Genomic DNA, 574331 nt, shown 5'->3' on the forward strand with positions numbered 1-574331 from the left:
CAGTACCGCTGGCTGGGAAAAGCCAAAGGGCTACACCAGGTGCTGGCCTCGGGAATCGCCCCTCGGGTCTGCCCTCCTCTGGTTCCTTGGGGCTCTTGGCGTGATGAGCTGGCCCCGCCCAGCAACCAGTCTCTATCTCCCGCCCTTCTGCATCTAAAACCCTCTAGGGGGTTGCAGGTTCAGCTTCACTTAGAGACCGCAGCTCTTGAGTTCAGGTTAGGTAGAAAAACTCAGGCAGGACTGGGGACTCGGGTGAGGCGTCTGAAGCTGGCCGCAGACTTTCTCTCCGGAACTGGGAGAGCCTCTTCCGAAAGCCCAAAGAGCTGCCCGCCCATCCAAGAAAAAACCGCTGGGATTGGTGCTGCTAACATCTGGCGGAGAGCGAGTTGCCGCCCCCGGCGACTGGGAAATCCCTGGTGTGGTGCCGGCTGTGGGTGGGTCCGGGGGGTGGGGTCCCGGCCGAGGGCGGGGCCTACCTGGGTGCCCGGGTGAGCCAGCCCAGCCCTGCACAGCCGAGGTGGTAGTGGCCCGGGTCTGTGGCTCCCGCTCTACCTGCCCCTGAACCTCGCAGCCATGGAGGGACCCCAGGAGCTTCTGAGTGGGAAGCTCCAGCTGTGCTTCACCCCGGCTGCCCGGACCAGCCTCCTACTGCTCAGGCTCAACGACGCGGCGCTGCGGGCGCTGCAAGAGTGTCAACGGCAACAGGTACGGCTGGCCCGGGCCCCATCCTCTCTATCCCCTGCCTCTCGGGAGGTCGGGTCTCAGCCGGCGACCCCGGCGAAAGGACCTGGGAGTGGAGAGCAGCGTCCTCGGGCTCTGGCCTCCCCACCTCTCCAAATGAAGCCCGCTAGGCAAGTCCCCCCACCCCGGGCTCCCGACGCCGGATCCTGGATCCTGCTGCTCTTGGCTCAAGTCTGTGCTCTGCCCGCAGGTTCGGCCAGTGATTGCTTTCCAAGGCAACCGAGGGGTAAGCGCGGGTCTTGGGTGTGTGGAGGTGAAATGCAGGGAGAACAGACATGGGCTCCAGGAAGGGACCGTCAGGGCGGGAGGCTGAGGGCAGTCACGGTCTGATGAGGTTTCAAGAACTGAACCCAAAATGGGGGAAATCGGGGCTGCTGGGGTTGGTCCCAAGAGGCTGCGGTTGAAGACACTGAGGCGACTTAACCTCCTGAGGAACTCAGGCCCAGCTGCACCTCGTGTGCTAATGAGCCCCATGAGACCCATCTTCAGTCTTGGCTGGCTAAGGGAGGAACAGCATTGGTTGAGGAGGAGGAACTGACTTTCATGGGGTTTACTGTCTCCTTTCACCCACAGTACCTGAGGCTCCCAGGTCCCCACTGGTCCTGCCTCTTTTCCTTCATAGTATCTCAGTGTGGCCAGGAAGGCCCTGGTGGTCCAGGCTTGGACCTTGTGTGCCAACGCCTAGGCAGGTAAGGAAAATGGGTAGCAGGTAAAAATTTGTGGTAAGTCAGGGAAGGGGATGTCCTCAGTTCCTTAAAAGTTCTCCACCCTCCTGCTTTATGTTTTTGTTTTTTTAACCACCTTTTCCCAGGTCTGGGCCTAACCGCCTCCACTGCCTGGGTCCACTCAGGGAGCGCCTCACGATTTGGGCAGCTATGGATTCTATCCCAGCTCCATCTTCAGTTCAGAGACACAATCGGACTGAAGGTGCCAGGGATCGAGAGAGCTGGCAGAATGTGGGAGACTATCCTGAAGGAGACACAATTTCACAGTCACAGATGGCACTAGAAGAGGTGAGGCTAGAAAGTGCAGGGAGTTAGGATAAGGTGGGGCAAAGCCTGAAGCCTAGGGAGCCATGTGTCCCTGCCACTTTCCCTGCCAGGTGCCAGATCCACTGGCAAGCAGCCAAGGACAGTCACTCCCAGGATCCTCGAGGGAACACATGGCACAGTGGGAAGTGAGGTACTTGGGGCAGGGTGGGACTAACCCAGGAAGCTCTGGTAGTCTCCTCTAATCGCCACTCTAAACGCTGTGATAAGAGATGGAGCCCTTCTTCCTACCCTGGGCTTGATCTCTCCCTATTCCTTCTCCTAGGAACCAGACCCTTCTTCTAAACAGAGATCCTGATCAGGCACTGCCTCCCTCTGCTAGCCAGAAACATTTGGACAAGGTAAGTTGTAATAGCAAGGGTTTTTCTAAGAGTTGTGTCCAATGAGGCTAACATTTTTAAACTGAGAGCTTATCATTTTCATGCTCCCAGAGCTCATTGTATGGAAGTAATTTTCGAGAGGGCAGAATAGGAGGCTTCTGGCTTACTGTTTATGTTCCCGAGATATGTTCTCAACAGAAACGTCCAGCACCTGCAGCTATGGTAGAACTAAAACAAAAGAGGCTCAGAACTCTGGCTCCAAGTCCCCTACAAGGACTGCCCAGTCAGGACTTACAGGAGGAAGATTGGGAGCAAGAAGATAAAGATGAAGACATGGGTCCCAGGCTGGAACACAGTCCCTCAGTTCAAGCAGGTGAGTTAGAGAGGGTGAAACTGCCATAGTGGGGAGGGGGAAAAAAAAGCGTTATCATCCCCTTCATGTCTTGTTTCCTTTCTAGATTCTGAATCCCCAACCCCTGAAGAAGTACCAGATTACCTCCTGTGAGTCCCTTGCCATTTCCAATTTTATCAAGCCTTGTGCATTCCTGGGAGCTGGAAGCTTTGGGGGTCAATGATACTGATGGTGACAACACTCTGCTCCTGGCAGGCAATACAGGGCCATCCACAGTGCAGAACAGCAACATGCTTATGAGCAGGACTTTGAGACAGATTATGCCGAATATCGCATCCTCCATGCTCGTGTTGGGGCTGCAAGCCAAAGGTTCATAGAGCTGGCAGCTGAGATGAACAATGTTCAGCGAGGAACTCCAGAACACAAGGTAAGGACTGGATGAACCCAGGCTGGCTTTCAAGTTCTACTTGAAAGGGCCATAAACTCCCTGCTAATTGCCCATAAGTGTGTTTGTTCAATGACAACCAATTCTGTTTTGAGAGAAAAAGTAGTCTGCATAATTTGGTAGAATGAGAAGTTACTTTAGTCCCTAAGAGAGCTGGAGATTTTTCCTCAAGGTTAAACTTGGTGCTTTTTCTGTTTCAGGTGCTGGAAGAAAAGATAGTCCAGGAATATAAAAAGTTCAGGAAGGTAAGACCGGGCCTGGGAATGGTAGCAAGAAGGCAGAATTAACTTTTTTCTTTTGACATGGGTGCTTTTTCTCTGCAGCGGTACCCAGGTTACAGGGAAGAGAAGCGCCGCTGTGAGTACTTGCATCAGAAACTGTCCCACATCAAAGGTCTCATCTTGGAGTTTGAGGAAAAGAACAGGGGCAGCTGAAGCTGACGCATGGCTCTTTACCCTAGTGTGATATGAAAGAAAAAAGCAGCTATTAACTAAGAGGACAGTTGTCTGCTCTTTGTATTGCTGAGTCCATAATGGCAAGTAGGAGAGCTGCTCTAGGTTCTTGAGGTTTGGTTTTCATTATTACCATATTTAAATTTTTAGGACATGGGCACAGTGCCAAGACTCCACAGCTGTGCCCAGGAGTTATCCAGTAACTAAAAACTAGGAAAAGTACCAGAGGCTTGGCTTCTCCACCTTTAGTTCAGCCAAGTCATTTTCAAATCCTGAGAAATTACACCATTTCCAAGACAAGATACCTTGAGAACATTAGAATTTACCTAGTAGCCTCCCTGAAAAAACCTTTGGTAACAAAGCTAAAGGAACTTGTAATACAACAGGATACAATGGGAAAGGGCTTGGGTGTTACCCATGTACTAGAAGTGAATTCTCTTACAAACATGGCTAAAAAAATTAAAACTGATTGCTTCTGTGTCAAGTTTATGTTTTCCTTAAATCCTCCAAGGTAGTGGTTCTCACCCTTGCTTGTATGTATGAACCACTTCTGGGGCTTTCTAAAAAAATTAGAGCCTTAGATCCCAGCCCAGGTCTTTTTTTTTAAAAAAAAACATATTATTTTCTTTGACTGTGCTGAGTCTTGGTTGTGGCATGTGAACTCTCAGTTGCAGCATGTGGGATCTAGTTCCCTGAAGACAGAGATCAAACCTGGGCCCTCAGTGTTAGGAACGTTAGTAAACTCTCCTTCTCCAGACATGGAGGATGAGGATCACCTACAACTAGGGCTCCTATCTAGAATTATCCAATAACTCAAAACTATAACTGTGGATAGGATTTGGATTTACCCAAAAAAGGAAGAGGGAAATGATTCAATTCTTTTCCCAGTCCTATCCTTTTTGTTCCTCACTGCTGCATAAGAAAGTGGTTATTTCACTCACAACCAGGAATGATACTGCCTTTCCCGTTTCCACTGGAGAAGGAAGTTAATGACCACACCCTGGGCTTTGGAGGAGGGAGCTGTACCCAGTAGTGTCAGCAATTCCTGAAACAGCTTGAATGAACCCCACCTGATGACACACTCACACAGGGCATTTCTGGGCAGAGAATAGCCCTTGGGAAGTATAAACATGCTCAGCTGCATGGCAAGGATAAATAGCAACCCAACCTTAGGGCATGGGCGGGCCAGAAACAGCCCAAGAAAGGTCCTTCACCTGTTCTAATCATCAGGCTAGGGTCCTGTGCAATAAACACATAAGGATAGAAGGAGATGAAATTTGGAAAGGATTTGCAGGTGATTAACTATGGACCCAGTGCAGACAGCTGTACAGACCATCATGGTAGTTACTCGCCCTACACTAACTATTTAATGAAAATCTAAAATATGGTTCTAGCTACGTTTCAAATGCTCAACAGGAATAGGTATTGGGCAATGAAGCTTACAGAACATTTCTATCATAGCAGAAAGTTCTACTGAACAGTGCTGGTCTAAAGAACCTCTGGTTCCCCACCTCATGGAGAAAAGACAGTATAAAGGGGGCGCATTTATTGTCACTGTTCCAAATGTACAAAAAAAATTAGAAAATAACCCCCCAACTCAATTCCCCCCACCCCCACAACATTCCCCCCCAACACAAATAATTTTTCCCAAAACCACAAACATAAACTGGTTCTGGTATTTTCATAAACAGTGCAGCTAAGAAACAGTTTAGAGAAAATTTAACAGGATTCAGATTATAACCATTCTGCCCTCTCAGCCCTGAGAGACAGTAATTCCATACGGGTCCCAGTCCTCCCCATTGGTTTTCCCATCTCTGGTGGAAAAGTCCTTTGACAAAGTGTGGTTTGGCTGCTGCTTTAGAGATCCTCCTGTGCCTTCTTCTTCTTCTTGGGTTTTTCTTCTTGAATTACAGGGGGGTTTGTAGCCTCTCGCTTTAGATAGCTAATAAAATCACTTAATTCACGGCCACCCTGAAAACAGAAAGATAACTCTGAAAATTAAACCTTTTAAAAAACTGTGGATTTTCTCCCCCCCCCCGAATAGGAAGCCTTTCGTATTTTAAAAAGCACATTGGCAACCACATATATTGACCATGAGAGTTGAGTTTCCAGTTATATAAACTCAGTTAAAGAACTGGATCTGTATGTGTGTGTCTGTATTTGTGGGGAGATGAGACAATGCACTTACTTCATATTTCTTTGGATTTTGCTTCTTGTTGGCTGGAGAGAAGTAGATGGTAGGAAAACTGGGAAAAGAAAAGAGTTGATGAATTTCAGATTTCAGAGTAACTCTAACATATACTTCCCTAATAACTGTTTCTAGGAATAACTTCTCTTCATGATTTCTAATCTGACCAGATACTATTGTCCATCAGTGATGAGGTTACATCCTATTAGAACACAGGAATATGAAAGCTCACAAGGTCTGGGGCAGTCATGAGGGCCCATGCTGCAGAAACTTTAAGCCAGGAAGGCACTGGTGGTTCTGTGTTCAATTGGAATATGAGGACTCTCCAAACCATGCCCAATACAGAAATGGTTTACAAGCTCACTTTTTCCTATTAATTGCCTAGACACTTTTACTAGTTTTTAATCTACTTACCCTCTGACTTCATATGGAGAAGGCACATCATTGGCTGTAGCATCCATCTTGGCTATGACAATATTTGGATCTTTTCTCAGCTATTAATAAAAAGGTTAGGTCTTTAAGTTTCAAGTTTTCAGTGACAGAGGGACACAGTCAATTTAGGACTTAAAACCATTAACAGCTGGATAGGTTTTGCTACTGAGATGGAAAGAGTAGTGATACTTTCACAAGTATCAAACTTCCCATAAACTCCCTTTTTCTCTCTTGGTTCCTACATATTAAGACTATATACAGACACTTGCAAAATTACCTGGCCTAAGTAAGACATCAGCTAAGACAAATGATTTAAGATGGAGGAATATAATGAATTCATATAAGCCATTACCAAATTCAGAAGCCAAGGTACTTTTAAGCATAATCTAGAACAAATCTGAGGAGTGGAAAGTTAAAGCAGGTATCTAAGGCACTAAGTAGGCTCAGAGTGCAGTCAGGAGACAGTACACATGAGATAGCTGAAAGAAAATCCACCAGTGCGTAAGTTCTGAACTAGTTAGGGTAACTATTAATCAATAGCCAATGCTAACTTCCAACTCAAATTCAACTTTATAATATAGTTCACACTTACCTTCTCTCCCAGTTCTTTATACTTAGGCTCCAGATTCTTACAGTGACCACACCAAGGAGCATAAAACTCAATCAGCACGTCTTTATTTTCATTATTCACTATTTCATCAAAATTCTCTGCTACCACTACCTGGAAAACACAGAAGATTCTCTAGTTGGTAAGGCCAGTTGAATACATTCATGAGCTGTATTTGTTTCTGGACTCAATCCCTCTCAAATTTGTTGTGTTGCCACTGAAAATACATTATTGAAACCCAACTTGCACTTACCAGGCTTTATTAAGATATTACCATTCCCCAGAAAGCAACTCACTCCCGTGTCTGTCACCTGTCAGACTAGTTCAAGAAGTCACAGGAAACAGACGCTACCCAGCTCTTCCTTAAAATCATCTTACAGCAACAATCTTAAAACTACTCTCAGGGGTTAGCTTGTTCTGTCCCCAAGAGTCACTGAGCCCTAATACAAGTATCAGAAAATTCTCTTGCCCCAATTAAGCATTATGAGCACTGCCAATGCTTAATTTATGATGAGAGAGGTAAGGACAAACAAAAACAGAATTCAATAGCCAACCTCGTCTTCACTTAGACCCAGCATTTTGGGAATAAAAACACGAGGAGAGGCAGCTGTGTAGAGGCTTGGGGACACTGTGAGCACCTCACCTTTACAGGCCCATCATTGCTCTCTGGGATAGGCTCAGACTTCAGGTATCTCTTCAGGTTGCCGTCAAAGTAATCCTGCAGGAATCTCTCAAGAGCCTTGCCATCACGCCTGATATTAGAAAGACAAGGATGAGCTTGTTAACATACTCCCACCAATGAGAGAACTAAAGGCAATTTTTTAGAATAGTTTCCACTTTAGCTTCGTTGTTTCTGTTTTAGCTTAAGTTTCAAGGCTAGGAAGTAACTGGAAGTTAAAAAAAAAAAGAGGGAGCCCTCATTTCTCAATATGCAGAACTACAGACTGAACAAGAAACCACCACCTTCTTGCAATTTCTAGTGTGTTCTTTGTGGATTAGAAAGGTCAGAGAAAGAACACATCGGTCCTTCTGGAAACTCAATTCTGCAAAAGAAGCAGGTCTTACTTTGTTGCTCTGGAGAACAGTGCCTATTTATGGTATCTTGTTTTACTGGCTTCACTCACAGGAAAATTTTCTCTTGTTTTAATCTCCCGAAGTCTCAGAAGGTAATGGTCAAAACTGTCTGGTTTTGTCTTAAGATGTCTCCAATTTCCTGAGCTTACTTTAGGCCAATGTGGTATTCTAAGAAAAAAAGACATTCTGTAGGGATGGGACGGGACTGGTTTGGTCTGAAATTACGTCAGTCTCAAAGAGGCTATCTAGTGTTCTCTATCTACTCTATTTAATGGCAGGGTGGAAACAGTCATGTACGAATTCCAAGCTGCCATCTTTTTTGCTTTTCAAAATTTATTAAGAATCATGATCCTTGAAATATCTATAACTAATTAATTGAGAAAAACAATAGTCATGGGTCTTAACCTAGCTTCACATTCCAATGTTCTTCTTTATACATCCTCAGTAGCGTCAAAGGCTTTTTAACGGTGTCTCTGCAGAATGAAATCCCAAACCCACGCTAACTTGTAACTCACGAGAACTCCTCCTGCATGACAAACTTCTCTCCTTTTGCGGTTCTGACAGCAACAACAGGAATCTCTCCAGTAGTGCTTTCCAAGCCAAAATCAGAAAGTTCATGGCTAAAGGTTTTGCGGCTAGCTACAGCAAAATGGAGTTTCTTTCCAGCATCCAGGAATTTCTTTGCCACCATCATCACTCTGTGGGAAAAAAGGGAGATTTATGCCAAGAGTACCACCACGATGGTAAAGCACTTCTGAAACCAAGAAGCAACAAAGCAGAAAGCAACATTTAACAGTCCCTGCAGCCCTCTGGAATCAGTCTGAACTTGTGCTCTTGTGCACTGATGTAGGATTTGGCATACTCCAATGTCTTACTGAACTTCACTGCCAAACTGGTGGTATCCAACCAAACAGTCCATTCCCACTGAATGTTGCAATATTATATAATATAAAATACTGCAGGCATTAATAACTAACCCAAAAAGAAAACCTCTAAGGATAAAGTGCACCGAGAGTCTCGATGGGCAACAAAGCACAATGTGTTAAAGGACATATTAGACGGCATTTGCATCTTTTCCGGGAGGGCAGGAATCAGCTGTGTCATAAGGCAAAGGAACACCTATGAAGGTATGCCCAATAGTTTTTGGAAATAGTTCATTTGTCTTTATAGCTTCAAATGATCACACATGGTAACAGGATAGTTAGAAGAAACTGTTTATGTACTGCGTAAACTTGTCTACAAAGGGGAAAAATTATTCTTATTACCTGTTTCTCCAGTAGTTGGAACCTTTAGCATTCTTTTCATAGTCCACATCATAGTAAGCGATAAGTAAATCCTTGCCCTGTAGTAAATCTTTATTGTCTTCTGTCATGTGAGGGCAGATACCAAAACTGAAATGACAGAATCCATTATCAAATTTGGCAGGTTTTTATCTATATTATGAAATTAAGTAACTGATAGTATGCTTAATAACTAAGACAAAAAAAACTAAAATGAAGCCAAGAAATGCCAAAAAAAGTATAAAGAGGTACTCACATGTTTTCCTGAATAAATCTTTTAATCTTCCCACTGGTCATTTTCTGTTCTGTATATGCCACAGTCCTGTCTTCAAACTTGTTTGTCAGATGGGAAGGACGAAACAAGGTGATACCCCTTTAAAAAAAAACAAAAACAAAACTTAGTAGGTACAGCAGAAGAACTATCTCCCATCTTTTATTATTTAAAGCTCAGACTGTCTACACTTGCTGCCACTTCTACCATCACCATTTAAGCACATAAGGACTTTTTTCTGGGACCACAGCCCTGGCAACATGATCCTCTCATCAATGCTAAGGAGCTAACCACTTTAACCTCAAGTGCAATAACTGGTTTTAATAAACCTAGGTTGGGAAGTTAGGAGACCTTAGTTCTAATTCTTGTGCTACCAACTAACTTCAAAGATCTTGGGCCAGGTATCAGTTTAATTCTTCTGGGCTTCAGCTTTTATATCAGTACAAAAGGGGGTTAGAGTAGACAATTTCCAAACCTTTAAAAACAATAGAAAAAAGTACCTAACTTACCCCAAAGCCCTAATACGTACAAATAACAGAAAGTAGAACTTGCTCTTATTGGAAGGTACCTTGCCCTGACACTCTCCCTGAAAATTCAACTTTCCCATACAGTAAGTAAATTACTTCAACAGAGAAAATATAGTTAAGATCCCTTCCAGTTATATAAATTCTATACGTATAATTCTATATGATTATAGATAATGTTTGGGTTGAGTTCATTAGAAATTTTTTGGTTCTAGATTTCTCTATCCCAGTAAACCCAGTTTACATAATTTTCCCTTGCTGGGACTACTTTGCCTCTCTCCCTAAGCCAAGTTTTCCTCATTCCACTGAACATTTGAAGGAAATTCTTTTACTTTCTAGCCTTTTATTCAGCTAACACCGAACCTCAATTTGGTTGAGTCACAGATTTACATCTAATACAAACATTCCCAGAAAATATCACTATTCTAACCATTAATATTTTGCCTCTTGCTTTTGCTTCTCCTTCATTCATTCCTCCTCTCCATACCATACACACCCATATACAGTTATATCACTTGTTTGGGGCTAGGTGTCAGCACCTTTAAGTCCTTATAGCCCCCTCTCAACTCTTCCAACATTAACTATGAACTTTATGTCAATTTTAAAACACAGGCATTTTCATAGCATACAGGGAAACTAGCGAAAAAGGACCTAATACAAACATGCTGGGCAACCAAGAATCTAAATCTAAGACTTTTATTTTTTAAAGCAGAGTTACCAGTTTCAGAGCAGCTACTGTCAAAAAATTGCAATCAGTTCCAGATGTGATCTTTAATGATGATATGGCATTGGGGTACACATGAAGGCCTTAGGACACCCTTCTTATAAGGTCTTCTAAATAAGACTTCTGATCAGAGGCTGATCGCCTCTTTTAATGGCAAGTGTGAGAGGTGGACACGGTGAACAAATCTAAGGTTAACAAGCTGATATGCGGTGTGCTTAATGAGCAGTAGTGCCTCATGGCTAAGCCCAACAGACCTTCTAGCTGTTAGAAGCTAACAGACCTTCTAGCTGCAAAGGTTCCACCCTAGTTCTGCCATGTGTAGCATGTAAAGCTTAACCTCCTTGTGCGTCACCCTTAGACTCTCTTGACTGCCTTGCCATCCGTCCCCTTCAAACCTCCACTATATGAGTGCCAGTGACTTTTCCTCTGAAACACAAAATTCATCACATTACCCTCTAGCTCAAAGACTTTCAATGGCTCTCAAATGTCTAAAAGATAAAATCTACATTTTTCTGTATGGCACTTAGGTCTTCTCTAATTTGGTCTCTGCTGACCTCTCCAACCTTACCTTTCATGATGACCTCATCTATGAACGATACTCCAGCAGTAATACAGGTTCCAATACGCCTAGGTTATTTCACATCTCGAGGCCTTCCCTCCTGCTGCTCTATGCTCTACATGGAATAATCTTTATCCCCACCATAACCTGCCCAGAAAAATTTATTTTTCAAGATACACCTCAAGAGTCACTTTCTCTACGATTTTTTTTTTTTCTGATACTACTCCCGATCCCTCCTATGTACTTCTGGTACTCTGCCCAATTTCTATCACAATATCTATAATGCTGACACTTGTATTTTTAAATATATTTACTATCTCCTGCTACTAGATGCCCCTCAAGGGCAGCAACAGTTTCTAGAACTTAGCTTACTGCCTAATATGTGCTCAATAAAGCTTTTGGAAAAACTAGGCTTAAAAACCACGAGTTCAGGCCAGTCCAGTGGTTAGGATTCCACCTTCCAATCCAGGGAGCTCGGTTCGATCCCTGATCAGGAAACTAAGATCCCATATGCCATGAGGCATGGCCAAAAGATTAAAAATAATCTTAAAAAAATAAAAAATAAAAACACCAGTTCACATAATAGTACTTGGTCAAGGTGCATATCTACAAGGGCATTCAACTCAGTTACTTACTCTCCATCATCATCGTATTTGTTCACCAGAGATTCAATATTGGTGTGTGCAAACCGGTAGTTATCCCTCAAGTTGCTGGCTGCTTTCAGAAACTCAGAGTGAGCTTCACTGAATAAATCCTTGAAAAAACCTATACAGAAAATGTCAAACACAAGGAAGAAACAGTAAGTGCTGAGACATATTCAAAACTTTAAAACTCCTCTCTTCTTCAAAGCCTTTATTATGGATAAGCAAAACAAGATAGGAAAGAGGATCAGTTTTGCTTTGCCATGACTACTGAGGATATTTGACAAAATATTTAGGATAAGAATTCTTTCTCTACCCTTAAAAAAAAAACATTCTTGAGGAAGCTGAGGGAGAGAATTTGTCAGGGTTCAAGTCTTAATTCTAGTTTTTCACAGTTGAAAATTTTGAGCATATTGCTTAACTCTTTAGAGCTTCAGGGACTATTTTAGGTGTCAGAGGAGTAAATAAGGCAGTATGTCAAAATAAAATGTAAATTAATTCACCATATTTTTTCTATTTGTCTTTTATCTTTAGAACTTCAAATCTAGTAAAGTGTTTATTAAATGTCTACTTATGGTTAACTCCTTGTAAAAAAATACAGACTCAGGGCTTCCCAGGTGGCAAAGAGATAAAGAATCCACCTACAACGTAGGGGACATGGGTTCGATCCTTGGGCCAGGAAGATCCCACATGCCGCAGAGCGGCTAGGCCTGTACAACACAATTACTGAGCCTGCGCTCTGGAGCCTGAGAACTGTAACTACTAAAGCCTGAGTGCCCTAGACTCCATGCTCTGCAGCAAGAGAAGACACTGCAATGAGAAGTCCTTGCACCTCAACCAGAGAGTACCCCCTGCAACTAGAGAAAAAACTAGAGAAAAGTCTGCATAGCAACAAAGACGGAGAACAACCTAAATAAATAAAACACACACACATACACAGAATGAATAAAATCTGGATAAGAAGTGACTTTTAGTCAAACTTAAATGATAAACCATCCTCTACTGCCAAAAAGTCAGTTTTATTTTAATAACGAGGAGATTAAGAGAAGCACAAGACTGTACGTTTAAATTTGTTTTTAACTCAAATGTATTATACAGTAACATTTAAAACAAAACAAAGAACACTCAAGATGCAGAACGTGTTTAATTGGCTCAAGTTATTTTTAAAAAAAAAGCCATATGACCCAGCAATCCCACTGCTGGGCATATACACCGAGGAAACCAGAATTGAAAGAGACGCGTGTACCCCAATGTTCATCGCAGCACTGTTTGCAATAGCCAGGACATGGAAGCAACCTAGATGTCCATCAGCAGACGAATGGATAAGGAAGCTGTGGTACATATACACAATGGAATATTACTCAGCCATTAAAAAAAATACATTTGAATCGGTTCTACTGAGATGGATGAAACTGGAGCCCATTATACAGAGTGAAGTAAGCCAGAAAGAAAAACAACAATACAGTATACTAATGCATATATATGGAATTTGAAAGATGGTAACGATAACCCTATATGCGAGACAGAATAAGAGACACAGATGCATGGAACAATTTTATGGACTCTGAGGGAGAAGGTGAGGGTGGGACGTTCTGGGAGAACAGCATTGAAACATGTATATTATCATATGTGAAACAGAACACCATTCCATGTTCAATGCATGAGACAAGGGCTCAGGGCCGGGGCAATGGGATGACCCAGAGGGATGGGATGGGATGGGATGGGATGGGATGGGATGGGATGGGATGGGATGGGATGGGATGGGATGGGGAGGGAGGTGGGCGGGGGTCCAGGAAGGGGAAGACATGTAAACCCATGGCTGATTCATGTCAATGTATGGCAAAAACTATTACAATATTGTAAAGTAATTAGCCCCCAACTAAAATAAATACATTTATAAAAAAATAAAATAAAATAAAATGAAATATTTCAAATTTTAAATCAAAAAAAAAAAAAATGGGATATAACACCTGAAAAAGCAAAGATTGCCGTAAGAATACACACAGATGCCAGCAATTCAATTAAATTGTAAATTCTTCTACAGCTGTGAAAATAGCAGCTACAGAGGTTTATCATTTACCTATAGCCTCCCCCTTTAAAACCCCATTCTCAGTCATATTATTATTTGAGTTAAATGTCAGGAGTTTAAGAAGTAATAGGAAAAACTAAAGCTATTCCTATTTTAGTTCTTTGACATTAAATCTTTACATCTGTAAGAATACCAAGCCACTCAAATAAAAAAACGCTTTTCCCCCATATTACATTAATAATATTGCTGACCTAGTTCTGCGAGTTGTCTTTTAACTGCCCACAAGGTTTCCTAAACAGTTTTAACTTGATTGTTTACTCAGATTTAGAGGACTTTTGAAACCATGTTGATGATTTTGTGGCACAATCAAACTTGCTACTTACCCACCACAGAAGCATCTTTATCACTAATGAACTTTTCAAATTCTTCCTCAGTCTTGAGAGGAATTGAAGCTGGTCCAGCCTGTTTCTTCAGATGGCTGACAATTCCATCTTAAAAGACAAGATGAAAGATTATAGCAACACAGATTTATAATTTTTGAAAGGTAACCAACCATTCACATGATTTAAAGTTGGACAAGTTAAAAAACATACACAATGATGTTTTCTTCCTGTCCCTAGTTACCCAATTTCCTCCCTATAGGATAACATGTCAGTTTTTTATATATCCCTCCAGACATATTTTCTCTGCTCCTCTAAAGGCAGCATACACATATGCTGTTCTGTATTTTGTTTTTGTCATTTAACACAATTTAGAGATAATTAAGTCAATAAACATAAAGAATTATCTCAATCTTCTTTATTGCCACATAGTATTTCACTGTATGGATGTAACATAATTTATTTAACCAGCCACAATTGATGAACGTTTGTTTCCAATTTCTTGCTGCCATGATACTGCCATAAACAACCTTGTATTAATGTTCTTTTACACATGATTGAGTGTATCTGTAGGCTAACTTCCTAAAAGTGGATTCACTGGGTCAAAAGGAGTACATACATTTATAACTGTTTAACTGGCTCCCAAAGAGACTTGTACTTATTTTATCCCTACCAGTAATGTAGTAAAGTGTTTACAACAACATAAATGATGCCCTTGTGCATGCTGTTCTCTGCCTCAGTCTTTCAGATAACCACTTGGCTTCCTTCCTCACTTCCTCCTTTAGGTCTTCACTCAAAATGTCATCTTCTGGTGGTAGAGTGGTTAAGAATCCACCTGCCAATGCAGGGGACAAGGGTTTGGTTCCGTGTCTGGGAAGATCCCACATGCTGAGGAGCAACTAAGCCCATGCACCACAACTACTAAAGCCTGCAGGCTTGAGGGCCAAGAGCCGCAGCTACTGAGCCGCAGCTACTGAGCCCCTGCGCTTGCGCGCCGAGAAGGCCGTGCACTATGCACCCCAGCAATAGGTAGAAAAACCCTGTGTGCAGCAACCAGAAGGCAAAGGAATACATTCTAAAAATAGGTACATTGAATCAGGTAACAATTGTTTGGCCTGCAAGAGGGCAGTAATTACTATATCACCATATAAATTATTATAAAGAACTTTACCTCAGGGGTATGATAAAAAGTGTTACTTTTCTCCCTGAGTATTTAAAATTCTGAAAGGTATAATGGGAGTGCTGAGCAACCAGTTTATTACTGATCTCCCGGAGCTTACAATATAAGTAAATCTCCAATTGCTGCTAAATCACTTCAGTCGTGTCCAACTCTGTGCGACCCCAACTAAATCCCTAAATAAGCAAGCAATTTAAACTATCAGATAGTGGGACTTTCCTGGTAGTGCAGTGGGTATGACTCGGGCTCCCAATGCAGGGAGTTTGATCCCTGGTTGGGGAACTAGATCCCGCATGCATCCTGAAACTCAGAAGTCCATGAGTTGCAACTAAGATCCAGCACAGGTAACAAATTAATTCAACTAGAAAGAGAATTTGGCGGGGTGTGGCATACTGCCCAGTTTGTGGAATCTTAGTTCCCCGACCAGGGATTAAACCCAGGTCCCAGCAGTGAAAGCACCAGTGTACCACCAGGGAATTCCCTGGGTAGTAAAATTTAAGCCAGGATCTGAATGACAAAAAGAACCAAGTCATGCAAACATGGGGGAAGATCATTTCAGACTGTGAACACAACCAGGACAAAAGTCCTAAAGTGAAACAGTCTTGAGGTGATGTTCGAGTTAGGCAGGTGCCACGTTATGTAGAGCTTTGTGTACAAGTAACAATCATACATGCTGAAAAAATTCCACGTCACCTAAAATGCCCAAACTGAGCGAACCTTCCTCTTAGCTTTTCATCATACAAAGGTAAAACATGGCCAGTTAATTGTTAAGACTCAAGATAAAACTGTCCAAAATATATTTTCTCATCCATTATGGGCCCTACCAATAGGGCCAGACCACTCACCTCCCAAACCTCTCCTGTCATCCTTGCTAATTATATTCCAGCCACAAGGTCCTTCTGTCCCTTGAACACATCAAGCTCAGTGATGTCTTAGAGTCTTTTTGCACTTGTTTTCCCCCTGCCTGGAAAGCTCTGGTCCACATATTCTCATGGCTAGCTCCTTCCTAGAATTCAGCTCAAAGGTTACCTCCCTAATGTGGTACTCCCACCCCAAATCACTATCACATCATACAGTTTTACTTTTCTCCTTTTTAATGTTCTTATAGCTAACTGAATTTATCTTATCCATATAGATTGATGTGTATAATAATATAGCATACACACTTTTTACATTGTGGTAAAATATACGTAGCATAAAATTTGCCATCTTAACCATTTTAAAGTATATAGTTCTGTGGCATCAAGTACGTTCACACCGTTGTTCAACTCCAGACTGCAGAAATGAATTGCTTTCATCTTGCAAAACTGAAACTATATTCATTATAAACAACTCCCCACCAGCCTTGTGAAGCACATTCTACTTTGTCTCTATGAAACTGACTACTCAAGGAATTTCAATCAAGTGGAATGACATAGTATTTGTCTTTTTGTGACTGGCTTATCTCACTTAGCATGTCTTCAAGGTTCACCCACGTCACAGCACATCAGAACTAACTTTTTAAGGTTGAATATTCCATTGTATTATATACAATTTATATATAATTCTTCCAAACTCTCCTTTTAATTCTTTTAAGTATATACTCAGAAGTGGAACTGGTGGATCATACAGTAATTCTATTTTTATTTTTTTAGGAACCGCTGTGCTGTTTTCAATAGTGGCTGCATGCACCACTTTATGTCAAGTTCACAACAACATTGCACAAGAGTTCCAATTTTGCCACATCCTTGCCAACACTTGTTCTTTTCTGTTTTAGTAGTAGTTCTCCTAATGGATGTGACATGCTTATCTACATATGTATATTTTTAAAGCTGTGTGCCCAGAATGTAAGCATCACAAGAGTGAGAACCGTGGCTGCTTTATTCATCAATAAATTCTGGGCACCATACTAGAGTATCCATCACAGAGTCAGTACTCAATAAATATTTGTCAAATAAAAAAATGCCTGGTAAACCTTATAGATCAACCTCAAGTATTTTCTGTATTACTTACATAATCTGTTCAGTTAGAGAAGTCTTTTGTCAAGTGTCCAAATTGACCTCTTAGATGAGGAATTTTTAAGTATGTTGTATAGAAAATGTCATGTTTCCACTACCAAGAACAGAGGACCCAAACAGTTTTAGTTTCCAAAACGTAATTCAGATTCCTTACCAGCAGTCCTGGGCCCGTCATAGGCACCTGATTCTTCACCATCTCTAAATATCTTCAGGGTTGGATATCCACTCACTCCATACTTATTACAGGTGTTTGTGTTGGCAGTACAATCCACCTAAAGATGAAAATACATGAACCATTTGTTATCCAAAAGTCTGCTGCAGGCTTTTCCCACATTCCCAAAACGTAAAGAGTGGTCAAATCAAAATATCAAGCAATTCTTTACACACATCCCACAGAACACTAGATTTTAAAGGCACACTGGTGCTGGTCTGGCTACATCAGAACCACCTAATAAGAACTCTAAAATTTAGATTCCTGGGCCTCATACAAAATGCACAAATGACTACTTAAATTCTACCCTGGGAGTCTATATTGTCTAAAGCAATGTTTTCTACCCTTTCCCCATCCCTCAGAATATGTGAGAGATAAATTACCTAAATTAGTAATAGTGGCTTACTTTGGTAATGATTATCATCAATGGGATGTATGGATTGATATATAACCATCAGGTGGGGTATAATTTGATTTAACAAGTCACAAATGGTTACTAGCAAAGGTATTGATATTTAAACAAGCTCCCTGAGCTAGTCTGAATCTGGGCTAAACTATGACAAGACAGACAGATCTAGTGAGACCTACCAGGAAGATGAAAAACAATTTTCCATCTATTTAGCTACTTATTCCAAGCAAAGTAAAGCAGCCAGCACTTTGCATGTATTACCTCATTTAATCTACACAAGATTCTGAGGAATGATCTCAACGCCTTAACATAAACTGAAGTTCAGAAAAGTAATGTATCTACAGTTACACAGGCTACAGGTACAGGAGGCAGGAACAAAATCATGACAGAAACACTTTTTCTAATTTATTTTTTATTGAAGGATAACTGCTTTACAGAATTTTGCTGTTTTCTGTCAAACCTCAACATGAATCAGCCATAGGTATACATATAGCCCCTCTCTTTTGAACCTCCCTCCCATCTCCCTACCCATCCCACCCCTCTAGGTTGATACAGAGCCCCTGTTTGAGTTTCCTGAGCCATACAGCAAATTCCTGTTGGCTATCTATATTACATGTGGTAATGTAAGAAAAAAACGGGTGTCATCCTTGTGCAGGGGCCATGCTAATCTTCTCTGTATCATTCCAATTTTAGTATATGTACTGTCGAAGCGAGCACTGAACTCTTTTTTCTATGGCAAGTTGCCATAGAACATCAGGATTAAAAGCAGCTTTCAGGAATTCCCTGGTCTTCCAGCAGCTAAGGGTCCATGCTCCCAATGCTGGAGGCCTGGGTTCGATCCCTTGTCAGGGAACTAGATCCCACATGCGGCAACTAAAACCCAGTGCAGCCAAAGAAATAAATTAAAAAAAAAAATCAGTTTTCAAAAACAGTCCTATATAGGTATGAACTATTTACTTGAGGCTGGTAAGATATGAACTTTTAGACTGGAGCAACTAGGAGTTTGCGACACAACAATGACAAAATTCTGGAAGCATTACTTTGACTGTAAAAGCAAATACTAAGTTTACAGTTGACCAGTTACTCACTTACCATCCTCTTGTCATCTTCCTATTCCAATCACTGTGACTATCGTATAGTAATTTAGGGAACTCATTTACTCAATGATAATTTTCCTCTAACCTTGTCTACTGTAATTTTACATTCCATATTTGCCCCTTAATTCTTATTTACCATATATCTTACTTTTTTCTTACGCCAGTATTTCCCTTAGTTTCACTTTTAATCTTTCAAACCCATAATCAATAGTCAGTTGTGTATTTGCCCAGAACCTTGTTTTCTCTCTTCTTAGCAATTATGAACAAAGAAAATCAATGTTAATTGTTAACCAACTACTATTTAAAATACTTTGTTTCCTTTAATGAAAAATTCGCCTATACTCACCTTTGCTAATGGGACTATTCCTTTTAATCTGGTAGCTGCAGCTTCATACTCTGGGGCAAGCTTTTTGCAGTGTCCACACCTATGTAAATATATTAAGAAAAAGCTTATATATCCTATAGGTTTGTTAAATTTTGTTTCTCTAGGAAGGACTTCAAATTATACTATTACTTTTGACTAATAGCTGCTTCCAAAAGAAAATACATCACCTGAACAACATCCACTACTGATAAGCTTAATCAGATCTCTCAGAAGTAAAGGTACTATTATCTCAAGCCTGTGATCTACTCTATAGGACTGGCTCAGTCCAGAATAGCATCTATCTTCTCAATTAAAAGTGCAATGGGGGTAGGGGGACAAACTGGGAGTCTGGAAGTAACATACACACAATACTATATGGTAAACAAGGGCTTACTGTATAGCCCAGGGAACTATATTCAATATCTTGTAATAACCTATAATGGGGACGAATCTAAATGATGTACCTACAAAGCAAGCCTGATTTTTATGGCTACACAGTTCACCTGACTATAACAGCTGACGAGGATAAAGCATTATGTCAATTAGAGTATTTTCCCAGACGGCCATCATTAACACCTGCTCCTCTGCCCAGAAGCCCTACCAATCCCTTAGGCACACTGTACTTGCAATGTGGGGAGGAGTACATCAGTACACAGCTAGCACCACTATATATCATCTCTTCAAAAATCAACAGGTTGCAGAGGGATCCCTTAGAGAAGGTGCGTAGTTCTTTGACCTCCCCACAGACAGCAAAAATAGAAAACAAGGAAGAAATTTGAGCTGATATATTTCATAGCCAAAAGTCACATTTTATTTAGTAATGGATGAATAAGTAACCCTGAAACATTTTGCCCCCCAAAACTTGTTTAAAATAAAATAATTTATATTTTCAAGGTCTGTAGAAGTCCTACTCAAAAATAATTAGAAAGCTGATATAGAAAAAAAGAGTAATATTAAAAAAAACTATAACATTAGATGTTGTTTAGGGTTGCTGAAGAATTGATGCTTTTGAACTGTGGTGTTGGAGAAGACTCTTGAGAGTCCCTTGGACTGCAAGGAGATCAAACCAGTGAATCCTAAAGGACATCAACCCTTCACTGGAAGGGCTGATGCTGAAGTTCCAATACTTTGGCCACCTGATGCGAAGAACTGACTCCCTGGAAAAGACTCTGATGCTGGGAAAGATTGAAGGTAGGAGAAGGGGACGACAGAGGATGAGATGGTTGGATGGCATCACCAACTCAATGGACATGAGTTTGAGGAAGCTCCGGGAGTTGGTGAAGGACAGGGAAGCCTGGCATGTAGTCCATGGGGTTGCAAAGAATCAGACATGACTGAGTGACTGAACTGAACTAGGGTCACAGACATATTTACTCAAAGTATAGAAGAACCAAATGATAAAAACCAAATTCAGGACAAGGAAGTGATTAACATGGGGAAAGGGCACACAAGGGACTTCAACTGTACTTGCTTTATTTTTTAGACGGGGCTGCTGCTGCTGCTAAGTCGCTTCAGTCGTGTCTGACTCTGTGCGACCCCATAGACGGCAGCCCATCAGGCTCCGCCGTCCCTGGGATTCTCCAGGCAAGAATACTGGAGTGGATTGCCATTTCCTTCTCCAGTGCATGAAAGGGAAAAGTGAAAGTGAAGTCGCTCAGTCGTGTCTGACTCTTAGCGACCCCATGGACGGGGCAGGTGGTGAATTAGTGGTATTCCTTATACTGTATTTCACAGATGCACATTTTACTGCATCAGAACATCAGAAACTGGGATATGTCTTGCGATCACATCATGGTTTCAGTGGTAGCATTTCTCTCTTTGTGAGACATAAAAAATGTTATTACTCATTATATCCTCTGTATTCTGTAATATATTAAAAAATTCATGCACGTGGGTTGTAACAAAAATACACAAATTCCAACTGATTTAATAACATAACCAAATTAGCTGAGAAATCTAGGCTTCTGGGAACATAATATGGGTGTAAAGGTTAAAAGTGAATGTGTATTAAAGAACTGATCTGGGTCTTAAAGATTTAAGGCTTCATACAGGACAGGATAGGGTATTTTAGAGAAGGGAATAGTAGAGGCAAAGTAAAATTACTAGTAAGAATGATTCATTCAAGAGAACTATGAAGGGCTTTTTTTTGATGAGACAATAAACGTGTTACATGTATCAACAGATTTCTGTTGAATACATATGTAGTAATTGTTCAAAAAGACTGAGGCAACAGATTTATGAATACTTTTTTTTTTTTTTTTTACCTGCACTATAAGCACTTTATGAATACTTTGACTTGAGCTACCTTTAAACATCTGAAGAGAAAAAAATAGTATAAAATAATTAGGCCAGACCAGTGGGTCTCACCACAGATGCATCTACAAAATACCAATTAAGCATTAAAAAAAAAAAAACCCAAAACCCTGTGCTGAGGCACCACTCTGGGACTTACTGAATGATTCCTCTGGGAATCCAGGAGATAATCAGAGGGACTGGGCTGGGAGCGAAAACTACTGCCTTAAGCACCGCTACTATCCACAATATCATCAAATACCCAGCAGGAGGACCTGTCTGACAACTTCCAGTGGAGGAGACTGCCTCTTTAAAATTCATCAGGAATGGAATTCAGGTGGATTTTGAAGGTGATCATCAAGTTTTACCACTACTTCTTTCACCTACTACTGGATAATACTAAAACACAAATAATCCCATTCACCTTCAGGGATGCTACCTAGCAACTAATCCAGGTAGTTTAAATTAGGAATCCCAACATATATTCACCCAACAATCATTACTTCATGACTGCAATGTGCCATATGCTATTTTAGCTTTTGACAGAAGAAAAACTGATATAGTCCTAACCCTGTAGAAACACCAGTCTGGCAGGGGTGATAGATAGTATTATTAGGTCCTAATAGAGGGAGCAACCAGTTAGTGGCCCAGAGAAGGAAGAAGTTAACTATGGAGCTAAATCTTATTGAAAAGACCAAATGGGGGTGGGAGAGGGGGAGGGAATTCCGAAGACAGAAATCAGTAAGTGTAAGAAAAATATTAACTATCCACTTTACACTATCCACAGAGGCTTTTTCTAGATCTATAAACACAGTATCAAGTATCATTATTACTACTGCCCCAGACAGGGCACAAACCTACAACACATGCAGATGCTGAAGACTTAAAACTTCACACTGACCAGTAATTTTCAGAAATTATCACATTTAAACAGTTCTATTTATTCCCACAGAAATTCAGATACTCCCATTCTTCCAAATTACATAGATGGTGACTCCATAATGGAAATATTAGGCTACAGAATCAGCTGCAAAGAAATCTGTCACTTTCACTTATAAAACGAAAGTGGAAATAACACCCTAAGACAAATGAGAAAAACAACTTGCTCAAAACAGGTCCATTTTACTCTTAACAAGGATTCTTTAACTGTTCCTATCTCACGTGTAACAAGAGTACAAAGGAATAATAGCAGCTGGAAAATATTTCCAGCTAAGATACTAATAAATAAAAATAGCTGAATGTGAAGAAATAAGGACATCATCAACAGGAGACTTCCTTGATTCCAAATTACTCATTCAGCAAACTGATCCTTCCTGCAGGCATTATGGAGGATGACTCTTTACCTTCCAGACCAGTTAAAAGGTTACACCACAGCAGAGGTCCACCCAACTTTAGGGACAGTTTAGTGCACGATGGACTGTGCAGTTCTTAGGGAAGCACATGCAGCAATTTAAAGTAGCATGTGCATGCATGCTGGGTCTCTTCAGTCATGTCCCACTCTTTGCAACTCCATGGACTGTAGCCCACCAGTCTACTCTGTCCAAAGGATTCTCCAGGCAAGAATACTGGAGTGGGTTGCCATGTCCTCCTCCAGGGGATCTTCCTGACCCAGGGATCGAACCGGAGGCTCTCATATCTCCTGCAATGGCAGGCCGGTTCTTTACCACTAGCGCTCCCAGGGAAGCCCTTAAATAGCACAGAACACCTCAATTGTAAAAATAAAAATCTGCTTTAAACTAACAGTCTGATCGCCCACAATTCTCCAGCAATTCACTTCACATTGAGCCCTGTAGTCATAGAGGCACCTCCCAGTTTTGATACAGCTCCATACAGCCATTCTAATTACAGGAACAACCCCTCAAAGTCAACAGCATTGTTATGTGATTGGGACCAGTTGTTTCTGAGAGAATGTGAGTTCTAGAGATGTATAAAGACCACCTATGACGTGTAATCCGGAGAAGGCAATGGCACCCCACTCCAGTACTCTTGCCTGGAAAATCCCATGGATGGAGGAGCCTGGTAGGCTACAGTCCATGGGGTCGCTAAGAGTCGGACAGACTGAGCTACTTCACTTTCACTTTTCCCTTTCATGCACTGGAGAAGGAAATGGCAACCCACTCCAGTATTCTTGCCTGGAGAATCCCAGGGACGGCAGAGCCTGGTGGGCTGCCGTCTATGGGGTCGCACAGAGTCGGACACGACTGAAGCGACTTAGCAGCAGTAGCAGCATGACGTGTAATCAGTACTGCCAGTTAGTCATGGGAATGCCCTAGATGCAAAGTCTATCAGAAGTTGAAAATGTGTTGCTAAGCACACCCTTCTGGTTCAGGCGGTCTTCATTACAGGACTTCTAGTGTACCCTCAAGTTGGCAGAGCCCCTGTAGAGTGAAGACCAGAGTTACTGACAGAAGTAAATGCAAATTATCCACTAACTTTCTTTTACTTAGACTTCTGAATACAAATAGTTTTTAATTAAGGGTCACTGTGGCAGGAGAAAAATTAAGTACTGTAATTAGCATGGTTATATTGAGACGTCCCCAGCATTAAGATAATCATTGTTTGCTATGCTAAATATCTTGGGGTTAAAAAAAAAAGCCAACATTCAGGTTTCCTGGGCCAGAAATTCTATTTGCTTTCTCCCCACCCCCACCCCCAGTCAGCTGTATCCTAAGGAACTTACATCCTAGTTAAGTCACCCTTAAGTGGAGTATTTCTCCAACACTGCTTACTTTCTCATTGGGGTCTTCTTTGGCATTTTCCAGAAATCCTAATTGAAACTGACCATTTAGACAGCTTCTGGTGGAATTAATCTGTTCCTCTACTCTTTCTAACTGAATTCTGCTGGTGCTGAGAAGTATCAGTTAAACGAAGAAAGCGTGCACCAGGAGATGGACAAAATAACTGCCTGCCTTAAGAAAGCACAAATGACCATTCTGCAGCCACTTGAGTCACCTTGGCTAGAAACCAACGGCTGCCTGGGGCAAGAAGAAAGGAAGTACCCTGGGGGCCCAGGGCCTCTGCATTTGGTGAAACGTTAGGTTCCAATATAAGGCCTCGCTAAGCCTAGTCTGTAAAATGGAAACAGTAGCACTGACTCACGCAGAAACTCTAAAGATACCATCGAAGCTGGGGGGGTGGGGGTGGGGATGGTTAAACCCTCTGCAAATAGGAAGTGCCGCAGGAGCACCGAGGTAAGAATGTGGCCCTGCGTGAGAGGGGCCTTCGCGTTGTCCTTCTCGGCTCTCGCTTCCAGGAGGATCAGCACCGACTTCTCCGCTCTCGGCGAGGCAGCTCGGGTCTCCGTGGGCGGAAAACCTGCCGGCCGCAGCTGGGCTCTCCGGAATGATAGAAGGCGCCGGCGCTGCGTAGGCCCAACCGTTCCCGCGCCTTCGCCCCCTGCCCACCCGGCCGCCCCTCTCCCGCCCCGGCTGAGTGGCCTCACCAGGGAGCGAAGAACTCGACGAGCATGAGGCCCGAAGAGCCCGTGTCGGTGATGCGACTCTCGAAGTTGTCGTCCGTGAGTTCCAGCACATCGGAAGCAGCAGCGAGGCTGGCCGCGGCGAGGAGCAGCGTCAGGCCCGGGAACAGCGCTAGGCGGCCGAGGCCCATGGCGACGAGGTAAGGCTGCGGGGGCAGCCAGGAGGGTCGGGGCTCGGCGGGGACTGCGTAGACCGTGCCGGCGACCACGCACCCTCAGCCTGCGATCGCGCGTCTGGCCCAGGCGGACCTGCAGCCGGAGGTCCCAACCCCCCAGCCCGGCTCGGGCCGCAGTGTGGCAGCCGCCGATTGGCTGTGCGGCGCCTGCGTCGGGCGGGCGGGACCAGATGGTAACCGCCGAGTGGCCGGAGCGCGGGGCGGGGCCGAGGCGGCGAGCGCCGGGGCGACCGGGACTGCGAAGGGGGGGCCCGGGTCGCTGGCTGCTGCTGGGGGTGGGTCCCGGGACCAGCCAGAACCGGGACCCGGGGGACCGGGCGGGAGCCGGACGTGTGGCCCTGCGGAGCTGGGAGCCGACCCTGAGCTCGTCCCGCCTGCGGAGAGCCGAGCTCAGGGGGCGCCAGAACCGGAGGCGGAGGAGTTGAAGTCGGGGCTGAGTGGGCGGAAGAGAGCCCGGGCTGAGGTGAGGCCCAGAAGCGGGAATTGAGAGAAGAAGCTAGCACCCAAGGGAGCGCGTTGGAGTGCTCACACTTGGGATCGGACACATTTTCAAAATGTCAGGCTGTTGCCTTTTATCCAGTTCCTCGTGGAACTGGGTTTTTCTTTTCGGGGGCAGTCCCTGGGCCCTCCCACTGTTCCACCTCTTAGCATTACCTGACTCCCTCAGGTCCAGGTGGTGCTTGAATTCCTCTTTGTCCAACCCCGGGACTCCTACCTTTTGTGGCTGCTGCATTTAACTAGAAATGCTGTCACACGGGTGAAGGCGCCTGGCCGCTTAGCCAACTACGCAGATTCTTGAATGACTTGCGTCTCCTTTTGTTTGAAAAGGCCTTGAGTCTCAGTACAATGTGCTTGTCTTCTTAAGGGCGAAGACCTTGAGAGAAAGGGAAGAGAATCTCTAAACCTTGGTGCAACTCCAAAAATGAAATGACACTCTTTTATTTTCTTAACAGACATGGCCACTTATCACCCACCAGGACACATGCAACTACCCCGGGCTGACGCCATTCGTTCCCGGCTCATTGATACGTTCTCTCTCATCGAGCATCTGCAAGGCTTGAGCCAAGCTGTGCCACGGCACACAATCCGAGAGATACTTGGTCAGCAGCCTGTTTCTTTACTAAGATGCATTTAAGGCTCCCATCCACACCCTTCCCAGGTGGCACAGTGGTAAAGAATCCGCCTGCCAATGCAGGAGATGCGGGTTTCATCCCTGGGTAGGGAAGATCTCCTGGAGGAGGCAATGGCAACCCTCTCCAGTATTCTTGCTTGGAAAACCCCATGGACAGAGGAGCCTGCGGGTCTACAGTACATGGGGTCGCAGAGTGGGACACAGCTGAGTGACTGAACACACACACACGTAACCACACCCTCCAAAGAGTAGGAAGCAGAGAAAATTTTAAGGGTGGAAAATTCAGGGGAGATTGGTTTGGTTGCAGCTTTAAAAAGTTACACCAAACTTGATAAAGACAATAAATAAAGCTCTGAATCCAGGAGATAGAACTATGTCACTCGTTTTTAGGCCTAGGATAGCTAGTAGCCCTGGCTGGCCTGGATGTTTCTACCAATGACACTTAAAACTTTGAGGGTTGAACCTGTAACTTATCTTGGGCATGAACAGTGTTGGTCATAAGCAATAGATTAGCTCTTACTTCAAACTAGTATTAGTTGCTGTGTGAAGGAACAGCAAGGTAAGCCCCTATACTCTGGGGGGTCCATTACTTAGCAAGTGTTTCTGCCCCCCAACCCTACCTGCTCTTGATACTCCCAAAGATTTCTTTTTATATTTATCCACTGTCCCTTTTTTTATTTTTGATGTAGATTCTTCCCGTCAGAAGAAACTTTTGTTGGGAGATCAGCACCAGCTTGTACGCTTCTCTATAAAACCTCGTCATGTAGAACGTATTACACATGCCCAGAGGCTAATGAGCACGCTTCGAGTGCGATGCAGCGAGAGGCCACCTCTTTCCTTATGGGCTGGATGGGTCCTTGAGCGTATCCTTTCATGCCACTTATTTTTTTAAAAAAGCTTTATTTTTTATTGGAGTATGGCCAGTTGACAGTGTTGTGATAGCAGACAGCAAAGGGACTCAGCCACGCATATACATATATCCATTCTCTCCTAAGCTCCTCTCCCATCCAGGCTGCCACAAAACATTGAGCAGAGTTCCCTGTGCTATGCGGGGTCCCTGTTGGTTGTCCATTTTAAATATAACAGTGTGTACATGTCAATCCCAAACTCCCTAACTATCCCTTCCTCCCATTCTCCCCACCCCCCACAAGTTTTTTTTCTTAATTTTTGGTTGTACCCCATGGCATGTGGGACCTTAGTTCTCGGACCAGGGATTGAATCCACACCCCCTGCATTAGAAGGCAGAATCTTAAGCAATGGACCTCTAGGGAGGTCCCTCTTGCCACTCATTTTTATCCCATTTTACTCTTTCTTGCCTCATCATCTGCCTAAGGACTTATTTTTTCCTTCCCAAACCCCATTTTCTTCTCATTCTCACTGGTTCTATTGCCCTAATTATGTCGCCTGCATAAATTAGAAAGAACTTCATTCTGTATGTTTCCTTAAGAGAAGATAGGTTCTGTCTTCAGAAACTTTATCATCTTCCTCATCTTGTTGAATACAGTTGTATTGATGGTTGAAATAGGTGAGAACTCACATTGAATGAAAGGGTAGAAGTCATTTTTCCTTCAAGTTGATCATTTTACACTTTTGAATGTTATTTGAATTGTGATAGTGACAATTATATTAAGTCTCCTGGATTTGTGCAACTGCTAAGACCTAGAAACAATGAGAGGGCTCTCAAAAGTAGTCTAACGTAGTCCAGACACTTAGAGGTAGGGGTAGTAGACTCCTAAGGAATCGGAGATGGGAAAACCAGCTGCATCTCTTGTGTTAGTTTAGTCTAATAAAGTAAGTCCCCTACATATGAACGAGTCATTCCCAGAGTGTATTCATAAGTCCAACAAAGTTAGTCAAGGTACCCAACTAACACCATCTGCTATATAGTGCTACTGTACTGTAATAGGTTTATAATACTTTTCACACATGATAGTGTAAAGAAAAAACAAATAAGGGCTTCCCTGATGGTGCAGTGGTAAAGAATCCATCTGCCAACGCGTGAGACACAGGTTCAATCCCTGGTCCAGGAGGCTACCACATGCCATGGAGCAACAATCCTGTGTGCCGTAACTATTGAGCCTGTGCTCTGGAGCCTATGTACCCTAGAGCCTGTGCTTGGCAACAAGAGAAGCCACCACAGTGAGAAGCCTGCACACCTCAACTAGAAAGTAGTCCCCGTTCACCACAATTAGAGAAAGCCCATGCAGCAACAAAGACCCAGCACAGCCAAAAGTAAATTAAAACATTTAAAAACTGAAAAAAAAAAAAAACATTTTAAATCTCACAATACAGTACTTTGAAAGATACACTACAAGATTTGGCACACAGGAGTTGGCATCGAGTGAACAAGCAAGAAGAGGTACTGACTGGAGGAGGGAGAGGAGGTGGGAGATGGTAGAGCTGAAGCATAATCAACAACAGGAGATGGAAGGCAAGCTGCAATTTCATCCACGCCTGATGTTGATGGCAGGCGTTGAACAGGTTATGGTTCCTTGCTGAATTCAATTCTATCTCTACTCATGAAAGAAACGATCCAGTGATGTCTGGGTCGTAGCTCTTATTTTTTCTTGTCCTAGATGACACGGGGGCACTGGATTGTGTTCTGAACGGCTGCTGCAACCTTTGTGTACCGTTCTATGTTCGGGTTCTGTGCCTCAAAAGCAAATAGTATCTCAAAGAAAATCCCCTCGCCATTTCCTGCGTTGTGACTCTCTCTGGTTCTTCAGTTCTTTCTCTTGTCTTTGTTTGTTCCTTTCTCTGGACCTCCAGTTTCTGGTGCTTCTTAGCAGTACCAGCTACATCACTGCTGTTTTTACACTTGCTTCTGGACATCCTGGTCTTGAAATAAAGATACTGTACTCTCTGTGGTACTGTACAGTAAAGTACACAAAAGCACAACCACTTGTCGAGGATGCATACACGACTGTGTACACCAGACACATAAGCTAACTTATGTGATTGGATGTGTGAACGCACATTGGCATCTTTGAAAGTTTGCAACTTGAAGATTCGTGTGTAGGGAACATACTGTTTTTATATATACGTAATGAATCTCCTAATAGAGATACTGAGTGCCTATCAGTAGGTGATTTACATTTTTACAAATAGATTTAGAAAGATTATTTAAGTACAAATAAGAAAGCTCACAATGTATGTAAAGGTACAACTAAGATGTCAGATGAGCAAGAAGAACGACTTAAAGAGTAAATAACTCTAAAACCAGTCATAAATTTTATGAAATGTATTAAAAACGAATGTTTGGAAAATCAGTGGACTCATTTGATTATCATCTCAAACAAACCACTCAGAAACGATAGTAGAAGTACTCACTTCGTTGTTTCATCACTATTTGGGGGAAGTTTCCCACCTTAACAGTAGTCTTTTAATGCAGTCAGGTCAAAAGTATTTTAAGACACAACAGTAACTGGTGTCATTGGCCAACTCCATATACTATATGCTTTGAACTCTTTTATTTCCTCCCCACAGTGGTGAGGATTTTACCCACATTTCCTATTTCCTGTTAATCATGATAATTGGCAACTGTTTACCTTGTAGGATTACGGATACAGATTTAAGCCTTAGAATAAAGTAAATATATGAGATTCCCTGGATCTAATGGGCACTAAATATATGGAATTCCTTGGATCTAATGGGCAAGTCAAAATAGAACAACACTAACCATTCTTTTTGGTAAAACAGCTGAAATATGAAATATGATTATTGTGCCAGAGGATGGGTGGACTGCCTGTGTGGCAACCACCTGGCAAGATCATCAAGTACCTTCTCATGGAAAGAACCTGCCTGCCAATGCGGGAGACATGAGATGAGGATTTAGTCCCTGGGTTGGGAAGATCCCCTGGAGGAGGGCACGGCAACCCATTCCAATATTCTTGCCTGGAGAATCTCATGGACAGAGGAGCCTGGCAGGCTATAGTCCATAAGGTGGCAAAGAGTTGGACAAGACTGAAGCAACTTAGTGTGCACGCATGATAGAAAGACAGGAGGGATTTGGCAGAGGGAGATAATTTGTGACTAACGAGTTTTTTTGAATAGACTAATTCATGTGATAAACATTAAGACTTTGTTTAGATTTTTAAAAGCAGTTTTCCAGATCATAAATATTACTGTTAGAGATAGGGAGGAAAACAGTAATGTAAGTAACAGATCTCCAGATCAAAGCTCCCCAATCTCTGTTGTCCTATGACTTTGTTTCCCAGGAAAACATATATAACTTTGAAAACCTCCTTAGTAATTATAATCATTTTATTTTATCACGTTTTTTCCTGTGATATGGAAAAGTAAACTGAAGTAAAAATATTTAGAGTAATGTTACTATTTTATTTTAGTGTTATATAATTTTAATAATAAAATGTGTGTAAATTTATAGTTTTTCCATTTTATAAGTGATCATGCTTTTTTTAAAAGTATATGATTTGTCTAGAAATGAATTTTTATGTGGCATTATAGAGTCAACAAAGCTAGTGGAGGTGGTGGAATTCCAACTGAGCTATTTAAGATCCTAAAAGATGATGCTGTTAAAGTGATGCACTCAATATGTCCGCAAATTTGGAAAACTCAGCAGTGGCCTCAGAGCTGGAAAAGGTCAATTTTTTTTTTTTTTTTTTGGAAAAGATCAATTTTTATTCAAATCCCAAAGAAGGGCAATGCCAAAGAATGCTAAACTACAGTACAGTTGCACTCGTTTCACACACTAGAAAGATTATACTCAAAATCCTTCAAGCTAGATTTCAGTAGTACATGAACCAAGAAATTCCAGTTGTATAAGCTGGGTTTAGAAAAGGCAGAGGAATCAGAGATCAAATTGCCAACATTTGGTGGATCATAGAGAAAGCAAAGAATTACAGAAAAACATGTGCTTCATTGACTACGCTAAAATCTTTGACTGCGTGGATCACAACAAACAGGTAACTTCCTTACCTCTCTCCGTAGAAATCTGTATGCCAGCCAAGAAGCAACAGAATCCAACAACTGACTGGTTCCAAATTGGGAAAAGAATACAAGGCTGTATATTGTCACTCTGATTATAAATCTACATGCAGAGTACATCATGCAAAATGATGAGCTGGATGAATCACAAACTGGAATCAAGACTGCTGGGAGAAATATCAACAACCTCAGATTTGTAGATGATACCACTCTAGTGGCAGAAAATGAACAAGAACTAGAGCCTCTTGATAAGGGTGAAAGAAAAGAGTGAAAAAGCTGGCTTAAAACTCAACATTCAAAAAACTAAGATCACTACAAAGTATAAAATTAAAACAACAACAACAAAAACATGAAAAACTAAGATCGTGGCATCTGGTCCCATCACTTAATGGCAAACAGAAGGGGAAAAAGTGGAAGCATTGACTGAATTTGTTTTCTTGGGCTCCAGAATCACTACAGACAGTGACTGTAGCCATGAAATTAACAGACGCTTGCTCCTATACTTCCCTCATAGCTCAGTTGGTAAAGAATCCACCTGCAATGCAGGAGACCCTGGTTCGATTCCTGGATCGGGAAGATCCCCTGGAGATAGGATAGGCTACCCACTCCAGTATTCTTGGGCTTCCCTAGTGGCTTAGCTGGTAAAGAATCCGCCTGTAATGCAGGAGACCTGGGTTCGATCCCTGGGTTGGGAAGGTCCCCTGGAGAAGGGAAAGGCTACCCACTCCAGTATTCTGGCCTGGAGAATTCCATGGACTATACAGTCCATGGGGTCACAAAGAGTCTGAGCGACTTTCACTGCTCCTTGGAAGAAAAGCTATGACAAACCTAGACAGTGTATTAAAAACCAAAGACATCACTTTGTTAACAAAGGTCCATATAATCAAAGCTATGGTTTTTCCAGTGGTCATGTACGGATATGACGGTTGGTTAATAAAGAAAGCTGAGCATGAAAGAATTGATGCTTTTGAACTGTGGTGTTGGAGAAGACTCTTGAGAGTCCCTTGGACAGCAAGGAGATCAAACCAGTCAATCCAGAAGGACATCAACCCTGAATATTCATTGGAAGGACTGATGCTGAAGCTGAAGCTCCAATACTTTGGCCACATGATGTAAAGAGCTGATTCATTGGAAAAGACCCTGATGCTGGGAAAGATTGAAGGCAAAATGAGAAGGAGGAGGCAGAGAATGAGATGGTTAGATAGCATCACCAACTCAATGGACATGAGTTTGACCAAACTCCGGGAGATAGTAAAGGACAGGGGAGCCTGGCGTGCTGCAGTCCATGGGGTCACAAAGAGTCAGACATGACTTAGCAACTGAACAACAACAACATATATTAAGTTTGGTTTGGGTAGCAAATATATTTATTTTATTGTTTTTTTTTTTTTTTTTTTGGCCGTGTTGGATGGCTAATGGGATCTTTGTTCTCTGCTGTTGCTGCTGCTGCTGCTGCTAAGTCGCTTCAGTCGTGTCCGACTCTGTGCGACCCCATAGACGGCAGCCCACCAGGCTCCGCCGTCCCTGGGATTCTCCAGGCAAGAATACTGGAGTGGGTTGCCATTTCCTTCTCCAGTGCATGAAAGGGAAAAGTGAAAGTGAAGTCGCTCAGTCGTGTCCGACTCTGACCAGGGATCAAACCCTGGCCCATGGTAGTGAAAGTGCCTCCTAACCACTGGACTCTGGGTCACCAAGGAATTCCCTATGTATTATATTTGTATAGTTTTTGTTTCTTTCAAAAAATTTAGATATATACTAGTTTTAGGTTTACAACATTGTGTATTATATGTTAAATACATGTTATATATGTTAAAGTATAGGTGAAAATTTAATTATGTTTTCGGGCATAAAAAAACAGGAACTAATCTTCTTCCAGAATGATATTGGTAATTCTTTGCACTTCAAACACCAATTGGCTTATTTTTATACTTTTCATATTTTGCTTCTAAATGGTGAGAGTGAGAAAAGAAAGAAGATTTGGCTTGTTTGCAAGCCCTTCTCTGAAAATAACACATCATGAGTGTGAATAGTCCTTATTTCCAACAAAAAAAACCTGAGTATAGCATAATTTTAACACTGATTTTTGAGGTTCTAGAGATATCTTTATGTGCTAAATAAAAGTTTCTATCAGATGAATGCAATTTATAGAATCTGATGAAGATTGTCTTGAAATAAACTTGCAGAATTATTCTTTTGCTCTCCATGAAATAGTATTTCAATATCAGTGTTCCTTACTTTATAATAGATGTAATTAGCCAAAACATTGCTAAAAACAATAACAATTTAAAACTGAGTATGTATCAAAATTACACAGCAGTTTGTGTTGTTCAAGGTGATTGATTATTCTCTTCTTGTCTCTATTAACCACCAGGCATATCAGTCATTGTGCCTTTGGAGGTTCTCAGATTATTCTGTTTCAAAGAGAAATTATTATTTAGCTTTTAAACCTATTTAGATCTTTTTTTTTAATTTTTTTATAAATTTATTTATTTTAGTTGGGGGCTAATTACTTTACAATATTGTAATAGTTTTTGCCATACATTGACATGAATCAGCCATGGGTTTACATGTGTTCCCCTTCCTGGACCCCCCACCCACCTCCCTCCCCATCCCATCCCTCTGGGTCATCCCATTGCCCCGGCCCTGAGCCCTTGTCTCATGCATCGGACATGGAATGGTGTTGTGTTTCACATATGATAATATACATGTTTCAATGCTATTCTCCCAGAACGTCCCACCCTCACCTTCTCCCTCAGAGTCCATAAAATTGTTCTATGCATCTGTGTCTCTTATTCTGTCTCGCATATAGGGTTATCGTTACCATCTTTCAAATTCCATATATATGCATTAGTATACTGTATTGTTGTTTTTCTTTCTGGCTTACTTCACTCTGTATAATGGGCTCCAGTTTCATCCATCTCAGTAGAACCGATTCAAATGTATTTTTTTTAATGGCTGAGTAATATTCCATTGTGTATATGTACCACAGCTTCCTTATCCATTCGTCTGCTGATGGACATCTAGGTTGCTTCCATGTCCTGGCTATTGTAAACAGTAAACCTATTTAGATCTTAATGTTTTTTTTCTACAGCATGATATATATCTATTAAATGTATAGAAGAGGTGAAGAGGGTTGAAAGATGAGTTAAGGAATCAAAGTTAGCGAATAGATAGGTTCTACAGAGGGTTCAATTTGGATTCAGTTTGCAGAATAAAATCAATTTTAGGCAAAACAGAAAGGAAAAGTTTAAAACTAATAAAAGGACTTTCCTGGTGGTCCAGTGGTTAAGGATCTGCCTTCCAATACAGGGGACATGGGTTCAGTCCCTGGTTGGGGAGCTGAGATCCCACATGCTGAGAGGCAGGTAAACTCACCTGCATGACTAAACCCACCCAAGCACCACAACTAGAGAGAAGCCCCTGCGCTGGGAAGCCTGTGTGCTGCCCACGTGCCCCAATGAAGACTCAGCACAGCCAAATAAATAAAAATAACAACCAGGTAATTTCTTATTATAGCCTGATACATCCCATGAATTTGGTTTCTTGTTCCTAGATATGTTATAAACACTTTCCATACCATGGCCCTACATTTGCATTCTTTTCTGAAGGCCCATTGCTGCTTTGTGAAGTTTGGTGTTCTGGTAACACCAAACAACGGACAGCAGACAGCACTGGCGGTAGTTAAGCAATTCCTTGGTGACTTTCTGACCCCAGAGTGAGAAGGCAGTAACTTGTAGCTGTTAACATGTACCAGTACCAACAGATGACTTGAAGCTATTTTTCATGTTCAGTTCTATTTCATAGTTTGAAGCAACAACAGTATTAAGGAGCTGCTGCTGCTGCTAAGTCGCTTCAGTCGTGTCCGACTCTGTGCGACCCCATAGACGGCAGCCCACCAGGCTCCGCCGTCCCTGGGATTCTCCAGGCAAGAACACTGGAGTGGGTTGCCATTTCCTTCTCCAGTGCATGAAAGGGAAAAGTGAAAGTGAAGTCGCTCAGTCGTGTCCGACTCTTAGCGACCCCATGGACTGTAGCCCACCAGGCTCCTCCGTCCATGGGATTTTCCAGGCAAGAGTACTGGAGTGGGGTGCCATTGCCTTCTCCGTATTAAGGAGAGAAACTCCTTAATTTTCCAAAAGAAAAATGGCATAGCAGTGGGCACAACTGTGGCTTTTTAGCAGTTGCTAATCATTCTCTTATCATTCAACCTCCCTCTTCTTTAAGCTTTACTCATCCTTGGCTCTGTTCTCACAGAATTGCTCGAATCTGCAAATACCCAATTGGAGCCACTGAACCTGACTCTGGAGGTGGCAGCTTGGTTCATCTTGCTTGTTTTCATCTTGGAGATCCTTCTTATGTGGCTATCCAGCTTTTCCCTCTTCTGGAAGAATGCCTGGAACGTCTTTGATTTTGTGGTCACAGTATTGGTAAGGATAGATAGATATCCTGAAGGTTAATTTACTGGACTGAGAAATGTGCCTAGGTGAATCAAAGACAAGAAAAGTTAAGATAATTACAGTATAGGAAGAAACAAATAGAAATGTACCTAGCTTCCTTATTTTGGTTGTTTTTTTCTCTAAAACTAAAAGTCAGGCATTGCAGGAGTTGTTATTAGAAGCAAAGAGTAATCTAATCACATTAACCTCAGCAATAACTTCTACTAGTTACTAGGCACTTATTAAATGTCAGGAACTATCCTGTTTTACTTGCTTTTTTTTTTTTTTAAATTTGAGCTCCACAGTAATCCAATGAGATAAGCGCTGCATTTATCCCCTTTTTACATCTGAGCAAGTTGAAATGCAGAGTTTAAGTAATTTTTTATAGAAAGACTGAATAGGAAACAGTCCCCAGAAAATGCTATTCAAAGGATAATGACCAAAGAACTATGAAAAAGAAGAGATAAAAAAGGGGCAGCTGTACTGGGTGCTTTGTGGGGTATATTTTACTCACCAATCTGTGTTTCCTACAGTCCCTGATTCCTGAGATTGTGGTGCTGGTAGGGATAACAAGCCAACCCGTGTGGCTCCAGTTGCTTAGGATCTGCCGGGTGCTAAGGTCTCTTAAACTCTTTGCACGATTCCGTCAAGTTCGAGTCATCATTTTGGCCCTGGTCAGGGCCCTCAAGGTAATTTGACTATTGCAGCTCTATCAACTGGGCAAAGTGGAAAAATGTGGGGGTATAACATGAAACAGTCTGGGTGGGTGAAAGAAGGCTATAAGAGACCCTGTGAAATATTGTCCGTGAGAAAGGGCTAGGGACAAGCCACTGTGTTCTAGAGATGACTGGGCTCAGGCTAGAAGTGAGGGTCTGGTGGGGGAGTGGGCCTGACTGGGCTGTAGGTGGAAATCAGCCGAGTCTGGCACAGCTCTGACTCAAGGTCATGGCCTTTAGAGCATGACCTTCCTCTTGATGTTGCTGCTCATCTTCTTCTACATTTTTGCTGTGGCTGGTGTCTACTTCTTCGAGAATTACACCCGTTCAACTCGCCAGGACCTGAAGTATCATGAGTTCTTCTCGTAGGCAGGACCAGGGGGAGCCTGGGGGGTGGGGGAGAGAATCTGGACATAAGACTGGGAAGGGAATCCAAAGTGCAGAAATACAAGTATAGTCTATTGTAAGAAATGGAAATAGAACACAGTAGGGAGCGGAAAAGAGAAAGCAAAGAATAGTGAGTGATATTAGCTCCGATTTTGAGAATAGGGCAGCTAGTTCCTGGTTTGCTCTGGGTTTTGCAAATTCAAACTTACCCTCATCACCTATCTTTAAAAAGCAGTATACTCCAGTGGTTAAGCCCTGGTTTCTATGCTTCAGTTACCTCTTTTGAAAAATGGAATTAAAAGTAGCATAACTTCATGAGTATAGGGATAAATGATATAATTTATTTAAGCACTTACACAGCATTTCACACATTGTAAGTGATCAATAAATGTTGCCATGACTCTCAAACACGATCACTGGTTTTACTGCAGTCTCTCAGTATAGAAATTACACATGAACACACTTACACTCTTTCAAAAGTAAAATCCTAGTAATCTCTGTCTAGAGAACTCTGATTACTAGTAGAAAGTCTATTTGGATTTAGAGGAGACAAAGTTATTTATGAATTGGAATCCAATCTTGTCAGCACTTCTCAGGTCTCTATCTTAGACTAACAGGTGGTTTTATAAGAGCGTTGATTTAGGGAAGTCATAGAATTCATTCTATTCAGGCTCTGATGTTTTCAACAACTTGTATGTGGAGAGATAAGAGGGAAAATTTAGATAACTTCTGAGATCTTTTGCGATGTATTCATCATCATTCATTATTTGGAATCACATGTTTATGCCACATGTCCATCCACTTACTTGGCTATCAATTCATGCAGCAAACTAAGTAGGCATGATGTTTGCTAAATTTGTGACTCTACTAGGTGAAGTCCATAGCACAGTGTAGAATGAACTTGCAAAAATAATGTATAGTTGGTGATTCAATTTTTTTAATTTATTTATTTTAATTGGAGGCCAATTACTTTACAATATTGTGGTGGTTTTTGCCATACATTCACATGAATCAGCCATGAGTGTACATGTGTTCCCCATCCTGAACCCCCTTCCCTGGTGATTCAATTTTTAAATGTTCAGTTAATACCTATGTATTGAGTACCTACTGTGCCCCAGGCACTGATGGAATACTGAGAGATATTCACAGATTATTCATAACAAAGGAAAAGCAGGTAAAACAATCTCAAACTGAAGATTAGGTAAAAAAAACCGAGTATGGTAGAAAAGGAGCCAAAGCCAGAGCAAACTGCAAAGAAGTGCTCTTATGTTGCTGTGAGAGTACAAATGATAGTGTTTCTTAGAGAATTAACTCCTTCTGTACATACATCTCCTTTTTCTTTAGGGACCTACTGAATTCCATAGTAACTGTGTTCATTCTCTTCACCCTGGATCACTGGTATGCACTGCTTCAGGACACCTGGAAGGTGCCTGAGGTCAGTCGTGCCTTCAGCAGCATCTATGTCATCCTCTGGTTGTTACTTGGTTCCATTATCTTTCGAAATATCATAGTAGCCATGATGGGTAAGCATAGAAGAGGTGAAACTTGGTGGGAGGGGGAGTTGGGAAGAAGTTAGAGTGAAAGCTGGGTTTGCTGGATTACAGAGGGAGAGAATCTGATGTAACAGGAAAGTGTAGGCCCTGGAATGGCTATTTCACTTGGTTTCTCCCCACCCAAGCGGTCTCCCCAGGTCTAGTCACTGCCGCCTTCCGACTCCTAATGGCCCTTTGGGGCAGTTACTAACTTCCAGAATATCAGGAATGAGCTGAACGAGGAGATGACACACCTGGAGGTCCAGCACAAAGCCGACATATTCAAGCGGCAGATTATCCAGAGGTCTGCTGCCTTATTTTCATACACACCTTCAGTTCTCGAGGGTTTCCTGATCTCACCCTCTATTTCTACTCCTTGGCCTTCATCCCATTTCCCCCTGTGTGACAGATTTGCCTCAGAGTTAGAATTCCTCAGCTCTAAAATATTGCCTGATTCTTTATCCACTTTCAGGGCTTTCCCACTCTTTTTCACTCCTTTACTACAACTTGTTCTTTTCACCCAGTTTTCTTCACTTAATGGTCAGAATTCTCTTCTTTTTTTCCTTACTACCCTCCTACTTTAGTGTAACTCTCTTCACTGTTTTGCATTTTTTTTTTCTTTGCAGGAGACAAAACCTAATCCCTGAGGCACAGAGGTCAAGCATTAGCAAACTGGATGCCAGGTTAGGAGTGTATATGTGAAGTGGGATGCATACACGGGAAGGAGGTAGAAAACCAAAGGTGAAGATTGGCTTTCAGAGAGAATTCTATTCCTTCAATAACTACTTATTGCATTGGGTTGAACGGTGGCCTCCAAGAACATATGTCCATGTCCTAACCCCCAGAAACTGTGAACATGACCTTATTTGGAAATAGGGTCTTTGCAGATGCAAATAAATGAAGGATCTTGAGATGTGATCATCCTAGATTATCCAGGTGGGTCATAAGTCCAGTGACAAGGAGCCTCATAAGATATGGGAGAGAAGACGTAGACACAGAACAAGAAAAGTTGTCAAGACGGAGACAGAGATTGGAGTGATGCAACCACAAGCCAGAGGAAGCCAGTGCATGCCAGACAACTACCAGAAGCTAGAAGAAGCAAGGAACCGTCTGTCTTTGAGCTTCCAAAAGGAGCATCACCCTGTTGACAGGTTGATTTCAGATTTCCAGCTTCCAGAATTGTGAGAGAATAAATCTCTGTTGTTTTATGCTACCAAGTTTGTGGTACTTTGTTACCACAACCATAGGAAACTAGTAAAAGTACCTTCCATGAAACAGATGCTATTCAAAGCCATGAATGTTCAGCAGTAGACAAGAGAGCAGAAAGAAAAAGAAGAAATGCATCAACTAATAATTATTGAATACTTATTAGTTGCTTGGAACACATCAGTGAACAAAATAGACAATAATGCCTATTCTCATGGAGCTTATATAAAGTAGTAGGAGGAAAGAGACAATAAACAATGAACATATTAAAAAAAATTAATATGTTAAAATATGATAAGCATTTAATATAAAAAGTATATATGTGTGTAATTGAGTCACTGCTGTTCAGCAGAAATTAACCCAACATTGCAAATCAACTATACTTCAATTTAAAAATTTAAAAATATGATAAGCATTATGAAAAAGTAAAATGTAGAACAGGTTAAGGGGGATTGGAGTATAGGGTGGGGATTCATTATGGGTTTTAATTTTAAACAGAGTGGGCTTATTGAGAAGGTAACATTTGAGCAAAGACTTGGAGGACGTAAGGGCATTACTATGTGGATATCTATGGGAGGAGTGTTATCGGCAGAGGGAACAGCTAGTACAAAGGTCCTAAACAAGAAGCATGCCTGATGGTGTTTGAGAAATGGCAAGGACACTGTTGTGACTGAAGTAGAGTGAGCAGGGGGGAGAGTGACAGGAGATGAGATCAGAAGGACAATGGGGACCTGATCCTGTAGGGCTAGGGGGACCACTGTAAGGACTTAGGCTTTGATTTTGGGTGAAAAGGGGAACATAGCAGAGTAACGACATGTAATGACTTATGTTTAAGAGTGATTAGTCTGGGGACTTCCCTGGTGGTCCAGTGGTTAGGAGTATACCTTGCAATGCAGAGGATGCAGATTTGATACCAACTCCGGGAAGTAAGATCCCGCATGTGCTGGGGCAACTAAGCTCACACACTGCAACTCAGACCCAGTGCAGCCAAATGAATAAATATTTTTCAAAAGAGAGAACGATTAGTCTGTTTGCTGTGTTGATGATAGACTGTAAGAAGAACAAGAGAAGTGTAGAGATAAGTTAGGCTATGCTGCTATCCAAGCAAGAGATGTTGATGGTTCAAGCCAGAGTGGCACCAATACTAATGAGAAAAGATATATTTTGAAGGTAGAGTCAACAGGATTTCTTAGTGGGTTGGATGTAGGTTATGAGAGAAGAATTAAGGATGAGAGTTCTGACCTGAGCAGGAGGGGTCAGTTAGCTGAGATGGGGAAGACTGTGAATGGAAGATTGGTGGGAAAAGAGTTTAGTTTTGATTGGGTTTAAGATGTCCATTAGACATTCAAGCTTTCTACATGAGTAAAAGTTATATATACAAGTCTGGTTTAAGGAGTGAGATCTGGACAAGGAGCTTAAATTTGCATCTGAAGTGAAAGTATTAGTCACTCAGTTGTGTCTGATGTGACTCCATGGACTGTAGCCTGCCAGGCTCCTCTGTCCATGGAATTCTCCAGGTGAGGATGCAGGAGTAGGTAGCCATTCCCTTCTCCAGGGGATCTTTCTGACCCAGGGATCAAACACAGGTCTCCTGCATTGCATGTCGATTCTTTACCATCTGAGCCACCAGGGATCTAGGAGGCATTTAAACTCAGGAGATGAGATCCCCAAGGGAGCAACCATAAATGGAGAAGACATAAAGACCTGAGCCTACAGTCCCACTAATAATGAGATGGAATCTAGGGGGTAGGGGGCATAGTTGTGGTGTAATAGACATAGGGCCAAGGGCTGTGGGTGGGGCTAAAACTCTGCAAAATAAGGTGCAGTGTGGAATGTGGAAGCCTGGGTAAGATTGAGCACAGAAGTTATGCAGTGAAGGGCACTAATAGGAGTGCATCCCATTGGTTAATTTAGGTTGGATGTGCTTAAACTTAGATCTTGGCAGCAATTTTTTTAGGTGTGAGGTAGAAATTCAGAGGCTGAGATGCCACAACAGAGATGCCTCATTGCTTTAAGTTCTACTTTTAGTCCAGGGCCAGGACCAGAATAGTGATTGAACTAGTCGTATAGTGTAGATGTATTTGAAGCAATGAAATTTCCCTTTTCACTTACAGAGGTGCCAGTCAACGAGGGACAGCTTCAGACTTAACAGAAGCTTCTAAACAAGAGTCTAAACAGAGTGCCACTAGAAAGGGTTCAAAAGCATCTAAGTCAAAGTCCTTGTCCAAAAGGAGAAAGTCTACATCTTCCTTCTCTTCTTCCTCCTCTTCATCTTCCTCCTGCTCATCTGCTTCTAGCTCCAGATATTATGACCCTATCGGTAAGCAGAAGGTTTCTTCCAGTTGAATTCAGACCCCTCTTTTCCATGAGACATCCCAAAATTTAATAGGAGTTCTCCCACTGTGTGTATTTCCCCATTTTCTCCACCAGTCAATGTTCTGGCCTTGATTACTTTCTTCACACCTCTTCATTTCATCTGTGATTCTGCGGCAGTTTTTAAAAGTATGGTTGTGGGGGTACTCTTTCTGCCCCCTTCTGATGCCTATGTCAGAAGCTTTCTCTGTCTCCTTTATACTTTAATAAAACTTAATTACACACACACACAAAAAATAAAATAAAAGTATGGTTGTGGCTTTCTTTGTTTTACTGTAAAAGTGGTTTCTTGGTGCTACACATCTTTTCCTTCTCTCCTTCCCGTATCCTCTTTCATCCCTGCTTTCTCCACCTCCACCCCCATGGAATTTATCAGCTTTTATCCCACTTCCATGAATCTCAATATATTTTTAAGAAGCATTCCTCCCTCCAGGTCAGTTGGACTGGGAGTCTCACGTGCACCAGAATCTGCCTGGGCTGATGGACATGGATCAGGATGAACGTGTTGTCTGGCCTAGAGATTCACTCTTCCGGTATTTTGAGTTGCTAGAAAAGCTTCAGTATAACCTGGAGGAGCGTAAGCGGTTACAAGAGTTTGCAGGTATGGATTTAGGGCAGCCATGGATGCTAGGAGTTAAGTTCATCAGAGCAGCATATATAACTGGGGAGACAGAGTATGTTCACTGTTGTGGCATCTCAGCCTCTGAATTTCTACCTCACATCTAAAAAAGGCAAATTCAGCATTTGGCATATCACTTTCTGGGCATATGTCCTGATTTCTTCTAACCTAGTGAGGATCTGGCAACTCTGCTTCTCTGGTTGTCGTTGTTTAGTCACTAAGTCGTATCTGATGCTTTGTGACCCCATGGACCATAGCCTGCCAGACTCCTCTGTCCATGGGATTCCCCAGGCAAGAATACTGGAGTGGATTGCCGTTCCCTTCTCCAAGGGTCAAACCCGCGTCTCTTGTGCCTCCTGCACTGGCAGGCAGGTTCTTTACCACTGTGCCACGTGGGAATTTCCCTGGTAGGGGACACAAATCCTGTGACGTCTGAGAGCTTATTTCCCAAGAGAAAAGTATCCAGTTCCAGCTGTTGGGAATTAGGATAGTAAGGTGGGCTTTTGCTCTGTTTGGGCGGCCCACCCCCTTTTGTAACGCGTGTTTCCTCTCTTTGAAGGTCACCTTTTAGACCCAGGCAGTAAGGGCCTCAGGCTCAAGTTTGATAGCTGTGACGATTGGATAGTTGGCAGAAAGCTCTCAAGAGCCCACTGTCCTCAAGAGATTTATGAATTCTCTTCCTTTCAGTCCTTTCTAGAGTCAGCTGATGCAGAGACAATATGTGATTGAAATAGCAGAGTTTGATTTAAGCTGAGAACTACCTGCACAAAATTATCTTTCCTAAATTTCTCACGTGAGATTTCACTACCTGGTGATTAATTTGGATCAATGAATTTTTCCTCTAAAAATACAAAAACTAGAAGAGTTAGGGGCATTTTTATACTTTTACAGTTTAATATGGATTAGTGTTATCCTCCTAATACCTGGCTAAAATCAACCCAAAGTGAAAATATCAATGGGGGAAGAGGAATGTGCCCCCCAGAGGTGGGCACAGGAGAGCAATAAGAGGAATTTGTAACATTGAAACATGGAATTGAGAGCAGGATGTCAGACAGGTTTTGCCTACTTCAAAATAGTGTATTTTTCCTGGCCCTGCCTCCCCATGTTTTCTGGGGAGTACAGGTTGAAAGGGAGGTAAAGGTAGCAAGGTGGTTTCTTTAAATACTGATTAATTCATCTGTGGCAAAGAGGACAGACTCATACAGCTTAATTTAGAGTAAAGATTAGTAAAGATGTGAGTAGGAACCAAGAACCCAGAGAAGCAGGATCTTCACCAAACATTGATATGTTCTGAATATTCTTAGGTATCCAGCCTCATATTCTGTTTCTTTACAGTGCAGGCACTGATGAACTTTGAAGACAAGTAAAGCTGACAGTGGATGGCTTCACTATTTTTGGCCAACATAAATGAAGGAAATAGCTGGAAATGTAGAATTCAAAGTCTAATAAATCCTGTTGGTAATTGTGCAGTGGTCTGTCTCGGAGACAGAGGGGATACTGAAAGATAACAAGATCAGGTGAAAGTTGGTTCAGATGCCGCTGGGGGCCCCGGTCCTTGGCTTTCTACCCTTTCCACTGCTCCTGAGTCTCACTCTTCCCTTGGCATCGTCACTATAGCCCCCATCTTTTCTGAAGCATCTACTTCCTGCTAGAATCCTAATTTACCTCACTAGTGGGTACAGGCCCCTGGGGTTTGGGGGTGAGGAGACCCCAGAAGCTTTGAGTGTAACTAATTGAGAACTCTTGTTACCATTACTTTGGCCACCTGATTTGAAGAGCCGACTTACTGGAAAAAGACTCTGATGCTGGGAAAGACGGAAGGCAAAAGAAGGGGGTGACAGAGGATGAGATGGTTAGATAGCATCACTGACTCAAAGGACATGAATTTGAGCAAACTGGGAGATAGTGGACAGGGAAGGAAGGCTGGTGTGCTGCAGTCCATGGGGTTGAAAAGAGTTGGACATGACTTAGCGACTGAACAGCAACAACAGTTGTTCCCATTGCTACTCTAAGAACATTGCTTCTCCTGTGCACCGTTCACTTTAATCAAAGTTTTCATCAAAGTGTTTTCACCTGTTTCTGGGCCAAAACTGTGTCCCTTTTTTCCATTGCTATTTCTGAGGGCATTGAGTCCACTCTGTAGGGGGCAGGGCAAATCAGTATGTCCCACAGATTTTTAGTTTTAGAAGGGACCTCAGAGTTAATCTGTCTCCCGTCAAAGTAGCAACACTTTACAGAACATCCCTGAAAGGGGGTTATCCAATGTTTGATGTTTCTAGTTACTGAGAGGATCCTGTTGGATGACTCAAATCTTTAGAAATGTTTATTATTAAAAATTCTATCACTTGTTGAGTGTTAACTTGTATGAACATATATATGTTTGAGGAATACTTGAAACACTAAATTGTATACTCTAAAATGGTAAATTTTATATTATATGAATTAAATAAAATTCTTTAAATACTTTAAAGTAAGTAAAGATTATCTAAAACTAAGAACTAACATTATGTTTCAAGGAAAAGCATTTTAGTCATTTCCCGTAAGATATGGAACAAAACACAAATGTTTGAAAAATAAACGTCAGTCTTGTGTTTAAAATCTTGTAGTAATGGACTTCCCTGGTGGCTCAGTGGTAAAGAATCCACCTGCCAACGCAGAAGACATGGGTTCAGTCCTTCATCAGGGATGATCCCACTTGCCACAGAGCAGCTAGGCCCCTGCACTACAACTATTGAGTCCATGTTCTGCTACAAGAGAAATCACCACAATGAGAAGCCTGTGCACCTCAGCTAGAGAGCAGCCCCCATTCACCACAACTAGAGAAAAGCCCAAGCAGCGATAAAGAGCCAGCACAACCAAAAATAAATAAATAAAATTATAAAATCATATAATAAGAAATATGGCATCAATATTTGGAATGAAGAACTACAGATACAATTTTAGATGCACTTGTATACCTAGCAACCTCAAAGGGATCAACCGGAGTTAGAGATAACAAAAGATTTCCATTTAGTGCAAATAGAAGAAAAGTGGACTGGAGTCAGAAGCCTGGGAAACAGGAACGTTTGAAGGATAGGAGGAGAAAAAGGAGCCAGAAAGAAGTCTGAGAGGAAAAAAAAAAAAGAACTTTGAGAGGGAGACTTCCCTGGTGGTCCCGTGGCTAAGGCTGCACTCTCCCAATGCAGGGAGCCCGGATTTGAGCTCTGGTCAGGGAACTAGATCCCACATGCCACAACTTAGATTCCACATGCTGCAACTAAGGCCTGGTGCAGCCAAATTAGTAAATTACATGTATATATACACACTTACATATAAAAGGAGTTAAAAGAATGAGACAGCAAGCACAGGCCATTCATTTAAGAAGGTTAGGTATAAAAAGCCAGAAGGGGAATCAGTCATCATATAGCTATAATGTGCTTTTGAAATTTTAATGTGTGTATTTAACACTTGTTCAATAGGCCCTGAGGATGGGACCTGAGATTCTATACTTTCTAACATGTCAACAAGTGAAGCCAATTCTGCTGGTCCTCAGACCCTACTCTGAGCAAAACTACTCAAAGATGCTGCTCAGGGAATTCCTGGCAGTTCAGTGGTCAGGACCCCACACACTCACTGCCGAGGGCCCAGGTTCAATCCCTGGGTGGGGAACTAAGATCCTACATTCCACAAGCCCCACAGACGTGACCAAAAAAAATTTTTTCTGACTAAAAATTATTTCAGGGCCTAAAGACCAAGCCCCACTAGCAATGAGTCCATTACTCCTTCAACTCCCTTTCTATCCTTGCCCTGACCTAGTATCCCTGCTATGAGTGAGTAAAAGTCGCTCAGTAGTGTCAGACTCTTTGCGTCCCCATGGACAATACAGTCCAGGCCAGAATACTGGAGTGGGTAGCCTTTCCCTTCTCCAGGGGATCTTCCCAACCCAGGGAGTGAACCCAGGTCTCCCACATTGCAGGCAGATTCTTTACCAGCTGAGCTATCAGGAAAGCCCATCTATAACTATCCTTGAGTCAAGAGATTTAAACTCTATGCCAGGTAACTATGATGGTTCCTCAAGAGCATTTTGGAAGAGAAGTTAGGATTTAGATACTGTTGTGATTGCATATGGTTTGTAATAAGCTTTAATTTTGGACCATAGTTTCCCCGTTTGATCTCCAATTACCCCTCACATCTTCAAATATCAATGGATGGATACATAACTTTGTTTTATCTATGGTGTTTTTATTTTAAACTTTATTTTGTATTGGAGTTATAGCTGATTAGTAATGTGACAGTTTCAGGTGGACAGCATAAGGGCTCAGCCATATATATACATGTATCCATTCTCCCCCAAACTCCCCTTCCCTCCTGTATGATGTTTTTTGTAAGGTGTTTCTGTTTAAATACACCTTACTTAATTATAATATGTTGTTGATTCAGTAGCATTGACCTCTTTCAACAGTACTATAACTCATGCTTGAATAATGTTTATCATATACACGTTTGCTCGTAAGGTGCATCGCAGCTTTCCTGTGCTTAGGAGCACTAAGCTGGGAGACCATTTTAAACAGTGAAACTGCTAACAAAAAGCACAAAAATACTAAAATTGTGGCACTAGATAGACGGTGAAAAGGACGCTAATTTACAGTGTGAGAAGAAGGTAGAGTATCGCCTTGTTTCCCATCCAAGTGCCAACCAGGCCCGGCCCTGCTTAGCTCCCGAGATCAGACGAGATGAAGCACATTCAGGGTAGTATGGACACCAACAAGTACTGCCTTGTTTGACCTCAGCTAGGGATGTACACATCAAGTGACTCAGATTTTTCACCACCCTGCACATGTCTGGGAATGACTGTGAGATTGCCACAGATACTAATTTTGGGATCACAAATAAATTTTAGTGGGCAAAGGAATCCGCAAAGACAGAATTCACAAATAAGAATTGACTCGAAATGCTGCGTGATAAATTGGGGCTAATTGGCCTTATGACACTGCTGCCTCAACATGTGGTTTCCAGGTTACCTCAACAGCATCACTCACTTGCTCTTAAGCTCTTTGGTCATTCACTATCCATTAGCCAAGACTAATCAGCTGACTCCACCTAACTGCAAGAGCTCTGGGGGTTGCTTGGGTCCTTAGTGACCAGTATATATCTATATTTCAGTTATAAAAGGCAAACTGGAAAGCGAGGAAAATGGGACTTCCCTGCAGTCCAGCGGCTAAGACTCCGAGCTTCCACTGGAGGGGCACAGGCTCAATCCCGGGGTTGGTCAGGGAATTAAGATCCCAAATGCATTACAAAGGGAAGCCTGTGTTCTAATCAGAAAGCGCCGTATGGTTGGTTTGGGGAATTGAGGCTGTTTCAGATCTCTCAACTCCCTTGGCTCCTCCCAATATCTCCATTCCAGTTGCCAGATCACAGAGCATAGCAATCACCCCACCAATCTAACCCACTTCACTTAAGCAAAACACATGATTAATTTCCTGCTCTGGATCCCTGTAACTTCAGTTTGTTGGTTCTGGATTTCTCTTACCATTTGCTTATCCGTGGATTGGAACTTGTCTTGCTTTTGTTGAACTTTTACCAGACTATAAGCAGTAACTTGCTTCTATTGAATAAGGCTGATATATTTGCTATAAACCCTAAGCACTTCACCCTCAGTTGGCACATAGTCTGAATCCTTGGCAGCAACAGGACTGCTTAATCTGCTCCATCATCTGGTGGGCTGCCAAGAATTTCCCATTCTGGTTTGAGGAAGTCCTCATTGTTCCCTTCTCTGCTTGACTCAGCTAGTTCCCTACTTGATATAAAGGTCTTTCACTCAAGACACTACCTCTTGGTAACAATTTCTGTATTAATTATGACTCTTTAGCTTCAAATAAAAGAATCATATTGAGCTAGACTAATAATAATAATAGTCACATTTAGTGAATGTTTATTCTGTACAGTGCCTGGCACATGATAAGTAGTTGTTTTTTTTTTTAATGAATGCCAGGCACTGTGCTAAGTACTTTAAATGCCTTATCAAATTTAATACTCATGACAACTCTATACTAGTATTTCTCATTTTGGCAGAAAAGAACACTGTGACACAGAGAGGTTTAGAAACTGCCCAGGACACACTGCCAGTATTTGTGGGAGCCAGGATTTGAATCCAGTCAAGTTATATTTTGCTACCTTATCAGCAAAAGGGAGAATTTATTTTAAGAGGGTTGTTACAGAACGAAGGGCAGAAATTTAAGTGGATCGCAGGATGGGTTGGAAACAGGAGTAGAAAACTGCTGGGAACCCAAGCCGTAGTCTTCCTCTGATTATCCTCTCTGTATTTCAGACTAGATGTAACTTTGATGAGCAAAGAGAAAACATTGGCAGAGTGAGGCAATAGATCATTTCACTGGTTCTAACTTTTTGACTCACTTTGGAAAATCCCAGCACCGCCCTCACCTCCTTTAATTGGCATGGGCCAAGTTATTCCGTTTCTTTGGGCCTCCATTTCCTCCTCCATAAAATGAGAAGTTTTTACCAGAGGATTCCTCAAGTCTTTTCCAGTTCTAAAATTCTCTGATCTTAAGTGAAACTTCTAGGACAGAGGTGCAGTAATAATGGATTTGAACATAAGGATTTGGGCGATAGCATAAAGAAGAGCTCTAAGGAAAGAAGAAGAGAATGTGTTTTGAGTGAAGCCTCAGTGTTAAATTACTCTTGAGAGCTGGTATCAAGTGAAGGCCTTGGGGATATATAAATGGAGGGCAGACAAGCCTTCTCACCCTGACCAGATCAGAGAGATGGATCTCTCTGATCCATGAACAGTGTCTCTTTCTCCCTCTCTCTGTGTGCATACATATGTGTGTGTGAGGAGTAGCCCCCTTGCATTGTAATTTAACCTGGTTTCTTTCTTTCTTTTCTCACCTCAGAATTTTCTAAGGGCTTTCACCTAGGCCACAGGAAGAAGGCCAGAGGACAAATCCAAACCGTGGAGTGACCAAATGAGCAAGTCACTCCTCTCTGGGTCTGTTTTCTTATCCATGGCATGAGAGATTTGGTCTATGTGATCTCTGAAGTCCTGCCCAACTCTTAACATTCTGTGGCTCTGGGTACTGAATCAAGCCTCTCTCTTCCCGAATGCTCCATCCTTGGACCAGACCTTTGTCTTCCTTCCTCTTCTCTGTATGCACCTGACTGCTCAGATCCTTTCTCCTGGCCCCCTTTCTTCCTCAATTCCCTTGAATTCTACTTGCTTTTTAGCTCTCTTGGACCCTCTTTTTTCCCTTATATTTCTGATATTATTGCTTATTTAATGTTTTATATATATATATTTCTGCAGACCCTTCCAGATTACATTCCTGATCTCCAAAACTGCTGCATCTCTATGTCTGCCTCCTCTTATCTGCATCCTGGCTCCTAACTGAGGCTATATCCTCGGCTTCCTCCCAGGTTCCCCTGGGATCCCCTATCACTGGTCCCTCTGACAGGGGCACTCCTTCTCCAAAGCCAAAGGATCAGGTAGTCAGTGGCTCAGGTGACAAACCTGCTGTCAGGTTACAGATATTGTTTCCTGAAAGACCACACTTTGGTGTCAGCGGAGACTTGGGCCGCCTGCCGTGCCCTGTCCTCACCTGGCTCTCCCACACAAGGTAAGAATAACCAGAACTCACCTCTAGTACCTGCACTCTTCTGGAAACATGGCTCTGAGCCTCCGGCCCCTGCTGCTGCTGTCCTGTGCAGGTGAGAGGGACAGTGAGCTGGGCTGAGCATGATGGGGATGGTTGCTGGAAAGAGACTTAAGAATGCAGAGATAACTGGTTAGAGAAAAAAAATAAATGAAGGTTAAGGAATCAGGCCAAGACTTAATGTGGGTTGTTGAAAGGGACCCAGCTCACCATCTTTTGCACTTCGTCCAGGCAGGGACTAGGCTCCAGGCCAGGGCTGAATTTGGGTCCCAGGCTTTTCTCCCCTTGGTGATTTCTGGTTTCTCTCCTTACAGTGACTCTGGTCCCTACTGGGTCTCAGTCCCTGGACTCAGGTCTCTCCCTCCTGAAGTCAGCGCTCTCTGCTCTGGACCAGGCTCCCCAGGGGTCCCTCAGCCGTTCACGGTTCTCTGCCTTCCTCGCCAACATTTCTTCTTCCTTTGAGCCTGGGAGAATGGGGGAGGGACCGGTAGGGGAGCCCCCACCTCTCCAGCCCCCTGCCCTCCGGCTGCATGATTTCTTAGTGACGCTGAGGGGCAGCCCGGACTGGGAGCCAATGCTAGGGCTGCTAGGGGACGTGCTGGCCCTGCTGGGACAGGAGCAGACCCCCCGGGACTTCCTGGGGCACCAGGCAGGTGTGCTGAGTGGACTTGCGGAGGTGCTGCTGGGAGCTTTAGTTCCCGGGGGACCCCCTACCCCTACCCGGCCCTCCTGCACCCGTGATGGGCCCTCTGACTGTGTTCTCGTGGCTGACTGGTTGCCTTCTCTGCTGCTGCTGTTAGAGGGCACGCGCTGGCAGGCCCTGGTGCGGGTACAGCCCAGCGTGGACCCTGTTAACGCCACAGGCCCCGGTGGGAGGGAGCCAGCCCCCCACCTCTTGCAGGGTCTGCTGGGTTTGCTCACCCCAGTGGGGGAGCTGGGCTCTGAGGAGGCTCTTTGGGGGGGTCTGCTGCGCACAGTGGGGGGCCCCCTCTATGCTACTTTCCAGGAGGGGCTGCTCCGCATCACTGACTCCCTGCAGGATGAGGTCTTTTCCATTCTAGGGCAGCCAGAGCCCGATGCCAATGGGCAGTGCCAGGGAGGTGAGTGCCACCAGGTCCGGGGCTGGGCTGTGGCAGGGCCAGCAAGGGTGAGACCGGGGTAGTCCTCTTCCTTTCCCTTTCCCTCCTAGGCAACCTTCAGCAGCTGCTCTTGTGGTGAGTAAGGAGAGAGGAGTTCTGAGAGGTGGGGCCTGGGAAGCCATCGGCCTCCAGGGTGGGAGAGGAAGCTGATGGGAAGGCTGTGGTTTAGTGGTTTGGGAGGGTGACTGTTGGTGGTCAGCACCCCAGCTTCACCTCCTCCTAGCCATGTGACCTTGGGCAGGTTAGAGTCTCATTCAGTGCCTCAGTTTCCCCACTCGTGAACTGTGGGTAATATTAACTGCCTTGGAGTTTTTGCAAGGGATTAAATGAGTTGATACTGTATGTGTAAACCACCTAGAAGAAGTGCATGCATGCCAAGGCGCTTCAGTCACGTCTGACTCTTTGTGACCCTATGGACTGTAGCCCGCCAGGCTCCTCTGTCCATGGGATTCTCCAGGCAAGGATACTGGAGTGGGTTGCCATGCCCTCCTCCAGGGGATCTTCCTGACCCAGGGATCGAACCACATCTCTTATGTCTCCTGCATTGGCAGGCGGGTTCTTTACCATTAGCGCCACCTGGGAAGCCCGTGCCATGGCACATAGTGCTTGATAAATGTTAACTAATAAAGATAGGCTATGGGAAGAGAGGACAAGGTTTGATTCCTCCACCCCTTACTGTTTGGGTACAACAGTACCAGAGCACAGGTGGACATATTCAGTCCCTGGGCAGATTTCCTGATCTGAGGCCAACCAAAGGTTTTATTTAAGCTACCTAAAAGCATGTGCAGAAAGGAGAAAGAAGGGGGCCAAGTGGACAGAAGGGGCTCTGGCTGGGCAACTCCGGGTGACTTTGTGCCTTGGCGGGTGACTTTGTGCCTTGGTGGGACAGATGTCTCTCCCCTCCCCCATTCCAACATTTAAACCAGGAACACCGTCGCTCCCAGGGACCTCACTTTTGGAAAAGCCTATATTTGTCACCCTCCCTGCAGGGCTCTGGGCCAGGGCCAGAAACCTCAAGTGGAGGAAATGCAAACTGACCAGCTGTTTGCCTGCCCCTCCCTCTGCTCCCAGGGGCATCCGGCACAACCTCTCCTGGGATGTCCGGGCACTGGGCTTTCTGTCTGGATTGCCACCCCCGCCCCCTGCCCTCCTCCACTGCCTGAGCACGGGAGTACCTCTGCCTAGGACTTCCCAGCCCTCAGCCCACATCAGCCCTCGCCAGCAGCAGGCCATCTCTGTGGAGGCCCTCTGTGAGAACCTCTCAGGCCCAGCACCACCCTACAGCATCTCCAACTTCTCCATCCACTTGCTCTGCCAGCACGCCAAGCCTGTCACCCCGCAGCCCCCTCCCAGCACCACTGCCATCTGCCAGACAGCTGTGTGGTATGCAGTCTCATGGGCGCCAGGTGCCCAAGGCTGGCTCCAGGCCTGCCATGACCAGTTTCCTGAGCAGTTCCTAGACGCCATCTGTGGCAACCTCTCCTTTTCCACCCTCTCGGGCCCCAACCGCCGTCTGGTAAAGCGGCTCTGTGCCGGCCTGCTCCCACCCCCCACCAGCTGCCCTGAAGGCCTGCCCCCTGTCCCTCTGACCCCAGAGATCTTCTGGGGCTGCTTCTTGGAGAACGAGACTCTGTGGGCCGAGCGGCTCTGTGGGGAAGCGAGTCTGCAGGCTGTGCCCCCCAGCAACCAGGCTTGGGTTCAGCATGTGTGCCAGGGCCCCACCCCAGATGTCACAGCCTTCCCCCCCTGCTACATCGGACCATGTGGGGAACGCTGCCCAGATGGGGGCAGCTTCCTGCTGATGGTCTGTGCCAACGACACCATGTACGAGGCCCTGGTGCCCTCCTGGCCTTGGCTAGCTGGCCAGTGCAGGATAAGTCGCGGGGGCAATGACACCTGCTTCCTGGAGGGGTTACTGGGCCCTCTTCTGCCCTCTCTGCCACCGCTGGGACCATCCCCACTCTGCCTGGCCCCGGGCCCCTTCCTGCTTGGCATGCTGTCCCAGCTGCCACGCTGTCAGTCCTCCGTGCCAGCCCTTGCCCACCCCACACGCCTACACTATCTCCTGCGCCTGCTGACCTTCCTCCTGGGGCCGGGGGCCGGAGGGAACAAGGCCCAGGGGATGCTGGGTCAGGCCCTGATGCTCTCCAGTCTCCCAGACAACTGCTCCTTCTGGGATGCCTTCCGCCCAGAGGGCCGGCGCAGCGTGCTGCGGACGGTCGGGGAGTTCCTGGAACAGGAGGAGCAGCAGCCAACCCTGGGCTTTGATCCCCCTGACAGCTCAAGCCCCGCTTTAAGCAAGATGGAGCTGCTGGCCTGCTTCAGCGTGAGTGATCTGCCAAGGTGAAAGTTCCTGGAGCAGAGGGAAGGGTCTCCACGGGAATTCTCTACGATCTCACTGAGAGGCAGCAGTGCAGTGCAGTGGTTAAGCCTGCAGCTCTGAGTCATCCAGGCTGGGGTTCACATCTTAGTTCTGTGATCAAACCTGGACAAGTTTTCAGCCTCTCTGAACAACGCTTTTGTCATTTATAAACAAATGGTGGAGGGACTTTACTGGCCGTCCAGTGGTTAAGACTCCACGCTTCCATTCCAAGGGCACAGGCTCGACCTCTTGTTGGGGAACTAAGATCCCACATTCATGTGGCACGGCCAAAACAAGTCTCAGATAAAAAAAGGAAAAACAAACAGTGGAGAATAATGGTGTCACTCTTCTTAGGGTGGCTGTAAGGATTACATCAGATGACACCGGCTGTGGGCCTAGTGCTAGTGTGTGATATACAAACAATATGTAATAAATATTATCTCATTATTCTTCCTGACTCTTTGATTCTCCTCCTTTCCGCTCCAGAAAGGAAAGGGATCAAGTTAGAGGGCTCTAATTCTGTCCCTAGAGAGAATTGGAAACTGGCAAAATATAGGAAAATAAGGCAGAAATGAGAAAAATTCAGGGTGATTGCAAATCGGAAGTTTTAGGTTCAACTATGCCACAAGCGTGGTCTTAGCCAATTTACTTTGATTTTCCTGGGCTTTGTTTTCTTCTCTGTAGAGTGAAGGGACTGGAATATGTGAACACCATAGTTCATTCATTGAGTTCCCGTTATAAGTAAAGCACTTTGCTAGATGCTGTGGGGAATGTAAAGAGTCCTTACTCCATGGTAGGGCCCACCTTTCTCAATTCCTGAGACCGGTAAAATGTAATAATTTGGTTCATGTGCATGCGTGCTAAGTCGATTCAGTCCTGTCTGACTCTTTTCGACTCTATGGACTGTAGCTCTCCAGGCTCCTCTGTCCATAGGATTCTCCAGGTAAGAATACTGGAGTAGGTTGCCATGCCCTCCTCCAAATTTAGTTCATATCTCCAAATATTTACTGAGCCATCTATGGCAAAGGCTATAGAAGAAGTTAGAGAATGTGGTCCCTGACCTAAAGGAGACACACACACAGCTTCAGAAGAAGGGCAAGCATCCTAGTGAGTGGACCTGGGGAAGCTGCAGGAGGGGCAGAGGGGACAGCTCTCCTGGCATCTTGTCTGTCTCCCCACCAGCCCGTGCTGTGGGATCTGCTGCAGAGAGAGAAGAGTGTTTGGGCCCTGCAGATTCTAATGCAGGTAACAAATGGGGGGAAGGACATGTGGGCAGGCTGGATGATCTGTGCCCAGTGAGGCCATAACCACCATGACCTCCCGCACCCAGGCATACCTGCACATGCCGCCAGAAAACCTCCAGCAGCTGGTGCTTTCAGCAGACAGGGAGGCTGCTCAGGGCTTCCTGACACTTATGCACCGTTCCTGGGCCCAGCTGCAGGTGGGCATGGAGGGAGAGGGGGACAAGGGTGGCGGGGGAAGTCTAGGCATCAAGAGCACTTGGAACCAGGCGGGCAGCAGGCTTGCTCAAGCAGAAGGAGGAACGCAAGACGGTCCAGGGCCAGGAGAGTGGGCATCTCCAGAGCTGGCATCTGTTCCTGTGCCTCCACAGGTCCCACCATCTGAGGAGCAGGCCCTGGGTCGCCTGACAGCATTGCTGCTGCAGCGGTACCCACGCCTCACCTCCCAGCTCTTCATTGACCTCTCACCACTCATCCCCTTCTTGGCCGTCTCCGACCTGATGCGCTTCCCACCGTCCCTGTTGGCCAATGACAGTGTGTAAGGACTCTGTACTACTCCTCCCGATCCTATCAGGGTCAACCCCACCCACCCAGAGCTGTGCTATGCTTGGTCACTCAGTCATGTCTAAGTCTTTGCAACCCCATGGACTATAAGCCCACCAGGATCCTCTGTCCATGGAGATTCTCCAGGCAAGACTACTGCAGTGGGTTGCCATTCCCTTCTCCAGGAGATCTTCCCAACCCAGAGACTGAACCCAGATCGCCTGCATTGCAGGCAGATTCTTTACCAGCTGAGCCACCAGGGAAGCCCACACACTCAGAACAGCCCCTTCTGTTAAAACTAGGGAGTCCTTCTTGTCCATGACAGTGGGGCTGCACAGAGCCAAGGGACAGGGCAAAGGGGTAAGATCCACTCTCTCCCCAGACTGGCCGCCATCCGGGATTACAGCCCTGGAATGAGGCCTGAACAGAAGGAGGCTCTGGCAAGGCGACTGCTGGCCCCTGAGCTGTTTGGGGAAGTACCCGCCTGGCCCCAGGAACTGCTCTGGGCAGTGCTGCCCCTGCTCCCCCATCTCCCTCTGGAGAACTTTCTGCAGCTCAGTCCTCACCAGGTATGAGAACGATTCATTTATTTGACTAGCCCACTTTTGGCCAGGTGAGATCACAGTCAATGGCCTGTCTCCTAGTGAGCCCCTCCCCACAAGTGTCCCACAGTGATCCCAACACGAGCTGACTGTCCCCACCCCAGATCCAGGCCCTGGAGGACAGCTGGCCAGCGGCAGGTCTTGGGCCAGGACATGCCCGACACGTGCTACGCAGCCTGGTGAACCAGAGTGTCCAGGATGGAGAGGAGCAGGTGCGCAGGTGAGTGGCTGTGGGGCCAGTGATTATGGCCAGAGCGGCGGAGAGGCAGGTACAGCTGCCAGGTTGGGGTGGAGGTCCCAGGAGGGAAGGGGCAAGAGAGGAGGCAATAGCCTCGGGGCAGCATAGGGCCCTAGGAGAGAGGCCTGTTTGTGGCATCCACGTTTCCTAGTTTAGCGGTCAGAGTGCTCGTTCCCTGTACCCACACAGTCCCTGCCCTAGTAGCAGCCTCAGTGACCGCATGAAGGCCAGCTTCATGCCCTCCTCAGGCTGGGGCCCCTCGCCTGTTTCCTGACCCCCGAGGAGCTGCAGAGCCTGGTACCCCTGAATGATCCAATGGGGCCGGTAGAACGGGGGCTGCTGGAATGTGCAGCCAACGGGACCCTCAGCCCACAAGGACGGGTGAGCCCCTTGTCCCAGGCCCTCAAGAACTCCAGGCTTTCCGTTGGGGGTGGTCCATGCGGAGGACATGCCTAATCATCTCAACTAAGCTGGAGCACAGTTGGAGCCAGCCCTCATCTCACTGCATCCACCTTCGTTCTTAATCTCCTTACTCCATGGCCATGCTTACCTGTTACCCCTCTTCCTGACTCTACTCCATCTGGTCCACAACATCTCCAGCATTTCCTTTGATGACCTGAACCCAGTCTGCTCCTGTCCTATCCCTGGTTCCAACCCACAGCCCAGGCCCTGGAATATCCAGATGTGGGATTAGAGAGGAGGCTTTAGGTTCGCCTGTCCTTTCTCTCCAGTCCCAAACCTTCTTTGGTTACAGGTAGCCTATGAACTTCTGGGGGTGCTTCGCTCGTCCGGAGGAGCGGTGCTGAGCCCCCGGGAGCTCCGGGTCTGGGCTCCTCTCTTCCCTCAACTGGGCCTCCGCTTCCTGCAGGAGCTGTCAGAGCCGCAGCTGAGGGCCATGCTTCCCGCCCTGCGAGGAGCCAGGGTCACCCCTGCCCAGGTGGGCCTATCCCACTCCCTGGCTTCTGTCTTCCATCCCCCGGCACCTCAGTCAAGACAGTTACATTCAAGGAGGCCGTTGCCCAAACCGCCCCCCCACCCGAAGCCTCCTTTTCCTCTGTCTCAAGAAGAATGCCCTCATCCCTCTTCCTCAGATGAAGAAGAGTCCAGAGCTGGGGTGGTCACGGGAGTGGTGGAGAGGGAGCTGGGAGTTTGGGAGGTTGGGCCCTAGGGACCTGTTCGGGGACCCAGCTGCCAGGGCCTCAGCGCTGTTGTTTCCTGTCCCCTCCCGCCTTAGGCTGTCCTGCTGCTTGGACGGCTCCTCCCGAGGCGTGATGTGAGTGGCAGCAACTTTTCCACACGGCCCGAGCTCTCCGACCCCCTCCTCCCTGGCTCCCTCTCAGCTGCCCTCACCCCTGCTGCCTCTCTCTACTGTGATTGTCCCCTTCCCTGCGACCTGGCCCGTTTTCTTCAGGCCTCTTGTCTCTCTTGCTCCCCAGCTGTCCTTGGAGGAACTCTGCTCCTTGCACCCTCTGCTTCCAGGCCTCAGCTCCCAGACGCTCCAGGCCATCCCTAGGCGAGTTCTGCTGAGGGCCTGTCCCTGCCTGGCCCCTGAACTGGCGCGCCTCTCAGCCTGCCAGACCGCTGCGCTGCTGCAGACCTTCAGGGTACGAGAGCAGCAGGGAGACGACAGACCAGGCAGGAGGGCTCTGGTTGGGAGGGGTCATCTTCCCCGTGGCCAGGGAAGGACCCCCAAACCGCCCCACTTTTTACACACACACAGCCAATTCTCATGCAGGTGAAAGATGGCGTTAAAAATACGGGTGCAGCAGGAGCTGGTGCAGCTGTGTGTATCCCTGGACAGGTATGTGTGTGTGTGTGTGTGTGTGTGTGTGTGTGTGTGTGTGTGTGTGTGGTTTTTGCCAACTAAGCTCCTCTCTCAGTCCCAGGGCTGTCTCACATGGCTGGCACTGCCTCACTTTCTCCCCATGCAAGTGGCCTGAGAGTCTACATTAGCTCTGTGCCCTCTAAGACCTTAGCAGCTCTCCCAGTCCGATGCAGGACGACATAATGTCCTAGAACGTCAAAGCCCTGAGGGTCTGAGGAATCCTCCAGGCCAGTCACCCTGCTTTCAGACAAAGAGACTGAGGCTCAGAGCAACTAAGGGAGTTTAGTCCATCAGGTGCCTAGATGGCAGGGACCCTTGACCACAACTGCGAGGGGTCTAGAGTGTGCCCTGCTGAGGTGGCACCTGCCACTCCACCCTTCTCCTAGTTTCAGGTCCCCTCCTGCCACTGTAGTCCCCCTTCTTCCCTGAGGCTTGAGTCCAGACGCTCTCACCTATCACTACACTGCTACGCTTCACTCCTCCGACAGCCCATCCCCACCTCCTGGCCAGATTGCCTGCTGCCTCTGCTCCCACTAAAGCTGCTACAGCTGGACTCTGCTGCTCTGCTGGCGGACCGAAGGCGCTATCGAGAGCTGCCCTGGTCTGAGCAGCAGGTGATTCTTCCCACTAGCCTAGAACTCCCTTCTCTCAACAGTTTCCACCTCCTTCACCCATCCCTCAGCCCTAGGTTGGGCACCTTACTCCCAGCAGCCCTTAGGATGATTTTCCCTCCTCCCCTTTCCCCCTATTTGTCTCTTTCTCAGGGCGTGAGCGCTGGGGAGAGTAGGAGGCTGGTGGGACCCACAGGGTGGAGTGGCAGCCCCAGGTCCAAGGCATCCTAGGTCCCTGGGCAATATCTCTGCTGGAAAGCGGCTCCTCTTTCTTTCTCTTGTAGGCACAGTTTCTCTGGAAGAAGATGCAAGTGCCCACTAACCTGACCCTCAGGAATCTGCAGTGAGTAACTTGTATTGAGATGTGAGTTTAATTCAGCTAACATTTTTTTGAGTGCGTACCATGTGCTAGGCACCATGTGATATCCGGGGGTGGGGGTGGGGGTGGGAGGTGTATGAGGATTAGTGACCTGTAGATCAGCCTGTGGGTCTTCTCTGGGCTCCTCCTCCCCTGACCCTCCTGCCCTTCTAGAGCACAGCATCCATCCTGAGTGGATCTCAGGGATTTTCAGAAGACCCAGATTCAGGTCCTAGCCCTGTCACCTCTTCGTGATCTTGGGCAAGATGTTCAACCTCTCTAAGCCTCATTTTTCCCTTCTTTAGAATAAGTATTGAAATGTTACCAACCTCATAGGTAGTTGTAGAGATTAAACAAGATAAGGCATATAAGGTACTTAACACAGTGCCTGGCCCAGTGTAAGCTTCTGATAGATATTTGCTGATTAACCCCTCAGAGCCACTGACCAAGCAGGAATTAACAGAAGCAAGGATCACCTTACCTCCACTCCCAGCAAAAGACCCATGGGCTTCTGAAGATGTGGTTCTAGCCTCAGTTGACCACGTTTCTAGTAGGATGATGTTGGATTGTCACTTGACCTCTGTAAATCTTTATTTTCTTCTCTAATAAACAGTAATGATGTGGGAGACCAGTGAGAATACCTATGGAAAAAATATTTCTCAAACTGCAAATTACCGTAAATGAACATCTGTCCTTGTGTTGAGAATGTTGGTATAAGGAGCAGACAGGCTGTGGCATGTGTTGAATGAGCATGTGCCTACTCATACCTACAGGGCTCTGGGTACGCTGGCAGGGGGCATGTCCTGTGAGTTTCTGCAGCAGATCAACTCGATGTCAGACTTCCTTGAAGTGGTACACATGATCTATCAACTGCCCACTGGGGTCCGAGGGAGCCTGGTGAGACGGGTGCTTGGGCATTAGTGGGAGCAGGGAGGCAGGAACCCCGGGTAGAGAACTGAGGTTCGGTGTTCAGCTCTGTCCTGAACCTGGCTCCCTACTCTATCCCACAGAGGACCTGTATCTGGGCAGAGCTGCAGCGGAGGATGGCAATGCCAGAGCCAGAGCTGGCAACCCCGGGGCCAGAGCTGAGTGGGCTGGACACCAAGCTCCTCCTGGACTTACCGTAAGGCTACGACTGGAGATACTGGATTCTCAGAAGGCTCAGCCTGGGGTGGAAGATCTGCCCTTAGGAAACACGCCAGAGGTGGTGCTTTTCTATCTGGTTGTTCCCTGACATCAGTTACAGCCTAAAGTGAAGGATGCTATTCAAAGATGCCCTAGGTGTTGACTGGCTCCCCCAACAAGACCCCCAAAATGGGGCAGCTGAAGGTGGCAATATTGTGACATGACCTGCCAAGCAGTCTTAATATAACCTAGGCCCTGTTAATAGTGGCAGAATATGTAAAATGAAGGAAGTGAGAGTTCCCTGGTGGCTTAGTGGTTAGGATTCTGGGCTTTTATTGCCATGGCCTGGGTTCAGTCCTTGGTTGGGGAAATGAGATCCCACAAGCTGTGTGGGGTAGCCAAAAAAGTAATTAAAATTAAATATATAAAATGAGGGAAGTAATGGTTCAATCCTGCCCCCACAGGACTGTAGTCTCCTTAGGGCACTGTGTTCTCAGTATGTTAGAGAAGTAGATAAAGAGAAAATGTATGAAACATGTGCTGCTGCTGCTGCTGCTGTCGCTTCAGTCGTGTCCTACCCTGGAACATGTGATATATGTGTTTAAATACCCCAGGAGCCATCAAATAGAAAATAGATTGGCATGTTTCTGAATGGCCCCATTGGGCAGGACTAACACCAATGAATGAAAATCAGAGTTTTGCACAATATGAGGAAGATTGTGGTGGTGAGTTCTGGCCGTTGAGCTAGTCAAGCCTAGTGTGGATGGCCCGCAGCAGGAATGTTACAGAGCAGATTGAAGTATGGGTGAGGAGAGAGACAACTGATGAGCCCAAGACTCCTCCTAAACTAGAGACTCGGAGTTTATGAGTATCTTACTCACAGGCTTTTTTCCCCACATCATCCCCATCCCCACCCATTACCAACTGAACTTTAAGTCAGAGCAGGAAAAGGCTGGAGTCAGTCTTTCTGGGAAGGAGCTGACTTTATCCTTACATTTTTAAAGGTCTTTCCACAGATTTGGGCTTTTTTACTACTTGGCCCAGTTTCAGACTTGGCAACCTTAGGTAGAGTATAGAGTATCACTCTGATTTTTCTGCAAAACGACTTTTTAAAAATGCCATTCAAATCCGTTTTTGAAAGAGAGATGAGGAAATACCTCTTGGTGGTGGTGGTGGTCACTAAGTCATGTCTGACTCTTGTAACCCCATGGACTGTATAGTCTGCCAGGCTCCTTTGTCCATTGGATTCTCCAGGCAAGAGTACTGGAGTGGGTTGCCATTTCCTTCTCCAAAATACCTCTTACCCCTAGGTTTTGCCGTGAAAATCAAATGAGATAACACCTAAAAGAACTTTGGTGCATGAGCGCTAAGTCGCTTCAGTCATGTCTGACTCTTTGCAACCCTGTGGACTGTAGCCTGCCAGACTCCTCTGTCCATGGAATTCTCCAGGCAAGAATGCTGAAATGGGTTGCCATGTCCTCCTCCAGGGTCAATTGTATAGTACTATACAAATCAGAGAGGACCTTCTCACAATAAATGGAGGAAGAGTAGTCCTGTGGGAAATAGGAATTGAGAGTAAGACCCCACCATTTGGTCTCTGTGAACCTGTTTTAATTTTTTATTTTATTTATTTATTTAAAATTAAATTAAAAAAAATTTTTTTTTCACTGTCTTGGGTCCTCATTTTGGCTCATGGCCTGTGGGATCTTAGTTCCCTGACCAGAGATTGAACCCACATCCCCTGCATTGGAAGGTGGATTCTTCTTTTCTAATTAATTAATTTGGCAGTGTTGGGTCTCAGTTGCAGCACTCGAGACCTTCAATGGGTCAAGTGGAATCTTTCTTTGTGGTGCACGGACCCTCTAGTTGTCATTCTCAGGCTCCAGAACACATGAGCTCAGTAGTTGCTCCGTGGCATTATCTTAGTTCCTCGATCAGAGATCACACTCACGTCCTCTGTGTCACAAGATGGATTCTTAACCACTGGACCACCAGGAAAGCCCATGTGAACCTATTTTTTAATCCATAAAATGGGGGAGGGGATTTAATGATACTTAACATTTGGGCTTTTTGATTCTATTAGATGAGGTAGGATTGTTCGTCATTTCTTCTCAAGAAGACTGGAAATAGGTCTCTCCCGTTGTTCTCTCCCTGTAAGCACTGTGATGGAAATTGGATCTGGGTCTGTTAAATATCAGTTCCTATCCAGGGCCACAGGGTTTGGTCTGGTGTTACCTCTTGTCTGGGGAATGGGGCATTCTGTGGTTCCCTTCTCAACTTGGCTCAATTCCAAGTCCCCCTGTTGTCAAATTGCTACAGAGTCCAGCTGATGGATAGATTGTCCAATGAATCCATCATGTTAGTGGTGGATCTGGTACGAGGCGCTCCAGAGCAGCTGCTGGCCCTGACCCCACTCCACCGGGCAGCCCTGGCAGAGCGGGCACTACAAAAGCTGGTAAGAGTCCCCCCATCAGACTCAGAACTGTGGCCTGGGCCATTGTCACCACTCAGACAATGCTCTGTCTTCTAGGCCCAGACTCAAATGTTTGCTACCAGGCAGGTTTTTGTCTACAGGGCCCTAGATATACCTCTGGGTTCCATTCATTGATAGTCTGCTTCATGTTTCTTGTCCATATCCCTTGGAGTATTAGAAATTCCTTAGATTCCACCTCCCAGTCTTCCCACCTGCTCCCGTTTGGGCTCATAGCTTAGAAAAGTGGACAGTGGCAATAAGCTTCATAGGATCTTGGATCGGGAGCTAGAGGGAGACAGGTCAGAGGTCTTTGTGTCTTGATCAAAGAGACTGGTCCTCTGAGTCAGAGGTGTGTCGTCCCAAGGTCTGATCCCCCTCCAGGCCCCAAAGGAGACAACAGTGTCAAGGGAAGTGCTGGAGACCCTGGGGCCCCTGGTTGGATTCCTGGGCATAGAGAGCACACGGCGGATCCCCCTGCAAATCCTGCTGGCCCACCTCAGTCAGCTGCAAGGCTTCTGTCTCGGAAGGCCATTTGCCACAGAGCTGGGATGGCTGCTGCTGCAGGAGCCTGTTCTTGGGTATGGGCCTCTGGAAAGTCCAGATTCTAACTCACCCTGCACCCACCCTCTCAACCACCCTCCTCAGCGGCAGCCCATTCAATACGCCTGAGGCCCTTGGAGCCCTGAGTGCCCAGTCTCAGCATGTCTTTCCTCTTCCTTCTCCTCACAGTCAATTCAGCATCCTGATCTTCTTTCTGTCCCTCAGGAAACCAGAGTTATGGAGCCGGGATGAAGTCGAGCAAGCAGGACGCCTAGTATTCACTCTGTCTCCCGAGGCTATTTCCTTGATCCCCAGGGTAAGGTGAAGGAACACAGGAGGGAGTGAGAGCAGAGAGGGGGCTGTGGAGCTAGTTCTGAGGGGGGCGGCTAAGGCCAAGGAAGTTGAGGGCAAAGGATGTGAAGCCCGAATCGAGGGGAGGCTGCTGAAAAGAGACAGGACTTCGGAATTAGAGCTGTAGCAGCTGCTCCTGATGTGCCGGGCTCTGCCCACCCTCCCTCCACCTTCTCTCCCAGGAGGCCTTGGGCCCAGAGACCCTGGAGCGACTCCTGGAGAAACAGCAGAGCTGGGAGCAGAGCAGAGCTGGACAGCTGTGTGCGGGGCCACAGCTCGCTCCCAAGAAAGCAGCGCTGGTAGCTGGGCTTGTGCGGCCTGCTGCAGAGAACCTCCCAGGTGAGACTGCCCGGATGCCCATACATCCAGCAAGGGGTACAGGAAGAAGTATCCAACCACGCAATCAGTCTTGTGCCCCCTTTGAGCAGATTTGTACAACATCATTCCAGGCTGGGGTTTTCTAATCTATAAAGCCCAGAGCAGTGAGGGATGATCTTCAAGGAGTCTTCCAGTTGTAGGGTTCTATTGCTCTGTGAATTTATCACTCATTACATTTTTAGCCCAGGACTCCTCTTTCCCTGCTCTCTTAGCCCTGTTAACAGTTAGCTCGGCTCTAGGCTTAGACAAGTGTGGCGCTCTCTGCTGGGAAGATGCTTAGGATGGAGGAAGGTGACACTGTGGGGCTAGGAACCTGGGTTTCAACCTGGATCAGCCACTCAGTCCCTGGGCAAGCTCTTCAGTCTTCCATCTATACAAAGATAGAGGAGGCCCCCACCCACCATGGCCCCCACCCTTCATGCCCCTGGACCTGACCACTCTGGGCATCCTTTAATACTACACTGACTCCTTGACCCTGCCTTCCTCCTTTAGAACCTGTGCCAAACTGTGCAGATGTACGAGGAACATTCCCATCAGCCTGGTCTGCAACCCAGATCGCAGAGATGGAACTCTTGGACTTTGAGGACTGCCTCGGACTATTTGCAGGAGACCCAGGACTTGGGCCTGAGGAACTCCGGGCAGCAATGGGCAAGGCAAAACAGGTTAGTGATGGGGAGTACAGTCAGGGTTGGAGGTTGAATATAGGAAGCTGGTTGGGTGTGGTATGGGACACATGGAAACGGATAGCTGTGTGAGAGATGGGGGACATAGGACATAAAAGAATTAGAGGGTTTGGATCCTGAGTAGGAAGTCAGAGGGGATGGATACTGAGGACAGGAAGCTAGTGAAATGAGTAGAGGGACTAGAAGTTGTTACCAACAATAGCAGGTATCAAAATCATCTGGGGAAAAAAATTATTAAAAAAAGAATCATCTGGGGAGCAGGTGTTTGAAATGCTTAAGGATCCCATTGTAGACTTACTGAAGAAAGATCCTCTGAGGATCAGGTCTGGGCATCTGTATCTTGCCCCTGCCACCCCCACCCCGTGTCTGGTGCACATTGGAACTTGTGGACTAGAATCTGCTATTCTTTCCTACTGAGACTCTAGAGTCTTTCAATAACACCTTAGTTAGAGGAACCTTCATGCAGTCCTCTCATTTTACAGTTGAAGAAACTAAAGACCCAGAGAAAGAAAGGAATTTGCTTCCAGTTACACAGTTCAGGTCCGAGGCAAGACTGACCCTCGGCATTCTGACTCCTAATTCAATGCTTTTCCCATTCACACCATTCCTCTCTTTCTCCAGTTGTGGGGTCCCCCCCGAGGATTCCGTCCTGAGCAGATCCTGCAGCTGGGTCGGCTTTTAATAGGTCTAAGAGAGCGGGAACTCCAGGAGCTGAGCCTGGTGGACTGGGGCGTGCTGAGCACCCTGGGGCAGATAGATGGCTGGAGCTCCAGCCAGGTAACATCTTCCTCCTCTCTACCACCTTCTGAATGCCTCCAGGCCATCTAAAACCCAAGGAATTTCTTTCCTGTGACAAAACCTGGCCATGCTTTCTATCTTTTCTTAATACTCCACACTAGTAGGAAGTTAGAGCAGTGATTTATTCACTGAGGCCCTGGACACATAATACTTCCTCCTACCTCCTTTCCCTTTGGCCTTCTCTTTTCCTGTCCTCTTTTTTTTGGATCCTCAACCTTCCCCATGGCTGTTGGCTCTTCAGGCTACCCTGGTGGCTTAGAAGGTGAAGAATCTGCCTGCAGTGCAGGAGACCTGGGTTCGATCCCTGGGTTGGGAAGATCCTCTGGAGGAGGGCATGGCAACCCACTCCAGTATTCTTGCCTGGAGAATTCCCATGGACAGAGAAGCCTGGAGGGTTACAGTCTGTGGGGTCACAAAGAGTCGGACACGACTGAGCGACTAAGCACAGCACAGCATTGGCTCTTCAGGTCTTACTAAGAAAAAATCCAGTAGCACTTGTCCCTTCCCTAAGCAGCTAGTTCCCCATCCATGAATTCCTCATGACTTCTCTCCTTATCCTGTGACCTCCACCCCAACCCCAGCTCCGGGTGGTGGTCTCCAGTTTCCTGCGGCAGAGTGGTCAGCACGTGAGCCACCTGGATTTCCTCCACCTGACTGCACTGGGCTACGCACTCTGTGGACTTCGGCCTGAGCAGCTACAGCACATCAGCAGTTGGGAGTTTAGGTCACGTGTAGAGGAGGGTGTGGGCGGTGGTCCTGTGGGGAAGGTGGGCTCACTGGGGAAGGATCATGCGGGAGTGATCCCATGGAGGAAGTGATCTCACTTGAAGTCATTGCTACCACCAACTCATGACCACTGACCTTGTCAGCGTGGCTAAATCCTCCTCCCTTCTCTTCCCACTCTTCCACAGCCAAGCAGCTCTCTTCCTGGGCAACCTGCATCTCCCATGTTCTGAAGAGCAACTGGAGGTTCTGGCCCAGCTCCTGGTGCTGCCTGGTGGCTTTGGTCCAGTCAGTAACTGGGGGCCTGAGATCTTCACTGAAATTGGCACAATAGCAGGTATAGGGAGACTGGGCCACCGCTGGGGCGGGGTGGCAGGGGCCAATTTCCACATCGTGAACAGACTGGGTGGAGGACTGCTCTGGAATCTTAAGGTGGGAGTCTAAGGCACCTAGGTAAGAGGTTAGAGATGTGCTGGGGAAGGTCTGAGGAAGAGTATTTTGGGAGTAGTTAGAGAAGGGCCAGTGTATGATAACATCTGGAGGCCCATCCCACTTGCCTTGACAGCTGGAATCCCAGACCTGGCTCTCTCCGCACTGCTGCGAGGACAGATCCAGGGCCTTACCCCTCTGGCCATTTCTGTCATCCCTGCTCCTAAATTTGCTGTAAGCGCTGATGGGGTGGGGTCTGAGGTGACCTCAGAAGAGGGCCACAATGGAGGTCCTGATGCCTGCTCCCATTCCCAGGTGGTGTTCAGCCCCACCCAGCTATCTAGTCTCACCAGTGTTCAGGCCGTGGCTGTCACTCCTGAGCAAATGGCCTTTCTGAGTCCCGAGCAGCGACGAGCAGTTGCATGGGCCCAGTATGAGGGAATGGAGAACCTGGAGCAGGAAGGTGAGTTCCTAACTGCACAGACTGACTCCCCAACTCCTGACCCAGAATCAGAACCCTAACTCAGGGTTAGGGCTCACAGAACCCCTCTGGGAGATCTGAGAGTGAAGGGGTCTACAGGCAAATAGTCTCCAAGTATCAGTGGCTCCTGGGGAGCAGAGTTGTGATATTCCTTCCATTCTCTGTCTCATTACAGGTCGAAGCACAGCCTGGGGTCTCCAGGACGGGTCACAACCCTTCTGGGCCCTGGCACTGACCATCTGCTTCCTTGGCAATCTGCTATGAGCCTGTCTCTGCAGTTAGAGATTTTTTGGGAAAGACGTTTGAAATAAAATGAATAAAGTGCAAATGGAAGTGCAATTTAATTATCCTAGGAAGCTGATGAAATATGGGTAGAATGTTAATGCTTTCCACCCACCTGAGAATCAGTGTTCCTGGCATGCCATATCTGGAGTCTCTTTTCATTATAAATAATCCCATTGCCTTTTTTTTTTCTCCTGGAAGCTAGTTCCTCCTCATCCCACCATTAGAAATAACACAGACAACTGAAGCATAGCATGGAGCCTTTACTAGGATGGGGGGTGGGGGTTGATGGTGACACCCAGGGCAAGGAGAATGGGCTGCCATTAGAATGGCAGAGGTCCTGGGAGTCTTGAGTTATCTGCTGGGGACGGGAGTTAATGCTTGTTGGGGAGAGGTGGAGGGATGCGGATATCCTGGCCTCTCTCCAGACGCCGTTCACAGTCAATCAGGTAGTTTACTCCATCGATGACCAGCTGCACCAGCTCCACCTGGATGATACGGACCCTTGATCTCTGCTTCCCACAACCTGACTCTCTTTACACTGATTTGCCTGCTCTGGGAACTCATTGCCAGTTTTCCCCCAGTCAACTTGAGTTTCATTTCAAATTCTGTTACATTCTCGAGACTCACTCCTTGTCAAATCACCCCCCCCCCCCCGCCACAGACCTATCCATAATCCCTGAGAATCTCACCTCTGACTTGCCCAGTCGGTCCAAATTAGAGATATCAAAGATACTGCCTGTGGCAGCTGTGTCTACTCCTCCAGTTCCACGTTTTTGGAGTCTTAGGTTCTCGAGGATCTTTGGGAAGCGGCTATCCTAGAAGGGAGATAGAGATTGGGGGCAGGGTCAATAGAGGCTGAGACTGGTCCTACCCGAAAGAGCCCTGAACCTGCCCAGAGCTCTTTCCCTTGACTCTTGAGCTACAATGCCTGCTCCTTTCCAAAGCGCACACTCCTTCTCCCACCCCACATGGCCACTTCCTCCCTCACACCCCTCTCTAACCCCACAACTCCTTTACTTTGCTCAGCAGGGGCAGTTTGATGTGCACTCCAGCCCGAAGTCCAGTGCCCAGGTTAGATGGACAGGTCAAGATGTATCCCAGACGCTCATTCCACATGAACTCCCAGCCACGCTCCTGGATCAGCCGCTCCACCTGTGTGCACAAAGCCTCCGTTAGTGACATGTCAGGGCTGTGCAAACCCTCCCTTAGCTGGACCCATAGGAGCTCTAGAAATATGTCTAGAACCAAAGATTTGGGATGTGAAAGAATGACACTGCTTTTTTTTTTTGGTGGAAATGGCTCATTATTATCATGTCATGCATAAAAGATATTTTTGATTTTGCAAGCCCATCATGATGAGATTGTGCAAAAATATCCTGTGTGGAAGAAGAGAAACTTCAGGGAATGATACGCTAAGGATGATCTAGGGAGATGAACGGAGGTGGTAAACTGAACTGAGAAAGGATTGATTATTCAGGGAGTTCTGCATGCATTGACATCTTTACTTTGCTAATGAGCTAGAGCTTGGAAGGATTCTTTCAGCCAGAAAATGAGGGTGTAGGCTTTGCAACAGGAAGAGGCAAGAGAGCCTGTTAGCTGTGGAAAAAGAGAAAGCAGAAAGGTGAAAATGGAGCAGAAGAGCTGGACTCATACTTGTGGAGGGTGGGGGAGGAGTGTGGGAAGCGTGTTCTTGTTCCACTTAAACATCCCAATCATGAAGATGACTACTAGAGTTGAAGAGACTGGAGACCTGCCAGGGTAATGTTTGTGAAGACCACTACATAACCTAAGGGGGACCCTGTTTATAGTTCAGAAAGAACCATGGCATGGGGGATATTAGACATGCTGAACAAGAGGAAATCCTTCCATCTAGAATAATAACAGCAGCTAACACTTGTGAACGAACATTTACTATGGGCCATACGCTTTATATGCGTTATCTCAATCCCCACCACTTAAATGTAGGAAGTCTTCTTACCCTAGTTTTACAGATGAGAATACTAAGACATATAGGACTGAGGAATCAGTTCAACCCCTCATGTAGAGCCACACAGTCTGGAACTTAAACCATTCCATCCTCCACCTTCCCTGTTTTCCCTCCTATTCAGCTTAAAATCTAGACATGCTACTTTAGTAAGAATGACAGAATCGAGAGTAAAGGCCTACACTGGCTCAGAAACGGGTGGTTACATGAGAATCACGAACATACCAACCCCTCACTCCCTATATCCAAGCTTAAACCTTCCCCTTATAACTGCACATCCCACAACACACCCCCCAGGCACTGACTCACCACCTCAATTCCTTCTTTGCATTATTTGGCAACTGTTTTATTTACTTCCTTAAATTCCTGACATTCTTTCTCTCTTCTTATTCTTAGGATGACCATATACCCAGGTTTATGTATACCTGGTCCATATATACCAGGACAATATACCCTGGACAGTTCTGATTTATACCTATTGTCCTACTAGAGTGATTGGTGGTAATCTCTTTCACTATGAAAAGTGTCCTGGCTTGGTTGATAAATTATATCCTCCATCTACCTATTCTAGTTTTTGTTTCTTCCTTAAGTCCTCCCACCTAGTTCCCTTATACATTCTTCTCCAACCTCTTTGAGGCCTCGGCAGAATCTTTCAAACACTTTCTTCATGTTGCCACCCTTCTCCATGGAGATGACCCGTGTATGATCCTCCTCATTCACCCAGATCAAGAAGCTCTTTTCATTGTTGTGCCTGCAGGCAGGAGAGAGGGAGGGGCTGGAATTAAGAGGCAGGGCAAGGGAGAGATAGAGAAAAAAGGGGCACTCATAGGAGCCTGGGGAAGCTAAGCCTCATACCAGATTCCACGCGCATCCGGCCAGTCTCGAGCCATTCCTGCTGCGGTCAATAATGGGGATACAGGCTTATCAAACAGGAAGTGGTCCTGAGGAGAGTTTAAGGGACTTGGGTTAAGAATCTACACAGTAGCCCCGGGGCTTCTCAGAGCTCATCTGCCTCATCTGGCCCAGCCTCCCCTGACTCTCTTGTCTTTCCATCTGCCCCTCCTGCCCAGCTCCCTCTCAAAGCCTCTCACATCAATTAGCTGCTGCTGCTCGGCCTCTGTCATCTCACTGAGCCGATAGTAGCGTCCAGCCAGGTCACCCTTCAGGCCACTCAGCGCATCTACGACGACACGTTCCACCTCTCGTCGCTCTGCCCGAGTACAGGCTGGAGGCAGGCTGAGACCCCGGATACTTCGACCAGTTCTGACTCTTGAGGACAATACATACCTCTCATCAAAGTAGCCAGAACGGATCTGGGGAATAGTAGAAATTAAGGTAAGTCACAGAAACAAGGTGGATGGGAGCAGAGGGCCTTGGGAAGGAGAGACCATAAGGACTAGAGGAGTCTTCATTGCCTGCACTGGAAGGAGAGCCCATTGGGCAAGCACTCCAGCTGAAGGGACATTCACTGTGAACCCTCCCCCACACTGCCCACCTTGGGATGTGGCCATTCTCAATGCCAGCTCCTCTCCACAGCGGCTGCTCCTTAACATACAACTCTTTCCCCACACTGAGACTTGAAAGCTCAGCAGTATAATGACTATGAGTCAGGGAATAATTATGGTTGAAGGGACTGGAGAAAACAGCACGTTGTACGAAAGGCAATGCAAATCAGAAGTGGGATATTTGACTTACCTTGCTGGCATCCAGGTCAGTGGTATGTTTCATCGTTCGGGGGTCATATCCATTGTGTCGCTCTTGGATCACAGGGTCAAACAGCTCAGCAAATACCTGATGGGGAGTTGAGAGGGAGAAGGTGGTTAAGGAGAGGGAACCCCTTCCCAAGCTTTCGTTGTGGATTGATTTCACCGGGTCGGAAAACACGAGTATGGATGGTCCAGTCTTAAGGGAAAGTGAGGGGCTTCAGGGGGAAGGAACTGGGATTGCTGGGAAGATGAACAGGGTTTTACCGGGAAACTCTGGGGCCCCCTACCTCATAGGTCTCCTCATCACCAGCTACCATGCCCACAGTCTTGATGAAGGGGTGGCCAGGGTTGTCCACGCCAGTCTGGATACACTGATCTAGCGTCCAGCCAGTGGGTGTGGTCTTGTCGCAGAGCCGGGCATAGACTGCCGGGGTCAGGTGACTGGCCATGCAGTTGTTGTGCTTTCGGAGGTCTGGGTACTCAGCACTAGGGAGGGGGTACCCAGTAACCATGGAGGGAGGGCACAGGGAGCCTGGACCCAGTGCACTCAGCTGGGAGCATGCCTGGCTTTGCTCCTTGGGAGGAGGGGAGGCTAGAGCGGGGCTAAACCTTGGTAATCTCATTAGGGACTTTCAGGATCTATTCTTTCCCAAGAGTTCTAGCTTCCTCTGGCTGGAGGCTCAGTTCTCCCATATCTGCTCCGTTCTTTTCTCCCATGGAAGCAGCATTAGGGATGGGGGAGGGGAAAGACTAAGGAGGGGAATTCAGGAAACCGGAGAGAACAGCAGGAAAAGGAGATGGAGGAGAGCGGAAAGGATAGTTCCTGGTCTCTCAATTAGGAATTTGAGCAGAGTAGGTGCAGCCAGAACTCGCAGGGCCAGAGCTGGCCTTGGGGGCGGGAACTGCAGGTTCCAAGTCCCTAGGAATGCTTTCACCTTATGGTTTAGGCCTCCCCCCACCGCCACCCCAGTGAGGTTTCCAGACTGCACAGCGCCCCACTCCAGAACCTTCGTAATTATACCCCTTCTCTATTGCCCAGATTCTCATCTCCACCCCTATCACCACCTGCCCGACCTCCCCCTCCCCCGGAGCTCCTGAGACACTGATACCTCGGGGGATACAGCCTCCGTCTTTCACTGGCGGCTCGAACAGGTTCCGATCGGAGCAGAAACCCAGCGGCGAGAGACCCAGCTCCAGCCAAAGCCAGGAGCCTGAGCCCGGGGCGGGCAGACAGCAGACGAGAGAAGGGACCAGCCATGGCTTGAGGGTCTGCCTACGGAATCTCAGGGCAGGAGCTGCTGGCTCGGGGCAGGAACCGGGAGGAGGGGGGCGATGCGGACAGACTGAGAGCCGGAGCTGAGTGCGAGGCTGGAGCCGAAATGGGGGCTGGAGTGGAGGCTGGAGCGGGAGTGGAAGCCGGTGCCGGTCAGACTGCAGGAGAGGCGCAGTGAGCTAGCGGCAGGCGGGCGCAGGAGAAGGCAGCGCTGCAGTCTTCAGGGGTGGGGCTCGTGCAGGCCCCGCCTTTCCGCCTGCCACCGCGCTATAGGTGTGCGGGGGCAGAGGTAGGCACCACCCCCCCAGGTAGATTAGGGAGACTGGCGATTTCCAGCCTCAGGCCCGGGAATGGGCCCACCTGAGGTGAGGCCGCCCAGATTTCAGCACCAAGTGGAGGACAGCACCCAAGGGGACCGGCGAAACCCTAACACCCTTCCCCTAAGCCTCTCGGTGTCATCGGAACCCCCCGTTCGTCGCCCCGTAGGGTGGAAGAGGGTGACATTGCCCAACCTGCTCTCGTTTTTCTTCGGCCTGCCCCTGCAACCTCTCTGTCTCCCCAGGGGAGGCGGCCTCAGGGAACCCGTGGAATAAACAGGTACCGGGGAAGACACACAGAGAAAGCACACAGGCTGAGAAAGACACCCCGCTGCCTCAAGGTCACCTTTTCCTTAGAACCAGGAAGAGCACCAAGGCTCCTCCCTGTCACACCTGTGCAAGTCTCCCTACAAGGTTATGGAAAGATTTCCTGAGAGAAATCGGGGAGACACGAACTCTTACTCCATCTGTGCTGTTTTCCCCACCCCCACCCCACCTTGCCCCCAAGTCTGAAGCCCTGATGTGTCCTTCCCGCGCTTCTCAGGATCCCCCACTTTTCCCCCCTCTTCCATCCTCCTCTCCATCTCTTACTTCACCTTTGATCTCTTCTGAGCGAATTTTCCAGGCTTGGACCTATTTGCTGATCACAGGACTCCCTCTGAGTATTCTCGGCAGGCTTGCCTACCTGCCGTCTGCGCTGGGTGTGGGGCCGGAGTTGGGCAGGGAATTATGTTTCCTCCTCCTCCTTCTCCCCTCCTCTCTGTAGTTCCCAGTTCCTGAGCTGAAGGGGAGTGTAAGGTGAGGTGAAGGGTGTGGTGAGATGACGGGGTGTAGGAAGGGAACAGGCAGGCACAGGTCTCTAACCATCACATGTGTTTCCTCTCTTGGCTCCCTAATGCTGTTTAATCCAGAGTGTAAGGAGGAGGGGTGTCCAGTATTCAGATTTGAGAGGGTTTTGATTTCCAAGTGTGACTTGGGTGTGACTTGACCTTTGTCCTGGCAGAAGGAGAATGAATGCTTGGAGCTGAAATAGAGATATGAGCTTCAGTATGGAGGCTCAGTTAAGGTGGGGTAGGCATGAGGGCATTAGTCCAGTCTTTCAGCTATCTTGATGTACCCATAAGACAGTAAGAAATTTGTTCATCTTAACAGAGTTTTTGAGAAAAAGAAATCCCCTTCACCTTGTCCTTCGGCCTCACTGATGAGACCCCATTCCATCCGTTTACTCTCATTTCATTCATTCCTCTCAGGCTTCCCTAGTGCTCCTTTTCCTGTCTTCCTCATCTGTGGGTATCCTTGGAAGCTAATCACCTCTCACCTCTGTTCTCGGTCCATCAATTCCTTCTCCTGCTAAGAGAGTAATTATCAGGACTAGATGGATTTCTGCAGTTGTGTTACCTGAAAACTAGGTTCACCTTTTGGTGAGTATCAAGCCAATAGACACAACCAAGCTAAAGAACAGAAGGAAGGACTTATTACTTGCTGCAAGTAAGTGGAACCCTTGGGGTCTCTCCCAAAGCAGTGTCTCCTCAAACGGCAAAGTTGGCAAATTTTTAAGCTACGGGTACTTGTATACTCATAAAGGGGTGAGACCAAGCAGGATCCGGGGTAGCGGTCCTGGGCACGGAAGTCTTACTGTGTCCCCCATTTCTCGATTGTTGGAAATAGGCTTCAACCCCCAAGAAATTCCCTGGGTTCCAAAGGGTGGATCCAAATAGTTGCTAGTCAAGGAAGGGAGGGGAAGCAGAAACAAAGGAGGAACAATAAAAAACTATAGTGCAAGTGAAACAGTTTACCTCAGATTGGGACTTGAACTCATGTACCAGGACTCAAACTTAGCCAAAAGCCAGTCTGGGACTTGAACCCACATGGCCGGGACCCAAACCCAGACAAAATCCATGGTCTTCCAACTGAGATCACAGACCTGGTTTCAGCACTTAATGAGGCTCAGGTTCTTGACGTCTTATCGCAGAAAGAATTCAGTGAGAGACAAAGTGATAAGTAAGAAGTGGATTTATTCAGAGAGAAACACACTCCACAGAGTGTGGGCCATCGGAAGAGGGCGAGTGAAGCCTCAAAATGTGGTATGGTTAGCTTTTAAGTGTTAGTCGCTCAGTTGTGTCAACTCTTTGCGACCCCTTGGAGTGCAGTCTGCCAGGATCCTCTGTCCATAGAATTCTCCAGGCAAGAATTCTGGAGTGGGTAGCCATTCCCTTCTCCAGGCGATCTTCCCAACCCAGGGATCGAACCCAGGTCTCCTGCACTGCAGGCCAATTCTTTACCATCTGAGCCACCAGGTTAGCTTTTATGGGCTGGGTAATTTCAAAGGCTAATGAATGAGAGGATTATTCCACTATTTGGGGGGAAGAGGTGAAGATTTCCAGGAATTGGGCTACCACCCACTTTTGATCTTTGATGGTTGACCTCGGAACTATCATGGCACCTCTGAGTGTGTCATTTAGCTTGCTGATGTGTTACAATGAGGGAGTGTATACTGAGGATCAACGTCTAGGTCTCAGAGCCATCTTCAGTTCAGTCACTCAGTCATGTCCGACTCTTTGTGACCCCATGAACCGCAGCATGCCAGGCCTCCCTGTCCATCACCAACTCCTAGAGTCTACCCAAACCCATGTCCATTGAGTTGGTGATGCCATCCAGCCATCTCATCCTCTGTCGTCCCCTTCTCCTCCTGCCCCCAATCCTTCCCAGCATTAGGGTCTTTCCCAATGAGTCAGCTCTTCGCATCAGGTGGCCAAAGTATTGGATTTCAGCTTCAACCTCAGTCCAGCCATCTTAAACAGTTGATTCTAATCAGTTTATGGTGTGCCCTCAGGCTATGTCATTCTTTAAAGGTTGTGCCCTGCCTCCTTCCCTTCTGTTTCACAGGGGCTTCCCTGGTGGCTCGGTGGTAAAGAATTTGCCTGCCAATGCAGGAGACATGGGTGGAAGGTCCCACCCCCCAGGTGGAAGATCCCTGGTCTGGGAAGATCCCACATGCTGCGGGACAACTAAGCCCAGGAAAGGCAACTACTGAAGCCCAGATGTTCTAGAGCCTGCGCTCTGCAGCAAGAGGTGGTAGGGGTGGGGGTTTAGTCACTAAGTCGTATCTGACCCTTAGATACGACCCCCTGGGCTGTAACCTGTCAGGCTCCTTTGTCCATGGGATTTCCCAGGAAAGAATACTGGAGTGGGTTGCCATTTCCTCCTCCAGGGCATCTTCCCGACCCAGGGATCACACCCTCGTTGGATTCTTTACTGTTGAGCCACTATTCCCTGGTGACCACACAACAAGAGAAGCCACCACAATGAGAAGCCTGAACACTGCAACTAGAGAGTAACCCCTGCTGGCCACAACTAGAGAAAAGACCACATAGCAATGAAGACCCAGCACAACCAAATAAATTTTTAAAAATTATATGTATATATATATATAAACTATAGTGCAGCAGTTAAAGTAGGATCCTGGTTCCTCCTAAAGGAATATATATAACAATATGCTTAGTTCTACAGGAACAAAGCCTCCTCCCTTGCCAGTTACCTAGTGGCAAGTTGATTACACTGGACTCTGTGAATCTGCCTGCCAATGCAGGAGACTCGGGTTTGACCTTCCCTGGTTGGGAAGATCTCCTGGAGGAGGAAATGGCAACCCACTCCCGTATTCATGCCAGGAAAATCCCATGGACAGAGGAGCCTGGCGGGCTACAGTCCACGGGGTTGCAAAGAATTGGACACAACTGAGTGACTGAGTACACACACAAGCTACCTCCCAACCCCACCCCAGGTGGAAAATGGTATCTTCAGGCTGAATAATAGATTCCTGGAGCACGCCCTATTACCTCACCATTCACCAATCGGAGGAAAGTCACATACCTCCAGCCCTCGCCCGGAATTTTGCCTATAAAAACTTTTCCCCAAAAACCTTCGAAGTGTTTGGGGTTTGGGAGCATGTGTCACCTGTTCTCTTTGCTTGGCCTTGCAATAAACCTTTCTCTGTTCCAAACTCTGGCCTTTCAGTTTGGCCTCACAGAGCTTCGGGGACACAAACTTACTTTGTAAAAGAACTTGGAATAGTCTTGACCAGGGAAACCTGAGTGAGGATGCAAAGATAACAATACCAACACATGCAAAAGGGTTTCATATAATCAGTACCCTGTTAGAGCTTCTAGTCCTACTCTCTCACAAGTGAGAAAAGAGAGGGAAATTCAGTGACTTGTCCAAGGCTGCACACCTACCAGAGGCAAGAGAGCAAGCAATGTGTGGAGAAAGGAATCAACTTGTTCAGCCTTCCAAGTCTGTCCATTTTATTGTCTCCTTCATAAATAAGTCTCTCTTCCATCTCTTAAATTTCTGATTTGTTTCTATCTCTGTTTTTGTCTCCAGAACCACTTTCACTTTTCTGTTAACATTTGCAATGTACATTTATTGGATCCCTACTGTGTTGAAAATCAGAGACGTTACTCTGCTGACAAAAGTCCGTATAGTTAAGGCTATCATCTTCCCAGTGGTCACATACGTTGTGACAGCTGGACCATAAAGAAGGCAGAACATCAAAGAATCGATGCCTTTGAACTGTGGTGCTGGAGGACTCCTGAAAGTCCCTTGGACAGTAAGGAGATCAAACCAATCTTAAGGGAGATCAACCTTGAATATTCACTGGAAGGACTGATGCTGAAGCTGAAGCTCCAGTATTTTGGTCATCTGATGCTAACAGACAACTCACTGAAAAAGTCCCTGATGCTGGGAAAAACTGAAGGCAGAAGGAGAAGAGGGTGTCAGAGAATGAGATGGCTGAAGGGCATCACCGATGCAATGGACACGAACTTGGGCAAACTCTAGGAGATGGTGAGGGACAGGGAGACCTGGCATGCTGCAGTCCATGGGGTCACAAAGAGTTGGACACGACTGGGTGACTGAACAACAACAACCACTACATCTATCATATCCCGTTTTATTTTACAACACAAACAGAAGACCTGGTTTTGTCCTCAAGGAAGTGCAATGGCAACAGACTCTGCCTTTTTCTCTGCATCTTGCTTCCCCCCAACTTCGTCTCACTGGAAAGTCTCTGTCTAGACCGAGCATATGGACTGGCGACGCAGTTAGAAATCGGAGAACGTCAGGTTGCACTTCCTCCCTAGAGCCACTAGAGGCCACCCGCCTCCGCGCAGAAGCGCCGGCCAACGCAGCCTGACTCCGCAGCCGGTGCGCGCCCTCCGCTGATTGGTAGCACCGAAGAGAAGTTGCGCTTTGATTGGACCGCTGTCAGGTGTCGCTGCCGGCAGGTTCGGCTGCGCGAGCGCAGGGAGGCGGGTGAGTGAGGGCCCGGGGCGCTGGGGGAGTGGCTGGGGGCTGGGGGCGGTATCTGAGGGGGTGGGCTGGGTAGAGTGGGTTCCGTTGGTGCTGAGGGCCCTGGTTGGTAGTGGCCGGGGGCCCGCTCTGGGAAGGGAGGCAGCGGAGAGGCCTCAATGTCAGCGAAGGGAGAGTGAGGCGGGGAAGGCGGGGGCGGGCAAAGGCTAGAGGAGTCAGGATGGGCGGTGGTAATCGGGACCGGGAGCGGAGTGAGGAGAGCGCAGAGGAGGGGGGTCCTCGAGAGAAGAGATGGGCGCGTGAGGTCTGCGTGAGGAAGAGGGGTCTTGCCGAGCCAGGGCGTCTGCAGGGGAGAGGGTCAGAGTGGGCAGGTCCGCGTGAGGCGAGGTGGGAGTGGAGTCGGACCGGAGAGTCGGCTGGAGGAAGGGGGTTGTTGTAGAGGGGAGAGAGGTGAGCCTGGAGAGCGGGCGGGAGGGGAAAGAGTGGCCCATAGACACCCTGTGGAGTGGGGGGGGGGTGGAAAGCAGTGAGGGTTCCAAGTAAATTTGTTACCAAGTGAGGTGACTCATCGGGGTTTGAACGACTACCTAAGGCTGGGGAGGCAGTGAGGGAGAGGGTTAGTCGGATTGTTCATTGGATCAGTTGATCAGTGAGGGAGGAGAGAGCGGTAGTTCAGGGAGTCAAGGAAGAGTCTTTTTAGCAAGTAGGGAAAAGAAAGCGGTATGAGGGAGTTGAAACGGGCATCAGCACATTTCATCGGTGGCAGAAAAAGGGTATGTATGAATCTTTCAAGTCTGCATCCAAACAACAACAACAACAACAAAATAACAACCAAACAACAGCAAAAAACTGCATCAAGTAGGAACTAAGGAGTCCACTGTTGAAGGAGACAATGTTGATCCTCTGAGGAGTTTTAACTGTGTTGGAGATATTTCTGCCTGGACTCTGTACTGACATTTCCCTTTCACCACTAATGCGGCCCTGCAACAAGTGCATGGTGGTTAAAGAAATTAGAGGACTAGGCCAACAGCCCTAAATTCTAAGGGAGAAAGAGATTAACACAGTTTATCCTCCCTCAGTCGGTGAAGAATCTGCCTGCAATGCAGGAGACCTGGGTTTGATTCCTGGGTCGGGAAGATTCCCCTGGAGAAGGAAATGTCAACCCACTCCAGTATTCTTGCCTGGGAAATCCCATGGACAGAGGAGCCTGGAAGGCTACAGTCCATGGGGTCACAAGAGTTGAACATGACTTAGCAACTAAACCACCTACTCTCCCTTCTGGGCTTCCCTGATAGCTCAGCTGGTAAAGAATCTGCCTGCAATGCAGGAAGATCCCCTGGAGAAGGGATAGGGTATCCACTCCAGTATTCCTGCCTGGAGAATTCCACGGACAGAGGAGCCTGGAGGGCTACAGTCCATGGGGTCACAAAGAGTCAGAAGCGACTAAGCATAGCACAGCACCCTCCCTTCTATCTCCTCTCTTAAAACCTGGGTCTTCTGCGTTGCAGGCAGATTCTTCAACATCTGAGCCACCAGGGAAACCACATCCCTTCTCTAGATCCAATTTAACATAGATGTTCCTGAGGAAATTGTGCCCCTGCCCCTCCGTCCCTCTCTCCCTTCCACATTGATTCAGGCCCCAGTAAGACTTGCCCTTTAGCCTTGACTATAGAGTCTGAAGTTTTCTTTTGCAACTAAGTATTAGGAAGGAGGGAGGATGAAGGAGAGAAGAGCACAGAAACCGGCCATGGCTGTTGGAACACCACGTTAAAGCCCAGCGTCTCCCAGAGGTACATCTAAATAAATCCTGGCTTATTTCATAGCTATTTCTGTCGGGCTTCTATTTCTGCTTTGTTAACTATGAATTTAGACCTTTCATGTTCCTTCAGCTCCATACTTGTGAACACATTTTTCCTTTGCTATTCTCTTACCATCTCCTGTTATAGAGTTAAAATAGAATTTCAAGAATGTGATAGTGTACATTCAGTAGCAGACCAGGAAGGGCTTAGTGGTAGAAAGTGTGAAGGGTTAGGAATCTTAGACATAGAAAAAGCTCCTGCTTCAGAGAAAGGATAAAGCCTACCACAAACTTCGGCTTAAACTGTACAGGGCCCTTGAGAATGTCACAAGTCGTGGAAACTGGGTCAGGTCACTAGAAAGGAATTCAAAGAAATAGCCTGTAATCAGGAGGGGTGTGTATGTGTAAGACCTGTGGTGCACAAGTGGAAATGTTAAGTCTAAGGAGAGTGTTGTCTGGTGGTGGAACAACAGAGAAAAGCAGGTGATGAAGACTAGAAAGGTAAAGATCTGTATAAAGATTAGCTGTGACTTTCTAATCAAAGCTTCAGAGTTCACTTGAAGTGTAAGGATTTAAAATAAAAATACAGAAAGGAATTATTGAGGACTACTGTGCAAGTCTATAAGACTAAATCATTCCATTTACTTATGGAGTTTGTGGCTTTCATTAGATCCATTGGTCAGTATTTCTGAGAACTTTTGCAGAATATAGAAAAATGCTGATATGACTCAATTTCACTTTGGGGGAAAAGAATAACAGGTACTTGTAGTCCCATGATTTAGTGTTAACAGATGTGTCTAATTATGTATGCAGTCATAAACATTTGTAGTATTTTTATTTGTACAAGTAGAATTGTCCTTCATGTATATTTCTGCAGTTTGCATTTGAAAGCTACTCATGTTTTATATAGCTTTGATTCATTTTTTAAAAATTGAAGGATAGTTAATTTACAATATTGTGTTAGTTTCAGGTGTACAGCAAAATCATCCAGATATATATATATATATATATATATATATACACACACACATACACATACACACACACACACATATACACATATATGTATTCTTTTTTCAGATTCTTTTCCATCATAGGTTTTTTTGTTTGTCTTTTGGCTGCGCCAGGTCTTAGTTGCAGCACTCAGAATCTTTAGTTGTGGCATGTGGGATCTAGTTCCCTGACCAGGGATCAATCCTGGGCTACTTGCATTGGGAGCACAGAGTCTTAGGCACTGACCCACCAGGAAAGTCCCTTCATTATAGATTATTACAAGATATTGAGTAGAGTTCCTTGTACTATGCAGTTGGTCCTTGTTGTTTAGTTATTTTATATATAGTAGTGTGTATATCTTAATTTTAAAGCTCCTAATTTATCCCTCAATTCTCTTTTTTGGTGGGGGTGCGGCGCAGTGCTGGGTTTTCTTTGCTTTTCTCTAGTTGTGGAGAGTGGGAGCTAGTCTCTAGTTGCAGTGTGATGGCTTCTCTTGTTGCAGAGCACAGGTTCTACGGCACACGGGCTTCAGCAGTTGTGGCTCTTGGGCTCAGTATTGCGGCTCCCGGGCTCTAGAGCACAGGCTCAATAGTTGTGGCCCACAGGCTCAGCTGCTCTGAGTCATGTGGGATCTTCCTGGATTAGGGATCAAGCCCAAGTCTCCTGCTTTGGCAGATGGGTTCTTAACCACTAGACCACCAGGGAACCCTGCCCCTGATTCATTTTTAATAATTGCTATTAGTCAACCATTTGTATATACTACATTATATTTATCATTCTTTAACTTGTGACGTCTGAATTGTTCTTAGGTTTTACCCTTACCAACAGTAAGTTATGAATATTCTTGCACATGTCTTCTTACGTGGGAAAATTTCTCTACAGCAGGTTTCTCAGCCTCGGCACCACTCACATTTTGGACTGGACAATTCTTTGTTGTGGAGGTATATGCTATGCTTTTTAGAATGTTTAGCAGCATTCTTGGCCTCTACTCAGTAGATGCCAATAGCACCTCCCGAGTTGTGATAACCAAGTGTCTCCTGACAATTGTTACTTGCACAGTATAATCACAGTTAGTTAAGAACCACTACTTCTATATGTGTGCAAAAGTGGAACTTCCAGGTTGTTCTGATTCAATTTTAATTCTTAAGATACTACCAGAGCTTCCCAGGTGGCTCAGTGGCAAAGAATCTGCCTGCCAATGCAGGAGACACAGGTTCGATCCCCGATCTGGGAAGATCCCACATGCCATGGAGCAACAAAGCCCTTATGTCACCACAACTGAGCTTGTGCTCTAGAGCCCAGGAACTGCAACTACGGAGCCCACATGCTGCAGCTACTGAAGCCCTGGAGCCCTAGAGCCCATGCTCCATGACAGAAAAGCCTCTGCAATGAGAAGCTCAAACTGCAACTAGAGAGTAGCCCCTGCTTGCCGCAGCTGGAGAAAAGCCCTCTCAGCAACGAAGACCCAACACAGCCAAACATAGATAAATAAAATTATTTTTTTTTAAATATTCTCACTGATATTGGCTCTAGGTAGCATTATTTTTTTCCTCATTGTAACTTCTGTTATGAAGGACCTTGGCCTAGACCAGCCTTTTGTCTGTGTACCCTGTGACAGTAGAGAGAAAACTGAAATTTCAGTTTGAGAATGGGTTGGGGGCCTGTTGTATGGATGCCTGTATCCTCAATTTCCCAACTAGCACTAGACCTTTTTTCTTGAACAGATTTTCTGGGATTGGGTGTTTTTCTCTTAAGGTAAAGTCGATAAAGGAGAGTCAGGGCAAAGGAATTTTAATGTTCTTATACAATGCTTAGAACATACGGTGCCCCCAGTCAATCAATCAGTGTTTTTTTTGAGTTAGTCCTTGGTAGGAATCAAGATAGAAGTGAAGAGCAAAAGCAACTGAGCTCTCTCATTCCTCTGCTCTTTGATTGTTGTTGTTCAGTCTCTAAGTCATGTCCGACTCTTTGTGACCCCATGGACTGCAGCATGCCAGGCTTCCCTGTCCTTCACTATCTCCTGGAGTTTACACAAATTCATATCCAATGAGTTGGTGATGCCATCCGACCATCTCATCCTCTGTCACCCACTTCTCCTCCTGCCCCCAGTCTTTCCCAGCATCAGGGTCTTTTCCAGTGACTCAGCTCTTTGCATCAGGTGGCCAAGGTATTGGAGCTTAGCTTCAGCATGCTTTAGCTTCAGCATCAGCCCTTCCAGTGAATGTTGATTTCCTTTAGGATTGATTGTTTTGATCTCCTTGCAGTCCAAAGGACTTCCAAGAGTCTTCTCCAGCACCTCAATTCAAAAACATCAATTCTTTGGTGCTCAGCTTTCTTTATAGTCCAACTCTAACATCCCTATACAACTCCTGGAAAAACCATAGCTTTGACTTTACCAATCTTTGTCGGCAAAGCAATGTCTCTACCTTTTACCACTGGGAGGCAGAGGAGGGCTGGGAAGATTTTGAATGAATCTGAAGTTGAAATGTTACTCTAACCTTCTTTTCTGGTAGGAAGCACCAGTGGCCCTCCATGAAGAACTGCCTTTCCCATTTGCTGCTGGAGTTAATGATTTTTCCTGCTGGCAGAATCAGGGACATGCCAGCACGGTGAGAGTTAATCCACTAATTCTCATCCCAGGCTCATGGTTGGGGATGGGGTGAGCAGAGAGAAAAAGGGAAACCTTGATTTTCTCTTGGGGATCTTTAGTCATTGCCAGTCACAGCCCACGTGCCTCCTTCCCTGTTGATCCTTGTCACTGTAGCTTTGTTTCCTGTTTCCCCTCTTAGTTCCCTCTTATTTTCTCATTCCTCACCCCACATCCCCACCCACTACTGTGGGACTTGGATTCTGAGCTAACGGGGACCCCCTCCATTTCAGGGCGGGATGAGTGGGTGCTCCGGCGGGGATGTGGTCACTGCCGGCCAGTGAGGGCGAGACTGCCACAGCCCACTTCTTCCTTGGAGCTGGAGATGAGGGGCTGGGCACCCGTGGACTCGGCATGAGGCCAGAAGAGAGTGACAGCGAGCTCCTTGAGGATGAGGAGGATGAAGTGGTAAGACTAGGGGACATGATGTCACTTGGTGTTGGGACCCCCACCTTAGTGGAGATTGCGTAGGATTGAGACACCTCCTCCCAATCTTCCCAAATGCTTAGACTCCCTGTCATAAACACGCCCTCTTTTGATGAAAGGGAAGGGCAGTGGAGACTGGTTAGACTGCCTCTCCTAGAAGCTCCTATGCTGTGCCCACTTCCTGTTGTCTCATGATTGTTGGTTCTCTGACTCTTCTGCCTGAGTACACATTTCCCACTGTGGCTGGAGTAATCCCTGCAGGAACCCCAATCAAGGCCTGAGTTAGGAGACAGCCTTAACCCCCCAAGTCCAAAGTCCTGACAAGAAACTCTGCCCTAAGGAGATGATGAGTCAGTGTTTCCCAGATAAAGGCGGTTCAGGTGAGAAGTTCCTGATTTCCTGACGGCACTTCCTCCTGGTAGCCTCCTGAACCTCAGATCATTGTTGGCATCTGTGCCATGACCAAGAAATCCAAGTCCAAACCAATGACTCAGATCCTAGAGCGACTCTGCAGGTTTGACTACCTGACTGTTATCATCCTGGGAGAAGACGTGATCCTCAATGAACCTGTGGAAAACTGGCCATCCTGCCACTGCCTCATCTCCTTCCACTCCAAAGGTTGGTGTCTGTGAAGGAAAATGGGAAGGAGTGGTGTTGGGATGCTAGACTGGGAAATGAGGCTCTTACTGTCAAATAGTAAATACATCGTCCCTCTTCCCGATGCTAGGGAACGATACAAAGGAATTTGCTTTCCCTACATCTTGGAGAAGTTGCTGGGGTTAGTTTAAAGCCCATATTCAAACCTCAGGACAGCTCTAAGATTCTTCAGATCTCTGACAGAATTGGTCTCTGGAAGGACCCTATGAGTAGTTTCTGTTTTGTTTTTTTCTTGATGGATTTTCTAGACTTGAGAAGTTGGGCAGGAGGATGAGTGCTGGGTTGGATGGGTTGTGGAGCTTAATGGCAACGAATAGCTTTAACACATTTCTCTGTTTCTCTTGCCGTTTTCTCACTGTTTCTCTCATTTTCTTTCTCCCACCTCTCTGTTTCCTCTCTCCATCCCAGGCTTTCCCCTGGACAAAGCTGTTGCTTACTCCAAGCTTCGAAACCCTTTTCTTATCAATGACCTGGCTATGCAGTATTACATCCAGGATAGGTACAGCTTTCTGTTGGCTGGTGGGATGGGTGGCCCCGAGATCATGCCTGTTTTAGAGAACCCACTCTGGGAGGGGCAGAGTCAAACAAACATGCCGAATTATTGTACCAAACCCTCTTGAGTTCTGCTCACAGGTGTCTCCCAATTCCTGAGTGAATGAAATCCCTAGCCTCTCCCCTCGTCACCACCCCCCCACCTCTCCCAGCTAATTTATTCGGGGGTAACAGGAGGGAGGTGTACCGGATCCTGCAGGAGGAGGGTATTGACCTGCCTCGATACGCTGTGCTCAACCGTGACCCTGCCCGGCCTGAGGGTGAGTACCTGGCCTTGTCCAGTCCTACCCTGCCCCGCTTTCTGTGACTGAGCCACAGTTCTCCATTCTCTAGATAGCTATATGCCATCTGTCTCTGTGAGGCTTTTGTTACTGGACTACGGGTAGAGCTAGAGCCATGGGTCTTTGGACAGAATCTCAGACCTCTTATATAGATGTTAGTTACCCTATCTATTATTAAAGTATGGTCATAGAAATTTGAGGGTTATGGAGATTAAAACTCAGAGAGGTGGGAGTTGGAAGCTTTCTTGGGCCCGAGGAATGACTGCCCACCTATCTTTCAGAGTGCAACCTGATAGAGGGTGAAGACCAGGTGGAGGTAAATGGAGCTGTCTTTCCCAAGCCCTTTGTGGAGAAGCCTGTGAGTGCGGAGGACCACAACGTTTACATCTACTACCCCAGCTCAGCTGGAGGAGGAAGCCAGCGCCTCTTCCGTAAGGTGTGGGAGACATTTGGGGAGGCAGAGAAGTAGATGAGCAAGAATGAAGTTGTGGGAAGGGAAACTGGAAGACTTGGGGACAAGTTAGAGGCAACCTTTTTTTTTTTCCCCTTCCTTTTTCTCCTGAAGATTGGCAGCCGAAGCAGTGTTTACTCTCCAGAGAGCAGCGTCCGAAAGACAGGCTCATACATCTATGAGGAGTTTATGCCAACAGATGGCACAGATGTCAAGGTTATGGTGGATACGGGGATTTAAGAGGTTATAAATGTCTGAGTGGGGTGGGGTGCTTGTGAAGCAAGTAGAAGTGTAGGGAAACAGTTATAGAAAATAAAGTGTGAATGGGATTGGCTTTCATATGCAGGTGAAGATAAGGATTGGGGAAGTAGGTATTTATATTGTCACTATGAGAGCGAGGGCAAGGGTAATGTGGAAAATGGAATAATGTTGGTAAGTTGTTTCTTGGTAAGGACTAGGCGATAGTTTTAGAGTCCCATGGAGAGACTTTCATAATGATACTGAAGTTCCATCTCAGTAAAAAAAAAAAATGTCAGTCTTCTTGTTCTTAATACTCAGGGGATTTGTTTGTTTTGTTTATGTTTACTGGGAAACTAGCCTACAGACATGACGCTCATATTGCCTTCTCATATACAGGGTGAGCTGTGGGCATACTCAGTGATGCTATGTACCTGCAGGTGTATACAGTGGGGCCAGACTATGCCCATGCTGAAGCCAGAAAATCTCCAGCGTTGGATGGGAAGGTTGAACGAGACAGTGAGGGGAAAGAGATTCGATATCCAGTCATGCTGACCGCCATGGAAAAGCTGGTGGCCAGGAAAGTCTGTGTAGCTTTTAAGGTGAAGGGAGGCCCCTTGGTAGGGAGGTTGTGCAGGAGCGGGAGGGGTGCAGGGCAGGAGCTATGGCATGAGGGAGAGGTTGATGGGGCGAAGCTGGGAAGGAAGCATGGCTCTCTTGTTCTCATTTTCCCTTCTTCCCCTTGCAGCAAACAGTTTGTGGTTTTGATCTCCTCCGTGCCAATGGTCACTCCTTTGTGTGTGATGTCAACGGCTTCAGTTTTGTCAAGAATTCAATGAAATATTATGATGATTGTGCCAAGATTCTAGGGTAAGGGACACAATGGTCTGGGCTGGGGAGAATGGGCTTAAAGAGGAGAATAGGAAAGTTTTTACTTTAAAGACATACCTTGTTTTGTTGAACTTTGCAGGTATTGTGTTTTTTTTACATTTTGAAGGTTTGTGGCAACCTTTGAGCAAGTCTATTTTCACCATTTTTCTAATAGCATTTCCTAACTTCATGTCTCTGTGTGACATGTTGGTAATTCTCACAGTATTTCCAGCTTTTTCATTGTTATTATGCTTGTCATAGTGATCTGTGATCAGTGATCAGTGATCTTTGATGTTACTATTGCAAAAAGATTAGAACTTACTGAAGGCTCAGATGATGGTTAACACTTTTTAGCAATAAAGTATTTTTTAATTAAGGTATGTACATTGTTTTTTTAGACATAATACTATTGCACACTTACTAGACTACGGTTACTTTCATATGCACTGCCAAACCAGAAAACTCCTGTGACTCACTTTATAGAGATATTCACTATATTGCAGTGATCTGGAACTGAACTCTCAATGTCCCCGAGGTCTACCTATACTTTAAATGCTGTAAAAATGATTTAAAAGTGAAAAAGGAAAGTAGAGAAAGGGCTCCTCAACTCTCTTACCTTCTCAACATTGCTCTCCCCAGAGGGAATTACTGTTAACTATTTAAGACATAACAATATGTCTTTTTCTTCTGTATATAAACAGACTATTTATTGTACTAAATGTGATCATACCATAATACTGTCTTTCAACTTGACTTTTTAATATGTAAAACATTCAAAAATGTATAAGGAATGATGGTGAGTATTGGTATATTCACCATTGAGCTTAAGAAATAAAATATTGAGAATATAGTTGAGGGAATTCCCTGGCAGCCCAGTCGTTAGGACTTAGTGCTTTCACTGCTGAGGGCCGGGGTTCAATACCTGGTTAGGGAACTAAAATCTTACAAGCTGTGTGGTGCAACCAAAAAAAAAAAAAAAAAAGCACATAGAGTTGAAGCCCCTACATAACCCTTACTGATAACATCCCCTTCCCTCCCACCCAGAAGTAAACACAATCTTTATTACAAAATAGAAATTTTTTTTGCATGTCTTTAGACTTTACATTAATGTATTGTTAGTTTTTTTTGAATTTCCTTCAGACGTGTAGTTCTGGTTCATTCATGTTCACATGAGTTCTTCATTCTTCTCCTTCTAGAAACACCATAATGCGGGAGCTCGCCCCGCAGTTCCAGATCCCGTGGTCCATCCCCATGGAGGCTGAGGACATTCCCATTGTCCCTACCACTTCCGGCACTATGTGAGCAAAAATAAAAGTTAAAAATCTGGAGTAACCACTTAAGACATCTAAGTCAGACCAGTTGTCACTTTCTGCCCCTGTGCCATCTGACTGGTGGAGCCTACCTGTATTCCTCATCTCAGTTAGTCTTTCCTGTGTTCTTTGACATGGCGAGTAGGATGAAATGGGTGGCAGTGTGGAGTGGAATGGGGAAGAGGCTCTAACAGCTTTCCCTATCTTAGGATGGAACTTCGTTGTGTCATTGCAATCATTCGTCATGGGGATCGTACACCCAAGCAGAAGATGAAGATGGAGGTGACACACCCAAGGTGAAAAGCAGAGTGTTCTAATCTAGACCAACAGGCTTTTGTAAGGGAAATGGGGAGGGGCACCTCCCAGAGGTTTTTGCCTTTCTCAGCCCACACTGAAGCTTCTCCTTCTTTCTTCAGATTTTTTAGTCTATTCGAAAAACATGGTGGCTACAAGACAGGGAAATTAAAACTGAAACGGCCAGAGCAGCTACAGGTAAGATGATGAATCTGGTTGGCAGGAGCAGTGCTATGAAAAGACAGAGGCCAGGATGAAAGCCTAGCCAGCCAGGACTTGGCCTCCTGCGTGGACACCCTATTATTTCCTCCAGGAGGTGCTGGACATCACACGGCTGCTATTGGCTGAACTAGAGAAAGAACCAGGTGGTGAGATCGAGGAGAAGACGGGGAAATTGGAGCAGTTAAAATCCGTGCTGGAGATGTGAGAAAGGGAATAGGAAAAAGGGAGCCAATAGCAGTAAGAATTGGGTGCTGGGGTAGAAAGCAAACTGTGAGTTTATCCTGTAGGTACGGTCACTTCTCAGGGATCAACCGGAAGGTGCAGCTGACTTACTACCCTCATGGAGTAAAAGCTTCTAATGAGGGGCAAGGTGAGATGTAACACCTCTTCCCATTACCACTCACATGTTTTATTCTTGAACCCTTAGATAACCTCTCTCAAACAAATTACCTTTCTGGGCTGCTGAGAAGACTTAACATTTAGATGTCCCCACTATTTTCCTTGTGCTTCCCCACTTTCTTAACAGTAAAGAATCTGCCTGCGATGCAGGAGATGCAGGTTCGATCCCTGGGTTGAAAAGATCCCCTGGAGGAGGAAATGGCAACCCACTCCAGTACTCTTGCCTGGGAAATCCCATGGACAGAGGAGCCTAGTGGGCTACAGTCCCTGGGGTTGCAAGTGTCAGACACCACTGAGAGATAAGCACACACTGTTTTCCTTAGGTCTAGACCTGTTCACTCCCTCTTATTCCTGCAGATACACAGCGGGAGGCTCTGGCCCCATCCCTCTTGCTGGTACTGAAGTGGGGTGGAGAACTGACCCCGGCTGGCCGTGTTCAGGCTGAGGAGCTGGGGCGAGCTTTCCGCTGCATGTACCCTGGAGGACAGGGTGAGTATTTGGAGGAGAGCGGGTAGATACACAGCAGGGCTGAGATAAGATTAAAGAGTAAGTTGAGCAAACAAAGGGACGGAGGTGTTGGGGAAGTTAAAGGGGAAATGAACATTCTTGGGTGTGTATAACCGTCCATTCCTGGTCCTCCCCTTTGCCCCCAGGTGACTATGCTGGCTTTCCCGGCTGTGGGCTGCTTCGTCTCCATAGCACTTTCCGCCACGATCTCAAGATTTACGCCTCTGATGAGGGCCGTGTCCAGATGACTGCCGCAGCCTTTGCTAAGGTGCTCGCTATAGTTCTCCCACAGTCCCAGCTTCCATTAGGTAGAGAAGCAGAGTTTGGAGAACTAGTCAGGAAATTTCAGAGGATTTGTGTGCCAACTCAGAGGAGTTTCTGCTTTTGTATGACTACATCCTATGCTACTGAGAATAATTAATGGGGTGGGCCCCTTGATCTGCACCCCAGCTTCCCCAAGCCAGCTCTCATTTGATCTCTGGGACCATTGAAGCCCAGGGGAAGTGGAGCAGAAGGAAAACTGATAGACTTCGTGCTTTCCCTCCAGGGCCTTCTGGCTCTCGAAGGGGAGTTGACACCCATTTTGGTACAAATGGTGAAGAGTGCCAACATGAACGGCCTCTTGGACAGCGATGGGGATTCCCTGAGCAGCTGCCAGCACCGTGTGAAGGCTCGGCTACATCACATTCTGCAGCAGGACGCGCCCTTTGGCCCTGAGGATTACGATCAGGTCAGGCTGTCCCTGTCCTTGTGCCCAACACACCCCACTCCCAAATTCCTAGAATTTTAAATAATAACAATCGGTAATGGTACTTATGATGTGCCAGGCACTGTTTTACATGCTTTCCATACATTCAATCATTTAATCCTTACCCATCCTTTGCGGTAAGTATGGGTCCACAATCTGTCATCTAGAATTTTGAAAATCAGAAAGATTTTCTTGCCACCAAGATTCATATGGCAGGGAAGCCTGGTGGTCCAGTGGTTAAGAATCCGCCTGCCAATGCAGGGGACACAGATTCAGTCTCTGATCCAGGAAGATCCCACGTGCCTCGGAGCTGCTAAATCCATGTCACTACTGCTGAGCCTGTGCTCTAGAGTCAGGGAACTGCAACTACTGAGCCTGAGTGCTGCAGCTGTTAAAGCCTGCATGCCCTAGAGCCTGTGCTCTGAAACAGTAGAAGCCACCACAATGAGAAGCCCGTGCGTCACAACCAGAGAGTTGCCCCTGCTCGCCACAACTAGAGAAAGCCCAGCAACAGAGACCCAGCGCAGCCACAAATAAATAAATTAAAAAAGAAGAGATTCCTTTGGCAGCAGAACCCAACATGATAAGACTCTCTCTAATCCCTATTTATCCCATCTTGTGTAAAATAGTCATACATTTTGCTGCAGAAATAGAATAGTATTTAGTTATGCCCTAGGCCCTGCTGGAGGTATTATCTAACATATGGCATATGTTCTGCATTAACTTCTTAAAGTCCAAAAAATTCTCAGTTCCAAAACACAGGTGATCCCAAGGATTTTCAATAAAAGAATTTTTCAATTTGTGGTATTAAAAACCACCCCAAACTCAGTCAGTCAGTTCAGTCAGTTCAGTCGCTCAGTCTTGTCTGAGTCTTTGCGACCTCATGAACCGCAGCACGCCAGGCCTCCCTGTCCATCACCAACTCCCGGAGTCCACCCAAACCCATGTCCATTGAGTTGGTGATGCCATCCAACCATCTCATCCTCTGTCATCCCCTTCTTCTCCTGCCCTCAGTCTTACCCAGCATCAGGGTCTTTTCCAATGAGTCAGCTCTTCGCATCAGGTGGCCAAAGTATTGGAGTTTCGGCTTCAACATCAGTCTTTTCAATGAACACCCAGGACTGATCTCCTTTAGGATGGACTGGTTGGATCTCCTTGCAGTCCAAGGGACTCTCAAGAGTCTTCTCCAACACCACAGTTCAAAAGCATCAATTCTTCGGCACTCAGCTTTCTTTATAGTCCAACTCTCACATCCATACATGACCACTGGAAAAACCATAGCCTTGACTAGACGGACTTTTGTTGGCAAAGTAATGTCTCTGCTTTTTCATATGCTGTTTAGGCTGGTCATAACTTTCCTTCCAAGGAGTAAGCGTCTTTTAATTTCATGGCTGCAATCACCATCAGCAGTGATTTTGGAGCCCAGAAAAATAAAGTCAGCCACTGTTTCCACTGTTTCCCCATCTATTTGCCATGAAGTGATGGGACCGGATGCCATGATTTTAGTTTTCTGAATGTTGAGCTTTAAGCCAACTTTTTCACTGTCCTCTTTCACCCTCATCAAGAGGCTCTTTAGTTCTTCTTCACTTTCTGCCATAAGGGTGGTGTCATCTGCATATCTGAGGTTATTGATATTTCTCCCGGAAATCTTGATTCCATCTTGTGCTTCCTCCAGCCCAGCGTTTCTCATGATGTACTCTGCATATAAGTTAAATAAGCAGGGTGACAATATACAGCCTTGACGTACTCCTTTTCCTATTTGGAACTAGTCTGTTGTTCCATGTCCGGTTTTAACTGTTGCTTCCTGACCTGCATACAGTTTTCTCAAGAGGCAGATCAGGTGGTCTGGTATTCCCATCTCTTTCAGAATTTTCCACAGTTTATTGTGATCCACACAGTCAAAGGCTTTGGCATAGTCAATAAAGCAGAAATAGATATTTTTCTGGAACTCTCTTGCTTTTTCGATGATCCAGCGGATGTTGGCAATTTGATCTCTTGTTCCTCTGCCTTTTCTAAAACTAGCTTGAACATCTGGAAGTTCACGGTTCACATATTGCTGAAGCCTGGCTTGGAGAATTTTGAACATCACTTTACTAGCGTGTGAGATGAGTGCAACTGTGCGGTAGTTTGAACATTCTTTGGCATTGCCTTTCTTTGGGATTGGAATTAAAACTGACCTCTTCCAGTCCTGTGGCCACTGCTGAGTTTTCCAAATTTGCTGGCATATTGAGTGCAGCACTTTCACAGCATCATCTTTCAGGATTTGAAATAGCTCAATTGAAATTCCATCACCTCCACTAGCTTTGTTTGTAGTGATGCTTTCTAAGGCCCACTTGACTTCACATTCCAGGATGTTTGGCTCTAGGTGAGTGATCACACCATCGTGACAAAAACCATTTTTATCTTCTCACTCACCATTCTAGGCTCAACTGGTCTTGCTTAGGGTCTTTCTTAAAGTTGCCCAGATGTTTAGGGTCTATTGTAGAGAATAGCATTTTCTGTGTTCTTCTCTGAGCAGTCCTTGACAAGGGGCAGGACCTTGCTACCTTATTTTCCAATTCATTGCTCAATGTCAAATCAAAAAGCTAGGGCACCTTTCCTTTTTCCCTTGCTGCCCTTTGCCAGCAAGAATGGAACCTGTGAGGAGCAAGGTAGAATGAGTGCATTCCACTTGCAGTCTCCCCTCCCCCTCCCCGTTTTTCATTGACTGGGGCCATCCTACATGCTTGAGTTGGACTTAGTTCTGAGGCGGCACCTCTGCTCTAGGTTCAAGCTAGCATCTTGTTTAGAGGAATAAGATAATGTCATTTCTATTACCCACTGATGAAAACATTCTCTGGGGATTTGGGTTGAATCTTTATTCCCCAGCATTTTCTCTGAGTATTTTAGAACCCCCAAGAAGACCTAGATCTGTTTTATTTCCTCTGGACTTCAAAATTTTTAAGATGACCCTTTCTCAGATAGCTGTGTGCTAGGGCAGTCCCCTCACTGGAACTGCTAGTGTTCCCAGAAGCCTGAGAATGCTTGTTGGAGCGAGCCGACAGAGCCGGTTTGCTGGCAGTCTCCGTGATGAGTGCACAGGAGCCTGGGCGGTTGGCACTGAGTTTGTCTTTCTCTCCATCTCTCCATTCTCCACAGCTGGCTCCTACTCGAAGCACTTCCCTCCTCAGCTCCATGGCTGTTATCCAGAATCCTGTGAAGGTCTGTGATCAGGTATTTGACCTGATTGAAAACCTCACTCACCAGATCCGGGAACGGATGCAGGACCCCAAGTCTGTAGGTGGGTTCGAACACTACTGTTTTCCTTTTCAGGGTTTTGGGTGTGGAGGGGTTCCTCAGGCCGCCCCGTGCCCTCCCCTACGTGTCTGAGATGAGTCATCTTCATCTCTCTGGCTCTGCTTCGGATGTGCCAGGGCCTTCAGTTAGAGGCAAATAAAGCCTCTGGCTCTCTCTGACTGTCTGTCCGCCTTCCAGACCTGCAGCTCTACCACAGCGAGACACTAGAGCTGATGCTGCAGCGTTGGAGCAAGCTGGAGCGTGACTTCCGGCAGAAGAGTGGGCGCTATGACATCAGTAAGATCCCTGACATCTACGACTGTGTCAAGTATGATGTACAGCACAATGGGAGTCTGGGACTTCAAGGCACGGCAGAGCTGCTCCGTCTCTCTAAGGCGTTGGCTGATGTAGTTATTCCTCAGGTGTGTCTCACGGAAGGGACCGAGCCTGGGGCCAGGGGCGCTGGGGCAGGAAGGAGAGAAAAGGCAGAAAGGAAGCATGGTGTGGGAACCAGGGGAGGGAAGCTCAGAGAAAGAATTAGTTGAGTTGCTACAGTCCTGGCTCTAAGGAAGCCGAAGAGGCTAACTGGGGAGAAACCTAGGGAGGAGGAATGTGGTGAACTGGGAAGAAGCCCGAGACCCGAGGTGAAGATAAGCATGACCTTGGGCCTGGGAGTATGAGGTGAGAGGAAAAAGATTTGTCAGGTGCTTATTCCTGGCTTGTGGACCCTAGGAATACGGGATCAGTCGGGAGGAGAAACTGGAAATTGCCGTGGGCTTCTGTCTCCCACTGTTGCGGAAGATCTTACTTGACCTGCAGAGAACCCACGAGGATGAGTCTGTCAACAAGCTGCATCCCCTGTGAGGGAGGGCTGGGCGGGGTGCTGGATGGAGGGAGGGGGCGTGTCAGGGAGCTCTGGGGGAACCCAGGCTGGGACCGCTTGGGGAACCAAGAATGGAAGGGGGTTCTGGGATGGAAAGGAGAGAGACTTTGAGGCGGGAGGAGGGAGTTTGTGGCGGGCCGGGAAGACGATGGGCTGACAGTGTGAGTGACCCGGCTGTTGTCTCAGGTACTCCCGAGGGGTGCTCTCTCCAGGCCGCCATGTTCGAACACGTCTCTACTTCACCAGTGAAAGCCACGTGCACTCCCTACTCAGTGTCTTCCGCTATGGGGGACTTCTGGATGTAAGGATCTTCCTTCTTCCCTCAGCCTATGAGCTTCCTGTTCCAGCGTTCTTTTACTCTCCTCCTCATTCTTCTTTTCACTGCAAGCTTCCTCCAGTCTCCATATCTCCCTGCCCATTCACTGACACCCTCGTCCTTGGGCACTGGCCCACCTCTTCTCGCGTTTGGCAGGAAACCAAGGATGCACAGTGGCAGCGAGCTTTGGCTTATCTCAGTGCCATCTCAGAGCTCAACTACATGACCCAGATTGTCATCATGCTCTATGAGGACAACACCCAGGTGAGGCGCTAACAGGGCAGGACGAGGAGAGGGCCCCTTCTTTCTCCTCCATCCCCTTTTAGGGAAAAACTTTCTTATCCTTAGAATCTGTGGAATCCAGTTACATGTGGTATCTAAGTGCAGCATGCAGAGCATGTCCAGGAGGTTCCTCCTGGAATGAAAGACATGGTCTGGGCTGATGTTGAGTCAGAGAGATACCAGAGAACAGAGCTCTGACATTAGGGAGGACCTGGAATTTGAACAGTGTTATAATGAGAAAAATAATGTTTCTCTTCTCAAGCACTGTTACACATATACCTTCTTCATCTGGCTCACCAAAGATACCTTTAAATGTGCTGCTGTGTGTACTGTAGCAAAGCTGAATTCCTGCAGGAGATGGTTGGGGGGGATTCCCCATTCTACTTCCGTTGTAGACCTGGAAGTCGGAAAGTCACGTGGAGGTGAGGACATGAGGATCCCATGAGACTAGACTGTGGGGAGCTGTTACTGTAGAGGAGGGTGAGACACTGAAACCTCAGCCCTGGGAGGATGTGACCTCTTGAGTTCCTCCGTTGTCCCTGCCTGGTTTTCCACCACCGTACTCAGCTTTGCCATCTTCCCCTTCCTCTGGTGATGCCCTGTAGGATCCCTTGTCAGAGGAGCGGTTCCACGTGGAATTGCACTTCAGCCCTGGAGTGAAAGGCGTCGAGGAAGAAGGCAGTGCCCCCACTGGCTGTGGATTCCGTCCAGCCTCTTCTGAGGTGGGTCAGAGCACTGGGATTTGGGATGGGAGGATTTAGGAACCAAGTGGTGGGAAACTTGGAAACAGTACAGGGAAGTTGAAAGGATTGGAGAGACTGGAGTAGGAGGCTGGAGGCCATTAACACCTCTCCCTTCTGTACCCGCCATTGGGTAGAATGAGGAGAGGAAAGCAGACCAAGGCAGTGTGGAGGACCTGTGCCCCGGGAAGGCATCAGATGAACCAGACCGAGCATTGCAGACCTCGCTTCTGCCCTCTGAGGGCCCTGGCCTCCCAAAGAGATCACCCCTCATTCGTAACCGCAAAGCCGGCTCCATGGAGGTAATGGGAGGGGCCTGGGAAAAGGAAATGGTAGAAATGCTTGTAGGACAATATCCATGAATCTCTGAATCCCTTCAGTCAAATTCTCGGGACCTTAAGCAGAGTCCTCCTGCCCTGATGTATATGTAACCCATAATGTCACTCTCACAGCTGGTCTCCCCATGAAGCTCCTTTAAGCTGGTGGCTCCTTCCGAGGTTAAAGAGATGGCATTGAGGTTCACCTGAGAGACAAGGACTTCAAGAGATGAGATTGATGAGGAGGCCTCTGGATACATTTGAAAAGGCAGTTCTTTAAAAGAAAATGAAGAGAATGTAATTGAAACAGCATGAACTCTGGGATAAAGTCTTATTTGATAGATGCTGTGAGACCTTGGACAGGCAGCTTCTCCAAGCCTCAATTATTTTCATATGTGAAATATGAATACAAGTTATACTCATCATCTAGATGCTCAGTAAACAGTTGGCAATGAGGACAATACACTTGATTAAAGGCCAAGCCCTCTCCATCTTCTTGTTGTCTTGGGTAAATATTATGGCTCTGATAATAGTAAATATCACTTGACTAAAAATGGCACTTTCATTTTAACCCCTTTAGAATTATCCATACTCTCATCCCAGAAAGGGAATCAAGTTTGGAGGTCTGTCTGTCTCCCCTTTGTTCAGATGAGGTTTATCAACCTGGGCCTGTATTCTGCTGTGCTTGGAGTTTGTGTCTAGCCCTGGTTCTAGCCTAGAGAAAAGGATTTCTGTAAATCTTATATTTTTGACCTGGGGTAAAAACCAAAGTTCTGGTCTTTTCTTCCTGGAGAGATCCTTTCCCTCTGGCTCAGTGACAGTTTTTGACCCCATGATTTAGCCTTGTCTCAGGACCATGACTGGTGTGGGTCCTGCTTTGACAGATGAATCTGTTCACTTGGTTTGGTACCGGTTCTCTGTCTTAGAGGAACTGGCCTTTCCATTTTGAAGTATGTCAGAAGAATCTTTGCTTAGCTTACATAGGTTCAGCCAGAGGTTCATGGTTCAGATTTGGAGAAGACAAACTACAGTCTCTGTTCTAGACTCATCTTTTTCTTCCTGATTACGTTAGGGTGGATTTGAGATCATGAATACTCAGAGTTTCTTTAGGTGGGGTATGTGTCATTCGCTCCTTGAGATATAAGTTAACTTAGTATTCACAGTACATTAGAACCCTGCTGACTCACGTGGGTAGACCACGTGGACAGAATGACATGTAATTGTCCAGTAATAGGCTTCTCCTCCATATCCAGTGTCTTCTCCATTCACGTCAGCCTCTCTGGCACTGTTGTGCTGGACCCCCTTTTCTTCTGATTTAAGCAGTCAAGAGACATAGGCAAAGCAGAGCTCCCAGTGTATTGTCTTCTCGACTTGATGAAATTGATTTCTTTCTTTCAGACTTACAGGAAGCTTCCTGTTGTCATCAGGTTTCTATCAGTTACTGGTACTGCTTGTACCATGGCTCTACAGGCTGACGGTTGCCCAAGATACGCTCCTCAGCTTTGCAAGAAAATCTTCTCTCTGCTCCTTGTTCACACAGCCTTTTCATATTAATAGTTCCTCTCCTTGTTTTATAAGTATAGGCATCAGTAGTCTTACTCTTATCAACTACGATCCTTCTTTCCATCCCTTCTTCTCTTACGTGTTTGGAATGGTTTAAAATTTAAAAACCTGTGACCTTCATAGCAGCCATGCCCTAGGTGATCATCCTCTCCAGCCCTACAACTGCCTCTGCCCATTGGGCATTAGGGCTTTGGAGAGCCTGGGATGTAAGGAGCCATGACCGGTTTTCCACCTGGCCTGATTGCAGGTCATGAACATTCAGTGCATGGGGAGCCTGGACCTGATCCCCTTGAGGGGAGGGCACCACCAGAGGTCAGGGGACCTCCCCTGGGCTTCCCCCACCATCAGCCCACAGCCCCGGGCTGTGTCTACCATGCACCTGGCCTCCTGCACACAGGGGTCCCTGTATACCTCGTCTTCCTTGATTGCCTTTGTCTTTGCTTTCTGGGACTTAGGGACTCAGAATGCTGCTGAGGAGGGTGTGTGTTGGGGGTTGTGTGACCAAGCACTTGTAGGCTTTTTGGAAATTCATTTCATGTCTCTAGGAGTGGAGGGTAGGGCTTCTGGTTCAGATAAGAAACTAAGTATGGGGACTTCTGATGGTCCAATGGCTAAGACTTCATGTTCCCAGTGCAGGAGGCTGGAGTTCAATCCCTGGTCACAGAAGTAAATCCCACACGCTTCGATGAAGATTGAAGACCTAGCATGATGCAACCAAGACCCAGTGCAGCCAAATAATTTTTTTTTAAAAGAAAGAAACTAAGTACGGTTGCTATAACCACAACTGTCCTGTGGAAAGAAATGGGCATGGCCGGGCTTTACTTCTTACTGTGGCCAAGCTATTGTGATTGGCTTTCTGAGTTCTGTGGAGGGATATAAAGATGAAGGAACCGTGCTCTGCTGAGAGCTGAGAATGGTTGACTAATGATTTCTCAGATTTGGGATTGGAGGGCTGCAGGGACAGACATCTTGGAAACAGAAGTGCTTTCTTATAAGGGTTCCCTGGGCAATTGCCTCTATAAAATGCATTCTTAGACTTTGTTCTTCTTCCCCATAAAAGTACTCTGGCTCTTAAACTTTATGACATTGCTTGATTTCATAGGGGCAGGAATTCAGGACCTGGGTTTTAGATTTCTCCACTGAAGCGTCTCAGTGGTCATACAGAGTCCTCTTTCCCCAGGTGCTTTCTGAGACTTCCTCCTCAAGGCCTGGTGGGTACCGACTCTTTTCATCTTCACGGCCACCGACAGAGATGAAGCAGAGCGGCCTAGGTATGGCTTTCTAGCATCTCTTACCATTGTTGGGAAGGGGTGTCTGTCTGTTCTTTAGAGTTTTATTGTGGGAAACCGTAGTCTTGGGAGTTGGGGTCATCTAGTTGGTGGAGTTGTTGGATGGGGCTGGGGAGGATGTAGTGGGAGAAACCATATTCAGGTGTGAACTTTGACCCCAGATGATTGTCTCCATTCCAGTATGGTGTTTGTGTTTTGGTTTTCTACACCAACCCCCATTTCTTTGACTGAGGGCATTTTTCTGGCTTCACTTCTTATTCCTTATCTGTTCCTTCAGTTGAGCCTAGACATTAAGGGTCCATAGAGACGGTGACCGTTCAGAGTCATCAGAGACAAAGCTATAAACAGATGTACTTGTGAGCCCCCTCCCCCAACCCCCATCTCAACAGGGGTCATGTTCCTCATTTGGAAAACGTACGCCATGTCTTCCTCTGAGACCTGTGTTTATTACATCCCTGCTCTGGCCCCTCCTACCTCCACGCCCTCCCCTTCATCCTCTCCTAATCCTATAATTTTTTTTCCTTCCTTCCTAAAAATTGAGGGACAAATCTGAGACTGGTGTAGTGGCAGAGGCTCCTCTCAGGACTTTGAGGGATATCTCTTGATTTTTTTGATTCCTGGAGAGGGGTGGAGAACATCATTCAACCTTTCCTAAGAACACAGACTACAGGAAGGACCAAGCCTAAGAGGGTATTGTATTCTTCGGGAGTGGGGAGTGGTCCTTGGGAGGGGCTATCTTTGGACAGTGCCCGTGAGCCAGTACCCAGACCTGGCAGTTAGACACATGTTGTGGGGTCTAGACTGTTTTTTTCTATCTTGTCCCATTATGCTGCTTCCATTTTTCTCCTTGGGACTCAATTTCCTGGCCCCCAAATGGCCAGCATTTGGATCAGCAAGGAGAAGAAGGGTTTGGGGGAACTTTCCAGGCTAATTGTATGGGAGTAGATTGTCTTCTGGAACCCTAGAAAGAGGTAGATGGTTTGGTGCATGAAAAATAAATGACAGGTGTCTAGATATGTGCTGTGGAATTCCTTCCCCCAGAAGTCCCAGAAAAGACTGGGTTTCAGGTAGGCTGGGAAAGAGGATGGGCAGGTCTGGCCCAGTTAAGGGGCAGTGCTGTGAAGAACAAGGCAGAGATCTGAGTCTGGTGGACAGATGGTGGCGGTAAGGTAAAGACTACCCCCTGAGACGATCCAACCCTGAACAGTCCAGCGCTGGCAGGACTACACCAGAAAAGTCCCCTAGTGGAGGAAGTGAATGTAGAACAAAGCCTGGGGGTGGTCTGGGATAGAGCCAGCCAGTTTCACCTTCTCTGAAGAAAAGCAGACATATTTAGCGATCCTTGTCTCTCTCTCGAGCTCTGTCCTAGAGGTGGTTTGCACATGAAATGTAAGAGAAAATGACACATAGAGAAATGGTGCTCAGTTCCAGGGTGGAAGTTATCAGCCATCTGGACTTGTTGATATCTGTGATGACCCTGAAGTGTTGGGGCCCCTGAAAGCAAGTCCTTTCTCTATGGGCTCAAAGGAAACTGACGTCCTCTCCCTCTGTCCATGTCCCATATGAATGTCAAGTTCCCACGCCAAATCCGGGGTCTTGGCTAAGATGGATCTAGAAATGGAGGAAAAAAATCCCACAAACTGCGATGTTAATCTTGTTTCCTCCTGCCCATTGTCTCTATGTGGGCTGCAATAAGTAGGAGAGGGGAACATGGAGGGGCCCAGCCCTACTCTTGATCAGATATTTGAGACATGACTCACTTGATTTACTTGCTTCAAGGATTTTTCAAGTTTTATTTACTCCTCTTATTGGCAAGAGGTCTCTTTGTTTTCTTTGAACTTACATTGTGAGCATCTGGCATTGAGCATAGGACTTACAAGACAACAAACTTTCAAGAGCAGAAAAAACATGTGATTTTTGCTGTTTTTCTGCTCATCAGGTTTTCCTGAGTAGGGTGCTCAGCAGTTAGTAGGCATGTTCTACATAAATCACCTGAGCCCTCACATGCCTTTCAATCTGTGTCTATTTTCACTTCAGAAACAATGCTCTGTTTCTTCCCAATGAAAAAAATCATTGTTTCCTTTCTAACAACACAGTTGATCCCAAGAGTTAGGAGACCCGGATTCTAGTCCAGCTTAGCTCTGAACAAACTGTATGACCTTGAGCAAATGACATCGCTTTTGAATCTCAGTTTCTTCATGTCTAAAATCAAGAGGTTGAACTGGACAATCTTTGAATCCATGCCAGCTTTAAAAATTTAGGGAGTCTCATACTTTGTTGGGAAAGGTAAAAAGGCTAAAGGAGAACAGAAGGGAGGCAATGTTGGATGAAAAACTAGGAGGAATTGGAACTTATGAGAACTTGGTATTTGAGTTGACTACTCAAAACTTAGTGTCTAGTTCCAATCAAAGTTCTTTCCTTTCACACATATAAGGGACTCAATCTCTGGGTTCTTCTAACCCTATTTAGAGCATAAGGAGCACTGAATTACTCTAGGGAGAGCAAGGGGAATCCACCTGTTCTTCGAACATTCCTGGGAGCCATCTAGAGAGCACAGTTTATCCCTCTGAGTAGCTTTGATTCCCCTAATATGACTAACCCTGTATTCATAGTGGCCTCTTGTATCCGCCAAGCAGACTTTCGGGAGACTCTTCACTCTGCTTGCCCAGCGTGGCTGTGGACAGTAGTGATAGCTGTCTGTGGTTATGCGAGGTGGCCACTGGGTGGTGGCTCTGAATGATTATGTGTGTGTGTCCTGATGTTGTCATGTGAAGTCGTGTGTACTTCTGTGTGGTAATTGCAGCTTTGCGTGGCTACTAATGCACTCCCGGCCTTGCAGGCTCACAGTGCACAGGGCTGTTCAGCACCACAGTGCTGGGTGGCTCCTCCAGCGCCCCGAATCTTCAGGACTACGCCCGCAGCCAAGGCAAAAAGCTACCACCCGCCAGTCTGAAGCACCGAGATGGTATGTGGGTGGGTTTTGGGGGGCAACACTTTTCTTCATGCGTCCGCCAGCAAAGACACAGCTCAAGAACAATTCATGCTTAAATGGCACTGACACTGGCCTTATGACAAGTTTCCTGCATCAGTTATCGAGGGGAGAAAGAACCAGGACCCCCACCACCCCTCCATTCGCATTCCCTCTCGCCATACGAATACTACTTATTTATGCTCATCCCTTCATAATCTCCCACATACAGCCCTGCCGCATCAGTTTACTCCACCTTTGTATTCTTTCCTGGATTCTGGCCTGTAGGGGTAAGGACCAAAAAGGGCGACCCATAGTCAGGAAGAATGCAGTGGTACCTTGAAAATCTAGGAGGTCAGGGATGGGGAAGTTGTTCAGCCAAGGCAGGAAAAACAATCTGGGAAGAGACTGGGGGAAGGGATGAGAGTTTCTACAAAGGTTTTTATTTCTGAATGACCAAAAAGAGGATGTGGTGGTGAGATTAGGGCTGTTTGTGGGGCTGTATTGTGGTAGAGATGACACACGGATTCCTGAGAGGAGATTATCCAAAGGAAAAGATTGAAATACTGTAGACAGGGACCTACAGGGTGGGGGTGGGAGCAGATTGTTACTAACAGTAAAGAACAGAGTATGTTGTGAACAAATTCCAGAGCAGAGGGTGGGGACCGCGGTGGGTATAATCCCCGTGATGTCTTTTCTCCCCAGAGCTCTTGTTTGTCCCGGCCGTAAAACGATTTTCTGTGTCGTTTGCAAAGCATCCGACTAACGGTACGTTTGCTTCTGACTCAACGTCATTCCTCCTCACCATGTCACCGCCAGACACTTAACTTCCGAGTTCTGACACTGACTTCCCTCTCCCTCCACTGTGTTGACACCCTGCTGTCTCTGAATGAGCCACTCACTAATTGTCCCTTCTGGGGTACATCCCTTGTTGTGACAGACCTTAGCCTCAGCCACAGCCTGGCTGCCCGATCCCTGGGGCAAATCAAGATCTTACTTCTGAGGTCACCTTCATCACCATTGTGTCACTTTTTTTCAGCATTGTCACCAAAACATGAGTTATACCTCTTCCTTTCCCATCACATGACTGCCAGGCTTTGTACAAACATGATAATGGTTTCCCTTCTTAGGAAGAGAGTAGTATTTCCTGTATCATCCCCATTTCTTTTCTCTTTTTTCCCCCAACTCCTCAGCTTATATAATTTTGACCTTCCTATTTTTTTCACCAGTTCTTTTGTTGGAGTGGATGACTAATTTGCTTGTGGAACAATGCTGCAGTTCCCAGTTCCCAAGCCTACCCATAAAGAGCATTAGTCTTGAGCATATCGTGTTCCATCTCTGTATTCCTGTCTCCTGCCATTGTGTGTATTTTGTGTGGCTCTTGTGCTCCTGACATCTGCTTTATGTTACTACTAACCTAGGGCCTGGGCCTTCAAAACAGGAGCCCAGATTGATTTGGGATAAAAGAAAGAGAGGAGTAGGAGGTGGTAGGTTCAGGAAAAAGAATTGTGCCTTGAGGGTTTACACATGGTTTCCATGTAGCCCTAGCCTCTCTGTAGCCCTGTGGCCTCAGAGAAGGGGTGGTAAAGAGTAGAGATATCTACTGGGGATTCTGGGGGAGCTTAGGAATAAATCATATTTCCAGAATACTGAAGAACAGGGTCTGCCCACTCTAAGGTGGGAGAGTTTAGAGATCTGCGTAAACCCCAGACTGAAGGGCTGTGGTCTCATTTGTAGGGTATGGTGAGGAGCCCAGGACTTCCCCTTTGTTTTATCCTTTGTATCCTTAGTTTCTCTCTGTGTTGTATCTTGTCTTCAAGGTAAATCCAATTTTGTTTGATGTGATTTTCTTCTGTTCAAGAGCTAAGACTCTCTGAGGGAGGTGAAATTAGCCTGGCCTCCTGGCTGGAAAAAACCCCAGGTACTGATCACCTGCTCCTTAGCCAGTGGCAGCTGCTGGATTTCAGCCAGTTCAGGGCCTACCTCTCCACGCGGCACTGCGGGGGTCTCCCTAGTCTGACTAGTCTAGACCTTCTCAGTTCACACCCCACCCCCACCCCCTGCTCCCATGTGTGCCTGTGACAGGATCTTCCCATTCCCAGTGGCCTGTGTGGTTAGCCTCAAGCTCTTCTGGCCTTCGTGCCACAGTCATCTCCAGAGTATAACCTCATGCACCAGCCCCCACACTACAGCCTGGGATTTGGACTTGGAGGCTTGTTACTTAGGGAGGATACAGAAGACAGTACTAGGAACTTGGGCCCCTGACCTCAGAGCTAAATCACAACTCTCCTAAGTAATTTGTGAGAAAAGATCCAAATTCCCCAAATAGGTCCTTAAGCCTCTGTATGTATCTCTAGTTTCCTGAAGCCTTGATTAGCAGCTTTACCAATTGAAGAAAAGAAGAATTAATTCTACCAAAAGGAGGAGAGGAAGAAAGACCTGGACAATTACCGTACAGGAGAGTAATTTCAAGATCCCCTCCAATACACTGCATGCATCCTCGGGGCTCTACTGGCCTTTGTTCTTGAACTTGAGCTTGAAGGCTAAAGTGCCTGAGAAACCAGAATCTGCGATCTAGGAGAAATAGACTTGGAGTTCTAATGTCTCTTGCTGGAGATTATCTAGGTTTAATTTGGCCCTCAAGACAATATGAGGGCTCTACCCCATGGCCAAATGTCACTGGACCAACCCAGCAATTACAGAGCGGATGCTCTGTCCGCAATTGCTTGCAGCAGCTTAGTTCACAACAGTGTGCCAACCTACTGTCCATCATCACCATCTCTTTGCCATGACGCGTGGCTTTGAAATAGCAACTGGAGAAACTGGACCTGGCTTTGAGAAGGAGGCCAGGCAATGCTACTTCCTTGCTTTGTTGGGAGAACATCCCTCCACCCATCCCTGCCTGTATTCCTGGTAAGCTGCCGTTACATCCTCTGCCTGCCTCAAGTATGGAAGTATGGCCCCTTACTAAACTGCACGCTGAACTTACCGAGGTGAACTAATATCGTGGGAAAGAGACTGTGGCTCTCCCTCATCCAGAGCGTCAGTGTGCCCGCCAAATCTGCCCAGCTCATTCCCTTTAGGGACCCACACTGTTGTGTGACCACGGAGATAGAAATCTCTTGACATCTGAACTAGGGTCTTTGGGAGCCATAGTCACATGGGTCACCCTGTGGAACCCACCCCTGGTCTGGGAGTTGTGAGCAGTCGTCCTCAGCTCCCTTGATCCTACTTTCTCTAGATACTATCATCAGTTTATAAGACCCTGTACCTTTTCAAAGGCTGTGTATTTGGACAAGAGTGAAGGATGATTAATCAGTATCGGCATTTTCACATGTTGATTCCATTTTTTACATGCTGTTTTAAAGGTCACCTGGTTTCCCGCTCATCTATGTCAGCTGCCTAACCCCAGCCTTGTCTGTGGCTGGCTTAGAATCTTGTCCAGAGGACCCGGTCTGAGTCTTTAGGAGCGTTTTAGCTTCAGGCTTTATCTCGATCACCTATACCATTCTTGACCCTCTTCTCCCAGTGACTTTGAATCTTTTCATCTCTATCCCAACGTTGTAAATACATTCATCTGAGAAGCGAGCCCTAACTAGGGTTTGTCCAAGAACGATCAGGGACACTGGAGTTCCCAGCTACAGAAGGGCCAGCTCACTCGGTCCAGAAAGATGTGACTACAGTCTGTAAGCACTGACTGAATTCTGCACAACGAGAAGTGGGGGCGGGGCTGCTGCACGATGGGGTCTCACTTGCCCGTTCTTTTAGCCTCACTTCTTTCAGACTTCTCTTAGCATGATGCCAGTCCTCTTCCCCCCTGCGAGGGCTGCCCCGTGGCTCTGACCATGGCTCTGATGTCTCTGCTTCCCTCTTAGCTCACCTTGGAGCTGAATGGCCCCGCCTCCCAGAAATGCTTCTGTCATCCAGCGCCCCGCCTCACTGTCTCTCCCTCTTCTCTCTCTTTATCTCCGTGCTTCCTGCCGTGGTCCCCCAACCCCTCCAGAGCTGCTGGATGACCAGCACCCTGTGGTCCGGTTGCTGCGCAGTTTTTCCTCTGACTGCACAGGGGGCCAGCCAGTGTCCTTGGATGCCACGCTGGCGCATCACCTGCACCAGTGCTCCTACCACCTGCGCCTCTTCCGGAACTGGCTGCGCTCAGGCCAGGATGACCCCGAGTGCCTCTACGGTACCCCCTGCCACCAAGCGGGCTGCTGCCACTGCCCTGGCTGGGACTGACTGCTTTGCTTCTTGCACTTCTGGCAGGAGTGCCCACCTGCTCCTTTCTCCTCTCTGCCCTGAGGTTATGTGACTTGCATTCAGTTGCTTGGATGGGATTGGGGCCAGGCTGCCTGGTGGCTGTAGTGCTGGCTGCTCATCCTCTTCCCACTCTCCTTCCTCACTGCCTCCTAATGTTACCTATTCCCGGTGCTATTCGGTACAGGAGCAGTCTCTTGCCCTGGAATCTATTCTTATCTCTGTGACCACCATCTTCAAATCCAGATGTTTCTCTAGCTGCCCTGAGCAGGTGGGGACTGCACCTCTCCTGCCCTCCCACTAATGGAGGCACAGAGGTCTCAGTTGCATCCTTGAAGTGACCAAGGGCCAAAGGTAGGAGATGGTCAGGTATAATCCTTTTGAGTTATGTAGGTTTTAATCACTGTCAGACTCTAGGCTATGTCTTGCATAAATGTTGCTGTCCTGCCTATCTTTAGTCCCTCTAAAGAGCTATAAAGGAAGCATAGGAAGGATGAGGGACTGAAAAAGTGGTTGAGATGTATGCTTCTTGATTCTCTAACGGGGACATTTTTTCCCATCAGGAGGCCCTGAGATTAGAGTTGGTTTGCCCTTCACCCTACAATGTAGATCTACATTGGAATTGTTGGGTTCAGAGCAGAGAATCAGTATTTATTCTTTTTTCTAGGGGGTTTGCCTCATTTACCTGAAGGAATAGAGAAATCCTAGCAAGTCTGGGGTCTGCAGTGAGAGCAGAGGAAAGAAGCTTTGATGTGATGGAAATAACCAAGAAAGAACTTCCATCCCCCAACCTGTTCATGCATGTGGTTTTCCTGAGCTGAGCTTCACGTGTATTGCATGCCCTCCAGCTTCCAAATATCCTAGCCTTTCTACCCACATCCTAAATTTGCATGAACCCCTCCTCAGATCCCAAACCCTCCTCTTTAATCTGGTTCTCTAGTATGTGATCCCTGAAATCTGCTGTTTCTTCCCAGCTCCATGGCTCCCTACCTCTCATTTAGACTTACAATTGCACCCCTTCCCTCTGGACCTTTGTTCTATTCCCCATCCACATCCCCCTCCGCCCCCGAAAGTATAAGAAGAGTATGGGTGCTTACCTTATTGGGATTGTGTTGATTTTTCCATGGGACATTACAGGCTTTCCATAGGTAGGGTGAGAGGTGATTTCACTCACCCAGGGGCCTTAGTTGGGAAATTTTTAGGAAATCTGGAGATGACAGAAATAGACTCCTGTAGGGGCTCTAGAATTCCCTCTCCCAAGAATCTTGGATATCCCACACTCCAAAAACCACAGACACTCCTGATGGTTCTCAGGGACTCTCCATGCTTCCTTGGCCAGTCGGAGTATATCCAGCAGGAATAACACTGACTTTGCCCATCTCTTTCCTAACAGGATTTGAAGGGTGCTCCATGGTGCCTACTATATACCCCCTGGAAACACTGCATAATGCCCTTTCCTTGCGTCAAGTGAGTGAATTCTTAAGTAGAGTCTGCCAGCGCCACACTGAGGCCCAAGCACAGGCATCTGCAGGTACAGATAATCCTCTTATCTTGTACCACTACCTCTGCCCCCACACCCATTCTCCCCAGAGCTTGAGTGGTAAGTTAAAAAGATAGGCACTCCAAAAAAGTAGACTTGAAAAAATGTTTAATTGCATAGGTCAACTCAAAAGCATAGAACTATCACTCCTTCCAAAGTTAATTTATAAATTTAATGTGATCTCAATAAAAATACTACTGTTTTTCTAAAGTCAGACAAACTGACTGTGACGTGCTCATAAAACAAACAAATAAGAATAGCCAAGGAAATCTTGAAAAGAAGAGCAATGATGGCATGTTGGCCCTACTTATTTTAAAACATTTTATAAAACTTCTATAGTGAAAACAGCATAGTGTTGGTACATGAATGGACAGAGACCAAGCAAACAAAACAGTAAATCCAGAAATAGCTGAAGTTAGCATTTCAAAATACTAGGGGAAATAATAGAATTTAAGAAATGGAGTTGGGACAATTGAATAGTCATTTGACAAAAATTAAAACTGAATCCATACTCCATGTTATATACTAGGATAAACTCCATAGGGATCAGAGATCTGCAAGTAAAAATTAAACCATGCAAACTTCTCTGTTGGTTCGGTGGTTAAGAATCCTCCTGCCAATGCAGGGGACACAGGTTCAATCCTTGGTCTGGGAAGATCCCAAGTGTCTTGGGGCAACTAAGCCCATGGGCCACAACTACTGAGCCCACACACTCTAGAGCCTGTGCTCTGCAACAAGAGAAGCCACTGCAATGGGAAGCCCATGCACTGCAACTAGAGTATAACCCCTGCTCACTGCAACTAGAGAAAGCTTGCATGTAGCAATGAAGACCCACCACAGCCAAAAATAATAAGTAAATAAAAATGGGGAAAAAAAAGGAAGTGAAAAGACAGCCTATAGAAAGGGAGAAAATATTTGCAAATCATATATCTGATAAAGATCCAGAATATAACACACTTCAACAACAAAAAGACAAGCAGAGACTTCCCTGGTGGCACAGTAGATAAGAATCTAGCTGCCAAAGTAGGGGACACAGGTTCAGTCCTTGGTCCGGGAAGATTCCACGTGCTGCGGAGCAATGAAGCCCATGCACCGCAGCTACTGAACCCATGCTCTAGAGCCCATGCTCCACAACCAGAGAAGTCACCACAATGAGAAGCCTGCATACCTCGATGGAGGATAACCCCAACTCACCGCAACTAGAGGAAAGCCTGTGCAGCAACAAAGACCCAACACAGCCAAAAATTAGTTAATTAAAAAGAAAAACAACCCATCTTAAAAGTGAGGAAAGGACTTGAGTAGACACTTCTTCAGAGAAGATATACAAATAGCCAAGAAACACATGAAATACTGCTCACCCTCAGTAATCATTAGGGATATACAGATCAAAGTCACACCCACTAGGATGGCTATAATTTTAAAAAGGAGAGAAATAGAGAAAAAGCAAGCAGAAAATAAGTTTTGGTAATGGCATGAACAAATTAGAATTTTTGTACATTGCTGGTGAAAATGTAAAAGGGTGCAGCCTCTGTGGAAAACAGTTTCACAGTTCCTCAAAAACCTAAATATAGAATTACTGTTTGACTCAGAAGTTCTCCTCCCACATTCAAAAGAACTGAAAACAGGTACTGTAACAAACGTTTACACACAAAGGTTCATGGTGACACTATTCATAATAGTCAAAAGGTGGAAACAACTGAAGTGTACATGAATGGGTAAACAAAATGTGGTATATGCCTATCATCTCATAGCACTGAACTATAAAAGGAGTGAAGTACTGATACATGTTGCCATATGGATTAACCTCAAAAACATGCCAACTGAAGGAAACCAGACAGAAAAAGTCACATGTTGTGTGATTCCATTTATTTGAAAGATGCAGAACAGAGACAGAGAGCCAATTGGTGGTTTCCAGGGATTGAAGGTAGGGTAGAACGGGGAGTGACTTCTTAATAGATACGGGTTTTCTTTTCTTTTGTGGGGTGGGGGCTGTGATGAAAATGTTTTGGAACGAGATAGAGGTAGCAATTGCACATTGTAGATGTGCTAAAGGCCACAGAATTATATACTTTAAGATGTTACCTTTATGTTATGTGGCCTTCACTTCAATAAAAATAAATAAATCATGCAAGTACTAAAAGTAAGCAGGAGTGATGGTGGTATATTCCTTTATCACTGGAAAATAAGGAGAGCTTAATTCTGACTCAAAATTTGGAAACAATAGGAAAAGACTGATGTCATATAAACTTATGATGTTTAAGTCATATAAACATTTTTTTAAATGTTGCAAGCCAGTAGCAGCATCATAAGCAAAATTTTTTTTCTGCAATTTATATCACGTTCAGGCTTAATCATCCTAAAATACAGAGAACTCTTACATGTTAGAAGGAAAAGACCAAACGTGTGATTTTTTTAAAGGACAGTTTACAAAGAAGGAGATGCAAGTGGCCATTACATTTATGAAATAATGCTTAACCTCGGTCATAAGAAATGTGCAAACTAAAACTACACTGAGATATCATATCTCACCTATTAATTTGGAAAAAAAATCCGAAAGTTTAATGACACATTCTCTTGACAAGTCTGTCACAAGAGAGGCAGTTCCATACATTGTTGCTGGGAGTGCAAAATGGTGCAACCCCTGTGAAGGTAGATTTTGTAACATCTCAGAGAATCACAGATACAGTTACTTCCTTTTCTAATAATACAATTTTTGGAATTTATTCTGAAGGTATTGTTCACAAAGTTGAAATAACATTTGTATAGAGTTATTGGGACATTATTTACACTGTTTATTATTATTTTTGGAAACAACCCAAAGGTTCTTCAGTACAAGAATGGTTGAAAAAACAGTGGCATGACCACTCAAATGAGTGTTGTGCCTCTGTTAAAACTAGTGAGGAAGGTGTGTTTTTTGGGGGGGTATATGTGTCTTGATATGAAGTAATCTCCGGGATATATTGTTAACTTAAAAAAAAAGGTGTAGAAGAGTGTTGATAGTACATTACCTGTTCTATAAGGAGGGGAAATAAAGGGTAAATATACATATATGCCGTCTATGGGGTTGCACAGAGTCTGACACGACTGAAGCGACTTAGCAGCAGCAGCAGCATACATATATGCAAAAAGAAATTCTAAAAGTAAATACCAGAAACTAATAGAAATGTTTACCGCTGGAGAGCAACAGAAATGGAGCTGAAGGCATGAAGAAAAAGCAACTTCCTCTGATTATGCCTTTTTATAAACCTTTGACTTATGAACCTGTAAATGATTTTCAGAATGTAAGACTAAATCAAAAGAAGCAAATCCTAAAATTGAAAAAGAAAAAAAAGGAAAGAAATTATCCTAACTGTATATCAAAATAGTAATATAATCACATAGGGAAAATCATTTTTCAAATAAGTTTGAAGTACTGTGCTTTGACTATAAATCCTTTAGTGGAAAAAAAATGAGGATTATAAAATAATTATAATCCTCATCCAGTGTTTTGTTAATAGTGAGGTTGATACTATTATGTAACATATGTCATATGCACACACACACATATAATAGAGTAATGCAAATAAGTAATTATGTTCCTATTAGGAATAAGAATTTTCAAAGTAAGATAACTAAGATACAAGTAAAAATTCAAAAATATTTTTTAAGTACTGTAATATTAAATTTGAATTGATAATATCAATATAAATTCTGTTTTTTAATGCTTTTTATAACTTAATGCATTACAAACAGTATCAGTGAGCTCCCTTAGCACCTAGATTTTGGTTTCCACATATCATCCCCCACTAAAAGCAACCAGGATTCCGTGGTGGTATTCTTGGTCTAGGTCCATGTTTTTTAACTTTTTTTTTTTTAATCACATCCTATCCTATAGAGTATTTTTAGACTTTTTCCCTCCAATCACTCCCCACCACATGAAATTTTAATACTGCAGATTACTTTATATCTGTTAATGTAATGTCACCATTTGAGGGATCACAAACCAATGAAATATCTTAAGTTTTTTCACTTTCACCAAGAACCAGTTTTATTGAGGATGCATTATCTAGGGCACGGAAAGCTCAAGGTGATCCTGAGGCAAGCTGTAACAAAAATAAGGAAGCACTCAAGCCTGAAGAGGCTCCCACTGACCAGAACTGCATTATTTTAGCATTAAAAAGAATAATTTACCGTAATCGATTAAAGTACACTAAACATGTGAACATCCACAAGCTCATCATAATGAATCTTACAAGAAAGAGAACAAAAATAATAATCATCTGCCACTATTGGTGAATACTTTTTACCAACTCTTTCTTCTGAAAACTAACTAGAGGGAAATAAACCCTTATCCTACCTGTTCAATAAGAACTGCAGTTTTAATGTAATCAAATGGCCCCAGTTGAAGAGAGAAAGTTCTTCTTTACAGAAAATATGCCAGCTAATAGAGTTAGGAAATCACCACTTGACACTCCTAATAAAATAATTAAGGATCATCAGTGGATACTAACACAAAGAAATATCTATCAGGTTCCACAGTACCAAAGGATCATCTATAATCAGAAGGGGAAACCTTTTCAATGGTGAGATCTTGTGAGCCCTACTTGAACCTCATTAGTAAACTTAGCCTCCCAGTGGCAAAGAATCCACCTACCGATTTCAGGAGATACAGGAGACGCTGTTTTGACTCCTGGTTTGGGGAGATCCCCTGGAGTAGGAAATGGCAACCCACTCCAGTATTCTTGCCTTGGAGAGCCCCATGGACAGAGGAGCCTGGCAGGCTACAGTCCATGGGGTTGCAAAGAGTTGGACATGACTGAGCATGCGTGCACGCAAACTTGGTTGTAACTTAGTGGGATAATGAGACATTATGTGCCTCCAATGTGATGGACATATTCAAGAATATTCTTTAAGTATTCTTGCCAAGGGGCTTCCCTGGTGGCTCAGAAGGTAAAGAATCTGCCTGCAATGTCAGAGTACCAATCTTCAAAGTCGACAAATAATAAATACTGGGGAGAGTGTGGAGAGAAGGGAGCCCTCCTTCACTGTTGGTAGAAATGCAAATTGGTGCAGCCACTGTGGAGAACAGTATGGAGGCTCCTTAAGAAACTAGGACTAAAACTACTATATGATCCAGAAATCCCACTTTGGGGTATATATCCAGAGAAAACCATAATTTGAAAAGATACACGCACCCCAGGATTCATAGCAGCACTATTTGCAGTAGCCAAGATATGGAAGCAACTAAATGTTCATCAGATAAATGGATGAAGATGATGTGGTGTGCATATATATATATATATGAATATTACTCAGCCATAAAAACGATAAATAATGCCATTTGCAGCAACCTGGATGGACCTAGAGATTATTGTACTAAGTGAAATAAGTCAAAGATAAATATCATATGATATCACTTATATGTGGAATCTAAAGTATGATACAGATGAACTTACTTACAAAACAGAGATAGACTCATAGATGTAGAAAACAAACTTATGGTTACCAAAGAAAAAAGGGAGAAGAGGGATAAATTAGAAATTTGGTATTACCGTATACACACTACAATCTATGAAGTAGATAACCAACAGGGACCTACTGTATAGCACAGGGAATTATATTCAATATCTTATAATATTGAATTACAGTACATCCACAATGGAAGTGCAAATATCCACTTCCACTTCCAGTCGAAACAAATCTGAAAAAGAACATATGTTTATATTCTGATAACTGAATCACTTTGCTGTATACCTTTGTTGTATACAACATTATAAGTGAACTATGCTTCAATTTTTAAAAAACTATCAAAACCTAAAAATACATTTAAAATGTTAGCATTCATTTCTATACTACAGAAAAGAAAAACACTTGAATCATTGAATCCAGCCTTTTATATCTGACTTCCAGTTTATAGGGATAGTGAAACAAGTTAAATGATTCTATGAGGAAGCAATCAGACAAATCCAGAGAGTGGAATGTGACATTCTATGAGACAGCTGGCCTGTTCTTTTCAAAAAGTCACTATGAAAAAAATAAATATGGGGAAGCTGTATTCTAGATTGAAAGAGGCTTTGAAGACATAATAAAATGGAAGGCATGGTTCATGTTTGGATCTTACTATGAAAGACATTTTGGGAACAATTGGGAGAAATTTGAATATGGATTGGGTATTTAGATGATATTAGGGTATTTTTTAAGTTTATCTGGTGTATGGCTATATAGGAAAAATGTCTTATACTTTAGAAATGAATATTGAAGTATTTAGAGGTGAAATGTTTCATAATGTTTGTCATTTATTTTAGAAAACTTGAGCATGAAGAAATAGATGAAACAAATATGGCAAAATGTTAACATGTTAAATAAAGAAGATAAATATATAGGTATTGGCTGTACTAGTCTTTCAAGTATTTTTTTTAAATATATTTGAAAATATTCATAACATGCAGTTTAAAATATTAAAAATGGTTTGTATGAAGGGTCCCTAGGACATGCTACTTCTCAGCCTGAGGAAGTGTAAGTCGGATTTGACTTATATTTAGAACCTGTGGCTGTTGAATTCTTCTTCATGGGCTTTTTTTTTCCTTCCCTCTCTCTCCCTCACCTGTCCAGCCCTCTTTGACTCTATGCACAGCAACCAAGCCTCTGACAGCCCGTTTTCTCCACCTCGCACTCTTCATTCACCTACCCTACAACTCCAGCAGCGCTCTGAAAAGCCCCCTTGGTGTAAGTAATTCTCTTGGAACTGCCTAGGCAAGGCCGAGAGGGTATGGGGGGAGTGGAGGGATTGGAGAGACTCATCCCAGGAGGGAAACAGAGATGAGGGCTGAAAGACCAGGATAACCAGGCAAGAAGACAGTCACACTTGCTGCTTCCAAGATGAAAGGTATATCTGTTTCCTCTCTCTCGTCCATCACCTCTGTCCTCCACATCCCCTCTATCTTACTGGGAAGAAAGTGAAAGTGTTAGTTGCTCAGTCATGTCTGACTCTTTGCAACCTATGGACTGTAGCCTGCCAGGCTCCTCTGCCTGTGGAATTCTCCAGTGAAGAATACTGGGGTGGGTAGCCATTTCCCTTCTCCAGGAGATCTTCCCAACCCAGGAGTTGAACCCAGGTCTCGTGCATTGCAGGTGGATTGTTTATCTCACTGGAGGGGCTCCTAAATGATAGTGGCCGAGGAGGTCCTTTGGGGAAGAAAAGATGAAGGCTGCGTTCTCCTTGGATCCCTATTTGGTTGTCCACAGCCTTCTCAAGTAAAAGTGACTTGGGAGGGACCCTGGATATATAGAAAAGCTGGGAGAAAGAAACTAGAATCAGCTGCTACTTTCTACATGTCCCTCCTTTCCAGTTGTCTGTTCTCATTTGTTAGTTCAAGTTCAGGTGCTGCTTTTCCCCATCTCTTCTTTATAATCTCAGCCTATCACTATTTATCCTTGGCAACAGGGTGAACAGTGGAACCACAAGGAATTCTTAGGGTAATTGTAGGTAGGGAGAGAGACCAGTGATGATCTCTGGGGGATTAGGGGCAGAGACACTGGCAGTGGAAGAATCCTCCAGGGACTATCTAAAATCAAACATGGCTTTTATTATTTTACTTGGATAGAACTGAAGCAAAGATTCATATTTTAGCATTGGGGTAAACTTGTAGAATTTTACACTTCTGACACCCTTTATGCAGAAGATGCTTTCCTTCCTGACACCAAGAATTTTTCCCCTGAATTTCAGATTATTCTACACTCACCTTGCCATTGAGCCTTTTTCTCTGTCTAGTAGTGTTTATAGGTTTTGTGCCCTAGAAATCTTACCTTTCTTCAACTTCTGTTTTCTGTCCAAATTCTTTGATTTGTCTGAATCAAACTACTAGCTGAATATTAAGGCTACTACTTCATCAACTTTGGGTGAACTCAGCTTACATCTTTTTTCTTTTTTTAAAATCTCAGTATCAGATGTGTAGTTCACTTATAAACATTTTCTTTGGGGTCTGTCTGCCCTAAATAGGCCTTGTTGACCCCAAACCACCTTCCTTTTTCTGCTTGAAGCATACCTCTTATGATCCTTTACGGAAAAGAGATAGCTGGCATTCCTTAAACTCAATGACTAATGAATCATTGAGTTTTCAGACTCAGGCTTACCAACTCTCCCAGTTCTCCTGATGACAATATATTCAGGCATCCTTTATTTCCAAAATCTATCATTATTGATATTAGAGTGGTTTAAATATAAAGCTACAGTACCATCAATAAATATAATATTTACAAAGGGAAAGGTAAATTAGTTCCCTGTAAGGATCAATGAAGAAGTAGAGGTTGGGGTAGGAGTTGTTCCACAGTGTAATTAAAGACTTAAGTCTTTCATTTTACTACTGTCAGAATCTAGGAAATTTGTTTTTATATTTTACATGTATATAATATCCATAAACCTGGAACACTGTGTGTCCCAAAACTTAGAGGGTCCTAACCCTGGATCTATGGATGGATTTCAGGGTAAAGTCTACCAACTCTAGGAATTATATGTAAACATTAGTGAGGATATTCATATGCACATTTTTCTGGGAAGATAGTCCATGACTTTCATTAGAATTTCAAAGGGGTCAGTGACCTCCAGAAAGGTTAATTAAGAACTGCTGCTGTTCTGTGGCAGTCTTCCATCTTTGAGTAAATCACTTTCCTTCCTACTGCTCTGATTCACAAAGTTTTTCTACATTTTCCTGCTTACTTGTTCCTTGGGTAGTAAACAATGATTATATCTGCCCCAGAAATAAACTTTAAAGAAATAATTCTTAACAAAAGATGTATGTCAGATTTAACTGGGAGTGTTTTAACATCCCACACCTTTACTCTAAATCTACAGAATTAGGATTTCTGAAGATAGAACCTGGAAATATGTATTTTTAAAAAAATTTCCCATAATTTTGGTATGTAACCCTAGTTATGAACCACTGATATGAAGTGTTCATGTGCTTCCAAAGTAAGAATGAGGGACCATGGGAATTTGGAGTTGGAATGGGTGTACATTTATGAAAGAACTGGATGAAGTGGGCCTCAGTACTCACTCTGAAATCTTAGATGACCCTTAGTGTTACTCCAGTAGTACACACTAGGCCATAGCAACAGTTCCTGGGCTAGGTTGACTTAGGAGTCTCTGCATAACTTAGGAAGAATTCAGACCCTCATTCCCCAAGACATGAGTAATAAAGATCCTCTGTTCTGGAAATTGAGCTACAGACACAGAGTAGAGCCTGTGCTTTCAGCTTATCTGACTTGGTCTCCCGGCTTTGCTTTGCAGACAGCAGTGGCCCTTCCAGCACTGTGTCCAGTGCTGGTCCGTCTTCCCCTACTGCAGTGGATGGTAACTGCGCTTTTGGCTTCAGTGATCAGCCCTCCCTAAGCTCACACATGACTGAAGAATACCAAGGCCTCGGGCTGCTCCAGGAGGCCCCTGGGAGTGGCACAGGAGAGCCCCCTTTAGAAGGGCAGCAAGAGCCTTTTGAACAAAACCAGTCTCCACAGGATCCACCTGTGGAAACCAACCAACCATGCCAGGAGGTTGCTGAGGAAGTCAGCCAGCCATGTCAGGAGGTCCCTGACAGCAGCCAGCCATGCCAGGACATCCCTGAAGAGGTCAGCCAGCCATGCCAGCAGGTCTCTGACATCCACCAGCCATGCGAGGAGAACCACGACGATGTTAACCAGACATGCCAGGGGGTCCCTCAGATCAGCCAACCATGCCAGGATGCCAGCCAGCTGTACCAGAAAGTCTCCAAGGAAGCTTGCCAACTTTGCCAGGAGAACTCTGAGGAGGTCAACCAGCCATGCCAGGGGGTCCCTGTAGAGATTGGCAGGCTGGTCCAGGGGTTCCCTGTAGGGGTTGGTGGTCTGGCCCAGGAAATCCTTGGGGAAGTTGGCAAGCCCACTCAAGAGATCCCTGAGGATCTCAGCCAATCATGCCAGGAATTCTCTGTGGACATTGGCAGGCTAGCCCAAGAGGCTTCTGCAATCAATTTGTTGTCTTGGGACACCCCTGAGGTTGATAACCCGCCCCTAGAGTTCCCTGGGGAGGGTGCTCTGCAGGCCCAGGAGGTCTCAGAGTGGGTGAATCAGCAGCAGTCCTATGTGGTCCCTGAGCTGATTGGCCAGCTGTCTGGAGAGGAAGTTCCCCAAGTCCAGTATCCACCTGGCAATGCAAGCCCTCAGAGCCAGTCTCTAGCCCCTGACCAGAACGCCCCCCTTCCACCAGCAACATGTGATTCATCATTTTCTCATTAGCGGTGTTACACTATACCAGCCATCTGAGCTAGCAACTTGTTCTGTTGCCTAACTCACCTGCCAGCATTAAGGCCTTGAATCTCACCAGAGATGTCTGAGGAAGCAGTCCTCTTGGCATTGAAGCACATCTGTGCCAGGGCTGGGCTTGGGGAGGAGCCAATTTCATGTACAAAGCAGCCATTGACTTCTCACCCAGCCATCAGACTTGAATACGATTTCCTTCAAGGGTTAGACGGGTCTATCATTACCTAACAGTCTCTGATCATCCCAGGAAATCCAAGACTGGTAAAGGAAATACCACTTAACTGCTGAAGATACCATCTACGGGTGCAAAAGGGACTCCAAGGTCTCCACTTTTCTGGGAAGTATTCACAACTTTTCAAGGTACCCTTAGACCATATGTGCATTTGGGGGACACTTGTCTTTGTTAGCATCCTCAGGTGGGCCCAGGATGGCTGTCTGAAACGTCTGGGAAAAAGAGCTCTTTTCCCCAGCAAACATCCATCATGACCACTAATTTTTAGATTGGGCTTATGGGTGTTTCCTTATCATCCCCAAGCGCCCTCTCGGCCCTAGTCCTGTTCCTCTGGGCAGTAGCTCTAGGGAAAAACAGGTTATTAGATTGCTGTGAAAATTTCAGAGTAACCTACTTAAAATGCTGTGGGATTCTTGGCTAATCTGTAAAGCTGGGCCTCGTTTTGTGGAGAGGCTGTATGGCTTAGGAGATGTTGTAGTAGAGAAAATCAGGTTCTATTTTAAGCAATCAGCAGAGATCAATATTGTACAGACATGAGCAAAGATTATATATATATATATATATTTCTGTAGTCACGCCAGGGACAGACTGGCCAAAGACCAAATACTCCAGGGTCCCCAAGAGATTTGTCCTTATATCATTATGTCTTTAGGGCCAGGTGTGATTATGAAGCTTTTCCCAAAGACCTGGGGTTGGGAATGGAGATGAGTAGGAGAGGTTAGAGGGGAGGGCTGGAACATTATGAGTGCTCAATAAATAAAAAATAATAAGAATCATAGTGGTGGTAATGATGTCCTTGTGAATTCAAGAATGATTATGAATATAGATCAAGCATGTCTGTTGATTGAATTAATCTGAACCAGTCAGAAGCCATTGTGGTTGAGCAGGAATGGGCTATAAAAATATGGAGATCAGGCATCCCAGGAAGTCCTTATGGCTGCCAGCCCACCATCCCAAAATTTCTTAAATAAGTTGTGTTACCAGGAAGAGAGGTTCTATCTCTGTGAAGCACCGAAGGTACAATGCCTTCTCACCAGATTGTTGGAATCATTCTCGTTTTAACTCTGATGCTTGGGAGTATCAGGAGTTGATCAGGTTATGCTCTTTATTTACCCCCTTGACGTCCTTACACTGGGAGAGCCGGGAACACCAGGAAGGCTGGAATATCCCTCTCCCCATGTATTCACACTTATAACGTGGCCTCTCCTGACATACCCAGGACTATAAAGGGTTTCACTTCAGGGGAAAATCCAACAGTTTACTTGCTGGAAATCCTGACTGCACAGGTGAAAGCTGTTTACAATCTCGATAGGCTCTGGATCTCATAGAGCCCTCTCAACTCCTTGCCTCTTTGATGTTCTCCTGTGCAAGGTTCTCGGGCTTCCCTGGTGGCTCAGAGGGTAAAGCATCTGCCTGCAATGTGGGAGACCTGGGTTTGATCCCTGGGTCAGGAAGATCCCCTGGAGAAGGAAATGGCAACCCACTCCAGTATTCTTGCCTGGAGAATCCCATGGACGGAGGAGCCTGGTAGGCTACAGTCCACAGAGTCACAGAGTTGGACGTGACTGAGCGGCTCCACTTCACTTTGTGCAAGGTATCTGACGCTGGTTATTCGGCCCTAAGCTCTTGACCCAATGGTACGTAGTTCCCCTTCTTCAGAGACACTGCCCCCACCCCCTCCGGCTTCTCTCTCCTTCCCCAAACCAAACGTGTGTCCCTATGCTCAGTTCCTATTCCCCATCCTTGGGCACTCTCACCTGTTTTTAGAAGTTATGCTGGCTTCCCGTAACTTTTTCGCCCTTCACCCACCCTGTATTCTTAGGCCTGCTGGGTCTTGGAACTGCCTGCAGTCATCAAAGGCACCGAGATAAATGACAACACTGGTAGAAGCAGAGAGGCAGAAGCCAGGGCCCAGCAACTGAGCAATGTGTGGAGTCAGAAAAAGCCTAAGCCTCACTGGAGCATCTGTAATGAACTGGATTTATTGTTAGAGTTGGAGGCGGCTCCGTTACAGCAGCTGGGAACTAGCGCAGGGAAGAGGGGGGAGGAGCAGAGCACAGCAGCACGGGAGAGTGGGAGCTGGAAGAACACAGGCGGGCTCGATTTGGTTTCCACAGTCATTTGGCAGAGAAGCCTAGTCCTGACAAGAGCGTCTGGATTTCTCAGTCCCGCAGCAGTCTGGCAGAGCTCTTATTGGCTTGCTTGGGGTGAGGTCCTCTCCCGGGGTGGTATCTTCGGCCTGTTTTCATCTCCCTCTGTCAGAGTTCAGCCTTAGCTCAGCTTCCCCTCCCTCTTTCCTTTCTCCCTCTCCTTATCCCCAAGTCCTCTGGCATGGCCTCCACCTCCCAGATCCTCTGTCCAAGAGTGTAGAGCTGGAAAGGCAGCCAGCGTTCCCATTTCAGCTGCAGGATGGCAGAATGGAATGTTGGGGGAGTCACACATTGCAAGTGTTTGGATGTCAGGCAGTGGCTTTTAACCCATTACACACCAGGCCACAGCAGGTGGCCACATGCAGATAAGCCAAGCAGGTATGAGAAGGGATCAGGAGAGTTGGAATGGGCGGGTGAAAACCTCCCAAGGTCAGGGAGCTTGGAAAGATTCCGGGAGTGGGGCCGGGCTCTCCTTGCTCCTTTGTGCTGCCCAGCAGGCCTGGTCTGGGCATGGCTCTGGGATGTGAATGGTATGAAGCAGGGGCTGGGAGGATAAGCTCCTTTCTTCTCACCAATCTGTTGGTCAAAAAAGAGCTTCAAGTTTTGGATTGAGACATTCAGACACGGAGGGAAGCAGTGGGACAGTGTAGCAGTGGCGTACCCCCAGATCCCTGCCGGAACCCAGACTCTGATGGGGAAGGGAATGGGAGATGGACTGACGGGCGCAGCTCTGAACACCTTACTGACAGTATCCTGCTCCCAGGTCACATAAATTACTACTGGAAATCCTTCTGTGGATGCTAAATTAAATAGATTAAGAGGTCCCTGGGGCTGGGCATGTGACCTCCCTCCATGAGGGAGGAGGCTGCTCGCTGAGGCCCATCCTCACTCTCCACTCCATCACCAGCATTGGGCAGTGCTGAGAGAGGGTGTCACTCCAGGGTCCTCAGGCATCAGATGACCTTGTGTCCTAATTTTGCATCCTTTCCCTATCCTAATCCTGGTTACCTTTGGTTTGGAGACTCCTTTCAGATGTGGATGAGGGGGAAGGATGACCCCTCCCGTTAAGCCCAGCCTAAGTTCCCACAAGACATCCTGTCCACCCCACCCCTCCCCCAACTCCCATGTCCCTCGACCCCAAAGGACTCAGCAGTAGCCATCGTCTAGGGGAGCTGGGGGAGTGGATCCTCGGGGAAGGGAGGGTGGCTCTTTCAGAACTCAATCTTGCAGGCAGGGAAGGATTCGTCCTGCATGACCACGGTGCTGCTGCTGGCCAGGACTAGAACGTTCAGCTGCTGCTGCTGCTCATGGGTCTGCTGGTACCACTCACGTGTCACCTCCGTGTCATGAGTAGGGATCAGAGTCACCTGGGTAGGAGACAAGACAGCCTGAGGTGAGAATGCGGAGGGAAGGGAGGTCAGGGGATGGGCACCTGATGGGTCAGGAAGGACCAGAGCAAAGGCTCCGTCCCCCTTTTGTGAGTAGAGACTGTTCACTGTTGCTCTGAGCAAACTCTGACCAGACCGCCTCCCTGGTGTTCCTTGCCACTCACCTGAAGATTCTCCCCCCACTGGGCCTTGCCCTCCAGCAGGGCATCCAGCACAGCCCTGCTCGGCTCGCCGTTGGCAGGGTCGTTCCCACTGACCACATAGTAGGATGCACGCACTCGTCGGAAGAAGTCAAGGTCAGCAGTCTTGCCGCTGCAGTGATTTGGGATGTAGGCGAGATCCACATAGACAGGGGCACCAGAGCTGCCCTTGGAACCCAAGGCCGCTGTAGAGACAACACAGGACTCATTGTAGAGGGAGAGGAGAATTCTTTTGGTAACTGTCTTCCTTCCTCCCACTGGAGCCCCTGACCAGCCACACCCAGACCCAAACCAGTCTCCCACTCTCCAGATTATACTTACTTGGTCCTGCCTTGAGTCCATTGACTAAGCCTTTGGACATGGGGCTGTGTCCATCCTTTTCCTCTGCTGGGGTGACCTGGCTTGGAGTGCTGCGTGGTCGGGGTGGGACCCGGGAGGCTCGATCTGCAGTCCCTTTACCAGGGGTGGGTGAGCGTTTTCCCCGAAGATCCAGACGGCGGGCAGGAGACGCTGGCTTGGCCCTCCCCGAGGCCCTGCGGCCAACTCTCCCTTGTGCCTTCTCCTTCTCCCGTAGCCTCTCTACCCTTCCAGACTCTGAGCTGAGCCCCTCGGGGTCAGCCATGCACACGTCAGGACGGGGAGGGGCTGGCCGAGGGTCTGGCTGGGGAAGTGGGGGCGGGTCATGGCCGGGCCTGGGATGGTGAGTCCCACTGACCCCACCAGCTTTGTCCACAGGCAGGAAGTCCCCATCTTCATCCGAGTCGAGGGCTGCCTCAGCTGTGATAGATGGACACTCCTCAGTTTCTGGCGGAACGTCAGAATCTGACTGTGAGGAGCCTGAGTCGCTGGCTGACGTTGGGGGTGTCTCATCTGCCACAGGGCACGGGCCCCCTGTGGCCCCTGGGGCTCCTGCCCGGCGCCGCCCCCCTCTCCCTACCAGCCTAGCCTCCTCAGCTGAGGGGTCACTGTCATCCGTGGACCGAGGCAGAGGAGGGTTCAGGAAGGAGGGGGAGAGCTCCCCACGGTGGGGCCGGGGTTCAGCGGCACAGCCCTGGGGCCCAGCCTCCGTCTCGGGGGAGCCGCTTCTAGGCTGGTCTCCAGGGGCTGCTCCAGAGCATGGCGGCTGCTCAGGGGAGAGCAGTGTGTCAGGCCGGGGGCTCCTTTCGGCTCGCTCAGGCCAGGCGCCACGCTCCCAGGCAGGGCAGGCCTCAGCCTCAGCTGGGGCAGGGCCTGGGGGCTTGGGGCTGGTTTCAGTTGGACCATTGGTGGCACCATCTCCAGAGGGACCCTGGGAGGGGCTTGGCTTCTTGGCGGCCGCCCCCGAGCACTCCAGGCGACAGGGCAGGGTGCCGTCATCCATGTCCCCGGGCAGGCTCGGAGCCGGAGCTGGGGCCAAGTCCAGGGACGCTGGAGGTGCGAGGTCCCAGAGGCCGTGGGCAGCAGCTTCCATTCCTGGGACCAGCTCTACGGACCCTGGTTCTGCAGCTCCCAGACCGGGAGGGAAGCGCTCAGCCACGCTTGAAATCACAGGTGTGGTGGCCTCCGAGGAGGAGCCTTCAGACAGGGCAGGAGAGGCGGGCCTCGGCAGACTGGAGAGGAGAGGGGCGCCAGGAGAGCCGGGTGACGGGAGCTGGGGCAGTGACGAGTCCAGGCTGGGGGCCTTGGTCACTTCGAGGTACTCATCATGCCGAGCTCTGGCGGGGGGCCCTGGAGCCAGAGCCAAAGCCCGGTCCCTAGAGAAGGCAAGCGACCCACAGGGTGCCGAGCGGGGTTCCGCTGGGGAGGGCAGCTGTGGAGGCGCTGGCTGCAGTGAGGAGAAGCCAAAGGCTGACGCAGGGAAGTCCAGGCTGGGTCGGGCAGGACCCAGGTGTGAGTCTGAGGAAGGGCTGGTACGTGCCTCACTTTCGGGCCACAAGGCGGAGGGGCCAGCGGGCGTGGGGTATGGGGGACTTGGGGACTGGGCCACTTTTTCAGGTTGCTCCCGAGCCCCCTTCTCCAGCTCCGAGTCACTTGGGCTGTCATCCCAGGGACCACGGCCTGGTTCCTTGGGGGAGGGGGTTCTCTGATCTGGGCTGCAGCTCAGGACGTGACCATTCAGCGGCGGGCTTGGGCCTTGGCTCTGGGGGATAGGAGCACGGGGGGGTACCGCAGGTGGGGTGAGGCTGGGGTCCATGCCTGGCCCCGGCTCAGGCTCCTGCCTGGGGGGCACAGTGGGTCCGGCCAGAGCTGCATAGCTGAAGGCAGGAGCGTCAAATTGGAGGCGATGGGGTGAGACAGGAGACGAAAGCTCCTTCTCTGCAGGCGTGTCTCGGCCAGCAGCTTCCTCCTTGGTTGAGATGGGGGGGGGCCAGTCCCCAGCGGCTCCAAGTGGAGGCTCTCTAGTGGGGCAGGCGGGGCCCAGCCCCGTGAGCATCATCTGCTCGTAGATGTCTGCGTACTGGAAGCTCCGCTCGTCCGGATAGGGAGTGGGCTCTCTCTGCTCTGGCTCGGTCTGCTCGGGCTCCTCAGAGGCATGGCTCTTGCTGGTCTTGGGGACCTGTGAGCTCCGGGGGCTGTAGTCAGGAACCCCCCCTTCTTCTTCCCTTTCCCCTTCGGCCTTGCAGTAGTCCTTCCCTAGCGGGGAGTACGGCCCGCCTTCCAGCTCAGCTGCCCCCTCCTGCACTGCAGCCACCACACCCTCATCCTTGGCTGTGCCCCAGGAGAAGGGCGCAGGAGTGTGTGGCTCTGGGGCAGGCGTCGGGGGAGCGGGAGCTGGGGAGAGGGGTGCAGGGGGCAGGGGTCTGTCCTTGGGCACCCATGGTGGGATGTCAGCCAGCCAGGAGCGGGTGGTGGGTTCACTCCTCATGGGTGGCAGGAGCTTAGGATCTGGGATGGGGCTCTCTTGCCCCGGGGCTGGCAGAACCCTCTGTCCAGCCATCTCTGGTGGGGAGGCTGGAGGAGAGATGATCTCAAAGGGGGAGCGGGTCAGCTTGTCCTCTTCCTCTGGTGGCAGCCCAACTGGTGACTCCGCAAGCCAGCGCTCCACCTCCAGCCCCTTCTGTGGTGCGGGCTCCTGAAAGCCCTTGAAGTCCGAGGCCCAGGGACTCTGGGGTGTGTGTTCCAAGGGGGGCACTTCCTGCTCATCATCCGGCCCCTCATCGAGGAAGGTGCTCTCCCGCTCTTCTGTGTACCGTGGCCGGGCCCCCAGGCCCCCCAGCTCATGAGGGAACCAGACCTTCCGCTCACAGCTCAGCTCCTGCCAGTACGTGTCCTGATCCAGGACCACATCCTCTCTGCCCCTCCAGTACGTGTCCTCCTGCTCAGGAGATGTGTCCTCCCATGTCCGGGCAGCCTCCTTCTGTTCTCCAGCCGGCTCTCTGCTGCTTGGAGATGTTTCTTGCCACTCCTGGACCACATCCTGCTCCTTCCCGTACTTCTCCTCCCGCTCCTGGGCTTTGTCCTCCTGCACTGGGCTCTCTTCCAGCCCCAGAGCTTTGCTCTTCTCCAGCACAGCTTCTTCCTTCTGTTCCACAGCCTTGACTATTTCTGGAGATTTTTCCTCTAGGATCTTCTCCTTCAGTGCCATGGTTTTATCCTCCTGCACAGGGCTCTCCTGCTCCTGAGTTTTGTCCTTCTCTTCCAGAAACTTATCTTTTTGTTCAGCGGCCTTAATGGTTTGTTCCAGAGCTTCAGCCTTCTGTTCGAGGGCCCAGTATTTTTGTGCTAAGGCCTGGTCCTTCTGTTCTGGGGCCTGGTCCTTCTGGGCCTTGTCCTTCTCTTCTAGAGCTTTGTCCTGTTCAGAGGCTTCATATTTCTGTTCTAAGGCCTTGCCCTTCAGTTCAGGGACCGTGTCTTCTGGAACTGTGTCTTTATGTTCCAAGTCTCTGATTTTTTGGTCTAAGATTTTATCTTTCTCTTCTGGGACCTTGTCCTCCTGTTCTAGGGCCTTGTCTTTTGCTTCTAAGTCTCTGTCTTTAGGTTCTAAGTCTTTGTCTTTTCCTTCCGGAGCCTGGTCCTTCTGTTCCGGGGCTGTGTCCCTGTGTTCCAAGTCTCTGTCTTTAGGTTCTAAGTCTTTGTCTTTTCCTTCTGGGGCCTGGTCCTTCTGTTCCGGGGCTGTGTCCCTGTGTTCCAAGTCTCTGTCTTTAGGTTCTAAGTCTTTGTCTTTTCCTTCTGGGGCCTGGTCCTTCTGTTCCGGGGCTGTGTCCCTGTGTTCCAAGTCTCTGTCTTTAGATTCTAAGTCTTTGTCTTTTCCTTTTGGAGCCTGGTCCTTCTGTTCCGGGGCTGTGTCCCTGTGTTCTAAGTCTCTGTCTTTAGGTTCTAAGTCTTTGTCTTTTCCTTCCAGGGCCTGGTCCTTCTGTTCTGGGGCTGTGTCTCTGTGTTCTAAGTCTCTGTCTTTAGGTTCTAAGGCTTTGTCTTTTCCTTCTGGGGCCTGGTCCTTCTGTTCCGGGGCTGTGTCCCTGTGTTCCAAGTCTCTGTCTTTAGGTTCTAAGTCTTTGTCTTTTCCTTCCGGAGCCTGGTCCTTCTGATCCAGGGCTGTGTCCCTGTGTTCTGAGTCTCTGCCTTTTTGTTCCACAGCCTGATTCTGCGGTTCCCCAGCCTTGTCCTTCTCTTCCAGAACCTCATCTTTCTGACAGATGGCTGTGTCCCTCTGCTCCATGACAGTGTCCCTCTGCCCCAGGGTTTTGTCCTGCTGCTGAAGGACTTCATCCGTGGGCTCGGGTCCCTTCTCCTTCTGCTCTGGGGGTCTGTCTTTCAACTTTGGAACTTTGCCTTCCCACTCCATGACAATATCTTCCATGGCAGGGCTTGGCAAGGACTCAGGGCTCTTGGTGAGGGAGCTATCAGGTGTGAGAATGTGTTCACCCAGGCTTGTGATCACTCTGGGTGAGAGCCTCTCATCTCCTAGCAGCGCAGTGGGAGAGAAGGAACTGGCGGGTAATTTTCCATCAGGGCTCTCATCTGTGATGTCTGCCCGTGCGGAGTATCCACTGGTCCCATCTGTGGGAGGCGACACTGTGGCTGCCCAGGCTTCTGGAATAGACACAGGGGCTAGTTGGCGAGCGGTGTCCTCAGCTTGCATCAGAGGCCCTTTTTCTTCCTTTCCAAGGCTTAGTTCCCCAAACTGGAGGGTGCCAAGGCTTTCTGGAGACAGCTGCTTGGAAGAGATGTCCAGAGAGGTCTCCTTGCTGGGACTCTCCTCTGAGAGAGACAGTGACCGGGTATCTTCTGGAAATCCCTGTGGCCACAGGTCTGTGTGGAGGCGCTGCTCCGTCAGGCCACAGGGAGACCTCAGGGTGGCATCTTGCTTTTTGGCAGTGTCTGGGGAGACCACGCTGAGGACAGAGAGGGACTCTGCCTCTTCAGGGGAGAGGCCTTGGTCAGGAATTCGGAGCACCTCCTCTTTCTGAGGTTCCCCAAGTTCTTGGAGTGAGGTTCTCAAGTCTCCGGGTAGGGCTTCTGTTTCCGGAACCGGGCCTGCGGGCTCTCCTGCCTCCACAGTCTCGAGGACCATGGCTTTGTCCTGTTCTGGCAGCAGCTGGATGGTGCTGCCGGCCTGTCCCCCAGCTATGCTGATGGGTACCTCTTGGGCCTGGGGGCTCCTGGGAGGAGGCGCCTTCCCTTCCTCCTCCAGTGTGCCCTCGTCAGGCCCTGGCTTGGCGCTCTCCTCTGCAGCAACTTCCTTGCCCACACCTGGGATACTCTTAGTATCTCCCCAGGAGTCTGCTTCCTGAAAGTCTTGGGGCTCAGACTTCTCCTCCACTGGGGACTGATGAAAGGGTGTGTGGGTGGCACTGGGTGGGCCAGACGGTGGCGGAGACGCCATCTTCACTGTGCTGTCATCCGGGCTGAGGCAGCGCTCCTCCGCCTCTCCAAGGGCTGGTTCCCCTGGGTGGAGGGCATGCTCAGGGGCAGCAAACATCGGGGGTCCATACTGACCATGCAGTTTCTCCGACATCTGTACGTTGGCGGTCTCCTCCTCCTCTTCCTCCTCCACAGCCCTCTCTCCAGACAAGCCTCTCCCTACCATCTCTCCTCTCTTCTCTGACTCCCCAGTCACAGAGAAGTCCTCATAGGGTGGTGACTTGAAGCCTTTGTCTTCTTCCAGCGAGGAGGTGGGTGAGATGGTGCCGGCCGACGGCACGTAGTCCAGGCCCTGAGTAGCTTCAGTGCGGGATGAGGGGATGCTCGTGACCGTGTCAAGCAGTAGGGAGCTCTTGCCCGTCTCCTCTGTCTGTGGGGCTGTGAGTGAAGCCACGGACTGGTCCTCAGCCACAGACGTGGCAAAGGAAGAGAGCTTGTCACACTCAGTGATTGAGGTGGCCGAGGACACATGCTCCTCTTCAGCCAGAGGGGCGGCCACCATGTTGGGGGGGTAGGTGAGTTCCGTCTCTGGTGCTCCGTAGGCCTTGCTGGTGGTGGCGGGAACAGCACTGTCAGCAGGCTGGCTGGCCTCAAAGGGGCCCGGACCTTCAGGCCCAGGGAGGTCATAGGTTCCTGTCGGAAACCTAGGTGGGGCTGCACGCTCCTCGGGCTCGTCGTGGATCTCTTCATCTGAGATGGTCTGCTCGGTCTCGGAGTAGCCAGGGATCGTCTCATCCTGGATGTAAGACACGTGCTCGGTGGCTCCTGCAGGGGTGGCCAGGCTGCTTAGGAATGATGAGGTCTCCTTCTCCGGGACCTTGCCTTGGAGTCCCGGTTCCCGGCCGCCGAGAGCCTCCTTGCCCCTTGGCGTCACCTTCAAGACTTCTTGCATGTGCTTTTGGTAAAAACCCTCCGCCTTTGTCTCCTCCTCTTCCTCCTCATCAGAAGGGGGCAGCTCCTCCATCTCCTCCAACTCGGCCTTCTCTATCACATCCTCCTTTACCTCAGGTTCACTTTCCTCTCGGGCTTCTGTTCCATCAGGGAGCCCTTCGGCTTCCTTTGGCTTCTTTTCCTCGCAGGTATCTTTCTCTTCCTCTGTTTCTGCCCCAGAGTCTGGGCCTCTGTCCTTGCTGCCTTGTTCCTCAGGGATGTCTGGGACAACCTCTTTCTCCTTCACCACAGGTGCTTCTGCTCCCGGCCTGGGGACAGAGGGTGGTGCCACCTGGGCCGCTGTGCTCGGGAGTCCCTCCTCTGCAGTGTCAGGGGGGAGTGGTTTCTCGCCTAGTCTTTCGTCCCTTTGTTCGGTCAGCAACTCCCTCTCCTCACGTTTCAACTCCTCAAAGTCCTGTGTGAGGTCCTCTGGTGAAGACAAGGCCAGCTCCCTTGCTGGGAGGGGTGCGGCCCCCTTCTGGGCCGGGGGTGTCCGGGGCTCAGAGGACAGCTCCTTCTCCCCACGGGTAGCCCGGCTCTTGTCCATCTTGACTCTGGTGGGGGCCTTGGCTTTGTAGAGAGTCTTCCGCACCTCAGGGGTAAAGGGTTTCAGGTCTGGCTTGGAAATCTTTTTGACCTCAGGTTTGGTGTCTTTCTTCTTCTCCTCCTTCTTGGCATCCTTCTTTTCCTCCTTCCTTCCTTCATCCTTCTTGAGCTCCTTCCTCTCCTTCTTGATCTCTTTTTTCTCTTTGTCTTTTTTCTCTTCCAGCTTTGATATCTTTTCTTTCAGGTGCTTCTTCCCCACTTTGTCTTTGATCAGCTTTCGCTTCTCTGCCTTCAGTGCCTCACTTGACTCTGTCTTCACCTTCTCAGGCTTGGCAGGCTTCTCTGGGGGCTTCTCAGACGACTCTTTTGCCTTCTTTTCGGTCTTGGCTAACTCTTTGGCCAGTTCTGAGCGAGCCTCCTTGGCTCCCTCTTCAGCCACCTCCTCCCGTTTGGCCAGCTTGCCCACGGGTGTCTTGGTCGCGGCCTTGAGGCTCTCTTTGCTGTCAGCCCGCTGTTTGATTTTGCTGGGTTTGAGGTTGGCAGGCACAGCCCCAGTGGCCAGGTCCTTCTGTGTGGCCACGGGGTAGCGCAGGAAGTCCAGGTGTCGAAGCTTTTCCAGGCCCTCCAAGATCTTGTTCTGGGGGGCATTCCCTGGGAAAAGGACGCGCACGATCTTCTCAGTGGGGTTGGCTGGCAACCAGACCACCAGAGCGGTGATAGAGGTCAGGTAGGGCACCGAGATCTCAGCCTCCTTCCCGTTAGCCAGCACGATGCCCGTCTTGGCTTTACTGTTGCCCGCCCACTTTTGCATGAGGAACTGCATCTCCTTGCTGTCCTTGACAGGGTTGAGGACGTACATGTCCAGGCGGCCCACACCCATCTTGTGGAAGAGGGTGAGAGGCTCTATGGTGTTGCTGACGATGCGGTACAGGGGCTCGGCCTGGATGCCCAGGCGGTTTAAGTGCTGCAGAGTGAGGCAGGCCTCCTCAATGCTGCGTTTGGCCTTCCGCGAGGCATCCGGCAGCCGCAGCTTATCGGGCACGTTGAAGAAGACAACCCCTAGCTCAGGGGAGATGAGGTTCTTCACCCAGTCGCTGTAGCTGCTGGAGCCCTGGGACTGCTCCTCCTCCAGTTCTGCCACTTTGCGTTGCAGAAGCCCGTTGATGCCTGGCAGGTTGTCGGCCCCGATGTGGGTGAGCAGCACCGAGTCGATGCGGTCTAGGTGCCGCACCAGCTTCCAGAAGCAGGACTTGCGGTCAGAGCCACCGTCCACCAGGATGTTGAAACCATTAACGGCAAAGAGGGCCGAGTCCCCGCGACCACCGGGGAAGATGTAGCAGCAAGGCTTGGAGAGCTTGAGGAAGCCCCCTGAGGTGGGGGGCTCCAGCAGGTCGAAGGGGGACGGCACGTCCACGGTCTCAGAGACATACTCAGAGAATTCAGCCACGCCGTCCATGGTGGGCAGCGTGGGCTCAGGGTTTAGCCGGAGGTGCAGGGTCTCCTGGGAACTGGATAGTCCCAGGTGGCTCCAGTCACCCTCTCCTAAGCAGGACACGGTGAGGAAAGCCTGGATCCCAGGGTCTCTGTTGCTGAGCAGTTGGGCAATCTGGAGGAATGGGAGACAAAAGGCCTGATCAGGTCATTGGGGTTGTCTCAACCTGACTCAGATTCAACCTGGCAATCTCCATCCATCTCTGAGGTGATCTCCTACCATTCTGCCAGCATCCCTGATGGTCAAGGGCCATAGATTTTCCCTTCCTTGCATCCCTCCCCACAGCTCTAGTCCCACCCCGTGTTCTGTTCCTCCTGGACACTGGGACATAGGACTCACCTCTGGGTTGTGAAGGACCTGGGCAAAGTTTTGATAGGAGTAGGTGCCACTCTGTAGGATGAGGTCTCCCCCAGGCTCTAAACTCTGCCCACTCAAGATCAGCAGTTTGTGAGCTGATGGGCTGCTAAGGAGGTGGTGAACCTACAGCAGAAGGAGAGGGTTGGTCACAGATGGAGGAAGCCGAGGAAAGGGCACTGAAGGTTCCAGGTCCCCCTCAGTACAGCAGGGACATGCTCCCCACTGGGAGTCCCACAGCACCTCCAGGTGGGGCTGGGATTGTGAGGCAGCTTAGATGGCAGAGAGAGCGTGGTTCAAAGCCAAGCCTGGGAATTCTTGGCACTGGCTGGGGTGGGTTATGGCACTTTCAGCAGGCCCTCGAGGCCAGTGCGGCTCAGGCCCTGGCCTTACCTCAGAGCTGATGCTGTCGGCACTGGGGTTTACGAGGATGACGGTCTCTAGGATCTCACTCTGGTGGCAGAGGGTCCTCTGGCCTGCGGGAGAGATGCAGGAATTTGTATTGAGGGAAGTGGGTAGAGAGTTAAGTGGAGAGGTGTTGTATAGGGCAGGAGAGGAAAACTGCACAATCAGAAAATGGGGCTGGGGGAAAGAGTAGCTTGGCTCTCCTTGATCCTGCCACTTTGGAACCTGCTGAGTAAGGTCTGGGGACTGGCTCCGGTGCAGTGCCCTTCCCTTCCAGGGTTTCCTCCTCCCTCACTGGCTGTCTGCTCCCTCCCCTCATTTACCACCCCCTCTGCCTGGAACTCCCGCCTCAGGCTGCCCTGCTGACAAGAACCTTTTGTCCCTCTCTGTCGCTCTGGAGCACTAAGCTCCTGGTGCTGCCTGGGGATGGGGGGCTCAGCTGGAGGAGGGGCTTCTGCTACGTTGATCCTCACTCAGCTCTCTGCTCACTAGCTTGCCTCTGCCCAGGGCTTTCTTGCCAGAGTGCCTGGAAATAAGGAGATGGCAGTGGGTACGGACTCATCCTCCTTTCAAACTCCCATCCGAGGCCCGAAGTCCCATTCCCAAGGACTCAGAGCAATCTGAGCTATCTAAACCCTAGGGAGTTACAATGCAGAGGACAAACAGGACCTCTTAATCTGTTTTCTGGTTCCTCGGAGGCTGAGCCTGCGCTCACAAACACACACAGTCATCCTGTTCCCACCACTAAAGGTTTTACGCCCTGTCTCCCACCTCAGCTCCATGTCCCCAGGCTCCTGGTTCACTCCCTACAACCCAACCTCTCCGAGAGGACAACAGTTTCTCCTCTCACTCCTGCGCCTCTCCTATGGGCCTTCTGTCATAGGGAGGCGAGTCTGGGGTGCATAAACAAGAAACAGGAGAGGTTCAGAGTGTTCCCCAGGCTACAGGGGTGGGGTGGGGGGGACAGAATACACCCTCAAATCCCCTCTCTACATCCCTTATCCAGACTCACATGAAACACCAAGCAATTCAGCAAAGAAAGTGCCAGGTTAGAGAGGAGATCCCGAAGAAGGGTGCTGCCAGCCCTGGCTCCTCCCGCCCTCACCGACTGAATAGGCGGTCGGTGTGGACATGGGCTGTCTGGAGGATACTGGTGGGAGGATTCATAACCTGTCCCCCAGACCCTCTTCTGTGACCCAGCACTCTCTCCTCTTTCTGGGGCTCAGACAAGAGGACCCTGGGGCCAGGGCCTTTGTTAAATGGAAGAGCGATGGTGCCAGGATCGGGCAGATCTGGCAGCTGAAGGGAAATGAACTACCGATGGTGTCGGAAGACCAAGGCCCACGCAGGGTGGGCGGGGCCCATGCGGAGTTCAAGGGTTCTCTTCTTTAATTCGGGAATTGAGGGACGCTTCGAGGTCAGTTCAGAGGATGAGAACCACCTCGGAGTCACGCAAGGGTAGAGCTTGGGCAGGTGAGGGATGAGGGACTTCAAGGTTCAGGGAGCAGCCAGCCCTAGGCGGGCTCTAAGTAGTTTAGATTTAGAAGGGCAGTTCCACCACCTCCCTCACCCCAGCACAAACGCCCAAGATCAACACATTTGAGCTAGGAGGGTCAGAAAAGGAAAAATCTGTGATACAGTCCAATTTGCTTTCTCTCCACTACCTCTGTTCCCCTACAGTCTGCCATCACCCCCCACCCCGGCCCCTTAGACTGGTTTATAACCACCAATTCTGGTCTTGGCATAAGACCCTATGGCTCACCCCTGGGCGCTCTGGCTGTGACTGGCCACTACTACATGGTTTGTATCCCGCGCCCCTCCTTTTCGGCCCGGGAGGAAGCCCTCTGCCTCTCTTCGGCTCCCCTCGCAATCCCACTGAAGGCCACGGACTTGTTTTTCCGCTGTCTTCGGAGAGGACTTCTTTGAAGCAGGGTCACATCCCCAGGCCAGGGATGGGATTAGTAGGGGGCGGGGGGTGGCTGCGGGTGCGGAGCCGAGCCGGGGAGGCCGGGAGGGCAGGTGTCTCCGCAGTGAGGCGGGCGGGAGGGGGCCGGGCAGCTGCAGTGTGCCGCAGTGTGTGAGTGTGCGCGCTGAGCTCCGGCTCCGCCCCCGCCCCCACCCCAGCATGACAAGTCATTTTCTTGGCTGCCTCTGCATGGGGGGTGGGGAAGGAAAGGGGGGGACGCCGAGAGGGAGAAGAAACGCGCTCCTCTGTTCGGAGCCCCCATCTTGGGAAGAGAAGCGGAGATGGGGGGTGGGGGTGGGGCCGTGACTGGGAGCCGGCGGGGTTGACGGCACTGGGAATGCGGGGCAGCTGCTGGGGGGCGAGCGCTCCCCATCTCCGGGGCGGCCTCCCCATCCCCGGAGGCAGCCAGAAAGAGGGGGTTTCGAGTCCAAGTTTTGGGATCTCCGGTTGCCGGGAATGGGTGTGGGGAGCACAGCGCACACCGGCTGGTCTGTGAAGAGGCGCGTGCCACGTCTTAACGACCCTTTCCTCCTTTCTTTTCCAAAGTGGCCCCCACCTTCCCTTACTTGGCAAAAACTCGCGGTCCCGTTCACCCCCCTGCATCGGAGCAGCTGAGCAATCCAGCATCTGACACCCAGAGACCCTCCCATTCGGTGCATTCCCACAACATCCGCCTTTCCCTCTAATTCTTCTGTTCCTACCAAAGACACAGCCCCCGAACTCCGTCAGAGCCCCAGGCCGCCGGGCAGAGCCGGTGACACCACCCTCTGCGGCTGCCCCTGGGTGGCTGCTCCCAGCTCAGCCCAGCCCGCGCGGTGGCCTGTCACAGTGCCGGCCCCACTGGCCTCCGCCTGGTTCTGGGTCCAGGCTGGCCCCACAGTCAGTTCATCTTCTCGGCTCCCCACCCTGCCCACCCCCGCCAGGCTAGTTCCAGACACAGCAGATAAGGTTATCAACTCCCTTCCCCGTTACCCGCATCCCACCTCCCCATCACAGCATCTCCCACGCCCCATGCCAAGTCCTTTGGCCCAGTTGGGTTCTTACCCGGGGATGTGGGAGGGAGACCCTCATGGAGGCTGCTGCTCCGGCCTCAGCCGGCAGCTTAAGAGAAGAGTCTGCGGCACTGGGGTGGGAGTTGGGTGGGGGGGGGGGGCACTTGATGGTGAGGGCGGCGCCAGGGCGGGGAAGAGGGGCTGGTCCATGACGAGGCTCTAGAGACTTAACTGTTTCTTTGCCTTCACAGTGTCAGCGCTCTAGTGCTTCTGTTTGGCTGGGGGCTGAGGAGTTGTCTAGCAGCTCAAAGAGTCAGGGTGGTCTCCAGTGGCCTACAGGGTCCTTCTCCCCCAATCCTGCTTAGTTAAGATACATTCTTTTAGCATCAGCCAAAGACCCAAACTCTGTGCTACACATTGTGGGGGATATAGGAGGTTGGGCCCTCCCTCTTCTCTCAGGAACCATCTGCTGCCTCTCCCCTCAGACTGGGGGAATGACCTTCAATCCCTGGAGGAGCAGGAGACAAAGAGGCTGGGGGCCTAAAAGCTTAGGGTAGGAGTGAGGGGACTACTTGAGAAGGCTAGGGATGACAGAAAGGAAGCAGTTGTGCTGAGCTCTGCTGTCTTTTGAGCCACAGCTGAAGACATGGGGGGAGGGAATGTGGCAGAAAGAAGTCATTTTAGGTTGGAGGGTAGTTTGAAATTCTGGAGTGGACACACAGCCCCTAGTCCATCTCTAGCCTGCCTGGGGTGGGGCACAGGGGCCCTAAGACTGCATACAATTCTGTGCCAATGCAGCACAGCACTGCAACCACACAGGCACTGATACTTGGGATTCTTGTTCTCTGGGTATGAAAAGGCATTTTCTGAAGTTTCAGGGCACATTCTACCTTTCAGTGAAATAGTTAAAGGGATGAAGGAAGATCAGCAGGGCCCCAGGCATATAAGAGTTTCTTTCTATAGGCCAATTATTAAATGTCACATAAAGTACTCTTTGGACTAAAAAGATCTTATAATGACTTTGTAGGGTGTTGGGTCCCTGTTCTTGTCGCTGTTACTTTGCTGTGTCTCTCTGATGGCTTCATTTTATAGGATCTTAATCCTTCTAACATTGATCCTGTTTCCCTTAGTCTCTTCTTCTGTCTCAGATTTGGTGACCCATGCTCTAGGACTCAAAGAGAGGACCCAGGGAGCTCTTGCACTCAGTTCCAACGGGTGATGCTCAAGTTCCTACAGGGTCCTTCCCTGCCCTCTTCCCTCCCATCAACCCTCCCCAGTCCTGGGCAATTCCTACTGCTTCCTCCCAATGACATCCACCCACTCTTACCCCAGCACTGACTCCACCCTTGCCCCAGGCTGCCAAGAGCTGCTTTTGAAGGTCAGAGAAGCCAAAATAGTCTGCTTTCAGTATCCCCATCCCCCGTAAACTGAGAGGAGAGGAGGAGCTGAGTCACCAGTGGCTGGGGGGGGGGGGAGACTAAAGAGGGGGAGGAATCTTTGCTCAGATCCGGGGATGCAAAGCAGTAACATGGCAACAGCCCCATTTGGGTAGAGGAGGCCATCTGCAGAGACGTACAACACAAACCAGGCTGAGTTCCGAGCATCACAAAGGGGAGACACTTCCTTTCTGCAATTTCATAGTTCTTATTTTCTCCCACCTCGAACCTTCTCTCTCCTCCCTGCTTTCTAGAGCTCTCTGGAGTGTGCTAAGAAGGAAACTTGAGTAGACATGTGATTTGAGAGCAAAATAACATTTCCCAGACCATTGCAGAGCCCACCCTTATTCTCAGCTGTCACCCCCAAGGGCCACACCCTGGGCAAGGTTCCAACTCACAATGGAGTTTTCCTTCAGCCCTCACCCTCTGAAGAGCCTACCCACCACAACCACACCCCCATCCGCTGTGTTCCTTGGCTCTGCTGCAATGAAATGGTGAGATGCCAAGGAAGAGAGGCCTGAGCTCAGACACAAAGTGAGATCGGAAGTCCTGGATCTGAGATCTGACTCTGCCATTTTACTAATCATGTTTTTAAACAAGCCACTTAAGGTTTCTGAAAGATTACTTTCTGAATTACAAAATGAGTATAATATTAGTACCATCCTCCAATAACGCCACAAGGAGTAAATGACGTAAAAGATGAAAAGTGCTTCATTCCTAGAACCTTAAACCCATAATGCACAAATGCCACTGGAAGTCTGTTTCCCTCTTGTGGAAGATTTATGAGAGGTCACCTAGGTGATCAGGAACTCCTAAACCAGAACATCTCAACTCTAGAGTAACTTAGCTCCCAGGTAAAGCCATGACTCAAAGTGCCTGTCAGAAGGGACTTCACGTACTCTTCATGTCCCTCCTTTCCCATTTCTGACAGCAGAGCAAACCCCAGTTCTAGGGGCCAATGAGCTGCTGTATTAATTCAGAATAATCTTCATGTTTGCAGAAGTAACAGAACACTTCCTGAGCACATCAGTGGTGATGCAGCATCAGACAGAAGGCTTCCAAACTGGTCCTTCAGCCTGGGTCTTTTTTAGTCCCAGAATATCAATCATGAATTATAAATTATGAAACACTCTTCCTTTCCTATATGTGCTCAATAGTAGAAGTAGTGTCACAGTGTTATTTAAGCTCAGTTTCCCACTTTTCTAATTGTTTTTGGGTTTGTTTTAAAATGCTTGGAAACTCCAGAGTTTTGTTTTTTTTTTTTTGCGGGAGTTAAAAAGGAAGACTCCAAGTCACCATTGGAGACCAAAGTGGTGCAAAATTCACCTTGGAAAGCCTTTACCACATTTGACCACTAGAAGGAGCTGGGCCACTGACTCTCCATCAAAGAGTCCCCTTCCTTTCTGTGTGTGTGTGTGTGTATGTGTGTGTGTGTGTGTGTGTGTAAGGGGTGGTGGCAGGAATGATTGTACTCTGCTGACTCTCCATCAAAGGGTCCCCTTCCTTTCTGTGTGTGTGTGTGTGTGTGTGTGGTGGCAGGAATGACTTTACTCCCTATCATTGCAAGATACATTTTTGTCCCCCCTTTTCAGTATTTCGACCTAGGGCTTGAGGAGAGGTGAGAGAGATGGTGGCCCAGCCTGTGGGGTGGGCAGAAAAGATAAAATCGTAAGGTACTACCATATGCCATGGAGCCCATCCCAGCAGCCTGGTTCCCTTGGCCTCCCCACTAATGGAAGCTGAAGGGAAGGGCAGTGTCTGCAGCTGCTCTGGGCTGACTGTTGTTTGTGGGGACAGCTGAAAGAGGAGCCAGCAGGGTGGGGCTGTGGCTGTCTTGAGCCATGTGGGTTTTTCCAGGAAATCCTCTACTATTCTCCAAAGAGATAGACAGGCCACCGTGAAAAATGTCCAAACCTAAAAAAATTCAGAAGTAAGCCCTGATATTGGGTATAATTGTCCTAAGCTCCTTGAGGACACCATGTAAAACTCTTTGATTGAAAAGACCTGGTAGGTGTTTGTATATCAGTCTAAGAGGTCCCTGAGAGTAACTATGCATCTCCCTGTAAGTATTTTCCCTAGCATCCCCAAATCTTCATCTGAAGAATGGCTAAGCTTTTTGGTTCAAGTTCTGTTCATTCTTACATCATTCCAGAAAGCATCCTTCTCTTACATCTATGTCCAAAAAGACAAGGTTCGAAAATTCAGCGTGAATTAATAACATCAGCAGATACTTCCCAAACTTCAACTGAGTCATTAATTTCATCTGCTCTCGTCCCTTTCTCCAGCCTTGCACCAAAGCTCCTAGGATTAATAAAGTGGTAAAACTGTTGATTTTCAAATTGTCAGAGCTAATGGAGGAAGCCATGACGTAACTATACTAAACAGAAGGAAGTCTCAAAACAGTGACTGGTTAGCTTCATAGGAAGCCAGTCACATCAAGAAGATGCCAGTCTCACATTTTTAAAATGCTGCACATAGTTCTAAGATAATATAGCATTAGTCACATTAAACTTGCCTTCTCTCTCCAGGAGCAGTTCTAGAGGAATAGGTGATCAGGGCAATGACCAACGATGTGGCAGTTAGCAGGAGGAGCAGAAAAAGAAGGGGAAGTGACTGTCTAATATAATGGATAATTGAGAATCATCTGCATAAGATACGAATTCAGTCATTTGATGGTAAGGACTGTTGAATTGGGTGGATTTATATTCCATAAAGACACTGGTGTATGAATTGGTTTGCTGACATTTACCAGTAACATGACCAGATGCCCAAGCATTTTTATAATGGGATGTAGAGCTTTCTGCAAGTCTTCCCATAGATACTGTCATGGAATAGTAGCTTCTAAAATGTTACTTTTCTCAAATTCCTGACCATTTCTCCCACACAGAAGAATGGGAAACTGCATCCTGCAAACTTTGATCTCAGACCCAAATCTCAAAGTATGGCTAGCTCTTGCAGCAGTGAACCCAGGAAACCCTGCTTCCACTTTGCATTTAATGGTGTTCATCAGCCTTTGGGTCAAGGTTTCTGCTCTGTTCTGAACATCTGCTGACTGAGCCAAAGGAGGAACCAGAAACCCTAGAGGCTGGAGGATAGGCTGTGCAGTCTGAGGGAAAGTGCTAAGAAAGGATCTGGAAAGGTGAGTGGGGGAGTTCAAGGGTCTCTGTAAAGGGAAGCAAGGAGCCCAGGGTATACAGAAAGGGGAACACAAAAAAAGGGAGTGAATTTTACATAGGAGATGATTAATCACTCAAGAGGTACCTCATTCCCTTAGTGCACGTTGGCTGTCCATAAACCACCCCCTTCTCAGGTAGAAATTACATTCTCCAGGCTTCCTCAACCATCATATCGTTTGTCTGTGAAGTGACCTGGGTATGTGGAGATCGCTATGGAGCTCTACAGCATTCCCCTCAGGAGCCCCTCCCTTCTCCCCAACCCAAACTTCCCACAAGGTCAGTTCTGTCAGAGACACTGGACCTCTGCTCTTCTGTGACCAGCCCTCACCCACAGCACTGAGACAAATAACACTAGTCCTAACCTTTGACCTCCGAAGAGAAGTGAGCTAGGTGCCGGGTAATGAAGAGTCTCAATTGTTGGTTCAAGTCAATGGATGATAAATCAATGTTCCAGGAGAGAATGCCTGTGAGAGAAAAAGAAAGAGGGACCTAGGTAAGGTCAGAGGGACTGGACTTCGGGGAGCATTCCCAGTCTCACAGAAGGGGTAAGGAGAGGGAGGGGATAAGGATGGTTGCCATGATCAGCCTCACTGATGTATTTAAGAAAGGTGGCCAGTCCTATGTCTAGCTCCTATCCTGTACCTTTCTTGGACTTTGCCTTAACTAGGGGAAGGAGGTCAGAGTTTAGGCTAAATTTGGTCATTGGTGAATTTGTATGTAGGAATTTTCTCGCAGAGTTGCCCAGTTGTGATAGAAGTGACACTCAAGGGCCCATTCTCAGATACTAGGGGCTGCCTTCCCAATACAGCTAAGTAGGATCCTAGACTTTCCTCCTGTGGCCCCCTCCTTGCCTCCACTCCTCGGTGGCTTGCTTCCACCCGCAGGTGGTTCCGCAGCACTGCGCCACAGGCAGTGGAGGGCTGAAGAGCTTGTGGCCACGAAGGTCACTCTTTCAGATTGGCCGCTAGCACTGGGATAGTTGAGATCTGTCTGCAGCATTCAGAAAGCACACTGTGCCTGATCAGGAACCCTAAAGAAGAAACTAAGGTAGGGACATGGACTCTTCAGGGGATGGTGAGGACTTTTAGGACCTCTGGCCCAAGACACTGCGGGAGATAGGGGTATAACCAGAGGGGATCCCCACCCAGGCAGTGCCAGCTCTCCCACCCCTACCCCCACCCCTGCCTCAGGGAGATTGCGGAACGCCGTGGGGTGTGAGGGAAGGATGGGATAGTGAGACGTTGGCAGTTTGGAAGGATACGAACGCGTGACATAGAAGATGCAGGTGACAGGGGCTGATGATTCAGATTAACCGGGCGCGCAGATCTCAGGAAATGCACAGTAGGGATAGAGGATGCAGACGGCAGAGAAACACGGGATGAAGGATGTCCCGAGCGCAGCCAGGACAGCAGCTCACCTTGTTCAAGGTGGGCCCGAACGGCCCTCAGCTGACTCTCTGTAGCGATATCGCCGATCACGATGAGCAAAGAGTGCTTCCGCAGGTCCCAGGGTGCCGCCGCCACCACGGCTCCGGCCCCACGCAGCGGCTCCGCGGGATTCTGAGCCGGCGGAGAGCCCGGGCTGCGGAGCCCTAGCCCGGGACTTGTCTCCATGGCAACGCCGAGAGGCCGCCCGGGCCCAGCCTCGGTCTCCATGGAAACTCCGTTGGCGCGCTAGGCCGGCCGCGTCCGCTGCGGGGAGAGCGCGCGCGGTTCTTAAAGGCCGGCAGCAGAAGCCGCTCATTGGCTGCTGCCTGTCAGGGGGCGGAGCACTGGCGCCGCAGGGGCGGGGCTGCGGCCGCGACGCTCCGGCTCTGCGGTGTCGCTGGGCGTGGGGGGCGGGTACAGAAGTGTGGGGGGGTTGGCTGTCCCCCTCCGTCATCAGTCGTTTTCTAGAGGGAGCTAATACTCGGACTAGAGTAGGGGTGAGGGCTCTGCGGATCGGGTGGAGGGGCGAGTCTGTTGCCTCCGCGCCAGAAGAAGCTTCTAGGTAGTCTGTTTCCCGGATAAGTGCTGTCTGGCAATTCCGCAGCCTCGCCTGTACTGAGGGGAGCCATCTTGTCCCTCTCTGCTTCCGAGTTTGCTGTATCCTTCAGTTGGTGTGTCTGTATTATCATTGTTTGGAAGTGTTCCCCCCGCCGTCACTGCCTGCCAGGGTCCTAGATTCGGTCCTCGGTTTTTCTGTCCTCATTGCCCCAGGGCCTGGGTGTGCTGTGGAAGGCTGTGCAGTATCAGGACGGACAGAATGACCTTCCGGCCCAGAGTCCCTGGTGAGTTGTTATTCCGAAGATAGTGGTTGGCTTGTCTCCATCCCTACTGAGTGCAATGAGCTCAGACTGCAGCAAGGGGGGTTTGAGTAAAACCCAGGAAAGCCCTTCCCAACTACTTGTGACACAGTGAATTGGGTAACCTTGGGAGACAATGGTATTACTTCCCCCAGGGAATTCTCAAAACGGAAGGGACAATGTTTGAACAAGGGAAGAGATTGGCCCTTCCAAAAAAAAAAAAAGAACCAAAACCAGAGGATGTGAAAGAGGACTAAGGAGGCTGGCACTATTTTATGATTGCCTGGAACATCCTGTGAAAATGGTGTGGTGCTGAAAGCCTAATTCACCCCCCCCCATGCCCCACCCCCCTTTCCTCAGCCTATCCCCACCACCTACTCTGCACGCCTGGTATCTTTTACCCAGGATACTGAGTCATTCTGTATTTGTATCACACAAAGCAGAGCCTGCCTTCCGCCCTAGGACTCCAGCAGTACTTTTGTGGGTTCCCTGTGCCGTACACTTTCCGGATGGTACAGGGAAGAAAGGAGCACAGTACCTGATTCAGCACAGCTATCTGTGAGCCACCTTCTGATTCACCTCCTCTCTGGAGGCCTTGAGGAGGGTTGGACAGTGTCTGCATTTTATGTACCTCACAGTAGCCCTGGTTCTTACGGAGCATTTGTTTAGCAAGACATCCATTCTGCAATTTGGATGTGGCCCTGTCTGAAACTAACATAATGTTATATGTCATTTAACCTCAAATTAAAAAAAAAAAAACATGGACAGGGCCCTGAAAATCCTTTTTGTAACAGAAATAATTCAGGCGGAATATAAAATGGTGGGGATACCGCACCCTATATGACACAGGAGACAGGGCTCTGCTCTACCCCCCCACACCCCCACCATTTGCAGTCTGGCAAAGAGCACAAATGGATGTGCAAGCCTCCTCTTTTCTGCAATCAGAAAAGAGTGCCACGTGGAGGCAGAGCCAGAATAGGTTGTAGGGAGAGGAAGGGGACAGTTACCATAGCAACTGTAGAGCTGAGGCCTTTTAACTAGCACAGGGCCTCAGACCTTTGTCAGTTCATAATATATAGTGATAAATACGCAACAGGTTAATTATACACATAACAAAGAAGGAGGGGCATTTCTATGTTTTTTGTGGAAATAATTTCATTTTTGGTATTTAAATCATTAAAGTTACCCTCATGAGAAAATGAGAAATTTATTGGAATGAACTACTCTCATCTCGGAGAAGGCAATGGCACCCCACTCCAGTACTCTTGCCTGGAAAATCCCATGGATGGAGGAGCCTGGTAGGCTACAGTCCATGGGGTTGCTAAGAATCGGACACGACTGAGCAACTTCACTTTCACTTTTCCTTTTCATGCACTGGAGAAGGAAATGGCAACCCACTCCAGTATTCTTGCCTGGAGAATCCCAGGGACGGCAGAGCCTGGTGGGCTGCCGTCTATGGGGTCTCACAGAGTCGGACACGACTGAAGTGACTTAGCAGTAGCAGCACTCTCATCTAGAATTGAGTATGTGTGAGAGAGTAAGGCACCATCATCCTTTGAGTACTTAGGGTCTCCATAGGACTTAGGCTAGCTCTGATAATTCATAAAGAAAATGTACTGGCTCCTCTCTGCTAGTCCAGTGAATGTTAGTTTTCTGGGGATCTCAGCTCATTTGGCAGAATTCCAGCTGGCTGTGCTGGATTGCATGGTCTTATCAGCCAAGATATACAAAAGGAGCTGTATGCAGCTCACATTCCTACCCTGTACTCAGTTGTGCCTATTAAAGCGTTCTTTACAAAGAGAGAGGTGTGTTGAATTACAGGATTGCTGTGTCAGAAGCTTATCCTTGGCTTTTGAGGCAAATACTAGGATCATAATACACACCAGCAACCATAGGGTCACCTCTTTGCATGGGTAGCTGGTTTATCTGCAAAGGCACTGAGTGAAATAACCTCTAACGAGGCTCTGAGTAAAAATAATCTCTAAAAAATTTGAGATGGTGAAGAAGTCTGCATTTATTACTACTCTATCTTGCACACAGAAGAAGCCCACAATAAACATTTGTTGCATAATTTTCCTAATTATTATTTGTTCACTAAGTAATGGGAAGATCAGGGCTCCCTGTGCAGAGCATTAAAAAGGACAATGAAGAAACTTTTTCTTCCCTCGCTCTCCACACTCTTCTCTTAAAGAAAGTCATTTCCAAAAGTAAAAAAGAAACATTTATAGATATCATTTTCTCTTTCTGTTCCATTAGTGTCTGAAATGAAAGTTAGTGTTTAGCTGTGGTCTCTGATACCACCTTTTCCTTCAGTCTGAACGAAGTTGCTCTTACTATAGGAATCTTTTAAGGATTTTTATGTGATAAGGAAGAGGATGGTGGTAAAGAAGTGCAAAATGTATAACTTAGTTTTGAGGCCATGCCTGTGTGTGAATTAAATTAAATTTTGTCTTGAAATTAAATTAAATTTCAAGATTTCATATAATAGAGTCACTTTCCTTCAAGGAATACTTACTTGGGTTGCAGAAATATTGTTACCTTTACAACATTCAGTTCAGTTCACTTCAGTTGCTTAGTGTGTCTGACTCTGCAACCCCATGGACTCTAGCACACCAGGCCTCCCTGTCCAACACCAACTCCCAGAGTTTACTCAAACTCACGTCCATTGAGTTGGTGATGCCATCCAACCATCTCATCCTCTGTTGTCCCTTTCTCTTCCCACCTTCTGTCTTTCCCAGCATCAGGGTCTTTTCAAATGAGTCAGTTCTTTGCCTTAGGTGGCCAAAGTATGGAGTTTCAGCTTCAGCATCAGTCCTTACAATGGATATTCAGGACTGATTTCCTTTAGGATGGACTGTTTGGATCTCCTTGCAGTCCAAGGGACTCTCAAGAGTCTTCTCCAACACCACAGTTCAAAAGCATCAATTCTTTGGTGCTCAGCTTTCTTTATAGTTCAACTCTAACATCCATACACGACTACTGGAAAAACAGCTTTGACTAGACGGTCTTTTGTTGGCAAAGTAATGTCTCTGCTTTTCAATATGCTGTCTAGGTTGGTCATAACTTTTCTTCCAAGGAGCAAACGTCTTTTAATTTCATGGCTGCAGTCACCATCTGCAGTGATTTTGTAGCCCCCAAAAATAAAGTCAGCCACTGTTTCCACTGTTTCTCCACCTATTTGCCATGAAGTGATGGGACCAGATGCAATGATCTTAGTTTTCTGAATGTTGAGCTTTAAGCCAACTTTTTCACTCTCTTCTTTCACTTTCATCAAGAGGCCCTTTAGTTCTTTACTTTCTGCCATAAGGGTGGTGTTATCTGCATATCTAAGGTTATTGATATTTCTCCCGGCAATCTTGATTCCAGCTTGTGCTTCACCCAGCCCAGCATTTCTCATGATGTACTCTGCATATAAGTTAACTCAGAAATAGTTTGTCTTCTCATCAGTTCTTTTTCCTTGTTTTTTTGGTTGTACTGGATCTTTGTTGCTGCACTTGGTATGAACAGGGGCTACTCTTCATTGCAGTGGGTGGGCTTCTCACTACGGTGGCTTCAATAGTTGTGGCTCACGGCCTCTAAGCCTGTGAGCTCAGTAGTTGTGCAGCACAGGCTTAGTTGCCCTGTGGCATGTGGTATCTTCCCAGACCAGGGATTGAACCCATGTCCTTTGCACTGGCAGGCAGATTGTTAACCAATAGGCCACCAGGGAATTACTTTATCAGTTATTGATCATCTTTCATCATATGTCTTAACTTCCCTTTCTAACAATACTTTCTCCAAATACCTTGCATTAACCCCTCCATTTAGTCAGTCCAAGCCATTTGCCTTTCCCTCAGTCATTCTTATACTTTCTGTTCAGGTCGTCTCTTCTCCCCTCAGAATGCCCAGAATTCATTTTTAAGTCATTCATTCAGTGATGTGTATTGAGGACTTACTGTGTGCCAGCAAATGAAACACAGAGGTCCCTGCTCTTGTGGAGCTTATGTTCTAGTGGGGGGCGGGGGACAGATAATAAATAATAAATAGGTATATAGTATGTCAGAAAGTGATTAATGATGTGGCAAAAAAGAAAACATCATGATAAGAGTGACTGAGAATGCTGGAGCAGGGTGTGGTGATGGGGAAGAATGGTGAAGCGGCAGGAAAGGTTGCAATTTGAAAGGGGCTGGTCAGGGTGGCGGAGAAGGCAATGGCGCCCCACTCCAGTACTCTTGCCTGGAAAATCCCATGGATGGAGGAGCCTGGTAGGCCACAGTCCATGGAGTCGCCAAGAGTCAGACACGACTGAGCGACTTCACTTTCACTTTTCCCTTTTATGCACTGGAGAAGGAAATGGCAACCCACTCCAGTATTCTTGCCTGGAGAATCCCAGGGACGGCGGAGCCCGGTGGGCTGCCATCTGTGGGGTTGCACAGAGTCGGACACGACTGAAGCGACTTGGCAGCAGCAGCAGGTCAGGGTGGGCCTTATGAAGATGAGACTAGAGCAGACTTCAAGGAAGTAAGGGGGTTTGGTCATTTGGCTATGTGGTAGAGAGTCTTGTAGGCTGAGAACATAGCCAGTTCAGAGTCCCTAAGGAGCAGTATGCCTGGTACACTCAAGGCGTAGCTGGAACCCACTGTGCCTGGAGCAGAGGAGTGAGAGAGAAACAGGGGTGAGACTGGTAATAACAGATCACATAGGGCCTTGTTGGCATTGTTAGGTATTGTTAGGTTTTTACTCTGAGTGAAATAGGAAACATATGCAGGCTTTTTTTTTTTTTTTTTTTTTTTAGCTGTGCTGGGTCTTCGTTGCTGTACACCAGCTTTCTCTAGTTGCCACAAGCAACTACTTGTGGGGACTACTCTCTAGTTGTGGCGCTTCTCTTGTTGCAGAGCATGGTCTTTGGGCAGAGTAGTTGTGGCACACAGGCTTAACTGCCTGGCTGCATGTGGTATCTTCCCAGAGCAGGGGTTGAACCAGTGTTCCCTGAATTGGCAGGTAGATTCTTAACCACTGGACCACCAGGGAAGTCCCATATGCAGTCATTTAAACAGAGGAGTAGTATCACTTGACAGATTTTTACAGTATCACTTTGGCTGCTGTACTGAGAATAGCCTGTAAAGATTGTAAGGTTTAAAGTGGGAAACCACTCTCTTCATGACCAGTACTGGACTCTGATCACCCCAGGACCTTTGACATCTGGGGGTCTGAGGGGTCCTGGTTAAAAATAATAAAGTGGGAAACCAGTCAAGGAACTTGCAGTAACCTGGGTGAGCAATGATGTAGCTCAGATCAGAGCAGGGTCAGTGGAGATGGTGGGATGCTAGACACACAGTATTTTAAAGCTAGAGCCAATCTGATTTTCTGCCTTATCAAATGGGGAATGAGAGAGAAAGAAGGTAAATAGTGACTCCAAAGATAAACCAAAAACTTTAAAAAATTACCTCTAGGAGGAAAGAGAAACAGATTGTAAGGCAGCCAAGGATGGAAGGTAGATTTTTAAAATTTACCTTATTTTGTAAATTTAACATTAGAATCATATAAATGTTTTACAGAAGTATAAAACAAAATTGAATCAAAATGACCAATCTGACAAATAACCTATTCCAGAATATATTTTTTAAAAAATCTACAAGTCAGCCCAAAAAAGACAAAAGGTCAACCCAGCTATAAGATGGACAAGGAATTTGAATGGATTTTCACAAGAGATGGTACACAAATGAGCAATAAATATAGGAAAAACTATTTAACATTGTTGCTGCTAAGTCGCTTCAGTCGTGTCCGACTCTGTGCGACCCCATAGACGGCAGCCCACCAGGCTCCCCCGTCCCTGGGATTCTCCAGGCAAGAACACTGGAGTGGGTTGCCATTTCCTTTTCCAACGCATGAAAGTGAAAAGCGAAAGTGAAGTCGCTCAGTCGTGTCTGACTCTTAGCGACCCCATGGACTGCAGCCCACCAGGCTCCTCCGTCCATGGGATTTTCCAGGCAAGAGTACTGGAGTGGGGTGCCATTGCCTTCTCTGATTTAACACCGTTAGTCCCAAGGAAATGCAAATTAAAACCACAGTGGGCAGTCCCCTTGTGGCCTAGTGGTTAGGTTTTAGGCTTTCACTGGATTCAGTACCTGATTGGGGAACTGAGATCCCACAAGCCTCGTGGCATGACAAAATATATACATAAATATATATATATAAACCTAGTGTAACATTACTTATTCACAAAATGTCAATAATTTAAAAAGCCAATAACACAAAATGTTAGAAAGGATGTAGAACTCTCATATATGGCTAATAGTAGTGTAAAATGTTATAATTTCTTTATAAAAAGTATTCGAAACTTTTTATAAATCTAAACCTTTATAACCTAGAAATTCCACTCCTAAGCATTTACCCCAGAAAAATTAATACATTTATGTTCACAAAGAGATTCGTGACAGTTTTTCATAGCAACTTTATTCATAACAGCCAAAACCTGGAAACAGCACAACCATCAATTAAAAAATGGATAAACAAATTGTGTTACCTTCATGCAATAGAATACTACTCAGCTATAAAAAGAAACTACAAGTATACACAACATAGATGAAAAATTAAAAAAAATTATGTTGAAACAAAAGAAACAAAACACAAGAATATTGTGTTGATCTCCTGAGAAGTAGATACCAAGATGTGATTAGATGTGCAAGAGATTTATTAGGGGAGTATATTGGTTATCTTGGCTTCCCTAGGGGCTCAGTGGTAAAGAATCCGCCTGTATGCAGGCGACACAGGTTCAGTTCTCCAGGGGTTGGGAAGATCCGCTGGAGAAGGAAATGGCAACCTACTGCAGTATTTTTGCCTGGGTAATACCATGGACAGAGGAGCCTGGAGGGCTACAGTCCATGGCATGGGAAAAGAGTTGGACAGGATTGAGTGACGAAACAACAATATTGGTTATCTATTGTTCTGAAACAGATTACTCTGAAATTCAGCAGCCTAAAATAACAAATATGTATAATCTAACATAGTTTTTGTTTTTTTTAAAGATTATTTATTTATTTTTGGCTGTGCTGGGTCTTTGTTGCTGCCTGCGTGTTTTCTCTAGTCACAGTGAGCAGGGGAGAGGTGGGAACAGTCTCCTGTTTATCGCTGTGCCTGGATTTCTGATTGCAGTGACTTCTCTTGTTGCAGAGCACAGGCTCAACAGTTGCGGCACTCGGGCTTAGTTGCTCCGCAGCATGTGGGATCTTCTGGGACCAGGGATCGAACTTGTGTCCCCTGCATTGGCAGGTGGATTCTTAACCACTAGACCACCAAGGTAGCACTCACACAGTCTTTAAGGATCTGAAACTGAGGGGCAAATTAGGTGAGTGGTTTTGGTTTAGGATTGTTGTCCTACAACCATGAGGTTGTAGTCAAGATGTCAATTGGGATTAGACTAATCTGAAGGCTTGACTGAGACTGGATGATCTGCTTCGAAGATGGCTCATTCAAATGGCTATTTGTAGGAAACCTCAACTCCTTACTATGTAGGACTCTCCATTGGTCTACTTGAGTATCCTCGTGACATGGCAGCTGGCTTCTCCCAGAGCCAGAGAGTAAGGAGGGAGCTACAATGCCTTTTAATGACACAGTGTTTGAAGTTAGGTATCATCATTTCTCCCTTGTTTTATTTTATTTATATACAGAAGCAAGTCACTGAGTCTAGTCCACTCTCAAGAGGAAGGAAATTGACTCTACCTTTTGAAGGGTGTGTCAGTGAATTTGTGGATACATTTTAAACCACCACATGGAGAGACCAGTGGAAGGCAGGGAGAGCCTCAGACCAAGATACAGGTCTGACATCTGTGGAAGGAGAGAGGAAAGGAATGAGGATTGGAAATGAAGAGTTTTGTCCTGCAGCATAGGTTCAAGAAAGGTTTGGTCAGGCTGGTGAAGAGTCTTCAAGTCATAGGACCTGTTGGAAGAATCTTTTTAATCACAGGATTAGCCCTGCCTTTGTAGCCCTGCTTTTCTCTGGCATTGGCTGGGATCAGCCTAAGGAAGTGTGGCTTTGGTGCAAATGTGGGAGTAGATCCAGAGTGGCGGCAGGTGGGTTCATCAACCAAATATACTCTCTGAAAGAAGATTTCAGTAGTGCCTATTCATGGTCACTATGAGTACATACTGCATGAATAAGTTTTTGTGAAGTTCTAGAACGGGCAAAGCTTATCGACAGTGATCGAAGGCAAATAAGTGTTTCCTGATGTTGGGGAGGGGATGGGAATTGATTGCAAAGGGGACACAAGGAAACTTTTGGGGTGGTGAAAACGTTCTGTACTTGATTATGGTAGTGGTTATACACATATATACATTTGTTAAGTTCATCAAACTCTAAACAGGTACGCTTTGTTGAACATAAATGATATATAAAATTTACTGAGAAACACAGTGAGATACCACTTCACATTACCAGTACCAAACATTAGTGAGAACGTGCAGCACCTGAAACGCTGGTATGTTGTTAATGGGAGTATACAATTATACAACCATTTTGGAAAGCTGTTTGTCATTTCTCTCTTAAAAGTTAAAGAAATGCAGTTTGTTTAACTGCAACAGTTCCACTCCTGGATATCAGCCCAAGAGAAATGAAAATGTATGTTCCCAAAAAGACTTATTTATGAATGTTCATAGGAGCTTTATTTATAATGGTCCAAATGACCCAAAGATCCATCAACAGGCAAATTGATAAGTTGTGGAACATGTATACAATAGAATGCTGCAGAGCGGATATGTGCAACAACACATATGGATCTCAAACATGTTGTATTGAGCAAAGAAGATGCATGCAAAAGACCACATACTGTATGATTGTTTGATTAGTTGCTCAGTCGTGTCCAACTCTTTGCAACCCCATGGACTGTAGCCTGCTAGGTATCTCCTCTGTCCATGGGAATTCTTCAAGCAAGAATACTGGAGTGGGTTGCCATGCCCTCCTCCAGGGGATCTTCCCAACCCAGGGATCGAACCCAGGTCTCCCACATTGCAGGCAGATTCTTTACAGTCTTAGCCACCAGGGAAGCCCTTCCCCTGTATGATTACCTTTATGTAAAATTGTTGAGCAGGCAAGACTAATACATAGTGATAGAAATTAGAATATATTTGCCATGAAAAACTTTCTGGAGTGAGGAAGATGTTTTTATATCTTGATTGGTATGTAAGTTTAATAGACATATATGTTTATCAAAACTCATCAAATTATACAACCAAGAGCTTTGCATTTCACTGTATTTAAATTTTACCTCAATAAAAAAATAAAGAAGTCACTAAAAATAGAAATCAAAGTGAAATAAATTAACCTCTGTATTAAATTGGTAGAATTCTTTCAGATGACTTTAAAATACGGTAGTTTAACTGCATGTTTTTTAAAAAAATTTTTTGTGGTAAAATACATGTAGAATTTACTATTATAATCATTTTAATTGTATAGTTCAGTGATATTAAGTATGTTCATAATGTTGTGGAACTATCACCATCATCCATCTCCATCGCCCCACCTTTTTTTTAAACCTACAGTAGTCAGTAGTCCCAGGTGGTCTCCCATCCATGTGTTAACCAGATCCAACCCTGCTTAGCTTCTGAGATCAGATGAGATCAGGCACACTCAGGAGGGTATGGCCATAGCCTCCACACTTCTTTTTATCTTGTAAAACTGAAACTCAATATACTCATTAAATAATTCCCAATTCTCCTCCATACCCACTAGTCCCTGGTAACCACCATCTGACTTTCTGTATCTCTGATTTTGACTATTTTAGATGCTTATATAAATGGAATCACACAGTATTTTGTTTTTTTGTGACTGTCTTATGTCACGTAGCATAATTTCCTCAGGATTCATCTATGTTGTAGCATATATCTTAAGTATACATTTTTATGGGATATACCCTAAGGAAAGAAAGAAACTGCAAAAAATGTTAAACTGTTTTCATTAGTCATCTTATTAGTAATAATATTGGGAGTTTTTTGGAAACAATTTTATATATGTAATGGAATAAAATAAATTGTGCTAACGTTATTAGGAATCAAGTTGTTGATTATGCTAAAAAGAGATACAGATATAGAATCAAAAAAGTTGGATAAAATCCCTGAAGCCCTAAGATTTAGTTAGAAAAAGCCAAACAGTGACCAACTCAGTAGCAATAAGTATTCCAACCATCCAAATTGTCTTTAAATACCATTTACTACTAAATGAACCAAGGCTTCTTAGAGAAACGTCCGATTCTAGATCTGCAGCAGGAAATAAACAAGATGAACCTGGAACATCTTGTTATACCAGAAAGCAAGAAAGCCATCCAAGAGTACTGGAATCATGTGAAAAGAACTTTGGAGCTAATCTGAGAGGACTTCCACGGTCCAAAGATGGGACAGTATGCATTTCAAAATGAACAATAATTGCAGTGGTTTGAAGCACACCAAATGTATTAAAACCCACAGTTCATAGTGATACTAAAAACAAAACTCTCTTAAGTAATCTTTGGGGTATGCTGGAGAACCTCATTATTTAGAGAACTATTCTGTATTACATGGAGAACCTCAATTCATTATTTTGAAAACTGGTAAATCAGAGGAAAGAAACATTTGTCCTGCCTTTCCCTGAAGTGAAGTGAAAGCTGCTCAGTCATGTCTGACTCTTTGTGACCCCATGGACTATACAGTCATGGAATTCTCCAGGCCAAAATACTGGAGTAGGTAGCCTTTCCCTTCTCCAGGGGATCTTCCCAACCCAGGGATCGAACCCAGGTCTGCTGCCCAACCCAGGGATCGAACCCAGGGCTCCTATTGAAGCCAGGTCTCCTGCATTGCAGGTGGATTCTTTACCAGCTGAGCCACAAGGGAAGCCCAAGAATACTGGAGCAGGTAGCCTATCCTTTTTCCAGGGGATCTTCCCGATCCAAGAATTGAACTGGGGTCTACCTGCATTGCAGGTGGATTCTTTATCAACTAAGCTATGAGGGAAGCCCTGCCTTTCCCTCACTAATCAAATACTTGACTATTCTATAAGTTCTTATTTATAGAAGAATTCCAGTTAATAAATGAAGGTAGTATGTTAATATTAGAATATCACTTTTTTACAGCCCCTATTGAAATAATGCAGTTAGGTTATAATTATCAATGACTGCTAAACTATCAAGTAAAAAGGTGGTAATATTTGAACCTGATGGTCAATTGTAACAGAACAAAAATACATTAAACCAGATGTTATTAATATATACTTCTTGATGAGATGCAATAGGAAGTTTATGATACCAGTTATTCTTGCCAAAAAAAGGAACATAAATATGAACATGCATACCTCTCTGCCCATTTATAAAAACTAAAAAGGAAAATACTGTAAATGACATCACAGGGATGCAGTAAGAAAAATCCACAAAGTTGGAAATTTTACAGAACAAATGATGTGGTTTCATCAACAAATAAATTGCAGGAAATAAGAAAGAGGAAAACTTACAGATTAAAAGAGGCCTAAGGTAGTGTCATCCAAATGCAATGTACAAATCTTGTTTGGAATTGTAAAAAAAAATTATGAGACAATTGGAGGAACTTAAACACTATTTCATAACATTAAAAAATTACTGTTAATTTTCTTTGGGTGTGTTAATTATGCTATTATGTTTAAAAGATTCTCTGTAACATATATAAATATTTATGGATGAAATTTTATGATATCTGGGATTTTCTCATAAATAATCATTTGGGCATAAGTGGGTGGGGATATAGTTGAAATAAGATGGGGCATTTATTGCTGGAGAGGGCGTGGAGAAAAGGGAGCCCTCCTACACTGTTGGTGGAAATGTCAAGTGTGGAAGCCACTATGAAAAACAGGATGGAGTTTCCTCAGAAAACTAAAAATAGAGTTACAATCTCACTCCTGGGCATGTATCTGCACAAAACTATAATTCGAAAAGATACATGCACCTCAGTGTTCATTGCTGCACTTTTTACAACAGTAAAGACATGGAAGCAACCCAAATGCCATCAACAGATGAATGGGTAAAGAAGGTGTGGTTCATATATGGAACAGTACTCGGTAATAAAAATGAATGAAGTAATGCCACTTGCAGCAACATGGATGGACCTAGAGATTATTATACATAGTGAAGTAAGGCAGAAAGACAAATGCTATATATATGATATCACTTATATGTGGAATCTAAAATATGACACAAAGTGAAGTGAAGTCGCTCAGTCATATCTGACTCTTAGCGACCCCATGGACTGTAGCTACCAGGCTCCTCCGTCCATGGGATTTTCCAGGCAAGAGTACTGGAGTGGGGTGCCATTGCCTTCTACAAAACAGAAACAGACTCACAGACATAAAGAATGTGGTAGCCAAGGAGAAGAGGAGATGGGGGAGGGATAGATTGGGAATTTAGGGTTAGTAGGTACAAACTATTATATATAGAAAGGATAAACAAGGTCTTATACTGTATAGCAGAGGGAAATGCATATTTGATATCCTATGATTAAATTATATGGAAAAGAATATGAAAAAATATATACATATGTATAACGTAATCAGTGCTGTACAGTAGTAATTAACATTGTAAATCAACTGTACTTCAATAAAATAATTTTTTTACAATTAGGCATTTGTTTATAATTGCTGAAATTGGATGATAAGTACATAAATTATTTTTTAACTGCCAGTTAAAAAAATGTATCTCCAAGCTTTTTGTTATAAACAGCAGGAAGGTTGAAGTTGCCATCAACTGAGATGGGAAAGGCTGCAAGTGGAGCCGATTTGATAGAATGAATTCAGTTTTAAGCATGTCGAGTTTGAGATGTCAATTGGAATCTAGACGGAGATATTGAATAGGCTGTTAGGTGTAGGTTCAGGATTTGGGAAAGAGGTCTACGCTGGAGATATAAAATTGGGAGTCCTTGGTATATAAATGGTAGTTACAGTATGAGACTGGATGAGATAAAGCAAGGAGTGAGAGTAAACAGAGCTTGTGTGTGCGTGCCAAGTTGCTTCAGTCGTGTCTGACTCTTTGCAACCCCATGGACCATAGTCTGCCAGGCTCCTAGAATACAGTAAATGCTCACTAAATATTCATTATAACCACATGACTAAAATTCTTTTGATTTCTCCCTCTTACGCATTCCTATAGCACTTTTATTGTGTCTTATAGTTATTGAGCTCTTTAGGATAAGACTACATTTAGCATTCTTCCATTTTGGGGCTTCAATTTTTGCTACAGTGACTTAATTTTGAAAATAGTTAATTTCTTTGGGCTTCCCTGGTGGCTCAGATGGTAAAGAATCTGCCTGCAATGTGGGAGACCTGGGTTCAATCTCTGGGTTGGAAAGATCCCCTGGAGGAGAGCATGGCAACCCACTCCAGTATTCTTGCCTGGGAAATCCCATGAACAGAGACTGTCCTGGGCTTCTCTGTCCATGGTGATTCTCCAGGCAAGAATACTGAAGTGGGTTGCCATGGCTTCCTCCAGGGGATCTTCCCAACCCAGGGATTGAACCCAGGTCTCCCACATTGCAGGCAGATTCTTCACAGTCTGAGCCACCAGGGAAGCCTAGTTTCTATCTATCATTATAGAGCTGACCCTCTTAGCCACTTGTCTTCACCCAACCCCTTCCCCTGTGGTGACCACTATTCTGTTCTCTGTATTTATGTGTTTGTTTTGTTTGATTTGTTCATTTGTTCACTTATTTTTTATTTGTCCCACATATGACTAAAATCATATGGTATTTGTCTTTCTCCATCTGACTGACTTCACTTATCATAATACCCTCAAGGTCTATCCATGTTGTCATAAATGGCAAGATTGCATCTTTTTTAATGGCTGAGTAGTATTCCATTCTCTCTCTCTGTCTACCTCACATCTTTTTTTTAAATTATCCATTCATCTGTTGTTAGTTTGCATTTATGTTGTTTACAGGATGAGAATTTTAAAGAGGAGGGAATCAGCAACACCATCAAACATGATAAGAGACCAAAGCTAATGAGGTGACTTGACAAGAAGAATTTCAGAATCAGTTATTCACAGTTTTAGAGTTAACTGCTTTGTTCCAGGCACTAGATTTGTGGGGGTTAAACCCAGATTGTAAAGGATTATGGAGTTATAAGTATGGAGAAAGTGGAATTTGGAGGGCAAGGAGAGAAGAAGGAAGGCCTGGAGCTTGATAGAAGAGTAGAGGGGAGATGCTGCCTGGATGTGGTGATTTGAATACGTCTATAAGGAGAGGGAATAAGCCAGAGAAGGGAGCATAGCAAGGCCTGTCAGTGTTCAAATAGGCGAGGATTCCATTTCGTTACCCCCTCATCCCACAGCTTCCTGTTTCTACCTCTCTATTTCCAGATAAGCAGCTTCTGGTGGAATTAAGCAGTTTGGGTTAAACATTTGAAAAGGTGGAAGGGAGGAAATTGCAGCTAATTCTGAAGTCACAATTGTGCTTAATATTGTGTGTTTGAAAGACTCAGGCCAATATGAGGGCCTTCAGCTAACTGGTCAGCGGGAAAATTAAGCAGCCTAGAAGAGGTGGCTGCCTGGGTGGGAGTCTGCTAATATGCCTTCAGGGCATCATCTGTACTTGGGTGTGGCAAATTTGGAGTTCTGGAAAAGTTTGAAAAGTGGGTTAAAATGAACAGGGATGATAAAATGTGATTCATACCTACAATGGAATATTATTCAGGCTTAAAAAGGAAGGAAATTCTAACACCTGCTATTAAAATTACAACATGGATATACATTGAGGCTATTATGCTAAGTGAAATAAGCCAGACACAAAAAGACAAATATTGTGTGATTCCATTGTATGAGGTACCTAGAGTAGTCAGATTCATAGAGACAGAAAGTAGAATGGTGGTTGCCAAGGGCTAGGGGGAGAGGGGAATGGGGAAATAAGTGTTGAATGGATAAGTGTTTCAGTTTGGGAGGCTAAAGGAGTTCTGGAGATGGATGGTGGTGATGGTTGTACATCAGTGTACTTAATGTCACTAAACTGTACCTTTAAAAGTGGTTAAAGTGGTAAATTTCATGCTATGCATATTTTACCACAATTAAAAAAATAAATAGGAGCTGTGTGGCAAAATATTAACAAAATGTGAATCTAGGTGAAAGGGTTTATGAGAGATTATTATACTGTTATTTTTTAATTATACTCTTTTTGTAACTTTTCTGCTGGTCTAAACTTAAAAAAAAAAAACCTTCCTTAAAATTAATAGGAGGACTTTCTGTAGAGATGATACAGACCAGTTAAGATTGCTTCCACTGCAGGGGTTGCAGGGCCCTATTAAGCATATCAGCCTGGTGTTATATCAGAGGCAATTATTGACTACCTTAGGCAGTTTACTTTCACATTTTGATCATCACCTCTTTGTTGACTTAATTTTTTCATAAGGGTGGGGAGTTGACAACTTTTCATTTTTTCCCCATACTATTTTTCTCTTCATATTATTTTAATTATTATGAATTTCTAGGACACTAGGGACACCCATATTTAGTACTCAAAAATACATTCTAAAATGAAAAAGTTTTATATCAACTCTTTTGCCATTTCTCTGTTAACTGTTCTTCCTCAATCATGTATATATAAATCAGACATATATATAAAATATATATATGTAAATCAGATGTATAAAACCTCTGAGGTTAGACTGGGTTCTCACAGATTGTGAGACATCGTGCAAATTATGTTCTCTCTCTAATTTTGAGTGTCTTCATCTGTAACCCTCAGAGTTATGAAGCTTTTAGGTGAGATAGTGAATGTAAAACAGAGCGCATATCTGACACACAGTAAAAATGTAATACAGTTAATTATTAATTATTAATTATATCAATATTATTGGTATATGCCTGGGTATGATTGTATAGGTCCAAGTGCAACAGAAGACAACCTAGAGGTCAGAATCAATTATATGTTAAATGTAAATTTGTAATAATTTAATATTGCAGCTTAAAAGGGATATGTTTTAGTTTATCATTAAATTTACTTATCTTCAGTAAAGTTCTCTGCCGCTAAGCTTCAGGGAAAACCATGACGCAAATATAAAGGCTGGTGAATAGTGTCTGTGAGGTAGGATTAAACCATCTAGGGTTCTTTTGCTTAGAGAAGTCTGTGAGGAGACCTCAGGAAAAGACTATCAAACTCATTATGTAGCATTTATGTTCATTGATTGGTAGAATTATTGGGCCAGCTGAGAGGATCCTAGTCTTAGAATTTATCCAGGTTTTAAAATTACCAATTAAGGACAATATGAGTGAAAATGGCTCTAAGTTCTAGAATAAAGTATTTAGATGATTAGAAGAAAAATTTCTGACAATGAGGTTTGTTAAACTTCAAAGTGAGTTAACCCAGGAAGGGGAACACATGTAAACCCATGGCTGATTCATGTCAATGTATGGCAAAAACTATTACAATATTGTAAAGTAATTAGCCCCCAACTAAAATAAATAAATTTATAAAAAAAAAAACAAAGTGAGTTAACATGGGGTCTGATGGAATTTTCTTGTCTGGGAGAACTTTAGAGGTAGATTAGATTTCTTGGGGGTTGCTTAGGTAAAGAGGCACCTGTAGACAGGCAGATATGCTGATGGTCGTTTGCAGTCTAAGAGTCAATGAAGGCCTTTGGCTCACCTAACTGTGATCAGTCACAGCCTCAGTGGGTAATCATCCTGCCTGCATTTTCTGATCTCTTTGGGCAGTTTAATGATTAATTTAATTATCCTGCTTAACAAGGAATTCACAGTTCTTTTCAAAAAAAGCTTTTGTTTTATTTAGTAATGGGAATGGCTCAGGCTCATTTATTTATCTATTTTTAGCCATATTTGTGCTCAGTTGTGTTAGACTCTTTGCAACCACATGGGGTGTAGCCCAGCAGGCTCCTTGTTCATGGAATTTTCTAGGCAAGAATACTGGAGTGGGGTTCCATTTCCTTCTCCAGGGATGGAACCCATATCTCTTGCATCTCCTTCATTGGCAGGCAACTTCTTTACCACAGGGTCACCTGGGAAGCCATGCTTATTGAAGTTTAATTTACCCTTTTTACTACAGTTTTGTAAGTTTTGACAAACACAGTTGTTTGTCAAATAATCAAGAAAGTCTACCTACTTATGTCTTGCTTGGAGATGGAAGATGCAACAGCAGGGTAGAAAAGACCCGAAATATAGTGACTATGGAGAATTTTTATGGGAATCAAGGTCAGAATTTGCATACAACAGGGTATGATTGTTTGTACCGTCTCAAATCAAGCAGATGAATTCACTTTGTCTATCTAGTGTAGTCAATATTGACCTTACCTGGTTCTTGTAGGATTCCATTTATTTGGTCACTGGTCTTCTGCTACACTAGGAGTAGGAGGGAAGACAGAAGTCAGTTATAAAGGATTTGAGGATTAAAGTGGGATATGTCTCTGTATGCTTCTTTGCATTTTTGCTCCACTAATAAAACATTCTGGGGACCCTAATTATATTCTAGTTATAGCAACAATAGATTTTTCAGGACAGTTTCATTTCAAAGAGTCTGTCCTTTTGTTCCCACAAGTAACATATACTCAGATGACATGCTTTGATTTTTGTTTGGAAAATACGATCAATGTAATTTATAACAGCAGGGAGAAGACTTGTTTATATGAAGCTCCACTTCAACTTAGCCTACATCAAGTGTTGGGTATTTTCCAGAATTGGAGAATCATGGTTGGACTGTGCTTAAGTCATTCTGAGTCTGGGGTAGAGAGGGAGAAAACTACTTCCTATTGAATACCTACTATGTATATGCTTGGCAGGGTGCTAGGTGCTTTCCCTAGTGACAGCTGCTCTGGCTAGAATTCCATGTCAGATCCAACCACCTCTTAAATTAAAAACAAAACCCCAAAATACCCTCCCCAAACAATATATTCCTCATGGGGCTTCCTTCAATAATACAAGTCACAGCTGCCACACCCTCTATAAGACCCTGGCACCATAATTAGGATAATAGACTCTCAGGGCTTGGAGGGATCTTTGAGGTCATTTAGTTAAAGGGCAGCAGCTGTTCTCTTCACCACCGACAGTTACTGTGCTTAATTATCTCAAACGGAGGTGCAAAAAATGTCTGGGGCCATGGTCTCTGTAGGCTGCAATTCCACAAAAGATAGGTCACCGATAAGCAAATGTGAAGCTTGAACTACGTTCCAGACTGAAAAGGGCAGTGGGGGGGAAATATGGCTTACCAGGGCCTTCAGACAATGTAAATAGGAAAAAAAATTTTTTAAAGAACCGGTGGAGATGTATTTAATGTGTGCCCTTGAATTCAAGTGGAGGCCCAAGAAGGGAATCCTGGTTGACCTGGCAAACCCCAAAGAGTCCTCTCTCTCTTCAGTTTCACCAGCTCTGAAATTCTAGCCATCCTGGATCTTCTTTGCCATTTTATTAGAAAGCCAGGAAACCTCCTTTTCCACGGAAGAGGGTGAGAGTAGGGCCTTATGGTGCATGAACAATAAAAAAAAATTGTCTTTTCTCTTATGTCTGAGCAGTGGTACAGACAACCGGCCTGGAGAGGCAGGGGACTATATTTCATGCCCTCTCAAGGTCCCTTCGGTTCAAGGATACTGTCATTCTTCGGCTATACTAGAGGGAGGGCCTGCAAAGTCCAGGCTGCCATGGAAACACGCCGCCGTGTTCCTTTTTCTTACGTGGGGCGGGGCACTCCGACTCAGTCGCCAGTTACCCACAGCCTTTCTTGAGTGGCGGGCAGCAGCAGCGAATGAGCGAGCCGATGCTGCGTGACGCGACGGGAAAGGGGGAGTTCGCGGCCGGTGGCGGCGGTGGCTACAGCGGCGACCTGGGGATAGAGCTGGAGGGACCTGGGGAGCGTGCGGAGACCTCTAGGACGAGCGCGAGGGACCTCCCGCCGGGATGCCTGGTACCGTGTGGGGAAAAGTGGGGGAGTAGTCGGCTCTGAAGGCTTGGGCTTCGCGTCTGAAGGGGTAGCAAACCGGAGGGGGCGGGGTGGCAAGCATGGCGGCGGTGACGGGGGAAGGGTTGGAGGGCCCCAAGGAGGGGGTGGGGTAGCACTCGCTAGGAAGACCCGGGTGGTCGTGAGGAAGCGTGAACGGCTGTGGGGGTTCAGGCGAGCAGAGATTTTCCAAAGATGCATTTTTGGGGAGCGGTAGAGGCGCCTGAAGGACGTAGGGAGAGTTGTGGGGGATGGAAAAAAGGGGCGGGGAGAGTAGAGGTTAGGAAGGAGGGGAAAGGGTGTCTACGCGAAGGTGATGGAAGGGGAGAGAAGGGTAGGCAGGCTGATTGTAAGTAGGAGGAAATCGGGCCGTGGCAGGTATGACAGGAAAGTGCTTATGTACAATGTTAAAATAGGAAGAGTCCTACACTCGTCCCCCTTTCCAGGTCTCGTACTTAACTGCCTCGTTATTTTAAGCGCAGACTGCGTGAGGAAGGCTAGTAGGTTACACGGAACTGATCTTTTGTTATTCCATTACAGGGGAGCAGATGGACCCTACTGGAAGTCAGTTGGATTCAGATTTCTCTCAGCAAGACACTCCTTGCCTGATAATTGAAGATTCTCAGCCTGAAAGCCAGGTTCTAGAAGATGATTCTGGTTCTCACTTCAGTGTGCTAGCTCGACACCTTCCTCATCTTCAGACTCACAAAGAGAACCCTGTGTTGGTGAGTGATAGGTTGCTTGGAAATGGTTGAGTAGATTCCCACCCCTAATCTAGACCAGCCTGCAAATGTAAGTACTTAGGAGATCACTATCTTTTGGGTAAAGTTGGTTGGAAAATGAAATATATATTGTCACAAAAAAATATCTCATTTTGGATTATCTCATATGTAGTGGGTATTTTGTGTATGTATATTTTTTAGGATGTTGAATCCAATACTGAACAAACAGCTGAAGAACAAGGAGACAGTAATACTGGCTTCAATGAGCATCTGAAAGAAAACAAAGCTGCAGGTGAGATCACTTTGCAAGGGTGCTCTTATTGGAGTTGGGTAGATTTAAATATTTTGTGATTGTGGTGAGATATGTAAGGAAGTTTAGCACAATATCTGGTGTGTAGTAGGTAATGCAAAAGGTTGGTTTTCTGATACAGCTGATTAGATTGGTATTGTACACATTCCTGAATTTGTATTAAAGTTTGGTGGTAAATGCCTTTTGTGGTAACACCCAGTTATTTTTTTCAGACTCTGTGGATTCTTCTCATTTGGACACACGTGGTTCCATCAGTCAGGTCATTGAACAGTTACCTCAGCCAAATAGGAAAAGCAGGTATATTAGTGTTTGGAGAAATTTATTTAAATGTATTAATGGGTTCGTTCTTTTATCTGTGCCTGTTGTCTTGCCCTAAGGATAAAAGGATTTATTTTTGTGGAGCAGGAAATTAGATTTGAGGATTGTTTTAACTAGCATTCTATTGGTACTTAAGCTGGAATCTCTTTTTTGTGAAGGTAGCAACTTTTTTGCACCTATATTATTCAAATTGTGATCTGTCTTGTGCATGTGAAACAAAATAAGAATTCCTCATTCTTAGCTTGGATATGACTTATTAATAGGAAAAATAATAAAAAAAATTAAGATATATCATCAAAACTTAGGCATGGTTTCTACCTACCAACCAAAGAATCTTCACCAGTTTTAGACCCAGAATGTTTAATTCATACCCTAAACAGTATTCACTTTTTACTTTGTCTCTTGTAAATCTTTAACATTGCCCATTTGTGAGTTTATCCTCTGTTAGGCACTAGATCGGATGTTTGATATATACTGCCATTTAATTTCATCCTTAAAGCAGCTGCATAACGAACACATTACATTACCTCGGTTACTTAGTGCTTTTGTTCTTAAACCCAGCCACTTCAGTCATTTATGTTACTTAGTTGAGGGGCAGTGATGGGCAAAGAAGTTAAAAACCTTACAGTAGAATACATTGCTAGTAAGTGGCAGACCTGGGTTTTGAGTCCTTGTAACTCAAGTGCCTCGCTTTCTTTATGATTATTCAGTGCCCAAATTCTTCTAAGATCAAAGAGGAATGCAAGAGTCTTAGAGTGGTGGAATCGAAAAGGGAGGTTGTCAGGAGAATGTTAGTTTGGGGTGAAAGACTATGATTTTTATCTCAAAAATAAATACTTGTGTGTGTGTATGTGTATGTGTGTGTATGTGTTCTATTTAATACTCTGTGTTTGCACTTAAAATTTTTCTCTCAAATCATCAGTTGGACACTTCAGAACAATTTGCAAATTGGTGGAGTTACTTTGGCCTGCAGGTGGGTTCTAGTTGGCCCATACATGGTTATTAAAATATATTTGAATTAATTGATAGAATTTAAAAATAGGGAAATTTCACATGGAACTTCAATTTCCAGTTTCTGGGATTACTAGTTCAGAAGTAACGCAACTGCTGTATTATTGGCAACAGTTGGCTAGAGCTGTGAGTAGCAGTCAGTCTGTGCTTAATGGGACATGAGTGCTGTGGTCCGTCATAGTGCCTATAACTCACTGTTGTACCTGGACACTGAGGCCAGCTATTCTTTTTTTCATTTTCCTAGGGCTTATGCTTTTGTTCTTAAACCCAACCACTTCAATCATTTATGTTACCTTTCTTTGCTTTTTGTAGGCATTTAAGTTTTTCTGATACCTCTTTAGGATCCATGTGCCAGGCTTATCTATGTTTTTGTGGCTCAGGACCTGGGTTTGAACCATTGGGGACAGAATGCGTGCGTACCCGTTGTTATAAATGGATGGTACTGTTTTGAGAATTCTCATGCTACTTCTTTTCCCTTTTTGCATGAACATGTTGCTCTTTCTTTAAAAAAAATAAATACTTGAATGCTTACATTCAGTAAATGTGCAGGCACTGTGGCAAATGTTTTAAATCATCTTTGCCATCATGGAGCTTACACTTTAATAGGAGAGACATATGTTGAATAATTACATAAATAGTTATTCATTGAAAATTGTGATCATTGTAAAGAGGGAAAAAATAGGATATATGACCTAATCTGGGGGATAAGGGAAAACCTTTTTGAGAAGATGATGTGAACTATAAATACAAATTTGTTAGACATAGTTGAAGGGCTGGGGAGAAGTGTGGCATGTGGGAGGAGAAACTTTTCAGACAGAGGGAACAACATGTAAAAAGGCCACAAAACTGCAAAGAATGTGGGGTTGATTCCAAAAGAATGAAAGATCTAGAAAACACATGTGTACTGATCTCTTTATGTTGTCTTTATTCATTACAGCAGACATTTTGAAAAGCTGCTTGTGAGTTTTGTACATCATAAAATTCCAAAAGATCTTCCTCTCTTTATCCGTTGTCTTGCTGATGTAAGCCTTTGGTCCTAAACATGAAACGTTGTGAAATATGATGCCGAATATATTTTTATTTCTGTTAAACACTTAAAAAATTGAGATGATGAATATTTATTTTTATTTATTTATTTGGACATGCCGAGTCTTGGTTGCATCAGGGCTGCGGCAGGCAGGATCTTCGATCTTTGTGGTGGTGTGCGGAATCTTTAGTTGTGGTGTACAAACTCTCAGTTGCAGTTTGTGGGATCCAGTTCCCTGACCAAGGATCAGACCTGGGTCCGCTGCTTTGGGAGTGTGAAGTCATAGCCATTAGACCACCAGAGAAGTCCTGGGGTGATTATAGATTCCCATGATTTTGTAAGAAATAGCACAGGGATTCTTTGTATACTTTTCCCAGTTTCTCCCAAGGGTACCATTTTGCAGAACTGTAGTATTATTTCACAACCAGAATATCAGCATTACTAAAATCCAATGAAATTATTCCGAGTTCCCTAGTTCTACTTGTACTCATGTGTGTATAATTTCTGTACTGCTTAATTGTCTGTGTAGGTTTATCCACCACTGTGACCAAGATGCTAACAGTTCCAACACCACAAGGAGCTCTAGTGTTGCCCTTTTATAGCCACACCCATCTCCTTCACCTGCACTTGAACCCCTGGCAACCACTGATTAGGACCCTCCTTGGGACTTCCTGGTGGTCCAGTGGTTAAAACTCTGTGCTTTCAATGGTGAGGCTACAAGTTTGATCCCTGGTTAGGGAACTAAGATCCTACATGCTGCAGTTCAGTTCAGTTCAGTCTCTCAGTCGTGTCCTACTCTTTGCGACCCCATGAATTGCAGCACGCCAGGTCTCTCTGTCCATCACCAACTCCCGGAGTCTACCCAAACCCATGTCCATCGAGTCGGTGATGCCATCCAACCATCTCATCCTCTGTCGTCCCCTTCTCCTCCTGCCCCCAATCCTACCCAGCATTAGGGTCTTTTCCAATGAGTCACCTCTTCGCATGAGGTGGCCAAAGTATTGGAGTTTCAGCTTCAACATCAGTCCTTCCAATGAACACCCAGGATTGATCTCATGATCTCATGATACATGCTGCAAGGAGCAGCCAAAAAAAAAAAAATCAAAGACCATTCTCCATTGGTAAAGTTTTGTCATTTAAAATCTTATATAAATGAGATCATACAGTATCCATACTAGAGATCTATGAGTTGTTGGATGTATCAGTGGTTTGTTTTATTGCTGAGTAGTGTTCCATGGTATGGATGTACCACAGTTTGTTTAACCATTTACCTCTTGAAGGAAATTTGGGTTAATTCTTGTTTTTGGCTAACATAAATAATAAAGCTGCTCTGAACGTTTGCCTACAGGTTTTTGTAAGTCTTCATATCTCTAGGATAAATGTCCAGGGGGACAGTTGCTAGGTCACATGGTAGTTTCATGTTTAGTTTCTCTTTTTTTTTTTTTTTAAAGAAAATGCTGATCTGTGTTGTAGAGTGGTTGTATCATTTTGCAGTCCCACTGGCAGTGTATGAGACATCCAATTTCTGTCCATTCCAACCATCATTTGGTGTTGTCACTCTTAGCCATTCTGATAAGTGTGTGGTGATATCTCATTGTGTGTGTGTGTGTTTTACATAATTTTTATTTATTTACTTATTTTTGGCTGTGCTGGGTCTTTGTTGTCATGCAGGCTTTTCTCTAGTTGTGAGTGGGCTTCTCACTGCAGAGTGGCTTCTCTTGTTGCAGAGCCCGGACTCTGGGTGCGCGGGCTTCAGTAGTTGTGGTTCCAGAGCTCTAGAGCACAAGCTCAGTAGTCGTGGCACAGGTCTCCGAGGCATGTGGGATCTTCCTGGATCAGGGATTGAACCTGTGTCTCCTGCATTGGCAGGTGGATTCTTGACCACTGGGCCACCAGGGAAACCCTCATTGTGGTTTTAATTTGCATTTCCTTAGTGGCTAATGATGTTGAACATCTTTTCACATGCTTCTTTGAATCTGTACATCCTCTTCAAGAAAATGTCTGTTCATATCTTTTGCCTATTTTCTAATTGGATTTTATTTTATTGTATTTTGAGAATTCTTGTATTTTGTGTACTAGTTCTTTGTAGGATATGTGGTTTGCAGATATTTTCTCTCTGGCTTGTCTTTTCGTTCTCTTAAGAGGTTTTTTTTCATGGAGCATGTTTTTAATTTTGATGAAGTCTGTTAAATGCTTTTAACAGAGAAATATATATGCACAGATTATTTTAAAAAGAGCTTGTGATGAAAATCAGAGTCCATTCCCACTGTTGGCCCCCTTTCAGAGAGGTCATCCTTTTTACCAAAGAGGTAACCCTTTTTAGGTGTCTGTGTTTTTACTTCTCTGGGAGGTTATCTTCTTAGCTTTTAATATTGTGTAAAACTAAGTAACACTACAGTAGTGCCATTTCTTGTTTAATCAGATTAAGGTATTTGAGTTCTGTAATGAAAGATGAGGTTTAACTCACAACAATACTTTTCTAATTTAGAAATATATATATTATTTATGGCTGCGTAGGGCCTTCGTTCTGGCATGGGCTCTGTAGTTGTGGCATGTGGAATCTTAGTTCCCTGATGAGGGATTGAACCTCCACCCTGTGTATTGGGAGGTGGATTCCTAACCATTGGACCACCAGGGAAATCCCAGCACACTCCTAACTTTTGATAATAATTATGTTAGTTTTTTTATTGGCTACATTTATATTTCTAAATGGTATATTTAAACCTTTGTTTTCTTTTTCCATCAGTTTTGGATAGTGGAGAAAGTCTGATTTATTTCAAATCTGCTCTGATTCACCTAATCATTCTACAAATATTTATTGAGTAGTTCCTATATGCCAAGTACTTTTAAGTTTTGGAGATACAGAGTGATCAGAAGAGATAAGAAACTTTAGACCTTAATGTAGCTTATATTCTTTTATGGGATATAGCAGTTATCTGACAGATAGATATGTAAAAATTTATAGTGTCTTACACTCTGACAGGACCGCAGAGAAAAATAAAGTGGAGAATTGGATGGGAAACATCAATGGAGTTGCAATTTAGACAAGGTGACTTAGGGGATGCCTCCCTGATGTGACATTTGACTAAAAATCTTGAGTAAGTTATCTCTGCTGTTATTTGGATAAATGTAATCTGCGCATAGAGAACAGCAAATGCAAAGGCTCTGAGGGAAGAGTGTGCTGGAATATTTGAGAAATGACGAGGAGGTTAGTGTGGCTGCCTTGGAGTGCTGGAGAGGAGTGGGAGGAGAGGTCAGAAAAGTAAAGGGGGAACCAGAATATATGAGGCCTTATGGATCATTGTGAGGCATTTGGCTGTTACTTTTAGTGAGATAGGAAGGTATTTAATAGCTTTGAGCTGAGCAGGGGAATGACATGCTCTTAGATTTGAACAGCATCACTCTGGCTGCTGGATCAAGAATAGACTAATACCTGGATAAAGCTGGGAAAAATAAGAATTAAAGAAGCTATTCAAATTAAATTTAAAAATCTGAAGGAAGAGCGAGGGCAGAGACAGAAAGACCAACTAGGAGACTCTTGAAATAATTTAGGCAAAATGTGACAGTGGCTGGACCAGTGTAGAAATAGATGAGAGGTGTAAGCCTCTGGGTTTTTGAAATTAGAATTCAAAGTCAGATTGGATGTTAAGTATGAGGGAAATGAAGGAGGTAATGGCAGTTCCACATTTTTGGTTTGGGAACTAGAATGGAGTTGCTGTTGATTGAGATGGAGAAGATTGAAGGCGAAGGTCAATTACAGACTTGTTAAAGTTGAGCTGCCTTTTCAATTGCCAGTTGGAGGCAGTTGATGATGTGAAAGTTTAGAGCTTAGGAGGAAAGTCTAAGCTGGAGATTTAAAATTGCAGAGTCATCAGCATATGGATGGTATTCAAGGCCATGAGTATGGGTAAGATCACTAAAGGGATGAGTGTAGGTGAAGAAGAGGTTCAAGGACTCACTATGCCCAGCAGCATTTAGAGGTTAGGGACGTGAAGAAAACCACCAGAAGAGACTGAAGAAAATCCAGGGTGTGTGATTAGTGCTGTCTTTTTTTGCTCTTCTACTTTTTTATCATACGTGCTCTTGACTTTCTTTCCCTATATTCCCCAGGGTCTTGCATCTGGTCCTCCCAGTTGTGTAGGTAATGTTCTATTTTATTTTTGTGAAAGTCTGTACTCAAGTCCTTTTTCTCTTTCTTGGATCATGGTTCCCAACTTTGCAAATCCATGTTTTCATCTCTTTTATGCTTATTAAACTTACATTTAATGGTCTTTATGTGAAATATTAAATGGATAGAAAGTTAAAAGGAAACAAAATATGTCATCTATAATTCTGCCACCCAGAGGCTAATTCCTGTAAATATTTTGGCTTATTTTCTGTCTTTTTTTTTGTGCACTTGATTTACATAGTTGACATGTGGAAGGTAAAAGTTTGTGTTTCTTGACCTTTTTGCTTATCAACACTAGCAATTAATTTTCCCTGACAATTAAAGCTCTTACTAACATTTGCTCCATGATTTTTGTTGTAAAAGTTATGCATTTTTTTCTGTGTGTGTATAAAATATACTGTTTTGGGGGACTGGATCATTTGAAACTAAGTTGCAGAAATAATAGTTCCCCTCAAATACTTTAGAATTCATCCTCTAAGAAAAATACATTATCCTGTATAATCATAATACCTTTAGCACACCTAATATCGATTCCATAATACCTAATAATATAGTTTGTATTCATATTTCCCCAGTTGTCTCAAAGATGTCTTTATTTTATATACATAAATTTTTTTTGTTTTGTTTGGATTATATATATCTATTTTGTCCAGTAGCTAGTGCAGATATACAGTTTACACATTGTATTTGGTTGTTTTGAATGTATTTAACAGCTGTATAAATTCCATTTTATGGATTATGAAATTAGTTACTTACTTACCGTTGGGCTTACAGTGGGTTATTAGTCACAGTGAACTTTGAAAGTGAGTTTGTGTAAGGATCTTTTTATGTTTTAAGCTATTTCTTATAATTGAAATTACTAGGTATGAAAATTTTTTAGAGCTCTTGATACATATTTTCTAGTTCTCCAGGAAGGTTCTGTTAGTTTATACTCTCATGAAGAGTATGTGATAATGCTAATCTTACCTCAACAGCACTGAAGAGTAGGACAATATTTACAGGTGTTTTTTTTCTAATTTGATTGGAAACTAATGGTTTCTCTGATTTCTTACATGTTTAAAGATACTTGTATTTCTTTTTTTTTGGTGAGTTGTCTCTTTTGTTGTTCATTTATATCTTAGGCTTCTTCTTATAAATTCCTTGTATTTTATGAAGATTTTTTTGTTATATTGTTGCAGATATTTTTTCCTAATTGTTTGTCTTATACTTTTGTTTATCATTTTTTGACCTGTGATGTTAACCTGAATTTTTTTCTCAAATGCTGTGCGTCTATGTTATGTGTTCTAAGAATTTTTGCAAAAATGCCTTTGTGAGTTGTGTTGTTTAACAGCTGTATTTTTGAGCCCCTTCTCTGCACATCTGATGTGCATCTTCTTTTGTCAGTAATTCTCTTTGAGTGTGAGATTTTTCTATCCCTGCTCATGTTTTTTTCAGAGAAAGATAAAAATGAAGTATGTTTGTTTCCTCCTTCTGACTCGTGTTTGTATTAATTCTGTACAGTGTTTTGAGTTGTTAACCTTTTGGGTGCTTTCTGTAGAAAGAAGCAATAATGGGGTGAGGTTTTTTGCCTTTTTTACATTTACTTAAAAAGTGGTATGATGTGTGGGGAGTCACAAAAAAATTCAGAGTTCTTTGAGCAGGATATCCCATCCTATCTGGGAATACATGCTTGTGCCTTTTTGCTGTGTAGTGTTTTGGAAATGTCAGTGGAATCTGCTCCTCCTGTAAGTGAAGAGAAAGAAGAAGAGGTGGAAGAGAAGGAGAAAGAGGAAAAGGAAGAAGATATTCCAGATGAAACCACACACTCCCTTAGTGCTGAAGGTAGCTTTATGCCTTTTTCAGGATAGTAGAGTGGTCTAGTCCCTTTAACATGAACATTGCAAACGCCTCAATTTCTCCTTATCAGACTGTAGATTCTCATCATTAAAGTAAGTATAGTCATCAGGAAATTTGCTAGTAGTCTAATATATTCCACCTAATTTGTTGTTCAGGAATTTTTAGCTCATTGTTTAGCCTCCTTTCTGCATATTGACTCCTACTCCTTTTGTATTCATTTGTTTTTCAGATATTTGGGGGATGTATGCCTTGTAGGGTGGAATTACAATCTGAACTACACTGCCGTGTCTGTGTGTGTGTGTGCGCGCGCGCATGTGTTTGCATGCGTGCGCGTGTGGCACTTATGTATTTCTTTAGAAAGTAGACAGTCTGCCTTTATTAGGTGTTTGTAAGATTTTATACTACACAGTTTTTTGCTTCATTATGCATTTCCCCCCTTTGCTTTCAGTGCTTTTATTAATTTTATTTTGAAAAACTTGGAGAGGTGGGGCAGGGCTTTGATGTGAAGGACTTAGTATGGCCTTCTTTTGCTAAAGGGTAGCACATTGCATAGTGCATAATATGGGATGATTCCTGATTTCTTGGGGTTTTCTTCCTAGATCCTGCCTCATCACAGTTGGGCTTTGGGGTTCTGGAACTCTCCCAGAGCCAGGATATTGAAGAACAAACTGTGCCATATGAAATAGACAGAGAGCCTCTACAGTCAGTAACCACCAATTCTGGATATACTCGGCTATCTGATGTGGATGCTAATATTGGTACGTAATGTGTGTTCTGGTGTTTAGAATTGTTTACGAGTATTTTCCTCCCATGCTAGTTGTGTTTTCCTTGATGTATTTTATGGCTACCTAAGTTAAGGTAATCTAAGTATAGTAAAGTTGCAGAGTTGTCTGGCAAATATGTGTCAGTTGATGGCTTGCATACTAAGGTTTTTTGGTAAGTGGGTAAAGGCTGCTTTCCTTTTTGGAATGATATACCTGTGTATATTTTCAGTTTGTATTTCTTTCTTTAAAATCTTTGCCCTTTAAAAAGTATTTGGGACTACTTCTAGTATTTTGAAAAATTAAATATCTCCTTCCTATCTTCTTCTAAAACTTGAAGCAATTAAGCATGAAGAACAGTCTAATGAAGATATCCCCGTGGCAGAACAGCCCAGCAAGGATGTCCCTGTGGTGGAAGAGCAAAATTCACCACCTGCAAGGTAAACCAACTTCTTCCTAGAAAGTGTTTTTGGGTGTTTGCTATTGAGTTGTACTTATTTCACTTGGCCAGGTGGAAGCATTTTTAGAAATTCTTGATTTTCTTTTTTCCTCCCTTTCCCTGGGCATATTTTTGGTTCAGTAGCAATATATATTGTTTATGAATTTTTATTATGTCCTTATCTTTAGGCATATTCAAAATCCAGTTTATTACTATTGTAATTGTGAAGATGACCCCTTAATTCTTGGTTGCTACTCCTCTCTGTTCTTTGTCTGCAGAGGCATCATGTCTCTGTGGGTTGTCTTTCTAGCTTCTCTGTTGTAGGAGTCACAGGAATATTGTATTTGGAAGTCCACTGTTTTTATATCTGAGGAGCACCCAGATTGCTCTGTGTCCTCAGGTATCCTGCATCTGGTAGTTTATGGTATAGATAAATAGGAAAGTATTCTTTCTGCATTTCCTTTAGTCTCTTAACTTGGTAGGAATGACCAGTTGATCTCTGTTCTGCCTGTGGTGATTGCTGTATCCCAAACAGCATTATCTCTGGTCAGTAGTTCCAAGTTTAAATATGGCAGAGGACAAGTGGGATGTTTCCATTTTGGAGGAGGGAATGAATAAAGATTCAGTATTCTATTGTTTCTTCCTTCAGTTAGAAACAGTGGGAAATACGGTACTGAACAAAGTTGAATATAAAGAGAGGTCAGCTTTCTAATGCAAAACACTCAGCTAAACTGCAGCTGACTTTTTCCACTCTTCCTTAGGAAATTGCTCTTTAGCTGATTTGCTATCCTATTTACTCTGGGGAATGGCAGAGTAGGTAAACCTCATAAGTCTCTGGAAAGGAGCCAGCAGTGAGTGTCTTGCATGTGTAAGTAGTATTTGTGGTGAGAGTTTTGATTTGGGCCTTAGGTAGAGTAGATCAAATCAAAAAGGTCAGCAGGGACTTCCCTGATGGTCCAGTGGCTAAGACTCCATGCTCCCAGTACAGGAGGCCTGGGTTCGATCCCTGGTAGGGAACTAGATCCCACATGCCGCAGCTAAAGATCCTTCATGACACAACAAAGACGTGGCACAACCAAACAAATATTTAAAAAAGAAAAAAAGGTCAGCAGAAGGTAATGTGTGTGGCTAGTGCAGAGGATAATTTACATCCAAGCCCTTTCTGTGGAAGGTCGTTGTTCCTTCTGGCATTGTTGTGGCCTCGATCACACACCTTCATGCACATCTAGATAACAACATGTGTAGCAAAAATCCCTAAACCACTGATCAGAAATCTTGGACAGCATGCAGCACTGCAGTGAGCAGCGTGGAGAAAGAGATTTTGCTGTGTGAGAGACTGAGACACACTTTGAAAGAGGCTGAGAGCTTTGCATCATTATAAAGAGTAGCTTATTTCACTTTTAACAGATAGTTTTTGAAGGTTTTGAAATTAACAAAGGAAAACACAGAACAGGAAAAGCTTCTTAGTTCATAGATGAAAGCCTTTGAACATAGTAATTCTTTCTTCTGGTGATGTGAATTTCCTAGGTCAGAGGACATGCCTTCTAGTCCTAAAGTGTCTGCTGCTGTGGAAGCAAAGGAACAGACGTCTGCCCAAGAACTTCCAGAAGGTGGGATGGAGGTTCAGAAGTCACCGGAGCCTGAGGTTTTGTCAACTCAGGAAGACTTGTTTGATCAGAGCAATAAAACAGGTACAAAGAATAAGTAGTTGCCATAGCTCTTCTTTTCTGAAGGTGTGAACTTTTATTTCTGTTCTGAGGCTACTGTTTTAAGTTAGAAGGCACTTTGTAGGTATGCAGACTTGTTTGTGATACAGAAGGAAAGTATATTTCTAGCTGATTAATGAGAAGGGCTTTTTGGAAATGATTGCTATTTAACATTTTAGCATAATTTTCTTTCTCTTTTGGAAATGGAGATATTGAATAATAATAACTAACAATATAGCAGATTTAATGTTATGGACTGAGTAGCTATTTCTGTTATCATAAGTCTTCAAATCTCAAGTAATATAATTAAGTGAAGATTTTTATATTCACCTGGGTGACAGTCTACTTATTCATCTGTTTATTAGTTCATATACCACAAATAGGAAGTTATGACCTAGCAGAAAGAACATAATACTTTCAGAAGACTGGAATGGTATTTGTTTCAGATTTTGTTAACCCCCACCAATGCCCTGTTCTGCAACCTCACAGGGCCAAAAAGCTTTAGTTACAATCAGCAAATTATGATGTATTGGTTGTAAGTAGGGAAGAAGAGAAGGTTATATTTCTTTACTACATTGTGAGTGTGTGCAGGACATACAGAGGGTCACCATGAAGCCTTTACTGGTCTCTCACTAAAGTTACAAGGTTGTGTTTAAGAAATTTGTTTATTTTTGCAATTAAAACAGCAGATACTCCATTCATTGCTAAGGAGAAGGGACCCACAGGAGACTCTTCATAGTATAAATCACTAATAGCTGCTCATATATCCTTTTACTTATGCATTAGTATTTTTTCTCTCCTTTGAGGAGCCCAGGTTCTAATCATGAAAATTGCTGCATTCATGTTGTCAGGTGTCATGCATATTGTTTTGATTTCTCTCATCTGCATCATGGCATGAACTTTACTTCACCTTAGGTAGAACTTGAAATAAAAGACTCGCTTACTGCAATAGAAACGTCACAAGAAAGAGCAGCCAAGGAAAGGTTTGAGGGTTCTGGCTTTTCCTTTCCAAGCTTCTATCATGATGGAAAGGACTAAGGAGTTCTTTTTTGTCAATTCTTTTTTAAAGAAATTCCTAATTTATTAGGGAGGGGGTGTTTAATGGTTACTTAAGATTTGTGTTAGAATGACATTCCATTTTGTTAGTTGCTCAGTTGTGTCTGACTCTGTGACGCTACGGACTGTAGCCCACCAGGCTCTTCTGTCCATGGAATTCTCCAGGCAAGAATACTGGAGTGGGTAGCCATTCCTGTCTCCAGGGGAATCTTCCCCACTCAGGGATTGAACCCTGGTCTGCATTGCAGGCAGATTCTTTGCATTCATTAATTGGACTGCAATTAGAAAATAGTTGTTGCCTTCGTGGCAGCCACACCCATCCACATGGGTGGATATATGAATATTACTCTTTTTGTAGTACTGAATGTTTTTTTGTTTTTTGACAGTTCAGTAATGTCAATATGAGAAGTAAACGCAACTGGAATTTTTTTTTTTCTCAGTGGCTTCTGATGGTTGCTCTACTCCTTTAAGGGAGGAAGGTGGGTGTTCTCTGGCCTCCACACCTGCTACCACTTTGCACCTCCTGCAGCTCTCTGGTCAGAGATCCCTTGTTCAGGAGAGTCTTTCCACGTGAGTAAGCTGAAAATAGCCCTTTCAGGGAAACATGTGCCTGATGGTCTTAAGGCTAAGGTTGAAAGAGCCAAAATTTGTAGTCCAGAAGTCTTTTGAAGCAAAGAACTAAACTCTAGGCTTAAGAATTTGGGGGAATAAGAACTTAGTGGAATTATTGAAGACAGGTAGATCTGCTTTCCCATTTGGAGCCCAAAGGTTTCACCAGGGAAGAAACTGCCCCGTTGTTTAGACTCTTACATGTCTAAAACAAGCTGCTTGCTGCTCCATTTGACTAACAGTTCTTCCCATTTAATGGCATAGGGGTGCAGAAGGGGTTATGCTAGAGTTGATAATAATTGGATTTCTTTATCTGTGTACAGGAGTGAATATTTGTCTCACATCTGCAGTTGAATTTTTTTTTTTTTTTTTTAGCACTTTCTCATTGTGCTTTTCAGTCATAATGTCCTGTATCCTATCAGTTACTTTCTTTTGTAATTATATGGCTTTTTCCATAATTTTTTTTAAGTCTCATTTTGGATATGTCTGGTATGAGAAATAGTTATTGAAGTATTACTCATGGCTCTTCTACCAGTCTCAGCTGTTTGGGAGAAATACTAATAAGTATTGTCTGAATGACTTAGATATTTTTGTTACTAAGGAGTGGAAAACGAATGGAAAACTGTGGCTGTGGTGAAATAACCTGTGATTCTCTCTTTACATAAAGGAATTCCTCAGATCTTGTTGCTCCTTCCCCTGATGCTTTCCGATCCACCCCCTTTATCGTTCCTAGCAGTCCCACAGAGCAAGAAGGGGGAAAAGGTGAGCTTTCTTGATCTGTCTGTTGATCTCAGATTAGAAGTGGAGTAGCACTTCTTCTGCCACGCAGAGTGTATTGTTTCTTTCTACGTTAGAACACTGAGACCTGAACTATTCACTAGGACTCAAGTCTAACCTTCAGCGTTGTGGCCTAGTGTGAAGTGCTCTCCTTAGTTCTTTGGTCTTCTCACACTGATTTTTCTGAGTTCTGTATTGACAACTTAATTTTTGAAAAGACCCTTAAGGGAAAATTGTTAAAGTTGAACTCAAAGGAATTAATATAATGAATTTTATTACTATTGGCCTAATGGTTTCAAGCAGCATGGTAACATGTTCCTAGTCAGAGGGAACCAAAAATTGTTTCTTTTGTTCTTTATAGGTTATTTTGCTATTATCAAAGCAGTTTTAGCCAGAGTGGTTAGGGGCAGGTGGTAGAAATTTTGACTTCATTCACTTCCTCCTTTGAGGACCTAGTGATTTTATATTACTTTTCACAGGAGAGATTTCCTTTTTACCTATGTCATTATCTAAACCTCTTTTGCCCTGTTCTAGTCACTCAAGATATTTCAAATTCCTCCTCCTATACAAAGCCTTTTCCAATGAATTCCATGGGTTTTTTCCTTTTCCTTCTTTCACATAGCAGTAATGGTACAATAGCTAATATTTATTGAACGCTTAGTCTATGCCAGGCACCGTTCTTTGTGTTTCTCTGCGGTTCTAGGTGCTTCTCTTGTGTGTGTGTGTTTTTTTTTTAATTCCTCACAACAGTCCTGAGAAGTAGATGTTACTTTTATCTCCATTTCAGGGGCCTCAAACCTGTCAAATGGAGGCACAGAGAGATTTCACAGCTAAGTCATAGAGGCAGGATTTGAACTTGGGCACCTACTGCCAAAGCTTGTGTTAATGGGTTTTAATTTACCTGTGACAAAATTTAATCTTAGACTTTTCTTCTGTCAGAGTTTGTGTTTGGTTATTTTCTCTTGAAATCAATGTAGGTGTATTCAAGTGGACTAATATCATTCTAAGCATAACAGGATTTGATATCTTCAGTGAAAGATAAAAGTGAATCCATTCTATTGATGCAAAAAAATACTGTTAATGCAAATTAAATTTGGTTTAGCCTTGATCTTATTTTTTTCTATCTGTAGTGTGAACACTGAAGATACATAAAAAATATATTAAAAATGCTTTCTCCCTGACTGTAAACATAGTACAAACAGTAGAAAGTTTGGAAAGCATATGGGAAAGTAATGAGAAGAAAATAAAAATCACCTGTGATACTGCAACCCAGATATAATTAATATTTGGATATGCTTATTTCCTTTCAGAGTTTTTCTATGCATGAGTATAAAGAAGTATATTTACACAGTTGGGATCATGTTATGTATATGATTCTGTGTTCTTTTTTTTTTCATGTAACGTATTCTCCCTTGTCAATTATATTTTAGATTTAATGCATTTGCTTAATATGTGCATAACTGTGGGACTGTGTATGCTTTTTGTATTTTTTTTATCGTCTAAGAATATTAACCTACAGCCTTTTTATATGTAGCACTTATAACAGTCCTTAATAAGTGCTTTAACATGGTGATAAAGATCAAAAGATATAATGAAATTACTTAACACAGCTGTGGTAGTGTAATAAAGGTCTACAGCACCCAGTTCCTGAACCTGCCTAGATGGGAGTGTGCATGTGACACCAAGCAAAGTAGCAGGGATAGATAGGCATTGAGGTTGGGGGTAGCTGGTAGCTTGATTATAGGGCAAAACTAAATGGTGTAGGTAGTATATGAGAGTGGTCTAAAGGGAAGCCTATTTGGGGCTTCAAGTTGTAAGATAGGGGTAAAAGGGTTGATGAATCAAATACCTAGCCAGCTGGGCTGACTCTGAGGTAGGTCCTGTTAGCCTGTAGGTGGATAGAGTACTGTGGGAAGGCAGTATTTTGTGTTTTGTTTGTGTGTTTCCCTCCTGAGCCGTTTGTCTCAGGATTAGTGTCCTGTATTTAGGTCTTTGATAAATCATCACTGACTGACATTGATAGATTTTTTTTTCCCCTCCTCTGTTTGTCCTAGCATCCGCCTCTGCACTTAACAGTTGTTAATACAAATAAAATGAGTTCATACCTCTCTAGATATGTACTTAGAGTGGTGAGCAAGTTCACTGCCTTTCAAGGCCTGTGGTTAAATTAGATGCCATTAATCTGGGTGTTCCTGAGCAAAGTATGAAAACTGAGCTATAATCAGGAAAGGGGCTCAGAAGAACCAAGTTAATTTGCTATCATATAGATGGACGAGTCGGAGAAGGCAATGGCACCCCACTCCAGTACTTTTGCCTGGAAAATCCCATGGATGGAGGAGCCTGGTAGGCTACCGTCCATGGGGTCGCTAAGAGTCAGACATGACTGAGCGACTGAGCGACTTCACTTTCACTTGTCCCTTTCATGCACTGGAGAAGGAAATGGCAACCCACTCCAGTATTCTTGCCTGGAGAATCCCAGGGATGGCGGAGCCTGGTAGGCTGCCGTCTATGGGGTCGCACAGAGTTGGACACAACTGAAGCGACTTAGCAGCAGCAGATGGATGGGTGTCCCTAGATGAACCCTGTTTTAATTTATATCTGAGTATTTTAGGAGTGTGGACTTCCTTCCCCTGGGGGAATAAAGTATTGCTAGATTTCTAGGACTCAGTCTTCTGTTAACCTATCAGTTTTTCTAAAAATCAAGTCACTGTTTGTTTGTTTTTTAAGGAATGAAAATATCTGAATATGATTACTAGTGGTATTGGAACATGAAAAGTACTGATGAGTGCTTCTTTCTCAATTTCTTTTCCCTATTTTAAACTAGATGAGCCAATGGATATGTCAGTGTTATCTGAAGGAGGAGAGTCTTTTCAGAAGAAACTCCAAGGTGATGAGCCAGCAGAGATGGAAAACCCCCCTCTCCCCCCTGAGCCCACTGTATCACCACAAGCCTCAACACCAGTATCTCAGAGCACACCAGTCTTCACTCCTGGTTCACTTCCTATTCCGTCCCAGCCTGAGTTTTCTCATGTGAGTATTGTAGAATACGTTTTTTCCTCCTAACGTCTTTTTTTTTTTCCTAAAACAACTGTATTGAGGTATAATTTACAAACCATAAAACTCACCCATTTTGTGTGTGGTTTAGTGATATTTTAGTAAATTTATAGACTTGTGGGAGATAGTGAAGGACAGGGAAATCTGGCATGCTGCAGTCCATGGGGTTGCAGGGTCAGACGCAGCTGAGCGACTGAACAACAACAGTAGCAATAGACTTGTGCACCTGTCATGATAATCTAGTTTTAGAACATTTCCAGAGTCACCTAATACCTGGTGTACTTTTTATGTTTAAATTTTGTACTATGTCTTTAAACTTTTTGAAAAGTTACTTTGAAATTGAAAGGCAGCATTAATCATCATTCTGCCTTAATGCCAGGAACTTCTCACTAAATCAACCCTAGGCTTTCTACCAATTGTTATTAATGAAAATTTCTTTTCAAGTTGTTCAAGGCCCTCAAACTTCTTTTTGGAGAAACCACTTTTGGGAGCCTCCTGATTTCTAATCTGTGCTGTTGCCTTCTATTCCCAGTGTAGGACTGTCACCTCCCTTTCATTGTCTTCAGAGATTGTCCTTACCTGTCTTTGTGTTGGATTCCTCTTGGGCTCCATGTCTTCGTGCTTGATTTATGCCCTCATTTAGGTGGATGACATTCTTTAGTAGCAGACTTTCTACTCTCATACTTGATTCATAGTTTGTTAGGAGTATAGAATTTTATGTTGGAAATAATTTTCCTTTAAACTTTTTGAAAGCATCGCTTCACCATCTTCACAGTTCCAGTGTTGCTGTTGAGAAGTGTGGCCAGTTTGATTTTTGTTTTTAGTATTTATTTATTGATTTGGCTGCATTGGGTCTTAGTTGCACATGGATCTATATGGTGGCACATGGGCTTAGTTGCCCTGCAGCATATGGAATCTTAGTTCCCCAACCAGGGATTGAACCCAAATCCCCTGCATTGCAAGGAGGATTCTTAATCATTCAACCACCAGGCAAGTCCCTGTCCAGTTTGATTTTGATCTTTAATATATGAGCTGTTATTTTTCCTTACTGGAATCTTGTAGAATTTTCTCTTTATCCTCAGTGTTCTAAAACTTCCACATCCTTGACATAAGTCTGTTTTTATTTTGTATTCGTTAGCTCTCTCAATCTAGAAAGTCAAGTTGTTCAGTTCAGGGACATTTAATTATTTCTTCCCCTTTGTTCTTTGTTTTTTTTTTTTTGATGGAATACCTGTTGTTTGGATATTCAAACTCCTAGAATAGTCTTGTAGTTCTATTTGTATTATTTTGTGCCCTACTTCCCATCTCTCTCTCTCCTTTTGTTTAACTTTCTGGATGATTTCCTCAACTATTTTTTTTTTTTTTAATTTAAAAAGCCCCCACTTTATTGAGATTTAACTCATGCACCATATTGTTCAGCCTTTTAAAGTGTACAGTCGGGTGGCTTTTAGTATAAACTGTGCAGTTATTCATGACAATCTAATTTTAGAACATTTTCATCACATACATCTCCTCCAATCAAAAGACCCCATGCTTATTAACCATCATTTCCATTTCCCCTACTCCCAGCCATAGTCAATCGCTAATCTACTTTGTGTCTCTAAGACTTTGCCTTTTCTGGGTATTTCATATACAATAAGTGGAATTATACAATTTTGTGATTGGTTTCTTTAGTGTAATGTTTTCACAGTTCATCCATGTTGTGGTATGTATTAGAACTTTATTCCTTTTTATTTTGAATAATACTGTGTGTATACATACCACATTTTATTCATCCATTTATCAGTTGATGGACATTTGGGTTGTTTCCCCCCTTTTTGGTTATTATAAATAATACTGTGTACATTTATGCACAAGTTTCTCCGTGAATGTGTGTTTTTATTTCTATTGTATGTAATCATAATTTATTTCTCTCATTATATATAATTAGTGCAATTACCAGGTTCAACCATCTTTTAACCTTTCTCTGAGCTATTAATTTCTACTCTTGGGTTTTTAATTTTTATACTTTTTTTTCTCAAATGTTCTCCCTTTTAAAAAAAGATTAGCATTTTGTCATTTTACGGATATACTATCTTATCTCCCTAATGATATTAATAATAGTTTTTGAGAAGTTTTCTCCCTATAATGGTCACTATTTCTTCAAATAGATTTTAGTTTTGCCGGTTGTGTGTTTCACTTTTAAATTAGAGGCTTTCCTCTAGTTTAAGAGCATGATGGTAAATCCTTAACTGTCTGCCTCCTTTGAGAGTGAACTCCTAGAAAATTGACTAGAAGTTCTGAATTGTGGTTGGTGCTTCTTGTTTCTGGTATTTACTGTAGTGTGATCTGTAGGGCCATTTCTGGGGTCTCCTAACGTCAGTATGTTGATTTATCTCATCTTGTTCAGGTTCCCTCTTGTCTGCCATTACTTTAGAAGTCTGTGATGAAAGGGGACTGGGAGTGTTGAGAAACAGGGGCAGGTTCTAGTCAGTGTCAGTTTTCATTTACTCTCCCTGTTTCCAGTATGGTGCCTTGTGATAACTGTGTCCCCTGTCCCCCAGTTCAGGGATGTTCTGTTTTACTCTCTCCAGGGAGGAGGAGGGTCAGGGAGAGAGGATCTGGGGATGAAACTGCTTCTTAAATAGATTTCCAGCCAGTCAGTCCTCCTGATTTTAGCTCTGCCCTCATCACCACTTCTGGAGTTACCTGGGCTGCTGCCAAGTCCTGAATCTTTTTTGGGGCATGGTGATTCTGAGGTGTAATTTGGGTTACATCTTAGCTTTCTCCACTGCTGTCTTAGGAATTCAGTTTTCACTAGTCTGCTGCATAGATGACCACTCTTCTAAAATTTTATTGTGGTTATTTTCTTCATGTTCTTTTTCTTGAAAATTCATTTTTTTAAAAAAAAAATTCCTATACCATTCCTTAGTGGGATTTTGGAAAAAAGTTAAATGTGTATGTTAAATCCATTGTTTTTAATTGGAAGCTCCATAACTTGTTCATTGTGTATCAAACTCCTTATGTGTTATTCTTAATGGCTCACCTTTGAACATTTTTTTTTTTTTTCTTTTCTGTACATTGGTTACGGGAGTCCAAGTCAACCTAATTTTGATGTTGTAAGATCTGTTTGTTTACAATAAAATCATTACTAATCAAGAGGAAACTGAGATAAAGATAACTTCATGTATTTATTTCTTTTTTTCCCTAATATATTTGTTAATTACATAGCCTTTTTGATCCTTCCCCCAGGTGTGAGGGCTGAGGAGAGGATTAGTAGAAAACAGTTTGATAATTAACACTTTCTCATTCTTGATACATACATAGATGATTTTATTAGTGGCTTTTAAACTCTGTGTGAGACCAGTTTTTGACTGCTTGAATACTATGGATTTCGGTCTGTATTGAGTCTAGATTGGTTGACTTCCATTGACAGAAGTCCTGACAATTCTTCATCAGTCTTTATCCAGAGCCCCAGGGTTTTTTTTTTCCACTTGACTTTATTATTCTGACTAGGCCTTCAGAGATTATTAGGGGCCAGATACTAGATCCAGGCAGTCTTTTAAGAAATAAAGTTTATTGATAGGCTGATTAGCCCCTGAAATTTTACTTTGCTGACAGAAATTATACATATATTGAAAAAATTCTGTAAAAAAAAAACACAGAAATATTTACCTTGATAACTCTTAAAGCATATTCAGAATGGGGGCAACTGGTTAATGGGTGTGAGATTTCCTTTTGGAGTGATGAAGATGTTTTCAGAGTAGATAGAGGTGGTGTTTGCACATTGTAAATGCTCACTTTGAGGTGGTTATTTTTATATGAGTTTGACTTTCAAAAACAACTGTTATTTATAATTTTATTGGCAATGTCTTATCTATAAGCCTTTGTGAATTGACTTACTTTTTATAAAAAAATACATAATTTCTTATAAAATGTGTGTAACATACAAATAAGTGAAAGTAAGATTATCAGTTATCCTGTCTCAAATAACTGCTTGTAACTTTTTAATGGTGTGTATCTATTATTAATAACTTAAAAAACATGGAAATTATGTAAAAATGTATAGACCACAATAAAATATATATTCATATACTTCTTTAACTATAAAATTTTTCTATTTAATGCATAGCCTGTTTTTCTATATATTTTTTGATATTCATGTACAATTTTATGTAAGTTACAAAGTCTTTCATCATGTTAAGTGTATCACAATTTTTAAATGAATCTACCTGTAGATATTTAGGATATTTCATATTGTTTCCTTTTCTAAATAATTTTAGTATTGAACAGCATTGTAGCTAAATCTCAGTGTATTTTCATCAAATAATTTCCTGGAAATGGAATTATTTGGGTAAGGAGTATATAAGGTTTCAAGGTTGTTGTGTATTGTCAAATTGCCATTAGAAATGTTGAACCAATTTTATGCAGTCATGCCTGGGAGTATATGAGCAGATAAAACTTATTACTGTTTTTATAATCTGAAAGGGTAAACAGTAAGACCAAACATTGAAATATGAGAAGTTAATGAATGCACAGAATATTTGACAACCTACTTTGATTCCTCATTCTCTCAAAAATCGTAGGAAATGAATGCCTTTGTCTATGTCTAGAGCTTTATAGCATTTATGTTGAGCAAAACAGCACCCTAAATGTAAATTCTTACATAAAAACATTAAGCTTTGAGTTAAATTTTTTTTAAGATGTTCTTTACATAAAATGAGACTGCCATTTTAAGTGTATAGTTTGATGAATTTTGGTAGTTGTGTGCAAATGTATAACCATCATCATCATCGAAGTATGGAGCAGTTTCCTCACCCTAAAAAGCTTCTTCATAATCCTTTACAATTGATCTCTCCTTGCACTTCCCCAATACCCTCTTCTACCCTGGGCAACCAGTCATCCGCCTTCCGTCACTATAGTTTTATCTTTTCAAGAATTTCTTATAATTGGAATGATAAGTGTATGATGTTTTGTGTTTGAGTTTTTTAGCCTAGCTAATTTTTGAGATTCATTCACATTCTGGCATGTGTTAATATTTTAATCCTTTTTATTGTTGCATACTATTCTGTGATACAGATATCCCAAATTTATTCACCTCTTGATGAACATTTGGGTTGCTTTTAGTTTTTGGACATTTGATACTGCTGTGAACATTTGTGTACTCATTTTTGTGTGGACTTATGATTTTATTTTGGGTTAATACCTGCAAGTACAATTTCTGGATCATATAGTGACACTAATGTATGTTTAGCTTTGTAAGATAGAACCGAACTGTCTTCCTAAGTGGTGGTAGCTTTGGCATTGCCACCAGCAGTTTATGACAGTTGCAGTTGTTCCACATCCTCACCAACAGGATGTAATCTTACTGCTGCCTTCAGCCTTCTATATTGGTGTGTAGTGGTATCTGTTGACTAATGTGATTATCATAAACTTTGAACTTTAACATTTGCTTTGTGAGTGCCAGCACATTTTGAAATAGTGGGACATGAAATAAGAACAGGCATACCTCATTTCATTGTGCTTTGCAGATAATTTGTTTTTTTACAGATAGAAGATTTGTGGCAATCCAGAATTGTCAGATGATGTTTAGCATTTTTTAAAAATTATTAAAAGTACTTTTAAATTAAGGTATGTACATCTTTTAAAGGCACAGTGCTATTGCACACTTAGACTACATAGTTTAAACATAACTTTTACGTACAGTGGGAAACGTGAAAACTTGTGTGACTTGCTTTATTGTTGTGATCTGGAACTGAACCTGCAGTATCTCTGAGTTATGCCTATATGGTTCCCACTTTGTGAGAACTGAAGTGGACTGTGTAGGCTTATGTTCATGTGATTCCTATATAATTGACGGCCCATCATACAGTGTATGACATGATTTTAGTAGTGATATGTAGTAAATTTAAGTGTTTTTCTACCTACTTGAATACTTCTAGGTTTTTGTTTGGATTGTGCTTATTTTAGATCAGTGATTCACAAGAAAAGCATTAAACATTGACTTTTGATGAAAAAAGACTGATGGTTATGACTTGTATTTCTGGGATTATGGCCCTAGAGTTTTAAAATTCTTAGGTAATTGATTTAGAAATTTTAGAATTGAAGGGCTAGATATAAAAAATACGATTATGAAGAAATGATTGTTTGTCTGTTTTTGTTCTTCTTTAGGATATCTTTATTCCATCTCCAAGTTTGGAAGAACGATCAAATGATGAAAAGAAGGGTAGAGGTTTGCATAGTTCATCTTTGACTGTTGAGTGTTCTAAAACTTCAGAGACTGAACCAAAGAATTCCACTGAGGATCTGGGACTTTCTTTGACAGGGGATTCTTGTAAGTTAATGCTTTCTACAAGTGAGTATAGCCAGTCCCCAAAGGTAGAAAGCTTGAGTTCTCACCAGATTGATGAAGATGGAGAAAACACACAGATTGATGATACTGAACCCATGTCTCCTGTTCTCAATTCTAAACTTGTTCCTGCTGAAAATGATAGTATCCTGATTGATCCTGCACAAGAGGGCCAAGTAGAACTGAACCAGAATGATGATAAAGCAAAGGGGGATAACACAGAAACCAGGGATGACATTAGTATTTTATCTGCCGGTTGCAAAGGCAGAGAAGAACCTGTAGCGGAAGACGTTTGTATTGATCTCACTTGTGATTCAGGTAGTCAGGCAGTTCCCTCTCCAGCCACTCGATCTGAGGCACTCTCAAGTGTGTTAGATCAGGAGGAAGCTATAGAAATTAAAGAACATCATCCAGAGGAGGGGTCTTCAGGGTCTGAGGTGGAAGAAATCCCTGAGACTCCTTGTGAAAGTCAAGGAGAGGAGCCCAAAGAAGAAAATACGGAGAGTGTCACATTGCATCTTTCTCTGACTGAAACTCAGTCGCAAGGGCTGGGTCTTCGGAAGGAGGTCCCCAAACAAGAATGCCAGGAAGCTATGGAAGTTGAAACCAGTGTGATAAATATTGATTCTCCCCAGAAGCTTCCAGTACTTGAACAAGAATTGGAACATAAGGATCAGGAAGCATGGGAAGAAGCTACTTCAGAGGACTCGAGTGTTGTCATTGTAGATGTGAAGGAACCATCTCCCAGAGTTGATGTCTCTTCTGAACCTTTAGAGGGAGTGGAGAAATGCTCAGATTCTCAGTCGTGGGAGGATGATGCTCCAGAAATAGAACCATGTGCTGAGAATAGAGCAGATATCCAAGAAGAAAAGAGTGCAGAGTATGAAGGAGATGGGAAATCAGTGACTGCAGAAAAAGAACCCGTAGAGGCAGACTCTTCACAGCCTCCTTTGACCTTAGTGAGAGCAGATGGTACTCCAGGACCTGAGCAGGAAATGCAGCAGACCCAACCACAAGAGAGAACAGATAGCACATTAAGGGAAGACTCAAAAGTGACTAATGCAGAGCACGTGGACTCAGGTGTCGAGGCCCAGCAACTGGAGAAAGCCTCTGCCCAGGCTTCACAAAGCTTCTGTGAAAGCTCTAGCGGTAAGTGTGATTGTAAATTGTTCTGTGATTCCAACCAAAGTATAATTTAGAATGGAAGGTAGGCAAGAACTGCCTATTTGTTACATCAGGGCTGCAAATGAGTTTGGATTTATGTTTGTGAGCAGCCAATAATTAAAATATGTGGTTTTTTCTTTTGTAGCTTTAATTATTTGTGGAATCAGAGATCATTTGAGGTTTTTATCAGCTTTAGAACTCGGGTGTAATTAGCATGAATTTTCTAAGTATTTAGAAAATTGTACCAATGTGGTATTTTCTACTTAAGTCCCAGCCTTGCTCCATATTTTTGTATTTCGACAATGGCCTTCAAGTACAGGGACCTTTTTTGATTACCTTATGCAGTTAAATCATGTTCAAAAAAAGTGTGGTGGTTTCTTCCTTACGGGTATTCAGTTTCTAACATTGGTTCAATGTGTATACATCTTAAACCTTTAACTGGGAAAGTTTTAGTTTGTGTGCTTTATCTATTTTATTTTTTAAAAGTTTCATTTATTTTTGGCTGTGCTGGGTCTTTGTTGCTTTGCTGGGCTTTCTGTAGTTGTGGTGAGCCGGCTTCTCATTGTGGTGGGTTCTCTTGTTGCAAAGCACTGACTCTAGGGTGCTCGGGCTTCAGTAGTTTTGGCTCGTGGGCTCAATAGTTGAGTCGCAAGGGCCTAGTTGCTCCTCAGCATGTGGAATCTTCCCAGACCAGGGATTGAACCTATGTCCCCTGCATTGGCAGGCAGATTCTTAACCACTGGACCACCAGGGAAGTCCCTTTATCTATTTTATACAGTCCAGAATGAGAATTAGAGCTTATTTCTGAACTATTTCTAGAATATCATATCTGACATTAGCTGAAAAGAATTCAAACTTTCTGAATGCCCAAAGTCAGTATAATTTAAAAACAAAACAAACCAAAAAACCAAAATACAGACTTAAGAAAGCAAGTTTCTAAAGATAGTGGAAATGAGAAGCAATGTTTAGGTAGCATCATGGCTATTAGTATCGGTGATCATACTTTTGATGTTCCTGGTGCTAGTTTATACCTCTTGTCTACGAGCGATTATTAGTACTTTTTTAATCTCAAAATTGCTCCCTTTCATTAGATTTGATGTTCATATCTTTTTTTTTTTTCCTTTTTAGAACAAGAAATGAAAAGGAGCTAAAAAGGAGGTTAGGGGGTGTTGGGTTCAATCTCTTCTTCCTAAAGTCATGTGGCTAGTTAATGATTGAAGTGGGACTAGAACCTCGGTCTCCTGATTCCCAAGTCTGTGCTTTTTCCTCCTGTAAAACTGTATGATATGTGCTTCGTGGCTCAGTCATGTCCAACTCTGAGACCCCGTGGACTGGAGCCCGCCAGGCTTCTCTTGTCCATGGGGATTCTCCAGGCAAGAATACTGGAGTGGGTTGCCATTTCCTCCTCTAGAGGAATCTTCCCAACCCAGGGATGGAGCCCATGTCTCCCGCATTGCAGGCAACTTCTTTACCATGTGAGCCACCAGAGAAGCCCCAAACTGTACGATAACTGTTTCTCTAATTCTGCTGAGTTATGGCAAAGAACTGTCTGAATGACCTACTATTCTACATTATTAAAGATTTTTATAGTTTCATTTTATATTAAGTACTGTTATCAATCTAAGTCATGTTTTGTAGGAAGGTTGCTTTAGTTGTTGTACAGAAAGAATTGTAGGTTGGGGAAAGAGGGAGACTTCAGGCAGGCACAGTAATCGATAGGCTCTTATAATCATCCAGAAATGAGGCATTGAAGACCAGATAATGGCACTGCAACCCGTATAAGCCAATATCTGTTAGGTTGTAGTGATGCATTGGATCAGTAGTGCTAAGATAACTTTTCGTAAATAATTTTCTGTAATTAATGCTTGCTTATTACATTCTCATATTGTGGTTTGTCATGTAGAAGGCTCTACTTAAGGATTTTATACAGATTTTCAAAAGTCTGAATGGTTGGAATGGTTGATTATAATGTGAAGGATAGTTCCTGTCAAGAGAGAGCACAGATGGTTGTTCTGGGAATGAAAATTGTGTAAAATAGTCTTTAGAGTGTATGACGCTTTGTGAGGTGTATTTGTTTTTTAATTTCTATATCTTTAAGTTCTTTATTAATTTGAAGGACTTTTTAAAGAGTTGCCAGAGAACGAATGCTTACCTACCAGCCCATTTCATTTTGCTCTAACTATGGTGGAATTCTTTGCCAGTTAGATGGGACTTTGAGACTTTCCTCTTCTGCTCTTCACAGTTTCTTAAGCAGCACATGTGAGCTTTTCATCCTTGTGGGAACTTGTGATACAGAGCTGGTTGGTTAGCAGCACAGGTAACAGCTTGGACTTCTGATTGGTGTCTGAAGTGGGGGCAGTCTTGTGAGACTGAGCCTTTAACTTGTGGGATCTGATGCTATCTCTGTGTTTTCCTATTGGCTCAGATGGTAAATAATCTGCCTGCAGTGCAGAAGACCTGGGTTGGATCCCTGTGTCGGGAAGATCCCCTGGAGAAGGGAATGGCTACCCACTCCAGCATTCTTCCCTGGAGAATTCCATGCATAGAAGCCTGGTGGGCCATAGTCCATGGGGTTGCAAAGAGTCAGACACGACTGAGCAACTAACGCTAACTAACTGGGTAGACAGTGTCAGAATTAACTTTGTACGGCACCCACTAAATGTCCCCTGGGAATCAGAGAATTGCTTGGTGATGTGAAAGGGACATTAGACAAACAATTTTCACAAGGAATAGTGACTGGGTAAGCCATATTATAGTTATTCTGAGCCATTCCAGGAAACTAAGTACAACTTTTCACATGCCAGGTTTAAGAACAGCAGTTGGGCATAATTCTTATTTTCTCCCAAACTTAGTCATTTTATTAAAAGCGGTACATAATTAGGAATTCAGAAAATGTGATTTTGGCCATTTGCTAATTCTGATTAGAAATTTGGAATGGAGACCTAGTTAAAAAATAAAGTTTTGTTTCTAGACAAATGTTCGATAATGACCAGTATGTCTACAGTGGGAATGCTCATATATATGAGATTAACCATTGCACTGCTATGGCCTAGAACTGGTCAGTACTGCTGAATTGTGAAACCTATATATTTCTTCTAGAACCAATGAGTATTTTGAAGTCCTTTTAGCCCATGAAATCCTTTGTCTGCTCTTTGAGTAGATTGTAAATTATAAGTATTAACATCAGACTTTAACATAGAGAAATCATACAGATTGCTAAAGCTTATAAATGAACTCCCTGAGATAACATTACACAAAATTAACATGTCTAGATTTGAAACTATCCAGCTTACTACTGTCTTGGGGCTCAGATGTTTCTGTGTTCTTTGTGACCCCAAGTTCCTCAGGGACTCCAGACTTCTGGACTGCCTCTATTTGCCTGTTCCCTAGTTGTCTACTTTGTGTCAGTTCTGTTGATGAGCAGAGAGAACAGTAGGACATTGGTTGAGAGGCCTGATGAGGGAGGCGGGTTGGGAATGAGGCAGAATTGGGGAGCAAAGAAAAAGAATAATTGAGATATTTCTTGCAGTTCTCCTCACTTTTGCCTTTTTGGTACTTCTGTTTTGATTTCCGTTTTGTTTATCATCATTTGTTTTTTTTTGTTTGTTTGTTTCTTGCTTTCTCCAGAAACTCCATTTCATTTTACTTTGCCTAAAGAAGGTGATATTATTCCACCATTGACTGGTGCAACTCCACCTCTTATTGGGCACCTAAAATTGGAGCCCAAGAGACACAGTACTCCTATTGGTGAGTGATTAAATGTAATGATGTTTAAAGCAGAATTTCTGAGATACCATTCTATATGCCAGTGATTTTATATCTGAGGAGTTGGGCTTGCCTGATGAGGTTGATTTTTGTCTTAGGAAGAATAAGGTTATGGTGTCTGATTCCATGAGTTAACTCCCAGGAAATGTGAGCATTGATGAGAGGAAGGAAAGAAAGGATGCAGTGAAGGAAGGAAGGAAGAACATCTATGAAGATTTTATTCTGTTACTTGCAAGGCCATAGTATCTGAGTGTTAAACAACAGGTTAGAGCTGTTTTATAAGGAAGGGACAGCAGGTAGGGTAGAAGTACTGTTTACTCAGGACCCTGGCTGATCAGTCTGCTGCTGCTTGACAGGGCAAGGAAATTTAGATCCTCCTTCCCTGAAGCAGCTGGTAGTCTTCTACATTAACCTATTTGTTTTCTCTAGTCAGTGCTGGGAGGTAACAGTCATGCCGTCTGGAGTCTCCTGCTACCTATGCCTGATGCTGGCAGATGTGGGTTGGCTGAGGGCTCATGCAGCATCCTTTGTCCAGATGCAGAAGTGGAACTGAATCCTGTTGCTCTTCTTAAGACCAGGTGTCAGTACTAGTTCGTAGTTGTTGATACTTGTGACAGGATCTATCCTAGGAATCCTCTTCAATCCTGCAGAGCTGTGGAGCCAAACAAATTGATGACTTTGAATTGTTATTTTTCATGTTTGTATTTTAGTGTTCTTTCTTTCTTCCCCCTCCCTCCCTCCTTTCAGGTATTAGCAACTATCCCGAAAGCACCATAACAACCAGTGATGTCATGTCAGAAAGCATGGTGGAGACCAACGATCCCATACCTGGAAATGAAAAAGGAAATTCTGGGGCTGCCCCAGAAATGGGTGATCAGTTGTGTTTGAGAATGAAATTGGTCAGTCCTGAGACTGAGGCAAGTGAAGAGTCTTTGCAGTTTAGCCTGGAAAGTAAGTTTTATTTATGTTAATCTTGGGTAACTAGTGGCTCCAGATCTTCTGGAATTTTTTTTTTTCTTCTGGTTTTAATGATTGAAATTTTTATAAATGTTATTTGTAAAGTCTTATTTTCATGAATTTTAATTCTTTGTTTTTGCTAGTCACAGTCATGTTACTGAAGATGCTCCATCTTATAATCTCTATGATGCTGCTTGTATCTCTATATTAAACTTGTGTCTATATAAAGTAATTGGTTTTCATAATCAGAAATGTCTGAGTTCAGAAGTGACTAGAAAATGTAGGATTGTGGATTCAGGTTGTAGGTTTAAGTTGACTTTCCCGCATTAATGGCAAGTTGTTTGGTGTGGCTGGAATACAGAGAAGGTACAAGGGAATGGCTGCAAAGTCAGGACTGGATTCTGAAAGGCCTTTTACATCATGCTGAAAAGCTGAAGAATTTTAAGCAGGGGAGTAATATGGTCAGATTTGCTTCTTTTAAAGGATCAGCTGATTGTTTGAAAAATTTGTGCATCATTCCTTTCCTTGCCCATTTTCTGTTCTGCTGCCTGGCAAATGCAGTCCTTAACCAGGAAGTGGGATCATGAGTAGTGGGACAGAGATGAGGGGATGAATTTGAGAGATGAATAGCAGAATAGAGAGGATCTTGGGACCAGATAAATATGGAAATAATATAAGAAAGAATATAGAATGACTTAACATCCACATTTTGTTTTCATGATAGCACTCTGTAGTAAATCTTATTTCCATTTTGTTGATGAGAAAACAGACTGAGGTTTTAAACCTACTGTTAAAGTAATTGGTAAAAGGTGGAGCAGGAGTTTGAATCAGATCCATCAGACTCTAAAGCTTGTAATTCTTCCACTAGTAAGTTTGTAAATGGGGTTTAATGGAGTTAGGAGAGGAAAAAGCTTTATCAAGGAGATTGTTAAGGAATATTCCTGTAGATAAGGAGAATATTCCTTATCTTAGATAAGGAATATTCCTAGATAAGAGGGCTAGGAGAGTATAAAGCCATGGAAGCCTGTGAGGAGGAGAGTTAAAAGAAAATGTCACATGGAGAAGTGAGGTCTAGAAAGATATATCTGGAAATGTACATTAGACTTGGCAGTTAGGATCCATTGGGTGACTCTAGAAAGAACTATTTCAGTATAGTGATTTCAGTATAGTGGTTTGGGTGGGACCTGTACTGAAAAGGGGAGGAGAAGAGGCAGCAAATGTATTCTACTTTTGAGAAGTTTATGTAAGAAAGGAAGAGAAAATAACAGCAAGTTAGAGGGGAATATAGAACTGAAGGAGGTTTTTTTTTTTTTTCCCAGGCTGAGGGATACCTAAGCAGGTTTAGAGATTGAAAGGAAATCTCCAAAGGGGAAATAGGTTAAAAATGAGATTCTTGAGAGAGAGAGGGGGGAGCTTTCAAAGACTGCAGATAGAGTGGATGGACCTGATAAGAACTCTGATTCTATGAGATTGAAAAGAAACTTTAGCTGTGTATTTTGCATTCTTACTATATGTCACATATGTATGCCATACATGTACAGCTCATTAAATCTGATAACAAACCTGTAAAGTAGATCCTACTGTTATCCTTATTTTATAGGTAAGGAAACTGAGGCACAGAAAGGTTGAGCATATTCCCTAGAGTCACACAGCTAGTCAATAAAGTAACCTGAATTCAAAGTAGTTCCAAGAACCAGAAGTCTGGTTCTGAATTAGAGTGCAGTTCTGCTTCTCAGTGCTTATTGATTTGAAAATTTAGAACCTCAGTATAAATAAAATATTACATGTTTTCATCATTATTGTCATCTTCTCTGAAATCACATAGGACTTAGCAAGAGACTACATGATAGCTTTGAATCTTTAGATTTGAAGTTACAATTGGGAAGACCTTAAATGGAGCTAAATGAAAAGATGACCATATTAGTAAATTTTACTACCTTTTCTGATAATCGGGCACCATACTAATAGTTTTCCCCATTTTATCCTCACAATAAACCTGTGAGGGTTGGTCGTGTAGCTTGTGGGATCTTAGTTCCCAGACCAGGGGTTGAACCCCAATCCACAGCAGTGGAAGTGCAGTCTTAACCACTAGACCCCCAGGGAGTCCCTGGGTTGGTCCTATTTTATCTTTATTTTGAAGTTTATCTCCAGCTTGGACCGCTAAATGCTGGAGCCAGGATCTGAGCCAGGTTTCTGTTACAGAGCCAGGCCTCTGACTACCAAACTTCAGCTGCCTCCTTGATGAACTATTCGAATTATATTGGGTTCTGACTGTTTTAGAAGTGTTTTAAAGTATTTATTATTTTTTCTAAGGCTAGAATTAATTGTAAATGAACACATTTTAATCCTGTGGCATTGCTTTGAGAATATGGAATTCTTTTCAGTATGACCTTTAATTTTTTACTGCAGGTTCGTTCTTGAAAATGTGTTTTATTTTTCAAATATCTGTCCCAAAAGCTCTTTGGGAAGAATTTGAGTACCTTCTGTGTGTGGGTTCTCTTAACACTATTGCATAATTACTAAAGTTTTTTGTTTTTAAAAAAATTTTATTGAAGTAGAGATGAATTACAATGTTGTGTTAGTTTCAGATTTATAAACTTTCTCAGAAGTTTCTTTAAATTTGTTTTGAAAATTTTAAATAGAATTTTTTTTTTACTACATGATTTTTTTTTTTACTTAGAAGAGGTGAATTGAAATTCAGAAATTTCATTTTCATTTTTAAATCTTACTTGGTAATTCATTATATTGTACTTTTGGAGAAACTGAGTAGCCATCTGTAGGGATTTTGAAAGAAAATCGGTGGAAGTGAGAAAGACATGTCATTAAATGATAAGAAATCTTTTCATGTTCACTTTTTATTCCTACTCATTTCCTTTTTATTATTTGTTGCAAATACTAGTAGATCAGATTTTTATTTTTATGATTTTTTTTTTAAATGTCATAGTGAAAAGAGGCCTTCAATAGCTTCAAAAATTCAAGCATTATTTTCGAGTATCATTGGGGCTGAGCAGGTTTTTAAGAGACGGTCTTAAGGTGTGATACTGAGTTCTGTTTTTCTTTCCTTTCTTTTGTTTTTATTCAGAGCCAGCAACTGGTGAAAGAAAAAATGGATCTACTGCTGTTGCTGAGGCTGTTGCCAGGTAACCAGAGCTGGTTGCTATTTAGAGGAGTTTAATATACAAAGCCACTGGTAATGAGGGGAAGATAATTTATCAAGAGAGGAAAAAAACTTGAAACTTGAGCATAAACCATGTAGCAGTGTGTTGAATCTAACCGTAGGCTTTTTTTTAATTAATACTTTAATAAAGCTTTTGCTATATTTAGAACTAAGATATTTAATGGTGTTTCCCTTTCTTCCTTTTGTTCACATGAGAGTGCCTCTTTTCTTTTACTGCGTGTGAGATTGAGATTGTTGTTACTGTTGGTGAGGAAATGGGAAGTTAACACGAGGTAGCTGTAGACCTTATTCTTTCTGAGGTCTGCCCTTGCCAGCCTTAGCCTCAGGCCATATTCTCTTCTGCCTGCCAAATTAGCTACAGTCCTGTTGTTTTTGCTTTGTCACGAATGCTGTCATAGTTTGAATATGACCCCATCCTGAGGCTCTGGTGGTAAGCTTTGCCATCTGGTGGCCGTGAGAATAGAATTGTTTCATTGGTTTCTTGTGTGAGTCATCCCATATGAAAATACTAGCAGTAGTTGTTGAAGTTATAGGTGAGGATTCTTAAATCAGGCTAGAAAGGTGCTATAAATAAGTGAAGCAGTCTAGGTGCAAGAGCATGAAATGTTGATGATGGCCAACTGATCGTGTGTCTCGTTTTAAAGGGGGATAGCCTGTATTCATTTCCAGCCAGTCATTACCATGCAGACTTACTGTTGAGAAATCTTTAAATTTTTAAAGAGAAATATGAATTTTTAAACATAAAATTTCCTGCCTGGTGGGTCATCTAAAATTGTTGTTGACTAAGTTGTCTGTGGACTAAATTTGATCCTCAGTTATAAGTGTCTGATCTATCTAAATCCTTTGATTTGTGCCGGGCTATGTCTAGAGAGATTAATTATTTTCTGGTTTTTTACATATTTAATTTGAAAGATAAGTACCTTTGACTCCTTATTAGTTGAAGACTCTTTAATGTTGTGTTGAAGAAAATGGAGTTTATACTTGATCTTTCAGTTTTAACAAAATTGTTAAAACCCAACACAACTTGTTATCACTTTGTACATGTACTTGTTAAGAGGGAACAGTATATGCTGCTAAACTTTCTGGATCCTTTGGGTGGAATGTAGGGATGGAAAAATAGGGAAAAACCTGAGGCAGAGGGATGGATTGCAGGATCACAGAATGAGATTCACTGATATTGTTGTGAAGCAAATTTTTATTTTTTTATTTTTTATTTATTTATTTATTTATTTATTTTTTGATATTGTTGTGAAGCAAATTTTATATAGGAAAATCCATATTTTAAGAATCTTTGACTTTACCATTGGGTTCACCATTGGTAATCATTTAAAATAAGCTCTGTTTGGTTCAGTTCAATCGTTCATTTATGTCCGACTCTTTGTGACCCCATGGACTGCAGCACACCAGGCTTCCCTGTCCATCACCAACTCCCAGAGCTTGCTCAAACTCATGTCCATTGAATCAGTGATGGACTCTGTTAGTGTAGTTTAAATGCTGTCTCTGTGTTTAGGTGAAGCAGTACCACTCTGTTTTGAAGTGTTGTCTGTAGCTGGACGCTGTTCAGATTACTTGCTTCCATCTTGTCTCTCTCACACATTTCATTATTGAAGATTTCATGCATTTACAAAAGTAAAGAGAATAGTATCATGAACTACCAAGTATTCATCACCCAGGGTCAAAAATTACCAACTTATGGCTAGTCTTGATTCATTTATAAATGCTTCCTGCACTCTCCACTCCACTGGATTTTTTTAAAGCTAATTCTAGCATTGTATCATTTTTACTGTAAATATTTCAATGCTGTCTCTAAAAGAAAAGAATTCTTTAATTTGAACTTAACCACAGTACTATTATCATGCTTTTAAAATTGACATTGATTCCTAATGTCATCAAATATTTGGTATTCAGATTTTTAAGATTCAGAGAAAGAATTTTATTCTCTCTGTACCTAAAAGGATAATTTCCAGAGGCACTTTTCTTTTCACAATTAACACAGTGTATCGCTTTAATTTATTTCTTAGTTCCCAGAAGACCATGTCTGTGTTTAGCTGTGTCTGTGAAGCCCAGCAAGAGGATGAGGCTCGAAGTCAGGATTCTGCCTCTGCACCCATCAGGCGAGCATTATTTTCATAGCATCTTTTGGGCTATATGGTTTCACAAAATGATTGGTAGCAAAATCTAGAATATATTGCCACTGTTTTGTGAACTTGAGCTTACTGTTTTATTTGAGGGACTGTGACATATTCTAGGTGGATTTATAAATGAGATATCATGAGAAGTTTTATTAAATATTTTATAGATAGATTTTTGTCTTTATCTGCCAGTTCTATCGATTTAAAATGATTCAGTCTTCATAACTTAGAAAAATATATCATCCTGGATTTCTAAGTTTATTCTCTTTTACTTAGTTTTGGACATGTTTACTTTTAACAGAATTTTTAATTTCCATTATTGTCTCATACAGCAAAACTGGGATGTTTGACAGCTCAAATTTAAAGTTTATCAGGCTTGATGGAATTAAAATTTTCCAATAATTTCTTTACTCCAGTATCTCCTAGAACAGCTATGAAGCTTGGAAAAAGTTTTTGAGTTACAAAGTATTTCTTCTGTATTAGAAAAATATCTTGTTTGGAATATGTGGTTCTTATATTTAGTGTAGGAGAAATAAGTAATGTCAGTGGAATAAGTTTGTATCTTCATTAGGAATCTTGTATCTCTAGAATTCAGTAATTTGTAGTTAGGGAATATAATAATGTTTTGTCATCAGGTATATCGTTAACAGTGTTATTTGCAACATAATTTTTTGGTTTTTTTGGCTGTCTCTAGCTTGCGGGGGGCCTTGGTTCTCCAACCAGGGATTGAAGCTACACTCTTGGCACTTGAGTCCTAATTCCCTAAAACATAGTTTCTGTGCTCCTTATTGGTAGAAATATTTAAGAGAAGCACATCAGTGCTTTTACTAAACATTCTAATGATTACACGTGATCTTATTGGTTTTCTTGGGAATCAGATAGTCCAGATCACATCCTTTGTTGTATCAGGAAACTTGTTAGGTGAAGTACCACCTTGTATGGTTACAAAAGTTGTGTGGTCTTTGCCCAGCAATTAGGAAATTTATTGGTTGCATTGTATTGCCTTCCTATTTTATTAGATGGTTATAATAGACTAGGATGCTGGTGATTTTTGTTTAACCTTGATGGAAGAAGGGCCTGAGAATTCAGGTGATCTTGATTCCAGTTCCCCCTCTGCCTATGCTCAGAACAGAATGGTTAGATGTTTATTAAATATGGAGGTTTATTCTTCCACATTTCACTTTGGATTAATTTTACCCAGGCTTTTTCTGCTAAAATTTGCCTTTTTTGGCATCAGTTTCTAAACCTAACATATAGTGACCAGAGTAGAATTGTGTAGCCGAAGCTAATGAAGAAAGGGAAATGTGGTCCTTCTTAAAATTATTGAATTTCTTTTGTCTGTCTCTTTTCTGGTGCTAAAATTTCCTTCTTTATTGTTTTGTGGGAGATTTAATATACACATCTTTGTGATAGATGTTTCTTGGAGGAAAGTGTGATTTGCACATCCTTTATTTGATGCTAACACGATAAAGATAAGTAGCAAAATTCTGATATTTGACCGGAATCTGCTGAATGTTGCTGCTGTTGCAATGAGATATCTTTAGTCTTTAGAGAGATAGGAATTGTTCTGATTAACAGTTTTGGGGGAAAAGGCAGCCTGTTATTTGTCAAATTAGGAATTAAAAAGTAAAAAATGAAGCTTTGTTTAAAACTGAAATTCTATTCAGAAGTTCTGCCCTAAGTAAATAGTTTATGAGGTAAAATGTCTAGGCTTGTTTAGGGGTGGGAACAATATAATTGAATTCTTAAAATGGTAAATCAAATCCTGTCCCTTCTAGCTTTTGGCTCACTTGTATTATTGCTTATGTCTTGATATGTTAGATGTCTTCAAGATTCAAATGTGTATTCAGTCCATGCTTTGTCTTATGCAGCTAACACTGATTGAGCATCTGCTGTGTATCTAGCGCTCTGCTAAGTAATTTGTATGTATGATCACTTATAAACCAGATTGGTGTTACTCTTCAGTCTTCTGGTGATTTTACTCTTACCTGTTCTTTACTGGGCCATATATCCTCATTCAGTTGAGGTTCCTGACAGATAGGACCCAAACTCTTAACAACCAATTGCATTGAATATATCAGGCTCTGTTTGGCCAGAACTCTCTTGTAAGCCCTGCTTTGGTCTCGTGTTGTGGTAAGCTGTGCTATACAAGATAGAAACCTCAGAAATGCCTCCTTTTCCCTTTCTTCTCCAAGATGCAGAGCAAGCCCTAAAGAAGTCTTCATGCTTCCTTCTTCTGTCTGCCCAAGTTCGTTCAGTTTCTTAGGGTGAGAGCTCCTCCCAAGTTGGAGACAGCTTTTTCTGTCTAGATGGCTAGTTCTCTTTTTATGTGGCCAAACACTTACAGCAGCAAGATACATAGTTTCTAGACTGTTTGTCACCGTGAATTTATCTTCTGGGTATATCTCAGTTTATGCTTTGTCAAACATGGTAGCCTGAAACATTCCAGATGTCTTTCCATGATTAGTTCAGAATGGATTCTTTTTGTCTATTCTGGCGGTGGATCTTCCTAACCCAAGACTGAACCCAGGTCTCCTGCATTGCAAGCAGATTCTTGTTGTCTGAGCTATGAGGAAAGCCCTTATTCTGGTGTATGTGCACGCACGCGTGCCTGCATGTGTGTGTGTGGGCTTTGTTGCTGCTCACGGGCTGTCTCTAGTTGCAGTCAGCAAGGGGCTACTCTTATGTGCGGGCTTTACTGCAGTGGCTTCCCTAGTGGCGGAACATGGGCTCTAGGTGCACAGGCTTCAATAGTTTTGGCTCGTGGGCTTAGTTGCTGCACGGCATGTGGGATCTTTCTGGACCAGGAATAGAACCTGTGTCTCTTGCATTGGCAGGGGGATTCTTTACCACTGAGCCACCAGGGAAGCCTGTGGCTACTGTATATTTAACGCAATCTAAAAATACATTAGTACGTAGTTTTTCATAGTACAGTAAATCACTGAACTTATGATTGATTTACTGTTTTTTGATTTTAAATTTATGTTTTAATTGAAGGATAACTGCTTTACAGAATTGTGTTAGTTTCTGCCTAACATCAACATGAATCAGCCATAGGTATACATATGTCCCCTCCCTTCCACCTCCCTCCCCATCCCACCCGTCTAGGTTGTACAGAGCCCCAGTTTGAGTTCCCTGAGTCATACAGCAAATTCCATTGGCTATCTATTTTACATACAGTAATGAAAGTTTCCATGTTACTATCTCTGTACATCCCATCCTCTCCTTCCTCCTCCCACCCTGTGTCCATAAGTCTGTTCTCTGTGTCTGTGTCTCCATTGCTGCCCTGCAGATAATTTCATCAGTACTACCATTCTATATTCCGTATATATGGATTAATATACAATATTTATTTTTCTCTTTCTGACTTAATTCACTCTGTATAATAGGCCCTAGGTTCATCGACCTCATTAGAACTGACTCAAATGTGTTCCTTTTTATGGCTGAGTAATGTTTCGTTGTACATATGTACCACAGCCTCTTTATCCACTCATCTGTCATTGGGCATCTAGGTTGCTTCCATGTTCTTGCTGCTGTAGATAGTGCTGCAGTGAACATTGGGGTACATGTATCTTTTTCAATTTTGGCTTCCTCAGGGTATATGCCTAGTAGTAAGATTGCTGGGTCCATATGGTAGTTTTATTCCTAATTTTCTAAGGAATCTTCACACTGTTCTCCATAGTGGCTGTATCAATTTACATTCCCACCAATAGTGCAAGAGGGTTCCCATTTCTCCTCATCCTCTCCAGCATTTATTGTTTGTAGAGTTTTTGATGTTGGCCATTCTGGCTGGTGTGAGGTGATATCTCCTTGTAGTTTTGATTTGCATTTCTCTAGTAATGAGTAATGTTAAGCAGCTTTTCAGGTGTTTGTTAGCCATCTGTATGTCTTCTTTGGAGAAATGTCTGCTTAGGTCTTTTTCCTACTTTTTGATTGGGTTGTTTGGTTTTCTGATATGAGTTGTATGGGCTGCTTATATATTTTGTAAATTAATCCTTTGTCAGTTGTTTCATTTACTATTATTTTCTCCCATTCTGAAGGTTGTCTTTTTACCTTGTTTATAGTTTTCCTTTGCTGTGCAAGAGCTTTTAAGTTTAATTAGGCCCCACTTGTTTATTTTTGTTTTCATTTCCATTACTCTAGGAGGTCGAGTGTAGAGGATCTTGCTGTTATTTATGTCATAGAGTCTGAACTTACGATTTATTAAAAAGACATTATGGACATTTTCTACATGAACACAGTTACATTAAATACAATTAGTTTATTTAATCTGTAAGTAGATTTTTGCTGTTAATTGACTGTGAGAACATTCTTTTGTTGAAAGTGAATTTATTAAGCACTTACTTTATGCCTCAGGACTTCATGGTATCTGGTTTGTAAGAAACATTTATCAAATGCTGTGGGACACATAAATAAATCACTGATAGCCAAATCGGAAGATTAATGAAAAGGAATACTCTGAAGAACTGAATCATTCTGAAATGGTTTGTTGTAGGTACTGCCAGTATAGCTAGCAAAAGTAGAATCTCACCTGCAACTCCTTCCTTTAAAGATTGGGTTTCTTTTCCTAAAATTATTAGTCAAGGGGGTAATGAACAGTATTTAGAATGCTGGGAGTCATTTAAGGAATGTTAGAACCATTAATAAAAGCAAATAAGACATCTCGACCTAGTTGATCTCTTTTAAAGTAGATCCCTAAATTGCCCTCATTGTCTATGGCTTCAATAATGGTTTACATCTTTTGTTGACCTTATTTTCCTGTGTCAGTTTTCAGAGTTCCTAGCTAATGGCGAGGAGAAATTTTGTGGCTATTTTACTGTCATAGTGGACCAATCCTATGTACCATTATTTTTTCACAGGAATGAAATTATGATGAGAAATCTTACAAGGCAATATACCTGGTCACCTTATTTTCATCCTTCCCTACATTTCTCAGATCATCAAATTATGGTTTCCCCCTTGACACACACAGACACTTATTTGATATGTTTTTTTGTTTTTTCTTTTTAAACATGGTTTCTTTATGTGCTTCATTTACAGGGGAAACTTGCTCCATTTTCCGAGTACTCAAGACAGTGAGGAGGAGGGAAAGTTTGAAGGTGACCAAGGGACCAGGCAGAGTCAACAGCCCATGCAGCCCAGTAGTCCTGTCAAAGAGCCTGCTGCTCCTGCCTCCCAGCAGATGGCCACACAGGAGCCATCCAGTCCTCAAGGGGAAGCAATGGAGATAGATACGCCAGAAGGCCAGAAAGGAGAATGGAGTACCAGTCAGGAGACACCTAGTAAGGCCTTGATTGAAAGGCCCAGCCAAAATAACGTAGGGATCCAGACCATAGAACATTCCCTGTGGGTCCCAGAAACTGTTTCAGCAGCAACTCAGACTGTAAAGAATGTGTGTGAACAAGGGACCAGTACAGTGGACCAGAACTCTGGAAGACAAGATGCCACAGTTCAGACTGAGAAGGGGACTGGTGAGAGACCAGTCAGTGCTCCTGGGGATGATACAGAGTCGCTCCATAGCCAGGTGAGAGAGCCCATAGGGTACATTAGGGGCCCTGTTTTCACCTTTCTGGATTCCCAGAGAATTTAAGTTGTGCTACTTCTACTTAACAGTAATTCTTAACAGTTTTGTACAGACCAATGGTTAAAAGACAAAAACAGTTTATCCAGGATGAGAGACAGGATGGTGGAAATTATGAGTAGCTATAGCCAAAGATTATTTATACAGTCTTTGGTGCTAGAGTTTGTCAAGTAGGTCTTTACTGGATGAGAAAGCCAGGAGTATAGTTTGGGTCCTGTGATATTTTTCTACATTCAGTCTTCTGCTGTCATTTTTCATTCTCCTTTATAACAATCAGAGCTAATTGCTTCTCCCCCAAGTTGATTTCACTGTGATTCCCAGAAGGAGTAAGTGTGAAGGATAGTGTATCACAGTATTGGAAACAGCAGTAACGGAAAGTTCCCAGGTAACCAGGGACCGCAGAAAGAGGCTAAGAGTAGATACAGTGGAAAGAAAAGTATTGGGGCTGATTAATGTGAGACTGGAAGAACAGGTTTTTAGAAATAGAGTAGGGATGTGTAGGAACTAGTGAAAATTGAGGGGGTAAGAAGTGGTCGTAGTAATGTACATGCTAAGAAGAGGAAGTTCATAAAATTTCATTAATAACTGTGGTTAAATTGGCTTTTCAGTAGAGCATCATCACTTGAAATCTGCCTAGGAAAGCTTTACTAGTGATGTACCTCTCATTTGAATGGTCCAGGTTGTTTGTTTTATAAAAATAATATAGTTCCTATTTATTGAACACCTACAGTATATCAGCACTTTGCTCAAGACAACCCATGAGGTTGGTATTGTTATTCCCATTTCACAGGTAAAGAAACCAAGCTGAAGAGAGGTTAAGTAACTTGCCCAAGATTTTGCCATCAGTAGGTGGCAGAACTGGAATTTGAACTCAGCATATCTGACTTCAGAATCGGTATTCTTTTCATTATGCTATGTTGCTTTTCTATTTTTTAATCATAGCTTGTGTAGTCTTGTTCTGTTTATCCATGCCTCTCCAAAAATTCTGTTTACATTAGCCTTTTATACTAACGCTCTCTGAGACCTAAGACCTTATCAGTTCATACAGATTCAAAATGACATAGCCTTTTGGATATAGGAGCTGTAGCACATCAGACCCTATTTTGCACCTGTTAATTTTCACCCTTCATTTAAAGTGCTTGTATGCTGCCACATAATAATTTGTTTTCTCTGCCTTTATAACAAGGGTTAAAACTTGTGTCTTAAAGACAGCAATCACATGAGTGCCACTAGATTGTGTCTTTCTTTGCTTCCTCATATTCTCCCTCTGTCAACTAGGGAAATAATTCTTGCTCCTGTGTCATGACAATGAGGAGCCAGTGAGTGAGCCAGAGTGGTTAAGGCCCAGGCTTTGGAGTCAGACGTCATCTAGATGTCTTCAAAGTTGAATGAGATGAAGTTTGCAAAGCCCTTAGTGCTGGGTGTGACACATAGTAAACGCTCAGTATATACTGGCTGCTGCTACAACCTATTGATTATTATTGTTTTAAATACCACTACTGCAGCTGTTACCAACACAGCCACTACTTATGCTTACTAGTACTGTGTCATGCAGAGTGAAACAGCACATTTAAAAGTCAGTTCCTCCTGCCAAGGAAAGAAAAGTGCTCAAAAATGTAAATAGTGAATGGCTACAGAGTTTCAGTTGGGAAAGATAAAAAAAGTTCTGGAGAATGGATATAGTGATGTTTGTGAAAGTGTGAATGTACGTAATGCTACAAACTATATATTTAAAAGTAGTTAAAGTCAGTAATTTTTATGTTAAGCATATTTTACCACAATTAAATATAACTGATGGGTACTGTAACAGAAATTGGGATTGGTATGCCATCTTTTGAAGAGTGATTAGAAAATGATAAGGCTGTATGGACATTTTCTGAGTGTTAGTGCTTTTTTATCTCCTGCAGTCTGGGTAGGACTCAGGTCAGGCTCAGAGAAAAGCATAGGCAGCCGACCTTTGACATTCCTTAAATTTCCATCTGTATGTCAGTTGGGCCTGGAGCCAGGTTTTCTGTCAAGTGGAAGTGTGGCTTTATTTTCATTTTATCTTCCTAATTAATTATAACAAGATCCTCAATTTACATATCTTTACGGAAACCTCTTTTCAGAATACTATTTGAAGAGAGTAGGCGTAACTTTCTTTTTATCTGCCCTCATTCCCTTCTCTCCTTTCTTACTCTGTCAGACATGTTTATTTATGTATTTCTCTTGATGTGATCATTTACCTGGCTGTGGTAATGGAAGACTACAGGGAGGCTTTTGGCTGCATTTTAAGGATGTACGTAAAGCGCACCGAAAGCTTTTCGACTTCTACGACCGAGGGCCTGATCACTGTGTGTGCAGCTAGCAGGTCCAGGCTGCTGCGGTTCTGATGCAGGGGCACTCTGGTGACTGGTGTGTGACAGACCAGTACCTTGACCATTCATTAACCAGAGTTGTATATACAGAATTATTTTAAGGAATTGGTTGAATATGTTTCCTTGCATTTTATATGTATTTATTCACATAATTTTCGTAGATATTTCACCCTAACATGAAGTTGGACTGAGAATTATTCAGACAAATTAGGTAAATTACTACCACACTGTAATGCAAAACCAGGCTTATCATCATTGCAGTGGTACATATAACTCTTCTGAAAGACACTTGACACTGACGCTGACCTTGACACCGATTGCAGAAAGTAGCATCAGTCTACTGCAGGGGAGGTCAGGTGGGAGAAAAAGGCATGCATTTCCTTTCACAGTTACAGAGCCATGGGGTAGAAGGGGTGGGGTTGTGGATGTGGATGAATGTGATAGAGATGTTATGAGAAAACATGTATGTAATAGTTGTCATAAAAAATGTAGGTCTCATTTAAACTATGTAACTGATTACTGTTTATGATACAACTAGATACAAAATCCTAATTTGCTAATGTTTTCTGTTTCTGGACACTAGCTCAATTCTTTAGTTACATTCTATTATTTAGAATACATTAAATATTTCATGTTTAATTCTAGGAGAAATCAATGTGTCTTGCTCCAGGAATAAATATACCATAGTTTTCACTTACTAATGCAGGAAAAACAGACTGCACTGAGATTTTCAGATCTTATTCTGTTTTATATAAAGTTCTAAAGAATGCCTTCCTTTTATCTAAAGACCTCTTGCAAGTGTAAATTGTATGCTGATAAGTCAGCAACAGAATCAGAAGGATTACAATCTCTAATGTGCTTTTAGGGGATCAGAATTTCACTTAAAAATCCTAGATATAAGTGCTAGATGTTATGATTTTGATTTAGACTGAAATAGGTTTTTAGGTGAAACTGATACAAACTCCTCTCACTAGACAGCTGGCCCATCTCTAGTGTTACCCATAAGTGAATAGGAAGAAAGCAGCTGGAAAATTCCATCACACGAGATTCATGGAACCTCTGAACAGTGCTCATCATGAAGAAGTTGACTTGTGAGTCTGCCAGTTTGCAGTGAGACTCATGCCTGTGCTCTCTGTTTTCTGCCATAGGGAGAGGAAGAGTTTGATATGCCTCAACCCCCGCACGGCCATGTCTTGCATCGCCACATGAGAACAATTCGTGAGGTTCGCACGCTTGTCACTCGTGTCATCACAGACGTGTATTACGTGGATGGAACAGAAGTAGAAAGAAAAGTAACTGAGGTAATACATACTTTGGGTCTATGTGGCAGATTTCTTTCAGTAGAAAAATTACCCTGGCTTTCCGCTTCCATCCCTCTTCCCTATGCAGCTAGCTGCTAACACTTTGTTTTGCCTTCCCTCTTCTGTAAGAAAGATTTAAAAACTGGGTTAGAGTTCTGTTTTTCCCAACCATGGGTTTGCTGTCTGACCTTTGGTCACTTGTTTAACCAGTCCCATCATGCTTTCCATTATCTATAGAGAGCAGAGTGGTGATTCTTTGTCATGTATAAAGATTTTATGTATTATTTTTAATCCTTGGAAACTAATGAAGTTTAGAATCTCCTGCTTAGCAGCATATATTTTCTCATTGTTTCTTACTGTTTTCTCATGTTATCATTTTTTACTCATTGATCTTGGTCTCCATCCATGTGTGGTTATGAGCCTGTTAGTAGGAAATGCACCTTTATTTTTTAGTAGAATTCACTATGAACTCATTCCCAGTGTCAGCGTAATATTGATGTTTATTGATTGTTACACTGGACAGTGTTGTATGCTGACTTTGTTTAGATCTAATAGTAGCTGAGGTTAGATTTTCTAGAATTAAAGATCTGGCACTTTTTTTCTTGGTACATATGTTAATATCCAGTACATATGTTAATGTTCTTGTTTAATCGCTTAGTCATGTCTGACTCTTGTGCAACCCCATGGACTGTAGCCCGCCAGGCTCCTCTGTCCATGAAATTTCCCAGGCAAGAATACTGGAGTTGGTTGCCAGTTCCTTCCCCAGGGGGTCTTCCTGATCCAGGGATCGAACCCATCTGCATTGGCAGGTGGAGTTTTTACCACTGAGCCACCAGGGAAGCCCACATATGTTAATATCTTAGTACATGCAATGATAAAATATTACGGTTTACTTTTTAAATATTCCTTTATTGATGTGGTGCACAGGCTCTTTGTTGCTGCTCGTGGGCTTTCTCTGATTGCGGCGTGTGGAGGCTACTCTTCATTGTGGTGGTTTCTCTTATTGCAGAGCATGGACTCGAGGGCATGCAGGCTTCAGTAGTTGAAGCTTAAGGGCTCTACGGTGCGGTCTCAGCTGTGGCTTGCAGGCTTTGTTGCTCAATTCTGGCAGCTAGCCATATAGGAGATTGTGCTCTGGGAGAGTTAAACTGGTAAATAGTTTAAGTGGAACATATTATTGCTGTTGTTCATTATGTGGGCCATTATGGCCCTCATGTCAGAAAGTATTTAATTTTAGTTTGAGAAATTGTCTTATATTCTTTATTATACACCAAATGCCAGAAATATTTCTTTTAAAATGCTGGTTTACCTTCAATTTTTAAAAAAATTATTTATTTTAAATGAAACAAAGATGAATATTTTTAATGATAAAAGGTACAATTTCACAAAGAAGATAGACATCATAAACCATTAGACACTTAACAACAAAGAAAGGAAGCTATATAAAGCAAAAATCAGAAGAACTATAAGGGAAAAGAAAGAATATATAATCATAGTGAGACATATTGACATTTCCCTGAGAATATTTTATCAAGTGCAGAAAAAATAAGAATAGGAGCAACTTTAATGTCATTAATAATTTAAATGTATTTATACTTAATTTATATTAAGCATATCCTACAGAAATATATTTAAAATTTTCTTTCTCAGGCATTGTTATTAGATGTCCATAGGACATTTAGAAAAATTGGCAAGAAGATAAACATTACTAAATTTCAGAAAGTAGAATTCTTTTTTGTGTGTGTGATTCAGTCATACATATACACATATGTTATTTTTGAAATGATTTTCCATTATAGGTTATTACAAGATACTGACTAGGTTTCTGTGCTGTACAGTAAACCTTTGTTGCTTATTGTATATCTTTTTTTAATTAGAAATCTAGCATTCTATTCATGCTAAATCAAATAAGTGGAATCAAAATGTCATAAAATTTTTAGTTAGGCAAAAATTCATACGTTTTATAAAATATATATATCAGTTCAGTTCAGTCGCTCAGTCATGTCTGACTCTTTGCGACCCCGTGAACCGCAGCACGCCAGGCCTCCCTGTCCATCACCAACTCCCCGAGTTTACCCAAACTCATGTCCATTGAGTCGGTGATGCCATCCAACCATCTCATCCTCTGTCATCGCCTTCTCCTCCTGCCCTCAATCTTTCCCAGCATCAGGGTCTTTTCCAATGAGTCAGCTCTTCACATCAGGTGGCCAAAGTATTGGAGTTTCAGCTTCAACATCAGTCCTCCCAATGAACACCCAGGACTGAGCTCCTTTAGGATGGACTGGTTGGATCTCCTTGCAGTCCAAGGGACTCTCAAGAGTCTTCTCCAACACCACAGTTCAAAAGCAGCAATTCTCCAGTGCTCAGCTTTCTTTATAGTCCAACTCTCACATCCATACATGACCACTGGAAAAACCATAGCCTTGACTAGACGAACCTTTGTTGACAAAGTAGTGTCTCTGCTTTTTCATATGCTGTCTCGGGGGTCATAACTTTCCTTCCAAGGAGTAAGCATGTTTTAATTTCACGGCTGCAATCACCATCTGCAGTGATTTTGGAGCCCCTAGAAATAAAGTCAGCCACTGTTTCCACTATTTGCCATGAAGTGACAGGACCTGATGCCATGATCTTAGTTTTCTGAATGCTGAGCTTTAAGCCAACTTTTTCACTCTTCTCTTTCACTTTCATCAAGGTTTTCTGCTGTGCTTGATAAAGGCTTGAGAAAGAACATCAAAAAAAAAAAGATGGAGAAATTGGAAAACATAAACTGAATGAAATGGGAGCACTGAATATGAAATAGAAAAAGTGAAACAAACTAGGTAAAAGTAAAAGATCCTCATATAGTCCAGTTGTTTTTAAACACGGTTGCCCATTAGAAACATATCTGGACCTCTGGCAAAAAAAGAAAAAAAGCAATACCTGGATATTTGTAGTTTTCAAAAAATTGCAAGGTAATTCTGATATGCATATGGATTTTAAAAAGTGATTACAGGTTTTTCTATTAAATGGTAGTTTAGGTGACACAGAATTACATAATTTTTCTGTTGACCAATCATGATACAGTGGTATTAGGAGAGTAATAGTTACATAATCACAATAGTAAAAGATGTTTATCGTTTTTCACAATCAAAAGGTAATTATAAAAAATAAAATATAATTACAGTTGCAAGCCATAATGGGAATGTGATTAACTTAACAGTATAAAATAATTACATACAATTTGGGGTGGTGGGTCAAGCAGAGTGATGTGTTAAGTGGAAATGTATACATGCACATGCTTTCTTATTTTTTTAATTTATTTATCTATTTTTTTACTTTACAATATTGTATTGGCTTTGCCATACATTGACATGAATCCACCATGGGTGTATGTGTGTTCCCCTTCCAGAACCCCCCTCCCACCTCCCTCCCCATCCCATCCCTCTGGGTCATCCCGGTGCACCAGCCCCAAGCACCCTGTATCATGCATCGAACCTGGACTGGTGATTCGTTTCACATATGATAATTTACATGCTTCAATGCCATTCTCCCATATCATCCCGCCCTCACCCTCTCCCATAGAGTCCAAAATACAGTTCTATACATCTGTGTCTCTCTTGCTGTTTTGCATACAGGGTTATCTTTACCAATTTACTAAATTCTATATATGTGCGTTAGTATACTGTATTTGTGTTTTTCTTTCTGGCTTACTTCACTCTTTATAATAGGCTCCAGTTTCATCCACCTCATTAGAACTGATTCGAATGTATTCTTTTTAATGGCTGGGTAATATTCCATCGTGTATATGTACCACAGCTTCCTTATCCATTCGTCTGCTGATGGACCTAGATAGGTTGCTTCCATGTCCTGGCTATTGTAAACAGTGCTGCGATGAACATTGGCGTACACGTGTCTCTTTCAATTCTTGTTTCCTCAATGTGTATGCCCAGCAGTGGGATTGCTGGGTCATATGGCAGTTCTATTTCCAGTTTTTTGAGGCATCTCCACACTGTTCTCCATAGTGGCTGTACTAGTTTGCATTCCCACCAACAGTGTAAGAGGGTTCCTTTTTCTCCACACCCTCTCCAGCATTGATTGCTTGTAGACTTTTGGATAGCAGCCATTCTGACTGGTGTGAAATGGTACCTCATTGTGGTTTTGATTTGCATTTCTCTGATAATGAGTGATGCTAGGCATGTTTTCATGTGTTTGTTAGCCATTTGTATGTCTTCTTCGGAGAAGTGTCTGTTTAGTTCTTCGGCCCGCTTTTTGATTGGGTCGTTTATTTTTCTGGAATTGAGCTGCAGGAGTTGCTTGTATATTTTTGAGATTAATTCTTTATCCGTTGCTTCATTTGCTATTATTTTCTCCCATTCTGAAGGCTGTCTTTTCACCTTGCCTCTAGTTTCCTTTGTTGCATGCACATGTTTTCATCTGCTCAGCCAGTCTGTGTCTTTTGGTTGGTGCATTTAATACATTTACATTTAAGGTAATTATCGGTATGTATGATCCTATTACCATTTTCTTAATTCTTAGTTCTTCTAGGTCTTGGTAAACATTTCTTGCATCTCTTCAATCTTTGCCTCCATTCTTTTTCTGAGATCCTGAATCATATTCACTATCATTATTCTGAGTTCTTTTTCTGGAACATTGCCTACCTCCACTTCATTTATTTGTTTTTCTGGGGTTTTATCTTGTCCCTTCATCTGGGACATAACTTTCTGCTTTTTCATGCTGATTAACTTTCTGTAATGTGGTTGTTTTACTCGCTGTGTGATTGTGGTTCTTCTTGCCTTTCTGTCTGTCCTCTGATGGAGGAGGCTAAGAGGCTTGTGTAAGCTTCCTGATGGGAAGGACTGGTGGTGGGAAAACTTGGGTCTTGCTCTGGTGGGCAGGGCCTCGCTCAGTAAAGCTTTAATCCAGTTATCTGCTGATGGGTGAGGTTGAGTTTCCTCCCTGATAGATGTTTGGCCTGAGGTGACCCAGCCTTGGGCTCTATGGTAGGGTTAATGGCGACCTCCAAGAGGGTTTATGCCAAAGGGGACCTTCCCAGACAGCTGCTGCCAGTCCCCCCGTCCCTGTGGTGAGCCCCTGCTGACCCTACCACACTAGCAGGTAGTTTTGGTTCCGTTTCCTATGGGCTCACCCTTCCTTTGCTCTGAGCCTTGATGCATACAACGTTTTGTTTGTGCTGAGACTGGAGTCGCTGTTTCCTCCAGTCCTGTGGAAGTCTTTATAATTAAATCCCACTGGCCTTCAAGGTCAGATTCCCTGGGGATTCCCAGCCCCTTTGTTGGATCCCCAGGCTGGGAAGCCTGACGTGGGGTTCAGAAATTTCACAACAGTGGGAGAACTTCTTTGGTATTACCGTTCTCCAGTCTGTGGGTCACCTACCTGGTGGGTATGAGGTTTTATTTTTATCGTGAGTGTGGCCCTCCTACCATCTCACTGCGGCTTCTCCATTGTCTTTGGACATGGGGTATCTTTTTCTGGTGGGTTCCAGCGTCCTGTCTATGGTTGTTCAACGGCTAGTTGTGAGTTTGGTGCTCTCGCAGGAGATGAGTGCATGTTCCTCTTCTCCACCATCTTGAACTGGAATGCTACCTTCAATTTTATGTTTACAAAATTTTTTCAATGTTATTACTATTTTGGAGAAATTACAAACTTAGCAGCTTTATGGAAAAACAATTTGCTTTCATGACAAGTTTTTGTAACTGTTGTAGTCTACACTGAAGTCTGTGCCATGTGCTGTTTTAAGTGTTACACATATTACTTCGTTACTTTATTTATGATGCTTTTTAAACTATATATCTGGAAACAGTAGGCTTGCTAGATATTCTGAGAGGGAAAAAAATTCCATGGTCATAAATATTAAGTTTGAGAAAACACCAAGAACTGTAACCATCGCTTCCCCCACTGTGGGAATTCACAGTGCATATTACATTAAAGGTCTTAAGAAGTCTTAAAGTAAAGATATTTATTTTATTGTATAACCCAGAACTTCCCAAGCTTATTTGACCATTTAACATTTTTTACAGTAATGTTTATTATATCCCTATGTTACGTAGTTTGGGAAACGCTGCCATAATTAAATAAAATAATAATAGCAGCTAACATTTATTGGAGTTGGTGATGGACAGGGAGGCCTGGCGTGCTGCAGTCCATGGGGTCACAAAGAGTCGGACACGATTGAGTGACTGAACTAACAGAACTGAACATTTATTGGTCACTGGTTATATGCCTGGCACTATTCTAAGGACTTTTAAGTGATTTAACTTATTTAATTCCCTCAACTAAGGTATGAGGCAGATATTATTCTCATTTTGCACTCAAGAAACTGAGGCATAGCAAGTTAAAATCTCTTGCTTAATGCTATATAGCTAATAAACAGAGGAAGTGGAATTTATTCCAGGCAGTCTGATTCCAGAGCCTGCCTTCCTGACTACTGCAGTGTGTGGTCTCTTAAGAGTGAAAGGGACATGTGTCAAAAGGAAGATCTGTGTAGGAGTTGAGAAGAGGAAGAAACTCGTCTGAAGGGAATTTTGACAAATCCTTTCGGTGAGGGCCAGAAGGTAATTCAGTTGAACATTGAAGGTTTTAGATACTGAGAGATTCAGGGAAAGGACATTCCATTTAAAAAGAAGCCTTGGCGGGCAAAGGCACAGAGGCAGAAAGTAAAGAGAACACAGGTGGGAACAGCCCAGTTGGTAGCCAGGCTAAAGATGTGAATGAAGGTGGACGGGTCGAGGCAGAGGATTCTGGGAACTTTCCCTCATCTCTTGTAGCCTTTTATTATCATCTTTTATTCATTTATTTACCAGCAACTTCTCTGTTGCTGTGTTCCTAGCACTACTATGAAGCTAAAAAGACAGGGTCCCTATTCTCTTAGGAGCTTACACTTGGTGTGCAAGAAATCCAGAACTTGTGGTCGCTGCAGTAGAGGTGTGGAAAGATGCATTAGAAAGAGGGCACAGACCCTGTTAGCTTACCTGAAGGTGGCTAAAAGGCCTCACAGAAGATGTATGCTCAAGAGCATGGCAGATAAGGGGCAGGGGAGGACATTGCAGGCAGAATGAAGAAGCTTGTAAATGTTGTAGACACCATGGCACGCTTAATGAGTATTTAGGATGCAGCAAGAACGAAAGGGTAGGGAATGAGAGAGGGCACTCTTGAGGTTGGTAAGGGCCCGGAGCATGAGGCTTTGTATACCATAGAAAAGAGTTTAGGTTTTTATCTTTGGTTTTTTTTTTAAGATTTTTATCTTTTGTGTGATGGAGAGCCTTTAAAGAATTTGGGGGAAAGGAATGATATACTCAGATTTGCATGGGAAGGTCTAATTGGCAGCAGTGTAACAGTTGATTGGAACAGGAGAGGTTAAAGGCAAAGTTCAGACCAGAGGCAGTGAGTGTCAAATTAGGGCAGTGGCAGCAGGAATTGAGAGGAGTGAAGCAGATGTAAAATACATACAGAACATATAGAAGGTGAAATTGATAGACTGCTGAATTCCTGACAGCAGGGATTATGGCAGAGGGAGGAACCATATATGATTCCTGTGCTTTCTGCTAGGGCAGATAGATGTGTGCCCAGTTGCTCAGTCATGTCCTATTCTTTGCGACCATTTGGGCTGTAGCCCACCAGGCGCCTCTGTCCGTGGCATTTTTTAGGCAAGAATACAGGAGTGGGTTGCCATTTTCTCCTCCAGGGGATCTTCCTGACCAAGGATTGAACCCACGTCTCCTCTGTCTCCTGCATTGTAGGTGGATTCTTTGCCCAGTGAACCATCAGGGAAGCCAGATAGATGGTGGTACCATTTACTAGGAGAATATAAATAGGACACTGGTTTAAGAGAGAAGATCCTTCCTTCAGTAAATATTATTTAGAGCCACTTTTGTGGCAGGCACTGTGCTCTTTGGAGGATAAATCCAGGAAAGAAGATGGTTGCTACTCTGTCTTACTGTGGCCTCTGTATCTAGTAAGAGGGACACACAGGAAAAAGAAGAAGCAAATACATTAAAAAGATCTTAACAGGCCAACTTGGAGCCTGGACCCAAGTCCTAAGAGCAAGGCCTGAACTTCTGAACAGTTGCAAAAGCAGGTGTAGTTTGCTGCTGCTCTTTGGGCCTGCTGTCCAACTGAGATGCCGCCTGGAGTCCTAGCCTGCTGGACTGGTCCTGCCGCTGCTCTCTTGCCATGTTCACGAGAAGGAGTTGACTTACGTTCTCGGCTCCCAGCACACGCTTTAGTTCAGTGACCTTGGCAGACGATGCTGACTCAGATCTGGCTAGAGTAGGAGATAAGTGATAGGAGTTGGTCAGTGGACAGGGGTGAGATTTCTGGAGGTGGTGCAGGTTCTGGTCGTGATGCTGGTGGATGCAGATGCTGGGGTAAAGGAGAGGAAAAGGCTAATGGTGTGATTAGATCAGGAAAGCTGGTTGCTGGATGGGTCATCTGTTGGTTGTTAGCCTCAAAAATGGTGATGGAAGTACGGGGAGGCGGGGGGCTGTGAACCAAGTGTGTAAGGTGTTCATGCATGAGAGGGTTGGGAGGGTGTGGGGGAGTAACGGTGAGGCAAGGAGAGAGTTTAACGGAATGGCAGATAGTGGTTTGTTTGGCAGGAGCAAGAAGTAGGGAGGTAGAAATGATCTGTTAATGGCAATGGGGAGCAAGGAGGCCTCTCATCTCCAAATTCTTTTTTTTTTAATATTTATTTCTATTTATCTATTTAGCTGTGCTGAGCCTTAGTTGCTGCACACAGATTCTTTATTTGTGGCATGTGAACTCTTAGCTGCGGCATGTGGAATCCAGTTCCCCAACCAGGGATTGAGGTTTTGTTAAGGAAAATCAGCCCCTGCTGCAGAGAGCTGCAGGGCATGTGAGAGGCACTGGGGACGTCCAGGATTCATTGCAGGCAAGGAAATGGCGAGCAGTTTGAGTTTTAGAGGAGTTAAGATACAGGTGTCCCTGGTACATCCAGGGGTAAGAGTTCAGTAGGCATTTGTATCTGAGAGCTTAGAGCTGAGTCATCATTGTGTTGTTGGTAGACAGATCAGAATAAGTCATCTAAGACTGGCCAGTGAAAACACGGAAGAATGAGGAGAGAATGAGAACAGACTCCTGGGAAATGCTAATTTAAAACGAATAGGCAGAGGAAGAGGAGCCAAAAACAAGTACAAGCGGAGCTAGCTAAACAGGTAGAATGAAAAGAAAAAGTGACTTTATAGATTTTAGAGAAGAGATTTTCAAGAAAGGAGTGGTCAAAAATAATCATTGAATCAACAGCATTATTTAAATGTGTGTACCTGTGCACATTGTGTACTGTCTCCCAGAGAGACTGTACATGCACTCTTTGAGGGGAGGGTCTGTCCTCTGCTTATCTCTCCACCTTTTCTCTGGCAGCCAGCACGGTCATGCACGGATGGTCTAGAGGAGGAAGGCAGATGGGCAGCACCTGCCCTGTAAATCTCTCAGTCCTGTGCCCAGAGAGGACACTGCTGGTCGGTTCTAGAACCTTTCCTCATTAAGCCTGGGGATTAGCCTCGGAGGCTGCTTCAAACTGAGCTCCAGGCAACCACTACCAATCCATCAAAGCAGGCACGGGAGTGAGAGATAGTCAGTTTGATATTCCTGTCCTCTGTAGGTATCAGAAATTCATATATTTTGCTTACTGTCTTTTTGGTCTTCATTTTTATAAATAGTAGTACCATTTTATATGTTTTTGCCTGTGATTTTTAATTTCCTTGATCAGATATTGAAATACCTAATTTCACACAACTTGTCAGGCTGCCCACTGCTGTAATCAGGTACCCAGAAGGGCTCCTGACCACTCTTCCTCCCCCTCTAACCTGCCTGCTTCCCTGCCTGCCTTCACCTAGGGCGTTACCTCTCTCCTCTGCGTTGGAATCCTTTCTGGGATCTCAGTGGCCAAAGGTTGTGAACTTGTCCAGTAAAACGATAATTTAACTTAGCTCAGGGTAATAGAGGTCCCCTCCTCCTGAACTAGTACCACCTTTATTTATTTATTTTATTGAAGTATATATTCCCTATAGAACGCACGGGTCTTAAATGTTCAATTCAGTGGCTTTGACAGTGATATGTCACCACTATTCCAAGCAAGATACAGAACGTTTCCATTATTCCAGAAAGTTCCTTCCTAATTCCCACCTTTCTAAATGGAAATTTCTTGCCATCTAGGACTCTCCAGTCATCACAGCAGCGTTACGTTCTTTTGGCGTTTCCAAGCCGTTGTACGCCTTTCTTCCTTGCAGGAGACCGAAGAGCCGATTGTGGAGTGTCAGGAGTGTGAAACGGAAGTCTCCCCTTCACAGACTGGCGGCTCCTCAGGTGACCTGGGGGACATCAGCTCCTTCTCCTCCAAGGCCTCCAGCTTACACCGCACGTCAAGTGGGACAAGCCTGTCTGCCATGCACAGCAGTGGCAGCTCAGGGAGAGGAGCCGGACAACTCAAAGGGAAAACCAGTGGGACAGAACCTGCCGAGTTTGCCTTGCCCAGCTCCCGAGGAGGCCCAGGAAAGCTGAGGTGCAGACAGGGTCTCCAGAGAGAGAGCCACCGCAGGGGCAGGGTTGCTGACATGTTAATATCTCGGGAAAAGGGGAGTCACGGGAAGTCCTCCCATCCTCCTAGGATCGATCAGCTCCTCTTCCTCCCCTTTTCGTTCCTCTCCTGTTTTGGGTTTGCATGGGAGGTAGGGTGGAGCCCTGTGGGAGGTAGACTTCCTGAGAAACTGTAGCAAACAGGTGAGGGGACCTTGGGAATGTTGGCCCAGGCTCCTGCCCCTTACCCCCCACTTTCTGCAGCCTATGGGTGTTTTGGTTGGGAGCACAGGAAGTTCGGGATAGTGGCCCCAGCCTGACACGTTCCCTAGCTTTTTGTTTTCCTCTACAGGTACCCAGAGCCTGAAGTACAAGAGAAGGCAGGGCAGGAGTGGATGTGCTGTTTTTGAGGGCAGCAATAGGAAGCTTTGTCAGGAGGGGCTAGACTGGCATGTAGAAGGATGCCCTTTACTTGTTATCCTAACTCCCGCTCCCAGCTAATTTGGTGGTGGGTGTGTGGACCAGCTTCCTGCTGCCCTGGAGGCTCAGCCCTTGCTGGCCTGGCATGTAGTCTGAGGACCAAGGGGAGACTGTGAAGAAAGGATCCGGTAGCAGGTGCTCTAAGACTAACCTGTCTTCATTCTCTAGTCCTAGAAAAGGGGTCAGTCAGACAGGGACGCCAGTGTGTGAGGAGGATGGTGATGCGGGCCTTGGCATCAGACAGGCAGGGAAGGCTCCAGTCACGCCTCGTGGGCGCGGGCGAAGGGGCCGCCCGCCTTCTCGGACCACTGGAACCAGGTACCCGGGTAGTGTGAGATACACTAGTCTATGACTTGTTCAGAAAAAAAAGGGAGTAGAGAGAAGAGAGGGGAGCAAAGAGTATGTGGGGTGTCAGGAGGGAGAAGAGGGGCCCACACTGACTGGGGAGTGGGCCGGGATCAGAGTGAGGCCCCTGCGACACCAGGCTTCTGCCTGTGATGGGGTTAGCAGCGAACGGGCTGGAGACCCATGGACAGAGGAGTGGGAAAATTGATAGATCCGTACTGTTCTTGCCTTATTCTCACTGCCTTCTCCTGTCTCTTATCTCACTTTAGGGAAACAGCTGTGCCTGGCCCCTTGGGCATAGAGGACATTTCACCTAGCATGTCGCCGGACGATAAATCCTTCACCCGTATTGTGCCTCGAGCGCCAGACTCCAGCAGACGGGCAGACACGGGTGCTGGTGCTTTGCGTCGAAGCGACTCTCCTGAGATTCCATTCCAGACTGCTGCTGGCCCTTCAGATGGCTTAGATGCCTCCTCTCCAGGGAACAGCTTTGTAGGGCTCCGTGTTGTAGCCAAGTGGTCATCCAATGGCTATTTTTACTCTGGAAAAATCACACGAGATGTCGGCGCTGGGAAGTATAAGTTGCTCTTTGATGATGGGTACGAGTGTGACGTGTTGGGCAAAGACATCCTGCTGTGTGACCCCATCCCCCTGGACACGGAAGTGACCGCCCTCTCGGAGGATGAGTATTTCAGTGCAGGTACTGGAAGAAGCCAGACCCTCCTGACACCTCTGTGGTCCTCCAGCACCAGCAGCATTCACTGCGGCCTCAGTGCTCTCCTCTGTCCTCTAGTCAGAAATTTCATTCCTGACACTGCGTACTCTCACCCCTGGCTTCTTTGTTTTCCTTTGTTCCCCTTGTCTGCTTTTGAATAAACTTTGTAGTTTGGAAAAAATACATATACACACAGAATCTGCAGCATGCAGAGTACTGATAGCATAGAGACTTCCTCTGTGCCCCTCACCCAGCTTTCCCCTTTCCCTGTTGTTTACATTTTACGTTAACCTGGTACCTTTGTCAGAGTGAAGAACACTACCTTGGTACTTTACCATTAACTCAGTTCCTGACTTACGGATTTCACCAGCTTTTCCATGTCCTTTTTCTGTTTCAGGATCCAGTTCAGGATTACTGTATTGCATTTAGTCCTCACGTCTTTGTTTTTGGATCTGTAACAATCTCTGAACCTTGTCTTGTTTTTCATGACCCTGACAGTTTTGAGGAGTATGTACTGGTCAGGTATTTTTTGAATGTCCTTCAGTTTGGGTTTGTCTATGTTTTCCCTTGGTTAGGTTGGCATTAGTGAGTTTTTGAAAAGAATGCTGCAGAAGTGAAGTCACATTGTGTGTGGGAGGGGGGTAGGTGCCAGCCAGAGGACATCTCTGGTGATGTTCACGAACTTTCTACACTTCGTGTTTTTCCTTTTCCATTTTCTATTCTTTCACCACTGACTTGTAAACTTACTACCGTTTTGGTGGGAACCTTAAGTTGGTGAGAGTGGCAGATGGATTGAGATATTTGTGTTTAGGAAAAAGTTAGTGCTGTGTTTGTATGTAGGTACACTCACCGCTTACTCTCTGGAAAAATCGTGCCTTTTTGTTTTTTAAACTGAAGTAGCCAGTTGCCTGTACTGGTGATGGGTGAGGGATTTCTGTCTGTCATGACTGTTTTGTGTGTCCCTTCTTTGAATGTATTGCCTCTTTTCTGTGAGGTGATGTCGAGATAAATGTTTCATTGAGTTTGTCATTTAAAAACACTCTTTAATGGGGTGTTTTGAAACAGTGACTGGGACACAGTGGGCGAAACTGCGCCTGTTGAAGTCTCTTCAGACTTTGTTGTGTTGGACTCCTCAGTAGTTTGCTGTCTGCCACTCATTTCATGTTAAATGAGCCACCTCACCTTCTAGTTCTGGGTCACACTTAGGTCCACGTGGCATCAGTAGCACATGGATTGAGATTTTTTATGACTTCTGACTTACATTGTGTCTAATGCATTTGTTCCTCTTTCCAGTGTAAAGCCTCTCTTGGAAGTCCATGTTAGGCCCTCTTAAGACAGAGACAGTTCTGTCTTGAGTGAATTGTGGCACTCAGGGGAGGGGACTCTGGGTCCCATTTATTGAGGCTGTCTACTGATGTTAGACTAGACCGCTTCTAGTAGCTCTTCATTAGTGTGAAGGGTATTGTGGACCTTGGCCTTCTTTGTGCTCCTAAGGATTTACTGTGGTGATAGAGATTTAAGCCAGGAGATGAACAAGCAAGGGGAAAGAGAGTGACTCTGTGGCAGAGATAAGGAGAGAACCAAGGCCTGCTTTCTCCTTTTTTTTTTCCCTTGGTACATGCTCTGGGTTTCTAGTAGCCCTTCATTCAAGCACTGGCTAACAGGAAAGAATACATTGATTCTTCTCTTCATAGGAATCAGCAAGTATTCACATTAGTGCCCTGTTTTTATATTTATCTTTATATAGGTATCTTTTTCATAGCATTGGAAATGGGTCTTGCCCAAGATGACACAGCTTGGTGGCAGCAGAATTAGGCCTAGACTCAGGTCTCCTGAATTCTAGCCTGGTGTCCTTTTGTGCCCCACACTGAGTTCCTTCTAATCTGGAGGCCTTAGCTTTAGGTCCTGAATCAGAGCAAGATCAGAAAAGCAGATAATAAAGAGGGAAGCTTAGGGAGGAGAGGCAGGATTTATTTCCTTCCTTTCTCTGCTCTGTATTTCTCCTTCGATTTTGCTATACAGACTCATGCTTTCTCTCTTGAAATGACGTCATCTTTCATCTGTGACTTAACTCAAGAATTATCACCCAGCCTCCAAACAAACCAAGAAGGAAAGGTTTAGTAAGTTATAATGGGACCATTAAGAAACCACATGCATTTCGAGAACCATTTGAACTGCTAACAACCCATAAAGGCTGGCTTTAGGAAGCTTTATTTTATAACTAGAGGGTTCCTGCTGCTGGGAACCTTCATGTTCCAATCCCTGGATGGTGTCTGCATGTATCCTGAGTGGTGGTGGTACATGGGCTTGACGGCTAGGAGTTTGCTCAGTCCTAACCTCAGTCCTCTCTTGGACCTCGTATAACTCCCTGATTCAGGCATGTTCTGAGTAGATGCCAAGCAGCCCAAACAAGCTGCTTTCATTCTTTTTTTCTTCCCCACCCAGGAGTGGTGAAAGGGCACAGGAAGGAGTCTGGAGAGCTGTACTACAGCATTGAAAAAGAAGGCCAGAGGAAGTGGTATAAGCGGATGGCTGTCATCTTGTCCTTGGAGCAAGGAAACAGACTGAGAGAGCAGTATGGCCTGGGCCCATATGAGGCAGTAACGCCCCTCACCAAGGCGGCAGATATCAGCTTAGGTAAGACCTTGGCTTCCTGAACTACTTCTGGACCCCTGGCCTGCTTATGGGCAGAGGGGTGGTTTTTAGAGCAGTTAGTAAAGCTTCCCTCAGGCTTACTCCTTTGTGGTTTATGAGATGGAAAGGAACTCTCATATATTGGGAGCCACTGCATATCTCTTGTTTTCTTGCCAGGACCCAATGGTAAGTCCTCATATTTTTCTGGCCTCCCCAGTTCTGTAAAGGACCAAATACACTTTAGTCATGGCAGAAGCTGAAACAGAAAATATGGTGGCCTTGGAAGAGGCTTCCTGCCCTTGTGGGAGGTGGAGGAGAGGGTGTGGTGGTTTCTAAATCAGGCTGTGCTCAGCTTCTTGGAGTTCAGGGCCTCAGACCGTGGAAGATGACCTGCCTTTGGCTCATTGTATCGCAGACAATTTGGTGGAAGGGAAACGGAAACGGCGAAGTAACATCAACTCCCCAGCCACCCCTACCACTTCCAGCAGCAGCAGCACAACCCCTACCCGAAAGGTCACAGAGAGCCCTCGAGCCACCACGGGGGTCCCCTCTGGCAAAAGAAAGCTCGTCACTTCTGAAGAGGAGCGGTCCCCTGCCAAGCGAGGCCGGAAATCTGCCACTGTGAAACCTGGTGAGTGCTCCCTTTTACCCCCTTTTCCCCCAGACCTCAGTGGAATGCAGGGTCAGCTGCAGGAGAGGTGGAGCCTCGCACGAGCGGGGGCTCCTTCCTGATTACGGAGTCAGCGCCCCCACACGCCCACCTCTCCATCTCCCAGCAGAGCCCAGTTGGGTACCAGAAAGGAAGGCAGGCTTTGATTAGAAACATCCCTCGACCCCTGTGTCGGTTGTGGGAGGGAGAGGAAACGTAATGAATTTTAGGCAGACTCACAGTAGGTGCAGTTTCTCTTGGACCTCTTCATCTGGTACCGTCTTCCTCTGGAAGCTCTGCTCCCCTCTCCCTTGTGCTCAGGGCCCTCTGGCTTCCCCACATGTCCTATTGAAAGCTGGGACCTTAGCCTGTATCTCCCCTTTCCCTGCTAACCCCCTAACACCCCCTTTCCAGTCCCTCAAGCTGTATGTTAATAGAGAAGTTCAGTCCATCTGTTGTTTACTGGGTCTGTGCTGTGACCCAGCCGAAGCCTCTGTGGATGCTGGAGACACAAAGGTAGAGTCTTCGATGTCTGCCCCAGGGTGCTTTCTTAGTCTAGCAAATTGAGGAAGTTGGTTATTGTTGCGTGTCCTGGCACCTGGCACTTTTGTTTGCTGTGTCTTCTCCATATATATTTAATATCTCTGCTGTGTTTCAGGGTATGTGAGGCATGGAATTCAGTGCTTCATACATTTTACCTCATACAGTCTCTGACTTACAGGGGCTAGAGTTCATTTTCTAGTTGAAGAATCTAAGGCAGAATGTTGGTTTACTTTCCCAAGGTGACACAGTCATCCAGAAATCAGACTTAGGCAGTCTGACTGTGAAATCCAGGCTTGTACATGCTACATCAGACTGTTCCCTTGCTGCTGGTTTTATTTTAGGGAGGCATAACCTGACTGTCATCTTAGCCTCCCAATGAGCCAAGATTCAGCTTCTCCATGCCAGGTATTTGTTTTTTTCCTCGAGGACTTACTGGGGCACTCCAAGCATGGGTGTTCTAGGAGTCCTGGACTGGCCGGTTCACTTCCCACTCCCAGGTGTTGGAAACTGGGGCAGTTGAAGCAGGCTGTTTTGATATGGTTCTGTCAACATGTAAAAGCACTTTATTATCAAGGATTCTGTGCACTGTTCTGGTGAGGGTCAGGGACAGGGGGGAGTATCTGCTGGGGACATTTCTTGGTGAACCCACATTTTTAAAGGCTGCTTCAAAATAGCACTAGGCAGGGAATGTGGGCTGAAGGTTTCCAATTATTTTTCACTTTTACTTTGTGTTACAATCACCTTTCCTTCAGGTGACTTCAGTTTTTGATTTGGCTCTATAAAAACAATGCTAGTTGTGAAAACAATGTATACATTGTTAATGACTGTAAAAGTTAAATACATACAATTCCTCTGCACTGTAAAAAAAAATTTTTTTTTTTTTTAGCCGAGTGGCCTGGCTTACAGGGATCTTAGTTCCCCAACCAGGGATTGAAACCAGGCTCTTGGCAATGAAATTGTGGAGTCCTAACCACTGGATTGCCAAGGAATTCCCTCTGCCTTGTGAGTTTGTTTCCAGGTTGTTGGCCATAGGATTGGTCTTTGGTTAATAGCTCAAAAATATTCCACAGGACATTGCCTGCCCACCCTGTTGTGCCCAGGCCATGGCCTGTACCCTGTGCCTCTGTCCTTCCCAGGTGCGGTGGGGGCAGGAGAGTTTGTGAGCCCCTGTGAGAGTGGCGACAACCTGGGTGAGCCCTCTGCCCTGGAAGAGCAGAGAGGGCCTCTGCCCCTCAACAAGACCTTGTTTCTGGGCTATGCCTTTCTCCTCACCATGGCCACAACAAGCGACAAGTTGGCTAGCCGCTCCAAATTGCCAGATGGTCCTACAGGAAGCAGCGAGGAAGAGGAGGGTAAGGCCCTAAGAAGCCCTGGGGGCTCTAACACCCATGTGCGCGTCCTTCTTTTCCATTCACTTTATGAACCGTACCGAGGAGGCAGGGCACATGGCAGCTGCAGTCAGGGTCAGGGATAGCTAATTTAACCCTGGTTCGTGGTTTATAGACTATTCTCACAGAATTTCTGTTAGTGAGCAGTTCCTCGAAATAGTCCTGGGAGGCAGATGGGAGTTAGGTCTTAACCATTTTACAGATGAGGAAACAAGCTAGGAGAGGTCAAATAATTGCTTTTTATCCACAGTAATGGTGGACTTGGGACTTAGAACTCCATTTTGCCCAGTACAGGCAGGTTTCTGAATGCCCTGCCATCCTTCCCATTTGTGTTCTTGGGGCCCAAGAAGACACACGTAGGAATGAAGTTCGTTCTCTTGAATCTGTGTGTCAGACTAGGAAGGGTGGGCTCAGGGTCCCGGGTGATTTCGGAGAAGCAGCCGCTAGGCCTTTTCACCTCTTGTACTTCTCTTCACCCTTAAACCTTACACATTGCATTTCTGTGTTGTCTCTTAGGGTCTGAATGAAGGCTGCAGTGGGGAGAGGTAAAAATTATTTAAACTGTCTAAACAGTGTGTGATCTAGGTGAGAAAACTGGGCAGGTACAAAGATATGTTGTAATATAAGTGACAGCAGCTCAGTATCCATGTGTGTCTGCTGAGGCTAACACTCCAAGTGGAATGATGTTCTACAAGTTAGACCTCTCACTAACGCTGGGCCTTGCAAGAGGGAATCGAATTAGGGAACATGGTTATCAGAAACAGCACCAAATGCAGATCTGGGATGGTTGGCACTTCAGGTGTGTGGCTGATTTTCCAAATTAACCAAAACTATATCTCACCAGCTACAGCTCTGTGGAGATCTGTATGGGGATGTGGGGAGGGTGGTCAGGGAATTGCGGTTGAAGTGTATACTATCTGGAGGTACATAAGAGGTTATCAGTATTGAGGCTTTTAGGGTGTGGGAGCAGGTGTCCAATGGAGGGGTTTCAAGATTTAAATGTGATCCAGGCCTAGTTTTTCAGACAGAATTCAGGTGTGTGAGGGGTTTCCTAGCCAAGGATGTAGTTTGATTTGATCGTGATTGGGAATGTCAAGGTATCAGAACCATGTTTGTGGTCTTGTTTTCTTTTGCTTTCACAATATTGCTGGGCTCTAGTCTTCATTCTCCGGCACACCCCTAGCCCTTTCCTAGACTAGGACTTCACAGTGCAGCTCTGTAGAGCTGACTGATACAGAATGCCTAAGAAAGCTAGCTTTGGTATGAGATGCAGACTGTCAGATTCCTTAAAAATCTCTGAGCCTTTGTGAGATCTTATAAACCTGAGAATTCCTTCCATCCCCTCTTGCAGATATATCAAATATTTTAAATTTCATTCTTATAACCATGAGTGACAGAAAGGTTTTGTCTTAAGTGAGGAGGAGTTTGGACCCTTTTTTTTAGATGGAGCAGGCCATGTTCGTTGTGGAAAATGTAGTTATGATGAATGTCTGCTTTATGTTGCTCCTTCATCCTTACACATTGCTCCAGCAGTACCAGAATCTTTGATATTTTTGGTATATGGTATATTTAGAGGTTCCACGATCTCAGGAAGCAGGGGACATTTGTATTAGAACAGTCTTTTACTAACTAGCTTTTAAGAAACTATGTGAGATGTCTTGCAGATAACCAGAAATCTCTTTTATTTGTATCAGGAGCTCAGTAAAATATTTGACTCCATCTTGTGAGACATATTTAGTAATGAGTTAAGAATATGGCACCTGATCTCATTAGGTGGCACATTATCAGGGACCCATCAGCTACAGGGATTGACTTCAGAGTTAGGTACCTTCATCGTTGATTTAGATGATGCAGTAAAAATCTGTTCATTTTTAGCCTCTGATTGACCAGGGCCACTCATGATTAAATCCAAACTGAGAAAAGTTAGAAGTGTACTGCCCAGGTAGGGTAATACAAATGCAGGAAATATAGATGGGGATTAAAAGCTAAACAGGTCGGGACTAGAAACAGTTCTGGATAAGTGGACTTAAAATAGAAGTCTTGAGAAAAATAAAAGACCTTGGGGGTCTTGGCAGTGACTCAGCAGTAGAGTGTTGGTGCTGAAAAGTGTGACATGATAGATCGATAAGGGCCAAGGATGCCAGGGCAAAACTGAGAAAGTCTTGCTGGATTCTGAGTTTCTTACAGCCAATCAGTCTCCAGTTTGAGTTTTCATTCTGAGAAGAATATGGAGAATGCTGAATCAAGAAGAGAGCAATAAACACAAATAGGCTGGTCAGTCAGACCTGAACAGAGGCTTGAGTTTGGGGCACCAACACTGCCTGAGGAGCTCTGGCGGCAGGGATGGCACCAAAGGGTGGGGGCGGCCTCCGGGGGGGGGGGGTCTGTTCCAGCAGGTTCTCCTTCGGGTATGAGTGGGGGAAGGGAGTGGTCCTGGCACTGAACTTTTTATACATTTGGTTGGGTTTTTTTATTTGTGATAAGTCCATTAGAACTTAATTTCTCCAAACTCTCCTAATCCAATAAAATCTCTAATGTCTTTTTTCTTTTTTTTAAATGTGTTATTTATGTATGAGAAGAGCAGATGACGAGAAAAGTCTCAAATTAGATATTGGTCAAAAGAAGCAATTTCTAATTGCCTAGGGTCATTACAGCTTCACCCTCATCTCTCATAACTTCTGCTTCACCCTCAAGAATATAGAGCAGTCACTGATGTTCAGTGTCCTGAGCTACTTCAAGATCGTCAAAGGTAGATAGTTTGCAATAAAAGGTTGAATTAGGCCCTTCTGGCTAACCTCCAGTTAATTATATTTTAGAAACCCCATCTTCTTTGAGCATTTTGGTTTATCAAAGCTTTACTGTAGAGAGAGTAAAACGCTGATGAAGGGCACATTTGAAGGCTTTATTATAAAAAGTGCTAATTGGCCATTCTTCATCTCCACAGAAGGCAGAATTAGAGGAAATAGGCTTAGTCTGCAGCAGAGATTAGGGCAGACAGAAGGAAGAACTTCCTGATGGTAAGGGTTACTCAGGTTGGAGGGCAGCAGTGTGGGAAGTGGGTGCGTGTTGGTCCCTGGGCACAGTCCCCTGACACGTTCTTAGTGCAGAAACCTTTGCTGTGCTCAGGTCTAGGACCTGCCTCCATTTCTTATCTTCCCCACCTGTCCTGCTTCTGTCCCTTCTTTGGGCAGCATTTTATAGGCCTCACAACAGGTCTTTCTGACCTATGGGAAGTCCTTTACCTGTTCTGGGGATACAGTATTGTGGAGATAACTGGGGAGTAGGAAAGAGGACAGAAGCAGGGACAAAATAGCAAATGAACCAACTGGTAGTAATTATTACATTGGTTATGTTTTTTAATAGAATTTTTAGAAATTCCTCCTTTCAACAAGCAGTACACAGAATGCCAGCTTCGAGCAGGAGCTGGCTACATTCTTGAAGACTTCAATGAAGCCCAGGTAAGGAGTTCCTTTGTGTAGCTTCCCAGGGGAGGCAGTGATGCGAGTCCACTTGCTGGACCGAGAAGCGCCTGGATAGAGTTGGTAGAGACTTTGGGAACTGAGAAACTGCCAAAATGTTGTTGCATAAAATAGAACTTTTACTGTGTACAAGGAAGAGAAGTCAGAACCTTGGGTTACATTTAGTAGCAATGGTTCTGCTGCTGTGACAAAAGCAAATTAAAATTTGTGTTTAACTAAAATCCTTATCGCAGTACTGGCTAAATACATGGGGTTTGGTTGTCCCTTGAGGACTTAGGCCACCAGAAAGCTGCAGGTGAGGCAGGGAGATGATCTAGGGAAGCTACTTGGGAGAGAGGAGAGGCCTTGGGTAGGACGACAGACTCAGTCACATTTTGGATAGTATCTGGAGGTGTTCAGCTCTGATCTCTGTGACTCATTAAGGAAGCTGTTAAGCCGCTTTCCATAGCCATCACCAGACCCATTGGTTTTGTGCCTTTTCTTCCAGTGTAACACAGCCTACCAGTGTCTCCTAATTGCGGATCAGCATTGTCGAACCCGGAAGTACTTCCTGTGCCTTGCCAGTGGGATTCCTTGTGTGTCTCATGTCTGGGTCCATGACAGCTGCCATGCCAACCAGCTCCAGAATTACCGCAATTACCTGCTGCCAGCTGGGTATAGCCTTGAGGATCAAAGGATTCTGGATTGGTGAGTAGTTGTGAGCCTGTCTAGAACAGCAGACAGGAAGACAGCAAGCTTCCAGAGGGGACGATCTCAGTGGGAGAGTAAGTATTTCTAGAAACTGGAACAGTCATAGGATACATGACAGAATTTGGGTTTGAGATTATTTTTGCAATTTAGTTTGTTTTCCTAGAGTATATGCTTAGGGACCTTTTTAAAAACGTGAGATTTTCATGTAGATTCAATATTCTCAACTTGTCAGGTGAGGGGACTAAGTTTTAAGTGAGACATTTAAAAATACAGGCCCAGGAACATGATTTGACTGATTTTTGGGCTCAGGATAAATCTGGAAATCAGAAGGGGCAGATTAGACGGTCAGGATCCCAGAGAAGACACATCATTCAAAGAAAGAGGGAAAGGGGTGATGCCCTCAGCAGGGCTTTGAAGGCATTCAGATGTACCCGAGTTCCTCTGCAGAAAGGCTGTTGTTGGATATTATCTATCATGCTGTTTCTCTGACTCCTCTGTAGGCAACCCCGTGAAAATCCTTTCCAGAATCTGAAAGTACTCTTGGTATCAGACCAACAGCAGAATTTCCTGGAGCTCTGGTCCGAGATCCTCATGACTGGGGGGGCAGCCTCTGTGAAGCAGCACCATTCAAGTGCCCATAACAAAGGTACCTGGACAGTGTGTGTGTTGTTATTGAGCCAAGGATGTCCATAGCTCTTAGGCCTGGTGCTCTAAGTCTCAGGCCTGATAAAAACACACATAAGGTCAAAGAGAAGAAAAATAGTACTTTCACGAGGTGAGCCACCATGAGTGAAGCACTGGGCTGTTTGTGCTTCTCTTGGTGTCCACTGTGTACTTGCTAAACAGAAGGCCAGCATAGAGTGAGCACAACTTTCCACTTTGCTTATTAGTGGCACCGTGTTTGACTTGAAGGGCTTTAATTTGGGCAGAGTGGGATATACTGGTGAGAAGGCTTACCTGTCTTTTTACTGGAGGGCTAAATTGAGTCTCCTTTCCTCGTCCACCTTCCCCTGCTCCCTGCAGATATTGCTTTAGGGGTGTTTGACGTGGTGGTGACGGACCCCTCGTGCCCAGCCTCGGTGCTGAAGTGTGCTGAAGCATTGCAGCTGCCTGTGGTGTCACAAGAGTGGGTGATCCAGTGCCTCATTGTTGGGGAGAGAATTGGATTCAAGCAGCATCCAAAATATAAACACGATTATGTTTCTCACTAAGGATACTTGGTCTTACCGGTTTTATTCCCTGTTGTGGAGATTGTGTTTTAACCAGGTTTTAAATGTGTCTTGTGTGTAACTGGATTCCTTGCATGGATCTTGTATATAGTTTTATTTGCTGGACTTTTATGATAAAATAAATGTTGAATCTCTTTGGTTGTAGTAACTGGGATTTCTTCATGCATTTCTTTGAGCTTAATCTCAGAACAAATAGCAAGACAAACACAGTAACTTCTCGGCAGTTTTCAGTGGACTTGTTTGCTGCAGGACAGTGGGCCAAGGAAAGTAAGACAAATAATTTTTTATAGTTTTCTGTGGTATCACTGTCAGAAGATTAATCTGGGTTGTCCAAAATTCAGTACCTCCCCAAATCTTATAATAGGCCCAGATTATAGTTGTGCCAAAAGCTGAGTCGAATTGGACACAGCTCTTAGTTTTCTGGCAGTGAAAAAGAAATTCTTTCGAGTTGAACTTACTTACAGCTGACTTGTGGGTGCTATACTCTCAGAGCTAAAAAGGATCAGTTGTTGTGAATGGCTGGTGACTGTAAACTTGATGACTTGCTGCAAGGATAAACATGAGAAACAGGGATAACACTTGAAAATGTTAGCAGCTCTAGTCAGCAGTCAGTTGGAAGCTGTTCCTTTTCTACTCCTAGCATCATCCCTGTTAAATGTCCCCTCATTCTCTTAAGTCAAGGCTTAAATCTCTAATACCTTCTTTTTTTCCCCCCGCCAAATAGTAAATATTTTAGGCTTTGTGGGCCATTTGGCGTGTTACTACTACTCACCTTTGCTATGATGGCATGAGAGCGACCGTAGACAATAGGTAAGCAAATGAGTGTGGCTGTGTGGATAAAACTTTATTTACAAAAACAAGTGGCTGGCCATAGTATGCTAACCTCTGCTCCAGAGGCAGCAGTGGAAGGGTCATCTTTAGCTGACAGTTTCAGGGAATAAACGTCTATGTGGTAGAAGATGTAGGGATGGACAAGGGCCAGATTGAGTGGCTACACACTGAGGCCAGAATTATCTTTCAGTTTGGAGGGCAGTTGTCCAATGCATATTTATTTTGGCTCATACTGATACGAAGATTGATGGTTATCAGTGATGGCTGGGCTATATTACTCCTGTGGTTCTTCTAAGAAGGGACCTGCATCTTTCAGTATTTGAAATCTTAAGTTTTTTTTCTTAAGGACCCTTTTTTTGTTAAAAAAAATTGTTAGCAGAATTACCTTAACAGTCTGAAATAACTGGAAGTTACTGGTAGAATTCTTCAGAGTCACAGTTGAAGACCCTTAAGGATGGGAGACTCTCCATTTCAATTTCTGAAAGAGGAAAGGCGGTCTGTGGGGAAACCTAGCTTACCTGGTGTTTTTCTTGCTCAGTGGTAACATCCAGCATTTGACCTATTTATAATTCCTTTTTCACATGAGCCATATAATGTTCTGAGCTGTGTAACTTAACTGCTGTGTCTCTCGAAGCTTGAACAGTACCTAGGCATGTAGTAGGTAACCTCCGACAAATGTTCCCAACGTAACAGACCTTGCCTGGTCAGCGGGTGGGCCGAAGCTACAAGTCCTCCGTGGTGAGTTGAGAGCTCTGCAGGGGTGGGACAGAGGCCCCTCTCACACAGGAACCAGGGGAAGGACTTGCGCCCTGGATGTTCAGTGATGGCTTCCAGGAGAGAAGTCAGAGCTCTTCCAGTAGCTGCAGACGTATGGAGGCTGGCCAGAGAAGGGGATGTTTGTTTTGAATCTTCTGTCACAATGCAGTGGGATTGTTTCAGGTTGTGGACCAGAAATTCTCACATCCCGAAACTACAGAAAGAAAAAAAAGAGCTGTATCAAAATATCATGCATTCCTGAGATTTTCTTCAAAAAACTACGAATCGGGGCAACCTGTGATCTAGACAGTCTCATCTTAAAACTCTTTTGGCTAAAATCACTTAGAGGAATCTGCCTGACATTTCAGAGAGAAAAAGAATAGTAAGTGCTTTTTTGAATGAGAGACATTGGAGAAGCCACCTACCACTGAATCGATTAGATTTTTTTTCACAATTAGATTTTTAAAAAGTTTATAGAGTGTGAAGCAGTGGTTCCCTCCTTTCAGAAGCAAAAGCTCTGAGGGTCAAGGAGGCAGGGGGTAAGGGGCGTTAAGGCTGAGCAGCTGGCTTATGTCACAATTGGGAACTGAAGTCATGCTGCCTCCCAGCACAGCAGTGTACAACTTAGCCAAGAATTTAAAGTCCATCTCACCGTTACGAATTTAAGTATTTACTTAAACTTATACTGGAAAATAATCCTCGCTGACGATCAGACATAGCCCTTTTCCTCTCCCAGCCTTGCTTTCTTTGTTTGGACTGCTGCTGCTGCTAAGTTGCTTCAGTCGTGTCTGACTCTATGCGACCCCATAGACGGAAGCCCACCAGGCTCCCCCATCCCTGGGATTCTCCAGGCAAGAACACAGGAGTGGGTTGCCATTTCCTTCTCCAGTGCATTAAAGTGAAAAGTGAAAGTGAAGTCAAGTCGCTCAGTCGTGTCTGACTCTTAGCGACCCCATGGGCGGAAAATCCTCCGTCCGTGGGATTTTCCAGGCAAGAGCACCGGAGTGGGGTGCTTGGACTAGGTGGTGGCTAAAGTCTCCTTCCAACTCTCGAATTCTACAATTTGTTAGAAAGCCACACACAACCCTCTGAGCACCCTAGAAGTGGTTGTTCTTACCTGCCCAGAGTGCCACCAGCCTGGGTGTAATATTTGTTATAATCTAGTCGTAAGAGTAGCTGAGCCAAATCCGAGTTGATCTGATGATTGCGAACGCTGGAGAGAATCTTGAATAGCAGTGAAGACTGACGGCTAAAGCCCTGCAGAGAGAAGGACTCAAGCTGTGTCATCCCTCTTAGATCTGCCGGTTACCCATGTGGAGTGAAGGGGGCAATGGGGATTCGTTGGAAGAGTCTTCCTGAAAATTTTACAGCACTAACTGGCCTTGCGACAGTCCCATTTCTGTTGACTCCAAAAATGACTTCTTTGTACCGAGTCCACAGAACACAGAATTTCCTATGAAAGTATTCTCATTCTCAGTAGGAATTTAGCAGCCAGCTTTAAATGAGTATAATCTGCTGTGTACTGGGCTGGTGAGAACGTGTGTTTTCAGATAACATAGACCTGCCTGTGTTACAGGCAGACAGTGATAATCTTGGTGAAATAGGGGGTTTAGTTCAAGGAAGTAAGGAGGTTGGATGTTAAAAAGCAGGAACAAAGCCAGTGTGTATTTGGTGGCTGAATTAAACCATTTGGGGCTTAACTGCGTTTGAACACCAAAGCAGCACATACTTACCTGCTTCAAAAACTGATAAAACATTTTTTACCTTTGTATCTTGTTATTTGTGTGTGTGTGTGTACTGGGGACGAGACCGTGATCCCCCACGTGCAGAACCGCCTGTGTCCCTTGGACGGGGCTGCACCCGGCCAGGGCCAGGCTGACTCACCTTTACCAGGATGCTGAGCTGGGCAGCCCCACGTTCATCCAGTGGGCCCAAATTCTGACTGACCAGTGAGCAGAAGCTGTGGCAGAGATCTAAGATTTCATTCAGGCAGTGAAACACCTACCCAGGAAACAGTTGGCATTAGGAGAAAAAGGAAGATACGTCTGTGAAAGATTTGGGAAAATAAGAGCTAACCTATTCCCACCTTGTGGGCAAAGACCCTGCATGAAACCACCTGCGCCACAATAAGTCAGTCGTCGTCTCTCGGACCCGCCACGTGTGCGCCCACCCTGAGCTCTGCTTTCATTGCTGCTCCCAGCGGCGCCCCCTTGCCCACTGTAGCCTTTAGCAGCCCCTTGCTTCCCTCTCCTCTGTATTATGTGTGCTGTTCACTTGGCGCTTGTTCAGGCCCCCTGTGTTGTTACTGATCTATGATGTATGTAAGTCCTGTTTCTCCAACTAGATTGTGAGCTCCTTAAGGGCAGAGCCATGACTTATACCTCTTTGTATCCCCAGTGCCTTGCATACAGTAAGCACTCAATAAATATTTGATGATGATCACCTGCTCTGATACTCTGCTTTTCCCCAAGGATGCACTCATACCATGTAAGGACAGTCTCCCTGTCACAGTGGTTCTTGGTTGTTTTCAGTTCACAGAACCCTCTGGAGTGGCATCTATAGAACTCACTCTCCTTTAAAAATGGCCCCAAATACCAGAACAAGAGAATAACGATTGAAGAATAATGATTAGCTCCCATCAGAGATAAGGCATAACTATTCTATCAGAAACTACTAGGAAAACAAAATAAAACACTACTCGGGGTCCTTTTAATCATTTTGCTTTTTTATCCTTGAACTGGAATCAGCTTGTGTGCTTTCTAAGATTGGTGCCCACTGGAGCCTGGGTTCTACTAATGTAAGTGCTCTGGGGCCTAGATTTTTTTTAAAAAAGCTCCCAGATGATTCTCATGTGGAGCCAAAGTTGAGAATAACCTCCCTAAAGGAGATATACGATATATGTATGTACATACACGCACACACACATACATGGGAGACACTACTCGAGCTATCTGAAAACAAGTTCCAAACTGGTCCATCCTGATCCAAAAGATTGCTGAGAAAGTAAACTACGTGCTTTTCATTAGTCTTTCTATGGTATCATAAAAGCTTTTTAAAAATTTCTTTAAATTCTTCTTTCTTGGGACTTCCTGGCAGGCCAGTGGTTAGGACTTTGCACTTCCACCCCAGTGGGGACACAGGTTCGATCTCTGGTTGGGGAACTAAGATCCCACATGCCGCAAGAAACAAAAAGCCTTCCTTCTGAGGGGTAAGCATATATTATCTATAGCTGCTCGCCAGGTCCTATGGTACAATATTTCAGAAATTCAAAGACATTATAAGTTCCTTTTTAGTATTCCCTCTTAGTTTTTGTCAATTGTAAATTGTTAAAAATGTTTAAAGACAGAGACTGAAAAGCTGCTTAATGATAGTTCCCCCTGTCCTGGCAAGTCAGATTGTCTAAGTGATCAGTCAGGCTACAGGTGGTCTGAGGAAACAACCAGCTCTACTTACAGGTTTCAACAAGATAAAGGACTGGGCCAGCAGATTGCTCAAGAAGTGGTCGTGAGCCAATCGGATGCTTTCAAAGTCTCGGGTTGAGTTGATTTGATGAAGCAGCTGTGAGAACTGAGACTCCAGCACATCTACCTTGAGACAGTTACACAAATCATTTTAGTACCTTGCTCAGTCTAAGGATTCAAGGACGTTAAGGTGCCTAGCGATGAAAATAGAAATTCTTTGTCCCTACCAACCTCCAGTGTCTTGGCAGATCCCTCCTACCCCCTCGTTCCCTCCCCAAAAGTTACAGCAAACTAGGTTCCACAGTCGTGTACAGAATTACTGTTAAGGACTTTGACTCCTCATTCTCCTTCATCCATTTATTTCTACTTTCCTCTAAAATGCCCCCCAAGAAACAGACTTAATGATACAATCCATGGATTTTCAGACCCCAGGTTTTTCACCAACTGCAGGATTCTTCTTCAGTGACTCCTGCCAACCTGGTTTTTTTTTTCATACCCCTTCCTTCTACTCATCCCGCAGCACAGACCTGGAGGTAGTACTGAAGATTATCCACCAAGAACGCCATGTGGTTTCTTAGGCGCCACTTGACTGCGTCGGTCTGGTTGGACTTGAGGTGCTTGCGCTGCATCTGTAGGGCCCAGCAATGCTGCAGCTCAGCTTGCACCCGGCGCACACTCAGCAAGTACTTGAAAACAACGTTGTACCTGGACAGGACCACCAGACTATTCAAGATAAAAACGTCACCCACCCCCCCACCTCTGCCCATGTGACAGACCCTAGGACTCTGTGCCACCCGCCTGTCCCCAAAAGGCAGGAAGGATATCAGAATGGCTAGAAATGTGAACAGGTACACTGATTTATTTCTATGATGGAAAATTGCACAGCCATCAAAATGGAAAAACTTTAGCTGTACAACATTACAAAATGACTCCGAGCGATATGATTGTGAATAAAAATGGGAACTGAAAAGACTACGTATAGCCTGATATCTTTTTGGTAATGCTTATAACAACTAAGTAGAAAAAAGTATACTTTGGGGGAACATATGTAGATGTTATAAAACTATATACAAATGATAGAAAACATGGGATTTAGGATAGTGGTCACTTAGGGTTGAGGGAGGCAAGGGAGCAGGGCTGAGAAGGACCACACAGGTAGACAGACATTAGGGTCAGTGTAGTAGATTTTCTTCTAGAAGTGGTTTTATGGTGTGTGTGTGTAAGAAGGATGGGAGGAGGGCCTTGCATGGACCAATAAGAATGTGTTGGGAACCAAGGATTTTGGTTACTGTGATTCTCTGTCCCTGAAGACCAGAGGAGAGAGAAAATTAAGGGCTCCCTGGGGAGGGGGGAATAAACTAGGAGTTTAGGATTAAACAGATACTAACTACTGTATATAAAACAGACAACAAGGTCCTACTGTATAGTACAGGGAACTATATTATCTTTTAAAAACCTATACTGGAAAAGAATATGAAAAATATGAATCACTGCTGTACGCCTGAAACTTAACACAACACTGTAAACCAACTCTTCATTAAAAAAAAAAAAAACAAGGGCTCCCCTCACTGAGCTCTTAAGTAGCTGCCTGATGTTGAGTCCTGTATTGAGAAGATGCATGGGAAGAACGCCAATTCCTGGTGGAAACAGGCTTATTTACCTATTCTTAGGTAGGCTTGCTTAAGAATCTGATTCCATCTGGCTTTAAAAAATATTTATTTCGTGCTCGCTTTGGCAGCACATATACTAAAATTGGAACGATACAGAGAAGATTAGCATGGCCCCTGCGCAAGGATGACACGCAAATTCGTGAAGCGTTCCATATTTTTAAAAAAAAAAAAAATTTATTTCTAATGGAACAATCTACTGAAAATAGTACATACATCTTATTTGGATTCTGATTTGAATAAATCCAATCATAAGACATTTTTTAAATAAGGGAAACTTCAATATTGTTACTTTTACTGGGTGTGATAATGGCATTGTAGTTATGTTAAAAAATGTTCCTTTTCTGAACTGCATAGTGGTGGAGTGAAATGATGTCTGGGATTTGCTTTATAAGGCTCTGGCCAAAAAGAGAAGATGAACCAAACAGCATGACATGGCTGGTTACTGGAGATTGATGGGGATGGATGCTCTGTCCATGGGAGTTTGTTACAGTCCACACTTTTGTTTCTATTTGGGAGTTTTCAAGATAAAATATTTAAGAAAACAGTTCTGAGCTTGATTTCTTCAAGGGTGTTAGGAGCCTATGAAGTGAGGAGAAAAGTGGACTGGGACCTACAGATGCTGTCAGGAGAGAGTCCGGGAAGCTCACTTAGGTGGGCTGTGGTTCTGTGTCTTCTCCCTGAACCAGCTCTGTCTTTGCAATGTATGTCTGTAGTCTCTCGTACCCTAAGCTTCTCTGCCCCCAAAAGCTGAGGCTTGTGTACAGGGATAGGGAGTATAAGGAGAGGCCACACACTAGCACCTGTAAATTGCTCCTGGTTTGCGTGCTCAGTCGTGTCTGACTCTCTGCGACCCCATGGGCTGTTGCCTGCCAGGGTCCTCCATTCATGGGATTTCCCTGGCAGGAATACTGGAGTGGGTTGCCATTTCTTCATCCAGGGGATCTTCCCGACCCAGGGATTGAACCCATGTCTCCTGCTTTGGCAGGTGGATTCTTTTATCACTGCACTACCTGGGAAGCCCAAATTGCTCCTTATTTTGCAATTAAAAAGTTTTAAGGGTTTGACCCTCCCAGTCATTGCAGCATCCACTGCCATCTCACATGTACAGCCTCACTTACTAGTGTTGTCTCCGGCCTCTGAAGGCATCCGAGTTCGCAGCCTCTGATTTATAGACTGTTAAATTGTCGGCTGGCTCTCTTGCTCCCACCACTTCTACTCCTGATACTTTCTTCCGTGGAAGTAAGTTGGATAAACATTACCTGTGAGAAACTCAGAAATACTCACTTTTCCAGGACAGCAGGGGTGAAGAGAATGTGTAGTGGCCACTGCACTTTGTAGGAAAGACCCAGGGCCGCCCAGCCAGATGCCGGGGCTTCCCGTGGAGAAGTTTCCCGAGAAGGCCCTTCTCTTGCCTGAGTAGCATCTGTTAAGAACAGAGAAGATGACTTCGCTCATCTAGAACCAGAGTTTCAACAAGGTGAGAACAGTCATGAGATGAGCACTCGCTTGAGCCACCAGTGTGAGAAGCAGAAAGGGGACACAAAAGGACTTGTAGGAGGCAAGGAGACGCCCATGCGGGGTTCTCGCAGGAGATCTTTCACTGGTTCTTTTTTCAGCTGTAAAGAATGGCGGGTATAAATGAACAGACCATTCCAGAAGCATGATGAAAACAAAACCATGGCCTGGTTGTCTCTTAGCATCTCTTGACTTCCCTTTTCTTTTGTGTAAAATCAGGGCGCTGGATTAGGTGATTTCTGAGGTACAAAATGATATGGTTTCTGTGAAGTGGATGGAAGCTGAAGAGACAATGACCAGTAGGAGCAGAGAAGACGCGTGAAAGCAAGGCAGACCTTTGTGCTCCTTGCCATGATACTCGATCGTCAAGTGCAGCAGAGGGAGCAGGTTGTCGTCGTCCAGCAGCACCTTGTGTGCCGATTGCTGGAAGGCCACGTTCACGTCTGCGAAGAAGGACACGCGGGCTGAGTGGAGGCCTGGCTCTGTAACACATCCCAACTCCTCTGGCTTTCCACCTCTCTCCCAGCCCACCCATCTCTAAGAGCAGAATACAGTAACCTGCGGTTGCTTTTGCCTGACTAGTAAGTGTTCCTTCTCCTCTTGCTAATAAGAGCGTCCTGGTTTTCCCTGGAGAATCACCTTGGCCAAGAACAATCCATGTAGTTCCAGTGGGGGCCGGTGACCCAGGAGTGATCTACCTTCTCACACTCTGTTGTTTAGGGATATGAACATGACCCAAGCCAAGCCAATCCAGAGTTTCTATTCAGATTCTGAAAGAGAGCAGCTCTTTTTTTTTTTTTTGAGATAAATGGAGTCAGTAAGATGTGAACTTGGTTACAGGCCATCTTGCTACCATATGGAGCAAGCCTGTCTCAGAAAAAAAGGCAGAGGTGAAAGATGGAAGGACACCAAGTCCTGAAGGCGTCAGGTGAGCCTTGGAACAAACTGTCTAGAGCCATCATTCCTGTGACCTTTTCAATTATGAGAATCAATAAATTCTTTTTCCTTTACTTAAGTAACTCTGAATTGGAAGTGAATGGAATTTGAATAGAGTTTTCTGATATCTGCAACCTAGAAAGTCCTCCGTGAGTACAGTGGACATCTGCTGTTTTATAGAGCTAGAAAATGGTAACCTTGTCTTCACTCCTACCTCTCCCACACCGAATTCTTTGACACTCAGCCTTACCTAACTCTCATGTAGTTTGAATGGGAATGGCTATCCTTCCTGTTAGTCAAGGGTGAACACTTAATTGAACTTAATTTGACAATTTGACTGCACTGTGAGCCATGTGGGATTATCATTCCCCAGGGATCAAACCAGTGCACCCTGCAGTGGAAGCTTGGAGTCTTAACCACTGGACTGCAGGGAAAGCCCGAAATAAGATCTTCATGTCTGACCTCTTTGATATAGGGACAGGTGTATGCTCTAGTTGGACTAATCAAAACCCCTTCCCTGGAATCCTTTAACCTGCTACCAGAGAGACCAGGTTTGACTCCCCCAGCAGACTCCATGAGGTATATTCCTGGGAGCTGCTGGTGGCCATGTGGCCAGATGGAACTGGAAGGCCGTCAGAGAGCACACATGAGGCGCAGACAAGGCAGGAGAGACTCCTCGCGGTCCCTGGTTCTTAGGCCCAGCTACATCCCCATGGGCTTCCCCACTGGCCTGGCAGTAAAGAATCTGCCTTTCAATGCAGGAGACCCTGGTTTGAGCCCTGGGTCAGGAAGATCCTCTGGAGAAAGAAATGGCAACCCACTCCAGTATTCCTGCCTGGAAAATCCCTTGGACAGAGGAGCCTGGTGGGCTATAGTTCACGGGGTCACAAAAGAGACATGATTTAGCGACTAAAACAACAACAAATATCCCTATGCCACTGGGGTTACAGATACAATAGCAAATAAATTCCCCCCTTCTACCGAGGTCATTTTCCACCATTGACAACCTAAAGAGTTCTAATACAACAAGGAGCAATAAGTCCCAATATGGGGACTTCCCGGGTGGTTCAGTGGTTAAGACTCTCCATTCCCAATGAAGGGACCAAAGGGTTCAATCAATCCTTGGTCAGGGAACTAAATTTCAGCATGCTGCATCGCTCAGCCAAAACAGAACAAAACGTCCTAATATGTCCCTTAAGAGATATATGGCTACAGGGACTTCCCCGGTGGCCCAGTGGTTAAGACTTTATCTTCCAATGCAGGGGCTGCAGGTTCAATCCCTGGTCAGGGAGCTCAGATCCCACATGCCTCCTGGCCAAAAAACCAAAACATAAACAGAAGCAATATTGTCACAAATTTAATACAGACTTAAAGAAATATATAGCTATAATCTGATGAGATGAACAACTCATTTGAAGGCTTCCGCCTCTTCCAGGAAGGGTCATGAGCTGAGGCTGTTCCCAGTGGCAACAGTGTGAGCATACCTGAGCAGCCTTCTGTCTCTGGAAACACTCGAACTTACCAGGCTGCTTTCAATGTGGACCAGAACTAAATGGTTCGGCAGCAAGCTAAGCCATCCCCTACAACCCTGGGACTTCAGTAAAGCTGGTAATTCTCGGGCCCCCGGGCGATTACCATGTTCAGTTACTGCAGTGGGTGGTGTTTTTAACATGTGTTGAGCTGTATCAATGAAGGCCTGAAACAGTTCTCCACGTCCCAGAAGGTAAAAGTCTTTAATGATCTGCAGAAAGAATTTCAATTTTTAATTCGGTAAACCAGCAAGGCCAGGAGCTCTTCACTATCCTAAGAGATGTATGCATATAATTTCCAGTTCACCTGTTTCAGCCCAGCTTACAAAAGGACATAGAGTTTTGGCATTTTAAAGGAGCATACTTCGTAATGGATGACTGGCGTGTCTTTGATATTATTTATTCAATAAAAATACAGTTATGCCAGAAGAAAGTAAACAGCCGAAGCTTTGTGCTAGAGTAAATCTGTAGTGTTAGATGGAGTTTGCCCACCTGAATGAGGACATACAAAGCCACTCTAGAAGTTGGGATAGGCAACCAGTGCCCTCAGGAGAGGCTGGAGAATAAAGGCATTGTCCACCAGCATCATTTTAAGAGTTAAAAGAAGAGCTAAGCTATTACCTTCAGCTGACCCAGTAAATCTGACTCTTCCACCATCAGCTTCCAGAGATGCTGTGAGAAGAACCAACAATATAAGGTCAAAGTTTCATTACAATGAAAACTCCTACAAAGAATGGTTCTGTGAAAATCCAGCAATCTATTGAAAAAAAGTATATATACCATGACCACACTGGGTTAATCCCAGGAATAAAAGTTAAAAAGGTAAGAAAATATGAGATGGAAATACTCTGGAATTAGTTCCAGAGGTTTCACAGAGAGGGTCACAGTTCAGAGGGTCACAAAGTGTTGGACTCGACTGAGTGACTAAACAGCAGCAGCAGATAACACTGGACAAGTTTTAGAACTGCCTGAGGGGGTAGTATAATTAGCCGCCCAGATCTCCCCAGTAAGACTGAGACATTCCATACGCCAGCTGTTCAGAGTACTGTCTGTTACTGGTGCTTTTGGCTAAAGGGAGCCCATGGTTCCCTCCTGAGGAACCAATTTCTGATGGATGCAGAGGTACAATGGCCTAGCCCTCTAACTGCAATTTGGGATATCTCTGGAAGGGCCATTCTAGCTTCAGAACTCTCCATAAGATTGGCCAAGGCTTCTGCTGCACCTCCATCACAGTTTATTTGCTCTGGAATCCTAACCACTAGATCACCAGGAACCCTCCTCTTGCTTTCCCCCCAAATTTAAAATAGTCTTTATAAATATGCTTAAGAGGCAAGGATAACAGGAATATAAATAAACAAAAATAAATCATAAAAAGAACCAAGATGTTGGATCAACTGAATATCCATATACAAAAAATTAAAACTTGATCTATACCTTGCACCACATACAAAAATTAATTAGAAATGATTATGAACCTAATTGAAACTAAAAACTAAGTTTTCTAAAAGAAAACAGGAGAAAATTTTTGTGACACTGGGTTATGCAAAGGTTTCTCAGTCACAACACCAGAAGCATGAACCACAAAATAAACAGAAATTGATAAACTAGACTTAATCAAAATCAACACCTTCCACTCTTTGAAAGACTCTTAAGAGAATGAAAAAACAAGTCACAGGGAGAAAATATTTGTAAGTCATGTATCTGATAAAGGATTTACAAATCCAGAATACATAAATGACTCAAAACTCAATAGTAAAAAAGTAAAGTTTTTCCAATAAAAAATGGAAAAAAGTTTTGGATACTGCCAAGAAGATATATGGATGGTAAATAGATAAATGAAAAAAATTTCAGGCTTCCAGTTCAAGATGGTGGAGTAGAAGGATGGGCACTCATCTCCTGTGAGAGCACCAAAACTGCAACTAGCTGTTGAACAACCATCAACAGGAGGATACTGGAACCCACCAAACAAAGATACCCCATGTCCAAAGACAAAGAAGAAGCCTCAGAGAAACGGTACGAGGGGCACCGTCACGATAAAATCAAATCCCATATCCACCAGGTGAGTGACCCACAAACTGGAGAACAGTAATACCAAAGAAGTTCTCCCACTCTTGTGAAGTTTCTGATGCCAAGCTTCCCAGCCTGAGGATCCAACAAAGGGACTGGGGATCCCCAGGGAATTGGGCCTTGAGGGCCAGGGGGATTTGATCACAGAACTTCCACAGGACTGGGGGAAACAGAGACTCCAGTCTTGGAGGGCCTCCTGCAGAGGGTCGGTGGGCAGGGGCTCACCACAGGGACAGGGGCACTAGAAGGTCCCCCTTGGCGAAAGTGTTCTTGGAGTTCACCATTAACCCTACCATAGAGCCAGGGCAGGGTCGCCTCAGGTCAAACAACTATCAGGGAGGGAGTGCAACCCCGTCAATCAGCAGATAACTGGATTACAGCTTTACTGAGCAAGGCCCAGCCCACCAGAGCAAGACCCAGGTTTTCCCACCACCAGTCCCTCCAATCAGGAAGATTATACAAGCCATTTAGCCGCCTCCATCAGAGAGCAGACAAAGAAGCAAGCAGCAGCACAGTCTCGCAGTGGCTAAACAAAAACCATATTACAGAAAGTTAATCATGATGAAAAAGCAGAAAGTTATGTCCCAGATGAAGGGACAAAATAAAACCCCATAAAAACAACTAAATGAAGTGGAGATAGGCAACCTTCCAGAAAAAAGATTCAGAGTAATTATAGTGAAGATGATTGAGGATCTCGGAAAAAGAAGGGAGGCAAAGATTGAGAAGATGAAAGAAATGTTTACCAAAGACCTAGAAGAACTAAAGAAAAAACAAACAGATGACTAATACACTAGAAGAAATCCACAGCAGAATAACTGAGGCAGAAGAAAGGAATAAATGACCTGCAGGACAGAATGGTGGAAATCATTGCCACAGAAGAGAATATAGAAAAATGAAAAGAAATGAAGACAGCCTAAGAGACCTCTGGGACAATATTAAACGCACCAATATTTGCCTTATACGGGTCTCAGAAGGAGAAGAGAGAGAAAGGACCAGAGGCAAATATTTGAAGAAATAATAGCTGAAAGCTTCCCGAACATGGGAAAGGAAATAGTCAACCACGTCCAGGAAGCACAGAGTCCCAGGCAGGATAAACCCGAGGAGGAACCCACTGAACACACAGTAATCAAATTGACAAAAATTAAAGATAGAGGTAAAATATTAAAAACAGCAAGGGGAAAACGACAAAGAACGTACAAGGGAACTCCCATCAGGCTATCAGCTGGTTTCTCAACAGCAACTCTACAAGCCAGAAGGGAATGAATGCCATGACATATTTAAAGTGATGAAGGGGGGCATCCCTTGTGGCTGAGCTGGTAAAGAATCTGCCTGCAGTGTGGCAGACCTGGCTTCAATCCCTGGGTTGGGAAGATCCCCTGGAGAAGGAAAAGTCTACCCACTCCAGTATTCTGGCCTGGAGAATTCCATGGAGTATAGTACATGGGGTCACAAAGAGTCGGACACGACTGAGCGACTTTCACTTTAACCTACAATAAAATGATAGAAAAAAAAAAAGAATAAAGTGATGAAGGGGAAAAACCTACAACCAAGAATACTCTACCCAGGAAGACTCTCTTTCAGACTTGATGGAGAAATCAAAGGCTTTCCAGACAAGCAAAAGTTAAGAGAATTCAGCACCACCAAACCAGTTTTACAACATATGCTAAAGGAACTTCTACAGGCAAGAAACATGAGAAGGAAAAGACCTACAGAAAATAAACCCCAAACAATTAAGAAAATGGTAATAGGATCATACATACTGATAATTACCTTAAATGTAAATGGATTAAATGCACCAACCAAAAGACACAGACTAGTTGGGTGGATGAAAACTTGTGTATGTTTGCACTTCTACTTACCGCATCACCATGCTTGACCCCCACAAATTGAATGTAATTATTTTATATTGTTAAGTTAATCATGTTCTCATTGTGGCTTGCAATTGTAATTATCTTTTATTTTTTCTATGGCTATTGATTGTGAAAAGCAATAAACATTTATACTATTGTGACATCGAAAAAGAAAGTTCCAGAAAAACATCTACTTATGCTTTATTGACTATGCCAAAGCCTTTGACTGTGTGGATCACAACAAACTGTGGAAAATTCTTCGAGAGATGGGAATACCAGACCACCTGACCTGCCTCCTGAGAAATCTGTATGCAGGTCAAGAAGCAACAGTTAGAACTGGACATGGAACAACAGACTGGTTCCAAATTGAGAAAGGAGTATGTCAAGGCTGTATACTGTCACCCTGCTTATTTAACTTATATGCAGAGTACATCATGAGAAATGCTAGGCTGGATGAAGCACAAGCTGGAATGAAGATTGCCAGGAGAAATATCAATAACCTCAGATACGCAGATGACACCACCCTTATGGCAGAGAGTGAAGAAGAACTAAAGAGCCTCTTGATGAAAGTGAAAGAGGAGAGTGAAAAAGTTGGCTTAAAGCTCAACATTCAGAAAACTAACATCATGGCATCCAGTCCCATCACTTCATGGCAAATAGATGGGGAAAACAACTGAAACAGTGACAGACTTTATTTTTGGGGGCTCCAAAATCACTGCAGATGGTGACTGCAGCCATGAAATTAAAAGATGCTTGCTCCTTGGAAGAAAAGCTATGACCAACCTAGACAGCATATTAAAAAGCAGAGACATTACTCTGCCAACAAAGGTCCGTCTAGTCAAAGCTATCGTTTTTCCAGTAATCATGCATGGATGTGAGAGTTGGACTATAAAGAAAGCGGAGCGCGGAAGAATTGATGCTTTTGAACTGTGGTGTTGGAGAAGACTCTTGAGAGTCTCTTGGACTGCAAGGAGATCCAACCAGTCCATCCTAAAGGAAATCAGTCCTGAATATTCATTGGAAGAACTGATGTTGAAGCTGAAACTCTAAAACTTTGGCCACCTGATGCCAAGAACTGACTCACTGGAAAAGACCCTGATGCTGGGAAAGATTGAAGGCGGGAGGAGAAGGGGATGACAGAAGATGAAATGGTTGTATGGCATCACCGAGTCTATGGACATGAGTTTGAGTAAACTCCAGGAGTTGGCAATGGACAGGGAGGCCTGGCGTGCTGCAGTCCATGGTGTTGCAAAGAGTTGGGGCACAACTAAGTGACTGAACTGAACTGAACTGTTACTCACTTAATACCACTGTATCATGACTGGCAAGAGAAAAATAATAGAACTCTATATCACCAAAACTAGGATCTAATAGAAAAACCTATAATCAATTTTTAAAATCCAGATGCATATCAGAATTATCTTGAAATTTTTTGAAAAATACAAATGCTCAGGTATTGTTATTTTTTCTCCAGAAGTCCAGATAGATTTCTAATGAGCAGTCATGTTTAAAAACAAGTGATGACCTTTTACTTTTATCTAGTTTGTTTCACTTTTTCTATTTCATATTCAGTGCTCCCATTTCATTCAGTTTATGTACTTCAATTTCTCCATCTCTTCAATGTTCTTTCTCAAGCCTTTATCAAGTGTAGTAGAAAAGCTTTTGTATACATATATATAAATATGTATAATATATATATTTTAGAAAACTTATGAATTTTTGCCTAACTAAAAAAATTATGACATTTTGATTCTACTTGACTTAGTATGAATAGAATGCCAGATCTCTAATTAAAAAATACATATGCAACAAGCAAGGAAGGTTTACTGTATAGCATAGGGACTACAATCAGTATCTTGTAATTACCTATGGTAGAAAATAATTTCCCAAATAATACATGAATACATGTGTATTTGTATAACTGAATCACCCTGCTGTGTACCTGAAACACTAAGTCAACTATGCCTCAATAAAATGTATATTTTAAAAATAAAAGGGCCATATACGACACACCTACAGCTAGCGTCACACTCAAATGGAGAAAGTAACAAGACAAGGATGTCCACTCTGACCACTTTATTTAACATAGTTTTGGAAGTCCTAGCTGCAGCAATCAGAGAAGGAAAAGAAGTAAAGGGAATCCAAATTAGAAAAGAAGTTAAACTGGCACTGTTTGCAGATGACATGATACTATACACTGAAGATCCTAAAGATGTTACCAGAAAACTACTAGAGCTCATAAATGAATTTGGTAAAGTTGCAGGTTACAAAATTGATACACAGAAGTCAGTTGCATTTCTATACACGAACAACGAAAGATTAGAAAGAAATTCAAGCAATTCCATTTATCATTGCATCAAAAAAGAATAAAATACATAGGAGCAAACTTACCTAAGGAGACAAAAGACATGTACTCCTCTTTTGCTATAAAATTCTGATGAAAGAAATCAAAGAAGACATAAACAGATGGAAAGATATACCATGTTTGTGAATCAGGAGAATCGATATTGTCAAAATGACTATACTACCCAAGGTAATCTACACATTCAATGCAATCCCTATCAAATTACCAATGGTATTTTTCACAGAACTAGAACAAAAAATTCTCAAAATTTATATGGAGACACAAAATAGCCAAATATACCCCGAACACCCAAAACAATTTTGAAAAAGAAAACCAGAGCTGTAGGAATCAGGCTCCTTGACTTCACACTTTACTACAAAGCTACAGTCATCAAAACAGTATGGTAGTGGCACAAAAATAGAAATATAGATCAATGGAACAGATAGAAAACCCAGAAATAAGCTCACGCATCTATAGTCAATTAATCCATGACAAAGGAGGCAAGACCACACAATGCTGGAAAGACAGTCTCTTCAGCAAATGGTGCTGGGAAAAGTGGACAGCCACATGTTAAAAAAAGAAGTTAGACCATTCCTTAATTCCATACATAAAAATAAGCTCAAAATGAATTAAAGACCTAAATGTTAGACTGGACACTATAAAACTCTTACAAGAAAACATATGCAGAACACTCTCTGACATAAATCACAGCAACATCATTTTTAATTTATCTCCCAGAATAGTGGAAATAAAAGCAAAAAGAAACAAATGGGACCTACTTAACTCAAAAAGCTTTTGCACAGCAAACGAAACAATAAACAAAACGAAAAGACAGCCCATAGACTGGGAGAAATATTTTCAAATGATGTGACTGATAAGGGATTAGTCTCCAAAATTTCCAAACAGCTTATGACACTTAATAGAATAAAAACAACCCACTCAAAAAATGGGCAGAAGACTTTAACAGACATTTCTGCAAAGAGGACATATAGATGGTCAATAGGTACATGAAAATAGGTTCAGCATCATTAGTTATTAGAGAAATGCAAATCAAAACTATAATTAGATATTACCTCACACCAGTCAGGATGGCAATCATCAAAAAATCCACAAACAACGAATGCTGGAGAGGGTGTGGAGAGATGGGAACCCTCCTACACTGTTGGTGGGAATGTAAATTGGTACAGCCACTATGGAGAACAGTATGGCCATTCCTTAAAACACTAAAAATAGAGTTACCATATGACTGTGCAATCCCACTCCTGGGCATATATCCAGAGAAAACCATGGCCCCCCAAAATACATGCACCCCAATGTTCACTGTGGCACTGTTTACAATAGACAAGACATGGAAACAACCTAAATGCTGACAGAGGAATGGATAAAGAAGATGTGGCATATATATACACAATGGAATATTACTCAGCCGTTAAAAAGAATGAGATAAGGCCATTTGAAGCAACATGGATGGACCTAGAGTATGTCATACTGAGTGAAGTAAGTCAGACAGAGGAGGAGAAATATCATATGATACCCATTATATGTGGAATCTAAAAAGAAACGATACAAATGAACCTACTTACAAAGCACTCTCTTTCAAACAAAACACCCTCTTCCAACAACACAAGACTCTACATATAGACATCACCACATGGTCAATACAGAAATCATATTGATTATATTCTTTGCAGCTAAAGATAGAGAAGCTCTATACAGTCAGCAAAAACAAGACCAGGACCTGACTGTGGCTCAGATCAAGAACTCTTTATTGCCAAATTCAGACTTAAATTGAAGAAAGTAGGGAAAACCACTAGACCATTCAGGTATGACCTAAACCAAATCCCTTATAATTATACAGTAGAAGTGAGAAATAGATTCAAGGGATTAGATCTGATAGACAGAGTGCCTGAAGAACCATGGACGGAGGTTTGTAACATTGCACAGGAGGCAGTGATCAAGACCATCTCCAGGAAAAGAAATGCAAAAAGGCAAAATGAGTGTCTGAGGAGGCCTTACACATAGCTGAGAAAAGAAGAGAAGCGAAAGGCACAGGAGAAAAGGAAAGATATTCCCATCTGAATGCAGAGTTCCAAAGAATAGCAAGGAGAGATAAGAAAGCCTTCCTCAGTGATCAATGCAAAGAAACAGAGGAAAACAATAGAATGGGAAAGACTAGAGATCTCTTCAAGAAAATTAGAGATACCAAGGGAACTTTTCATGCAAAGATGGGCACAACAAAGGACAGAAATGGTATGGACCTAACAGAAGTAGAAGATATTAAGAAGAGGTGGCAAGAATACACAGAAGAACTGTATAAAAAAGATCTTCATGACCCAGATAATCACGATGGTGTGATCACTCACCTAGAGCCAGACATCCTGGAATGCGAAGTCAAGTGGGCCTTAGGAAGCATCACTACGAACAAAGTTAGTGAAGGTGATGGAGTTCCAGTTGAGCCATTTCAAATCCTAAAAGATGATGCTGTGGAAGTGCTGCACTCAATATGCCAGCAAATTTGGAAGACTCAGGAGTGGCCACAGGACTGGAAAAGGTCAGTTTTCCTTCCAATCCCGAAGAAAGGAAATGACAAAGAATGTTCAAACTACCACACAATCGCACTCATTTCACATGCTAGCAAAGTAATGCTCAAAATTCTCCAAGCCAGGCTTCAACAGTACATGAACCGTGAACTTCCAGATGTTCAAGCTGGATTTCGAAAGGCAGAGGAACCAGAGCTCAAATTGCCAACATCCTTTGGAATGTCGAAAAAGCAAGAGAGTTCCAGAAAAACATCTACTTCTGCTTAATTGACTACACCAAAGCCTTTGACTGTGTGGATCACAACAAACTGGAAAATTCTTCGAGAGATGGGCATACCAGACCACCTGACCTGCCTCCTGAGAAATCTGTATGCAGGTCAAGAAGCAACAGTTAGAACTGGACACGGAACAACAGACTGGTTCCAAATAGGGAAAGGAGTATGTCAAGTCTGTATACTGTCACCCTGCTTATTTAACTTATATGCAGAGCACATCATGAGAAATACTGGGATGGATGAAGCACAAGCTGGAATCAAGATTGCCGGGAGAAATATCAATAACCTCAGATATGCAGATGACACCATCCTTATGACAGAAAGCAAAAAAGAACTAAAGAGCCTCTTGATGAAAGTGAAAAGAGGAGAGTGAAAAAGCTGGTTTAAAACTCAACATTCAGAAAACTAAGATCATGGCATCTGGTCCCATCACTTCATGGCAAATAGATGGGGAAACAGTGAGAGACTTTATTTTTGGGGGTTCCAAATTCACTGTATATGGTGACTGCAGCCATGAAATTAAAAGATGCTTGCTCCTTGGAAGAAAAGCTATGACCAACCTAGACAGCATATTAAAAAGCAGAGACATTGCTTGTTGACAAAGGTCTGGATAGTCAAAGCTATGGTTTTTTCAGTAGTCGTGCTTGGATGTGAGAGTTGGACCATAAAGAAAGCTGAGCACTGAAGAATTGATGGTTCTGAACTGCGATGTTGGAGAAGACTCTTGAGAGTCCCTTGGACTGCGAGGAGATCCAACCAGTCCATCCTAAAGGAGATCAGTCCTGAATGTTCATTGGAAGGACTGATGCTGAAGCTGAAACTCCAATACTTTGGCCACATGATGTGAAGAACTGACTCAATGGAAAAGACCCTGATGCTGGGAAAGATTGAACGCAGGAGGAGAAGGGGACGACAGAGGATGAGATGGTTTGATGGTGTCATCAACTCAATGGACATGAGTTTGAGTAAACTCTGGGAGCTGGTGATGGACAGGGAGGCCTGGCGTGCTGCAGTCCATGGGGTTGCAAAGAGCCAGAGACGACTGAGTGACTGAACTACTGAACTGAAGAAGGTGTCGAGAAAAAGGAGCCCTATTGCACTGTCGATGGGAATGTAAATTGATACAGCCACTATGGCGAATACTATGGAGATTCCTGAAAAGACTAGGAATAAAGCTACCATATGACCCAGCAATCCTACTACTGGGCATATACCCTGAGAAAACCATGATTCTAAAAGACACATTTATCCCAATGTTTATAGAAGCACTATTTACAATTTTCAGGACATGGAAGCAACCTAGATGTCCATCGACAGACAAATGGATAAAGACGATATAGTACATATATACAATGGAATATTACTCAGCCATAAAAAAAGAATGAATTTAAGTCAGCTGTATTGGAGTGGATGAACCTAGAGCCCGTTATACAGACTGAACTGAGTCAGAAAGAGAAAAATATATATTAATGCATATATATGGAATCTAGAAAAGCAGCACTGATAAACCTATTTTTAGAGAAGGAATGGAGACCTAGACAGAGAGAATGGACTTGAGGACACAGTGGGGAAAAGACAGGGTAGGACAAAGTGAGAAAGTAGCCCCGACATGTATATAGTACCATGTGTAAAACAGATAGCAGTGGGAAGCTGCTACGTAACACAGGGAGCCCAGCCTGGCACTCTGTGTTTACCTAGAGGGGTGGGATGGGAGGCAGAGAGGCTCAAGAGGCAAGGGATATATATAATTATGGCTGATTCTTGCTGTTATAGGACAGAAACTCACACAACACTGTAAAGCAAATATCTTCCAATTAAAAAATTTTAAAAATGCTGGAGTGCAAATAAAAAAAAAAAAGAATGGAAAAATATTACTTGTTCTGCCTTCCTATGATAGATTATCCTAAGGCCATTACTAAAATAATAAGTAAGGCACTAAATTTAGTCAGAATCAGTGGGTTCCCTGGAGTCATTGCCAACTATACAATGGACTCAAAGGCTGTCTGTCTGAAATGTAAACCAAGATATTCCTTTATTACTAATTAACTAACTAGCTAACAGTCAAACTCCTGTCAGGTGGGAAAAGGCTAAGGCAGTTCCGCCTCTATTATTAAAACAGAGAGAATGCTTTTATTTTCTACTTCCTGCCCTTCAACTCTCTCAAACACTTCCCTCCAAGCTAAGTTCTAAGCACACCAAGAGGAAACAAATCAAGTACTCAATTTCTAGGAAACTAGTCTCTTTTCTTCCAAAGAAAATATACTAAGAGGGACTTCCCTGGTTGCCCAATGGTTAAGAATCCGCCTGGCAATGCAGGGAACTAAGATGCCACATGCCTCAGGGCAACTAAGCCCCTAAGTAGTTGTGTGCCCCTAAGTAGCCACAACTGCTGAAGCCCCAGAGCCTGTAGTGCCTGCTCACCGCAACTAGAGAAAGCCTGAGTGCAGCCTCGAAGAACTCAGGCACCACGACGACGACCGAGTGCAGTCAATTAAATAAATAAAATAAACTATATATATTAAGAAAGACCAACCTCGGCCACAGTACTGCGAATACGATCCACCACCTGCTCAAAGTCCACCAGGCTGAAGAGGGGCTGCTGCTTGAGACGATGCAACTCTGCAGCAAAAGTGTCCTCCTGGTTCTTCAGAATGGATCCTGCAGGACAGGAAAGCACTCATGGTCACAGGAGGCAGGAAACCCGCACAGGCGAGGGGTTCTCTTCCCGGGACTGCCGCTCCTTCACCTGCTTCTTGGGCAAGCATGTGACTCCTGGCTGTGCTGGAATCTCACAGCATGAAGGTCCCTAGCCACCCACTCTGCCCAGGCAGACTCTGGGGCCAGCATGATGTCAAGTACGCTTTTGAGGGTGGGGGTACCTCAGGCACGGAGATTCCTACCTTTCCTGGTCAGGTTTACATTTTGATTTTCGAACATCTGGACAGATTCTCCCACAAAGAGGATTTTTTCAGCAACCCTCACTGGAATGTAGGATGGCAGAATCTCCACTCGCAGAGAAAACTGTTTGAGGGATGGCGCCAGCATGTTCTCCTCCTCTATCAGGCGCTGGGCAAGGAAAAAAACCCGCATCAGAGATAACGTGTGGAGTGAGAAAGGGAAAACGAGGGAACATTTGACAGCTCTCCCACCTACGATTTACAGTTTCTAGAAGCAGGGACTTTAAATCTGAAGTAGCATAATTATTAAATTACCAGTGCTAGAGAAAGACATTCCATTTTTAGGCCGCAAGATACAGTGGTGGAAACAACAGTGGTTTCATTAAGATTTTCATTCGCACTCTGCCTTGACTACTGTGTAAAAACTTGTGCACAGTAGGTTTGGAACCCAGTCTTCTTGTTTGTGCCATGGAATAACTGATCTGTTGATTTCCAAGTCTGCATGTCTACTCTGCCCAACTCTTTACAGAGGCCTGAGTCATATAGCCCGGAGAAGGCAATGGCACCCCACTCCAGTACTCTTGCCTAGAAAATCCCATGGATGGAGGAGCCTGGTAGGCTACAGTTCATGGGGTCGCTACGAGTCGGACACGACTGAAGTGACTTAGCAGCAGCAGCAGAGTCATATAGCCATGTGGTTACCATAGCCTGGCTCCTGGGCCAGCACCATTGGCCTCACGTGGGAGCTTGTTAGAAATGTAAAATTTCAAGCCCCTCCCCAGAGCTACAGAAAACCTGGGGGGTAAGGCCCAGCAGTCTTTAAGAAGCTCTCCAGGTGATTCTGGGCACTCTATAGTTTGAGAACCACTGATCTAGCCCATCAAGCCCCAGATACTTGCTGTCTAACCAACCAGGCCCCTGACTCGCTGCTGATTTGACCCTGCTGATTTATCCATATCCAGGGTATGGATAAGGAACCCCAGGCTCCATTCTCCTGACTTTGATCTCTGCTATTCACCCTTTCAATTTTGGGCTTGGGTGCTGGTGTGCCTCAGGGCACCATCCAAGACCCTTTTTCCCTCTTGCTCTCCACACTCTTCCTAAACAATCACATCTTCTGAGGCTGAACTGATCATAACAGATATTTTTAATCGTTCTGCATCACAGGACTCTCTGCAAGTATAAAAGCTATGGACCTTCAAGAAGAATATAGTAACATACACTTCACAGAACCTCCGAAGCCACCCGTGGACCACAGATTAAAAACTTTCATATGCTGATGACTCCTAAAATGTTATCTTTAAGCTAGACTGCTCTCATGAGCTCCAGGCTCAGCCCACTGGTCATTTCCTACAAGTATCTCAGTGTGTCCAGAGTTAGACCCATCTTCTCCCCCCACCCTCTCCCATCAGCAACCCACATTCCTTATCATCACCACTCGCCTATCACTAAAGGCAGAGACTTGGGCATCATCCTTGATTCTTTCCTCTGGACCCTTAGCCAATCAATCACCACAACCTGCCTGTTCCACCTCCTAAATATCACTGAAGCTTCTTTCTTCTTCACCATATTTACTGTTCCCATCCTTGGTGCAGGCCACCATTATTTTTTTAGCTAATGTCCCCAACAGGCTTCATCGATCGCTCAGACAGTAACGAATCCACTTGCAATGCACGAGATGCTGGAGACCTGGGTTTGATCACTGGGTCAGAAAGTTCCCCTGGAGGAGGAAATGGCAACCCAATCCAGTATTCTTGCCTGGAGAATCCCATGGACAGAGGAGCCTTGCAGGCTACAGTCCATGGGGGCCGCAAAGAGTAGGACACGACTGAAGCGACTGAACATATATAATGTCCCCAACATTCTCCTAACTATAGTACTTGCTGCTAATCTTAATTTTTAAAAACACGTTTTCCCGCAGTTTCTAGAGTGATCTATCATGAAGTCTGCTGTAACATACAGAGGTGTGTTAACCTGTTGCCTAAAATTCTTCGTGGTTCCCAGCTCTTTTCAGGCTCAAGTCCAAATTCCTTCCCATTATTTACAAGGGCTTTCATGATCTTACCTCTGCTCATCTCAAAAGCTTCACTGCCACTTCCCACATCCCCTCCAACTATCCCTTACACCCTATATTTCAGTCTTTATTTACCTGACCATCTCAACTGAATTACTAATGGTTCCCCAAATGAGCCATGTCCTTCATGGCCTCTGTACTCTACACAGTCCTTCCCTCTGCCTGGAATTTTTTTATTTTTGGCCGTGTGGCATATGGGATCTAAGTTCCCTGACTAGGGATCAAACCTCCACCCCCTGCATTGGAAGCTCAGTCTTAACAACTGAACCACCAGGGAAGTTGTTCTCCCAAACTCTTTACACTTTAGACATATATTCCACTCTAGTTACTCTAAGTCCATATTCCCAAAATACCCACACTCACTCATCCAGAGCACTTAGTATACTGTAATATGTCTTCCACTAACTGTAAGCTCTTTAAGGACAGGGACTACTACATTTTATTTGTTTATACAGTTGTGGCACCTGAACAGTTGTGCCTGGCACATAACAGGCATTCAATAAAATGTTGTAACAGGATAAATGAATGGATAAGAACAACACAGGACTCTGGGGAGCCTAATCAAAACTCTAACCTGCAATGTAAAAGCTCTGGGTACCAACAAGACTACCTAAAGGGACAAGACTTATTATTACTCTCCTCAATGCATATACCAGGAAAAGGGGAACAAAAGGAATCTCACAAATGTATTTTCTACTTTAGAGTCTCACACTGTTAGGCATTAAGTTTAAGTGTTACACTAAGCCAAGCGTCTACATCTACAAAATTTATGAAACATGCCCAGGCCATAATGAGCTGGGGGCAGGTCACCGCGAGGTCATCTAGCTGTCGACTTGTCCAGCTTCTGGCAGGAGCAGGCTAGGCTTCTTGCTGGGCTCTTACCAAGTCCTGGAGTTCTCTCAGTTGTTTTCCTGTCAGTCCCCCAATGCCCAGATCCTCCTCATCCTCTTCTGGCTGGGCGCTGACATTCCCAGAAGATGGACCCTGTTTGATAAAGAACTCTTCGTGCTGATCCAAGAGGAGTCCATGTAACATCCAGGCTGAGAGCTGCTTATACATGACCCCGTGACACACGGCCAGGATCCTAAGCGGAGAGGATAGCAAGAGCCTCAGAAGTTCACTTAGAGGACAACAGCACAGAGGGCGTGCTTTAAACGGCTACAGGACAAACAGAGGCCTGAGAGTTTGGTCAGTCGGAAGGGAAAGGACCAATTAAGGCAAAAATAATTGTGCTATTTTAACTTCAATCTCTGGGGATGAACTACGCAGTTAAATTTCCAAACTTGTAGCCTATATACTGAAGTCTGAAATGCTCAGTAAAGGTTCTGATCGTCTTTTAGAAGAGGCACATTTTCTCCCCTCCTTTTGAGTAAAATAAGTTTCAAAATGGATGATTCCTGTTAAAATTAAATGGACGTATAGGAGTCTCTTTTTGGCTAACATAGTATTAAGTAAGTTTTTACTTTTGTCGGAATCACATAAGGAGAGTAGGTCCAGTATGTGAGAGGCAGATATACCTGAAAAAGTATTATCCGACAAAATGCAGAAAGTTTGTTGGAGAATGGGATAGTCACACAGTCTCAAGGGATCACAACTCAGAAAACGTATCAATGACAAAGCGGAAAATGTTCCTCTAAAACAGATCTGGTGGAAAACACCCAAACCCAATGATGAACCTTTACACCAGTAATGGGACAAGCTCGCCTTTTACGCATTCTGACATGCTGTAACAGGAAATAATATGACCTAGGTAGTATCCTTGACAAAATGTTCAATCTGAATCTACTCATGAGGAAATAATCAGAAAAATCCAGACTGTGGAACATTCTACAGGAAGCCTTTGATCATATTCCACATTTATTTAATAGTTGCAATCATAAGACACAAATAATTTTGTATCCTTTTTTCAGTTAGTATTATAAAAATATTTTTACATGTTGTTTCAGAATTTGTAATTTTAATTGCTTTATAGTCTATCAAGTGAATATATATCTTTATTCAGCATTCTGTTGCTGGTAATTTTCTCATTTCTTAATATAGCAGACAACATTGCAATGAATAATGATTGTGTATATGGTTATTTTCTTCTTTTGGATAATTTTGTTAGAGTAAAATTCTTAAGAGGATTATAAAGCTACTCAAAATACACTTGTTTAGACACAGCTAAGCATAATCTGGAATATTTAATGGAAATTCTCCAAGGATAACGAGAAACGAAGGACTGCCTCAAGGTCATCTAGGCAGCTAGATCCTAGCCTGGACACTCAACACCTTAGAATCCCCTTTCTGTGGTTTCTGAGTCACCGTAAGGCTTACACAGGCTCCTGTACTCATGGGGCTTTTCCATCCTGGTCATAACTGTCCCCAGAGGGAAACCTGAGATAACCTGGAAACAGAACTTGGGCTAAGTCGGATCACTTGACCACCCACTCCCCGCTCCCTACCCCAGCGAAGCCATGACTTACTTTTCTAGTGCACTGCGAACAGGAGGCAAGCCTCCACAGCTGTGTTTGTATACTGTTTCCAGGATCTGACAACCATGAATCTGCAGAAAATATAGCCTTGTCAAGCTGAATTCCATTTTAATAGTTCATGTAACACAATCTCATATTCTGTATTCAATCCAGAGGGCAAAATCCACGGAGAGTGGGGATAAACTTTCTCCTAAGATCCATGCATAGTTCCAATTCTGACTCCAATTCCAGTGTGTGTGTGGGTGGGGTCGGGGGCAGGGATCCCCCACACCACCAAGCAACTCTCTGACACCAGCTGGGGGTCCTACAACCCAACTCAATTCTGACTCAACGCTTCCCAGAGATAGAGTCGGATTCCACAGGTTAAGGGCTGGGTCCCATAAGACTGCCCTCAGTCTCATGGAAACCCATTTATTCACTCGATTATCGATTTATTATGAAGGATACACCAGGATACTAATCAACACCCAGATGAAAGGATACATACAGCGAGGTCCTGAACAAACGAGCTTCTGTGGGGCACGGTGCACAGAGAAGCACTCTGCTTCACCAATCTGGAAGTTCTCCAAACTCCATCCTTTAGGGTTTTTATGGAGCCTTTCCAGCTCTCCGCCCTCTGCCCGCTTTTCTTGCCAAAGGTCAGGTGGGAAACGTGGGACTGCAAGTTCTAACCTTCCAATCACAGGGCTGGTTCCCCTGGCAACCAGCCCATATTTCGGTGTTTTCCCAAAATCACCTGGTTAACAAGCTCAGGTGTGGTAAATAGGGATTTGTTATGCATATCAAGATGCCTTTCTTGTTCTTATTACTTAGGAAATTCTGAGTTTTAGGAGCTCTGTGCCAGAAATGGGATGAAGACCAAATCTATGTTTATTATAAATCACGACATCACAATAGTTGTTCTTAATATGGACTCTCCACCTCCCTGTCCTTCCCCAGCCCACACCATCCCCCAGCAGCATCTGCATCACCTGGAAACTTTCAAGAGCTACAAATTCTTGGGCCTTGCTCCAGACTTACTGAATCAGGATCTCTGAGGTGGAGCCCAGCAATCTGGTTGTAATAATCAGCTCCAGGTGATTCTAATGCACAATGAAGTTTGGGAACTACTGCACTAAGGAAACCAGAATCATTTAGAAATTCCAAGAAAAGAGGTAAAGAAAGCTCTTTACTTCAGATTAAGACCTAATTCAGACTACTTATAAGGTACACACTTTTCTAAAAACCTGCTTCCTCTCTCAATGTCCTTTTGCCTCTATTTTTTTAAAACAGCTTTACTGAGGTATACTTTATACACCATGAAATTCATCTAATTTAAGTGTACTTTCAACAGTTTTCAGTGAATTTACAGCATTGTGCAACCATCAACATGACCCAGGCTTATAACATTTCCATCACTCTCAAAGGGCCCCCCCCTTGTGCCCATGTGCACTGTCCTATTCTCACCCACGGCCTCTTTTTAGAGCCACAGCACTCAGCTTCCTACCACCTCCCCGGCAGGAAGGAAGGTGTGCCCATCTGCAATCCCTCTACTCCGTTTTCCACTCTCCTTCCTGTGACCAATGGAAGCTCAGAGTCAACTGAGATATGCGGCTATGCATGGACTCTTACGCTAACCCCACTTACCTAGAAGGTCCCCTCTTGCTTTGGGAGACAGTTTAGTAGAGTAGTTAAGAGCACAGTCTGGAGTCAGACAGCACTGGGTTTATATCCTAGCTGTACCGTTGATTACCTTCTGTATGCCCTAAGGGGCCTCCCAGGTGGTGCAGAGGTAAAGAATCTGACTGCCAATGTAGGAAAAGCAAGAGACACAGGTTTGATCCCTGGGTTGGGAAGATCCCCTGGAGCAGGAGATGGCAATCCACTACAGTATTCATGCCTGGGAAATTTCATGGACAGAGGAGCCTGGTGGGCTACAATCCATGGGGTTGCAAAGAGTTGGACGTGACTGAGCAACTGAGCATGCACCCACGCATGCATGTGTGACTCTAATTACATTCCTTAACCTATTTGATTCCTTAGGAGCTTGACCTTGATAATATATGTGAAGTACTTCACACAGTGCCTGGTATACAACAAGTGCACAGTAAAAGCTTGACGTTATTTGATGAGGGCAACCAGCTTTGCAGGGTCAGAGAGCACTGTCCTCACTGACTTTGCTGCCACAGAATGAATGCAGCAGAGTGTAAGCTTCTAGATGCATACAGCAAAAAAAAAAAAAAAAAAAAATGAAGTAGCAATCTGGCAAACTGACTAGTTAACTAGTTATATTCAAGGCACAAATATATCAGGTTAAAAACAGGAATTAACTAAACATTTAATTCATTTGTCCTTTCTGATCCAATTATGAACCAGCAGATTCTTCTAATGTAAAATCTCAAAGCATCTCAGAATTATTAATCCTACTCAGAAAAGACATTCTCTGGACACTGGAGACACTCTTCTCAATGCATATGATAAAAACTCGTGGTAAGAAACATATTTAACTAATGAACAGCTGGGTTTCACCCAATGACTTAACAATGTTCAGAAAGCTGCCAGCACCCTAATAATAAACCTATTACCTTCTTTCTAAGGATGAACTTTCTGCTTCTCCTCAAGTTCCATATCCAAAAGTTCTGAATCCTTAGTGTAAACTCTCACCTTCAAGTATCCATAGCTTTATCCTCTTACCCAGCAGCATTCTTGGAGACATCTGTTACTATTTCCCCCAGCTTTTGGACCAGGAGGTGCTTAAGGGCAGGGTCATAACTTATTTTTGCTTTGCTGATACTTAGCATGATACCCAAGCAGATATCGCTGAATGAATGAATAACTAAATAAATAAAAACTACTGAAGGAAAATGAATTATGATTATGTCTATGGTACTTACCCCAGCAAAAGGAAAAAGTACTCACCTTTTGACTTTTAATTTGTTCTACTACAACCATCACAGAGGGGAAAAGGAGCTGGAACTGCAAAGTAGAGAATGATTAGGATGGTATACATTCAAACACAAGGAAAAAAAAACATTAACTCAGGAAACGCCTTTGTTTCTAACTGGTCCCATTTATCATAAAGATGGCAATACCGCAGAACAGCCAAGATCCTAAGGCAATCTGATGTGGGGGTTGGCTGTAGATAGAAAGAGAATGGCAAACACAAGCAGTTTCCATGTCTGAGGTTAGCATAATTGTTAATACTGAGGCCAATCTAGAGCATTAACATCAGACAGTAAGTTTTCATTAAATGTGGAACTCTTCAAACAGTTCTGATCTAGGAAAACATAAAATAACAAATGCTGGGCTCTGAAATCAGAAGGAAAAAAGTTCTCAAAAATAATATCCTGAGTTCGAGTATTCTAATGATATCAACAGATTCCACAGTATTTTGTTACCTGATCTAAGGAGTAATTGACATGTGATATGGAGAGATGGGGGTCAGCCAGGAACTGCAACAAAAAACACTGTGATTAGGGCTCCATATATAATATCTCGAGTCTATTTCATCTGTGAAAACTAGAAGGGAATCTGAGAGTGGGCTTACGGTTCATTTTAGGGTACTGAGAATTGATCATGTACAGAAGATTATTAATTCTGATTTTCTGATGATAACAAAACCAAAGCTAGGGCTCTTCTAAATTCACTCAGGAACCTCAGACGTGATCCACCTGCCATGCTGACCATGGCTTGGGCAGTCACCGAGAGTAAACTTACCCTCCAGCCATGCAGAAAATAGCTCATTCTTAGCTACCTGACCATATCAGAGGGCATTTCAGATCAGGATCGTGCCCTCGTCTGCAGTCCCAGAGGTGTGGCTTCCCGTATCTCTTCTCACCTCTTGTTCCAAGTCAAGTAGTGCTTGGCGGTAAGGCTGCAAAACTGAATCCAGCCCCGTGCAGAAGGCCCTGAGGTAGATTCCATGTGATCCACCTTGGCCCTGCTGAGATGGATGGTGATCCTGAAATCAACAAAGAGAAGTCAGCTTTTCAGCTCACAGCCTGAAACCCAAGGAAGACATTATCCTTTATTAACAGCATGATTTTTGCTTAAATAATTTCCAATCAAAATAGTGTTTCCATGAGAGGAAAATCTGCCTGAAGAGACAGATTTTGAGTCCTGACCTTTTAAAATGTGATAATGTTTTAATTTTCCAAGTGGCTCAGATTTTACAAACTGGTTATTCTTCCACACTGTCACTAGAGATTTTTCAACAATTCAGTTCTAACCTTGTAACTTCTGGCTTAAATCCTTTTGGTGGCTTCCTCTTACCCAAGAATAATATCTAAACTCCTCTACATAGCATACAGTGACTTCTGTATTCTGGCCCTTACCCTCTCTCTCCAAAATTATTTTTCACTGCTTTCAACTTCACATCCTCATTTCGAAATTAATCAACAGTTCCCCGAATGTGCCTTGCTTCTATCTCTCACCTCCATGAATCTGAGTGTGTTCTGCTTATAACTCTGTGCTCATGCTTGTGACAAATACCTACTCTTCCTGCGGCACCCAACTCAAGCATCTTTTCCCTGAAAAGCCCTTTCTAACTCTCCCCAGAGAATTAATAGCTCCCCTCTGTTGCTTTTATAGCATCTCGATTTAGCACTGGAATTGAACTTTTGATTATTTGATCCCTCACTAGACCAAAAGCTTCATGAAGCAAGGGCTCACACTTTGTCCATCTTTGCATTTCATTTCCTAGCACAGTTCTTTGAACAGAGGGTAACTATTTACTAAATAAATAAAACCACCTCAGTCCTCCTTCTAACAACCCTTCTCCTGTCTCGCACGGCAATTCATTAAAAACACAAATCTGATAGCCAACACGTGAAGTTAGAAGATTCTCACCAAGAGCGTATTTACAAATACGGCTTGTCTTTCAAGAAAGCTGCAGTTTTTCTATAAAAGCCTTCTTCTACATGGGGGAACTGCAGCTAACAGTTGACTAGAGGTCATGATGACTAGCCTTTCTGGGTGGTCAGGCTCTGGCGGCAGTAGATACCATCGAGAATTAAGCAAAAAATGTGGTAGGAAGCTTGGGCTCAGGGGCTATAAGGCGCAGTGTAGCCAGAGGATGCCGCAAAGGATACTAGCAGTTCCTGGAGATAAATGTTCGCAGATATAATGAGAAAATGGGCACAGGGTGAAACAGACCAGTCTGGCTTACAACCAGGCAGTTTTTTTTTTAACTTGTATCATTCCAGAGAACTGAATGTCTTCATTTAGCACAAAATGAAAGAGAAATTGGTATTCATTTTTCAAAAAAATAAAAAAAAGAGGTACTACAAATAGCTTTGGGAATTGGAAAAGTAGGAATTCACATATAAGATCCACGTAGTCACGTGAATATAGACGAGGTTAGGTTTTCTTAAAGTGATATATTGTTGTTGTTGTTAGTCACTACGTCATGTCTGACTCTATTGCAACCCCATGGACTGTAGCCTGCAAGGCTCCTCTGTCCATGGGATTTCCCAGGTCAAGAGTACTGAAGCAGGCCGCCATTTCCTCTCTAGGGGATCTTCCCAACCCAGGGATGGAATTTGAGTCTCCTGCATTGTGAGTTGAGTTCAATTGCTCAGTCGTGTCCAACTCTTTGCAGCCCCATGGACTGCAGCACGCCAGGCCTCTTTGTCCATCACCAACTCCTGGAGCCTACTCAAACTCATGTCCATAGACTCAGTGATGTCATCCAACCGTCTCATCCTCTGTCATCCCCTTCTCCTCCTGCCTTCAATCTTTCCCAGCATCAGGGTCTTTTCCAACGAGTCAGTCCTTCGCATCAGGTGGCCAAAGTTTTGGAGTTTCAGCTTCAGCATCAGTCCTTCCAATGAATATTCAGGACTGATTTCCTTTAGGATGGACTGGTTGGATCTCCTTGCTGTCCAAGGAACTCTCAAGAGTTTTCTCCAACACCACAGTTCAAAAGCATCAATTCTTAGGTGCTCAGTTTTCTTTATAGTCCAACTCTCACATCCATGCATGACTACTGGAAAAACCATAGCTTTGACTAGATGGACCTTTGTTGGCAGAGTAATGTCTCTGCTTTTTAATATGCTATCTATGCTATAACTTTTCTTCCAAGGAGCAAGCGTCTTTTAATTTCATGGCTACAGTCACCATCTGCAGTGATTTTGGAGCCCAAAAAAATAAAGTCTGTCACTGTTTCAGTTGTTTTCCCCATATATTTGCCATGAAGTGATGGGACCAGATGCCATGATCTTAGTTTTCTGAATGTTAAGTTTTAAGCCAACTTTTTCACTCTCTTGCATTATAGGCAGATTGTTTATTGCTAAGCCACCCCAGAAACCCCAAAGTTACAAACACTTAAAATTTCATCTATATCAGGATATACACAGGTTCCAAATTTGATCATTGTGTTCTTATTATTATGTTTTCATAGCAAACTAGCATTGATTAGATTTTGAATTCAAGTTTAGCTTATGTCCTTTCTCTGCAACAAAATCTCTTTGATAGAACCAGAATCCCTGTCCCAGAAATGAACATTTATAAGGCATTATCCCCCAACATCTTTGCCCCAGAGAAAACCACCAAGGGTCTGGCAGTGCTTACAGAAGGGGCAGGTGGTGCTGACTGCGTTTGTTTCAGAAAAGCAGTCTTCCTTTCCCATTCTAGAGGAGAAGCCTTTCTCTTCGACCAGAATCAATCCTTCCACTGGGAAACAGTCATCACTGAATCAGTCACACAACGCAGCAATCTTTTTACTTACCACTGACAGAACTGTAGACTGTTAAAAATAAAAAGAGAACTTTAAAACTTCTCTTAAAAATTGTTTGTGGGTCTGCTGTACATCAGGCACTTCACATGAACTACCTTATTTAATCCCCACAACCCTATGAGACAGGTACCATCTATTATCCCCATTTTATAGGTGAGGAGTTAAACTGAGCCTCAGGTTGCTGCTGAGCAGTCTATGGTCAGTAAGGGATGGACAGGACATGAATCTTTGGCTTCTACACTATAAAGCATTAACTTCCAATTCATATTAATGAACAATATTAAGTTTCACCACATGCCAAGAACCTTCTCCAGTTTAACTTTATTTACAAATAAAAAAAATGAAACCTGAAGATTTGAATTGCCTGCTTCAATGTGACTAAGGTAGTTAGAAGCAGAGCAACAAAGGAATTGGAAATGATGCTTTGTGTTTTCACCTCTGGAATTGGAACTCTGATCCAATTCAAACTGATTTAATTTAGGTTCCTAAAACTTGGGCAAAGCGTACTTTCTCAATCTGCCTAAATTGGTCCCCATGTATATTTTCCCTTTGTTGGAGGTAGAGTCACCTTGCCCTTCACTTGAATAATTCCAGTGGTGGGACATTCATTACTTCTTAACACTTATGTCACATGAATTACCAATGGAATCACTGAAAGTTTGACTTAGCCCCTGCCCTCAGGAGGTGTACATTCTCAAAGAACAGAAACCTACCTGCTGCTGCACATGGCCCGTGTACTGTTCAATGAACTCGGTGAAGCGAATGTAGTCTGTGCCCAGCCGGCAGAGTCGATTCAACACACTGGTTTCACTGGGATGAAGGAACGGGAAGTCCTGTGACACCTGGAGGAGAAGAATAATGCTAAGAACGCTGATCCCTGCTATCCACTGCTCGTTACAACTGCTGTCTCCCTTTGCAAGATGCCTATTTAAGATCGGTAAGTTCTGTATAACAAAAGAATTTTCAAGTCATTGCTGCTGCTGCTGCTAAGTCGCTTCAGTCGTGTCTGACTCTGTATGACACTACAGACGGCAGCCCACCGGGCTCCGCCATCCCTGGGATTCTCCAGGCAAGAACACTGGAGTGGGGTGCCATTTCCTTCCCCAATGCATGAAAGTGAAAAGTGAAAGTGAAGTTGCTCAGTCGTGTCCAACTCTTCGTGACCCCATGGATTGCAGCCTACCAGGCTCCTCCGTCCATGGGATTTTCCAGACAAGAGTACTGGAGTGGGTTGCCAAAGCCACTACAAAGACCTTATTCCCTAGCCCTAGCCTAATTAGTCACTTATTGAAATGGGTGGTAATGCATGGTAAAGAATTTGAACGATACAAAATGGTGTACATTAAAAATAAGTCAACCTCCTCAGAGGCAGCCACTATCACCTATTTCTTTTTTTGCTAATTGAAGTGTAAATATTATATTGGTTTCAGATGTACAATGTAGTGATTCAGTATTTTTAAAGATTACACACTGTACAAAGTTATTCCTGTGCTGTACATTACAAGCCTGTGACTTATTTATAATTGGTAGTTTGTACTTAATACCCTTCACTTATTTCACCCCTCACCCTACCCCTCTTCCTTTTGGAAATGGCCATTTGTTCTCTGTATCTACACATCTGTTTCTGTCTTGATATGTTTGTTTGTTCATTTTGTTTTCTATATTCCATATGTAAATGATATCAGACAGTATTTGTCTTTGCCTGATTTCACTAAGCATAATACCCTCCAGGCCCATCCACGTTGTCACAAATGGCAAGATTTCATTCTTTTTCATGGCTGAGTTTATTACTTATTTCTTATGAAATCTTTCTTCCCGGGATGATCTATAAGGATATATGGGGTTTCTGACCTGGTTGCAACAAAGTCTCTTGAGCAATATCGCTCTCACTTGGATCTGCACACTCCAGAGGTTTCTCACACATACTCTAAGGATTTACAAATTCTCTATGAAATTTTAAATTTTGTTTTCATTTCAGTAAAAATGTCAAGCTTAAAAGAAAAGAACAAAAAAAAGTAAAGTTAATGTAGCATATTATAATCTGTAAGATCACCTTAAAACTGGACATATAATTTACTGTCCATATTTTCATTCATATTTTTAATTTAAATCATGGCCAAATGATAACTTAGTAAGTTATATGAAGATTTCACAGCAGTTCAAGCAGAAAAATAGTAGTGAGAGAATATATTCATTCAATCAACTTAAAAAAAATTCATGGCAAAATATGCACAAAAGTTATCATTTCAGCCATTATCCAGTGTACAGTTTGGTGGCATTAACTGCATTCACACTGTTGGGCAGCCATCACCACCATCATCTCCAGAACTTTCATCTTTCCAGATGAAAACTCTGTACCGACTCTCCATTGTTCCTTAACCCAAAGACCCTGCCAAGTACCCTTCTGATTTCTGTCTCTATGAATTTGACTGCTTTACAATATTGACTCTTTTGTGACTGGCTTATTTCACTTAGCATAGTGTCTTCGAGGTTCATCCATGTTGTAGCACATGTTAGAATATCTTTCCTTTTTAAGCTGGAATAATATTCCGTTGTGGGGCTTCCCAGGTGGCTCAGTGTTAAAGGATCTGCCTGCCAATGCTGAGATGCAGGTTCCATCCCTGGGTTGGTAAGACCCCTGGAGGAGGAAATGGCAACCCACTCCAGTGTTCTTGCCTGGGAAATCCCATGGATAGGGGAGCCTGACGGGCTATAGTCCATGGGGTCGCAAAAGAGTCAGACACAACTCAGACTAAACAACAACAATATTCCATTGATATGTGTTGTATTTTGTTTAATCACTTCCTTTTTCTGTGGACAAACTGCTTCTACCTTTTGCCTATTGTGAATAATGCTGCCATGAACATGGTGTACAAATACCTATCAGAGTCTCTGCTTTCACTTCTTTTGGCTATATACCTAGGAATAAAACTGCTGGATCATTTGGTAATTCTCTGTTTAATTTTTGGGGGAGTCGTTGTATCTTTTTCCCCAGGGACTGCACCATTTTACATTTCCACCAGCAATGCACAAGGGTTCTAATTTCTCTACATCCCCACCAACACTTGTTATTTTCTGGTTTTTTTGGTAATAACCATCCTAAAGGGTATAAAATGATATCTCATTGTGCATTTTTCTAAAAAATCATCTTTTCATTTGTTTTTTGGCCATTGAATATCTTCTTTGGAGAATCAACTGACTTTTAGTGACCACCTATTTATCCCAGGGACTTTGCTAACTTTACATAAATAAGGAGCAAAGTCAGATATATTTACTACTCACAAGGAACTCAGAATATTTCATATTCATATTGTATTATATTTTGTGGAAGCCATTTTTATATGATAGTAAATGTAATAAATAGGCAAAAAAGAATTTTTCTGTTACTGATTCCACAATAATTTGATTAAGAATCCATTTAAAGTAGATTTAATGACACAATGTTAACCATATTTTCAAGTTAATAACTTTTAAGAGGTAGCATGACATAGTGCTTAAGAACCTGGTCCCTGGAGTCAGAATGCTTGGGTTTGAATCCCTGAGTTGTCTCTTCCTTGAAATCTTAGGCAAGCAATACCCCTCTGTGCCTCATCTTTCATACCTATAAAGTATAGATAATAATTTTGAGGATTAAATATGTAAATCACATGTGCCAAGCACATAGCCAAGTGCTCAATACATGTTGGCAATTTTTTATTATTAGGACAGCTCTATTCAGTTATTAAGTGATATTACTATTAAAATTGGCATTTGTGCAGTGTTGCAGGAATTTTAGAAAAGTTCAAGGTCTGGTTATTCTGAAACAGAAAACGATACCTTAAAGTTATTGGTACTGTTTAGTAAAACCTACTTATATGAACAGAGTTACTGAAGTCAAAATAGAAAATAGCTAGATCTGCAGCAAAATCATTCTACTATTAAGCTCAAGTGTTGACAGTTTAGGTTTAGCAAAACAAAAGGATATGCTGCATTAGCTCAGTGGTTCTCAATTGGGGCAATTTTGCCACCAAGGGACAGGGTAGTGTCTGGAGGTATTTTTGGTTGCCAGGGGTCCTACTGGCATCTAGTGATTAGAGATCACAGATGCTGCTGAACATCCTATAATGCACAGGGCAGTCCCCACAACAAAGAATTATCCAGTCCAAAATGTTAACAGTGCCAACACTGAGAAGCTGCATTAGATAAGAAGCTGCAATAGATAAATTCAATGTGAATTTATCAATTTGGTAGCATTATTTACTTTGTAAAAATAATTGGGTTCACAGTTGTTCAAGAACAATATGCTTGAGTTTATACTTAGCTTAATGTGTGTACATATTCTATATTACAATAAAATTATTTTCATCAACACAGAACATTCATGACAATTTTACCCTTTATACAAATGTGAAAAACACTGTTCTGAAGAAAGTATGTGATATTTGCTGGTTTGGGTAAAATTTTTTCTTTCACAAGTATCTTTTTTTTAAATAAAAAAAATTTATTTGGCTGTGCTGGATCTTAGTTTCGACATGCAAACTCTTAGTTGTGGTATGTGGGATATAGTGCCCTGACCATGGATTGAACCCAGGCTCCCTGCATTGGGAGCGTGGAGTTTAGCCCCTGGACCATCAGGGAAATCCCTCACAAATATCTTAATAGCTACTATGTGGCAGAAATTGTTAGGTGCTTCTGCAACATCTATGAAGACCACTGTGGCCTTTGCCCCCATGGGCAACCTATGTGAGAGAAAGACTATATATGTAGGTAACAACAATAAATCATATGAATTATGATGTCCTCTAAGGGACATCATTGTTCATTGGAAGGACTGATGTTGAAGCTGAAACTCCAATATTTTGGCCACCTCATGCGAAGAGTTGACTCATTGGAAAAGACCCTAATGCTGGGAAGGATTGGGGGCAGGAGAAGGGGACGACAGAGGATGAGATGGTTGGATGGCATCACCAACTCGACGGACATGGGTTTGGGTAAACTCCAAGAGTTGGTGAAGGACAGGGAGGCCTGGCGTGCTGTGATTCATGGGGTCGCAAAGAGTCAGACACAACTGAGCGACTGAACTGAACTGAAGGGAAATAAGTTGCTGTGATGAAAAATAATGGCATTAGAAGTATACTTAAAGAGGTGGTTAGAGAAAGTTTTTCTTAGACGTTAACTTTAAAACTGAGAACTTAAAGAGGAAAATATCCAACTGAGACTTTTTATAGGAAAAAAAGGAAGGCAGCTATTGTTCTCGTATTCTGTTGTCTCTTTTTACTTCATAGTCAAGCACACACAATTACTTTCTGAGCCTTTTCCTCCTACATGCCTGGCACTGTGCTAGTTTTACAGGTGCAAAGAAATAATAAAAGAGGAATCTGTTTGATTTATAAGTTGTAAACACCAAGAATGTAATTCTTCTGCGCCTCCACAGCTTATACTACCAATTCTCATACAAACAGGCATGACTTTGTGATCAGACAGAGCTAGATTCAAATCTTGCTTTTTTAAGACTAGCCACCATAAAGTCCTCTGAGTTTCAGTTTGCTCTTTTGTAAACTGGGGCCAACAATACATAAGTTACTAAGTTATGGAAATGATTAGATAATATTACTGGAAGCAGAAGTAGAAAAGAGTGGTTCAAACACTTAAGTCAGACAGATCTGGGTTCAAGACCCAGGTCTTATTAAACTTATTAATCTCTATGGGATCCCTGACACCAGGAATTAATCTCTGATATGGAAATAGGTGGTTGTGAAGATTAAAGCATACAGGTAAACCATATAGTATGTACAGAGCCCCCTTGAACATCCCTGGATACACGGAAGGCCTCCCCCGCTCCAAATTCTCTTAGTGCAGAAATTTTCCTGGCAAGGAGTCATAAGGAAAACACTCACTTTCTCATTCAACAAAACTGGCTGAATCCTTATTGTAAAGTGAAAGTGAAGTCTCTCAGTCGTGTCCGACTCTTTGCGACCCCGTGGACTGAAGCCTACCGGTCTCCAACCATGGGATTCTCCAGGCAAGAATACTGGAGTAGGCTGCCATTTCCTTCTCCATATTGTATTTAGGCACTGTGTATTCGGTCCAGCTTTCAAAACTCAGTTTAAAACGTTGTGCAAGCATGAAGATGGGAGAAAAGGGCCTTTCTCATTTTTACATCCAGTTCTCCAGCAACTCTTGCCCAGACACTTCAACCTTAGGCCTGGTCCGGGATTCCCTCCTCCCCTAAGGCAGAGCCAGTAGGGGTCTACCCTCCGCTCTCCGCCTAGGCCCAACCCTCTCCAGGTGTCTAAACCATCTCTAAGCCCCTAGGGCACAGCCCTCAGGTTACCTGTTCAGGGATACGCCCCCCACGCCTTGGTCCTTGCCAGCCCCGCCTTCTTGCTCCCTCAGACTCCTCCTCCCAAGCGCTGGCTCGGGTCCACCCATTCCGAGTTCGCTAGTTCCCGCGCTCTGAGCCGGACAGTACCTGGAGGCCACTCCGCTTGTTCCAGGTGAAAATGGACCCTGGGTACCCGCTGAGAGCCAAGAGCAGTTCGTGGATCATTCCCGCGGCGGACCTCGAGTCCCTATATCCGTCGCACCCTCTTCCAGAGCCTCAGCTGGCGACCAAGGAGGCGAGCGCTCCCTTCTCTAGGCGCGCACAGGTCTCCGGGACGCACCGTTCCTCCTGACTTTACCCGCCGAAACAACTGCAGTGGAGACCGGACGGGAAGCAGTCGGCGCGCCGCGTCCCGGAAGTGCACGGCGCTCAGCTGGGCCCACTCGCCGGCTGCAGCCGGTGCCCCGCAGGAGTCGCGGGAGTTGCCCTTGCGCATGCGCCCTTGGCTCCCGAGTCACCCACTCGGACTTCCGGTTTGGAAGCTGAACTGGGAGGCTGGGGAGCCCCGGCTGGAGCCAGACCCTGACTGGGTGAGGCTGGCCGGTGGGCAGAGATGAGAGCGGGTTGAGCGATAGCCTGAGAGGGAGAAGCTCTCAGGTGTGGGCCACAGGGTGCTCTCAGGGCGCCTTAGTCCGGTCGGAGGCCTCTGGAGGGACTCACGACGGCTCCGAGAGTGACCTGGCCGGAGGGAACGAAGACAAAGAGGCCGGAACCCCGCAGCCGCTCCTAGACCTGAGCTCCGCTCTCGCGAACCTCGCAGCCCTCGGAGCGCCTGGCCACCACCCGAGCTCGTCCTCAGGAGACCCATGACTACTGCCTCCTCGGAATTCCTCTCTCCACCAACTTAGTGTGACTTTCCCCAAACCCACCCGGACCTCGCTTCAGGAGCCAAAATCAACTTCTCTCAATGCGCGAGGTTTCCCGTCAGTAGTTTCCGGATGTTTACTGAGCGCTTAATTCTGCTGTGAGGGAAAACAGAGACCCAGTATTCAGTACTTGATTTTTGTTTAGGGTGGGAATTGGTAGTGGTGGAGTCTCAGGGGGCGGGGCGGGCTGTGAGGGCCTGGGGAAGGACGGCGGAGATACGCTGCGACCCGCTGGACAGAGGCTTTTTGTTACCTTCGGCAGGATGGTGACCTGCCTTTAGAACCTCCCGAGCTCCAGGTCTCCCAAATGGTTCGAACTCACTGGTCAGGGGAGCTCAACGGGTCAGTTTTGGGGGCGGTGGAAGAGTAGACAGTACTTTCTATCCTTTGCTGCTTCTCCGGGCTGCCCTCGATGTCGCCCAGAAATGCAGGCTTTGAATGGTCTCTCACCTTCATGCTCAGTTTTGACTTCCTGACCTGAAGCTGGTGCTACCTCAGATGGCCACTTGGAGCATATGGGCAGTCAGGCCAGCTCTGGCAAGACTCTAGACATATATTCCTTCTGATAGTGCCATCTCTCTCTGCCCTAGGAGGAAACTGCTTACAGAGAGAGACTCATCTGCAGGTGATTCTCCAAGGACATGGGAAGATGGGTGTAAGCCCTGGAACCTAGACCTTTAAGTGAAGGGAAGCTGCTTCCTGCTGTGAACCATGGCCAAACCCACCCTGAGAGGGAATGGCTCTAACTCTGAGGCCTTCCGACAGCGCTTCAGGAAGTTTCATTACCAGGAGGTGGCTGGGCCCCGGGAGGCTTTCAGCCAACTCTGGGAACTCTGCTGTCGTTGGCTAAGGCCAGAGGTGCGCACCAAGGAGCAGATTGTAGAATTGTTGGTGCTAGAGCAGTTCCTGACCGTCTTACCTGGGGAGATCCAGAACTGGGTACAAAAGCAATGTCCAGAAAGTGGAGAGGAGGCAGTGACTCTGGTGGAAGATTTAGAAAGAGAGCCTGGAAGACCTGGACGTTCGGTGAGCAGGGAGGGGGAGTTCAGAAGTATGACTGGGAAGGGGCAGGATAAAAGGCCAAATTAAGGCACAGTCTCCATTAGCAACGCTCCTACTTCTGGTCCTTCAAAAGGCAACTTTTTCAGACAGCTTATTGGGAGATGCCACCTGAGTGTAACTTTTCAACATAATGAGAGGGGAGTTCTTTTTTAGTGTGGAGTTGGGTTTACTATTTTGTTCTGGAGTTCCAGCTGCTCTAAGCTAACAGTAATGGAGTAAGAAAGACCCTTGTTCTATTAACCAACACCCCACCACCACCCCAACCCTAGCCATGTCCCAAAAGGATGATCTCTTTTGGGATATTAACTAGACTCCTCTGGGAATACCCCTCATTATGACCTTGCAGTGACAATTCATGGGGGTTGTTTCCAGGTCACAGTCTCTGTGAAGGGGCAGGAAGTGCGCTTGGAGAAGATGACACCCCTGAAATCATCACGAGAGTTATTAAGTGTTCGGCAGGAGTCAGTGGAACCCCAGCCCAGGGGTGTACCCAAGAAAGAGAGGGCAAGAAGCCCAGACCTGGGACCACAGGAGCAGATGAACCCAAAGGAGAAGCTCAGACCTTTTCAAAGGAGCGGTGAGGAGTAGATTCATGTGGGAAGATAGGATGCTGTTCTAAGTTGGGAAGTAGGGTTGGGAGCAGTGAATGGGAAAGGGATTTCAGGAATGAGTAGAAATGGAGCATGCAGTTGTTGGGGAACTCCTGAAGGCAAGTAGCTTAGCTCTCTGCTGCAATAAGTATTCTTATACTTCCTGTTTTGATAAGTCTGCCAGAGAATGGCTCTCTATATTTTTACCAGGACTTGGAATTTCTTTTCTCTTGGTAATGATGACACTAAGTCTGAATTTTCTAGGTAAAAATTCTTTTCTATACTTGGCATATCTTTCCTTTAGTCATTTTCTTTCTCCATGTTAAACTGGATTTGTTTCTTTAAGCTTTTCCCCAGAAGCTCCATTCTTAAGACCTACTAAGTTTTTGTTACTCTCCTTTGGAAAATTCTTCAAACATCATGTTAATTGTGGAGAATTAATTTATATATATTATTCCAGTGAGGGTCTGGCAGGTAGAGGCAGACTAAGAATTTTACTTCAGAATTTCACTATACTTTCTTTCAGAATAACTCAACTAATGATTATCATTCACTTTATACTCCCAGGTCTCCTCCTGATTGTCTTTGTGCTTAGTTCTTATTCTTAAAATTGGTTTTGAGGAACTTGTTTTTCTTCTTTGTACTCTGCTGAGCTCCACTTTGTACGTTGTTTTCCTTGAACACTTCTTTAACTTGTTTGAAATTGTTTTGAATTCTGATGTTATCATCCCAGACTCCAGCCTTCTCAGCCAGGCTGGTAGTGGTCTCTGTCTAGTCATCCAGATGCAGTCCCTCAACCCCACTTGGAAATCGATCAGTTTTTGAACACCCACCACATGCTCAACACCATGCAGGGTACTTGGAATGAGGAAAGGTGCCTCTCAAAGAGCCTAGAATATGAGAATGTAAGAGTGAACATAAATATGTGCTGAACTGTATTGAAACAGTGCCAAACAATGACTTGTTACTTAGTTGTGTGAGTACAATAGGGGTTTGGTAGAGTAGGAGAGGAGGGAGGGCTGTATGGAAGGCTTCAGGGGGGCACTAATGGGTTAAATTTGCATGGAAGGGAGGGAGTTAAAGGCAAGGCAAGGCAGAGTGGTGAATGTGTGCTGCATTCTGGAGAGAGGAGTTTGGTATGAATGGGCTGTGTATGGCAGGCACTCAGGTTAAGGTTTTGCAGTACAAATACAATGTGAGCTGATGAAGCAAGAGCCCAAAGTTAGGTAGAGCAGTGACTGCTGCATTACCCAGGTGAGGGAAAATAAGAGGTCTAGACTTAGATGGTGGCAGTAGGAATAAAGGATATACTGAGGGAAAAGCCTCTAGAAGTTACGGACCGAGTGTGAGAGAAATGGAACAGTTGGAAGACAGTCTCCTCCTTGCAATCACTCTTGAGTTTAATTCTCTAGCCCCAAGAAGAGAACCGCAGCTGACCCTTGAACAATGTGAGTTTGAACTGCATGGGTCCACTTATACACAACTATCTTTCCATAGTAATTACTACAGTACTGTAGTTGGTTAAGTCTACAGATGTGGAGGAACATGGATACAGAGGGCCTACTGTGAGCTCTACTTGGATTAACCCCCACGTTGTTGAAGAGTCAGCTCTCCAGGAGGCAGGAGGTGACTGTTTTCAGCAGTGCTAGGACCTGCATACAAGTAGTCAGGAGAGCTAAGCAGTAACTTGGAGCAGAATTATCTGCTCTCAACACACAAGAGGACGTTTTCCTTTGTCACCCTGCTCTGGAAAGTATTTCTCATTTCTTGAGGTTTTATGTATTTTCCTCACTTCAACCCACTGATCTTTCTGAAAATATTTTCTTACTTTTCTTTATAAGCTTCTTGGATTAAAAAAAAGCAAATCTGAACTCAGAAATACTTTTTTTATGATCATTCCAAACTATGATATCCTTTGTTTGCTTCCCTGCAAGCAGGATTTCCATGTTCTAAATTCAGTATGGTCTCCAAGTTGGAGCAACGAGAGCCATGGATCCCAGATCTGGGCTCCAAGGAGAAGGAACTCCCAAGAGGCAGTCACACAGAAGACAGACGAATGCATGCTGATCTGTTACCATCCAGGAGAGAGAGAAGAAGCTGGGTGGACCAGGATCACTGGGGCTTTGAGGATGAGAAGGTGGCAGGTGTGCACTGGGGCCATGAAGAGACCAGAACTCTCCTCGCAATTCTCAGTCAGCCTGAGTTTTATGAAGCTCTCCGAAACTGTCATCGAAACAGCCAAGTGTATGGGGCTGTGGCTGAGCGGCTCCGGAAGTTTGGGTTCCTCCGGACCCTGGAACAGTGTAGGACCAAGTTCAAAGGTCTCCAGAAGAACTACCGGAAAGTCAAGAGTGGTCACCCACCTGAGACCTGCCCCTTCTTTGAAGAGATGGAAGCCCTGATGAGTGCCCAGGTCATTGCTCTGCCTAGTAATGGCCTGGAGGAGGCGGCCTCTCACTCTGGCCTGGGAGGCAGTGATGCTGAGACCGAGGAGCCAGAGCGAGAGGGCTGGCACCATGAGGAGGGAGAGGAGGCCACAGCTGGAGAGTCTGACAGTGACGAAGTGGGCCAAGAGGCCACCCCCCAGGACCCTGACAACTCCACCACACCTGTCCTTTTCCGTAGCCCAAGTGGTAAGCTTTTCTTCTTGGGGTTTTAGGATTAGACTGAGGAATTATGAGATTGGGTGTGGAGTCAGGAAACTTAATGGCACTTGCCAGCTTTGTCACTTAAGAGAATAGAGGCATTTCTCAGTTCTTTATGTATTTCATCCTCTTGTGGGAAAACCATTGAGTTAATAGTAAGTAAAGAAAAATATTAGATATTATAAAGGAATACACTCAAAATTCAAGTGGGTCCTGAAAAGGAGTACCATTCCTTCCGTTTCCTTCTTAAAATATATTTTCCTGATTATAAAATCACTGAAGGCTGAGAAAATCTTGGCAGTACAGTATCTTTAAGGAGAGACAGTATCTGTTGAGTGCCTTATATGAACTGGTGTTTTATTTTTACTCCTCCAAACTCAGTTTATTATGTGTTCCTTTTTACTCCAAAGAGCATAGTGAAGGACTGCCTAAAGTTGGGAAAACAGTTTCTAAGTTTCCTCTATGAGATTTGCATCACATATTGGCATTTTAATAGGACCAAGTTTTGCAGCAAGAAATCTTAACACTCTGTTGAAATATTATTTGCCTATGGAACCATCTTTAAATATCACTTATTATTATTGATGTAATCTGTACAACTATGCTGTCATGGGAAGAGCACCACATATGAAGCAGGAGGCTTTGTTTCTAATCCTGCCCACTCATCAGCTAAGGAAACATTTCACAGTTTGTGTCCTCAACTGTAAGGTGCGGACAGAGCTAACTCCAAAGCTGCAGTTCTACTGGGAACAGTTATCTGTTCCTTCCACGTTTTATTATGTGTTGTTACTTTTGTTCTGTTCTCGTCTTCTTGTCTTGCACTTTTTCCTTTTAAAAAAAATAATTCTCTTTCCCTTTTTGTCACTGGAATAAATTTAGGTAAATCACAAACATGGCCCATGTGCTAGCTGCTATTACTTTATCTCTGTTCTTTTTGTCTTTTTCCACTGCTTTTTCTCTGTCTTCCAATTATTTCCCTTTTGCTTCACTGGCAGAGAGTGGAGGATAATGGAAGCAATGTCATCTCCACTTGGCTGTCAAGTGGGAGGAAGGCTCTTGGAATCTCCCTTCCCTTTAGCTTGAGGGACCTTCAGGGAGCAGAGTCTCGTCATCCTGATGAAGTTCTGCCCATGTTGGGAACCAGGAGGTGCTCTATGCTCTGCTTCCTTCCTCCTTCTGGCTCTGCCAGTCCTCTGCTACTAAGGAGAAGGTGCATGACCAGAGGATCTTATCTTGTACCCTTCAGGCCTTTGCTATTGTTGGATTGGCTTTTTGAGACTGTGGCCAGGTGAAGAAGGGCCATAAAAGGGAGTGGTTAGGCAGCAGTATGAATCTGAAAGAGACTGTTCCTTGGGATTTTGAGACATTCTTTGGGAGACTTAATAAGGAAGTAGGGCTGGTAGGAAAAGATGGATCAGAGAATTTAAGGATGGCTCATGGCTGACAGTGACTGACTGTAGGTCTTCTAACCAGTTATTTTCTAGTTAGGATCAGAACTACTAGAAGAATGGGGAAATGCCTTCTGTACACTTGCCTCAGTGTACATAATGACCACTACTGTGCTCAGGTGGAAAGGCCTTTTAAATCGAATGTAGGAATCAAGGTCTCTGTGAAATTGATATGGGCCAGAGAAGCAGAACATCCTGAGAATCTGCACTGATTTGGAAACATGAGCTGTTCTTACCTTCTCACCTAGGAGCCCAAGCTTAGGCGACTTTTCATGATGCAAATGCTAGGACTGAGGAATTGAGGTTATAAAGCTCTGCATTAAGTGGTGTTGAAACTTCTCTTCTGGTGGCAGGTGTGCACTGGGGCTATGAAGAGACAAAGACCTACCTTGCAATTCTTAGTGAGACTCAGTTTTATGAAGCCCTCCGGAATTGTCACCGCAACAGCCAGTTGTATGGAGCCGTGGCTGAGCGGTTATGGGAACATGGCTTCCTCAGGACACCGGAGCAGTGTCGGACCAAGTTTAAGAGCCTACAGACCAGCTATCGGAAAGTCAAGAATGGCCAAGCACCAGAGACCTGTCCCTTCTTTGAAGAGATGGACGCTTTGGTGAATGCCAGGGTTGCTGCCCCACCCAGTGACGGCCAGGAAGAAGAGACAGCCTCATGCCCCATGCAGGAGACCAGTGAGGCTGAAGCCGAAAAGCAAGCCGAGCAGGCAGTCGAGGCCGTAGAAGATGATTCTGAAGATGATGAAGAGGATCCCGAGATACCTCCAGAGGCACTGACCCGTGCTCCAGTCTTATTTCAGAGTCCCAGTGGTAAGATCCTCTTACTTCTTAAGGTAGAAATAGCAAAGGGAAGGCAGTGGCATCTAGGAGAAAAATCATCAGATTGAGGACCAGGAGAACCGGCCTCTACACCCAGTACTCAGGGATTCTTCTTGTGACCACCTTCTCTTTTCTCCAGGTTTCCTGTCTATTTAAGCAGCTAGTTTATATCCCCTTTCCACTTGACTTGCCTCCTCACACTATAGCATCAATCTGAGATGGTTGCAAACTTTGTAAATGTGCCATCATCTGCATGTGAGCTGCTCAGTTAGTAGCCAGCGTACCTAGCAGGGACTCTGAAAACTAACATTTTCCAAACAGCATGTCATGTACACATAGTACATGAAGTTGGTTTTTTAAAGTTCATTCTCATTTCTGTTTTTTTCTAGTTTCAGCTTATATACTGTCTATATGCCTGTTTTAGTCATATATATGAAAACCTGATAATCTCTTTCTTCAGACACACTTACCAAAGTCTGAAATTTCTGAGGGAACTGACCCTTTGAATCTTATTTACGGTTTAAGAAAGAAAAAAAAAGCCTTCATTATGGCTTTCCTCCTTGCAGGAAGAATTCTGATTTTGGAGTCACACATATATATGTATATGAATATGGACTATGTTATTAATTGAGTACCTGAAAGCAAGTTACTTAACCCTGTAATTTTGCTTATATATTAAGACCAGCCTCATAAGATTGATGTAACTGAAGTACCACAGTGAGGCACCTAGCACAGTACTTGGGCATTTGATAAACAAGTTTTCTTTTCCAAAATATTCTTTAGATCTACATTCTTCAGGTGTGCTCCACAGAGCATCAACTCCATGGAGCTATTAACATGTTCCACTAAATAACAGCTTCTAGGTTTAGGAAATGCTAAGTACCCCTCTCAGAGGCTCATAATTTATAGTCACATATTTAAGTTTCTGAGATTTCAGTTAATATAATGAACCTCCATTTCATGGGTCTAATCCTAACACTGGGCTTCTGGGTAGAAATAGTGCTTTAAGGGGTACATATTCTCAGATTTAGTCCAGGGAATTGGGATCCAGAGTTTATCTGAAACCTCTGAAAATTCTACAAATTCAAACTAAATTTGCAAACTGAAACTTTCCAAGTATCTACAAATTTTCATAGCCTAGGCCTGGGAAGCCTGGCATTTGGCTCTTAGAGGAATATTAAAGCTTAGTTTGGGCATTGGAGTAGTGCTTTGGAACATCTAGTGATTATTTGTCCATGGGCAAAGAGAAAGTTTGAAAGAGATAACACCTACCAAAGTTTCTCTCTCAGAAGGCCTTTTGTTCTTTGAAAGATAACAGGTATCTTTCTACCCTGTTTTTATTCTCAACATATGGAATTTGAGGGTGAAAAGGACTCATGTAGCTCTTCCTCGATGTAGAAGTTCCCCAGTTTCCCTGGGCATTCCTTTCTTATCCCTTTAGTTACCAGAAAAGAATGTAAATTGTGACAGGCCTGAGATGAGGCTAAAATACAGCATTAGAAAGTGTCTTTCGTGCATAATCATAGTGATGGTTTTATCTTAAATCTGGCAGGTTTTTCCTAGTATACTGAGAGGATTTTCTGAAGATCCCAGATACCCAGGAAAGAGAGTTAAAAGAACATATTCATCAGTTCCCCTGTAGATGAGAAGCATGTGACAGATTACCAAATAGAAGGTTTTAATAAGACAGTAGTTATTTACGATCTAGAGCTCCCTAATTTTTATGTTAAGTCATCTAATGTGATACTTTACACTCATACATAATAATTGAGAAAATGGGTAACTTTTAAATTTCTATTCTTATGTTAGGTTTTGAAGCTGGATTTGAGAATGAAGAGAATCTAAAACGGGATATTTCTGAGGAAGTACAACTACATAAGACATTACTTGCAAGGTCTGAAAGGAAAATTCCCCGGCATCTTAATCAAAGTAAAGGCAATGAGAGTGAATGCAGATCTGGAAGACCGTGGGAAAACACCCCAAGAGAGAAAAAAGGAATACCAGCATTCCCTGAAAGGAGTTTAGGTAAAGCTCCAAGTCATCAGAGACCTTGCTTGGGAGAGAGACTCTACAAATATCTGAGATACAGCAAAAGCTTTGGCCCAAACTCCCACCCTATGCATCAGCTAGCCCATCAAGTGGAAAATCCATATAAATGTGCCGATTGCGGGAAAAGCTTCAGTCGCAGTGCTCGCCTCATTAGACACCGGAGGATCCACACTGGAGAGAAACCTTATCAATGTCTTGACTGTGGGAAAAGTTTCCGTGACAGCTCAAATTTCATCACCCACAGAAGAATTCACACAGGAGAGAAACCGTATGAGTGTGGTGAGTGTGGAAAACGCTTCAATCAGAGCTCAAGCCTTATCATTCACCAGAGAACCCACACTGGAGAAAAGCCCTATCAGTGTGAAGAGTGCGGGAAGAGTTTCAATAACAGCTCTCATTTCAGTGCACATCGGAGGATACACACAGGAGAGAGACCCCACGTGTGTCCCGACTGTGGGAAGAGCTTCAGCAAGAGTTCTGACTTACGTGCACACCACAGAACCCACACCGGAGAGAAGCCCTACGGGTGTCAGGACTGTGGCAAGTGCTTCAGTAAAAGTTCCGCTCTTAATAAGCACCGAGAGATCCACACACGAGAGAAAATTCTGTCACAGCCAGCACCTAAGTAAGCCCTTGAGGATCTATGAGAAAAACAGCCTCATTACATGTGTTGAAATTGTTTGGAAACAGTTCTCCAGTAGGGAGATCCATCTCCTAATCTGTGCCCAACTAGTTAAGGAAACAGTCTAGAATTTACCCCACTGCTCGTTCTGTGTTTCTCCTGGATCAAGAGTAAGAATGAAAGGGAGATTCATTCCCTCTCCTTGCTTGTATTAACGGTAACACCCTTTCCTCTCAGAGCCTGTGTTGTTCCCCTAACAGAGAGGACACGGTAGTAGATCCTGTGAATTTGATGTATACCCTTTACTCGTCATGTTATTCAGTTGCATTTCAACTAGAAAAACCCATACTGTAGCATTTCATGGAGAAGTAGTGAGGATTCTCACTGAATGGCTCTAGCTCTTTATACATTAATGGAAATGCAAAAAAGAATGATTTTTTTTCCTGCTCACTTAAGTCTGTGCTCAGAATGATATACTTGTCATGCACACTCCTTTACCTTAAAGAAGGAGCCTTTAAGTGTCCAGTCTGGCTCTGACCTATAAACCATTTTGTCAAGAATCTAGGTGTGCTATGCAGGGGAACAGTGTAAACCTCATATAAACAGTGAGGTGTGAACCCTGGATTTCTTATTGTCTTCAAAGCCCCAGAAGCTTTGGAATAGAGTAACATTGTATTTACAGCATCTAGTGTGATTTTTTTCTGGTCTGTCTCATCTAAATTTTGTCTGTCCCTTGTGGTCCAGAAACCCAAAGAGGAAGGCAAGTGGATGCAGTAATAGGGAAAGCAGTTAAAACTGCCAGAGGGACTGCCATAATCCACACACCCTAACACCTGGGTGAGTGCCACGCATCCTGTGGACATAAGACTAACTTGTGCAATGAGCAGAAGCCACTTGCCATGTTCCCACAGGTTGGGAAAACAGACCACTTTGTGCCAAAAACTCTTTACCCTAATGGTAAGGAGGACAAATTATCTTGGGTCAGTGGAGCTGACAATACTTACACACACGCACGCACACATATTCAACTGTATACATCTATTTTTAAAAGCAGCTCTTCAAACAAGTGTAATTCTGATATCATAAAGATGGTATTGAATTAACTGCCCACATATTCACAGTAGTATGAGCCTGTACAGCACAAGTTAAACAGACCCCGTCCTTGTCCTTACAACCTACAACAGATGACACTGACATGAACAAATAGTGCACACATACAGCTACAATGGTTTTACAGAAATTTAGAAAGCTAGGTAGTAACACTATGCATAAAAGTTAAGGTCTAAAGCATTAGAGTTTGGGGAAAAAATGAGAGGTATTTTCTTCTCTTTTAATCAGGAAGGTTTCATGAAGCAGGAAGTGCTCAGAGGGAAGGTTTACTGGGCAAGATGAACTTTCCAAAACTAATTGTAAAACTGCATGCTGAATGGGTGAGAAATGGGAAAACTGAGGAGCAAGGGAGCAGAAGGCAAAGGACAGACTGTAAGGAAGGTGAGACAAAGCTAAGAGTAGCAAAAATTTGAGGGGTAGCACGATAAGGGCTGTGCAGGGGGCAGAGAGGGACTTGCTTCAGCTGAAACATGGAGTGCCAGGAATATCAGAGACGGGCTTCCATCCCCCAGAATATTAATATATCAGGTCCTGTGCTGCCCTTACTGACGAGGCAACAGCTGACTGGCACTGGGTAAGAAAGATGAGCAGTTTTAGGGGACTAGCTCCTATGGGAGACAAGGGTCAGGAATCAGTATCCTGAGAGAAGATACTTTGACTGGCAGGTCAAAGGAAGAATATGTGCAATGGCTAAGGTCTGAGATAAGTAGCTGTGTTACAGTCACATTAATGAGCTCTCAGATAGGAATGAGATCTGGGAGAGAAATGGGGAGATAGGATATTCTAAAATCCATAGCTTACTGTGGTAGACGAATGATGAATTTGAGTTCTGGTGCTGAAGGAGTTTCCTAAGTCTTAGGAATTAAGGGGAGGTGGTATCTCAGTTATGTTGCCTAAACAGGGAGATAACAAGAAATACCAGTGTAAAGCAATGCCTCAGGATCTGAGATAGTTTAGGAAGTGTGCTGTAATGTTTTTAAAAAATGAGAGTACTGTGTTCAGTATGTCTGTGTATAGTCTTGTGGAAAAAGCACTGGTTGTGGTATCAACAGATATAAATTCTGGTTCCAGATGTCTTACATGTAAGTCAACCTGCCTCCATTTCCCTTTGTGTAAAGCAGAACAATGTTTACACCTTAATTTGCCTCTCAGGGATACCAAGTTAATAAAAATTATAAAGTGCCCAGTGGTTCTTCAAGTGTTTTTTTTTTTTTTAATGTATATATGCAAATTATGATTAAGTCATTCCTGATAAGAAAAGAGAAATCTTTACTTGCTTTTTTTGGCTCCCTGTGTGAGGCTGCTACAAGTATGCCTGTCTAAATCTTTATGTTCTAGGCTGAAAAACAGAATGTGGTAAAAGACAAATCAGAATGAAATTCTTCCTTAGTATCTGTATCCATATCCTTTAGGACAATCCTTTGGGACCCATCATAATTGGGCATGGAGAATGAGTCTATCTTAAAAGACCCAGGACCAGCCCTCCAATCTCCACATGAAGAAAATGTGCAAAATGAATAAGACAAAGGCAAAATTCTTACCTGGGAAAACCCAATCTTATCTCAAACTAACTCACAAACCATTGTCTGCCACTCCTGAGGATGGAAGAAGCAAGAAATAATACCTAGCCTCCTGAGATTCTAAGAGAAGCCAAGCCTGCTGCTGGGAGAGCAAGAAGATCTGTGCACCCCTCCCTTTAATTCCTGTAAGACCTTGGGGACAGACTGGGTGGCATGTGCAGCAGAGGAAGCCAGAATATCTTAGCAGGAGCTGGACAGTCATGTCTATTCTCATCAGGTGTTTTCCTAGTGCTATTCTTTTTTATTTTCCCCATGCTATCCCTTCTTCCCTTTATTGTTTATTCTCTATGGCCAGTGCCATACAACTTAATACACACATATACATAGGTTCATATATATACAGATATATATATGTGTGTGTATACATACATATATATAGAGAGAACACTGCCATTTCTCTTTTACTGTAACCTGAGTATAGGGCTGTCCTGTCAGCTCTATAGAGAACTATTTTTATGGTGACAAGGTAAGGAAGGGAAGATGAGATATGAACACAAGAATGGATCAATTCTCTCGCCATTATTCAACTCAAAATCTAAAATGTATCTTGACTCCAGAAGGATTAATCATGAGAAGGGCAAAGGCAGACTCAGGAGCTAGCTTGATCTGTCATGAGGGTCACCCAGTGGAGGTTAACCCTGGCTACTGGGATTCACAAAAATCCATGGTATGCAGTGTAGCCTGGAGTCCACAGTTCTGGGGAATACTTAGGGGAGTCTGATTAAAGTAGGCACAACCAAACACAGAGCTGTCACCACAAGCTGGACAGATTAAAGGTTTTGTTAACAATCTGTATTCCCTTCTCACCTTATTTAGACTAGCAATTCCAAAACTTTTCCTGATGAGAACCTACTTTGATTTTCTTGAAGTTTCATGATCTCTAGTGAAGAGGGACTGTTAAGGCAAAACCACTGCTAGAATGGGGAGCTCAGTGTGCAGCAGGATTCAAGTCCCTTCCTGAAAGCAGCATGGAGGTAAGCCATGGATGACCTCAGAGCCTTCAGGCAGTTTCAGACAGACTTACTGAGCACCCACCTACTGTCAGAGTCTGCAGCACTTGGCTGCTATGGTTCCAAGGGAGGAGCGGCTTACTAAGTGGGATATGGCCGGGAAATCTAGGTTGTAATACATACTCAAAAGTAGTTCACCTCATTACAGCTTAAAAATGGGGCTTCAGATGACACCACTTCTTCCTCAGGTCAGCCTTGGTGCTGTCAGAAGCAAAGATGTAGCTGATGGATTCGTAAGACAGATCCCACACCTGAGACTGGGTCAGATGAAATGTTTCAGCCACCAGCTGGTACTCTTCAGAAAGGTGTGTTGCAAAAACACCCTTATCATCAGTCTGTCAACGTAAGAAAGTTTCAAAATGAACGAGGAAACAACTGTTTAAAAAAAATAACAACTCTCGATTTTTCTTGAGAGTATTTTCCTATTTACCATGCTTTTAAAAGTCTAAACAGGGGCCTACAAATGTATCCAGGCACATTTGTAACGGAACAGTCTTGTTTATCCTTTTTAAGAACATAAACCACCAGAGTAGTGGCTATCCACCATGGCTGCATGTGCAAATCACTGAGGGAGCTTTTAAAATGCATCTGTGCCCAGGACTCAGCCCCGATCAATGAAACCACTATCTCAAGAGGTGGGTGTTGGGCATCGGTATTGTCGTTCCCCCAGGTCCTGTCCAGGACCTTCCCCCGCAGAGCCAAACCACAGTCACACCTTTGCAGCCTCTCATACTCCCTTCCAGTCTCACTCCTCCACTTGGGCACCACCCCCTGGCGTGCAAGGCAGCCAGCTAGACAGTGAACGTCTGACCTACGGCAACCCTGGGACTAAAAGGGAGCAAAACACCTTACACAGATCACGGCAGGATGGGCAATGCTGTACCAGAATCCAAAGTGATGTTGGTCGTAAGATGGAACTGTCTGACTTTTGACGTTTGAGGTCAAACAAAGTTCTAGAACGAGGGGGGAAAGGAAGAAGCTTCTAATTAAGAGACCCATTAGTAGATACATGAGAAATCTTTAAGCTATGCTGATTTTTAGTAGTTGACCTTCTCTTACACGTGAAAACTACCGTGTGCTGCAGTTTACAGCAGCAGCTGTACCAGGCAGGGAATCAGTATCCCCTTCACAATCATGTGCTTCCCCCTTTCTTTTACGAAAAAGGAGAGGAAAGAGGAGTGTGATAAGCCAGTCACCATGACAAAGGCAAGGAAGTGTGAGAGGGGGTAGATGGAACCTTCACAGGGCCGCTGCACTTCTTCCACAGTGGAGGCTGAGGTAAAGGTTAGGAAACAGCAGCGATGCTTGAGGGTTGCATGTTAGCAAACTCCAAGAGTGGAAACGGACCTTTTCCACGGAAAGAAAGAAAATGTCTCTACTCCTTCCATTCACTGCCTCCTGCAAAGAAGTCTATCTTAAGAACGACTTCTATGATTACAAAACTCCTGCCTTTAGAGGCGGTGCCCGGCTCTCCAGCCAGAATAAGATGCTTCGCTGACTTGATTGATGGCATCTATTCCTTTGAGTGAGGCGGCTGTGACCCAGGGCCACTCAGTCCCAGGAATGGCAAACCCAACCTGCCCCTGCTGATTGCAGAGCCGGGACACCACTCCAAGTAAGATCACTAGGCAAGTGGTTTCCAAGATTCTTTACTTTCGTGGATGTTTAAAAATTTCTTTATTAAAAAGAAAAAAAAAATCTCACCCATTATGAATTGCTGAAAAACTATAAATTAGGTAAAAAAGCACACCCCCACAAGTGTTACTACAAACTGTTAAATTTGTTAAGTTTGGTGAATTTATCATTCAGTAAAAAGGTTTTCAGCCACCTGCTTCTTTCCCTCATCAGAAAGGCCTTCCCCAACCATCCAATCAAAAGTGGTTAGCTTATCACTATTCTACCAGCCTGTTTAATTTTCTGAAAAGAACTTATCACTGATATTTTGTGTATTTGCTTACTATCTCTCTTACCCATGCTAGAATATAAGTTCCTTGAGAAAGAAACATTGTCTGCTTTTTTTACTGCTCTATTCCCAGCAACTGGAATAGTGACTGGAAGAGAGTAGGCACTTCATAAACATTTGCTGCTAAATAAAAATAGCTCCTGGTATACACATGTAGACTAGTATGTGATGTTAACAGACATATAAAAATATATTTGGAATTTTGCAGACATCTTAATCTTTAAATATATGTTACACATTTTCATAGCATAAGTAAACAGGTTAAAGTCATTCCAAAATGACAGATGACCCTTATTACTTCAATATAATACCGAGTTCCAGGAACTGGGGAATGCAGCAGTGAACAAGAAAGACGAGGGCCCTGCTCTCTTGGAGCTTTTATACTCTAATGGGAGCTATTAGTAAAATTTCCTGTTACTTAGATAAGGCCGAGAAAGCATCACTTCATTTCTAAATGATACCTATATATTTAGAACAGTGCTTCTCTACATATGGGTGGCAAGCTGCAGGCGGGGGAGGAAGGGTCAGAGAGTTGCCCGGAGGACCTGAAGCCTTACCGAGCGGTATCTGGTGTTGCCTCACAAAGTCCACCAGATCCGGGGATCCTTCCTCGGAGGAGCTAAGAAATGTCCCATGCCCGATTCGGTCAGGAAACAGGTTCAGGAGTACTTGTGTTTCTGATTTTTGGTTTGGAATCTCAAAAAAAAGAAGGGGAGAAGAGGACATCAATAACCTCTTTCAGTGGTTCTTAAAAGTACTTTTTCTTTTTTTTACAGCCAGGTACTCTGTCCCTCTGAGAAGGTATTGCAGACTTTCTGGAAAGCTGAGTCACTTAACTTTCCAGCCTTCTTCTTTGCCTTTGATCTTCCCGTTCATTTCCCAATATTCTTCTGGATTCATTTCAATGATAATAATAACTAGAGAGCCAAGAGTTACTGACTTTTCACACACATTCTGCTTTAAACCTTACAAGAATTATACAAAGACAAAGAAATCAAAACTCAAAAAGAAACTGTTCAATAACAATGATAAATTCACCAAACTTAACAAAATCCTACAACTCTATACGCATACGTGTATTCTGTGTTGTGTACATGTCTTTACACGTATTAGAAAAAGAACTGGAAAAACATAAAACAAAACTGTTAACAGGATCAACTCAGGAGAGAACTGAAGGGGACCTTCCATTTTTTATTTATTTACTTCCACTTTATACTATTTCTCTACCCTTTGATTTTCTTCAGGCACATAAAACTTTTGTAGCTAAAAATATAAAGCATTTTAAAGAAAAACTGTCCAGATATAAAGCATTTTAAAGAAAAGCTGTGCAAGCTCACAGAGCTAGCATAATGGTAGAGGTAAAGGGTGAAGCCTGGCTCCGTCTGACTCTGGGGCCTAGACTCCATCCACACAGTGCATTCATATGTTATCTTGACAAGGCCACCTATGTGCGTACCACAACCACCACGAAAATGTGTGCCTAGCTGCGCTCTTCGTCTCTTAGACAGCCTAAAAGACAAATGACCATAACATGTCGAAATGAAATGTCTTCCATCCGATGGATCAAATAAGAGAACAGAAACTAAGGTAAGGGCAGGTTCTTATGCTATGCACAAAGACCAGAGGTAACTGGCCTCATGCTGGCTGTTCCGTTACCCTGACCAATGGCTTCAATCTGGCATCAGTTAGATCAACTAGAGGGTGTCCTGTGTGTGAAGGATCTTTTTGATCAGAGTGTGGAAGCACAGATCCTAGACTTTAAGTTCTGCTACTAGATTACTGACTCTCTGGTTGTAGACATGCAAAACACTCAGTACTGACAAGAAGCTCCAATTTTTGCCTCAATCTTTGTATCATGACCCCACCTAATACTCAAAATAATCATGTGCAGTAAGTAGGTAATATTTCCTGCATTCAAGAAACAATTAAATCCAAATTTATCAAGTTGTATACCTTAATTATTTACAGCTTTTTGTATGCTAATAAAAGAAAGCATTAAGTAGGTAGAAGTACTGAGGTAAGAAAGCAAATCTATCTATAAAATGGAAATGTGCAGGAGAGCCCTCGTTTGCCTCTCAGGGACGTGCTGACTAAGGAAGTGGCTGATCTCCAGCTACTGTCCACGCATGATCTGCCCTGCGCTCTTGCTGTCAACCTGGGGCCCAGAGGGGCACCCGATCTTCCTCTGGGCCTTAAAAATGACGATGAGCTACTTTCTTTCTTGCCAGTGTATGTGATACATTCAGGTCCCTTCCCTGCAAGGACAAGCGAGGCAAACGCATGCTTTTCTCAGTGTCGGTTTGCTGATAACAAGGCTGCTGACAAAAATTCATGCATTTTCTCGAACAAGCTGCCATTGAACTGTTCTAAGGATACAACTGTAGCGCAAGTCAACAGCCAAGCCCAGGGACTACAACATCGAAACAGTAACTCCAGGGACTAAGGCAAGTTATGCCTTTATTATTATAATTTACACAAAAATATTTCTATTTTCTCTCTAAAAGTGTTTTCCCAAGCCAGGTTTATCTTTAGCCATGTACAAGTGGTTACTATTTTCCGTTAATGATTTTCCACTGTAATCTACCCTCTCCAGCCTAATTTTACAATATTATTTACCTCTGAAAGATGCAGTGCCAACTTCAGACCAGATTTTTTAGCTTCTAAAAGAGGTTCCAAGAAGTCTTTTGCTTGTCCTGCCTTGAAGATAGAAGTTAAAATGAGGATATATGAGTCTAGGCAAACTGAAGAACTAAGTACTATATCTCAATAAACAAGGGAATAATGGCAGGAAATAAAGTGGCAGATGGACTCATGTGTACATTTTGTTTATAAAGCAAAATTAGGGAATTCAAAGCTGGCAAAGCCACTGTCCTTGCCCTCAAGAATCTCAAGTATCAGTGAACCTCGGGTGAATCAGCTAAGCTAGATATAACAGTCAACAAATTTTATTTCTGGAAGGTTATCTAGGTATCTAGAGCTAAGGAAAACTCACCTGATTTAGGAACAAATATGACTGGTAAAGAAAGCTTCTATCAAATGGATGATGAAACAAAGCCAGAACAGCCCAGATTTAGTCAAAGCTATAAGAACCAGGTTCATAGGACTCTAATTCAATGATTTTCAACCAGGGTGATTCTGCCCCTCAAGAGACACTTGGTGACATCTACAAATATTTTTGGTTGTTACAACTAAGAAGGTGTTGGGATTTATTGGGAAGAGGTCAGGGATGCTGCTAAACATCTTACAATACACAGGACATTCTCCTACAACAAAAATTCTTTGGCCCAAGATGTCAGTAGTGCCATAGCTGAGACACCCTGCTTGAATATGACCTTCAAGAAGCTCTAGGCCAGCCTTTTTCAACTGGGGCTTCTGTGAGATAATTAAGCCCTACCCACAGTTAAGCATTAATTAAGCATTAGACATGGACTGTAATAAATCAACTCTCACTCCTATGTATGTAGAATGGTACTAGTTGGGTACCATCTTTAGAAAAATGAAGAAAATACTCATACCGTCATACAAATCTTTTTTTCTTTTCCTTTTTTTAGAGGGCTTAACTCTTTCACAGAACCCTGGAGAGCAGTTGCTGTGGACATTCTGGTCATCCAGGGCAGAATAGGGCTTCATACACACAGGGCGTCTGCTGAACCTCTGGAGAATGCAAGGTGCCCCAAGCTAATCCTAATCCCACAAACTGATTCTACCTTTTAGAAATAAAACATATTTTGGAAAAAAAACTTACTGCAGGGTCTCCACTGAGGTCAAGGCCAAGAACTGTATCCTCTGTAGAAAGGAAGAACTCTTCAGCAAGTTTAACAGTCTCCTTGGCTGCTGAAGGGCCACCTCTTCTGTCAATTGATATCAAATACCTTTAAGGCAAGAAGAACACAGTTGAAAATGAATGCTCATTGTGAAGATGAAAAAGACAACTCTGATGATGGCCAGAGAGGTACGGCAAGCTACCTGCGATGTAACTTGGAGAAGTATAGCCTGACTGACTTGACATCTTACTTTGCCAGAGGGAGTGAAACATAAATTTCTAAACAGCATCAAATATCTAGTTACTGTTCAAACTTCTGATTATTTCATGTTGTTGTTGTTGTTGTTCATGTATTCGTTTTTTAGTCTGTTTGGTTCAGAATCCAACTAAGGTCCATACATTGTTTTGGTCAATGTGTCTCGAGTCTCTTTTAATGTACAGCCACTTCCCACCCCTCTCCCACCCTCTACCTCACACCTCTCCCCAGCCTCTTTTCTTGAATTTCTCTGTTGAAGAAACCAGATCATTTGTCCTGTAGAGTTTCCCACAGTCTGATTTTGCTGACTGAATCCCTATGTTGCTAACATGTTCTCCTGTCTCTTGTATCTCCTACGAATTGGAAACTGGATCCAGTCTAGAGGCTTAATCATATCAGATTCAATACCGAGGCAAGAGGAATTAATAGGTGGTGGTTCCTTCATCAGAAGGCTTAGATCTCTTATTTCATTAAGGATTACAAGACTGGCAATATTCTAACATGTATCCAATAGCTGATACAAATTATATTAACATATATTAAAAATAAACAAAATTATTTGATTATTGAAGTTAAATAGTTTTCTATACATTTATTGGCCATTTCTATGTTTTCTCTTCTGAATTCTTGTCTTTCGCCTGTTTTTGTTTTTTAATTAGGGTATCAGTCTAGTTAAGCTTAACTGAGAGATATTATAGACAGATTTTATAGCCAGAAAGCCAGCTAGGTTTCTTTTTTTTCTTCCTTCAAGGACTTACTGAGCCCTAATTATGTGCCAGCTCTAAGTACTGGTCAATCAAAAGACAAGGTCCCTGCCTCACTGAACTTACACTCTAGTGGGTGAATGTGTATACATATAAATAAAACAAGAAAATTTCTGATTTTGTTAAGAAGCGTGTCATAAAGGAAATAAAGGGAGTACCTAGAAGATGTGGGGAGGCATGTTAGATAAGGTGGTCAAGGAAGGCCTCTCTGAGCAAGTGACAGCCACAGGAGACCTGAGTGACAAGAGGCCAGCCACGCGAGGATATGGTGGAGTGTTCTAGGCAGAAGCAACAGGAAGTACAAAAGTGCCAACATGGGGCGACAGTCTTGGCCTATTTGAGGAACAGGGGGCAGGTCAGTGCGTGGTAAGTGACCAGTGGAACACATGAGGCTGCTGAGGTAAGAAAGGCAGCACGTGGGACCTTGAAGACCCCAAGAAGAAGCCTGGATTTTTGTTGAAGAGCCATGGGAAGCCACACTTCACTACAGCTACAGGACTCAGAACTTTATTGCCACAGAAAAAAAATTCAGAATTGTATTCTCAACTTTAAACAACGAAGTTCTTGACTTTTTTTCCTATTATAAGATAAAAGTCAGTTATCGGCTCATTTATAAAAATCTGTTATACCCATGCTCAAAAGAGTAAAATTGTCACATTCTAGTATTTTTCAGTGGTGACTACTAAGGTACAATGTTTCTTACCTAACATCAATGTCTACATTTTCTTCTTTGGACTGTTTTATACCCTCAAGTATAGATTCCACATAAGTCTTTTTCGTCATTCCTGGAAAAGACACAAATAAAACATTTGTGAAGAGATCATCAACAATTTCATCCTCCAACAATCGCATTCCCATATGAACAATTACATTTCGCTTTCTGTGTGGTAAGTGTATGGTTATAGACGAGTTATGGGTGTGTGTGTATGCTCAGTCACTCAGCCACGTCAGACTCTTGGTGACTCCACGGACTGCAGCCCGCCAGCCTCCTCTGTCCGTGGGATTATCCAGGCAAGAATACTGGAGTGGGTTGATTCCTCTTCCAGGGATCTTCCTGACCCAGGGGTCAAATCTGTGTCTCCTGCATATGCAGGCTTTAGTAAATGCCATTTGTATTTAATGAGCTTCCCTGGCAGCTCAGACGGTAAAGAATCTGCCTGCAATGCAGGAGACCTGAGTTAGACCCTGGTTCAGGAGAAGGGGGCAACAGAAGATGAGATGGTTGGATGGCATCACTGACTAACTGACATGAGTTTGAGCAGACTTCTGGGAATTAGTGAAAGACAGAGAACTCTGGTGTGCTGTAGACCATGGGGTTACAAAGAGTCAGACACGATTGAGCAACTAAACAACAACAAATATATATACACACACACACGCACACACAGTGATATGACTTGGTGACTGAACAACAATAAAAATACAATTCTGAACAGATGGGATGCTACTAGGTATATGTGTATCCTATTCATTCATTAACACTGTATTCTGAGCATGTCTTCATGTCATTAAAGTGTCTTTGCAAATATTTTTAATGGTTACCAAATATTCCATTAAACTTTAACTATTCCTCTATTCTGCATACTTCAGTTAGCATTTCCCTTTGAATCTCCATTTGAAGAGTCAACTAGCGCTAATAGTCTATGGATTGCTTTCCTCCTACCCTTTCACTGTGCTCACCAGCATTAACTTGGAACTGATCCTAAAGTTTAAAAATGTGAAATAAGAATCTTCTGTTCAGGGGGAGGGATAATTGGGAGATTGGGATTGACACATACACACGACCATATGTAAAGTAGGTAACTAACAAGGACCCACTGTACAGCACAGGGAACTCTTCTCAATACTCTGCAATGACCTACGTGGGAAAAGAATCTAAAAAAGAGTAGATATATGTATATGTATAACTGATTCACTTTGCTGTACAACAGAAGCTAACATGACATTGTAAATCAACTATATTCCAATAAAAATGAAAAACAAAAAAAAAGAATCTTCTGCTTATCTCATTTCAATACTTACTTTACTATATGTAGTTTAAAATTTCACCCCTTGAATGATGCTGACTACATGTTATCAGGGCACAAAATGATGAGGTCACAAAATGCTAAGCGGGACCCAAGGACATCATAGAATACCTCCTGATGCTGCTCTTATCAGCAGAAAGAGGGCCCCGGAAGCTCCAGACCATATCCAGATCTACTCATCTCTACCCAGAGAGGTTTTACCACATCACAGCTCTCTCCTGGCCTAAGATATCATCAGTCCCCAAGAAGAGACTGAATAACTTCATTTCAGTGACTGTCATGAAACGCAATTCTACATCCACTTGGGCACTGTGTCACAAGTGCTTGATGCAGGGAACACAACCTAACGTCTATTTAAGAACACAGCTACAAGGAACAAGTGTTCTTTTTTCAGAGTGAGAAGAGCAAACAAGAATAAATGAAATTTTTGCAGCCCTTTTAATTTCCCTTCAACAGATAATACCTGACCTGGTATTTTAACTTACGAATAACTGACTGACTCATTAATAACATATGTCACTAATGTACATCGGAAGATATGGACCTTTGACCCTACTTTTACAACGTGTAACGGTTAATGCTGAGTAGTCTCAACTTTGCAGGCATATTTATGATCAAAGCACATGAGGAAAAAGATAGACATATGCTGAGAAGTATCAATAGTTAGATTCTACCTGTAGCATTTTCTCCTCTGGGTGTGCTCCTTAGCTCCAGATACTTGACACCATCATCTGCAAATTCTTTAATGACATCTTTCGTCACCTGACAATAAAAGCAATGCACATAATACTGGTAACATTAGTGTAAGGGGCCCAATGAAAATGCCACGTGCTACAGCTTTATTTCACGCATTAAATGACTTGCAAGGAGTGGTGGAGTCTCCCACATGGTAAAGCGACCTGCTTTTCACACCCCTAGTGGAGGCTGTGACAAAACTACCATGTTTCCAACAGCTTTCCTTACCCCCCTCATTCTCACATTAAATCCAAATCTGCACAACCCCCCGCCACCTTGTGTTTCTTTTCTTCCCTTTTAACCATTTCTCTATTTCCTAGTGAACAGCAGACTGATAAAACAGAGAAGTGAGGCAAAACTAAAACCAGTAAACCATCTATGAGTGTATAGTACTGGAAAGTTACATATAGAAATAAGCAGCTAAAATGATTAGGCAGTACTGATGTACCATTTAATGTCATGGCTTCTCATAGAGGAAGGCAGAACACTGCATGACATAAATCACAGTAAGATCCTCTATTACCCACCTCCTAGAGTAATGGAAACAAAAATAAACACATGGGACCTAATTAAACTGAAAAGCTTTTGCACACCAAAGGAAACTATAAACAAGGTGAAAAGACAACCCTCATAATGGGAGAAAATAATAGCAAATGAAACAACTGACAAAGGATTAATTCCCAAAATATACAAGCAGATCATACAACTCAATATAAGAAAAACAAACAACCCAAACAAAAAGTGGGCAAAAGACCTAAACAGACATTTCTACAACGAAGACATACAGATGGCTAATAAACAAACAAAAAGATGCTCAACATCGCTCATTATTAGAGAAATGTAAATCAAAACTACGAGATATTACCTCAAACTGGTCAGAATGGCCACCATCAAAAAAATCTACAAACAATAAATGCTGGAGAGAGTGTGGAAAAAAGGAACCCTCTTATACTGCTGGTGGGAATGTAAACTGATACAATCACTATGGAAGATGGTATGGAGATTCTGTAAAAAACTAGGAAATAAAACTATCACATGACCCAGCAATCCCACTAGCAGGCATATACCCCGAGGAAACCAAAACTGAAAAAGATACATGTACCCCAATGTTCAATGCAGCACAGTTTACAATGGCAAGAACATGGAAGCAATCTAGATGTCTGTCAACAGATGAATGGATAAAGAAGTTGTGGAACATATATACAATGGAATATTACTCAGACATAAAAAGGAATGCTTCTGAGTCAGTTCTAATGAGGTGGATGAACCTAGAGCCTATTATACAGAATGAAGTCGGAAACTAAAACAAATATCACATATTTATGCATATATGTGGTATCCAGAAAGATGGTACTGATGAACCTATTTGCAGGCCAGTGATGGAGACATAGACATAAAGAGTAAGATTTATAGACACGGGGTGGGGGAGTGGGGAGTAGGAGAGGGTGGAACTAATGGGGAGAGTAGCATGGAGACATACACATTATCATATATAAAATAGATAGCCAATGGGAATTTGCTGTGTGACTCAGGGAACTCAAACCAGAGCTCTGTAACAAGCTAGAGGGGTGGGATGGGGTGGGAGGTGGGAGGGAAGCTCAAGAGGGAGGGGACATATGTATACCAATGGCTGATTCATGTTGAGGTACAGTAGAAACCAAAACAATATTGTAAAGCAATTATCCTTCAATTAAAAATACATAAATAAAAAAAATAAAGTCACGGCTTAAGGTTCTTATTCACATTATTTAGGGATAAGTTGAACTTCTCAAGAATTTCTTTTGGCAGGGTTAAACTCTCCCCAAATGTACTTAGGAAGATTCTTTTAGGCAAAGAAAATGGGTGATAAATTTGAGTTAAAAAACTGTATTCAATCTAATAGAAAACTAAATAATCCAAAAATTACTAAACGACCAAGATAAATGATATCTAAAGGCTGAAGGCATGTTTTCCTTCATTGCCATTACCTAAAATGTGACAAACCTAGGAGAAAAAAGGATCAGGTTAGAAATGCTATGACAACCAGCCCTAGTTAGTCCTTACAGTTGGTATCCTACTCTTAACCTGCTTTGCCCACATGCACATGGGCACACAGATGCAGTGTCCTGGCAGAGGAACAAGGCTGGCTGACTGTACAGACAGCGCCTAACAGGGTGGCACCACCTTGGTGGATTCACTGCAATCCAAGGTCTGGGCCTCATCTTTTTTCTTAATACTAAAGCCAAAGTGGAACTTATTACAACATGCATATAACAGGTAGCTCAGATTCACCAGGAGGTCTGGAGAATCAGCCTCAGAGATCACAGCTCAGGATGTTACAGGCAAGAGCCAATTTTGACTCCATGCTGGATCTGTTTCTTCGACTTTAACCTTTGCTTTCTGTTGCTTTTGTTATTATAAGCATACATAATGGCCTGCCTTGGAGAACCCTACCCTACTCTGCCTTAAAGTCACACCAAAATGCCTTTGTTCAGGACTTTGTCCACCTGTGGATGGCTACAGGAAGAAAAAATCAATATATCCTCTCCTGGAGGCTGGCCATTCCAGAAGATATTTGTAAGATTAACAGCATTTTTTACCTTAATCCCTCACCTCTCCCCATCTTTGTTCTATAAAAGAAACCGGCATCCAGACTCCAATAAGATGGTTATTTTGAGACATTAGTCTGCCATCTTCTCCATCTGCCAGCTTTCCCGATAAAGTAATATTCCTTGCCTCAACACCTCATCTCTTGAACTTATTCGCCTGCTGTGTGGCAAGCAAAGAGAGCTTGGACTCAGTAACAGGGACAACACAAAAGCATTCAAAATCATGTGACACCCTTGGACCAAGCAAGACACTATTGCTTCCTCCACCACTAGGCACGACCCTGCAGCCTCTGTACCATCATCAAAGGCACTAGACCACCCTGTAGCGCTGGTGTTCCAGAAACCCCACGTTGCTGCCACTGCCATCACCACAGCACAGTCCTCATCTTTGCAGGTTGTGAGGAACTCAGATCTTATCTTCACTCCTTAACTAAAAAGATCCAGAAAGACAAACTCATCCTACCCCAGCTCACAGGAGACTAATGCAGAAGCCTGTCTATAATGTGTGGATTATACAACGAAGGTGAAGGGAAGGTGTGATGTGATCATATCTACTAACCAGGGCACCCCTTTTCCTGGCGGTGAGGTACCTGTGAAACCTAAAGGAACGACAGAAGGTTGATGGCAAGTACTGACTGAGAGCAGTGGAAGGAAGACTTCGCTAGGCCACAGTGAGACCTGTGGAATCATTTCTAGCTCATATCCAAGAACACTTCTCTAGGGAGTGACTTCCCTTCCCATGTCAACCAGATTCAGTCCTTTCCGCTCCATGCCGCAAAAGGTACTGCAGACAGCTCTTGGCTCTTTGGGCTTTGTTCTCCTATGCTCTGGACTGAGAACATCGACTCAAGTTCTGTCTTCAGATAGAGTACCTCACAGTTAAGTTTCTGCTTACTCCAGGGATGCTAAGACTGCACATCTCGAATAAGAAAGAACATGGGACTCTGGAATCAGACAAAATAGTCAATTCTGCCACTTTACTCATGGGGAGTGACCTTGAACAAGTTATATTTAACCTCTTTAGGCCTCAGTTTTTTTCATCTGCAAAAAGGGGGCAATAAAAATGACCACTTCAGAAAAGTCATGTTGAGCACAGAATCTAGCACATGGAATAGTTAACGTTTTTTCAGCCACATTTCAATCTTGTCTTTTTGAGATTACATTCAGTTACTCTGATGAGACTGTTAAGTGATCCTCATACACTTAGTCCCGTATCTATAAATAATCCCTTGACTTATTCCCACACAAGGTTCATTTATTAAAGCTTCTTACCAACTTTTAAAGAAAAGAAACAATGAGTATGGCATATTATACCCATGGAACTCTAAAAATCTAAAATGTAATCAGTTTTGCTCTGTTCCACTCAACAACAGAAAATGAGACAAAGCCTCCTGTGGTGGACATCCCTAGCAAGGTTCAACGGGACCTGCTGAGTGGCTGATAAGACAACAAATGCTCCCTAGAGTTCCTATAAACCCCTGTGCATGTCTCCAACACAGAGCTCAACTCTTGATGTTGGATTTATCCTCTTATGGGTCTGTCTCTCCAACCTGACTATGGATTCCTGAGGGGCAGGGACCATGTCGATCTTTTTGTCTCTCAGTCCTAGCAGAGTGCCTGGAACACTGGGGACACTCTGTCAACTTCTGCTAAACTAAACTCTTAGAGTTAACCTTCCTCCAAAAGCTGATTAACTTACTTAATAATTATCAAGAGGATCAGTCTCAGCCAAGGAGAAAAATTCTTTCTTGACCGGTCAAATGTCAGTTCCCCAAAAACACATTATATTTCTTATTTTGCATTTCTTACTTCACATTTTTTTCCCTAAGGGTTAAGAACACTTATAGGATTCTGCTTCTCTCCAATTAGAAAGAGAATATTTAAAAATGCTATTCTAATCAGATCAATGATACAAATCTGATAAAGCCAGTCGTCCAGCTAAGGGAACACAGTGGAGTCCTCTAGCCCTTCATCTCCAGAGGGAAGGCACAGTTTCCCTAAGGATTAATCATTCAATCTCTAAGCATCTCTTGAACATCTTCACTCTCTATAATGTCCACCCAGAAAGTTCAAAGTATCCTGAGCAATTCAAGTAAAGCCTGTGGTCAGATATTTCATAAGATATGTTTATATAGAGAGTTTATACATATATGAAAAAAGGACAAGATTTTCTCCTCCGCACCGTCTAATTTTCTACCTACAGAAGATTTTGATCTTGGTTCTTTCCTCATATCATTTACAGTTAATACAGTCTTTTGATATTAGCTGGTAGGCAAATGTCTTAACATTGTTTTTCAAAAGTTACCATAAAAAAAGCAAAAAAATATTTTTCATCAGACTCTTGAGTCATGTGCAACAACAGAAGGGCATCAATTACTTACTAATTTTTAAACCAGTCTAAAAACTGTTTCATTTCTCACCATTAGAACATCTTCAGGGCTAGTAGTAAGTAGATGAATAATTTGAAACATCTGGAAGCATCTGCAATAAGAAAAGTTTTAACATACTTTAGTCATCAAAAACTTCACTAAATTAACTGATTTTAGACTAGTAGTAATTATATATTTATAAGGAACAACAGGATAGGTTTTACAAAAACTACACTGATCTGGACGGATCATCAAATGATTGAAAATTAAATGTTACTTGTAAGTGGGAAACAATAGTTCCCCTACTTCACCCTCACAACCCCTATCTCAAGTGGAAGCAGGAAACAGGGAAAAAAAAATCAAAAGTCTATATTTGCAAGTCTAAAGAATATTCCAGTACAGTATAATTTCACAAACAATACAAATCACTAAAATTTGTCAACAGTCTGACAGCGGGAAAAAATACTGTTTGTCAAGGTATACTCTCCATACCAGATAGCTACCTTATTCTTTTAACTACAAAAATCTGAATCCTTACATACTATTTACAATCGCAAAATAGAGAAAAAAAGAAGTGTGTCCACAAACTCCCCCAAACTCACTCTTCTAAAGTTCTTTTCTTTCCCTCGTCAATCACAGTCACCTGATTGTGGATTTTAAGATCTGGTTTCTTGGCTATTAATTTCTTTATGGTATTGGAACTAATGGATCCATTCAAGTGGGCATGAAGTTCCTAAAATAAGAGAATACAATCAGTAAAAATCTTCTCAAGTCCACTAGAGTCACAGCATTGTAGCAGGTGCTTGATGTTGGTAGACTGCACTAGGCAAATGGCCTATGAGATGTAGCTATATAACTTTTAAAATGTACAAAGTTTACAAATTCTACCTACAAAATTTATTTCTCTTTTTGTGAAAAGAAACAACACAGAAGCCATTATACTTAGCAACACTCCAGAATTTTGTGGTTGAATTCTTACCACTTTAGGTAATTTTGAGTAAAAGGTTGTCTCCCATGGCTGTTCTGCCTCCATTATGATTTAGCAGAATAGCAAGGTCTTCCCCCAACCACTTATTCTCGGCATGAATACGAAATGTAGTTCAGACAGTAAGTTTGGCGGCCTTGAATTTCCTTCAGACTGCTTTACTTCCACCTGTTTTTATAAAATAAGCAGTATATGTAGTTCTGGGCTCAGGTTCGCCTATTTAAACAAATGTGGACATTTTTAGATGTTGACACAAAAGCAAAGAAACAGGTTAATTTATTCCTCTAAAGACAAAAGCTCTCCAAAGCTATTAATAATTTAAGTGAGCCAACAATCTGAACTAGAAATAAGAAAAGTCCTCAAGCTGATAAGAGGGAGATTAAAATCGGAAATTTAGTCGAGTGTGTAGGATTAAGGATTACTCACTCAGCTGTGTCCAACTCTTTGTGACCCCATGGACTGTACCCACCAGGTTCCTCTGTCCATGGGATTCTCCAGGCAAGAATACTGGAGTGGGTTGCCACTTCCTTCTCCAGGGGATCTTCCCGACCCAGGAAGATGTATACCTTTACAAGTAGGGTATATACTTTTACCTATTAGCACTTTCTACAAACCTATGTCTAAAACTAGAAATTTATAAGACCTACTTTAGGTTCAAAAGTTCACATTTTTGAACTGTTTAAAATATATAAAGTAAGAATAGAGGCAATGGAATCAGATGGACCTAGGTTAATCCTTGGTACCAGTTCTGCCCTTTAATAGGTGTGTGGCTCTGAGTGACTTTTAACTCCACGGCTTCAGTTTCCTTAGCTGTAAAAACAGGATTAAAAAAATGGGATAAAAACTCAATAAAAATGCAGAGTAGATGAATCTAGAGCCTGTTATACAGAATGAAATAAGTCAGAAAGAGAAGAACAAACATCATGTATTAATGCATATATATGGAATCCAGAAAAACAGTACTGATAAACCTATTTACATTGAAGAAATGGAGACACAGATGTAGAGAAAGAACTTGTGGACACAGATGGGGAAAGGAGAGGCTAGGAGAAATTGAGAAAGTAGCACTGCCATATATACACTTCAGTTCCGTTCAGCGCAGTTGCTCTGCTGTGTCTGACTCTTCACGATCCCATGGAGCACAGCGCACCAGGCCTCCCTGTCCATCACCAACTCCCAGAGTTTACTCAAACTCATCTCCATTGAGTTAGTGATGCCATCCAACCATCCCATCCTCTGTCAACCCCTTCTCCTCCCGCCTTCAATCTTTCCCAGCATCAGGGTCTTTTCAAATGAGTCAGCTCTTTGCATCAGGTGGCCAAAGATTTAGAGTTTCAGCTTCAACATCAGTCCTCCCAATGAACACTCAGGATATATACACTATCATGTGTGAAATAGATAACCGGCAGGAAGCTGCTCCATAACACAGAGAGCCCAGCCTGGCGCTCTGTGACGACCTCAAGGGGTAGAATGGTGTGGGGGGAGGGAGGCTCAAGAGGAAAGGAGATATATATACAATTATGATAGATCCACAGTGATGTAAGTCTGAGACCACCACAACACTATGAAGAAATTATCCTTCAAAAAAAAAAAGCAAAAAAAGCAGAGTAGCTGTGAGGATTAATAAAATAACTTAAATTCACCTCCTCTATCGTCCTGGATAACCCAGTGAGCATGTCTAAGTCAGCATTTTATCACACTGTATCTACACCACTGATTTGTCTTTGTCCCTCACCAGAACTATATAAACTTCCTAAAAACAGGGACTATGGCTTATACTGCCTCCGCAGCATCTGATAGGGGATAAGGTGAGTGTGTGCATGCTCAGTCATGTCTGACTCTTTGCGACCCCATGTTTTGTAGCCCACCAGGCTTCTCTGTCCATGGGATTTTTCAGGCAGGAATACTGAAGAAGGTTGTCATTTCCTCCTCGAGGGGATCTTCCCAATCCAGGGATCAAACCTGTGTCTCCTGCATCTCCGGCATTGGCAGGCAGATTCTTTACCAGTGTACCACCTGGAAGCTCCAGGGATAGAGTAAGATAATTAAATAGTTTAAAAATCCCACTAGGGGATTATTAAAAACAGAAAGGGAATTTTAAGGGAGTTTGGGAGACTGTTTTAAGCTTAAGACCACTCAAGAAAAGAATCCAGTAACCTAGTAACAATCTACTTTACCTTGAAGGAAGACTAGGTGCATCCAAGTGCCAGACACTCAAGCCAGAGACCCTGATAGTTAAAAACACAAGACCATAGATATGGGGTCTGAATCTTATACAGTCAGGGAGTTAATAGTCCTTGAAGAGTAGCATTTCTGCACATAGCCAAGACAGAAACATAGGTGAAAGGAGAAACAAACTAGGTGAGAGGAGACATTACACCGAAACCTGAGATTAATTACCATATTTTAGTATATGTTACCACCCTTTTGCTAATACACATATGATTTAAATAGCACCATGACAGTCCCGGTTAAACCATAGAGAACCAAAGGAGGATCTAATGATGTAAGTCTTGACATCTGCCCATGAATGAGGCAGAAGGTGGTCCTGGGGCAGAGCCTTTTCATCCATCCATTTGCATTTCTCACACGTGTCCTCTGCTAACACACTCATTCTTTGCCTGCCACTCTGCCTCTCACTGAAATCTTTCTGCAATGAGACCAAAGGACCTGAGCGCCAGTAAATCCTAACACCAGGTAAGTGCAGTTTCAGTTAAAAGACAGTGGGTTCGAGTCCTTCCTGAGTCAGGGGATCGTGGGTTTAAGTTCCAGCCCATGGGTTCGAATTCCAATTTGAGTTTTGGCTGGGTCCCATCCAAGAAGGAGTGCAGTTTCACACCTAGCAGAGTGCCCAGCACATTGTAGATGATAAATAAATCCTAATTTCCCTTTACCTCTGAAGGTTGATTATAAATTAAGGCAAAATTTCAAACAAAATTTTGTGATTTTTAGAAGTAGCCACCTTGACCCTTTGGGTTCTGATATTAATGATGTTGATAAGAATAGCAGTTTCCATTCAGACCTTATCAGTTAGGTAGCAAGTGCTTTTAATAATATTATTTTTAATTCTTGCAGTAACTTTGCAAAATACATATTTTTACCACATTAAAAATCAATCAGTTGACACTGAGAAGGGTTAAATAAGCTACTAAGGTATTAAAATGGGCAATTAAGAAAGTGGTTTATATAGGGCTCGATGCTTCCCTGGTGGCTCAGACAGTAAAGAATCTGCCTGAAACATAGGAGTCCCGTGTTCGATCACTGAGTCAGGAAGATCCCCTGGAGGAAGAAATGACTACGGACTTCAAGATTCTTGCCTGGAGAGTTCCATGGACAGGAGCTTGGTGGGCTACAGTCCACGGCTCCTCCAGAGTTGGACATGACTGAGTGACTAATGTACACACACACACACAGGACTTGATAGCCATAGAAATCCACAGTCATTCAGAGTCTATGTTTCTACAAAGATAAAAATATGCTCAACATGAATTACTAGAGAAATGCAAATCAAAACTACAATGAATTTGCAAACTCAGGGGAGTCCTTCTCCCATTTCCTTCAGGGGCAATTTTAAACTCCTCAAGAGCTCCGCTAGACCCAGCTACCTCACACTCAACTTGACAACTCAGTCACTAGATTTACAGAGACAACAAAAGCCTTTAGGCATGAATTTCCTGTATTTCTCTCTGCCCTCCCTCACCCTTAATCTTATCTGTATCTATACCCCTTCTTCCTTCATGAGTCAGAGAAAGAGGATTCAGTCTCTTATTCCCAAGACTAATCTGTGCCCAATATTCCATTCCTTCTTATCTATTCCAAGTCATTACTCCACTAGTTAATCTTCTCACTCTTCTGCAAGTCAACCTCTTTCCATTTGCTGATTTCTCCTGGGGAACCACCATGCAAATACAGTACTTGCTTCCACTCTAAAAAAAAAAAAAAAAAAAAAACAACTTTCTGTTATCCCCTATTCTTCTTTATTGCTCTGTCTCCTCTTTCCTTCTGAGCTACACTCTTTGAGCTGCCTCCATTTACTTATCTCCCATTCACCAAAACATGGATTCTGCCCTTACTGTTTCACAGAAATTGCTCTCCCTAAAGTCACTAAGTCTCACACGCTAGTAAAGTAATGCTCAAAATTCTCCAAGCCAGGCTTCAGCAACACATGAACCGTGAACTTTCAGATGTTCAAGCTGGTTTTAGAAAAGGCAGAGGAACAAGAGATCAAATTGCCAACATCCGCTGGATCATCGAAAAAGCAAGAGAGTTCCAGAAAAACATCTATTTCTGCTTTATTAACTATGCCAAAGCCTTTGACTGTGTGGGTCACAATAAACTGTGGAAAATTCTGAAAGAGATGGGAATACCAGACCATCTGACCTGCCTCTTGAGAAATCTGTATGCAGGTCAGGAAGCAACAGTTAGAACTGGACATGGAGCAACAGACTGGTTGCAAATAGGAAAAGGAGTACGTCAAGGCTGTATATTGTCACCCTGCTTATTTAACTTATATGCAGAGTACATTATGAGAAACGCTGGGCTGGGGGAAGCACAAGCTGGAATCAAGATTGCCGGGAGAAATATCAATAACCTCAGATATGCAGATGACACCACCGTTATGGCAGAAAGTGAAGAAGAACTAAAGAGCCTTGTGATGAAAGTGAGAAAGGAGAGTGAAAAAGCTGGCTTAAAGCTCAACATTCAGAAAACTAAAATCATGGCATCCGGTCCCATCACTTCATGGCAAACAGATGGAGAAACAGTGAAAACAGTGGCAGACTTTATTTTTGGGGGCTCCAAAATCACTGCAGATGGTGACTGCAGCCATGAAATTAAAAGACGCTTACTCCTTGGAAGAAAGTTATGACCAACCTAGACAGCATATTAAAAAGCATATTAACTCTGTCAACAAAGGTCTGTCTAGTCAAGGCTATGGTTTTTCCAGTAATCATGTATGGATGTGAGAGTTGGACTATAAAGAAAGCTGAGTGCAGAAGAATTGATACTTTTGAACTATGATGTTGAAGAAGACTCTTGAGAGTCCCTTGGACTGTAAGGAGATCCAACTAGTCCATCCTAAAGGAAATCAGTCCTGAATATTCACTGGAAGGTCTGATGTTGAAGCTGAAACTCTAATACTTTGGCCACCTCATGCGAAGAACCGACTCATTGGAAAAGACCCTGATGCTGGGAAAGATTGAAGGTGGGAGGAGAAGGGGACGGACAGAGGATGAGATGGTTGGATGGCATCATTGACTCAATGGACATGAGTTTGAGTAAACTCTGGGAGTTGGTGATGGACAGGGAGGCCTGGTGTGCTGCAGTCCATGGGGTCAAAAAGAGTCAGACACGACTGAGCGACTGAACTGAAAGTCACTAACAGCTCTTAAACACCAAATCTAAATGACACAGTCCCAGTATCTGAATCAGCTGGACTCCAAATCTCATGCCCTTCACCATTATGCTATAATGCTTCAAGGTAACCATACTTAAGAGTCATCCTGATTTCCTTCTCCATCTTGGCTCCCACAGTCACCAAATCCCAATTAATAAGTTACAAATCCCCCAAGTATCTTTGCAAGTGATTTCCTACTGGTGATGACTCCCAAACACTCAAACTAGAAAATTGATGATTATTTTAAACTGCAAAGACTCAGAAAGAATAATCACCTCTCTTCTGTGATTCCCTCTTCCACAGACGTATTCAATTCTATCGAAGAAGACAGAACTTTGAACGCGGAGGGGAATATCACTTTACAGCTGAGAAACAGAGGCTGAGTGGTTTACTTACTGTAAGCTTAGCACAGAGCCTGGGATACAAGGGAATCAACAGTATACATTTGTGGGGAAACACTGATTGGGTGAATCACAACTTCTGTAAAGGAAGGTTTCTTCATTTTGCACCTGGCCTCACTGACTTGTTTTCAGACTTAAATGGGATCTCTTCGTAAGTATTCGTAGTTAGCATGCAAAGAAAGACCATCTCTTCTCCTTGCCCCCTAAAATTAGTGGTCCTAACCCTGCTTTGTCCCTGCCAGACACTCAGTGCAGGCGCTGCAGTTCAAGGAGTTCTGGACTCTCAGTCTCCACAGACTCACCTCTGAAAGATTTTTGTCAACAGTTGAGTCAGCTTATGAAAACTTAAGATAAATTTTCGTGTCAGACAGGAAGGCTTGTAGAAAAGTGACAATCCGCGCTTCCCCAACACAGTCCACGTGTCCCCAGAAAGCCGCAGCCGTCAGTCTTCCCGCGAAACCTCGGTCCTAGAAAATCAGAGAAATGTCAATCACAGCCGACTGTCAGCGCCAGCTGCACCCTCCTCAATCCTGATTGGCGAGGCGCGCCCGTCCCGGAAGTGACGCCCACCTATCCAAGGAAGAGACGTAACGGAGCGTTGTTTCCGCCACACACCCACATCCCCGCCCCGCCCAGTACCCAGTCGCGGGTACAGGACATTACGGGACCAAAGGTCAGCTCACTACCCCGACGGACCGCCGCTCCTGACTGCCCTGACCATGGGCTCGCGCAGCCGCGAACGTCGGGCTGAGGCAGTGCAGAGCACCAACGACAGCAGCGCCCTCAGCAAGAGCTCCCTGGCCGCGCGCGGGTACGTGCACGACGCCTTTGCTGCCTTGCTGGTTCCGGGGACGGCGCGCCGCACGCCGCTCATCCACCGCGGCTACTACGTCCGCGCACGCGCCGTGCGGCACTGCGTGCGCGCCTTCGTAGAACGGACGTGCGTGGCCCCCGGCACCCCTCGCGCGCAGATTCTGTCGCTGGGCGCCGGCTCCGACTCGCTGTATTTTCGCCTCAAAACTGCCGGTCGCCTGGCCGGGGCTGCTGTCTGGGAGGTGGATTTTCCGGACGTGGCCCAGCGCAAAGCTCAGAGGATTCGAGATACGCCGGATCTGTGCGCGTTAACCGGGCCTTTCCAGAGCGGAGACCCCGGGTCCACGCTGTGCTTTGAGAGCTCGGACTACCGCATCCTGGGCCTGGACCTGCGGCAGCTGCAGCGGCTGGACCAGGCCCTTGCCGCCGCGGGTCTTGACGCGGCCGCACCGACTCTGCTCCTGGCTGAGGCTGTGCTCACCTACCTCGAGCCGCATGATGCCGCGGCCCTCATCGCCTGGGCCGCCCAGCGGTTTTCTAATGCCATTTTCGTCGTCTACGAGCAGATGAGGCCGCAGGATGCCTTTGGCGAGTTCATGCAGCAACATTTTCGGCACTTGAATTCTCCCCTTCATGGCCTGGACCGCTTTCCCGACGCGGAGGCCCAGCGGCAGCGCTTCCTTCAGGCCGGCTGGACTGCCTGTCGCGCCATGGACCTGAATGAATTCTATCGCTGCTTTCTCCCCGCAGAAGAACGCCAACGCGTGGAAAATCTCGAACCTTTTGACGAGTTTGAGGAGTGGCATCTGAAGTGTGCCCACTATTTCATTCTAGCCGCTTCTCGGGGAGACAACCTCTCCCAGACTCGGGTGTTTCCACCCGCAGAGACGTTTCCTCGGATAGATCCTGCTTCCCCTTCAGGAATCTTCCCTGCCAGTGTAGTCACTGGGGACACCCAGGGCCCGGGCCTTAAGAGATATGGCCACGCCTCTGTTCTTTTGAGCCCAGGCGTTATTCTCAGTGCAGGAGGATTTGGAGAGCAGGAGGGGCGACATTGCCGAGTGAGCAAGTTTCACGTGCTCTTAAGATACAGTGACTTTGAATGGAAAGGCAACCAGATAGGCAGTTGGGGAACTGGAGCTCAGTGGGACGGACGCCTTTATCACACCATGACAAGACTGTCAGATACTCAGGTTCTGGTTCTAGGAGGGAGATTGTCCCCAGTAACTCCAGCCTTGGGGATACTCCAACTTTCTTGTGAGAATGAGGATAATAACACTGAGAACCCAAATGTAACAGTCACAAAGTTCGGTCCAGAAGAAGATTCTACCTTGTCACGTTGGCGCCATTCAACAACAGAAGTGTCCTGTGAGAATCAGAAATATTTGTTTGTGTATGGCGGCCGCAGTGTGGCAGAACCTGTACTAAGTGACTGGCATTTCCTCCATGTGGGGACAATGACTTGGGTTAGGATCCCAGTGGAGGGAGAAGAACCTGAAGGTCGGCATTCCCACAGTGCCTGCAGCTGGCAAGGGGGAGCCCTCATTGCTGGAGGTCTGGGTGCTTCTGAGGAGCCACTGAGCTCTGTATTCTTTCTGAAACCAATCACTTGTGGGTTCCTCTGGGAATCGATAGCCATCCAGCCTCCCATTACCCCAAGGTACTCCCACACAGCTCATGTAGTCAATGGGAAGCTTTTGTTGGTTGGAGGGGTCTGGATTCATTCCTTCGCAGTTCCTGGAGTGACTGTTATTGATTTGTCTACAGGATTGAGCTTTGAGTATCAGATTGACACAACATGTGTGCCATGGCCATTAATGTTACACAATCATACTAGCATCCTCCTTCCTGAAGAGCAACAGCTTCTGCTCCTTGGAGGTGGTGGGAACTGCTTTTCCTTTGGCACCTACTTCAACCCCCATACAGTGACATTACACCTTTCTTCTTTAAGTGCTAGACAGTAAAGACTGGCACTTAAAGACTGGACTTCTGATATATTCAGGACCCACTAACGTGGACAATAAAGCTTTCCAAAATAGGATTTGACTCTGGCTATGGGTAGTACCACTCCCCCTTCCCACTCCTTTTTTTGTTTTTGGTTTTTTCTTATTAGTACTGCTATTCAGTGCAGAAAGTGGGGGAAAAAATTTTTTTAAACACACCAAAATTCAAAGAGATAGTACAAAAATAAAGTGGTCATATAGTCCTAGAATAGGATTTGGGGGCCTTTGGATCCCCGTATCTAATTTCCTGGTCTTCCTCCCACTTTCTAATCTGAGTTTACCCATTTATTGAGTTACAGTGACCTTTCGCCTAAGTAAAGTGAAAAATTTCCCACTCCCAGGCTTTGTGATTTTAGATGAGACCTTGGAAAAAGTTTCACACAGATCCTTGCTAAGAACACAAGGTTGAATATAGGTGAAGGGACATGATATTGACTTCATTCTTCATGTACGAAACCTAAAATGAACCCAGTTGCAGTTTGATTAAAGCATTGTGCCACTTAGCTCAGCAGAGAGCTCAGATAGCTTTAATAAGACATTTATACGACTTTATTGAGACATGCTTTTGTTCAGTTTTTTTTGCCACTAGTTCCATACTTATTTATATTTATAAATGCTAATAAAATGTTTTGATTTCTCAGCTCAGTTTGTACATGGTATGAAAATGTTTTGCTCCATATCTATGCTCCATGCTTCACTATGTTCTGTGCCCCAGGAGGTCAACTTTTATGAACTGCATCAATGAGTTTTCTTGTTCTCTGGTTCCTGGAGAGTTCCATCAGTCAGAGGTACCAGAGGAGGATGGTTCGAGAGGAAGAATGAGTCAGGGTATTGCCAGTGTTTCCCCTACCAGGCTGTAAGTTGGCAGCAGCTGCATTCTTCCATCAAAAGCCATAGCCATAAGTTGACTTGGCATCACTCCAAAGAATTCAGCATCTTTGCTGCATTAACCACATGTTAAGTGTTCAATAGCTAAACAGATGTAGAACATTTCCATCACTACAGAAAGATCTGGACTCCACTGAGGTACTTCACCATTTTGACTTGGTTTACCTAACCCTGCTCATTCCTTTTTAATTAGTATCTTCATTAAACTCTCCTCAATTACCCCCTTTAAATGAACCATTTTTCCTGGTGAGCCTTCTGAGATCCATAGAACATCTTAGGTATTCATTCTTAAAACTTGAGCCTTAGTTTGTCATCAAAATTGTGTATACCTTGTGAATTCAGGTCTCAAAAATACCACTTCAGTATTTCTTGTTCGTCTTCAATCTTTGAAATCTTAATTTGAGATTCTACAAGTACTATCGATGTTAACATCTTGATGGACTTAGTATGACCTACAATCCTTTTCCCCTAAATATTTCTATTAACAACTTCATATGTAAAGTAATCTATGAAAACCAACAAGCAAACACAAGCCTATGCACAGAGAGGGCATTGTTGGCTCTGTTACATGAAGCCACTCAGGAGAAGACAAGCTGAAGAAAGTGTTATCTTCTAACTTCAGCTTCCCTGAGACTGCAAGAGCCCTTTCAGGGGAGGTTATTAGTGAATCCTGAGAAACAAAGGGCTTACCATGGCTAGGCATCTGACATGGCTGTCAGTGGACTGGGTACTGAGTATTAATAACTTGGCAGGACTATGACCAGAAAGGAAGAAGGCTGCTGTGTATTTACTGTTTCTAAGTTCACCACAAGCCTAACTCCAGCTTTCAGAAGCAGATCAAAGCAGAACATTGATGAAATGCTTGTTCTCAGCTATGTAGCAGTTAGTACCAGAATTTGAAACTAGAAATAACACCAAAGTCCTGGGTAAACCTTCCATTATGCTATCTTTTAAATGGTACCATCAACCATCATTATTATCATCACTTTTGGGCAATACAGAGCTCTGGGGGAGTGGGGAGTGTTGTAGTGGGGGGATGTCAGGAGAACATGGATGTGTGCCAGACCAAAATTACTAGTGATGCCTAGTCTCTCAAGTGCTGCCCAGTATGGCGCATCATGAGTAATTGGGCTTGTTCTCCCCAGAGAAATTATCCACATTTTCTGTGTGATTATCAGATTAAGCATGCCCTCCACCTCTGACCCTATACATACATCATACTCAGTTAAGGACTTACTCATTTCTCAAGCTCTAGTCATTAGAACACTTAAAGAGTTTTGTCAGTAGCATTAACTCGGTACCTTTGGAGCAGCACTCAGTAGTGCTGGGTCCTAGTTTCATAAGAGTAATCTGCAGTAGTTAGAGATGTGGTGCAGATTAAGAACTAAAGCTGTGGACTGTACTTTTTGCTTCTCCAATTCACCTTTGAATATTTAAAATTCTGGTATGGAGACACTGGGATAATTATGCGAGTTAGTAAAAGCCCTTTTCCTCATTTAATGATTGCTTCTTTTTAGACAAGAAAAACTAGTTAAGGGAGGAAGGGAATTTCTTATTTTGCATCTCTGCTCTGTCAGGGTCTCAAAAACACTGTACATACTAGTGAGGATATGAAAATGAGGTTAAGAATGACTCTTGTAGGATATGTGCTTCAAAGGCCAGGACTGTCACTTCCTTATGTGTTTCTAGATTTTGCCACTGAATGTCCATTTTTCATCTTTCTGCATATTTAAACCTCCTTAGTGATATTAGGAAGTTGACATGTAAGAGACATGTTCCAGTGCCCAGACATTGCATGTCCTTCTCTTTCAGTGATCTCAGACCTTGAAGTCCTGCTTTATTCCATATTCATGTTGTGATCCTAAATTCAACCTCAACTCACACCTACTCTAGGACCCATCCTACTAGATATCTTCTGGAAAATATTCCTGTATGTGCGCCCCAAATGTAATCAGTCACTGTCTTCCTGTGCAAGAGGAGCCTGTGCTCTTTGGACAGTCTGGTGATTAAGAGAAGAACTGGTTACATGTAAGTTCTTAATCACAGGGACCATCCAATGATGTCTAGTGTGACATTAATAAAACTAAGTAAGCTTCTTGACTTCAGTGATGAAGAAAGGGCTATAAAATAGCATTAGGCTGGCAAGTTCAGTTCAGTTGTGTCCGACTCTTTGCGACCCCATGGACTGAAGCACACCAGGCCTCCCTGTCCATCACCAACTCCTGGAGTTTACTCAAACTCATGACCATTGAGTCGGTGATGCCATCCAACCAGCTCATCTTCTGTCGTCCCCTTCTCCTGCCTTCAATCCTTCCCAGAATGAGGGTCTTTTCCCGTGAGTCATCTCTTCGCATCAGGTGGCCAAAGTATTGGCGTTTCAGCTTCAGCATCAGTCCTTCCAATGAGTATTCAGGACTGATTTCCTTTAGGAGGGACTGGTTGGATCTCCTTGCAGTCCAAGAGACTCTCAAGAGTCTTCTCCAACACCACAGTTCAAAAGCATCAATTCTTTGGTGCTCAGCTTTCCTTATAGTCGAACTCTCACATCCATACATGACTATTGGAAAAACCATAGCTTTGACTAGATGAACCTTTGTTGGCAAAGTAATGTCTCTGCTTTTTAATGTGCTGTCTAGGTTGGCCATAGCTTTTCTTCCAAGGAGCAAGCGTCTTTTAATTTCATGGCTGCAGTCACCATCTGCAGTGATTTTGGAGGTCATTTATGACCTTGCTAATCATATTTGGATTTTATGTTTAAAGAGAGAAAAAGAATATAGAGAGCAGAAATGATGAAAATTATAATCAGCTTTAGAGTAGGCTGAGATTTCCTTGGATGTCAATAATTATGTACACAAACAAGTTCTATCATTCCATGGTTTAGTTATAAGACTACTCACTTATCTTTCTTGGACAATGATCTTAAGCGCCTGGTCCCAAAGTGGGAATTCTTTGACTAAGAGAAGGAATTATGTCTAGTTCACTTCTCTATCTCCAACATAGCAGATACTCAATAAATACTTTTTGGTCCAATCTGACACTCATATTTGAATATTACCATTGTGCCTATCATGTACAAGCAGATGTCAGAATTCCTTTAATCACCATGTGTTGTTGGGAGGCATTCAAGTTTTATACACCCTGTTTAAAATTCAACTGCCTTGACCTGGGTAATGGTAGTAGACTTCCTTGTGTTACTCCTACCTTTGCAGAATACTCTTGAACCTTCTCCTTGACTGAGTTTCCAGCTGATCTTCATCCCCTTTTGCTCAACAATGGACCACGGTAATCTTATTCATTGGAAATGAAATGAGCTCACTTTGCCAAAAGGCTTATCTGAGGGAGTAGGAATGTGCAATTAAATACGCTTGTGAGCACATAAACACAGGATCTTCCTAGGATGTGCTGATGCTTCACTGGGCATGACTTGGTGTGGAACTCTCTAAGTAAGTTTAATAGAGGGAGAGGAAAGACCTTTCCCTAATATTTACATGAAAAGTCATTTGTCACCTAATTAGACTAAGATGGAGAAATAAATTGTAATAGTGATTTTTAGGATATTACACTACACACAGCTTTTCTCATTCCCTAGTCTTTGTCCACATTTTTAGGATTTTCTAACGAAAAGAGCATCAATCTCTGATTTACATTTAGACTTGCTGTCTCAGGAAGGTCCCTTTGACTGCAAGGAGATCGAACCAGTCAATCGTAAAGGAAATCAGTCCTGAATATTCATCTGATGGACTGATGCTGAAGCTGAAACTCCAATACTTTGGCCACCTGATGCGTAGAACTGACTCACTGGAAAAGACCCTGCTGGGAAAGATTGAAGGCGGGAGGAGAAGGGGACAACAGAAGATGAGATGGTTGGATGGCATCACCGACTCGATGGACATAAGTTTGAGTAAACTCGGGGAGTTGGTGATGGACAGGGAGGCCTGGTGTACTTCAGTCCACGGGGCTGCAAAGAGTCAGACACAACTGAGCGACTGAACTAAACTGAACTGAATCTCAGGAAAAGTTAGCAAAACTGATATCTCTTATTCCTAGATACATCAGCAACCTAGGGAGGAAAAAAACTTTGCCATCACTTTCCCCATTGTCTTGCTTTTTTCTGATTTTCATTTCTTTCTATTAATATTTATTATACATATGATGTAATTCTTCATTAGCTGCTTTTTCATAAAGCTAGAATCTGACACTCTCTGTCTCACAAACTGCACCCCCTGCCATGCCGTCTCTCTTTATTGACATCTCAGTTTTAAAGAAGATATACCTGGGTCCCAAAGACAGAATACTGTTACACGCTTCCATGCTTTTACTCACAGTGTTCTTACTGTTCAGACTCTTAGTACTGCCTCTTTTACCTTACTCTCAACCTCACTTGAACGGTTCTATGAAGACCTACAAGACCTTTTAGAACTAACACCCAAAAAAGATGTCCTTGTCATTATAGGGGACTGGAATGCAAAAGTAGGAAGTCAAGAAACACCTGGAAAAACAGGCAAATTTGGCCTTGGGAGTACAGAATGAAGCAGGGCAAAGGCTAATAGAGTTTTGCCAAGAGAACGCACTGGTTGTAGCAAACACCCACTTCAAACAACACAAGAGGAGACTCTACACATGAACATCACCAGATGGTCAACACCGAAATCAGATTGATTATATTCTTTGCAGCCAAAGATGGAGAAGCTCTATACAGTCAGCAAAAACAAGACTGGGAGCAGACTGTGGCTCAGAACATGAACTCCATTGCCAAATTCAGACTTAAATTGAAGAAAATAGGGAAAACCACTAGACCATTCAGGTATGACCTAAATCAAATCCCTTATGATTATACAGTGGGAGTGACAAATAGATTTAAGGGACTAGATCTGATAGACAGAGTGTCTGATGAACTATGGACAGAGGTTCGTGACATTTTACAGGAGACAGGGATCAAGACCATCCCCATGGAAAATAAATACAAAAAAGCAAAATGGCTGTCTGAGGAGGTCTTAAAAATAGCTGTGAAAAGAAGAGAAGTGAAAAGCAAAGCAGAAAAGGAAAGATATTCCCATCTGAATGCAGAGTTCCAAAGAATAGCAAGGAGAGATAAGAAAGCCTTCCTCAGCGATCAATGCAACGAAATAGAGTAAAACAACAGAATGGGAAAGACTAGAGATGACTTCAAGAAAATTAGAGACACTAAGGGAACATTTCATGCAAAGATGGGCTTGATAAAGGACAGAAATGGTAAGGACCTAACAGAAGCAGAAGATATTAAGAAGAGGTAGCAAGAATACACAGAAGAACTGTATAAAAAAGATCTTCATGACCCAGATAATCATGATGGTGTGATCACTCACCTAGAGCCAGACATCCTGGAATGTGAAGTCAAGTGGGCCTTAGAAAGCATCACTACGAACAAAGCTAGTGGAGGTGATGGAATTCCAGTTGAGCTATTTCAAATCTTGAAAGATGATGCTGTGAAAGTGCTGCACTCAATATGCCAGAAAATCTGGAAAACTCAGGAGTGGCCACAGGACTGGAAAAGGTCAGTTTTCATTCCACTCCCAAAGAACGGCAATGCCAAAGAATGCTTGAACTACCGCACAGCTGCACTCATCTCACACGCTAGTAAAGTAATGCTCAAAATTCTCCAGGCCAGGCTTCAGCAATACGTGAACCGTGAACTTTCAGATGTTCAAGCTGGTTTTAGAAAAGGCAGAGGAACCAGAGGTCAAATTGCCAACATCTGCTGGATCATCAAAAAAGCAAGAGAGTTCCAGAAAAACATCTATTTCTGCTTTATTTACTATGCCAAAGCCTTTGACTGTGTGGATCACAATAAGCTGTGGAAAATTCTGAAAGAGATGGGAATACCAGACCATCTGACCTGTCTCCTGAGAAACCTGTATGCAGGTCAGGAAGCAACAGTTAGAACTGGATATGGAACAACAGACTGGTTCCAAACAGGAAAAGGTGTACGCCAAGGGTGTATATTGTCACCCTGCTTATTCAACTTATATGCAGAGTACATCATGAGAAACGCTGGGCTGGAAGAAACACAAGCTGGAATCAAGATTGCCGGGAGAAATATCAATAACCTCAGATATGCAGATGACACCACCCTCATGGCAGAAAGTGAAGAGGAACTAAAGAGCCTCTTGATGAGGGTGAAAGAGGAGAGTGAAAAAGTTGGCTTAAAGCTCAACATTCAGAAAACTAAGATCATGGCATCTGGTCCCATCACTTCATGGGAAATAGATGGGGAAACAGTGGAAACAGTGTCAGACTTTATTTTTGGGGGCTCCAAAATCACTGCAGATGGTGACTGCAGCCGTGAAATTAAAAGATGCTTACTCCTCTGAAGGAAAGTTATGGCCAACCTAGATAGCATATTAAAAGCAGAGACATTACTTTGCCAACAAAGACCGTCTAGTCAAGGCTGTGGTTTTTCCAGTGGTCATGTATGGATGTGAGAGTTGGATGGTGAAGAAAGCTGAGCACTGAAGAATTGATGCTTTTGAACTGCGGTGTTGGAGAAGACTCTTGAGAGTCCCTTGGACTGCAAGAAGATCCAACCAGTCCATCCTAAAGGAGATCAGTCCTGGGTATTCCCTGGAAGGACTTATGTTGAAGCTGAAACTCCAATACTTTGGCCACCTGATTCGAAGAGTTAACTCATTGGAAAAGACCCTAATGCTGGGAAGGATTGGGGGCAGGAGGAGAAGGGGACGATAGAGGATGAGATGGCTGGATGGCATCACTGACTCAATGGACATGGGTTTGGGTAGACTCTGGGAGTTGGTGATGGACAGGGAGGCCTGGCATGCTGCGATTCATGGGGTCACAAAGAGTCAGACACAACTGAGCGACCAAACTGAACTGAACAATCTCATTATCCCAACTTTGTTTATACAACTCCGCGTGACTCAAGGCTTATCTTTGGAAAGCATTCCCTGGTTCCAATCCCCCCACCCTTTCAGGCTAGAATGTGTTACCTTTCTATATTGCCATAGCACCTTGTAACTATCATCTATATTGTGTTTTTCTAATGTTAATACAGATTAAATTATTTATCTATTTATTTTTGGCTGCACTGGGTCTTAGTTGCTGCACACAGGCTTTCTCTAGTTGTGAGGAGCAGGGGCTACTCTCTAGTTGCAGTGCACAGGTTTCTTATTGTGGAGGCTTCTCTTGTTGCAGAACACGGGCTCTAGGCATATGGGCTTCAGTAGTTGCGGTGCACTGGCTTAGTTGTTCTGCAGCATGTGGAATCCTCCTGGAGAAAGGATTGAACCTGTGTCCCCTGCATGGGCAGGCAGATTCTCTACCACTGGACTACCAGGGAAGTCCCATATTTTGTTATAATTTGTTTTCTCATCTGTCTTCTCACTAGGTGCTACCCCTACCCTGGCTCCTTGAGGGTAGGAATAGCATCTTATTCACCATTGTATTCCTAGCACCTGGCACACAATCAACACTAGAATTGAAAAGGGATCTCTTATTATCAGGGTTTAATGTTTTGGAGCCAGACCTTTCTCCTTTTTTTTTTTTTGCTGCACTAGGTCTTCGTTGTGGTGCACAGGCTTCTCTTCCTGCAGAGCACAGGCTCCAGAGCTTGGGCTTAGTTGCCTTGCAGCATATGGGATCTTAGTTGCCTGACCAGGAATCAAACCTGTGTCTCCTGCATTGGAAGGCGAACTCTTAACCACTGGACCACCAGGGAAATCCAAGCTTATGCCTTTTTAATATAATAAATTCTGTGCCACTGGCTTCCTGGGGAAGAAGAGAGTATCACTAGTGAAAATTAATACAATGACACCCTAAATGCAAGCCTGTCAGGCAAGCCTATGTCTTGGTCATAAGTGCAAAGAGAATCAGCCAGAACCACTAGAACATAGCTGTGATTATAAATATCTGCTTTGGGGAACCCCTCTCTTAGTCCTGCTGCTTGCCCCATCTTCCACGCAGACAACCAGTGGGTAGTGACAGAGATAAGTAACCACAGAGACAGTGAATTTGTTTTTCTTATTTTGGTAAATTTTTTTTCTTATTTTGGTAGAATACAATCATATTAGCTGCATATTATCTATGAAGATTTACCCTATAGTGACTTGAACCTGCAATTCATCCTCTATCCCAGTTTCCTCTGATTTTTTCATTTCGGGTAAGACTTGCCTGTGGCCACTTTCGGTTTGAGCTGACGACCTAGACTCACACCAGTTTCAATTCAACTAGAACACACAGCATCGAAGTTTCTATATCTTGTTATGTGTTAGCCAACAGGTCATTAAAAAAACCCTTATTGTTAATGATGAAAATGAACTTATTGACAAAACAGAATCACGGACAGAGAAAACAAACTTATGGTTACCAAATGGGAAAGTGGGGGAGGGATAAATTAGAAGTTTGGGATTAGCAGATACACACTGCTGCTGCTGCTAAGTCACTTCAGTCGTGTCTGACTCTTTGTGACCCTATGGACTTTGTGACCCTATGGACCCCACCAGGCTCCTCTGTCAATAGGATCCTCCAGGCAAGGATACTCGAGTGGGTTGCCATTTCCTTCTTCAGATACACACTACTATACATAAACTAGATAACTGAAGCACTTTGCTATACATAAAGTGAAACTAACACAACATTGTAAATCAACTATACTCTTAAATAAAAATTAAATTAAAAAATGAAATAAACAACAAGGTCCTATTGTATATAGCATAAGCAACTATATTCAATATCCTGTAATAAACCATAATGGAAAAGAATATGAAAAAACAATATGCATATATACGTATAACAATCACTTTGCTGTACACCAGAAACTAACACAACACTGTAAATCAACTATACTTCAATTTTTTAAAAGGCTATAGATTTTTTTAAAATACCCTTATTGTGGCTATTTATTGTGCATATGCTCATTATAGAAATATTTTAAAAAGCAAGATCTCCTACATTTATTTTCCAGGACTTTCTAACCATGCTGGAGTCATATTGCATGCTTTTCTGCAAGTTCTGAATAAAAATTTTCATAACCACAAAGAAAGCTAACTTCAGGGGGATAGAATCAAGTGATGAATAGGTCTTATGCATGACTCTTGTTCAGCTGGTGTCTGCATGACAGTTCCTCAGATGATAAATGTCCTCTCTGATGACTGAGAGCCTTCTGCTATATCTGAGAAGAATCACTTCAAGTCCCTAAGGTTACTAAGATTGTGAAACTGAGATATATGGTATTATTCATGCTGCTTTTTACAAGATGAGAAATATGGCCTATAAAATCAGCTCTCAGGAGACCTGAGGAAAAGAATGTGCAGGTGAAGAACCAAAGTACTCTTACCCAAGGTAGAAGAGATATAAAATATAAACCTGAGGAACACAGCAAATGTGTATTCATTGGCAGCTTGAATTAATGTCCTCTCATCCTGAAGAACTAACCAGGAAAATAGGGGGAAAAATCTGGAAGCAGGATAAAATAAGACACCAGTATCAGATGACCAATATATCTACCACTGTGGGCAAGAATCCCTTAAAAGAAATGGAGTAGCCTTCATAGTCAATAAGAGTCCAAAATGCAGTACTTGGTGGCAATTTAAAAAATGACAGAATGATCTCTGTTCTTTTCCAAGGTAAACCATTCAACATCACAGTAATCCAAGTCTATTCTCCAACTTCTAATGCTGAAGAAGCTGAAGTTGAATGGTTCTATGAAGACCTACAAGACCTTCTAGAACTAACACCAAAATAAAGATGTCCTTTTCATCATAGGGGACTGGAACGCACAAGCAGGAAGGCAAGAGATACCTGGAGTAACAGGAAAGTTTGGCCTTGGAGTACAAAATGAACCTGGGCAAAGGCTAACGAAGTTTTGCCAAGAGAATGCACTGGTCATAGCTAATACCATCTTCCAACAACACAACAGATGACTCTACACATGGACATCACCAGATGTCAGTACCGAAATCGGACTGATTATATTCTTTGTAGCCGAAGATGGAGAAGCTCTATACAATCACCAAAAACAAGACCTGGAGCTGACTGTGACTCAGATAACCAGGTCCTTATTGCAAAATTCCGCCTTAAATTGAAGAAAGTAGGGAAAACCACTAGGCCATTCAGTTATGACCCAAATCAAAGCTCTTATGATTATACAGTGGAGGTGATGAATAGATTCAAGGGACTAGGTCTGGTAGACAGAGTGCCTGAAGAACAACGGACAAAGGTTCATAACATTGTACAGGAGGTGATGACCAAAGCCATCCCTAAGAAAAAGAAATGCAAGAAGGCAAAGTGGTTGTCTGAGAAGGCCTTACAAACAGCTGAGAAAAGAAGAGAAGGGAAAGGCAAAGGAAGATATACCCAACTGAATGCAGACTTCCAGAGAACAGCAAGGAGTAATAGGAAAGCCTTCCTAAGTGAACAATACAAAGAAATAGAGGAAAACAATGGGATGGGAAAGACTAGAGATCTCTCCAAGAAAATTGAGTTACTAAGGGAAAATTTCATACAAAGATAGGCACAATAAATGACAAAAATGGCCAGGACCTAACAGAAGCAGAAGAGATGAAGAAAAGGTGGCAAGAATACACAGAAGAACTGTACAAAAAAGCTCTTCATGACCCACGATGATGTTAACCACGTTAACCACGTGGTTAAACACGATGATGTGGTCACTCACCTAGAGCCAGACATTCTAGAGTGTGAAGTCAAGTGGGCTTAGGAAGCATTACTAAGAAAAAAGTTAGTGGAGATGATGGAATTCAATTTGAGCTATTTCAAATCTTAAAAAATGATGTGGTTAAAGTGCTTCACTCATTATGCCAGCAACTTTGGAAAACTCAGCAGTGGCCACAGGACTGGGAAAAGGTCAGTTTTCATTCCAATCCCAAAGAACAGCAATGCCAAAGAATGTTCAAATTACTGTACAAATGCACTCATTTCACATACCAGTAAGATACTGCTCAGAATCCTTCAAGCTAGGCTTCACCAGTACGTGAACTGAGAACTTCCAGATGTACAAACTGGATTGAGAAAAGGCAGAGGAACCAGAGAACAAATTGCCAACGTAAGCTGGATTATAGAAAAAGCAAGAGAATTCCAAAAAAACATCTTCTTCTGCTTCATTGACTATGACTACGCTAAAGCTTTTGACTGTGTGGATCACAACAAATTGTGGAACATTCTTAAAGAGATGGGAATACCAGACCACCTGAGAAACCTGTATGCAGGACAAGAAGCAACAGTTAGAACTGGACATGGAACAACAGACTGGTTTAAAATTGGGGAAGGAGTATGTTAAGGCTGTAAATTGTCACTCTGCTTATACATACAGAGTACATCGTGCAAAATGCTGGGCTGGATGACTCACAAGCTGGGATCAAGATGGCTGGGAGAAATATCAACAACCTCAGATATGCAGATGATAGCACCTCAATGGCAGAAAGTGAAGAGGAACTAAAGAACCTCTTGATGAAGGTGAAAGCTGCTGCTGCTAAGTCACTTCAGTCATGTCCGACTCTGTGTGACCCGATAGACAGCAGCCCACCAGGATCCGCTGTCCCTGGGATTCTCCAGGCAAGAATACTGGAGTCGGTTGCCATTTCCTTCTCCAGTGCATGAAAGGGAAAAGTGAAAGTGAAGTCGCTCACTCGTGTCCGACTCTTAGCGACCCCATGGACTGAAGCCTGCCAGGCTCCTCCGTCCATGGGATTTTCCAGGCAAAATAGTACTGGAGTGGGGTGCCATTGCCTTCTCCATGATGAAGGTGAAAGAGGAGAGTGGAAAAGCTGGCTTAAAACTCAACATTCAAAAAATGAAGATCATGGCATCTGGTCCCATCACTTCATGGCAAATAGATAGGGGAAAAGTGGAAACAGTGACAGATTTTATTTTCTTGGGCTCCAAAATCACTGTGGATGGTGACTGCAGCCATGAAAGTAAAAGATGCTTTCTTCTTGGAGGAAAAGCTATGACAAACCTAGATGGCGTATTGAAAAGCAGAGACATCACTTTGCCAACAAAGGTCTGTCTAGTCAAAGCTATGGTTTTTCCGGTAGTAATGTATGGATATGAGAGTTGGACCATAAAGAAAGCTGAGCAGTGAAGAATTGATGCTTTCAAACTGTGGTGCTGGAGAAGACTCTTGAGAGTCCCTTGGACAGCAAGGAGATCAAGCCAGTCAATCCTAAAGGAACTCAACCCTGAATATTCATTAGAAAGACTGATGCTGAAGCTCCAATACTTTGGCTACCTGAGGTGAAGAGCTGACTCACTGGAAAAGACCCTGATGCTGGGAAAAATTGAGGGCAAGATAGAAGGGGGTGACAGAGGATGACATGGTTGGATGGTATCACTGACTCAATGGACAAGAGTTTGAGCAAACTCAGGGAGATAGTGAAGGACAGAGAAGCCTGGCATGCTGCAGGTCATGGGGTCACAAAGAGTCGGACATGACTTAGTGACTATGCTGAGTCACTTTAGTCGTGTCTGACTCTTTGTGACCCTATGGACTGTAGCCCACCAGGCTCCTCTGTCTGTGGGATTCTCCAGGCAAGAATACTGGAGTGGGTTGCCATTTCCTCCTCCAGGGGATCTTCCCAACCCAGGGATTGAACCCACATCTCCTATGTCTCCTGCATTGGCAGACGGGTTATTTACCACTAGTGCCACCTGGGAAGCCAGGTGACTTAGTGACTGAATAACAACAACAATATGTAACGCAGGCCAAAAATGACAGAACTTAAAATAGAGCATTTGCAATAAAAACAGATGGGAAGGAACACATTCTAGACTATTTGTAGTAGTAAACTCATTAGCAGAACTGAATTAAGTACTCACAATGTGCTGGCACTATGCTGAAAGTTACTTAATTATCACAGCAACTCTATGAGGAATTAATGTTTATTTTTCCTATTTTAAAGATGAGGAAGTTGAGGTACAGAGAGGCTAAGGCACAGGCCTAATGCCACACAGCTATAGGTGGTAACGCATTATAGCAGGAGTGTCAGAATCTTACGTATTTATTGGCGGCTTCTGGGCTTAGTTGTAGCATGCGGGATCTTGCTTTGTGGCACAGGGGCTCTGTAATTTGTGGCACACAGGCTCTCTAATTGAGGTGCAGGGGCTCAGTTGCCCCACAGCATGTGGGATCTTAATTCACTGACCAGGGGTCAAACACATGTCCCCTGCATTGGACGGCAGATTTTTAACCACTGGACCACCAGGGGAAGTCCCAAGCCCGGAATCTTAACCAGTCTGCTTGACCACGATGCAGCAGTGTGGCCTGGTGGTTTCTGAACACAGAGAAAAATGGTGGAAGGATTAGAGACCTCATCAAAATCTCTAGGTGTGGTTTACACAATAGTAACACCATCGACAGAATAGGTAGTTGGGACGGAGAGGCAGTTTAAGAGGGGAAATGAATTGTTTGGGGTAAGTTGAGTCTGTCAGTATGGCAAACACAGATCAGTTTCCTCAGGACTTGGACGGGATTTAATAGGACACAGTGGGTATCTTAAATCTAATCTGTACATTTAAGCTTTTAGTTAACAGAGTGGAGAGAGTGATGCCAATCTTCGAATTTGAAAACATTATTTTTGTTAAGCTGAATCTTCTCTGTTGCATTTTCACTATGATTAAATTATTTTTTTAAGTAACATATTTTCTCTTCCTGTAATTGGGGACATTTACTCAACCAAGAAAAAGGGTAAATTTAGAAATCTAGAGCACATAAGTTATCATCACAGTTCTGCACTCAACAGAAAACTTTTGTGGGATCTCAAGTCCTTTACAAGTCTTAGCTACTTCCAGATGATGGACTCAGCCTTATGGTTACTCAACAAACACCTTCACCCTTCCTTATTTATTATATCAAATAAGGTCTCAACAACCCATAGCTCTTCCTCTTCATTACCAAAAAACCTCAGCAAATTATCTCATTTGCTGAGATAATCACCATAGGTAATCAAATTAGAATAGTGGCTGAACTACCCAGAAATGGGATGAGATGACTGGTAATGAAGTACGTTATCAATAGGTCAACCTCTGCAGTCCTGGCCAGCAGCTTCTTCACCAAAAATAAGGAAGGTTAAGAAAAGAGAAGGCCTCTACTTGGGCAGACAAATGCTTTTTAAATAGTCATGATTGCTTCTATTTATTGAGAGTCATTTCTGCCTGGAAGTGGGCCAGAGTGCTTCAAGTATTATCTCCTGTAATCCTCACAACCCTGTAAAGAGGTACTATTATCATGTCCCCTTTGAAGATGAGGAAACTGAGGCTTAGAAAAAAAAAGGATGTAATTTGTTCATGGACACAGGCTAATGGTAGAGATGGATTCAAACACAAGTTTGAGAATCCTGCAGTAATCTAGTCTCTGGATAGTTCCAAGGCTTGGACTGAATCCCATACCACTGAACTAATCTGCCTGGTAAGAACCACCACCACCACAAAATGCCTTTGATGCTTTCCAGATCCAAACTGGAATAACTGCGCTGGCACTTGACAGAAGTGCCTCTGACAATGTGCTGCTGGTTAGACAGGCTGTACAGGCAGCATCAACCCTGCCCCTGAAATGCCAAAACTCCCTTCTTGGCATTATCAGCCCAGCAACCTGAAACCCATTTCTGTTGACTTTGAGATTTAAACCTTACATAACCCTTCACTGTGTCTACTCCTTTAATAGGCCCATGATTTCATGCCACAGTGAAGTCAAACAACCGAAACATCGGTTTCTGTTGCAGCAGCTGAACACAAGCCATCAAGGGGGAACCAAAGTCCTTTTGTCCAGAGCAAACAGCCAAGTGTGACGCTATGGTGGAAATGTGTGGTATTTCCTGGGGCTGGTGGATGCGGGCAGGCCTCCCAAGTGCCCAGTCTGTATGTCATAACTTGAAAACCAACTGGGATGGCCAAGTTTTGGGACAAGTACTGGGGAGTGAGTTAGCCTGAAAGTCAATTCTCTCTCATCCAGAAATTTTGGTTCTGTTCCATCAGGTACCTTAGAAACCAGACTCGTTTTAGCTCCTCATTTCATATCAATTACCTCATTTGCTACATAGGTCAAAAGTTAAGAGTGGGGGACTTCCTTGGCTGTCCAGTGGCTGGAACTCCATGCTTCCACTGCAAGGGGCATGGGTTCAGCCTTTGTTGGGGAACTAAGGTCCTGCATGTTGTGCAACACAGCCAAAAAAAAATTAAACTACTTTGAAAAAAAATTAAAGGACTTCCCTGGTGGTCCAGTAGTTAAGAACCTGCCTGCCAACACAGGGGACGTGGGTTTGATCCCTGGTCAGGGAAGATCCCACATGCCACAGAGCAGCTAAGGCCATATGCCACAACTACTGAGCCCATCTGCTCTAGAACTGTGCTCTGGACCAAGAGACAACGTGTCCGTGTGCTTAGTCATGTCTGACTCTTTGCAACCCTTTGGACTGTGGCCTGCCAGGCTCCTCTGTCCATGGGGTTTTCCAAGCAAGAATACTGGAGCAGGTGGCCATTTGCTTCTCCAGGGGCTCTTCCCAACCCAGGGATCAAACCTGCGTCTCCTATGTCTCCTGCATTGCAGGCAGATTCTTTACCCACTGAGCCATTAGGAAGCCCCTGGATCAAGAAAAGTTGCTGCAATGAGAAGACCACGCACCATAAGGAAGAGTAGCTCCTGCTCACCACAACTAGAGAAAGCCAATGCACACAGTGAAGACCCAGCACAGCCAATCAATCAATAATTAAAACAAGAAAACTTTCATATGTATAATATTTTTTTAAAAAGTTAAGAGGGGAAACTAACTTGCAGATCCTTGGATAACTACCCATGTAGAAAAAATGATGTCTGTCCTGATACTAGACCTTTCTGGGAGGTATCTTCCCTATGCCTTCTTGAGATCACAGATAAGTACCATTTTCAGGGGTCTGTGAGAAATTCTCCGGCTTTAGGCTGAGTAGGAACAGCTGCTGTTTTGAACCTTGGCACTCTAATTCATGCTTACACTCAGCACCTCCCCTGCCCCAGCCCCGAGGGGTTGCCGAAGTCACCAGACACCCCAGACACCTCGTTTCATTCCTGAGCACGTCCAGATGCTCTCCTTCAGGACGCTGAGTTAACAAGGAGATGGGGCTTCCCATTGCCCTCCTTCTAATGAACATCCCAAGTTTCTGCCTTCACAGGAGCTCCATTTTATTGATTTATTTATAGTTATTTAGGGGGTCATAAATGGTGGTCGGGGAAAAGATGGAGGATCAACAGATTGAGACCAAGATATCTGTAAAAGCAGTAAAGCTTTTGCCTATCCCCAAGCCAACGCCTCTCAAGAGATGAAGCCATCTCTCATTTAGGGCTCTTGGTGAAAGTGTTGAAACAATGGCTTTAGCCATGCAGCAGTGCTTAAATTCTGACCTGGCCCCTTGCCCAGGTGCAAGGTTTCATCAGCCAAGATTAGAGAACAGCCACACCTTACCCTAATGATTTTTGCCCAAAGTCTGCCCCAACCAATGAAGATTTTGAACCAGAACAATCATTTACATCACCACAGACTTACACAGAATGATTGTAACCTGACTTTCTGCCAGGTACTAAATAAACCTTCCATCTTCAAGCCTGGTGGCCCTTCCTCTGGTTTTAAAAGTTGTTCAAGCAGCTGCTCAAGTTTATTGCACATGGGAGCTGAACCTCACCAGGACAACAGTCAGGGGACCGTCAGGCACAGGTGGAGTCCTGGACCCGAGACAGGAGTTTAGGAGCTATGAAACCATGGAGGCAAACCAGGGGAAGGTCTCCTATCCCTCTGTCAAGAGATCAGAGGGGGCTTCTGCCAATGGCCAAAACCTAGTCACAAAAACTGGGTATGAGATGTACTCAGTCAGCAACAGAGGAAATAGCAGAGTGCTGTACTTCTGCAAAGAAATAGCACACGCCCTTTTAGTAGAAGTAGAAAAGGCAAGACCCTTCATGGGCAAATAATATGGGATGTAGAAAGAGGACATTTCAGAGCCTGGATTCACCACTGGGTGACCTGAGGGAAGTCACATAATCTCTCTGGGACATAGTTTTCTCATCTGTAAAACAGGTTTGATGATAGTATCCACCTTACAAAGTGCTTATGAGGATCAAATGAAGCAAGTGTGTTGCATGCTGCTGCTGCTGCTGCTGCTAAGTCGCTTCCGTTGTGTCCGACTCTGTGCGACCCCATAGATGGCAGCCCCCCAGGCTCCACCGTCCCTGGGATTCTCCAGGCAAGAATACTGGAGTCGGTTGCCATTTCCTTCTCCAGTGCATGAAAGGGAAAAGTGAAAGTGAAGTCGCTCAGTCGTATCTGACTCTTAGTGACCCCATGGACTGTAGCCTACCAGGCTCCTCCGTCCATGGGATTTTCCAGGCAAGAGTACTGGAGTGGAGTGCCATTGCCTTCTCCTGTGTGTTGCACGGAGTGTGGCAAGTAAGGTACATTCAAACTCTTAGACCTGGGTGAGTGAGGCTCTCAGAGCGCCCTGCTCTTTGGAGTGCCTTCCTCAAAGTATTCGAAATGCCTCTCCAGTGAAGACTGACATGCTCTCCAGCCCTGACCTGGTCCCACAGGCCCCAGAATGATCTGGGACTAATGTGAACTTTAGGATGCAGAAAGTGAGATGGATGCTAGTGTTTGAATGTGTACCCCCGGTTTGGAATACTACAGATCCAGACTCACAGAAGCAGGAAGTAGATGTGGAAGAGAGAGAAACGGGAAAGAGGTTTGGTGGACTCATCTCACTCCCTGATCTTCACTTGAGATTCAGGGTGTGGTCATTCCGTCTCCTTTCTTTAAAATGATGATTGGCGGCTGTCTGTCCACAGCCTAAATTCACCTCCCCAACACAACTTCCTGCCCACTCAATTTCTTCCACAGGAACATTTCTTCCACGGCATCAGGATGTCTGTAATTCAGGCCTCTACTTTCTCTCTATCCATCAGCTTCAACCTGCCCTCACCTGTCTCCAAATCTAGTTTAGAATCTATGGTTCATAATTTTAGTCACTCTCTCAAGGCAGTTCTAGATTCTTATTCCTCAGGGCTTTTATTTTATTTTTTTACAATTCATCTGATAAAACTCCAGCCCCTGGTAAAACCAACACCCAGGTTTCTCCATGGCCATATCCTGAGATGATCCCCACCAGAGAAGAGACGCACAAGGCAGGACAGATCACTGTGGTGGAGATTACCAACCCCGTACTCTAATATGTATTCTTTAATAAGAGAAATGATATCTAGTTGAAACACAGCTGCCAGGTATAAAGTATTGTACTTCCCAGCTGTCCTTGTACGCAGGTGTGGCCAAGTGTCTGTGTTACAGAAAACAAGGGAGAATGTTCTGTGATTGCAGCAGTAAAGTGTAAGAGAGTCGATTCAGTGGAAGAGCCACCCCTTACCATCCAGTGTGGACCCCCGAGGACATCTTGAACCATAAGGTAACCTTGAAGATGGAAGCCAAGAACCAAGATGCTGAAGCAAAAAGTAGTCATTCTGATCCCTGATGAAGCCATATACCAGCCCTAGTCTTACCTCCTTAATCTCTCTGTGTGAAAGAGAAATACACTTTGATTTTTTTTTAAAAGATGTCATTATTTTGGTGTGTTTTTCTTGTTATTTCCAGCTGAACTCAAGCTTAATTAGTATAACCACCAACCTCAGAAGAACCACCAACCTTGAAATACTGCCTAACAATACTATCATTTTTTCCCTAGTCCATTCATTTTTGAAATCTCTGTGTCTGTATCAAATTATCACTACTCTTCTCCAGTATGTGACTTTCCACTTCTCACCACAGATTCGACAGATGACTGGGCTTCCTGCTTCACTGGCAAAACTGAAGGCATCAAATCCAAACTCCCTCACATTCCTGCCACAACTCACCTGCTTGCTTTCACTCCCTTACTATAGTTCCTCCTGTTACCATGGAGACCATTTCCCTCCTCCATCTGAGGCAAATCTCTCCACCAGACATCTGGGTCCCCTTCCTCATATGCTTTAAGAAGCCTTATCCTCTCAGTGTTAGACTTGGGCCATAAAGAAGGCTGAACACCAAAGAACTGATGCTTTCGAACTGTGGTGCTGAAGACTCTTGAGAGTCCCTTGGACAGCAAGGAGATCAAACCAGTTAATCCTAAAGGAAATCAACTTTATATATTCATTGGAAGGACTGATGCTGAAGCTAAAGCTCCAATACTTTGGCCACCTGATGGGAAGAGCTGACTTGTTGGAAAAGACCCTGATGCTGGGAAAGATAGAGGGCGAGAGGAGAAGGGGGCAACAGAGAATGAGATGGTTGGATGGCATCACTGACTCAATGGACATGAGTTTGAGCAAACTCAGGGAGATAATGAAGGACAGGGAAGCCTGGTGTGCTGCAGTCCATGGGGTCACAAAGAGTCAGACACAACTTTAGGGGAAATCCCTCCTTTTACCTCTCCAGATGCTATTCTTCCTCACAACCAAACTTCTTAAAAGAGCTGTTACTTGGGGACACTCTTGGTCAAATTGGCCTTTATATACCTGATATTCTCCTGAAAATCATCTTATCTTGGTGAGAGGTTTTCTCCACTTCTTTGGAAAAAAAACAAAAAACAAAAGCAAGTTAAACTAAAATTTGCCACATCTATTCAGATGACAGATTTCTCATGTTGCCACAAGCAGAATATGTAAAATCGCTCCAAAATTCTTGTAAGAAATTTCTATCCAAATCATGCCAACCTGCTCTTTTATGTTAAAATTACAAATAATGCAAGTCTTGCCTATGACAGGTCTCAAATGAGGAATTAGATGGTATTAGATCCAATGTTATATCTATAATAATTTCTGTCTCCACTTTCTCTTTGAAGGAATCACCAAGTGAAATCCTGTGTATTTCTTTTCCCATGAAGTCCATCTAGACAAGGCTCTGGTTTTTCCAGTGGTCATGTATGGATGTGAGAGTTGGACTGTGAGGAAAGCTGAGCACCGAAGAATTGATGCTTTTGAACTGTGGTGTTGGAGAAGACTCTTGAGAGTCCCTTGGACTGCAAGGAGATCCAACCAGTCCATCCCAAAGGATATCAGTCCTGAGTGTTCATTGGAAGGACTGATGTTGAAGCTGAAACTCCAATACTTTGGCCACCTCATGCGAAGAGTTGACTCATTGGAAAAGACCCTAATGCTTGGAAGGATTGGGGGCAGAAGGAGAAGGGGATGACAGAGGATGAGATGGCTGGATGGCATCACTGACTCAATGGACATGAGTTTGGGTAAACTCCGGGAGTTGGTGATGGACAGGGAGGCCTGGCGTGCTACGATTCATGGGGTCGCATAGAGTTGGACACGACTGAGTGACTGAACTGAACTGAACTGAATGGGGTCCACTTGAACATTTGGAAAAGGAAAGGGAGAAAAAAAGCATGAATTCTCATCCACAGAGGACTGAAACAAAGGTGGGTCACATTTAAATATTACTGAATATGGTTTTGAATAGAAAATAAAGGGACAGTGGAAAATATCCCCTTCATCTGGCCTTTACCTACCTGCCTACTGAAATTCCTCCTTCACTGATGATTTTTAAAAGAACAAAAGTAAAGCCTGGCAAAAGGAAAGAAAGTCAATTCCAACTTTGCCTACATTCACTTTCTCCATTTCCTCCCCTCTTACACAGTCCCCAACTCTCTCCAGCATCTTTTCCTCTCCCCCATCACACTATGAACATCTCTCACTAAGGTGTAACAGTCTTTATGTCACAAGCTGATGGATAGTTTTCAGGCTTTGTGTTACTCGGTGACCTGTCAGCACCTCATTCCAATAAGCACTCTCTGCTTTTTGAAACACTCTTTCTTTGGCTTCTTAGGACAACCACCTCTTGGTTTTTCTGTCTTCACCCTCCACCCTTCACCAGACTGACTAGGTCCTCTTGAAACATGTGTGCATGCATGTTCAGTTATTCAGTTGTGTCTGACTCTTTGCAACCTTATGGACTGTAGTCCGCCAGGCTCCTCTGTCCATGGGATTTTCCAGGCAAGAATACTGGAGTGAGCTGCCATTTCCCTCCTCCAGGGGATCTTCCTGACCCAGGGATCGAACCAGCATCTCCTATGACTCTTGCTTTGGCAGGCAGATTCTTTTACCACTGAGCCACCTGGGAAACCCTTGGAAACATTTGATGTTATTCAGCCACTGAGTCACGTCCAACTCTTTGCCACCCCCTGGACTGCAGCATGCCAGGATTCCCTGTCCTTCACTGTCTCCTGGAGTTTGCTCAAACTCATGTCCCTTGAGTAAATGATGCCATGCAACCATCCTCTGTTACCCTCTTCTCTTGCCTTCAATCTTTCCCAGCATCAGGGTCTTTTCCAATGAGTCAGCTCTTCACATCATGTAGCCAAAGTACTGGAGTTTCAACATCAGTCCTTCCAATGAATATTCAGGGTTGAGTTCCTTTAGGATTGACTGGTTTGATCTCCTTGCTGTCCAAGGGATTCTCAAGGGTCTTCTCCAGCACCATAGTTTGAAAGCATCAATTCTTCAGCTCTCAGCCTTCTTTATGGTCCAACTCTCACATACACACATGACTACTGGAAAAACCATAGCATTAACTACTGGAAAAACCATAGCCTTGACTAGACAGACTTTTGCTGGCAAAGTGATGTCTCTGCTTTTTAATACACTGTCTAGGTTTGTCATAGCTTTTCTTCCAAGGAGCAAACATCTTTTAATTTCATGGCTACAGTCTCTGTCCACAGTGATTTTGGAGCCCAAGAAAATAAAATCTGTCACTGTTTCCACTTTTCCCCTATCTATTTGCCATGAAGTGACGGGACCGGATGCCATGATCTTCATTTTTTGAATGTTGAGTTTTAAGCCAGCTTTTTCAGTCTCCTCTTTCACCTTCATCAAGAGGCTCTTTTGTTCCTCTTCACTTTCTGCCATTGAAGTGGTATCATCTGCATATCTGAGGTTGTTGATATTTCTCCCAGCCATCTTGATTCCAGCTTGTGAGTCATCCAGCCCAGCATTTCACATGATGTACTCTGCATATAAGTTAAATAATCAGGGTGACAATATACAGCCTTGATGTACTGCTTTCCCGATTTTGAACCAGTCCGTTGTTCCATGTCCAGTTCTAACTGTTGCTTCTTGTTCTGCATACAGGTTTCTCAGGAGACAGATAAAGTGGTCTGGTATTCCCATCTCTTTAAGAATTTTCCACTGTTTGTTGTGATCCTCATAGTCAAAGGCTTTAGCATAGTCAATGAAGCAGAAGTAGATGTCTTTTCGGAATTCCCTTGCTTTTTTCTATAATCCAACGGATGTTGGCAATTTGATCTATGGTTCCTCTGCCTTTTCTAAATCTAGTTTGTACATCTGGAAGTTCTTGGCTAATGTACTGCTGAAGCCTAGTCTGAAGGATTTTGAACATAATCTTGCTAGCATGTGCAATGAGTGCAACTGTACAGTAATTTGAACATTCTTTGGCATTGCCCTTCTTTGGGATTGGAATGAAAACTGACTTTTTCCAGTCTGATGGCCACTGCTGAGTTTTTCAAATTTGCTGGCATATTGAGTGCAGCACTTTAACAGCGTCATCTTTTAGGATTTGGAATAGCTCAGCTGGAATTTCATCATCTCCACTAGCTTTGTTTGTAGTAATGCTTCCTAAAGCCCAATTGATTTCAGACTCCAGGATGTCTGGCTCTAGGTGAGTGATCACACCTTTGTGGTTATCTGTGTCATGAAGATCTTTTTTGTATAGTTCTTCTGTATGTTCTTGCCACCTCTTCTTAATCTCTTCCGCTTTTTGTTAGGTCCTTGCTTTTTCTGTCCTTTATTGTGCCCATCTTTTCATGAAATGTTTGAAACATTACAGGCACTCAATAAATCTTTGTGGAATGAATAAGTGAAATGCATGCAAATTACACGAACATTTATCAAAGAAGTCATCCAGGACAAAGGGATGTTTAAGCTGGAGTTCTGAGAAAGAGGAGAAGTTAGGTAGGAGAACAGAAGAGGGGAGAACAGTCCAGGCAAATGCATGTGAGAAGGCTTTGAGCAGATGTGCCCAAGGAACCAGGGGAGCTCAGAGGAAATCCCAAACTCCTATCCTTAGTTTACAGTGAGATCTGGCCCCTCCTTTTTCTCTGACCCTGTCCAGTCATTCCCCACACCTTTCTTACCCCTGTCACACTGGCTACCCCTTTCCTCCAACAGTTTGCCACCTCTTCTACCCCCATACTCCCTGCGCCCCTGCTTCCAGCCCTAGGGCCTTTGAACTTACTGTTTCCTGCCCCTATTTTTAAACAACCAGGCTGGTTTTGTCACTTAGCTTCAGATCAATATCTAAAGTAGCATCTTGCCTCCAAATATCCTTTCATCCCCCTGTTTATTGTTTTTCTTCAGAGCAGTTATCCCCACCTGAGTATATTTTGTCTATGTATCCATTAACTTCATTGTTCATTGACTCTAAATTTAAATGTAGTCTCCCCCCCCAAAAAAAGAAAAAAAAAAATAAATGTAGTCTCCCCTACTAAAGTCTAAGTTCCACGAGGGCAGAGACATCATCAGTCTTGTTCTCTGTTCTATCCCCGGCACCTAGCACTTAGATGCTTGGCAAAGATTTGTCACATGAACAAATAGGTATGGCAGAGAGAGAGAGAGGAGAAGGAAAACAGAAGTTGGAACAGGCAGGGCCTCGGGGACTGCTTTGTATCTTTTGGATCTTACTCTAAGGGAAATAAGAAGATATGAAAGAATTTAAGCAGGGAACTGATCTGACAATGTTTGCTTTGGGGTGGGAATGGAAAGAAGTGGAGGAAATTAGATGATGTGAAGCCTGAAGATGTAACAAAATATGATTGTAGCATAATTGATGGGATTAACATATCTAATAAAAGAATAAAAAGATTTTTGGCTGGACAAGATGATGGGTCTGCTAGGCATAACCTCCAACCTGGTTCTAGCTGTTTAGATAAAATTCCTCCTTTACTCTTCCTCCATCATTTTTGAAGGGCAAGAGAAGATCCTGGAAAAAAAAGGTACCTGGGGACCAACTATGACTAACTCCCCTTGGATGTTTAGTTGTTATTAAAACAAGTTTGATGGCCTGGGGTGGTCCAGACTGAGATCAGATAGGCAAGTGAGGACAAGACAGGTGCAGCTCATTACCAGGAAGGGGCTGTCTGGATAGAAACCCAGACTCAGCAGCAGGGGTTCAGGAACTGATTCCAGGTAGGTGTGGCTGATTTCACTAAGCCCTCCTGCCCCACCCTCCCTGCCTTATAACTGAAGGCCTTTGCCATCCTCCCAGGTTTATGGAGTTGGTCAAGAACCTCTAGCCTGGCAGAGCCAGCTAACTTATCCTTGAAAAGAGTGAGGCTGAGTTCCTAGTCTTCAAGCAGGCACCAGCTGTCAGGAGAGCAGGAGAATTTCTGGAACACAGTAAGCAACCCTGGGGATACTCTAGGACTTGTGGGGAGGGGATCCCAGGAATTTCTCGACTTCTTGCTGATTTCATAGGGAAAGGATTGGTGTTGTTTTAATTCAGATAGCATAGAAAATGCTATTTTGTAGAGGGCTTAGTCAAATCAGGTGGGATCATCCAGATGACACACAGAAAGACAGAAAAGTCTTGTGGGGGGGGAGCAAATTCAGAGTGTGATCAGTGCTGTGAAGGAGAATCCAAGAGTTTCAAGAGAGTAAATGTGGGGCCTCAGCTAGTTAGAAAAAGCTTCTGTGGGGACTGACATTTTTGCTGAGACCTAGAGAGTGGGTAGAAGGCGTGACCAGAGAAGGACATGGCTTGGAGAAAGACTTTGATTTGGAAATTGGGCAAACCACCAAAAAATCAGAAATAAGAGGTAGAACTGAGGGCAATACAGATGGAGATGTGGTCAGGGTAAATGTGGTGGCAGAATGCATGGAGCAATGCAAACCACTGACAAGTCTGAGGCAAGGGTATGATCCAATCAGTTTACTTATCCATGGTTTCCTCAGTTCCCCTGAGAATAATCTAGCCAGGAGTACTGACAAGACTGAGATTGAGAGGCTGGACTTGGCTATGACAATCTCTGTGATCATGAATGTCTCCTTGAGCATCTTAGCAATAGATCTTGACACATGGTCTTTCATGCAGCATGAATAGCACAATCTGAAGGATCATAAATATTACTATTATCAATGAAACTGGCTAATGTTTGGAGAGCACTTTAACACTTCCACAAACACTATCCACTTGATTCTCAAAGGAACTCCATGAATTGAGCACTACTCTCAGCCCCATTTTACACAGGACTGAAGCTCTCATCAGTACTTCCTTGGTTCAATAAAGCCAAACAATCTCAGAAGGGCTGCAGCAGTATCCTAAACCAGGTTCCCTAATTTAGACACCTCTGTTCTCTCCATTTGGTCACAAGACCTTCAAATAGAAGGCTCCAAACAACTAATGAAATTTTGTAATATTTACAAAGATGAGTAAGAAATTATATGAATTTCTGGGGGATGGGTGGGGCTAACGAGTTCAATTTTGAAGATACTGAATCTGAAGTGACTGCAGGATCTTCAAGTGGAGAACCCAGTAAACACATATTAAGGGTGTGGAGCCATGAGAGGATTATAATGTGTCTGTATTTATTTTAGAGTTAAAGATCTCAGAGTTTGCTGTCTTGTAGGACAAATCGAGTGGATTAACCCTAATAGACGTTAGTCTTTTATCAACACAGAAATGATTCTATGTTTAAAGGGCTTTTTTTCCCTTGAAACTAAATGTAAAACTTAACTGTGTTGGGCATTAGTCTTTAAGGGGAAAAAAATCTATAAACAGAATATAATATTGTCAAAGAACATGATTTGCAAAACCATCATGAATTTTTTTTATTGAAGTATAGTTGATTTACAGTGTTGTGCCAATCTCTGCTGTACAGTAAAGTGACTCAGTTGTACACCTATATACATTCTTTTTAATATTCTTTTCCATTATGGTTTATCACAGGAGACTGAATATAGTTCCCTGTGCTACATTAGGTCCCTATAGTAGGACCTCATTGTTTATCCATTCTCTATATAATAGTTTGCACTTACTGACCCCAAACTCCTACTCCATCCCTCTCCTTCCTCCCCCTTGGCAACCACAAGTCTGTTCTCTGTGAGTCTGTTTCTGTTTTGTAGATAAGGTCATTTGTGCCATGTTTTAGATTCCACATATAAGTGATATCATACAATATTGTCTTTATCCTTCTGACTTACTTCACTTAGTATGACAATCTCTAGTTGCATCCATGTTTCTACAGATGGCATTATTTCGCTCTTTTTTATGACTGAGTAGTATTCCATTGTATACATGTACCACATATTTATCCATGCATCTATCGATGGACTTTTAGGTCGTTTCCATGTTTCAGCTGTTGTGAACAGTGCTGCTATGAACACAGGGCTGCATGTATCTTGGTGAATTACAGTTTTGTCCAGGTATATTCGCAGCAGTGGTATTGCTGGGCCATAAAAACTGTAATGCATATTGATCATAACTTAATCAATTGATTATAACCTAATTAAAAATTAGTTGCCCAATACAGTTACCTAGCTACATTCCAGGTAGGGTAATAAGCACATATAAGAGGCTGATGTGGGAACTACATTTAATATCCTGGGATAAAGCATAATGGAAAAGAATATAAAAAAGAATGTATATGTATGTATGTATAGCAGAGTCACTTTGCTGTACAGCAGAAATTAACACAATATTGTAAATCAATGATACTTTAATTAAAAAAAAGAATGAAGAAGCTGACGTAAGTAAGTAGTGTAATAAATAAAGCTGGGAGTAATCAACACCTCAATTTGATGAGTGATGTTAAGGTTTTAAAACTAATCGCTAGCATCTATAAAACTCTAATTTATATAGCAATGAAGGAAAAACAGCTTTTTTTTTTTTTTTTTACAATTTTGAAACTCCAAGCCTCTGACCCTTTGCTTTTATTCTCTTTGGTCGATGCAGACAATTCCCATGCCAGTTTCAGAAGAAGCCCTAGCTTTCCCCATTTTCCTCCTTTGTTCATGCTGTGCCTTTGGCCTGGAAATTCTTTTTCATACCATCTCTTTCTCTTTCTGTCTCTCTGTTTTTCTCAAATCCTCTTCATCCTTCATGACCAGTGGCTGCTCACATATCACAAAGCCTTTCCTGAGCTCCTCCCTAAAAGACCCCCATGGTTCTGACCCTGCTACTCAGGGCAGGATCCTCTGTAGAGAATACTTGTGTGTGTTTTATTTCCACCAACATATTAAACAAGAGGTTAAAGATCAGCTTTTACTACCTTTGTGTGCCTCAAAACTACTAACCTGATGCCATCAACATCACAGTCATCAGTTCTTATGAAAATGAAGGAAGGAGGGAAGGAAAATAGTACTGGAAATTGGGACACTCAGTCTTAATGGGGCCAACAGGATTAACAAAACGGAATTTATTTGGTTAACCTGGATAAAAATATTATAGTTATTTTAGGAGAACCTCTTTTCCCATATAAGTCCTCAAATAAGAATTGAAGGGTTTGAATAAATAATAAATAAATTTTAGAAGTATAAAAGCTTATTTTACAAGGCACAAGTCATTATATTGTTTAAGGCCATATTTTCAAGTAGAATGGCAAATAGTCTTATATGGAAATTATCACTTTGAACAAGTTCTATCTTAAAATACAGGATGACTGCAACTATGGGGAAAAAACAAAGCACCTCAGCATAGACAAATTAACGAGAAGGAAATTTACCAAAATGTATACCTCCCTCCAACACGAGTGAGTTCAGTGTATCCAACTAGGACTATTTCCTTAAATACACTCAACACATTTTAAAAAGGCAAAGGACATGACAGAAAGCTTTCGTAATAATAGGCACAGAAATTTGTGGTGAATCACACAGATTAACCCAGGCAATTAGGCGCCTCTTACATACCTTGGACAATGATCAGTAAATATGTAAATGTCTTTCTGTTTTCTCTGCAGCACTATTATTTTACCAAACTAAATGCTTCCTCCAGGATTGTTGACTGGATGCTTCTGCTTCTCTCTTTAAATTGTCAGTCTGATTGAATACTCAGGCCCAGATCTCCAGCCATGGTCCTCCTCCTACTTTTCTTTTTCTTTAAAAAAAAAAACAAAACTTTTTTTTTCCCTGGGATGTCCCTGGTGGTCCAATGGTTAAGGTTCTGTGCTTGCACTTCAGCGGACATGGGTTTAATCCCCGGCCAGGAAACTAAGGTTCCACATACTGAGTGGTACAGCAAAAAAAAAAAAAAAAAAAAATTTTTTCCTCCCTTGTTAAAACATCCTACCCTTGCACTGTGTGTGTGCATTAGTCACTCATTTGTGTCTAACTTTTTACGACCCCATGGGCTGTAGCCTGCCAGGCTCCTCTGTCCATGGAATTCTCCAGGCAAGAATACTGGAGTGGGTAGCCATTCCCTTCTCCAGGGGATCTTTTCAACCCAAGGATTAAACCTGGGTCTCCTGCATTGCAGGCAGATTCTTCACTATTCGAGCCACCAGGGAAGCCCTACCCTTGCACTGTGGATTTGTTTAATTAAGAAAAGTATAAATCAAGAAATCACAATCATTCACAATCTGCTCTCACAAAAGAGCAGTTTATGGTATTTACTTCTGTCTTTTAAAAATGGGTCCACCTGCACAAATAAGAGTTTTTACAACGTTGGAATAAGCTGCATTGTTTCTATCCCACTTTCTCCTTCCAGTTAACCTTATATTACAGGCATTCCCCTGTGTCCTTGGAAAGTTTGTCAGCTTCATTTTTAACCAACAGCACAATAATTCACCATTTTAATATACTCATTAAAGATGCAAGATGAAAAGTTCTCTGGTCCTATGGCTATTCGTGAATAACCTTCCAGAAGGTAGCTCCGTTCCTTACTCATCTCTCTCCTTGACTTAGAGTGAATTGGGTCCCAAGCCTTGAAGTGACAAAGGCAGAAAGTGACAGATCCAAACCACGCCTTGGCTTCCACATCACTTGAATCTTCTCAGCTTAAAAAGGAGACCTCAAAAACAAATCCCTCAGCAATTTTAAAAAAGGCTTTCGACAGAAGCCCTTTTCCTTAAGCTAAGATGCACCCGGAACAACGGGAAACGTAAGAACAGGAGGAGTACTAGGAGGGGGAGGAAGAGGAAATGGTAGCCCCACCCGCCTAAGGATGGAGGGAAAGGTTCTAGTGAGATGACTAAATGCTTAGGGAGGCAATTTGGTCTAGAGTCTTCATGCTGATTAGTTGAAGGGCCTTGCCTGACAGGAGGAGGGAGATGGATCAGGGTGAGTACTGGGAATCTAACTTTTCCGAGGTGCTAAGTCAAGGGAAGGGAGACGTTTGGAGAGGGTAGGAGGAGGACAGCAGAGACAGGAGACCCTGAATTGATGCTGTTATTTTGTTGTGCAATCTGCCCCCTTCCTCCTATTTCCTCATCGTTGATCAGACCTTGGCACAATCATACAGTCATTCCTTTCCTTCTAGATGGATTCGGCTTAACCTTGAAGCTATGGACAATCTTTGCTTTAACATCCTGGGACTGGAATGACTTTGGAAGGTCTGAGGAGGCCCACAGGGTGCCTTTGGTACTTGGGAGGTCGTTTCCATGGCTGACTCTGGAGCTGAGGGAGAACCTCCAGGATCCTAGACCTCTCCTGGTCCGGCTGCTCCTTAGAGAGCTCTCCTGGCTCCTGAGCTCAGGGCCCCTCAGAGCTGCTGCCACTCTGCTACTGGGACTGAAAAGAACAGGGCCTGGCAGGCCAGGTCAGCCTGGCAGACAGACACACCGGGCCTGCCAGGCGAGGGCACCAAGATGGAATGTGCATTTCTTAAAGCTGGGTTCTAAATTATACATTAGTAAACTATTAGGAATTATATAAACTATTAGAAATTAGAGATGCACACGGTATTTTTATACAAGCCAGAGTTTAGTAGAGCCTTCTCCAGAGACTTGTTCTTATGCTAGATTCCAGGGTACTTTTGTGCTAAATTCTAGGGTATTTCCCTCCTCGGCTATCTTCAATTATTGTAAGCCTAAAATGTTATATTATCTTTAAAAATATTATGCTTTAACTAAACAAGTAATACACACAAAAAAATATGCTTGTTATAAAATGCAAAAAGTTCATATTTTAGGATAAAAATCCCCAAGTTCCCTTTTATGTACAATGTACTCCCAATCCTCCTCCTTCCTCATTGGAAAGAACTGTCAACAATTTGGTTAACTGCTTTTAAATAATACTAGGTTATATAAAATTGTTTTATACAATGAGATTATATAATACGTATTATTTGATGACTTGCTTTTTAAAAAACTTAATCATATATCTCAGAAATCTTTGTAGGCTGGTACATATTGGTTTATCAATCAGTCTAAATAATTATAGTTTTCCATTCTGGTCATTTAAACACAATTTATTTAATAAATTTATGTATTTGTACTATGCCTTATTCCTGGACATTTAGATTGTTTCCAATATTTTTCTCTTATAAACAATGCTGCAATACATGCCCTGTCAATATAACTTTGCATATGTATACAAATATTTATGTGAAAGATTTATAAAAGAAAAACTATTGGGCCAAATACAATACCCACTTTAAGTTTTGATGGATGTTTGTAGAGGAGGGGAAACTTAACTTTTTTCCCTCTCCCAATTAGGCTTGTTGGCTGGGGACCTATAAATTAGATCAGCAAATGACATATTAACAAGAAAAAAAGAAGTTTATTAACATGCGCACTGCACACGCAAAGAAGCACTCTGTGAAGAGTAACTCAAAGGGGTGGTGAGAACTTGGGCTTTGACATCATCTTAACAAGAGAACATACATTTTTACAGAAAGGACAAAACAAAAGAAAAGGACTTTGAGTTTCTAGGGTAGTAGATTGTTGGAAGGTAAATTATAGGAGGGAACTAATGGAAGATAAGAGTTAGTTAATACATTGTTATATAGATTCCTCTGGGGCTATCTCTGGGTTGATGAGGGTCTAGAGCTGTCTCTGGTGAGAGGGGTGGGGGAGTGTGCGTGCTCAGTCAGTTGTTTCTGACTATTTTCGACTCCACGGACTATAGCCCACCAGGTTCCCCTGTCTATGGAATTTCCCAGGCAAGAATACTAGAGTGGATTGCTATTTCCTGCTCCAGGGGATCTTCCCAACCCAGGGATCGAACCCGCGTCTCTTGCATCTCCTGCTCTGGCAGGCAGATTCTTTACCAGTGAGCCACCGGGGAAGCCTGGGGAGGGGGGCACCTTTACAAATTAAGTCCTGCTTTTAGGCAAATAGAGGAGGGCAGAGAGCTTTTCTTTTATCTTCTGCTTCTCAATTGCCTTCAGCTCAAAATAATCTTTATCCTGAAGTGGTGTATTTGGGGATGGCATAATCTGCTACCCTTCAGTATCAATCAATTTTCTCTAAAAAGTCTGTATGAATTTATGCTCACACCATACATGAAATATAGGAGACAGTCCATTTCTATATACCCTCACAAAATAGGTTATTATTCTTTTAAGCATTTCTGAATGGATCAAAGATGGAATCTCATTACTGTTGTCATTTGCATTCCTCTGATTATAGCAAGACTTCTTCATATTTATGGCAAATTTTATATATAATGGATATTCATCCTTTGTTACATTTGCTGTAAAAGACTTAATAATTTAACTTGTACAGCCAGTCAAGTAACACTTCTCTCCTGCCAGCAGCTATTTGAATTGCTGAGTACTGAGTGGAAGCAATCAAAGAATAGAATCACGTAGACACCATTAAATGAAAATAATGTTGCAAAGAAACAACATAGTAGTACATGATTAACTGACAGACAAGCGGTTCAAAGCCTAAGAAATCGCAGAGCAGGCAAGAGACCAGGTGGGTGCTGGAGCTTGTTCTTCCCTGATTTGCTGGCATTGTAGGATGAGGAGGTTAAGAGGGACGGTGGCTTCCATTGTGTTCTTCAGACCCACAGGGCTCTGCAGAGCAGTCAAGGGAACCTCCACCTCAGTTCTTCCACCAGAGTTGCTCCTCTTAGGTCTGTTCGTTATGTTTTTATTTGAATAAAGCACAATAGTCGTTTATTTGGAAAGTAAAAAAAAAGTGAAAACCTCCAAACCAACTTAAGAACTAGGTTCTACAATCAACTGTCTAGGTTTAAATGACAATTTTGCCACTTACTAGGTAGGTGATGACGGGCAAGTTACTTAACCTCCCAAATCCTCTGTCGGCTCATCCGCAATACGGAATTTGTAATATGGTAGTTGTAGGCACAGAGGGAGATAATGCATAACACACATAAAGCCGGACGCTTAATAACACTCAGTAAATGTTAGCTGGATATGAAACCTGTTACAGATGCTCCCCATCCTAAAATTACAGGGAAGGATTCACGAGGAAGTGGATGCTGAGTTTGCTTGAAGAATGGGTACAATGGGGACACACACAGATTGGGAAGGGGCAGGGCCATCCAGAGGTAAAGCTGGGCACAATCTATTGGGAGGCCACAATACACACAAGGGAAGTACAGTTTATTTATGGGCTGTTGGGAGGTAAGACTGGATAGATGTGTTAGGACCCCATCGTGGAGGGCTTTGACTGCTTGGCTAAGGAATTTGGACTTGCATCTTTAGGTAGTGAGACATTTTCATCCTTATACAGAAATGCTCAGTAGTAATCTCATCACATAGGAATCTTTGTAAGCTCTCAAACAGAAGTGCCCTTTCATATTTCTTAAAAGGGAAGAGATGAAAAAGAATGAAGTGTTAATCAAAGTCTCAAACTGACAATAACAATGAGAAATGGAAAAAGAAAAGACATTGATGGAGAACTGGACTAACTGCAGGAACAAAGGCAGGAGAAGTAAAGGAGCTGAGTCCACCTGACATTCAATGGCAGGTGTCCACTCCCTCTGCCGACTGTACCAGGGGTCTTCTTGTCCCCTTCACTACCTCTGTCTGGAGCTTTCTAGTCCTTTACTAGTAGCCTGCTTGCCTGGGATGTTGTGGGCAGTGGATTCTTTCAACTTTCCCTAGTCTGCGTCCAAATTAGCTGAGGCCTTAGGAAGCCCCAGAAGTCAAGGTATGTCACCAGAGGTTTACCAGCCTGCATGCCTGTGGCCACCAGTCCCTCGCATACACCCGGGTGGTTCCTCCTTTCTTCCTACCAATGCCTTTGCCGAGATCTCATTAGCCTTTTGCCTAGATTATTGCAACAGAATTCTTACTGCCCTTCATAGCCTAGTCTTGTTTCCCTCTGGCCTGGATTAATTCTGAAGCACAGCTGTGATCGTGACACTCCTCAAAAACCTGCATTTAATCAAAGCAACACTTTTCCTTAAATACAAAAGGATTACATGTTCAAAGCAAATGCTGGGCTGACAGAAAAAAACTCAAAGGGAAGAAAAATTTCCCATAATTTTACCACCTGCAGTTAATCTGTTAACATATTTGTTTTTTTTTTTTAATTTTCTGTTTAGCTTTCTAAAGTTGCATGAATTATTTCCCCATATCCTTTGTCCTTTTGTTGATTACATTAGGATGAGAGGGATAAACTTTACGTATCCAATTCTGAAAAAGCTGGCTAAAAATGTAACATTAAAAAACTAAGATCATGACATCCAGTCCCATCACTTCATGGCAAATAGAAGGGGAAAAAGTGGAAGCAGTGACAGATTTTATTGTGGGGGGCTCCAAAATCACTGTGGACAGTGACTGTGGCCAGGAAATTAAAAGACACTTGCTCCTTGGAAGGAAAGCTATGACAAACTTAGAAAGCATCTTAAAAAGAAGAGACATCACTTTGCCAACTAAGTTCCGTCTAGTCAAAGCTACGGTTTTTCAAATAGTCATGTATGGATGTGAGAGTTGGACCATAAAGAAGGCTGAGTGCAGAAGAATTGATACTTTCAAACTGTGGTGCTGGAGAAGATTCTTGAGAATCGCTTCGACTGCAGGGAGATCAAACTAGTCTATCCTAAAGGAAATCAACCCTGAATATTCATTGGAAGGACTGATGCTGAAGCTGAAGCTTCACTACTTTGGCCACCTGATTTGAAGAACTGACTCACTGGAAAAGACTGGGAAAGATTGAAGGCAAAAGAAGAGGGTGGCAGAGGATGAGATGGTTGGATGGCATCATCGACTCAATGGACATGAGTTTCAGCAAACTCCAGGAGACAGATAGTGAAGGACAGTGAAGCCTGGCATGCTGCAGTCCATGGGATCATAAAGAGTCAGACACAGCTTAGCAACCTGAACAACAACATCCAATTCTTATTGTAGGATATTTGGGTTGCATTGAATATCCTTATGTTTATACTTTTATACACAAATTATGATTTTTCTTAGGAAAAATTTCTAGAAGAGGAATTTGTGGATCAAAGGAATTTGTTTCAAGGCATCCTTTCATTTATAAGAAATGTTGATAAACTGCCCTCAGAAAGGTGTAACATTTTATCCTCCCATCAGGGAGAGTCACATACATTACTACTGAGCAAATAGAAGCATCTCAGCCTGGAGTCAAGCCACTCCTCAACCTGGCCTTGCTGTCCTCGAAGGCCTCTCTCTCCCCTCCTCTACAGCCCCACTGTCCTCCTGCCCGGTTATTCTCCTTGTACTTCACACATAGCCATCCACGCAAACATCTCCGAGCATCCACCAGGGAAGGCAGGAGACTGTGGAGGTTAAGGGGGCAGGCTCTAGAGCCGGCCTACCGGGGTTTGATCCCAGCTCTGTCCTTGCTGCATGGCAGGGACAATATGAACACCTCCATCCCAGAGTGGCTGAGAGAACGGAAATGATTTCAGACACATCAAATGCTTCAGACAGGGCCTAGCATGTGGTAAGTGTTCAGCGAACATCAGCTGTAATTATCAGCAGTTAGGAACAATGGTTCATTCTAGGCAATGGGGGAGGGGTCCAGGGGTGAGAAGATGGCCAAGGTCTCTGCTTCCTGAAACTGATTCTAGATGCTATGAAGTGTGCTCTGCAGAAAGTCAAAAGGCTGTTGTGATGGCAGACGACCATAAGGTAGGGGAGGAAGCATCGTGTTCAGCGGTTAAGGAAAGTCCCTGTGTGATGGTTACGTCTGAGCCAAGACCGGAGGGGGACATGGGGTGTCCAAGTGTTTTGATGTCTCTGAGGTCAGGAGGTTGGCACCTCAGAGCTCATAGCAGGCAGACAGCTGCTCTAAAGTCTCTATTCATTTTAAGACTCATAATACATGGGGATATATTTTGATCCTCCTATATCCTTGTCTTTGTGTTGGTCAAGCACCAGGAGTCATGCAGCCACGGCTTACTTCTAATCTTACTCATTATTAACCCCTGTGGGCTGGTGGCCAAGGTGAGACAGCCTTGTGGGCGTTACCATGTTGTTTTTTACAGTTCTTTTTACTAATTGATTCTGCTTGATTTCCTGTTTTGTTGAACTTCTTGTTGATCTTCTTGGCTTTCTTCGCCTCCTCTCTTGAAGGCCCTCCCTTTTGTTCTCTGAAGTCACTGTCTCCCTGACATGAAAAACACTTCAGTGAGCTAGATGCATAATTATATTAAGTGAATATAATTAATGTAGGATGCATTGTGATATTTTCTATTCTACTCTTTTAAAAAAAATACTGGTCACATTTCTCTAAATTGATTTCACAAACTACTAATAGGTTAGACATGTTTACAAAGGGCTGTTTAATTATTCACAGTCATCTGTCTTGGATTGTGCCCTGAATTTTCTGGTTCCAATAATATAACTATTTAAGTGCCTATGTTACATTTAAGAGGTTGAAAAACTTCGTACTATTTGATCCAGTGGTTCACCTTTGAATATGCCTCAAGGAATGGTTGTTACTGGGGGGGGGGTGGTCAAGGGAGCATTATACACGTTCTGTTTTCAGCCAGATGTTTGACAAATTTGTGAGAAAGATGCTAAATGAAAACTGGATTTGACTTTAGACTGTGAAGAAAATGTAAAAACATCTAATCCAAAACAAAACAAAACAAAACACCTAATCCAGTTTCCTCACATAAAGAACTAGATGTAGTCACAGCTAGCTGAACAACTCTACTTACAGAGTATTTCCTAATGGCTCAGTGTTAATGTGGAAGGAAGCTCCAACGGTAATACTCCACTGGCCTTGGACTTAACCTCTAATACTTAAATAATCGTATGACCAAAGACTTGGACGACAACCTGGAAGACAGTTTAGCCAGTTCCCAGATGGCAAGAGAAAGTGTTTGGGTGAAGAATTAGGACTCGAAAAAATTCAGCCAGGTAACAAAGGCAGGCTAAAACCATCAAAGTGAACTCATTCAGTGAAATTGTAAAGAACCTTTGTGGAAAAAAAGAGTTCAAATTGCAAATGGCACAAAAATTGGCTAGAGCAAACATGAGTTTTTCCTTTAGGGTGCTGTCTGGCAGCATCCCCAGCAACTACCCACTAGACTCCTGTAGCAGTCTCTCCCCGAGTTGTGACAACCAAAAATGTCTCCAGATTTTGCCAAATGTCCTCCAGGGGGCAAAAATTCCCCTGTTTAGAACCACTGAGATAACTGATGTACTACTGGAGGGAAAGGACCAAATGAATTTTTATCACCAGCAAAAACAGCAAAGCAAATACAACCTGAGGCAACCAGTGCTAAGAGCAGCTCCTGATGACTGAGAGCTCAGCCTGCACCTGCCGCTATGCTAAGGTCTTTACATGTGATCCTCACTTAATGCCCACATGAACCCTAGAAGGTGGGCACACCACTGTCACCATTTTTCAGCCAAGGACACTGATGTCAGGGACCTTAAGTGACTTGCTCAAGATCTCACAGCCAAGATGGTGACATCTTGCACCTTGCCTATTATGCTATGAGACTTTTAAGATTATACACTAAGTATACATCTTAGGCAGCAGCCAGTGCCTTCATCCACCTGGAACGTGGCTGAGAAGTATGAAATTAAGCTGTAAATAACCCTGTGGTGCCCACCTGCACCCATATCCTAAAGCAGGGACTTGCCTGTAGCTGAGGTCCCAGCCTCCAGTCAGTTCTTTGACTTAGAAAGTGTTAGTTGCTCAGTCATGTCCGACTCTTTGGGACTCCGTGGACTGTAGCCGCCAGTCTTTGACTTAATTCATACAAAATTCTAGTATGCTTTTTCGTCTGTCATCAGGATAATAGAGTAATTTTTAGAAAGCTTGTCAACAAAAGTGATTAAGACTACAAGGCGGCACTTCAAGGGTTAAGTTTCAGTTATCTGGAAATGTTGTGTTGTCTGGGACCCCAGTTCTTGAGCTAGGTTCAGAGGTCACTGGAATCATGGTGCTGAATTGCTCTCTGAGTCCTGAAACTAGGCAGCAGGGTGCAGAGGTCTAAGATCTGGACAGCAATCACAGCCAAGTCAGAGCCAGGTGGAACAGAAATGTTGAGAAGTGTTGGGGATGCTGAGCCCAGGAAGCCACAGTTGTCCCCTTGCCCCATCTCACCCACAGTGGCAGCCTTGGAGCTCAGGTCCATCGACCTGCAGAGTGCCAAGAACAACCAGGAGCATCACACACAGGAGATGGGTCTCCAGCGGCTCATTGTGCGCCGCAGCCAGTCCTTCACCATCCAGCTGCATTTCAACCGCCCCTTCCACTCAAAGAAGGACTCCATCACCTTTGTGGCTGAGACAGGTAAGCCCACCCCTCCCCAAGGCAAAGTTCATCTGTAGGGCCCCTGCCTCTCCTTTTTGAACCACCCTCCCCTCTCTTCTCCTGGGACTCCCAGATCCCTATTAGTGCACTTAAGATCTGGCTGACTCAGCCAACTAAGGTTGTGTTAGTAACAGACAACTTTTAAATATGCAACAAGCACTGTGCTAAAAATTCACGCGCATTATCTTGCACATTATCTCATTCAATCCTTGACAAGACTTTCAGGTGGGTACTACTATGATCCCATTTTACAGAATAAAAACAAAAAACCTGAGGCCTACATTGTAAAGGGGCTTCCCAGGTGACACTAGTGATAAAGAACCCACCTGCCAATGCAGGAGACATAAAAAACGTGGGTTTGATCCCTGGGTCGGGAAGATCCCCTGGAGGAGGGCATGGCAACACACTCCAGTATTCTTGCCTGGATAATTCCATCGACAGAGGAGCCTGGTGGGCTATGGTCCATAGGGTCGCAAAGAGTCAGAAATTACTGAAGTGACTTAGCATTCACGCACATGACAAAGACTCTGCCTGCAATGCAATAGACCTGGGTTTGATCCCTAAGTCAGGAAGATTCCCTGGAGAACAGAATGGCTACCCACTCCAGTATTCTTGCCTGGGAAATCCCATGGACAGAGGAGCCTGGTGAGCTACAGACCATAGGGTTGCAAAGAGTCAGACAGGACTGTAACTACACAGATGTTAAGTGTCTGTCTAAGGACACCTAGTGGCAGTAAAAGGATTAGCAAGTTGTGGGAGGAGGTAAGGGTCTTTCCAGTTCCTCTGCTGCAATCATGTCACATAGATTTTGAGCCTCACTTCAGGGTCATTCTCTCCTACACAGGACCAGTGCCCAAGGAGCTGCTGGGAACCCGAGCCACCTTCTTGCTCACCCAGGCCCGACAAGGCAATGGCTGGAGTGCTTCTGACTTCACCGTTCAGGCCAACTCGCTCTTTGTCTCCCTTTTCACACCGCCCAGTGCAGTCATTGGTCCCTACTCTCTGAAGATGGAGATCTCTCAGGGCCCAAGTCATAGCATGACCCACCCTCTGGGGACCTTCATCTTACTTTTTAACCCTTGGAGTGCAGGTATAATGTGTTCACAGGTTGTAATGCTAACTGATCCATTGGGAACACTCTGTGAGGGTCTATTTAGAAAGTCCTGATTAAACTGCTGGACATCTATGCAATGTGTTACCATGTGCTTACTAAAAATCACCTTCACAGAGAATTTTTAATGGCATGATAAAAAAGTTCATGGCTTGATGTTAAATGAAATCCATTAGGAAATGGAACACATATGATCTTAATTACATATATGTACAGAAAAAGAAAGTGAAGACAGGTTACACCGAAATGTAATGATGGGTGTCTCAGTAGTAGGAAGGGGTGATCTTCATTGTCCTCTTTCCGTCATCCATATTTTCCAAATCTCTATGACCAGCTTGCTACTTTTAAAACCAAGAGAAGATAATCTTTTTCTAAAGTATAGATTACATGGCTGGCCTCTAGAAAAGCACATAGACTTTTAAGGAGCCCAGTCTTGATTTCTATTGCCATCAACCCATTGCTTCTCTGAATATCCAGGAAGATACTGTCGTTACTGTTTTATAATTTTATTACTGTTTATTTTTTGGTTTGGGGCTTTGTCCCCTCTGCTACTCTTCACTGCTCAGAGGACGACGTCTACTTGCCAAGTGAGACACTGCTGCAGGAGTACATCATGATGGACTATGGCTTTGTTTACAAGGGTCATGAAAGATTCATCACCCCCTGGCCCTGGAACTACGGGCAGGTAACACTGTCACCTGAAGTGCGCCCCAGAAAACTCTGTTAGCCTGTGAAGTACCACTAACAGAAGTCAGGATGTGCAGTGCTGGAGTGAGAGGTGCAAAGAAGGAAGGGGAGATGCTTTTTCTTCTCAGTTTTTAATATTTTGTATGAAAAACTTAAAGCATAATGCAAGTAGACAGGCTACTCTAATGAACCTCCACGAACCTCTTACCTTCAATAGTGATCAATTTATGGTGAATCTTGTTTCATCTGTATCAAGGATTTGCAAACTATAGCCTGTGGCCCACTGCCTGTTTTTGCATGGCCCAAGAGCTTAGAATGGTTTTCATACTTTTCAAACTGCCAAAAAAACAATAATTAAAAAAAAAAAAAAAGAACACAGTCCTCCTTCAGTATTTTCAGGGCATTGGTTTCAGGATGCCTCCACACATACCAAAACCAAGCATGCTCAAGTCCCTTATATAAAATGGCATAGTATAATATTTACATATAACCTATGTGCAACTTCTCATATACTTTTAAATCATCTCTAGATACTTATAATACCTAAAACAATGTAAATGCTATGTAAATAGCTGCTGGAATTGTGCAGCAAATTCAAGTTTTGCTTTTTTGGAATTTTCCAGAATTTTTCTCCCTAATATTTTTGATTCTATTGGTTGAATCCATGGATGCGGAACCCAGTAATACAGAAGGCTGACTGTATTTTGTGATGCGTAAATTATATGAAGTTCAAACTTCGGTGTCTAATAAATACTCTTTTATTGGAACACAGGCATGCTCATTCATTGAGGTATCATCTGTAGTTACTTTCACGCCACAATGGCAGAATTGCGTGTGGAGACTGAGACCCTATGGCCTGCAAAGGCCATAGTTATTATTTGGTCCTTTACTGAAAAACTGCTGGTCCCTGGTGTATTCTCTCCCATTCCTCCTATCTCATCACTGAATTTTTTGGAAGCAAATTATCACATCATTTAGTTCACTAATACTTCCAACTATAGTTCTAAAAGATGATGACTCTCTGAAAAACTAAACCACAATCCATTATTATAACTGAAATAATGAACGCAGTTCTTTAATAACACCAATTATCCAGTTAGAGTACGCAGCAGGGGACCTTTGACTCTGGGCAACTTTTCTGCTCTCCACCTCCAGCCATGGCCAGGATAGTTTCTCTCTGCCTCCCACTGCCTTATCAGCCCTATCTACACACCCTGGGAGGGAAGAGTGGGGTGGGGACAGGAAGCAGGGAGCCTTGCTGAGGAAGATCAGTCTCCTGTTCCCTAACAACCTGTATAATTTTTTGAAACTTAGAAAACTACCAGGGCATTTGAGAGCCAAAACGGTTAGGATGCATGTATAAATGTATGTTGTATGTCCTGAGTCTACACTGTCTTCTGTGTCCACACCATCAATGCTGAACCCTCTACCTGACTTCAAGGCTCTCCATGCTTTTCTCACTCCTCACATGCCTACCCATGTGATCGTTTCCTAATCCCACAAGTCATCCAGAAAGAAAATCTCCGAGCCTCTGTCTCTGGTACCCATTGCGCCCAAAGACCTCAAGTGAACACCCCTACCTAGAGCTCTTCTTGTCTGCTTAGTCTTTCCAAGCCCACTGGCTCCAATAGTCTTCTGCTCATTTCAGTCGACTCTCATCTCTCTAAATTCTATTTGCATTTTCCATCAGAAACACACAGGCTAGTTCTTCAAATCCTGAATCTGACACATTCCCAACTTGACTTATAAGCTCCTTGAAGGCAGGAGCTGGTCTGATATTTAGCACCTACCCCCACCACATATACACCATCCCTAAAAGTCAGTGCTACTGAGTTGGCTTCAGAATTCTAGACGTTTTTACTCTTCTCTTTGTTCTTCCGTGACTTCCCGGGCAAGTTTGAAGAGGACATCATAGATATCTGCTTTGAGATTCTGAACAAGAGCCTGTACTTCTTAAAGAACCCGTCCAAAGACTACTCACAGCGGAACGACGTGGTGTACATCTGCAGGGTGGTGAGCGCCATGGTAAGACCGGAAGCTTCCCTGGCCCCGCCCCAGCGATCCCAGCACGGGCACCACGGAAACTCATCTGTCTGTCCTCTTTAGATCAACAGCAACGACGACAGCGGCGTGCTGCAAGGGAACTGGGGAGAGGACTACTCCCGGGGGGTTAGCCCCCTAGAGTGGACGGGCAGCGTGGCCATCCTGCGGCAGTGGGCAGCCAGGGGCGGGCAGCCTGTGAAGTACGGGCAATGCTGGGTCTTTGCAGCTGTGATGTGTACGGGTGAGTGAGGGGGGCGGGGTGGGAATGCAGACTCGCTTATTGACTCTATGATAACCCTCTGAGGTCAGGCTGGGATTGTGTCTACTTCACCTCGGTTAATTGTGGCTTGTCTACAGCCCTACGGCTAAGGAGTCGTGGACATTCAGCTCTTAAATAGCACACTCGCTAGTCTCAGGGAATCCTGCAATATCCCGTGACGGGCTGACCTGCTGCAGTCACTCCACAGACTCCTTGATGGAGCAGTTAGACTATTAGAATGGTCACCTGGATAGAGGAGCTCCTGGTCCCAAAGTGGAGGCAAAAGTGGCTTCTTTCTGCCACCAGCTCAGGCTCCTCAGCTCAAGATGAGCCTGGGGTCAAGGGCAAGTTGGAGGAAGCTTGAGGTGCCAGCAGATGATCTGGGAAAACCTGATCTCACCTGTAGGCAGAGCTGCCGGCTCCCAAATACCACTGAGAGATTCTTGAGAAGTTACAATTAAGAGATTTACTACTTTGTTAACTACCCTTAAGGAGCATCCATGTTTTACACATTTATCAGTTATTTATAATTTAGTCCCAGGTCATCAACTGGATTATCTGTGGATATGAGGGAAAGATGGAAAGCACTGTGGTGCCTGTTTATCCTCCCCCAAGAGGCAGGAGTACTTGATACAGTGCTGCCTGTTCCACTGTGAGGCTTGAGAAATGCTTACTGAACCAATATGTTGACTCTGAGTTGGAGGATGAGGGAGCACAGAATGGGAAGGGCAGAGATGGGGGCCGAAGTTCTAGACTTTTATGAGAAGGGCAACACAGCTTCGCAGTTATGTACAGATGCTGCGGACAGCGGAGAGGTTTAAATACGAGTGCTGAAATCAAGTGACCTCATTGTGCTCATTTGTTTTCATTGGAAAATGCTCAGCACAGTGCCAGCACTTAGTACAGCCAGATTTGCCTTAGGCTGGGATGTCCCTGATCAGGCAGGAGTTAAGGAGGAGGGCTCAGGCCTTTAGACTCTGCGAAGAGAGGGAGAAGGTCTGGGTCTGCATCTTTGCTCCACCTCTGGGCCTCTCCACTGCCAGGCCCTAGAATCTACAGCCTTTGCATGAGGGGAGAGCTGCTCCTACCAAGTTACCTCTGGCCACTCGCAGCCCTGGTCTGACTCTCACCTCTGCCAAAGATTTGTGAAAAGCCCAGGAGCTATGCTGGGAGTGGACAGGTGATTGCAGACCAGTGTCATCCTTTTGGGCTCCTGAATGAATCGAAACAAAAAGACTGGCCAATCTTAATAGTCCTCTTACATTTCAAAGCATCGGCACCCCCACAGCAGCCTCAATGGGCACCATTTGCTCCGAAGAAGGATTGTTGTTGAGTCGCTAAATCATGTCTGACTCTTGGTGACCCCATGCAGTGCATCATGCCAGGCTCCCTAGGGGTGGGATAAACCTCTCTCTAAACTCCTTACCTTGCCTGTAGAAGTGGGGGCCTGTGTTTCAAAGGTCACATCTGGCTCTTGGCTTAATTTTATCTGCCCCTGATCAGCTACATCTGGTGGTGGCAGTAGGACAATGGGCTAGTGTCTGCTTTGTGTGATTCCTAAGAAGCCACAAGAGGGTGCTGTTGTCTTATCAAAGATGGTCCTTCCCTCACTGTCCAGGCAAGATTCCCTTTGTTGCTGATGTCTTCCACGTATCTCTATAAATCTATCTTGCTCTATCTGTACTCTGATTTCTTTCTTACCTCTTTCAAACCCTTTCATTTGAATCGAATTACAGATCCAGAATTTCAGAACTGAAAATCATCTGGTCCAACTCCATTTTGTTACCTATAAGCTAAGGACTAAGGACTAAGGCCCAGAGAAGTTAAGCCATTTACTTAAGGTCACACCGCTTCTCTTCTGACCACAGTTCAGTTCAGTCGCTCAGTCGTGTCCGACTCTGCGACCCCATGAATTGCAGCACGCCAGGCCTCCCTGTACATCACCAACTCCCAGAGTCTATCCAAACCCATGTCCATCGAGTCGGTTATGCCATCCAACCATCTCATCCTCTGTCGTCCCATTCTCCTCCTGCTCCCGATCCTACCCAGCATTAGGGTCTTTTCCAATGAGTCAACTCTTCACATGAGGTGGCCAAAGTATTGGAGTTTCAGCTTCAACATCATTCCCTCCAACGAACACCCAGGATTGATCTCCTTTAGGATGGATTGATTGGATCTCCTTGCAGTCCAAGGGACTCTCAAGAGTCTTCTCCAACACCACAGTTCAAAAGCATCAATTCTTCAGTGCTCAGCTTTCTTCACCATCCAACTCTCACATCCATACATGACCACTGGAAAAACCATAGCCTTGACTAGATGGACTTTGTTGGCAAAGTAATGTCTCTGCTTTTAAATATGCTATCTAGGTTGGCCATAACCTTCCTTCCAAGGAGTAAGCGTCTTTTAATTTCATGGCTGCAATCACCATCAGCAGTGATTTTGGAGCCCAAAAAAATGAAGTCTGACACTGTTTCCACTGTTTCCCCATCTATTTCCTATGAAGTGATGGGACCAGATGCCATGATCTTAGTTTTCTGAACGTTGAGCTTTAAGCCAACTTTTTGACTTTCCTCTTTCACCCTCATCAAGAGGCTCTTTAGTTCTTCTTCACTTTCTGCCATAAGGGTGGTGTCATCTGCATATCTGAGGTTATTGATATTTCTCCCGGCAATCTTGATTCCAGCTTGTGTTTCTTCCAGCCCAGCGTTTCTCATGATGTACTCTGCATATAAGTTAAATAAGCAGGGTGACAATATACAGCCTTGACGTACTCCTTTTCCTATTTGGAACCAGTCTGTTGTTCCATGTCCAGTTCTAACTGTTGCTTCCTGACCAGCATACAGGTTTCTCAAGAGACAGGTCAGATGGTCTGGTATTCCCATCTCTTTCAGAATTTTCCACAGTTTATTGTGATCCACACAGTTAAAGGCCTTGGCATAGTCAATAAAGCAGAAATAGATGTTTTTCTGGAACTCTCTTGCTTTTTCAATGATCCAGCGGATAATGGCAATTTGATCTCTGGTTCCTCTGCCTTTTCTAAAACCAGCTTGAACATCTGGAAGTTCACGGTTCACGTATTGCTGAAGACTGGCTTGGAGAATTTTGACCACAGCACAGGTCTAATTTTTTTTTCTTTCAAATTATCAAATGTTTAGGTTCTCTGTTTTTGGTTTGGAAAGCTGCTGAATGAGAAAAGCCCTAAATGATCAACTGGGTTGCTGTTAATTGTCTTAAGTGACCCTCAAGTGATTTCTTTGTCCTAGTGGAATGGAAACCATGGATAGGACAGGTAGGCCGCAAGGTTTCTGGGCCTGGGCGCGGTGCTCTGAGGATAAAGGAGGTATAGGTACGGATCTGCAACCATGTTGGAGTTTTTCTCTCTTCCAGCTTAAAAGTGAGAAAGTATGTATGTGAGACCAGTGATTCTGCTTGAAATGGATTTGGTAATTCCCCATGCTTTTCCTCTCTTTAGTAATGAGATGCTTAGGTGTTCCAACCCGTGTTGTTTCCAATTTCCGTTCTGCACACAACTCGGATGCGAACTTGACCATCGACACCTACTATGACCAACATGCAGAAATGCTGCCAGCTCAGAAACGAGACAAAATATGGTAAGGGGCACTGTCTCCTGCAGATATCTGCTCTGTTCCAGGTAGGGCAGGAAAATTTTGACCTGATGCTTTCTGGCCTTAAGGGAATACTGCCCTATACATTGTTGCTAGTGCTCATAGAATATGTCCTCAGCCTGAAAGCTGTTCTGGCTAATCAGATGATCACATCAAGCTCATTTCAGACATAGAAGACTATGAGTTAATGTATTCTGAGGCTGGCAACCAAATGAACAGATTTTGCGCCCTCTGAATACTGACCTCATCTTACTCTTCCTTCATTGAGCCTTCTGTCTGTCTGCACCTTTCTCTGTTTCTCTCTCAGGGCAAAGCCAGGAAGCTGTCTCTGCATACTTACGCTGATCTCTCTCGACCTCTCCTCTCCCTGCCCCACTGTCCCTCCCGGCTGGCATCTGTGTGTGTCTCTGTGTTTCCCTTTATTTTTGGATCTCTCGTTGCTTCCCCTGGTTCTTTTCTCCTCTCTTCTACCCCAAAGCTGATTTCCTGTTTTTGCTTTTCCAGCCAGTTTCCAGGTAAGACCTTTGAATTGTATGAGAATTAGCTGCTGTCCTTGGCACTCCCTCCCTCTCTGAGCTCCTTGAGGGCTGAAACTTCTCTGGCTCAATGAGCAGTAATGTATCTGGGAAGGACATACACTCGTAGAATTTTGTCTGTGAACACACAGCCTGAACCTAATCATGAGGAAACATCAGGCGAGTCCAAAATGAGGACCACTCTGATAAAAATCAATCAATCAAGACTGTGTTCAAAATGTCAATGTGATAAAAACAGAGCCTGAGGAACTCTTCCAGTTCAACGAATACAAAGGGTATTGGACAACTAAATGCAATGTGTGATCCTGAACTGGGTGGAAAAAAATGCCATAAAGGACATAATTAGGTCAACTGACAATGCTGAAATATAGACAATAAGGTAGATAAAGTATGAATATTAAATGTGTGAAGTTGAGAGCTGTATAAGAGTATGTAAGGGAAGATCCCTATTCTAGGAAATCTCCATCTAAAAGAAAGCCAGTGCTAAAGCAAATGGAGCAAAATGCTAACAATAGATGAACTGGGTATATGGGTGGTGTTTATCCTAGTCTTGCAACTTTACTGTAAGCTTGAAATTACTTCCAAATAAAATGTAAAAAAAAATAGAAGAAACAATGATATAAAGCACTCAGTATAGGGTCTGATACCTGGCAAATACTCTGAAAATGTGAGCCCTTTTCTCCTTACTGCCTTCTGCAGGAATTTCCATGTCTGGAATGAGTGCTGGATGATCCGGAAAGACCTCCCTCCAGGATACAATGGGTGGCAGGTTCTGGACCCCACTCCCCAGCAAACCAGCAGCGGTGAGTGAAGACCACTGTGGAAGGGCCTGGGCTCTGTGGAGAGGCCAATCAGAGTGACTGACCTTGTGAGCAGGAGGCTAAAAGGGAGCGATGCCTTTACCACTTCATCCACTTTCCAAAGTTGTAGCAGAGACAACTTCGGGTCAGGGATCTAACTTTGCCATTGACAGCTGGGTAGGTCAGTGAGTCACCGGACCTCTCAGTCATTTGCTCCTCTGTAAAGGAGGGAAGATGAGGATGATGCTTCCCAGGGTGGCTGTGAGCATCGATGAATTAGTGGGAACTGAAGAGCAACCCTGTGGAGGAGGGTCATTGATGCCATTGCCTCTCCCCATCCCACCTCCCTCCTCTGCCTCCCATGGCCACGACCCACTGGCCCTGGTCCACCTGTCAGCAGCCGAATTAGTGGTCCACAACTCCTGTTCTCTGCCCAGGGCTGTTCCGCTGTGGCCCTGCCTCCGTGAAGGCCATCAGGGAAGGGGAGGTCCACCTGCCTTACGATACCCCATTTGTGTATGCCGAGGTGAACGCTGATGAAGTCATTTGGCTACTGAAGGATGGCCAGGCCCAGGAAATCCTGGCCCATAACACCAGTTCCATCGGGAAGGAAATCAGCACCAAGATGGTAGGGTCAGACCAGCGCCAGAATATCACCAGCTCCTACAAGTACCCAGAAGGTGCCTGGGACCCCAGGGTTTGCAGGGAGGGGGCAGCTGTAACCTCCTTTGCTTGCCTGGAAAGGGGTTTGAAGATGACTCTTACGTGTAAACCATCACCACCTAACCCAACTACCTCCTCCTCCAAAGACGACTAATAACAGCGTCCAGTGCTTGTATTCAGGAACTCATTTAACCCCAATTTTTGGCAACTCTATGAGGCAAGGAGATATCCCTGGTTTATATGTGACAGAACCCTGCACCAAGAGGTGAAGGGACTATGATGGAGTGAGGGTTTGAGCCCAGCGGCCAGCAATACCCATCCCCGTGTTCTCAGCTGTGAGGCTGTATCATCTCCTTCGGCAGCTATTCCTGGGGTTGGGGCTTTGGGAGGGGGTCTGGGAGTTTCTGGGTGCCTTGTTTCCCCAAGAAGGTCATTGTTCCCCCAAGAAGGTCATTGTTCCTCTTGACTCCTCCCCACTGATGTCTTTCCTGGCTCTCCTTTCTGTCAGGATCCCCTGAGGAGCGATCTGTGTTTATGAAGGCCTCCCAGAAAATGCTAGGTGTGCGGAGGACCTCTTCACCCTTCCTAGATCTGCTGGGGTCTGGGGGCGCTGTGGACCAGCCAGCACAGCTGCAGCTTCACCTGACCAGGAAGCCTGAGTGGGGCCAGGACCTGCTGCTGAGGCTGCATGCCCGGAGGGTTGTGGACAGAGCCCATCCTCAGGGGCCCATCCACCTGGTGGTGGGCTTCTGTGCACAGACCCTGCTGCACAACGGTGGTACCCGGCAGCCCCTCTGGAGACAAAAAGTGCACTTGACCCTGGACTTTGGGGAGGGTGAGTATGAGGCAGGCCTGGAAAGGCATCTACAGGGAAGGGAGCTTAGGGTCATGAACAAGTCACCCCCCAGTACACACACACACACACACACACACACACACACTCATTCTCACGTACATCGGGCAGTGAAGCTGCTGTTGAAAGGAAGTTGAATACCAGGTACTATACCTCTGATGCTGCCACCAGGGAAACACAGCGGTGACCTTGGGGGGCTGGGGTGCAGGGTAAGCACTATCTCTTTCTCACACACACACACGTAGACGCACACTCATTTTCTCTCACACACATACACATTTTCACTCTCTTTATTTCTGAGACCCATTCCTGGACTCAAAATGCATTTTGTCTGTGCTTAGATATACAGTGGCCACTCTCGCTACCTTACAACAATTACAGAAACAAGCTGACGGATGAAAAGCTGATCCGCGTGTCTGGCATTGCCAAAGTGGAGGAGACAGGGAGGTCCATGCTGGTCTTAAAAGATATCTCCCTGGAGCCTCCCCACTTATCTATTGAGGTAAGGCATCTGGACAGAGAAGGGGCTGGAGGGGCCCTCTGACTCAGCCAACCCAGGGGCTGGGGGTACAGCAGCTAACAAGACACAGTCCCTGCCCTGGACTCCAAACAGATGATTAGAGTGCAGTATGGTGTGGTCTCTGTGCTCTGTGCAAAGGGAAGGCTTCCCAGAGGAGGTGGTGACATTTTATGGAGGATGCACAAGAAGACAATCTATAGAGAAATGAGGTGGAGATGAATGCATTTTAAGGCAAAGAGGCAAGAAAGGCAGTGTCTGGAAGACAGAGTAGAGGAGACAGGTTTGAGAGAGACTCAGGCCAAATTCCTTGTCACCTGATAAGACGGGGTGACAAGGAAAAGGGAAACAACTGAAAAGTGAGCCTCACCTCTCCAGTTCAGAGGCCTGAGGGGCTAGCGAGGGCACTGCACAGGAAATGAATACAGGTGGAGGAAGGGTCAGTGGAGGAGGGCGGGGATGATGCCCAGCTCCTATTGCCAGGGTTTTCCTTCCTATGAAGCCTCTTTCCCCCACTCTCCCCTCTTACCTGAAAGACTCACCCACTGCCTAATCCTCACCTGACTGTGCACCTGCTGGATTTGTCAACAGTACTCTCCACCCCAACGGGAATGAGAACCAAGTGGCTCCACGTCATAAACCATCTGGCAACCTGACATTTTTCTCCTGGCCTGTGAGGTCGTCAGGCAGCCTCCCACGATGGGGAAGGGGGAACAGTGGGCAGAATCACAAGAGCAGACACAATCCTGGGGCTGAGATGAGGCCCTGCCCACCACACAGAGTCCTGGTTGCAGCAGGATCCACTGCAAACACATCAGATGCCAACTAGGCTATTAATTGGTCCCCGTAAGAAGGGCATTCCTAGGTGGCTCAATGTTAAAGAATCTGCCTGCCAATGCAGGAGATGCAGGAGACACAGGTTCGATGCTTGGCTTGGGAAGATCTCCTAGAGTAGGAAATGGCAACCCACTCCAGCATTCTTGCCTCGAAAATTCCATGGACCAAGGAACCTGGCAGTCTACAGTCCATGGGGCTGCATAGAATTGGGTGTGACTGAGCAACTGAGCATATTGCTAAGGAACCATGGAATGATTTGTATGACTCGGCTGGATACCAAAGCTATTTTGATCTTGTTCAACTCTGGCACACTCACTAGAGTACAAAGGACTCGTTTCCTTTCTTTGAGTTTCAGGGGAGCCACAACGTGTTCTTCTTTTTCTGTGATTCTCTGGTTGAGCCAGAACATGCTCCCAGTAGGATCTGGGTGGTTGAGTCATTTCCGTTCAACACTCGTTTACCAGATAGCCATCATATGGCTGGCACTGTGCTAGGCACTGAGGCTCGAGAAGTGAGTAGGATGGCACCCCTGCCTCCCAGTCACAGACCAAGGCCATGATTGCCCTATGACACAGCCCTCACATGTCATGCACTGAGCGCACCTGGAAAAACTCAGAGTGGGTCTGGTCATGTATATGGAGACAGAGCAGAGTGGGAGAAAGATCCTGGCTGGGGTCTGGAATACCCGGGTCAGGTCTGGGCTCTGCCATTAACATTTCTTGGGACCTTGGCCTCAGAATGACATCATTGGTGGCATATGGATGGCACACATGACATCACTTCCTTATCCCATGCCTGTGTCAGACATCACTAATCAATCACAACTCTCTCACTGACTCTGGATTGTCCTCAAGATCCTTTTTTTTCTAAATTTATTTATTTTTTAATTGAAGGATAACCTGAAGAGCCTTTGTAACACAGCACTCCTATCAGTCACAACTAACAGATTTGAGCTGGCACTGAAGTTGAAATCTAATTGCCATCCTGAGCCAGATGATGGGGAGGGAATAGATTTCAACTTGGTGCCAATTCTCCATTGGTGGTGGCTTCCAGAAGTACTCAGGCCAGGGTATATGATAACCACGAATACCCTGGGCTTCTGTTCTCTCCCCTGCAGCATCTTACCCCCTAAATAAGCAGTCCCTCATGGTCAACAGATGGGTGGAGAAGTGAGGTTGCTGAACCGAGTGCAGAAATGAGGCCATGTCCCGCCGATATCCTTGTCTTCTCTCCACACAGGTGTCTGAGAGGGCTGAGGTAGGCAAGGCACTGAGAGTCCACATCTCACTCACCAACACCCTCTCAGTGGCTCTGAGTCACTGCACAATGGTGCTGGAGGGCAGTGGCCTCATCAATGGACAAATATCAAATGAGTAAGTCCTATGGCCACCCACCTGTCTCCAGCTGGTCTTTGATAAGGGGAGTCTCGTGGGGTCATAGGATGGTCCTTAGTCTCTTGGATGATGCCTCCTTGCCCCCACCTTCCCACCTTCCTCCAAAAAAGGCTGAGCTTGGTAGGTGGTGTGGGTAGGGTAGGGTGGGGTGGGAGGTGCTTACTGATCAAGAGCAGAATCCAGAACACCCACCCCAACAGTTACTCCAGGCTCTAAAAGGCCCTTTTTGACTCGCAGCCTTGGGACTCTGGTGGCCGGACACACTGTCGAAATTCAACTGGACCTCTACCCCATCAAAGCTGGACCCCGCCAGCTCCAAGTCCTCGTCAGCAGCAACGAGATCAAAGAGATCAAGGGATACAAGGACATCTTTGTTGCTGCAGCAAGGGCTCCTTGAGCCTCAGGCCCTCTAGTTGCCCAGCTCCTCCCCTGGCTGCCCCTCCAGATGCCCTCTCAGCCTCCCAACCCACCCCTCAGGCCCACCTTGCTCTCTTCTCCTGGAGGTGTTTTATCTTTGTTCCTCCTCTGTCCTCTTCCTGGCCTACCTGGGGGCGAAGGGAAGCTCTGTTAGAACCATTGTGCATCTTGGGAAGAGACAATAAAAATGCTTTATTTATCACCCGTGTTCTTCTTCTGTGCTAACAAACTACTTACCGCTTATGGTCCTCTGTGGTTGGGCCCTTCCTGTCTTCTCTCTCCTCCTAGAAGGGCCCCGGCCACAAGAGCGTGCAATGTGATCTCCTCTAAATCAGCCTCTCTGGAATGCTGGATCCCAGGTCTCTCCCTTTAGATCATCTTAGCAAGTCTGCAAGCAGAGGCTGGAGGGAGGTCTGGGGAGGGGGGCCTGCACATTCTGGGAGGACAGTGACTGTGCCACTGTGGGGACCAGGCAGAAGCTGCTGCTGGCCTGAGAGCCTGGGGATGGTGAGGCAGGGCCCACTCAGGGTGGTCCCGGGACGACTGGGAAGCACTTCGTAGAGGCTTCCCCCTCAAGAGGCCCTCACATTCCCTGGCCCTATTTCCCCTTCTTACTCCCTCACCCACTCACTGTCTCGAATCTTTTCTTCCTCTTCCAAGTCACACTGACTCCCCTCAGCTTCTCTTCCTTCATTCATATGGTGTGTTTTTGTTACTTTAAGGATAGGGAGCCACTCTTTTGTATTACCTTCCTGTAGTTCTTTAGATCATGTGTGCTCATCTTAGATAATTTGGAAAGAACAGAAAAGTGAAAAAGAAAAGAAAAATCACTGATAGCTTCCCCATCCCAAAAGGAATCTCTGTTAACATTTGCCACATATCTTTCTGGTCTTCTCCCCTCTATCATTGTGTTTTTGAAAGCTATCATTACGTGTGTGTGTGTTAGTCTCTCAGTTGTGTCCAAGTCTTTGTGACCCCGTGGATTGTAGCCCACCAGGCTCTCTGTCCTCGGATGTCCCAGGCAAGAATACTGGAGTGGGTTGCCATTCCCTTCTCCAGGGGATCTTCCCGACCCAGGGATTGAACCCGGGTCTCCTGCATTGCAGGTAGATTCTTTACCGTCTGAGCCACCAGGGAAGCCCTCTTTATTTATTTATTTTTTTAATAAATTTATTTATTTTAGTTGGGGGCTAATTGCTTTACAATATTGTAGTGGTTTTTGCCATACATTGACATGAATCAGCCATGGGTTCACATGTGTTCCCCATCCTGAACCCCCCTCCCACCTCCCTCCCCATCCCATCCCTCTGGGTCATCCCACTGCCCCAGCCCTGAGCATTTGTCTCATGCATTGAACCTGGAATGGTGTTCTGTTTCACATTTGATAATATACATGTTTCAATGCTATTCTCCCAGAACGTCCCACCCTCACCTTCTCCCTCAGAGTCCATAAGACTGTTATATGCATCTGTGTCTCTTATTCTGTCTCGCATATAGGGTTATCGTTACCATCTTTCAAATTCCATATATATGCATTAGTATACTGTATTGGTGTTTTTCTTTCTGGCTTACTTTACTCTGTATAATGGGCTCCAGTTTCATGCATCTCAATAGAACTGATTCAAATGTATTCTTTTTAATGGGGAAGCCCACTTTAAACTTATACAGTATTATATGTCAATCATATCTCAATAAGAAAATAAAAACTAAAGTTATTCTTGCAAATAGAGCTAGCTCCATCGCAGGGAAACTGAGAAAATCCAGAAGCGCAGCAACGGAGAGCACCGTCCTGTGAGTTCTCAGGGTGGGCCCTTCGACCTGCCGCCCCTCCCTGCTCCTGTTTGGTGGCTCCGAAGTTTCACTTGCTTCCTCTCACCACCCTCTTCCTTCTCTCTGCTTTTTATTTATTTTGCTTTCGCTGCTTCTGCCAAGTAGGGCAGGAGCCTGCACACCAGCACTCCGCCCTGCCCTGGGTGCCAGCTACACCCGTCCCCATTAAGTGCTTGTCTCTGCTGTGTTCCGGGTGGCTTCCCGCCCTCCCCTGGGGTGGGGGACCTGGAACCTGGGCTGGCGCCTGCAGAAATCTGGTCTGCTCAGTGCCAGTCCTCCTTTGCTTAGTCATTGCCCCTCCTGCCCAGGAAGTGTGCTGGCATAGAGCTCCCCGGCTGGGTCACTTGTGTCACTGGAGGGGGAACAGTAGACTGGCTTCTTCCTGGGTGTCCCAGGGCCTCTGAGGGAGTGGGGATATTAGCCACCTCGGCCTTCCCAGCTGACCTTTCAAATAATTTCCTCTCTCTCCACTAAAAACTGGCTTAAAAAACATACTCCGTATGTTCTTCGCTTTTCTTGTTTTCACGTGGTTAGCCTGTCTAGCTTCATTTTCCCACCTCATTTGGACAAGCTTGACAGTTTCAAAGCTCCTATCCCCAGGACACGGGTCCATGCCCACTGCCACTGCACACCCTGAGGTTAGATCCTGAGCAACCCTGCCTCTCTGTCCTCACCCTAATTCCCTGTGGGGCCAGGCGGCTCAGGCAATGGCACCCAAAGATAAATTAGCAAAAGAAGTGTTGGGGCTGTGAAACAAAAAGGCACAACCAGACAAGCACCCCTGGCTCCTGACTGCTAGTCTTCCCATGACCTGAGGCGTTTACGGAGACTGGTGTTCTCAGGTCCTTTTGGCAGGGGGTTTTGGGGTCCATGCTGATATAAAGCAAAGAACTCCAGGATGAAGTCCTGGCTCCCTCGGGTGCAAAATGCTAACAACAATAATAGCAGTGCCAGCCCACCTCCCCTCAGAGGGTTGCTGTGAGGGTCAAATGAGAAAGTGTATCTGTAAGTTGTGAAGGACAATATTAAAGACGTTAGATAATTGTGTGAAGATTAAGTGGGATAGTGCACATGAAAAACCAAAACAGTTCTTTGAAAGCTATTACCAGTTAGTTTTACAGTGGTTTTACTATTCACCACTATCGTGATTAAGCCCTGTATGGCAATAAGACACAGGCCATGCCCTCAAAGGGAACTGGGGGAAAGATAGGTAAGTATTTATAATATCAAGTGGGATTAGACTAATAGAGAATGTAAAAGGAAACACTCCTGAGCACCTGGTGTGGTAAAGAGAGTGTCAGGAAGCTTGAGCTTGGATGCAGAAAGTAGACAAGTGAGGGGTGAATATTTCAGAGAGAGAGAGAGCAACGCATGTGCAGGAGAACTGGGGGGCCAGAACTGAAGGGGTTTGGCCTCCCTGGACTTCAGGCAAGAGGGGAAAGATCTGGAAGGGCTCTGAAAGGGATGTTAAGAAGTTTAGACTTCACTTCTGTTGGATCTAAAGCAGAGAGCAGCCTGGTTGAATTGGCACTTCAGAAAACTTACTTTGGAAGTTTGGAAGAAGACTCATTCGGAAGAAGAAAGAGTGGGAGACTGGCTAGGAGTTGCTGTTCAGACAAGGGGATTCAATGAAGGTAGGGCCAAGGGCACGGGCAAGAGGGGTCGGTTTTAGGAGTTAACTAGGATTAACCAGGAGTTGGACTGAACAGGGCTTAGCGACTGCTAGGCTAAGTGAGGGCAGGAAGACAGAGAAGCATGAGGAGTCTCCCCTTGAGTGACTGGGTAGACACTGTCCTCACTCACTAAGACCAGAGATGCAGGAGGAAGAGGAGAGGGGAGGAGTTCCTTTCTGGACTGAAGGTGGGTGCAGGGGGGTCAGACAGTGAATTGTGTATGTACGTGTATACACACACTGTAAGAGCTGACTGGGGACAGAGAGAGGTGATAGGAGGGTGGACGGATGCTGGCAAATGAGGTTCCTGTGGACGGAAATTTAGGGTCCCAGAAAGCAAGGGAAGCAGGAGAAAATGTCCTATAGGAGGTAAAGGTAGGGCCAATGTGGGAGCAGGGGGCTTCGAGTATCCCACCCACTCCCTACGAGAAGCCCTTCCCTGCTCCTTCCATCTCTCCTCTCCCATCTGTGTTTTTCTTCCTCCAAAGACTTGTACTTGTCTTACTAGAATCAAGGTCATCACTGGCATTCCCACCCTCTTACCTGTTTCCCAAACTCCTCCAAGAATCTTCCCAAGTTTTCTTCTACGGCTTTTATTCGAGATTCACCTTGGACCAGACGTGGAGAAAGAAATGGCAACCCACTCCAGTATTCTTGCCTGGGAAATCCCATGGACAGAGAAGCCTGACAGGCTACAGTCCACGAGGTTGCAAAGAGTCCGACACGACTGAGAGACTAATACTCTTACTTTGGACCAGACAGATCTCACTCAAGACAGTATCTTCACCAGAAAACGAATACCAACAAGTCATACCAAGAGTGGGTTCTGTCTGCACACGATGTCCAGAAAGTGACTCTTGGGGATAAAAGAGAGGGCTCAGGTGCCAAGCAGAGTTCTAGTCTGGAGAGTTCTCTTAGGTGACCTATAGTCTTGGGACTCTGATATTCCTTCCTGCAGGGACACAGGCCTCCTCCTCCTCCTAGAGGCCCCATCAGCCACCCGGCTCCCCCGTCACAGCACAGTACTAGCCAGCGAATGCCCCATTGCCCAAGAGCTACCAAAGGCCCACATGGCACAAGGCCCTGACAGTTCATTGGCCTCCATATTTCCTCTCAGCCAAGCAACACTGCCAAAAAAAACCTGAGGGCAAGTGAGAAAACCAGTTGTGATCTGCCCAGTAAGCAGATGGCAGTGCAGCAGCCTCCCCGCCTTCAGTGTCTCCTGGAGTCTTGAGGATGGAAGGGGAAGCAGACACACCAGGACCAGTTTCCTGATGCACCAGGCCGTCCAGCTGTTCTTTGTGGAGCAGCCTGGGAGCCAGAGGCAGCCACCATGGCGGAAGGTACGCAAATCCCACGGGGCTGCTGGAGCTCAGGGCCGAGGAAGAGAGAGAGACTGCAGGAAGTCAAGGGAAGGGTGGATTCAGAGGGAAGGATGAGTAAGTCAAGAATGGAGGCAGAAGTAAGAGAAGTTCCAGAAACAGCAGAATTCATCGGTAGCCTGAGAACCAGGAGACCAGGTGGAGGCTGGCAGGTAAACAGCTAAACAGCTGAGGGTCAGCATGCCTGCTTCCACATCCCTGTGCGCCAGGGCAGGGCCAGGGATTAGGGGTCAGGGATCCTACCCTCTCTGCCAGAGCTGGTCTTGACGCTGAACAAGTCACTTCTCTAGTTCCCAGTCCCCGTGCCGGACCAATGAGGGGACTTGGACCAGATCATCTTAAAATTGTCTTCCAGCTCTAGAATTCTCTGAATCTTCACTCTTCTCTTCTCCCTCCACTCCAGAGTGTCTGTGACTCATGTTCCCACCACTACCCTTCTCTCTGTATCAACTCCTTCTCTCTAGAAAGAGCTGCTACAAAGATTAAATGGTTGGTCAAAAACATGCATAAAAGTGAAAAGTGAAAGTCGCTCAGTCGTGTCTGACTCTTTGCGACCCCATGGACTATACAGTTCATGGAATTCTCCAGGCCAGGAGTGGGTAGCCTTTCTCTTCTTCAGGGGATCTTCCCAACCCAGGGATCGAACCCAGGTCTCCTGCATTACAGGCAGATTCTTTACCAGCTAAGCCACAAGGGAAGCCCAAGAATACTGGAGTGGGTAGCCTATCCTTCCTCCAGGGGCTCTTCCCGACCCAGGAATTGAACTGGGGTCTCCTGCATTGCAGGCAGATTCTTTACCAACTGAGCTATGAGGGAAGCCCCAAAACCATGTATAAGAATGAGCTAACATCATCAGACGAATGGATAAGGAAGCTGTGGTACATATACACAATGGAATATTACTCAGCCATTAAAAAGAATACATTTGAATCAGTTCTATTGAGATGCATGAAACTGGAGCCCATTATACAGAGTAAAGTAAGCCAGAAAGAAAAACACCAATACAGTATGCTAATGCATATATATGGAATTTGAAAGATGGTAACGATAACCCTATATGCGAGACAGAATAAGAGACACAGATGCATAGAACAGTCTTATGGACTCTGAGGGAGAAGGTGAGGGTGGGACATTCTGGGAGAATAGCATTGAAACATGTATATTATCATATGTGAAACAGAACACCATTCCAGGTTCGATGCATGAGACAAATGCTCAGGGCTGGGGCAGTGGGATGACCCAGAGGGATGGGATGGGGAGGGAGGTGGGAGGGGGGTTCAGGATGGGGAACACATGTAAACCCATGGCTGATTCATGTCAATGTATGGCAAAAACCACTACAATATTGTAAAGTAATTAGCCCCCAACTAAAATAAATAAATTAAAAAAAAAAAAAGAATGAGCTAAAAGCTCACAAATGTGATAGCTTCCTCTTCATTTACTATTTTTATGTTTAAATTTTTAGTTTTAAATTTTTATAAATTTTAATTATATAAGAAATATTGTATAATGAACACATAGTTTGAGTAAAATAAAGCAATAATTACAGATAAACCTACAGTCCCCTCCCTGACTACCACTCCAACCTAACCTCATTTCTAGAGAAACCACTGTTACTAGTCTTTTGTCTACACATGAATATTCATGTATATATGCTCAATGTAATGCATAGGATTAGCTTGTATGGCTTCTTCTTCTTCCTGGCACATCCATGGTATCATCATATTGCGCATGTTTTTCTACAGCTTGATTTTTTTTTACCCACACAACAGAATGTCTTGGACCTCTATCCACACGTCTGAGTACCTAAAGATTTATTTACATCAGTATTTTCCACTTGTGTAGTATTCCCATAGTATGGCTGTAAGTAATATATTTACCCAATCTCCTATTGGTGGGTATTTAGGTTGTTCCCATTTTTCAATTACATGAGCAATGCTGCAGTGTACTTTCTTATCTGTGCCTCTCTGTGTTCCTGTGAGAGTTTTTCTCTAGGATAGATCTTGAGATCAATTACTTTAAAAGTTTTTCCTATAATTTCCCTTTTACCTCCCTGATCATTTCACCCCATTCTCCCCTCCTATCAAAGAGAATACAAATGTCCAGTATTAAATGTACCTCCTATTTGGACATCTGATGTTTGGGCTGAAGAATAATCCCTGTGCTATAGGCAGACATTAACTTGACCCACAGTGCATCCAGAGGATGAGATCCGGCCCCAGTGTTGGCTGTCAGGAAGATGCTGCCAGCAGTATCTGAGCAGTTTGGGTCACGTGTCCAACCTGAATCAGGGCCAGTTAGCAATTCCTGTCTAGGCAATTGGTTTCTAAAAAGGGTGAGCTTCTTTTTTCTGGAAAAAGCTCAGTGCTTTCCCAGGGGGCAGTGGGTCAGATGTCCTTTCTGAACACGAGTGAAGGCCAGCAGTGGGTGGCAGCTGTTGGGTAATGGTGAGAGCACCAGACGTGGGCCAGTTACCCTAGGTTTGACCTTGGGCAAGATATTTAGCCTACTTACATCTTGGTTTTCTCATCTTCAAGTGTGGATGACACGACATTTCATCCCCGCAATGCTGTGCTGAGTATTCCATGAGGTTGCTGGCCTGGAGTGCCTAGGACGTGGCCGAGCACATGTAATCAGGCCCTCAACAGGTGGTAGTTGAATCTGAAATACAAAATAAGTTCAGGGAATTATATAAAAAAAACAGAGAACTCTATTCAACCTAGTAAACACTGGAGTATCTACAATGTGCCAATCTATATGCTTAACATTTCTTTTATAATAACAATAATAAAACAACAACTAGTTTATGAGAAAGGTACACATTAACTGTAATCAAAAGAACTTAAAGAAGGTTAAGAAGATAAAGTTTAGTATTAATTAGGGTATTTTGGTACAGTCAGTTTGATTCATATTTGTTTTATAATAGCCTTACTGAGGTATAATTCACATACCATAAAGCTCACTATTTAAAGTGTATAATTTATCGGCTTTTTTAAAAATACTAAATTCACGAAGTTTTACAAGCATCACCACTAACTAGTTCCAAAACATTTTTATCACCTCAAAAGTGAAACCCCATGCCTACTAGTAATTATACTCTATTCTCCCCACCCCCAGCCCCTAGCAAACTCTAACTTACTTCTGTTTCTATGGATTCGCCTGTTCTGCATATTTCCTATAAACTGAATCATACAACATGTGGGCTTTTGTGTCTAGCTTCTTTCACTTAGCATAGTATTTTCAACTTTTATCCATGTTGTAGTATGCTCATCCTTCCTTTTATATGATTGAATAATATTCCATCGTGTGGCTATACACATTTCTTTCATCTGTTAAGCAGGGGATGGACATTTGGACTGTTTACAGGTTTTGGCTATTATGAATAAAGCTGCAATCAACATTCATGTGCAGGTTTTATGTGAACATACATTTTTCATATCTTGGATATATATCTAGGAACTGCCAGGTCATATAATAACTCAACATTTAACATTTTGAGAACTGTTTTCCAAAGCTGAAGCACCATTTTACAATCCTACCAGCAACGTATGAGGGTTTCAATTTCTCCACATCCCCACCACCAACACTGTTTTTCTTATTATAGCTATCCTAATGGATGTGAATAGCTATCTCATTTGGATTTCTCTAATGATTAATTCTGTTGAGCATCTTTTCATGTGCTTTTTGGCCTTCTGTATATCTTCTTTAGAGAAATGCTTACACCAGTTGCCCATTTTTCATTTATTTTTTTTTTTATTGTTGAGTTATACAAATTCTTTATAGTGAGGGAACATTCTGAGTTGTAGCTCTTGTAGGACCAAAATACACAGACAGGTAGAGCTTTGCTTGGAGACAGACTGGCTAGAGGAGAGGGCCTGTGCTGGGATGAGTGACAGGTGAGAATGTAAGCCTAAATTAAGGCCAGGTCTGCAGGGTCATGAGTGTCACATTAAGAGTGTATCTTTTGGATGGCAGCCTGGGGGGTATCTCAGGACTTTTAAAGCAAATAGACAATGGAATGATCAAATTGTCTTGAGGGAAGATAATCTGGTGATGTGTTAAGGGGCAGGTGACGTGGATAAATAGGAAGCAGACCTGATGGAGGCTGTTATAGTCACTAGTAGTGAGGTGAGGAGGTTGGAATTGTGTTCATGTGGAAAAGGACAGATGAACACCACCGATATTTTAAAGGAAGGCGTGAAGGGAGTTATGACACATGAATGGATAGAGACTGAGAAGATGTCAACTGCAATTTAAGAGCTATGAACCCAAGTGCTTGGGGACCATGGTAGAAACATGGCCAAACATATAGGAGTCAGAAGTGGAGCCCTTCGAGGGAGGCACACTTGGAGAACACTGAGGTCAGTCTGTGTTTTAGTGAAAGCTGCAGAAGGCTGGGAGTGGGCCTTTCTGAGACCGTCCTCAGCTCTCAGCTCCCAAGTCACTGGGCACAAAGTGTTAATGGTAGTCAGAGAACTAGCAAATTACTTCAAACATACCAGCTAACCCAGGGACAATTAACCTGGGGCAGCTACCCCAGGGACTTGCTCTCAGAGCTGGAGACTGGTGCAGGGACAAGGAAAACTGTGAAGTCCAAGAAAGTGATGCAGGAGTGAAGCTCGAGACATGCTGGACTGAAGGGAGCAGTCAGATTTGGTCAGGCCTGCAAGAGGAGTCAAAGAGGGGCAGACAACTATCTATGTGCCTCCTTATGGGAGAAAGGGATGGAAGGTCACAGAAGCAGGGAAGGAAGGGAGGAAAGAAGTAAGGGAGAGACTCTTGCATGCATGGAGCCTCATCCGGTGTTAGTTGCTCAGTCGTGTCCGACTCTTTGCAACCCCATGGACGGTAGCCCACCAGGCTCCCCTGTCCCTGGGATTTTCCAGGCAAGAATACTGGAGCGGGTTGCCATTTCCTTGTCCAGGGGATCTTCCCGATCCAGGGATTGAATCCCCGTCTCCTGCATTGTAACAGGATTCTTTACTGTCTGAGCCACAAGGGAAGTCCATTTTATCCTCACACAAACCCTGAAAGGCTTATCATAGATTCTATTTTACCTACTTGGAAACTGAGCTCAGAGAAGTTCAGTTTCTTTTCCAAGTTTGCACAACTACTAAGTGGTGGACAAGACTGGACCAGCCCCCACAGTCCTGCTCTTCTGTTTGCCCCTCGCTGTCCCATCACAGGGCTGGAGGTGGCCCTCACCGACCTCCAGAGCTCCTGGAACAACGTGCAGCATCATACAGAGGAGATCAGCTCCGACCGCCTCCTTGTTCGCCGGGGCCAGGCCTTCAACATCACCCTGTACTTCAGGAACCGGGCCTTCCAGCCAGGCCTGGACAACATCATCTTTGTGACTGAGACTGGTGAGGTCCCCGGCTGGCTTGCAGGGGCCGTGTGTGTGTGTGCATGTGTCTGTGTCTGTTGGGGGCGATTATTGGAGGTTGGGAGGTCACTGTTAAGGCCCTCAGCTCTGCTTCCTTCTTAGGACCACTGCCAGACCTGGCCAAGGGGACTCGAGCTGTGTTCAGCCTGGCTGATCACCGTGGCCCTAGCCCCTGGATCGCCTCACTGCAGGCCATTGGGGCCAATTCCCTGGAGGTGAGCCTGTGTGCCCCTCCTGTGGCAGCTGTGGGTCGGTACCTCTTGAAAGTTCACATCAAATCCCTACAGGGGCCTGTCACAGCCTACCAGCTTGGGGAGTTTATCCTGCTCTTCAACCCCTGGTGCCCAGGTAAGGAGGGATGCCCTCACCTCTGCCCCTGTGTCAGTGCCATAGACAGTGAGGCTCAAGGGTTTCCAGACCCCTTCTCCATAGCCACTGCAAACCTCCCCAATCCCATGCACTCAGCATCCACTCCCAACCACCAACAAGAAGGACAGAGAAGCCTTGTTACTTATTTACTTACTCAGAATTTTAAAATAATGAACCAAGTCATCTTTACTTTAGAAGAAAACTATTATAATCAACTATTGACCACTATTAACATCTACCTTCATCACACATTCTAGAGTTAACTGGAGTTTTTCCATTACAAGAGTAATAAGTACATTTCATTGAAAATTTATAGAATGAAGTACAGGGTAAATTGAAGAAAGGAAGGTAAGTAGGTAGGGAGGGAGGGAGGAACCCTTAGGCTCCAGTTTGCTCATTTCCATCGAGGATTAGTTGAGTGTAGCAGAAAAAGCATGCACTCAATATGGGCTCTGTGTTCAAATTTCGCTCTACTTACATGTGGTTTGGACAAGTTACTTATTACCCTGACCCTATTTCCTCAACCTTGAAATGGGGCTAGGTTGTAAAGGTGCTTTGTAAACCAAAATATTCCACCAAAGGTTACTTGTACTTCTACCTTCTGTTCCTATTGACCCTACTGCTGGTGCTAATGGGTGATGGGGGTGGGTCTCCCCCTCACTCATGCGCCTCTTGGAGTCACCCAGCTCTCTCCCCAGAGCTCAGGGGAGCTCCCATGGGCCTGGGCCTTCTGGAGTGGGACTAGGGCGGGAAGGACGACATGACTTTTCTGCCTTGTGTCCTCCCACTTTGATTCCCAGAGGATGCTGTCTACCTGGAGAGTGAACCCCAGAGGCAGGAATATGTCATGAATGATTATGGCTTCATCTATCAAGGGAACATGAACTGGATCCGTCCCTGCCCTTGGAATTATGGACAAGTGAGTCAGAGCTCTGCTCATGGCCCATCCAGGCCCTGGTCTCTTGGGGAGAGGGGAGCAGGAGCGGGTGGGAGGGTGCCCTTCATGCAAGATTCATCCAGAACTGCTGACAAGTGGGAAATAAATGGCACCAAGAAGATATGAGATGTGACCCCAGGGAGCTAGGGGAGCAGCCGTAGAAAGGTGGAAGGTGTTCTTAGATGATCACATCTGATTTGGACAATAGGACTTAAAGGTGAAGGACAGCTGAAGGTACCCACCCAGGAATTCCACTAAGAGGGTACAGATGCAGGGACAACAGTGACAATGGTCATGATTGCTCCTGGATTTTTGTTTGTTAGCTGTGTTTCCAGTGGGGCCCCAGCTACCACACTTACTTCATCCTCATAACCCCAGGTGATAGGCTCTAGGATCCATTTTGTCACACTGGAGAAAATTTGTCCGCTGAACATCTCATCCAGAAGAAGGGCTGATGAGCAGCAGGGTGTCTTTTACCCCACTGCTATCGCCTCTTCAGTTATCTATTTTGATCATATACCTTTTTCATTATAAAAGTAGTACAGGGACCTCCCTGGTGGTCCAGTGGTTAGTTAAGACTCCACTCTTTCACTGGAGGGGGTATGGGTTCAATCCCTCGTCAGGGAACTAAGATCCCACAATGTCATGTGGTACAGTAAAAAAAGAAAAAAAAGCAATATATATTCTTTACCCTTATAGATTATTACAAAATATTGAGTACATTTCCCTGTGCTGTATAGGCCCTTGTTGGTTATCTATTTAATATATAGTTGTGTGTATATGTTAATCTCAAAATCCTAATCTGCAACTTAAAAGAAAAAAGACTCTGAAAAAGAATATATATGTGTGTATATACATATATGAATTATTGTGCTATATATCTGAAATTAACACAACATTGCAAATCAACTATGTGGTGATAGTTTAGTCACTAAGTCGTGTCTGAGTCCTTGTGACCCCATTGATTATAGCCCTCCAGGCTCCTCTGTCCATGGGATTTTCCGGGCGAGAATACTGGAGTGGGTTGCCATTTCCTCCTCCAGGGGATCTTCCCGACCCAGGGATCGATCCCAGGGCTCCTGCATTTCAGGCAGATTCTTTACCCACTGAGCTACAAGGGAAGCTCACATCAACCATACTTCAACAAAAAATAAAATTGGTATAAAAATTTTTTAAAGTAACATATAACTGCTTAAAAAACTTTACAAAACATTACAAAAATGGGTGTCTAGGATGTGAAAGTCTGTCTAGGCACAGTCACCAGCAAAGTGTGTGTCCATATACATTTTGTTCTCTACACATATTCTAAAACATGTGATTTTGTTTGTAAAAACAGCATCATCTTAATTGCAAGGCTCTGTTAACTCCTGAGTTACTGAAAGCCTGCCTCTCACTGAAAGTTCAGCCAACAGCAGGTGCTCCAGGAAGCCCAGAGCCAGGCTGAGCCCTTGCATCAGCCCTTGCACTCTGGGGGTCGGTGGGGAGGGGCCAGCTCTGGCTGCTCAGAAGGGGTGGCAGCTGGAAAATTCTGTGGGGGGCTTGTGGTGCTTGTATCAGTTTGATATGGGTCCCTGTCCCAGACTTCCTCAAAGAGAATTCCAGCACAGATGGCATCAGGCCCAACGTTGGCACCCAGGGTGGCTATGGTCAAGATGAGATATGAAAGCCTCAAATGGTCCCAACTGACATCCCCAACTCTTCACTCAGCATGGGCAGATGGGGATCCCAGAGCACCCCTGGACAGGAGTTGGCTGTCATCTGTGAGAAATAGAAGTGAGGAGATGCTGCTTTCTGAGTCCTGGGTTTTTCCTTTCTGTCTCTCTTCTTCAGTGAATGCATATTGAATATCTGCTCAGTGCCAGGCAAGGGGCTGTATGCTAGAAGCATGAAAATGAATAAAACGCTGCCCCTGATTCCACAATGAAGTGAGGGCTCAGTCACATAAGCAGGTCACTGACTGAGTGCAGTGCAGGGTATTCTGGGAGCCTTGAAGAAGAGCACTTGATTGGGCATGGGGGTGTTGGGAAAGCTTCCTGGGAGAGGAGATGGTGGAACTGAGTTAGCCAAGTGAAGGGAAAGGGGGAACTATCCCAGGCAGAGGGAAGCATGAGCAGACACAAAGGAGAGAAATGATTTGGCCTGCTACAGGCGTTACAAGGAATCTGATGTTGCTGGAGCAAAAAAAAAAAAAAAAAAACAACCCAGTGGTGAGGGTTATTGAGATACCAGACTGAGAAGGTAGAAGGGGGCAGATCAGGGAGGGTCTTATGTGCCTTGAAGAGGTTAGAGCTTTGATCCTGCAGGCCATAGGACCCGCTGAATATTTTAAAGCGGAAAAGTCAACCAATCAAACTGTCCCCTGGGAAAGATGGATCAGAGAAGCCTCCTAATCCTGTTTATATATTCATTTACTCTCATTCAACAAAAACGCACAGAGTCTCTACCATGTGCTGGGCACAATGCCAGGTCTGGGGGGTAGAGATATGAGAAGAACTGGAGGGACACAGCATACAGTCAGGCAGGGAGGACAGACCCTGGCTATCTCGTTGTAACTGAATATGATGATTAAGAGATACAGCCAGGGCTATGGAGTGAAACCAGGCTCTGGCTCGGGGAAGGCCTCAGTGGCATTCATTCCAAGGCTGAAGGACAAAGAGTCAGCCTGCCTCAGTGAAAATTTTCCATAACTCATATGCTATTAGTCAATCCAAAGCTCCACTGACAAGTTGGTGCCATTGTCTCAGCACTAGCTACCAATGAAGAGCTGGGTCAGCAGGTAGAGGTGGAAGATGAGGCAACGTGGCTTTAGCAAGAAACATCCCAGGGGCTCCGGGAGTGTGGGATTAAAGGGGAGAAGAGGGAGAAACAGATTTTTTTCAGCCAGTCAGACTCACTAGAAAAAACTCCAGGAATCTGACAGGCAGGAACTACAAACTAGGTGAGCTGTGACCCCAGAGCTTTGAGACCTTGTAGGGCCGTCCATGGCTGGGCTGCTGGACAGTTTCCTTCCAAATGGGCTTGTATTCCACAAACACACTCCACTGGAGAACTGGGTGGGGTGGGTCATATATTTCTTTTCATATCCACGTGTGCTTAGCCTGGGCACCTTGCCTCTTTGCGTCTTCTCTCGCAGTTTGAAGAGAATATCATAGACATCTGTCTGGAGCTGCTAGACAAGAGCCTGAACTTCCAGATCGACTCAGCCACAGACTGCGCCCTACGGGGCAGCCCCGTCTACATCAGCAGAGTGGTGTGTGCCATGGTGAGGTTGGGTCTGGCTCTTTCACCCAGGGCGTGTCCAGGGAGGGAGGAAGCTCTGCAAGGGAGCCCTGCCCACTCACAGTTGCCCACTGCAGCCGGGGAATGAAAAGTCAAGAGGCAGGAGCCCTCTGGCAATGCCATTTTTGATGAGACTGATAGAAGAATCTGGGTAACAGGTTTTCTCAACTGAGATCTGAAATGGCTGAGTATGACCATCAGTTCAGTTCAGTTCAGTCACTCAGTCGTGCCCGACTCTTTGCGACCCCATGAATTGCAGCACGCCAGGCCTCCCTGTCCATCACCAACTCCCGGAGTTTACCCAAACCCATGTCCATCGAGTCGGTGATGCCATCCAACCATCTCATCCTCTGTCGTCCCCTTCTCCTCCTGCCCCTAATCCTTCCCAGCATTAGGGTCTTTTCCAATGAGTCAACTCTTCGCATGAGGTGGCCAAAGTATTGGAGTTTCAGCCTCAACATCAGTCCTTCCAAAGAACACCCAGGACTGATCTCCTTGCAGTCCAAGGGACTCTCAAGAGTCTTCTCCAACACCACAGTTCAAAAGCATCAATTCCTCGGCGCTCAGCTTTCTTCACCGAGTATGACCATCACCTCCATTAATTACAAACCACATTTTGGGGAAAGACTAAATGAAGCTCTGGTCTGGGAAATAATCTTGTGTCTAAATTTCCTTAGCTCTGAAGTGTGTTCAAATGCTCTTAGAGCCAAGCTCTGGCTTTGCAGGGATGGGGGTGGAGTGGTCAAGAGGGTGGGTAGAAACAGAATAATAAAGTAATGTAACAGTGGTGCACAAGTCAAAATAGCTGGCTTCCCACCCTCACCCTTTCCCCAGAAGGTCTGGAAGATCCCCGCTAAAATAAGATCAAACCTTCCTGCATTTTAGGCCCAGGAGCCCAGAAGGCAACCCACTTGTTGAGGAAAAGGCTGCTTCTAATGCTTCTACTTATGGCTTCTCTGCAGATCAACAGCAACGATGACAGTGGGGTGCTCAATGGAAACTGGGGTGAGAATTACTCAGATGGCATCAACCCCACAGAGTGGATGGGCAGTGTGGCCATCCTGAAGCAGTGGCATGCCACGGGCTGCCAGCCAGTGCGCTACGGGCAGTGCTGGGTCTTTGCTGCTGTCATGTGCACAGGTAGGGAGTGGAAAGGGCCCCGTGGAAAGATAAAAAGGGCACTGGTTCATGTCTTAGCCCTCTGAGCCATTCTTGTCCCAGAAATCTCACACAGTTCCCACCGAGGAAGATTTACAAGGAAGCAGAATGTCTCATCACTGACCTCAGGCTTCACATACCTTGGCTTATCTCAGAGGGTAGCTCTGAGGTGGACATCATACACTTCTCAGAACATGGTGCCCTTCCCTTCTGAACTTGGACAACCTAACAGAATCCTCCCTAAAGCCTGGCTGGGAAATGTCCAGGTCCAAAATAGGAAGAAGGTAAGAGACCAAGTCATTAGAAAACTTATAAATTGATTAGTGCCCTTTTTGAGCACAGAGAATGAGCTTGATGAAGGTGTATACACAGGAGGGAAATGTGCACCTGAGCATGGGCAGGGGGCACGGGGCCAGAGCAAGATGGCAGCTGAAGTACAATGACCTTGAATCTGGAAGTGTCGCATGTTCAGCGCACTTGGAGTTCTGACTAAGCTCATAGGGAATGGGGGAACAATAAGAGATCAGCTTTTCAGATAGGGAGTGAATGTTACATTAGTAGAAGAAAAGTCTAAAAATATGTACTGGAAAAGAAAGCAAATGGAAACTGGTTTGCAGGTGATGAGAGGAGCAAGCAGAAGGAAGGGGAGGGTGAGTGTTAGGGAGGTCACACCTGGAAATGAGTTACACACTGGAGGTGGCAGGAGGAGGCTTTCTGCTTCACCCAAGTCCAAACTTGCTTCTGGCCCTCTCACTGCTCCAATGTCTAGGCCAGCTCTCAGCCTCCTGGCAGGCTACCTGTGTACCTAACTTGAGTCACAATCAGGAGGTTATTCCTGTTGGCTGGGGAAAGAGGCCGGGTATGACTTTTACTCACAAGGCTCCTAGGCCAATCCAGGAAGGCTAGATCTGCCCACAGCTTAGTGTTTATTGAGGGCTCAGGCCTTCTGTGTAGAAATTCCCTGTATGCAAAGGCTGGTGAAGTCTGTGAGTGTGTGTGTGGTTTGTGTGTATGCTGGACCAGGCTCTTGGAGGAAGCCTACAGAGCCTCAGGCTGCCAAGCAGCAGGTGTCAGCCCACTGTTCACAGGGGCATCAGCCCACAGGGGCATCGGGAAGTTTCTGCCTTCACATGGGTTGGCGAGAGGGGTAGTCCTGAGCTACTCCTCACCTGCAGGGGCAGAGCCGCATCTGGAATTGGATGCTTTAATGGCTCAGGGGTTAGAAGCCAGGAATTTGACAGCTTTGATGCCCAGAGTCACAGACGTCGGGGTGAACTAGGATGTCTGAGTCATCCAGGGAGCAGGCACAAGACTGAAGGCAGAGAATGGAATAATCTTGTATATGATAGAGAAGGAGCCTTTCTGGGACTGGAAAAGCCTAGAGTCTAATGGGCAAGGTGTGTGTATAGAGGGAGAGGGCCAGGGATTTGGGTGTGGTTGTCTGGAACTGGGTGGTGAGAGAGTAAATGGAGATGATGCGATGAGAGCAGACCAATTAAAATTTTTATGAGAATCATGGCCCTTTAGTGACCCTGGAAGCAAAGGGTTGGGCCAAGCTGGTCAGGCGTGGCTGGCTCACCTGCAGCTCAACAACACCAGCCCTCCCCCACAGGGCCACCATGCTGTTTGTTAAGGATGTCTATCAGTTTGGAGAACTCATCACTCATCCTGCAACACTTCTTGAGTCCTTATCCTATGTTAGGCACTGTGCTTCTAATAATCTTGGTTACAAATATGGGTAACACCCAGCCTCAATCCTCCACTAAATGTCAAGGATTTAGTCAGACTCTTTAACCCAATACAGTTGCCAAAACATGTTGTTAAAAATTATTATTGTTATTCTTTAACAGTCACAATAGCTGACATTTATTAGAGACTTTCTTTGTGCCAGGCATTGTGCTGAAAACTTGACAGCCTAGAATAATGGTGAAGCTTGAGTTCAAATACTAGTACTACCATTAAGTGACTGAGTGATCTTGGGCAAGTCGTTTAACTTGTGTCTCAGTTTCCTCAGGCATATGATGGGGAAATTAATAGTACCTACCTCATAAGGTTATTGGAAGGATTGACTGAGTTCTTACATGGAGGGTGCTTAGAAAAATGCCAGGCTACAGTGAACAATCAAAAAGTTCTTTGTTTTTTCTTATTGAATGATTTCATTTATATAAAATGTCCAGAAAAGGCACATTTATAGAGACAGACAGCAGATTAGTGGTTGCCTGGGGTGGGGAATGCAAGTGAGGATTAATGATAAATAGGCATCCCAGGGGTCTTATTGCAGAGATGAAAATGCCCTAAAACTAATTTATGATGATGGCAGTAAGTTCTAACTAGGATCACCTTATTTGATTCCCCAAGTGACCTTCAGAGGTAGGTTCTATCATTATCTCCATTTTACAGATGAGGAAATTGAGTGGCAAAGCTAGTCTCACGTCCAGGTATGGTGGCTCTAACCACTAGACTATACTGCTGCATGAACAATGTTAGCAGCTGCCATTTAATCAGCATCCCCTGTGCTGAAGGCACATGCTGGGCACTTCCTGATGCTCACAGTCACCTGCAGGTAGATATTACTACCATTTTACACATGAGAAAACTGAGGCTTAAGGTGATCATGTAACTCATCTAATTAGACATGCATACACCCCTCTGCAGCTCTGCCTCCCTGAGTCTCCATTTTTTTTTTTTTTGAAACTGGAATCTGTTCAAGAGCCTCTTCTCTCACCTCTGTATTTACTTATTTATATATATATATATTTTTGCTGCCAAACGCAGCTTGCGGGATCTTAGTTCCCTAACCAGAGATCAAATTCACACTCCTGGCAGTGGAAACCGCTGGACCACCAGGGAAATCCCATATTGCATTTTTAAAAATAACATCGGCCTACTGACTTCAACTTCCTAAAGAAAAATCACACTCAAAAAAGAGACTTTGCATGCATCAAAGATATGATTATAGTTTTTTGGATAGATGTTTTCTTGGCATCAATTTAGTTGGCTGTTACTTCCGGAATTTCAGAGAAATCCCTGACCTTCCCTCCCTCCAGTCAGTGCTCAGGGCCGGCTGCTCCACAGCTCTCTGTCTCAGTCATCAGGCGTTCCCTGTCCTGGCTATCCACTCCTGTGACAAGGCCAGGCCCCTCAGCCCTCAGGTCTGTGAAGTAGCCTGGATGCCTCGCTCTGCAACAAAGGAACAGAGGGAACAGTGATGTTCTGTGACCTGAAAATTCTCGCCAAAGCCAGGTGTCATCTATTGTATGATTCCAAGCATGTGAAATGCTCAGAATAGGCAAGTTTATAGAGACAGAGAGTTATTTCGCAGTTGCCTAGGGCTGGAGGGGTGGGAGAAGGGGAAGTGACAGCTAGCGGGCTCAGAGGGCCTTTCTGAGGTGATGAAATGGTCTGGGATTAGATGTGGAGATTGTTACACAGCCTGTGGATACACCACACACCACTGAATTGTACACTTTAAAAGGGTGAATTTTGTGGTATGTGGATTACACCACTGAATTGTACACTTTAAAAGGGTGAACTTTGTGGTATGTGGATTATATCCCAGTAAAGTTGTTTACAAAAGAAAAGTCAGGCAACCTGGGGATATGCCTGGTCTGTCCCTGCCCACAGCTGCAGGGGGTAGGGTGGGGGCAGCGAGCCTTGGGCTGAGGCTTGGGATGCTCAGCAGACCTATGGGCATCACCCCCTCCTCTGTAAAGTAGGGTCCGGGGCCTGGAGCCACAGAGGAGGGTGGTGGGAAATGGTCTGGGAGATGAGGAGGCTGTGTGCTTAGGGCTTGGCCCCCCTCTCTTCCCCCCAAACAACTCCATGCATCCATCTTTTATAAGTTGGATCCTTGCTTATGATCTGGTTCTCATGTGGAGTCCTTTGCTGAAAACAGTTTCAAACATCCCTGGGTTAGAAGTCATCTAATATTTCTTCTCACTCAGTTACATAGTGGTCTCTATAAAGTGCCTCATTATCTCCATTTCAATACAATAACTCTAATCTCACTGTTTTTACTGAGCCCTTACCTCTCAAGGAGAAGGAAATGGCAACTCACTCCAGTATTCTTGCCTGGAGAATCTCATGGACAGAGGAGCCTGGCAGGCTACGGTCTATGGGGTCACAAGAGTTGGACATGACTTAGCCACTAAGCACACCTCTTAAAGAGGTGGGGCTTCCCTGGTGGCTCAGACAGTAAAGAATCTGATGCTATGTGGGAGACCTGAGTTCAATCCCTGGGTCTGGAAGATCCCCTGGAGAAGAGAATGGCAACCCACTCCAGTATTCTTGCCTGGAGAATTCCATGGACAGAGGAGCCTGGCGGGCTGCAGTCATGGGATCACCAAGTCAGACACAACTGAGCAAATACCATTACCTCTCAAAGATGTACCCTCAGCCAATGTCCCTGTCTTTGTCTGACTTACTTCACTTAGTATGATAATCTCTAAGTCCATCCATGTGGCTGCAAATGGCATTTTTCATTTCTTTTTATGGCTGAGTGATATTCCATTTTATAAATACACCACATCTTTTTAAAAAATATTTATTTGGCTGCACTGGGTCTTGGTTGCAGCCCACAGGATCTTCTATCTTTATTGCAGCATGTGGGATCTTTAGTTGTGGCATATGAGGTTTAGTTCCCTGATCAGGAACAAAACCCTGCATTGGGAGTGGGGAGTCTTAGCCACTGGACCAGGGAAGTCCCATCTTTTTTTTTTTTTAAGTTGAAATCAATTTTTATTATCTCACAGTTTCTGTGGTTCAGGAATCTGGGTATAGCATAGCTGTCTTATGTCAACACATCTTCTTTATCTGTTCATCTGTCAGTGGATATTTAGGTTGCTTCCTGTCTTGGCTATTGTAAATAGTGCTGCTATGAACACTGGTCTGATACTGTTTTAACCCCTGGCTCTTAGGCTCCAGAGGTCAAGCTGGGTCTTGTTCAAAAGTTGTTTCTAGCCATCTACCAGACTTTAGCTCTCCTTTGGCTGTGTTGCGTCTTTGTTGCTGAGTGGGCTTTTCTCTAGATGTGATGTGTGTGCTTTTCATTGCGGAGGCTTCTCTTGTTGCAGAGCACAGGCTCTAGGGCGCGTGGGCTTCAGTAGTTGAGGCTCACGGCCACAGAAGTGGTGGTGCACGGGCTTAGTTGCTCCGTGGGACCTTCCCAGACCAGGAATCGAACCTGTGTCTCCTGCATTAGCAGGCGGATTCTTTACCACTGAGCCACCAGGGAAGCCCCTTCTTCACCACTATTTTACTTTACTTCCCTCCTTTTTTCCTTGGAGTGTTTAAGTTTCAATTAATCATATTCTTCATTTCATGGCATTTATCACAATAGGTCTGCTTCAAATCCCTCTTTTAAAAAAATTATTTACTAATTGATTCCCCCCTTTTATGTCATAACCCCTTCTTACTCACCTCCCCCCTACAATAGGGAAATATTTTGATGTGTTTGATATGTAGTATGGTATTTGAATGTGTTCTCACAAAAAAGTATATTTTTATCTTTGTGCAATATTTTTCCAGTACATTTTTTATATTATATATTATATTTTTCATCTTTAGAAGTTTCATTGGGTCTTTTTTCTGTCTTCCATTTCTCTTTTATGTTCATGTTTTCCTTTACCTCCTATTGAGTATATTCATAATATTTTTAAATTGGAGTATAGTTGTTTTACACTGCTGTGTCAGCTTCTGCTGTACATCAAAATGCATCAGCCATATGCATGCACATGAGTGAAAAGTGAAAGTGTTAGCTGCTCAGTCATGTCTGACTCTTTGCGACCCCATGAACTGTAGCCTCTGTCCATGGAATTTGCCAGGCAAGAATACTGGAGTGGGCAGCCATTCCTTTCTCTTGGGGTTCTTTCCCACCCAGGGATCAACCCAGGTCTCCCACATTGCAGGCAGATTCTTTACCATCTGAGCCACCAGGGAAGCCCATGTATATCCCCCACCTTTTTAAAAAAAATTTCTTTCCCATTTAGGTCACCACAGAGCACAGAGCAGAATTCCCTGTGCTATACAGTGGGTTCTCAACAGTTATCTATTTTATACATAGTAGTGTATATACGGCAATTCCAATCTCCCAATTCATCCTACTCCTCCTTTCCCCCTTGGTATCCATACATTTGTTCTCTACACCTGTGTCTCTATTTCTGCTTTGCAAGTAAGATCATCTATGCCATTTTTCTAGACTTACTGATAATATTAAAATAGCTGCTTTAAGGCCCTTGTCAGCTAATTCCCTTATATCTGTCGTTTGTGGATCTAGTTTGATAGGCATTTTTTCTCATTTTGAGCCATACCTTCTTGCTTCTTTACATAAAAAAAATATATATATACTTTATTTTTTAGAGAAGTTTTAGGTTTCATTGTCACTGGAGACAAGAGAATCATTTGATTTTGTGATGGCATATCTAAAAAACCACAGCCGTATTACCATCTTGGTTATAAGGGACAGTTAAAGGCATGGGAGGAGGAACAGGAAGTGATATTTTTACCATTTAGAAGCTTAATGCATCTAGGGTGAGACAAAAACATGCTAAAAGTCATCACACTTAAGTGCAATTAATTTGATTCTATTGCTTGGGGCTCTGACTGTATTCATCAGTATAAGCCATGGAAGTGTGGCAGCAAGGCTAACCAAATGAATTTTGATAAATTGAGCTTGACCTTTGCACTGATTTCTCTTATAAAATTGGAGCCCCATTTCCACATGGGGGTGCAGAGGAGGGAAGAACTGAAGGGAGGCCTTGATGGCCAGTCCTGAAATAGATTGCATTTTTTAACCACACCATCAGGACAGGGTCTCCCACCAGTCAGAAGTGAAGCTGTGCTCCTCGAAGGCAGGACTGTCTTACATCTTTGTGTAAGCATCAGAGCCACTGCCTGGTTTACCACAGGGGCTTTACACTTGTCACTGAATGAGTGCTGAATGGCTAAGTGAAGAGACATAGTAATTAATGCCAGGAGTGTCGTGTGGTGTAATATACCTTAGGGACTCTATAAACCTTTCCTGACTCTGAGATCTTGTCCATCTTTGTCCAAGCATTGCTGTGTGAAATGTGCATTCAGGTGCGTGCAAAAGCACCCCACAGTGGTTTTTCTTTTATGAGGGACTCAGCTCCCAAATTATCAATGAGACTCATGTCAAATTGTGAGTCATGACTGATAGTCAACAGAAGCGAGGCTAAAGAAAACTCATTTCAACACAAATTTAATGAGCATCTACTCTTGCCAGCACTGTGCTGGGAATGAAGAAATGCAAGAAAAGTATTTGATCAGAGCCCTACTCTAGGGGAATGTGTAATCTTGCTGACAAGATAGGACCAATATATGAGATCACAGAGAGCTTCATGCAGTGATAAAATGTGTAGCATTGGTGACTGGGATTAAGTGAGAGCACAGGAAGGAGGATGAGTGGGCATGGAGTAATCAGTGAAAACTTCACAAAGGAAAATGCATTGAGAATGACACATTGCCGGGACGTGTAGAGAAGTTGCAGTGGTGTGGCTTGTGGTTAACCCAGGGAGGCTTTCAGATCAGAGATACAGGGGTTTAAATATTGCCGTGGCTTTTCTCTTGCTGCCATGTGATCTCAACCACTCTAAACTTCAGGTTTTTCCTCTTCAAAGGTGGAATAATCACAAGGTTGTGGAGAGGATTAAGTGAGATTATGTCAGGGCAGTGCTTGGCACCATTCCTGGCACCTAAAAGGATGATGATGTCATCAAGGGGCAAGGAAGCTTGCCAAGAATGGACGACAAGCTCAGCTGGGGATGAGCTTAGTGACAGCAAGGTCTCCATGCAGGCTCAAGTTTCAAATTTAGGAGTCATGGGCACAGAGTAAGAGATGAAGCCACGACAAGAGAAGCCCTTTGTGGGGGGGACAGAGAAAGCAGGACAGAGGGGGCAAAACCTCGTGAAACATGTACGTGCATGACTGTGCAGGTCTGAACGCAGTCTGCTTCCTTTGCGTGACACTGAAGCGAAAGCCTTGGCCTCCTCCCAGTGTAGAGAACCATTCCTGTCCCTCTGTTGCCTCACTGTGACACATTGTCCCCTATCCCAGTGTTCTCATGAGGCATGATGAGGAAATGGTGAGAATGGATTAGTGCAAATCCATTACCACTCAAAGCTTATACTCTATGGAAAGTCAAGCTTGGTATCCACAGCACAGCACACAGCCTTCAGTTGGAAATTGTCAAAATGGACATAAGATTCAAGACATTCATGCACTCTTCCAACAAAGATGCACCCACGTTTCTGCAGAACAGGCCTGCCTTGTATCGTTAATGGTTGTATAATGATAAAGATGACTATCACACAATCCCTGCCCTCAGGAGGAGAGACTCATAAACAAACCATTACATGCCATATACCATGCGTAGTAGAGAGAACTCAGAGTGCCATGAGACCAGTGACCTGTGCTTGGGTAGGAAAGCGCCTGTCTGGCCATGTCTAGCAGCTGTTGACACCGCAACTGACACTTCATGAATTTAGCAATCAGGGTGAAGAATGGAGGCCTGCTCCTTGCTCTCTCTGACCACCCCTCTTTGGCATGTGCTCTTATTACCATAAGTGTTATCCACCCTCCTGACTGTAATTTTAGCATTAATGTGCCCACGGTAATGCTCTTGAGTCATGCTCTTGCCTCGCATGCTTTTGCCTTACCCCTGTCTCATGTTTCTTCAGTGGCAGCTTTTCCCACCTTCATCCAACTCTCTGGGGTGGTCCTCTGTCACCTCCACTTACAATTCACTGTCAGCTCTGCTCACTCCCCACCCTCGTTCCTTGGCCCTGTGCAGACCTGCCACTCCAGGGAAGTGCATGGCTCCCCTTTGGGCTTCTCTCCTCCCCTTCCTGGGCTGCATCCAGAGATGTATCCCCACCCCAGTCTGGAGAGGCTTTGTGCCAGAGAAGGACCCTAAACTAAAGACTACAAGCAATTAAATATTTATTATAAATAAGTATCTAAACTAAAAATTATAAACATTTTTAAATGACAGTGGTATTTTTGAAGAACTATTAGAAATATCTATATTTTTTGACTCAGTCATTTTACCTCTTGGAATCTGTCTCAAGGGGGAAAACCAGAAATTGATCTACAGAGATGTCCATCACAGCATTAATTACAATAGAGGAAAAAATTAGAAACCAAGCAAATGTCTAAAAATAACCTCTGCTAAAGTTTAAAAAAATATATGAACCAATAACAATACAGTGGGTTCATATATTTTTTTTAACATTAATGCTGTGATGGACATATCTGTAGATCAATTTCTATTTTCCCCACTTGAGACAGATTCCAAGAGGTATAGCAATACTGGTCTTCTCTGGTGGCTCAGATGATAAAGAATTAGCCTGCAATGCAGGAGCCAAGGGAGATCTGGGTTCGATCCCTGGATTGGGAAGATCAGAGAAGGGAATGGCAACCCACTCCAGTATTATTGCCTGGAGAATTCCATGGACAGAGGAAGCTGGCAGGCTACAGTTCATAAGGTCTCAAAGAGTCGGACATGACTGAGTGACTTTCACTTCACTTCACTTCATAACAATACCCAAAAAATGGGAGAGGGAGATTGAAATGCTTTTCTTTATAGAAGAATGCCAGCTAATACATGTGGAAAAATGATACTATTAGAATATAATCATTTTGGTACCACCATGGAGAAGGGAATGGCTACCTACCCCAGTATTCTTGCCTGGAGAATACCGTGGACAGAGGAGCCTGGCGGGCTACAGTCCTTGGGGTCGCAAAGAGTTGGACATGACTGAAGTGACTTAGCACACAATCGATTGAGCATAACATTAATTTAGGCAAGGATTATCAGGAATGCTAAAATTACTTGGTGAAAGATTGTTAGGGAGCAGCATATTTCATGCTAGTGATTGCTTATTTAATGACAAGAAAAATCATAAAGACAACATTCTACCTTCTTTTAAGAATTTCTCCATTAGGCATAGATTCTCACTTTTCTAGACTTTGTTATAGCCTCCTTGCCTTCTTGGCTGGATCTGTAAATACTTTCCTTGATGAGCTTCAAAGACAGTACAACCACAGAGAAGGGGGAATCCAAGCAGCAGAACTCTTTGCCTAAGAATCTGATGGTCTTAATCTTTACCACAGGAGGGAAAAAATTTCCGCTATTTGAAGATAGAGATTTATGGCCAGGAGGGAAGTGAGACAAGTCAGGCTGCTGAGTTTTGCCAAGGGACCTGCCTCTGCCACCTTGCTGGCTAGGGCAGGGAAACCCAACACTTGCTAGACCCTCTGTTGGCCCTACTCTGAGCAAGCAGACAAGCTCTCACCTTTGTGTGGAGCCTTAGGGAGAGGAGCTCAGGAAGGTGGGGAGGGAGGTCAGAAGTGTCACCAACCTGGTGCCCCAGACAGCTCCTGCCTGCCAAGTGTATGATTTCCCTGAGCCGAGAGCGCTAAGCCCAGGAATCCACGGCCCACAGGAGATTTCTGCCCTTTCTACAGTGATGAGGTGTCTGGGGATCCCCACCCGAGTGATCACCAACTTCAACTCTGGCCACGACACAGACGGAAACCTGATCATTGATGAGTATTATGACAACACAGGCAGGATTTTGGAGAATAAGAAGAAGGACAGTGTCTGGTGAGAGACATCTCTTTCCAGGGCAAACCCTATGAGCCTGCTACCCTCCCACGCACCCCCCATTTCACCAGCCCCAAGGCTTGGTATCCCCAACCCTAAGGCTGGGAAGAAGCTAAATACAAATACAACCATCTTCTGAGTTTAATACATCACATCACAAGAGCTCTCTGCCCAGAGGGAGTTTTCCTCTTTTTCACCTCCTTCATTTAATACTCAACCTGTGGCTCTGATCACAGGATGGCCTGAAGTCTCACCTCTGGAGACAAAGGTGAGCCTGTGACTGCCTCTGTGAGTGGACAGCAGACACAAGAAAGGGCTACGAGAGTCTTCTGAGAGAGTGTGAAGGGTTTCCCTTGGCTCTGGAACCCTCACTCTTTACAAAGAGAGGAAAGCTCCTTTCTGGGCAAGCTAAGACTCACAGGAGGAAGGCTGGTCACCTGCCTCCCAGAGGTGCACAGGCCTGCAGCACCCTGACTTTCTATCTAGCCGTCCATCACTCATTGTCCCCTGCCTTACTCCAGAAAGAACTTGAGCACCACCAACCCTCTCTCAGCTTCACCTGACACCCACTCCTCTGGCTTCTGCCTCAGGAATTTCCACGTCTGGAATGAGTGCTGGATGGCACGGAACGACCTCCCACCTGGATTCGGGGGCTGGCAGGTACTGGATGCCACACCTCAGGAGACAAGCAATGGTGAGACTCTCGGGAGGACAGACAGCCCCCACCCCCACCTGGCCCTGCAGCCACAGCCCACCGAGGCCCCCCTGTTCCCCTTCAGGCCTCTACTGCTGTGGCCCTGCCTCCGTCAGAGCCATCAAAGAAGGGGAGGTGGATCTGAAGTATGACACAGCCTTCGCCTTTTCCATGGTGAATGCTGACTGTATGGCCTGGCTGGTCCTTGGAGGGAGGGAGCAGAAACTTCACCAGGACACCAAAACTGTTGGCAATTTTATCAGCACCAAGAGCATCCAGAGTAATGAGCGGGATGACATCACGGAAAACTACAAGTATGGAGAAGGTATGACCAAGCCAGGCCCCTGCAGGGTCCAAGTTCTGTAGGCACCTTTCCCAAGACCCCAGGGAACCTCTCCGCCCGCTGGGACAGTCCTCTGCAGTGGGGGAGCCAGAACCCAGGCCCACTGTCTCCTCAATCCTTCAGGTTTAAGATCCAAGTTGGGGTCCCCACTGCCTCGCTTCTTCATGCCCATCCCCACCCCACTCCCCACAGGCAGTGAGCACCCTCCACAAGATATTCACCTAGATTGCAGGGCCATTGACAGCCATCATATAGCAACAGTATCTGACCTCCTTGCCCCTGCTTTCCTGAAAAATCAAACTGAAGAGGGCAGGAGAGTGAGTAAACTCTCTCCTACTAATTAATTTTATTAATTTCATTTAACTTATTGTTTGATCTATGTTTTATTGGGTGTTTGGAGGACAAGCCAGACCACAGCCAGCACCACAGCTGATGTAAGGCCAAATGTTCACCCACACCCACCCTGTGCAGAGGATGGTTCTGAGAGACGGGAGCCCTGGCAGGGTCTTCTGACCCAAGCCAGTGGGGCAAGGGGCATCTATGTCAGTCAGTTGTGGACTGATTCCTGGAAATTGAGACCAACCATCAGTTTCGACCACTAGGGAGCCAAGAAAAAATATGCGGTCTAAGAGGGCCAGAGCAGAGTGAGGGGCAGGATCTGAGCAGGAGTGAATCAGGACTGTGTGGGCTGGTGGTGGGAGCACCTGAGATTTCTGGAAGTACCATAAAGTGCGTGTTTGTGTTTGTCTATGTGGACCTTTGGGGCCAACACAGAGAAGGCCCAGAGTCCAAGCCTAAGAGACAAACATTGAACACATCCAGGGTACTGGCAATTTATCCCTCCTCCTCAATTCTCTCTGCGGCTATCTTCATTGGGGACCACTTCAAGGACAAGTGGTTTATCAGTGAGGAGATTTAAGAGATACTGGAAGGAAGGAGAGTGAGCAAGCGAGATGAGGAAGGGGGAGCAAGCCAATGCCGGGAGCCTTGTCAGGCCTGTTAACAATGTGGGCGGGCGGCTGGGGCTCAGTCTGCTGGGGGCCCTGCCAGTGGGGTGGCTGAGAAAATGTAGGATGAAGAATGCTGTGGTCTCACTGTGGCCAAATCATTTGTTGTTAATCTGAAATTCAAATTAAACTGCCCTGTATTTTTATTTGCTAAATCTGGCAATCCTATCAGAGAATTAGTGTAAAGTGTAGAACAATACTGCAGATTTATCCCACCCAGGAGGCAACGGGCCTAGGCTATTTATCCACCAACTCTTTTTGGTCAGGGGTTGAGGGCTGCTCTTGGGGGCGTAAATTTCCTAGCACTTTCGGTCTGCTCCATGCATGAGGTGAGTCAGTTCTGGTGGCAGAGAAAGCCTCAGATGGAGTCTCAGGTGGTGGAATTTGAAATGAGGGCACTGGTGCTGTGCTCTGCCCTCCCAGGTACTCTCCAGGAGAGGCAGGTGTTTCTGAAGGCTCTTCAGAAGCTGAAGGCTGGAAGATCCCCAGGCTCCCTCCGAGGAGAATCGCAACCTAGGTCCGTGCCACTGAGCGACAGTCCGCGGAGCCTGGCTACTCCTTCTCTCCAGCCCAGTGATGTTGTCCAGGTCTCCCTGAAATTCCAGCTGCTTGACTCGCCCAACATGGGCCAGGACATAAGGTTTGTCCTGCTGGCCCTCAACATGTCACCCCAGTTCAAGGACCTCAAAGTGAACCTGAGTGCCCAGTCTCTGCTGCATGACGGCAGCCCCCTGCTCCCATTCTGGCAGGACACAGCCTTCATCACACTCTCTTCTGAAGAAGGTATGGGCTCTGGGTATGGGCATGAACACAGAGTATCTTATGGAAATGCCATAAGGGGGGGTCAAGCCAGCCAGCAAGGGTTTGGGGGCAGATCCCTGTGACAACTGTCTTCCTAGTGTCTCCTCCAGTACATAGTCCTCCTCTTTCCTTCCTTCCCTCTTCCTCCCTCTCCTCTACTCCTGTTTCTTTCCTTTAACCTCCTCCTCTTCTCCTCAATCCTTCCTTTACTACCTCAAGGAATATAGGCCGAGTTAGTGAGGAAAGCCTGAGGTTTGAAGTCCTCCAGACCTTGGTTAGAGCCTCAGTGCACCCACATACTAGTAGAATGACCTTGGGCCAGCCATTTCACCTCTCAGCCCCTCCAACAGAAAACTGAGTACCTGTTTCATTGGGGCTCAGTACAGGTTGGCCTCTCCTCTGCGTAGTAGGGTCCCAGATCCACCCAGGCTCAGCTGGTTTCTCTAGTGAGTCTCACCTCATCCTGTGTTCTCTCCCTAGCAAAGACCTATCCCTGCAAAATCCCCTATTCCCAGTACAGCCAGTACCTGTCCACAGACAAGCTGATCCGCATCAGTGCCCTGGCTGAAGAGAAGAGCAGTCCTGAGAAGATCCTGGTGAACAAGATCATCACCTTAGCCTATCCCAGCATCGTGATTAATGTAGGCAACAGCCCTGCACGTGGCCTGGGGGCTCCTTGGGACTCACTGGGGGTAGGGGGATGGAGACCCGATAGCTTTCTCAGGAGAGCAGCCCCTCCTGTCCCCTGCCTCTTCTGGTGCCTCCAGGAACCTCCCCACCAGGAGCAGGTTTATCAGAAAACACTGGATGAGGTCTCCATCCTCTTGTACCCTGGGAGGTCTTATGGGTGCCCCTTGACCTACTGCCATGGGGAGGTTGGGGAGAGACCCCTCTGTTGTGTCTCCTCCCGCTGTTGGCCTTCCCCAGGGTCAACATGAGGAAACATGGGTTCAAATGGGAGGATCCTGAGTCGGGGAAGAGGGCTGCCTGAACAAAGGTCAGCTCAGGTTTGATGTGCTAGTTCCTGGTTGTGGATCCTTGGACAAGCCCTGGGCTTCTGCATCTTGAACTGTCAATGATGGGCTTAGACTAGATGGCCTCTGAGTCCTCTTTCTCTGACATTCTGGGGGGGAGACTTCACAGGGCTCTTCCTGCCAATGCTGTTTCCCCAAGGCCAAGCAACCTCCTAGATCCTGCCAGGTGGGCCTGGAGTGCCCCCTGGTGGGGTACGTCTGGCAAGGCCAGCCACTGGAGTCTATTTTAAGGAGGGTTTCCAAAGGTGCCTCCAAGTTTCCTGAGGCTACTTCCTTCTCTCTAAGCCCTGAATGATCCATTGGTCTTGACTCACACACCGGTATGAAAAGAAACGGAACCAACTAAGATAAAAGGGTGAGAAGGGATGGAGTTAGACTGTGAAAATAAAAAACAAAAACTGTCCCCAAATGATCTGATCCACTCAAATTATCCTTGAGAATCCTTTGGAGCTCTTGTTTATTTCATATTTGGATGAAATCCTTGGAGCAGAAGAAATAGTACTGAACACTCCCAAGTCATCAGACCTTTCCATATGATGGGTTGAGTAGAAATATTTTACACAAATGTCCATATGTGTATAAGTGAAGTAAAAGTTGCACATAACAGTAACTTGCATGATGAACACTGATATTCTATTCTATTTCATTTTTTAAAATTATTTTAATTGGAGGGTAATTATTTTACAATATTGTGGTGGTTTTTGCCATACATCAACATGAATCAGCCACGGGTGCACAAGTGTCCCCCATCCTGAACCCCCTTCCTACCTTCCCCCATCCTGAACCCCCCTCCTACCTCCCTCCCCATACTATCCCTCTGGGTTGTCCCAGAGCACCGGCTTTGAGTGCCCTGCTTCATGCATCAAACTTGCACTGGTCATCTGTTTTACATATGGTAATATACATGTTTCAATGGTATTCTCTCAAATTATCCCACCCTCACCCTCTCCCACATAGCCCAAAATTCTGTTCTTTACATCGGTGTCTCTATTGCTGTCTTGTATATAGAGTCGTCATTATGGTCTTTCCAAATTATATATATATATATATATATATATATATATATATATATATGCATTAATATACTGAATTGGTGTTTCTCTTTCTGACTTACTTCACTCTGTAGAATAGGCTCCAGTTTCATCCACCTCATTAGAACTGCTGGGAGGTGGGTCATAGAGGATCCTGCTGTGATTTATGTCAGAGAGTGTTCTGCCTATGTTTCCCTCTAAGTTTTATAGTTTCTGGTCTTACATTTAGATCTTTAATCCATTTTGAGTTTATTTTTGTGTATGGTGTTAGAAAGTGTTCTAGTTTCAGTCCTTTACAGATGGTTGACCAGTTGTCCCAGCACCACTTGTTAAAGAGATTATCTTTTATCCATTGTATATTTTTGCCCCTTTTGTCAAAGATAAGGTGTTCATAGGTGCATGGATTTATCTCTGGGCTATTTTGTTCCATTGATTTATATTTCTGTCTGTGTGCCAGTACTATACTTTATTGGTGACTGTAGCTTTACAATATAGTCTGAAGTCAGGAAAGTTGATTCCTCCAGCTCCATTCTTCTTTCTCAAGATAGATTTGGCTATTCGAGGTCTTTTGTGTTTCCATACAAATTGTGAAATTATTTGTCCTAGTTCTGTGAAAAATACCATTGATAGCTTAATAGGGATTGCACTGAATCTATAGATTGCTTCGGGTAGTATACTCATTTTCACTATATTGATTCTTCCAATCCAAGAACGTGGTATATTTCTCCATCTATTTGTGTCATCTTTGATTTCTTTCATCAGTGTTTTATAGTTTTTATATATAGGTCTTTTGTTTCTTTAGGTAAATTTATTCCTAAGTATTTTATTATTTTTGTTGCAATGGTGAATAGGATTGTTTCCTTAATTTCTGTTTTTTCATTGTTAGTGTATAGGAATGCAAGCGATTTCTGTGTATTAATTTTATATCCTGCAACTTTACTATATTCATTGATTAGCTCTAGTAATTTTCTGGTGGTATCTTTAGGGTTTTCTATGTAGAGGATCATGTCATCTGCAAACCATGAGAGTTTTACTTCTTCTTTTCCAATCTGGATTCTTTTTATTCATTTTTCTTCTCTGATTGCTGTGGCTAGGACTTCCAAAACTATGTTGAATAGTATTGGTGAGAGTGGGCATCCTTGTCTTGTTCCTGATTTTAGAGGAAATGCTTTCAATGTTTTGCCATTGAGGATAATGTTTGCTGTGGGTTTGTCATATATGGTTTTTATTATGTTGAGGTATGTTCCTTCTATGTCTGCTTTCTGGAGGGTTTTTATCATAAATGGGTGTTGAATTTTGTCAAAGGCTTTCTCTGCATCTATTAAGATAATTATATGGTTTTTATCTTTCAATTTGTTAATATGGTGTATCACATTGATTGATTTGCAAATATTGAAGAATCCTTGCATCTCTGGGATAAAGCCCACTTGGTCATAATGTATGATCTTTTTAATATGTTGTTGGATTCTGTTTGCTAGAATTTTGTTGAGGATATTTGCATCTATGTTCATCAGTGATACTGGCCTATAGTTTTCTTTTTCGGTGGCATCTTTGTCTGGTTTTGATATTAGGGTGATGTTGGCCTCTTAGAATGAGTTTGGGAGTTTGCCTTCCTCTGCTATTTTCTGGAAGAGTTTGAGTAGGATAGGTGTTAGCTCTTCTATAAATTTTCAGTAGAATTCACCTGTGAAGCCATCTGGTCCTGGGCTTTTGTTTGTTGGCATATTTTTGATTACAATTTCGATTTCCATGCTTGTGATGGGTCTGTTAAAATTTTCTATTTCTTCCTGGTTCAATTTTTGAAGGTTATACTTTTATAAGAATTTGTCCATTTCTTCCAAGTTGTCCATTTTATTGGCATATAATTGCTCATAGTAGTATCTTATGATCTTTTGTATTTCTGTGTTGTTTGTTGTGATTTCTCCAGTTTCATTTCTAATTTTATTGATTTTATTCTTCTCCCTTTTTTTCTTGATGAGTCTGGCTAACAGTTTGTCTATTTTATTTATCTTCTCAAAGAACCAGCTTTTAGTTCTGTTGATTTTGTTATAGTCTCCTTCATTTCTTTTTCATTTATTTCTGTTCTGATCTTTATGATTTCTTTCCTAACTTTGGGGTTCTTCTGTTCTTCCTTTTTTTACTTGCTTTAGGTGTAAAGTTAGGTTGTTTATTTGATGTTTCTCTTGTTTCTTGAGGTAGGCTTGTATGGCTATGAACCTCCCTCTTAGCACTGCTTTTACTGAATCCCATAAGTTTTGGATTGTCGTGTTTTCATTTTCATTTGTTTCTATGCATATTTTGATTTTATTTTTATTTCTTCCATGATCTGTTGGTTATTCAGAAGCATTTGTTTAGCCTCCATATGTTTGTGTTTTTAGTAATTTTTTCCTGTAGTTGATATCTAATCTTACCACATTGTGATCAGAAAAGATGCTTGAAATGATTTCAATTTTAAAAAATTTACCAAGGCTAGATTTAGGGCCCAGGATGTGATCTATCCAGGGGAATGTTTCGTGTGCACTTAAGAAAAAGGTGAAATCCAGTGTTTTGGGGTGAAATGCCCTGTAGATATAAATTAGGTCTAACTGGTTCATTGTATCATTTAAAGCTTGTGTTTCCTTGCTAATTTTCTGTTTGGTTGATCTAGTCATAGTGTGAATGGGGTATTAAAGTCCCCCAATATTATTGTGTTACTGTTAATTTCCCCTTTCATACTTGTTAGCATTTGCCTTATGTATTGAGGTGCTCCTATGTTGGGTGCATACATATTTGTAATTATTATATCTTCTTCTTGGAGTGATCCTTTGATCATTATGTAGTGTCCTTCTTTGTCTCTTATCACGGTCTTTATTTCAAAGTCTATTTTATCTGATATGAGTATTGCCACTCCTCCTTTCTTTTGGTCTCCATTTGCATGAAATGTCTTTTTCCAGGCCCTCACTTTCAGTCTATGTCTGTCCCTAGGTTTGAGGTGGGTCTCTTGTAGACAGCATATATAGGGGTCTTGTTTTTGTATCCATTCGGCCAGTCTTTATGTTTTGGTTGAAGCATTTAACCCATTTACATTTAAGGTAATTATTGATAAATATGATCCCATCACCATTTGCATTGTTGTTTTGGGTTCATTTTTATAAACCTTTTCTGTGTTTCCTGTCTAGAGAAGATCTTTTAGCCTTTGTTGAAGAACTGGTTTGGTGGTGCTGATCTATTTCAAATGTTAATGACAATCCACTAAGTTGTCCATACTTGGAAAAACACAGGCCATGGAAATCTAGTTCTTTAGGAAGCAGATCTAGGGAACAGTGCCCTCCATAAATGTCTGATGAACTGGGGGATGAGACTAATTCTCTGCTCTCTCCTCTCTGGATTTCCCTGTTCAGGTTTTAGGAGCAGCCATTGTGAACCAGCCGCTCTCTATACATGTGGTATTTTCAAACCCCCTCTCGGAGCAGGTTGAAGACTGTGTGCTGACTGTGGAAGGAAGTGGTCTCTTCAGAAGACAGCAGAGAGTCCTGTGAGTGCTGGCAGTGCCCACTCTCCCTCCCATCTTATCCTCGTGGTGGAACTGTCCTTTGTTCTAGACATAGGAGAAGGGGAAGTCTGGCTTCTGAGTAGAAAGGGTCTCTGGGGTTATCATAATCCCATGGTTTTCTGACAGTCTGTTTTCTCTGCTGCAGCATTGGAGTCCTCAAACCCCATCACAGAGCCAGCCTCACTCTGGAGACTATCCCCTTCAAGAGTGGCCAAAGGCAAATCCAAGCGAATCTGAGGAGCAACAAGTTTAAGGACATCAAAGGTTACAGGAACGTCTATATAGACTTTGGGTTATAAATTCTGGGACAAGGAGCTGGATGTGTAGATGTTAGGCTTCAGGGAAAGAGCAAGTTCAAATGCAAGCTGTGGCATTCCCCACCCAAACAGAGGCTTCTCTTGGCTCTGACGTGAGCAGCAGAGGAGAAAATGGCAATGGATAGCCCCCTGGACCATTTGCATTGCTCACTGAGGACCCTGCTCAGGGCCCAGGGATTCCACAGTGTCCTATACAGAATTGTGAGACTGGCCATGCAGTCCAGAATTGCAGACTTGATTTAATGACTCCCAGATGTCCATAAAAGAAGAAGACTGGCTGAGCAGCTGTCCCTTTGTCATTGCAATGGCTGCTTCCTTAGTACCAATAAACTTCAGCTCTCATTCTCATCTTTGTGCCCAGACACCCATCATTTCCCCCACAGCAGCTCCATCTGGGAGTGAGTGTCCTCCTGTTTTACTGCTTGAGCCCATTCAACTCATTCAAGAAACATTTACCGAGGAGTTTGGGATGGATGTGTACACACTGCTATATTTAAAACAGATAACCAACAAGGTTGTACACGAACTCTGCTCAGTGTTCTGTGACAGCTTAGATAGGAGGGGAGTTTAGGGGAGAATGGATACATGTATATGTACGGCTGAGTCGCTTCACTGTTCACCTGAAACTATCACAACATTGTTAACTGGCTATACCCCAATATGAAATAAAAAGTTCAAAAACAAAACAAAAAAAAAGAGAGAGAGTAAAGAAACATTTACTGAGTGGCTGGTATGTGCCAGGCACCATTCTAAGTGTAAAAGTGCATGCAGGCTCAGTCACTCAGTTGTGTCCTACTCTTTGCGACTCTATGGACTGTAGAGGATGAGGCAGTAAATAAAGCAAAGTCCCTGCCCTCTGAAGCTTCCATCCTGGGGGTGGGGAGATAGACAATAAATATGTCAATAAAAAAAGCTTCTGCTGTACATCAAAATGCCTCAGCCATATGCATGCACATGAGTGAAAAGTGAAAGTGTTAGCTGCTCAGTCATGTCTGACTCTTTGCGACCCCATGAAAGGATGATGATGTCATCAAGGGGCAAGGAAGCTTGCCAAGAATGGATGACAAGCTCAGCTGGGGATGTGCTTGGTAAATTCAAAAAAATTGAAATCATCCCAGCCATCTTCTCTGACCACAATGCAGTAAGATTAGACCTCAATTACAGGAAAAAAACTATTAAAAATTCCAACATATGGAGGCTAAACAACACGCTTCTGAATAACCAACAAATCACAGAAGAAATCAAAAAAGAAATAAAATTATGCATAGAAACGAATGAAAATGAAAACACAACAACCCAAAACCTATGGGACACTGTAAAAGCAATACTAAGGGGAAGGTTCATAGCAATACAGGCGTACCTCAAGAAACAAGAAAAAAATCAAATAAATCAACTAACTCTACACCTAAAGCAACTAGAGAAGGAAGAAATGAAGAACCCCAGGGTCAGTAGAAGGAAAGAAATCTTAAAAATTAGGGCAGAAATAAATGCAAAAGAAACAAAAGAGACCATAGCAAAAATCAACAAAACTAAAAGCTGGTTTTTCGAGAAGATAAACAAAATTGACAAGCCATTAGCCAGACTCATCAAGAAACAAAGGGAGAAGAATCAGATCAACAAAATTAGAAATGAAAATGGAGAGATCACAACAGTCTCCACAGAAATACAAAGGATCATAAGAGACTACTACCAACAGCTATATGCCAATAAAATGGACAACTTGGAAGAAATGGACAAATTCTTAGAAAAGTATAACTTTCCAAAACTGAACCAGGAAGAAATAGAAGATCTTAACACACCCATCACAAGCACGGAAATCGAAACTGTAATCAGAAATCTTCCAGCAAACAAAAGCCCAGGACCAGACGGCTTCACAGCGGAATTCTACCAAAAATTTAGACAAGAGCTAACACCTATCCTACTCAAACTCTTCCAGAAAATTGCAGAAGATGGTAAACTTCCAAACTCATTCTATGAGGCCACCATCACCCTAATTCCAAAACCAGACAAAGATGTCACAAAAAAGGAAAACTACAGGCCAATATCACTGATGAACATAGATGCAAAAATCCTCAATAAAATTCTAGCAAACAGAATCCAACATCATATTAAAAAGATCATACATCATGACCAAGTGGGCTTTATCCCAGGAATGCAAGGTTTTTTTAACATCCGCAAATCAATCAATGTAATACACCACATTAACAAATTGAAAGAAAAAAACCATATGGTTATCTCAATAGATGCAGAAAAAGCCTTTGACAAAATTCAGCATCCATTTATGATAAAAACCCTCCAGAAAGCAGGAATAGAAGGAACATATCTCAACATAATAAAAGCTATATATAGCAAACATTATCCTCAATGGTGAAAAATTGAAAGCATTGCCCCTAAAGTCAGGAACAAGGCAAGGATGCCCACTTTCACCACTACTATTCAACATAGTTTTGGAAGTTTTGGCCACAGCAATCAGAGCTGAAAAAGAAACAAAAGGAATACGGATAGGAAAAGAAGAAGTAAAACTCTCACTGTTTGCAGATGACATGATCCTCTACATAGAAAACCCTAAAGACTCTACTAGAAAATTACTAGAGTTAATCAATGAATATAGTAAAGTTGCAGGATATAAAATTAACACACAGAAATCCCTTGCATTCCTATACTCCAATAATGAGAAAACAGAAAGAGAAATTAAGGAAACAATACCATTCACCACTGCAACAAAAAGAATAAAATACTTAGGAATATATCTACCTAAAGAAACAAAAGACTTATATATAGAAAACTATAAAACACTGATGAAAGAAATCAAAGAGGACACAAACAGATGGAGAAATATACCGTGTTCATGGATTGGAAGAATTAATATAGTGAAAATGAGTATACTACCCAAAGCAATCTATAGATTCAATGCAATCCCTATCAAGCTACCAATGGTATTTTTCACAGAACTAGAACAAATCATCTCACAATTTGTATGGAAATATAAGAAACCTCGAATAGCCAAAGCAATCTTGAGAAAGAAGAATGGAACTGGAGGAATCAACCTGCCTGACTTCAGGCTCTACTACAAAGCCACAGTCATCAAGACAGTATGGTACTGGCACAAAGATAGAAATATAGATCAATGGAACAAAATAGAAAGCCCAGAGATAAACCCACGCGCATATGGACACCTTATCTTCGACAAAGGAGGCAAGAATATACAATGGAGAAAAGACAATCTCTTTAACAAGTGGTGCTGGGAAAACTGGTCAACCACTTGTAAAAGAATGAAACTAGAACACTTCCTAACACCATACACAAAAATAAACTCAAAATGGATTAAAGATCTAAACGTAAGACCAGAAACTATAAAACTCCTAGAGGAAAACATAGGCAAAACACTCTCCGACATAAATCACAGCAGGATCCTCCATGACCCACCTCCCAGAATATTGGAAATAAAAGCAAAAATAAACAAACGGGACCTAATTAAAATTAAAAGCTTTTGCACAACAAAGGAAACTATAAGCAAGGTGAAAAGACAGCCTTCAGAATGGGAGAAAATAATAGCAAACGAAGCAACAGACAAACAATTAATCTCAAAAATATACAAGCAACTTCTGCAGCTGAATTCCAGAAAAATAAACGACCCAATCAAAAAATGGGCCAAAGAACTAAACAGACATTTCTCCAAAGAAGAAATACAGATGGCTAACAAACACATGAAAAGATGCTCAACATCACTCATTATTAGAGAAATGCAAATCAAAACCACAATGAGGTATCATTTCACACCAGTCAGAATGGCTGCTATCCAAAAGTCTACAAGCAATAAATGCTGGAGAGGGTGTGGAGAAAAGGGAACCCTCTTACACTGTTAGTGGGAATGCAAACTAGTACAGCCACTATGGAGAACAGTGTGGAGATTCCTTAAAAAACTGGGAATAGAACTGCCATATGACCCAGCAATCCCACTGCTGGGCATACACACCGAGGAAACCAGAATTGAAAGAGACGCATGTACCCCAATGTTCATCGCAGCACTGTTTACAATAGCCAGGACATGGAAGCAACCTAGATGTCCATCAGCAGACGAATGGATAAGGAAGCTGTGGTACATATACACAATGGAATATTACTCAGCCATTAAAAAAAATACATTTGAATCGGTTCTACTGAGATGGATGAAACTGGAGCCCATTATACAGAGTGAAGTAAGCCAGAAAGAAAAACACCAATACAGTATACTAATGCATATATATGGAATTTGAAAGATGGTAACGATAACCCTATATGCGAGACAGAATAAAGAGACACAGATGCATAGAACAACTTTATGGACTCTGAGGGAGAAGGTGAGGGTGGGACGTTCTGGGAGAATAGCATTGAAACATGTATATTATCATATGTGAAACAGAACACCATTCCATGTTCGATGCATGAGACAAGGGCTCAGGGCCGGGGCAATGGGATGACCCAGAGGGATGGGATGGGGAGGGAGGTGGGTGGGGGGTCCAGGAAGGGGAACACATGTAAACCCATGGCTGATTCATGTCAATGTATGGCAAAAACTATTACAATATTGTAAAGTAATTAGCCCCCAACTAAAATAAACAAATTTATAAAAAAAAAAAAAAAAAAGAAAGCATTCAAGCTCAACAACAGCTTTACCTTAATATTAATACCAGTAACAAGCAAATCAACTCCTAGATTCATACTGGACTAATCTATTGACCAAGAGAGATAATAATATGAGTAACAAGAAGTATTTTTCCTTGCATAAGTTTACATCAGTAACTAATAAAATACTGATAATAGTATATAAATATAACTCAACATTAAATTAAAAAAAAAAAAGAAGGCACTTACGTATGGTCTATAAGTCATGATTGAGTTAGGAAAACAAAAACCTTTGGAGATGTCTCTGCTGCTGCTGCTGCTTAGTTGCTTCAGTTGTGTCCAACTCTGTGTGACCCTATGACTGCAGCCTGCCAGGCTCCTCTCTTCATGAGGATTCTTGTGGCAAGAGTACTAGAGTGGGTTGCCATGCCCTCCTCCAGGGGATCTTCCCCAACCAGGGATCGAACCCGGGTCTCCTGCATTACGGGCAGATTCTTTACCCAAGACATCTTGTAGATGTCTCTACATGCTACTATCTTTATATCTTAGAAAAAAGTCTGGGAAATCTCTCACTTGGCCATTCTTTGGATCCCTTCCCAAATCACATCTAAGAAGTCCCTCAATCTTAACTGTTCCAACCCCTTGGGTAAAAGTCCACTGGTGCGTTGTGGTCGTGAATGGCTGAGTTCTGGAGAGAAAGTCAGCAAATAATACAGTGAGGTAGATTTTGGGTAGGGAGTGAAATACTCTCAGACTTTTCTATTGGTTGCTGCTGGCGTTTATGGTCCTACTGAGCACAAAGCAACTTCGATCATTGTTTCCCCTGGCACACGCCAGCTTTCTCACAGCAATGCAGGAAGTTCTGTGTGGAGAAAGGCATGATGCACTTGTCCTCTAGGCACTGGCTACGTGACTGAAGCAGCTGCTTAGGGCATATATTAAATGCACGCATTAAATCAAAAAGTTAAATACTCCTATTATATATGAACAAAAGGGTAAGTGCAGTTAATCAGAGGGAGAGGAAAAGGTGTGGTGGGAATTGCAGAGTAGGTTGATAGTCCTCTTAAAGAGAGGGCTGAGAACCAGGAGGATTCTGGCAGCATGGAGCTGGAGGTAGCCCATAATTATTTCATTCTATAATTATAATCTGACAGTCATGAAAAATGGTTTAAGGAAAACATCATGGAGGGGAGCATCCTACAGAGGCAGTGACCCCTGAAGGACTTGGAGTATTTCTGCTACTGCACTCTCAGACTCTTTCACAAATCCTGATTTTAACACCATATTCATTTACTCTTTTCATCAGCAAGTATCCACTGAGTTTCTAATAGGGGCCAGGCCCTGAGTTAGGCACCTAGGACAAAAGAAGGACAAAGAACTGCCCTTGTGGAGTTCAAATTAAGCATGTTGAGAATGAAAAATAAACAGGAGTGGACTTCCCTGGCAGTCCAATGGTCAAGATCTCACCTTCCAATGCAGGGGTGTGGGTTTGATCCCTGGTCAGGAAGCTAAGATCCCACATACCTCAGCCAAAAAAAAAAAAAAAACACCAAACATAAAAAACAGAAAGAATAAGTAACAAGTTCACTTAAAGAAGACTTAAATTTAGTAAGCAGAGGATTATAATACAGTGCGGTGAGAATCACCATAAGGGTGAGTATAGGGTGTTGTGGGAGCATAGGAGGGGCAAATAGTCCAGTCTTGGGATTGTGGATCAAGGAAGACTTCCTGGAGGGAGTGGCATTTAAGTTGAGCACTAAAGGCCAGGAGTTAGCCAAACAGGGGCTTCCTGGTAGCTCAGCTGGTAAAGAATCCGCCTGCAATGCAGGAGACCCCAGTTTGATCCCTGGGTTGGGAAGATCCCCTGGAGAAGAGATCGGCTACCCACTCCAGTATTCTTCCCTGGAGAATTCCATGGACAGAGGAGCCTGTTAATTATAGTAGAGGCCTGTGCATAGCATATTCCCTACACACTATCTTACAGTAAATACAAACATTAACTCAAATGGTTAAAGACTTGAACGTAAGACCTGAAACCATATAACTTCTAGAAGAAAACAAGCAGTAAGCTCCTTGGCACTGGTCTTGACAATGATTTTTTTTGGATTTGACACCAAAAGAAAAGGCAACAAAAGGAAAAATAAACAAGTGGGACTATATCAAACTAAAAAGCTTTTGCACAGCAAAGAAAACCATCAAGAAAATGAAAAAGCAACCTACAGAATGGGAGAAAATACTTATAAATCATATACCTGATAAAGGGTCAATTTCCAAAATATAGGAAGAACTCAGCTCAATAGTGAAAGAATATGATTTTTAAATCAGCAGAAAAACTGAATAGACATTTTTCTAAAGAAGATATAGAAATGGCTGATAAATATTGGAAAAAAGTACTCAACATCACTAATCCTTAGAGAAATGAAAATTTAGACCACAGTGAGCTATCACCCCACTTATGTTAGAAAGACTGTCATGGGACTTCCCTGGTGGTCCAGTGGTTAAGACTGTGTGCTTCCACTGCAGAAGGCACAAGTTCAATCCCTGGCTGGGGAATTAAGATCCCACAAGCCGCATAGTGCAGCCAAAAAAAGAAAAGAATGAATGATTGTTGTAAAAAAGATAAGAGATAACAAGTGTCGTGGAGAAGGAAAGGGCAACCCACTCCAGTATTCTTGGCTGGAGAATTCCATAGACAGAGGAGCCTGGTGGGTTACGGTCCATGGGGTCGCAAGAGTTGGATGTGATTGAGCAACTAACACAACATACTAACAAGTGTTGACAAGGATGTGGAGAAAGGAGAACCCTTGTCCACTCTTGGTGGGAATGTAAATTGGTACAGCCACTATAGAAAACTGGAGTTTTCTCAAAAATTTAAAATTAGAGAACTAGGATATGATCCAGCAATTATACTGTTGGGTATTTAACCAAATAAAAAAGAAAACAGATATTTGTACCCCCATGTTCACTGCAGTATTATTTACAACAGCCAAGGCATGAAAAGAATGTTTAAGTGTCCACTAATGGATGAACCGATAAAGAAAATGTTGTGTGTGTGTATACACACACACACACACACACACAATGGAATATTATTCAGCTGTGAAAGAGAAGGATATCTTGCCATTTGCAAAATGGGTGGAGCTGAAGGGCATTATGCCAAGTGAAATGTCAGACAGAGAAAGACAAACAATTCTCAAAAGACAAAAAGACAAAGAAGTCTCACAATTAATAGTGAAATTTTAAAAATTTAAACTCATAGACACACAGAACAGGTTGGTGGTTGCCAGAGGTATGGGTCAGGTTTGGGCAAATGGAAGAAGGTGGTCAAAAGGTATAAACTTTCAGTTATAAAATAAAGACATCCTGTACAACATGATGACTACAGTTAAAAATACTGAGTTGTATATTTAAAAGTTAAGAAGGTAGATCTTACAAGTTCTCATTGCAAGAAAAACAAAATTGTTTCTATCTGTCTTAATGGATGTTAACTAGACATAGTGTGTTGATCATTTTGCAATACATACAAATTCAAATCATTATGTTGTATACTTGAAATACAATTTTGTTGTTGTTCAGTTGCCCATTCGTATCTGACTCTTTGAGACCCCGTGGACTGCAGCATGCCAGGCCTCTCTGTCCCTCACCATCTCCCGAAGTTTGCCCAAGTTCATGTCCATGGCATTGGTAATGCCATCCAGCCATCTCAACCTTTGATGCCCTCTTCTTCTGCCCTCAATCTTTTATATAATAATATAACATTATGTTCGGAGAAGGCAATGGCACCCCACTCCAGTACTCTTGCCTGGAAAATCCCATGGACGGAGGAGCCTGGTAGGCTTCAGTCCATGGGGTTGCGAAGAGTCGGACACGACTGAGCGACTTCACTTTCACTTTTCACTTTCATGTATTGGAGAAGGAAATGGCAACCCACTCCAGTGTTCTTGCCTGGAGAATCCCAGGGACGGAGGAGCCCAGTAGGCTGCCATCTCTGGGGTCGCACAGAGTCGGACACGACTGAAGCGACTTAGCAGCAGCAGCAGCATAACCTTATGTTAATTATATCTCAGTTTAAAAAACAATTTAAGCCTTTGAGCCAAAGTGTGTTCTTCCCATGGCCAACATAATTGAGTTCATGACCTGCCCATTTTGGCCCACTGGAGATCTCCTCTGAAATGTTACCCCCAAACTCCCTATTGTGTTAGCCAACACTTTGTCAATCTGTATTGCACTCTTTAGCTCTCTTTGCCCAGTTCTACTTCCTTCTCCCTTTTTCTTTCACAAATGTCTGATCTGCATCAAAGCCTGACAATTTTCCAGGCCCATTTCTTTTTCCTCCCCCTTAAACTTTCACAGGCTTTATCTTCCAGTAAGTCTCTTGTACTCCATCTTACCATCAGCTTCCTGCAAGACTCGAACTGATACAGCGTCATAACACTTACTACAATTTGTAATGGTATGTTTATGTGTTTGTAATGTTGTCTCTATCACATAACAATCTCCTTGGCAGTCTTTTCTTCTGAAGGGTCCTTATGTAAGAAGCCTGGATAACCTCTCTGTTGACTCAATCCTCATCCCTCCTTTCAGTCCACAGGACAGTAGTAGTTGCATAGTTGTGTCTTACATTGGGAACACAGTTGAGAGAGAGGAGACTAAAATCCTAATTCAGGGCTACATCTTCCAAATGTAAGATTTATCAACTTTGGCACTATTGACATTTTAGATTTAAGAATTCTTTGTAGTGGAAGAGCTGTCCTATGCACTACAGGATGTTTAGTAGCATCTGCCCTCTACTCACTAGTTGCCAGTATCACCCTTCTAAGTTATGACATTTATATTTCCAGACATTACCAAATATCCCTTGGAGTGCAAAATCATCCCTGGCCTTGATGAAAGAGCGTCTTTTTTCTAATTCTTCTCAAAATGCTATTTGGTCAATTAGCATACAACTGGACCATAGTATATTACCATGGTTCTGAGAGTATTCTTCCAGGCTAAGCAGATACAGATCTCTTGACTGCAACTCTCACACATGAGAATTCCATCCTCTCTTGCTATGTCTGTGTTTTAGACCCTAAGTGGGTCTGTACCTGTTCCCAGTGTTACAGATTGAGGACAGATTATCCCAGGTGCCTGGCTCTGACCATTTGTGTTTGCTCTGCCTACCCTTGCAAACACAAACTTAAGAGGATCCATCCAAGGCAGCATGTTGATGCTCCATTGGACAGATTAAGGTTGTCCCTTGGCCTATATACCTTCTCACTGCATTTTTATCCACAAAGTGTTATTCAGACTTCCTTGGAAAATTATTAGTCACTCTTATGTAAATTCTTGTTGCTGTTCACCCTGGAGCATGCTAGATCCTACTTATTTCTCAAACAGAAGTGGCTAATTTAAAAAATTAAAGTCTGTAATTCTGAGTGTCTGCCCTTAATATTTAAAGGTTCCTGTTTTAGCTGAAAGTGTAAGCCGTGGTTACCTTCATCATCAGGAACAGAAACCTTTCATGCCTCTATTTCAGATGTTTTTAAGTATGAATGTCCGTCCTTTCAAAGTCCCTCTATCCCACAAAGTGTATTTCATAGATTTCACTAAACATATATTTCAAGTTTGGTTTGCTTGCTAAGTCCCTTCAGTTGTGTCCAACTCTTTGATACGTCATGGACTGTACCACCAAGCTCCTCTGTCCACGCAATTTTCCAGCCAAGAATACTGGAGTGGACTGCCATGTCCTCCTCCAAGGGATCTTCCCAACCCAGAGATTGAACCCACATCTCTTACATCTCCTGAATTGGCAGGCGGGTTCTTTACCACTAGCGCCACCCAGTTTTTCCCATAAATTTGGTGCAAATCCATGTCCAGCTATTTTCTCATTATGCTGCACAATCATAAATTTCTATGCAGACCTGCTTCTCTCCTCCCACTCCCAACTGGTTTCTTTTCCTTACTTGCATTCATTCAATGTTTTAAAAGTGTATTTTAGATTCTGAATATTCGATGAGCACAAGATTTATGGATATATGATTCAGAGGAGGGAATCTCAAACGTCACTTGAAAAAATTAACCCATAACAACTATTTCCGTCCAGTGTTAGGAACAAATGCGATACATGATCCTTAGGATGCTGAGAATTTTCTTGGATGAGGCAAAAAATAAACTCTCCTGTCCTAAATGTTGACTTGGTGGGGAGGGGGGCGGAGTCCATGAAGAGAACACGCAGGAAGGGAGCTGGAACGGATTTAAGGCTGAAAACTCTAGTTACTCCTCTGGCTCCTCCTTCTCCAAGACTGAAACAAGGCATTCTACACAAAGTTTCCAGCCCGCAACGCGTCGTGTCGGGCGCTAAGCCAAAGGCAGCACAGTACACTGGGAGAAGTCTAAGGCAGGGCTAAGTCTGAACGCGACTGTAACAAACTGCAACGCAACCCAGTAGTCAAGATGAATGCTCTTAGGGTTCGAGATTATTAGGTTAAAAAAGTATAACTACTGCAAGTATAACTTTGCATTTAGTCCACTATCCCCTCAAGAACAAAACGTTCCTTCTCGGCCTCAAATATCTGACGGCCAGAGAAAACTTAAAAGCTCTCTTAAACATATTCAGCAAGCGAAATCCTCACACTCTGAAGCAACAAATAACCAAAAGCTATAACCGTTTTCACCCAGAGTAAGAGGGTAACCGAGAAGAACCAAACTTCAGATGCGCAGTAGCGCGTCTGACGTAGGCCTTCCTGCCGCAGAGCATTTCGGGAAGAGCCGCGAAAGGCAAAGCTGGCGCTCCTCTGAAGAAGAAACCAAGTCCAAGGACGACTAGAGGTGCCTGCCCAGTACCTGTCGCAGCTTGGGGTTACCCAGTTTTTGTGGAAACAGCAGTGCCCACGCGGAGCGGGAAGCGCCCCCAGGCTTCCGGAGTCCCAGTGAGACGCACGGTGACGCAATTCCTGAGCGCGCCAATCCCAGGCTGGCTGGGAGGGCGGGCTCTTCAAATTTGAATTCCCTAATAGTTCTCGTGTTAGGGAACCTCACGGAGAAGGTGAGTTTCACCTGGGGCTCGGCCGCTGAGGGGTGGGGCCGACTTGGGCCAGAGGCGCGATCTTAGGGCGCCCAGGTTCCCCGCTGCCCCGAAGCCGAGACCAGACTGCTGCCGTCTCGCCCGGCCAGGCTCTTCACCCAAGGTACGGCCTCCCCGACCCTCTACCTTAGCTTCTGCCTCCGGTTCTTCTGGCGCCGCGAGTCCCAGCGCTTCAGCTTTCTGGGCTCTCGCGGACTTTTGTACGTTTCTGTCTTTGGCTGCGGTATCAGGACCACTCGTTCATTCGGTGTGTATTTGTTGCGTGTCTACTGTATTTATCAAGAGAGCAGACCTCTTTCCCTCTGATTTTGTTTCAGTGATGAGCGCTCTAGGCTTTTGTTCTAAAATCACGTCTAGGAAAAAAAAATTAGATTACCAAGTAGAAATATTCTGTGCGTCACTGCCCGATTCTTCACCTGGGAACCCAGGATCCACAGAGCTAAAGAAACAATTTATCCATCTAGCTTGTGTTTTCTTCTGATTAAATTACATATTGCAAACATTTTCAGATGTAAATAAAATTATTTAGGAAACGGGAGGCCCCGTCATCCCTCTCTAAAAAGATAAGTGCTACTTACAATTTTTACAGTATCTTAATCAGATTTTTTTCCCCTTTGCGTGTACTCCTGTATTTTTTTTTAACAGAAATTCAGTTGTACGTCCTGTTCTGCTGCTTTTTAAATTAGTATATTCCAGCTACTTTCTATGTCAGAGTGTGTATGTGTGTGTCTGTATGTATATCTTTTTATTGAATACACAAAATTCAGTTATATGGATGACAAAAGCAGAATTTTGTCCCATATTGATAGACGTCTAGGTTGTTTCTAGTTAGCCCGGTGCTTCAGTGAACAGCAGAATTTTGGTAGCCATCTAGATTGTTTCTACTTAGTTTAGTACTTCCGTGAACAGCCTTGTATAGGGCCTGTTTAAGAACTTAGACTTTGAAATCAGATAGACTGGGGTCCTGCTCTTAATTGTCAGTGGGACCTTGGACTGGTTATTTAACCACTTTATGCCTTAGTTTTCTCATCTGCAAAATGGGGATAATAACAGTACTTAACTCTTATGAATTGCTGTAAGATTAAGTAGTGTCTGACATAGATGCAGTAGATGTTGAATATTATTACCCCATATGTATTTGCATTCTTATGTAGATGTTTCTGTAAGGAAAATTTTAAGTGGAATTTATTGATCAATGGCATGCACACCTATATTTTGAAATTAACCTTTACCAATCTGATAAACATAAGAAGTCTTACTGTTTTAATTTGCATCTCTTCATTTATTAGTAAAATAGAGTGTCATTTTGACTCATTCATGGGCCATTTGTATTCTATTAAATGCCTTTCATGTCCTTTGGCCATTTTTTATGTTGACCATTTCTTAAATTGATTCATTTGATTTCTTTGAATGTTATCTATTGGGTTGGCCAAAAAGTTCCTTTGGTTTCTAAGTATAAATGAAAGACCTTTTTCATTTTCACCAAGAATTTTATTGAATAGCATATTCACCATTTTATTCCACTACCTTCTGCCATTTTTCAGGCAACTTCATAATTCCATCTTTCCAAAACTTTTTATCTTTTTGAGCAAAGAACTCTTCCATGTGCCATTTATAGTCCTCCAGGAGACTGAAATTTTTTTCATTAAGAGAATTTTGTAAAGACTGGAATAAATGGGAATCTGAAAATGCAATGTCTGGTGAATATGGCAGATGAATCAGAACTTCCCAGACAAGCTGTTAACAGTTTTTGCCTGGCCATCAAAGAAACATGGAGGCTTGTGTTACCCTGATGGAAGATTATGTGTTTTCTGTTGACTAATTCCTGATGCTTTTCGTTGAGTGCTGCTTTCAGTTGGTCTAATTGGGAGCAGTTCTTTGAGCTCATAATAGGGGACTCCTTTCCAATCCCACCACATACACATCACCTTTGGACAAAGACTAGCCTTTGGTATAGTTGGTGGTGGTTCATTTCACTTGCCCCATGATCTCCTCCATTCCACATTATTGTACAGTATTCACTTTTCATCACACGTCACAATTTGTTTTAAAAATGGAATGTTTTTGTTACATTTCAGCAGAGAATCAACATGTAGAAATACAGTCAAGAAGTGTTTTTTTGCTTAACTTATGTGGAACCCAAACATTAAGGGGATTAACATAACCAAACTGGTGCAAAAGATTTTCAGTGCTTGATTTGGGTATTTTGAGTATGTCGGCTATCTCCCACATGGCATAATGTTGATTGTTCTCAATTAATCTCTCAATTTGATTGCTATCAACTTCAGATGGTTATTGCACCAGGGGGCATTGTCCAGCAAGAAATCTCCAGCGCAAAATTTTGCAAACCACTTTTGACAGGGTTGATGTTTGATCAGTCACAGTAGCTTCTCCATACACTGCACAAATCTTTTTTTTTTTTGCATTTCAGTTGTGTTTCCACCTTTCTTGAAATAATAAAGCATAATATGCCAAAAATGTGACCTTTTTCTTCCATTTTTAATATTAAAATGTCTACACAAAAGTTCACTAATCTTTTTTTTTTTTTTAATGCATTGTGAATGACAGCTGTCACAATACAGTCCGACAGAACTATTTTGAATGAAGTTAAAGACCAATTAGCTCTACTAGAACCACCTTAGGAGAAAAACCAAATTCTTTGGCCAACTCAATATATTATGTGCTGCACTTTTTTCCAAGTATATCATTTGTCAGTTAACTTACTATTCCTCTCATTTTTTCCCAACTCTATCTCCCAGTTTTGGTTAGTGTGCCTTGGGAGTTTCAACCCATTCCATTATAATTATTATTAATATTACTACCACAACAGTAAATTCCTAGAACTTTTTATGTCTTCTTAGGAAGAAGAGTAAAAGTTAAATTCAGTATTATATCCATGATAACAGTTGTTTAGCTTTCTAGATACTCTAGATACTCATAGCTACTTTTTCATACTCATAGCTAGTTTTCCCATGCCTGAGTCTTTATTTTGAATAAATAGCAATTTTTTCCCTAGTATATCAGCATGTCAGTTTTCAGAGTAAATTTTAAGTATTAGATTTTTCAAATAGTTTTAAGCATTTAATGAAGGCACAAGCATACCATTTTAGAATTCACCTTGTCTTCAGTCCTAGAAGGAACCTAAATAGGAAGGAAATCTAAAAAAGAATGGATATATATATACGTATAACTGATTCACTTTGCAGAAACTAATACAACTTTGTAAGGCAAGTATACGCCAATCAAAACAATTTAAATAAATTGCATGATTTTCTTAGTAGCATGATGAAATCTCACACTGTCCTTCTAGGAATGTTGATCACCCCTTTGTCCAGCATATCCCGTGCACTAGTCACTTAGCAGTCCTCTCAGTTATCAGATGGACTGTTGAAGTATCATAGTGCTTGTGTTCAGGTAACCCTGCTACTGCTAAGTCGCTTCAGTCGTGTCCGACTCTGCGCGACCCCATAGACGGCAGCCCACCAGGCTCCACCGTCCCTGGGATTCTCCAGGCAAGAACACTGGAGTGGGTTGCCATTTCCTTCTCCAGTGCATGAAAGGGAAAAGTGAAAGTGAAGCTGCTCAGTCGTGTCCGACTCTTAGCGACCCCATGGACTGTAGCCTACCAGGCTCCTCTGTCCGTGGGATTTTCCAGGCAAGAGTACTGGAGTGGGTTGCTATTTCCTTCTCCATCGGGTAACCCTAATTTTACTTAATAATTGTCCCAAATCACAAGAGTAGTGCCGCTGGCAATTTGGGTATGCCAAAGAAAAGTTGTAAAGTGCTTCCTTTAAGTGAAAAGGTGAAAGCTCTTGACTTAATGAGGGAAAAAAATTGTATGCTGAGATTGCTAAGGTCTGGATAAAAATGAATCTCCTATTTGTGAAGAAGGAAAAAGAAATGCATGCAGGATTTGCTGTTGACCCCCAAAACTGCAAAAGTTACAGCCACAGTGCATGATAAGTGCTTAGTGAAGTGGAAAAGGCATTGAATTTGTGTTTTGAGTGAAGTGACATTCACATAACTTTTATTACAGTATATTGTTATAATTGTTTTACTATTGTTAATTTCTTACTGTGCCTGATTTACAAATTAAACTTTACCATAGGTATGTATGTAAAGGGAAAAACATAGTATATATAGGTTATGGCACTATATATAGGATATGGCACTATCCATAATTTCAGGCATTGACTGGTGGCCTTGGAATGTATCCCTCTGGGAGAAGGTGGCGGGAGGAGAAACTATTGTATTACAGATTGGTCTGTTCTTATTTCTGCTAATTTATTAGCAGTTTATACTTATTATTGAGCATTTCATTAGGTTCTTAAGAAATGAGATTGTGTAAACCTGCACATACTTTGCCATCTTTCCATGCAGTTGTCCCAGTTTATTCATTTTTGTTTTTGAGACCTTAAACTGAATGGCCAGTGAGTATTATAACTCCAAGCACAGGATTCCTGTCATTAATATCTTGCCAAATGCATGACTATATGTACTAATACATATTTGCTGAATTCAGTGGGTTTTGTGTCATTCCTAAGATACTGGGTATCTTTGTCAGCTCTTGTTATTGAGGAATATTTCCTTCTTTTTTTCTCTTATAAAATATCAAATAAAATGGTAGTTTGTATATGAATTTTTAATTTATATATTTCTCATAGAAGGTACTGTAGATAAAGATACTTGATGTCTTTGGTCTGAATGAATTTATATTTTCTGAAATACATTTCTTATGTTTATATGATCAAAGACTGATTGGAACAGTTATATTCAGTGATAAGAGATGCTGTAAATCTAGACTTATAAGTTCTAAGCTCCTTTAGGTTAAAATATTGTATTAATTTACCAAGTATAGCAGAATGCAACTGTATGGTTCATCACCTAGAAATTTCTAGGTGTGGGAAATAAAATTTATATGTAAGAAACAAGCTAAAACAAGTCTAAGACCATGTATGCCCAAGTACATGATTTCCTCTAAAAATTCTAAGCAGCAGTAAATGTTTAGAAAATTATAATGAATATAATTTACTTTTGATTTGAGCTCTTTTTTTTTTAAGCTAAAATCTCACATTAAAAAGTTCTGCAGCATAACAGAAATCAGGATTGGAAATTATTAACTTAAAAATTGAATGGATTTTTAACCTTCATTAGGATATGTCATGTAGCTGCTGCCTTAAAATTTAAGTTCCTATACACAATGGGATGTTACTCAGCCATTAAAAAAATACATTTGAATCGGTTCTACTGAGATGGATGAAACTGGAGCCCATTATACAGAGTGAAGTAAGCCAGAAAGAAAAACAACAATACAGTATACTAATGCATATATATGGAATTTGAAAGATGGTAACGATAACCCTACATGCGAGACAGAATAAGAGACACAGATGCATAGAACAATTTTATGGACTCTGAGGGAGAAGGTGAGGGGGGGACGTTCTGGGAGAATAGCATTGAAACATGTATATTATAATATGTGAAACAGAACGCCATTCCAGGTTCAATGCATGAGACAAGGGCTCAGGGCCAGGGCAATGGGATGACCCAGAGGGATGGGATGGGGAGGGAGGTGGGTGGGGGGTCCAGGAAGGGGAACACATGTAAACCCATGGCTGATTCATGTCAATGTATGGCAGAAACTATTGCAGTATTGTAAGGTAATTAGCCCCCAACTAAAATAAATAAATTTATAAAAAAAAAAAAAGAAAATTTAAGTTCCTAAAAGGAAAAACCATATTTGTGAAACTTAATCTTTTCATAATTTATTGCCATATGCAGCTGTCATTTAATGTTTTTTGATGCAAATATTAGATTGGAACCTCCAGGACTTGAGGTTCAAGTAAATTTCAAAAACAAATATTCAAAATTCTGCTCTTAGAGTGATGAAGTAGAAGACTTGGTGGAAGCTGCTTTTTTGCAGAGAATAAATTTAAAAACCAAACTGTTTATCACTGAAAAATAATAAATGAAACTTTAACAAAAATATAAAATCTTAGTCTGCTTTGTGAGGTATAGATTATCCAGTGTTGTTATGAACCAATTAAACCTTTTACTTTGTATAATGTTATTATGGAAAGCAAATAAACTTAACTTTTTCTGCATGGAAGCATGATAAAAATTGATTTCATATTGAACTGCAGGTTCTTCTGGCCCCCTGCTGAAGGTCTATCCTGAAAATTGTGTTTAAGTGAATTTTCTGTTAGAGGGAATTTGTTGCTCCTGTTTATCAAGATGATTGCAACACCTTTGAAACACCCAGGAATTTGCCTGTCTTCAGAGACATCTTCTCAAAGGAGAAATATGCCCATGCATGCGATCTTTTTTGACAGCATTCCTTCAGGCACACTTACTCCTGTAAAAGATTTGGTGAAATATCAGAAATCCTCTTTAAAACTGAATAATCATAAAAAGAGTCAGTTTGTAGAAATGGCAGTTTTTAATAATAAAAATGTATTTCAGTCTACCATGCTTGCGGAGGCTACTCCCTCTAACAGTTCTCTTGATATCAGTGCTATAAAGCCCAACAAGGATGAATTTAAAAATAAAGCAAGCTATGAATCACCAGGAAAAATATTTCAAAGAATGAAAGAAAAAGTACTACGCAACAAGCAAGAACAAGCATCAAGAAACAGTTTTTTGGAACCAACACAAAATGAAAGTTTCACTCCTAATGGAGCTGAGGAAAGAATATTACAGCATACCTACCTCTGTGAAGAAAAGGAAAACAACAAATCATTCCAGCCAGAAAACAGTTCACTAAGAGGTTAGTTTTATTATGTGTTGGTTAAAAAGCTATAGCGTGTTTAGTGTTTATTGTGTCTGACACTTTTAGATACTCAGGGAACAGCAGTGAGCAAAATGAACAAAAATCTCTGCCCTAATGAAGCTAGCTTACATTAGGTGGTGGCAGACAAATCATTAAATAAGTATATTTTAGAATATAATAGAAATGATCTGGAAAGAGAAAGCAGAGTAAGCATGATGGGGAGAGTTGGAGCAGGTTTTAATTTTTCATGGGGTGGTCAGTGTTTCAATGAAAAGGTGGTATTTGAGCCAAAAAAACTGAAGGAAGCAATAGATACAGATAGATATCTTGTGGCTGGTACAAGTGCCCTGAAATAGAAGCATGCAGACTAGCTAGGAGATTACCAAGGAGTGAATGGGCAGCTGGGGAGGAGGGGATAAATAGGGAGAGGGTCAGATAATGTGTCTTTTAGGAGGGTCCTATAAGGGCCTTATAGGTAAATATAAGGGTTTGGGTTTTTATTGTGAGCAAATTAAGGAGCCACTAGAGGGTTTTGAGCAGAGGAATGTCACAGTCTGACTTATATTTTAAAAGTATCACTCTAGCTGTTAATTTGAAATAGTTATTTTAGTATTCCAGGTGAGAGATAGCATTGGCTTGGTCAGGTGGCAGCAGTGGAGATAATAAGGAGTTGCTGAATTCCAGATAGATTTTGGGTTTGGGGGGGGTTAATTTGTTTTAATATTTTATTTATTTATTTATTTGGCTGCACAGGGTCTTAATTGTGGCACATGCGATCTTTTAGTTGTGGCATGTGGGATCTAGTTCCCTGAGCAGGGATCAAACCCAGGCCCCTGTGTTGGGAGTGCATGGAATCTTAGCCACTGGACCACCAAGGAAGTCCCTTCAGATATATGTTGAGAGATGGGAGTATGGAATATAAGAGAGGTATAAAGGATGACCTGGGTGATATGTTTGGTTTGGGGTTTTTTTTGCTCAAGCAACTGTAAGGATGGAGCAGTTTAACTGAGGTGGGGCAGACAGAGGTGGAATAGTTTGCTGCAGCTGCTAAGTCGCTTCAGTTGAGTCCGACTCTGTGTGACCCCATAGACGGCAGCCCACCAGGTTTCCCCGTCCTTGGGATTCTCCAGGCAAGAATACTGGAGTGGGTTGCCATTGCCTTCTCCAGGAATAGTTTTGAGGACTCAGTAATTATGTTTCTTGTCATGTCAATTTTGATATGTCTGTTAAAAATTGAAGTGTAGATGTGAATTAGGCTGTTGAAAAAAATTAGTTGGAATTTGGGGAAGCGGCCTACCTGAGAAATACATTTGGAGTCGTTAGCACCTAAATGGTATTTAAAGCTATGGGATTAGATGGGATCATCAAGGAGTAAGTATATTATACTTGAAAAAACTGTGTATGTTGAAATGTTTTCAGAGAAAACATTTAAGGATAAGTTCTGGGGCACCCTGAAATTTAGAAGTTAGAATAAAGAGCAGAAAGTAGTGAAAGGCACTGAGAAGATGAGGAAGAAAAACCAGAATGGTAACTTCAGAAGCCAGTAATTGATAAAGATACTTTACGTGCATTATCTCATTTGCTCCTTTCAGCAAACACTATGGATATATGCTCATTTAATAGTCTAGGAAATGGAGCTTTTAAATAAATTAACGTCTGCTATGTGTCTCACAGGTAGTAAGTAAGTGGTAAGCTGAGAGTTAAATACAGATATCTATTAGAAAGCTCATGCTCTTAACTGCTACATAATAGATTGTGGGTATATTGTTGCAGTTCAAAGACAGTGATGTATTTTGACACAAAAGCAGTTTTCTAAGGGAGTTGAGGATGGAGGTAGGTGAATATACAAATCTCATACAGTCTAAGAGAAAAGGGAGAAGCAAGAAAAATAATGTACATTATAGCATGTTTTATATGTAAACTGGGATTAGAAAGAGGAAGAAATAACTGACTGCTTTGAGAATCTGCTGACTTCCTAGAAAATACAGATATATACAAACACAGATTTTGTATATAATTTTAGAGATCTTTTGGAGAGTCCCTACATGGATCCCTGAACTGAAATAAATGGCCTGTGTTCTGTACCGTGTTGTATGTGATTGAATTATCTACTCATCTGTACTACATTGCCCTGCCATTTCTAGTAGAATGATTTAAAGAAATAGAAACTTATCTATCTTTTATGACATGTCATTATAATAAAATCTTTATTTTGAGGTTTCTAAGGCCAAAGCAACATACGTATTAAAGTATAATCACTACCAGTTTTTTCAAGTATAATATTTGAAATTAAACATGTAAAATAATTCAGTTTTTCCTTCTCTGGTACAAATTTTAAGTCTATTACCTTCCCCTTTTTATGTGAAAGAAACTCATTTCTATATTCAAGATACAAAACTTTAACCATTTAGGATGTAAAGCAGAATAAAATATAAGCAATGCTGTTAGTTCCTGTTTGTCTAGTGATTAAGCCTACCAAATTTGTGTCTTTGAAGACCTGCTAAAGAGATATCAAAGAAGTATAAATTATGACTTAGTCTGCTACTGAATCTCAACATTTTGATTTTTAAATCCGTTACACCTGTTCGTACACATTTTAGAAATTTCCAGCAACCAGAAGAAAAATCAGAATTTTCAAGACAGGATGGCACTTGATATATGACCTTGACATATACATATCTGATTTGTGGCAGCATCAGAATTTTATTCCAGATCTCTAGGCTTCTAAGTCCAGTAGTATACTTGTGTCTAGAGCTGGCAGGTAATGTGGAGAAGTTTTTTAAAAATTCTTTCTCAGCATAATACAGTATAGAGAATGCATTGAAGATAGGAGATAATAAGGGCAAAAACTTAATGTAACTGTCATATATTAAAGTATACTCTGTTGGTCTGATCATTACTGAATTTAAGTCTTTATTCCAAGATTTTTAAAGGCATTTTTTTCTCTTACTGACTAATACAACTTCTTCCTTTAAAAAAGAAAACTCAACCTCAGTCCAAGAAGTTCCTCTGGAATCATCAAATAATATTTTCGTGCCGGTCAAGCAAAAGATTAAATATCAGCAGGAAAAGAAGGTGCCTCTGCATAATTTAACTTATGGTAAAGTGCTTTTTGTTTTGTTTTTAGTTTGTTATTTGAATGTATGGTTAAATGTTCTAGATAATTATTTTCCCTGTGTAGGCAATTAAAAGTTTTAAATTTTTCTGTTGTTCTCTTTTCATTTCATATGATCCATCTATAAAATTTGTTTGGTTTTGTATTTTTTGCAGAGCTTCCAGTTCTGAACCAAGAACATAAAAGTGTTGCAACTGCAAACAGGGCACTAACTAGAGCTCAGCTGGCTAGACAAATTCTTCACTCAAAGGAGAATACAGTTGCAACCAATAAATCCAAAAAGGACATGTTTGTTTTAGAAGACATTGATTCTACCTGTGAAAAGTCCCCAAATACCACTGTTGAGACTCTTTGTGGTCCTGATGTTGAGAATGGTGATCGACTACTGGTTTCTGGTGATAGTAAGATTACAACAGAAGGCACTTCAAAACAGGAAATTAAGGAAGGAAACGAGAAAACAATGCACAGAGAGACTGATTTTTCAGGTTCCATGAATGATACTTGTAAAATTGTGCTTGCAACTCCACAATTTCATATAACAGTACCTCAGAGATCAAAAACAAATGCCTGGAACCTTTCTCCAAGTATAAGCCAAACTATTACAAATGGAGTTAAAGTTAAGGTAGGAACAATTTTAAGGCAGATAAATACTTGTTTTCACCCTCATTCTTAAAGTGCATAAGCTCTTTTGCTCTCTCATTAACAGGTTCATTTTGGGTTTTTGTTAATATTTAGTGTAGAGGCAGTGTGGCCTAGTGAAATGAGCAGTGGATTAAAAGTAAGAAGACCCAGGCGTGAAGTCTTATTTTGCTCTATCACTAGTTGCATAGTCTTCAACTCCCTTTGGGGATGAATACTGAGGTATTCTTGTTCTTAAATTTTTTTTTTCCTGATTCTTGGTGTTCTATTAACAGAGCAATTAAAAGAGAAAGGAATTATAGCATCTAAAGATTTGAGAAGTTTTACTGTTGTCACACTGGAGTAGGAAATGGCAACCCACTCCAGTATTCTTGCCTGGAGAATCACATGGATAGAGGAGCTGTTCAGATGTTTGCTTTGGAATAGAATACTAAATATAGATTACTAGCAATCACCTTTATAGTTTATAGGAAATTGAATGCAACTCCAAATCAACTTTTAAAGAAAAAATGCTCTAATTATATAGGGAGAAGAGTGATGGTGAAATGTATACTATGTAACTTGTTTTCTCTAAGTTATTGTGTCTTTTGTGGCTCTGGTATTTTAATGGATACCTCAGGATTTTAGGTGGCTTTTTCCCCTAGTGGTTAAGATATTTGCCATAAGAATATTTAAAGTGTAATTGATTCTGGATTGTATTAGTAGAACAAACTGCAGTACAACCTCAGTTCAGTCTCTGTCTCCATCTTCTGTTTAATTACGCATAAGAGTTTTTACCTTATTGCTATATAAAATAGAATGTGATTCTTATGTAGATGAACACTATGACTCATTTGGATTACTTATATAAGTTTTTTCTTTTAATTTAATGTAAACTGATTTTGTAATGCACATGGTACAAGTAATATAAGAAATAATATATATTTCATTTTATGCTTTATCAGGTAGTTGAGCTACAGGAATGGATGATTAAAGTCATCAATAAAAACACTGCTATATGTGTAGAAGGAAAACTGACGTAAGTATAACTTTTCAGTATTCTTTTAGTAAAATTTGTAATAAGATACTTGTGTGTAAGAACTTACAAGGAGATTCATGACAATTCCCATCTTGCTGTAAAACAAAGACTTTCTAACGAGGTTATAAACTGATGGCAGAAAAGTAAAATGAGTATGGCCATTTTGATTGTAACCAGCTTTCTTGCTTTTGCAAGAAATTTGTTAACTCACATTATTTTTAAAATACTGACAGCTCAAATTTGTATGAATAGTGCTTTATTTTTTTCAGAGGTTCTATTAAGTGGGCTGGGATTATCTGCTTAATGATAATGATTGCTTGTAGTTAACATTTACTACATGCATTTCAGTCCAGAGTCTCACATCTAAATTGGGAAAACCAAAACCAGATATGTATTTACTGATCCAGAAAAGAAATCAAAATTATTTAACAGTGTGCCACACAGCTACATGTTAAGTAATCACTGGCACTTTATGGTTTTCCCTAAAATGAAAGCATCCTTTGCTAAGTGGGCTTTGCCTAGTTCTGCTTCTCCACTAGTTCCATTTCCTGTTCTTCAAAACCAATTTTCTTAGTGGTTAAAAACAATGTAATAAAAGGTTGTAATAAAACAGTACACGGTATCACTGTTAGAGATACTTACCTGAAAGTTTATGAGTATATAAAATCTGTCTTGCTCACCTTATTTCTTGCTTGCCTTGTACCCACTCATTTCCTTAATATCCAGAGGCAGCACTGATTTGCCTTTGTTGGAATCCCATTACTACTGCTTACTGACTGTATGACTTAGGCAAATTACTCACCCTCTTTCAGTCTCATTTTCTTCATTTGTGTTATGATGACAATAGCATGACCTACTTTTTGAATTATTTTGAGGGTTAAATGAGTTAATATTTATAAGACTGAGAACAGTGCTTGAGTACTATTTAAATATTTGTTAAATAGTGAAAGTCACTCAGTTGTGTCCAACTCTTTATGACCCCCATGGACTATACAGTCCATGGAATTCTCTAGGCCAGAATACTGGTGTGGGTAGCCTTTCCCTTCTCCAGGGGATCTTCCCAATCCAGAGATCGAACCCAGGGATCGAACCCAGGTATCCCGCATTGCAGATGCATTCTTTACCAGCTGAACCACAAGGGAAGCCCGAAAAAGAACAGAGGATGAGAATATTGTGTTAAAGTATAATATACGAATTTAATTCCATTTGACCAAACTAAATGACCTTAACTTTCTCTTTTATTATGCTTATATTTAGAATGTTTATTACTAATGAGTCAGAATGTTCATTTATCTAATATATTTTAAAATCTTGTTTTCTATATATTTATTCTTGGCTTCATTTAAAGAAATATAAAGAGTAGATTTATGGGTCAGTAGTTTGATGCTGCAGTTTGTTTTTTCACAGTTGGAACCTCTTTTGGTACTTTCTGAAGAGGAAGGTAAAGACATTTGGCTATATGGTGAGGGGGGAAAAAACCAGAAGAGTACAAACACTATTAACTGCATGAAAACTAACCCAGCAGAGGCCCAGAGGAGAGTGACAGGGAACTCATATTTTGGCAGTTTGGCATCAGTTGAGATAGAGTTGTGAGCTTTATTACCACAAGATATTTAGAGAACGCCTTGCTTTCTTGCTAATGATACATTTTATACTAGCCACATGGCTTGCCCACAGTACAGTTTCTTGGTACTCAGGTTCACGTCAGCCAGGAGGTTGAGTTCTGTTGCAGTGTTTGGCCCTCACATGTTTTGTAATTAGATTTAGCATTGTAGCTGGAGTGCAAATTTATTCCTGTTACAAGTTTATATGCATATATGTGTACATTGTGACTCTTGGTAAAATGTGAATATTTTGGCTTTAACTAAGCTTTTTTTTCTCCTAGAGACATCACCAACATATATTGGCACAGTAATATAATTATAGAACGGATTAAGCACAATGAAATAAGAACTTTATCAGGCAACATTTATGTACTAAAAGGAATGATAGACCAAATTTCCATGAAAGAAGCAGGTAATGACTGTCATTACTAATTGGCAGAATTACTTTACTAAGTGAAATAATTAACCATATTTCAAACCATATTTTTGCTTTTAATTAGGTGCTTTAAAATTACATGTCAACACTAAAAATTAAAAAATACTGCCAAAATTATGTAAAACTATTATATATGTTGATCCTTTATTATGATTTACTGTTATTGACAGTTTAAGTCCAGTTATTTAAAAAATATTCAAATGAAATTGTTCCTTATTTGTGAGGAACTGGTTATAAAAATATAATTTAGCTCCCTAATTCCTCTTTTGTTGAACCTGCCTGGCATAACCCTAGTCCTGATACAATCTTATTTTCTGTCTATGCCTAGTACACAGCTAATGTGACTAAAGAAAAACACCCCTGAGTAGTCTGCTTTAAATCTATGACTACCAGCAACAAATTGAGGTCTCTTAGTGCCACTTGGTATCCTACCGTAGGTCCCTAATGCATTCATTCCCCCATCATCCTCGATGACTATTTCGTATTTCTACATCTCTCCCACCTCCCTTTCAGCTTGGTGGGTGGGGGAACAAGGAGAAGACTTGAGCAACAGGAATAATCAAAAGAGAACTTTTCTGCCACATCTCTCATCTGCTTGTATCTGTACCTGCTTTTATTGGACAAGCCTCCCACGTTCCTGTCTGTGTCAACCTGTTTATACTTTAGTTCCTATTCTCTTTTACTCAAAAATATCACTCTAGTAATTCTCCCTTCTACCACAAAACAAAACAAAACAAAACAAAATTCTCTTTTGTGTAAAAAAAATCAAGGTTGTTAGAATGTATTTATATTTAAGAGATCATCAACTTAAAATAATTATATATACATGTTACATATTAACCTCATGGTAATCACAAACCAAAAATCTATACTAGATACACACACACATACACACAAAAGAGAAAGGAATCCAAACATAACACAAAAGATAGTCATCAAAGAAGGAACAAAAAACTACAAACACAACCAGAAAACAATGCATAAAACAGCTATAACTACTTCAAATGTAACTTTAGGTGTAAATGGACCAAATGCTCCCAATCAAAAGACAGAGTGGCTGAATGGATACAAAAACAAAAAGACTCCTTTCAAATCTAAAAATACACACAAGACAGAAAGTGAAGGGATGGAAAAAGGTATTCCATGTAAATGGTAATGAAGCCAAGTTAGCAATGCTTATATCAGACAAAATAGACTTTTAAACAAAGATTGTAATAGAACACAAAGAAGAATATTACATAAGGGTAAAGGGATCAATACCCAAAAAAAAGATATAACAATTGTAAATATATAGGCGCCCAACCAAGGAACACCTAAATACATAAATAACAAAGCTAAAGGTATCCCACTCACTGAATTCAAACTATGCTACTAAGCTACAGTAATCAAAATAGTGTGATACTGGCACCAAAACAGCCACATAGATCAACCAAACAGAATAGAGACCCCAGAAATGAACCTACATGTATTTGGTCAATCAATTTACAACAGAGGAGGTAAGAATATAATGGGGAAATGAGGGCCTCTTCAATAAATGATGTTGGGAAAACTGGATAGCTGCATGCAAAAGAATCAAACTAGAGTACTTCCTCACACTGTGTCCAAAAATAAACTCAAAATGGATTAGACTTAAATGTAAGATCTGAAACCATAAAACTCCTAGAAGAAAACGTAGCGAACCCTTTGACATATGCCTTAGCTGTATGTTTCTAGATCTGTCTCCTCAGGCAAAGGCAACAAAAACAAAAAATAAACAAATGGGACAACATCAAACTAAAAACCTTTTGTATAGGAAAAGAAACTGTCAACAAAATGATAAAGCAACCTACTGAGTAGGAGGACGTATTTGCAAGCTACATTGCTGATAAGGGATTAATATCCAAAATACACAAAGAACTCATACAATTCAACATCAAAAAAAGAAACAGTCCTATTAAAAAATGAGCAGGGGACTCCCCTGGCGGTCCAGTGGCTAAGACTCCATGCTTCCAATGCAGGGGGCCTGGGTTCAATCCCTGGTCAAGGAACTAGATCCCACATGCTGCAACTAAGAGTTCATATGCTGCAATGAAAGATCCCACATGCCACAACTAAGACCTGGTGTGCAGTAAAATAATTTTTTAAAAAACTGGGCAGAAGAGCTGATTAGGTATTTTCCAAAAGAAGATATACAGATGGCAAACAAAGATGCTCATCATCACTAATCATCAGGGAAATGCAAATCAGAAGCACAATAAGATACCACCTCATGCCTGTCAGAATAGCTATTATCCAAAAGATAAGAAATAACATGCATCGGTGAGGTTATGGAGAAAAGGTAACCCTTATGCCGTGTTGGTGAAAAAGTAAATTGGTATGACCACTATGGAAAACATTGAGTGTAGAGGTTCCTCAAAAATTAAAAGTAGAACTATCATGATCCAGCAGTCCAGTTTGGGGTATTTTTCTGAAGAAAACAAAAACACTAATTGAAAAGATAAATGCACGCCTGTGTCCACTGCAGCATTATTTATAATAGCCAAGATACCAAAACCGCTTAAGTGTCCACTGATGGATGAGTGCATAAAGAAGATGAGGTGTATACATATTACAAAAGAATATTATTCAGCCTTAAATAAAGAATGAAATCTTACTATTGTGACAACATGGAGGGACCTACAGGTATTAAACTAAGTGAAATCAGAGAAAGATAAACACTGTATGATTCCACTTGTATGTGGAATCTAAAAACCAAAGCAAATGAACAAGTCAAAACACAAACAGACTCACAGATAAAGAGAACAGATGCTTGCTGGAAGGGAGAGGGATCAGGGAATGAGTGAACTAGGTGGGGGAGATTAAAACATACAGAATTCTGGTTACAAATGAGTCACAGGGATGAAGAGTACAGCATGGGGGAAGGGTACGTAATCATTCTAATGGGTTCTGCAGTGAACAATATTCACAGTTATGATACAAACAATTTTTGATATAGTTAAAAGTATTGTAAAAATGTGGGGAGAGGATTTGGAAGGAGAGGTGCAGATGTTAAATCTTCATCTCTTATTTATAAATTTTAAAATTGCTTTTTTCTTTTTATTGTATCTATATGAGATGGTAGATATTAACTATTGTAATCATTTGGCAATATATATATATTAATAAGCCATCATGCTGTACACCTTAAACTTACACTGCGCTGTGTATCAGTTATTCCTTAAAAAAGCAGGGTGGGGGCAAACCCTCTTTTAACCACACTTCTTTCAGCCACTATTACTCTCATTTACAGCAAAACAGCTCAGACAGTTCGTTATACTTAGATCTATTTCCTCTTGAATTCTTTTCCATCTTTTTTCTTGAATTCTCTTTAATCTCTCCTTCATCCTCAGTTCTTCACTGAAACAGCCCTTATCAAAGTCACCAGTGGCCCCCACATTGCTAAATCCAGTGTACACTTGACATGGTAATCACACCTACCTTCTTGAAATACTTTCTTGAAATACTTTCTTGGCTTCTGGAATACCATATTTTCATGCTGCCTCACTCCCTTTTCCTTCATAGTTTCCTTGCTTACTTTTCTCTTTCTTCTTTGCCTCTAAATAATGGAATAGACTAGGGCTCTTTCTATACTCAATGCTGTGCTGATTTCTTTTAGGGTTAAATTCCATTCATATTTTGACAAGTGTCAAATGAGGAATACTCCCCTAGCCACTCAACTTATTTTCTGTCTGCTCATTTGACATCTCCACTAGGATGTCTACAGGCGTCTCAGAGTTAATATGTCAAAAACCTGATCTTCTCCATGTACTTCCACAGACTGTTTTCAAAATAGCAACTAATTCAGTCCTGTTAAAAAGTAAGTCATATTCTTTGGCTCCTCCACTCAGAACTTTTCTGTAACTTCCTATCTCACCCAAAGTAAAAGATCTGGTCCATAAAATGACCCCAAGGCTTTAAAATCTCTCCCAGCTGCCTCTGTTACCCATCTGAGTACTAAGTGGCCTCCTAGTTCTTGCTTCTCCTCATTTTACTTCAGCTACACCCATCTTTTTGTGGTTCTACAAACAAGCTAGGCATACTCTTGCTTCATAGCCTTCACTTTATTCCCTGTGCTTCCAGTGCTTTAACCCCATATTGCCACATTGCTCTCTTCATGTACTTCAGGGCTGTACTCAAATGATGCTATTTCAGTGAGAACTTGTCTGTCCTTTTTTGAAATGCTGCCTGCCCCCTTTCTCCTACCCTAAAATGAACACACTGATACTGCTATTCCTCTTAACTGCATAATTTTTCTCCATAGCATAAATGACCACTCTAACAAATAAGCTATATTACTTACTGGTTTGCTTTCTGTTTAGAAGGCAGCTTTCATGAAGGCAGATTTTTTGTTGTTGTTAACTGCTAAATCCTCAGTACCTATGACTGTGCCTGGCACATAGTAAGCAATAAGTATATATTTTTAAATTATTTAGTGAATGAATGACATCACTTTAAAATCTAGGCTTTCAGATAACTTCTGTTTGTTTATCATTAAATAGGTTACCCAAAATATCTCATAAGGAAATTTATGTTTGGATTTCCAGAAAAATGGAAAGAGTACATTGATAATTTTTTAGAACAGTTAAGGTAAAGTAGTTTTTAACTTTTAAAACAAAGGTTATTTCTTTTTTTTTGGTTGTGTTGGGTCTTCCTTGCTATGCATGGGCTTTCTCTAATTATAGAGACTGAGGGCTGCTCTTTAGTTGCGATGCGCGGGCTTCTCACTGTGGTGGCTTCTCTTGTTACGGAGCACAGGCTCTAGGTGCACAGGCTTCAGTAGTTGCCGCATGCAGGCTCAGTAGCTGTGACATGCAGGCTTAGTTGCTCCCAGGCACGTAGAATCTTTCCAGACCAGGGATGGAATCCGTGTCTCCTGCATTGGCAGGCAGATTCTTATCCACTGTGCCACTAGGGAAGTCCGTCCACCTTTTAACTTCTTAAAAAACAATCTTACTGATGTATAATTTACATCTGATAAACCACCCATTTTAGGTATAAAATTTGATGAGCCTTTACAAATGTATATACTCATATAACCAATGGAAAGTGCTTTTAATTTCTGCTTTTGGAAATGTCCATTTTGAGCTATCTTTGATCTTAGACTTTCAGAAGGCAGTAACACTTTACTGGAACTTCTGTCATGTGGAATAAATCTAAAAGGAAAATTAAACCTTTAACATATTTAAGGAGTCATCTGTAATCACCTACCCTTTAAGAGGCATGTAGCTGTAAACAGGAGTCTGACATTCTTGGTCCTTTTTCGTTCATTCATTTCCTCAGTAGTTATAAAGTGTCATCTGCTTAGCGGACTCTGTATCAGCACTGGGAAAACAAAGAAGAATTTGATTAGTTCTTGGCCTTAAAAAAATCTTTAGGTTGTGTAAGTTAATCTCATCAGAGTGTAAAGACATAACATAGGCTGGTAGTTTTCTTCTGTAAAGGGGCGATAGTATTTTCATGGGTATGCTGCTTCTGTCACAGCTACTTGACTCTGCCTTTGTAGTGGAAAAGTGACATAGTACAGAAATGAATGAGTATGACTGTGTTTCAGTAGACTTTATTTACAAGAACAGGCAGCTGGCAGAATTTGTCCTGTTATTTTCTTATATCAGCTTAAATAGGAAATACAAGAGTGAAGATAGTAAGAACTTGAAAAGTCATATTTGAATATTTTGCCTTAAGGTATCATACATAAGTTCTTTGTGGGAGGGAAAGGGTAGAAGCCATGAAAGCTTAAATAATATAAAGATGAAAGGTAATCTGCTAGGGAAAAAAAGCTTTATCTGAGGGAATTTATTTATTTATGGGTTTGGTTTTTTGGTTTTGTTTTCTGAGAACCTATATTAGAGAAAAAAATACTATTCTTGTTTTTAGGGCTTGTGAGAAGGAAAAAGGAAAGGCCAGACAAACACAGAAAGCTGAAAGATGTGTTCCTGACATTCAAAAATCAATGAAAAATGATGCAAGGAAAAATAAAACAGATGTCCTCCAAAGAGCCACCACCACTTATGACCTTGACTGTGATTCTTTGGGTATGTTTGCTCTTTTCTTTTGTTCATATTGTGGTATATTTTTAAATGAGCTCCACATTGTTTAATTGTTTACAGTGTATATATTACTGAGTTCTTGACTTATACTGCCCTAAAATTCCTGTTTTTTTTCACTAGTTAGGAGAAACTGCAATCACCTGTAGTCAGCATTCAGCCTACTTCATTAATTAATACCTTTTAATTAATCAGAGTACCAAGGACACTGATAAACATAGTAATGAAAGATGATTGTTGTTTCAGTTTTCATATGCAAGGTTTTAGGCTGCCAGCTTGCCTCAAACCTATATTATAGATACCTATATTTTTGTGCTAAATATTATTCCTGTTAATAGACAAAACCAATTTGTTTTCATGGAGGAAATGACGTGTATTTTCTGAATGACCATTGCTATGAAGGTAACTGGCAGAACTGTTCTGTGTCAATTCTTTACCAGAACTATAATCTGCCTCACATCTACCCGACCCCAAGATGAAATAGAGTATTTACAGCCTTTTCTAGATAATATAATGAGTAAAAGTTACTAGACCATGTTGTATAAATTTAGGCCATTTCTACCTTGACCTTATAACAAAGAGCTGTATAGAACTTCAAGAGTTCAGGACTGCTTCTGCCAAAAACATAACACCATACTGGATATAAATGTACCTGTATGTCATTCTTCCACTCCTACCACAACCTACTCCCCTGTTCCCACTGAAACTATGCTTATCCTTTCTAGTACAGAGAAAGGAATAAATTAAATACATGGTTGAATGCTTGCAAAATTCACATCTTAACTGTTGCTCCAGTACCTTTTCAACTTGACCTTCTTCATTTTATCAAGTCATCCTATTTCTTATAAATTAGGCATATTGCTTATTGTCATTGCTAAAACCATATTCAGTATTTTGGAGTCCTGGAGCTATAGCACCTGCTATATATTTTTTTACTCCCAAATTTAAAAATTCCTAAAAGTATATCTAACTTTATTATTCTTTTTTAGTCTTAGGTCTTATCATCTCCCTACCTCCACTCCTTCCTTTCACTTATAGTACTGTTTTTATAAGACTACAAAGTAAAAGACTAAAGTTTGGTAAACCATTTTACACGCCAGCTGTGTCCATAGGAAAATCATTCAACAAACATTTTTAAAGCATCTTCTATGAGCCTTGATCTATGTTAGCTATTAGGAACTTAGAGATGAATAAGCTTCCTTGAGAAGCTCAGTGTAGGGGAAGATAATACTGCAATCTGTTTTGGATGTATCATTTTTCCACTGTGATTCATTAGATTATTGTTTTATGAAACTATTAAGACATTCAGTGTCCTCTTGTCACATACGTTATTTTGAATGGTGGTAGTTGATGCTGTTATTATTTTTATTATTATACTTTCCATGGGAAAACCACTAAAATATATGTTAAAAAAAAAAACACATCTAACATTAAACAACTAAGGTTATGCAAAGGTGCCAGCCAATGATATTTTAAGATGAAGTAATTGTGTATATATATTTTAATGATTTACCTAAAATTTTGTTTTGCATATTTAGTGCTGTAATCTATATGTTATAGTATTGCTATTAAAGTGCTTTATCTCCACTATTACATATAATATACCTGACAGTGCATTATAAATGATTGTAATGTCAGCCTCCTTCACCAAACTGTAATAATCTCAACAGCAAGGACCATCCATTGTGCATCTTGAAGTACAGACTTCTATGAAATTAATATCATAACTTAATTTTGTGTAACTGTGGATTTTCAGAGTAATTTCATTGAAATCCTGCCTATCAGAATTTAAAGAGTCTTTTCTCTACACATTAGCAAGTTTAAAATTTCCTATTGAGTTAAATCCATCAGCTTAATAGCATTGTTTTTTCTTACTACTTCTAAATGAAAAGAAATGAAGTGAGGAACATTTATAAATGTTTAAAGAAGTAAAGAGGCAACAATACCACTTACACTACCAGCTTCACACAGCTTAGGCTGAAGTATCCAGAATGGTCTGAATCTTTATTAAAATTATTTAATAAAATGAATAAAAATATTCAGAATAAAAAGGCTTTGTTCAAAATTATAAAGTTCAAAATTTTCACATTTTCAGTTGAACATTTGAATCATGTTTATATGAGGAATTAGAAAGAAATACATGATTCCATTGAGAAATCATATAGTAACTCCCTTGATTACTTTTGATTAGTGCCACTTCCCCATGAACTATAATTTAGAGACTCCTTTTCCCCCAGCATTCGGTATTTCCCAAAAGTCTTTTATTTTGGCATTCATCTTGTAAAATGGCACATAATATGTGTAGGTTGTTAGCGTATTTAACTATGATGGTTGGTATGATGATTTAAAACTTGTGCATATTTATAATTGTATAATTTAAAGTTAGAAATTAAATGGGTTTGGCTTCTGGTTTCTTAAGTTTCAAACTGGAGACTTTCTCTCATTTTAATTTGCTTTCTGTAGCTAATGACACAGTATAAGATCTGTTTTCCCAAGATCTGTTTTGGTTGTTATCCCATGGTTCTTCATGGAGCTTTGGGGGATCCAGCAAAAATGTATCTCTGTGCCCTCCACTAGTGATGAGTATGGGGCCATGCAGATGGAGCTCCATGTTTTTCTAACTCTCCTTAACTAGGATAGCTTCTGGTCCATATACTTTATACCTAGTAAGGTTTTAGTAACTCAAGTGGTTTTCAAGTCAAAAGTAAAAACAAAGTTGTTAACCATTAAGAATTTTTTTCATTTGAAAGACAAGTATGTAATTATAACACAGGGCACATTGTCAAACATGATATTATTTGAAAGTATTCTGGAAATTTGAAGGAAAGCTTTCGTTCAGTTGAGGGAATCAGGACAAAGTTTGTGGATAGGTGAGTTGGAAAACAGAAATGAAGCAGGTTATAGAACAGAACTGAAGTAGATAGTAGGTGGAGGAAATTTTCCAAGTAGAGTGAGTGAGATTAATGAAAGTTGAGAAACAGTGAACTAACAGACATAGAATGTCATTCAGATTGAGTACAGTGAGCAATTAGAACTATATTGATAAAGACCAGGGAGAGGAGCTATGTACACTAAGTATACTGTGAGACATCATGGGCAGATTGGCATAGAAATTAATAAATGTTTACAGTTGCAGGGGCAGTGATCTGAACAGAGCAGTGCTTCAGGAAGCTTAATTTGACAGTTAAGCTGTCAAATTTACAGTTGCATAATTTATAGTTGTGTAAAATGCAGTTTGTGTGTGGGGGGACAATATATTTGTGGATTTTTTTTTTCTATATTTTGTTTCTAATTTGAAATTTTGATCTTTGGTTTTGTCTTATGAAATTAAAGAGAGAACTAAAGAATCAAAAGTATCCGTTGATATTCTAACATCAAGGGAACAGTTTTTCTCAGATGAAGAAAGAAAATACATGATTGTTAATCAGAAGAAACCTTGTATTTTAGTGACACCACTTAAATCTAAAAAAATTATAGAGCAAAAATGCATGAACTATAATCTGTCATCTGACACCGTTAAAGCAGTGACAGAGTTTGCACTGGGAAAGCCTCAGAAAGAAAGTAAAACATACTCAAATGAAACTACAAGTCTAGTCAGTAAGCCCACAAAGACTTTAGAAGGTACATTTGAGTGTAGTGTGGGCCATAATAGTGAAAATACGGAAGATTGTTTTGAACATGATTTCCTCACTGTCAACCACAAAATAAAAATACCCAATTCTAAAAAGGAACAAACGGTCACCTCTGACTTTAAGAAAAATACAAGGTTATCAAAATTGAAGAAAATTGAAAATCAAGTAACTGTGTCATTTGACAAGCATCAGTCCTCATCAGATTTGTCTAATGAAGAGAGTGAAAAAGGAAAGAAATTTAGAAGGAAAACTGAGATTGTTAAGAAAACCAGAGCAGTAAATACTGAAGAAATAGTGGTTCACCAGAGAAAAAGCACAAGAAAAACAAGGACAATTCCAGTGATGTCTGGTTCTGAAACTGAAGAAAGTGAAAATGAATTTTATGTGAAACAAAAGAAAGCTAAATATTCTGCTAAAGAAAATCTTCAGAAACCCGATGTTGGTAATGAATTTCCAAATACTGAGAAAATGGGATCTGAGACAAACAGGCATTCCTTAGAATGTTTGCCTGGTCTTACTCAGGATGAGGAATGGGATAAGAAAGAATTACAGAAACTTCATTGGTAAGTAGTTAGATTTAACTTTGAAATCTAGAGTGGCCACAAAACAGTTTATAACATAAAGACTCTAATAAGAGGCTGATTTATGACTTCTAATCATTAATATGGAAAATGTCATCTAAAGACACTTGAAGAGAAATTGAAATTTATGTAGGGTAGAGGGAGAATACAGATAATATCTAACTAGGTGGCCATCTGCAGCCCACATATGAAGAAAGTGAAAGTGACCTTCTTTTCTTTTCTTTTCATCCCCATTTAATATTTCAAGACAGTCCCCTCCTTCCCTCCCCAAAAACTTTGAGGGGACAGATGTGTTAATTAATTTCATGTGGTAATCACATCACAATGTATATGTGTATCAAATGATCACATGTACATTTTAAATATATACAATTTTATCTGTCAGTCATACCTCAATAAAGTAGGGGTAAACTATTTCAACAGACAGATGCAACTCTCTCACTTAGCTTCACATTTTAAGGAATATTTTATAATTAAATTTACTATTATAAAACCTTAAATTTGAACCCAAATTTGTAGCTTATTTAATGGAGTCTTTTCCCCCTCATTGATAAATGAAAAATTAGTCTAAAAAATTAGGTGAAACAATCATGGTTTCTTAATTAGTGCTGCTTGATAAACCAGGTATGGTAAGAATTGGATTTGGCTACATATACTTGAAAAGCAGTTTCAGTAGTGTGGTAGTTGGCATTGGAAGCCAGGTGACAGTTGAGCAATGAAAAGTGAATGAGACAGTAAAGACAACCTAGATGGACAACAAAAGATATGTGGCAATGATGGGGAACAGAAGAAGGCACAGTCATAGAAGAGGGTGAGGAGATAAGGGAACATGTATGTTTAGTTGCTTGCTTTTTATTAGATGAGTCAGGCCAGTGTATAGTGGTATGCTGATGGAAATCATCCAGTAGTACGATAGGAAGATGTCATTGATAAAAGAAGAATGACATAAAAACATACCACATTTAGTGTTCCGTTCTCTTGTGTACCCCCAACTTTATAAAATTTAGAATTCATTTTCAAATCTACTTTTTCTTCCTAAGGCATCTTTGTGCCACTGTACTCTTCCTTTATCCATTTTCTAAATTTTCCTTCTGTCTTATTTTCAGGCAGAAGTTTACTTCCAAAGTTCTTGATTTTGGCTGCTTGCCTATAGCAAAGTGTACTCCTCAGTGATCTTTTCCTTCCAAAGCTCTACTTTTTTGTACAGGGACTCCCAAATCTCTATCTCTAGTTCTGGATTCTTGTACTTAGGTCTGTATTTCCTTTTGCCTGCTGGACATCTCTATGTAAATCTCACCTACAGCTAACTTCGGGGCTTCCCTGATTGCTCAGTTGGTAAAGAATCTGCCTGCAATGCAGGAGACCCCGGTTCAATTCCTAGGTCAGGAAGATCCCCTGGAGAAAGGATAGGATACCAACTCCAGTATTCTTGGTCTTCCCTTGTGGCTCAGCTGGTAAAGAATCCGCCTGTAATGTGGGAGACCTGGGTTCGATCCCTGGGTTGGGGAGATCTGGAGAAGGGAAAGGCTACCCACTCTAGTATTCTGGCTTGGAGAATTCCATGGACTGTATAGTCCATGGGGTCACAAGAGTCAGACACGATGGAGCAACTTTCACTTTCACAGCTAACTTAATATGTTAAAAGCCAAACTTACTTTCTTCTTCCTGTCCACTTTGCCTGACATTCCTGTTTCTTAATATGTAATTCTCCTAGTCAGCTAGCTTTAAACTCATTATTATTGGTTTTTATTCTTTTAAAAAATCATGAAGCTACCAGTATACTTAGGAGATGTTGTGAGTTAGGTTCCAGACTACTGGAATAAGGAGAATATCTCAACAAAGCAAGTCACATTAACTTTTTGGCTTCCTGGTGCATATAAAAGTTATGTTTACACTGTACTATAGTCTATTAAGTATGCAATAACATTGTATCAAAAAAAAACCCCAATGTATGTACCTTCATTGGGCTTCCCTGGTGACTCAGATGACAAGAATCTGCCTGCAATGCAGGAGACCCAGGTTTGATCCCTGGGTCAGGAAGATCCCCTGGAGAAGGGAATGGCAACCCACTCAATGTCCTTGCCTGGAGAATTCCATGGACAAAGAAGCTTGGCAAGCTATAGTCCATGGGGTCACAAAGAATTGGACACAACTTAGCGACTAACACACATACCGTAATTTAAAAAGAACTTGTTGCTTAAAAATACTAATCATCATTTGAGCCTTCAGCAAGTTGTAAAATTCCTTTGCTGATGGAGGGTCTTGCTTTGGTATTGATGGCTGCTGACAAGGGTGCTGGTTGCTGAAGGTTAGGGTGGCTGTGGCAATTTCTTAAAATAAGACAATGCTGTTTGCCACATCAATTGACTCTTCGTTTCATGAATGGTTTCTCTGTAGCATGCAATGCTATTTGATAGCGTTTCACCCAGAGTAGAACTTCTTTCAAAATGGGGGTCAATCCTCTCAAACCTTGCGGCTGCTTTATCAACTAAGTTTATATAGTCTAAATCCTTTATTGTCATTTCAGCAATGCTTTATCAGCTAAGTTCATATAATATTCGGAATCCCTTATTGTCATGTCAGCAGTCTTCACAGCATCTTCAGTAGATTTCATCTCATGAAACCACTTTCTTTACTCATCCATAAGACGCAGCTCCTCGTCTATTCAAGTTTTTTCATGAGGTTGTAGCAATTCAATCACATCTTTAGGCTCCACTTCTAATTGTAGTTCTCTTGCCATTTCCATCTCATCTGCAGTAACTTCTTCCACTGAAGTCTGTAACTCCTTCAAGTCATTCATAAGGGTTGGAATCAACTTTTTCCAAACTCCTGTGAATGTTGTTGTTTTGAACTCTTCTCATGAGTCATACGTGTTCTTAATGGTATCTTCACAGTGAGTCCTTTCCAGGGGGGTTTTCAATTTACTTCGCTCAGATCCATCAGAGGAATCACTATCGATGACAGCTCTAGCCTTAGGAAGTATATTTCTTAAATAATAAGACTTTGAAAATCAGAATTAGTCCTTGACCCATAACCTGCAGAATGGATGTTACGTAAGCAGGCTGAAAACAACATTAATCTTGTTGTACATCTCCATCTCAGAGCTCTTGGGTGACCAGGGGCATTGTCAATGAGCAGTAACATTTTGAAAGGAATCTTTTGAGTTGCTTTTCACAGTGAACTTAAAATAATTCAGAACAGATGTGCTGTCCTTTAGGGTTTGTTGTTTCACTTATAGAGCCCAGGTAGAGTAGATTTAACATAATTCTTAAGGGTTGTTCAGGTTTTTGAAATGGTAAACGAGCACTGGCTTCAACTTCAAGTCCCTAGTTGCATGAAGCCAGTCATTGACTTTTCCTCCTTAGCTATAAAAGTCCTAGACAGCATCTTCTTCCAATACAAGACTGTTTTGTCTACATTGAAAATCTTTTGTTTACTGTAGCCATCTTCATTGATGATCTTAGCTAGATCTTCTGGCTAATTTGCTGCAGTTTCTACATCAGCACTTATTACTTCACTTTGCATTTTTGTGTTACAGAGATGACTTCTTTCCTTAAACCTCATACCAATTTTTGCTAACTTCAAACTTCTCATCTGTAGCTTCCTCATGTTTTACCCTACATAAAATTAAAGAGAGTTAGGGGCTTGCTCTAGATTAGACTTTGGCTTAAGAGAATCTTGTGACTGGTTTGATCTTCTATCCAGTAAAGCTGTCTCACTTTCTTATCATTTATGTGTTTACTAGATTAGCATTTTTAATTTCCTTCAAGAACTTTTTCCTTTGCATTCACATTTGGCTGACTCGTGCAAGAAGCCTAGCTTTCAGCCTACATCAGCTCTTGACATACCTTCTTCAGTTCAGTTCAGTCGCTCAGTCGTGTCCGACTCTTTGTGACCCCATGAATCACAGCATGCCAGGCCTCCCTGTCCATCACCAATTCTCGGAGTTTACCCAGACTCATGTCCATCGAGTCGGTGATGCCATCCAACCATCTCATCCTCTGTCGTCCCCTTCTCCTCCTGCCCCCAATCCTTCCCAGCATCAGGGTCTTTTCCAGTGAGTCAGCTCTTCGCATGAGGTGGCCAAAGTATTGGAGTTTCAGCTTCAACATCAGTGCTTCCAATGAACACCCAGGACTGATCTCCTTTAGGATGGACTGGGTGGATCTCCTTGCAGCTATATCCCCCATTATTTCTTTTACTGTATATTCAGATCACCTAAGGATATTTTGAAATGCCTGAACTGCAGAAATGCCAGTTCCCAGTAAGATAAGTAAGCATACTCCACTCTGTCTCTTCTATGCAGGTATAAAAACCTGAACAGAATGCTTGGAACTGCTTTTGTTGATGCAGAAAGATAAATAATAGTTGATTGGGAAAGACTAGAATTTTAAGAACCACCAAACTGGAAGTGAAGTTCTAGTTTTTCCTCTGATAGTCCCCCAAGCTAGACTCAAGACCACCTAAAACCAGGAAGTGTGCACTGAGGCAAGACAAAGAGAGTTCAAAGAGAAGCCCTTTGGTTCTGGCTTGAGCAGGAAGGGGATTACTAACACTCAGAAACAGTAGAGGAAATCTCTCAGTTTTCTTTTCTCCTTTCTCTTAAAACCCAGTACCCATACAGTCCAGCAGGGGTAAACTTCACAGCAGCAGTTGGGGTCCACACATATGTAAAACTCAGAAAGTATGAACCTTTCTTTCCAATTAGAGTAATTTTGCTGTTTTCTCATCTGTCCTTTGCCTGGCATTGGAGCAAGATGCAGCTGTATAAAGTGTGCAGCAAAGCTGGTAACTAAAACCCCTAATTTCTGCCAGAGAAGCAAAAAACAAACTCTAGGGAACCAAAAATTGCAGAGGGACGAGCTAGGGAAAGTAACCCTAGAAAGTTGTTTATGAGCTTTTGGACTTAACCTATGTTGTCCATTTGTGGATCTGATCCTAAACAGCATAACCAGAGACTTTGAGAACTGAACTAAATGGCAGACTACCATCCAATTTCCAGGCCATCCACCCAGTATCTAACATGCAGTATATCCTAACAGCACTGCAAAGCTTTAAAAACAGAACTGACATTGAAACTGCAGCCATAGAAAACTGACTGGAATTTATAATTTGGGTTACAGCCAGGTTGGTTGCCTGCTAAAACAAAAATATTAACATTCTCTATAGAATATATAGGGTGCTTCCCAGGTGGCACTAGTGGTAAAGAATCCACCTGCCAATGCAGGAGACAGAAGAGAAGCAGGTTCAATCTCTGGGTTGGGAAGATCCCCTGGAGCAGGAAATGGCACCCCACTCAGTATTCTAGCCTGGAAAATTCCATGGGCAGAGGAGCCTGGAAGGCTACAGTCCACGGGACTGCAAAGAGTCGGACATGACTTAGTGAGCATACCAAACCAGCATAGAGTCTAAGACCCAGAGTTTCCTATTTCAAAATGCCTTAGAAATAATCCTGAATTACTTAACATATAAAGAACAATGAAAATTTGAACTCTCATGGAAATAATCACAGGATGTGAATGATGGCATGACACAGAGGTTGGAATTATCTGATATAAAAACACTTCAGACCTGCCTTCTTGGCGTAGTGAGCAGCATGTCAGCCGCATAGAAAACACTTCAGGACTAAAAGCAATTAATTATTCTTGAGCAGAAATTTATAATGTCTCAGCAAGAAATAGAAGATATAAGAAAGCTCAAATGGAAATTTTAGAACTGAAAAATAAGATAATCAAAATTAAAAACTCATTGGGTAGACTCAATAGCAGAATAGAGAGGAGAGGGGAAACGAGGCAGTATCAGGAATGGAGGAACAGGAAGGCGATGGCAGTTCTCTGGGTGAATATAATAGACTATTTTCCTCTTGAGTTCTTTTAAATGTTTAATGGTTTAAAGCAAATATATTGTATGATGGGATTTTTAAATATTTATAAATGTAATACAGAAGACAACTATAACAAAAAGGAAGGAGGAAGACACTTGTATGATGGTTAGATTTTACTTGAAGCTGTAAGATATTGATTCAAAGTAGACTGTTCAGTATGTATATAGTAAACATCAGAGCATCCACTAAAAAACTACATAGATATCTTCAAATATATACTAGATAAAATACTTTTTAAAAAAGGCAGAAAAAGAGAAATAGAAGATGGGGAACGAAGAAAAACAATTGCATTAATTATGTTAATAATTTAAATGCACCATTTAATAGATTGTCAGAATGAATTTAAAAACACAATCCCACTATGTGTTATATAAAAGAAACACTTCAAATATGACATAGCCAAGTTAAAAGTGAAAGGATAGATAAATACTATGCAGACCCAATGGATAGCTGGAGTGTCTGTACTAATACCGATCAAAGATTTCAGTATGAAGAAAATATCAAGGGTAAAGAAAGACATTACAAAATAATAGAAGTGTCATTTCATGAGGAAGGCTTAATCCTAAATGTGTATGCACTGAACAAAAACTCAAAATACAAGAATCAAAATCTGAAAGAACTAAATCGAAAGTTGTTGTTCAGTTGCTGAGTCGTGTCTAACTCTTTGCGACCCCATGGACTGCAGCACATCAGGCTTCTCTGTCTTTCAGGAAAGTACTGAACTGGAAAGAGTCATATGCACAATTATAGCTGGAGACTTCAGTGTTCTTCTCTTGGTAATTAACAGAACTAGTAGACGAAATTAGTGAAGGTGTAGGAGAACTGAACAACACTACCAACCAACTGTATCTAGCTGACATTTTATTTATTTATTTTTTTCTAGCTGACATTTTAGAATAGTGTACCTAACAGGGAAAAAACATTCTTTCCAAGGATAGGTAAATTATTCACCAAGATAGAACATTTACTAGATCATAAGACAAATCTTAACAAATTGAAAATAACTGAAGTTATACAAAGGGTATTTGTTGGCCATAACTAAATTAAACTACAAATCAATAAAAGAAAAATATTCCAAGTGCTGGAAAAATAAATAACACACCTGTATATAACCCATGAGTCAAAGAGGAAGTCTCAAGGGAAAATATTCTGAACTGAACAAAGAAGAAAATATATCAAAATTTGCAGTGTGAGCCCAGAAATTCATAAACAACATTACAGATTGATTTTACGTAGCTCATTTCTCTTCCTGATTTTCATGGCCCTGTTTGCATAAAGGCAATCATGGTACAGTCTTAACAGTGAATGAACTACTAAGTAATAAAAAGGAAAAACTATCAATTCTTGTAACCATTTAAATGAATTTCAAAGGTATTATGCTGAATGAAAAAAGCCAGCCCAAAAGGTTACATATTATATGATTCCATTTATATGATGCTCTGGAAAAGACAGAACTAAAAAGAAAGAAAATGGGTCAGGGATTTCCAGTGGTTATAGTGGTTATAGTGGTGAACCACAAAGAGGTAGGACTTAGAAGTTTTTTTTTCCGGTCTGATGGAGCTGTTTTCTATCTGTAACTGTATATGTTAAGATTCATAGAACCATACCCAAAAGGACAATTTTACTATAAACTTAAAATGTTTTATAAGTGCCTCGAGTGAGAAGGCAATGGCACCCCACTCCAGTACTCTTGCCTGGAGAATCCCATGGACGGAGGAGCCTGGTAGGCTACAGTCCATGGGGTCGAGAAGAGTCGGACATGACTGAGCGACTTCACTTTCACTTTTCACTTTCATGCACTGGAGAAGGAAAGGGCAACCCACTTCAGTGTTCTTGCCTGGAGAATCCCAGGGACAGAGGAGCCTGTTGGGCTGCCGTTTATGGGGTCGCACAGAGTCGGACACAACTGACGCGACGCAGCAGCAGAGTGCATACCATTATAATATTCTGATCTGGCAGACTTGGGCTTGGGTTACGCTTCTCTAGTTTTTTCCACAACTCTGACCCACAGCCATTTCTTTGAAGTTTACCAGACTATAAATATGAATTATTTACTATTCCCTAGCCATATGCAGTTTCTTTGTCTTCATTTCTTTGCCAATATTGTTGCCTCATTTTCTCTTGTTATTTTTATCCATCCCTCAAATTTCATCTCACATGTCACTTCCTCCCTGTAACCTTTACTTGTTATTACCTCTTCCTACTTTCCACTCAATTAGATGTAATACTTTCTTCTTACAAACAACATAAAGCAATTCTAATGCTGAATTCATAGCAAAATAATCACATAATGAGCTTTTGGAAAATGCAAGGACTTTCACCCCAGTCCTACTGAATTGAAATCTTCAGGGATAGTCTGTGGATCTGTTTGCTTATTTTTACTTGCTTCCTTCAGTTTTGCTATAAGCTCCTTAAGTGATTCTTTCTTGCAGTCCACTATTTTATGCCCCTCATCATGCTTATAGCTTAGCAGGGTAGACAGATACTTAGCAAATAATCCCTGTAAGAAGTTTATGAGAATATTTATCTGGAAAATGACTTCATTTAGGCAGATACCAGAACTAAAATTTGAAGGATAAATAAGTATTTAAGCCAAAGGTTCAGGGTAAGTACGTTTTAAATTAAAACCACATATATAGAGGTAGAAAGTATAGAAAGTAAGAGAGAATATTTTAAAATACTAAAAGGCCAAAATGACTGGCATACAGAAAGTGAGGGAAGAACAGTAGAGGATGAGAACAGATAGGCAAGGAACAGTATAAGTCCTATTTGGTTTTTATGCTAAGAATGATGAAATGATTTTTTAAAAAAAATATTTATTTGGCTTTATTGGGTCTTAGCTGTGGCATGAGGGATCTAGTTCCCTGACCAGGGATCAAACCCAGGCCCCCTGCATTGGGAGCTCGGAGTCTTAGCCACTGGACCACCAGGGAAATCCCAATGATGTGATTTTTAAGTAGGACTGGAGTAATATGATTGCATTTGCCTTTTTAAATTACTTAGATTGACTAGATGAGATATGTTAATTACAGACTGATTTCATATTAAATGGATTAAGTATTTTTACTATAACTAGTCCTTTTAGGCAATCCTAGACTTGCATGTTAGCTATGTATACAAATAGGGAACTTTGAGACCTCTCCCTGTAGTTCTCCACTTGAGAACACATGTGGAATGATTAATTATGCAAAAGTAGTACATTCATTAACAAGTTCAATGCCCATAGTATTTGTTCTCCTTTTATGTATGGAATAAGTGGTATTCTGTAGTTAGACCACATTTGTTCACAAAAGTTGACTCTTAAATATTTAGGAATTTTACATTATTAAAAATTATATAAACTAAAAATAAATTTATTAGAAACAAACTCTAAACTCATCACTTTCTAATTATTTTACTATATTTTATTCTTATCTGTGCCCTTGAAGTTTTTAATGTCTATCATATCTGTATGGTAGAAATTCTGTATAATTGGTAGCTTGAAATCAGCCACAATAAAAGTATTTACAATATGGAAGTTGACAAACACCACAAACAGGGCTTTTTAACCCCAGAGAACTAGTTGTTAAATTTTTTCCAGCATAACACTGCCTAGGTTAATTGTTGAGTTAAATAGACCTTTTCTGGCGGAACTATTAATATCAGCCTAACCACAATATATAAAATCTATTGGGAGTGGGGGAGGCAGTAATATGTATACCAGGTTCTAAATAATCATTTGCAGTGAAATTTTAGAATGTAACTCATTTGTTACATTGGGTAACTACCTCATATTGCCTTTGTTATTTTCTATTTCAATTTTCATTTCCCTCAATTAAGTACTGTACATAAAATGCTGAGTTCTATAAATTAAAATAGAGTAAAAGCAAGCATAACACTTTTTAGTAAGAGTTTGTAACCTGGAGTATATAGAAACTAAGAACTTGTCTTCCTATATACTCAGCACCAGTAAGATTTGTGCATTAGTGCAGAAAAGTTAATCATGCTAGAGCTCCCCTCCCCCCACAAAGATCTAATCTTTGCTTAGCTGGACTTAGGAAAATACATTGAAAGACTGGGCATAGTTTTTCAGGTTTGATAGAATACAACAAAACTGAAGGCATCTACTAGATACATAAACTCACATCTTCCTATTAGAGTAAGAATTATTCAGTGGAGGGAATACTAACTTCTTCCCAAATAGTCCTCTAGAATGATTTTGATAAAATTCCTGATTTAGGAGCATCCCTTCAGAAGGTTACTTTTATTGAGTTGAATTTCTTGTTAACTGGTTTTGGTCTTCTGTAGTGCTGTTGCATCTCTGCCAAAGCACAAGCCTGGTTTCTGGTCAGAGGTAGCTATGGCTGTAGGTTCTCGATCTGCGGATGAATGCCAGAGGAAGTACATGGAAGATCCCCGAGGAAAAAGATTTCAGAAACGTGACACCAAGAAAAAGCCAGCCAACCCCAAAGGCCAAAACGGTAACCTTCACAGCAAATAGTTTTTTCCTAGTTCTCAGTATTGATTTCTGATTACTCATTAGATGTAATTTATATTTATTCATGTGTCTTCTAATAGGTGGATTTTGTTTTTATAATTTTAAAGCTAGAAACAACTCCAAAGATCTTCTATTTAATTTTTTTAAGTCTGACCTAGCTACTTACTTACATTTATAGTAATCTTAGCAGCCTTGTGCTTTGAGTTTGTTCTAGGACATCTGCAGTTGGATCCAGAGATTTCAATAACTGGATTATTTTTCTAAATTTGAGGCCACTTTGTTAGGGTCCCTTAGTAATTCATAAGAAAACTCGTGAATAAGTTTAGTTGTATAGTCTCCAGAAGCACACATTCCTGGCTAGGTTTATGCCAGAGAAGTCTTATACCAAGCTTTAGGGAACATTCAGTATCCCTGTCCAAATTCAATAGGTTTATATTTTAGCAAGACAATAGGGTAGATAACCAGCAAGGAAAATATGAGAGGTAACTTTCCTCACAGGTAAAGAACCTTTCCAACCTCACCCTGCCTAATCCAAATGTAATTGCCTCCTGAGTATTTTTGTAATCTAATCATATTGCCTGAAACCCAGTATAGAGTCATTTGTTATATAGGAGGCTTGGAAATATTAACAACAGATGCTGAGTTTATTTAATATGAATACACAATTTAGATTTTGCAAAGGCTGTTAACTTTATAGAGCAGTTACTATAAAAGACCAAATTCTTATCAAAATCTTTTGCTGACTCTTAAGGCAAGATCGATGATGCTGATAAGAAGGAAACTATTAAGATAACTGCCAAAGTGGGAACTCTTAAAAGGAAGCAGCAGATGAGAGATTTTCTTGAGCAGCTGCCAAAAGATGACCATGATGATTTTTTCAGTGCAACACCTTTGCAGCATCAAAAAATACTGGTAAGAGTCTTAAATGTAGAAATCATTGTTTTCTTTATATTGACTTTTATATCTTTCATTTTTATTTAGGGTTAGTGTTCATTCCTAATACTTAGGCCAAGGACTGGTAACCACCTCCACAGATGTGCTAGAGTAGAGTATAAGAAGCAGTCTGCCAGTCACGCCGTTCTCCTCAGTGGCCAGGGTCTACCCTTCAAAGGGGTTCAAAGTAATGCTTAAAGGACCAAATAGGAAACCCAGAAACAGGCCAAGCATATATATTTAAACTTCACATGTAGTGAGGCAGACTTTAAAAATGGGGGTAGACAGGCATAGATTATTACCTACTGCATAGTAAATTCAGAGGAGGGATTACATGGCAGCATAAAATAGACAGATTTGAATGTATACAAGAGTTTTTATACTAGTAGAGTGAAAAATCACATAACTTGGGATAAAATATTTGCAATATATAAAAACAATAAGAACTCATTCAGATGTTACTGGAATAGTAAAAAGTATCAAGCTCACAGGGGAAAAAAGCAGGCAAGAAAAAAATTCAGAAGAATCACACTTGGGATAATTTTTCCATCTACCCATTTCACAATGTTGTTAAATTATCTTCAGTTTTAAAAGGCTACTAAGTGAAAACTTAGTGACAGCATGATCTGGGGCCCCTTTTTACCTATACAGATTATAAAGGGAAGTATTTTAAGTATCTGAGGCTCTTACTGTGTTTTCTGCACAAAAATGCTGATCCTTTAGGCATTGTGCCCTTTATATTATTCCCCCCATCATTTCAGGTCCTATCTATGTTTTGTCCTAAGTGCAACAGTAGCAGTATTTTAAAAACAAAAATAGAAATAAAATAGAAACAGAAGCCCACTTTTTCTAAGGTTTTAATATAAAGGTAAGTAAAATTTTAATTAAAAGATTATTTATTGGAAATATATGCACACAAAAAGTTTAATACTGCTTGAGTATCTATTAAGTACCAAGCATAATAGTAAATCAATTATACTTTTGCTTTGTTCTGTCTGTGCATAGGTCAGTATACTTGGCCCACAGGCCAGATCTGGCATATCACCTCTTTTTATAAACAGTATTTTACTGGACCACAGACATGTTGGCTGTGGCTGCTTTCCTGCTTCACCAGTGGAGTTGAGCAGTGGGACAGAGACTGTATAGACCATAAAACCTAAAATATTTTCTGACTCTTTACAGAAAATATTTGCTGACCTTTGGTCTATGCAGTGCTAGAAATGTGTGTCATTTCCATTTTACACAATAGAAACTCAGTTTTTTAGAGAACAAGGCTCTGTTCTCTACCTACTAATATTTTAGTTATCTCAGTTGTGAAATTATAAGAAGGAAAATAACATAATCCCTCCCCCCAAAAAATAGTTTGTGATAAAAAATTCCATTTTTAGGGGTGCCTGTTGGTAATACATATTTGCTTTTTAGTTACCAAGTTTCCAGGACAGTCAAGAAGGGGATGATATTCTGCCAAATATGGACAGAAATCCAACAACTCCATCATCAGTTATCTTTCCACTGGCAAAAACTCCTCAGTGTCATCATGTCACGCCTGGCATGCTAGACTCTATAAACAGGTAAGTATTTGTGCATATGGTACTGTAATTCTCTGCATCAGCTTTTAACATCCCATGAGTTGAAGACAGTAGATGTCAGTAATTAGAGAAGTCATCATTTTTAAAAAAACAAGAAAGAATGGTTCCTAGAGGTCAAAGATGGACAGTTTCTGCAAATATAGGTGTTTTCAGTATTGTCAGTACACAATTCACACTCTAGGATAAATTCCAAATGGGTCAAAGTTTTGCATGTAAAAATTAAACTATAAAATATATCTTTAGAAAACTGTGGAGAATTATTTTATAATCTTAGAAGTCCCAGAAACCACTAACAAAAAGTCCACCATATAGAAAATAAAGTTTTACTTGGTACCAACCACCATAAAAAGTCAAAAGACAAATGAGAATCTGAGAAAAGAATTTATGGAACTTAGCACAGGAAAAAAGGCTAACTTCCCTGTTATAACACTCCTACAAATTAACAAGAAAAGGAAAGCCATTTTTACACATTACTAGTGAAAAGGTAAATTAGTTCAATCCCTGAAAGCGGTACTTTGTTGATATATATCAAAATTATAAATTCATATACTCTCTGACCTAGCAGTCCTAATTCTAGAATTGTGATTGTACAGCTAATTTGTTGCAGTATTGCTTATAATGACAAAAGGCTGGAAATGACTCAAATGTCCATCGATTAGGCACCAATCAAATTCTGTGACATTATGTAGCCATAGAAATTAATGAGAAATTCTTTGTGTAGTTATGGTAAGATATTCAAGATATAGTAAATGAAAAAAAGGGGGACTTCCCTGGCAATGGTTAAAAGACTTTACACCTCCCAGTGTAGGGGGCATGAGTTTGATCGCTGGTGGGAGAACTAAGATCTACATGCTGCAAGCACAGCCAAAAAATAGGAAAAATAAAACTATTAGAAGCAGTTAATTATGTGTTATCATTTGTGTAAATAGGGGCTCCGTGTGTGTATATCCTTGTATGTATATGTGTATATATACACACATTATTGCTTTTATTTGATTAACTATCTCTGAAAGGATCCATAAGCAACTGAACATATTGGTGATCTTTCAGGAGACGAACTAAGATAACTTGGGACAAAAAAGAACGATTTTTGAATTCCACATTATGTGAATATAAACATTATTTTGAAATATAAATAAATAAAAATAAGAAACGATATGGGTGGCCAACTTCAAATAACATGGGGGGAAAATGGAAAATGGTAAGGCGGCCTGAAAATATAGACTCTTCATTTGGCGGTTCAGCAGGCCAGTACTGATCTTGGTAAGAGTTTTCATGGGGTGTGAGAGAGTGAAGCCATATGATCGAAACTGGGAGGAAAAAAAAACATTCAGTATTCTCATGAAGCTTAGTGAAAATCTGAATTTGCATTTACTCAGCAAAAACATAATTTTCCCTAGCAATCCAGAAATCATTTTTTATTTTTAAATTAGTATTTAGTACAAGTGAAAGTATATTAAGCATATAATTTTTTTAAATACTTCAGAATTTATTTTATTGAAGTATAGTTGATTTACAGTGTTGTCATTTTCTTCTGTATAGCAAAGTGGCTCAGTTTTACATATATATATGTTTTTCTTAATATTCTTTTCTACTATGGCTTATCACAGGATACTGAATATTGTTCCCTGTGCTATACAGTAGGACCTTGTTATTTATCCAGTCTATATACAATAGTTTCTGTCTGCTAACTCCAAACTCTTAATCCATTCCCCTCCCAATCCTCTCTCCCACTTGGCACCCACCAGTCTGTTCTCTGTCTGTGAGTCTATTTGTGTTTTACAGATAGGTTCATTTGTGTCAGATTCCACATGTAAGTGATATCATGTGGTGTTTGTCTTTCTCGTCTGACTTCACTTAGTAAGTATGATAATCTCTAGGTCCATCCATGTTGCTGCAAATGGCACTATTTCATGCTTTTTATGGCTGAGTAGTATTTCACTGCATGCATGTACCACATCTTTTTTATCCATTTATCTGTCAATTGACATTTAGGTTGCTTCCATGTTTTGGCTATTGTGAATGAATAGTGCTGCTATGAACATGGTGGGTGTATGTATCTTTTTGAATGATAGTTTTGTCTGGATATATGCCCAGGAGTGGAATTGCTGGATCATATGGCAACTCTTTTCAGTTTCTTGAGGAACCTCTATACTGTTCTCCATAGTGGCTGTACCAATTGACATTCCTACCAACAGTGCAGGAGGATTCCCCCTTCTCCACATTCTCTCCACCACTTATTTGTAGATTTTTTTTTTTTTTCAGAAAACCAGTTTTTTTAATTTTTAAAGCTCTGCCATGTTTGTTTCTAGCGGGTGCCGATGGTTACCTGCCACACTCACACCAGGTTGTCCGTGTAGCCAGCAAACAGTGTCTGGCCATCAGCAGACCAGGCCAGAGGTACACTGGGGAGGCTCTGCCTTACTGCTGGTACTGATAACTTCTTGCTTCAGTTCATCTACAATGATCTTGCCTTCCAACTCCCAGATCTTGATGCTAGGACCCGTGGCAGCACAGAGCCAGTAGCGGTTGGGACTGAAGCACAGGGCGTTGATGATGTCCCCACCATCTAGTGTGTAAAGGTGCTTGCCTTCATTGAGGTCCCACAACATGGCCTGCCCATCCTTGCCTCCAGAAGCACAGAGGGATCCATCTGGAGAGACAGTCACAGTGTTCAGGTAGCCTGTGTGGCCTCTATACTGTTCTCCATAGTGGCTGTACCAATTGACATTCCTACCAACAGTGCAGGAGGATTCCCCCTTCTCCACATTCTCTCCACCACTTATTTGTAGATTTTTAAATGATGGTATTCTGACCAACGTGAGGTAGTGCTCATTGTAGTTTTGATTTGCATTTCTCTAGTAACTAGTGGAGAAGGAAATGGCAACCCACTCCAGCGTTCTTGCCTGGAGAATCCCAGGGACGGCGGAGCCTGGTGGGCTGCCGTCTATGGGGTCGCACAGAGTCGGACACGACTGAAGCGACTTAGCAGCAGCAGCAATAACTAGTGAGGTTGAGCATTTTTTCATGTGCCTATTTTCCATTTGTATGTCTTGTTTGGAAAAATGTCTCTTTAGGTCTTCTGTCCATTTTTTGATTGGGTTGTTTTGTTTTTTCCTTGTTGAGTTGTATGAGAGCTCTTTGTATATTTTGGAAATTAACCCTTGTTGGTTAGACCATTTGCAGATATTTTCTCCCAGTCTGTAGGTCGTCTTTTCATTTTGTTGATGGTTTCCTTTGCTGTACCAAAACTGGTAAGTTTGATTAGGTCCTATTTGTTTAACTTTGCTTTTATTTCTATTGCCTTGGGAGACTGATCGAAGAAAATATTGGTATGATTTATGTCAGAATGTTTTGCCTATGTTCTGTTCTAGGAGTTTTATGGTGTCATGTCTTATAAGTCCTTAAGCCATATTTTTATGCATGGTGTGAGGGTGTTTTCTAACTTGATTTACATATGGCTGTCCAACTTTAACATCACTTATTAAAGAGAATGTCTTTTTTTCCATTGTATATTCTTGCCTCCTTTGTCAGAGATTAATTGACCATAGGTGTGTGAGTTTATTTCTGTGGCACATATAATTTTGGACAGATTTTGGTAAGAACTTTGGCCAAATCATTAGCTTTAAAATATTCATTCCTTTTGCCCTTGAATTTTATTTCTAAGGAAATATGAGGTTGGGCAAGTATGAGTGTAGTATGAACAAAGATATTCATCACAAAACACTACTGAAATATTGAAACTGACCTAACAGTCCAATAGGATTTGTCCATATAATAGAATAATATGTAACAATTTAAAATGATGTCTTCAATACAGATAGCCAACAAACACATGAAAAGATGCTCAACATCACTAGTTATTAATGAATGCGAGAGTACAATGAGATATCACATCATACCAGTCAGAATGTCCATCATTAAAAATCTAGACAGTAAATGCTGGAAAGGATGTGGAGAAAAGGGAACCCCCTTGCACTGTTGGCGGGAATGTAAATTGATACAGCCACCAAGGAGAACAATATGGAGGTTTCTTAAAAAAACTAAAAATTGAGGTACTTCCCTGGCATTCCAGTAGTTAAGACTCTGAGCTCCCAATGCAGAGGGCACAGGTTCAATTCCTGGTCAAGGAATTAAGATCCCACATGCTGCATTGTACAGCCAAAAGAAAAAAAAAAACTAAAAATTGAAACTACCATGCAGCTCAGCAATCCCACTACTGAGCATATACCCAGAGAAAACCATAATTCAGGTAGACATATGCACCCCAATGTTCACTGAAGCATTATTTACAGTGGCTGGGACATGGAAACAACTTCAATGTCCATTAACAGAGGAGTGGATAAGGATGTGATATATATATATACACACACAAGGGAATGTTACCATAAAAGGGAATGAAATTAGGTCATTTATAGAGACAAGGATGGACCTAGAGACTGTCAAACAGAGTGAAGTAAGTCAGAGAAAAGAATATTGTATGTTAAGCATAAATATGGGATCTGAAAAAATTGGTAGAGACCAGCAGTTCCCAACATTTTTGGCACCAGGGGCCAGTTTTATGGAAGACAGTCTTCCACAGGCCTGGTGGGGTGGGCGGAGGGTGGAATGGCTCAGGCAGCAGCGTGAGCGATGGGGCCGCAGGGAAGCGTCACTTACTCACCCGTCCTCCACCTCCTCTGTGCAGCTTGGCTCCTAGCGGGTCAGGGACCACTACAAAGCCCAGGCCCTCTGCTTGGCAACTCCTGATACAGATGGGCCTCATTTACAAAGTGAAATGAGACACAGAGGTAAAGAACAAACATGGATACCAAGGGAGGGGGGTGGTGGGATGAATGGGAGACTAGGACTGACATATGTACACTATTTATACTATGTTTAAAATAGACAGCTAATGAGAAACTACACTATGGTACAGAGACCTCTACTCAGTGCTCTGTGGTGACCTAAATGGGAGGGAAATCCAAAAAAGTGTGTGTGTGTGTGTGTGTGAAGCCAATTCACTTTCCTGTACAGTAAAAACTAACACATTGTAAAGCAACTATACTCTAATAGAAGTTTAAAAGAATTAAATAACGCTTTCAATAATTTTTAATGATACAGAATAATGTTCAGTGAATAATTTTTAAGAGCTAAGAAATAAAACTACATTACATACAGTATGATCGCAGTTTTGTAACATGTATTCATAGGAGATAGGAAATTCCTTAACCAAAAACACCAGCCATTATCTGTAGATTGTAGGATTATACTGATGTGGATTTTGATACTGTTTTTTTTAACATATATCACTTTCACAATTATAGAAAATGGCTTTTTTTCCTCACAGAGCACAAGATGGACTCATACCAAGAATATATTTTGTAAAACTTTATTTTCAAAAAACGAGTTTCCTAGCCTCTTTAATCTCTAGACTTCAGCAACTCTAGTAGTTAGCTTCCTTTTCGTAATAGTTTTAAGTAATGCAACAGTATTTTTTTTATCACTCCCAAAGTATCTGTACAGGACAGTAGTTTTATGAGGTGCTGATCCTGAACAACTGGCTAGGCTCATTCACGTACTGTGCAGCAGTGCTTGTGGTTCACATTAATATCTTAATATATATCACATATTTACATATTTCTTACACGTCATACCTTTAAGGTTGCCAAATAGTCATAAAGGAATGGATAGTCAATCATAAAGGAACTTGAAGCCTAGAGAGAAAATTTGTCCTAAGTAATTGTTGGGGAAACTGAGAACAATATTCTATGTGGCCTCAGTTTTCATCTGTAAATTATGAGTCAGGCGTATTTGCTAAGGATGAGAGGGAAAAGAGGTAAGGTTAAAACAAAGTTCTTTTAAAGTCTTAGTTGGTATAAAAAAACATGTAACGATGTAGAAATAAAAGGCTTATGAGCCAAACTGAATCTCAACACAGTTGGAAGGCATAAATTAATGGAGAGTTTTCATCACCATGCGTATCCTTAAAGTGATAGGGAAGGAAGACATGAACAAGAGAAAGAGTGAAAGGTATAACAAAAGGGAATCAATGGACAAGATGTCTTAGTGAGTTTTGGAAAAGACAGGCAGCAAGATAGAGACTGGAAAGAGCAGATGGGACAATGTGAAGTTGCTCAGTCGTGTCCAACTCTTTGTGACCCCATGGACTGTAGCCTACCAGGTTCCACCGTCCATGGGATTTTCCAGGCAAGAATACTGGAGTGGGTTGCCATTTCCTCCTTGGGAAAATGGACAATGAATAAACCATCATTTTTCATAATAGTTTTATAGGGTTGAAGCATTTTGTCCATCTCCATCAGTACACGATTGTCTTTTTAAAAATGGAACATAAAATATACTTTTAACGTATGGAAACATTTTAAATTAATTTTGTCAATTGCTGTTCAATCTGTGGATTAAAGTATGGTGATTAATGTTGATTTGAAATTATTTTATATTTAAACAGGAATGATTGTGATAAATATGTTTTTCGTATGCAAAAAACCCATAAAAGTAAAGGTGGCACTACCTGGGGCAATATCAAGAAAAAAACAGTAAGTATTTTTCTTTGTTGGGGCTTCCCAATACCTAAGCAGTAAAGGATGTGCCTGCAGTGCAGGAAACACAGGAGATGTACGTTAGATCCCTGGGTCAGGAAGATCCCCTGGTGGCATAGCAACCCACTCCAGTATTCTTGCCTGGAGAATCCCATGGACAGAGGAGCCTGGCGGGCTGTGGTCCATAGGGTTACAAAGAGTCGGACTCGACTGAAAGTTGAACAGCTATAATACCTGGCAAATTGTTGGAGTTATAAGTTATGTAACAACCCCTGCCTTCACGTTGCTTATAGGCTAATATAAGTAAATTATAATATGAGGCTGAGTGAGGTAAGCATGTAAGTGCTATAGGATTATAGATGGCAGGTCATAGACTGGAACATTTGAGTAAGGTGAGAATTTTCAATTGAGGAGTCAGGCAGGGTGGGAGAAACACATATAGGTTAGAGAAGGACATTTCAGGCAAGACACAAGCATAATATCTATTCAGTGATTGGGGAATAATCCATACTGATTGAGTTATGATTGTCATGGAACAAGAAATTTCATTAAGTACTCTACAGATTCAAAATGGCTTTCAAATTTTTCCAGATTCAACTACTTGATTTTATATGTGTATGTGTGTATTATATGCATTTCAATATTTAAAATCTAGTTACAGAAAATTTTTAACTCAATATTGCCTTTGGGTGATCTAAATTTTAATTTCTCATTTAATTTGAATAATTTATATCCAGATTAAGTATTCAGGAAAAGCTAATTCACCTCAGATTTCCTCAAAGGTAATAGCCAATCTTAGAGAATGATTATGGGATAAAACAGGAGACTACCTTATTCCCTGAGGGAATAACCAGGTTATGGCCATCTTTTTTTCCCCTCACCCATGATGAAGTATTTATATAGCACAACTTCTAAGGTATAGTTTCTCTAAACTGAAACATTGGGATTACATCACCAGATCTAATTTTTATAGGCTTTATTTGTCCATAGGAAATGGTAGATACCTCTGGGAACCTTGGCTTAAAATCAGCCTGGAGACTAAATTCTTCAAAAGAAACTTTTACTCTGTAATTGAAAATGTGGGCAAACTCCCTCTCAATGTTTGAGTCCCTTTTTCCAATTCCACATTCCTTACAAGAATGAAATTTTGGCTTCATTTATAGCCACTAGGTCAGGATAGAGCAAAGGGTTTAGTATTAAAAGTTCTGATTTCAAAGTTTGACTCCACACCAGCTTTATGACAAGGCAAGCTACTTGGGCTTTCCAGTCTCATTAATGTATGATGTGAAGTGGGGATCATGGTGATATATCATTTAGGATCTCCACTGCCTTGTTGATTTTCTTTCTTTTTTTTTTATAAATTTATTTATTTTAGTTGGGGGCTAATTACTTTACAATATTGTAATAGTTTTTGCCATACATTGACATGAATCAGCCATGGGTTTACATGTGTTCCCCTTCCTGGACCCCCCACCCACCTCCCCTTGTTGATTTTCTGTGTTGAAGATCTGTCCATTGATTTAAGTGGGGTGTTAAAGTCTCCTACTATCATTGTATTCCCGTCAGTTCTCTCTTTATGTCTGTTGTTCACTCACTAAGTTGTGTCCGATTCTGCGACCCCATGGACTGCAGGCTTCCCTGTCCTTTACTATCTCCCAGGGTTTGCTCTAACTCATGTCCATTGAGTTGGTGATTCCATCCAACCGTCTCATCTTCTGTCGCCCTCTTCTGCTCCTGTCCTCAATCTTTCCCAGCATCAGGATCTTTTCCGATGAGTCAGTTCTTCGCATCAGGAGACAAAGTATTGGAGCTTTAGCTTCAGGATCAGTCCTTCCAATGAATATTCAGGGTTGATTTCCTTTAGGATTGATTGGTTTCATCTCCTTGCTGTCCAAGGGACTCTCAAGAGTCTCTCCAGCACCACAGTTCACAAGCATCAACTCTTCGGCACTCAGCCTTCTTTACTGTCCAACTCTCACATCCATACCTGACTACTGGAAAAACCATAGCTTTGACTATACGGACCTTTGTCAGCAAAGGGATGTCTCTGCTCTATTAGTATTTGTTTTCTGTATCTGGATGTTCCTCTATTGGGTGTATATGTGTTGATGACTGTAATATCCTCTTTTATTGTAATGATCCTTTTGTCATTACAATACAATACTCTAGTAGCTTGCCTTCTTTATCTTTCTTTATAGCCTTTGTTTTAAAGTCTACTTTGTCTGATGTGAGTATCGCTCCTCCCACCCCCCCCAACTTTTTTCTCATTTCCATTTCATGAAATGTCCTATGTGCCCTAAAGTGGGTCCTCTTGCAGGCAGCATGCTGTAGGTTTTTTTTTTTTTTCCATCCAATCTGCTACTCTGTTTTTTTTTAATTAATTATTTTAATTGGAGGATAATTACTTTACAATATTGTGATGGTTTCTGCCATACATCGACATGAATCAGCCACCGGTGCACATGTGTTTTTTGACTGGAACGTTTAGTGCATTCACATTTAAGGTAATTATTGATAGATATATTTTGCGACCCCATGAATCACAGCACGCCAGGCCTCCCTGTCCATCACCAACTCCCGGAGTCCACCCAAACCCATGTCCATTGAGTCGGTGATGCCATCCAACCATCTCATCCTCTGTCATCCCCTTCTCCTCCTGCCCCCAATTCTTCCCAGCATTAGGGTCTTTTCAAATGAGTCAACTCTTCGCATGAGGTGGCCAAAGTATTGGAGTTTCAGCTTCAACATCAGTCCTTCCAATGAACACCCAGGACTAATCTCCTTTAGGATGGACTGGTTGGATCTTCTTGCAGTCCAAGGGACTCTCAAGAGTCTTCTCCAACACCACAGTTCAAAAGCATCAATTCTTCGGCGCTCAGCTTTCTTCACCTTTAAACCTTGTTTATGTGTTGATTTTGTATTTTCTTATTTGTCTGTTTTTGGTTTTCCTTTTGTGGTTTGATGGTTTTCTTTCATATTATGTTTGTGTTCTCTTTTTGGTTTTTATGAATCTTGTTTTTGATTTGTGGTTACCTTGTTTTTCAAGTGTATTAACTCCTTCCTGTATCCACTTGCTTTAGACTGGTAGTAATATAGGCTCAAACACATTCTGGAGGGGAAAATGTATATTTTCTTATTCTCCTCCCCTACATTTTATGATTTTGATGTCCTCTTTTACATCTTCGTATTCATCCTTTTGCTGTTTATTGTGGTTATCATTGCTTTCATGAATTTTTTTCATTTTTTAAAAAAATCTGTATCCTGGCTTATTTATTTACTTCCCAGTTATGATTTTCTCTTTCCTGTAGATTCTTACTTCTTTTCTGTTTGGAGAAGAACTTTCAATATTTCCTTTAGGATAGGTTTAGCATTGCTGTAGTCTTTCAGTTTTTGCTTGTCTGTGAAATTCTTAATCTCTACTTCTATTCTGAATTATATCCTTGCTGGGAATTATATCCTAGTTTGCAGATTTTCCTATCAGGACTTTGATTATATCTTGCCACTTCTGTCTAGCCTGTGCTGTCATATTTTCTTTTCTATCCTATTCGTTGTCATTTTTTAAAGATAGCCATGGCCAATAGTTTAAAAAGTACTGGTGTACATAGGCATGCATTATATATTTGAAACTTGTCATATATGTTGAATTACTATTTTAGCCAAGAATTTAAAGTACAGAGAACTCAAATTTTGCTAGTGTTATGGAATGGAATAAGTATTCAGTTGATTTTGGCAACTTTCAGGTGCTATCATTTAACCACTACAGCATTAGTTTGTAATATTTCCTTTGGGATAAAGCATTCTGAATTTTGTCTATGTTTGAAGCAGGCGTCACAGGAGGTTAATTAGCAGAAAACTGTGGTATTGGAAAACTTTTCACTTAGCTAATATGAACTCTCTTGTAGATTGAAACTGATTTTTCAACTCCACCATCAAGAAGAAAAACAGCATTTAACAAAGGTAATATACTTTTCTTTTGTAGCTCTGTTCTAGTATAGGGTAGTCTCTTTATTAACACAGTATTAAAATTAATTATTCTCAAGTGGGCAGACCTATCAATTTCTTTCCTATAGTTATTTTCAATTTCCTTGAAATTGCTTTTAGAAATATATTAATCTTTTCTATTAAACTTCTTGTTACAGAATTAGCAGAAAACTCTGGTATTGGAAAACTTTTCACAAAGGCTATGGAGTCTTTAGATGAAGACGAGAACGATTATTATTTTTCGAATTCTGATTCTTCATAGTATAAATGAGAGAACATGTCCAGGATGTTTATCAAGAAGCAGACAGTGTATTTGTGTCTTCATGTGAAGTATATATATTTTCTTTATAGAAACTGCACACTCTTTTTCAAAGGTTTCATGTTTTATGTCTCTCGTAAGCATCTTAGTCTGTTTACTTTAAGAAAATCATGTTCCATACAGGTTTTCTTTTTTTTTTTTTAAGCATTTAAGAAAATGTTACTATTGTTAAAGGGAGAGATGGGGGAGAATAGAATATAGATTGTAACTTCCAAGTTGATGAAAACCTTAGGCTAGCATTTGTCACCACTTGGTATACAAATCGGATCTAATGTTTTAATTACATGTTGTTTAAACCATTTGACAAGCTTTCTCCTGATTGTTTTTCTTAAAGCTTGTGATTGGCACATCTGTAAAACCTATGTAAATTTCATTTATTGCTTTTAAGTATTAAGTAGAATGAGAAAACGTATTTTGTTGTATTTTTTAAGCAGACATAGCAAAAATTTGATCTCAGTATTTAAAAGACTGGATTAGACAAAACATTCAGGTTACAGATGTACTACTGTAAGAAGTCAAGTTACTATGTCATGTCATAGTAAACACTGTTTTCCTTTTGGACAGCTTCTTTAGAAATAAATGTCTTTTAGCATATTCTGCCATTATGTTTTAAATTTGACATGAGAATTTTTTTTCCCTCTGTTTATAGTACATCACTCACCCTTTCTCACCAGTTAGGTTGTTCAAATAAAGTAAGTTTGTTTTTATAATATTTGTGTTTTGGTTGGTTTTTCTAACTGCTGGATCATAGAAAAAAAGGACCTTTTTGGTTAATGGTTCAGCTCTTTCCTTGAAAAATATCAGAACTTATAGAAAAAATACATTTGTTTCTTAAGAATTTAGTCAGTAATGATCAGCTACTAAAGAACTATAGAATTCATAGAAACACAAGATTTAAAAAGAATAGTGCAAGTAAACTGAGATCATTCTCCTTTAAACTACCATGACAGTTTCTGCCACAAATATTTTTGCTAGATGAAGTATGAAAAAACTGAAAGGGTTATGTTAGAGTAGCTCTAAAAAACTACTATAGAACTTTAAGTTGCAAATATTTGGTGTAATAATGTGCTATTTGATGCTAATGAATAGTGTTTTAGGAATTAGAAAGTAGTTCAATTCTATAATAGGAAACAAAAAGGGTATTTTGAAATAGCATACACTTGACATCAACTACAGTGTACCCCCACTCCCCTTATTCCCTGTGACCTATCAAGTCTCTGTTTATCCCACCTGCCAGGTACCAGGTTATTCCCATTTCTTTCCATTGGGTCATGAGATAAACTAGTAAGGTTTAAGGTAACATCCAAAGGAGACTTAAAATTGGAAGAGAAAGACGAAGAGAAAGGCTTTGAGGGCTCAAAGGCAGACAAGATGGATTGATAAACAATAGGGTTGATAAGTGCAACCTGTGGGAATATAGAATGAGGCTGTTGCAGTTTAAAAATGGATAGACATCTCTACATAGCAAGCATAACTAAATGAAATCCTCTAAATTATGTCCCTCAAACCATGTCAATTTATGAAACACTCTGTCTGCAGCGTGAGAATCCGAGGACACTGGTGTCTGCATGGGAGAGGCTGTAGGGAAGTCACCAGTCCACGGCAGTGTGAGGTTGCTGAGGGGGCTGCGTGCTTCTGGTGTAGCTGGGGCACAGTTCCACCGGATGGCCCTATCCAACGCACCCGCTGATACCACGTAGTGTGAGAAGCAGCAACACAGCATACTGGAACCAGAAAGAGAAGCCCCTTTCCTCCTACCTGACAAAGCTTAGAATCATGCTCCCTACGGAGAAATGCTCAGAAAATCCACTCCATCATAGCACAGTGAGATACTAAAGGATGAATTTGAACCTGAGAGATATAATGAAAATTGCACATCAGCCAATGATTTATATCACTTCCTTTACTCTCTGTAAAGGAAAAATATGACAAAACTGAACAGCAGAAAGAAGAGATCAACTGCTTTAGAAGAATTCAGAGTTTACACTGTCCCAAAGGAGCTAAGTTCACAATCAGAGTAACTTTTTTAGTGAAAGAAAACTATCTAGTTCTTGGGTTCCTGTTCTAGATTTCCCAGTCTATACTTGAGTAAGTCACTTGTTTCTGTGTCTCACTTTCATCGTCTGATAGGAAAGAGAAAAGCAATCTGAATTAGATCAGCTTTGACGTCCATGCCAAGTCTAAGTGAAACCCTCTGCTGTCAGGTTGATTCAACTCCCCAACAATGTGTAATAGAAGATAAAAAGAAGGCAAACAGAGTAAAGGACCTTAAGTGGGGAAAACATATATCCATAATTAAAGACTGCTTTCGCACTATACTGACTAGAAGGAGGGGACTCATGTTGCAGGTTATACGGAACCATCTTAAAATATTAGTAGCATCACAGATGTAATGAGTCACAATGAAAGCCTGCATTTATAGCTCAACCTACACTGAAATTTTCCAACTCCAGTATATCACTTCTTTGGTATTTCAACAACAACAAAAGAAGTAGTACAGACTGGAGTTCATACTACTAGAATTTGACAGCTACTAGGATTCAATTAAGTTTTTGACTTTTCCTAGTTCCTGGGGCATTATCTCAAAATACACCTACCACCAATACCTGTTCAATCTTGTATATATATAGGAAAAAATGTTTACGACCATTAGGCTGGCAGCAGATACATCAACCTATAATGCTAACAAATGACAATGACAGCACTATAATTTTTGGAAAATTTCTAAAATACATCTTTCACTCTAGCTTTTATTTCTTAACAGCACCTTAAATAAACTTTTTATTCAATAAGAAAGTTTCATTATCTAATTACCCAAAATAATTATTAAACATGTTTTCTTCAATAATTTATATATTCTATATAAATAAAAATGTACACAGTATAAAACAGTAGATAGGGCAATATTCTCATATATATGTATTAAACTGATAATCATAAACCACAGCAATGATTACTGAAGTGCATTTTGTATTGTTCTCTGATAACCCAACCTGGGCAGTCTGATCACCTATCAGATTTAATACTACCTTGGTTAAGATCAGTTGGCAACATTTGCATGTCAAATATATAGTGAATATATCTATAGATCTCCTCAGCCTTTTGATGAGTTACTTGTGCATACATGGAAATTTCTTGAGGTGTGCTGAAAAATAAACAAAAATATACTTGAACTTCTGACTTATAAAATTCAATATTCTTATTTAAAGAACACCAAACAAAAGCCTTTAAGGAAATAATCCCCCCCCCCCCATTAATGTCCTCAGCTTAATTCGGTGACAAGCAAAGTCTTCACTGAATGAATCTAACTGGCACTACACCTCTTTACTTTTAAAAAATATGAAAATTCCAATGAAATCCCTCTTAGAACATTTTAAAGTAACCATTTAAAAATATTAAAACAGACATACCTGTTTGTCATCTTTTTCACAGATGAAAACTGGTGGCACATATTCAGTGCCGTTATATAACTTATATTGGGAATACTTAGATAAAATTGAAGAGTTTCACATTTATTACTGTTCACCACAGTTGGAACATGAATGCCAACATTCTTTCTTTGTTCCACTAAAGATAATTCCTTTAGCAAATCTGCAGTTTCTTCTTGGCAGGAACTGAACAGAATTCGGATCCCAGCACCAATTAAAGTAGTCAGCAGGCTGTCATAGCTCTTTGTTCTCCTAAACATCCTGGATGTGTCTCCTAAATATTTTATATTTAAGAAAATGCAAACCTTAGTAACTTACATTAAGTAGAACTGTTAATACATTATTGAAATCCCAAGATCTGTATCATTAATCAAACTAGTGCCACATTATGATAATGAGAAATCCTACTGTTAAAGATTTAAAGTGACTCTCAAATATCTGAGAGAGAAAATAAGGAAAACTGTCTTTAAGAGTGTCTTAAATTAGAATCAACAGAAAGTGAGTAGACAGGGGAGAAAGTGTATTCCTAGATAACTCATTCCTGATATGGCCAAGACCATATTCATTTCTCAAATTCGTAACGTTAGCATTGCTGAAGCGTTCACTTAGTAATACTTCTAACAGATATAAAATTCTTATGTATTTATTTCAAGGATAACTTAATACATCCCATACCCATTATAATATCTCTAACTCTTGCCTGTTAATTTAACTCTTCCCTACTCTCTTCATTCATTTCCTTTCCACGGCTACCTACATCCTTCTTTTGGCATTCTTCCTTATGCCAAAAAAAAAAAAAAGATGTTTTTCCATAGCTTTTGTCACATTACTTTTTATTACAAATCTATTTCCTTTATAAAGGATATGTTAATATAAAGTAAATTTTAGAAATTTAGCACTAGAAAGACCCAAAAGATCACGTAATCTAAAGCCCCCATCTGTCAAATTAAAAAAGAAAAAAGAAATTGGATTGGGGTTACTAAAAGATAGAGTGACTTATTCAAGATCACATGGTTCAGTAATGACAGTGGTGATGAAAAGGTACGTTGCTCAATTCCTGAACCAACGTTTTACATAAACATTATTCCTTTTATATACGTAATGACTGTATAATCCTTGAATTCTTCCATAGTGGCTTTCAGCTGCATGATTTCACTGAATTCTGGTAATACCATGGGATGACTGGGAACAGGATACTATTAACTCCTCAGAGGAGTTAACTGTCGAATGGAATGTCACCCAGCTACAGAAGACACCAGAACTCAGTGCACCTTCTGATTCCAAATCCTGTGATCTTTTCACTCGCCTCACGGACGCCCTGTGCAGTTAGACATTACCTACAAGACTCCCTCCCTAGCTGAAGCTCCAAGCCTGCGTTTTCTAAAATATCCTGGGCACCCATTTTAGTGACCCACTGAGAATTCAATCTTCATGTATTCAACATTAAACACCTCTTTAGTCTCAAATCTGCTGCTTCTCCTATATTCATAATTTCAAAGAACAGCACCAATACCTGACTGCCCAGTAATCAAGAAACTGGTCAGCTCAAGAGTAATTCTTGATTGCTTCCACTTACTCCTGCTAATTCTACCTTCTTAAACTCCTGAATCCTCCTCTCCCACACTGCTGCCTTATTTCTGGCACCCTTCCCAGGCCTCCCAGAAAAAGACTTATGATTGGTTCACTTGCCTTCAATTCACCCTCTTCAATTCTCATAAGCTGCGTTTAAACACAGTGACTAATGAAAAATATTATGACATTATGTAAATATTCATGAGTCAGGTATTCACATTTTAAGAGCCTTCCACATCCTGGCAGTAGAATAATGAACTAAATAATAGTCAAGTTCCTTTACAACCTCATAAAAATACAAACCTGTTTTTTCTCTGTCCTTTTCCACAATCACACATATTCTTTCAAACATGCTCTGTAGGTACTGGATCTGATCGATGAGCTTGTTCTTATTGATGCTATTTAACATCTCAGACTGAGATCTCCTTTCCACCACCATGCGGTTACTCACAATATAATCACAACCATTAAGAGGACAGACCTCTACCTGTAAGCCATGAATTGCTCTTAGGGAAGAAACTACTTCTGAACCAGAAATGATTTCACGACTATCTACAAGAATACAAGTTCTGTGGCCTTCCTGGGGCAGTCTTAGAGAAGCATGTGTGTCAGCCAAATGTGGTCGTGAGTTGGAACAGCATGGCACAGAAGTGCCAGAATCCTCCAGAGCACTAGCACCCTGAAAAGTAGAAAACATCATCACCATCAATTACATATATGTTGGCGCCATAAACTTCTAACACCTAGGCTGATTTTTCTCACTGATACTTTTTCTTCTTCCTTCAATAGGACCAAAGGTACTATGTAGATGAAGCTACCACTTAACACCTAGTAGGATGGCTAGACATTTTCTAAAAGGAAAATGCATGGATGAGAATGTGAAAAAAAACTGGGACGTGCATTGTTGGTGGGAATGAAAATGAGGCAGCCACTTTGGAAAAGTTTGGCAAATTCCCAAAGTTAAAGAATATATGGCCCAGGAATTCCACTTCAAGGTAACATACCCATGAGAACTGAAAACAGAGACTCAGATACTTGTATGCCAAAGTTCATTACTTTTGGAAAATCCTCAGCTATTGCCTGTTCAACTAAATCTTCTATTTCCTCTCTCTTCTCCTTAATTCTAGTTTCTCTCTTTTTCCTTTCCTTCCTCTGCAAAGGGTCTTCACCGAGGCCCTAGGGACTACAGAGTTTGTTGTTCTTCCCCTAGTGGCTGAATGCTTTTTCTTCTACAGGGGAACGCAGGGAGAAGGAACTAGATGGGGGTTGGTGCCTTGCCCACAGCAGCTGCTGCTCACTTGCCCACAGCCTGCACTGGGAAGGAGGTTTCCTCTCTCAATCTTTTTTGTGAACACTTGATGACTAGCAATTCATTAAAGTTTTAGCTGAGGTCTCTTTACTAGATTGTACAATGTCCAGTGACTGTTCCAACTCAGCAAGTCTCTCCTTGGAGGCACTTGTCTTTCCTTAGATATCAGGCTAATTGGTTGCCATGCAACCTCAGATCCAAATGAACTTATGATTTTGTAGATTATCTGGCTTTTTTTGTTGTTGTTGCTGTTGCAAGGATGGGAGCAACATTCTTTCCAGCTTTCTATATTCTAAGCTAAAGAGGAAGTGCTAATCACTCAGAATAATCTTTAAAATGCATTTAATATTCAATTTTTTAAGAAAAAGAATAAATCTAATGAAGGAAAAAATGACACTAAAGAAACAAAAAATATTAGAAATATTTAGTTATCTTCGAATACAAAATGGCTTTTTAAACACTGATGTCAGAAATTATAAAGAAAAAAATTGCAACTCTATAAAAAAGCTAAAATTTCCTATGGCAAAACCTACTAAAAACAAACCAAAGGGAAATGACGAACAAGGAACACTGTATAATACACATGAGAGACAAATATTAACATTTTCAGTATCTAAGTTTTTGACAGGATATTTAGTTCACTTTCTGTCTTTTCAAATTTACCTCAAATTTTTTCCCCTCCTAATTTGAAGAAGAATCATACCATGTACTAGATGATAGAAGAAAAGTTAAAATAGACTTCTGTAAAAATCTACTTTTCCTTTTTCACAGTCCTCAAAATACTACCAGGGTCTATCTGTGTTTTTTGGTTGGAGCATGCTAAAGTAGAAATGCAGAGTGCTGACCAGTTTTCAAAGGACTGTGCAAGCACTACCTACCTTGACCCTTGGGATTACTATCTTTCTACTAGAGCTGATTATTCTGAGGCTCAGAGAAATAAAGTACTTTGTTGTTCTCCAATCTACTGATAAGACAAATCTAGTCAACTTTATCTAATTATGCCTTCCAGAAATACTTTCATGCAAAAAGAAAAAAAATGTCTGGAGATAATGTATGGAAATGCCCATCTGAGGGCCACTGTGTGAGCCCTGGAGCATGTTGTTAACGAGGAATGGGCTGAAACACCCGGCGTTGAGAGAGCAACAGAAGTCTAGGTGGGGGGATTCCTATTACTGTCACTTTAACCCCTGTTTTAGCAAAATTACTGCAACTATAAACTCCTAAAAACTGAAAATAGTTTTGGGGATTACTTCAGCAATAGTAAAATAAAGAGGAGCTGGAAAGTAAACTACATAACCATTTCGGAAGGAAAGAAATTCAAAGGAAGAAAATCAGGCCCCTAACCTCCTCTCCCCAGTAAGTAGATGAGAGTTACATACCTGAAGCCTTCAGAGAGGGAAGAAAAGTTAATCTGGGGAAACTAGTTCTGAGCATGTAATTTCTGTTACCTTGCAGGAAGCTAATTTCCTATATTCTTTTTATAAAATAAGCATGTTTCCCTACAGTGTTCTTAAGAAAGCTATTAACACATTAAAAAAGATAACCCTATATGCAAGACAGCAAAAGAGACACAGATGTATAGAATAGTCTTTCGGACGCTGTGGGAGAGGGCGAGGGTGGGATGATTTGGGAGAATGGCATTGAAACATGTATAATATCATATGTGAAACGGATCGCCAGTCTAGGTTCGATGCATGAGACAGGGTGCTCAGGGCTGGTGCACTGGGATGACCCAGAGGGATGGGATGGAGAGGGAGGAGGGAGGGGGGTTCAGGATGGGGAACACATGTACACTCGTGGCAGATTCATGTCAATGTATGGGAAAACCAATACAATATTATAAAGTAATTAGCCTCCAATTAAAATAAATAAATTTATAAAAAATAAAAAAATAAGCATCCTATGAATTAGCTATATAATTTAGTGTGCTGATTTCTTGTCTGAAGAATTTTATCACTTGCTAATTTTTCTTTGACCTAGTTATTTAACACAAAAGAAAGGAAAACAAACAAAAAAACCTTTTGGTAAATGCATGAAGGCTTTTTTCTCTGGTTTGAATCATACCTTCAACTGAACTGGAAACTTTCTACAGTCTTTGTGTGCACTGACAGTAGTGAACAATGATGAGGCAGAGTCCATGTTAGTATGGCTCTGAGGTTTGAAGTCTGAGACATCAGAAACGGGAACCTTTAAATTAGGTGGTGTCTGTTGTCTCTGGTTTAGCAATTGATTACCAGCTGGATTAGAGTGGTCCCTGGACTGCAGTGAAGATCCAGAAGGTACTGTGCTTGGGTTAACCACAATCCTGGATTCCTGTTTATCCTTTACGTTGTTTTCCTCCTCACTTGAATCATCCAGTAAAATAATTCTGGATAATTTATTTTTTGAACGTGCACAATTTTGTCTCATCTTCATTTGTTTTAGTTTTACTGCACGTCGGGTTTTATATTTTTTACTCTCATTTGCATAGCAGTCCTCAGTTATTAGGTTAAAATCAACACAAACTTCTTCACTTGACTGGCTTTTGCAAGATTCCTCTTCATCAACACAAAAACTGTCTTCTAAATAGGTTTCATCTTGCTCAGGAATCTACAATAAAAACACAAATAAGAGTATAATAAATTTCATAAAACCAGCATGTTTTAAACATATTCTTTTAAGTTCATGATATCTCTCTGAATATTTATTTCATTTACTTTATTAATTCATTCACTTGCTCAACTGACTCTTTATTGAGCATATTCTTTTTTTCCCTCCAGTTTTATTGGGATGTAATTGGCATACAACACTGGGTAAGTTTAAGGCATATAGCATAAGGATTTGACTTACTACATCATGAAATAAAGTTAGTGAACATCCCTCATCTCACAGAAAAACAAAATTAAAGAAATAGAAAAACATACTTTTTCCTTGTGGTGAGGACTCTCAGGATTTACTCTCTTGACAATTTTCATATTTAACATACAGCAGTATTAATTATATCTATCATGTACATTACATCCCAAGGTCTGTGCCTGCACGAATGCTCAGTCATGTCTGACTCTTTGTGACCCCGGGGACTGTAGCCTGCCAGGCTTCTCTGTCCATGGCATTTCCCAGGCAAGAATACTGGAGTGGGTTGACATTTTCTCCTCCAGGGGATCTTCCCAACCCAGGGATCAAACCTGCATTTCTTGTGTCTCCTGCACTGAGCAGGATTCTTTACTAACCGAGACACCTGGGAAGCCCATCAGAAGTACCTATTTATCTTATAACTGAAGTTCGCACTTTTTGACTGCCTTCATCCAATTCCCCTTTTCCCCCACACCATCCTCTGCCCCTGCCTCTGATAACCATAAATCTGATCCCCTTTTCTATGAGTTAGTTTTTGAAGTACAATTAACCTACAACATGAGGATAGTTCTGTTATATAACATACATTTCAAAATGATCACCGGGATAACTATAGTTACAATCCATCACTATACAAAGATATTACATAATTACTGACTATATTCCCCACACTGTACATTTCATAGGTATGACATTTATTTTGCAACTGGAAATTTGTATCCCTTAATCTCCCTCACCTATTTCTCTCCTCCTCACCCATTTCTCTCTGGCAACCACCTGATTGTTCTTTGTGTCTATGACTGTTTCCTTATTAGGGTGGTTCATTTCTTTTATTTTTCAGATTCTACATGTAAGTGAAATCATACAATATTTGTCTTTCTCTGACGTCTTTCATTTAGCATAATGCCCTCAAGGTCCATCCATGTGGTCACAAAAGGCAAAATTTCACTCTTCTTTTCTATGGCTGAGTAAACTTGTATATATACCACATCTTTTTTCTGAGTATATTCTTTATAGAAGAAAATGGGAAGTTTGGGAATAAAAAGAAAAGAATGATTTACCCTCTAGAAATTTATAGTCTAGTGCAAGTAGCCAGAAAAATGAACAGTAATTCATAAAACGCTGTGATAAGTAATTCATAAAACACTATACAATAAACACAATGAAAGTACAGACATAAGAATGATCATAAAAAATGCCCATATTTCTGAAATGAATATGGCAAATAAGACTAATACAAAATTGATTCCATAAATGAAAAATAGTCTATAATTTTTATGATATGCCATTTTAATGGGAAAAGTTAATTTCCAAGAGAAATATGACAACAGAAGAATTAAAATTTTAACTAGTAGATGATACAGTTCTATTCATTTCCTTTAAATATTCTAATTGGCAAACAACTTCAGAGTATATTCTAATTAGCTCAAGTTAACAAAAGGAAAATTTGATCAAATTATGACTGAAAGGGATTTTGAGAATTCACATAGTCCATCTTCCTTACTCAGGGCAGAAACTACTGCAAATAGTTCTGATGGTTCAGTTTTAGAAACAAAATGAAGGCTTCATTAACAGGAATATATTCCAGCATCACCAAGAAATTCTCCACTATATTTCTATAGTTCATACCTGGGAGAAAATGTTTATGTTGTTATGTTTCTTATGGACCATTTTGTATCGATTGCTCATCAATGGACTTCGCACAGATTTCATGTAGACAGCTCTCATTTCAGAATCTGCATAAAGATAAAAAAAATTTTCAAATACCAAAATTATTTAAATGAAAAGTAACAAAGTATTTAACTTTGACCTATCCCAGATTCGAGATTCCCTGGTGGCTCGTTGGTAAAGAACCCACCTGCCAATGCGGAACCCACCTGCCAATGCAGGAGGCTTGGGTTCTACCCTTGGGTCAGGCAGAGCCCCTACAGGAGGAAATGGCAACCTACTCCAGTATTCTAGCCTGGGAAATCCCATGGACAGAGGAGCCTGGCAGGCTGCAGTCCAAGGGGTTGGAGAGAGTTGGACGTGACTTAGTGACTAAACAATATAGTATGTAACCTTTTGAATCTGGCTTTTTTCACAAAGCACAATTTATGTGAGAATCATATGCTGATTATCTTTTAAAGTTATATAGTAAAGAGTACCTAAGAAATGAGGCATGAAAAAAAAACCCATAATGTGTATTTTGAGATTTTCTTTAAAAAAAAAACAAAAAAACCTCTGAAATCCTACATATTTCAAATGTACTGTGAAAAAAAAAAAGTACTGTGTCTAAATGGAGTTTCAGATCTCTCTACTCTTTATCACAACTGAGCTACCTTCAACCTTCCCAACAGCAGCAACTGAAGTCCTTCCTGTTGCTCAAGTCCACTCACTCCCTCTTTGTCTCTCTAATCCATCAGAAAATCCCATCAGCTGTACACAGCCAGAACCCAATCGTTCTCCCCTCTCGCCGCCACCACCTCAGTAGAAGCCACCATCATTCCTTGATTAGATTACTGTCATGGCCTCTTATATGGTCCTTTCTTCCACCTTTGTTCCCAGATAGGCCATTCTCAACACAGAAGCTGGAGCAATACAAAATAACATGAGTTGGCTGCTCTTTCATTACCCCTCTGATCTCACTTCCTACTACCCCCCTTCTTCCCATTCAGTTCTAGTCACAATGTAGCCTTGAACATGCCAGGCACACTCCTGCTTCAGGGCCTTTACACTGGTTGTCATCTTTGCATCAACATTCTCCTACCAGATTCAACTATAAACCTGGGAAAGAAACCTTATTCTGCAAATCATATCTGTATCAGCAACACACTACTGAGACCTCTGTATTTAAAGCCTTCTTCTTTAAAGTTGTGGACCTTGGGAAACTTTGCTGTCTTAAATCATATGAGACACTGCAGGAGCAGAACAGTGGCAAGATTTGTGAAAGGTAAGAATATAGAAAAGCCTACCACAATCTTTCCCATTTCCATTGCAGCCAATCTGAATCATCTGCTCTTAAAATATTGTATAGAAGACCTGCTCAAGCACTATTTGGGGAGACTGTTTTCTAAAAGTAGTCTCCCTTACTTGACGAATTTAATAAATTTAGCTTTGTGTCTCAGCTGGTTTTAACAGACTGCATGGTTGAATTCCTCATCTCCTAGAGTTTGGACAAATGTCACCTCAATGAGGTCAACCCCTAATTACCTTACTCAAATTTACAGCTTAATACCCCAACCCCTGACACTCCAAATCTCCATCTCACTCAATTTTTTTTCTGTAAATTTGTCTTACACTAAATAATTTAGTTATTGTGTACACTGTTTCTCTTCTTCCATTCTAACGTATGCTTCATAAGCACAGGGGGTTTTGTCCATTTTGTTCACAGATACAGCTTTCTCAAGAACCTTACAGAGTGCTAGGCACATACCAGGCATTAAATACTTGTTAAATGAACAACTGACAGCCAGCCAGGTCTCTGGAGACTGTTTTCTAAAAGTAGTAATTTCTAAAATTAGTAGAAGCCTATAAACAAGCAACTCTCACATAAAGCAACTATTACAGAATTTGAATGAAAATAACAAGTATTTTACACATGTCAAATTTAATTCCCTTTAAAGTCAAGGTTCTTTGGAAAATGACTAGAATATTTAAGTATAACCACAGTAAAAGCATTGAAAATGAAAAGAAAAAGAAGTATTATTGTATCATTTACCATTTATAGCCTGTGACAGTTGAGTCTCATCATTTAAAAAGTCAAGTAGTGAGGAGTCTTGTTCATTTTCTGACTCATCATTCTCATCTGATGAAACACATTCTGCCTCTTCTTGGGAAAGTTCTGCTTCTTCATCTAAAAACTTCCTAGCTATGAGCTAAGATAAATGAGAAAACAGGAAAGTGCCTTTAAGAAATAATTTAATGTCCTCAAATAACTGAAACCAGTTTTGGAAAATGGATTACTTGCCAGTGCTTTTAATATCAAAAATAATAAAAATAGAAAACTGCGAGAAGAAATGATAAAGTAGCATATCTATTTAAAATGTATTCTTTTAATTGTTATAAATAAAATAAACATGGTCAGCATGTCTGCTTGCTGAATGTTTTTTAATAAAGTCTCTTGAGTCTTTCAGCTAATTCATCTTTGCCAGGAAAAATACAGTACCACAAAAAGACTGATCAGAAAAAAAAGTGCTAAGAATTCTTTTCCAAAAATTTGAATATTGGATATCGATAAGAAAAACAATATAAATATTATAAAAGCAAATATTTTAAAATTCAGATTTGTCTCTATATTTTCTTCGATTTGAATGTTACATCTTCAGTACACTAAAGTTTCTTCATTTAGTTCTTCAAAATAACACAACATTGCAAGATAGTTTCAAAACACAAAGAGAAACTAGGAAACCACACTTTGACTTTTTAATTCTAGTAAAAAAAAGTAAAGTTAGGGTCAAAATAATTTTTAAGTTTTGTTTTTTTCCTAGAAAGAAATTATAGAGAAATCTACTTCTATGTAAAATCTACTCTTCTTTACTAATTAAAAATATATAGTATTTTTATATAAAAATAAGAAACTGAAAAAAGTTTACCTTTAGGTGATTCTGTCTCTTTCGCACTTTAATGCTTCTTTTGGCACTCCTCTTATGATCCTTGAAGTCTTCTGATTGTGGATCTCGTTTGTGAAAATTATCACTCTCATCACTAGATGATAAATCTAACTATAATTCAATAAAATTTTTGCATAAGAAAATATAATTTAAGTGTTGTATCTTAATGAATTTCTGAAGGGTTGTTGCTTCTATTGTCATTTTTCCCTTTTAAATAGTTGACCGAACATTTTCTTACCTTTCACAAATCTTGCCATTGTTCTGCTCCTGCAGTGTCTCATATGCTCTTACAACTCAGAGCCATGCACAAATACATAATATTTAAAAATTTTAAAGTTAGATAATTCTAAGTAATAAAATAATAAATTAGGTAATATAAATTAGGTAATATAAATAATACTAATACAGTATTCATTCAATTTTGTATGAAACTGAATGTATCTGATGAATGTTTATGTTTTTAGTTTAACTGTTTCCTTTAAAAGATCCTGAAGGGGGACATCCCTGGTGGTCCAGTGGTTAAGACTCTGGACTTCTGATGCAGGGGGCACAGGTTTGATCCCTGTTAGGGGACCTGAGATCCCACATGCTTTGAGGCTTTGCCAAGAAAATAATAAATAAATTAATCTTTAAAAAAAAAAATAAAAATAAAAGATCCTGAAGGGCTTCACAAAAAATAATTGTCTATAAATATAGCTATCAAAATCAATTCAAACATACACAAGTCCTTTCAAACTAAGAAAAAAATATAATGAAAAATCTTTTGACTATGAAGCCTACTAGAGTATCTCTTACAGAATAATATAAAACCAACCCAAATAATCAAAAGAAATTTATCAAAATAACTTCAATTAACAGGGATAATTTTAGGTTAAGGCGGATTGAGCATCAGCATTATCAATATTTTAATTCACTTCTACTAAGTCAATCAGACATTTTAGATAAAGTAGCAAGTTAAAACAATTTTTTAAATGGAGTTTTGTATGAATATACAAAGTTAATGAGGGCTGACTGCATTTTTAATTAATCTTGCACAAATTATACTACTTAGTATTAGAGAATTAAAACACACAAGATTTCCTAGTCTCAAAATTTAGCTATCAGCTATAAACTGATGACAACTGAATACTAGAGCCTTTAAGATGTGCCTTCTGACCAAATTTCACATTTTCATAGTTGTCAATGCCTCCCAGACACTGTCACTTTACTGTCCCACATGGACTTCAAACTCGAACATGTTCAACACTGAACTCACCACTCTTTCTTGTTCCTCTAAAAACATGATGTATATGCCAACTAAGTCCAAGCCAAACTGAACAGTCATTGTGGACTCCTCCTTTCCCTTCTTCAAACTCATTCAGTAAGCAAAAGAGTGAATAAGGCCTTCCAAAAGCTTACCCGGATTTTTCTCCAGCTTTACTTTCTGGTACTTTTTGTCTTTACAATCCACAACAAGAGATGCTGTTTCCCTGCTCTGTACCCTTCTTTAAGCTGCTGAGAATGCCTTCCCTTCTCCCTTCTTTTCCCCTAAAATATGTATGCTTTAAGATTTATATAAGGTGTTATTTTCAAGAAGCTTGCCAGAACACTCAAGGTCTAGGTTAAGTTTTATCTTCTCTTATCACTTAAAAAATTATATGGAAACTATCCATTTACTTATCTATCCTTCCTATTAGATTATGCACTTAAAACAGTACCAGGAAATACTCTTTATTCTATCCCCAGCATCTTGCACAGTAGATACAGGGTAGGTATTTAATCAACGTTTCATGAATTGCTGGAGTGTACTGACAAAAATAGGAACAGTTTCTTGAAGAAATTTAAAATTAAAATAGAAATTCCAGTCACTGAGGATTTACTATCTTTTTCTGTTAAACATATACCTATAAGATCAAATATACCTATGCTCAACTATTCATATATTTCTCTTGTAATATTTACTTCAAAACGATTTGAATTACTTTTTATTATTTGTTATTTACTTACTCTGTTTGGAGGAACCCTGCGCTTTTTGACAACCTGAAGTGGAGAATCAACTTCGCTATTTTTCTGATTCTAGGTAAAGCAGAGAAAGTAAAAAGTTAAAAAAAAAAGTTTTAACGGAAACAAGAAACTTTATATGATCTTACTACTGTGATTACTGACCAACTCACCTCGGGGGACTCCAAAACATTTCCTTTTGTTTTTTTACTTTTTCTTCGGAAGATATCATCATCTTCACTTTCACGACTTGATAACTGTTCATCTATAATTTATTTAAAGATAATGAATCTGGTCAACAGATTTAAGTTTGTCCAACCACAAGTATCTATTTTATTGATGGGTACAGTAAAAATTGTTCCTGGCAATCTCAACATTTATTCAGTCTCAAAGATAGTTTTTCTTGCATCACTCACTCTGGAGGAAGCCGGATGCTATATGGTAAGAACAGAGGAAGTAATCCTATGGAGAGGAAAACATGGCAGGAAACTGAGGCCTCTTATACAACAGCAATGTGATCCGCCAAGCTGATTCAAGCCTTCAGATAACTGTAGCCTTGGCCAATGTTTTGAATGCAACCTCATAAAATATCTGGAGTCAGAACCCCCGGCCAAGCCATTCTCGAATTCCTAGTCTATAGAAATGGTGAAATCATACATGCTGTTTTAAGCCATTAAGTTTGCAGTAAATTTGTTATGCAGCCAGAGATAAATAATACAGATTTTGGTGCATCGAAATAGGGAATTAATTACCAAAAACCTAAATGGTGGATATAGCTTTAGAACTAAAGAGTGGGCAGAAGCTAAAAGAACTTTCTTTGTTGTTGTTTAAAGAATTTTTGAGGAGAGTTTTTGTGAAAGTTTGAAGAGCCTCAAAGGAATTGTTTATAGGAACATTAATAGTCATTGAGGAGGTCATGGGTGACAGCTTAAAGAAGTAAGAAAATTCTTATTAGAAATTATAGGAAAGAGAAATCCTACTATAGTGCCAGAAAGTTTAGCAATATTGCAGTAACACAGAAAGTAGAAAATGTACCTCATGAAGGAGGAACTAAAGAGCCTCTTGATGAGAGTGACAGAGAAGAGTGAAAGAACTGGCTTAAATCTCAACATTCAAAAAACTAAGATCATGGCAACTAGTCCCATCACTTCATGGCAAATAGATGGGGAAACAGTGGAAGCAGTGACAGATTTTCTTTTTTTGGGCTCCAAAATCACTGCAGATAGTGACTGCAGCCATGAAATTAAAAGACACTTGCTCCTTGGAAGGAAAGCTATTACAAACCTAGACAGCATATTAAAAAGCAGAGACATTACTTTGATAACAAAGATCCATCTAGTCAAAGCTATGATTTTTCCAGTAGTCACGTACAGATGTGAGAATTGGACCATAAAGAAGGCCAAGAGCTGAAGAACTGGTACTTTTGAACTGTGGTGTTGGATAAGACTCTTGAGAGTCCCTTGGACTGCAGGGATATCAAACCAATCAGTCCTAAAGGAAATCAACCCTGAAATCATTGGAAGGACTGATGCTGAAGGTGAAGCTCCAATACTTTGGCCACCTGACTCAAAGAGTCAATTCATTGGGAAAGACCCTGATGCTGGGAAAAATTGAAGGCAAAAGGGAAGGGGACGGCAGAGGATGAGATGATTAGATAGCATCACTGACCCAACAGACATGAAACTGAGCAAACTCTGGAAGACAGTGAAGGACAGAGGAGTCTATAGTCTATGGGGATCTCAAAGAGTAGGACATAACTGAGCGACTGAACAACAACAATGAAGGAGGTGCGCTAAGCAAGGAGATTTCCAGACGACATGTTTAAGGTATCACCTATGCTTCTTGTTTAAATGTGAAAGGAGAGAGAGGAATTAAAGAAAGTATATTAAACATGAAACAGGGGGACTTTCCTGATGGTCCAGTAGCTAAAACTCTGCACTTCCAATGTAGGGGCTCAGGTTCGATCCCTGGAACTAGATCCCACGTGCCACAACTAAGAGCTCGCATGCCAGCAGTTAAAGATCCCACATGTCACAACTAAGACCTGGCACAGCCAAATAAATTAATCAATCAATTAATCAAAACATGAAACAGTTGAGACTTGCTGGTTTTGAAAATTACCAGCTTCTCCAGATGGCAAATAATGTTAAATTAAGAAATCTTCCAGGCAAAGACCTAATCTAGAAGACTTCCAGGAAACTACAGTCCAGATGATGCCGAGGGTGTAACTGTAAATGCTTTAAGACCTCAGAAAGATCAAAGGTGGTGCCGCAGAGTACCAGTCAGTCAGATGGTACTCTAAACATTTTAAAGATGTCTTTTACATTCCCTCTCAAACAACAGATCTTCTAGGAAGATTAAGGAACTATCTTTACACATCTCAGCAGAAGCCAAAGTTAGAGAAGAACTTACCTCCAAAAGATTTGTGGACATGGCTAGTGTCTAATGGAATGAACTTCAAATAAGATTCACAAGATATCCACAAATATTTATGAGAATTAGATGAGGAAAAAAACCACAGCCAGCTACAACTAAAAGGGGCAGAGACAGTACAAAATGAAGAGGCCTTTGGATCCCCAAATTTTTACCAGAAGGTCGCAAACTGAGAAAGCTCCACAAGTGCTACCTATTAGGAAACTAGACTAGGCATCCAGAGGATAGAGCCAAGAACCATGAAGAATTATGGAGGCTTTGAGTACTAATCAAGAAACTTTCAATCTTGGTTCTGCTGGAGTTTAGAATTACTATGGACCAGAGATTTCTGTGTGGTTCCCATCATCCTTCCTCGCTTTCAAATAAACCATTTTGGAAGCAGATTTTACATGCCCAGTCAGGTCTTCAGATGACTGCAACCCCAAGTGAAATCTTGACTATAATCCCATGAGAAATTCTAAGCCAGAATGACCCAGTTAAGCAACTCTGAAATTCCTAAACTACAGAAACTGTGAGATAAATGCTATCTTAAGCCACTAAATTAGGGGGAGTAATGTTTTACACAGCAGTAAAAAAACCTAATACAAACTCACACAGTATATTTCTCCTTATGCTCTGTGCTAATAAAATATCTACCTAGACAGAATATTGTATATATATATAACATGGGAAATGATCCTAAATCTTCTATTTCAATTAAGTGGACTAATAAATACTAAAAAAAACATTCCTAATAAATAGTTCCTTAATGGCTATGTATTCAGAATTATATTGCCCATGGTTAGTCATTAAATACAATGCTAGAAAAAAAGTTTTAATGCAAATCTGACACAAAGACAGAAAAATTATTTCACTCATTAACAAAGACTTAATATAAAGGTCTTTGTTAATGAGTGAGATAATTTTTTTTTTCTGTTAATATAAAGGTTGGACTTCCCTGGTGGCTCTGATGGTAAAGCGTCTGTCTACAATGTAGGAGACTCGGGTTCGATCCCTGGGTCAGGAAGATCCCCTGGAGAAGGAAATGGCAACCCACTCCAGTATTCTTGCCTGGAGAATCCCATGGACGGAGGAGTATGGTAGGCTACAGTCCATGGGGTCGCACTGAGTCGGACACGACTGAGTGACTTCACAGTAATATAAAGGTGTTAAATATTAAAGGACCTAGGAAACATACTTAGTAAAAAAAAAAGTGTCAGAATATATCCAAAACTATGTAGACAAGTTAGTTTTAAAAAATTAACTGTATGTCCAGAACTTATAAGTTTTTCTCTTAAAACATTCATGAATCATAAGATTTACAGAGGAAATTATCATTTTATGCTATAACTACTCTTTTTCCTTAGCCATAAAGTGTAAAATTCATAAATGGCCTTTTATAATAACCTATACATAAACTAGAGTTGAGTTCCATAACAGGATCTAAAGCATATTTAAATCATTATATTTTTGATATATAAATCACTGGTATTTAAATCATATATTTTCTGGATTTTCTATAGAATTAGATTATACAAATCCAAAGATTCCTATGGATCTTCTATGACCTTGTAATTTTTTAAATACAGTCTTATTTCTCAATTTTGTCATATAAATCCCCTACTTTATACTACCCCCCAAATCTTTACACTTTCCTTCTTTCCCTTTGCTTTCATCATTTTACAACATCCAAATTCTCTTTTGATTATCTTCAACATGTCCAAATCATTAATATTCCCAAGGAGCCAAAATGAAAACCTACATTAGAAGTCAACATTTCCAATCTAAACTAGTTCAAAATGTTTTCATCTTCTGAACCTAAACGTCCAACATCTTATTATTCATCTGGTAGTTATTTCCATATTTTACTGATATCTTTTCAAATTTATAGGTCACACAATTGTTTGTGTTTTACAATTAAAGGCTAGAGCCAAATCTTACACTTCTGTTTTTCAGTGTCTAGCACAGTACCTTCCCATGGCGTGTATGCCATAAACACATGGAGAAAAAAATAAATCCTGTATCAAAAAACATCAACAAAAGGACTATATAGTACATCAATTATCTAATTCAATATATCATACACTGAGAAATTACATTTTATAAAAATTATAGAATCTGGTCCAAATAAATATTCTAGAAAATTTGTGCTTTATAAAGATGGAATCCTACCTTCAGTAGAACGGCAGGATTGATGTAGACTGGTTTGTTTCTTGCCTTTATACTTTTCTATAGAAAGTCTTGAATCACCGAAAGTTGAATTCAATGTTTCTTTGAAACTGTGTAGATTTACTTTCCCCATGTTAGAATCTGACTTTTTAGCCATTTCTATGCTCTTCTTAGAAAATGAGTTCAATATATTTGATTCAGAAAGTGGTGTGCTCATAACTTTCTCTCCTACTGGCAATGAAAACTGAGAATAACCAGGAGACATAAGTTCTTTACTTTTTGTTGCATTCACTGAAAAACATGAAAAAGCTGGACTCTGCTTATCTTCACTTGATGGGTGAGCAGTTGTTACACTTGTAGAACTATCAACATGGGCTCTTGATATGACTGCTTGATTTGAAACACAATTTGCACCATTTATCTGCTTAATATCTAAATGCCTTCCAGGTAGATCATCTAAAATTTTATTATTTGTATCTGATGCATGGTCCACTACTTCATCCTCAGAACCTGTACTACAAAATCCTAAATCAAACGTAACAGAAAATAAATCCTTAGAGCAGTCGAAACTGTTTTCGTCATCATTCAGTTTTTCCTCATGTATACCTCTCAAACCTTCATGAGATTTCCAATTATTAGTATCACAGACAATTTGATCTTGGGGTTCAGAATCATTCTCTAACAAAAGTTCATCAGAAATGAAGAACTGAGAGACTGGTGCAATTTCACTTACAGCAGTTCTGTCTGATAAACATAAAGATTCACATTTACTGTTCAAGGGAGGACGGCTCACATCATTAAACTCCGTATTAACATCTTCAAATAATAATAAACTTTCATCCTGAGCAGTATGCAACATTGGGAGGTCACTGTTATCAACATCATGATTCTTTTCTTCAGCAAAATCCTTTGAAGGGCTGATGTTCATTTGAATTTGATTGTTGGATACTAACTGTTCATTTTTACTATCTTTATGTACTTTATCAGAGTCACAGAAGCTTGGCTCATCAGAAATCTTATCATTAGTTGTACCATAAAGGCAAGTTTTTGCAGAAGGATGAGTAATAAACTTAAGTGAATTCAATTCTAAATTCTGTTGAGAAATTACAGCTGAATGTGACATTAAATTGGTGGATTTATCATTCTGTAAACACTCTGAGTAGGGTAGAAAAACCAAGTTTTCAAGTGCAGAACCCTTAGCAATTTCATATTCCAAATCTGATAGTTCACTGAGAGGTGGAGGAGACTGTGATAAAAATCTCTCTACATTAGCTAGCACCTCTTTTGTTAATGAATGACAATTAAAAACCTGGTCATCTGTTTTCGCTATATCAAGCTCATCCTCAAATGAAAGAAATAAGCTAGATGAAAAAGATTTCTCATCACTGAAACTGTTATAACCAGAATCAAAAAAATTTCCAGTAAATGAACTAGTAGATTTATTTTTAAACTGATAATCTGTTAATAATCCACATGACTGATTATCTCCATTTTCACTGACAGCATATGTGGCAGTGACTTCACCTGTATCTGATGCCCTTTTACCATTTCGTAGGTCTACCTGAAGAATATGTTCAGCGGTAGAACTGTCATCAGTATCTAAAAGGATAACAACATCCTTATTTTCTTTTTTAGGTTGATCTTTTTTCAGGTTTTCAGAAGCCTTTTTTTCTAAAGAAGGAATTTTAGTAGATTTGATAGGAATTTGTTTAAAAATTTCAGCACATTCTTCATCAGATTCTGTCACTGAGACTGATTTCCCTTGATTTACATTCCTTGCAAATGAAGACTTCTTGTTACTTGTAAAGGTGCCATTGGCAAAAGGATTATATTCATTTCTGGGAGCACTAGATGCTGAGCTAACATCTTCCATTTGTAAGTAAGATTTAATTTCCAATTCATAGCTGCATTCTCCCTATAAAGACGGAAAATGAAAAAGTCACAAGAAAGCAATATAAACCAAACAAAAATTCTAAGAGATGAGCTTTACTCTGTTAAAATATTTTCCAGACAATATTGCATTATTCAAATGATTTTACCTTAAAAATTATTCTAAGTCAAACAAAATTAGAAATGACATTCCTGTGAAATTATCACAAATTATCTTTTATCAGTTAATAGTTTTGTATTCCCAGTACCTAGTACATAAGAGACCCATGATAAACATTGGTAGAAAGTATAAATTTATTTAATATATAAAATATTATTATAAATACTATTTTCCTAACATTTAACTGAACAATGATTCTAACTTCTTTAAAAGGATATTTAAGTTCAATGCATGATACAGGGTGCTCGGGGCTGGTGCACCAGGATGACCCGGAGGGATGGGATGGGGAGGGAGGTGGGAGGGGGGTTCTGGAAGGGGAACACATGTACATCCATGGTGGATTCATGGCAATGTATGGCAAAACAAATACAATATTGTAAAGTTAAAAAATAGATAAATAAACTAATTTTTAAAAAAATAAATAAAAAATAAAAAGATATTTAAGAAATTAACATATATAAATGAGAAACACATACTTATGTGAAATTTACTCTCTTGATGAAGATAAACTAAGAACAGATTTTAGAACATTTGAAATAATGGTATCTATATGTCTTCTAGGCTATAAGCTAGAATATGCTATTTTTAACAAATTTCTCAGAGCTCTTCTCGTGAATTTCCAAGTCTTATATCTAAATCTAAAACTACAGTCCCCACCATCCCTGTCTTATCCTTCCCTCTTGCCACTAAATGCCACTTTAATCAGGATTCCTCTACTATTCAGGTACTTAAGCAGTTAACTCTCCACTTTTTGTATAATAAATACAATAAATATTAATGTGAGAATGTCTGTCACCCTAATAGGATATATGCTCCCTACAGAATATTTAATCTGTCTTCTTAACCAGTGTAGCCATGGGGCCTAGAACAGACCATGCCATATAGAAGGCACTAAATAAATCTGTTACTTTGATGCACAGCCTTTGCTGGCACATCCCAGTACTGAGTACATGAGAGGCCCATGACAACTATTTGTAGAAAGCACAAATTTAATTAACACATAAAATAGGATTATATACACCTTTTTTCACTTGTAGGGATACAGAAATAATTACTTTATTTACATGTATTCATGAACAACAGCTAATAATAAAATTAGCAGCTACAATCTATCAAGTAATTACTATCTGCCAGGTATTTTTCTAATTGCTTTACATGTATTAAGCCACTTAATTCTCACAACCTTAAGGAAGAAACAGTTATCCCCAATTTACAGATGAAACTGAGGCACAAAGAGGTTAAGTAACTTACAGATGCAAAAACTAAGATTCTAACCCAGGCATTTTGGATTTCACACTCATAATAGGTTCAGCATTCTGACTCTCTCAGGGAATAATAATCAGGATGCTACTCAAGGAATCACTAATTCTCTAAACTACCACCAGGATAAAGGAGACATACCAAATGACATGTATGATAGAGAAATTTCAACAGATCTAACAAGAATACTAAATTTGCTTTACAAACATTTATATAAATCATTAAATGGGAATTCCCTGGAGATCTAGTGTTTAAGACTTGGTGCTTTCACTGCCAGGGCTTGGGTTTAATCCCTGGTCTGGGAACTAAGATCCTGCAAGCTATGCGGCACAACCAAAAAACATTTTTTTAGCCATTCAGTTCAGTTCAGTTCAGTTGCTCAGTCATGTCCGACTCTTTGCAACCCCATGGACTGCAGCACACCAGGCCTCTCTGTCCATCACCAACTCTCAGAGTTTACTCAAACTCATGTTGATCGAGTCGGTGATGCCATCCAACCGTCTCATCCTCTGTTATCCCCTTCTCCTCCTGCCCTCAGTCTTTCTCAGCATCAGGGTCTTTTCCAATGAGTCAGTTCTTAGCATCAGGTGGCCAAAGTATTGGAGTTTCAGCTTCTGCATCAGTCCTTCCAATGAATATTCAGGACTGATTTCCTTTAGGATGGACTGCTTGGATCTCCTTGCTCTCCAAAAGACTCTCAAGAGTCTTCTCCAACACCACAGTTCAAAAGCATGAATTCTCCAGTGCTCAGCTTTCTTTATAGTTCAACTCTCACATCCATACATGACCACTGGAAAAACCATACCTTTGACAAGACAGATGTTTGTTGGCAAAGTAATGTCTCTGCTTTTTAATATGCAGAGTCATAACTTTTCTTCCAAGGAGTAAGCGTCTTTTAATTTCATGGCTGCAGTCACCATCTGCAGTGATTTTGGAGCCCCCCAAAATAAAAGTCTGTCACTGCTTCCACTGTTTCCCCATCTATTTGCCATGAAGTGATGGGACCAGATCTTAGTTTTCTGAGTGTTGAGTTTTAAGCCAACTTTTTCACTGTCCTCTTTCACTTTCATCAAGAGGCTCTTTAGTTCTTCTTCGTTTTCTGCCTTAAGGGTGGTGTCATCTGCATATCTATGTTATTGATATTTCTCCCGGCAATCTTGATTCTAGCTTGGGCTTCATCCAGCCAGCGTTTCTCATGATGTACTCTGCATATAAGTTAAATAAGCAGGGTGACAATATACAGCCTTGATGGACTCCTTTCCCGATTTGGAACCAGTATGTTGTTCCATGTCCAATTCAACTGTTGCTTCCTGACCTGTGTACAGATTTCTCAGGAGGCAGGTCAGGTGGTCTGGTGTTCCCATCTCTTGAAGAATTTTCCAGTTTGTTGTGGTCCACATCGTCAAAGGCTTTGGCATAGTCAATAAAGCAGATGTTTTTCTGGAATTCTCTTGCTTTTTCGACAATCCAACAGATGTTAGCAATTTGATCTCTGGTTCCTCTGCCTTTTATAAATCCAGCTTGAACATCTGGAAGTTCACGGTTCACGTACTGTTGAAGCCTGGCTTGGAGAATTTTGAGCATTACTTTGCTAGCATGTGAGATGAGTATAATTGTGCGGTAGTTTGAACATTCTTTGGCATTGCCTTTCTTTGGGATTGGAATGAAAACTGACCTTTTCCAGTCCTGTGGCCACTGCTGAGTTTTCCAAATTTGCTTGCATATTGAGTGCAGCACTTTCATAGCATCATCTTACAGGAAATAGCTCAACTGGAATTCCATCACCTCCACTAGCTTTGTTCGTCTTGATGCTTCCTAAGGCATCTTGACTTCACATTCCAGGATGTCTGGCTCTAGATTGGTGATCACACCATCTTGATTATCTGGGTCGTGAAGATCTGTTTTGTACATTTCTTCTGTGTATTCTTGCCACCTCTTCTTAGTATCTTCTGCTTCTGTTAGGTCCATACTATTCCTGTCCTTTATTGTGCCCATCTTTGCATGAAATGTTCCCTTGGTATCTCTGATTTTCTTGAAGAGATCTCTAGTCTTTCCCTTGCTATTGTTTTCCTCTATTTCTTTGCACCGATCTCTGTGGAAGGTTCTTATCTCTCCTTGCTATTCTTTGGAACTCTGCATTCAAATGGGTATATCTTTCCTTTTCTCCTTTGCCTTTCACTTCTCTTCTTTTAATAGCTGTTTTTAAGGTCTCCTCAGACAACCATTTTGCTTTTTTTGCATTTCTTTTTCTTGGGGATGGTCTTGATCCCCTTTAGCCATTAAATACATTAAAATTTCACTGTGGGTGATCGGTATTCACAGATGGCATTCTCCTAATTAGGCCTACTTCTCCTAAGACAGAAAACTAGTCCATTGGGATCACAAGAAGCTACACAGAAAAACAAAATAGTCTAGCTTTGATTATTTATAATAAATACTTATTTCTTATAATAATGACTTCAAATTAAGAAGACTAAAGTTTAAATATTCTAGTTTCACTATCATACCAGCAAGAGAAAGTTACAGTAGGCTCCTACCTCTTCATGTCTCATTTCTTCTATCATTTGCATAATATTTATGAAATGGTGACATCGATCTGAATGGTCAACTTGATATGTAGGCAAAGGATGATCCTGCCATAGTCTCCATTCAGAGAGAGAGAGCTGATGAATTCCAACAGTTGGTTCTTCAGTCTTGATTAACGATAATTTAACATATAAAACAACACATAGACTCAGTTTTCACACACTGATTTAAAAAGTACTTAATATACAGATAATTGGCATAGCATAAAGAATTTTAATTCACTTAGGTATTTTCAACTAAAATCTCAGGTTAAAAATAAAATTACTTTATGAAGTACAAAGACATCCTTTTAAATACATTTAAAAAATAACTGTCACATGTATTGCTTACAAAATTAGAAAGAAAACTATGTCATTAAAAATAAAATACATAAATAAATAAATGTTAGATGAGTTACTACTTGGCCATATTCCTGTTTATATAATTCCATGTTAAGAGTTTTTGCTAGATTATGTTCTATAATCTAATAAACTGAAACTGAAATCACTCAGTCGTGTCCGACTCTTTGTGACTCCGTGGAATGTAGCCTACAAGGCTCCTCCATCTGTGGAATTTTCCAGGCAAGAGTACTGGAGTGGGCTGCCATTTCCTTCTCCAGGGACCTTCCCGAACCAGGGATTGAACCCAGGTCTCCCGCATTGCAAGCAGACGCTTTTACCGTCTGAGCCACCAGGGAAGCTCATAAAGAGGTATTCATAATCTCTCGTGATACTGATCCCAATTCATCATGCCTGCTGCCATTCCTCACTTTCCCTGTTAGTGAATAAAATATAGATTCTCAAAGCCAAGTATTTCAAGCCCCATAAACCTTCTCAAAGGTATCTTCCTTGAAGTTGTTTTTCTATTTCGCTGGTACATATGTAACCTCTGATGATTTTGTTTGACTTTCCTTAAGCTCATCAATAATTTGTTCATAATAAAATAAGTCTAATGTACAATTTAAAGTTTTACTGTAGTTTCAAAGCAAAAATTAAAAACCAGCTTGTACAAAGACATTCATAATAGCATAATTAGTAATATACTGAAATAATTCTAAAACACAACAGAGAAATAGTTAAAGTACAGTATGTTACAGAGTAATATAACAATCATAAAAATTACACCTACACAGAAATGTTCATATGAAGAAAGTAATCAAGTCAGAATTTATGTAAATATATTAGTCATGTAAAAATATATATACAAGAAAATTAGTAGTTTTACCAAGACAGACTATTCTTTAATATTCTTTTTTAAACTGCTTACATTCTTAATTTTTACATAAGTTGACCTTCTGATCATGAATATTCATTCTCTTTACTCCCAAAGCTATTGCATAATCACTACAAAGAACATTTGAAAACACATTTAACTTACTAGTCTGTTCTCTTCATTGTATAAAGATAGAAACTGAACTTGAGGCAATGTTATTTCCTGAATTTCATCAGTGTCTCTTAATCTATATCGTCTGTTCCATAATTTAAATTCTTCTTCTGATAAGAACCAATCATTCTTTGAATTACTCTGCTTTATTCCTAGAAGTTTAAAAAATAATTGAAAACAGGTTTAAAAAAATCTGCTAGACAAACACAAAATAAGAAACATCAACTCAAACTCTCTGTTTATGTCTACTTGTTTCTGCCAAACCACTAATTCTATTCCTTAAAATTCATTTTCTTCATATAAACACTCTGGTTATTACTTCCTGTTTCCAAATATCTCCTAAACTTCTCTCACCTTTTTGAAAGTACTAGAGCACCCTTCCGGAGAAGGCAATGGCACCCTACTCCAGTACTCTTGCCTGGAAAATCCCATGAATGGAGGAGCCTGGTAGGCTGCAGTCCATGGGGTCGCTAAGAGTCAGACACGAGTGAGCAACTTCACTTTCGCTTTTCACTTTCATGCATTGGAGAAGGAAATGGCAACCCACTCCAGTATTCTTGCCTAGAGAATCCCAGGGACAGGGGAGCCCGTTGGGCTGCCGTCTGTGGGGTCGCACAGAATCGGACACGACTGAAGCAACTTAGCAGCAGCAGCAGCAGGGCACCCTTCCAACTACAGCTAACCTTCATTAACAAAACATCACCAGGTAGCTCTCAGTCCTGTATTCTTTTGGACTCTCTTCATTTTGTTGTCTAAGACCTAGAAGGAAACAGATAACTTACAAATGAAAACTAGCATCATGATTCTATCCTAACATTATTAGAAAGTTATCTGAAACAGGTATGGATGCGGGAGAGATGACAAAACTAAAAAGAGTTTTAGCTAAAGTCTTTAGTTTTAGCTAAATGTGGGGTGGGGTGGGACGACAGTTTAAAAAGGACAAAAAGACCTACTGCTTTAAAAAACGACATGATAATATACTTTTAAAAAATGTATAGTAAATTAATCCTTTATTATTTCCATAATCTTTATAAAGGAAAATAATCACCAACATGGGAAGGATTAAAAAATATTAAGCTGTAACTCTGGTCCCAATAAAGATGAGGGTAGAAAAAGAAATCAGAAAGATACTGAATTTGAAATCAGGAAACTTCTGTCTTAGCTATTCCTAAATTTTACATGAAAGCTTTTGCAAATTAAGGGGTTTGAATTAGGTGATCTCTCAGGTCTTCTTCAGATCTAGCAATCTGAGGCACTAAGACTTTTGAAATAGAAATGTATTTCCTTCTGCTAGTCACGTTAAATATATTCAGACCTTTAGCCTCAATGAATCATAAACAAATATATAAAAGATGACACTTATAAACACTATCTTATTAGCAAGATGAATCAATGACACTTGAAAATCAGAGAAAATGGAAGAAGAAAAGCACAGAAAAATGTACATGAGCTAGTAATATAAGAAAGCCTTCCCCAGAGATCAATGCAAAGAAAGAGAGGAATAGTATGGGAAAGTCTAGAGATCTCTTCAAGAAAATTAGAGATACCAAGGGAATATTTCATGCAAAGATGGGCACAATAAAGGACAGAAATGGTATGGACCTAGCAGAAGCAGAAGATATTAAGAAGAGGTGGCAAGAATACACAGAAGAACTGCACAAAAAAGATATTCATGACCCAGATAATCAAGATGGTGTGATCACCAATCTAGAGCCAGACATCCTGGAATGCGAAGTCAAGTGGGCCTTAGGAAGCATCAAGACGAACAAAGCTAGTGGAGGTGATGAAATTCCAGTTGAGCTATTTCAAATCCTATAAGATGATGCTGTGAAAGTGCTGCACTCAATATGCAAGCAAATTTGGAAAACTCAGTAGTGGCCACAGAACTGGAAAAGGTCAGTTTTCATTCCAATCCCAAAGAAAGGCAATGCCAAAGAATGTTCAAACTACTGCACAATTGCATTCATCTCACATGCTAGCAAAGTAATGCTAAAAATTCTCCAAGCCAGGCTTCAACAGTACATGAACTGTGAACTTCCAGATGTTCAAGCTGGATTTATAAAAGGCAGAGGAATCAGAGATCCAATTGCCAACATCTGTTGGATCATCCAAAGAGCAAGACAGTTCCAAAAAAATATCTACTTCTGCTTTTATCGACTATGCCAAAGCCTTTGACTGTGCGGACCACAACAAACTAGAAAATTCTTCAAGAGATGGGAACACCAGACCACCTGACCTGCCTCCTGAGAAATCTGTACGCAGGTCAGGAAGCAACAGTTGGAATTGGACATGGAAAAACACACTGGTTCCAAATCGGGAAAGGAGTACGTCAAGGCTGTATATTGTCACCCTGCTTATTTAACTTATATGCAGAGTACATCATGAGAAACGCTGGCTGGATGAAGCCCAAGCTAGAATCACGATTGCTGGGAGAAATATCAATAACCTCAGATATGCAGATGACACCACCCTTAAGGCAGAAAGCGAAGAACTAAAGAGCCTCTTGATGAAAGTGGAGGAGAACGTGAAAAAGTTGGCTTAAAACTCAACATTCAGAAAACTAACATCATGGCATCTGGTCCCATCACTTCATGGCAAATAGATGGGGAAACAGTGGAAGCAGTGAGAGACTTTATTTTTTTGGGCTCCAAAATCACTGCAGATGGTGACTGCAGCCATGAAATTAAAAGACACTTGCTCCTTGGAAGGAAAGTTATGACCAACCTAGACAGCATATTAAAAAGCAGAGACATTACTTTGCCAATAAAGGTCCGTCTAGTCAAAGATATGGTTTTTCCAGTGGTCATGTATGGCTGTGAGAGTTGGACTATAAAGAAAGCTGCGCACCAAAGAATTGATGCTTCTGAACTGTGGTGATGGAGAAGACTCTTGACAGTCCCTTGGACTGCAAGGAGATCCTAGCAGTCCATCCTAAAGGAAATCAGTCGTGAATATTCATTGGAAGGACTGATGCTGAAGCTGAAACTCCAATACTTTGGCCACCTGATGCTAAGAACTGACTCACTGGAAAAGACCCTGATGCTGGGAAAGATTGAAGGGGGGAGGAGAATGGGATGAAAGAGAACGAGATGGTTGGATGGCATCACCGACTCAATGGACATGAGTTAGAGTACACTTCGGTAGTTGGTGATGGACAGGGAGGCCTGGTGTGGTGCTGTCCATGGGGTCAGAAAGAGTCGGACACGACTGAGCGACTGAACTGAACTGGTAACATTTTTAGATACAATTATTAAACATATGGTTAATTAACATCTGCAAAAATTAAATGATCACTAAGAAAAATGTACAGCAACCTAACCAAGTTTTCATGATACTATTAGTTTAATAAATTCAAGAGAATTCAAATATATACTATCTTTTCATTTTAACCATAATTTTGGCAAAGTCTTATAAAATGATAGGTATATTTCTATTAAGTGAATTTGCTTTAGGGTTAATAGCCATATCCACAAAACACTGATTAATAGCTCTGGGTTAAGGGAAAGAACATTATCAAATTTAACTAAGTCCAAAGAAGGTGCCCAGGAAGTGGAAGAATTCTGAAACTTCATAGTAATGAAAACTAGCGGAACAGTCAGTTGAACAAACTTAAGAGGTACTGTCTTCAAATGTATAAAAAAACTGCCTCCTAGGTAACTGAACAATCAAATCCATTTTTTGTGTCTAGAAGCTGTGGGCAAAGAAAGTCACCTGTCATTTCAGTAAATAAAGGATGTTGTTGGGGCGATCAGACATCAGCCACTGCAGCTGCCCCTAAGGGGGTTTCAGAATGGAATAAAATAGAATACTAGCCCTAGGTAGTTAAGATGTATATCAAAGGAATAATTTCAGTGAGCTGAAATTCTTGCATCTTCCCATAGATAAAAAAGCACTAAAATCATTAACTTGAGAGGTCTAGTTTTCTGGGATTAGCAGTAATCTTTTGATATTCAGTGACTGGGTTTTTTTTCAGCAAAAACTCCTACATATCCTGGCTCCCTACTTGCCTCTTTGGAACAGTCCCTCAGGGCTATCTGAGAGGCTTCCTTCCTGCGCTAGTCCTCAGTAGTGCCCTGAATAAAACATAATTCTCAACTTTTATGTTATGCATTTTTTTTCAGTTGACAAAGCCAAAACTAAATCAATGAAAAAAAGATACAAAGACAGATTTTTTTTTTCCAACAAAAGAACTTCTTTTATATGGACTATCAACAATGGAATGAACTGTCATAAAACAATACAATTTCCATTAACAGAGATGTTCAAGTTGAGGCTTGATATACATTTGACATGAAGAGGGAAATAGCAACCCACTCCAGTATTCTTGTCTGGGAAATCCCATGGACAGAGGAGGTTGGTGGGCTACAGTCCATGGGGTCTCAAGAGTCAGACATGACCTAGAGATTGAATACGCACACACACACACACACACACACACCCACATTTAACAAGCGTGGTACAGAAAACATCCCTAACTTAGTAAGTAACTGGACCAGATGATCCCTGAGGTTTCTTCCAAAGTTTAGAATATATTTTATGATTCTTTAATATTTCAAGATATTTTCTTGATATCATCAAAATCTCTGTAATTCTTAAGCTAGCCCTCTCCTTACTATGCTCCCTGGCACCAAAGTATCAATATTTGTTTCTCACTGGCTCAGTATCACCAGCTTAGTCTAACTTCTGGTTACACTACTATCTGGTGTAACAGTAAGTTGAAAAAAAAAAAATTCTCCTTTGTAGAAATTCCCCCTGCTCCTCTGAAAGCAATTCCATAGATACTTATTAATATTCCTAAATCCTTTATTTAACTCTGATATGCATGCAAATCTTTGTAAAGGTAAAGCAAGTCTCTAGCCAGCTTTTCAACCAGAAATTATTTTCTTAAGGACCTAGGAGACATCTCTTTGAAATGTAAACATCAAAGAATATAGTGTCTCTATCTCCCAGACACCTGGGGAGTTTAGCCTTGGCAACTTTCTCTCAGCTCTCCCTATCTGCTTGTCATAGAGAGAAGTTTTATTATTTCTTTGGATAAGTGTTAGGTGCTCAGTTGTGTTCAACTGTTTGTGACCCCATAGACTGTACCTTGCCAGACTCCTCTGTCCATGGAATTCTCCAGGCAAAAACACTGGAGTGGGTAGCCATTCCCTTCTCCAGGGGATCTTCCCAACCCAGGGACTGAGCCCAGGTCTCCTATGTTGCAGGCATATTCCTTACTGTTTGAGCCACCAGGGAGGATGAGGATAAAAGCAACTAGCTAACGCAAATGGCTACCTCAATTACTGGGTGAACCTGGAATGAACTATGAAAGAACACGGGCTTCCCAGGTGGCTCTGTGGGAAGAATTCGCTTGCCAATGCAGGAGACGCAGGTTTGACCTCTGGGTCAGGAAGACCCTCCTACAGAAGGAAAAGGCAACCTACTCCAGTATTCTTGCCCTGGAAATCCCAGAGGAGCCTGGTGCGGCTATATCCATGGGGTTGCAAAAGAGTCAGACATGACTTAGCAACTAAAATAATAACAACAGTGAAAAAACATAAAGCAAATGGTGCTGTCCTCTTATAAGAAGACAAGTTACTGTTATAATCTTAAGAACATGATGTAAAGGATTAATACTGCTTAAATGAATAGGGTAGAATTTCCTTCTTTCTCTTAACTTAGTGTATTGTTTATAATGCACATTGTAATATGGCTTAACGCTTATTCAATAATAAAACTATTTTCCTCTTTTCTACATTTTGTTAAGAGGATTCTCTGGGCTTATATTTTTAGTTTTCCCAACACTGAGCTTCTTTCATTCTGTACTGCCAGTATCTTCTTCCCTTTGCCACATTAATCATCCCTCTTCTATCCTTCTCAAAGTGAACACCTATAACATACTAGAATGTATGCTGATTTTTCTCATAGAAGAAATAGATCAATATATGATCTGCTAACAAATAACAGAAAAACAAATGTGTGTCTCAAATGCAAAAAATTGTATTTACCATTCCTATAGGAAAAGATAGATGACTTTCGGTGCAAGTTCCGAGAAGGCGTCTCTGGTTCATAGACATCATGTGTGATGAACATCTTATGTAATTGTGGGTTGACTCCATCAGGAACCATTCGTGGACTTCCTTGGTAAAAATGAAGGACCTCCCTATTACCTGAAATAGCTTTATAAATACTTCTTTTGTTGCACTGACTTTGATTATAAGTCTGCAAAAAAAAAAAAAAAATGCAAATTATTTTATTTCTATAATAATCACCTACCCATAACAAGGAGTTATTATATCACCCTATTTATTCTAAACAGCAAATTAAACTCTGATCCGCTTAAATACTTGAGCAACAGAATATATGTTGTCTTAAATTTGAAGCCTATTTAAGTCTTAATGAAAATCATTTCAAGATTTATTATTATAAAAGCCTACCTTAGTAACTATACTGTACCAAGAAAGTCTGTCTTTTATTTAGTATCTTGCTATTTTTGAATAAGGTTAATATTTATATATAAGTATAAACTGCTTTAAAAAAATACTGTTCTTTTATTTCAGCTTGTTACTTCGTCTATGTGTCAATTTTCTTTATTGTATACAGCAAGAAAATCCCTAGTACTGCCCTGACAGCATTGTTGACATGATTTAAGTAAAACAATGCATCTGAAACATTTGCAACAGTGTCCAGCACTCATGAAATGTGGTCCATTATGACTATTTAACAGATAAGAAAACTAACACTTAAATAGAGGTTAAGTGAGTTGCCTAAGGTAATACCATTTAGTTAGGACCCAATTCCACTCAGTGATAATACATAGACTTTTAAAAGCTGCCAGACATTTCATTTATTAGAATTATTTTATAGATAAATTGGATGTTACATAAGAGTATGCTACAATCACATAAAAAGTATTGGTGGAAAAAGAAATTCATTTTTCAGGATGATTTTCATAGGGTTTCTGAAATGCTTCAAATCAATTGTTTAAAACTACCGTCATTAATGAAAATTCCTTAATGTAAAATTACTTAAAAAATATTTACTTGGCCACAGAAATAGTCCCACTCAGTTATAAAAGTTAGGTAACACTTTAGTGTACATATACAGAATAATATTATGTACAACATCATATTTAGGAAGGCCTGTCACCCAAGATTTATGAATATCACTCAATGCCTTATCACTTAGAATAGACAATAGTAAACTTCCACAAAGGGTCAGAAAGTAAATATTTTAGGCTTTGCTGGCTACATATTACCCCCAGTGCATATTCTTGGTTGGTTGGTGGGTTAGTTGATTGATTTAGGCAACTCTTTAAAATGTAAAAAATATTCTCAGCTCACTGTAATTATTAATAAAACAACAACTAAACACAAAAAAACAAGCCTTAGAAGCAGGGAAATAGTCAGACAAGGTAGTACTTGATTTTTGTATCTATGTGTTGCTAAATTGATACTGAAGTACAAAGATGTGGTTCTTTACATGGATAAAAATTATAAAGCTGAGTCTAGTCAAAAATTTTCCTAATTACAAGAAAAGAATAGGTAGTATCTAATACAAAGGGAAACAAAAATCAATCACAATTACCTACAGATCATTTGGACTTTGAATGTGAACAGATTGATACTTGTCTTTAGGCTCCATTTCTCAAATTTCAACTATCAGATTATGCTTCCACAAGTCTACTTACACGTTCCTCTCGTCCTTCAGCAAGGATAACAACAATCCTGCCCTGACGTTTGCGGCCAGTTCTACCCATCCGCTGTATGAGACGAATTGGGCTCTTCTGGGCATCAAAACATATTATAAGGTCAACTTCTCCGATATCCAAACCTTCTTCACCAACGCAAGTCGACACCAACGTATTGTAACCACCACTGCGAAATTGTTTCACTACCTAAAATTAAAATTTAAAAGTAATTAGATGCAAGTAGAAGAGAATTGCAGATCAAAGCATACTTTTTCCATTTGCCCCTGAAATCAGATTAAAAATCAGCACCCAAAATACTGCCAAATAGGAAAAGAAGCGGCAAAATGGCAATATAAACCAAGAGACAGTGGTACAGTGCAAAGCACAGTCCCAATTCCTTTGCTTTAATGATGGCTATGATTCTAAAAGGTTCTTCTAACCATTTACACATGAGTAAGAAAGCACAAATATTATTTTGAACATCACTAAAAAGGGAGTAGAGCATGTAAATGGCCCTAGAGCACTTACTGCTATTTATCATATCCTAGACCTAGATTTATTGTCAGTCAATTTTAGAAAAATAGTAAGGTTAATAATTAAACTATGTTTTATTACTTCTAGAATTCATATTTTAAATAGAAACGGAATCATAGCCATAGAGAATAGACTGGTGGCTGTCAAGGGGGAGGGGGTTGGGGGAGAGATCAAGTAGGGGGTTGGGGTTAGCAGATATAAACTTCTGTATATAGAATGGACATACAACAAGTTCCCACTGTATAGCACAGAAAACTATATTCAATATCCTATGATAAGCCATAATGGAAAACAACATTTAAAAACAGAATGCACAGGCAAACGAAACAGACATTTCTCCAAAGAAGACATACAGATGGCTAACAAACACATGAAAAGATGCTCAACATCACTCATTATTAGAGAAATGCAAATCAAAACCACAATGAGGTATCATTTCACACCAGTCAGAACGGCTGCTATCCAAAAGTCTACAAGCAATAAATGCTGCAGAGGGTGTGGAGAAAAGGGAACCCTCTTACACTATTGGTGGGAATGCAGACTAGTACAGCCACTATGGAGAACAGTGTGGCGATTCCTTAAAAAACTGGGAATAGAACTGCCATATGACCCAGCAATCCCACTGCTGGGCATACACACTGAGGAAACCAGAATTGAAAGAGACGCATGTACCCCAATGTTCATCGCAGCACTGTTTACAATAGCCAGGACATGGAAGCAACCTAGATGTCCATCAGCAGACGAATGGATAAGGAAGCTGTGGTACATATACACAATGGAATACTACTCAGCCATTAAAAAGAATACATTTGAATCAGTTCTATTGAGATAGATGAAACTGGAGCCTATTATACAGAGTGAAGTAAGCCAGAAAGAAAAACAACAATACAGTATACTAATGCATATATATGGAATTTGAAAGATGGTAATGATAACCCTATATGTGAGACAGAATAAGAGACACAGATGCATAAAACAGTCTTATGGACTCTGAGGGAGAAGGTGAGGGTGGGACGTTCTGGGAGAATAGCACTGAAACATGTGTATTATCAAATGTGAAACAGAACACCATTCCAGGTTTGATGCATGAGACAAACGCTCAGGGCTGGGGCAGTGGGATGACCCAGAGGGATGGGATGGGGAGGGAGGTGGGAGGGGGGTCCAGGATGGGGAACACATGTAAACCCATGGCTGATTCATGTCAATGTATGGCAAAAACCACTACAATGTTGTAAAGTAATTAGCCCCCAACTAAAATAAATAAATTTATTAAAAAAAAGAAAGAAAGAAACAGCCCGTTGAAATAATAGTCTAGGGCTACAAAATTTCACTTTGAAATTCACCCCAAATAATTCAGTGTAAAAACCAAGAGGAACATAGCATCGGTACATGGTTTATTTACAGTTTAAAATATGTCTTATTCCTCAGCTTAACACTATTTCATTTTGGTGCAGAAGTTCTCATTTGTGCACATTTTCCAACAGTTTCTCATATGATGAATTAGTGAATCGTCCCCATTGCATTTGAAGATTCCCTTCAGTGTCCCAGGCTCCACCCCCTACCTAGCATTGAATGCCCCATAGTTTTTCATTCCTTTCACTCATATAGCATTATGTATGGATGTCCTTTTAAATAAATTGAACTCCTGGAGCTTTTTCTTGTTCTTAAACTGAAAGTAGGCAGTGTTTAATGTTTAATGTCTCATCAAGGTATATGTCCATTTTTTCCATATTCAATTCATCAATTAAAACTTTTACTTTGAAAGAAAAAAAAAGAATGCATGCATATGTATAACTGAATCACCTTGCTGTACAGCAGTAATTAACACAACATTGTATAAATCAACTATACTTCAATAACAAAAATTTTAGTTAAAAATACAATTCATATTTTACTTTTTTTACACTGCTATTCCAGTGAAGGTTAGCAGAATATGGCAGCCTAAATATGACTGTAGGAGTTTAGATCATGCTGCCCCAGCCTATGCTGCTTTTGGTATACTGATTACTTTGAGCTAAAGGCACTCAAAAAAAAAAGGGCAAGTGCAGTTTCTCTGGCCACTTATCTGCCTAAAAGCAGATTCTCCAGAAGGAACTCAACTGTCACAAATCCCTTCCCCAGGAGTTTCATCAACCAGGGAAAACTAACTCAGCAAGAGACTGAAAATCCACACCACATCCAAACAAACTTCATCACAATCTATCACTCATACTTCCCATCTTTTAAGACCCCATTCATGTTCCCTGAAAATCATTTACTCTCTTTTGTGCATGCCACTCCTCTTTTCCCATAAGATGCTATTTAAATATGAATTCTAAGTGACTTCAGGGAGTTACTCATTTTTCCCTCAGTATTTTCCCATGCATACCTGTTTGTATACAGGTTTATTTTTAATTTCCATTTCTTTTTGGCTGTGTTCAGGCTTTTCTCTAGATGAGGAGAGCGGGGGCTACCCTCCAGGTGCAGAACTTGGGTTTCTCATTGTGGTAGCTTCTCTTGTTGGGGAGCACAAGCTCTAGGGTGCACAGGCTTCAGTAGTTAGGACTCCCTGGCTCTCGAGCACAGACTCAAAAGTTGTGACTCCTGGGCTTAGTTGCACCATAGCATGTGGGATTTTCCCAGACCAGGTATTGAACCCGTGCTTCTTGCCTTGGCAGGTGGATTCTTTACCACTGAGCCACCAGGGAAGCCCAGTATACAATTGTTAATAAGCTTCAGTTTGTTTTTCTTTTGAAAATCTGTCTTTTATTACAGAGGTCACAGCTAAGAACTCAGAAGGGTAGAGGGAAAATTATTTTTTCTTCTCTTCACCAGGATCCCCTGATCAAGTTATGGGAACTACACTAGCATGACAATGAGTTAATGAAAAAGTCAAAGTAAACTCTTTTATCTCAGATCCCACTCTAACTTGTCAGTAAGTCCTGTCAACTTGACCTTCAAAATATATCCATAATCCAATCATTTCTCGAAAACGTCCCTGCTAACACATAGTCCAAGCCACCATTATCTTTAGCTTGAATGATTGTTGTAAGTCTTCCAATTGGTCTTTCTATTTCCACCCTAAGCCCCTACAGTTGATTCTTAAGACAGTGGCCAGTGTAATTCTTTTAAAATATCAGTCAGGCAATGACCCTCCTCTGCTCTAAATTCTCCAAGGGCTTCTGCTCGTCTCACTCAGAGAAAAGTCAGTCATTAAAGCAGAAATGACCTAGAAGATCCTAAAGAATCTGGCCCCCCACTTCCTCTGTGACTTCATCACTTGATTACTTAAACAGACTCTTTTGAGGGAAGTGGAGACTGGTATAAGAAGTATGTAAACAGTAGGAGTCTTCATCTTTTCATGTTAACAGATTCAAGAAAGAATCTTTGAAAATGAATTGGCTACTAAAGACATACCTAATTGTCAGACACTGCACAAGTGCAGACTTACAGCTAATCTGCAAAACTCTGTACACAGTTTTAAAAAAAGCAAGAGTCTAAAATTTCCCCAAAAGCACAGCATAGCACTCAGAAAACTTATGACCAATATTCAGCACATACAGCTACCTTAAATATTACCATGGTTTCTTTTCTCTGACCACATTTTGAAGATTTTTAAATAACAGAAAAAAGTGATACGGTCATTATTTGTCTGGAATAAATAACTAAAATGACAAGATAAATAAACAGTAAACATTTATTGAAGGCTCTGTTGTATGATTTCATTTAATGTTTACAATAGGTCTATGGAGTGTGTTTACAGATAATGAAACTGAGGCACAGGAACTAAAAAAATTTATAAGTGGAAGAGCCAGGACTCCAACCTATATAGTGTGATTCCAGAGCCTTTCTGCTCAAACGTGCTTAAAAATTTTCAAAATCACAAAAAAACCTTTTTTTTTTCTTTCAAAATATGCCTCAGTTCAGTTCAGTCACTCAGTTGTGTCCAACTCTTTGGGACCCCAGGGACTGCAGCACGCCAGGACTCCCTGTCCATCACCAATTCCTGGAGCCAACTCAAACTGATGTCCATTGAGTTGGTGATGCCATCCAACCATCAAATCCTCGGTCAACCCCTTCTCCTCCCGCCTTCAATATTTCCCAGCATCAAGGCCTTTTCAAGAGTCAGCTCTTCCTATCAGGTGGCCAAAGTATTGGAGTTTCAGTTTCAGCATCAGTCCTTCCAATGAATATTCAGGACCAATGTCCTTTAGGACGGACTGGTTGGATCTCCTTGCAGTCCAAGGGACTCTCAACAGTCTTTTCCAACATTACAGTTCAAAAGCATAAATTTTTCGGCGCTCAGCTTTCTTTATAGTCCAACTCTCACATCCATACATGACTACTGGGAAAATCATATCTTTGATTAGACAGACCTTTGTTGGCAAAGCAATGTCTCTGCTTTTTAATATGCTGTCTAGGTTGGTCATAACTTTCCTTCCAAGGAGCAAGTGTCTTTTAATTTCATGGCTGCAGTCACCATCTGCAGTGATTTTGGAGACCCAAAAAATAAAGTCTCTCACTGTTTCCACTGTTTCCCCATCTATTTGCCATAAAGTGATGGGACCAGATGCCATGATCTTAGTTTTCTGAATGTTGAGCTTTAAGCCAACTTTTTCACTCTCCTCTTTCACTTTCATCAAGAGGCTCTTTAGTTCTCCGCTTTCTGCCTTAAGGGTGGTGTGATCTGCACATCTGTGCTATTGATAATTCTCCTGGCAATCTTGATTCCTGCTTGTGCTTCATCCAGTTCAGCGTTTCTCATGATGTACTCTGCATATACGTTAAATAAGCAGGGTGACAATGTAGAACCTTGATGTACTCCTTCCCGATTTGGAACCAGTCTGTTCCATGTCCAGTTCCAACTGTAGCTTCCTGACCTGCATACAGATTTTTCAGAAGGCAGGTCAGGTGGTCTGGTATTCCCATCTCTTGAAGAATTTTCCACAGTTTGTTGTGATCCACACAGTCAAAGGCTTTGGTGTAGTCAATAAAGCAGAAATAGATGTTTTTCTGGAACTCTCTTGCTTTTTCAATGATCCAACGGATGTTGGCAATTTGATTTCTGGTTCCTCCGCCTTTTCTAAATCCAGCCTGAATATCTGGAATTTCATGGTTCACATACTGTTGAAGCCTGGCTTGGAGAATTTTGAGCATTACTTTGCTAGCGTGTAAGATGTCCTTTTCATTATAGGGGACTGGAATGCAAAAGTAGAGAGTCAAGAAATACCTGGAGTAACAGGCAAATTTGGCCTTGGAGTACAGAATGAAGCAGGGCAAAGGCTAATAGAATTTTGCCAAGAGAACACACTGGTCAGGGCAAACACCTTCTTCCAACAACACAAGAGAAGGCTCTACACATTGATGTCACCAGATGGTCAATACCAAAATCAGATTAATTATATTCTTTGCAGCCAAAGGTGGAGAAGCTCTATACAGTCAGTGAAAACAAGACCGGGAGCTGATTGTGGCTCAGATCATGAACTCCTTATTGCCAAATTCAGACTTAAATTGAAGAAAGTAGGGAAAACCACTAGACCATTCAGGTATGACCTAGATCAAATTCCTTGCGACTATACAGTGGAAATGAGAAATAGATTCAAGGGATTAGATCTGATAGGCAGAGTGCCTGAAGAACTATGGACAGAGGTTCGTGACATTTTACAGGAGGCAGGGATCAAGACCATCCTCATGGGAAAGAAATGCAAACAAGCAAAATGGCTGTCTGAGGAGGCCTTACAAATAGCTGTGAAAAGAAGAGAAGCAAAAAGCAAAGCAGAAAAGGAAAGATATTCCCATCTGAATGCAGAGTTCCAAAGAAAAGCAAGGAGAGATAAGAAAGGCTTCCTCAGTGATCAGTGCAAAGAAATAGAGGAAAACAATAGAATGGGAAACACTAGAGATCTCTTCAAGAAAATTAGAGATACCAAGGGAACATTTCATGCAAACATGTGCACAATAAAGGACAGAAATGGTATGGCCCTAACAGAAGCAGAAGATATTAAGAAGAGGTGGCAAGAATACACAGAAGAACTGTACAGAAAAGATCTTCTTTTGCTGTCTCGCATACAGGGTTATCTTTACCAATTTACTAAATTCCATATATATGTGTTAGTATACTGTATTGGTGTTTTTCTTTCTGGCTTACTTCACCCTGTATAATAGGCTCCAGTTTCATCCACCTCATTAGAACTGATTCGAATGTATTCTTTTTAATGGCTGAGTAATATTCCATTTGGAGGCTATGGGAGAGGGCAGGATGATACAGGAGAATGGCATTGAAGCATGTAAATTATCATATGTGAAACAAATCGCTAGTCCAGGTTCGATGCATGATACAGGGTGCTCGGGGCTGGTGCACCAGGATGACCCCCAGGGATGGGATGGGGAGGGGGTGGTTCTGGAAGGGGAACAGATATACACCCATGGCGGATTCATGTCAATGTGTGGCAAAACCAATACAATATTGTAAAGTAAAAAAACAGATAAATAAATAAATTAAAAAAAAAAAAAGATCTTCGTGACCCAGATAATCATGATGATATCATCAGTCACCTAGAGCCAGACACTCTGGAATGTGAAGTCAAGTGGGCCTTAGGAAGGATGACTACAAACAAAGCTAGTGGAGGTGATGGAATTCCAGTTGAGCTATTTCAAATCCTGAAAGATGATGCTGTGAAAGTGCTGCACTCAATTTGCCAGTAAATTTGGAAAACTCAGCAGTGGCCATAGGACTGGAAAAGGTCAGTTTTCATTCCAATCCCAAAGAAAGGCAATGCCAAAATATGCCTAGGTTTGGGGGCAGGAGGAGAAGTGATCGACAGAGGATGAGATGGCTGGATGGCATCACCGACTTGATGGACATGGGTTTGGGTAGACTCCGGGAGTTGGTGATGGACAGGGAGGCCTGGTGTGCTGCGATTCATGGGGTTGCAAAGAGTCAGACATGACTGAGCGACTGACCTGATTTATATATTTACTATGAAATTATCTTTAAGCTATAGCCAACTCAGTAGTGAGTTAACAAACAAAAAAATGGCATAAGTGCAAAGCTAATCAATTTTAGTTTTATATTCATCAAGTCAAAAAATAATTACCTCCAGTTGCTCCTTCTGGGTAAAACCCTTCATGGTTTTTCCCGAGGCATGGCCAACAAAAGTCATTACTCTAATAATTGGCTGATGCTGTAAAAGCATTTCTGCAATTTCTTGAACACTATCTCGAAATGAAGAGAAGATCATAACTCTGGTCTCGTCACATTTCTTATCAGACGTCTTTCGAGCTGTGTAACAAAAAAATACTTTAATTACAACTTTAAAAAAAAAGCATTTAGATAATTCAAAAGGCAAACAAGCCTGAAACTATATACCAGTGAGTTACAGTTGTGACAGTTCTTTCAAAAAAGTAATTTAAAGCATCTTAAACTTTTGCCGGTTTTCCTTCTACCTTTTCTATTCATCTTAACAAACCTGGCTCCTTATCTCTCACTGGCTATGGTAAAATAAAACCCCCAAAAAATCAAATAAAAATTACCTTTTGATCAGTCCTTCAATTTATGCATGATGCTTCTTACACCTCTTTACCTTCTAAACCAGAAGCACAGGTCTGCAAAGCGTCCATTGGTTCTGTAAAAGTTCCCTTTCCTTTCTGCTCACTCTAGGCATTGTCTTAATCCAGGTCATGGTACTCTGTCCCTGAATTATTGATACTTTCAAATTCTCCAAGGAAAACTGCAGAATATACCCTACATGCAGTCACAAAGCTGCTCCCATTGTCTCTGTGCTTGGGAGGAGTAGAATGCATGAATAACAACATGATTTTGAGGATGGACCACTTAGCCTCTGGGCAATGTGTGACCACAGCAGTGATTTAATTTCTTTCATTTAATCTCTGAAAGCTTTAGTTTCTTAATATCTAAAATGGATTGAGGTGATGATGAAATGAAATAGTAAATATAAGGTATGCAGACTTGAGTATAGCAACCGGTTACTAATTGCAAGCTGTGGGGGGACTTCTGTTATTTGTTTTCTTTTGTTTTTTAACCTTGCATGGGACTCTGACAATCCTTCTGAAACATGATTCATATTACATTAATCATGTGTGTGCCAGGGACTCCATTATGCAATTTATATATTAACTCATTTAATCTTCACGAATTAAATGACTTAATACACATAAAGCTAATATTTGATACCTAAGGAAAAAGAAGCAGGTGCTGTTGTAAGGAAAATTATCCCAGATAAATTCCAGAAACAGTGACAGACTTTATTTTTTTGGGCTCCAAAATCACTGCAGATGGTGACTGCAGCCATGAAATTAAAAGACGTTTACTCCTTGGAAGGAAAGTTATGACCAACCTAGACAGCATATTAAAAAGCAGAGACATTACTCTGTCAACAAAGGTCTGTCTTGTCAAAGCCATGGTTTTTCCAGTAGTCATGTATGGATGTGAAAGTTGGACTATAAAGAAAGCTGAGTGCCAAAGAATAGATGCTTTTGAACTGTAGTGTTGGAGAAGACTCTGGAGAGTCCTTTGGACTGCAAGGAGATCCATCCAGTCCATCCTAAAGGAAATCAGTCCTGAATATTTATTGAAAGGACTGATGCAAAAGCTGAAACTCCAGTACTTTGGTCACAGTATGAGAAGAACTGACTCATTGGAAAAGACCCTGATGCTGGGAAAGATTGAAGGCGAGAGGAGAAGGGGATGACAGAGGATGAGATGATTGGGTGGCATCACCGACTCAATGGACACGAGTTTGAGTAAACTCCAGAAGTTAGTGATGGACAGGGAGGCCTGGCGTGCTGCAGTCCATGGGGTTGCAAGGAGTCGGACATGACTGAGCAACCAAACTGAAATGAACTGAACTGAATACTATATATAGTTTTTACTATCTGCTTCCCTTATACTGTCCTAAGCTGACTTTTCTTTTTCACATAATACCCCATTGTTAACATTTCTACCATCTCCCTGGCCCATATGCTGCCAAAATTTCTAAGTTTTTTTTTTTTAATATTCATAATCCGGAATAATTAAAAGCTCATCTTCTCCATAAGAAATGTTAGCAAAAACTAACGAATGAGAGTTTCAGCTTTTTCATCACTTCGTCCTGAGGATATTAAATACGACCTACCATTCCATGACTTGAAGTGTTCAACTACAACTTCTTCTAATTTCTTTAATTTTGGATGACTATAGCAGAACTTTTTACCTTTACCTCCTGGAAAAAAACAAACAAAAAACTTTTCTATATTTTTTTCATATTCCATTACATTCATGTATTTTAATTATCCTTTTCAAAATGGATTTGTTAAAACTCATTTTTTAAAATTTATTTAAACAGTAACTGGCATCTGGGTAGCACACAAACCTTACTGTAAAATAAACTTTGAATTGTTATGAAAATTTCATTCTGAGAAATAATCCAAATAGGAATAAGCAGCAAAGTAGAAGGGAAAAGCTCACATTTACTTAAGCCACAATCAGTATTTGGTAGTTCTGAAAATTTTCACCACCAGTAACAACTCCTACTAACTTCTATTGTATGCTTAAAGTTCATGATACTTGAATATGTATTTATCTTAAGTTGAAGAATAAAATCTTTTATGTTTAACAGGTCTATGGTTTCAGAAATATAAGTAGGTATAAATAGACATGTGGATCAATGGAGCTTAATTTTAAAATTAACCTTGATAAAGAAAAAACAATATAAAATTAAAAAAAAATAACAGACCTTCCTGGATAGCAGAAACGCCACTTGTTGAAGTACTACGTGTATGTGCAAACATGCTCTCTAGATGATCATAAAGTTTCATGAAATCTGCGTTTCGGCTAAGTTCATTTTTCGCCCGAGTCATTCCTTCAGAAATTAAGAAAAGTATTTTCCCATTAAATTTAATAGTGAACTCATCAAATGCATTATTTATTTAAAAGAAATTACAATTCAGCAATTCAGCAACTTTTTCCAGTTCCACGTTCACATTTGTATTAATGAATGGCTTCCTTTTTCCCAACAATATATCAAAAATCAAACATGGTTTGGGGTTTTTTTTAATCTTGGACTTCCCAGTCTCCAGAATTGTAAGAAATACATGTCCATTGTTTAAGCAAAATAAAAGGAAGAAGAAAAAATCAAGAAGAAAAAATTTGTTATATAACTATTTCATTGCTTTTTAAAATAAGGCCCCTTAAGTAATCCCAACTGTTCAAATATACATGTCATTAACCAAAATAATATGTCATCACTTCTTTAAATAATTCCACATAATTTACCTTTAGTTCCATCCATAATTCCACAGAGGAAGAAATATAATGATCTCATTCCCATTTGCTGCAATAATTCATAACCATGATATAAACTAATACAAATAGCAAATTCTCCCTCGATTATGCCTTGTTGCATTCCCTAAAAAAAAAAGCACGTATCAAATTTATCCAGAGAAAGAAATGAAGATACATGTACCAGGCAGAACTTATTGGTTCTATTGAATGTCCCGTGATCAATGTATTTTCTATATAAAATCTGCCCCTTCATTTAATTCAACAGGAAACTTACATTTTAAAGAGAATAAATGAAGGGCTGAATATTTATCATATGCTGTTTTTCTTTACAGGTAAATTACTAGCAGTATATAGATTCATTTGGTCTTTCTAAACAATATAATAAGCATCTACTATTTGCTAAGCACTGAGACAGATTGTGGTGTTGGAGAAGACTCTTGAGAGTCCCTTGGACTGCAAAGAGATTCAACCAGTCTATCCTAAAGGAGATCAGCCCTGGGTATTCACTGGAAGGACTGATGCTGAAGCTGAAACTCCAATACTTTGGCCACCTCATGCGAAGAGTTGACTCATTGGAAAAGACCCTGATGCTGGGAAGGATTGGGGGCAGGAGGAGAAGGGGACGACAGAGGATGAGATGGTTGGATGGCATCACCGACTCGATGGACATGGGTTTGGGTAAACTCCGGGAGTTGGTGATGGACAGGGAGGCCTGGCGTGCTACGATTCATGGGGTCACAAAGAGTCGGACACGACTGAGCGACTGAACTGAACTGAGACAGACATTTGGGATACAAGGCAAAATAAAACAGATATGGGCCTATCCACATGGTTTCTGACATCAGGACACATACTGAGTGTCTTTAACAGTAACATTTAACACCAAGTACTCATGCCACAGTAACATCTGACACTGAGCACCAGACAGTGTTACAATACAGTGTTACTTATACAAACTTAGCAATCTTAATACCTAGGAGGCAGGTACTACCGTCATGCCCATTTAGAGATGCAGAAGCTCATACAGGTGGTAAGCAGCAGAGTCACTATTTGCACCCCGGAAATCTGGCCCAGTATCGTTGTGCTTTTAACCACTACTCTCAAGGAAAAGTGACGTACATATTCTTTTTAGGAGACTATAGGTGGGTGTATCTATATGATAAGATACCTTTAAAGAAGACCACTGAGAATGTATTTTAATTATTTTCCTTTATAAGAGATGAAGAGTATTATTCAATACCTTACATTTTTACTAGCAATTAACACCAGTTACAACTCATTTTAAATGTTTCTAGGATAGTGATAAATGTTCTAAAATGGCACCCTAACTACCTAAAAGGATAAAACAATATCATCAGTGCATCAAGTTCAACAGGTTTAGATTTACAATTTAAAATTTCAATGAAACTTTAACTCCTAGAATAAACTTTAAACACTTTATTAAAGTTTAAAATAATACATCGCAATTTCACAGAAGACTCCCTTTGTGGTTCCCCAGATACTACAGAATAAAGTCCTTAATTCTAGTGTAACACTTAACGCTACTCCCAGGCAGTAACAAACTAGAGTAACTAACATATCTGACTTCCTCAATCCTTTACCTCCATCAAATCAGTTTACTCGCTGTCTCCTTCATACCTTTACTCAATTGTCTTGTTCTTTTGCACATGCATTCTCTCTCAGTTCCAAGAATGACTCAGTGCCTTTTTGTGCCTGTGAGCATCTCTTCTGACTTTGGACCTAACTTGAGGGATCTGTTCCCTATCCATCTATTTTTTTCCCAAAGGAGATTAAAAATACGAAGCTTACTGCAATGTTTACTCTGACTTTAGTAAGGAGAATTAAGACTAAATGCTAGAGGTCTAAAAGTTAGTTAAGATCTACCTTCCTATGACCCTTCTTTGACTTTGCAGAACAGAAGTGAACTGAAAGATCAATTTTAAAAGTTACAAGATAAGGACTTTCCTGGTGATCCCAGTGGTTGGGAGTCCTCCTTGGAATGAAGAAGTGGGTTTGCTCCCAAGTCAGGGAGCTAGAATCTTACAAGTTGTGGGGCAACTAGGCCCATGGCCACAACTACTGAGCCCACGTACTCTGCACACCACATGACACAACTAAGACCTGACACAGTCAAATAAGTAAATAAACTTTAAAAAATGTTATAAGGTAAATTTGTCTTAATTCACATTACCAAACTGTATTCCTGCTAGATTTTTTTGGTGTTTCTATAAACTGTATAAAAGTTGGGGCTTCCCTTGTGGCTCAGCTGGTAAACAATCTGCCTGCAATATGGGAGACCTGGGTTTCATCCCTGGGTTGGGAAGATCCCCTGGAGAAGGGAAAGGCTACCCACACCATTATTCTGGCCTGAAGAATTCCATGGACTGTACAGTCCATGGGTCACAAAGAGTTAGACATGACTGAGCGACTTTCACTTCACTATAAACTATATAAATCATACCTGAATTCTTGATGAGCTAATATACACCAAAAACCAATCATTATTTACATTTCATCCTTGCTTTGAGTAAGAACTTAGTCTATCATCAACATTTATTTTCAAATACCTACCACAATATTTGGAGATGGGTTTTTCCTAAATTGATCTCTTGCAAGAATTATCTGGTATTTTGTTAGATTGGGAATATCTTTTCTCATCAAAACATTCCTCCGAATCAAAGAACTGGCAAATGCTTCCAAAATCTGCAAGTTTCAAAGAAATTTAGTTTTTGTTTTAAAATCCTTTTTCAAATACAATCATTTTCTCACATAGTAAAATAGTTATATATATTAAATTATATACTAGTCTTAAAATGCAAACTTCAAGTAAACAGAGAAGGATGATAAAATTTTAAAGTACTTGACATTTAGCCCCAGATAATATCCATATAAGAGTCAGCAGAATCAATTATTAGATTCAATTATAATTTAAGAACATATGTGTTTAGCTGTTTATTTCTTAACTCTCCTCCCCTTTCTCTAACCTAAGCACAATGAAAGGAGGGCCTTGATTTTTTTTTCTGTTGCATCATCAGTGCCTAGAACAAGTCTGATAAATATCTGCGGAGTGATGACAAAGTCAAAATGGCCTTGAATACTTTTAATTTCATTCACTGATCCATTCTTTCAAAAATATTCATTAAAAATATACTATGTATAAAGCATTGTTCTTGATGCTGGGGATACCGTGGCTGAGACAAATGAATTTCTACTTTCATAAAGTTTACGTTCAATAGAGGGAAGAAAGGAATAAAGAAATAAAGAAAGTAGACAATTTTGATTATGACAAATGTATACAAGAACTTAAAACATTGTAATACTGTATGATGGGAAGGGGGTTACTATTATATAAGGTGGACAAAGATGGTTCCTCTCTATTTTTTTGCGGGAGGGATGGGAGCAGCAGTGAGGAGGGCATGGCAACCCACTCCAATATTCTTGCCTGAAGAATCCCATGGACAGAGAAGCCTGGTGGGCTACAGTCCATGGGGTTGCAAAGAGTCGGACACGACTGAAGCGACTTAGCACTGGGAGCAGCAGCAACAGTGCTGCCGTGATCCCCTGCCTTTTCCCTGTGTCTGGCCCCAGGATGTAGAGGATCAGGTCCTTGGATTTTGACCTGGCCCAGTACCCTTCCTCTTCTGGGCAGCCCTTCCCCTCGAAAGCCCCTGGCTGGGGGTAGACTACTCTGGGCCAGGGCTGTCTCTGGTACAGAGCTGCAGGAAAGGTGGTGACCCGGGCTGGGCAAGTGAAAGAGCTTGCTGCTGCATGGGTGACAGCAGTAGCACTCTCAGGGGAGAGCTGGGCATCCAGGCTCCCACAGCCCTCCACGTGTTCATGCCACCAAAGATAGTTTCTTTTAAGAGGTTAATACTTGACATCAGAATGATAAGTAGGTCTAGCACAAGAAGTTCTAAAGACAGAGCAATCTAGGCAGAGAACATTGGATAAAAGGTCCTGAGCTTGATTCCACAGTGAAGGTAAAAATAGCTCTCCAGATGAAGATGGACTACAGCAATATGTAATTAACCAATCAAATTTGTGCCTATGTTTTATTTCCTAAAATGCAGCTATTTTAGTACATTTCAATCTCTCCTCTCTTCCAGCTTTGCTGTTCACACCTGTTCCCTAAAGAAGCAATCTTAAAAAAATCAATGAAGTTAAATTACATGTGATTGTACAAATTACAATTTTATATTCTTAAAAATGGAGTGATTTAATTATAACCAAATGTATTAGTATTTATGAGATGATTACCAGAAAGATTCTGCCACATCTTAAATTACTAACATTTAAAATTTTGTTATAAGTAATTTAGAAACAAAAATCAAACCATATTTTTATAAATTTCTCTTTAAGATGTATTAAAGGTTAAATGATAGATAAACATTTTGTTTACATATTCTTGAATAACAAACTAATTCAAAATATCATAGATTAAAACACCCATTTTATTTGTTCCTGATTGTTTTTCTGCAGGAAAGAATTCAAGCAGGTCACGGAGAGGGCCTAGAAGGGATGACAACACAGTAACAACGAGTATATCCAGTTCCCACGTCTTGGTCTTTAAACACAACTCTTCCATAAAAGGTACAAGGATTCCTTGGAGAAATGGCTGATTCCACAGCTGGGACAGAACAACTACTAAATGACTATAAAATATCTTGTAATGCCAGAAAGTGAGGAACTAGGCCTCCCCTGTCGGGGAGGAAATGGCAACCCACTCCAGTATTCTTGCCTGGAGAATCCTATGCATTGAGGAGCTTGGCGGGTTACAGTCCACAGGGTCGCAAAGAGTCCGACAAGACTGAGCGACTACACAACAACAGGCCTCCCCTGATGACCCCTTGCAAAAAATCATATGTCTAAAGGGCACAGGAGCCATCTTAAAGGAGCTACTAATGGCCACACTGGAACAATCTGAGCAATAAAATTAATAATGATAGTACAGCACTTAACCCACAAGAGAAAATAATTATCCATTAGTATAAAAATTATCCACATTAATATAAAGAATTGAAAAAATAAACAAGGGAGAAGAAATAGCCCTTCATTATACAGGCATTCAAATTAACAAATGCAAAAAAAAATGAGGGAAACAAGAAATATGATTAGGCAAATACAGAATTAACTGTTGTAGGCAAGAACCGTCATTATATTTTCAAGTTAGTGAACAAAATATTTTGAAACAAGATATATTTGCATAGTCTCAAAGTATCTCTCCACTGGAACTCTCCATACTATTGTTGCAAATTCTCTAAAAGTCTAAAATTACTGCAAAACAAAATATTAAAAATCAAAAAGAAATCTGTCAGGGCACTGCAGTGAAAGCTCGTCTCTGCTCCTGATGCCTGGAGCCTCAGATGGCTTGGGGCTAGCTGAAACAGGTCAACTGGGATCACATGTCTGTACCCTCACTTCTACCTATCTACTGGCTTCTCCTTTCTTTTGAGGCTCACCATGGCTCAGGGTTCATCACATTCTATTGGTCAAAGTCAGCAGAGGGCAGGCCTAGATTCTAGGGAAAGAGAAATGTACCCTGCCCCTCAGTGGAAAGAAATTTGTAGCCATCTTTAATCCACAGCAATAAGGATATGAAAACAAGGTATTCTCCTAGCATGATAGTAATCACAAACCTTAGAAACTAATTGTTATCCTAAATTTCTCCCATTGAAAGTGATAACCGTCTAAGCAGTTTCTCTTATAGCTACAGTACTGACATTTGAACCAGGTAATTGTTTTTTTATTGGGGGGGTTTCCTGTCTACCGTGGGATGTAAAGTAGCATTCCTGGCCTCTGTACACTGGATGCCAGTAGCAAGTCTACACCCCACTCCCCCCAGTTAGTAGAACCAAAAATGTGTCAAGACATTGCCAAATGCCACCAAGTAGGCAAGATAGTTGAGAAACACTGCTATACAGGGATCAGGGATTGAAATATATTTCCTTACAAAGAAACTTCTAATTGAATCTGGATACATGTTTTGAGTGTGTGTACTCTGCTGTCCATATATTTGGTGGGGGAGGGTTACACTTCAATTAAAAGGTTTATTTAAGAAATATAAAATATAAGCCTATTATTGGCTCTAGAAATGGTCCATCATTATGTATTTCCTCTTTAACTCATAGTCTGCCAGCACAAATAGAACAAGGTGCTCCTACTAAAAATCTTAATTTCAAAGAATTTTTCAACATATTAATTATATAAAATGACTATATACTCTCACAGTAAGATTTTATTAACAAAAATAATCACATTATCAGTTCATTTATTAAAACCCTGGGGCTTCCCTGGTGACTCAGTGGTGAAGAATCCGCCTGCCAGTACAGGGGACACAGGTTTGATCCCTGGTCCAGGAAGTCTCACATACCATAGAGCAACTAAGCCCCATGTGCCATAACTACTGAGTCTGTGCTCTAGAGCCCAGGAGCCACAACTACTGAAGCCTGTGCACCCTAGAGCCCATGCTCCCCAATAAGAAGCCACCACAATGAGAAGCCTGTGCACCAAAACTAGAGAGTAGTCCCCGCTCGCTGCAACTAGAGAAAGCCCAAGCAGACAGGAACATCCAGCACAGCCAAAATAAATAAATATGTAATTAAAAAAAACAAACCCGGAATTATGATAAAAATGGCTTACCTGTATATATGCCTTTTGGATAGCTGCAAGTTCTTCACCAAGAGGAACAACAAGCTTTTCAACTCGTCTTTCATGAGAGTACGGCAAAATATCTGGAGAGTCTTCAGAACGAAGTTCTATTTGCCCAATGAGTAGATTAGTAATAACCTGCTGCACAGCCTACAGAAAATCAATTAAGTACAATTATATACTATATTACTTCTTTAAATGTTTTAGTTTGTCACTAACAAAAATAAGATAGCAATATATTTTTGAAAAAAGTTAGAAACTTTTATCTTCAAATATTTTTAAAACTATAAAGCACAGCACATCAGAAGTGGAGCAATAGAGGAAAAAGGGCTTTATAACATCTTTCTTGTATGCTGCCCTTCAAGCCAAGCATCTAAGATATAAGAATATTAGTAAATGTCCAGCAAGCTCCTCAATATATTTTTTTTTGTGTTTTCCTACCAATAAAGACTCAGACAAAAGAGAAATTTTAGATTAGCAAAACAAATCCTCAAAATATATCAGTCAGTTTTAGAGCCAGAACTAAAACCCAGACTTCCTGATTCCTTGGCAAATGACTTTTTTTCACTGATTTTTAATGGGGAAAACAGAGAAGTCTCTTTAGTATTAAAGCATACAACTGTATCTCAGGAATACTTTACTAATTGACTTGCTAAGAAACTGAGGGAACAGGTCCTACACTGAATCAATTATTAATAAATGAGTAGAAGGAAGTCTCTGGCAACCCAGTGGTTAAGTCTCGGGGAACCAAGATCCCACAAGCTGTGTGGTGTGGCCAATAAAAATCTTTTAAATAAATGAGTGAAATATTTTCCATTTAAATTTATATATATATATATATATATATATGTCAATACATTTCTGAAGCTAAATTTCATTCAACCAAAGCTTATAAAGGAACTTAATTGTAAAAATAGAGAATATGAGAAAAAACAAAAAACTTGTTGGTATAATTGCTGTACCATTAGACCACAGTACTCCTGAGTATAATGGAAAGAATGGAAGGGAGAGGTGGATGGATAGATAGATGGTAGGAGGGAGAGAGAATCCTGAAAGTATCTAGAAATTAAGAACTCTTTTTTTTTTTAAACTAGAAAAACCTCATGGGTTTTCAGATAAAAAGTACTCTAGGGCAAGAATCACATCTTTTGTATTCCCAACACCTAGCTAGTATCATGCCTAAGAGTAGTTACTTAAGGTCCACATACATTCAATATCTAGGGTAAATGTATGACCATTTTATAAAATTGAGTAATACTTTAGTACTTTTAATCACTGAACAAATATTTGAGTAACTGACACATGCTAGATATTGAATTGGTGACAGAGATATCAAGACAGACATAATCCCTACTTTCATGTAGCTACTAATTCAGCAGTAGCTACTAATTCAGCAGAAAAAGACACCAGTGAATAAGTAAAAGAATAACAGACTGTGATAGATATTAAGAAGAAAATCACAAGATAGGAAGAGTTGACTTTTGATAGCTTAAGTGTGAGTTTTTCTGAAGAGGTGATATTTAGGAGGAGACTTAAAAGATGACTAAAAACCATTAAGCATGTTTAAACAAGGCTGGCAGGAAACAAAAGAACAGAAATTTCTAAAAATAATCGAGGTTGTGGACAGAAGGAAAAGTCTTACGGCTTGGCAGAACTGAAAGCTATCTTTGAAGTTATCCAAAACCCAACACAAAAGACCATTCACAACTACTAAATTAGAGTGGCATGGGACACGGCTCAAAATCTGCATTTTTACCATCCTCCAATAAAGGAAACCCAAGCTCCCTGGAGAAATGGTTCATTCCACAGAGGGAACAGGAAAAATACTAAATGAGCATAAAATATCTTGTGATTCTAGTAGGCTAAGAAGTATTCAAAACAAACAAACAAGCGAAAGAGTGCTTTCTAAAGGCACAGGAGCCATCTTTAAGGAATTCCCAGTAGTCAAATCTAAAACAATGTGAACAAAAAATTATTAGTGATGGTACTGGATTGTAGTTCATTATATATATATATATATATATATATATATATACACACACATATATATGTATATATATCTCCATCAGTATATATATCTCCATTAGTCTGTATTGATGTAAAGAACTGAAATAAAAATAAATAAGAAGACAGCTCTTCACTACAGAAGAATTCAAAATTTAAAAATTTAAAAGAAATGTAAACAAAAGGAAATAATTATTAGGCAAACAGCACAGAAATAATTGTTGCAAGCAAGAACCATCACTGGGTGCTAAAATATCTCCCCTACAACAAACTTAATTACAAAGGGAAAAACAGGAGTTTTACAATGTAGAAATCAGAAAGGCATCATCTTAACCAAGTCAAGATTAACAGCACCAGTAAAAAAACAAATTATCATGTATTCTCTGATGCAATGCTCTAAGAAAGGCACAGCATCACTTTTGGGGTATTCTTGTCAAAAATGCATACATGGTTTCACTCCAGTCTTCACTGAGCCAACAGGGAAGCCCTAAGAAAATGTCAGACAACTGCAAATAGAGGGATATTCAACAAAATAACTGACACCTATTCTTCAAAAGCGTCAGGGTCACAGAAGACAAGAAAAGAATGAGGAACTGGCACAGCTGGGAAGGAACTGAGGGGACAAGATAACTCAAGGCAGTCTGGGATTATGGACTGGACCCAGGAGCAGAAAATGACATTGGTGGGAAAACTGGTAATATTCAAATAAGGTCTGCAGATCAGTTACTAGTATTGTACCAATGTTAATTTCCTGGTTTTGATCATTTGACTACAATTATGTAAAATGATAACATTAAGAGGGGAAGCTGAGTGAAAGATATACAGAGACTTTAATTTTTGCATATTTTCTGGAAGTCTAAAGTCATTTCAAGATAAAATTTAAAAAGAACTGAAAACACTAACAGTTTAACAGCATCAAGTGATTCTTTGGCATGCTGAAGTCTGAAAACTACTAATCTAGACAATTTCCTGCAACCATAGAAGAAAAGGAAGGCATCTTATAAGAAATGTTGTACTCCTGATGTTAAACTAAATACTAGAATGGGAAACTGATTTGGTCACATACAAAAGTTCTTATTTTCTTAAATGGTAATAAATTTTACTTACTTTTATATCACTACCTGGTGTGGCACTAAGAGCCAAGATTCTAAAGTGATTCGTATATTTGACTAGTTCTCTTACAACCTTAAAAAAAGAAAAAAGAAAAAAACAATTCTTTAATTTCATCTATGCAACACAAAAGTAAAAATAATTCTGTTAAACAAGCTATTATATATGGTCCATTATCATTGTTCCTTAGAGTATTGATGGGCTAGCAGAAAGAGCCATCATTAGTTATGTTGTCTGAACGGCAAATGATTTCGGTTTATACTCTATACCAATGAGAAACACTTTAGGGTTTCTTCTAAACTATTCAGTGTATTTTTGCATATAAAGCTACAACATCAAGGCCTATACTGAGGCAAATCAAAATATGCAGAGGGATAATTCAAGAGCAAATGGTAGAAAAAGTTCAAGTCTATTCTCCATTGCTCAGGTCACAGTCTAGTCTTACAGCTATATCCATATGTACATCTGCCAGATTAAGATAAGTCATAACATAAAAATAGAAAAAAATTAAACACCAACATGAAATTAATTTGTAATGAAAAAAGCTTTGTTTAGGAAAGATTTTAAAGAAGTTAGATTTCAGGTGGAAGGCTCACAATTTTTAAATTGTTTATTCGTAAAAGAATAACATTAAATAGGGATAATTCTTAAAATCTAAATCCCCTTTTAAAACCTAAAACATTTTCCCAGTGGCACCAAAGCATCATTCTAGGCTTTGCATTTAGAATTCAACACTCACTTCTGGTATAATTTGCCAGATTCCCATATGCCCCAATAGGAGAAGGCAATGGCAACCCACTCCAGTACTCTTGCCTGGAGAATCCCTTGGACAGAGGAGCCTGGTGGGCTGCAGTCCATGGGGTTGCTAGGAATCGGACACGACTGAGCAACTTCACTTTCACTTTTCACTTTCATGCATTGGAGAAGGAAATGGCAACCCACTCCAGTATTCTTGCCTGGAGAATCCCAGGGACGGGGGAGTCTAGTGGGCTACCGTCTATGGGGTCGCACAGTTGGACACGACTGAAGCGACTTAGCAGCAGCAGCAGCAGCAGCATATACTCTGATACAGAATCAAAGGACCCTAAGTAAACTGAGTTGCAGAACAGCTTTTAGTATCCATAGTTTCACATTAGCTGGAGGAAACTAAAAGCAGAGTATTATTTTTTAGTTGAAGTATAGTTTACAATACTGTCTTAGTTTCAGGTGTAGAGCATAGTGAGTTGGTAGTTTTGCATATTATATTTCATTATAAATTATTATAATAGGCATAATTCCCTGTGCTCTGCGGTAAACCCTTGCTTCTTATTTATTTTATATATAGTAGTTTGTATCTGTTAATCTGATACTACCTTTAATTTGTCCCTCCCCCTCCCCCTCTCCCCTTTGGTAACTAAGTTTGTTTTCTATGTCTGTAAGTCTGTTTCTGTAACTAATATCGTATAGTATTTGTCTCTGACTTATTTCACTGAGTGCCAAAAGTATTTCACTTTTTATGGCTGAGTAATATTCCAGTGTGTGTGTGTGTGTGTGTGTGGTTTAGTCACTAAGTTGCTTTCAGCTCTTACAACCCCATGGACTGTAGCCTGCCAGACTTCTCTGTCCATGGGATTCTCCAGGCGTGGGTTGCCATTTTCTTTCCCAGGGGATCTTTCTGACCAAGGATCAAACCTGAGTCTCCTGCATTGCAGGAGGATTCTTTACCAGTTGAGACATCAAGTGTGTGTATGTATGTATGTATGTGTATGTGTGTGTGTGTGGGTAGCATACATTTGGCATATACACACGCCAAATCTTAACCCAAGCATCTGTCCATGCACATTTGGGTTACTTCCATGTCTTACCATTGTAAATAGTGCTAAAACCAGGTTATCTTAACACTGCTCTAATTTTTACCAATGTCAATGATGAAATCAACAAAATGCAAACTGAATATTAACACTCAAAAAATACCATTTATAGAGTTTTTAAAAACATGATACAGAATAGATATCAAAGATAAAACATTATAGGGAATTTCCTGGTGGTTCAGTGGCTAGGGCTCTGCACTTTTGTTGCCAAGGGCCAAAAAAAAAAAATAATAATAATAATAATACTTAATGGAGGAGACTTAAGAACAATTGTCCTAATTAACAACTGATAAATGATAAAATCCCAGATATATTATTTTCTTTCCAGGAGGGATTCTCAAACATTTTGTAGAAGTGGTTTTGTGTTTGTAATCCAGGAAGCTAACTTCTTCAACTAGCTGTGTGCCTGTTGGAAACTATCTGGAATATTAAACGCAGTATAAACTCTCATTGCTTGGACTTCCCTGGAGGCCCAGGAGTTAAGACTCTGCCTTCCAATGCAGGGTGTACAGGCTCACTCCCTGATCAGGGAGCTAAGACTCCACATGTCTCTTGGACAAAAAAACCAAAAAACATAAAACAGAAACAATACTGTAAAAAATTCAATACTGAAAAAACATAAAACATAAGAAATATTGTAACAAACTCAATAAAGAGTTTAAAAATGGTCCACATCAAAAAAAACAAATCTTAAAAGAACTTGCAGTGCTATTTAGATATTAAAGAAGTCAGTCATGTCTCACTGTACTCAATAAAAGCCTAGGCCTTGTAGTTAAGAAAAAAAATCACCTAATACCAAGAAATTTTTTGAAGATAAATTTGCTAAAGGGAATTCTCTGATTGCCTAATGGTTAGGATTCCAAGCTTTCACTGCCATGGCCCAAGTTCAATCACTGGTCAGGGAACTGAGATCCTGCAAAGCATGCAGTGTGACCAGTATAAGTAAATATTTTTTTTTAAAGTTGCTATATATATTTCGCTACCCAGGTGGCTCAGCAGTAAATAATCTGCCTGCAAATGCAGGACATGCAAGATTCTTGGGTTTGATCCCTGGGTCATGAAGATCCCCTGGAGGAGGAAATGGCAACCCACTCCAGTATTCTTGCCTGGAGAATCCCATGGACAGAGGAGCCTGGTGGGCAACAGTCCATGGGGTTGCAAAGAGTTGGACACGACTGAGAGACTGAGAATAAACGTAAGCTAAAAGTACAAAATGAATTCCATACAGTTAGAATAAAATTTTATAAATGCCCCTCTCCAAGCAGAAACTTTTAACACATTGGGTATTAACTTAACTTGGAAAGACATGAATGGAAAAATATATCCATTTCCTGACTGACATCAACTCTAAGATGACAATTCTCAAGAAGAAAATACAGAGATATAATAAAGTCCCCCCCAAAACTGCTTTACAAAATCACAAACTGGCAGTAAAATTCATCTCTTTGCACTAAATAAATCAACTTTTTCTCTAGGCTGACTCTACTCCCTCTCCCTAGTATCACCAGCTATTACTGTTTTAACTACCTACCACCTATATGCTGATGGTTTCCAAATCTGAATCTCTACCTCAGAACTTTCCATTGAGATCTGTACTTCTCTGTCACCCGTTCCCTACTAAATATCTACTCTGTATCTCTACCTCAGAACTTTCCATCGAGATCTGTACTTCTCTGTCACCCACTCCCTACTAAATATCTACTCCTAGATTCCTCACACACACTTCAAATTCAACAATCTGAAACTGCACTCACTCCTTCCACAGTACCTCAGATGTTCTCTGCTTCCAGAACTCCATTTGACTAACTGCATCACCATCCTGCCAATCTTCCAAGTTTGAAGCCTGGGAGTCATCTTAAATTCCTCCTATCTCTCATTGTACTCCCTGCCTTTACCCTTCTCTCCTCTAATCTCTTTTAAATCTGAAGTATCACCCCAGTTCAGTCACTCGGTTGTGTCCCAACTTTTTGCAGCCCCATGGACTGCAGCACGCCAGGCTCCCCTATCCATCACCAACTTCCGGAGCCTGCTCAAATCATGTCCATTGAGTCGGTGATGCCATCCAACCATCTCACCCTCGGTCATCCCGTTCTCCTCCCACCTTCAATCTTTCCCAGCATCAGGGTCTTTTCCAAGGAGACAGTTCTCTGCATCAGGTGGCCAAAGTATTGGAACATCAGCTTCAGCATCAGTCCTTCCAATGAATATTCAGGACTGATTTCCTTTACGATTGACTGGTTCAATCTCCTTGCAGTCCAAGGGACTCTCAAGAGTCTTCTCCAACACCACAGTTCAAGAGCAACAATTCTTTGGCGCTCAGAATTCTTTATGGTCCAACTTTCACATCCATACATGACTACGGAAAAACCATAGCTTTGACTAGACAGACTTTTGCTGGCAAAGGAAGGTCTCTTTTTTAATATACTGTCTAGGTTGGTCATAGCTTTTCTTCCAAGGAGTAAGCATCTTTTAACTTCATGGCTGCAGTCACCATCTGCAGTGATTTTAGAGCCCAGGAAAATAAAGTCTCTCACTGTGTCCACTGTTTCCCCACCTATTTGCCATAAAGTGATAGGACTGGATGCTATGATCTTTGTTTTTTGAATGTTGAGTTCTAAGCCAACTTTTTCACTTTCCTCTTTCACTTTCAAAATGAGTCTCTTTAGTTCCTCTTTGCTTTCTGCCGTAATAGTGATGTCATTTGCATATCTGAGGTTATTGATATTTCTCCTGGCAATCTTGAGTCCAGCTTGTGCTTCATCCAGCCCAGCTTTAGCATGATGTACTCTGCATATAAGTTAAATAAGCAGGGTGACAATATACAGCCTCGATGTACTCCTTTCCCAATTTGGAACCTGTCTGTTGTTTCACGTCTGGTTCTAACTGTTGCTTCTTGACCTGCATACAGATTTCTCAGGAGGCAGGTAAGGAGGTTTGGTGTTCCCATCTCTTGAAGATTTTTCAGTTTATTGTGATCCACACAGTCAAAGGTTTTAGCATAGTTAATAAAGCAGAGGTAGATAAAAAAGAGGTAGTCAAAAAAGCAACTCTCTTGCTTTTTCTATGATCCAACAGATGTTGGCAATTTGGTCTCTGGTTCCTCTGCCTTTTCTATATCCAGCTTGAACACATGGAAGTTCTCGGTTCACGTACTATCGAAGCCTAGCTTGGAGAATTTTGAACATTACTTTGCTAGTGTGTGAGATGAGTACAATTGTGTGGTAGTTTGAACATTCTTTGGCATTGCCTTTCTTTGGGACTGGAATGAAAACTGACCTTTTCCAGTCCTGTGGCTACTGCTGAGTTTTCTAAATTTGCTGGCATATTGAATGCAGCACTTTCACAGCATCACCTTTTAGGATTTGAAATAGCTCAATTGGAATTCCATCACCTCCGCTAGCTTTGTTCGTAGTGATGCTTCCTAAGGCCTAAGTATCATCCCAGCTAAAGATTTTTCAGTGAGTCTCTACCATCTACATCCCCTATGACCTACAAAGGGCATTCAAACTGGTTAAGCATAGAATACAAATGCCTTCATGACCTGATGTTAAGTGCCTCTCAGGCCATATCCCACCTCCTCACTTTTGTACGTTATATTCCCATAGTACTTAACTGGAAGGCAGTGTAGGTATGTTACACACATTATGTCATTCATTTCTCAAAACAATAACTCTCAGTTACTATTTTACCTGACAGGGAATAACAATGCGTATCCACTACCAATCTTTTGACTACTATCTTAGTCTCAAGTCTCCATCCATACCCTACTTTGGATCAAGGAGATTCTCATCATCTACATCTGACACTAATGGTCTTGTTAAAGTTAAAAAAAAAAAAAAAAGAAACCAGCAGAGACACTGATTTCAATGGATGAAGGAAAGTATTTCTATCATCATCTGTTAAGGTAATAGGTATAAAGCTTTTCATAATAATAATGCCATCAGTAACTTCCATCATTAAAAATTATTCCCCAAAATGCTCTACCACAATATTTTACACTATAAAATACTTTTTAACAAGATTACCTGGCAATAAGCATAATTTCCAAGGGCTTTATGAGCTTCATCGATAACTAGACACTTTATTTCAGCAGCTGGGCAAGCTCCTCTAGAAAGATCATTTACCATGACTTGAGGCGTAAGAAAAAGAACCCTCTTACAGCCCCAGATTTCCTTCCTGGTGAAAGCTTGAGTAGATCCTGTAAAAAAAAAAAAAAGTGACATCGCACATTCTAAACTTCAGACTGTTACCTGTAAAATATAAACAACCTGGCCTATTTTCAGAATGCATTCCTGCATTGGTGATCTGCTTCCAAGGTGCTAATTTGACAACATTTGCTGCTAATTTGAGCAACATTTTAAAGCTTTGTTGTAGTCCAGATGTCAATGCCGGCTTTTATCGAAAATCACAACTACACTGCCTTTAGAGAATCCTTGTAAAACGACATAATACTTGAAGAGAAGAAAATTCTTCACCTGGGAAATCTGAGTAAGAAAGGCAGAAAACCTCTTTCACTTACCAATGGGGTATACACACATAACCACTTCAAAAAGCTTTGACAAGCTAAAGAAATTCTCTGAAGATTGAATAAAGCAACCCCATGAGAGCTGGACTTGCTACAAGGAGATGATGTTTCAAGAGAGAAGAGGTAAAATAAGCATACTGTGATCTGGGGTCTATTCCACATGGGTCCGGAATTCCTTCGGTGCTAGTTCCATCAGAACACATGCTTTCCCCTGGGTGCCCAGCTCTTAATTTCAAATTAGTCCACTGTTTCTAAGATACCTGTCATTTCGGCCATGTGGGACTGGGGGATACCCATCACCCGGTAGCAAGCTTCGATCTGCTGTGTCACCAGGGGTTTCGTGGGGGCCATGAAAACCACCTTGCCAGAAGGGAACCAGCGGTAGAAATTGTACATGACCACAGCGGCAATAAAGGTCTTTCCCAACCCGGTGGGCAGACAGACCAGCGTGTTGCAGAACAGGGCGGTCCTGGCGATGTGCAGCTGGTAGTCTCGCACTGGGCAATTAGTAGGGTAAATCCACAGGGCGCCCGTTGAGGTGCAGAACCCGCCATTCTCTAGACTCAGCTGCCTCTCTGCTTCGTACACCGCGACCAGCAACACATCGTCGTCTGACTCAGGCTCAACCTCGGCCGCCCCTGCCGCCTCTGCCACTGCAGAAAAACGCGCCCTGGAGATGCCTGTGCTCTGAGGCCGCTCAGTTCCAGAGTTGCAACTCGGAGCCCCACTGGACCGAGAAACTTTTGAGCCCCACGTCTGGAAAAGCGTTCTTTGCCGTCCGCTCATTAGGCCGCCGACCACCGAAGGCTCCCCTCAGACGCCAGCAGCTGCTGCAGCGCAACAGCCTCCGTTCCAATCCCCATCGGTTACCTTCGCGTAAAAAACACAGAGGAACCAGGGGGCGGGACTGAGGCCCGTTTATCCTGTTGAAAGTGCAGCCACTGAGTTTGCGTGGGGACTATGATTGGCGGTCTTCCCGGAAACCCCGCGGGCCTCTAGGAGACGCATGCGTATTATCATGGAGTTACTCTAAATTTTGTCCCCTTGTCAATTTTTTTCCCGACTCTAAATTTGGGTTCCATTTCCAATAGGTGATTTTATGTCCTGGCCTCAAGAGTAAAGTGATATTGCTTAAAATGATATAGTAAATAAGGGAGTTGGTGATGGACAGGGAAGCCTGGCTTGCTGCAGTCCATGGTGTCGCAAAGAGTCGGACACGAGTGACAGAACTGAACTGAACTGAAATAACCTTGAGGTCCCGAAACAACGCATAGCCATTTTTTTTTTTAAACTTAACGTTACTGAGCGTCTAACGTACCTTATTCCTTGTTATTGGCTGTGTTTTTAAATCGGTAGATGAGGTGAAAAACAAACGTGTTTAGACAAAATTAAATAACACCTCATTTCTTTATCCAGACTGAGAAAACAAAATGCCAGCTCTCTTTTTCAGGAGTAGCAACCTCCTATCTTAATATTTTTATTGTTTAAAGGGAAGTGAACGGTTTGGTCCTGATATTCGTTGGAAAATTCCAAAGGAAAAAAGGTGTTCTGATGCTCCATCATTACATCTTCATAAACGATATAGAGCAGTAAAATCAGCGTCTGGGTGATATTTTTCTACTCTAGCGATAGCATTCTGCCTCCAACTTGGATACAATTCCGGATTTCTCCACTCTAAACCTGGTGACTTTGAGTAACCTCTGTATATTTGATTCCTTGTGTATTGAGGAAAAGTACACACACATCAAGAGGTTCTCTGGACCACTAATAATGTCACCCGCTCATCACCACTATGAGCAAGCATCATCTTGCGTGTTTTGTTTTATTTGGTCAAGTGTCTGGACTTGCTTTTAGACAAACTATTTATCGTGTGTTTGTATTTGGGAAGGGAAAGGGAACAGGTTGCTATTCTAGTTTCATTTGTGTGAGTTTTAAAAGGGAAGTGGTAGGATATAGGCTGTTCTGATGGACAAGGACTGAGCCAATTCAGCCGTTAATTTTTAGGGTAGAACTAGGTAAAATGAGAGTAGATGACTGAATACTGTTGTTTTCTTCAAACAGATTGTCGACTTTAAATGCACAGCAGCTTGTCGCTAATATACAAATGTGGGTAATGGATGGTAAACAATCGCTACCACCGGCGGTCGTCGCCTCACAAGGGTCCCGACTGTGAATAGATGCTATCTCCCGCTTTTCTGCGGAGTCAGTCTTCGGGTCCACCTCAACGGGTTTTACCCCGGACTCAACAAAGAGGCCCGCACAGCACAGCCTTGACGTCACTCAAACACTGGCCCCAATCCTGCGGGGTATCGCGGTGACCCCGCCCCCTCGAGCTCCGAGTCGCGCCCGCGCCACGCCCCTGGGGCGGGGCGATGCCGAAGCCAGGCGGGCCGGCTCAGTAAAGCGGAGGCAGCGGGGGAAGATGGCGGCGGCCGTTCCGCAGCGGGCCTGGACCGTGGAGCAGCTGCGCAGCGAGCAGCTCCCCAAGAAGGACATTATCAAGTTTCTGCAGGATCACGGTTCAGATTCGGTACCGGAGTTGGCGGGGCGGCCGGGCTGGTGCGGCTGAGGGACACTTCACCCCCCCGTAGATGCCCATACATTCCGTATTCCTCCGTGCCCCCGCCCCCGCTCTCCAGCGGCCCGCGGCCTGAAGGCCGGAGCGGCCCCGCGTGCGCTCCCGAGGCGCGCTCCCGCCCCTCAGGCCGGCCCTGCTTGGGCGAGTGGAGGAGCTTTATCTTTTGGGGCACGCAGCAATCGGAGATTTAGAACCTTATTGACATCCTTGAGTGAGGGTGGAGGCCGTGAAAGAGAAGGAACCCAGGAGATATTGGGGGTTGAGACGGGAGCCCGAGGATTGGAGGCTTGGTTGAGATCCCTGGAGGGGAGTGTATGTTACTAGGGAAAAAATTTCGGATTGCGATTTGCCTTTCTCATCGATTACCGAACGCTGAACACTAATAAGTGTGTAGTTTGCGGATTAACTTTTAAGATATCGACCCTTCAAATGACCTTTCACCCTTATGTTTAGGGGAGTTATTTGCGTATTTTGTGTACAGTGGTCTCTTATTGTTATAAACTAAGAAATCTGTTTGACAATTCTTCATACTTTTACGCCCCGCATTTTTCAGCACAGTCTCCATTTTAACCATCCTCTGTAGTCAAAAGTTATTTTTGTCAGACGGCTTTTTTTCCTTCGGAAATTAATATCATTCATATCTTAAATTAGAACTCGGCTTTTCAATGCAGGAGACCTAAGAGACGCGGGTTCTCGATCCCTGGGTCAGGAAGATGCCCTGAAGGAGTAAATGGCAACCCACTCCAGTATTCTTGCCTGAAGAATTCCCATGGACAGAGGAGCCTGGCGGGCTACAGTCCTTAGGGTCGGAAAGAGTCCGGAACGACTGAAGCAACTTAGCACAGATATCTTAAATTGCTGAACAACTGTACAAATTTGTGTGCCCTCAGCATCTCTCACGTAGGGAAAATGAAAGCCACAGTCTAAATGTAGTATCCCAACCATTTTTAACTTAATTTCTAGACTTCATTTAGAAAAATTGCATCTGGGCTCTTTTGAGAAGCTTGTAGTTTATAATTTTGCAGGTTTTTGAAGGAGAGGTATTGATCCAGTTATTCTGCCTCTTGCTTCATACTCCTGAATGATAATCCTGACATCCGCAAATACTTTACAACATGTACAGCAAGAACTATACTGTTTGGGGAAACAAGGGTGAAATGAAAAGAACATGCCTCAGAGATACCATTTTATACTATTGTACCATTTTAGTGGAATTATTTTCTCTTAAGCCAATTCATATTTCACTGAAATAATAGAGTAGATAAAATACACGGTTTCAAGATGAAGGTACATGACTGATGATTTGATATTTCAGTAGTGGTATTTTGGTGTTTCTTACAACTTAGGCTTATATTTGAGAGAAATGGAAATCTGTTAGATTAAATACATTATTTTATAAATCAAACAGGTTAATATGTATTGAGTTCTTCTGTGTAACTGAAAGTGGATTACTACATTTATCTTTACAAGAAGCCTCTAACATAGGATGCTGTTATTGATCTTTCAAAGTGATGTAGAAACTGAGCCTTTGAGACAGCTTAATTCCTTGTCTAAAATCAGACAGCTAGGATTTTAACCTAAATGGTCTGACACCACAGCCTATACACTCAAACACTATGTATCCAGCGTTGTGTAACAGTGCTTTTGGGTGTGCCAAGACTGGGTTACATATATGTCAAGATAGCTAAACCCAACATGACTGGAGGCTCCCAGGGCAGGGGCCAAGTAACATCTGGCTGGGAGTAGCTTTGCCCAGTTACCTAAATGTGCTTGCTGTTAAAAGTGTGCTCACATGTACACAGTATGTTTTTTTTTAACCTTCCTTAAATCTTCTTTTTGTTACGAAGTAGAGTGTAAAATATGTTTCATTTATCATTGGGCTTCCCTGATAGCCCAGATGGTAAAGAATCCACTTGAAATGCAGGAGACATGGGTTCGATCCCTGGGTTGGGAAGATCCCCTTGAGAAGGGTAATGACAACCCACTCCAGTATTCTTGCCTGGAGAATTCCATGGACGGAAGAGTCTGGCATGCTACAGTCCATGGGGTTGCAGAGAATCGGACATGACTGAGTGATTAACACATGCACACAGAGTATAAAATCAAATGTTTCATTTATCATTAGTAGTATGATTGAAAACATACTTGCATCATAATTGCTAACATAAAAGTTCATTTTCTTGTTTTACACCCTCTCTTATATGAGGGAAATTATTTTGACTAACCAAAATTTTTTCTTTACAGTTTCTTGCAGAACATAAATTATTAGGAAACATTAAAAATGTGGCCAAGACAGCTAACAAGGACCATTTGGTTACAGCCTATAACCATCTTTTCGAAAGTAAGGTGAGTACTGTTGTTTTATTATCAGTATCACTTTAGATATTTTATTCCCAAAAGAAGTTTTAAATGCATTTACTTGCAGATTATGTTGATATTTTTCCACTTGCACTTTTTCTTAACTATAATCATAAATGGATTGTCAAATTTAGCATGGCTTATCTGCCATATGGCGGGATGTTTTGATATTTTGAATGAGAACAAATTTTTTAAAAATAATTCCCTGGAAGCTTAAATTAATCAGCAAATTCTTAAGGATGCTGAAAAGTTATAAATCTAAAATCAGCTGCATTAATTAATTTAAAATCTTGGTTAGATCTAGGCTGAGCCTTTAAAAAAGATTTCAAGAAATTCTTCCTAATATGTGTTAACTATGAAATGACCACCTTTCACAAAAAAAAAAAAAGAATTAATTGAATAGTATTCATATCTCTGAGTCTTAGTTGGTCTTTCTAAAGGTTATGGGTCTCATTTCAGAATTTATTTTGTGGGATAGTTTGAGATACATAATTTGTTGATTAAAATGCTTACCGTAAGAGTTTTGTTTTTTAGCCAGAATGAATCTGATAAACATCAGATCATTTTCCTTACAGCGTTTCAAGGGTACTGAAAGTATAAGTAAAGTGTCTGAGCAGGTGAAAAATGTGAAGCTTAATGAAGATAAACCCAAAGAAACCAAGTCTGAAGAGACTCTGGATGAGGTTTGTATATAATGTATTCTTACTTTCTCAGGTGAATGAGAAAAAGTATTTGCTTTACAGCAACTGGTTTCTCATAAGATGGGGTTGAGTATGGCCACTTTCAGTGAGCCAAACACTGACTTGGAATGTGTTTTCTCCCTTTGGTGTACTCAGTAAGAAAAAAACCCTAAGAACCAATGGTTTATAGTTAGTAAGCCTTTCCTGTGAAATACCTCTAACTTTGTATTTTACATTGCCTCTGTGTCTGGCCAGAAGTTCTGAGCTTTCAAAGCTATTTTAAGATCCTATTCTATAGCCAAGTTGGACTGAGTAAAAGAAACTTCCTTTTGATTATTTTTAGCCTTTTTCTAATGTACATGATGTCCTTGGCAATGGAAGTAATTAATTCGAGCCTCACTGCAGGATGTGGGTTTATCTGCCTCATCTTTCCCAACCCAGGTTTTACATTTTGGTAACAAGGTTGGAAGAACCAGATAAAGCTATTTCTGCAAATGGACAGCCTTTCTAGAGCTAAGGACTGCTCTAAGCTTCAGTAGAGCTAAATTATTATCTTGCCACTTTTGATAATATCTTGCTAGTAACTAAGCTCACTCATTCCTAGCAGTGTTAGTATCAGTGACAATAATAATTTGACAGACGTTTTATATACTGGGCAGAATTTTTGCAGCTACTAAGGTAAACAGACTGGACTTAGGTCACAGTTGGCCGTGTTAAGTAGTCTCTTTGTCCTCCTTCTAAAAAAAGGACATGAGTTAACAACTCTGTTTTGTTTTTGTTTCTAGGGTCCACCAAAATATACAAAATCTGTTCTTAAAAAAGGAGATAAAACCAACTTTCCCAAAAAGGGAGATGTTGTTCACTGCTGGTATACAGGAACACTACAAGACGGGACTGTTTTTGATACTAATATTCAAACAAGTAAGTCTAAAATTCAAACGAGTACGTCTAAATGTAATCTTATCATTTTGGCTGTAAGGCATGCAAAACATCTGTGTTGGCAGTACCTTTTTTTGGCTGTCATTTTTTTTCCAGAAGTCTTTTGCATTTGTAATATATTAATACTAGTAAGAGGTTTTCACTTTACTGTGTGTTGGCTGCATGTAAATAAAGACCTTTTGGTCATTGCAAAGCAAAAACTAAAGGTTAGTCTAATCTTTATTAATGCCCCAAATTCAGGCATTTGTATTCTAATGTAAAAGGCAGAAGTGTTATTTTAATGGTGTAATATAGGTCCTTTCCCTCTCCCTCCTTTAGACCATAATTATTTTTACATCCAAAATTTTCTTGATGAATTATTTGGCTTTCTGAATTTTTATTTTCAGATGCATAGCATGGTAAGTTCTGAAGTCAATTGCAAGACTTAAATCACTGTTTTTCAACTGGAACTTAATTTCATCGTTAATTATAAGGAAAATCTGTTTTACAGGTTCAAAGAAGAAGAAAAATGCCAAGCCTTTAAGTTTTAAGGTTGGGATAGGCAAAGTTATCAGAGGGGTAAGTAAAAACTGGCCATGAACCAGTATATATTCTGGCCCATGCTGCCTGTGGCATAACATAATGAATTAGGTTTGGGGATACAATAAAAACAAACTTTGGGGTTTCATATCAAGGGCTTCCCTGGTGGCTCAGCTGGTAAAGAATCTGTCTGCAATGTGGGAGACCTGGGTTCAATCCCTAGGTTGGGAAGATCCCCCTGGAGAACGGAACGGCTACCCACTCCAATATTCATGCCTGGAGAATTCCATGGACTGGGTAGTCTATGGGGTCACAAAGAGTCAGACACAACTGAGCAACTTTCACTTCACTGGCATTGCTAACTGATCTGGCACAAGTTCAGTTCTCTGGGTTTCATACAGTACAGCCTACCATGCCTGGAGAATTCCATGGACTGTGTAGTCCATGGGGTCGCAGAGAATCGGACATGACTGAGCGACTTTCACTTCACTGTTACTGCTAACTGAGCTGGCACAAGTTAAGTTCTCTGGGTTTCATACAATACAACCTACTCCAAGGTTGTTACAACATTAAATGGGTATAACTTAAAGTATGTAATATAGTAGAAACTCAAATATTATTTCCTTCCATGCTTACCTCTTTTATTATTTTTTTTCCGTGAAGTAATTGTTAGAATTACTGACAAGTTTGGTTTTCTAAATTTGTCTGTATGATTCCTGTAAAATGTTACGTATCTATTGTACCACTTACACATGATTCAGAAAGGTAAAATACCTGATCCACTGAAGTACTGACAGCTTTTAGGAGTTTTTCCTGTAGCCTTCTCACCTCTCACAATTTGCTCAAACACCAAAAAAAAAATCATGCCTTTACCTACCCTTATGTGTGAGAGAGATAACAGAAGGAAACTGAGAAACTGAGAAAAAGGAAAGTTAGGCTTGACCTGGAGAAGGCACTGGCACCCCAGTACTCTTGCCTGGAGAATCCCATGGATGGAGGAGCCTGGTAGGCTACAGTCCATGGGGTCGCACAGAGTCGGACATGACTGAAGCGACTTAGCAGCAGCAGCAGCAGCATACTGACCGTTGCAGTGTACAAAAGGAGATGCAAAAGCAGAGCTGACCATCATCCTCAACTGAATCAGGTTGTCACGTTAGGGCCTGCTTATTGTTCTAAATTCTTTGTATTCAGAACAAACATTAATAACAAAAATGCCTATTTAAGTGCAGTTACGAGAACCCTCAATGTGTTTTTCTTTGTACTGTGGTAAGACCTAAAATACTATTCAATCATATCCAGAGCGCAAAATAGATGGTAAAACATCTTGAAACTAAAGGTTTCGAAAATCACTTTTTACTACTACCTGATTATACCAACTTGATATATCAAGTTGAGCTATTTTTTGGTTTCTATAACTAATGTGCTTACTGGTAAATTTGTTCTATTCAACTAAATTCTTAACTTCCAGTGTGTGACAAATCTGTATCATTTGAGCTTATATAATTGTTACATTTCAACAGAGTATATGTAAGTTAATAGATTCTATATCCTTCCATTATGTTGATTTGTTTTTGGTAATTTGGCCTAAGATCCAAATTTGTACAAAATGACATGTCATTTTCAAGACTTAAAGTATTTATACTAAAAAACTGTTTAATATGTCCTTAAATTTTTTTTTTTCCATTGAGACAATGAAGGACAAAGATTTAGGGACTCACTTAAGGACATTACCGTAGGACATAATGAAGTCCTGTAACAATGCTTTGTATGTAATCTTGCCTTTCTTCTGGTTTTGCATGTATTTTTTTGTGTAGTATCATTAGTTTTAATTTGATGTTCTTGCCTTTAGTGGGATGAAGCACTCTTGACTATGAGTAAAGGAGAAAAGGCTCGACTGGAGATTGAACCAGAATGGGCTTATGGAAAGAAAGGACAGCCTGATGCCAAGTATCCTTTTTAAACCCTTGGTAATTAGAAGTAAAAACAGTTGAAGATCACTTGAAGGCATGCAAGATGCTGTCTAGGTTATTATTAACCTCTAGAAGAGAGATCATGTCCAGACCAGTCTTCTGATATTCAGATGCTTTTGTGTCAACACACCTCCAATACTGTTACAGGGATTCTAATTTGAGCTAGCATCTTTTTTTTCCTTTTCTATTTAAGCTCTTAATTTTTAAGACCTAAACTGAGATTTAAGTTTCTATCTTTGAAAAGCTACTATTAATGTTTGAAAAATTTCAAGGAGTAAGAATATAAACAACTCAATATAAACAACTGTAGCAAACTGTAGGATTCAAATATGACTCATGGTGATTTTATGCTACTGTATAATTTCAGGCAATTGACCTGGGTTCTCAAAGCTTAGAAATGGAACACATGTTGGGTATTACCAGTTGTGAAATGAAGGAGACCATGGGTCCAACATCAGAGTGAACATTAATAGAAGAGCCATGATTCCAATCTGTTACAAGCAGAACAACCCAGTAGCTAAGTGGGAAGGTAGTTTAGTTGTTGGTTCCATTCCCAATGGACTAGTTAGACCAGTTAGAATAAGTTTAGGGGAGGAGAGAATTGGAAGTCCTTTTTAGTCTTATCAGTTATTAATACAGTTACTTGGGAATACATAGCCTTCTCAGCCTATCAAAATCCCACAGCCAGCTGCAGCTCTCACAGTCTCATGTGAAGTAGCTCAAGATCAATCAGATAAAAATCACTCTTCTCTGAACTCAACATCTGAAAATTCACAGCATTAATGTAACTTACACACCCAGCTAAACTGAAATCATTTTGGGGGTTGGAGGGGAGGTACCAAATAGCAGTCTTCATAAAGTAGTGGCTAACCTGGGAGTACCTAGTGAGGCAGGAAGATCCTAGTTCAAGCGCAATTTATCTAGTCAACCTATATTGTCAGGTTTTGACATCCATTCAAAAATAGTTTTAGGAACCTCTCGGTTTGTATGTACTAGCTCCCTGTGCCAACTATAAAGCCCTCCTTGTGCAGTTAATTACCAATATCTAAAATTCTAATTTTAGACAAAGGTTATTGGGAGTGAGCAAAGAAGCAACTTTTATCAAATTTACCTTAACTTCTTCAATAGAATTCCACCTAACGCAAAACTTACTTTTGAAGTGGAATTGGTGGATATTGACTGAAATAGTTAAGAAATCAACAATAAAACATGGCCGTGAAGAAACTTACGTATCTAATTAGAGCTGGTTACTATTGTTAAGCGAAGAGTCAACTGGAAAATTCAAGTTAGAACATGTTTACTTGATCCCTCAACTTTTAAGAAATGTAATCCATTATAAACCCTTGAACTTTAAAATATTTTACTACAGCTGTGTAAAATATCATTTAAAGAGAACTGATTTGCCTTTTACCTCATGTTGTAAACTAAAAAGCTCAATAAAAATGTATCCAGTGTCTTGATTTGTGTGGTATAAATATATTAATGTTCTGATTAGGTTAACCAGTACTAAGAGTTCACCAAACCAAGGGAGTAACAGTAAATCTGTTTGGACAGCCTTGCCAGAGACACCCATCTTAAAATATGTAAATATTTCTGTATAAGGCAGGCAAAAGCATAGAGACTGAGAAGAAGCAAAATGCTACAAAACTTAAAATTCTGTCAAGAAGATAACAGCTGAATTCAAGAGAAGTATACTTCAGAATCATGGTGAATATAAATTTTTAATATTAAAACAAACCACTAAACATGGTGAATATAAATTTAAGTGATCCCCCCCCAATAAATCCGTAACAATTATTGGATGAGTCTTCAGTTTTATTACAAAAATGAAGATGATCAGTTTGATCAAAATGAACGCTTGCTCACAAGTTTAACATGAATATTCCAAATACAAAGGCTCCTGAAACAACATAGTTTTGATATGATTTTCATTTTTTCAAAGGGATGCAAACATTCCATTTCCTCATTTATTATCTCTATTCCAAGACAATAGTTTTAACAGGCATTGTTTCTGCTGTTAGATCCAAATTCATAAGGATAATCAAAACAGACAGTATCTTGTCAGCAAAGGTTAAAAATCCATTTTTTTTAAAGAGGAGGTAAATCCTTAATAACCAGCCCTTATGTGTTTTCAGAATCTCGTACTACACTGACATGATTTGCAGTCAGTTTTTTTTTCTACCCTTAAGGCTACAAAACTCTGTTGCAAAGGCGTTGCAAAAGAATTCTAGACCACTTAATGCAAAAAAATCAAAAAAATAGTTCTCCAATAAAAAGTAAATTTTATAAATGGTAGGAAATAGTATCTGTGGTAAGCTACTAAGTGACATTTTCCCCTATTACTAAACAAATCATGTTACACAGAAACAGGGAAGACACGTTATCAAATACAACAAGCTTGTACTATGTTTACATCCCTCATTAAAGAAAAATAATTTCATACTTTTCACACACTCCATCTGCTATTTGATTTTATCAGGTTGGAGGAGGAGGATAATACTGTCCATAGTTCCAAGGATTCTGATAATTGTACTGAAAAGAAAAAGCAAACGTATCAGCATACAACAGCTATGACTGAGTTCCATATGTAAAAATTTAATTAAAGCAGGTTTCTATTAAAAGAAAACAAGCATGTGTTCACTGCTGAAATTCCAAATCTTAATCATAAAAGACAATGTTATTTACACGCAGATCAAAAGAAGTTTTTTTTTTCTAAAGAAGGAAAAAAAGACTATCCTAATTTATATATATAATTTCTAGTAACATCTATTAACCAAAAAAATCAATCATAATTATGTAAACTTACCTGATACCAGGCACTGTAATTATACGCAGCTTGATTTGCCTGCAAATCACCATCAATCATCTGTGTAGAAGATGAAGTTGTATCTTCTGTGTGTGCTTTCTTTTCCTCTGGTTCTTCTGATCTAAATAAAAGGTCAAAATGGAAACTTTCAGAACTCCCATAGATAAATACTTTAACAAATGGACGAATGTCACTTTTGTACCAATCTGAAGTTCTTGGCCACGCTGTTTTATATGATTTCAAATCATGAAAAAAGTAATTTACCACAATATAAAGGTAATAATTATTTTTAAAGGGATTTCCACAATGAACTGTGTTCTTTTAAGCTTCCTTTCCTGATTCAGCAGGAAGTTACATACCCGTTTTCTGCTTTTCTTTTTAAAGAATCCTGCTCTTTTAGGAGTGTTTGATGTTCATCATAAGCATTCAGAAGCCTGTGAGGGAGGAGAAACAATCCACTGGAATACAGAGAAGCTGAACTTAAAACTTCTTTAGGTTTTCAAGTTACTTCCACTCAGGGAAACAAAAGCAAGTAGAAATGAACATCGTTTAGAAGAAAAAACAAGCAAGCAGACAAACCTAGCCCTAGCTACCTCTTCTATTTGCTTGCCTTGCACTTTCCTTCTCAGTCCATGTGGTTCAAATGAGGCTTCAGAGATACAGACCTGGCCAATTACCTTACTAGATGTCTCTGACCAATAACTGGTTTAGAGGTGATCATATGACCCAAAACAGGATCAGTAAGTCCCAGGATTTTTGACTGAGATACTGAAAAAGTGCCTGTTCTCTGCACTATAGTGGGCTAGAGCTTGAGGGAATGCTGGCCAAGACCTGTGTGTTTATTATTTGTAACACATGAAAAGGGCCTAAGGAGCTGTATCACACAACAAAGACAGTGACCCTGATACTTTCTGTCTAGTACAACCTTGAATCCTGACAGTTCTATAATGTGTACTTCTGAGATCTAATTTAACAATGCTTACTGAAGACACCTGCCACTAGTTAGGATAAAGTGTATTTAAACTTTGGCTATGTGATAAACTGAATGAGAACTAAAAATTTCAAAATAATTAATTATCATTGATTAAAAAGATAATTTTAATAAAATATTTTAATGGGCTATGTATTATAGGTTTCAACTGGAACTTACAACTTCAAAAACAATGTCACTTGAAGCAAAACTGACTATAAAATCAATGATTTTGTAATTTTCTTTTTCCTTTTTTTGAGCACGGACTGCTAACCCACACTGGATCACCAGGGAAACACTTTTTAAAATATTTTTTAGAAACACAAAGATGGCCTTATTTTTTAAGGTAATCATAAACCTGAACACAGATTTCTCTGAAAGAGAACACAGATTAAAGTTTCTCTGAAAACGACCTTGATATTTACATGCACATTCAACTTCCCTGAACAGCCTGCCTATGTACACATTTAATAGCTATAACCAGTGACACTTGGAAAAGGGAACGGCAATCCACTCCAGTATTCGTGACTGGAGAATTCCATGGACAGGGGAGCCTGGTGGACTATGGTCCAAGGGGTCGCAAAGACTTGGACATGACTAAGCGACTAACAGGAATGGTATGGACCTAACAGAAGCAGAAGATACTAAGAGGAGGTGGCAAAAACACGCAGAAGAACTATACAAAAGAGATCTTCACGACCCAGATAATCACGATGGTGTGATCACTCACCTAGAGCCAGACATCCTGGAATGCGAAGACAAGTGGGCCTTAGGAAGCATCGCTACAAATAAAGCTAGTGGAGGTGATGGAATTCCAATTGAGCTATTTCAAATCCTAAAAGATGATGCTGTGAAAGTGCTGCACTCAATATGCCAGCAAATTTGGAAAACTCAGCAGTGGTCACAGGACTGCAAAAGGTTAAGTTTTCTTTCCAACCCCAAAGAAAGGTAATGCCAAAGAATGCTCAAACTACTGCACAATTGCACTCATCTTACATGCTAGCAAAGTAATACTCAAAATTCTCCAAACTAGGCTTCAACAGTATGTGAACTGAACTTCCAGATGTTCAAACTGGATTTAGAAAAAGCAGAAAGAACCAGAGATCAAATTGCCAACATCCGTTAGATCATCGAAAAAGCAAGAGAGTTCCAGAAAAACATCTACTTCTGCTTTATTGACTATGCCAAAGCCTTTGACTGTGTGGATCACAATAAACTGTGGAAAATTCTGAAAGAGATGGGAATACCAGACCACCTGACCTGCCTCTTGAGAAACCTGTACGCTGGTCAGGAAGCAACAGTTAGAACTGGACATGGAACAACAGACTGGTTCCAAATCGGGAAAGGAGTACATCAAGGCTGTATATTGTCACCCTGCTTATTTAACTTATATGCAGAGTACATCATGTGAAATGCTGGACTGGATGAAGCACAGGCTGCAATCAAGACTGCTGGGAGAAATATCAATAACCTCAGATGAGCAAATGACACAACACTTATGGCAGAAAGAGAAGAACTAAAAAGCCTCTTGAAGAAAGTGAAAGAGGACAGTGAAAAAGTTGGCTTAAAACTCAACATTCAGAAAACTAAGATCATGGCATCTGGTTCCATCACTTTATGGCAAATAGATGGGGAAGCAGTATCAGATTTTATTTTCTTGGGCTCCAAAATCACTGCAGATGGTGACTGCAGCCATGAAATTAAAAGACGCTTGCTCCTTGGAAGAAAAGCTATGACCAACCTAGATAGCATATTAAAGAGCAGAGACATTACTTTGCCAACAAAGGTCCTTCTAGTCAAAGTTATGGTTTTTCCAGTAGTCATGGTGGATGTGAGAGTTGGACCATAAAGAAAGCTGAGTGCCGAAGAACTGACGCTTTTGAACTGTGGTGTTGGAGAAGACTCGGAGAGTCCCTTGGACTGCAAGAAGATCCAACCAGTCCATCCTAAAGGAAATCAGTTCTGAATATTCATTGGAAGGACTGATGCTGAAGCTTCAATGCTTTGGCCACCTGATGTGAAGAGCTGACTCACTGGAAAAGACTCTGATGCTGGGAAAGATAGAAGGCAATAGAAAGGGACGACAGAGGATGAGATGGTTGGATGGCATCACTGATTCAATGGACATGAGTTTGAGCAAACTCCAGGAGATGATGGACAGGAAGGCCTGGTGTGCTGCAGTCCATGGGACCGCAAAGAGTCGGACACGACTGAGCGACTGAACAAAGCTTATCAGAATCCAGTAACAACTAAATGAAACCCCAGCTCTTCTGTGAAAGTTGCCAAATCACTTCTGTTCCAAAAAGATCACAGCCTTTTTAAAAGTTATACACTACCTCACATACATACATGTATCACCATACCATCCACCTAGATTAAAAGATGGAATTACATATGCCATTTCTTTTTGTATTACTTTCTTCAGTGCAAAACAAAAAAAGACACATATAGGTATCTTCTTAACCACCACATAAGGTGGTTAAGAACATAGGCCCTGAAGAAGGTTCTAATCCCAGCTGCACAAAGTAATAGCTAACTGACCTTGGAAAAACTGCCTAATCTCTCTTTAGCCTCTTTGTCTATAAAGAGAACAGTATCTCTTCCCCTCATTATAGACTGTCAACATGTTTCACATTAGGTAATTATAAAACATTTAGTATGCCAAGCACATATATACAACTGTATTAAAAGGTAACTCATGTTAAATGTTTTTAGTTTCATTAAAATCTTACTCAGCCATCAAAAATGTTTACACACTTGCCTAACAGGAATTAGGGTATTTCTATACTAGAATCAGGTAAGAAATGAATGGCAGCAATGTTCTCATCAGTATTTCTACTATTTTGCAAATTTAAATGTTAAACTTGTCCTTTTCCTTAGGGGGGGGAACTCTTACCACCCTTATCTTTTAGCTTTTTACAATGCATGAAAATTAGGTCATTAGGCATGATCTTGGCACCACACTCATTCTTCTCCAACTGGAGACTGCATTCCTATTCCAGATTAACCACATACAGCCTTGGTGACCTATATATTTCTGTGTTTCAGGGTTCAATCCTTCACTCACTTCCTTTCTCACAGAATTCCTGCTTCCTGCCTTCTCTCATCACTCAGTTTAAAATTACCATGCTAAAATTCCAAAAATAGTTTTGAAGGAAAGACAAACCATATGTCCTCTTATTAAGCACATAAACATTTGCAAAATTGAATTTACCCCCATATATACCTAAGGAAAAAAATGAACCTATGAAACATTTAAAATCTAACAATATACTACTTTGTACTCATCATCAAAGTCCCATCCAAAATTATCAATGTTCTTTTACTATTCAAATAGATAATAATTAAGATCTTACTTATTAACATCTGAACCAAAATCTTCAAGAAATTCCACTTTTCTCTGAGAAAATGTAATTCTCATTTTAATAGGTAATGAACCATGTATAGCTTTGTCAAAACAATTTAGGATATTTTCTTCATTTTGTTTGAGGTCACCACTATATTCCATTTCAAGTAAATTGAGGTATAACTTTGTGTTCTCCTGTGTAAAAAGCAGTATCAATTAATCATATGTCTAAGATACTTTGATTAGACCATAGATATTTAAATGCCTTAATTTTCATGTCTCAACTTGAAAAATTCAATATTGAAAATTGTATTAAAATGTAACTCATGTTAAATATTTTCAACATACAAACAGGTAAAAAAACTAACACACACATTGGTAGATAGAATCTTCTAAACTATGCACACTGTTAAATGCCAATAAACTAAAATCCTATATCCTGTTTAGTGTGCTTGACCTACCACAACAAATATGAAGTAAAACACTAAAAAATGATCTCTACGCTCCCCAGTAATCTAAATCTTCACAACCACAGATAATCATCCTCAACTGCAGCTGGAAGCAAATCTGTTATAAACCTGGGTCCTAAACAGACATGGTGTTTGCTGAAAATCTAAAAAATGAGAAATTTCCCAGGCACTGTCTTTTGGCATTAATTGATATATAAAAGGAAATACTTTATACACGTTACATAAGAGGAGAATAATCTCACTGCTACATGTGCTACAATGTAGGCAATCGCCATGCCTTTGTTTAGTTTCTCCCAGGCTCTCTAATCTACTTAACAATCGGTAAATTTGCCATAAAATTTCTGAATGTGGAGAAAATGGAAAATGTCACAATATTAGCCATGCTTTTAATCCAATAGTTAATTTTCTCAAAGTTTTAATGAATAATGTGAAATTTTTTTTGAAAGAATGGCAACATCAGTTTAGAGGGACTGTTGTCTTCACTTAGTAATAAAATATATTACATACAGACCAAATCTTTCATCATAGTTGCCAAAATGCAAAACCATCAAGAAAGACCAATTTTTGTTTTTTTAATGGAAGATACTCTAAAAAAACACAAATACATACTTTGTCTCTTTCAATAGCTTCCAAAAGCACCTTTCTTGATTTTTGAAGGTTTTTTTGTATCTTGAAAAGATGTCGTGCTAGTTTGATAGCATAAAATGATGATTCATTATTTGATCTGGCATTCTTAATGGCTTCCTGAAGCAAACGTTCAGCTTCTTCCATATTTCCATGGCGTCGTTCTAAACTTACTCTTCTCAAACGAACCATTGCCAATCCTAGAACACATTCTTCAAATGTTCTCAAGATATTCCTGGCTTCATTAATATTACCTAGAAATAGTAATTAAATGTTTATGCTTTTGATTAAACTTAGGAAATATCCTTTATGCCAAGTATTGGCAAATAACAGCCCACAGGCTAAATCCAGCCATCTGGTCATTTTTTTTTTTTAATGGGAAACAGTCATGCTCATTTGTCTATGTATTTTCTATGGCTATTTTGAGGCTACCATGGCAGAGCTGTTAGGAAAGAGACCACATGGCCTGCAAAGCCAAAACATTTACTATCTGGCCCTTTATAGAGAAAGTTTACCTGACCTCTGCTTTACACCAGTTACCAATACTCAGTTCCTATAACTTCATCCCAAAGTAACTTAAATCCCAAAATATCAACTGAATTTCCTCATTCTTACCCTGCTGTTCCTCAAAAGCTGCCCAAAGCATATGCACCATGGGTTTCTTTGGGAGATGAATAGTGCAAGCTCTGCTGAAGACATGCCTCACTCCTTCAATGCTATGATTTTCCATGTACTTGGCATACTACATACAGAAACAGAGGAAATACTGAATAATTTACAGTTGAACAAGCCATTAAATATGTGACAGAACGATAAAATTCTATTTTTAAACCCATTCAGCACCTTTATTGAACCACTAGACTAGTTTCTGTAAGGAAGGACGGAGAGGCAACGAGGTTGGCATATGCAGCAGTCAAATCTGGTTGCAAGCAGACCATCTCCTAATGCAACAGATATAGTTATATGAACAACATTCAACAGAAGTACAAAAAAGGTTAGTCACTAGATCAATGTTTATAATATATTCAAGTTTCAGACCATATAATTTTCTTACCTTAATCCAAAACTCCTCATAGAGGGCACACGATATGACACATCTTTCAAAGAGAACTACAACTCGTTCATGAGTCCCGTTTTCAATTTCAAATTCTAAGTATTCTTTCCAGTTTTTCAGCTGTGCCTTTTCCAATGGTTTCACATGAAAATATGGTCTTTTAATCTGTAATAAAAGCATGGCATAACAATGAAAGTAAACCACCACCAAAACATGCTTTATTAGAGTAATGCAAACTGTTTAAATTATAATAATGAACCAGAAAATTTTAATCACCACATCTCATGATTAAAAAGACTTTTAAAGTTAAAATCCCTTTAATTACTTAGGTTTTACAAATTGAAAGAACAAAATTATTTTCCAATTATCCAGTCATTTTAACAGAACTACACAATTTTATGTTCAGACAATTTTATTCTTTGCTGAGTATTTTAGAACTGAACAATTATACATCAGTAACAGAAAGCAAATCAGCGTCCATCACAGATGAATGGATAAAGGTGATGTGGTATATATAAATACATACATACATACATACACCAATGGAATATTACTCAGCCTTAAAAAAAGAATGAAATAATGTCATTTTCTGCAACACAGATGCAACTAGACTATCATACTCAGTGAAATAAGTCAGAATGATAAAGACAAATACTATGTCCTATCACCTATATGTGGAATCTAAAAAAAAAAATAGTGAATATTAAAAAAAAAAAGTAAGGTAGATAAGCAGTTGCCTGGGGCTAAGAGTCAGGTGGTTACTGACTTGAAAAGGAGCCAAAGGGGACCCTCTGAGGTGACAGGATAGTCCTATATGCTGACTGTTGTGATAATCACAATGCTTTTCAAATGTCATTTTACTAGCCAATCATGAAAAAAACAACACATACTACATGATTCCATTCATATAAAAGGCCAGAACAAGGAAATCTATAAGAATAGAAAGTAGGTTAGTGGTACCTTAGGGCTGGTAGTAGGGAGGAGTAAGCAGGTGAGGGGTAAAAGCTGAAGAGTTTTTCAAGAATGATGAAAATGTCCTAAAATTAACATTAATTAAATGTTCTAAAATTAACTGTATGTACATATCTGTGAATATATTAACAACTACTAAAGTGTACATTTTAAATGGGTGAAGTACATGGCATGTGAATGACATCTCAATAAAATGCTTAAAGAAATAAAAGCCCTCATTTTACTCTACCTAAAATAGGTACATTTTGTTGTATTACATAAAATGACTCAATCAAGTTGATTTTAGAAACTGAATTGTAATAAAATGGTTCAGATTAAACAGGTAACTTGCAATTCAAATAAATACGAAATCAGTATTTCTAAAGTTGATAACGGAAAATTGATAACAGCAGCCATAAATGCAACAAATGTTACTTAAACAAGCAAAAATGAAAAGCAGAGACATCACTCAAAACTAAAAGAAAAAGACATTATTCCTATCTGTATTTTGAAGCCTATTAACGACAACAACAAAAAAGCAAAACACTTACACCTTCTTCAAATGTCCACCTTTTACTAACTTCATGCTCATTATAATTAAACATTTCTTGATGAATTTCAATGATTCTATGTCTCATATTTTCTATTTCTGTAATAAGCTTGGGAAGAAAGAAAATTTAAATGTGTAAGTTATATACTAAAATTTTAAAATATCACTGCTTACATTTAAGTATTATCCACACTTTAATCTTAGTGATGGGTTTCTGTTATCAATTATCTGCAAAGTACAATTAACGATACTGAAATTAGTAACAGATTTTCACAATAAACCACTTTCTCATATGCCTTAAAAAAAAAAAAATAACAGGTCTAGTACATCACAACATAGGTGAAATTATCCTTTTACACTACTTTAGTTTCAGGTGTCTCTTAGTAAAACAGATCATCTGCTTTAAATCTATATTTAAACCACACTAACTAAAGAATTCCTACCTGCCTTAATCAGAAATTAATTTTACAATAGCTACAAGTCATACCACACATGCAGTCACGGGATGTAAAGTCTATAGTTTCTCACACATGGAAATTTTTTTTTTTAGTAAGTCTGGTTACCTTTGCTGGATCAGTTATGTCTTCTATTCCTGATGGCAGATCATCACCAGGAGGACCATCATCACCACTATGCCCATTTACAGAAGCTAATTCCCTTCTCAGCTGAATAAACTGTTCACCAGTTAGAAGATCTCTAGGCAAATTATTCTGGACATGGTCTTTAAATCTAATGGAAGACAATAAAAATACAAGCTTTATATATGAAGCATAATTTTAGATCCCACATTACATTTCTACTTACACATTATTTTTTCAAAGGAACTCTGACTTAAACCAAAAAAAAAAAAACCAACCCCACACCTCTTTTCTCCTCCTTTTCTATACTATAACCTACCACTTGATAAAACAATCTACAGACATCTTCATTTCCTTCCTGCCTTTGTAATGAAATGATGAAGGCAAGTCATACACTGAAATCCTACTTTTGTCCATTACTAATTATTTGACTTAAAGGAAGTTTTTTCCCTTTTCTAATGTTAGTTTTCTCATCTGTAAAATTAAATATAGCAATCCATATCTAAATAATAAATGATTACTTAAAAATGATCAACAAATTTTGCAGTTCCTTCGGAACTTACCTCCCAATTACTCCTGAATTCATGTGTCTATGCCAAATACTCCAATGAAACTGCCCCAATTAAAGTCACCAAGTAGCCCATGTAAGAAAAATTAAATGGATACTTGTTGGCTCTGAGTTACTACCTTCGTGGTTTTCCTCCAAGTCTCTGACTGCTCCTTGATCTCCTTTGAGGGGTCCCCACTCCAGTCTGCCCCTAAACACTAGTATGCCCAAGGATTCTGCTCTGCATTTAGTTGTCATATGTTTTTATATATTTTCTGGCCAGTCTTATTAATACAGCTTGAAATGATAAGCATATTATGATGACTTTTACAACTCTAGCTTAAACCTAAAGTGAAAAAAAATATTCGCTCAGTTGGGATCTTTGTGTGTCTGACTTTTTGCAACTGTAGCCCATCAGGCTCCTCTGTCCATGGAATTCTCCAGGCAAGAATACTGGAGTGGGAAGCCATTCCCTTTTCCAGGGTATCTTCCCGACTCAGGGATCAAACCTGGGTCTCCTACATTGCAGGCAAATTTTTTACCATTTGAGCCACCAGGAAAGCCCAAAACTTTCCCCTAAATTTCAGATTCACTTGCCAACACTCTGCATAAAGAAATACAGATTTTAAGCAAAGACTGTTTTGAAAAACATGTAATTTCATTTATCTACACATACTAGTTTATATATACACACACACATACAAATTTTAATCAAAAACACAAAGCTAAGGAGCTAAAATATCTACACCATCTTAAATTGGAACCTTATATACAACATGTCTTCAAGTGTATCACTTTCATCCACAAATCAACACCCTCAGGCATTTCTAATCTTGATATTTTCAATGGCTAAGTTTCCCAATCTCTTCCACCTACCTTACTTCTTACATTCCATTGGATACCAGGTCCAATTTAGTCTACCTTCTAAATATGGCTCCATGCCCTCCTCATTATTTACCAAAATAAACATAAACCTGTGCTCTGATCTCCTCTCCTCCCACTCCCACCTCAACACTGCTATCAAAAATGTTATTAAAAAATAAACATGAAAAAATAGTAAACAGGATCATATCCCATCCTCATCCCCAATATCACTTCAATGTTTACCCTGCATTCAGACTAAAATCCAGTCTCCATGAAGTCTTTCATATTCTGACCTAGCCTCTGACCCAGGCCTGCATCTTCAACCTAATTCTCAGAGATGGTTGTACATGTACATAACCTATGGATTTCCCCCAGAGTTTTTTAAAACTGTTTTAGGCTACTGACACCTGGATTTTCATGGATTTTAAAACTTCCCTAGGGACCACCCTGGCAGTCCATGGGTTAAGACTCCGCACTTCTAATGCAGGGACCATAGGTTTGATCCCTGGTCTGAGAACTAAGACGCTGCACGCCACAAGGTATGGCAAAAAAAAAAAAAAAAACACTTTCACAAACATATGTAAATAACATTGGAAATTAATTTAAATTTTGCAAAATTAACAAATACAGAGGGTTAACTTGACGTATTTTATCACCAGGAGGAAAAAAATATAGATTGCCTTATTTAAAAAAAATTTTAAATGAGGAAGCAACTCTCATATGTGTAGTATTGAAAATGAACATTCAATTCTCATACATTAACATTAAAAATTGTCAAGATATAGATAAGAAACTTGAAATAAGGTAAAACTGAAAATAAACTTAACAGTTGCCATGTTATATTAGAAAATTCTTTCACATGGTGATAACATGCATAATATTTTTTCATTAGCTTTTTCTACTATAAAGCTAATTTATTCAATATATTAATAGAATGGCTGAATGCCTAATACATATTGAACTATTTTCCTACGTATTAAGGATAATTATTTTCCAGTTGCTGAGTTGTGTCTGACTCTTTGTGACCCCATGCACTGCAGCACACCAGCTTTCCCTGTCCTTCACTATCTCTTGGAGCTTGCTCACACTCATGTCCACTGAGTCAGTGATGCCATCCCAACCATCTCATCCTCTGCCTCCCCCTTCTCCTCCTGCCCTCAATCCTTCCCAGCATTAGGGGTTTTTCCAATGATAAAAAGCATTAAAAAGCCTCAGAAAATGACAGACATGTAGAGGATACAGGAGACGTAAATTCAAAGGAGCGTTATTAGTGCCAAGAAAAATGAAATAAATGTAGGTAGAGTGCTGGCACAAATGATACAACAGTTCTGTTTAGGTGAACTGGAAAAAGTGTCATAGAGAAAACATTAAGCTATATGGGTCCTGAGGAATGAGTTCACCAGATAAATGAAAAGTGGAAAAGGTATTACAATCATAGAAGTATAAACCAACACTGTCCGTTGGGAAATTATCAGTACTTAGGTTTGTCAAGAGCTTAGGAACTACCAGGGACTGAGCCTGAGGAGTTAGATCATACCACAGAAGTATTCATGCTAGGGATTTTAAATTAGATGTTTTCTTAGAGATAATGTTCAGTGTATACCCAATATACAAGCCTACACAAGAGAAGTGTATTTGTGTTACAGCACTTAGAATACTTCTTTTAGCACATGCTTCCTCTTCTACACTTAGGAGTAACTTAAGGGCCAAGTCAATGCACATATATCTTCTACGGGCCTTTATTCCTTCAAATTAAATGCATATCATCTGGTACACAACAAGTCTTAAATAAATTAAACAGAAGTATATTTGACAGAAGAAACCATTTCAGCAGTTCTTAAAGCAGTTAGTCAAGGGAATTAGTTTATTTATATAAACTATAAGATTACTGATACAAATACTATTTATCAGTCTGGTATACTCATAAGGAAAGTGGTTCTCATTAAGTGAAAAAGACTAGATTAAAAAGTAGTATGTAAAACGCAACCCACTAAAAATCTCTATTATAAGTATACATGCATTTTAAAAACCCAGTGAAATATTCATTAAAAAAAAAAAATAAGATTTAGAAAACTACACCAAGAACTTTGGGGCCACACTGTCTAGGTTCCAATCAGCTTCCAAGCACTTACTAATTTAATCTTTCTTTACCTCTACTTTCATAAAATGTAGAAAATAACAGTATGATGCCTCCATGGTTTATTGTGAGGATTAAAAGTTCTAAGGCACTCAAAATACCATCTGTATAACTGCTTCTTAAGTCTTATTTTTTCTCACTCACCAACAATAAAATTATAATCATAGATTTTACCTATACTTTAGACCCTAGAAGAATTGATTTATGAAAGGAACCTGCTTTGTCCCAGAAGAATTCTAAAATCTTTTTTTAAAGGTTAAAAAAAAAATTAAAAATATTTAACTTTTAAGATTTAACCAACACATACATATTCACCAAGAATTTCCAGATGCCAATCTTTGTGTTAATCTCTTTCAGCAAGTATCTCCTTAGGTCATTTATATCCTAGAAACCTGCATACCTCCTCTAAATTTCATGAAAAAAAGAGACGGCACATTCAGATCCACATTTCCTATTTCTAACGTGGGTCTGCAGAGATTTAGCAAACTGATCCACAGTTATCTACAACCGCTTCATGAAGTTTTCTACTTGTTTAGTAAAGAAAATTTCAGAAAATCACTTACTTAAAAAGTACCTAAGTTTACAGATTCTACCACAATCCTAGTTATAAAAATTATGACAAAAATATAGACAATATAGCAGTTAAGAAGAGCAAACATTTATCAACACAGTCCTCATACTTTCTTGTTCAGAAAGACTGAGTCTGTATCAGTGGGATACTTGAATACATCAGAAACAGAACATGGAAATCACAGTATACAGAAATAGTTGTTTTAACAGCACTCATTAAAATGAAATGATATCAATCATAACAGATTATCACAGTAGAAAATTAAACTGAAATAATTTTTGATTGTTTGAATATAAACAGGACTTATCTACAAAAAATACAATCTTCACTGTTTTGGACATAAGAAGCTATATGAATCACAAGAATGTACCTTGAGTAAATTATTACATTTCAAACAAGCTTCTATTATGTGCTATGTACTGAGTTAACCATAAGAATAATAAAGCTTAGATTATTTTCACTACTCTGAAATATCCCAGACAAAAGAGAAAAGTTCTGCTGTTTCCTCATCTATAAAACAGATAAAGAGAACCTTATATCTAAAACCAGTGAAGTTCATAAACTATACGGAAAATGTCAAAAATTTAAAGTGTATATAAATTGTGATTATTGAGCAAAATAAATCTGTTTGCATCTAATAGAATCTTACATTTCAAGAGAATAAGTATCCTCAATATTAAAAGTTAATTACCTAAGTAATCACAAAAACATTTTAATGATCTTATTTTTCCACCCACCTCTGAAAATGATGACTATATAGCTGTGTTGGAATACCAAGAATACGATCATATATAGCTGTAACTTCTCTCAGGTTTCCCTGTTCATTTTCCCAGTTTATATACATTTCCCACAGTCTGTCTGATCGGAAATCTGTTCCCGCAGCTAGAACAGCATGCTCAAAAGTTCTGAAAAATTAAATTACCTCTACGTTATCTTTCCAAGATAAAATCACTTTAAATATATTATTTCTGCATTCTTCAATATATACAAGTATCAAATCAATAAGTCATACATTTGAAATTAACAAAATTTATGTCAATTATACCTCAATTTTAAAAACAAAATATTTCTAAATTTTAGAAGATAATGCTAAATTCAAAATTACATGCAACTTGACAAGTACAGATTAAAAGAAGGAATAATAGACAAGTGCATACGACAGCTGCTTAAAAAAAAGGAAAATATAAAGGGAATAGATAAATGTACTTTATGTTATAAATATACAATGCAAACTACACTACAAACATGTAAGAGTGACAGAGCAGACACTAAAATACTCGTTAAACTTGAAATGTCTGTTGAATAGATTCCTCTAGGGCAAAAGACAAAGTGACAAAATTTATCTTATTTTAAGAAACAGTTTTGTGACAAAACAACTCTCCAACGAGGGGGTCCAGCTGCCTCTTTGGCTAATGAGAAATATACATATACTTTAAAACTCAAAATTCTCTCCTGATTCTAAAATTCCACAATTAAAGTTTACTAAAAAGTCCTTTATTTTAAAATATTTACGCTCATTTCAAGAGATTTCTGCAAGCAATTTTAATCCCAGGATTTGATACCTCAATGGGATAAAATTTTAGATACGTATTTTCAAAATAAATATTATAATCAAGAGGGATTTTTAACAGTATAGAACTATACTACCTAAATTAAAACTAAACAGAATCCCAATCAAAGCGCTAAGAATTAGGTGAACAGAGAAAACAAATTCTAACATTCATCTAACACAAAAACACAAATTTTTCTGAAAGGATAAAGAAGCAGGCATTTTCCTGAAAGGTCTCAAAGGAAACTAGGAAGCTATAGAAATTAAAGGCATGACACTGGCCCGGTATCATCAAAATGGATTAATAAAACAGTTCTCAAGAAAATAAACCCATACATATGTGAGAATTTAGAATATGATAAAAAAAAAGTATTGGTATTTTAAATTCATACACAAAAAAATAAGCCAATGAAGAAAAGACAGATTGTTCAACAAATGGGAGAAAAAAAATGTTAATCTCTGATTCACAAAAGACACAAAATACGGTTCATCTGTCTCACAAAAGGTACAAACTAAGTATCAGATAAATGAAGGATAGAAAAAAAAAGTCTACAAAAAGAATTAGTAGAAAACTCAAGATTTATATATTCTTGTCAAGACAGGCACAAAACTCAGAAACTAATAAAAGATTGAAAATTGAACCACATTAAGAAAAAAAAAAAAACAAAACACCTCTACATGATAAAAATACCCAATGGAAAAATGCTTTAAGGCCCTAAAGAAGTATTACTTTCAACTCAAAATTCTATACCCTACGGGATTCATCAATTGGATGTTTCAGGTATACAGATTCAAAAAATTTTTTCTCATTCCAAGCATCCTTTATCAGGAAGTTATGGAATTCACTCCTCTAAAGGTATGCAAGAACCAAGAAAGAACAGAATCTAATTAATAAACTAATAAACAGAACTTAGAAAGTAAAGACATCTCCTAGAATGATGATGATGAGGAAACCTGTAAACAGCTGCTATACAAAAGAATCAGAATAGAACCACCAGCGCAGATTACAGAAGAGAGGGTCCTAGGAGGTTATTTCCAAGGGGCCAGGGTAGAATTTACAGATCTCAGAACATAATTCTCTTTCTATAATTTTCAGATTAAGTAGAATAACACGATACATGCATTTTTTTACTTTCAAAAAAATAACTTACATAGATAGCATTTGTAATTGTGGAAAGTGAGTATTAGTACTGACTACTGAAAGTAGCTGTTGGAAGGGGTAGAAATTTTTAAGTGTTCAAAGAAAGCCAGGCAGACAGACAGAGAGGCAGAGGTAAGACAAGGGGTAATCACAGGAAAAACAAAAAGCTATGAAACCTATCCATATAGGAAAGATGAGGAATGGGAAGACAGGGTATAAATGAACTAAAAATTCTCATATGCCATAACAGGATAATACAGCTAGTGAAAGAGAAGCAGAAAGCAGTAGAATGCTATTGCTATCAACATGTTTGAAAATAATAGAAGAAAGAGCTAAAATATCTGAAGAGAGGGGGAGGGACCACTTTTTGTTACAAGTTTAACATTAACTGTCTAAACGATATGCACATACTTTGATAAAAATAAAAATTAAAAATACATTTTAAATTCCTATAATCAGTAATAAGGACAATTCAAAAGTAAAATAATCAAATCATATCAACAGGCAATGTGAAAATGGCTTATATAGATAGCATTTGAAAAGATGGTAAACCAAGATACCTAGAGATATGTGAATTGAGATAATGAAACACTACAGGAGGTTAAAAAAAATATATGCCATGACTGGGAAAATGACTACCCTCATACACTATGCGAGTTTAAAGCTGGTACCACTTTTAAAGGAACATTTGATAAATGTAGCTGTGTTATTTCCTTTGATACAAGTTCCATTTCTATAGTGCTCTACATAAATACTGACTTATAAAGAGATGTTCACTACAGCAGTATTCCTATAAAGATTTGGTTAAGTAAAATACACTACCTTGATACTATAAGGTTAAAAAATGGTAGGGAGAAAGTCTAGAACATTGTTAATTAAAAAAAAAACAAAGAAAAATATGTATAATAGGTATACACACATATAAATGTATATCTATGTGTATCTGAAAGAATAAACACCAAGTCATTTACCATGAGGGGAGAGGGATTGGAGACATAAGAAAACAGGGTATGGAATGGTGGAGGATTTTATTATGTACATTTTTTAATAATCATGCATAAGTTTACTAGGGTATTTTTTTATAGTGAAAAAGAAGTATATAAAAGTTAAACTTTCAGTTTAGCATTGATAAGTAGTTCTATTATCAATATCAGAATACTTGACTTATTTATATCTTTACTTATTTTCACATACCCTCTTACAGTACTGTTCGTCTCAGGATCACCAGGGTCCAGTGTTTCTTTTAAGAAGTTTATATAATGTATCCAAAGGTCAACACTAAGAGGTATTGCCTGAAGCCCCCGGCGATACACCTAAGAAGAAAACAATAAACTGTACTTCAAATATTTAATTATTTCTTAACAGAGAGGCAACACTGTGTTATCCGGTGAACCTTAGAAATACTAATTACTGGAATTTTGTTTAAATAATCTACCATTACCATTTGGGTGGAGGTTGGATAGAACATGGCAATGTTCTGATCCCCACGTGCAGAGTCTTGATCTTCAAAGCGCAGCAGTCCCTGCATTCTGACCGGGTTGTGTGGGCAGGCTTTGGGTTACAGACCATAGGGCACAGACCCATTAGAGCATCAATGACAGCGTCTGACCAAAAATGCAATAAGACGTAGCAAATGTGACTAGCAAACCAACTATATTGTTTGGAAAATGAGAAATAAATGTAAGTGAGAGAAAAGCCCTGCCCTACTTGTTAAGCTGCAGTGTAATACAGAGGCTTGCACTGCAAAGCTTGACAAACTGTAGAGGTTTAACGCACCTGCCAACAAAGAGAGAAAATATTAGCTACAAATGCCACAAGAGTGACAAATGCAAATAAAATACCCTATAAAATTGTTTGACCATATATCGTAGGTACTGCCAGCCAAAAAAAAAAAAGTCTTTGCTTTGTTATTATTTGGCTTACAGTACCTAATGGAGATAATTTTATTCAGTAATGTACGCACCTCATCTGATTGTTTAATGTTGTCATGTCGCTTTTCAAGGTCTGCATACTTTTTCCAATAACCATAGCAATACGGATAGTGTATGAAAAATTTGTCAAATGCTTTCCTGGCAGCCATCAAGTGATTCTGATGAAAATAAAACAAAGTGTTTAAACATCTTGAAAATTTGTGTCACAAAAGCATTTATTATTCCTTCTAATGTACAGGCATACCTCAGAAGTATTGCGGGTTTGATTTCAGACCACTGTTACAAAATGTGTATCACAATAAAGCAGGTCACGCAATTTTTGTTTGTTTCCAAGTGCACATAAAAATTGTTTATATTCTACTGTAGTCTACTAAGTACGCAATAGCATTATATCTAAAAAAAGCAACGTACATACCTTAATTTTAAAATACTTTATTCCTACGAATTGCCAAAACAATTATAAAACACTAATATCAAATACCACTGATCACAGATGACTATAACAAACAATGAAAAAGTCTGAAATATGGCAAAAAAATATCAAACATGTGAACAAGACAGGAAGTGAGCAAACACTGTTGGAAAAACAGCACCAACAGACCTTCTCAATGCAGGATTGCCACAAACCTTTAATTTGTGAAAAATGTTGTATCTATGAAGTTCAATAAAGTAAAGCGCAATAAAATGAGGTATGCCTGTAGTATCTCAAATAAAATAAACAGCAGGCTTAAAAACTATACACTCAACAGCTTTGAAACAGAAGGAACTAATTCTGTCAAACAGCAGGGTAATTTTTTTTTTATTTTAGCAATTTTATACACACATACGTACACACACCAGTCTTTACAAACATTAGAATTTGATTATAAGGCTTTCTACAATGTACAAATGCCAAGAAAGCTATTTTTTGAAGCCAAAATATATATTATTTATTCAGTTTAATCTGAAAATTATAAAAGAGGCAACTTCAATTACAAAACAATAAGGCTTAGTCTGATATTAGTTGTTTAATCTAATCCCATTGAAATAATTACTAACCTCCTGTTCTACATACTGAAGCAAATATACCCAGCCTGTAAAATCCTGAGGATTACTTTCTACAGTTTTCCAAAACTTTTCATATTCTGGAGGGAAATTTGCTTCTGTTTCTGTCACTGGAAGGTCCACAGTACTTGCTATTTCATTTTCTTCTGTAGTTGTGTTCACATTAGGAGATCCATCGGGTGACTGCTCCATTTCTGTAACATTCATAATCTCAGCACTAAAATCAGCAGACTGCTCTACCACTGCCTCTGAACTGCTGCCTATGCTGCCATTACTGGAATTTCTGTACTCATCCATGTGAGAGTTTTGCATAGCTGTTTATTTCGCCTTCAGTTAATGATCTGTGGAAACAAAGAGAAACATCTTCCAAATGTTTATTTGGCATTATCAAAGCCATCTTTTAAAAGCCTAAGTTAGCTATTAAAAGAATACATTAACTTGATTCTTGAGTTCTCCAGTAAGTCATAATCAGGTTTAGTAGTTTTTAACATTATAAATTAAATTCTATAACATATAAATTTTCCAAAATTTTGCCACTTTATTGTTGACTGAGCAAAAACTAGTTCTTTCATCTATAAAACAACTGAATATCGTGCTGCTGCTGCTAAGTCGCTTCAGTTGTGTCCGCCTCTGTGCGACCCCATAGACGGCAGCCCACCAGGCTCCGCCGTCCCTGGGATTCTCCAGGCAAGAACACTGGAGTGGGTTGCCATTTCCTTCTCCAGAATATTGTGCTAGCTCTCTAAAAAAGCAACCATATCTTGAATTCAATGCTTCTCAGCTAGCTAAGAATCTAAAATTTAATGTCTGAATTCTATCCTGCCACCAATCCTGGCAAACAGCAATATTTTTAATATCTGTCCTGGAGGCTAAAGGTAAAACTAATAAAACAAACTGTGGTAATGGACATAAATGTTCCAGAGGGAAATGCTTAACATAGCTCAAGGCAGACTTTTAGAAAAGAGAAGGTTAATACTGTTGAATATATTTATAATTTTTAATTCTAGGAGATTTTATTATAGAAGACATATATTATTTAAAAAAATTAAAGAGTGAATTTTAAAGTGAATAAATATTATTAAAAACATATTTATGAAGGAATTCCCTGGCAGCCCAGTGATTGAGGACTCGGTGCTCTCACTGCCAGGGCCCTGGATTTGATCCCTGGTTGGGGAACTTAGATCCCACAAGCCAGGCAGCCAGAAGAAAAAAGAAAAAAAGCACAAAAAACTACTTATGAAAGTTTTACCACCTAGATAGTTACTTCGTAAAATCTTTTAAATTAAGTCATCTTACAGTTAAAGCCATAAAATAATAAAGAATTATTATTTTTTTCACCATTCACTTCATCTCATCCATTAACAGTTTAAATGGAAACTGAATCATTAAATTATAGCGCATGTCTTTTTTTAAAATTAGGGATTATTCTCAAAACTAAACAGACCATAAATTTGATTTACTCCTAAACTACACTCCGAATACATAAGTAGTTAACACAGTACAATATAATTTAAAAGAGGATTAAAGCCTTAAAGGTAGTAATTCAAAGAAAGAAATCCAAGTGACCAATAAACGTATGAAAGGATTGTAGCTTTACTAACAAAGATGTGAATTAAAACAATGAGATATCAAATTGGCAACAATTAAAAAGATGTATATGGAAGACATTCATGGAAAATATACCAAATGGCAACTGTGCAAATTTTATGTTAGATAAATAATCAGACAAAAAGCATTTGATTAGAAGCATTCCCTGGAACGCTGTATTATAGCGAAAAGAGACGGCAGTATTAAGTACATTGCTTTAATAAATGCCATATGTGTACAATGAGATAATGAAAGAAATATGTGCACCTGTGTTAATATAGAAAGATATCTACTACATATATATTATATAGATGCTACACACAGATCTGTAAGAATTTATACCAAATAAAATATACTAAAAATATTAGTTGGTGTTAATGGTTGTTCTCCCTATATAACTGGGCTGATGCTTGTTTTTGTTCAGAGCAGCAATATACCTAACCCCATATAAGGATTATGAGATTGAAAGACATTTGCTGCAGAGCTCTTGTAAAGATTTTGCTTTTTTGATAAAAAGGACAGTCAGCAAATAGTGTAAGCTCTACCACTTTATTCTTACCTTGAATGTGAACATATTTGAAACAACCTACATTAACAAAGTCAAAAGAACTAGCCAGAAAAAATGAAGAAATGCCAGCCCTGACATCATCAAACTGCTAACATGACAATTTTATACTGCAAGAGAAAATAAGTCCCTATTTGCTTAAACTATTATCAATAGACAGGTTTTTCTATTACTTGCAGAAAAGTACATTCCTAACTAACCCACAAACAGTGCATGAGAATGTTCATTTTTCCATCTCCCCTCATTAGCATTAGGTATCAAGGAACTTAATTTTTGCTCATCTGATTAAAAATGAAAAACAGAAAGTACTACCTCATTTTGATTTGCATTTCTTTAACTACAAGGAGGCTGAATTTCTATTTTCATTTTTTTCTTAAATGCTACTTCACATCCTCAGTCCCTATTATCCATATATTCTTTGTGTGTGTATAGAGGGCATCTTTTACATTGTCATGGAGATTTGAACTCCAGAGTTTAAAATGCAGTATTATTATACTGCATTTCAAAATGCAGTATGAAGCAAAATTTCTCCCCCAAAAAGGATAAATTTAAAATGTTAAATCAAGTGAATCTGAGGCTGAATGCCACTGAAAGAATTAGTTATAACCAGGTAACTCTGGGGAGTATTTTTTTAAAAGGAGGTAGAGGGAAGACAAAGGGAAGTGGGGAGAGGTCGGGTGTGGACAAAAAATTTCCACTACTCGATGCATATCTAGCACTATATACTACATTCCTTGTAGAGAATGCACAGATAGTTATCATTCTAAGGCTTATGAACTAGTTGGAAAGAGATCAAAAACATGCAAAGCAATTATATAAAATTTCAAATGAAACAAGTCAAAATTTAGAGAAATCTATTGAAAATCATAGGCATCTAGCAAAACTTTATGAAACACAGAATTTCGTCTTCACTTTGAAAAGCTATGGCTTTTAGAATAGAAAAAGAATGATAAATTATTCCAAAATAGGAAATAGCCCACTTGACAGAACAATCTTTCTTATTAACAGCAGACAAGAAGATGGAAATTAGGATTGGTTCCAAGCCAAGGAGATAAGATTAATTAGAATGAAGAGGGCCTGCATTGGGAAAGTGAAATGAAAGTAAGCAGGGTAGAACAAGAGGAATTTGAGAAAAAAATAATAAACAATCAAATCTAGAAAAAAGTTTCTTTCTACTGAATTAATGACTATTGTCATAAACTTTTCCAGGTTTACCATTTTTGATCCTAGGAAAAGGCACAGAAGCTTTTCAACTTATTTTGGTCTCTTTTGTCCCCTACATTAAAGAAAAGACACTACTGAAGATTACTTTTCCAGACATAAATTAGTCATTATTTTGTGTTTATTTCAAAGCATACTGCCAAAACAAACAAAAAAAGATTGTTCATTGATACATTCTGAGTCATTTACTACCTACCCTATTCTAACTGCATACTTAAGTGGGACATAGGTTTTTTTCTGGAATCAGCAAATTTACCACACCCCTGCATCATCACAGACTATCAATTACTCCACACCCTGCAATTACAGTGTTACAAAAAGAGTTAAGAACATCAGCCTTATCCTCAGGGAGATCATTTTTCTGATCACTTCAAAAATCACAGGACCAAAAGAAAAATGCACTAAAGTTATTTTGAAATAAGTTATTCTAACATATACTTCATAATGTGGCAATTACTAACTAGTACCAGTATATTCTTAACGACAACCATTAACTTTGAACTTGTAGCATAAAATGGCAAAGGTGTAAAAAAATAATTATCAAAAGGAAGAAGACAACAGTGTGGTACTAGCATAAACAGACCAATAGAATAAAAGCATAAAGCCCAGAAATAATGTTGGACAAGGGTTACAAGATTACTCAATAGGGAAAAGACAGTCTCTTAAACAAATGGTGCTGGGAAAACTGGATAGTCACATGCAAAAAAAATGAAGCTAAACCCTTAACCTACAGCATATATAAAAATTAACCCCAAATGGATTAAAAACCTAAAAGTAAAGCCTAAAACTATAGAATTCCTAGAAGAAAAATAGGGGGAAAGTTTCATAAAAGTGGACTTGGCAATGCTTTCTTGGCTATGATACCAAAAGCACAGACAACAAAAGCAAAAAGAGACAAACGGAGCTACATTAAACTAAAACTTGTGTGTGTCAAAGGACGCACAGTTAAAAGGACGCAAGTTAAAAGGCAAATGGCAGAATAGGAGGATATATCTGTAAATCCTATATCTGATTAATAGTTAATACATAAAATACATAAAGAACTTCTATCATTGAACAAAAACTCAATTAAAAAATGAAAAAAATGATTTAAACAGACATTTCTCTAAAGAAGATACACAAATGGGCAACAAACACATGAAAAGATGCTCAATATCACTGATTAACATAGAAATACAAATGGAATTCACAATATCACCTCACACCCATTAGGGTGGCTACTATCAAAAAATAAATAAATAAAACAGGAAGTAGGTTTTGGCAAGAATGAGGTGAAATTGGAACCTTTGTGCACTTATGGTAGGATTTTAAGATGGTGCAACTGGTATAGAAAACAAAATGGGGTTTCCTGAAAAAATTAAAAATAGAACTACCATATAATCCAAAATCCCACTTCTGAGTATATATTCAAACTAACTGAAAGCCAGGTTTCAAAGAGCTATCTGTATATCCACGTTCACAGCCACACTATCCAAAACAGTCAAAGGACTAAGCAACCCAAATGTCCAACACAGATGAAGGAATAAATAAAATGTTATATACACATACAACAGAATACCATTCAGTCTTTAAAATGAAGGAAATCCTATCATACACTACATGGATGAACCCTGAGGAAATTATGCTAAGTGAAATAAGTCTGTAACAAAAAGACAAATACTACATGAGTCTACTTATATGAGGTATTTAGAGTTGTCAAATTCATAGAAACAGAAATCTGATGGTGGTTATGAGGGACTAGAGATGGAGAAAAGGGGAGTTGTTGTTTTAATGGGTATAATTTCAGATTTGTAAAATGAAAAAATTCTGGAAATCTGTCAAAACAACCATGTGAAAATACAGAACACTACTGAGCTGGACACTTATCAATGGTTAAGAGACTCCCTCAGGTGATCAAGTGGTTAAGAGTTCGAGCTTCCACTGTAGGGGGTGCAGGTTCGCTCACTAGTCAGGGGAACCAAGATCCCACATGCCTGCCTTGCTGCGCAGCTTTAAAAAAAAAAAAACCAACTTAAGGTCAATTTTATCTTATGTGTTTTTACTACAGCAAAAAAATTTTTTGATGGAAGAAGACAGCTAAACTATAATTCAATTAGAAAAGAGGAAATACAAGAGACTAGGAATTAGACTTTCAGTTCTTTCATTACTAGTACGGTAAATATTACAAGAGGGTAGAGAAGGGTGAGTCCTACTTCTCTCCCTTAAAAGGATGAGATTCTAGTCAGTGTTCCTTTCCTCACTTCGAAAGGAGACTAGTAATACTTACACTATCTGCTTCATAGGGCCGTTGAGAACACTGGATGAGATAAATGCATGCCAAAGTCCTAAAACTATAAACTCACATAAATGAAGATATCACTTCAAACAAGTTCCTGGAAAGTGTTATTCAAACTTAAGATGTTATACTTTGTCTCCTAGGTGGCTCATTGGTAAAGAATCCACCTGCAATGCAGGAGACCCGGGTTCGATCCCTAGGTTGGGACGATCCCCTGGAGGAGGAAATGGCAACCCACTCCAGTATTCTTGCTTGGAAAATCCCATGGACACAGAAGCCCGGTGGGCTACAGTCCACGAGGTTCAAGAGTCAGATACGACTTAGTGGCTAAACAACTTTAAAAATAACAAAGAAAATAAAAATGAACTTTACAGTGCATCTAGAATTTGTTGTGCAGAGATTTTAGGAGGTGGAAAAAAACCTATTGACTTTGACTTCAAAAAACTGGTGGTAATCAACACAGTATTCATCTGAAAATATTTTATTTCTTGACTTTTCAATTTCAGATCTTTTTTGCTATCTATTAGATAAAATATAGGTTTAGTTTTTATACCAAATACACATGCACAACTTTCCTCTCATGTGCTTCCAATGTAGTTCTATTTGGCTAGGATTAAATCAATATTCAGGTTTACATTAGTATGCCTATGTAAACATTTTTTTCAAGCTACTTGTACACTATAATCAAATTTCCTTGCTTCTACCTGTTTAAATCTATCACTTTCATATGCTTCACTGCCTTTGAAAACTGACTCCACATCCTTGAAGAGACCTTATAAAGGTCCTTCAAAACAACTGTCACTCATACTGATCAATTCCATTTCCCCTTCTGGTGCCATCCTTTCTGAAACCATCTAACTTTCTGCAACAATTTAGATTTGTTTGCTTATCTAGGTTTGTCTCTTCATTTTGATATAAAGAATTCCTTTCACTTATCCCCTGGGGTGAATCTCATTTATAACAAAATCTTTTTCTTCCTTGATTTACTCTCTCTTATAGAGAATCATTTCTCTAACTCTGAAAAAAGGTATGTGGGGTGAAAAAAGGTAAGACTTTCCAATTCTAAAATCCTCATGATTAAATGAGTATAAAATTCTAGAATGAAAATATTTTTTTCTTAAAAGTTTTGAAGCAATTTATTCACTGTTTCCTACCATCTGATGTCCCTGTTGAGAAAATCTGACATCATTTTTATTTCTCATCCTCTACATGTGACCCCTTTTTATCTCCACGGAAGCTTTAGTTTCTGTTTATCCCAGATGTTCCGAAATTGCATAGTGATGTTCCTTAAGATAAGTCTTTTATAATCCTTCTGCGAGGCATTCATTTGAAAGGCCTATTTTAATCTATTTCCATCACTCAGTTCTTGTTCTGTATCTATTATTTATTTGGTGATCTTCCCCTCTTGGTTTCCTCTGTTGGATTCACACCGCTCAGGTGCTGGACCTCCCGGACTGACCCTCTACTTATCTTTTCCCACATTTTTCCTCTTTGCCTTTCACTTATTCTACTCTGCAATAACCCTTTCACTGAATTTTTAATACATAAGCCAAATTTTAAACTTCCATTTCTTTATTCTCTGAATAATCAACATTCCTTTTTCACTGGTGCAGCATTTTCTGCTATTTCTATAATTTACTTTAAATTCTCTTGTTGTCAGCACTGTCTCTTCTGAGTGTCTTCGACTACTTGTTTTGGTCTTTCAAGTATATTGATCTTCAAACTTCTGTTCAAGAATAAGTATGAGGCAGTACAAAACAAACCAGACAAAGTTGGCAACGGGTGGGCTTCAGTGCAGGATGGCATTTTTTCTTTGGGGGGGGGTAGTTGCCATGCTGCACAACTCACAGGACCTCACTCCCCCAACCAGACTCGAACCTGCACCCTTAGCAGTGAAAACTCAGAGTCCTAACCACTGGGAATTCTTAGGATGGCATTCTTTGAGGGTAGAACCCATTAAATGTCAGTGTTCTACACTATTTCCCTTGGGTTATGTTTTGCCAAAGAATAATGGTTCAACTTGAATAAGGCAACAAGCATTCTGGGAGCAAAGAAGACAAACCAGGCTTGTGATCTCACCATTCAACACAGACTTTCTTTCAATTTCCCATTTCCACTAAGACCCTTCAGCCCTGCTCCACCTCCCACCAGCTATGCCAACTTCTCTGGTTTTACCCTCTTCAAATAATGAACACCCATTTTTTTGCTGGCTATACTAGATGGAGAAGGACAATTTAGCTGTGAACAAAACAAAATCCTTGCTCTCAAGGAGCAGACATTACAGTGGGGAGATGGAGGCTTTTTTCCCTAAGTAAATTTCTAATATATATGTGGTATCAAGTGCTAAGAATAAAAGAAAAGAGAGGATGAGGTAGTAGGGAAGCCAGTCATGTAGCTTTCTAGAGGAAGAAAATTACAGGCAGCAGAAAAGAGCATGTTCTGAGATAACTGCTTTGCTTGGCATGTTCACAGAAAAACAGGTCAGTAAAAGGCAGTATTAAAGGATTTGCTTAAATATCCCTCAATTCGACTTGAATTCTTTCTAAAATTTGTCATTACTAAGTATATCAAAGTAAACCACCTCATGTAAATACCTATTTTATTATTTGTTTTTTGCGACTTGCAGGATTTTAGTTCCCTAACCAAGGATCGAACCCATGCCCCCTACACTGGGAGCATAACCACTGGACTGCAGGGAAGTCCCTAAATGTCTATTTTCAAAAAGCAATGTTGGAAGAAAAAAAAAATGTCAAACTTCCCCAGCGGTCCAGAGGTTAAACATCCACCTGCTGCGACTTCCTTGTTGGTCCAGGGTCAAGAATCCACTTTGCAATGCAGGGGACACGGGTCTGATCCCTGGTCAGGGAACTAAGATTTCCACAGGCCGGAGCAACTAACCTGAACCCTTGAGCTCTGGAGCCTGTGTGCCACAACTACAGAGCCTGAGCACCAAAACTAGAGAGTCTGTGCACCGCAATGAAGATCTCATGTGCCGCAATTAAGACCTAACACAGCCAAATAAATAAATATTTGGGGGGAACAAAAAATTCGCTTGCCAATGCAGGAGACATGGGTTCAATCCCTGGACCGCTTCAATTCATGTCAGAAAGTATTCTGCCCATGTTTTCCTGTAAGAGTTTTCCCTCATCTCTTTTATAATCTTCCCTCCCTTTTGCTCTCAAAGTGTTTGTTCTGTACCCCTATTATAGCACTACTATAAAAATTGAAATACATAACAATTATTTGTCTTCCCCCTTCCCTTGGTCACAATGGATGAAGTATCTCTGCTGCTATCAATGCTCAAACTCTGAACTAATGACTTGGATCACTTCTCCCACCTATCTTCTCAAAAATGTTGCTTCTTAAATTATCTTCAAGCTCTCCTTATCAGTTTCTCTTAGTTTATTAGATTACTTCCATTACCCTTCAAATATGTAAAAATATCTCTTTTATATAACAATTTATAATATACATACTATAACTAAGCTTAACTTATAAAACAACCAAAGGAGGATTTAAATTTTGTTTCAAGTACAACAGAAAGAATATGAAGCTGTCTAAGCTTATCTCTCCTCTACACCCTCCTTGTTTGTTCAGTTACTAAGCTGTGTCCAACTCTTTCCGACCTCATGGACTGCAGCACACCAGGCTCCTCTGTCCTCCACTATCTCCCGGAGTTTGCTCAAATACATGTCCACTGAGTCGGTGATGCTATCTAACCATCCTGCCTCTGCTGCCCCTCTTCTCCTTTTGCCTTCAATCTTTCCCAGCATTGGAGTCTTTTCCAGTGAGTCAGCTCTTCGCATCAGGTAGCCAAAGTACTGGAGCTTCAGCTTTACCATCAGTCCTTTCAATGAATATTCAGGACTGATTTCCTTTAAGATTTCCTTTAGGTTTGATCTCCTTGCAGTCCAAGGGACTCGCAAGAGGCTTCTCCAGCACCACAAATTGAAAGCATCAACTCTTCAGCACTCAGCCTTTTTATGGTCCAACTCGCACATCTGTACAGGAGTACTGGAAAAACCACAGCTTTGACTGTACAGACCATTGTTGGCAAGGTGATGTCTCTGCTTTTCAATACGCTGTCTAGGTTTGTCACTGCTTTCCTCCAAGGAGCAAGTGTCTTTAATTTCATGGCTGAAGTCACTGTCCACAGTGATTTTCTATATCCTCCATTTACCCTTAAATTTGGATTCTTTATCACTACTCTGAGATTCTCCCAAAGTCCCAATCTCTTTGTTTATAAATCCAACTGGACATGTTCTGATTCATCTTTCTGATCTACTCTTCACTGTATCCAACAGTAATGATGACTTTCTCCTTGAAAGGCTCTCTCTTCTTGTCCTATTTCTAACATATCACATTCACCTAGTTTTGTTGTTTTCCAGTTCAGCTCATTTCAGCTTTAGGACCTTAGTGTTTGTAGTTTTCTCTGTCTTGTCTGGAATGCTGCCCCAACTCTCTACTCCACCCTCACTCTCCCACTCAAAGCCTTCAACCTAACTGAAGCCCTCGAACTAATCTGGGCAAATTTAAACATCCCTGCCTGAAAAGTATTCCCAGACCCTTCAAATTAGTTAGTTTCCCCCAATGATGCTTCCACAGCATTCTTCCATGGCACACAATCACACTTGTGATACTCATTCGATGTCTTTTCCTTTCTAGATTATAAATTCCTTCACAGTAAGGCTCAGGTCTACCGATACATGGAGATACAGTACACGTGGAGGTATAATACACACTTAATCCACTGTATAATAGGTAAAAAAGCATCGCAGTCTTCACCCTCCCCACCCAGAGTCCTAAACCTAGCTTATTACTTTCATAACAATTGGGAAGTTGTATAATAAAACACTTGGGTTAAAACCTGAATAGAACGGACCTAAAGATCTGGCCCAGTTACTTATTAGGGAACTTTGAGCATGTTACTTAACCTCTCTAAGCCTCATGCACAAATAATCACACATACCTGGCTATGAAGATTAACTATCCTTTTCATTTACACTGTTATGTTACAATATAATTATTTCCCCTTCTAAATAATGTTTTTCAAACTTCAGAATGCCTTGCACCAGCTTATTTTTTAAAGAAAACATACAGAATAGAAAAAAGAATCGGAGGGCATTGCATACATTAAGGGCATACTGTTGAAATACACACAGAATCCAACTACTAGATTATTGAACTGCAATGTTACATGTACATCCTATTATGGGCTGCAGTCAAAAAAATGGAAAAACACTGCTACACATAAATTAATTATTATTAGAATATTAAATTCACTGAGAACAGGATCCCTGGTTTCGTTCACTACGATGTCCCTAGAATCTGAAAGTGTCTAGTATACAACAGCACAATAAATGTTGAAAGATCAAGTGATATATCTGGTCCCAACTTAATTTTCCAAAGGTATTAATCCAACAGTACTCCTTATTGTCATTTACAGAGGACAACACACGCGCACATGCCTGAGCCTGTGCTCATGCTATTTTCTCAGAATAACAAAAATTTCCTTCTGTTCTCAACTCACGCCTTTTTACTACTTTGCACTTTCTTATATAAAACTGTATGAGATGTATAAAGTACACAAGTATAAGAGAAAAATGATATATTAAACGTGAATAAGCAGTACATGAAAAAGTACAGTGCTACATCATACATTTAAGTTTCAGTTCAGTTATGAGATACATTTATCATACCATCTTAACATTTAAAAGCTCTTTTGGAGGATGACTTAAATTAATTTTTAATTAAATTAAAAATTAAAAATGAGAAATCTGATCTATTACCTTACTATTTATGCTGACAGAGGTACCAAAATCATACCATTTATTATTCTTTTCATAAATAATCACTGGCTTTGGCAACTGTTTTCAAAGGCTGAGCAGAATGTTTATACAGATTGACCTTTTTCAAGTTTCCATATATTAAGCACTTGCTACATTCCAGAAACTGGACTTTATTTACATAAATGTTTGCACCATCTTCATTATTTTTTGGGGGAAAAAAAATCACCACTTGGCTGGAATTATTTTCTTCCCCCTCTGGCTATTTTTCAAAAAAATTTTTTAAATCCTGTATTTTATGTGGTATTATTTGCTAGCATACCACAGAAGGGTCTCTTCTCTCTCTTTTATTTACATTATTACCTAAGACTGATATAGTTTCCTGTGCTATACAGTAAGAACCTTGTTGTTTATCTATTTTATACATTTACTAATCTTTCTCTTGAAAAAAAGCCACACATACTTTCTATCATTTGATTTATAAGATTCTTTTTCGTATTCAATTATAGGTATGCAAGTAAAATCACTTTCAAATATCATGACACTAAAAAAATTCCGCTTTTCAATTCTCACTTCAAATATCTCATACTACCTACTAATTAGCCATCTTTGGTAACCCCTAATTATTCCAGAGTTCACAATTTTGAGAACTTGTCTTCTTTAGCAGAACTCCTTTCATTAACATTATCCCTACCAGCGGCCAAACAGTGGAAAAGTTCCAACTTCTGCTACTTTAGAATGGGGGGAGGGGAAGAATACACCTGACAGTATTTGCTTGTTTCTTCAATCCATTTACTAGCTCTCAGTACCCAAAATACTTAAGTTCCAATGCTTTTTCAGGCTTCAACCTTTACTACCGTAAAAAAGTGTTACGTATTTCTGAACAGGAATATTAAACAACCTTTACAACCGTAAAAAAGTGTTAAGTATTTCTGAAAAGGAATGTTAAACTGAAAGGTAATATTTTAGTTGGCATAAATATAGTACATAAAACTAACTGAAGATGTGATTTTTAGAACGAGAAGAACAGCAGTGTTGGTTTCTGGCTACAAAAGATAAACACTGGTTTTTCTGCTTCCATCCTATCCTGCCAAAAGCTTTAACTGATCTTTGGGGTGCTGTGACTCAAGAGTCCCACAGTGTGGCTTCAGTCAGAACGCGAAACGCGCCCTACAAGGCGCCTACACGTTTTACCCAATTTGTATCACATTCTCCCAAACCTCTGGGTCCCTTCCACTTCCAGTCGTCCCAGTCACACCGGTTCCCAGCTCTCGCGAAAGCATGGGCTTTAGACTTATCCCCAAAGCGCTTCCTAAATCCAAGTTGAGGCCCACAATTCCCCGCCCGTCCTAAAGCGCCGGCAGAGAAACGTGTGGTCTAAGAAAAGAAGCCTCGCACTGCTCCACCCAACAGGTGGGAATGAGAAGGGATGGACAGCTGGGCCGCGAGGCCAAGTCAGGCCTCAAAACAGGGCGGGAGAGGGAGGCCGCAGCCCCAGCGCGGCCTGAAACGAGGCAGGCCCCTTCCAGACCAGCGTATCAGCACGCCCCCCACCCCCCACCCCCGGCCAATTCCAAGGCGCCCACGCCAGCTGACCTGACGATGGATGCCACTGAATTCCATGAGCCACAGTCTGGGCCAGCTGAGTCGAAGATGGCACTTTAACAGTTTCCGTCCCAAAAAACACAGCAGTCGCCACCAGCACCACAGCCTCCTCGTCGAGAGCGCGGCGCGCATGCGTCAGAGCCCCCGGCGGCGAGGGAGTCACGTGGTGGCGCAGCGCTCAGGTCTCGCCCTCCGCGGGACGTGGCCCGGGCAGGCCCCGCCCCGCCGCCTTGAGAGCCGGGCCGCTGCTCCCACCCGGCGTTCCCTCTGCTTGGACATCCCAAACGGAAAGAGGGTTCCTAGGGCCTTTCGGTACCTCAGATCTTAAACACAGACCCCGCTCCGCCCCGCCAGAGAAAAATGCTGTTGTTCTTTTTTGGGCAAACAACTGAGGAAACTTCACCCCTCTACCTAAAAATGGACAGAAATTCAGCCTTAAACTCATAAATCTCACGATGATATTTGGACTCTGGATCCACCCAGGTTCCCTCAAGTGAAACAATAGTGGAGTTAGGGGCCTGAGGAGCTGATTATTAAAGTGATACATAAGATTATTCCCTGGGCAAATAAAGGCTGCATTATTTTGACAATCTTAGCCGTACTCTTCAGTTGTGCTTCCATACTAAGTTTAAAAAAATTTCTTTTTTTTTTTTCAAATCTGGCTTTTCCTGTTTCTTTTTCAAGATTCCTGAATTAACCAACCATTTAACAGGCAATCTCTTGTTCAAGATTCAGTAGTATCACAACTGGGCTGTAATTTTCTCCTCTGGAATCTGTCTGCTTCCAGAAATAAGTCTCTGCAAGATGATGTTTCCTGTCTCTAACTCTGTCAGTCATAAATCCCTTCACCAGCAAGGAGGTTTTGCATCATCCACAGTATTCACCTGACCTCTTGTCAACCACCTACCACTTCTTCAAGCGTCTCAACAGCTTTTTGCAGGGAAAATGCTTCCACAACCAGTATGATGCAGAAAATGCTTTCCAAGAGTTCCTTGACTTTGCATGCCAATGCAGGAAACACAGGTTCTATCCCTGGTTTGGGAGGAGCCCCTGGAGAAGGAAATGATAACCCTCTCCAGTATTCTTGCCTGGAAAATCCCATGAATGGAGGAGCCTGTTGGGCTGCAGTCCAGGGGGTTGCAAAAGAGTTGGACGTGACTTAAATGATTAAACAACAATAAGCATCAACTTAAAAATTTCCTTTTTGTTCATGCCAGCTGGATATTTTTTCCCTTTTCTCTGTCTTCCCTTTCCTCTTATCCTCTTGGTCATAGACCTAGTAAATTAAAACTGCACTTTAAATTCAGAACTCTCCCAGGAATTCCCTGGCAGTCCAGTGGTTAGGACTCTGCGCTTTCACTGCTGAAGGCCTAGTTCAATTCCTGCTGAGGGAACTTATATCCCACAAACCTGGCAGTGGCAAGTAAATAACAGAATGAATGAATTCAGAATTCTGCCTTCTCACAGGGGTCTGAAAGCATTACATTTATGCCTTCCCCACCAACTGCTTTTCCTCCGAGTATTCTCCATTTCAGTTAATAGTATCAGCATCCACGTCTCTATAGAGAAACTTTATTAACTTTGACTCCTTTATGTTCCAAATCTAAGTATGTCATCAGTTTAGTCAAGCCTGTCATGAGAGTACCTTTTAGACCTATTCTTTCAATTCTCAGTGTTTCTATTCTTTAGACCTTTTAAAATCTGGCTCTGAGCCCTGCCTAGTAAGTAGATCACTACCCTCTTTCCTGTTGAAACTTCTGGTAACCTCACAATGTTTTAACACACTGAAAAGGCATCCCTTATCAATCCATTAGGATGGAACACTCGATGAAATCCATTTGCCACAGGATGCCTTCGGATGGGTATTTCCACCCAGCTGTCTTCTACTGGTTAACATTTCAAATTTATTTAGCACAACCCTTGAAAACATTGCTCCAGAATATACTTCAAACATATATAATAACATTCAACATTTTATTCAAGTACTATTTATTCAGCGCCAGTATAGGTCAAGGCACCCAGGATATGCAGAGGTGAACAGCATATTCAAGACTGGTCATAATTTGGTACCACACCGTTGTCTTAATTTTACATAGCACTGAATCAAACATTCCATGCTCCAGTATTTAAAAAGGAGAAAAAAAAAGACTATTTTGCTAAACCTACAATTCACTTTAATCCCTTGACATTTATGTTTACCCCATTGTATAACTCCAAAAGAATTACACATTCTGTAAACTCCAGAGGAGTTTAAGTATGAATTAAGAGTTTAGGTACTCTTTTACAGTACACATTATGAGACTTTAATTCATTAATGTTAACACAGTACTTAAATGATTTTCCCTTCATTTGATCTATTTAACCTAACCAGCAACAAAGTAAGTAGGATTAGTTTATCTTGGCACTAAAGGTTTCTATAGGTTTCTGCCATCTTTCCTCAACTTCATTTGCTGCTGGGAAAATTAACTTTGTGTAGAATTTGAGTTTACAAATGCTTTCTCATACATAATCCCATGTTAATTTTGTACCTCACCCCAACCGCAGGATACATGTAAGGTTTAACAAGTAACAGTAAAACTGGGTTCCAAATCCATGCTTTCTAAATCGAAGTCTTAAGCTCTTTATAATCTGTTGCTTCTATTTCTTCTCATCTTCCTTCTAGTCATATCACTACCTTCCTAAGCACTTTGATTTTCACTGCTGCTGCTGCTAAGTCGCTTCAGTCGTGTCCAACTCTGTGTGACCCCATAGACGGCAGCCCACCAGGCTCCCCCGTCCCTGGGATTCCCCAGGCAAGAACACTGGAGTGGGTTGCGGTTTCCTTCTCCAACGCATGAAAGGAAAAGTGAAAGTGAAGTCGCTCATTGGTGTCTGACTCTTATCGACCCCATGGACTACAGCCTACCAGGCTCCTCCATCCATGGAATTTTCCAGGCAAGAGTACTGGAGTGGGTTGCCATTGCCTTCTCCTGATTTTCACTACTTTGTCTCTTTATTTTCTTCTCTTTACCTTACCTTTAATTTCAGATTTTATGCAATTTAAATTTTATTACACAGGCAATACATGTTGCTCATTTCTGAAAAAAATAAAAATTGCAGAATAATACACTGAAAAAATTAACTTTTTATCCAGAGATTACCAACATTATTCTCACATTGGTGTATACAATTCCAGTTCTGTCTTGTGTGTGTGTATATTTAATAAATAGAGACACTGTATGTATGTAGTCAGGCTTTTTCCCTTTAACATATTGTGAACAGTCCTGTGGTTAACATTTTAAATAAACATATGCTATCGATTCTGTTGGGTAAATATGCCATTTCAATTCTTTTTTTTATTTGCAGTGCTGGTGGGGTTTGACTTTATCACTGCTTGTAAAAAAATTTCCTTTATTTCAATTTATTTACACCTTCAGCTTTTCTTTAGTTCCATCAGTCTCCAATTCTTTTTGACTTCCAGATTGGTAACAGTTCTTGGCAATAGAATGCTAGACTTCTGCATGCTCAGTATCAACAAGTTGCTAATATAGAGAAAAATATTTAAGGTGTGAGACTCTGTTATGGATACTTTATTTGTAACAAGAACACACAGATTGCATGAAGTTTCCACATTATTAAGTCATATACTTACTGTACTTTCTTCAATGCAAAATTCAAACTCTTTTATCTACTGAAAATAATGGATGACTAACTTTATGCATAAAGTAGTGTTCTTGTTTGGCCTCAAATCTAAAATTTATCTTCAATATATCCAACAATTAGTTTAACTTTAGTAGGCACATTTGCAATGAAACAAGGGCAATGGTCAAAATTAATAAAATTTAGAATCTGTAACTATTTTAATAATAAGTATCATAAAGGGTGAAGCAAAATTTAATGATGATTTCAGAGTTACAAGTGAAGTCAAAAGTCTAGGCCAGGTGCTCTGGCAAACTATGTCAGAGACCCAAGCTAAGAACTTTTTTATATTTCTAAAGGATTGTTAAAAAAAAACAAAGAGCAAAACAAAGAATATGCCAACCTCTGAGGCTTATGAAGCCAAAAATACATATTTTCTGGTGCTTTACAGAAAATGTTTGCTAACTTTCGACCTAAATAACAGGGGTATAATAAAATACATTTAGAAGAAAATGAATTTTAGATGTATGTAATTATAAAAGTGTATATAAATACAGGAGAAGTAGCCACATCTTTACTCTCCTTTCAGATTAACTTCACGCTTTTTTTTTTTTACTGTTGTGCTCAGAAATTAGATTAATACAAAGAACCACAATTTAAAAAGTAGCCAAATACATTAGAAATGTATACATTTGTTAATGACACAAGAAGTGATAAAGAATGAAGATAGTCTACAATTGTACTAAAGTGATCTTAGAGTAAACGACAACATAGAATCACAGAATTTCAGAGCACCTTAATTTTAGGAACCTTAAAAATCATCTAGTCTAGTCTTCACAGGTCAGAGATGAGAAAACTGAGGCCTGTATCTGGCAAGTGGCTAGTGCAAGTTCAGAGAGAATTTTTTGTAAAACTATAACTACAACCCAGGTCTACTGTTAGGTCAATAGAGATAGGTCAAAATTGCATCAAGTATAACAGGTGAAAGTGATAGGTCAATACCTGTATAGGTCAATACCTAATATATATATTTCCCATTTTAATATACATTGAAGTTGGAAAAATAGGACACCTCTCACACATCTACAGAAATAAATCCTTTTATTATATAACATTCCTTTTCTTTTTAAGATGCATACAGTACTTGTAGCCCAAGAATTCTGAGAAAAGCTAGAGAAGACCTGGCACTATACTTGAGAATTATACAACTGGGCAGCAAAGTAACACCTTTATAAATGTCAGGACATATAGAAATAAAATGTAGTGTTTGCACACAAAAATAGGGAAGTTACATTCAACACGTTTTCTTAAACGTGCATTTAATGTTTAAATGTTTTCTAAAACTTTGGTCATCATGCTTTATTATAACTTTTAAAATTTGACAATTATGTAGATGATTAAACCCAACTTGTAAGCAAAGATTTCACTTAACACAGCAGCAAAAGCAAGCTAATACTGCACAATCATATTAGCAGACTGATTTCAGAAATACATGTTTTTCACAAATAGCACATAAAACATAGTTTGTGATAACACAGTTCAATGACTTTTCTTCCACTTCATAAAACAAGGGCTGAGTAATGAGACATAGCAAGACATGATTACATAACAAAAAGTATATTTTTAATTAAAAGTCTAATTGTACATATAGGGCAACAAATTGCAGTTTTACAGAATAGTGCAAATAAGTGGGTCTTTTCTCAAAAATATTAAAATTGGATTCACTCCACATGCCTCAGATTTCATGAGCATTACATTATATTATTTTAGATTTTTGTGTGATGGGTGCAAGTGATAGGGTTGATGTAGGACAGATGTGTACTCATAGGCTGCAAATAAAAATAGTTATTGACTTAATTACAGGATGAGAAGCGCAGGCACTGAAAACCTAACTTTAACAAAGTTCCATTTGTCATCATGTAAACAGTTTTGTTCATCATATTTCATCAAAGACTCATAATTCATTTTAAATTGTCATATCAAGCAATTCTTCTAAACTCTTTTTTATATGTGATGGCTGAGATGCAGCCTGATTTAACAGATTCTGACCCATCTGTGTAAAAAGTGCTTTTGATAATTTAGCTGTGGCTGTTCGTATATTTCCTCCAGCTCCAGGCAAAGAGCCACTGTTTGTCATGTTCCCTAAGAGATGCCATAAAACAACCAACACTTTCTGTTCTGTGGCATGGGGCTTCCTTTGATAAAGTTCCATAACAATATCTGAAACACAAAAACAGTAAACAGTGAGGATTTAAAAAAAAAAAACAAAACAAAAACAAATTCAAGTTCTGAGAATTAAAAAGCATATAAAATAACCTAGGCTTCTTCCCTGACATTTGTGCTAAAATGTTCAGCATCTTAAAAAAAGTAAGGCCAGAAACTTTGCTCCCAAAGATTGGGATCTTCAAGTATTAGAAATCTATATATGACAGGCAAAAGCAGTAAAAACAGAAATCAAACCAAAAATTCATCTCAATGTTTTCCAAATGTAGTTTAATCAAAACATACACATTTTAAACTCCTGGACCTTTCATTAAACACAATTTGAAATAGCAGTTTTCTATGTGTACCAATATTTGACTTTAATATCTTTTACTGATCCTGTTTATTTCTCCTAACAAGATTCTTTTACTGGGGGAAAAAGGAATAAAATTCTTTTGAAGACAATTTTTCCGGTAAAAGTCTTAAAAGGTCTTTTTACAGATCATTATACAATTTATTTCTACTTCACAGATAATGATATTGAGCTTGGTAGCTATCCTAAAATAGAGTTGAAATACCTATCAGTGTATCCTTACTTAATCAACTATTTCTTAAGAAACAACAATTGAAAAATTTTTACCAGCAAGCTTTTCAGTCATATCCTGTTTTGCCTTTCCATTTAAAAACTGGGCTTTTGTGCAAAATGGCTGTAGAAGTAAGTAATTATCTAAACAAAAAGAATAACACAGAGACACATTTTTAAACAGTTATAAGATCTTATTTATTTTCCATTCATAGCATAGAAAGGAAAAAAAATCATGTAAATGAATGAAAATGTATTAGAAAGATTTAGTCTACATAGTTAACAACTTTAAAAAATTCTCTATAAAACCTTAATACAGTAATATTCTTACAGCAAATAAAAAGTAAAAATACCTCACAGAATATTAAAGGAGCTATCATATGGTATAAAAAAGAAAAAGAACTACCTATCTCCTAGGCATCTTATTCCAAATGACAGTATATAGGTTTATCAAACAAAGAAAAAGAAACAAAGAATTGAAATTTGGGAATAGTTTTTACCTTCATTGATTTTTTTCAAATTTTTAATTTTATAGTTTCACAGGAAATATCAAAGATAGTACAGAGAGGCCTTGTGTACTTTCAACCAAATTACATCTTTCATAATTATAGTATACATCAAAACAAGGAATCTGGCATTAGTACAGTATGTGTATATAGTTCTATGTCATTTTATCACATGTGCAGATCTGTGAAACTATCACTACAGTTAAGATACAGAACTATTGTATCACCACAAAGATCTATAGCTATACATATACTGACTCCTCCTAAACTGCTGTTAAACCCTGATAGTCACTAATTTGTTTTCCATCTCTGCAAATTTGTAATTTTGAAAAAGTCATACACATGGAATCCTACAGCAGGTGACCTTTTGGGGTTGGCTTTTTTCTCTCAGCATAATGACCTTGAGATCCATCCAAACTGTTGCATGTGTCTATAACCCATTCCTTTCTACTGCTAAGTATTTTATGGTATGGATATATCAAGTTTCTTCACCATTAACCCACTGAATTATACTTAGGCAATTGACAGTCTGGGGCGATTACAAACAAAGCTGCTATGAACAATCATGTACAGGTTTTTGCATGAACACAGATTTCACTGGGGAGAAGGCAATGGCACCCCACTCCAGTACTCTTGCCTGGAAAATCCCATGGATGGAGGAGCCTGGTAGGCTACAGTCCATGGGGTGGCACAAAGTCGGACACGACTGGAGCGACTTAGCAGCAGCAGCAGCAGATTTCACTGCTCTGGAATAAAGGCCTAGGGAAACAACTGTTAGGTAAGTGCATGCTTCGTCTTTTAAGAAACAGCCGAACAATTTTCTAAAGTGGCTATGATTGTTTATTTACATTCTCACCAGCAATGTATCAGATCCAGTTTCTCTGCACCTTGTTAGCATTTGGTGTTGTCACTATTTTTAATTTTAGGTGTTTTAATACTGCTATGAACTGAATGTTTGCATGCCCCACCCAACCTTATACCTTGAAACCCAATCCCCAGTGTGATGGTGTTTGAAAGTGGGGCTTTGGGAGAGAAAATTAGGTCATGAAGGTGGAGCCTTCATCAATGAGATTAGTGCCTTCATGAAAGAGGCTCCAAGAGCTCCTGTCCCTTCCACCATGTGAGAACACAGCCAGAAGATGGCCACTTATAAATCAGGAAGAGGGCCCTCACCCAACAACAAATCTATTGATGCTTTGATCATGGACTTCCCAGGCTTCAAGAACTGTAAGAAATAAGTATGTGTTGTTTTTAAGTCATCCAAGCTATGGTAGTTTGTTATAACTACCCAAAAAGACTAATACACTTGCATAATGATCATGGTCTTAATTTGTATTTATATTTCCTTAGTGACTGGTGATGTTAAACATCTTTTCAGGTGTTTATTTTCCATCCATATAACTGTTTCCTTCATGTCTTTTGCCCATTTTCTAAATAGGGTTTTTTTTTTTTTAATGTTGAGTTTTAAGAATCCTTTCTTTCTCTCTCTTTCTCTTAGCTGCACCATGTGGCTTGTGGGATCTTAGTTTCCTGACCAGGGATCAAACCTGGACTCCCTGCAGTGGAAGTGCCAGGGAATCCCCACAAGTTCTTTATATATTCTGAAAGTGAAAGGTGCTCAGTTGTGTCCAACTCTTTGTGACCCCGTGGACTGTAGCCCGTCAGGCTCCTCTATTCATGGAATTCTCCAGGCAAGAATACTGGAGTGGGTAGCCGCTTCCTTCTTCAGGGATCTTCCTGGAGGTGGATTTTTTTTTATCAGCTGAGCTACCAGGGAAGCCCCTTATATATTCTAGATAAGCATATGTATCAGATACGTGGTTGGCAAACATTTTCTGCAAATCTGTAGTTTTTCTGGAAGGATAGCTGGAATGATGGCATCATAGAGGACGACTTGTCCAGTTACTTACAAGCTAAACTATAGAAACATGGTTCTAGGATGGAGACCTCATAGCATTCTAAACAGGTGCTGAAGCAACCTAAACGTGAACTGCTTACTAAATCCTAGAAAAGAGAGCCCAGGATGGGACATTTAAAAACTGTATTTATTTCACTATCTATTTGGACTTATTTTTGCAACACAAAAATAAATATTTTGATCTAAAAAATAAAAAGTCTTTTGCAAAGTAAATGTGAAGTAAATGTGATAACCACTACATTACAGAAATGGAATGCAAAGGATATGTTTTAAATTTTGATGAAGTTCAATTTATGGACTTTATATAGATCATACTTTTAATGCCATGCTAACAACTCGTCACCAAGCCTAAGTTCTAAGGATTTTCTCATATATTCTAAAAGTTATACAGTTAACTCTTGCATTTAAGTCTATGATCCATTTTGAGTTAACTCTGCGTCAGGTGTGATGTTGAGGTAGAAAAATAAGAACTGAAAAGTTAAAAATAAAGGTAGAGAAAGTCAGTTTAATGGAATGGTACTTAATCACTAAAAATAATTAAAACTGCTACTGAGAAAATTTAAAAAATTTTATCACAACATTAAGTGACAAAAATTGAATAGCTAGGTTTTTGGCATTTTAGAAAATGTGTAGAATGAGAAAGCACAAAAGTAAAGCCAAAATAATTTGAATGCCAAAGTGAGATTTCTTACCTACATGCTGACTCAGTGCCTGAACAACATTGGTGGCAGCAGCATAGATGCCTGGATTCTTGGAATTCAGATTGTTATCTACTATTGCTGGGATTAGCATGTTGATTATAGGAGATAAGTTGTCTCGAAGCAAAGGAATCATTTTGTGCATTGTTTCTAGAGCCACCAGGTTTACTTTACTATTGGAATCATGAAGCCGAGATTTAAAAGCATCAAAGATCTGAAAGTAAATTGGTAAATTAAAGTGAAATAATGTTGATATCTATTATATTTAAATTCCTAATGGCATTTCATAGTATTCATCCTACTAAAGTATAAATGTACTATTTAAAAACACATACACACATCTTATTTAACTTGGACTGAGATAATAGGAACTTCATAAAAATTTGGATGCTAGTGTCCAATCTTCTTACAGCAAAAAGAGAAGGCTTCAAAATTCACCTAAAAAGAAATCCTACTAAATTAAGGTTGAGAAATTTGGGTCAATAAAAAATGCTGTTTTCTGAAATGTGTAGGTTAGTTTAGCTAACTTTAAGAACTTAGAGGTTTCTATTCTTATCTCTATTTGTAACAGAAGTAGACATGTAGGTTTTACTAGAGATTTGACCTAGTTTCAGATTTAAGTTTTTATTATTACTTCTTAACCTGAGTACTTAAACAATACAGCCTTCCTCTTCTAATTCTTCAGTTCAGTTCAGTTCAGTCGCTCAGTTGTGTCCGACTCTTTGCGACCCCATGAATTGCAGCACGCCAGGCCTCCCTGTCCATCACCAACTCCCGGAGTCTACCCAAACCCATGTCCATCGAGTCGGTGATGCCATCCAACCATCTCATCCTCTGTCGTCCCCTTCTCCTCCTGTCCCCAATCCTTCCCAGCATTAGGGTCTTTTCCAATGAGTCAACTCTTCACATGAGGTGGCCAAAGTATTGGAGTTTCAGCTTCAACATCAGTCCTTCCAATGAACACCCAGGATTGATCTCCTTTAGCATAGATTGATTGGATCTCCTTGCAGTCCAAGGGACTCTCAAGAGTCTTCTCCAACACCACAGTTCAAAAGCATCAATTCTGCGGCACTCAAGCTTTCTTCACCGTCCAACTCTCACATCCATACATGACCACTGGAAAAACCATAGCCTTGACTAGACGGACTTTTGTTGGCAAAGTAATGTCTCTGCTTTTAAATATGCTATCTAGGTTGGCCATAACCTTCCTTCCAAGGAGTAAGCGTCTTTTAATTTCATGGCTGCAATCACCATCAGCAGTGATTTTGCAGCCCAAAAAAATAAAGTCTGACACTGTTTCCACTGTTTCCCCATCTATTTCCCATGAAGTGATGGGATCAGATGCCATGATCTTAGTTTTCTGAACGTTGAGCTTTAAGGCAACTTTTTTACTCTCCTCTTTCACCTTCATCAAGAGGCTCTTTAGTTCTTCCTCACTTTCTGCCATAAGGGTGGTGTCATCCGCATATCTGAGGTTATTGATATTTCTCCCGGCAATCTTGATTCCAGCTTGTGCTTCCTCCAGCCCAGCGTTTCTCATGATGTACTCAGCATATAAGTTAAATAAGCAGAGTGACAATATACAGCCTTGACGTACTCCTTTTCCTATTTGGAACCAGTCTGTTGTTCCATGTCCAGTTCTAACTGTTGCTTCCTGACCTGCATACAGGTTTCTCAAGAGACAGGTCAGATGGTCTGGTATTCCCATTTTCCACAGTTTATTGTGGAAATTTTCCACAGTTTACTGTGATCCACACAGTCAAAAGCTTTGGCATAGTCAATAAAGCAGAAATAGATGTTTTTCTGGAACTCTCTTGCTTTTTCGATGATCCAGTGGATATTGGCAGTTTGATCTCTGGTTCCTCTGCCTTTTCTAAAACCAGCTTGAACATCTGGAAGTTCACGGTTCACGTATTGCTGAAGCCTGGCTTGGAGAATTTTGAGCATTACTTTACTAGCTTTTGTAAATTCAAGATATAATGAAGTAACTGCTGAGCAATTTAACTATGTCAGGTGAGGAAAGAGCTATTCTGTGAGAATGAGACTATTAACTAATAATCCATGATATACATCATATATAAGTGTTAGTGTTAGTCACTCAGTCGTGTCCGACTCTTTGCAACCCCATGGGCTGTAGCCTGCCAGGCTTCTCAGTCCATGGAACTCTTCAGGCAAAAATAATGGAGTAGGTTACCATTAGAATTTAATGACTAAATTACTAATGGAATCAACTGAACCAAATTCTGATGAAGCATAAGTAATCTATGCTCTGGTACCACTAACATTTATTACTGTTTCCCTTTCTATTGCTTCTAGTCTTCCTATATAAGCTATAAAATATACAAATGCCTATTTATAAATATATATTAACATAATATATAAAATTAGCACAAGTAGATCTCTAATTTACATATGAAAATTTCATTATTTATTCCAAAGTAATATCAAGTCAGGCTGGATGAAGCACAAGTTGGAATCAAGATTGCTGGGAGAAATATCAATAACCTCAGATACGCAGATGATACCACCCTTATGGCAGAAAGTAAAGAGGAACTAAAGAGACTCTTGATGAAGGTGAAAGAGGAGCATGAAAAAGCTGGCTTAACACTCAACATGCAAAAGACTAGATCATGGCATTCGGTCCCATCACTTCATCGCAAATAGATGAGGAAACAATAGAAACAGTGAGAGACTTTATTTTGGGGGGTTTCAAAATCACTGCAGATGGTGACTGCAGCCATGAAATTAAAAGACGCTTGTTCCTTGGAAGAAAAGCTATGACCAACCTAGACATCTTATTAAAAAGCAGAGACATTACTTTGCCGACAAAGGTCCATCTAGTCAAAGCTATGATTTTTCTAGTAGTCATGTATGGATGTGAGAGTTGGACCATAAAGAAAGCTGAGCGCCGCAGAATTGATGCTTTTGAACTGTGGTGTTGGAGAAGACTCTTGTGGTACAACTAGTCAATCTAAAGGAAATAAACCCTGAATATTCATTGGAAGGACTGATGCTAAAGCTGAAACTCCAATACTTTGGCCACCTGATGCAGAGAACTGACTCATTAGAAAAGACCCTGATGCTGGGAAAGATGGAAGGCAGGAGGAGAAGGGGACGACAGAGGATGAGATGGTTGGATGGCATCACTGACTTGATGGACATGAGTTTGAGCAAGCTCTGGGAGTTGGTGATGGACAGGGAAGCCTGGAGCGCTGCTGTCCACGGGGTTGCAAAGAGTTGGACAGAACTGAGTGACTGAACTCAACTAAATATCAAGTCTCTTAAATGCCCTAGTTTTTAAAATACTGATTGATTCACTCAATTTTTTTTTTTTTTTTTTTTTGGCCCCACTGCATGGCTTTTGGGGATCTCAGTTACCCAACCAGGGGCTGAACCTGGGTTATGAGCGAAAGTCTAGAATCCTAACCATTAGGCTACCAAGGGACTCTCTTACTCAACATATATATTTACTGACTGCCAGGTTCTGAGAACTCTGAGATTATAAAGCTTTCAAGGAGTCACCATCTAGTGGGAAGAGTCAAAACTTTTCCCTAAGTTTTAACACTTTAAAATAATATATATATGTAATATTAAGAAATAAGGCAGTTATTATACTGATGAACTTTATTAACTATGGATTTTGACGGTCCTTACCTTCACAATGTTTCCAACAACAAGCTCTTGATTGTTTTCAGTATCTGATAAAAGCTGCTTAATCCCATTAATACGATCACGAAAATCTTTTGCATTTAATAAACCTGTTATGACTTTAATGTACTCAGCACTTTCTAAGGAATTTCGAGGAACTGATTTTCTGGTGATTTCACGAATTTCAGTTACCTCTCTAAAGTGAAACAAAGGTAAAACACAAACATAATAAATAATTATCATGTATTCACTTTTTAAAAATTCACAAGATAACCCATAGCCACAATACTTGTGTTGGGGGTCCCTAATATCTCTGCTGGGTTTGGTAATTTGCTGGGAGGACTCATAGATTCAGCATGTAGTTTTACTCATGGTTAAGATTTATTATAATAGAAGGATATAAAGCAAAATCAGCAAAGGGAAAAGGTGTATGGAGTCAAAGTCTGGAAGAAACTAGGGTCCTTTTCCAATGGAGTCACACAGTATAAACTTAACTCCTCCAGCAACAAGCTATGACAATACATGTCAAATGTTGTCTACCAAAGAAGCTGAGAGGTGCGGTACCCAGAATTTTTAATGGGGACTTGTTCATGATTGGTCCTCTACCTGGGACATACCAAAATTCCCAACTTCCAGGAAGAAAGCAGTTCTTCACAATGTTTGTCCAAAACTACAGTTTGCCCAAATAACAGAGGCACAGTAAACTACTCTTATCAGTTAGAGAATGGTGGGGAATCCTCCTGAAATCCTAGTTACCCGATGCTAGCTAAAGGCTAACCTCTCAAGCTGAACTTTCTATCTCTGTTCTGGAAGTAACCTAGTTCCTATAGTATTTTATTTCTCTCTAAAGAACTGTTTTAACATTTCTTGCAAAGAAAATCTAATGGCAACAAATTCCCTCATTTTTTGTCTAAGCAAGTCTTTGTTTCTCCTACACTTTTTTTCTTCCAGTTTTATTGAGATGTAGCTGAAATACGGCACCGTGCAAGTCTAAGGTATACGAAGACTTGATTTACATATTTCATGAAGTGATTATCACAGTAACTTTAGTGAACATCCACTATCTCATATAGGTGCAAAATTAAAAGAAATAGAAAAAAATTTTAATAAATAACTTTTATTTGTTTTGAGGACTCAGGACGTACTCTCTTAACTTTCACATACAACATACAGTAGCATTACATTCAGGGCATATAGTACTCTCCTCTGTGAACTATACTTTAAAGAGTGAGGCTCCAAAACTCCATGGATTTTATCTTTTATAAAATTTATTATTCAAAGATACACAAACACAGAAAATATGAACGATACCTATGCATCTACTCATATAATTTTTAATGTTTAAAACATATTTTAAAATACACCAAAGAGATCATAATACTTCTGAGAGATTTTTTAAAACTATATAATCAATCTATTAAATACTTCCTAATAGTTTAAACAGGTTACACAATTACATATACAATTATATTTAAAAAAATTTTTAAAGTATTTCTTTTTCTAGTTGATGGTTATTACAGGTGATTGGTTATACTCTTTTAATGCTTGTATTTCATACAGTTTTTTTCTCCCTTAACCATAACTATGTATTACTTTTATAATCAAGGGGGGAAGTAAAGGCTATAAATTGAAAAAAATTAAGAGTTGTCCAAGACAGGCCTAATATTGACAAGTTCAATAACTCTGAAGTTTTACTGTAGTTCACGTAAAAGCAAGGTGCTGTGAATAAGTAATTGCCTTGTTAAATCAAATTATCTCATATTTTCTAAGTCCTTACCAACTTTCAAAACTCCATTAAATTTTGACAAACACCCCTGGAATAGTTCATGAAAATATTCAAATGAGACTGCCATGAGACCATCATCAGTAGGGAGTAATGATTTTACCTTTCAACTGAATTGAAAGCATCCCTAGAAACAGATGATGACCTTGTACTTCCAACACTGCCAGTATGAGATCGTCTTCCTTTTGCTGAAGGAGTATCTAGTGGTATCTCTCCCAAACCCTGTAAGTAAAGAAAGGCAGTGCAATAAAAGTCTTAAAACTAGTAAAAGTGAAATTAACTTGGACAATGTAGTTTTCATAGCAGTCATTGCTGATCTCTTATGACTGAATGCATTTTAATAATCTGTTATATTTATGCTTTAAAGGGTATCAGATATATAAATTACCTTGTAATTAGTAGTAAATTAACAAAATATGTGCCCAACTTAGCAAGTGATATCGACTTGGTAAAACTGTTTAAAATGCAAAACTTTATATCTATATTTTATAACTACTCTTCTTAAAGCTTAAAATCTATATGGAAATCATGAATTTATATAGAAAATATGAATACATCACATAAACAATGAATTCCTATGCAATGCCAGTATGAGTATAAACATTTAAATAAGAACTATTTAAAATTTATTTTTTTCTGATACTTGTACTTGAAATAACTCACAGATATAATCGGCCTCATTTTAGTAAGATAATTTTTTACATGGTTATTTTGATAAATTCTATATGAATTAAGCTGAAATCTCATACCAACAGGAAGAACAAAATGCTCTAAAATGTTTACCACCACACATATTTGAAGTAGTATCCCTTCAAAAATGAATCTTTTACCTAAGTTGACCAGAGAGTAACAACATAAATTACCACAGAAAAATTCCACATCATTAAACTAAGCACATTTTTGCAAAAATTAATATGTAAATAGATTACATTTTTTCTTTTGCTAAACAAAAATGTATGTTGAGTGGGTAACTATATGAAAGGGGCTTCCCTGGTGGCTCAGTGGCAAAGAATCCACCTACCAATGCAGGAGACGCAAGTTTGACCCCTGTGTCGGGAAGGTCCTCTGGAGAAGGAAATGGCAACCCACTCCAGTATTTCTGCCTGGGAAATCCCATGGACAGAGAAGCTTGGTGGACTACAGTCCATGGGGTCACAAAAGAGTTGAACACAACTTAGTGACTAAACAACAACGATATGAAAAGTAGGTCTATTTGTTTTCCCATCTTATAAGGAAG

General features: G+C 41.8%; 19 protein-coding genes, 1 long non-coding RNA gene, 4 other non-coding genes and 1 pseudogene across 155 annotated transcripts in view; 13 read left to right on the forward strand and 12 right to left on the reverse strand.

The window, feature by feature from the left end:
• The first annotated feature begins 508 nt into the window (after window positions 1–508).
• Window positions 509–3843, forward strand: ELL3 (elongation factor for RNA polymerase II 3). 2 transcript variants are annotated; one of them, XM_081548330.1, is made up of 11 exons: window positions 509–705; window positions 932–967; window positions 1315–1430; window positions 1553–1767; window positions 1851–1923; window positions 2056–2131; window positions 2309–2483; window positions 2569–2611; window positions 2718–2889; window positions 3108–3152; window positions 3231–3843. In XM_081548330.1, exons 1-11 carry the CDS (start codon window positions 574–576, stop codon window positions 3339–3341), a joined length of 1194 nt encoding a protein of 397 aa, XP_081404456.1. In that variant the 5' UTR covers window positions 509–573; the 3' UTR covers window positions 3342–3843. The 2 variants fall into 2 exon arrangements, with proteins under 2 accessions (XP_081404456.1, XP_081404455.1); XM_081548329.1 differs by having other exon boundaries at window positions 1553–1754; window positions 1844–1923.
• A 1047-nt stretch (window positions 3844–4890) lies between these two features.
• Window positions 4891–25329, reverse strand: PDIA3 (protein disulfide isomerase family A member 3). The gene is made up of 13 exons (XM_081548328.1): window positions 25058–25329; window positions 19306–19384; window positions 17397–17514; window positions 14072–14179; window positions 11654–11783; window positions 9197–9313; window positions 8926–9051; window positions 8176–8358; window positions 7230–7338; window positions 6572–6700; window positions 5962–6041; window positions 5548–5605; window positions 4891–5330 (listed from the first exon to the last, which is right to left on the reverse strand). The coding sequence occupies exons 1-13, from the start codon at window positions 25222–25224 to the stop codon at window positions 5217–5219; spliced, it is 1518 nt and encodes a 505-aa protein (XP_081404454.1). The 5' UTR covers window positions 25225–25329; the 3' UTR covers window positions 4891–5216.
• Window positions 18472–18579, reverse strand: LOC145530631 (U6 spliceosomal RNA). The gene has a single exon (XR_014071948.1). It is a non-coding gene; the product is annotated as a U6 spliceosomal RNA (small nuclear RNA).
• A 142-nt stretch (window positions 25330–25471) lies between the features above and the next one.
• Window positions 25472–44079, forward strand: CATSPER2 (cation channel sperm associated 2). 11 transcript variants are annotated; one of them, XM_081548317.1, is made up of 13 exons: window positions 25472–25732; window positions 26223–26369; window positions 27091–27264; window positions 27858–27926; window positions 35603–35775; window positions 36318–36473; window positions 36741–36865; window positions 38232–38410; window positions 38624–38723; window positions 39046–39102; window positions 41740–41945; window positions 42432–42599; window positions 43953–44079. In XM_081548317.1, the coding sequence occupies exons 2-13, from the start codon at window positions 26225–26227 to the stop codon at window positions 43982–43984; spliced, it is 1584 nt and encodes a 527-aa protein (XP_081404443.1). In that variant the 5' UTR covers window positions 25472–25732; window positions 26223–26224; the 3' UTR covers window positions 43985–44079. The 11 variants fall into 11 exon arrangements, with proteins under 11 accessions (XP_081404443.1, XP_081404448.1, XP_081404445.1 ...); XM_081548322.1 differs by having other exon boundaries at window positions 38232–38322; window positions 38638–38723; XM_081548319.1 differs by having other exon boundaries at window positions 36741–36847.
• A 6199-nt stretch (window positions 44080–50278) lies between these two features.
• Window positions 50279–67494, forward strand: STRC (stereocilin). The gene is made up of 29 exons (XM_081548331.1): window positions 50279–50321; window positions 50581–51366; window positions 51456–51480; window positions 52477–53731; window positions 54950–55012; window positions 55098–55208; window positions 55380–55546; window positions 55934–56120; window positions 56258–56373; window positions 56640–56772; window positions 57146–57328; window positions 57626–57664; window positions 57828–57995; window positions 58127–58192; window positions 58705–58830; window positions 59112–59170; window positions 59959–60082; window positions 60196–60308; window positions 62630–62765; window positions 63165–63361; window positions 63549–63639; window positions 63857–64013; window positions 64545–64714; window positions 65357–65512; window positions 66115–66257; window positions 66445–66593; window positions 66822–66919; window positions 67001–67148; window positions 67342–67494. The coding sequence occupies exons 1-29, from the start codon at window positions 50279–50281 to the stop codon at window positions 67428–67430; spliced, it is 5298 nt and encodes a 1765-aa protein (XP_081404457.1). The 3' UTR covers window positions 67431–67494.
• Window positions 67495–67691: 197 nt separating this feature from the next.
• Window positions 67692–73426, reverse strand: LOC145528994 (creatine kinase U-type, mitochondrial). 2 transcript variants are annotated; one of them, XM_081548332.1, is made up of 10 exons: window positions 73328–73426; window positions 72251–72572; window positions 71429–71627; window positions 71131–71226; window positions 70527–70748; window positions 70291–70376; window positions 70063–70186; window positions 68469–68603; window positions 68141–68266; window positions 67692–67936 (listed from the first exon to the last, which is right to left on the reverse strand). In XM_081548332.1, the coding sequence occupies exons 2-10, from the start codon at window positions 72397–72399 to the stop codon at window positions 67823–67825; spliced, it is 1251 nt and encodes a 416-aa protein (XP_081404458.1). In that variant the 5' UTR covers window positions 72400–72572; window positions 73328–73426; the 3' UTR covers window positions 67692–67822. The 2 variants fall into 2 exon arrangements, with proteins under 2 accessions (XP_081404458.1, XP_081404459.1); XM_081548333.1 differs by having other exon boundaries at window positions 67697–67936; window positions 72251–72539.
• Window positions 73427–77706: 4280 nt separating this feature from the next.
• On the forward strand, window positions 77707–119135 carry PPIP5K1 (diphosphoinositol pentakisphosphate kinase 1). 19 transcript variants are annotated; one of them, XM_081548334.1, is made up of 33 exons: window positions 78063–78811; window positions 79738–79828; window positions 83343–83438; window positions 83710–83884; window positions 84325–84520; window positions 84968–85058; window positions 85286–85371; window positions 85674–85828; window positions 85958–86059; window positions 86521–86682; window positions 86829–86950; window positions 88147–88248; window positions 88470–88556; window positions 88677–88752; window positions 88868–88977; window positions 89064–89146; window positions 89533–89664; window positions 89829–89950; window positions 90230–90412; window positions 93569–93710; window positions 93905–94128; window positions 94439–94566; window positions 94776–94890; window positions 95062–95169; window positions 95793–95909; window positions 96065–96229; window positions 98988–99078; window positions 101936–102061; window positions 102770–102832; window positions 106068–106250; window positions 107712–107849; window positions 114450–114563; window positions 117124–119135. In XM_081548334.1, exons 4-33 carry the CDS (start codon window positions 83738–83740, stop codon window positions 118101–118103), a joined length of 4650 nt encoding a protein of 1549 aa, XP_081404460.1. In that variant the 5' UTR covers window positions 78063–78811; window positions 79738–79828; window positions 83343–83438; window positions 83710–83737; the 3' UTR covers window positions 118104–119135. The 19 variants fall into 19 exon arrangements, with proteins under 19 accessions (XP_081404464.1, XP_081404468.1, XP_081404463.1 ...); XM_081548338.1 differs by lacking the exons at window positions 78063–78811; window positions 106068–106250 and adding an exon at window positions 77707–78041; XM_081548342.1 differs by lacking the exons at window positions 78063–78811; window positions 106068–106250 and adding an exon at window positions 77707–78041 and having other exon boundaries at window positions 94439–94542.
• A 1190-nt stretch (window positions 119136–120325) lies between these two features.
• MAP1A (microtubule associated protein 1A) lies at window positions 120326–140925 on the reverse strand. 3 transcript variants are annotated; one of them, XM_081548356.1, is made up of 8 exons: window positions 140653–140925; window positions 139598–139699; window positions 131654–131736; window positions 131246–131386; window positions 126453–131020; window positions 122419–126074; window positions 122062–122282; window positions 120326–121876 (listed from the first exon to the last, which is right to left on the reverse strand). In XM_081548356.1, the coding sequence occupies exons 1-8, from the start codon at window positions 140888–140890 to the stop codon at window positions 121721–121723; spliced, it is 9165 nt and encodes a 3054-aa protein (XP_081404482.1). In that variant the 5' UTR covers window positions 140891–140925; the 3' UTR covers window positions 120326–121720. The 3 variants fall into 3 exon arrangements, with proteins under 3 accessions (XP_081404482.1, XP_081404481.1, XP_081404483.1); XM_081548355.1 differs by having other exon boundaries at window positions 122419–131020; XM_081548357.1 differs by lacking the exons at window positions 139598–139699; window positions 140653–140925 and adding an exon at window positions 134676–134761 and having other exon boundaries at window positions 122419–131020.
• On the forward strand, window positions 140238–227803 carry TP53BP1 (tumor protein p53 binding protein 1). Of its 15 annotated transcripts, XM_081548360.1 has the most exons (29): window positions 140238–140282; window positions 141434–141504; window positions 160957–161141; window positions 161340–161430; window positions 161661–161745; window positions 169663–169793; window positions 170408–170566; window positions 170910–171009; window positions 172536–172699; window positions 174211–174340; window positions 175047–175141; window positions 177981–178186; window positions 184361–185687; window positions 189330–189449; window positions 190215–190418; window positions 193507–193564; window positions 195624–195716; window positions 200775–201258; window positions 204821–204973; window positions 215218–215489; window positions 216152–216301; window positions 216598–217028; window positions 219489–219680; window positions 220093–220308; window positions 222006–222221; window positions 225621–225715; window positions 226224–226423; window positions 226927–227072; window positions 227450–227803. In XM_081548360.1, the coding sequence occupies exons 2-29, from the start codon at window positions 141480–141482 to the stop codon at window positions 227635–227637; spliced, it is 5916 nt and encodes a 1971-aa protein (XP_081404486.1). In that variant the 5' UTR covers window positions 140238–140282; window positions 141434–141479; the 3' UTR covers window positions 227638–227803. The 15 variants fall into 15 exon arrangements, with proteins under 15 accessions (XP_081404486.1, XP_081404485.1, XP_081404488.1 ...); XM_081548359.1 differs by lacking the exon at window positions 140238–140282 and having other exon boundaries at window positions 141053–141504; XM_081548361.1 differs by lacking the exons at window positions 140238–140282; window positions 141434–141504 and adding an exon at window positions 160263–160383.
• On the forward strand, window positions 146648–146719 carry LOC145530741 (small nucleolar RNA SNORD88). The gene has a single exon (XR_014072042.1). It is a non-coding gene; the product is annotated as a small nucleolar RNA SNORD88 (small nucleolar RNA).
• Window positions 151027–151145, reverse strand: LOC145530761 (5S ribosomal RNA; annotated as a pseudogene).
• On the reverse strand, window positions 225589–270159 carry TUBGCP4 (tubulin gamma complex component 4). 14 transcript variants are annotated; one of them, XM_081548386.1, is made up of 23 exons: window positions 268041–268302; window positions 262303–262431; window positions 258692–258814; window positions 258252–258305; window positions 257773–257829; window positions 254866–254945; window positions 253283–253484; window positions 250330–250495; window positions 249963–250087; window positions 238975–239025; window positions 238460–238565; window positions 236224–236331; window positions 235658–235796; window positions 233227–233408; window positions 232696–232826; window positions 231127–231243; window positions 230360–230499; window positions 229182–229456; window positions 228872–228964; window positions 228118–228200; window positions 227654–227898; window positions 227384–227536; window positions 225589–226517 (listed from the first exon to the last, which is right to left on the reverse strand). In XM_081548386.1, exons 1-18 carry the CDS (start codon window positions 268116–268118, stop codon window positions 229444–229446), a joined length of 2001 nt encoding a protein of 666 aa, XP_081404512.1. In that variant the 5' UTR covers window positions 268119–268302; the 3' UTR covers window positions 225589–226517; window positions 227384–227536; window positions 227654–227898; window positions 228118–228200; window positions 228872–228964; window positions 229182–229443. The 14 variants fall into 14 exon arrangements, with proteins under 14 accessions (XP_081404512.1, XP_081404521.1, XP_081404520.1 ...); XM_081548395.1 differs by adding an exon at window positions 261581–261598 and having other exon boundaries at window positions 225589–227536; window positions 233231–233408; XM_081548394.1 differs by adding an exon at window positions 261581–261598 and having other exon boundaries at window positions 225589–227536; window positions 228114–228200; window positions 233231–233408.
• LOC145530774 (U6 spliceosomal RNA) lies at window positions 234426–234532 on the forward strand. The gene has a single exon (XR_014072066.1). It is a non-coding gene; the product is annotated as a U6 spliceosomal RNA (small nuclear RNA).
• On the forward strand, window positions 268418–280361 carry ZSCAN29 (zinc finger and SCAN domain containing 29). Of its 6 annotated transcripts, none has more exons than XM_081548377.1 (6): window positions 268418–268945; window positions 269410–269845; window positions 270254–270458; window positions 272409–273104; window positions 274918–275385; window positions 277204–280361. In XM_081548377.1, the coding sequence occupies exons 2-6, from the start codon at window positions 269531–269533 to the stop codon at window positions 278070–278072; spliced, it is 2553 nt and encodes an 850-aa protein (XP_081404503.1). In that variant the 5' UTR covers window positions 268418–268945; window positions 269410–269530; the 3' UTR covers window positions 278073–280361. The 6 variants fall into 6 exon arrangements, with proteins under 6 accessions (XP_081404503.1, XP_081404505.1, XP_081404501.1 ...); XM_081548379.1 differs by having other exon boundaries at window positions 268418–268938; XM_081548375.1 differs by having other exon boundaries at window positions 268418–268917.
• Window positions 273453–303901, reverse strand: MAPDA (N6-Methyl-AMP deaminase). 50 transcript variants are annotated; one of them, XM_081548437.1, is made up of 13 exons: window positions 303730–303901; window positions 303314–303478; window positions 297210–297383; window positions 296874–296963; window positions 296282–296342; window positions 291213–291300; window positions 289215–289296; window positions 287474–287600; window positions 286345–286425; window positions 284286–284424; window positions 282618–282718; window positions 281904–282100; window positions 273453–275438 (listed from the first exon to the last, which is right to left on the reverse strand). In XM_081548437.1, the coding sequence occupies exons 5-12, from the start codon at window positions 296330–296332 to the stop codon at window positions 281915–281917; spliced, it is 855 nt and encodes a 284-aa protein (XP_081404563.1). In that variant the 5' UTR covers window positions 296333–296342; window positions 296874–296963; window positions 297210–297383; window positions 303314–303478; window positions 303730–303901; the 3' UTR covers window positions 273453–275438; window positions 281904–281914. The 50 variants fall into 50 exon arrangements, with proteins under 50 accessions (XP_081404563.1, XP_081404529.1, XP_081404542.1 ...); XM_081548403.1 differs by having other exon boundaries at window positions 296833–296963; XM_081548416.1 differs by having other exon boundaries at window positions 281889–282100; window positions 296833–296963.
• LCMT2 (leucine carboxyl methyltransferase 2) lies at window positions 303657–306467 on the forward strand. The gene has a single exon (XM_081548381.1). The coding sequence runs from the start codon at window positions 303731–303733 to the stop codon at window positions 305786–305788; it is 2058 nt and encodes a 685-aa protein (XP_081404507.1). The 5' UTR covers window positions 303657–303730; the 3' UTR covers window positions 305789–306467.
• Window positions 306468–335989: 29522 nt separating this feature from the next.
• On the forward strand, window positions 335990–358322 carry TGM7 (transglutaminase 7). Its single transcript, XM_081548461.1, has 13 exons — window positions 335990–335999; window positions 344174–344356; window positions 345222–345467; window positions 346055–346173; window positions 348072–348200; window positions 348282–348459; window positions 351950–352088; window positions 353339–353442; window positions 353877–354119; window positions 354611–354937; window positions 355297–355457; window positions 357549–357682; window positions 357941–358322. Exons 1-13 carry the CDS (start codon window positions 335990–335992, stop codon window positions 358098–358100), a joined length of 2133 nt encoding a protein of 710 aa, XP_081404587.1. The 3' UTR covers window positions 358101–358322.
• Window positions 337420–405050, reverse strand: LOC145529015 (uncharacterized). The gene is made up of 4 exons (XR_014070833.1): window positions 404948–405050; window positions 365519–365665; window positions 358187–358248; window positions 337420–338743 (listed from the first exon to the last, which is right to left on the reverse strand). It is a non-coding gene; the product is annotated as an uncharacterized LOC145529015 (long non-coding RNA).
• Window positions 362956–393865, forward strand: TGM5 (transglutaminase 5). Its single transcript, XM_081548469.1, has 12 exons — window positions 362956–362965; window positions 368191–368370; window positions 368493–368738; window positions 369560–369678; window positions 372830–372958; window positions 373938–374115; window positions 384620–384758; window positions 385349–385452; window positions 385538–385777; window positions 388084–388244; window positions 393049–393182; window positions 393346–393865. Exons 1-12 carry the CDS (start codon window positions 362956–362958, stop codon window positions 393497–393499), a joined length of 1794 nt encoding a protein of 597 aa, XP_081404595.1. The 3' UTR covers window positions 393500–393865.
• Window positions 404850–453476, forward strand: MIS18BP1 (MIS18 binding protein 1). Of its 4 annotated transcripts, none has more exons than XM_081548457.1 (15): window positions 404850–405149; window positions 411332–411954; window positions 414938–415057; window positions 415228–415694; window positions 416656–416729; window positions 418615–418745; window positions 423287–423374; window positions 424662–424819; window positions 428165–429026; window positions 439216–439388; window positions 440157–440317; window positions 441761–441909; window positions 448376–448463; window positions 452369–452423; window positions 452606–453476. In XM_081548457.1, exons 2-15 carry the CDS (start codon window positions 411423–411425, stop codon window positions 452707–452709), a joined length of 3162 nt encoding a protein of 1053 aa, XP_081404583.1. In that variant the 5' UTR covers window positions 404850–405149; window positions 411332–411422; the 3' UTR covers window positions 452710–453476. The 4 variants fall into 4 exon arrangements, with proteins under 4 accessions (XP_081404583.1, XP_081404586.1, XP_081404585.1 ...); XM_081548459.1 differs by having other exon boundaries at window positions 405126–405435; XM_081548458.1 differs by having other exon boundaries at window positions 405126–405291.
• Window positions 410928–517227, reverse strand: FANCM (FA complementation group M). 5 transcript variants are annotated; one of them, XM_081548451.1, is made up of 25 exons: window positions 515183–515815; window positions 514423–514595; window positions 508545–508622; window positions 505425–505583; window positions 501357–501488; window positions 498777–498909; window positions 498238–498363; window positions 497638–497724; window positions 495601–495785; window positions 487991–488197; window positions 486309–486522; window positions 480313–480470; window positions 478908–479063; window positions 473064–474975; window positions 468653–468744; window positions 468486–468554; window positions 466482–466610; window positions 465608–465764; window positions 463537–463643; window positions 461140–461664; window positions 458070–458445; window positions 456177–456468; window positions 455796–455911; window positions 423996–424109; window positions 410928–411543 (listed from the first exon to the last, which is right to left on the reverse strand). In XM_081548451.1, exons 1-24 carry the CDS (start codon window positions 515706–515708, stop codon window positions 424081–424083), a joined length of 6138 nt encoding a protein of 2045 aa, XP_081404577.1. In that variant the 5' UTR covers window positions 515709–515815; the 3' UTR covers window positions 410928–411543; window positions 423996–424080. The 5 variants fall into 5 exon arrangements, with proteins under 5 accessions (XP_081404577.1, XP_081404580.1, XP_081404582.1 ...); XM_081548454.1 differs by lacking the exons at window positions 410928–411543; window positions 423996–424109 and adding an exon at window positions 469796–469814 and having other exon boundaries at window positions 454652–455911; window positions 468653–468728; XM_081548456.1 differs by lacking the exons at window positions 410928–411543; window positions 423996–424109; window positions 515183–515815 and adding an exon at window positions 516241–517227 and having other exon boundaries at window positions 454652–455911.
• A 56-nt stretch (window positions 517228–517283) lies between these two features.
• On the forward strand, window positions 517284–525426 carry FKBP3 (FKBP prolyl isomerase 3). The gene is made up of 7 exons (XM_081548470.1): window positions 517284–517452; window positions 519745–519846; window positions 520434–520541; window positions 521324–521459; window positions 521968–522035; window positions 523846–523943; window positions 525095–525426. Exons 1-7 carry the CDS (start codon window positions 517345–517347, stop codon window positions 525147–525149), a joined length of 675 nt encoding a protein of 224 aa, XP_081404596.1. The 5' UTR covers window positions 517284–517344; the 3' UTR covers window positions 525150–525426.
• A 242-nt stretch (window positions 525427–525668) lies between these two features.
• PRPF39 (pre-mRNA processing factor 39) lies at window positions 525669–558253 on the reverse strand. 6 transcript variants are annotated; one of them, XM_081548467.1, is made up of 16 exons: window positions 558130–558253; window positions 545094–545440; window positions 544088–544213; window positions 543832–543900; window positions 543566–543728; window positions 543319–543437; window positions 540172–540339; window positions 535301–535466; window positions 534739–534846; window positions 533237–533401; window positions 532798–532924; window positions 532168–532436; window positions 531099–531283; window positions 527132–527206; window positions 526773–526893; window positions 525669–526498 (listed from the first exon to the last, which is right to left on the reverse strand). In XM_081548467.1, the coding sequence occupies exons 5-16, from the start codon at window positions 543650–543652 to the stop codon at window positions 526442–526444; spliced, it is 1647 nt and encodes a 548-aa protein (XP_081404593.1). In that variant the 5' UTR covers window positions 543653–543728; window positions 543832–543900; window positions 544088–544213; window positions 545094–545440; window positions 558130–558253; the 3' UTR covers window positions 525669–526441. The 6 variants fall into 6 exon arrangements, with proteins under 6 accessions (XP_081404593.1, XP_081404594.1, XP_081404591.1 ...); XM_081548468.1 differs by lacking the exon at window positions 543832–543900; XM_081548465.1 differs by having other exon boundaries at window positions 543566–543900.
• On the reverse strand, window positions 532007–532092 carry LOC145530746 (small nucleolar RNA SNORD127). Its single transcript, XR_014072046.1, has one exon. It is a non-coding gene; the product is annotated as a small nucleolar RNA SNORD127 (small nucleolar RNA).
• Window positions 558254–562840: 4587 nt separating the features above from the next.
• Window positions 562841–574331, reverse strand: part of TOGARAM1 (TOG array regulator of axonemal microtubules 1) — a 75866-nt gene continuing 64375 nt past the window's right edge. For all 7 annotated transcript variants that reach the window (XM_081548475.1, XM_081548471.1, XM_081548477.1 and 4 more), the window contains 5 exons: window positions 573198–573316; window positions 571318–571507; window positions 567658–567877; window positions 564599–564685; window positions 562841–563976 (listed from right to left, as the gene is read on the reverse strand). In XM_081548475.1, coding sequence (XP_081404601.1) covers window positions 563723–563976; window positions 564599–564685; window positions 567658–567877; window positions 571318–571507; window positions 573198–573316 — 870 coding nt within the window. In that variant the 3' untranslated portion in view covers window positions 562841–563722. The remainder of the gene's footprint in view (window positions 563977–564598; window positions 564686–567657; window positions 567878–571317; window positions 571508–573197; window positions 573317–574331) is intronic.

The sequence above is a fragment of the Giraffa tippelskirchi genome, chromosome 12 (genome assembly GCF_054371585.1).
Source record: "Giraffa tippelskirchi isolate mGirTip1 chromosome 12, T2T-mGirTip1v1.2.pri, whole genome shotgun sequence".
Lineage (NCBI taxonomy): Eukaryota > Metazoa > Chordata > Mammalia > Artiodactyla > Giraffidae > Giraffa > Giraffa tippelskirchi.

Excerpts from the sequence above, each read along its gene's own strand:
- ELL3 (XM_081548330.1), top strand. The coding sequence starts at position 574 with ATGGAGGGACCCCAGGAGCTTCTGAGTGGGAAGCTCCAGCTGTGCTTC. Across the intron at positions 2,132-2,308 it reads GCCAGAAACATTTGGACAAG|AAACGTCCAGCACCTGCAGC; the intron begins GTAAGTTGTAAT and ends TGTTCTCAACAG. Across the intron at positions 3,153-3,230 it reads AATATAAAAAGTTCAGGAAG|CGGTACCCAGGTTACAGGGA; the intron begins GTAAGACCGGGC and ends TTTTCTCTGCAG.
- PDIA3 (XM_081548328.1), bottom strand. The coding sequence starts at position 25,224 with ATGGGCCTCGGCCGCCTAGCGCTGTTCCCGGGCCTGACGCTGCTCCTC. Across the intron at positions 17,515-19,305 it reads GAATAGTCCCATTAGCAAAG|GTGGATTGTACTGCCAACAC; the intron begins GTGAGTATAGGC and ends TTTCATCTTTAG. Across the intron at positions 8,359-8,925 it reads TCCAACTACTGGAGAAACAG|AGTGATGATGGTGGCAAAGA; the intron begins GTAATAAGAATA and ends TTTTTCCCACAG.
- CATSPER2 (XM_081548317.1), top strand. The coding sequence starts at position 26,225 with ATGGCCACTTATCACCCACCAGGACACATGCAACTACCCCGGGCTGAC. Across the intron at positions 26,370-27,090 it reads CACAATCCGAGAGATACTTG|ATTCTTCCCGTCAGAAGAAA; the intron begins GTCAGCAGCCTG and ends TTTTTGATGTAG. Across the intron at positions 39,103-41,739 it reads ATTAGCAAACTGGATGCCAG|AGGTGCCAGTCAACGAGGGA; the intron begins GTTAGGAGTGTA and ends TTTCACTTACAG.
- STRC (XM_081548331.1), top strand. The coding sequence starts at position 50,279 with ATGGCTCTGAGCCTCCGGCCCCTGCTGCTGCTGTCCTGTGCAG. Across the intron at positions 55,547-55,933 it reads CTGTTGGCCAATGACAGTGT|ACTGGCCGCCATCCGGGATT; the intron begins GTAAGGACTCTG and ends CTCTCTCCCCAG. Across the intron at positions 66,920-67,000 it reads TCCCTGCTCCTAAATTTGCT|GTGGTGTTCAGCCCCACCCA; the intron begins GTAAGCGCTGAT and ends TCCCATTCCCAG.
- LOC145528994 (XM_081548332.1), bottom strand. The coding sequence starts at position 72,399 with ATGGCTGGTCCCTTCTCTCGTCTGCTGTCTGCCCGCCCCGGGCTCAGG. Across the intron at positions 70,749-71,130 it reads CTGACCTGGATGCCAGCAAG|ATCCGTTCTGGCTACTTTGA; the intron begins GTAAGTCAAATA and ends ACTATTCCCCAG. Across the intron at positions 68,267-68,468 it reads AACTGCCCCTGCTGAGCAAA|GATAGCCGCTTCCCAAAGAT; the intron begins GTAAAGGAGTTG and ends TCTCCCTTCTAG.
- PPIP5K1 (XM_081548334.1), top strand. The coding sequence starts at position 83,738 with ATGTGGTCACTGCCGGCCAGTGAGGGCGAGACTGCCACAGCCCACTTC. Across the intron at positions 89,147-89,532 it reads AGCTTCTAATGAGGGGCAAG|ATACACAGCGGGAGGCTCTG; the intron begins GTGAGATGTAAC and ends TTATTCCTGCAG. Across the intron at positions 95,910-96,064 it reads TCCGTCCAGCCTCTTCTGAG|AATGAGGAGAGGAAAGCAGA; the intron begins GTGGGTCAGAGC and ends GCCATTGGGTAG.
- MAP1A (XM_081548355.1), bottom strand. The coding sequence starts at position 140,890 with ATGGAGACCGAGGCTGGGCCCGGGCGGCCTCTCGGCGTTGCCATGGAG. Across the intron at positions 131,387-131,653 it reads CCGACAGCATCAGCTCTGAG|GTTCACCACCTCCTTAGCAG; the intron begins GTAAGGCCAGGG and ends CTTCTGCTGTAG. Across the intron at positions 121,877-122,061 it reads AGTGGGGGGAGAATCTTCAG|GTGACTCTGATCCCTACTCA; the intron begins GTGAGTGGCAAG and ends TCTCCTACCCAG.
- TP53BP1 (XM_081548360.1), top strand. The coding sequence starts at position 141,480 with ATGACCTTCCGGCCCAGAGTCCCTG. Across the intron at positions 175,142-177,980 it reads AGAGCAAGAAGGGGGAAAAG|ATGAGCCAATGGATATGTCA; the intron begins GTGAGCTTTCTT and ends ATTTTAAACTAG. Across the intron at positions 185,688-189,329 it reads CTTCTGTGAAAGCTCTAGCG|AAACTCCATTTCATTTTACT; the intron begins GTAAGTGTGATT and ends TGCTTTCTCCAG.
- TUBGCP4 (XM_081548382.1), bottom strand. The coding sequence starts at position 268,118 with ATGATCCACGAACTGCTCTTGGCTCTCAGCGGGTACCCAGGGTCCATT. Across the intron at positions 250,088-250,329 it reads TGTAAACCTGACCAGGAAAG|GATCCATTCTGAAGAACCAG; the intron begins GTAGGAATCTCC and ends CCTGTCCTGCAG. Across the intron at positions 232,831-233,230 it reads ATCTTCAGTACTACCTCCAG|GTAGATGTGCTGGAGTCTCA; the intron begins GTCTGTGCTGCG and ends AACTGTCTCAAG.
- ZSCAN29 (XM_081548377.1), top strand. The coding sequence starts at position 269,531 with ATGGCCAAACCCACCCTGAGAGGGAATGGCTCTAACTCTGAGGCCTTC. Across the intron at positions 270,459-272,408 it reads CAGACCTTTTCAAAGGAGCG|GATTTCCATGTTCTAAATTC; the intron begins GTGAGGAGTAGA and ends CCCTGCAAGCAG. Across the intron at positions 273,105-274,917 it reads CCTTTTCCGTAGCCCAAGTG|GTGTGCACTGGGGCTATGAA; the intron begins GTAAGCTTTTCT and ends TTCTGGTGGCAG.
- MAPDA (XM_081548403.1), bottom strand. The coding sequence starts at position 297,263 with ATGGAGGCAGAACAGCCATGGGAGACAACCTTTTACTCAAAATTACCT. Across the intron at positions 291,301-296,281 it reads GCCCTGAAGATGTTCTAATG|GTGACGAAAGATGTCATTAA; the intron begins GTGAGAAATGAA and ends TTTTATTGTCAG. Across the intron at positions 282,719-284,285 it reads GCAACACCAGATACCGCTCG|AACTTTGTTTGACCTCAAAC; the intron begins GTAAGGCTTCAG and ends CCCTCGTTCTAG.
- LCMT2 (XM_081548381.1), top strand. The coding sequence starts at position 303,731 with ATGGGCTCGCGCAGCCGCGAACGTCGGGCTGAGGCAGTGCAGAGCACC.
- TGM7 (XM_081548461.1), top strand. Across the intron at positions 344,357-345,221 it reads CACCTTTGTGGCTGAGACAG|GACCAGTGCCCAAGGAGCTG; the intron begins GTAAGCCCACCC and ends TCTCCTACACAG. Across the intron at positions 355,458-357,548 it reads CTCCCCACTTATCTATTGAG|GTGTCTGAGAGGGCTGAGGT; the intron begins GTAAGGCATCTG and ends CTCTCCACACAG.
- TGM5 (XM_081548469.1), top strand. Across the intron at positions 368,739-369,559 it reads CTTCAACCCCTGGTGCCCAG|AGGATGCTGTCTACCTGGAG; the intron begins GTAAGGAGGGAT and ends TTTGATTCCCAG. Across the intron at positions 384,759-385,348 it reads AAGAAGAAGGACAGTGTCTG|GAATTTCCACGTCTGGAATG; the intron begins GTGAGAGACATC and ends CTTCTGCCTCAG.
- MIS18BP1 (XM_081548457.1), top strand. The coding sequence starts at position 411,423 with ATGATTGCAACACCTTTGAAACACCCAGGAATTTGCCTGTCTTCAGAG. Across the intron at positions 423,375-424,661 it reads AATTTTTTAGAACAGTTAAG|GGCTTGTGAGAAGGAAAAAG; the intron begins GTAAAGTAGTTT and ends TCTTGTTTTTAG. Across the intron at positions 424,820-428,164 it reads CCTTGACTGTGATTCTTTGG|AGAGAACTAAAGAATCAAAA; the intron begins GTATGTTTGCTC and ends ATGAAATTAAAG.
- FANCM (XM_081548451.1), bottom strand. The coding sequence starts at position 515,708 with ATGAGCGGACGGCAAAGAACGCTTTTCCAGACGTGGGGCTCAAAAGTT. Across the intron at positions 498,364-498,776 it reads AATTATGGATGGAACTAAAG|GAATGACTCGGGCGAAAAAT; the intron begins GTAAATTATGTG and ends TAATTTCTGAAG. Across the intron at positions 458,446-461,139 it reads AGTTTCCAGTTCAGTTGAAG|GGTGCTAGTGCTCTGGAGGA; the intron begins GTATGATTCAAA and ends TCTACTTTTCAG.
- FKBP3 (XM_081548470.1), top strand. The coding sequence starts at position 517,345 with ATGGCGGCGGCCGTTCCGCAGCGGGCCTGGACCGTGGAGCAGCTGCGC. Across the intron at positions 520,542-521,323 it reads CTGAAGAGACTCTGGATGAG|GGTCCACCAAAATATACAAA; the intron begins GTTTGTATATAA and ends TTTTGTTTCTAG. Across the intron at positions 523,944-525,094 it reads AAAGGACAGCCTGATGCCAA|AATTCCACCTAACGCAAAAC; the intron begins GTATCCTTTTTA and ends CTTCTTCAATAG.
- PRPF39 (XM_081548463.1), bottom strand. The coding sequence starts at position 545,411 with ATGCAAAACTCTCACATGGATGAGTACAGAAATTCCAGTAATGGCAGC. Across the intron at positions 543,438-544,087 it reads ACATTAAACAATCAGATGAG|GTGTATCGCCGGGGGCTTCA; the intron begins GTGCGTACATTA and ends TTTTCTTCTTAG. Across the intron at positions 533,402-534,738 it reads GGTGGACATTTGAAGAAGGT|ATTAAAAGACCATATTTTCA; the intron begins GTAAGTGTTTTG and ends CTTTTATTACAG.